The sequence below is a fragment of the Podarcis bocagei genome (genome assembly GCF_964188305.1).
Source record: "Podarcis bocagei genome assembly, chromosome: 1".
Taxonomy (NCBI): Eukaryota; Metazoa; Chordata; class Lepidosauria; order Squamata; family Lacertidae; genus Podarcis; species Podarcis bocagei.
The window spans coordinates 86,102,334-86,669,817 of NC_138125.1; the positions used below are offsets into that span (position 1 = coordinate 86,102,334).

Sequence of the window (567,484 nt, forward strand, 5' to 3'; positions counted from 1 at the left end):
ACCCACTCTTTAGTGATAAATCAGAACAAATGACAATCTGTGCAAAACCCAATTTCCATTTGTTCCAATTCAGCGCTAAAGATTGGGTTTCCCTGAAGGAAAGCAGCAGGGCAAACAGAGGCATGGATGAGCTTGCAGGCTCTTGAAGTTCTTGAAGTAAGTTCTTGAAGTAAGTTCTTGAAGTAAGTTCTTGAAGTTTCCAGAACTTACAGAGTGAACGTGTTGTCACAGGGCTCATCCCCACTTCCACTTGCTCCACCACTTTCCCATAGGGAAACCTACAGTTTATCATTGAAATGGAAGAAACGGCAATCAAGTTTTCCCCGGATAGTCATTTGTTCCAAATTAGTGCTAAAGAGTGGATTTAACTCTTAATACATAGCATGAGGTAGCATATCTTCATTTCCTTAAATAATGCCACTGTTCTTACTGGGAAGACAGCATGTGAGGAAGTGGAGATTATCTCTTCAAGGGATTTTTTAAAAAAGTTTCTGACTGCACAGGGTGGAAGGGTAGAGTAATCTCCATTTCGACTGAGGTGGGGGAATGAAAAGATAACCCTTCCCTCCCCGCACACTGACTTACCTGCCAGAACCTGCTTGTAACTCACACGTCCCTAACATGGTGGAGTTAACATATTCACAAAGAAAATATACCCAAAGAATCTGCACAGCCAAGACTATCAACCTTATTAAATGTGCATGTGAGCTTCTGTAGACCAAAGGGTATTACCTGCATTGTATAGCTAAAGGGGACACACAGAGAGTTCCCTCCGATCCTCTGTTACTCCAAGTAAGCAGGAAAGGAATTGAATGAGCAATTCAAGAAAATGCTCAGAGTTACTGTGTGTTGTGCTCGCAGTCGTTAGTAATCATTAATATAACTGACAAAGACCTTTTTCTCCCTTCTTGAGCCTTCATACAAAGTAGTGGGGATTGGGTGCCAGTGAGGTTGGAAAATATATCATTTCACCTAACTTCAACCCTGCCAGTTTTGACTGATTTAAGGTGCAATCCAATGTATGTCGATTCAAAATTAAGTCCCACTGACTTACAACACCCAGGTAAGGATATAGAGGGATCAACTTAGATGCCGAGAATGAACATGGTGGGGAACAAAAGACTATCATGGTGGAAATTAGGGTTCTCCTTTTGCCCTTTAGCCCAACAACCTTCACCAGGGCCCCCTTTACCTCTTGGTTCCTCAAACTGTAGATCATGGGGTTCAGCATGGGAGTAACAATGCAATAGAACAATGAGGCAGTCTTCCCCTGCTTAGGTGAATAGTGGGACCTAGGTCGCAAGTAGGCAAAGATGGCTGTCCCATAGCACAGGGTCACCACCACTAGGTGGGCTGTACAAGTGGAAAAAGCTTTGCGCCTTCCCTCTGCTGTACGGATCTGGAAGATGGTTGTGACGATGTACACGTAAGATACCAGCACAAGGAAGAAGGGTGTGAGCAGAATGAGGACACCAGCTCCCAGCATCACAGCATCTCCCACAAAGGTGCTAGAGCAGGCCAGCTGCTGGACGGCTAAGACTTCGCAGCCAAAATGGTTGATGGTCTTCCTTCCGCAGAAGGGCAAGTGCAGAGTGAACACCGTCTGCAACAGGGCGTTCACGAAGCCGCAGAGCCAACACCCGACTGCCATCTGCATGCAGAGCCGTTGGTTCATAAGAACATTATAATACAAGGGATGGCAGATTGCCATGTACCGGTCGTACGCCATGACAGCTAGCAGGATGAATTCGATTCCTCCCAGAGACAGGGAGATGTACATCTGTGCCATGCAGCCCACAAAGGAGATGGTTTTGCGCTCTGCCAGGAAGTTGGACAACATCTGAGGAATGATTGTGGTGGTGTAGCACATGTCCAAGAAGGAGAGGTGGCTCAGAAAATAATACATAGGTGTGTGCAAGTGTGGGTCCCCTCTTATCGCCAGCATGATGAGAATATTCCCTGCCAAGGTCACAAGATACATCCCCAGAAAAAGAGCAAAGAGGACTTTCTGAGTTACCGGATTACTGGTCAAGCCCAAAAGGACAAACTCCATATTCCATGATAGATTACCACTTCTCATATTGTATCCAGATTCACCTATGATCGATGTCATAGCAACAACAAAAAGAGATGACAGTGATTTAGTTTTCCTAATAATTAATATAACAATTGCATGCCTGGAGAAGGACAGAAGTCTATCTCTTTTAGCTTTCTGTGACCAACAATGGCCAGCTTCCCAAGCAAAGCATTATAGGAATTGCTGTCCCCTACAAATGATCCCTCAGTATCTCATAATGACACATGCATTGATTCTGAATAGGGACTCAGCATGGTGCATACAGAAGCAGAGCTTTCCATGAGAAAAAGTAGGGAGGGAAATAACAACACTTTACCTAATTACTTTCTTCAAATAAGATTTTTATATAGATATAGATATCCTGAATTTGATATACATAAGATACCTATGGAACAGCAATTTTCTTCCCTTTTAATTCAATGCAAAATCGTAAAGGATCACATTGTCTCTGAAATCAACAGAATTCTTTGGACTTAAGCCAGGATTGATGAAATGCTCACCTCGTCTTCATTCATTAAAAAAAAACTAACAAAAAACCTCTCAGAAAAGAAAAAAAACTACAACATTCCAAGGCAACTTGTGGCATTCTTTGGAATTAAAATTGTAATATAATAAAACACAGCATAAGAAATAAAATAAGCAATTAAAAAATCAATTAAAAGCCACACAGCATCTAGCACAGGGCATTACTGTTGCTCCAACAAGCAGAAAAATCAGTGGTATCTGGGGGTGAAAAGTTTGGGAACCACTGATTTAACCCATGTTATACTATCAAAATACATTTCAAAAAATAATTCCCATAGCCAGATTCGTCTATTATATTTACCTTCCTTTTGCATTCTAATGTTACCCAAAATGTGTCAATAATCATTTAAATAAAGCAATAAATTTATTGATGCCCAGCCCTATCAGCTTTGTCTGATTCACAAGTCAAAATGAGCAGTGATGGCCAGAAGGTAGATTTGGGTCTACTTGTAGAACTCTGGGTTATTTCCAATAGATCAGCAAGGGTTTCTGTCATTATGCCTCCCAATTGTTTAACAACAGCAAACAGCCAAAGAATATTTTGTAGCTAAATTAGGCTGCTGAAATGAAGAAAGCTAATGGGACTAGACTTCTGTCATTAGCGCCAGCACTGTGTGCCATCTTTACAGAGTCAAACAGTGTTCAGGGCAGCTTACAACATGTAAATATTTACATAATTACAAGAATATATCAAAATGTAAGTGGTCATAAGCAATACATGAAAACACCACCACATCATTTGTAATAAGGTCAAACAAACAAAAATTACCCATAACAGCAAAAATTAAGCACCTCTAAAATTAAATATCGACACACACCCCCAAAAAATAATAATCCTAAACAATACTTCCATCCCATTAGTCTTTAGCCATCCTGAACATCAGGTCCTATAGGAGTCAAAGGTAAAGTGATTTTATGAAAGGACTTGCAGCCAGTTCTCTTCTGGTACCGAAGACCAAGGGGCAAAGTGGGCTCAGAGTCAGCCTACTCTCTAATTCTAACAGAATATCTTTTGCACGTGACTCTAGTTGGTAAATCTTGGGGTAAATCTACTAAAAAAGTAAAGTAGATCCAAGAACCCTGAAATTAGCTCATCTCTGATGCAAACAACACAGTATATGAGCTAGCCCATCCATCCATAGATGGATGGATGAACCTGCCAGTGATTTCCACAGTAAGTGTGGATTTATTCAAGTCGCCATCCATGCTTATAGCAAGTGCTGTGAATTAGATGAGCGAGTATGAATCTGGATTTGGGGTCCCTTCACTGGCAATGTGTGCTTAAAATATTTTTTAAAAACCACCATGCAGGGTTCTATCCAACAGAATATACTTGGTTGGAGTAGACCCACCCAAATTAATAGGTGTAAGTTAGTCATATATACATATATATAAGGTAAAGGACCCCTGGACAGTTAAGTCCAGCCAAAGGTGACTATCGGGTTGCAGTGCTCATCTCGCTTTCAGGCCGAGGGAGCTGGTGTTTGTCCACAGACAGCTTTCCGGGTCATGTGACCAGCATGACTAAACTGCTTCTGGTGCAACAGAACACCGTGACAGAAACCAGAGTTCATGGAAACGCTATTTACCTTCCCATCACAGTGGTACCTATTTATCTACTTGCACTACCATGCTTTTGAACTGCTCGGTTGGCAAGAGCTGGAACAGAGCAACAGGAGCTCACCACCATCACGTGGATTCGAAATGCTGACCTTTCAATTGGCAAGCCCAAGAGGCTTAGTGGTTTAGACCACAATGCCACCTGCGTCTCTAAGCTAGCCATATACAGTCATACCTCATGTTACGTTTGCTTCAGGTTGAGCGTTTTCAGGTTGTGTCCCGTGGCGACCCGGAAGTACCTGAATGGGTTACTTCCGGGTTTCGCTGCTCGCGCAAGGGCAGACGCGGCAAATCGCAACATGAGCATGCGCAGACGCAGGTTGCGTTCTTTTCAGGTTGCGAATGGGCCTCCAGAACGGATCCCGTTCACAACCAGAGGTACCTTCATTCATTCATCACAACCACTGTACATTCATTCCAGTGGGCCTACTCTTTGATGTACATTCTGCAAGCTTCTATGTTTCTGGTCAGAAATGCAAAAAGCACCTGGGAGTGAGCTCTTCATACCTGCACTTCTGGCTTTCTGGCCTCTAGAATTTCCAGAAAGTGTTCTCAGTTTTTCACCCCATATGAAATCTGTAGGGCCTTTGAGATTGGTTCCCACAAGTCCAATTACAGTATTTTCCCTCTGCACAGCACAGCATATTTCACTTTGACTTTGGTTCTGCTTCTGTGCCAAACATAATAAATTGATTAATGCCTTTTTCATAGTCCTATGCAATGCACCTAGCTCAGTTGCTAGAGCATGAGACTCTTAATCTCAAGGTCATGGGTTCGAACCCAGCGTTGGACAAAGGATTCCTGCATTGCAGGGGGTTGGACTAGATGACTCTTTTTTTCTAATAAAAATTTATTAGATTTTGCACAATTATAACAAAAACCACAAAGCAGAATGACACACAAAAACAGAAAAAAAGAAAAAAGAAAAATACATCAATGAACGAAAGAAGAAAAAAGGAACAATAAACAGATAAACAATAACATCAAACTTAATTCTTTACAAATCCAACCTTTTAAACATCTTGGTTGACTTCCTCTAGTCCCTCCCTTCTGAGTTTCCCTGTAGTTAAAAGTAACAGCTTTCCAATATCATTACAGTGGTGCCTCGCAAGACAAAAAGAATCCGTTCTGTGATTCTCTTCGTCTAGCGGTTTTTTCGTCTTGTGAAGCAAACCCATTGACGGATTAGCGGATTAGCGCTATTAGCGGCTTTTAGCGGCTTTTAGTGGCTTATCGGCTTATCGGATCAGCTGATAAGCGGCTTAGCGGCTTAGAAAAAGGGGGGGAAAGGGGAAAAACCCGCAGGAACTCACAAGACATTTTCGTCTTGCGAAGCAAGCCCATAGGAGATTCGTTTTGCGAAGCACCTCCAAAACGGAAAACTCTTTTATCTAGCGAGTTTTCCGTCTTGCGAGGCATTCGTCTTGCGGGACACCACTGTATTTAACTAAAACAATTTCCAGTTATAGTCCATCTTACTCACATTTCTTAATATTCTAAATCCCATTTATTTAATTATAACTTAGTTTACCGTATTTTTCGTCCTATAGGGTGCACCGGCCCATAGGACGCACCTCGTTTTTGGGGGGGGGAAATGAATTTTAAAAAATTATTTTCCCCCCTCCCCCCTGGCTGCCGCCCCAAGCCTTGCGCTCACCTGCCCGAAGCACAGGGCACCCTCCGGAGGGCTCCCCGTGCTTTGGGCGACAGGCTGCCGAACCAAGCCTTGCGCGCTTGGCGGGACCTCCTGCCGGGCGCGCAAGGCTTGCAGACACTTGCCCAAAGCACGGGGAGCCCTCCGGAGGGCTCCCCGTGCTTCGGGCGACAGGCTGCCGCCCCAAGCCTCGCGCACCCGGCGGTACCTCCTGCCGGGCGCGCAAGGCTTGCAGACACTCGCGGGGGCTGCAGGCTGCTGCCCGCAAGCCTTGTGAGCCCGTGGAAACTCCCACCGGGCTTGCAAGGCTTGCAGATAGCTTCCTGAAGCCTGGAGAGCGAGAGAGGGTCAGTGCACACCGATGCCTCTCGCTCTCCAGGCTTCAGCGAAAGCCTGCATTCGCCCCATAGGACGCACACACATTTCCCCTTCATTTTTGGAGGGGGAAAAGTGCGTCCTATGGGGCGAAAAATACTATAATCCTAGGCCTATTTGTTTCTTTCAAGTAATTTCTATTTTTTTATATTACAATATTTATTCAAATAGTCCTTAAATTTCCTCCAGTCCTCTTGAAACTCCTCTTCTTTCTGGTCGTGGATTCTTCCAGTCAGGTCAGCTAGCTCCGAAAAGTCCATCATCTTCCACTGTTGGTAATTCTTGTGTTTTTCAATTTTTAGCAAGTAATATTTGGGCGGCCATTGTGGCATAAAATAATTTAATAATTTAACATCTTTTTTGTTATTCCAAGAAGAAAGGTCTCTGGTTTCTTAATAAATCTACCGGTATATTTCAACATTTTTTTCAGTTCATTATAAATCTTCTCCCAGAAGTCTTTCACCTTGGGACCAGTCCACCACATATGGAAAAAAGGACCTTCTTTTTCTTTACATTTCCAACAAAGGTTATCACTATTGTGATAAATCTTTGCTAGTTTTATAGGGGTCAAGTACCATCTATACATCATCTTCATAATATTTTCCTTTAACATCGTACATGCAGTGAACTTAACCCCTTTCTTCCATATCCTTTCCCAATCCTGTCTGTGGACAAACGCCGGCTCCCTCAGCCTGAAGCGAGATGAATGTCACACCTCTTAGTCTTAACCATCCAGGGGTCTTTTACCTTTTACCATTCCCTTTTCTTTCTATGTGCCAAGGACTATACTGAAGCAAAACCACTTCTATGTGGTCAAGTGCTTTTGTCAGGGCATCCTTCACATCCTTGTTCCTCAGACTGTAGATCAGAGGATTGAGCATAGGGATCACTACTGTATAGAACACTGAAGCCCATTTGTCTTGGTCCAAGGAATAGCTGGAGCTGGGCCGAAAATACATAAAGAGCATTGTCCCATGGAATAGCCCAACGGCCGTAAGGTGAGAGGCGCAGGTAGAAAAGGCTTTCTGCCTGCCTGCAGTGGAGTGCATTTTTGTGATTGTGCCTAAGATATAGATGTAGGAAACAAGAATCATGCCAATGCTGCCTCCTATAATGAAACTAAGGAAGGTAAATATCAGAATCTCATTGATGTATGTGTCAGAACAGGAGAGTGCCAGTAGGGGAGGTATATCACAAAAGAAATGATTGATGATATTAGACCTGCAGAATGGTAGCCGGAATGTACAGCAAGTGTGTATCATTGAATCCACGATGCCCATGAAGTAAGCTACAGCCATCAGCTGTCTGCACACTCTCTTGGACATAAGAACCGAATAGTGAAGGGGCTTGCAGATGGCCACGTACCTGTCATAGGCCATCAAAGCCAGCAAAAAGCATTCTACATCAGCAAATAAGCCAAATAAATATAGCTGTATAGCACAAGAATTATAAGCAATACTTTTACTCTCAGCTAAGATGTCAGCCAGCATTTTGGGAGCAATGACTGAGGAATAACAGAGGTCAACAAATGAGAGGTTGCCCAGGAAAAAATACATGGGGTTATGAAGCTGAGGTTCAACACAAATTAAGACAATCATCCCAATGTTCCAGATTACAGTGATGACATAAATCAGTAGGAAAACCATAAAAAGAGGGAGCTGCATTTTTGGATTATCTGTGAATCCCCGAAAAATGAACACTGTTATCACCGAATGATTTCCTTTATCCATTATTTTTTGCAATGGATGCTGAGATAAGGACGTTTGCTTTCTCTGGAATTTTCTTTCTGACTTTTCCTAGCAAGGCAAGAAAAAAAAGCAAACAAATGTGCTTTTTAACAGTTTACTTGAGTACAATCATGGAACGGGGGTTATGGGTTCACATCCTATTGGGTTCGCACCATTTTCATATGTCAATCCCATTGTAAAAATTTTTGCAATGTGTTTGAGCTGTGAATGTGGCAGACGTAAATGCACTTTCCATCTCTTAGGAGGCGTGCAATTAGTGCCAGCACCATCCATTAAGAGTTTGGGTGTAATCTTCGACACCTCCCTTTCCATGGAGGCGCAGATTGCAGCTATAACAAAGGTGGCATTTTTTCATGTCCACCAAGCTAAGCAGTTGGCTCCTTACCTCTCTCGCTCTGACCTAGCCACTGTGATCCACGCGATGGTCACCTCCAGACTTAATTATTGTAACTCTCTCTACGTGGGGCTGCCCTTGAGACTGACCCACATACTCCAGGAGGTGCAGAATGCCGCGGTGAGACTCCTTACGGGGTCCTCGCCGTGGGATCACATTCACCCAGTGCTATACCAGCTGCACTGGCTCCCGGTGGAGTACAGGATCAGGTTTAAGGTGCTGGTTTTAACCTTCAAAGCCCTATACGGCCTAGGACCCTCATACCTATGGGACCGCCTCTCCTGGTATGTCCCACGGAGGACCTTACGGTCTTCAAATAAAAACATCTTGGAGATCCCGGGCCACAGGGAGGTTAGGCTGGCCTCAACCACAGCCAGGGCTTTTTTGGCCATGGCTCCGATCTGGTGGAACGCTCTGTCACAAGAGACTAGGGCCCTGCGGGACTTGACATCTTTCCGCAGGGCCTGCAAGACAGAGCTGTTCCACCAGGCCTTTGGCCAAGGCACAATCTGACCCCCTCTCTCCTTCTGTAATCCTCATAGAACTCTAGCCCAATGGTTGCCATTAAGTTGATTTTGAATTGATTTTAGAATGAATTGATTTTAGAATGCATTTCAATTAATTGATTGTGATTTTATGTAAACTGTGTTACTTTTATTGTTGTTAGTCGCTCTGAGCCCAGCTTCGGCTGGGGAGGGTGGGATATAAATAAAATTTTATTATTATTTATTATTGTGGGGGGAATCTGTATGCACAATAAACATGTATGCATGTGTCGATGCACATATACAATGGCCACAACCAACTTTGGCATATTTCCCACAGAGAGATGGCTTACCATCAGTTTGGCCCTCAGGATGAAAGTTAGTCACCCCTGATTTAAATGGTACAAATATATTATTTATTTCATTGCATGTAATTCTCATTATTTTTACTAAACTGAATTTTTATAAATGCGTAAAGATAAAAATAAGCACTGTAGAATTTCCCGCAGCTGAAGTGAGACAATAAACAGTGTGGAGAGTCAGAGTGACATTTAATCACTAGAAGACTCAGTTCTGCTCTTTTAAGTTGTGTACAAGTAACTCAATCATATTTGGCTGTTAGATTGGGCTCAAGATAGATTCATAGGTGTCAAGGTCTTGGGTGCCCAAACACCCACAAAATTCCCCATATAGGAATCAGACACCTACAAAATGCAGCAGTGGGCACATGGGACATCAACTGCACATGCCCCCACAGCGTGCACGGCCCCAGGCACCCATGGTTCCAGAGCCAAGCCAGTGTGCCTGGATGGATTCATGTTTCAGAATAGTCTTCATGAAATAAGATTCTGAGAAGAAGAAGAGGAGGAAGAGGAGTTTGGATTTGATATCCCGCTTTATCACTACCCGAAGGAGTCTCAAAGCGGCTAACATTCTCCTTTCCCTTCCTCCCCGACAACAAACACTCTGTGAGGTTAGTGAGGCTGAGAGACTTCAGAGAAGTGTGACTAGCCCAAGGTCACCCAGCAGCTGCATGTGGAGGAGCAGAGACGCGAACACGGTTCCCCAGATTACGAGTCTACCACTCTTAACCACTACACCACATTGGCTCTCAGAGAATGGTTTGGGAGGATTTTGAACCAGTCTGGATTTGGTAACTCTCAGTAATCAAGCTGGTCTGTGATGTTAATGTTCTCAACATAAAATCCCACATGGTTCACCATGGTCAAATGATTGCAAACAGTTACCTCAAAGTGGCAAAACATGTAAGTCTAGCTTTAGATTTCTGCTCCTCAATTAGCAAACTTACCTGGAGTATACTGTGTGGTTTCTTCTCTGCTTTCAGAATCTGTAAGTAGACCAAGAGGTCTTAAATGCCATTTGGTGGCTTCTGGGATAGTGTCCCTGAGGCACCTGAATACCCCTGATCCTGGGAATTGCATACACTGTTGTGTGAATATCCTAGCAATTAAACTTCCTATTTTGTTTTCATAGATTTTTTTAAGCTGTGGGTTGCTTGCCTCCCTGATCACTTTATAGTCAGAATCAGCTAACCAGCTCTACTGACAGTTTCGCATATATGCCTCTGTAATTTCCATCAACAGTAGTAACTAGCTCCCCAGTCAAGGGCAACTAATGAATGCTACCAAAATGGCAAGGGAGGTACTTAGCTCATACTATAAGAAACACATCCACAACCAGATCTAGTGAGACAATCCAGGGAAAAGAAGCAGGGTAGAATTTTATTTTAATTTAATTTCAAATAACAGGATATCTATATCTTCAGGTTACAGACTCCACTAACCCAGAAATAGTACCTCAGGTTAAGAACTTTGCTTCAGGATGAGAAAAGAAATCGTGCAGTGGCGGCAGCAGGAGGCCCCATTAGCTAAAGTGGTACCTCGGGTTAAGAACAGTTTCAGGTTAAGAACGGACCTCCGGAACGAATTAAGTTCTTAACCCGACGTACCACTGTATAAAAATCTTATTTGGCGAAAGTAATTGGGTAAAGTGTTATTATTTCCCTTCCACCTTTTTCTCTCATGCAAAGCTCTGCTTCTGTATGCACCATGCTGGGTCCCAATTCAGAATCAATGCACGAAGAAGAAAAAAGCACGAAGTGTCAGGCATCAGAGAATCCACCCCCCACCCCCACGGCAGGTTGCCAGGAATGGATAAGACAAGGAAAAGTTCTTACCAACTGCTTTTTATTCAATATCCACAAAGATAGGGTTGGAAATGCAGCCTCTTGGAATAATGACATTGTCCCGAGTAAAGTTCCACCTCCTCCCTCTCTCTCTTCATGCATCATCACTACAGGTGCTGAGAAGTGTCCTCTGCCTCTGAGGTCTCTGCTCTCCTACTTTCAATGTTCACTGGATACTGGGAGAGGGGGGGTCTGGAATGCTTTCTATTTTTAAAAAAAATTACTGAATTTTCAAATTATAACAACAAATTTTCCACAAATCTTAACTGAACAATTTATATATCCATATTTCTCCCCCCCCCCCTTTGGCTTCCCCCATATTTCTGTATTGATTTATTAAACAAATTCTATACACTGCTGATTTTACCTCTTCTATTGTTGTGAAAGTTTAGTCATAACCTGCCAATGGGTCCAAGTCTTTATATTGTCTTTTTATATAGTTTAAAAATGGTTCCCACTCCTTTTTGAAATCGATGTTGTCTCTCTCATGTATCCTCTCTGTCAGCATAGCCAGTTCCATGTAGTCTATAAGCTTGGCTTGCCATTCTTCCTACGTTGGCGTTTTCTCTGTTTTCCGTACTTGTGCTAATAAGATTCTTGCTGCTTTTGTCACATACATAAATAATCTCCAATTTACCTCTCTTATATCATGATCTAAAATTCCGAGCAGGAAAGATTGTGGTTTTTTGACAATTTTTTTTAGAATGGAATGCTTTCTAAAGACACTGTGTCCGTCAGTTGTCACCCCTCTTCTCCCATTATTTCCCAGCTTTTCCCCTCATCTGCCTCTGAGCTGTCATCTCCCTCAAACCCCTGTTGTAATTCTGAACTGTCTTCTTCATCTCTGGAAGGGTCAGGCTGGGGAGGCAGTCTCCACCATTCCTCCTCTGCCCAGTCCCTGACACGCAGTTTAAAAGTCCAAAGTCCTGGGAGAAAAGGAATGTTTTTGCCTAGCACCTAAAGGTGTATAATGAAGGTGCCAGGCGAGTCTCCCTGGAGAGAGCATTCCACAAACAGGGAGCAACTGCAGAAAAGGCCCATTCTCATGTTGCCACCCTCCCAACATCTTGTGGAGGAGGCACACAAAGAAGGTGATGAGCCAGTAGATGGTCTTGCATTCACTGAAGGACCATTGCTTTAGCAGATACCTCTGTTAACAGGGAGGGAAGGGAGTTTTGCCAATTTGCTCTCCTCCTTGCAGCCCCTTTCCTCTTCTGGGAGACCATCCCACACTCTGGAGCCAATATTTAGGGGCACTGGGGAGTATAGGAAATAGGAGGAGTGTGTGTGTGTGTGTGTGTGTGTGTGTGTGTGTGTGTGTGTGTGTTCAATTAAGTTTTACTTAAAGTAGACTCAGGGTTTGTCCACTTTTCCACTTGCCCCATGCCTTGAAAGCATGGGTTCAAACAGTTTTCTCCTTGCCCTACTCTTTTCCTAGGAGAAAAAACTCACTCTTTAGTGCTAAATCAGAGCAAACATCCATCTGGAGAAAACCCAAATTGCTGTTTGCTCTGATTGATTGCTAAAGAGTGGTTTTCCCCAGGGGAACAAGAGCAGGACAAGAGGAAGTGTGGCTAAGTCCTCTTTGGAATTAATGAGGTGACTTTCAAAGAGGATTAGACAAATTCATGGAAGAGAGGGCTATTGATGGCTACTAGCCTACTAGTCTATAGCTATGCTCTGACTCCACAGTTAGATACAGCATTGCTTCTGAAAACCAGTTGCTGGAAACTACTCTTGTGCTTGACTCCTGCTTGGGAGTTTCCCTCCGGCATCTGGTTGACCACTGTAAATACAGAATGCTGGACTAGATGGGCCATTGTTCTTATGTACACGCACAGAGCCAGTTCTCATCTTCCTCTGAATGTGTGGAGGTTGAAGATGGAACCAGCAGATGTGGTCCCACTCCACCTCTACACAGACAGACTATGTGAGTTGTGTTAACATTTGTAGCTTAGCCTATAATGTAATAGTGGGTCTCCCCTTGGGATCCCGGTGAACCAAACTTGGGATGATTTTGGAAATACCTCCATGGAATTATTATATGTAAGCCTTGCACAACACAGTGGGGAAGAATCAGAGCTAGGAAGAGTGGAGCACAAACTTTGCTTTCAGGTCTCCAGTTCAATCCCTAGTTTGCCAAGTAGGACTAGGAAGGACCCCTGCTTGAGACAGTGCCAGTCTGAGTAAATCAGGAGTGGTGAACCTGCAATCCTCCAGATATTGTTCTATTATAATTCCCATCCGCTCCTGTCAGCATGTCAGATATTTTCTCTGTATCTGGTGTATCTAATACTTCGTTCTTTTTTCTGGCGGTACACACCAGTACACATTACTGGCACTTTTTTTTTACCTCCTTCCCAAAACCCGGGAAGCTTCTGCCCAAAGCATTCTCTGGCAGGGTCTGAGAGCCCTCCCTTGTGTGGTGACTACAAGCACCTTTTCTTCTAGAAAAAAAAAGTACTGAGACAAATGAAGCAAGGGCCTGATTCAGCAAATGACAGCTTCCTATATTCCACATTTTGCAAAGAAAATTACCATCTTGGTAACATTCAGTGACCAACATTTCTCTGAATCTGTGAAGATTTCATAGAGCATCAGTGCAATAGCCCTTGAGAATCAATTTTATCACTTTGTTTGGTGAACATCAGAAGGAATCAGGAGATTTGATCACAAGGGATATTCCACATGAGAGAGGTCTCTAAGAGCCATTCTGTCACTGTGAATGCTGCTTTAATATCAGAAATTTCATGATCACTTCTACTACACTCTTGGTGTGGACACAAAGTGGTTTCCAGAGATCCCTAGCAAATGAAAAGATTATACCACCAATATCCATGTTGTTTAAAATAATTCAGGAATGCCACAGAACAAAAGTGAGTCAATATTATATTTACTTATGAGCGATAATAAATGTTTTTTGCAATGTGTAAACTGGGCACTACACATGAGAGGATCTGCATATCTCCCTTGCTTTAATCTATTGCATAAAATGTGCCCTAGAGTAGCACATCTAATACAGATTTGCAAATTGTGAAAAGCTGGACTGTATTGAGCAGAGGGGGAAATATTGAGCAGAGGGAAAGATTTTCGCAGACTTCTTTATGTCAGACAATTTTGATTAAACCTGGAAACAGTTTGCAGCTTGCAAGAGAAGTGGCACAAACCTCAGTTATCCACAGTGCATAAAGCTTTTCACAGAATCAGAATTGTAGAGTTGGAAGGAACCAAAAGGGTCATCTAGTCCAGCTCTCTGCAATGCAGGAATCTTTAGTGAGATATAGATTCTCCTTGCAGGCTTCTACTTATATAGGAGAATAGCTGCTTTATACCAAATCAGATCGGTGGTGCATCTAATAGAAGAGTGATTCCTGAATCATGAGGCAAAGGGGTGTAAAGCAGGATCTGTACACGGTGGCATAGGTTAAATTGGACACCCCTGATGCATGCTGTGGTGCTTGAGGCATTTAAAAAATGCAGGCAAGTGTCTTCTGAAAGCAATAATGATGTCTCTAAGTATACCACAGTGCCATAACACTAGAGTGGGGCTGTGGAAGAAGGGAGATCATACGCCACTGTGGGAAGAGAGCAGAGAGGAAGCTCCACTATGACTGACATAGCTTGTAATGAGAGGAGATGATTTTACCAGAAAAAATCAATCCCTTTTAGTACTTTCCACCCCAAACTCACATTTAAGGGTACCTAGCACTGTAGCTATCCTTTTGAAATTTGACAGGATTCATGCCCACAGAGCACTTTCCTTCAAACTTAATTTAGTTCTGCCCCCAATTTTTTTTAAAAAAGTTATAGACTTTGCCTGTAATCAGACAGGCTTCATTCACCATGAAGGGAGGCCCAAGTGCCTGCAAATTCTATCCACTTCTGTCTCATCCAGTCAACCTCATGTCTACCTGCATTAGCATTGTGCTTTTCTTTGCCACCTCCGGTAGCAACCAAAGAATTCTGCTCTCAGAGCTCCAGGCTGCAAGCATGCTTCCTTACCAACTTAAACTTTTTCTGAATTACAGATCAGATTTCATCAGCAAAGTGGATACTATAAACAGAAGATAGACATAGCAGAGAAATGGATAGCAAAAACCATACAAAGGTAAATGAGTTTGTCCTCTTGGGATTAGTGAACAGTCGTGAACTGAAGCCACTCTGCTTTATTGTGATATTAATTATGTATTTAGTCACCCTGACCGGGAATGTTGGGATGATCTTCCTAATCAGGATCGACCCTCAACTCCAGAAACCAATGTATTTCTTCCTCAGCCATTTGTCCTTCCTAGATTTTGGATATTCCTCAGCCATTGCCCCTAAAATGCTGGAGAATTTTTTAGCAGGGAAGAAAACCATTTCCTACAAAGGCTGCGCTGTGCAGATGTATTTTTTCGTCTTCTGTGCAAGCACCGAGTGCATCCTCCTGGCAGCAATGGCATATGACCGGTATGTGGCTATCTGCAATCCTCTGCTGTATATGGCTACTATGTCTCCCAATATGTGTTTTCTGATGGTGGCCGGATCCTACCTGGTTGGCTTCATGAATGCAATGACCCAAACGATTTCCACTTTCATGCTATCTTTTTGTGGCTCTGTCATCAACCATTTCTTCTGTGATGTTCCCCCACTATTGGCGCTTTCCTGCACTGACACAAGCATCCATGAAATGGTTCTCTTTGTATTTGCCACAGTCCTGGGCATATTCACTTCAGTGGAAATTGTGGTGTCATACGCCTTCATCCTGTCTGCTATCCTGAGAATCCACTCAACAGAGGGGAAGCGAAAGGCTTTTTCAACATGCGCCTCACACCTGGTGGCTGTCACTGTCTTCTATGGAACAACGGTCTTCATGTATCTGCGGCCAAGTTCTAACTATGCCATGGATCAGGACAAATGGGTTTCTGTCTTCTACACTGTGGTGATTCCCATGCTCAACCCCTTGATCTACAGCCTGAGGAATAAAGAAGTGAAAAATGCCTTGAGAAGATTTCAAGCACTGAAATTATCTTTCAGGTGGAGCATGAGAAGCTTATAAATACTAAACTCTGACAAACTGAGCCATTTTATTGAAGTGTGTGATCTAATGCACTGTTAAGAGTGTTTAAGATATTGGGGGGATAGAAATAAGTAGTGCTAAATGCAGTGGCTTGTATGCAGGATTGTACCCAAAACACTCATGTGAATAAATTAACCTGGACAAAAATTACTATGTAGCACACTGTAGAATAAGTTATGATTCTGCAACTTCTGTAAAGATATGCATGACATGCAGAACTGGTCACCCTTGATTGCTTGAGCATCTGGGATTCATGAAGGAATGCTTGCTGGACACCTAACACACACAAAGAACACTGTCCTGACCAGCTGAAAATCTAGGTCTTACTTAATGGTTTTCATTTTTAGTGTCATAAAATTATAAAATCCAATAAAATGCTTTTTAAAACAAAATCTGGTTCTTTCTGTACTGAAATATGACATGAATAAATCTAGGTTTGCCTTTCATACTTTCTTTTAGGAAAATATATTTTAAAATATTACCAAAACCTGAACATTTGGGGGAAGAATGAGAAAAGCTCCCAACCTTATACATCATTATTTAGGGAAGTTTTTAATGTTTGATGTTTTATCATGTTTTTAATATTCTATTGGGAGTCACCCAGAGTGGCTGGGGAAACCCAGCCAGTTGGGCAGGGTATAAATAAATAAATTAGTAGTAGTACAGTAGTAGTAGTATCTGGTGATAGCACTTTGAAAGTCAGCCTTATCCTTAAAGCAATACTTGGTGGGTGGGCGTTTTTATTTATTTATTTATTTATTTATTTATTTATGCTTATTGGTTTTAATTCAACACATTTGTCAGGGTGGGACAAATCTCTAGTCCAGCACATTCCCCCCCCAAAATGAGAGGTGCTCAAATGGAGCAATTTAACTTGAGTACTGAGGCTGAGGTGAACTCCACTGCATAGAAGGTGAAGGTAAAGGTAAAGGGACCCCTGACCATTAGGTCCAGTCACGGACGACTCTGGGGTTGCAGCGCACGCTTTACTGGACAAGGGAGCTGGCATACAGCTTCCAGGTCATGTGGCCAGCATGACTAAGCCGCTTCTGGAGGACCAGAGAAGCACACAGAAACACCATTTACCTTCCCACCAGAGCCGTACCTATTTATCTACTTGCAGTCTGACGTGCTTTCGAACTGCTAGGTTGGCAGGAACTGGGACCAAGAACGGGAGCTCACCCCATCGCGGGAATTCGAACCACCGATCTTCTGATCGGCAAGCCCTAGGCTCTGTGGTTTAACCCACAGCGCCACCTGCCTCCAAAAACAAGCACAGACCTCACCCAGCCAGAAGAAGGTTGGAACATACTATCATCCTACATATGCAGTGTTGTCACACCCTTGGGGTGCTGTCCAATGAAGAAGTTCCATTTGCTCAAGGATTTCCATTGGCACCATAGAACTTTTTCTCCCTCTTCTCTCCCTGCATACCCTTATACTTCCCCCAAATCTGCTCCAGAGGGCTGGAGAACCCCCAGAGCTTATTTGGGGGATGGACATGGGAAGTGGAGAGAGAAGTTAAGATTCATTGCACAGCCAGAAGCCTTTGCAATAACAGAACTATTTTGTTGGTTGCCATCCTTTGATCTGGAACTGGCAACACTGCATTTATCCAAATCATGGACTCAGGTCAAAATTGGCTTTATTGTACTATTTGCTGCTATGTTGGAATACATGACATGATATGAAATTACTAGTGCGCTCAGCGTTTGGTCAGAGTTTGAGCTCTGAGCTGCTCGAGACAGACTCGGCACCTGGAGAGGCGAAGCAGGAGCAACAGGAGGTGTAAGTTGCCCCTACTCGGGTGGATTTCCCGGGAGCAGATGCTCAGCAGCGCAAAAAGGGGTTTCCCCACACTAGAACTGGACTTTAAGATACTTTAAAAAGAAGAAATTTAGGGGAGAACCTCAGCGCAAGGGAGCGAGATTGCCCTCAGGTGCCTTCACCTCCAGACCCCATGAGCTAGCGCTGGACTCTCCAGTAAGATATTGACACAAATTCAAGGAGCGTTTCCCCCCCCCCCATATATATACAGTGAGAAAGGGGTTATTTAAGCCCCAACAATACATCAGAAACAAAAAAGGGGGAACTAACAAACAGATAAAATTAAGAAGTTGCGAGTGGAATGCTAAAAGGGGGTCATCCCTCACAACAGAAATTAAAACTGCAGAATCGGCAGTGCAGTAGAGATCTTGAGGGGCTTCTGTGTGCTCCCAAAATAACACAGTCAACCCAAGAAGTGTCACTGGAGTTTGGAGCGGGGGAACAGTTTAGACCAGCTATACAGACGACAGAAATAAGGAGAGCTCTTTACCAATGACTTGCAGAGATCTAGAGAGGTGAGGAGAAGGCTGGAGAAGTAAGTCAGCAGATTGGGTGGGGTGGGCGGCGGCCATTACTGAAAGACTACACTGGAAAAGACTTCAATGAGCCGCTTTAACACCAGAGAAAGATAGAGTGAGGAACGGCAGGAAGAGCGACACAGCAGCCACTAGTGGAAGAAAAAGACATAACAGCTAAGAGACATAATAGTCAAGAACAGTAGGAAGAGCTACACAGTGGCCACTAGTGGAAGAAGAAGACATAACAGCCAAGAGACATAATACTCAAGAATACTCAAGTAGGAAGAGCGACACAGCGGCCAATAGTGGAAGGAAAAGATATAACAGCCAAGAGGAAATGTATATAGCCATACCCGCAACACCAATACTTGCTTAGAGGAACTGTAAAGCATAAACATCAGATACAAATAAAGGGAAAAAATAAAATTCCAAATATATCCAGCATAAAGATAAAATTAATTACTCATGAAAATTAGATCTAATTAAACTTCCCACAGGGGAACTCCCAATAGTTTTAATCTTTGGAGACTATATAGAATCCGAGCCAGAAAAGCAGAATCGAAAGACAATTGAACTCAATCTCAAAATAACCAGCCATCCAAAAATATCCAAATACCCAAATGGGTTCAAAGAGAACACAATCAACAATTGGCCAAACTTTAATTGCCAGCCAAGCAAGGAGAACTTTGGTGGCGGAAGGTGAAGCAAGTATGGATGTAAAGGATTTGATTATTGCCATGCAGAAAGACTTAGGAGACAGAATAAACTCAGTAGGCGGAAACATAAAATCACTGGAGGAGAAAGTAGTAACTATGGGCAATAAAACTGACAAAAAACTCAGCTCTTATAATGGACCTTACACATCAAATGAACCAACTGACAACAAAGAATAAAGAAATTGATAAGACAGTGCAAGAAGTGAAGGCAAAGACATTGTAAGCAAGAAGAAATAACCAAAAAGATGGGGGCTGAGCAAAAAGAACTGAAAAAAATCCAAGACAAAAACAAGGGGGAAATAGAGGACCTAAGGAAGATGCAGGAGGAGATTTGGGACAAATTGGAAGTCCTTGAGTTGAGAGAAAAAGAAATGCTTCTCCATCTGAGAGGAATACCAGAGAGCCAGGATGAGGACATTTCGACAAAATTATTAAAAGTCCTGGTGGACTGGTTGGGGGTCCAGGAGGAGGACTTATCACTAGATATTGATAAAATTTTGAGGATAAAACTACATAAATCTAAAATCAAAAAAGAACCAGGAGACTGCCTGGTCTTCTTGAACTCAAGACTTCTCAAAGAAAAAACATTATTGAAAAGTAGAAGTAATGCCTTATGTATACATGACAAAGCCATAGAAATAATGAAAGAGGTCCTGACCCACCTCCTGAAGAAAAGGGAAAACTACAAACCCCTGACAACTGCTCTAAAGAAAAACAAAATTTTATTTAGATGGTAATTCCCCAAAGGGTTAACTTTTACCTATAAAGGGAGACGCAAGACCTTCAGATCGGCCGAAGAAGCAGACTTTTCGTAAGAAAAACTGGAAGGACTTGGGGGGAGAAACCACAAGAAGCTGAAGAAGCAAGATTGTAACAGAACTGGAAAATAGGACTTTATTTTTAAACTTTAATTTTGAAAAAGTGACGTATGAGCATTAAGACTTTATGGCACTAAAGTGCATTTCTTGGAACGTAAATGGGCTAAACAGTAAACTTAAAAGGAATAAAATAAATCACATATTAAAGAGGAAAAAATGGGTTATCATATGCCTACAAGAGATCCATATCTCCAAAAGTCATACTAGGGTCTTACAGAATAGAAACCTGGGTCTAGAGTTTATTGCATCAGGAACAGAGAGAAAGAGGGGTGTTGTGATTTATGTTAAAGCAAGCCTAGACCCCCAATTACTTTTTATGGCTGAAGAAGGTAGAACTGTAGGAGTGCGGATTACTATAGAAGGGGGGGTGAACAATAATAAATCAGTTTTTTAAGGAGCTGGGAAAGAAGTTATGGAACTATATTGAGGAGAATATTGTTCTTATGGGAGATTGGAATGGAGTGGTCTCAGCTGAATGGGATAGAACTTTTAGAGGGAAACTTACCAATGAAGGTAAACTACCGCTCTCCTTTTTCCAGATGGTGAACAATTTTGACCTCTATGACTCATGGAGAATTAAACACCCTAATGGGAAAGATATTACACACTTCTCGGAAGCTAAAAAATCAAGGGGGAGGTTAGATGCTATTTGGATTTCTAAAGGGCTGACCCTCTTCTTAGAAAAAGCAGAAATTCTGGGAAGGACTATATCAGATCATAATCCAGTAACAATACATATGGAAATTTAAAAGCAAACAAACGGAAGGTGGAGGATGAACAATGAGATATGGAGAGACGAACAATGGGTGACGCAAGCAAAAAACAAGTTAGCGAAATTTTTCGAGATAAACAAAATACAGATATAAATGTAGTTTGGGACGCAAGTAAAGCGTACATGAGGGGTCTTGGAATACAACAAATGGCTAGGCTGAAGAAGAAAAATGACAATAACATCCATGAGCTAACTAAACAGATAAGAATTAATGAAAAAGAATTGACCAAAAATCCAAAAAGTCATGAAATATTACAAAAAATAGAGATATTGCAATCCCATATCTCTAGAATATTAAATAAGGAAGTAGAAAATAAAATTAAATGGGCAAAACAAAGGTATTTTGAATCCACCAATAAGCCCGGCAAGTTAGCATGGATGATAAAGGAAAAGCAAACCAAAAAATTATAAATAAAATTCTGGACCAAGGGGAGGAAATAACCGACCCAGTAAAAATAAAACTAATTTTTTTAAACTTATATAAAGATTTGTATAAACAAGAACAATTAGATGTTAATAAAATGGAAGAGTATTCACAACAAAATAAATTACCAAGAATTGAAAAAGAAGTTGAGGCCCTAAACTCCAATATAGAAATAGATGAAATAGCACAAGTAACAAAGAAAATGAAGAGTGGCAAATCACCAGGTCTTGACGGAATTACATTAATGTACTATAAGAACTTGGAAGAAGTAATCCTCCCTATATTACATAGAATAATGAATAATATATTGGGAGGAAAAGATATACCACAATCATGGAAAGAAGCACTGATCACTCTTATCCTGAAACAGGGAGTGGAGTTGACAGACATGAAAAATTATAGACCAATCTCCCTGTTGAATGCAGATTATAAAATCTATACTGGATTGATGACTAATAGACTAAAAAAGATTCTAAACAAAATAATCAGCAGAGATCAGGTGGGTTTCTTACCGGATAGACATTTAAAGACAATACAAGAATAATAATTGACCTTTTGGAGTATGTGGAAATGAAACCAAGTAAAAAGATGGCCATGTTATTGGTCGATGCAGAAAAAGCTTTTGATAGAGTATCATGGAATTTCCTATTGGAAACTTTTAAAGGTCTGGACATAGGAGGGGAAATAATTAATGGAATTAGGAGGATATATGATAACCAAAAAGCAAATTGCTAATAAATAACAAGCTCACCGAAAAGTTCAGCATCGAAAGGGGGACAAGACAGGGGTGCCCTCTTTCCCCACTTCTCTTTATTGCCACCTTGGAACCACTTTTAATTGCAATAAGAAAGAATAAAAACATAAGAGGAATTAACCTAGGAACTCTATGTTATAAAATTAAAGCCTTTGCAGATGATGTAAACGTAACCACTGAAAACCCAGTGGGAAGTATCCAAAAAATGCTTGCACAATTGGAAGAATATGGGAAGGTCTCTGGTGTATAAGATTATGCACCATTTGGAGAAAGTGGATTGAGAGAAGTTTTTCTCCCTCTCTCATAATAGGAGAAGGAGGATATCCTGCTAGAAGATTCAGTACCAACAAAATAATTTCCAACAGCACATAGTTAAACTATGGAATTCACTCCTGTAAGAGGCAGTGATGGATGCTAACTGGGATGAAAGAGGGTTATAGACAAATTCATAAGATGCCTACTAACCCTGATGTCAACTTTCCCTGTCAAAGGCAGTTGTGCCGCTGAGTACCAGTTGCTGGGGAACACAAGTGGGGAGTGCGCTAGTGCACTCAAGTCCAGCTTGGGAGCCTCCCAAGAGGCCTCTGGTTGACCACTGTAAGAACAGGAGGCTGGGCTAGATGGACCATTGACCTGATCTGGCAAGATTCTTCTTATGTTCTTAACTGCTACCAGAAGTCACTGGCGGAGGAAGAGACGTGCGGGGGGAGCGCACTGCCCCCGGCAGCACGATCCCGGCAGGGTGTCATCGTGGCTGTCTCCCCCCACTTGCGCTGGGCGCCACGCCCCTATGGGCGGCACTGTTGGCATACAACCAAGGAAGCGGGGGCAATTGGCAGGCCCCCAGCTGGCTCCATCCCACTGGCCAGTGTCCCAGACGAACTCCAATCCTTGGTGCAGCATGAATCAGCGACCCAAACTTCAAAAGCTAGGGCATGCTCTAATCAACAGATATAATGCTACGCAACAGAGGTGGCAGAAGAGTATGTGTGAGCATATTTACAAGCAGTTTATTCAGCATACATCAGGACAAAAGGAAAACATGTCCGATCTTCTTCATGTCCAAAGCAAGACAGCAAAAGCAAAAGCTATACACAAAATGGAAGTTCCCAGCAAGCTGTGCTGGAGTGTAAACAGACATGTGACATACAACAATTCCACACATCTGTTCTTAAGGTGGAACGGAAAGTTCCAACAGGCACGCCGCACCGCTACGGGTGGAGCGCCACGCCCCCTGGACCGACGCAACGGCCCTATGGGCAGCGCACCACGTCCCCAGGACACACACCAGCCCTGCCCCTGCCTGCTCTCCACGATGCCAGAGCATGAAGCTCCGCCACTGCCAGAAGTTTGGCTGTTGAATCCCGTTGACCTCTCATACCTGCACCCAGGACCTAAGAAAGGGTGAGAGGGAGAAACATGTTTCTCTAGTCCTGCTCAAGCATTCCCCTCATTAGATTAGCATCCCCAAAGTGGAGAAGAGAAGGGTTCCACCTGCTGATCCCACCTCTGCCTTTGCATCCCCATCAGCTGCATCCCTTGTTGTCCCTCTACAGAGGACTATCTGTAGAGGGCAGCGCGATTTCCATGCATAGACTGTGGTGTGGAACCCAGTGCAAACAGAAATCCACATCACAGGATGAGCTTACACCTATAAGGCAGGATCTCTGCTACAGACTTGGTCCATAATGCCTCGAAGCAGAGGAAAATGTTTACTCTACTCTTCATCCAAAATCAAAGGTTCCCACAGCAACTCACAAAATATCAATAATACAATCTAAAAAGGGATAACACAAAGGAAGAGGGTATGAGAAGAATGGGGGGGGGGGACAAACTCAGCACTAGTTTTTAATTGCAGCATTCTTGGAACAACCTGCTGGAAGGGAATGAGCTCAGGAAGCTGAAAGTCACTGATCCCTCTGCTGAGCTTATAGAGAGCTTCTACAATTCCATCTCTCCCCCTGCTGTAGCTTAATGGAAAGGAAGCAGCAGTCTGACTGGGGGAAGGGGGCAGCTGTTTAATAGTCCCACTTCAGAACCTTCTGAATAGCCTCTTGGCAAGCAGGAGAGCTTGACTGTAAGGGGCAGCTGAGCATATGTGCGGAAAGGAATGCTTGCTTTGTATCAGCAAGTCCAGAGACTATTGATTGATTGTCACAATTCAGCATGGGATCTCAACTGTAAAAACTGGAGTTTAAAACAGATTTCATAGCATGATTCATAAGAAGCACTTCATTATCTTTAAAATAACTCTGCAAAATGCACAAAACTGTCAGGGTTTAATTACCATGCTCTGCAGACAATACTCTTGAGATCTTATGGTGCCATATCCTTCAGAGGTTATGCCCCAAGGGCTCGAAAAAGGTGCATATATAGCATTTTTTCCAGCTTAGGAGCAAACTGTGAATTCAGAGAAGGAAAATAACGGAGCCAAAGGTATGTTGAATGGGTCTGCATTTTTGTTCAGAAGACTAATTATCACAATTTTATTTTTCAGCATTAATTAACTAATATTGAGGCCCTATGTGGCAACAGCAACAGACCATATGCACCACCTGATGGCTAACTGAATTTCATGGAGCAATCTGTAAGATTACGTTTTTATACATTTTTGCCCATCTACTAGGTGTTAGGTACCATTTATATAGCATTTTCATATAATTCTCTCTTTAAACCATAACATGCTGTAAATTTTATATCCGTGTTCCACAGTCATTCCCATGCTTCCATTTCTATATTATGACTGGCATATTTGTGTGTGTTTTAGATTCAAGAAACATAGCCTCTGTGCATACACAGAGGCCTGTCCTTAAGGCGGAGTGGATGTGTGCAGATACCTTGAGAGTACTGAGTTCTTTTTGTTGAAACTAGGAGAGATTCCTTTCACATCCATCCATCCGCATCCTGGATGGCTCCTTCATCCATCCAAAAATGTTACTCTTTAACCAGGCCTTTGGCTGATGAACATCCAATGCCATTTTAAAATGTGTTCAGGAGGGAGAGGTTACTGGGTTGTTTTTTGTTTTTGTTATGTATTTTGATATTGTGATTTTATGTTGTAAACACCCTGAGACCTGCACATACAGGGCGGTATACAAATTTGTTTGTTTGTTTAGAATCCTGACAGAAGCCGAGACATTCAGCATCAAATAAGGAGCGGGGTGGAGTTCCTTCCCCAGCTGTGTGTTAGTTAGCAGAAGACAACAACAGATGAAAGGAAAGGAGAGAAACAATGGCCCATATTGTTTCCTGATACAGGTCAGTGACTATAACTGATTTTCATCCTCTGAACATTTGTTCCCATGACCACCTAACAGTGTTTCTTTCTAATTATACGGTGCTGCCCATGTGAAATTGACACCTTCCTTTCTTTATTGTCATAGCTGCTGACCTACTTTTGTGGTGCCTGCTTTATTGAAAAGCCTGTTGCCTTTCTTTCCCTAAGCACACTGAGTTCTGCAATCCAGCTTCTGCCTCCTTCCAGTACCTAACGTATTGCAAAGAGATGTCAGATGGTAATGAAACCACGGTGACCCACTTTGTCCTCTTGGGCTTTGCCAGCAGCCCAGCTATTCAAGTCGTCCTCTTCATGGTATTCCTGATGCTCTACAGCTTGGTTCTGCTGGGGAACATTGGGCTGATGGTTCTGATCAGAACCAGCCCCCAGCTCCAATCCCCTATGTACTTCTTCCTTAGCAATTTGTCATTGGTTGACCTCTGCTATTGGTCTGTGATCGTCCCAAAGATGCTCGTCAATTTCTTGGTAACAAAAAAGGGTATTTCGTACGCCGGCTGCGGACTGCAGTTTTATTTCTTCTGCACTTTTGCTGACACGGAGTCTTTCATCCTCGCTACCATGGCATATGATCGGTACGTAGCCATCTGTAACCCACTTCTTTATACCGTCATCATGTCACCAAGGCTCTGCTTCCTGCTGGTTGCCCTCTCTTACCTTGGTGGTACATTGAGTGCCCTGGTCCACACCTGCTTTGCCTTCAGACTCTCCTTCTGTGGCCCAAATGTCATTAACCACTTCTTCTGTGACCTCCCATTGCTTCTGAAGCTGTCGTGCTCAGACACCTCCCTCAATGAGCTCCTGCTCTACACATATGGAAGCTCAGTGGAAATCATGTCCTCCATCATCATCATAATCTCCTACGTCCTCATTGTCATCTCGGTCCTGAAGATGCACTCCGCTACGGCAAGAAGCAAGACGTTCTCCACCTGTGCCTCTCACTTGACCTCCGTCATCATCTATGAAGGGACACTCCTCTTCATCTATTCCCGCCCCAGCTCCTGGTACTCACCCACCTCTGACAAATACATCTCTGTCTTCTACACCATTGTTATCCCTGTACTGAACCCCTTAATCTACAGTCTGAGGAACAAAGATGTGAAGAATGCCCTCCGGAGAACAATAGTCACTAAAGTCTTTGTTCGGGAGTCTCATGACTGAGAAACTCTCAAAAGAAGAATCATAGAAATGTATTTAATTATTTATTTGTGGGGAGCAATTGTTCCTTGTTCCTGGAATGGCTTATTCCCAGTCAGTTCTAACAAGACAGTCCACAAAGTCTAAAAGATCAACCTATCGGAATTACAGAAACACCAGAGCACCCTCGCTATTTATGGCTTATATCTATTTAAGACGAAACTACAAACAGCTATTAAAGGTAAAAAAACAAAAAGCTGAAAGATTGGCCTGGTGTAACTTAGTGAAGGCCTCGAATGAGAAATACTCAACCTCCTTCTGGAGTACCATTATGGGCCTCCTGGGCCAGGAGCGGATTGGTCCCATATGTACTGTAGAACCCCAGGAGTAGATGAAATATTTTCAAACCTTCTTCTATGACGACAAAGTTCAGCACAATGATCCAAGTGCCTACTCCAAGAACTTACCATATTGGCCCCCTGTTTCCATAGAGGAGGTGGGGAAACTAATTGCCCAACTGAAAAACAACAAAGCCCCAGGCATAGACCACATTCCAGCAGAGCTCATGAAGAACAATATCAGTTGGTGGGCTCCTATAATGCCATCAATATTTACATACATCGACTCAACAGTTGAAACGGTCCAGTCTAAATTCTTAAGACAGATTCTAGCCGTTCCACCATGCGCACCAAATGCAGCCCTACGGCTGGAGACTGGCCTCCTCTCCGTCGAAACCCAAACCTGGTTAAGAACATTCAACTATTGGCTTCGCTTAAATTTAAACCCATCCGGACTACTACCTCTAGTAGCACGAGATGCTCATAGAAGTCGGTGGTCCAAAGTAGTGCATCAAAAACTACTTACATGTGGCCTCTAAGCACAGCATCTCCTGAAAATGGGTCTCCCCAAGGCAAAAACCATTATTGACCAGCGCATGAAGGATATTGAGCAGCAGAATAATCTGGCTTATATTAAGAAATTTAGTGCTTGGTACGCTTATCTGCCCCCCTCCCACTTTGATTCTCGGGCACCTTATTTGTCTACCTTAACCATTCCAAAACTCAGGTGGGCCTTTACACTGGCCAGACTAAATATGTTACCCTCAGCTGTTCTTGAAGGTAGATATCAAAAAATTTCATTCAAGAACCGGCTCTGCCCCTGTGGAGCTGGCTATGTAGAGACTGTGTCACACGTTCTCCTGTCTTGTTCCCTATATAAAGATCTCAGGGACGAGACCATCACGCCGCTCCTATCTGCCATCCCGGGCAGCTCTTGTGAAGCCAAATTGTTCTCACTCCTAGCCGACCAGAACAGCTCGACAACAGAGAAGGTTGCCAAATTTATCGAGAGAGCAATGAGACTGAGAGCTGCCATCTGAATGACATCAGTGTCGTCACCCGGATTCCTCGCCTAGGATCTTATCATTATTATCATTATGTATTATTAATAGTATTTTATTACCTCTGCCAAGTTTTAAGTACTGAGATTAGTAACTTATCTGCATCTGGTTATTATTATCTTTCTCCCTGTCCTGACCATCCCTCCGAGGTTATATTTATATTTATAATCTTTCAATTTGGCTGGTCTATTTACTTAACCGACCTGGAACAACCTACCAGAGAAAAGGCCGCCGCCCATGGGACAGAGGGTCATTGATGAATGATAATCCAGCTTTTACCTAGGGTTTTAATAGGCCATAAGATAATACAGTAACTATATTTGTAATGTATTTTTGTCGGTGTTTGTCCTTTGATGCTATGGCCTGTTGGCTACGCAAATAAAGTCCTTGTTGTTGTTGTTGTTGTCTAAAAGACAAGACACAAAAAGGGAAAGGTGTGGTGCGGTACAGTGTGGGGACAAATTCAGGCACCAGTTGTGGGCCCAGGTACAGGGACCATGTGGACAATGGGAGGGAAATAATAAGACATGAGACAACTGGTAATGGGTTCAAAATGGCCACAACTTTATTGATTGCAAATCAAAACTTGATTAAGTAGGTTTTGGAGAAGGCATCAGATATGTATCCTGAATCAACCACCCAGCCTTCTGGTTTATTATTTCATCTGGGTTAACTCTGGGTTAAGTGTCACCCTATGACAGACATCAGATCAATCCCTCCAGGACTGCCATTTTGGATGGGTGCTATAGCCCATTGTCCCTCATCTGGGCTCCTGGACAAAGCACTCCTTCCTGGATCCCTTTAGTGGGGTACTGTCAGGGGCTGGTTGGATGCAGAGGAATAGTGGGAGGAAACAACTGGGGAACCCCAAGGGAAGAAGGCTCAGAGCCCAGGCAGACCCTCCAAGTGTCCCTATTTTCCAGGGACATCCCTGACTTAGAAAAGCCATCCCAATTTCTGATTTGATCCCAGAATGCCCCACTTTTCCTTAGGATGTCCCTATTTTCATTGGAGAAATGTTGGAGGGTATAGAGTTATCAGACGCCCCAAGCCATTTGAAGGCAATCCTGTATAGTTTTTTAATGTTTAATGTTTTTAATGTTTAAATATATGTTGGAAGCTGCCCAAAGTGGCTGGGGCAACCCAGTAGTATGTGTGGGGTATAAATAGTAAAATTATCATTGTGGAATGGGACACCCCTATTTTCATCTGAGAAATGTTGGAGGGTATACCCAGGATGTGGTGGTGGGACAACAATGAGTGGTCAGAGGAGACTGGAAGGAGGAGGTGTCAGAAGCTGAAGATGTAACAGGAGTTAGTGAGCTGGGAGAATCTGTGACAGGAGTCCAGAAGTAGAAGCAGGAGAGTGGGATGAGGGAGGCCAAGAGGTAGAGATGAGTCAGGCTGGTGAAGAAACATGGGTGTCTCCCCCTCCTGCTGTGGCAGGCTCCCCTTCCCCACCCTCCCCCAGTCTCCCAGGACCAAGAGAGGCAATGCAGACATGCAGGCAGAATCCCAGATTGCTTGGAGGAAACCCTGGTGTAATGATCTCAGGCAGGCAAGCAAGCTCCAATAAGAATTAACGAGTCTCTGGCAGTTTTATGTACATTTATTTACAATTTACACGCAGAAAGCGGCTCCAGGCCTGCTGCCATTAGCTACGAGTTGGTCACCCCCTCCCTGCTATCAAACAAAGATCCCTCTAAACACTGCCCATTTCCTGGATACGTAGCAACCCCCTCAATGTCATCTATCTCCTCCCCTCCCTCTGCCTGTGAGCTTTCCCAGCCCTTGGTGAGACAAGAGGACTTAGGCAGCTGTAGGAAGGCAGGTAGCTTCAGTCTCCCCAACTGCCTCATAGGGGTGTTGTAAACAAAATCTGCCCTTATTCCCTTATGGGGTACACAAGAGCCCTTATAGAGTCCTTTGTAGGTTCTCCAATGGCAGGAGAAAATAACAGAGGCCAACCAGAGAATATTGTGAAGCAAAGCAGCTAGTAAGCCTGATCTTTATTAAAGCTGTTGCAACAGGGTGCTCCCCTCACACGCAGCAGGAGGACCCAGAACAAAGGTATCCCCGCCCTTATATAGGCATTTTGAAATTCCCTGCCCTGGAGCTCCAGACCACCCCTCCATACATCATACCTACATCACAGAAAAGGCGGTCTACAACAAACATTTGAGTGTTGTTGTTTTTCCTGTCTGCCATTTTATCTGATAATGCCTTATCTGATTGCCTTTTCTGGTAGTCTGGCCATTCCTTTGAGATGGTAATTACTTAATTCCTGAGACAATGGGAAGGTTCCCTCACCCCCTCTCTCCTTGCAGAGAAACATTTGGTCAGTTTGGGAGTCAAAACGGTATCAGGATGTCTTCCTGTGCTGCTTCAGAAATGTGGTGTATATATTTATGTACGTGTTTGCTGGTGTTATGTACTGAGTTGAATAGGATCCAAAATACAGCAGTCTGATTGGTCCACAGTAGCCACCCAATCCAGTTCCAGGTGGAAATGAATCCGCAACCTGATTGGCCTACAGAAGAATCCCGGAATTAGACAATCACGTGGGGCCCATTGTGTAAATAATGTATATAAAGCAGACATTCTGGGGGAACTTCCATTCCTCCTCACCACTATGAGCTGAATAAAGAGCATGAAATCCACTCTTGACTCCGAGTATATTTCACTGGCGACGAAGGTGGGATCCCGCTGAGCTGACCGCCACACACAGCACCACAGTACCACCACCTGCTGCACCGCTGCCTCGTACCGTGTATCCAGGCTTCAGCTCCGGGCTCCAAGGAACTTAGAATGGCAACCAACAGCAGCTTCTCGCCGTTCAACCCAGCATCAGGAAACTGGGTAGCGTGCACCTCCCGTTTCACCTTCCTCCTAAAAACCAAAGGGGTCACCAATGAAGAAGACGCCAAGAAGAGGGCGATATTCTTCAGCGTCTGCGGAGAGGAGATGTTTGAAATCGCCTGGGCTCTCCTTGCACCTGAAGACGTCGCTACTGTTCCTTACAAAACAATAGTGGAACGGCTGAAGAGGCACTTCTCACCGCAGCCCTTAGTGGTGGCGCGACAAAATGTCTTCTACGCAAAGCAGCAAACCCCTGGAGAAACCATAACTGGGTTTGTGACTTACCTCCACCAAACCGCCTGGTTCTGCAACTTCTCAGAGTTGGATAACATGCTTCGTGACCGCCTCATTGGTGGCCTGAAGGATGAGAAGCTTCAACGATGCCTCTACGCCAAGAAGGACCTAACGTTCCAGGTCGCTCTGGAGGAGGCCCTAGCAACTGAAGCTGCCGAGAGGTCGACGCAAGAGGCATGGCCGAGCCTGCTGCCCCAACCGAGGGTCCACCACACCTGCAAAAACAGAGGCAATGAGATAACATGTGCATATGAATATAAAATGCAAATCTTGTTGCCAATGCAAGAGGCATTTGAACCACCATCTTAAAACACCAAGGTAGTGTTTGTTTGTTTGTTTGTTTGTTTGTTTGTTTGTTGTTTGTTGTTTGTTGTTTGTTTGTTGTTTGTTTGTTTGTTTGTTTGTTTGCCCAATTATCACTACTTAGGTTCATGATGTGATATCTTCACAAAGGAAATGATCATCAGAGGGCAGTGAAGCACAAAGAGGACAATCAGAACAAATTTGCTGCTGGTGGGTCCTACATGGTCCAACTGGATTTGATGAGGAAGCAAACAAAGTACAATTTGTTACATGCCATCATGGACTGAAAGAGAGTGCATGCCTTAGTATTTTGGCAGAATCCACGAGCCTTGCCATTGATTGGTGGCGAGGTCTCACTATCATTGACAGGAAGAATCCAGACCAGGGTGTAGAAGTTAAAGTAGACCTAGATAGTTGAAACTGACTATACAAAAATCAGAAGGGAAGTTTTAGAGGTTTCTTGCATGCAAGCAGCCAATTAAAATGTACAGTAATTATTAATCAAAACAACCATGGATATCTGGGGTATTCAGTAGCATCAGGGATGATGTCCCAGGTGCCTAGCAGCTAGCATTTAAGGTCTCTCCCCCTACTCAGTTTCTGAAAGCAGAGAAACCTCCCAGTCTGCATCTCAGGTAAGTTCACTAAATCAGAAAGAGATATTTAGCGTATGGTTCTGCTATAGCAACACTAGACCTCTGGTAAAGGGTCTAAAGCCCTGAATCTGTCCTCCATTGACACTGTTCTTCAAAAGAAAAAAACTCTCTTGCGGACACACTTGAAGAGCCCCACACTCCCATGGATGAAGACAATAGCAAAGGTAGGTGGAACAAACTCAAGAAGACAACTGTTGGGATTGAAATTTGGCCACAACTTTGTACATTAAAGATATAGATAAGGTTGTCATATGGGACTCTGGCGTGGGCAGCTTGGGCTCGGCAGTGGCTGAGGGATTCTTCGGCAATTGCCCTTAAAAAAGCTCAAGAACTTTTTGCGTATGGATTTTTACCTCTTCAAATATGGCAAACCTAAGGTAGACTTTGCTCAGGCTTTGTGGGTGTATATACATTATCAGCCTCCCAAAGGAAGGCTGAAACAGGGGTGTGCCAGGGATGTGGACCACAGCTGGTGTTGTGTTGAACTAGTGCAGTTGAGCTTGTGATGGCCATTATCTTGAATCCAGGACTGCTGTTGTTTCTAAACAAAAAGGAAGTTGGATGGAGCGGTCAAAAACACAAATCTCATTTCTTCCCTTCTCAAGGAAAAGAAAGAATCATCCTGAACCCAGCACTGATTGAGGGAAATGATGGATCAAGGAAATAATTCTATCATAACAGAATTCATTCTTCTGGGATTCACAGATGATCCAAAAATGCAGCTTCCTCTTTTTATGCTCTTCCTACTGATTTATGTCATCACTGTAATCTGGAATGTGGGGATGATTGTCTTAATTTGCGCTGAGCCTCAGCTTCACAACCCCATGTACTTTTTCCTGGGCAACCTCTCTTTTGCTGACCTCTGCTACTCCTCAGCCATTGCTCCCAAAATGCTAGCTGACCTCTTAGTTGAGACCAAAAGGATTTCTTTCAATGCCTGTGCTATACAGCTATATATACTTTCCTTTTTTGTAGATGTTGATTGCCTTTTGCTGGCTTTGATGGCCTATGACAGGTACATGGCCATCTGCAATCCCCTTCACTATTCAGTCCTTATGTCCAGAAGAGTCTGCGGACGGTTGATGGCTATGGCTTACTTCATAGGCATGGCGGATGCAATGATACACACTTGCTGTACATTCCAACTACCATTCTGCAAATCGAATATCATCAATCACTTCTTCTGTGATGAGCCTCCTCTTCTATTGCTCTCTTGCTCAGACACATACAACAATGAGCTTATGGTATTTATCTTCTTTGGCTGCATTTTAGCCAGCAGCATTGGCATGGTTCTTGTTTCCTACATCTACATCTTGGGCACAATCGTGAGAATGCGCTCTGCTGAAGGCAGACGCAAAGCCTTTTCTACCTGCGCCTCCCACCTTACAGCCGTTGGGATATTCCATGGGACGATGCTCTTCGTGTATTTTCGGCCCAGCTCCAGCTATTCCTTGGACCAAGACAAATGGGCCTCGGTGTTCTATACAGTAGTGATCCCCATGCTCAATCCTCTGATCTACAGTCTGAGGAACAAGGATGTGAAGGATGCCCTGACAAAAGCACTTGCCAACTTAAGGCTTTTGAAAGGGAATGGTTTTGCCTCAAAGGAACTGTATGCCATGTTTGTAAAACTGTGTTCTGGGAATCCTTAGGATTGCTTACCAGGGCTTTATCAGAGAGGAAATCAGTACTGGCAGAGATACTTCCTCAGGTCTGGCCCCAGATGTTTTGCCACTTCAAGCAAAATACACTGCCACCCAGTGCCGCTGGCCCCTTCCCACATATTTGAACCTGTACCCTGCCCACAGCCACCACCACTACACCAATAGGACACAGCACACATGGCCTCCACCCAGCAGCAGAGGAAGCCACTCAGGTGACTGGGGCAGCGCGCCCAGGGGTGGGGCGAGCCGCACATCGGGGCAGGGCGATGGTGGGGCAAGCCTCACATAGGGGCGGGGTGCACTGCAGGGCCTCCAGAGTCTGCCTGCCTCCTCCCACTCTACCACCCTACAGCTGGGTGTGAAGGCAGCAGGTGGACCGTTTGGGCAGCGCGGAGCCTGTGCACGCCCAAGCCACCCCATCTCTCCCACTAGAGACGCATGGCTTGGGCACGCTGCAGGCCCCGCGATGAGTGCCACCCAGCATTTCGTCATCGTCGTTCCCCCCCCCCCCAGTGATGACACCCGGGGCAACCTGCACCCACCGCACCCTCCTTCCTCCACTGTCCTGAAAAAAATCCCTTAACCACCTTTTAAAAAATTATTCTTTGGTAGATTTGCAAAAAGAAAAACACACACCAGTAAATAAAGAGAGGGGCAAGATTAGACACAAATGCACAAAGCATAAAAATAAAAAAGTCAAGGCTCCTTGTGCTCCTCTCCACTCCCCCTTTCTTCCCGCCCAGGACTCCCCTGCCCTCTGCCTGACTCTCAGAGCCAGTGCCACCATCAACTACCCAAGGAAGGAGTCCAGCGGCGGCGGCTAAGGAGAAACCGTGGAGAGGCAACAGGATGCTCCCTCATTGCTGCTGCCCAGGACAAGTGCCAGCTCATTCTCCTCACCAACCTTGGTGGGCAACAGCACTGGCAAGGGGAAATAGGGACATTCCGGGATCAAATCAAAAGCTGGGGTGGCTTTCGTGATTCGAGGACTGTCCCAGGACACTTGGAGGGTATGATATCTTCTTTCTCATACCCACCTTTTTCTGTGTACCTAAAGCTAATCTACACAAATGGACTGACCCAATAAAGGATGCCGTTTTAAAGTGTTTGTATTTTTGTGTGTTTGTGAAATTTTATCCTGAATGCTAATAGCAAACTCATTCTCCAAGTGTGGGTCCTTATGAAGCCACCACCTACCAATAAGACGGAGGTATCAGCAGGCTTAGGGGAAACCCAAGATTTTAAGATGCCAAAAGGAAATGCAGAGGAGGGAACAGTGCAAAGAAGACTGAGCATAGTCAGTAGTCATGGAATGCATGGGGAAATGAAATCTCAGGGGAAATGGAATGGAGTATCCTAGGAAAAGGAATGGTTGGTTGGCTGGCTGGCTGGCTGGCTGGAACACTGAGCACTCCATACTATTCACTCCAGACTGCAACGTTTTGTTGCAGCTCACACTTCTTCTTCACTATTCTATATCTGGGAGAGGCTAAGTTTTGTATGATGTAGCTTGTCACTGTGTCCATTTGAGATAGTTTACAGTGATGATGAATCCCACTGAACTTCCTTGGGCACTTTTTTTTCTTTTTCTTTCTTTTCCATTTCTTTCTCTCTCTTTTTCTTTTTGGTTAATCCTAGGTCTTGGTTATAATATATTCACAGCTCATCATAGCTCATCAATTTAGTTATGAAACTATGAAGAGCTGTCAATATATAACCTACACCAAGACCTTTGGCATAAGATGGCAAAGAAATCTAATGGGAAACAGTCCCACTTGCATGCTTTTCTTCCCTCTCAATGATTCTTGATCTCTAAAATATTTTCTGTGGAAAACAGTTCCCCTTTGAAACTGGTGTTGTACTATTAACAGCATCGCATTTGCCCTATGGTCCTCTGCCCTGTTGTCTCAAACTCTTAGCAGACCTTGCAGCTTGGTGGACTGGATTAGAATCATCACTTATACTTTCTGGAATTTAAAGGCTTTATTCATGCAGGATCTATTTACAGGATGAGTGGAAATGAGAGGGAGAAAATAACAAACATTTTGGCTCAACAACCTGAGAGAGAACAATAAACAAAATAGCTCAGCTTTTATGGGTGGATTTAACTTTGACAGAGAGCTACAAACAAGTGTTGGCTAGATTGCTTCACAAGCAGTGTCCTCTAGTGGTTTAAAGTAACACATGCATTAAAGACAAACTCAAGAGAAGGAAATGTATTTGCTTTTCTCTAACACAATCCCTGGATTAGAGAAATTTACAAGGGGATACCAAGGGGAAAGAAACTGTTTTGAGCAGGATGTCATGCAAACAACACTACATAAATGGGAATGCAAACACCTTCAAATAAACATTAAAGTCAGGTGTGGATGAAGCAGAGGAACAATTCAAGAGACTAAGGGATTCATGTCTTCCTTGTTCCCTCATCACTATATTTCCTCTCCCAGAGCTCATTCCCACTGGCATGTTCATCTCCAGATGACTACAACATCACATGTGTGAATGGGCCATCAACACAGATAGAACTTTCATACCCATTGGGATTGGTGGGGTGGAAGGCAGAAAGATGAAACCAGAGGCAATAACAAGCAAAGCTAACTCTTCTAGTTTTGCTTCCATTCTGCCCTCTACAAGGACAATACTTAGAATAAGGAGGATGAAGTACCTCCTCCTGGGCTGTTGTAAGAAGGCAAGCAGGTGGAGGGCTGGCTGAAGATGGACTGGGGGTTGGTGGGGCAGGGCCCCATTTGCCCATATAGACCAGCCATTGCTGGTTATGGCTTTACTTCTAGCGCTGCAGCCAACCTACGTACATACACAAAACTTAGTTATAGTTACTCAAGTCCACAGTATTAAAATAATCAGTGAGGATTTATATTTTTCCTGATCAGTTTCCTTAGGGCATCCTTCACCTCTGAATTCCTCAGGCTGTAAATCAGGGGGTTCAACACGGGGATGACGAGAGTGTAAAATACAGAGACTCTTTTGTCTGTGTCCATTGAGAAGTTGGAACTGGGCCGGAAGTACATGAAGAGGATGGTGCCATGGAACAGGGCAAAAGTCGTCAAGTGAGAAGCACACGTAGAGAAGGCTTTGAGCCGGCCTCCTGCAGAGTGTATCCTGGTGATAGTTGTGATTATAAAGCCATAGGAGGTGAGGATAGTCACAATGTTGGACGCTTCAACCAAGATGCCAAAAGTTAAGAGAAGCCACTCATTGAGGGTTGTGTCTGAGCAGGCAAGAGCCATCAGGGCAGCCAGGTCACAGAAGAAATGGTTGACAGAATTCTCCCCACAATAAGACAGTCTTAGAGATGCACACGTGTGTATGAGAGAACTCGTGATCCCCCCAACATATGCCCCAGTGAGCAGCCAGGCACAGAGTGCCTTCGACATGATGACTGTGTAGGACAATGGTTTGCAGATGGCCACATAACGATCTATTGCCATGACAGCCAGGATGAAGGACTCCACATCTGTAAAAGTACAAAATGTGAAAAACTGGAGAATGCACCCACTGTAGGAAATGGCTTTCTTCTCCACCAGGAAGTTCAGCAGCATTTTAGGGGCAATGGTTGAAGTTATGCATGCATCCATAAATGAAAAGTGTGTCAGAAATAAGTACATGGGGGTATGGAGCTGGGGACTGCTCCTAATCAAGACAACCATCCCTAGATTCCCTATCAAGCTAAAAAGATACATGACAAGAAATACTACGAAGAGTAATGTTGGGTTTCCCATAAATCCTTGGAGAATGAACTCTGTCACAGTGGTGCTATTTCTCTCCATCATTCTTCTGAGCAATCAGAGCTCTGCTGAGTAGATGAGCCAAATGAGGTGGCATCTTGATGGGCCATCATTGTGTGAATTAGCATTTGAAGAAATCCTTGACGATTGCCCATGTTGTTCTCACTTGATTGTGAAGGGATTTGTCTGAAAGGCCACAGGAATCAATGGCATATGGTTCTTTTTATAGCCCATTATAAACCACAACACAGGAAGCTGCCTGATACTGAGTCAGCCGATTGGTCCATCAAGCTCAGCATTGCCCACACTGAAAGACAGCAATGTTCCAAAATTTCAGGCAGGGGACAATCTCAATCCTACCTGAAAATAAGCCAAAGACCTTATGCAGGGGTAGGCAACCTAAGGCCCATGGGCCACAAGCGGCCCATGGGGGTCGTTTAACCGGCCCACGAGCCACCCCCGAACCAAGCTGCCCACTCGGCGAGTCCCCACACGCTGCACTAAACCGGCACAGTGCGGTGCGGGGACTCGCTTCCACGGTGCCAGAAATTGCATCTGTGCAGACCCAGGAAATCGCGGGCGGGTACACTCACACTCATGCGCAATCCGGCCCACAGAGGGATCTCCGCTGGAGTGAACCAGCCCAGGCGCGGTAAACCTTGCCGACCCCTGACCTTATGCATGCAAAGCAGATTCTCTATCACTGAGATACAGCCCTCCCCTCATAATGCTTTCTGCTTCTATCACTGCCTGTTGAAAAGGTCCTTTCTGCTGTATGTCTCATTGAAAAGATACAACGTGCATGTATATGTCAAAGGGAATATGCGTGCTCAGAAGCATGGGATATTTACCCTCCCACTCAGTATAAACACCTATGTTTTCATTGTGTTTTTTAAAACTATAAATGACTGTTTTTTATCCTTCTGTATTCTATTTTAATAATGATTATTTATTTCATTTATTTATTTATACCCCGCCCATCTGGCTGGATTTCCCCAGCCGCTCTGAGCGACTTCCAGCAGAATATTAAAATACAATGATTCATCAAATATTAAAAGCTTCCCTAAACTGGGCTGCCTTCAGATGACTTCTAAAAGTCTGATAGATGTTTATGTCTTTGACATCTGATGGGAGGGCGTTCCACAGGCCAGGCACCACTACTGAGAAGGCCCTCTGCCTGGTTCCCTGTAACTTCGCTTCTCGCAGGGAGGGAACAGCCAGAAGGTCCTTGGCGCTGGACCTCAGCGTCCGGGCAGAACGATGGGGGTGGAGACGCTCCTTCAGGTATGCTGGGCCGAGGCCATTTAGGGCTTTAAAGGTCAGCACCAACACTTTGAATTGTGCCCGGAAACATACTGGGAGCCAATGTAGGTCTTTCAGGACCGGTGTTATGTAGTCTCGGTGGCTGCTCCCAGTCACCAGTCTAGCTGCCGCATTCTGGATTAGTTGTAGTTTCCAGATCACCTTCAAAGGTAGCACCACATAGAGCACATTGCAGTTTAGCCCAATACATTGTTTTGTGAGCTACCCATGTTATGGGACACTTATATATTATTGTTATTATTATTAGTTAGTTTTTAGTGTTTTTAAGCATTGAAGCACATAACTGTTCAGAATAGTTCCATTTCATTCAGCCAAAGCTCCCTGTTAATAGAGAATGGGCTGCCTGACTCACCAAGTGAAATGTTTGCAGTTTTATATGCTAATACTCAATCCAAACTGAGTTCAGTGGGCTGCTAGCTAGTCAGCTGAGTGTATGCAAAAAGCTTGCTTTTCTTCATGGGGAAAACAGAGCTGCAGAATTGGGCTGGAAACATCTGACCAGTGTAATAACACAAGGATATTACAAGCTCACTCTGTAAAACTAAGTGCCCCAGGGAATTCTGCTACTAACAAGGTAACAGCCAAATATTTCCCCCTCTTTGGCAAATGAGCAGGGCAATGTGGGACAACCATGGTGTCCTGCTTGCAGTTACAGATAAATGGGAAAGAAAGAAGACAGTCTCTGATGTCCTAAGCCTGGGTGACAGCCAGGAGCTCATCCTCCCTGCCACAACCTCACAACTCTGACGTTCACTCGCTTCCAGTGAAGTGCTGAAATGTGAGCTTTGTCTGCTTGGGAGTGCTTTAGTCGTGTCCACATTTACTTCTCCGCTGCTTAACTGGCTTTCAGCAGCATTGGATGTTATTCCCTGGTCCTAGCCAAGATTCTGGCATAGCCTGGGTAACTGAAAATCAATTGTTTGTTGGTTTGTTACATCCACATCTCACATTTCCTCCCAGAATCTTAACCCAGATGGTAGGTTAGACATAAGGACAGCAAACTGTTACTTACATGAAAATTTGGATTCCAAATAAATGAAGATTGGTGGAGTTCCTTCCTTACAAGCTTGGCTAGGCACGTGTTTATCTAGTACCGCTACAATCTTTAACCATCCATTCTTTCCACTTTCCTACAAAAAGATGGAAGTGTCTGGGTCTGCCACTCCAAACCTCACCAAAAGCACTGGAATGCAGATCAGGTCTCTGTTAGCTCCCAACCAGTGATTAATAAACATTTTTAATAATTATTTTTTTAAAAAAAAATTGTACGGCACTTAATTGTCAAAATCACTAAGCAATTTCAAGATACAGCATGGATAATTATTTCTCAGGCACTTCCAGACTACCTGTTTAATGATCATTCAGCCTGATTTGTTTGTGGAAGAATTCAACAAGATTGTACCAAGCAAGTGTTACCCCACACTTTCCAGTGCATTTTTCCATCACAAAAAGTCTGACCTTTCAGGAAAGTAGCTTTGTTGTGCATGAGCTCCAAATCAGTTTTAACTGCACAGCCTGAATTTGCCATGGTGGGACTGAATCCCACCCCAAAAATAGCAGCAGTCTGGAAGCACTCTTAGTTGATGTAGAATCCCGTTTCAAAATATGAGAATGCATTGCCTTAATTAACACTGAATGCTTTACTGCTGCTACATCAGAAAGAAGAGGCTTTACAAGCAACTTTTAAATCTGGGGAGCTTTTGAAGGTTTTCTTTCCCCCATTTAATGGCCCTAGAGGAAGCCAATTAAATCATGCTCAAAGTGGTTGCATGTTGCACAATTCCTTCAGAGAGTTTGTGAATACCAATATTTTTTTTCTCACTTTTCCCACAGGAACATCCATTCATTCTTCCCTGAATTATCACATTTTGTAGTCACCATGTGATAGTTCAACACAGTCCTCAGTAAGTCTTTAACATGGGGAGTATAAAAGCATATTAAAATCAATCAAAACAGGATTTCAGGGAATTAAAATGAGTCTGATCTTGTGGATGAAAGAAAGCCTGGGGAAAATCTTTACCAGAAGACCTCTGGTGGGGTCTCAGTGTGGGGACCACGATGAGCCAGACCTGGGTTTGAATGTCACCTCAAGCGAATGTCTTGGAGAGGGCGAGGTTTTCTTTCCTCGGTTCTCCTCCTTCCTCCCTGCCCCACATTTTTACAGTATGGTCTGAGATCCTTTCAGCTGCTAATGCTATGCTGAGGATTACATTTGGGCCCTTATGCCAAGAATGCGAGATGCTGCCTTACATCCCATCAGGCTGTTGGGCTACTTTAGTTCAGTATTGACTACATCTGACTTTGCCAGCATGGTTCTTGCAGGTGTCATGGTGCCCACCATATGCTGCTAAGGTGCCCACCACTCATCAAGTCCCATCACCCATCCAGCAAAGGAATAATGGGGCGCTCACTTTAAACTCCCAATTGTTCCTTTGAAGCGCTACCCTTACCCATCCCACACCTGATGTCAGGTGTGGAAAGGGTTGCTGTGGGTTTTCCAAAATGGCCTTGTGAGCCAAATGGGGAGAAAGGGATTTCAGGATTTAATACTGAAATCATCATCATCATCATCATCATCATCCTATAAATTGTGTGTCACTGTTTCCCAACTTAACCCTTTTACATGGTTTTGTATGTATTGCAGTGTTTTATGCATTGTGACTTGCTTTGTTTTTATTGATTATAGTTTAGTAATTATTTATTGCAATTGTTAAGAGTGAATTTCTGTTTAATCATTGTTTGCTGATATATAATTTCACTGTGCACTGCTATATTCTAATGGATTATTGAATATTACTTTGTTTGATATAAGTTGTATATAAGTTATATTTTTATTATGACTTTTTTGAATTGGATTAGATTGTTATAATGTGTGTGATCTTTGTTGTTTCTTCAGCTTGTAAACCGCCATGCATATAGTAATATAGAAAGGCAGTATACAAATTAAAAGTTAAATGAAATGAGGAAGGCCGGCGAGCTAAGTTTGGCCTGCAAACTGGAGGTTCGCCACCTATGTCTGAAGCATTCGGTATATCTGTAGTGGAGATAGACTTCCAGCTCACATCTAGATCCTCATAAAAAATCTGTAATGTGTTCTCTGCTGATGTCCAAAGTATTATCTGAATTTGGAGTGGGGGGCTTCAAAAGGGGGTGTTTCTGAATTATAACTCCTTCTTAAATAATATTTCCACACTAAAGACAGGTTTGATCTTTGTTGAGTATGCCAATCGAAAGGCCAGATGATTACAAATATTCCAAGGACAGGAGAACTAACCCAATTTATTTTGGCTTCCCAAGCCTCTGTGTCTTGCTCCACAGCTTCTTCATGGCATTTTTCATCTCGTCATTCCTCAGCGAGTAAATGATTGGGTTCAACATAGGCGTGAGGATAGTGTAGAACAGAGCAAACACTTTATCCACTGCTAAGGTAGTAGAAGGGCAGACATAGATGAACAGGCAGGGCACAAACAGAATGAGCACCACAGTGATGTGGGAAGCACAGGTGGAGAGGGCCTTTTGCCTCCCCTCAGAGGACTGTGTGCGGAGGGTGAATAAGATGACACCATAGGACACAACCAGCACCAGGAAACATCCCAAATCAATCATCCCAGTGTTGCCAACAACCAAGGCTCCAACAATGTGGGTGTCACTGCAGGCCAGCTTGAGCAAAGGGTAGATGTCACAGAAATAGTGGTCAATCTCATTAGGCCCACAAAAGGGCAGCTTTATGGTGAGGATAGTCTGGACCATTGAATGCACAAGTCCTCCCAGCCAAGTGGCTACAACCAGCTGATGGCAGACTCGCCTGCTCATGATGGCTGTGTAGTGAAGGGGTTTGCAGATGGTGACATAGCGGTCATAAGCCATCACTGTGAGGATAAGGATCTCAGTGCAACCAAAGATGTGCACAGAAAAGAGCTGAGCAACACAGCCCACCAATGAAATGGTTTTCTCCTTGGCAAGCAAGTCTGCAATCACCTAGCTTGGGCACTGCAACAGATGAATAGCAGATGTCCACAAACAACAGGACAGAAAGGAAGAAGTACATGGGCGTATGGAGGCGCTGGCTGGACCGCACAGTGACCATGATCAGAAGGTTCCCCAGAACAATCACTAAGTAGCTGAGCAGAAACAGGAGAAAGCAGGCTTGTTGGACCTGCTCGTTTTGGGATAGTCCCAAGAGGATGAATTCTGTCACATTATTAGTGTTCTCCATCAGCATAGAGGTGGGGTGCAGTTTCACCCCAAACAGTCCAGAAAAATAATTTGTGATTGTTTCAAACCTATCTGAATGAACCTTCAAGGAAGCTGACCTCTCTCTTTCCCAACTGACCACAATTAGATGAAACATGTTGATTGGCAATGTATTGAGCCAAAAGAATACAAGGCACAAAATGAGTGAGCTATTTGCTTTGATTTGACAATTTGAGCTTAATGCTGGTACACAAGCTTCCAGAGTTCTTGCTTCTTTTTCTCAAATAAGAAATATGTGAAGGTCAAAATCTTTCATAGGAAGGATTGGCAAAGAAATAATAATATATATTTCCCAGCTTACCCTAAGGCTACAGCCAATGCATACTTACTTGTCTCAATGGGGCTTGCTTTTGAGTAGACGTGTATGCTACAATCTGTACTATTTGTTTAATGAGCAAATACACAAGTAAAAATTACTAAAATAGAACCAACACAGCAGTAGCTTAAGGGAAACTGCCTTTCCAGATTTCAGTGTAACAATTAGCCACTTCTGTAAATGCAAGCAGAATATCCCTGTCCCCAGTGTTCATATGAGAGTGATAAACTTGCATCTCTTGTTATTTCTCACTCCATAAATACTTTTTTGCTCCATAATTTTCTCATGGCATTTTTCACCTCTTCATTTCTCAGTGTATAAATTAAGGGATTGAGCATAGGGGTGATAATAGTGTAGAATAAAGCCACACTCTTGTCCTGCGAAAATGTGGTGGGAGGCCTCAGGTAGATGAAGATGCAGGGTCCAAAATATAAGATCACAACAGCGATGTGGGAAGCACAGGTGGAGAGGGCTTTTAGGCGTCCTTCGGAAGAATGAGTTCTCAGCATAACTAGAATGCTAATGTATGAAACTGCCAAGACAAGAAAGCTGGTCAGAGATATCATGCCACTATTGGCAATGACCATGAGTCCAACCATGTAAGTATTGGTACAGGCCAATTTCAGTAAAGGGTGAACATCACAGAAATAGTGGTCAATTTCATTGGGCCCACAGAAGGGCAGCTGTATAGTAAGGAGAGTCTGGACTATTGAATGAAGAAACCCACCTAGGAATGAGCCTGCCACCATTAAACCACATACATTCTTGCTCATAATAGTTGTGTAATGGAGGGGTTTGCAGATGGCTATGTACCGGTCATACGCCATTGATGTGAGAAGGAAGATCTCAGTGCCACCAAAGAAATGGATGAAGAATAGCTGTATTATGCAACCAACAAAGGAGATTGTCTTCTTCTCAACAAGGAAATCTGCAATCAATTTGGGAGCAGTAACAGAGGAGTAGGAGATGTCCACAAAGGAGAGGTAACTAAGGAAGAAATACATAGGAGAGTTCAGACGGGAGCTGCTTTTGATGGTGACTATGATAAGTAGATTCCCCAACACTATTGCTGTGTAGAAGACCAGAAAGAGCCCAAAACAGGCTTTCTGTATGTTTGGATCCGGGGTAAGCCCCAAGAGGATGAATTCAGACACATTGTTTCTGTTCTCCATGAAGTCAGCAGAGAAGATGATTACAATCCAGAATTAAAATAACCTGCCATCAGACAAAATGAAGTATAGAGACAAGGAAAAGTGATATTTTTATGTAAACCTGAGAAAACTGTAGTTGTTTTCATGACAGTTCAGAAATCTTGTGGGATGAACCTTCTTTCATTAATTCTGAACAACTCTGAGAATCCATTGTTGTCTGCAGCTTTGCCGCATACTGCAAAGGGCCAAACTATACATGACACTGCACACACCACTTTGAAGGACACCAAGGTTTTTTAAAATGTAAGAGCAGGGGCAGTTTTCATTGGGATCACAAAACATTGGGGGGAGGGTAATCCACAAGCCCAATGAAAATCCCACTCCAGGCAGTGCTATTAGTCTTAGTGAGAAAGTTCCCATTAGCATCTATCAGAGCTTTTTTCCTAATACCAGGATGGCTCACAGCTGGGTAGAGAAGGGTTAAACTTCAGCTCCCTATGCATTGTGGTCCCAGTGAAAAATGTGGATTGGGGGCACACATACTATTAAAATGTTCAAATGTCTGGTTTGCTTCTGAGTGGTGTTTTTCATCTCACATGCAGTTGGTCCCTAAAATCTCCAGTGTACAATGGACTGTGCACTGTTATGGGGAGTGCTGACTAGTTATGGGGAGAATGTGACCAGGGCAACAAACAATCTCTTTGAATGCATTCCGAGGACTTTGCCTAGAATTAACTGGCATTGGAATCATATTTTTATAGATAGAAGCTTTGTGCCTTTAATTAAAAGATCTTTCATGACTAATGTTTGACAAACTTATGCCATCAGAAAGGACATCCCGTTTCTCAAGTTATGAAACCTGCATTACAAGATCAAATTAAAAGTTCTTCTTTGTATCAGGGTCTTATAGTATATAGGAATTTGGGGACATGCACATCAGTGAAATTTATCATAGGGGCATGTTGTGCATGGTGTGACAGCAATACATAATGTGCTGTATCTAACACTTGATACATCACCAGTTGGTACATCACCAGAAAATCCACACCAGTTGCACATTTTTACTGGCATGCAGCTGTTTCAAAGACAGGAACCCTACAAAAGGGTGGAGGGGACATGGATTTAACATTAATCACATTTGAAGTTTTTGCCCACAACCATCCACAGGCAAAACCCTCCCACCTTTTCCCACAATAGCAAGAGGGCAACACAAAAAAAGCAACATGGCAGCATTCTCACCCCGATGGAATGTCACGGTTTTTCCTAATGGAAGTTCTGTTCCTTCAAAGAGCTGAATGTGTCATCCCAAAATCCAACAGGTTCATTGTATTGCAGTGACAAGGAAACTACCCCTACTGTATCTTTGAAGAAAAGTAACTTTTAGGGTGCAAGTGTTGGGGGTACTGAAGGGCATGCAGTACCGGCACACACACCCCACCCAGTGTTAAAAGTGTAGAACTTACTTTAACAACTTCATGGTGAGTAGCAGCACCTTTTATTCTATTTTTTTTATTAAAAAAAAAGCACTAGATACAAACATGCCTAACAAAACCTCCAACAGAGCCTTGCCTGGGGAGATGGAACCAGTGGAATGTCATTCATACACTCCTTTTACTGGGCCCTCTGTTAACTTGGTTCTGTTGGGATGTATAAAAAAATCTGTACTCGCTTTCCACAAGGAAATAAATATTGTCAGCAGTAAAATAGGAATAATAATTTGACCATTTCCCAAATTTATATACTGCTTTTTAGCTTGCTTTCTTCAAAGCAATTAATGAATATTTCTCTTACAGGGATTTTGCGAGAATAAATGAGATGGGGAAATGCTGTTACCTTCCCTTGCCCTTATGGCTAACAAGACAGGCAATATATAAAATTAGAATAACAGGGGGAACAAAACTTTGAGTCCTAAGGGGCATTTTATTTTATTTTATTTTTGCTTTAATCAGCAATCTACACACTTAAATCAATTGTTGCAGCCCTTCATTTATTACCTGGATGGCCTTCCTTAGATGCAATGCAGCAGGAGACCAAGTTTGTACGGGGCCCTCTCTTTCTCTGACTGTCTCTGTCTCTCTGTCTCTTACACATGCACACATGCACACTGTTGTGCTCTAAGAACCTAGAAGCATGTGGCTTTGATCAAGCCCTCTTAGCAAATCACTAAGATGCTTAATAAGCTCCCAGGAGCATTGAGATGCCTTCCAGTGGAAAATGAGTCATTAGAGAAACAACTCAACTTTTTTAATGCATAGGTTTGTATTCAACCAAGCTGTACTCGGAGCAGACCCATTGAAATTAATGGTCCCAAGTTAGGCCCATTAACTTCAATAGGTCTACTCTGAGCCGCACTAGCATGGGATACCATAGGATACAAATTTCAAGGAGGCATTTCAAGTTCTATCAGCCACAATGGCCATGTGTCCTTCATTGCAGAGAATAGCCCTCCATTTGAAGGCATCTTCTCTTTGAAGGGGTGACTTCTTTGAACCATAAAGAACCATAAGATGTGGAAGTGAGGAAGGGAGTGAAGTTACCTATCAACAGTATTGAACATACTGAACAAATGAAGGAGATCTGTAAAAAAAAAAAAAAGTTGGAGGTATGAATGTCTGTATATTTCCAATGTCTTTTAATAAAATGGGGGGAATAGCAATTTTGGGGGGAAATGCATTGATCTTGATTTAGCAAGGCAGTATGTAGGTGTACTGCATTCAAGTTAATTGCTATAGATGCTGTCCTGAAAGATTTTCCCACTATTGGGTGGCACCAGGTAATGCTTCTCTAGTGGATTAAATATGCCAAAAAGTGGACTTCAGGTGTTTCACCATTAACCTTGAGTCATTAGGTTGTCACACACTTTTTTATTGCAAAAATAAATTAATTTAATTTAATGAATGGGGAAAATATTTCTACAGCATTAATTATTTATATTGAGGAACCAGATTGAAAACAAGATAACAAATAAAATAACAGCTTCTAAAAATTAAACATTCTTGGCACAACATTAATCAAATATTATATTTTAGTGCTATGCCTACTGTGGATGCACAGGCAATAAGATTGTTAACAAAAGGAGAAATTATGATTCCTGAATTTAGGAACCAAGTTAAGGGTTTAGTATCAGAAATGTATTGGTTAACACAAAATGCAAAGCAATATAATCTCAGTACACTAAAGATAATATGGGGAGGGGAATTCAGGTCATACTCTAAGTATGAAAACTTTGTACAAAAATGGAAGTAGAAGAAAACAGTAATATCAGTTTCAGCAAGAATTAGGAAAAGTCCACTTAAAGTTTTATATTGGTACCACACACACAAAATAAGCTGCATATATGCTGCTGTGATCTCTTACTTTTGGAAAAAAGAATGTAAAGGCATAGGCTCTTCCCTGCATACATGGTGAAGTTGAGAGGCGATACACAAACATTAGGAAACATTTTTCTAGAATGTAGCAAAATGGCAGGTCACCACATTGAGACAGAACTCTCCCTGGAACTTTTAACCATCTTTGATGGGGAAAACATGGATCTCCCTCACAAAGTCATGATGTCACTTATTCTGGCAGCAGCCAGACTAGTGGCAACACTAATTGGAAATCAGATGAGTGAGGATCAATAGATACGATTTGGCATATTGATTTGTTAGATAAACTAAACAACATAAATTAAAGCGACTAGACAAGAAAACACTACAGATGGCTTTTAAGGTCAATGGCAGGAATTTTTTCTATGGACAAAATCCCAATAAATGCCAAAATCCTGTCACCCATAGAACTCTCTGAAGTCTCTTGTTGGAATAAGGAAAATTATATTGAATATACTGATAATCATAGAAACTGCTGCTGATTTACAACATAAGCAAAAATGTGCTTCATCATCCTTTGTTGTTATTGATGTCATTTTTATGGAATAAAACTTCAATAAACTGCAGTGAAAAGATTTTAACTATCAAAACATATTCAGATCAATACAACCCTGTAGAAGTCATTCTACAAAGAAGGGTGGACAGACTTAAGGCTGGGGAGATTTACTTTGCTTTTACTTTTTAAAAATTGATTACATTTCTATCCCACCTTTCCAAAGAACTCAAAGTGCTGTGTGTGGTTCTTCCCTCCTCCTGATTTTATTCTTACAACCACCCAGGATAGGCTGGTAGACAGTGACCTCGTCTCCCAGGTCCTAGTCCAACACTCTAGTGACTGCACTACAATGGAGCCCAATACAGTGGTGCCTCGCAAGACGAAAAGAATCTGTTCTGTGAGTCTCTTCGTCTAGCGGTTTTTTCGTCTTGCGAAGCAAGCCCATTGATGGATTAGCGGATTAGCGCTATTAGCGGCTTTTAGCGGCTTTTAGCATCTTATCGGTTTAGCAGATAAGCGGATAAGCGGCTTAGCGTCTTAGAAAAAGGGGGGAGGGGGAAAAACCCACAGGAACTCGCAAGACATTTTCGTCTTGCGAAGCAAGCCCATAGGAGATTCGTTTTGCGAAGCACCTCCAAAATGGAAAACTCTTTCGTCTAGCGAGTTTTCCGTCTGAGTTACTTCAATCAGCATCTTTAATATCATAATTTGGAAATAAGAGGGAGCATTTTTGTTGTTGCTATTACTACAAATTTGGGAATCAGAAATTCTTGCTGGTCTACTGCAAAACTATGACTAGATTCCAATCTACCTTCTACTCGGCCCTTCCCTCAAGCACAATATCCACTGCTTATTTTAATCATTGCAACTCACATGGCTTAAATGAAAAAATATATAAATGTCACATTCTTCTTCTCCGTCTTGAAATCGCTTTTTGGCTCCACAATTTTTTCATGGCCTTCTTCATCTCCTCATTTCGTAGTGTGTAGATCAATGGGTTGAGCATTGGTGTGATCACAGTATAAAGCACAGCCACAGTCTTGTCTTCTGAGAAGTTACTGGAAGGACGTATGTACATAAAGGTGCATGGGCCAAAAAATAAAATGACTACCGTGACATGGGAAGCACAGGTAGATAGAGCCTTGAGACGCCCTTCAGAAGAGCGATACCTCAAGGAGACCAAGATGGCAATGTATGATGAAACCAAGGTGATAAAGGAGCTCAGAGCAATGACTCCACTATTAGAAACCACAATGACACCAATAATGTAGGTATCTGTGCAAGCCAATCTTACTAAAGGGTGGACATCACAGAAATAATGATCAATCTCATTGGGTCCACAAAACGGAAGTTGGTTGGTGGCAATTGTCTCCAGCAATGAGTGCATGAGCCCTCCAACCCATGAGGCTGCCACCAGCTGCCCACAAACCCGCCTGGTCATAATGGTGGTATAGTGGAGAGGTTTGCAGATTGCAATGTACCTGTCGTACGCCATCACTGTGAGGATGAAGCTCTCAGTGCAGCCAAAGAAATGGACCCCAAAGAGCTGTGTCATGCAGCCAATGAAGGAAATGGTTTTCTTTTTGACAAGGAAGCCCGCAATCATTTTGGGGGCTGTAACGGAAGAGTAACATATGTCTACGAAAGATAAGTAGCTGAGGAAAAAATACATGGGAGAATTCAAGCGGGAGCTGAAGAAGATAGTGACAATGATGAGGAGATTTCCCAACACAATGACCAAATATAAGAAGAGAAAGAGCACAAAACATATTTTCTCAATCTGTTCATTTTGGGTGAGGCCAAAGAAGATGAACTCTGTCACGTTGTTTATGTTCTGCATCACCTGCAATGAGAAGAGATGAGTTTGCTCTGTAACGTCCGGTGTTAATGAGTAGTTGAAATCCAGAAATATATTGCATGGCAAGCCTGACATCAACTATTGTGTGTGTGTGTGTGTGTGTGTGTGTGTGTGTGTGTGTGTGTGTGTGTGTCCCCACTCACCACCAAAACAGCTATTACTAACCCATTTAGTAATAATCAGTGGCATTTAGAGATAATCAGTGGCATTTTGTAGGTGATTTATAGAAAAGCCGGTCAGTTTGCATTTCTTAGTGCAGAAAGTATTGATCTTTCCTATTCTAATTAATTCAAGAGGGTTCTGGAAGCTTCTCTGTGTGAAAGAAACAAGCAGAAGGTTCATGGTGTTTGGGTCGTTCCTTCAGAGAAGCTGAGTACAGCTGGCTTAAATTGGTTCTGTTATCTATTCTTCAGGGTCATGCTGACTATAATAAGAGGCCAGAAGGAGCCTGGGTTTCACTCTCTCCTTCTATCTCTTTTCCGTCTGGTGTGGTGTTCTGTACATAGTATGCTTAGTGTTAAGGTTCAGACTTATTATAAGTTATTGTAAATTTAAGTTAAGTCTGCTGCAACTGGAATTCTTATGGATGGTGCCAATCCTGAATGTATTGGATTTGTGACCATTATGCTCATTTGCCTTCAATAGCAGTAAAGCTCTGCTGGTTGAAATACAATTGCCTCTGGTCTATTTTTTGGGAATCCTGCAACGTGTTTAAGTTGTTACTCTGCTAACTATACATTGGAATCTACTCTGGATCAATATTGAGTAGAATTCCATGGCAAAGCCTTCTATAAATTCTGGTTCTGTTTGTCTTGGAGTAGAAGAAATGCTTGAAAAAGCTCTCAAATTTATATACAATTCTGCTTAATGGAGTGCCTTCTAACAAAGCTTTTCTATGAATAAGCTAAGAAACCTTTCCTGCAAGTTGATCTGCAAGGGAGTAAGCACCCCACCCAGCAAGCCGGAGCGCTTACTCAAGAGTAAGTTCCGCGGCTTTCATGAAATCTCTTAAGGGTGCCTCCAGACTGTCAGTATTTTACAGGAAGGATTCAAGTGCATACCCAGAAATTCAGGTTTCCACAATTAAAGTGGATTAAAGTGCTCTGTCACCATAGTGCAATAAATCCAATCTAAACATAGATATAGATTTTTGAGCACTCATCCTGATTTGCTTGTACAAAACTGACACAGAAGTTAGGGCTCATCCACAATTCTGCTTGCTCTGCTGTTTCCCCCCAGGAAAACCTGCTGTTTACTGCCAAATCAGAGAAAACGTAAATCGAGTTTTCTCCAGATTGACATTTGCTCTGATTTACTGCTAAAGAGTGATTTTTCCAGAGGAAAGTGACAAGGCAAAGGCAAAAGCACTCGGTCCTGTAACTGGAAAGCATGGGACAAGCAGAAATCCACTCAGTCCCTTGCTTTCTAGGCATGGGCAAGCAGAAGTGTGGGCAAGCCCTTAGATTATGGCAGGGCTTTACTGTGCATCCATCATGATTTGTTTCGACACATCATCCCTTTAGTCATTTGTTCATTCCACACTTTTCAATGGGTTTACCCATCACTTTCCATACCACAGAAAGTCTGTTGCTTTTTTAAAAGCAGGTTCATTGCACTAGAGCAACAGAATGTTTAATTCACTTTAATTGCACAAACCTAAATTTCCTGTTTTGTTGTGGGATGCTTCCTGCATGCTGATGGAGATATGCATGAAGGGTGTAGAATGAATGAATTAATGGAAAGGCATATAAACACTCCAAAAGCAAATCAGGATGAATGCTCCCTACAAATAAATCAGTATATTTAGGGTTGCCATATTCTGAGGAGCAAAAAAGAGGTCACTGTGACAACTCTCGTTTTTAATAACGCTACTATATGTAGGCTATAGAAGCTATAATATATTGCTGAGGGGGGCAGGAGAAGAGAAGAGGAAAGCAAGTCTTCAGCCACCAGTTATGTCTATGTCTCATCAAGAAAGTATAGCCAGAGACATTTTGGCAATTTTTTTTTAAAAAAATCCACCTGGACAGAAATTTTACTCCTGAAAAAGAGGACGTGTCCTGGAAAAAGAGGACACATGGCACCCCTAGTATGCATCATAAACCAGTCATATGGAGGTACCCTAAGACATGTGAAACCTCACAGACTTCCCCACTTTCCTGTATTCAAACCCAGAAGTGGCTTCCTAACCAGAAACTCTCCCCAATATTTTTTCTGTGTTACCTCCCTGAAAAATTTAAAGGCAAAGATGTGCAAATTCAGCACAACAGTACTCATTAGTTCTCAGATTGATAAGCAAGCAAACAAATATGTTCTGTTTTGAGTTAAGGCTGCAGAAACAGCCTTTATTTTCATTTGTACTGTAATGAGTGCACAACTTGGAAATCAGAGGTGAGAAGCAATTAAGTACGCTTACCCTGTTGATTTCAAGATGAATTCATTTTATTGCTGCAAGCCTGCACTAGAGCAATGGTGAAGTTCATGACATTTACATCATCTACAAGGTTAGAGCTTCTTTACCAACCTTCAGTACCACAGGATTCTTGAGTTTAAACATTTGTGTTTTCAACCCAAGGAAGAAAAGCTGTGCCACCTGACCATGTATGAAACTCAGCTTCTTCTTGCACCAAACAGGAAGCTGTAAGAAGGAATTACATGTATATTACTGCATCTTACAATCATCTCAAGCGTACATACTTGGTTCCAAACACCTGGAGACCAACCACTCCTTTCAGCAACAATTAGGTTCCACCAGCAGTCTTGTCCTGGGAGGCCAAATTATTTCCTCCAAAGGATACATAACTATTAGCTTTGTGGACTTCTTGCCAAAGTTGATGTCATATCACAATGTAACTACTACTTTATCTGCAGCTTTTAATTAGGCCCAAGGGGGATGCATCCACAACTTTTTCTGAATTGTTCCAGGATTGTCTGTGATTCATAAATGAGGTTAAGAACAATGGCTGGCCCCACTCCAACTTTGTAGCCACATAGTGGCCAGGGCTGCATCTATTCAGAGCCTTCTTCAAAAAGCAATGATTCTGCCAAACATCTGTTCAGAGAGGACAGAAGAGTGGGGAATAGTTTAACCCACCAGATGACTTTCTAAACATATGATTGGCCTAATCCAGCATGTACATGCACAGCACTTCGGGTTCGGGGGGGGACGTTGAAAAAATGCATTTTCTCATTCTGCTTTGGGTACATACGGGGCATCTGCTTCTCTTTGCATTTGGTCCCTGGCTGGATTGGAGTGACTATGGACTGCATATTTATATAATGCCTCCCTCAACTTCCTGATCTTCTGCTGGGGTAAACTGGAATCACTTTACTAAACACAAGTTTAGGCTGCTATTACTGTATATGTGCTCATTAGCAATAACCACCCAAACACACTCCCACATCCAACTTAGAAGCACATATTAGTAGAGTTGGAAGGCACCACAAGGGTCACTTAAGTCCAACCCTCTGCGATGCAGGAATCTCAACACATGGTCCCCCAACGAAGTTGAAACCAGACCTGACCCTGTTTGGCTTTGCAATTGTGCTAGCAGTTTTATTGCTGCATCACTAACCATAACTGGACCTGTCAACTGCCTCTGGCTAGCATGCAAACTCCCTATCCAAACCTCCTCTCCAATCCCCATTTACTTAGTCACCACCTAATGGCCAAGGCACCTCCACAACCAACCTGAAAGTGGGCAGTACAGAAACAGCCGCTCAGTTAACTTGATTGGCTGCTGCTGCCCAAGAGGATTCCCCTGCTAAGTGCCTGAGGGCTCCAGTCCTGCCACTCACCACTTGGTCTAGGGCGGGGCTTGACGGGCTCCATAAAGCAGTGTTTCCCAAACTTTTTTGGGCAACGGCACACCTGTTTACTGGAAAAAAATCTCGCGGCACACCACCATTAAAGCCCCGCCCCGTGACGTCAGCGCGCAGCGTCACGCCGGGAGGGACGCACGAAAGTGAAAGTTTTTTCCCTCCCCCCTCAGTCCCTCGCTCGGAATTCAGCTCGTTTGGGGCATCGCTCCGGCTGCTCCCTCTCCCGCCGCGCAGGAGCGATGCCTCTCTCTGGCTCTCCCTCCGCGCAGGCTGAGGGAGGGAGGGAGGTGCGCGTGTGACCCGTCTCTGCTGGGAGACCAAACCCAGCGAGGCAGAGTCGCGCGGAGGCGCCCAGGCAGCGCTGCCGGCTGCGAGGAGGAGCGCCAGGCAGCAGCAGGAGGTGCGGCCTCTCCTCGCCGCCGCCGCCCCGCCTCTCGCCGCCCGACTCGCCCGCCTCCCTCCAGGCATCTTGCGGCACACCAGCCGATGTCTCACGGCACACTCGTGTGCCGCGGAACACCGGTTGGGAAACACTGCCATAAAGGACTGCTGCTGCTGGGCAAGGAGGACTCCAATGTTTTTTTGTTGGTTTTTTAAAATTGCTGTTATTTTTTACCTATGTCATTTTAAACTGTGATATTAGTGCTGTATTCCTAGTTTTAGATTTTGATTTATGTGGAAATCGATTTCTTTTTGGTTGTGTCTTTTTTTGATGTGGTTTATTTATTGTTTATGACTTTTGTAATTATGACGCCTAGGAAATAATACATGGGAGAATTCAGGCAGGAGCTGAAGACGATAGTGACAACTATGAGGAGGTTTCCCAGCATGATAACTAAATAGAGGAAGAGGAAGAGCACAAAACATACTTTCTCCAGGTCTTCATTTTGGATGAGGCCAAAGAAGATGAACTCTGTCACATTGTTTATGTTCTGCATCACCTGAACTCCTCATCTGTGACTAGATCACCTGCAATGAGAATAAATAAATTTGCTCTTCTACTGTTATTGAGTAGTTGAGATCCAGAACATACTGTGGAGGCTGATATCCACTACAGTGAACATAGTATTTATGCATTTTTCCCACTCTCCTGCAACACTACAACCTCTCATTTTCCATTCTGTTCAATTCACTGCATCATAGTTGCAATGCCCTGCAGTGCCCCTTAAGCTTGGCACCCAGGGTGAGAACCAGTCATGCTGCCCTACATCTGCCTCTGCTTCTAAACAGAGCTTTTCCATGACTAAGCTGAGAAACTTTCCCTGCAAGTAGATCTAGAAATGAAGTAGCACTCCAACCAACTGCTTTGCCCAGCAAGCTGAAGTGCTTACTGAAGAGTAGGTCCCATGTCCTTCATGAAATCTATGACAATTGTCAATATTTTGCAGGAGGAAGCAATTAATTATGCTTATCTTATTGCTTTGAAGCCTAGTTCATTTTATTGTTGCTGGCTGAGCAACTCTGGAGTTCATGGCATTTAAACCACCTGCAACATTAGAGCATCGTTATCACAGGATGCTTTAAAGTCTAAAAAACACTGATGCTTTCAACCCAAGAATGAAAAGCTGTGCCACCTGACCACATATTATCTTCAGCTTCTTCTTGTACTCAACAGAATGGTGTAAGAAGAAATCATCTTATTGCATCTGCCAGTGTTCTCTTCTATGAATCTTCTTGCACTAAACTGTGATTGAAATATTTAAGGTCAAGTATACATAAGGGTTCCAAACACAACTACTCCTTTCATCAACAATTAAGCTCTTCCAGTCTCTTCCTGGGAGGCAAAGTTAGTTCCTCCAAAGGATATATAACTATTTGCTTTGTGGAACTTTTGCCAAGTCTGATGTCAGATCACAGTTTAGCTACTCCTTATCTGCAGCTTTTAATTATGCCCAAGGGGGATGCATCCACAACTTTTCCTGAATTGTTCCAGGATCCTCAACTGCATTCTACTATTCCTCAATTGTCTGTGGTTTCATAAAATCAAGAGGTACAGAACAATGGCCCCACTCCTATTCCGTAGCGACACAGCAGCCAGGGCTGCATCTATATGGGGCCTTCTGCAAAAGGCAGTGATTCTGCCAAACATCTGTTCAGAGAGAAAGGAAGAGTAGGAAATGTTTTAGCCCACCAGCCCACTTCTTAAACATTTGATTGGCCCAATTGTTACTCTTTGAAGAGTGCACAGCCCCAGCAGTGAATCAGTCTGCATTCACAGCATCTGTTAGCAAATGTCTTTCCTCGTTCAGCTACACATAGGGGCATCTTCTTCTCCTTGCATGTGGCCCCTAGCTGAACTAGAGGGAGTATGGGTTGCATAGGTATCAATTTCCACCCTCAACATCCTGATCTTCTGCTGGGCTAAACTGGATCAGGCTAGCTTTTTCCTCAGATGCCCCTGTCTCCTCATGCAAGCCCAGTCAAGCCAATATAGGAACATAGGAACCTGCCTTTTACCGAATCTGACCATTGTTCCATCTAGTTCCGTTTTCTACACTCTTCTTTTTATGGTTGCAGCTATTCTATTTATTTTATAATTGCATATTTTATTGTTGCAAGCTGCCCTGGGACCTTGTGTTAAAGGACAGGTTAAGCAGCTCATAAAATTAATAAGGAATAAATATCACATACTCTGACTTGCAGCTGCTCTCCAGGGCAGGGGCAGACCTTCGTGGTATGCTGTCATGTGCAAGGCCATTTGCACCCACATGACACAGGCTGAAGCCGAGTTTTGAGAAGGAGGAGACCTCCTACTTCCTTCCTGAAGCCAGGCAAGTGCTTACCAGGCTTTGAGAAGGCACCCTCCTTGGGTCATGCCTTTTTATAGTAATCTACAGGAATGGTGAGTAATGGGGGATATAGCAGAAGTGTATAACCATATTCATGGTGTGGAGAAGGTTGTTAAGGGAGAATTTCTCCTCTCATAATACTAGAAAGCGGGGGAGATCCATTGAAGCTGGATGTTGGAAGATTCAGGGCAGAAAAAAGGAACTACTTCTTCATACGGCTCATAGTTAAATTCTGGAAATCTCTCACAAGAAGTAATTGTTGTTGTTTAGTCGTTTAGTCGTGTCCGACTCTTCATGACCCCATGGAACAGAGCACGCCAGGCACTCCTGTCTTCCACTGCCTCCCACAGTGGAATCCCGCAGTGGAACCCCTTCATGGATCACTGCCTTGCCATGGCGAAGGGGCTTGCATAACTCAGAGAAGCTATGAACTATGCCAAGCAGGGCACCCAAGATGGACAGGTCATAGTGGAGAGTTTTGACCAAACGTGATCCACCTGGAGCAGGAACCGGCAAGCCACTCCAGTATCCCTGCCAAGAAAACTCCATGGACAAAGACAAGAAGTAATGGTGGTCACCAACTTGGATGTCATTAAAAGAGGAGAAGACAGATTCATGGGTCATAAGGCTATTGATGGCTAGTAGCCATGGTGGTTATGTTCTAGCTCCTTTGTTGGAGGTAGAATGCCTCTGAATACCACAGAGAGTACTGGCATCTGGATGGCCACTGAGAGACCATAAGGCCAGACTAGATGGGCCTCTTCAGCAGACTTCTTCTTACGTTGTTTTGTTCCTAGTTGACATCCCAAAGTTCACCCTTCATACTCTTCCCGGGTGCCTGGAGAAAAGGGCAATTTAAAACAAAACAGTGCCCTTATTGCAGTGCCCTGCCCTCCTTTCCACCTTCCCCTCCCCACCACCAACCCAAGCAGCTCCTGAGCAAGCATTTTCAAGAAAAGTTCCTTTTAGTTTTTAGGGGTTTTTTAATTTAAAAAAATTAACTCTCTGCAAAAGACTGTAGTGTCCTAACATAAAAGTCACTTTCCCTCTGCAGATGAGGCAATAAAGCCTCTTGTCATTTCAACGCCACACCTCTTTCCATGAAAGCATTTAGGTTGGGCTGCCCGGACATTACTGGGATTTCAAAGGCAGAAGTGATGTCTGGGGGGAATTCGCAGAAGGCAGTGGTTTGTCCTGGATCTTCAGTTTTCTTGGTGTTTTCCTTTAAAAAAAAAAAAAAGTTCAACAGCTTTCAGGTTTTCCTTTATAAAGTTCAACAATTTTGGTGGTTTCCTTTCATTAAAAAAAACTGAACAACTTTCTGGTTTTTACTTTTTGAAATATGCCAACCCTATTTTTACGTACTAACGAATATAATATTTATTTGTTTATTTTATTCCATAAAAATCATATACTGATTGATTGTTTAAAAAAACTCAAAGCAGTTCATAATATACTTTATCCTGGTGGCCTGCTCTGAGTATAATCATATTTATTTGCATAGAAAAGAACACTAAGCAAGAACACAAATGTATGAGTGCTTCCTTTACTAAAATATAAAAAATGAAACCATATCAGGAGGGAACCATTCCTCTCCAGATTCAGATCTAATGGCTGAGCCCTGTAAAAGTCATAATCTTATTTCACGCTTTTTAATTAACCACCCCAAAGTACTTTTTTCTTGCTCCATAATTTTCTCATTGCATTTTTCACCTCTTCATTTCTCAAGGTGTAAATCAAAGGGTTGAGCATTGGGGTGATAATGGTGTAGAACACGGCCACGCCCTTGTCCTCTGAGAACGTGGTGGAAGGCCTCAGGTAGATGAAGATGCAAGGCACAAAAAATAAAATCACTACCGTGATGTGAGAGCCACAGGTGGAGAGGGCTTTGAGGCGCCCTTCAGAAGAATGAGTTCTCAGAGTGACTAGGATAATGATATATGAAATTGTCAGGAGAACAAAACTGACTAGAGAAACCATGCCACTATTGACAATGACAACATACGCAACAATATGAGTATCAGTACAGGCCAATTTCAATAGAGGGTGGACATCACAAAAATAATGGTCAATTTCATTGGGCCCACAGAAGGGGAGATGTAAGGTGAGGAGAGTCTGTACCATCGAATGTGCAAATGCTCCCAGCCATAATGCCCTCATCGTCCAATTGCATACACTTTTGCTCATAATAGTTGTGTAATGGAGGGGCTTGCAGATAGCTATGTACCGGTCATACGCCATCACTGTAAGGAGGAAGATTTCAGTGACACCAAAGAAGTGGAACACAAAGAGCTGTGTCATGCAGCCAGCAAAGGAGATGATTTTTTTCTCAACAAGGAAGTCTGCAATCAGTTTGGGGGCAGTAGCAGATGAGTAGCCAATATCTACAAAGGAGAGGTAACTCAGGAAGAAATACATGGGAGAGTTCAGACGGGAGCTGCTCTTGACGGTGGCAATGATAAGTACATTCCCCGTTAATATTGCTGCGTAGAGGACCAGAAAGAGTGCAAAACAGGCTTTTTGTAAGTCCTGATCTGCGGTGAGTCCCAAGAAGATGAATTCAGACACATTGTTCCTGTTCGCCATGCAGTCAGAGGAGACGGTTGATTACAACGCAGAATTAGAACAACCTGCCATTGTACAAAAATAAGGAACAGTGTCAACAATGAGGGTTATTTTCGAATACAGCAATGAAAAAACAACACATCCACAAACTAGATGTTAACATCTGAAGTTTCCCAAGGATTCACATTCTAAAAATATAAAATAAGATATTTCACTCTGTAGTTAATCAATTGGTATTCAGCAATTCAAGAAAGGAAATCTAGGAGGTGTGGTAAGTCAGCAGCAGAATGGTTCATTGGGGGAATAGTCCATAACTTGGGATGCAAGCGTGCTATTCACATTTCTAGATTTAATAAAGTTTTACAGTCAGCTATAAAATACATTTGTTTTCAACATTTGTACAGAAATCTGATCCTTTATTCATTCACTTGCTTTCCTTATTCCGAACAGCCCTGTTAACATCGCCATAGAACAGTGTTTTTCAACCACTGTTCCACGGCACACTAGTGTGCCGCGAGATGTTGCCTGGTGTGCCGTGGGAAAAATTGGAAAATTTGAAAGATTTTTTTTAAAAAAGTCACATTTTCGCCCACTAGGCGAGCGCCGGATTGTGTCCACCCTATTTTCCATCCGTCCTGGGTGGGGATCAGATCGGATGGGATCGGATGAGAGCGGACAGGCGGTCCGCTCTCATCCGATTCCCCATAGAGAGCAGCGGGGCTCTGACATCTCCCTCTCCGCACACAGTGCAGAGACGGAGCTGTCATCCGCCGGCTCAGCGGGGATCAGCGGATCAATCCCCGCTGAGCAGAGAACGGTCTGCAACGTTCGATTCCAGCCAGAATATCAGCTTTGTGTTCAGCCAAACAGGCCCAGGTTGCGCACTGAATAAAATATTTTATAATTTTTCATATTTCTGTTTACTTACTATTTCATAATAAAGTAATTATAAAATACTTTCTTTGTGTTTATTTGATTCCTATTCAAGAGAATTACTTTATGTATAGTCAATATAGGCACAGAGTTAAATTTTTTAACATTTTCTAATGGTGGTGTGCCTCGTGATTTTTTTCATGAAACAAGTGTGCCTTTGCCCAAAAAAGGTTGAAAAACACTGCCATAGAATACTGTCACTCTCAAATCAGCCACGGAGACTGCCATGAACAACCTAGTAATGCATGTATTTTCAGGTGCCACTGATGTTTCCTTGTTGCTGTGTCACCTCCCTTAATGCAACTATTGCCAGTGGTATACTAAGGATAGCCCCTACAGTGATGATGGTTATCTATTTTTAAAAAGTTATTTATTCGAACAAAATCATACACTTCAACAGCATACAAAGAAGAAATCAGCAAAGAAAAGCAACAGAGCAGAATGAAAACTAGAATCAAACATAGACATGCAGACAAAGTACAATTTTGGGTCATCTTATTCACATTCCCTGGAAAACAATTATCGTTACTGGTGATGGGGAGTTGTTTAGGGAAGCTTTTAATATTGGTTAATTGTTGTATTTTAATATTTTGTTGGAAGCCACCCAGAGTTATTAAATTTATTGCTACAAACACCATCTCCCAAAAAGCGGAAATACGTGTCTTTGGGTTTTTTACATTTTGGAGACATTTTTACATTTTTGCATTTTGGAGACAGACTGGGATTAATGTATGAAAATATTACCAGCATATAGTTCCACCTAAAGAATATATTGAGTAGAGTCTTGAATCTTTACTATGATTGATTTCACAGATACCTTGTTCCTTATCATTTCCTATTTGATGATGTCAATATCATAACCCAAATACTTTTCCCAACATTTTTGTGATCCGGTTAGATCAATAAAAGAACAAATGATCAATGCTTTCCACACTAACAGCAATGATCACATGAGATGAGGGGCTTAGTGTTGGGCTGTGTAACATAGGAAGCTGCCTTAGACTGAGTCAGATCACTGATCCATATAGCTCTACAGCAGGAGTAGGTAACCTAAGGCCTGGGGGGCCGGATGTGGCCCAATAGCCTTCTCAATCCGGCCCACAGACAGTACGGGAATAAGCGTGTTTTTACATGAGTAGAATGTGTCCTTTTATTTAAAATGCATCTCTGAATTATATGTGGGGCCTGCCTGCTGTTTTTTACAAGAGTAGTATGAGTGCTTTTATTTAAAATGCATCTCTGGGTTATTTGTGGGGTATAGGAATTCATTTTTTTTCTTCAAAATATACTCCAGCCCACCACATGGTCTGAGGTACGGTGGACTGGCCCACAGTTGAAAAAGGTTGCTGACCCCTGCTCTACAGTGACAGATGATGGCTCTCCAAGGTTTCATACAGGGGCCTCTCCCAGCCCTACCTGTAGATGCCAAGGATTGAACCTGGGACCTTCAAAATAGATGTTCAACCATGGAGCTATGTTCCTTACCATGTCCATATGCCCTGTTGCCTTTTAGAGGGGATCATCAGTGTCAAGTCTGAAATACTGGATCAGCTGTTAGGCAACAAATGGGGCTCTGTATGGACAGCTATTGTCCCACAGTCTCTTGTTTAAGTCATTGTTCTTTGCATCAGAGCCAAAGAGTTCCAGTCCAATGCACAATGAATTGGGAATAAGGCCCATTATTGACCCAACAGAACTTAATTCTGAATAAGCATTGGATTGGGCTGGACAACCGGAAGCAACCAAGCCCAGTATCATGACCACCTCAACCATGGATGAGGAACCTGTAGCTCTCCAGATATTGTTGGACTCCAACTCCCATCACCCACAGCCACTATGGACAATGGTTAGGAGTGATGGGAGTTGTAGTCCAACAACATCTGGAGAGCCACAGTTTCCCCGTCCTTGACCTAAGCAAGCCATTCAACATTTTTGTACAACCTTCTCACCATGGTCAGAAAGGAAAGGACACATTTTTAAATGTGGTTTTTATTATCCTCTTTGGGGCACATATCAAGAACCTGCAGTAGCAGAAACATTAGATAACTGTGTGAAGTTATTATCTGTCAATCAGTGACATTGCCAATATGGGCAGAGAGACTCAAAATATCTTTTTTCTTGACCTTAGTTGCCTCTTATTGGTCATGATTTGAACCTCTCTTCTTCTTTTTTTAACTTACCCTTGTTGCCCTCACAATTTGCATTTAGTTTACCACTCATGCCTGAAATAAGAGACCTGGAATCTTACAAAATGTTAACCATGTGATTATTCCAGTTGCCTCAGGATAAAGGAAAAGAACCCATAAACTTTTACCCCTTCCCACGTGTTCTGAGCCCATCGTGACTTTGCCAGAGAGGGGGGTGTAAGGTCACATCAAAATAAAATGGAATTTTTAAAATGGCACTTTGAGGAGTGTTTTAAGAATAAATAAGGAAGTGTTGTATGTACCTCGATGCAGCATTAAAGAAAGAAAGAAATGAACCATTTGGAAATCCCAATCAACATTTTCTTTAGTGCAATAATAATCATTGATCTGTACGCTTCATTACTGTATCTCGCCATTCTTACCTGGGTAGTCTTGATTGAGGAGTGTCCTTTAAGGGCGCTGCTGGGCTGTCGCTTATCTTCAGGTGGGATTCAACCACATACCAGCAAATTCAGGTTGTGCAATTAAAGTACGTACACAACGAACCCAACCCCCACCCCACAAATGCAGACTTCTGTGATAAAATGTGCTAGAAAGTATGTGAAAACATTTGCCTGATGCAATGTTATATAAGCACCTCACAAAGAAATCAGCATGACCGTTCCATAGAAGGCAGATATTGTGTAACCTCCCTGAAAAATTTGTGCAAAAAATAAACTGGTCCTCTGGAAGAGATCCTATTTCACGATCTGCCAGCACTGACAAAGTTTCCTTTATACCATCTGTGACCAAAGTTGCTGCATCTCTCTACCAAGTTTATCTGTTCTTTGCTTCACTGAACTGCTCTGCAATTCCTCCAACTGACATCTGTCCCAGGGCTGGTAACGCAGGCCAAATCCCCCTCTTGAGAGCAAAAGACCAGCTGAAGCTATTGACTCGATATATTTATCTCAAATCACTGCTGCTTCTACAAAATCTTTGGGAAGGTTGTCACTCCTCTCCTTTTTCTGAACTGAAATATTTGCATGTGGTAATGCTCTGCAAGAGCACATCATCGTCATCAATTTAGTTAATAAGCTCTCAAAAGAATATAGACGTTTCCCAATAGAAAAACGTTCATGAGGAAGCAATGCAAAACTTTTTTTTAAGACACAGAACAGAAATATCAATCAAGGTTTTGTTTTTTCTATCATTATCCCTTTTTCATTTTTAGAAGTTAGAATAGAAACTCCACAGTTTGGTTCATTCTCTGGTACGGCTCTGATGTTTAAAATCAAGGCAACTTGTGACATGATGGACGTTTATAAAATGATGCATGGCTTGGAGAAAGTGGGTGGAGAATGACCGCTCCCCGCTTAAAACGGGGGGTCGCCCTTTGTGTGGACGCGTGCAGCCGCTAGATCTGGAGCGGCTCCATCAGCATAGGCTTGGCTTTGCCTTCCCTCAGGTGGGATACCTGGAGGTATCCGCCTACCTCAGTCAGTTGTCCACTCCCACCTGGGGGAAGCGTTGCCAAGGAGACCAGGCCAGGTAGGGGAGGGATTACCTGCCCACACAATAGAGGGAGGATCTTACCTAGGAATCCTCACTTGGCTCCAGAGCTTCTCCCACCCTACGCACCCTCAGTTAATGTCTTATTTTGCAGGTTAACTTTCCTTCACAGGTTTTGCAGGTTAACTTTTCTTCACAGGTATGCGGGCGCTGCTACGTTAAAGTCGCTGTTAAAGGGCTGGAAAGGAATTTCCCTGCATTGGCAGGTTTCGCCTTTCCCATAGTAAAACGTCACAACTTTGGCGGTATCAGGCCTTGGGCGGAATCCTTTAGTCCATCTTCCTCTTTGCTGTGGCGATACCAGGGTTCCCTGTTAAAGGGGTTTCTGAAGGGAGGCTTTGACCGTACGCCGAAAGGTCGTCATTGCTCTCCCCTGCGGCGGCGGCGTAACAGGGGCGGCTATCTTTGCTTGAACATATGTTCTCCAGAGCTGGCCCATCCCCCCCACACACACACTGGATAACCCTCATGCTCCCTAGGTCCCCGGCTGGGGACTGGGGAGGGAGAACGCCCAATGCCTGAGCCAACGTCTACCCACATTTGAAATTTAATAAAGTTGTGGCCAATTTAATCCCATAGCACGTTGTCTTGAGTCGTTATTCCACATGACGGGGGGCACCGCTCGGGATCTGGGGACTCCGCCTGTCCACGCAAAGCTTTTTCTCCCTCTCTTCTAACACTAGAACTCATGCACAACCAATGAAGCTGAATGTTGGAAGATTCAGCACAGATAGGAGAAAGTGCCTGTTTAGACAGGAGCCCACAGGATGCAGTGATGGCCATCAACCTGAATAGCTTCAAAAGAGGATTAGGTAAATTTATGGAGGACATGACTACCAATGGCTACAAGCCATGATGGCTATGTTCCCGCTTCACTGTCAGAGGCAGTATGCCTTTGAATACCCATAACTTGGTTTTACTATGTTTTTATATGTACTGTAAGCCACCCAGAGTGGCTGGGGAAATCCAGCCAGATGGGTGGGGTATAAATAATAAAATTATTATTATTATTATTATTATTATTATTATTATTATTATTATTATTAAGCACAGTTCTGTTGCATTTGTGCCCTGTTTGCAGGCTTCTTATATGCATCTGCTTGACCAATGTGACTACTAATTTGGGCTTATAGAACCCACAGCAATACAGGAAGGACGTCATTTCTCTCCAAAACCTGGTAGAGGAGTTGAGTGAGAACACACATTGAATCCTATCTCAAATGTGTGAAGAAGTTTTCCTTCTGGTGTTTCAGTATCTAATGGAGTTATCCCCTTACAAATGAACACATTTATAGACAGTACGCCAAAGTAGCAAGTGAAAACCAAGGTATTTATTTATTCATTCATTCATTCATTCATAGCATTGTTATCCTGCTCTTCAATCAGAAAAGGCTCCCAGAGCAGCTTACAAATGTCAGTGATAAGACAGTCTTGCCCTCAAGTTTACAATCTAAAACACATAACACAAAAGGGATTGGAAGTAGGGGACAAATCCAGGCACTGTTTCTTAATTACAGAGTTCTTGTAAACACCAGCTGGAATGGAAAGAGTTCAAGGAAAGGAGCAGCTCAATTTTGTTGGTCTTTCCACGAAATGGCTGGAAAGCCTTGCAATCCTATCTCTCTTTTCGTCTTGTAGCCTGATGCAGAGAACAACCAGTTTTACTGCACTGGGCGCCAAGCCTAGGAGGTGCCGCAGGGCATCACAACTATGACGTAGTGAACTGAGCAGAGTGGAGGCAGGGGGTGCCAAATTTTGGGCTCACATAGGACACCACTGACATTTGAAAGACCAAAGTCCGTGCCTGCCTGGTGGAATTTGTTTAGACAAATAATCCTTTCGAACTGGTTCATATTGCTTTTCTATTCCGGTACCCAACCAGACTTAGCTGATGCTCCTGCTCTAATCAACTTAAATCTGCCACTGAGTGTGGCAATAACACTTTGCAGAATGCACCTGGGGGAGGGGGGACACCAGAGTCGGTGGAATGAACTGGCAAACAGTATGGTGACATTTTGAATGGCTCACCAAATCAGATTTGGTTCCTTCCATCACGCCACTAATTTTCTTCTTCATTATTTCATAGTACAGTGGTGAAAAACCATCAGGACCTCCTTCTTTCTCCCGTCCTGCACCTCAGTTAGGTTTGGAGAAAATCTGCTATTGGAGGCAATAAGATGCTTTTCCCCCAAACCTAAACACAGCACAGGGAGACATTTTTATAGGGGCTGCTGAGGGAAGAATTAGCGCTTTTTCAATGGTGGGTGAGAGAGAGAGACAGACAGAGAGAGAGAGAGAGAGAGAGAGAGAGAGAGTGTTACTTGTGCACCATCTACAACCATTCCTGGACAGGGCTAGTCTTGCCAGGGTGGCACATGAATTGGTAACCTCATGATTAGACTACAGTGGTACCTCGGGTTAAGAACTTAATTCATTCTGGAGGTCAGTTCTTAACCTGAAACTGTTCTTAACCTGAGGTACCACTTTAGCTAATGGGGCCTGCCGCTGTCACCACGCCACTGCCGTGCGATTTCTGTTCTCATCCTGAAGCAAAGTTCTTAACCCGAGGTACTATTTCTGAGTTAGTGAAATCTGTAACCTGAAGTGTCTGTAACCCGAGGTACCACTGTACCCATGTGCCTGGTTCAGAAGCTGCAACTAGTTCAAAGTGCAGCTACCAAGGTACTGAGTCACATAGTTGTACACACATTACACCATGTCAGGAACATTCCTTCCCACCCAGAGTGACAGCGAGGGCTCCGAGGACCAAGGAGGGGTGGCAGGCAGAAAGAGACAGAGACTTGCTTTCTTCCCATGCGGAGAATGAGATGAGCCTGTCCTGGAATGCATGTCGTAAATTCCCAAGACAGTGTAAGGCAGGGAGAGGGGCCACAGCTCTCAAACCCGTTCTCAGGGGAGGAGGGGCAAACTGGACAAGCTGCTCCTGAGTCTCCTTGTATTAGGAGGAGGAGTAGAGTCCAGGCTTGGCATCAGGCCAACAGAAGGAGGGGCAGCCAATGGAGGATATCCTGTTGGCGAAGAGCCCACCCTTCAGTGGGCTCAACTGACCCATCTAGTGAGGAAGATTGAGCTGTGTGCTTGGACTGAAACTACTGTGTAAATACCACTAAATCTTGGTGTGAGAGGGAGATCATAAATCCTGACACACCAGAGCTGAAAAATCTGCACCAGCTGCGTTTTTACTACTACAAGCTCATCTACACACCCACTTGTCCCATGCCTAGAAAGCATGGGTCCAGGCAGTTTTTTCGCTTGCCCTGTGCTTTCGGGGCATGGGTCCAAGTGGTTTCGCCCCACTGGATTTCTATGTACCTTATTTAACTAAATTAATGACATAAATGATGCTAAAATTCATATTTTTGCTTTCTCACTTGAAGTCACTTTCCTGCTCCATAGTTTTCTCATGGCATTCTTCATCTCCGCATTTCGTAATGTATAGATCAATGGGTTGAGCATCGGGGTGATCACGGTGTAAAACACAGCCACCGACTTGTCTTCTGCAAAGTCACTGGAAGGGCGTATGTACATAAAGGTGCATGGCCCAAAAAATAAAATGACCACCAAGATGTGGGAAGCGCAGGTAGACAGAGCCTTCTGACGCCCTTCGGAAGAGCGAGACCTCAAGGAGACCAAGATGACAATGTAGGAGATAACCAGGATGATGAAGCAGCCCAATGCAATCATCCCACTATTAGCCACCACAATGATGCCAATAATGTAGGTATCTGTGCAAGCCAGTTTCAATAAAGGGTGGACATCACAGAAATAGTGGTCAATTTCATTGGGTCCACAAAAGGTGACCTGAGTGACGGAAAGGGTCTGCACCAATGAATGCATGAGCCCCCCAACCCATGAGGCTGCTATCATCTGCCCACAAACCCGCTTGGTCATAATGGTGGTATAGTGGAGAGGTTTGCAGATTGCAATGTACCGGTCGTACGCCATCACTGTGAGGATGAAGATTTCTGTGCAGCCAAAGAAATGGACCCCAAAGAGCTGCGCTATGCAGCCAATGAAGGAAATGGTTTTCTTTTCTACAAGGAAGTCTATAATCATTTTGGGAGCCGTGACAGAGGAGTAGCAGATGTCTACAAAAGATAAGTAGCTGAGGAAAAAATACATGGGAGAATTCAAGCGGGAGCTGAAGATGATGGTGACTGTGATCAGAGAGTTTCCCAGCACAATGGCTAAATAGAAGAACAGAAAAACCACAAAACAAATTTTCTCCAGCTCCTCATTTTGGGTTAAGCTGAAAAAGATAAACTCTGTCACATTGTTTATGTTCTCAGCTGGAGATTTGAGTTCCATATCTAGATCACCTGCAGAAACAAGTAAGGAAGATGCTCAGAAACTGGCATGTCATTTTCAGGATTCCCCCTGGTTTTATGACAATCAGATGGTGGAGGTAGCAGAGTGAAGTCATCCATAACAATCTCTGGCTATATATATATCAATGCAAGTAAAAAGTGCTAGCATGCCAGGAAGGAAGCCTTGCCATGTAACTCCATATTAAAGGGATGGGGAATCTGTCACCCTCGGTTGGATTCCAACTCCCAACCAGCATGGACATCCCTCAATGGCAGTTGTACACAAATTAGTTAACTAGGGTTGTTGTTTTTAAAGAGGAAGGTACCGTATATACTCGAGTATAGGCCGACCCGAATATAAGCCGAGGCACCTAATTTTACCACAAAAAACTGGGAAAACTTACTGACTCAAGTATAAGCCGGTTCATCACACCACAAACCTGGTGGTGGTGGCAGTGGCGGAGGAAGAACAAGCAGCCCGAAAGGGCTGCTTTCGGGCTGCTTGTTCCTCCGCTGCCGCCGCAGACAGCAGCAGAGGAGGAGGAGGAAGAAGGAGCAGCCCAAAAGGATCCTCGCTTGAGTATAAGCTAAGGGGGCCTTTTTCAGCATAAAAAATGTGCTGGAAAAGTATGCTTATACTCGAGTATATACAGTATTTCAGCTTATTTTTCACTTTCTGAATAAGCAGCTGATTTAAATCCCCTTTTCTTCTCTCTTTTTAAAGTTACCCATTAACTAATGCATCTGTAATAGTCAGTTCTGCTCTTCGTTTATTTGTAAATCATACAGTTAGAGCCAGGGCTGTGTTAAGCATATGCAACGCCAGGGTGCAAAGATCCGCCCAGCGCCCTCCCTCCAGGTTGCCCAGTCCCAGGCATGCAGAAGGGCAGAGCTGGCCGGCCGCCTCAGCGTCTTGCTGGCTTGGTCGCCCCCGAATTCACAGCACAGAGCTGCCCGCAGCAGAAGAGCCCGCCGTGGCCTTCTGACCGACAGGCGGGCTCTTCCCCAGACTTACCGGTAACTCTCAGGCCCCGGACTCTCAGCCTGGCGCCCCTGAGAGCCCGGTGCCCGGTGCCCCGCACCCCTGGTGCCTATGGGTAAGACAGCCCTGGTTAGAGCAGAAATCCTCAAATGTACCTGGTGCCTTAAGTTTACAGTATTATTTATTAAAGTGAAATAAAGAGGCAATGGGAAAGAAATAAAGGGCTTGTCCACACTGTAGCAAAATGTGGGTTTGCACCTGCTTGTCTTGCCATTAAAACAGTGGTATCCTGGAACTTTTCCCCAACCCTTTAAATGGGGGAGGGGGTAGCAGTCTTAGATGTTTTGGACTTTCCAAGAACAGAAAGACACTGCGTTTAGAGCAGGGCCGGATTTAGGTTTGATGAGGCCCTAAGCTACTGAAGGTAATAGGGCCCTTTATATGTCCAGCTGTCCTTTGTCAACAACAAATTGTCGCTGTTTTTGTGTTGAATATATGCTACATGGTAATTTATGGACCTAATAGGTATCTAAATCCATTTGCTATCTGTAGATTTTATTTTATTTGTTTTTTATCTTATATTTTGGAAATGTACATCCAGGTATTTTTTCTTTAAGTTTTTTGGGGGCGCCCAAGAGAGTGGGGCCCTAAGCTATAGCTTGTCTAGCTTATATGTAAATCCGGCAATGGTTTAGAGAGGGAAAGTTCTGAGACAAACACTGATGTCTTGTGGATGCCCCTACATTAATAGGAAGACAGGCAAGTGTAGATCCATGTTTTGCTCCAGGGTGGGCAAGCCTGAGGAGGAGGTGGGGGAAGAGTTGTCAGAAGAGAACTGGGACAGAACCAGAGCAAGGCATCCACCACCCAATGTCAGAACACATTACCTGGCCATTTGGGGCTTTCCACAGATTAAAAAACCTCTGCATTTAAAAGTAGGGAGGTCCAGGACAACAAATGAGAGGAAGAGGGCATCATGTGCACATACAAAAATTAATGAGGAAACAAACCAGACAAATAGACATTTTTCTCTAGTGTGAACAAGCCCCTAGAACGTGCTGATTTTAACCTGGGATTTTTTGCTGTGCTTTTATGCAACTCGGTGGTGCAGCTAGAAAATTTTAGACACTGAACTTAATAGGCTTCATGGAAGGGAGGGGATCCTTTCGCTAGTGACATTTATTACTTCGCTTTCAAAGCACACAATTAACATTTTTCTTTCCTCTACCTCCACTATTGTTATTCCATGCTTGGCAGCTGCTTCTACATTCCTGATATATTAGAGAGAAAATAAAATGTTTGCCCATCTGAGAACAGCAACAAAAAGACTCTGCACACGTCATTTCACATTTTGAAAACTCAGTTAAATCATAGCACCATCATGAGATTGTGCAATTAGGAATGAAGTGAAGTTTACTTACTGCTGCAAAACAAATAGAACTACTCCAAACTGGAACAAAACGTGGTCCCCATCCCAGAGTTCTTCATGACCTTCCCCACTTTAAAGGCTGGCTTTTTCTGATTCATACTTTCCAAGGATTCTAAAGCCCCACATTTAAAGAGGGAAATGTCCAGGACACCACTGAGATGGGGAGGGCATCATATGGGGCCCCTATATTAATGGGGAGCCAGGCCAGTGCAAGTCCACAATTTGCTCTGATGTGGACAAGCCAGTTTACTTGGGAATTAGCACTATTCTGGATAAAAATTGTAATATGCATGCCTAGCCAGCTACACCCCGATTGTAATTTTAAAAAATAAAAATGGGTGGACCACAGCATGCTATTGCAGGGACTGATGCCACTTGCCACTGCTGCCATCATCTGCCACTATCTGGGTGGTCATTTGGGGACCTCTCTGGACTTCACCCCCAAGGTCAGGCATAGCTGCACTCCTGATGTTATTGTTGTATAGACCTGTAAAGCTAATCTTATAGCATGTTCCCTTATATTATTAAGAGCTGTCTGAATAAATAATAAATCTGTTGTGCATTTGGGAATCTAAGAGATGTTGGAAAGAGAAACTGGGCTGAACAGCCAGATTACCAAACAAAGAGTGCACACACACAGAGTCCCTTTTTCTCCCTTTGAATGTCTTAAAATAACAGCCAAAGTTAAGCACTTTTAAGTATCATTGAGTACAATAGGCTTGTTTAGGAACTTGTCCACATATACATATACACATACACATACACATATATAGAGAGCTTAAAAAGAGAACGCATCCCTTCTGCAACAGTATACCTTACTTGTATTTGCAGCTGTTGATAGCCTTGTGTGGTTCTTTCAAGGTTGCCTTTGGAGTTTCTCACTATCTTGACATAGTGAGTTGAAAGCAAAAAGCATCTAGACTAGGGGATATGAAGCCTGATTCAGAGCCATTCACTTTTATGGCACTGGATGGTAAATGGGCACAATAAACAATAATCCTGAAATGCAGAATTCTCTTCTTCATTCAAAAGAGTAGTTCATAGTAAGGAGGACTCTTCTAAACTGAATTCCTTCCTATTTAATAAATTAGCTATTCTGTACCAAAGGGAGGGTGACTGAGCATCTTCGATGATTACATTTTTATATGCAGTCATGGAAAAGCATAATGGTTTCTCAACTTCCCTCTTTTGGGGGGTGGGAGGGGTTGCGTGGAGATGTTCCTTTGCCTTCATGTGGCACTATATCAAATCTACCCACTTTGAATCTCTGGGGAGGTGGAGTGATAGGGCAGAGTGATGCAACTATCCAATTTGCAGAGTATGACGTGAAACACGTCTGATGCTAACAAGATAGCCTGGATAATAAGATCCCAGGGGCCACGAGAAGCGCAAGAGGGACACCAGCCAAAGAAGGACTAAACTTTGTGCATCACTTTTCAAAAGTATTTGTAGCAGCAGGCTTTGATTCTCTCTTTAACTCCTGGTGCCCAGCCTTGAATGTGCTTGTGGAAAGTTATTCTATCAGTGTACTTCCCAAAGCCAGACCACACAAAAAAGTCATGTGGTGTAGATTCTATGTGCCTAACAGTTGTAAGTCAACTCCATACCATCCAACATTTCTCTGATGAAAATAGGGGTGTCAATAATAATATTAACAATGATCTTATTATTTATACCTTGTAGGTCTGACTGGGTTGCACCAGCCACTCTAAGTGGCTTCCAACATCTATTAAAAAAAGAATAAACATTAAAAAGCTTCCCTATACAGGGCTGCCTTCAGATGCCTTCTAAAAGTTGTATTACTTATGTCCTTGGCTCGGGGGTCACCTAACATACCCGCCAACATTTCTCTGATAAAAATAGGGACATCCTAAGGAAAAGCAAGACATTCCAGGATCAAATCAGAAACCAGGACAGCTTCTGTAAGTCCAGGACTGTCCTTGGAAAAGTTAGTAGGAAGAGAAACTGGGGAGATAATGGAGGTCTAAGTAGCTATGAGAGCAGGATAGACAAGATGGCAGGAGGGCTGAGATTCATTTTTTGATTCTAAATGAACAAATATTTGGCTTTAATACCAGAAAAGGAGGTGAGGTTTCTCTTTTTTTTTTTTAAATTTTTATTGGTTTTTCCACTTTTATAAAGACAAAACACACACCAAAAAAGACAGAAGACAAGAACATGTATAAATTCCGAAAATCCTAGTTTCCTAACCCTATTCCCAGACTTCCCCCCACCCCCCCTCGTGCATCCCAATTCCCAAGATTGTGTCAGCAATTTGGTGTTTCTCCTCTTAACCATCTTATTACCTTTTTTATAAACAAAATATAGATTTTTCCTAAGTTGGACTCAAGTTCTCTTCCGTCGATTTCTCATTTTGTCTTAATTAAAAGTCATATTAACTAAACCTAAAGGTCTTGAGTGTTTTTAAGATTCTCTTCTTCCCTCCCTCCCATCCCCGGTTTTTGTCCCTTCCCAATACATATCCAGAATAGCAGTTCTTAGCCTGGGTTCCTCACGTCCGAGGCTTTCAAGTCTCTTTCAGTCCCTCTCCGCCGGTCTTGTTGGTAGTCCTTTATGTCAGTCATCAAATCTGGAAAGAGTTCTTTCGCCATCAAACCATATTCTCTTCCCACAAGGACATTTGAAAGCCACTGCTGAAAAATTTCCACAAATCCTGCATCTTCAAAGTCAAAGTCAGAATGGAGGCCCCAATCATATTTCTTTGTTTTAAGTTCCTGTGTTCCATAAACTCCCGGGGCCTCCTCCTTCTTCTTCTTCATCTTTCGCAGACTTGTGGTAGATGTAATCCAAAAATCTCCTTGCTTGTATTCCACAGATGTCGGCTTTTGGTTATTACTCCCCAGCTTTACTTTCTCTTTTTCTTGTTTAGTCTCTTCCACCTCTTCAGATATCAGTTCCCATTCAGCTGTGGATTCTTTCTCATTCAGGTCCTCAATACATACAGCAGAGCTGCCTGTTCCAGAAGTCAAGGTCATAAGTTGTTTATTCATAGCTAAGCTCTGCTCTTGTAGAGTTCCCACCAATTGAAACATCCTTTCGATTTCCACCAGTAACTTTCCATCCACAGCCATTGTATCCATTGTAGTTTCACAGAATTCCCCCCAGGGGGAATCTGGTTACTTATTAGTCTTTTCTCCAACAATCCTTTAACTTATTTTTATTACTTTGTTTCCAGCAATCTTGGTTCAATTGTAACTCATCTTAGTCCAGAGGGATCTTAAATAGCAATTTTTCCGCTCTAAACTGCCCGCTTGACAGCTTTGACAGCTGTCAAACTCCGCAGCTCTTACACAGGCACAGAGACAGGACGCTCCCGGGCCCGGGAGGGGGGTTGTTTAAAGCAAAAAGAAGGCTTCCCAGTCTCCACTCTCCAGCTCAAAATTTCTTTTAACTAAATCTTGGAAGTTAGTGACCTTTTTAACTCACCCCTCCAAGGGTAGGCTCTCCAGCTTAGCACTTTGTCGTTGCTTAGATCGTCTGCAAGGGGGGGGTGCGGACTTCCTTTTAGCACACCCCCCGGTCGTCTCCAATTCAGGGTAATATTTTTAAAATCCAATTCCGTCTTACTCACGGGTTCTTTCTTTTCAGTCCAAATTTCAAGGAAGGAAGTCAGCGCTCTCTGGTCATGGCTCGCGGCTTCACTCCGCCGAGGTAGCGATCGACTCTCAGTGCCACGCCGCCCTCCGTATCCTCTCCGCAGCCTTTAAAAAGGCTCTTCGTGGATCGGGGGGCGCTTAAGGCACCCACCGAGTCTTCAGTCCGCAGGCTTCCGCGCCTGCGGTTTTTAAGGGTCCCCGCGTCACCGGCGCAGCAAAGACCCGTCCTCGGTTGAGCCGATTCCCTCCGCAGCTCGGAGGGAATCCGCCATTTCCAAATCGCGCCAACCCGGAAGTCCAGGAGGTGAGGTTTCTCAGGTCCTGCAGCTATCTTCAATACCACCTTGTTTGTGGCATCAGCTTTTGCCAAAGGATCAAAGGTGTATAGTTTCCTCTATTGATTCTAAGCAATCAGCCATTACCATAAGCAAAGCCTAAATTCTTCAGTCAAGGACTAGGAATCTGAAGTTACAACAACCAGGTCAACCTGAAGCTATAAGTGCCCACTCCAGTTTCTTGCCCCAAAACAGAAAAATGGAAATGGAGCGGCGTTAGCCAACATTTGTCAGCTAACATAGACCCTCCAAGTGTCCCTATTTCCCAGGGACGTCCCTGATTTAGAGAAGCCATCCTGCTTTCTGATTTGATCCGGGAATGCCCCACTTTTCCTTAGGATGTACCTGCTTTCATTGGAGAAATGTTGGAGGGTATGAAGTTATCTGACCCATCTGAAGGCAATACTGTATAAGGAATTTTTTTAATGTTTGGTGTTTTATCATGTTTTTATATATGCTGGAAGCTGCCCAGAGTGGCTGGGGCAACCCAGGAAGATGTGTAGGGTATAATAGTAAAATTACCCTTATGGAATAGGACAACCCTATTGGAGAAATGTTGCAGGGTATGCTAACAGCAATCCCCCCCACACACACACACACATTTTCAAAATGTAATGTCTTGCATTGCATTCAGTGTTGGTTTGGTACAGCAGTAAGAATGCTGAGAAATGGGAGGCTCAGGTACAAACTCTTGCCAAGGCTGCAGTGCTAACCCTCTTTTACTTAGGCTGTGTCCAAATTCTTATTTATTCTGTATCCAGCGTTGGTTTGGGAAGCAAACTCTCAACTCTCCACCCAGGCTTTTGTCCTTCTCACTCTCTGTGAGATGCAAATAGTTTTGATTCTTCTCATACAGAACTTGGTCTAAATCTAACACATCAACATGGTTGTTATATTCAGTTACATTATCAAAATATTTTGAAATCCACCTTGTTTTCACATTGTTAATAAGCAAGATGCCAGTTAACGCTAGCATAACAAAAAGAAATTATGAACTCAACTTCCAGTTAAGGTAAGGACACCAAACCAATCCACCACATCTTCCTGTTTCTGCACGATGAAATTCTTCTTTTTCTTTTTAAATTGAGAGGAGGCATGAATGAATCATCAGCTTACTTTCCAAGAACACATTCTAGTTTTAAATTCAAATTCACACCAGGTTTCAAAATAGACAGTTCCATTTCAGATCAAGTCCATTTTCAAGACATTTCACACACGGATTGTGGGGAATTTTTAGAATCCAAAGGAATATATTGATCACCAGTTTTCCAAGCATTTTCTCTGAGTTGAGGGGGGTGGGTTAATACATGAGCAAGTCTTCTTAAATTCCATATTCTGACAGCTCAATAAAATGAAGATCTCTTGTATATTTTATTAAAATGTATGTGCATTGATTGTTGGGTTGTTCTTGTATTTATTTTTATTATGTATTTTGTGATTAGTGCTCACTTCGACAGCACATATACTAAAATGTATTTTGTGGTTTCATGTTGTGATTTTATGGTGTGAACTGCCCTGAGACCTGTGGGTATAGGGCACTATGCAAATTTTGATAATAGTATTAATAATACCCAGGCAGGTGCAAGCTGCGGTCCTGCGAGACTGTTGAAATAATTGACACAGGACATAGATGTTGGGTGAACTCAGGCCAAATCTTTATTGACTACAGTGGAAAGCAGGCTTGGCATGGAAATAGAGCAAGGATCATCTCTTCATTCCAGTCACCGCCTGCTGATGGAATAGCACTCCATCGGGGTTGGGGAAACACCCAGCCCCCCTCCATGGGAATTATCCTGTGCTGAACCCTGGTATGGTACAAGCCAAGCTACCAGGGTCTCACTGGGTGACCAGGAGAGAGATTCCAGTCAGGCAGAGGCTGTAATCAAATTTAAGGCATTCCTTGGCCAATCCTTCCTCATGCCCCTTATGAGATCATAGGGCAAAATGGCCCTGTACTCTCACAAGTGGGCCTTTTAAAGGCCTCACCCATCCCTCTTCTTGCAAGATCTCATGGGAGAATCCAAACCCACAAGATCTCACTCCAAAGGGGAGACGCAGCTACAGTTCCCACACCACTCTCTGGGTTGCGCACTGTCAGGAAGGTTGGCCCAAACGCAGATTGCACCAGGAATGAGGCTTAAAATGCTATCACTGCAAAACTCATTCTCTCCCTCACATTCTCCTGCTGCCATCCATGCCTGCCATAGCTGCCTCTTTGATCCTCTTCTGCTGGCTATGGAAAAGTCTCTGGTGGTGTCCATTAAGTTGGCAAGAAGAATAGGAAGGATACTTTTCATCACTTTTGATGGCACAAGAAAGCAACTGGTGCCCTGCTGCTTGTCCCACTACCTCTAGGGAGGTAGTGGGAGGGGTGGAAGGCAAGACCATCTTCATTGAGCAGCTTTTTTTGTGCAGATGTTGTTACCCAAGAACCATGTTTGAGTGCAGTCATTTTGGAAGAAGAGCTGCAAGGTTTGTCATGTGCCACCAGGGGACTGTTTCCTTCTCATGCTAGGATTGGTTTCAGGAACTCATGGGAACCCTCTTCTCGTTTGTCCCAATGCCCCTGACCAGTAGTGAGTTATTTTTTATCTTGAGGTGAGGAGAATCAATTCCCCTTGGCTTGTTCCTTCTACCATTTCTCTTATTGATTCTGAAACAGCTTGTGTGATGTGTGAGAACATGCCACATCACCTGTCACCCTCAACAATCAGAGATGGATGGTGTTCTGTACCTCAATGTACTTTTTAAGGCTAGGAGTGGCAGCTATGGCCTCAGTCTCAGCCTAGAATAATAATAATAATAATAATAATAATAATTATTATTATTATTATTATTATTATTATTATTATTATTATTAATAATAATAATAATAAATTTTATTTATATCCCGCCCTCCCCAGCCGAAGCCGGGCTCAGGGCGGCTAACAACAATAAAACAGTACAAAAGTACAACATAAACAACATTCTAAAATCGTTCATTATAAAAATTAATTAATTCAAGCCACTGGCAACCATTGGGCCAGAGCTCTGCGAAGATTGCCGAGGGAGGGAGTCAGGCTGTGCCCTGGCCAAAGGCCTGGTGGAACAGCTCTGTCTTGCAGGCCCTGCGGAAAGATGTCAAGTCCCGCAAGGCCCTGGTCTCTTGTGACAGAGCGTTCCACCAGATCGGAGCCACAGCCGAAAAAGCCCTGGCTCTAGTTGAGGCCAGCCTAACCTCTCTGAGGCCTGGGACCTTCAAGATGTTTTTATTTGAAGACCGTAGGTTTCTCTGTGGGGCATACCAGGAGAGGCGGTCCCGTAGGTACGAGGGTCCTAGGCCATATAGGGCTTTAAAGGTTAAAACCAGCACCTTAAACCTGATCCTGTACTCCACCGGGAGCCAGTGCAGCTGGTATAGCACCGGGTGAATGTGATCTCGCAGCGAAGACCTCGTAAGGAGTCTCGCTGCAGCATTCTGCACCCGCTGGAGTTTCTGGGTCAGTCTCAAGGGCAGCCCCACGTAGAGCGAGTTACAATAATCCAGTCTGGAGGTGACCGTCGCGTGGATCACAGTGGCTAGGTCAGGGCGAGAGAGGTAAGGAGCCAACTGCTTAGCTTGGCGGAGATGGAAAAATGCCGCCTTTGTTATAGCTGCAATCTGCGCCTCCATGGAAAGGGAGGTGTCGAAGATTACACCCAAACTCTTAACGGACGGTGCTGGCACTAATTGCGCCCCCGCAAGAGATGGGAGTTGCCCCCCCAATCCCATATCGCCCCGTCCCAGCCACAGGACCTCTGTCTTCGAAGGATTTAGCTTCAACCGGCTCCCACGTAACCATCCAGCCACAGCTTCCAAACATCTGGTCAGTGTGTCTGGGGCCGAGTCAGGATGGCCATCCATCAACAGATAGAGTTGGGTGTCATCGGCATACTGATGACAACCCAGCCCAAAACTCCGAACAAGCTGGGCGAGGGGGCGCATAAAGATGTTGAAAAGCATCGGGGAGAGTATCGCACCCTGAGGTACTCCACACACCAAGGAGTGGCGCGATGACAATTCCCCCCCAAGCGCCACCCTCTGTCCCCGACCAGAGAGAAACGAGCGCAGCCATTGAAGGACTGTGCCCTGGATCCCCACGTCGGCAAGGCGGTGGTCCAGAAGTTCGTGATCGACCATGTCGAAAGCTGCTGATAGATCTAGAAGAATCAGCAGCCCCGACCCGCCTCGATCCAGCTGTCTACGAAGGTCATCTGTTAGGGCGACCAGAGCCGTCTCGGTCCCATGACCAGCGCGGAAGCCGGACTGGAATGGATCCAGAGCCGATGTTTCATCCAGAAACCCACCAAGCTGTTCAGCAACCGCTTATTATTATTATTATTACTGTCTGGGTTTCCCCAGCCACTCTGGGTGGCTCCCAACAGAATATTAAAAGCACAATGAAACATTCAACATTAAAAACTTCCCTAAACAGGGCTGCCTTCAGATGTCTTCTAAAAGTCAAATTGTTGTTTATTTCCTTGACATCTGATGGGAGGACGTTCCACAGGGCAGACACCACTACCAAGAAGGCCCTCTGCCTGGTTCCCTGTAACCTCACTTCTCACAGTGAGGGAATTGCCAGAAGGCTCTCGGAGCTGGGGCTCAGTGTCCAGGCTGAATGATGGGGGCTGAAAAGTTCAGAGTTGAGAGAGGAAGGGTGAAGAGTGACGCCTTTCTCATTTCCTTCCATGTCTCAACAGTGGTACCTCTGGTTATGTACTTAATTCGTTCTGGAGGTCCATTCTTAACCTGAGGTATCACTTTTGCTAATGGGGCCTCCCATTGCCGCTGCACCGCTGCGTGATTTCTGTTCTCATCCTGAGGTAAAGTTCTTAACCCGAGGTACTATTTCTGAGTTAACGGAGTCTGTAACCTGAAATGTCTGTAATCTGAAGCGTCTGTACCACTGTATATACTTTTTAAAGCTGTGAGGAGAGCACAGAGATTTCACAAGCACCTGGGGAGGTCATCACTGGCCCAGTTATGCCCACGGGCTTCACACTGGCTACACTAGCCTTAGGGGTTTCGACTTGGCTGTTTGCTATGTCTCTATCAGAACTGCAGCAGACATTCCTTTCCTCCTCAGCCTCGTTCTCCTCACTTAGGGACCTCTGAATGATGAACTGGAGAGGCTCCCTGAACCATCTCTTTCTACAGAAACCTACCAGGAAATAAATGGCAGGGTTGATGCTGCTATTGATACAGGCAAGCATGTAAAAAACACTAGAGAGTTCATCATAAGGGGCTATGTGGTGCACATTGAGGGGAACATTGAAAACAGCAAACACAAGAACTGTGAGCAAGATAGTTTTACAGAGGTGTCCTGTCGGACGCTGCAGAAAACAAAACCTAACCTTTATGAACAGGGTCAGGCTAGACAGAATCATGATAGGGGTGAAGAAGGCGAGGTTGACAAGAGAGATCTTTTGTTGCATTTCGTCACACTGTTTTGTGACTTAAAGAACAAATGTCCAGCCCAAACAGCAGGATGTCAGCAGACCACAGCACAGCCGCCACTGCACTAGACAACCATGCAGGGTGGAAGGAGTGGTACCAGAATGGGCACAGCACACAGAGACACCGCTCTACACTGATAGCAGTGAGGAAATACATACTGCTGCTGAATGAGGACACTTCCATCTTGTTCAATATGGTCATCAGCTCACACCACTGAAGGATGTGGGTGGCAAAATACTGCGCAAAAAAGAAAGATGTGATAAACAGGCACAAAAAGAGAAAGAAAAGGTCAGCCGCTGCTAAGCTGAGGATGTAAACGAAGAGTGGATTCTTCCTAATGTCTAGTCAGAGAAACCAAAGGACAATCCCATTCCCCAGCAGGCCAAAGACGCAGATGAACAGACTGAGGCAATAGATGATGTCATCTGTTAAATTGTGCACAGAGCATTCGTATCCAACATCACAGGTTTGTGTCTGAATGCTGTGAATAAGCAAATGTGCCTGTGTTGTGTTAGCCATCACAAAGGCTTTGCTGGGGCTGGCAGATGTCTTCTTCTTCTTCTTCTTCTTCTTCTTCTTCTTCTTCTTCTTCTTCTTCCCTCCTGCCCCTTTTCACCTGCAAGAACAGAGAAGACAGAAGCGCATCAGTAAGTAACTCAGGCTGCACTCCCATTGGCGATTTATGCATTGACAGATTTGTGGTATTTATAACCCGTCTTTTACCCAAAGGTTGCCAAGCAGGTCACAGTGCCATATACAATATTAGATGCATAACTTAATAAAATATACAAGCAAGCTTTTTTAAAAAATAAAACACCTTGGTTCACAGCAATACTTCAACCAGAACAAAATTACTTCTCACATCTCAGAATAAAGCAGCAATGATACTCTCCTGTCACTCCTGTCAGAATAAAGCAGCAATGATACTCTCCTGGGCTTTTGGCCCAGCAGAATGAACCCATGGAATATACCGTATTTTTTGCACCATAACACTCACTTTTTTCTCCTAAAAAGTAAGGGGAAATGTCTGTGCGTGTTATGGAGGGAATGCCTACGGGTGGCATGCCTACAGATTTTCCTCCTCTAAAAACTATGTGCGTGTTATGTTCGGGTGCGTGTTATAGAGCGAAAAATACGGTAGATCCATGCAAACTCTGTGTTTGTTGGTGGCAAATTCATTGCAACAAGCACTGCACGAGCCTTAAAAACAAAGCATTAGCACATGGTGGGCTTATCCACACTTACCTTTTTCCCCGTGCTTTCCAGGCACAGGTCCTCACTTAAAAGCTCAATTTCCCCCATCCCCAGGACAGAGAAAGCTTGTCTTTTTTTTTTTTTAGAAGAAGAGCTTGGATTTGATATCCCGCTTTATCACTACCCTAAGGAGTCTCAAAGCGGCTAACAATCTCCTTTTCTCTTCCTCCCCCACAACAAACACTCTGTGAGGTAAGTGGGGCTGAGAGACTTCAAAGAAGTGTGACTAGCCTAAGGTCACCCAGCAGCTGCATGTGGAGGAGCAGGGATGCCAACCCGGTTCACTAGATTACGAGTCCACTGCTCTTAAGCACTACACCACACTGGCTCTCAGAAAGCATGTTGTTTAACCAATGCTTTTTTTCTAGAAAAAGAGGTGCTGAAACTCACCATGAATGTCTCCCTTGTTCTCATATAATGCCAATGGTGCCCATCTGAGTGGTGCCAGAACTAAATTCTGAAGAGCTCTGGCTGAAAAAAAGCCCTGTTCCTCTCTTCTGTTTTTCCTCAATATGGCAGCAAAAAATGTTTTTTAGATCCTCTAGCTGGCTGAGAGCAGATCTATTTGTTGTAGTTGCTATAACCTCCTCCAGCAGAATGTGCTGGAGAAAGATTTTCTTTAATTAAGGCGGCACGGATTGTTGCTCTGACTCTTAAAGGCATCCACTTTTCAAATGCTTTCTATGATGGGCATGGCAATTCAACAAGTCCCTCTTGAGCAAGGCTTGACGTTATACCTTGATGTGTCATCTGGAGACTCTGGGTACTCTCACACTAGTCATTTTCTCAAGAAGCAACTTCATTCACCTGGAAAAATTGAAATGAGATCACAGATAAAATGTTCCGTTCCAATATCTCTATGTTCTCCTCCCATCTTTTAAATTATTGGATAGTGCTCACCTTTATGACTTTCTGTTCCTTGGCGGCGCCCGCCTTTTTTTTTTAAAGATATTTATTGAGAATTTTAAAGTTACAAAGAAAAAAGAAGGAAAAAATAAGAAGGAGAGAAAAAGAAAGAAAAGAATAGATAAAAATAACAATTAAACAATACAAATCAATACAAACCAAAATCAAAAAGAAAAAACAAAACACACAATTCAACACAATCAAAAAACAAAAAATATACAACAAATTTAAAAACAAATCCAATATTCCCAAATCCTTAACTTTCATTAACTTATTTCATTGGCCTCCTCACACCTCCCTTTTTTGTATTCTAGTTGTTAATTATCTCAGCAAATCCTTTCCATCTTTCACAATATTCTGTCATTAAATTACCTTGATCTATTTTAACCTTATCTTACCATAAAAAACCTTAAAACTTAAAACTTAAATCTTATTTATACCGAATTCTTTTAACCATAACATATTCTTACATAATTCTTTTTAACATTTCTGCTAAAGCCAATTAATTTCATTCCAACATTTTTCTGATGCTCATTAATTTTGCGATACTTTTCTAAATAAATTTTTAAAACTTTCTTCCAATCTTCATCCATAGTCTCTTCTCCTGGTCTCAGGTTTTGTCAGTCCTTTCTATCCCATCCATCTAGTCCATCAACCTGGTGACCTTATATCCGAGGCTCTTAAGTCTTTTCCATGTCCCTTCCGCAGGTCTTCTTCATGTTTATACCTGTACTTTACTTTGTCTTCTGCTCCTTTCACTCTGGGAGACTCCAACTTGACAATATTTTTGTCCCTTCTCGACAAGTCAGCCCCTTTTCCATAGTCAACACTGAAATCCATGTGGTATTTAAAAGCATGTTTCAAGGCCCCTCCAAAATTAGGGGCCCCCACAACTCCGAGCTCCCCCCGGCCTAAAGCCAGACTTGAAAAATCAAAACATCTCTGCATAGGGGGGTCCATCCAGCCCCCCGTCTCCAAACCAAGCAGATCTCCGTCTCTCCAAATCTGACTTTTTCCAGGTTCATTCATCAAATCCAACGACTCATGTTCCTGCTGGGCCACAGCTCCTTCCATCTCTGCCACCCGAGGTCCAGCAACAGCCTCCTCCCTCATCTCATCTGTCAAAGCACATTCCTGAGTTAATTCCTGAGTGGGTTCTATATAGGTACCCACTGCCTGTCCAAAATTTCCTATCACAACTGTCATTAAATCCATTTTCTCATGTAACTGTTCCAATAAAGCACTTGTCTTGCAAAAGGCAAGCACCAGAGCCTCTGAGCACATTCTTGTTCAAGGTCGAAGTCTGGTCCCACGATCTTAATCTTTTACAGCTGCAAAAACTCCCCAGCTCGACTTTAATAACAGTTTCACAAGCTCCCTCTAGGGGAAACAATTTCTATTGTATCCATCTTTTTTTCCTTTTTTTTTAAAGGCAGATTTAGCAACAAAGTTTTCCTTTTTCGGATATTTTGTCAATATTTTGTTCCTTTTAAAAGCGAAAGGGAACAATGGAATCAATATTTTTCTGTTCTTTTAACTATCTGTCAATGACGTTTGTCCATAGTCAATGGGCTTCTCCAAAACGTCTGTCTTGACACCCCGCTCCCAGGTTCAAGACAGTGGAAAATTACCTTTCTTTACTCTCTCTTCTGCAGGTTTAAACAGATTCCCCCCTCTTCTCCTGCTTCCAAGGGGGGTTCAGTAGTTTTAAATGATGAAAATTTAGTCCTTTACAAACGACTTTCTGAACTCTAGCTTGCCGTGTCTTTGCTTCAATCTATCTACAAAAAGCGGAAGGCGGACTTCCTGTTTAGACCTTCCCGCTTTCGGTGCCTAATTAAGAAATTTCACAGTCCAATTTTCCGTTCTACTCACGGGCAGTTGTTTGAAATCCAATTGTCCACAGGAAAAAGTCAGCGCTCTCCAGCAACAGCAATGCGGCTTCACTCCGTGAAAGAAGCAGTCGATTCAAAGCACCGCGCCATTCACCCCACGTCGCTCTGGATCCCCAAAACCGGGTTTCCCCGCGAGTGGAGGGGGGGCGGCGCCCGCCTTTTACAGGTCAACTGGCAAAGTGCTGTTGATTCACCTGGCATGGAAGAGTGAAGCACTTTGGGCAAAAGTACTTTGGGCCAAAGCACTTCTAGCAAACTTTAAACCAGACACTTGTATTTTGAGAGGAAAGGGATCTGCAGAACTCCCACTCAGAATGCACTCCTGATCTAAGGGAGCTGGACCAGTTTCCTACTGAAAATCCTTGCCTAAGTTCCTACTATTTGCCCCTGAAAATGCTTGTCACAATAAATGTCTCTTTGGGGAGCGATTAGGGGGTTCAGCATGAGACCAACATGGGGCCCTGATCTGGAGACATTCTAGTTTTGAGCCACATTGTTGCTGGAAGTGGCCAATTACACACACCTTATTAAAAGTGTACTGATTGCACTGTGTAATTTGGCTCTTAAAATAAGAGTTAGTTACAGTGTGAGTCTATACCTGTCTATTCAGAATTAAGACACATTGAGTCTAATGCGGGTTATTTACATGTAAGTGAGTACAGGATGGCAGCCTTTGTTAGTTACTGCTTTTTAATTGTTTTATTTGTAATTTTGGTATTTCATGCAAACTGCTTATACGTTTTGTTACATTCAAGCAGTATATAAATGTTGTTAAATAAAGAGCAGATCAGCAGTGCCGGGGCATGCGTGGCAAGTGGCAAGCATCCCGGGGGTGCACGTCAAGCACCAAATGTCCAGGGGGCAGGGGCGGGGTGGCGGCTGCGATGTCATCCCCCCCAGGATGGCAGCTTGGGTGGACCACTCCCCCTGCCCCGCCTTCATCCGTCAGTGCAGATCAGAATGATTTTAACCAGCATTAGTTTCTTGTGCCTCTGCCATTATATATCTGCAGTGGGATCCCAACCCCCATGCAAATGTGTATATTTAGTTTGCACTAAAATGCAAATGAATATTCATGAGGATTTTTTTTTTTAAAAAATTGCAAACTGATGTCAGAATGTGGAAAACTGAATAGGAAAAATGAGAAATTGAGAGAAACGAAGACTGACAGATTAACCCATAACTTAACAGTGAGCAGTGACTGGTTACTTCTAGACATTTCTGAATTAGGCTTTCTGGACCTATTCCAAACAGATTTCCTGCCTGGTTTCGGGACTGAGACCGTTTGAAAAATCTGTGTCTGGAAAGAAACAGGGGAGGTGTGGGCTTGTTGATTCATCTGGGGTTACTTATGAAGAAAATGAAAATTGGAACTGGGTGTTGTCAGAATAAAAACAACACCACACACCAACCCCCGCATTCCCTCTCCAAGCAGTTTCACGTCAAGCAAGAAAGGGAGGTTACAAGTTGGAACACTCTGACAGAAAGAAAGGAGAAATCTCGTAAGACAGCTCTGTAAAATAGGAGTAGCACCAGTGAAAACCTGCCCACCAGTGGACTAGGAGGACTAGGCTAATCCCCTAAACCAGTGGGGTGCCTTGAACAATGGTCTGGCGTGCTGTGGGCAACACTGGCCTCTGTCCCTCTTTCCTTCCCTCCTTGCATCTCTGCCTCCCAAAGGCTTGCACAGCTGTTTGTTGCAGCAGTCCTGGCTACAAGCTCCTCAGGCAAATGGTGCCTCTGGTGCTTCCCAGGCCCCTGTGGGGCAGTGTGAGGAGGCACCTACAAGTCTGGCTTTGGGAAGGAGGCAGAAGGGCTACAGCATCCTGTCAGAGCCCTGGAAGCTTGTGCCTGGCTTCGGGAGGGAGGCACAATGATCATGCACATGATGTTGGCCTCCTTCCCAAAGGCCATCGCAAGCTGGCGCCTCTGGCCCTAACTGTTCCCCTATGAAAAATTTCACTGCCTGCCACTCTTGCCCACATAGATTGTCCAGAAGCATCTGGTAATAAATGGGACCAAAAGCCACTGAGGTCACTGCAGAGATTCTCTATCTGTCCATCTATGTATCTGTCTGCCAATAAACTACTTCCTGGAATACCTTCATTATTACTTCCTGGGAGTATTTTAAAGTATTTTAATTTGCATAGTTTCTGCAGGTAACAGTGTTCAGCTTTTGTTGTGCAAGGGCATGGGATTATGGCATTTCCCTTCCCACTCTTATTTCAAAGCTATTTTTGTCTTTGTATCAGAAAGGCACCTGACCAATTTGGTTGCCAATAAATATTGCTGCGAACATTTCAGAGATCATGGTCTTTCCAACGAGTGGCTCCTGTCCAGGTTTGTTACTTGTCTTACTTTAAATGTTGTGAGGATCCTATGCCCTTTTAAAATGTGGTTTGGGGTGTGTATTATTGGGTTGTTGTTTTTATTTTAATTATGTATTTTGTGGTTTTATATTTTGATTTTATTCTGTGAACCGCCCTGAGACCTCCGGGTATAGGGTGGCATATAAATTCAGTAAATAATAAATAATAATGGCAGAGTGCTCATAGTCCTGAAAATATTGCAATTTCACTGCTGAGAAAATGGGATACCTCTGCAGCAGAAGTGTTGCCTTCAGGAGAGATGTCTGGATCCCCTACAACTGATGACTGCCAGCTGGGTATTTGAAAGCAACATCTGGAAAGCTCCCTACAGAGGAAAAGGGACTGTGATACCCCATAGTATACCTAGAGCTCTGGTGATATCAGTCATGCTCAAGCCTTTGCTGCCATCATGTGGCTCTGTTTTATACAGTTTCCAGGGGAAAATCTGTGTTCGTCAGGTACAGCAGTTGAAGCACTTTAAATGTGATCGTAGTTATTGCTGCAGAGCTTTTATTTTGTTTATCTAAAATATGTATGAACAACTTTTATGAGCAGAACTCTTCAAAGTGGCTTACTTGATGTAACAGATCTGTAGAAAACGCAGCCTGAAGAACGAGACAATGGGGACTTCCGGCGAGACAAGATGGCCAACGCCACGGCTACACACAGCTCCTGAGAATGACCTGCACCAACAGCATTGGCTGGCTGGTCCCCACACTGCCAACACTGCTACCACCGCAATTGGGGGGAGAACCAGGGGTGCCCAACGCAACAACCAGGGAGGCTGTGGGGAGCCCCTAGCTCCCCCTCCCAGTGGCCTTGAGTGCGCTGGGACCGAGAGCACCCCACTGACAGCCCAGCAGAGCTCCGAGGCCTCTGGAACCAAACAGAAAACAGAAAGCAAAAAGGAGTCGTCCACACACAGCCAAGCACCAGCTTGCTGACACCAAGAGAGAGAGGTAGGAAGGTACCGGGAAACTACTGTCTAAAAGACTTCTACAAAAACAACAAACCCACACCAACACAAGAAATACAAGACAAATTAGGGACACCCAAATATCTTGGCTAACACACCATCAACTACACGCCTTCTTAAACAATCCAGCAGTAAAATCAGCAGCCACTAGGCCCTTGACCACCTTCGAAAAACTTCTCCTGACAGCAGAGGAACACGGCAAAGGGATGGTATCCACAATATACAAAATACTGCTCCAAAATCCCACAACTCCCCATGACGCAATCAAAGAACAATGGGAGCATGACATAAGCTATGAAATCAACCCCACCCAATGAACTAGAATGTGGTCTAAACCTCCCTTTAAGTCCATATTAGCCAAAAGAAGGAAACTCACTCTGAAGTAAACTGGTCCCAAGCTGTTAAGGGCTATTTTATTTTATTATTTTATTTTATTTTATTTTAGAAAGCACATACACTTCAATAACATATAAGAAAAAAGGAAGAAAATACAACTGAATTAAAATTAAACATACATACAAAACAAATTTGAGTTGTTATGTTCACAGTCCCTAAAAAGAATTATTAGGTATTGGGAGAGGGAGGGTAGTAACATTATTTTGCTAAATTTTAAGTATTTTATTACATATAAAATATGAATATTTGAAAGATACAGAAACAAAAAATGACTAGCCCTTTCAACATCAGATGGTTTAAATTATGGGCTTTAGATAACAAAAAAGATAACAAAAAGCACAAGGAATTTTATGACCACATGATGGCAGCAACATCCCAGAGAAAGAATCTCTTAAGGATCTTCAGCTCGGTTGGGATCTATGAGTAAAACTTTTTAGGACTGTGTTGCCTCAATGTCTCCAGAGTGCACAGCCATTCAACTGAAGGTTTCATTTGCCACTCTGAAGAGCAGCTTAGTATTCTCCCCATTCTGAAGCTGATGAGTAGAGAGGAAATATTGGTCTTGCCGTTCAATATGTGGTGAGTGGGCAGGACTCATAGTCTTGGTATAAGTTACACTGAGCTAGTGTAAGTTACACTTGGATAAGTTACACTGAGCTAGTGTGAGTCACTGCACATTCTACCTTGGACTTTGGTTGTCCTGATTGTTTTGGATGACTATAAAGGAACTGTTGGTATGAATCGATTTTATGTTTGGCAAGTTGCAACCAGGAGATATTGTGTTGCTGTTTCAAAGGCTAGAGGCTGCAAGATTGTCCAGGTTCACCATTGTTCCCCTCGATCATATTCCTCTCCTACGAGCTGCATTCCTATTCTGTCCCACTTAAGGCAAGGGAGGAGGGTGGACAAAAAAACTGGTGGAGGATCAAGGCAAGAGAAGCTCCATCTGCAGGATCTCCTGCTATCTCAACCCTTCTTGATTCTGAATAATCTGTCCTCCCAGGGAATACATAACTGCATAAGAAAGATGGTTTCTGGGCAGACCATCCATCCCTGACCATTGGCTATGCTGGAAAAGGTGTGGAGAACCTAATCAAAGGGGAGGGGGTTCAAATGTATATCAAGTGGATGTGCTGTGGTCATGAGCCTATTTTGCCCACCCCTTAGGAGTACCATGCTGTTACTTTAATTCCTTCCCCCCCCCCCTTGCGTGCACACTTAACAGTCTGACACACAGCAACATAGCAAGTGAAGTTATATCTGCCATGGATATGAATGGAGGGAGTTTCCTCAGCTGCATTTCTGTGCACTTAAGCTGGTGTTCAAGGGTCAGTAAAAATGTCTCTCTTGTTGTTCTAGTCTTCAAAGAACACCTATGATTTGAAGAATTTGCAGCAAAGGCAAAATTTCACCAGACACAACTATTTCCATGCGCCTATAAAGCTATAGAACAGGGGTCCCCAAACTAAGGTCCGTGGGCCGGATAAGGCCCGAGGGACTCGTTTATCTGGCCCGCAGTGACCCCCGCCGCCCGCTGCCGCCGCCTGCTATTACCGGCACTGCGCTGCATGGCTGCCCACTTCTGGGTCGGAGGAGCACCAGAAATAGCTTGTGTGCATGCACAAGCATTATTTGTGCATGTGCAAGCATTATTTCCGGTGCGCCTCCAACCCGGAAGTGCACCGGAAATAGCGTGTGTGCACACGTATGGGCACGCGCTCCCCCACCCTCCAGCCCGCAGCATGATCAGTGCTGGAGACACCGGCCTGAGGCGCAGTAAGTTTGCTGACCCCTGCTATAGAAGCCCACATTCAGCAACCCTTATTTCATCGGTGAATAAGTAATTGTGTTCATAGACAGGTGTCAATTTACAAAGCTTTACCTTTGTAAAGCTTCTTATGGACGGAAAGTAGGGTGCAATCTGACTAATGGCCTTTTCTTTTGAAGTCCTCCTTCCCTCTGAAACCCTGGTGATATTCTGTGCTACTCCCAGTCAGAAGAGTGCCACTAAAATCAACAGGCTCAAGGAACTGACGTGCATTGATTTCAGTGGGTCTACTCTGAATATGACTTAGTTGGTGATCACCCTTTGGCTGTGACTTTTAAACAGAGCAGTATTTTATTCCATTTCTTCAAGGGAAGAGGTTGGAGGATCAGAGCCTCTGTGCATAGAGAGAAATAAAACACTGCTTGAGAGCAACAAGGAGCAGGGAAGGTGAGTGGTTAATGGCCCATTAATTTGAACAAAGCAGTTCATTCATATTCAACTCAGCAAGGGCTGAGCAGGTATAAACCAGAAGCCAATCTTATCTGGCCACTGTCTTCATCATACAGAGGAATGAGCTCTTTGGAAATGGGCACACCACCATTCCCATAGACTCCTTCATAGGTCTCGCCTGCTGCCCAGCCTGCCAAAGTAAGTTCCCTCCTAGGGAAATAGAAAGCAACCAGATGCTCCCTCAAATTTATAGCAGATAAAAAGACTTATGTGGCATCAAAGCGCTGGTGAAGATTTAAGTTTGAATATTCAATTAACTCTGTGCAGGTGGCACATGTGTCTGTATATAAATTTGCACATGTACTGTTCGCTGTGTTTGTGTGTCCATAACAGAGTATGCATGAATTTTTACACCGGCATCAGAACAAGGATCAAATGTGATGGTACACAACTACACAAAGTGCATGCTTTTATCTATATCACTTCTGTTCCTCTGTGGATTTTGTTGAGTATACCATTGTGTGCTACACCTGTGCACATGTGCAGTCCTGAATGTATGCAAGATATGGGCATGAACAGGATTTAACAGTGTTTAATCGATACATGGGTGATGCCCCCATCTTCCTTGCTTGGTGAACTGTTTGAAAAGCACTTTGCCGATATGTGAATTTCCCTATCTTCCATTCTATTCGTCATCACCCTGAGGGTGGATGCTTCTGGGAAAGTGTCCCTGTTTACAATCTCCACCCTCTGCCAACCAATCCTTTCACATTCCAGCCACACCTGCTGTTCCACATTCACCCTTGGCCACTCTCTCCCACTGACCTTGTGCTGTGAGCCTTGATTTTTAAATCTACAGCAAAGAAAAGAGTCAAGCTGCAGATCTCGGCGTGGAAGAGCCCTGTTATACAACTTGTTGGAGAAAAGAAGTTATCTCATCTGCCGTTTCCTTGGATCGTTGCAAAAGATACCCCTTTGTAGGGCCCTGGGGGCTGGTAGAGATGCAAAGAGGCTTAGAGACTCCAGACCAGTTAGGTGCCAACCGGGAGACTCCAGGAATCCCTGAGATCAAAGTTGTTGTCGTAGGAGATGGAGGCTGCGGAAAGACATCGCTGCTCATGGTCTTTGCAAAAGGAGACTTCCCCAAGGTAAGCCCTGTCTATCCACAGGATTGCTACCACCAATAATATGCTTGTTATTTGCCATACTATATCCTGTCCAAGGAAAACTGTCCAACTTTCAAAGTGGGTTTGGGTTGTTGCTCTTTTTACTGCCCTGAGGTTATCGTTCTGGGAACCTCTAAGATAGGGGTGGTGGGGAAACCTTTTTCAACTCAAGGGTTACATTCCATTCTAGGTAAGGTAAAGGACCCCTGGACGGTTAAGTCCAGTCAAAGGTGACTATGGAGTTGCAGCGCTCATCTCACTTTCAGGTCAAGGGAGCCAGCATTGGTCCACAGACAGCTTTCCAGGTCATGTGGCCAGCATGACTAAACCGCTTCTGGTGGAACGGGACACGGACAGAAACCAGAGCACATGGAAACACCATTTACCTTCCCTCCATAGTAGTACCTATTTATCTACTTGCACTGGTGTGCTTTCAAACTGCCAGGTTGGCAGGAGCCAGGACAGAGCAACCGGAGCTCACCCCATCACAGGGATTCGAACCGCAAGCCCAAGAGGCTCAGTGGTTTAGGCTACAGCACCACCCGCATCCCTTTACCATTCTAGGTAACCTTCCAGGGGCCACATGTAAGAGTGGGTATCAGGGTCAGGTCAGCAATAACTCACAAGATGTCTGTGAAGCCTTTATTCAAAGAAACAAAAATGGCTCAGCCCTAGTGAGCACAGCTACCCTTCCCACCAGGTCTTGCCCTGATGAGGCAGTTGTGAGGACTAAAGGTCCCTGCCTTCCCATCGCTCTTTAAGGCTCCTCCTCCCCAGGTTCATTCCCAAGCTATCTGAAGCTCGTTTCTCTTGTCTCTCATTGCTCCACCCTCTTCATCCCTCTGTGGGTTCTGGAAGTCCGGGGTGGAGGGGAGATTGTCGCAATAGGAGAGGGAGACCCCGTGGCTTCTTCAGCAGCCTGCCTCCACTCAGCCTCTTGCCTCCCCTCCTCTCCTGCCTCCGCTTCTGCCTTTAGACTGCTCTCTGCCACAGCTTCTTCCTGCTCACTAAAGCCTGTTTCCACTTCAACTTCTGGCACCTCCTCCTTCCAGTCTGCTCCCTCTTCTTCCTCTGACTACTAATCATGATCCCAGCACCAATTCCCTGGCTCTGAACCTTCGTCCTTTGGGAATTCCCTTGGGGGTTCCCCAGCTGGAGCCTCCCACCACTCCTCTGCGTCCAACCGGTCCATGACACCACATGACAGAAATGGGCAGGGCCAGAGGCAATTGTGGGTGGAGCAATTAATGTAAATACTAGCTTTGTGCAGGAGGCTACACTCACCCATCCCTCTCAGTCAACCACCCAGGCAAGGAAAAGGCATCATCAGGGCTTAAGGACATATTCCAGTCTGGCAAAACTACCCAAGCAAAGTGGGACTGGTGACAGGGTGGGGTCTGGGGAAAGGGTGTGTTTAATTAATTAAATTTATTAGTTTTATACATTTATGTATGGCCTGGGGAGTGTCCTAAGGGGCAGATAGAGAGGCTGGGGGTGTCACCTTTGGTCTCAGGCCTGAGTTTCCCCAACCCTGATCTAACATGGTAAATTCTACCAACAAAAACAAGGCAAACAAGCTTCTCTCACCACCTCCTTGGAGTCATGGGTAATGGGACCCTTGGTACTTCTCTGGAACAAGTTCAGCAGGGAAAACTTAAGCTGTGACTAAGAGTACTACTGGTCAGTGTCACCAAACTTCCTTTCACAAAAAAACCCCATTTATTTAGTTGCCAATACTGTTGCTATACAAAAGAAGAATTTGTCTGGTGTGCATTCTCCAGTGGTGCCCACTAGGGGTGGTTGAGCGGGAGGCAGGAGCCAGAATCAAGGACAGGGAGACCCGACTGATTCTAGTTCTGCACCCGTCCTCCTCTTTGCTGTGTTGCACCTGAGCAACCCTGAGGCTAAGGAGGAGGAACCTGATAACCAGGTCCCCACCGATGGCTGTTTGTAAGCACAGGTGGGAAACAGGTGGGAACTGACTGAGAGCAGACTGAGGGTGATGGGTCACTGCCACATTCTTCCTAATGGAGCAGTCACCTCTGGTGTTCTCAAAAGGTAAGCCCACCTGGCAGCAAACACAGTACATGGATCGGTTGCAGATGGTGGGGTGGGCTGGCTGTGCTCACCTGACCACCAGACTTTTCATGCTGCTTACTGGGAAGTAGAAAGGGAGGAGTGAGGCCAGTGTAGTGCAAACACAGAAGCAGAGACAATCTCATGCTCCTGCCAGCGCATTTGCACTGCACCAACCTCACCCCTGCACCTCCCAGTGAGCAGCAACAATGTGGCTGGCCAGAGGTCAGGTGAGTGGCAGTGCCCCACCAGGCCATCTGCTCCTGACATTGAGCGAAGGCTCATTTGAGCGAAATGTTGAGGAAAGGGATGCACGATAGTATCTTGAAGAAAAAATGTTGAATGGAGATAGAATACAAAACGGTCCTTTCTCACAGACAAGGCAAAAACATCTCTTTCTCACCTTCCTCTTCTTCTAGGTTTACATCCCAACAGTATTTGAGAAATATTCAGCCCCCTTCCACATCAACGACAAGCAAGTGAATATCAGTCTCTGGGATACAGCAGGTGTGTGCGTCAGGGTAGTTGAAGGGGAGGGTTATGGACAATCACATTGGAAGGTGACATATTATCAGGTCATATTATGGTGAGAATGGGTGTGCTGTCAAGTCGTAGAGGCAGCATCAACCAGAAGAAAGCTGGGTGTGACACAGATTTCTGCATATTCATTGTGGCCACTGAGATCTGTCGGTTGGAAAGTAGGGTTGCACTTTCAGAAGGACAATTGATTTCACTATGTCAACTATACAATTATATCAAAATGTGCTTTCCCTTTTGCAATAGTACATTTCTTACCATGGGCTAGCCGGGGGGGGGGGGGCAGGGCTTAGGGCAGAAGCCCTGACCCTGACTTAGGAGCATACCAAGATGCCAAGCGAGCACCTTGACTTGTGTGTGTTGTGTTGTGTTGACTTGTGTCAACCGCCCAAGCCATTTGGATGTTCCAGTGATTGGCCAGGGCTTTAATAGGAGCGCCAGTCATAGCAGCCAGAAAATCCCCGCTTTCAGGCTTTCAGTGTATTTGCATTCTTTTAAATGATCATACGCTACATTTTCTGTGTTGCTGATGAGACTCCTTTTGGTTGTGTGAAGCGATACATACATCAAACAAACTAAACCTAAATTAAACTTGAGTGAGGTGTTATAGATGCTACAACCTCCCTGACAGAGATTTTTGTTCAAAGAGGCAGTATCAATAGATTGTTAAAATGCTTGGGTGGAACCCCCTTCCCCAAAATGTCACACAGGTAGTAAGTATTACTCACTTAGGTGGAAACTGCATTGGGAAAATAAGGATGAAAACTCTGGTTAAAGAATACAGTATGTGGAATATTTCTTCAAAAGAAATTCTCTTTTAATGTAGAGTAGAAAACAGAACAGAAGTTGAACTTAAACATGTAAATAAAACATATCTTAATATTTGGAGGGCTTATTTATTTATTTATTTATTTATTTATTTAATTACTTACCTCCAAAAGTCCATATTTTCATGGTACAACTTCCTGGAAACCTTACTGAGCATTTTCTTGATTTGTTGCAGGGAGGTTAGATGACCTTGGCTATTTAAGGAGCCTTCAACCCTCCATTGTCTCCCGAGGTAGATGGATGCCAACCAGTTCTGATTCCTTTGTAGGGAGGTTAAATGATATTGCATCAAAGCAGGTGTCACCACCCCACCCACCCCCACTTTCCAGTGCATTTTCTGATCACTTTCTTCTCGCAAAAATGTCAATCTTTTGGGGAAGTTGGTTTCTTGAGCAAGAGCTCCTAATCAGCTGTAACTGCACAACCTGAATGTGCCGGTACTGTACTGTATATGACTGGATCCTGGTTTGTGACTAAAATGTTTCCTTCCAGTAGGTGGCAGCCCAACCAAATTTGCACACACAATACCTCTCCTGTTAATTGAAAGCACACCCCCCCCCGCAAAGAATTCTAGGTATTGTAGTTGGTTTAGAGCTGCTGGAAATTGTAGTTCTGTGAGGGGTAAACTACAGCGGCTGAAACTTTTTGAAAGAAATAATGTGCTTCGGCTGTGCTTTAAAAGTATAGTGCGTACACAGCCCCAATATGAGGAAGAGAACTTTCCTGTAAATACTGGAAATCTGTTCTGTTAGAAGTCGTATTTTAAAATTTCTGAATTTCCAGAGTTGCCAAGCAGGGTCCTGATAGTGCTTAAGTGGATTATCTGAGACAGGTTTCTGAGGGAAGACAAAAGGGAAAGCCTCCCTCACTCCACTCCCTGCCCTCAGGCACATGTTCTTATTATGAAGGTATCTTTTAAGTGATAAGGATGATAAGATTAACAAGTTAGAATGCAATGCAGCAATATTCCCCTAAGGAAATGCAAGTGGTGGCATTTTTGGCTTGCTGAAGTATAAATTAATCAGATGTTAATGGCTCAAACATTCCATTTAAAATTTCGTTTTCAGTAGGAACCTGTCTCCATGCTAACCATGCAATCTTGCAGTAGAAAGGCTGAATTGAAATCCTCTGATTAAAAAAGGTCTAGCCTGATGGACTTGTAGAAGCCAGTTGGCCCATAAACTGTTAGACTCAGTCCAACCATCTGTTGTTGATACAACACCACACTTTGACTAGTGTGATCTGCAGAGTATGCGCAGCTCCAGCAGATTCTTCCAGCACAACATGCAGAGTCTTCCTGCTTTCCAGTAGACCGCCATGTCCAGAGTTCCCGGTTAAGACAACTCCTTTCTCACTCAGTTCAGTTCAAAGTACAGTGGTACCTCAGGTTAAGTACTTAATTCGTTCCAGAGGTCTGTACTTAAGCTGAAACTGTTCTTAACCTGAAGCACCACTTTAGCTAATGGGGCCTCCTGCTGCCGCCGCGCCGCCAGAGCACGATTTCTGTTCTCAACCTGAAGCAAAGTTCTTAACCTGAAGCACTATTTCTGGGTTAGCGGAGTCTGTAACCTGAAGCGTATGTAACCTGAAGCGTATGTAACCCGAGGTACCACTGTATAAAACGTTTATTGTCTCATGGCACAAGACAAGCATAAACATGCTAGCTACGTTAACTGATGCTGGTACATCATGAACTAATCTACTATAAAATACAATTATTCTGGTCTTAGAAATAAACATTTCAAAGATACAAATTGACAGAGAGATCCACTAGCACTTTGCCATGCTAGCTCACCATGCTATAGCATGTAACCTTCAGTTTCACAACATTGATGCTTTGCACTGAGCAGTGAACACCTCAAACTGCTAGCAAAAGCAGTCTTGGCTTTATACCACCAACACCACCCCACTGCACATTCACACAATCCTTAGAGAAAGGGACGGTGGGTGAGTTGTGCTTTAGGCATTTATCCTTGGACTGTTTCTAACCACCTGGCTCCTTCTCTAAGCAGAACCCAGTCACAGAGAATGTGCAGTTCAGAACACGGCCCAAGCATTTAGTGCCATTTCACCCATATTTTTTTCCCAAATTACACCAACATAGTTGTTAATATTTTGGACAGTGAAATGCAACATGGAAGGGGGATATTTATTAAAAGCATTTGTCCTCGGCAAGGAGCATTTGCATATTGCGCTATAGAGGTGAAAGCAATGCGTACAACTTTGTCTCCACTCCACCTAGGGCAGGACGATTACGACAGGCTCCGCCCCCTCTCCTATAATGGGGCTCATGCAGTTATCATGTGCTATGATGTCACCAGCCCTGCCAGCTTCAACAACATCCTCACAAAGGTAAAAAGGCCATGCAATAACTAAGCCAAGGCTATCTATGAACTCAGTAAGAACAGCTGCCTCTGGAGTCTATGGAATAGGTGATATAAGAATAATGTGATATGTAGATATAATCTGCAGATTTGCACCCAACATTGCTCAGGAATTTTAAGATACCAAAAAAATCAGTGTCGTCTTGAAAGCTCCAGTCCACCATCTTGATTCAAAATGGCGTCCAGTTGTACCCTAGCATCGATTAAGCACACAAATTTCCTGTGTGTGTGTGGTATAATCAAATTGGTATGCCAAGTTGGCATGCACACACACTACAGCATTCCTGAAGCATTGAAAGCGGGGAAGTAGTAAATAGGAAAGGCATCATTTAGCAGATATGGGTGCCTTATTTAAGGAAACAATTCATTTTCATTAATATAGTGAACAAACTAAACATTTTAAGTTGTGGTTCTTCAGAAAAACCTCTATTAATTTCTCTGCTCATTTATATATCAGGATCCAGCCCCTCACCACCATGTTACTTACTGTCTCTCTGTCTCTCTCTCTCTCTCTCTCTCTCTCTCTCTCTCTCTCTCTCTCTCTCTGTGTGTGTGTGTGTCCCCTTTTAGTGGTACCCTGAAGTGAACCATTTCTGCAGAGGGATTCCACTCCTGCTTGTTGGATGCAAGACAGACCTAAGAAAGGACAAGGTTCTGCTAAGGAGGTTGCATCAGGACCATCTGGAGCCCATCACATATCAGAAGGTAATACAATCAGCAGATAGCTCCTCTGCACCAGCCTCACACGGGCAAGAGTCAGCACCAATGGACTTCCACACTAAACAATATGAATCCCACAGACATGTCTCTGGGACACAGCAGACATGTTGTTGTTTTTACTTCTGCCCATATGGTCATTCTTGCCAGAGCCCCATCCTTGCCAGGTGCTGGTAATGGGGAGTGGCAATCAAATATTAGTTGAAAAGTATGTGTTTGTTTGCAGTGCAAAGGAATTTCTTCCTAATAGAAGTTTATTGAGCAAGAGCAGCCCCACCACTGAGATGGTCAAATCCAGGCACCAGCTTTTGTCTTGCCACGAAAGGGCAGAAAATTTCTTACTCTGGGATTCAGTGTGGATTTTCTGTTTCAGGAAGTAAAATGTCATGGACAACCCCTTATTTTCCTTTTGGTAGGGTCTTCGCTCTCCTCCCTTTCGCTAACAAGATCTATGACGTACAGTTCAAAATGTTGGCGCTGACCTTTAAAGCCCTAAATGGCCTCCACCCAGTATACCTGAAGGAGCATCTCCACCCGCATTGTTCAGCCCAGACACTGAGGTCCAGCTCTGAGGGCCTTCTGGCAGTTCCTTCACTGCGAGAAGTGAAGCTACAGGGAACCAGGCAGAGGGCCTTCTGGGTAGTGACACCTGCTCCGTGGAAAGCTCTCCCATCAGATGTCAAGGAAAAAAGCAACTATCTGACTTTTAGAAGACATCTGAAGGCAGCCCTATTTAAGGAAGTTTTTAATGTTTGATGTTTTATCGTAATAATAATAATAATAATAATAATAATAATAATAATAATAATAATAATATTCTGTTGGGAGCCACCCAGAGTGGCTGGAGTATAAATTATTATTATTATTATTATTATTATTATTATTATTATTATCATCATCATCATCATCATCATCATCATCATTTATTATGACATTCTCTTCTTCTCCTCTTTCCCCCTCCACACACGCCTTTATAGGGAGAGTCTTTGGCCCGGAATCTCCATGCAGTTGCCTACCTTGAGTGCTCAGCTCGTTTCCATGAGAACATCATCGACATATTCACAGAGGCTTCCAGAGCAGCCTTGAGTACCATGAAGAAGAAGAAACGCAGGTGCAAACCCAAAAGGACTTGCCTGCTTTCCTGATAGCCAGAGTAGATCAACATGTCAGCAGATGGATGGAACCAACAGTGGAGGATTGGTGGGGTGTTTGGCAACTGCCCAGCACCCCACACTTTAGGGAGCCCCCAAGTCTTGTACAAAATCCTGCTTGCCTCCTTTATGGTCAGTCATTCTCAGCAGGATTTCAGTTGAACATAAACTTGGGAGAGGCTGCAATTACAGTGGATTGATTGAGGACTTTGCTTCCAAGGAGGCTCAAAATAGTTCATTTCATTAAACAGGGTACTAGAGAATTTACTTTTAAGTGATCAATCATTATACCATTATTTATCAGTGATCTGACTACCATATGTTCCTCCTACCATGATATTATATAATAAGCTTTTATATTTTTTTAGATTTTTAGGGTTTCCTCGACATAACAATTTGTTTCTTTTTGTTTATGACTTGTATCTGTGTATTTACAATGTAGTGTTAGATAATGTATTCTTGCACACAGTCTCCCTCCATTTTGATTCAGGCATACCTCACTCAAGGGCCCTCTTCCAGAAAACACGAATCCCGAGTTCTGACACCAGTGTTGCACACCACCCCAATCTCTGAGCTGTGCAAAATTCCAGGGGTTCCAGGTGCTTTGTCCAGGGTCCATGTTTCATTTTGGGAACGAGGCACATAAGAGACTGTGGTGGCTTTATGATATATAGTATATGTATACATATATACAAACTGAGCCTACGATGGAGGGGTTCACAGCATTAACACTCCAAGAGGGTCTTGCTTCTCCCATAGGTGCAGCCTTGGATCCAAACAGACAGCAGACATCATGCCCTGCCTGCTACTTCACTTCTCCTGGTCACATAACTCCCAACACTGCCACTCCAAGTTTTGGCTTTATCTGTTGGGGGGAAAGGTCCTACTCATTTGCCATCTCACACCAAGCACCTTTTGATCCTTTGTCGTATTAATGGCTCATCCACCATGCTACCACCTCCACACAGGAGAATAGCTTGTCTTAATTAGCTTTGGACACTTGCTAATTCTAGGGGAATTAGAAGTATCTCGTACACAATTTCATATGTGTCTGGCATCTAGTTTTAACACCCTAGCTTTAATTAAATTCTAACAGCTACTAGACCCAGCAAATTAGAGATGCCTAGCATCCACAAACTCATAATATTCTCCACTCCAGTTGTATTAAAAATTGACCACAATGAATGTATTACGATACAATTGTATTTCCATTGCAGTTTCATGTAAAGAATCAAGTGAAATTTTATGCCTGACTTGCTTTCATTCCTTTAAGGGGCCCCAAATGACTTTCTTGCCCAGGGCCCCCCAAACCTTAGGGGCACCAGAATGTACCAGCTTAAAATCAAGCCTCCAAGATCTAGTGACTCGATATCTGCTTGCTTTTAGCAGCTGGCTTAAGTGGAGAAGATTAGTAGATGGTCTTAGCTTCTGGATCTAAATGTCATGAGAATCAGGTAAAGACCTCCCTCCACATATTCCATTTGTGTTTATTGTATACCAGGCCTAAAATATGTAAACCCCACCAGCCAAATGCAGCCTACCAGCCACTCAATAAGCCTCCTGTTTTTGCTGTCTGCCTAAGATTGCAAATGGAGGAGTTGTCAAGTGCCTGGCATGCCACAGGTAGCAAGCAGGCTGCAACCAGCTTCTTTAGGACAGGTTTACACCAAACCTTAAAAGAAGAAGAAGAGTTTCGATTTGATATCCCGCTTTATCACTACCCGAAGGAGTCTCAAAGCAGCTAACGTTCTCCTTTCCCTTCCTCCCCGACAACAAACACTCTGTGAGGTAAGCGGGGCTAAGAGACTTCAAAGAAGTGTGACTAGCCCAAGGTCACCCAGCAGCTGCATGTGGAGGAGCGGAGATGTGAACCTGATTCCACAGATTATGAATCTACCGCTCTTAACCACTGCACCACACTGGCTCCCACCTTCTAAATTTGTTGTCCACTATATCCACCCAAGTGCTTATGTCTTCCATGTTGTTGATTGTCAACACTGTCCTTTCCAGAAAATTATGTTTCCTGAGAAGCTGCAGTAGAGGTTGTTAATTTCACACATTTTTTTTCATCCTTTCTGGGACCTGATTTTGCCTTTAGTCAATTTAGGGATCTATAATCCTCAGACAGAGTAGCTGGCAACAACTACAAGCACCTGGCCACAATGAGTGATAGTATTCCAAGTCACCCAAAGAACAGGTTTTCTCTGCTACTTATAAGGTTTCACTAGATATTGACCAAAAAGTGTGTCTATTCTGAGTTACTTTTTTTAAAGTCACTACTTTGTTTTTGTACACTACTTTGTTTTTGCCCTGGGGATTATCTAATACTTATTTCCCCTAAATTGATTTCTGAATTTTGAATTTTATTGTTATTAATGTTTTTATACTGTATTTTATGCTACTTTTACAATTAAGTGTTTTAAATTTGTTGTTAGCCGCCCTGAGCCCAGTTTTGGAACTGGGAAGGGCGGGGTATAAATTATTATTATTATTATTATTATTATTATTATTATTATTATTATTATTATTATTATTCGTCCCTGAGCTTTCTGATCAGTTTTGCCATTTCAGCTTGATTTGCCATTCCTCTCTGGTAGGGGCTTTGTCTTATTCCATCTCTGGGCTAATAGCATCTGTGTCATTTCTGTTCCTTTGGGATGTCGGTACCTACCATTCCTAATAAAAAGTCTTCTGGTTATTTTACAAAAGTTATTTTAAACATATTTTTTTTCAATTCATTATATATCATTTCCCAGAAAGTCTTTATAACTTTGCATGACCACCGCAGATGATAAAAGGTAACTTCTTTTTCTTTACATTTCCAGCAGGTATTTGTACTTGTTCCATACATTTTTGCTAGCTTACTAGGAGTCAAATACCACCGGTACATCATTTTCATGTAATTTTCTTTTAGCGTAGAACATGCCATGAATTTCAAATCCGTTTTCCATAACCATTCCCAGTCTGAATGTTGTGCTCCAAATCCTTTGCCCAGTGTATCATTACAGATTTAACCTGTTCATCTTTTGTATGCCATTCCAAGAGTCACTACTTTGGAGAACATTCTGGGCTCCAGAATGATTGAAGAATGGAAAAGGATGTTTATATGCTTTCAGCCCAACATTTGTTCAATGGTACGCACTGGATTGGGGTGGGATAAGAGTTGAATATAAATTTAACAGAAAAATCCATAGCATCTCGGGCTAGAACTTTGGAAACAGCTACTGTACTGGACAGCACATTCCAACAATATGACCTTGAGGTGGAAATAAGTCAAAGCTCATTGCATAGCAGCTGAAATCATGTGATGAGGCAGCCATGCAAAGCCTCCAGTCATAAGACAAACTCATCACAATAACCACCCATAGCCACACACACACACACAAACCCAGGGGAGAGAGGATGGAATACCACTGAGTTGGAGGCTATAGACATCAATGAAATGGAAAAGATCTCAGTTCAAATCTTCAGTTAGGCACAATGCTCTTTGGATGACATAGGACAAATCAAAATCTGTCAAATGAGGCTATTTCATAGGATTTATCTGAAAATAAAACGGGATAGCCCCCAAGCAGGCCATTCTGAGCTCCTTGGAAGAAGGGCATGTCATATAAGGTGCATTTTAAATTAACTTCTATCCCTGATTTTTAAATTAAATAAAAGTATTTAACTCTTTTCTCTGTTTGTTATGCCTCTGAAGCTAATAGGTTGGGCAGATGCAGAAAAGGACAGAGCTCAGCCATCTTTAATATATATCCTGGATCCAAACCACTTAGGACTTTATGGATACTAATCTACCACTGGAACCCAGTGCAGATTCAACAAAAACAGATGAATATGTTCCCAAAAGCGAACCCCAGGCAACACTCTGGCTGCATCATTTTGCACCAACTGAAGTTTCAAACACTTTTCAGGGGCAGCCCCACCTAAAGCACATTGCATGAATCTAATCTGAATATGATCACGACATGAGGCGCAATGAGGCAGTGTGTCTGGCTGTTGACCAGAAGGTTAGTGGGCAGTTGTGGGCAGAATTCCTGCCTTGCAGGGGGTTGGACTAGATGACTCTCGGGGTCCCTTCCAACTCTGGAATTCTGTGATTCTATGGCTCTATAAGTCACAGTGGTGAAGCCTGCTTTTTTGCAAGAAAGAGCACAGTTGGCACACTCACTTAAACTGGGCAAAAGTAGTGCTGGCCACAGCCCACACCCAGCAGTCCAGGAGTATACAATACAGGGGCACATTCAAACTGCAAATGTCATTCAGTGTGAATACTTTGCAACTCCATCTGCTGCACATGTAACCTTGCACTGATTTCCCTGTTGACCAACAGCACCTCACCATGCTCAGACATTGGTTTCCACAGCATCTCTAGAATGACATAGAAAAGAGAGATAGGCCTGAATGTCTCCTGCATATTATTGATAGCACCCCATGCCAAACAGGTGTCCCCCAAAATCACCTTCTGGGCCCTGCCCACCTAGGTAGGACTGCAGTCATCACAAAACAGTGCATCCAAGCCCCATCCTGTCCAAACAGCACAGGAGTCATCAACTAGTCCCATGGATTAAAAAAGCGTGCCTGCAGGGGCGTCTTACCCATAGAGGCTAGTGGTGCAGGGCGCCAGGGCACCAAGTTCTGGAGGGTGCCAGGGAAGAGGCGGAGGCTGGACGCGGCGCGTCCCGGCATCAGCTCACCGCCCTTGCCTGCCTCCGCCATGCTGCGTCGAAGCAGCACTGCGCTCGGTGCCTCCGTCTGCCGTGGCCACCATGGCATGAAGCAGCCAGTTGAGCTAGGACGCACCACATCCAGCCTCCACCTGTTCCCCGCCAGAGGAGCCACCCTCCAGCTGCTGCCTGCCTCCTCCAGCCTCACCGGCAGGGTCATCTTTCCTAAAAAAACTCTGGGAAACGGGGGGGGGGGCACCGGAGGGAGCTTTGCACCACAGCGCCAGATATGCTTAAGACGGTCCTGCATGCCTGGAACTGCTGTCTTAAGTATATATTTTGTTAGGCTGCAATCATTTCTAATTGACAGAGAGAAAAGAACCATACACAAACCACATGGAAAGTGCTTCCATTCATGCAAAAGGAGATATAACCCTCCATTTCTGGGATTCACTTCCAGGTTCCCGGCACTGCACGTGTGTGTGTTGTTATGCACAAATAGAGCACATGTAAATGGAGAGTTGCCTGAAGATGTGTTTCAAGGTAAAAAAAAGGCATCAGTGAGGGAAACAGCTTTATCTTCATGGGGAACAAATTCCACAAGCAGGAAGCCACCACAGACGAAGCCCTATGCCCACATCACCACATACCAAGCCATGCACATTGATGGGACTGCGAAATGAGGCTCCTCTGCATTCACATGCACAAATACATAGGTACATTTTATACAGACACACATAAAAGAGTAATACTAGTAATAATAATAATAATGATAATAATAATTTATTATTTATACCCTGTGGCAGGGACGCGGGTGGCGCTGTGGGTAAAACCTCAGCGCCTAGGACTTGCCGATCGCATGGTCGGTGGTTCGAATCCCCGCGGCGGGGTGCGCTCCCGGCGTTCGGTCCCAGCGCCTGCCAACCTAGCAGTTCGAAAGCACCTCCGGGTGCAAGTAGATAAGTAGGGACCGCTTACCAGCGGGAAGGTAAGCGGCGTTCCGTGTGCTGCGCTGGCTCGGCAGATGCAGCTTGTCACGCTGGCCACGTGACCCGGAAGTGTCTGCGGACAGCGCTGGCTCCCGGCCTATAGAGTGAGATGAGCGCACAACCCTAGAGTCTGTCAAGACTGGCCCGTAAGGGGTACCTTTACCTTTTACCTATACCCTGTGGCTCCTAACTGAATATTAAAAACACAATAAAACATCAAACATTAAAAACTTCCTTAAACAGGACTGCCTTCAGAAGTCTTCTAAAAGTCAGATGATTGCTTATTTCCTTGATATCTGATGGGAGGGTGTTCCACAGGGTGAGCGCCACCACCGAGAAGGCCCTCTGCCTGGTTCCCTGTAACTTCGCAATGAGGGAACTGCCAGAAGGCTCTCGAAGCTGGACCTCAGTGTCCGGGTTGAACGATGCGGCTGGAGACGCTCCTTCAGGTATACTGGGCTGAGGCCGTTTAGGACTTTAAAGGTCAGCACCAGCACTTTGCATTGTGCTTGGAAACATAATACTAGTCCTGGGAATAGGTAGAAACAGTGATGTTAATTGGATTGGCATTGCTACAGGCCACCCCAATCTTTGCTAAGCAGGAGCAAGTTTCCCAGGGTCTTGGCACTTCAGCAGGGTTTTTGTTGCTTTGGAGCAAGGCAAGGTGGAGTCTGTTGTGTCTTTAAGAAATATGGTTTATTCACAAATATGTACACCTGAGTGCAGAACAATATACTCCAAGGGAGTGCAGAACAATATACTCCAAGGATGTCTCTTGTCGCTCCCTTCATACCTTACGCAAGCTTGGTTCCAGAGCAGAAGCCAGCCATGCTCCCCAGACTCTGGGTGCAGCCTCTCCCAGCAGCGCCAGACCAAGGACATTGCTTTGCATGCAGTTCCCCTGCACAGGGCGCTGAGCTGAGGGAGTGCAAAACTGAGAAGATCCATAACAGAGAAGTTCTCTATCACCATATTACAAATGATCACCAAAGTCCGCTCATGTTTTCAGCCGGTGCTTCATGGAATTTCTGGCCCTCTCTTCCTCTTCCCCAAAAAGTTTCGCTCCAAACACAACTCAAGCCTCCTGTAAAAGGGGCATATTTTCTGCTATTGTCCTTTACAGTACTTGCTAACACATAGCTGGAGGACGAACTCCACTCCCCTTTGTCTGACGCTGAATAGCTCACCCTTTGTCAGAGTAATGACCCCGCCATCACCTGTCTTTGTTCTTTGATAGCACCTCTCTCAGCCAATCTCCTGAGGAAGCCGGCTTGATTTATGTTAATTTTTTAGGCCTTTCTAAATCCATTGATCAAACCCCACATTTACTTAATGCCATAAATTATGGGGAGGACCTGGCACCCAGGAATTTTAGGGGATCCTTGTCCCCTGGAGACCCATAACATTATATTTGAGCATGTGCACAATGTCCACAATGTTTCTGGGTAAACTGACCTAGTCATCCCCACATTCCTGTGGAATAAGGCAGATAAATTTTTAAATGAAACAGCACTACAGCTTGGGAAGGTCCAGAGCTCAGTGGCTGAGATTCTGTGTAGCTTGCAGAAGGTCCCCATTTCACTCACCTGCATCTCCAGGTGGGACTAGAAGAGATCTCTGTTTGAAACCCTGGAGAGTCACTGCTAGTCAGTGTAGACAATACTGAACTGGATGGCCCAGTGTACGAGATAGGCAGTCTTAAAACCGAGCATTATTTACTCTTTTTTAAAAGAGAAAAACCTAAGCACTATAGATGCAATATATTAACTTGAAGCAACATCCATCTAAAACACTGCCAGATTGGCTTTTTAAAAAAGCCATAGGTATTGGAGACAAAATGGGAAACAGAAAGATGGATCAGGTTTTTACATAACCTGTCAGACTGGAGAACCAAGGAGTGCCTCCTTTGATGCATTTAAAGCTCATTTGGCTGTAGCCACACCTAAGAGCTGAATTCGCCTTTCAAAGTCAAGCAGTGGCAAAGAAATGTAGAATCTGAAAACAAAAATTACCAAAAACTGTTTAAGGGAATCTTAAAAATTAGTACATTGATTGCAGTATAAACGTTAAAAAAAAGTTAACCTCTTCTCTATCTCCAGTTTCTTACAAGTTTCACTGAACCCAAGATACTGAAGAGATAAGGCAAAAGCAAAAATGGCTTTATACTACTCTGGCAATTGTTTCGCAGAATACGAACTGTAAGGAGAGTCAAATTAAACATTCTTGTGATGCTAAGAGCCCTTCTCATCAACCTGAAATTCTACACAAAGAATAGGGCACTGTTGAGATCTGTCCCTTTAATTTCTTTATTTGTGAATTGCACAGACAACCAAATGTCGTTAGACATACATTCCAGGTTAATTTTAAACAATTCTGATATATGATCAACCTAAACAATGTTTCAACGAACGAGGACCCTCGTTTTCTAAGTGGGCATGAGATTTGATTGATTATATCACAGTCCTAAACGCATTGGTTGGTTTCGACAGAAAGTTTTTTCTGTTGCGGTTGGGAGGGAGGTGTTAATTCTATATTACCGCAGGCATCGTCTGTCAATTCATGCATTTCAACCACACTGAAACCCCCAGCCGTCATGTTTTTCACAAAAGTCTACGGATTGCGATCAAAATCGGGATACTAAACAATAGAGCGTATCATAGTTTAAGTAGGGTGCAATCTGCACATGTCTAAAAGTTTTTGGGTTTTTTTAAAAAAAAAAATTTACTCCAGAGCAAGTTCCACCGGGACGTGCTTCTACTTAGATACACATAGGATGTGGTTTGCTCCGTATAAAATAGGTCGTCATAATTTGCTGTTTTACCGAACTCTATTTATTGTATAAACTAATGTATACTCAGTCTTCTTCAAAATTTAGATCGACGCCCCTGTGCTTTTCAACATATTTTACGTTTCGTAAACGTAATCTAATCAAACTAACAAAAGCCTGATTTAATCCAAACTGAACAGCCCCTCCCCTGACTTCTGCCGAGGGGAAAAAACCTCCAAAAGATTAGGTTAACTCCAAACTCCACACCTTTGAGGAAATTTATCTCAACATTAACTGACGCTGAAGTAATTATATACTGACAACAGCCAGCTGCCAGGATGCATTTGGTTTCTGATATTTAGTTGACAGTGTGCACGGCCCTTTGATACAGTTTTTTAAGGGGCTTTCCGCGCGGTTTCTGGAAAATAAGAGTACTGTATCCCTTTTCTGCACCACTTTACTGTTTACCACCGCGGCGTGACGCCGAAAAAGAATATTATCACGGCAGGTTATGTTAGATACAACAGAGTGAGCTCGGAGGAAGGCGGGGAAGGTTTTTTTTACTATCCTGTCCTAAACATACCTACACGTGGTCAGCCCAACTGAACTGCTGCGAGATTCATTTAAAAACTTCAGTCTCAGCAAACCGGACAGGTCTCCAAACCAGATACCCAATTTTTTTAAGTCACTCACTCCCTTGTCCGAAACAGAGGCATAAACATAGCCTCTGGCAATTGTGGGCTTGGTGGGTGGGGGATGCCGTTTCCAGAAAAGATAAGAGGACATTCCACCCCCTGCAAAAAAAATAAAAAGATAAAGCAACAATTATTGCAGCCGATCTGCTATTTGTTCTCTCTGCAGCCGACACAAAGGCAATGCCTTGGGATGTTTGATGCCCGCCGTTACCTGCAGAGCCACTCTGAGCAGGGCATGTCCCCCCCAAAAGCCTCGTATCGCTAAATGGGCCTAGAACTGGGAACTCCCTGTGTCCCCTTTAAAACAAAACAGAGTGTGGAGGCCTCTTTATCTACACACTTTCAAGAAATCCGGCCCTTAAACTTCTTACTCTGGATTAGTTCCATTGAGAGCAATAGCCCTAATCCAGTCTGACTCTCAGCACATGAAGAGGGACCGCTGCCTACAGTCGCTAGCGCCGGGCAGACAGCTGCCGTTACTGCGCACGCGCCAGAAACCGTATTAGTATTTCCAATAGGCAAAGCAACAGAAAACTACAGTTTTACGTAAGACTCCGGTCAAGCCAGAAGGGTGACCAAAAAAAACAAAACACTCCACACAAAGGCGCATGCGCCTCCGCTGCCTGACTCTAGGCCAAAAAGAGGTAGTCTGCGCTCTCGCGCTTGCGCAGTTAGGCTGCTCTTGTTTCTGGGTGGGGAAAATTACGCCTGCGCATGGTAGGCCCCTGCCCGTAGGGAGGGGGGTCAGCGAGAGAAGGATATGTCGCGCAGGCGCAGTATGGCGGCCTTGTATGTGTGTATGTGAGAGTCTGACGGGTTCAAAATGGCGGCGGCTGCTTCTATGTGAGGGGAAGAGTCTGGGGGTTGTGGGGAGGGAACGGGTGGCGGTGTCGGACGGGCGCCGGTGGGTTGGGGGCCCCAGCTGCGCGGTGCTGGGTCGCAGCTCCTTGGCCCCAAGAGGCGGCGCGGCGGTGCTTGCTGGCCCAGCGCCTTGAGAGGCTGCGGTCGCGTCCCAGGGGGGTGTTAGGGCTTGGGCTCGGGTTCGAGTTCGGGGAATGCGCGTGGGGCCGGCGTTGCTGAGCCCGGGTGGAGCGGGGGGCTGGGCTGGGTTGGGTGGGGGCATCTGAGGTGAGCCGAGTGGGTTGAGCTGAGGGGTGTGTGGATGCCCTAGAAAGGCAAGTTGTGGGACTGGGAAGGCTGGACGTGTAGGTGAGAATGGTCTGGATTTGGGGCACAGGGGTCCAGGACCTGCAGCCCAAGAACAGCGACTGAGAGCTGATTTGTTTCATGACTGGATGGAGGTGGGGAAGACTTTCTGTAAGGGCAGGAGCTGGAGAGAGAGTTGCTTTCCCTCCTGAGGAGTTATGGCTCTGGGTTCCCAACTTGGAGGGTAGGGTGAAGAGAGAGTGTAGTTCTCAGGGCAACCCCCTCCCGCCCAAGGCTGGCCTCGCTGAGAGGAGCTGAGGAACTGAGCGCCCTCCAGAGCCTACCTGATGACGCCCCCTTTCCCCCAACAGTGGGATCGGGGTCCCTTCTTTCTGAGGGGCTTATAGCCCATTTTGGATGCTAACGTTCTCCAGCCTTCAGGGTCGAAGAGTAATTCACTTGGGAATTAATTGACTTTCCGGCTTTTCTCCTGCCCTAGGAAGGGGCAAAGGAAAACTAGAGACCTGGTAAGATATAGTGATATTTCTGTTACCGTATTTAGTTTTGCAAACAGTCCTATACAGTATCTCATTCTTTCCCTTTTGCCCTGTGGGAGTCAGGGTGCCTCATTGCGTTTATGTCACTACAAACAATGAGTGATATTCTAGTGCTTAAAATGCAGACAAAGTTTCTGCTTGCGCTGATTTGTGTCTCTCTTCTGCTGGAATGGAATTGAACTGGCATGTGGGGTGTTGATCCTCTGCGTTTTACTGACTTTGGGACTTTTGAGGCTGTTTGGAAAGAGAGAGGCACACACAAGGCTGATTTGGAATAGGAGGTGGCAAGTAGGAGCTTCTGAGTTTCACTTACCCCACCCAAAACCCTCCTGCTACTGTATACAGGAAGCCCACAACTTACGCGCATTTAACTTGTGCACATTCAGCTTTATGCGTGTGGCAAAAAAATTAAATAAAAATTAAAAGGGGGCCGGGTTCCAGGAAATTGACTTTGGCAGTCCCACATGCCATTGAACTCAGTGTGTTTTGACTATACTGTACATGATTTTGGCTTTAGGCATAATTCCCAGAATGTAACCCCTCGTAAGTTGCAGGCTTACTGTACTTGAAAATGTAAACAGAGACCATTTAGGCAATTTTGTATTGGCTTTAAATCGAGTTATGTTGTGGTCTGTATCTTATACTACTTGCTTAACCCATGCAAATGTTAAGCGGGTGCTGAAATGACTGTTTTCTGGTGATTGACTGCTGACCCAGTCTTGTAATGTGTCTACCACTAAAACAGTACCACCATAACTTATATAACTATTTTGGGGTATGCTCAGGATCCATATTATTTTTTATTTGCTTGATGCATAAAGTACCTTTACACTGGCTTCTCTAGAATTAAATGTTCCATTCACTAACTTCTCCTTAACTGAGCAATAAAATAGTTGTGACACACATGTCCTGACTGAGATACAGTGGTAGTAAAGGTGTGAATGGACTACAGCACATATGATGGCCTTCTGTAATCTATTGTGCCTACACTAGCCAATTAAAACATTATGCTGTTGAACGTAAAATTCTGCTGTAGTTGGTGTCTGACTGCATTTGGTCAGACTAGATCTAGGTTATGCCATAATCAGTAGCAGAATTCTGCCTCTATAATGGTGGGTAACTCTTACAGTATTCAAATGAACAATGGATTGCATACTTTTGTCTTCTCCGCATAGAGTCAAACTGCAGTTTCAACAAATGCTGAGAGGGGTCCTTGGTTGCGGGGTGCAGTGATATAGTAAACTGAGCCCTCTGTATTGATTCCATTGTGTTTAATCTGTTGTTTTGAAACATTTCCTGGGAAAATTCCTATAGGTATTTGCTGACCAAACTGAGCATGTTTGTTCTTTAACTGACTTTTCAATTCATTTAAAAAGCAGACACCACATAGAATACTCTGTCGCCACCTAGCATGTATATTTACTTGGGTACTTGACAAAACTATGAAAGTATTGCTTGATGTTAAAGTGTGGATACTATGAGACTGATTCCATTGTGGACTAGCCATATCACCACTTGGGATTTTTGTTTTATTTGAATTGACCCTAGTTTTAAAAAATGGCCATGGCTTAATCAGGTCCTAAAAATTAAGTCATCCTGTTACTTCATAGTCATTGTTAATTTTCCATTCTTGATTCATGACATTTCATATTGTTGATAAAACCAAGGCAATAAAGAGTTAAAGTGGAATTTCTAATCTGTTCTACTTCCTTCTTCTGGTATCTTTAGGAGGAAGAAGAGGAAGACAGCAGTTCTGATATCTCATTCTCGCTCTCATCAGAAGAGTCTGAGATGGAACCTGAAGAAGAGCGGGTCCGTTATAGCAAAAGGCTGGTCAGTATATACTCTTATGCATAGTGTTTCTACCCATAACTTTTTAGATCCACTCTAACTAAAAGAAACAAAAAAAATTGTAAATAATTGCCCAGTAGTGTTAATAGGCTCAATTTCAAAGTTTGTGATTTAGTAGCCGCTTCAAGCTCGTCATAAATTTTAAAATTGTGCTTCCAGAGGAAGAGGAGTGTAGTAAGGCTACTAAAAGTTTCCTACAGTTGAATACAGCAAAGGCTGACTGAGGTGATGATGGTTAGCAAAGCTGGAGGTGACTGAGCAAGAATGTGGACACACATGTTTGGCCTCCATTGTTCTTTCAGTTTTGCAGTCTTGGATTATCACAGGTGTGCTATCTTGAATTTAACACTGTGTCCAGAAGCTCAGGTTGTGGTGGTGTCAGAGTGCTTTAATTGACTACATCTGGTGTGAAAGCTTGGGTATTTTGTCCAATTTGGACCTGGTGCGTTGTTCATGTTTGTACCCTTAAGGCTAGTTCACCATAATGTATTTTGTGGAGCTTACCTTGAGGATGAGTCAGAAGCTTCTCAAATGGAGAAGCTCATTTCCTGAGAAGAGTAGGTTTTATAGAGCATAGTATACCTAATGCTCCAGTGCTTGTTACTGCAGAATCTATTAGTGTCCAACATACCATATGAGGGGTTTTGTGGGATCAGTTTCAGTTATGACAGCCTGATGATATGAACAAAGTGTTTGAAGCAGTGCATCCAAACAGGGCTGGTTACTGAAGTGCAGACAGTCACCTGGTCAGCAGGAGTTCAAAGCAGGGCCCTTCACAAGGCCCTTGCAAAGAGCTCTGTGTTGTGCTTTGAAGTACTGAGGATTAGCTGACCAGCAGTGCTCCAGAAGCAATTGTGAAGGATTACTGGCAGGTGGACATCCTCACCCACCTGACAGATTTGGACTGTGGGGGTGAAGGTAAGGATCTGGCCTGTCAGCTGGATCCAGTCCCCCACCCCTGGAGTAATCCGTAGTTATGTGATATGGTCTGCCCGGCTGCTTGAAGGTGGTGGTGGTGGTGTGATCTTTCCTGAAAAATCTTGCCTTGGATCCAATGGTATGTGGCAGCTTGGGGCTAATTGCAAAATACCCTATTTCAGAGGAAGGTGCTTGCTTGAGAGGGTAGTAGTGGTTTAAATACAGGTGTTTCTGTGTGAAATATATTATATTTAGCCTTACCAGTCTGGGTTCCAACCTGGCTTAGGGATTGAGTTGGCCTTAATTGCACTGATGGGTGACCTTTATAAGGTGAGGGAAAGGAGGGTTGCAACCCAGTTAATCTTTCTTGATCTCAGCAGCTTTTGATATTAAGCTTCGTATCTTTCTGGATCAGCTCTATGGTTTGGAGGTGTTGTTCAGCATATCTGCCCAGCTTGATTGCAGAGTAGTACAGGGTGACTGTGTCTGCCCCCTAGCAGTTATTCTCTTGGATACCACTGTGCAGTACTTTGTCCTCAGTGCTATTTAACATCTAAGTAAAGCCATTGGGATTTAGAGCACAATGTCTTCAGTATTATTATATTTATCATCATCATTAATTATTAAATTTATATACTACCCTTTATCAAAAGGTCCCAGGGCAGTGTACAACATTACAAACCTATTTTATGGAGCATAAGATTGAAAACAAAACAAAGCATAGTTATAGGCAGCATAATAATAACAGTCCCTCTGTCCCCACAACTTTAACAGGCCATAGATTATTTAATGGTCTAAGGTCTTGGTAAAGACGAATGTTTTAGGCTGGTACCTAAAGACATGTAGTGATAACAGCAGGTGAGCCATTCTGGGGAGAGCATTCCACAGATGGGGACCACCACAAAAAAGGTCAGTTCTTGTGTTGTCATCCTCCAAACCTCTCGTGGAGAGGGGCATAGAGAAGGGCCTCTGATGACAAATGCAGAATCCAGATCAGTTCATATGGGGAAAGGTGGTCCTTAAGATACACTCAACGACTGATTTAGGCATGTCCAAATGATGCGTGATTGTACACAGAACCTGGAAGTAGCCCCCAAATGTCATAAAGATGACACAAAAAGGGGGCAGGGTAGAACAGATTTACACATGTTCCGGTGTATGCAGGGGTCTGGAATGTAACCCCCATGCAAAATGAGGATTGCCTGTATTGCAGTCTTGAGCTGTGTAAGGCTCATGACAATTGACTCTCCTTCTCTCTTACATCTGAATCTGGTGGCAAGTTCTGAGCTGATATCTAAATGCAGTTGTGTGCTGAATGGATGCCAGTAGACCTTGACTGAATCCTGACAAGGTTATGGATGTTTCCCTGCCTTTGAAGATTTGTAGTCTGGAAGTACTCATCTTTGTCACAAGAATCTTCATTGGCTAAGAGTACATTCTACCAGCTTTGGTAGGCCAGATAAGGACGTCCCTGTTAGGGGTTATAGGTTCACATTGGTCCATGCATGCATTGGTAATCTCAGGACTTGGTTATTGTAATGCACTCTATGCAGGGTTGCACCATACCAAACTCTACATAATCTGTTACTTCAAGAACATGGGATGACTGTCCCCATGCAGTATAAATAGGAAGGAAGAAGTGTAAATGGAGAATAATTGAATTGGAAGTACTTGGTGCTTGGCTGAAACCAACACATCATAGTTATTATTGAAATTACAGAACTGGAATTTGACCTAATTACTTCCAAGAGATATTCAAAGACACTCTTAGTTTACTGATGTGTAACATATTTAAGTCTGTCTTGGTTGTTTAAGCTTACAAATGTAATCAGGCATTTTGTTTCTTGGCATCTTTCATTGTTTGTGTATAGGCAAATTGTATTACCTTCAACACCCATATTTGTGATTATGATATGTGTGTAGTGGTGGGAAGCTATATGTGCTCAGTCTTTATGGGTTTGTAAAGCTGGGTTTGTATAGGCTGGAGGAGTGGAATTAAGAAATGGAAGTGTTAATTGTACAAGTTATGGGAGGTGGGTTCATATTAGGAAAGAAGAAATGAGAATAAGATCTGGTAGCAAACATTTCCTTTTTAAAAAAAGAGGGGATGGGATGGCTGTACAGCAGTTTTGAAACATTCTAACTTCAGAGAATCCTTTTTATATTGGTTTGTCTGCTGAGGTGCCCTGTAGCAATGCCACAAAGCATATGCATGGCAAAGGACTCCTGAATATGTTTAGTGTGCTCAGCTTAGTTCACTTGATATACTGGTTTCTCCTGTTAGCCCTAGTGGTCAAACCACACCAATTGTACTGTAGAATGAATTTGACATTGCTGCATAAACCTGCACCATGGCATTAAAGAAGTACATTGATAGTACTGAGCAAGCTTTTCTTTTGGTGAGTGTTGTCCTTTGGTAATCTAGTTGTCCTTTAGTAAGAATCCTTAGCATGTATCTAGGAACTACAAGATTTCATAGGACTGCATTTGAAAACCATTCAAGAAAGTATTGTGGTAAAATAAGAAAAAGGAAATTAAGTTGCCCTGAACCTTCAAGATAGGCTAGAGAAAGCAAATTAAAATATATTGATCATATCTGTCAAAATACTTGTATCTGCAGACGATTGATGGGATAAGATTTTATACTTGTTGTTGACGAGTTTTCCATATAACTTTCAAGAAGGGTTTATTTCAGCATTCAGTTGTGCCTGAAACTAAAAACTGTCTTCCACAAATACCAAGTGGAGCTATCCTTTTATGTGTGCATTAGGAATATTGTTAAGTGGTTAGCCAGCAGAGATAAAATTGTTTTAATGGACATAGTTGAACTATTGTAAAGTTGAGGTTCGTTTGCTGAGTTCTTTGTAACTGTAGCTAGCTGATGGTTTCAAATATGTCGATAAATTTTGAGTTTCTGCAAAATTGGACTCTCATTTTTAATACTTACCTGCTTTCAAATAGAAAAGTATGTACCTAGTTAGCTACATACAATAATGTTGTGCCTAGCTCTTCAGATAATACAGTGGTACCTCGTATTACGTACCATCCCCCTTACGAATGCTGCGGGTTACATGCCCCTTGTTGAGAATTTGCCCCGGAATGTGAGCGGAAGTCACGCTCCAGCTGCACAGCAGCAGCAGGAGGCGCCATTAGAGAAAGCGCGCCTCATGTTACGAGCAGTTTCCTGTTACGAACGGACGTCCAGAACGGAGTAAGTATGTAACACGAGGTACCACTGTAGAAGAAAGAAACCTATATAATCCAACTTTGGTTTGCTCAACATGTTTGGCCTTGGAACCAATTTTGTTTCGGGTATGTGAAATTGGTTTTTATATGGAATGGATTATAGTATTCTTACTAAATGCCTCTACTTTATTTTCTGATCAGGTGTCCATGCCTCCCCACCAACCTTGTGATTTTTCTTCCCCTGCCCCCCTCCCCCCAAAAGCTCTTGCTTTTTATCCCTCCAAACCAGGTTAAGGATAATCTTTGGCCCATGGACCATATCTGACCCAACACAGTTCCTACCAGTGATGCCGTTATCCACAAACAACACCCATCTGCCATTGAATGTGGCATCAGTTATGGGGCAGGTAGAGATGCAGCTGGACTAGCATAGCTGATGTCTGCAGAAAGCAGCTTTGACAGGTCAATGCTCAATGCATGGGAAGCAGTGCACAAAACACTTTGCAAGCTTTGTGCTCAATGGATCCCAAGTGCTTGCCAACCAGCTGGCTGTTGGGTGCTTGGGAAGCACTATGTGAGGTTGGGGGACAACCCACCTATCAACCACTTGGTTTCACAATGGGTTGTCCTGTTGACATGTCAAAGTTGGCCCATAAGGCTCTAGCTTGCTGGATCAAAAAGGTTCCCCTCCCCTACTCCAGATTCTCTGAACTGCTACCAAACATATTCTCTTGAATCTTTGGGGCTGCAAAAGTATAACATTATATATGTGCTTTTTATTGGACCAACCTGAAAAAGGGTAATTACAACTTTCAAACTGGCCAATTTGACTGGAATTGTGGACTAAGAGATAAAATTGTGCAAGTAAAAGAAAGAAAGATAAAGAAAGTATTTTAATTTTTCCAACAATATATACATAAGAGATATAAATGAAGTTACTAGAATGCAGTAATAATGGACACAACCATATAAAGTGATGTCTGAACTTCAACTTCATGTGACCAGCAATAATACTGAAGGCCAGACACATTTCAATCCACAAGGGGTCTTTCTTAATGGTCAATAAATGTACAAATTTCAGTGTTGTCACCAGAAAGAAATCATATGGCTGATTTATATAAATAGCTGACCTACCTCATCCTTAGAATTTTTATACAATTAAGTCGCAAGCTGTATAGCAGGGATGTCTAACCGGTTGACCTCCGGGTAGGTTTGGGTCGACCATGGGCGATTTTTTCCCTTATCCCCCAAAAGTAAACTCAATATTTTTGACTTGCCCCTCTAAAAAAAGGCTAATAACTTTTACTTTTCTCCCTTAAAAAGCTCAACAATTTTGACTTTCCTCCCCCCAAAAACATCAACAACTTTGACCTGAACCCCCCATAAAGGGGTAGATCACTGCCAGTTTTTTATTTTGTGAGTAGATCGCAGTCTCTTGGGAGTTGGACGTCCCTGCTGCACCTTCTTCTTCTTTGACGATCACTCGTAGCTGGGTAAGATTGTCTTCCATAAACACTGTTTGAACAATGAGTTTGTAAGTGACTGTGGAGGCCTATTCTGGATCCACACATCCTTCCACAGTGGGGACATTGGTTTCTGGGCGGGAGTTGATCACGGTGTGGATTTGCCAAGCATGCCTTCCTCTTAGCACATTTCTCCCTTGTGTCCTGAGTTCGAGTGTCTTCAAACCCCATGACACCTTTGGTAAAGGCTGTTCTCCAACTGGAGCGCTCGCAGGCCAGTGTTTCCCATTTGTCAGTGTTTATGCTACATTTTTTTAGATTTGTCTTGAGACAGTCTTTAAACCTCTTTTGTTGACTACCAGCATTATGCTTTTACATTTTTAAGTTCGGAATAGAGTAGTTGCTTTGGAAGACGATCATCAGGCATCCAAACAACATGACCACTCCAATGAAATTGATGTTGAAGAATCATTGCTTCAACACTGGTGATATTCACTTCCTCCAGTACACTGATATTAGTTCGCCCGTCTTCCCAAGTGATGTGTAAAAAATTTTGGAGACACTGTTGATGGAATCTTTCGAGGAGTTGGAGATGGTGTTTATAAGTGGTCCATGTTTCACAAGCATATAGTAAGGTTGGTAGTACAATAGCTTTGTAAACAAGCATTTTGGTTTCCCTGTGAATGTCCTGGTCCTCAAACACTCTGCACTTCAATCGGGAGAAAGCTGCACTCGCAGAGTTCAGGCAATGCTGGATTTCAGCATGAATGTTGGCACTTGTGGAAAGATAATTGCCTAGGTTGGAGAAGTGATCAGCATTTTCCAACGTTACACCATTGAGTTGGATTTGTGGTGCTGCAGAGGGGTTATTTTGTACTTGTTGGTGCAGCACTTTGGTTTTTTGGATGTTGAGTGATAGGCCAAGCTTTTCGTAAGCTTCTGCAAAGATATTTAGGATGGTTTGGAGGTCATCCTCTGAGCGTGCACACACTACATTGTCATCAGCATACTGAAGCTCTATGACGGACCCCGCTGTATAGTTTAGTATAGAAGGTGGTATATTTCTAGTGCTCAGTCATATATATTTCTGGGGCTTTCAACAGGATCTCTACTTGGCAAATGTCAGCCATCCAGTCCATCTGGCAATTCACTCCCCACCCCCCCTTTTAAAAAAACTTCATACCCAATTTTGTGCCTAAGTTACACTTTTGAGGTTGGGTTTTCTGTTTTCTTTTCTTTGGATCTTCTTTACTGGGAATGTATGCATTAATCAGGTTACAGTACTAATTTTCTGAAACAGTGCTGTTTAGAAATAGAAAAATTTGCACTCAACATCACTGAGACATGCCACACACACACACATTGCAATTGTCAGAGTTCTGAGCTTACTAAGATGAGAAATAGTGAATACATGTATGGGATAATAGGCAGACATCTTGAAGAATTGGTTTTGAGACCCAACTGCCAGTCAAGTTTAAAAGTACTGAGCTAAATAGAGCTATGGCCTTTCCATTATACACAATAGATTTTTGTGTGGAATAGAAGAAGCAGGAGACTGCATTGTCTTGTATTTCTTTCACATTTCTACTTGATAACTGAATTGGAAATTCTCTTTCACTGGTGAAGTGAATGTATTCATTTTTAATTACTGATACAGTCTCTTATTAATCATTGGTGGACCTTGCAGAGCTTCCTAGGTCACAAGTACTGGTCTTACATGTCTTTAACTTTGATCATAGGCATTTCCATCTGAAAGATTCAGCTGCCCTGATTGAGGACCCCCACCCTTTTTCTTCTTCTGTTGGTGTAAATGTAGCTAATTTAGTTTACATTCACATATTGATGTCCTTCAAATTTTTTGGGAAAACCCTAATCACTGCTGTTAAAAGAAAGATGTGTCTTTAGATTTTAGAATAAAAAAACTACTAATGCATTGGGGGACACGGGTGGCACTGTGGGTAAAATCTCAGCGCCTAGGACTTGCCAATCGCATGGTCGGCGGTTCGAATCCCCGCGGTGGGGTGAGCTCCCGTCGTTCGGTCCCAGCTCCTGCCCACCTAGCAGTTCGAAAGCACAATTAAGTGCAAGTAGATAAATAGGTACCACTTTCTAGCGGGAAGGTAAACGGCGTTCCGTGTGCTGCTCTGGTGCCGGTTCGCCGGAGCAGCTTCGTCACGCTGGCCACGTGACCCGGAAGTGTCTGCGGACAGCGCTGGCTCCCGGCCTCTAGAGTGAGATGAGCGCACAACCCTAGAGTCTGTCAAGACTGGCCCATACAGGCAGGGGTACCTTTACCTTTAATGCAGAATATTTTCTGTTCAGTAACACAACCAATGAGCAGAACTCCACGCATAGGACATTCCTGCTGGAGGAAGAGGAAATGTGATTTTTGCTTCATGCTCCCTGAAAAGTTTGGTTGAAGGAACCTCAGAACAGTGTGAGTGAGTGGTGGTAAAACAATCTGAAGAGCAAAGGGGAATTAGTTTAAGTCACCCTCTCTCCCTCAGCAGAAGCCTCTCCTGAATCTCAGTCTCTTTCACAAATGGGACACTCTGGATGCAACCCATTGACTTTCTATCAGCTGAGGAGTGCTAGTTTCATTTGCCTGAAGCTTTTAGTATGGAAACAATAGAACTTTTGTGTTTAAACAAAGATTATGTGCTAGCATCAAATACAAAATATAAGAGAAACCACCTAAAGGTTTCTTTTCCATAACGTTTTTCTCAAACAGCTGGTCAAAGTGGTGGAGACTTTTCAAGAGTTTCAAGTCCTAAATACTTCCTTCGCTGTTCTTTCATTTAATCTGTGGGTAAACGATAATCTGAGATTAGATGACGAGTTGAATATTTGCATTTATTAATCAATTAAAGGCATAATCCAAACTGACAGCTTAATGAACCAACACTACCTACCACTGGTGCATTTGAATCGCTGTTGCACACACCAGCCATGGCAGAAGGTGGGAACAAGGCAAATCAATGGGCCAGCATGGAACTGGTGCAGCAGTTGGGCCTGGTGTCAGCAGTGTGGCTGTCTTGGTAGGCTCATTTTGGAGCTTTCTGCTGGCTGCTGTTGATGGGGATCCCAGCAGCAGCAGTTCTGTCTACCTACAAAGCCGGAAACTTCACATCATCAAAGTGATGCTGGCAGCACTTTGCAGGCAAAGGCTGGCAGGTCTCGGCAGAGGGAAACCACCTAATTCCCTTACCTCCAGTCCAGTTCAAATGGGGTTTAGATTGCCCCCTAAAGTTTATGGCACTAAAAAATATCTAGTCTTCTTGCTGAATGTAATCTTTTATACTCAGGGTTCATAATTAGCAGGGCACCAGGTGCATTTTGCACCTAAAGAATCTCCATTTGCGATCCCCTCCACAAGTCTGGGTGTCATTTGTGCGAGGCTGGCACTCAAAGATTACTGAAATGTATGTGCTTTGAAGCCTCAACGTATATGTTAAGGATAGACAATAAAGGAGGTAAGGAGTTTGTTAAGGAGTTTAATAATGAAGAGTAGAGTGTGTTGAAAACTGAAGTTTGGTACAAAAATTTTTATTGTAAAAACCAAATTAAACATGTATTAACAATTTCTGCTAAAATGTGATATTAACAATGAGTCACTTATGTGAACTGCATATTAGTTTACGCTTATCAAAATAATAACTAAAAAGGGTTGCTGACACACACACCCAGTGGCAACTAGACATTGTTTTGGCACCCACAACCCAGGTCCCAGGAGCCATTTGGCTCCTAGCTTTTCTATGCCAGTTTATACTGCCATAAAAAGCTCAAATTGCTAGGCACAAGAATTGTAGAAATAGGAGTTCAGAAACAGAATCTAGAAGTCTGGAAGCATAGACGATTTGAGTGCTTAATGTGTGTATTCCTGTTTACTTTTAATTTGGGGAAATTTCTCAAAGGACGAAACCTTCTCAAAGGCGTCCCCTGCCTTTTGGACCTCCTTGTAAAACTTTCTCAGGTGTGATGCTGAAAGTAGATCTTAGTTAAAGGTCTCTTGTTTACATCCAGTTATGTTTCTACAGCAACAACATGCACCCACATAGCAAAAAAGGAAATGTTCTCTATCCAGGGATTCTTTGAATCTCTAAGGAATCTGCAAGAACTTGACAAAAACAAGATGACTTTGAAATTCTTGATTAAAAGCTTGGGCTTAAAGGATGCAAAAACCATACTAATGTAATGAAATACGTTTGTGGGCTTTCTGGAAGCAGAACACAATTGGAAAACTTTACTGATCTTATCTTAACCTAAAGATTTGGGGGAGGAAGGTTCAATAGAAAATGGAGTGAACAGAAAAGTGCTGAGGAATACTGTTTGAATCATCCAAGCAGAGTTCTGAACTCTTCATGTATGCTAGGCAGTGTGATGTGGTGTCTACAACAAAGATTTGTACTTCCATAAATAGGTAAAAAAATTGATATTTACCCTGACCAATGCCAGGACACTGTGCTAGTCTCACTTACAGAGGAATTCATACATTGGTCACTTTGCAAAATCAAAGTATGTCTCATGTCTTATTTGAAAGCATTGAACTGTCATGGGGAAATGTCATGGGTTTTGATTTCCTTTTTAAGATGGGCCTGTCAATTCCATGCTATTCTGGTGCACTTGATAGTTTTTGGAATGAACAATTTTGTCAGTAGAAGCATTCATTTTTCGGGTCATGCTGTCTGTCTTGAAGCCCTAGACAGTATTCAAGCTTAGTTAATTACTGGTGGTTATTGTATACTAAACAGGTCTGCTCAATTAGCCACCTGTTATTTTATCTAGGTGTGAAAGCTGGCAGCTAAGATGATAGTCTGACCCAAGAATGTGGCATGAATCCTAATTAAACTGTATCAGACCTAATCAGGAACAGGTCTTGAATGCAGAAATGACATGCAGGTGTTTCTTAAAGTCAAGACAAGCAGTGAAAATGATTGGTAATCCTTCAGTTAACTTCTCTTAGGAAAACTGCTTCCTTACTAGTGTCTTAATATAGGCGTGTAATTTCTAGCTTTAGGTTGCGTGTGCCATATTACTCTCTATGTCAAGAGTAATATAGGTATATAACATGGATATATTTGTGTGTGTGCGCGCGCACACACAGAGAGAGATTATATGTTATTTATCCTGGTAATCCTGACATAGGTTCTGAAGTAACTGAAGGGGTCATGTGTGAGGGGTCATTTGGGTTAGTATGTACAACTCTTACATATACAGTGGACGCTCGGGTTGCGAACGTGATCCGTGTGGGATGCATGTTTGTAACCTGCAGAGTTCGCAACCCGCAGCAGCACATCTACACACACGCGGGTTGCGATTCGGTGCTTCTGCGCATGTGCAAAGCACGATTTAGCGCTTCTGCTCATGTGCAACCGCGAAACCCGGAAGTAACCCTTTCCGGTACTTCCAGGTTTCGGCAGTCCGTAACCCAAAAAAAAAACGCAACTTGAAGCGTCTGTAACCCGAGGTATGACTGTATGTTGTTTCAAATGCTATGTATTGCAGGGGATTGGACTAGAGGAGCCTTGGGGTCTCTTCCAGCCCTATAGTTCTAGATTCTATGTATACAGAGGTCTATTTATGCAACAGGGCTTCCTCTCCTTTCCCTGCAATGCTCTCAAAAATTGCTCTGGAGGGTCCTCCTACCCCCTGGAGCAGATTTTGAGGTTGCACAGGGGGTTGCCTAAGCAAGATTGTGCTAACAGGACAGCAGCGTTGGATGTGAACCTGAGGTCTTTTCACTTCATTCTATTCTTTAAGAGTATTTTGCTTTTTTGGGTCTCAAGAAGGCAGAAAAGTTGTAAAAGCATTTTGATCATAAGGAATGTACCCTTCAGTAGAATGGGGCAAGTCAGTTGATCTTCTGACTGTCCCACTTTGTGTATATACAAAGCACTGTAGAAGGTGAAGCATTTGATGGCATACCAAGAGGTTTGCAGGCAAACAAGTATATCCTTTGCCTCATTTAGTATGGAGAATCCATAAATAGGATAAACTTGAAATTAAGCGTGTAGTGTAGTTTGTCAGCTTTTTGCGATGGGCTATGCTCTTAATAGCAGAAAACTACATCTCAATGCCACAATAAGCTAAGTTGATGCTATCAGTGACAGTGTGCAACACAGGAGACAGGCGATACTGGGACCTGTAGTCTTTTTAAAATTAAACTGTTAATATTTCTACAGTTCACAAGTCAGTTTTTAAATGGCCATGTCATTTCCTGCGTAGCTTCTAAGCAAGGGAGTGACTGCTTATTTGGCTTTGTAACTTGTTTTGTTTTTTTTGTTTCCACATTGTTTGCTTTGTTAAAATTACAGCATGTATGTGAAACCAGTAAATGTCTGACTATGCAAAACAGAATATAACAATTTGCAAAAGATCTTTTGCATCCAATCTTGTATTTAGTGGATTTTTTGGAGCAATTTTTTTCCTGACTGAATAATGGTCATTCACCACAGTGACTTGCAGAGACGTGAAGCTGGATGGGCTGGTCAGCTTTGAGTTGCTAACCTTCCATTTCCAGCTCTTTCAAAATAGCCTAGCAAGTTTATAATTGAACTGATGATGCAACAGAGGAGTTAGTCAGTTTTCCCCTGCAGGAGAAATTTAGCTCAGCAGTATACTAGATAGACACAGTTAATTCTGTCAAAATAGAATGAGCTGACCAATTCTTTTCTGAGCCAGAATTGCTAAATACCTCAGTACCTGGTTCAGTCTTAGCATCTTCAGATATGTCTGTGTGAGTGTTTGAAACTCCCATTGTTCTAGGTGCATTTTGCGACAGGGAATCATTAATGGTGAACAGCTTCTGAGCTCTGGGTGCAGTACTGTGCCCAACATTTCAGATTAAAACTGCAGAGTGGAAGGAAAGGAGGACCCTTTTCTGCCTCCTCACGTCTAGCTACTCTCTGAAGACTGGAGAAGAAACCCTCTTAAGAATATTATGGGGGTGGGTAGGGGAAGGACTAGACCATGTGAAAAATGAACATAATATTTTAGCTGCAGTTCATTCATTTTCAGCTTGTATTCTTGTTATAAAAAGGCACGCCTAGACATTCCATTGTTGCACCCATAACCTAGCTTTAAGGTGCCATTTAGCTCCTAGCTTTCATATATCTGTTTCTAGCACTGGTCTGTGTAGATTTTCAAACTGGAATGACTTCCTCATCCTGTAAGAAAGGGGGGGGTACATGTATCCCACTCATGTGTGACTGTGCTTACGCAGGTCATAAATAAATAAATAGACCTGCCCTTGCTCGGGACTACTGCCCGGAAGTCACTTGGGGCTGCCGCCCAAATGAGGGAAGGCAGCCTTTAAGTGACCAGCAGTGCGGGGTGAGAGATGCCTTCTCTCCACCTCTGCCGCTCCACCACGTGTCTGCACCCCCATCTAGACCATCACAGCTACTTTTGCTTTTTATGCACAGAAGTAGCTTCACCCTCTTTATCTCTTGCCATGTGAAATTACTAATCCTGGTTTTATCTGGAAAACGTCCAAAAACTGTAGTAAAACTTGCATTTCAAGGTGTATATCATGAGAACCAGTGAAGGGTAAGTATTAGTTTTGGACTATGCCCATTGTCCTAGGAGATCAGGGTTTGAATCCCTACTTAACCATGAATCTCATTGAGTGATCTACCGCCAGTCACTGTCCCTCAGCCTAACCTATCTCAAAGAGTTGTGATGATAAAATGGGGAGAACCATGTACACCACCTTGAACTGCTTGGAGGGAAAGGTGGTATATAATAAATATAATAAATAAAATTTGTGTGTGGTAATATTAGAAACATGATTTAACAAGCTGATAAATCCTGCAGGAGACATAAATTCATATTTACCGTATTTTTCGCCCTATAACACGCACCCGACCATAACACGCACGTAGTTTTTAGAGGAGGAAAATCCGTAGGCATGCCACCCGTAGGCATTCCCTCCATAACACGCACAGACATTTCCCCTTACTTTTTAGGAGGAAAAAAGTGAGTGTAATGGTGCAAAAAATACGGTAAATAGATCAATGCTCATTTAAACACAAGTGTGCAAATAACCAGTTGCCCAGGATGGCTACATTTTCCCATTAATTTGGACTTTAGAATCTAAGGAATATTAGCCTTTTGGTTAATATATAATATGTTGAGCTTTTATAGTTTCAGGGGAAACTAGGTAACTGCAATGTGAAATACAGTGGTACCTTGAGTTACAAACGCTTCAGGTTACAAACTCTGCTAACCTGGAAGAGTTACCTTGAGATGAGAACTTTGCCCCAGGATGAGAACGGAAATTGTGTGCCAGCGGCAGCAAGAGGCCCCATTAGCAAAAAGCACGCCTCTAGTTAAGAACGGTTTCATGTTAAGAATGGACCTCCGGAACGAATTAACTTCGTAACTAGAGGTACCACTGTACAGCCACTGTGGATAAATGTGGCCACTAGGGGGTCCAGTAGCAACATAATACCGTACTGAGCAAATCCTTTTACAGCCCAACTTGAAAAAAAGAGAGAAATAAGGAAACATACCTATATGGACAAGGCTGACATAGTAAAGTATCTGTCTAGCACTGCTGGAAGGAAGGTAGTGCCTAAGGCAGTGTTTCAGCGGGAGTATGGCCTAGGCTGGGTATATCAGAAAGAGGAGCTATGACTTAACTTAATTAGTCACTTGTTTTTTAATATTACAGAGTTGAGTCCAGACTGAGTATTTGCAGGAAATAAACGGCTTCAGTTGAAGTGTTTGTACCTTCACACAAATGAGGCCCTCTTCAGGAAACCCTCATCCAAAAATTGCTCAAATTATTTCTGTGTCTCAAATCTTCCTAAGACAATAGACTTGGGTGGAGAAGCTGTGGCCCTCCAGATTTTGTTGGACTCAACTTCCATCAGTCCCTGCCAGCATGACCAAGGATCAGGGATGATGGGAGTTGTAATCCATCATAACCTAAAGATCCATCCCTGCAACAGACTGACTTCATCGCAAACGTAGGCATTTCTGGATTATAGTTAATTTTCGTTTTACTACATTCTCAGGTCCGAGCTTGATTTGGTACACTTAGCTAATGATGTGCTTCCGGAAATGCAATTGGTTAATACAGGGTGAGTCCTTTAAAAGAGGCCCCATGAATACAGAGTACACATGTTCCACAGGGCCTCTTTTAAAAGACTCACCCTGTACATCTTAGGGGGCCACCAGATTCTGGTACAGTGTTTGCAGAATTTAAGGGAAATAAAGAAAGAATCCAATTTCTTTGGAACTATCAAAAATCTGTCGATATGAGCAGGAAGTATAATACCAGGATGTTACCATCTTGTGTTGCCATTAGCCCCCATCATACTTTCCTCGAAGAGGCATTGTGTGAATAAAAGGGCTGTGCCACCTTTCCTCTGGGCCTACCCTGATGACACATAGCTTTTTTTGACCCTACCTTCTCTGTCCACACATTAGCATGGACATCTGAGGCAGGGAACACAATGTATGTAGACTTCCCATTTCAGGCCTCCACATTAATCTGTATAGTGGTACTGCAGAGAGCCATCCTCAGGGTGGAACTTGAGACATAGCCATTGGCTCACTCTAGTAGTGGGAAAGGACTATCATTCAACATCAATATGAAGTCACACGGAAAGAGCATTCAGATAAGTAATTGCACATTTTTTAAAACTGAAATAATTGTAAACAGGATCTCTTTACGGAAGGTTGTATTGGTTTAATCACCTATGCTCAAGAAGAACATGCAAGCACATGTTGTGCATGTACATTGCATATCTCAGGAAACTTACTGCCATCTAGCTGTTGGGTTCAAGACAATGGCTCCTCCAGTTCTCACCTGTCACTATTTCCACAGCGTGGTGCTATGAGACGACGTTATGAGGATGATGGCATCTCAGATGATGAAATTGAGGGGAAACGAACATTTGACCTCGAAGAGAAACTTACCACCAACAAATTTAATGCCGATTTTGTGGTCTTCATGGAAGGCAAAGGTAAGCATCATGCCAAGCTACCTTTCTAAGATTCAGATATCTGTGAGCTCTTTTTCCTATTGCAGTAATAAGCAACAAGTGTGTTTTGACTCTCTAGATGTGCTTAAGCACCGTGTGTATTGGAACTCCAGCTTCCTATTTTAAAAGAACCAAATTGATATGCATCATGATTGCATAGAGTATTTGAAAATAAATTGTTCTACCTCTCACGTTTTACACTAAAGCATGGCAATATGGTGAGGTGGACTTCCCTTAGGCTTGTGTAATCTTGTTTTTAAGCAGAACTCCATGGCCTGCCCAGCGTCAAGAACAATTACAAAAATGTATTTTAAGAACTTTTATTGTAGTTTCATTTCATTATTTGAAATATAAGAGTGCCTTGTGAAATAAATCACAATTTTTAGGGTTCCAGGTAGGAAACAGGAGCCACAGTCATGTCAGCCACAGGCAAAAGTCACACACACACACACACACACACACACACACACACACACACAATTATATTGTAAAAAGATTGTGCCCTTTAAGAAACATTTATTTTATTGTGGTCACTTATTCTCACAGTAACCAGAAATATAGGTACTTCTGAAACGCACTATCCATACTAAATGGTGATCCTGATTATTATGTGATATTAATAAGGCGGCTTGGGGAAAATCTGCTAGCTATTTATCATCTAAATGAAAAGTTATAGATATAGTTCGGATTCTAGGAGCAGGAAGCTGGTGGTCTCCTAGAGGTCTGTCAGTAGTATACCTTGTGATCCTTATTGACATTGTGCCCACCAGTGCAGTGTAGTGTACAGATGTTATTTTCACAAGGAACTGTGGCCAGCCAAAGGCAATGATACCATTTTTTATGCATCTTTCTGTGACGGACCCATTGTGATCCTTTCTAATATTGGGCTTAGTCATGGGACCTCTATCCAGACAGCAAAATGGGGCCACCCACAGACAAGACAGTTCTGCATACAAGGTGGATTCCCCTGGGGTTGAGGAACATTTGATTCATGTGAGTGTTTTAAACTTTTTGCGTTCAGTAGGTTACCTGTGAATGGGCTGCATAGTGAATACTGCTGTTGTGAATGTAGAAGGGAAGGATGGCATATAGAAGGAAAAGCTTTTTAGAACTAGAAATGTCCCTTTCTGAACTCAAGAGGACTTAACTCTGAGAAAATTCATTGCACCTAATTTTGCATTTTTACTACTTGTGCATCTCCTTTGTTGTCCCTTCTTGAGGCACCTGCTGGACAATGTTGTCCTTGAAAAATAGCATCAGCTATCACTTAATGACTTGCATTACTGTGGGAAATTCTGTACGAAAATGTTTTGTTTGTTTTTTTAATTGGTCAGTTCCTCAGCTGTAGATAGGAGCCAAGATTTGGAATAGTTCTGAATCTGCTCCTTGGAAAGTGTACCACTTTGGAACGCAGCTGTTTGAAATGTCTTTAAGTGAATGAGCAAGGGAATAGAGAAGGATTGGAATACTGTTTTGCCTTTCAACCTTGAAGTAGCAATTGGCCGAAATCCTTGCATAAGACCATCTGAAAGCTAGAGTGGATAATTTGGGCGGAGAATCAACATAAAGGTTTTTGTGTCAATGTCAACCCTTTGATTAACCAGTATTATATATGTATGCATGAATCTGAATACTCATAGATGTCTGCCAAATTAAGGGTCATGTGGTTGCAAGTGAATAATCTATTGCTCTGGACAGTGTCACTAGCATCCTTTATACTTTTTCTCCCTTTTTAAAATACAGCTTTTCCCCGGTACCTTCTTGTCAGCTGCTAGCCTCTCTTAACAAATGTTGTCTTCTCTCCTCCCGACAGACTTCAATGTGGAATATATTCAGCGTGGTGGCTTAAGAGATCCATTGATCTTCAAAAATTGTGATGGACTTGGAATAAAGTGAGTATTGATGCAAAGTGTTTGCCATTAGTTAAGTTGTTCACTGATGCTAGTAAAGTAACCCTAATCAGGACTGGTGAAATGATGAGATATAATGGGACAATTGCCTCAGGCAGTGGGCACAAGGGATAGCTAATTGGCATCTCACAGGCCCCTTATTTGATTAATTATTGGCTTGGGCAGCCAGCTGTCAACCCGGCATGGCTCTTTACCACCCCTTCTGCCACATCTTCCCTGCCTTGCTCTGAGAAAGGATGAAGGTGTGAGGCCTTCTGGGTGTTGTGGCCAGAAGAATGCCTGACACCCAGATCAGTTGGTGGCAGTGGCTGTTTTAAAATTTGGAGGGGAATGTAAAGTTGCTTGTAACTTTAGAACAAAAATCAAAACCTAAGTTTAAAACTGTCTTTCTGACAACACAAACTGAGCTCAAGTAGTCTCCTGGCAATCTTGCTCAGAAGGCCTCACTGTGAAAAAGCCCCCCCCCCAAAAAAAAAAAACCCCACAGCTCTTCTTCTGAACAAGATAGGAAGGGGGTGAAGAAACTGCTGGCACTGCAAATGCAGCAGCAAAGAAAAATAAAATTTTAAAATGTATGAGAAGGCAGGGAGGAGGAAAGTGAGAGGGAAGAAGCCAGCACAACCAGCACTGCAAAAAGCAGTGGGGTACCAGCCTACCTCAGAGCAGTCCCTTGTGTGCAGAGCTTGAGCTCAGTATGCAGCAAATTTCCCAGAATGTGTCTCCTATATAGCTGTACAGAAGCTTCTAATTCAAATTCAGGATTCCATCCCAGCCAGTGGGTTAAATATTGAATCTCAGAAGCTGCAGTCATATTGTATCCAGTCCTGTTTGCTGGCATTTTCATCCTTGTTTAATCCCCACTACAGTAATAATCTTCTGACTCACTGAAAGATAGTGCAGCAAGGTCTTTGACTCGCAGCATGTGTAGTGAGTCTTCTGAAGTTGTACCTTCCATAAGGACCTAAGCCGGAGGTTTTCAACCTTTTTCGGTCCATGGCTCCCTTGACCAGCTACATTCTTTCTGCGGCACCCCCGTGGGGCTCAGGAACCTAGTTATGTCACCCCTTGCCTGCGGAGCTGGGAGCCTCTCACCCTTTTTCGAACACCCTCCCTTGTGGAATGTTCCCTCAGCCTTCTCTCCCGTCTCCTTGGGAGTTACAGGGGCAGCTGCTGCTGCTGCCTCTGGTCTCTGAGCTGCCGCCCCCACTTCCCCAAAGAGAGGTGTCTCCTCACACTGCCCCACAGGGGCCTGGGAAGCACCCGCTGGCCAGCCCCAGAGGCCCCATTTGCCAGAGGAGCTTGTAGCCAGGGCTGCTGCAACAAACAGCTATGCAAGCTTTTGAGAGGCAGAGACGCAAGGAGGGAAGGAAAGAGGGACAGAGGCCAGTGTTGCCCACTGACTATCATTCAAGGTACCCCAGGGTGCCACAGCACACTGGTTGAAAACCATTGACTTAAGCTGTGGGCCCAAAATATTCCCTCTTGCTGCTTTAATCATGGGACAGAATACAGCCATGGTTTGTTCTGCTTTCAAAAAACATTCATTCATTCATTCATTAGATTTATATCCTACTTCTCAACTAGAGTCCTCAAAGTGGCTAACAGCATTTCTAAAACACAACAGATACCAAGAACCACAAGCACCTTCCTTGCTTCATTTTCCTCCCAGGATAATCTGGCACAAGTAATTGGTACAAACATGCCAGCCTGCCTTGCACTGATGCTACATGGCTGCAGCAATTTTCCATCTGCAAAGGTGTTTTTTAATTACATATATACACACTGCTGTCCAATATAAAATATTACTGCTACTTACTACAGCGGCTAACTACAAGGAGTTAAAACAATAAAATGCACTCAATAGTGTGGGGAAAGTCCAGATAAAATACTGAGTAAAGATGGCAGAAAAGCCTGGGGAAAATAAAAAGTTCTGGTGTCTGAACAACAGCAAAATACGCACCAGGCAAACCTACTTGGTGATAATTCCACAGCTTGGGTGCCACAACTGAGAAGGTCCTCTCAGATACCACTTGCCTTGCCTCTTTAGGAGAGCCAGACAGCAGTTCTGGGGCAGGTTTTGTGAAGGTATGTGTATCTAGGGAACTAACCCATGTGGGGCTTTAAAGGTATGTTCTAGTACTCTAAATTCTGCTTGGAAATAGACCAATAACCAGCAAAGATGTTTAATCACCTGTGAGAGATGTTCCCAGCCAGAGGTCCAGCCCTTGTGCAGTGCGTTCCAGTAGTCTAATCTGTAGGTTGCTAGCCAGTGGACAGATTGAGGACAGGCTATCAGGGAGGGGCTGCAGCTGGCACATTTTTTTCAGTTTAGAGCAGGACCGAAACAGATGCACCTATAGTTGGAGAAAAGAAGCTCTAGAACTGGCTAAGACCATGTTAGGCAGTAAGTATAGCGCTCTCTCCCATCTGTATTCTTGAGAATTATTGCCCTTTAGAAAGTGAGCCACACTTGCAGTGACAGCAAACGAAGATGGGGGCACAGGATTTGTATGTTTCCACATTTACTCTTTGAAGGCTGAAGCAAACCTATGAAGTTTTTATAGTTCGTGTCTGAAGTGCCCAGGATAAAATTGCATGGTGAAGGGCTATTGGGTGATTATTGCATTAAATTTTTTTTTTTTTTCATTTTACAGGATGCCAGATCCAGACTTCAGTGTGAATGATGTACGACTCTACGTAGGTAATTATGCACTCCTGTTTTTTATAGCTCAGAATATCCGCTGTGTGTAACATATGAACAATCTGAAATCTGACATGGAATTTGGTTTTTGTTACACATAATTTTTTTTTATTTAAAAAACCCTGACTTTGTGGGAGAATAGCTGAAACTTCTTCAAAATCAGGGGGCTTTGAGCGGATAACCTATACCCTGTCCTCCCATACATTCTTTAATCTTTTTTCTATACTCTGGTGTCCCTCCCACCTTTCCTACTACAATTTCTAGCCAAAGTAGCCACATATTTCTGTGTCCTGATAGGGAGTCGAAGGATGGTGGACGTCATGGATGTAAACACACAAAGGGATATTGAGATGACCATGGCACAGTGGGCACGCTATTATGAAACTCGAGAGGAGGAGCGAGAGAAGCTGTATAATGTCATCAGCCTGGAATTCAGCCACACACGGCTCGAGAACCTGGTGCAGAGGCCAAATACAGTAAGCAGAGACCCTTGCCCTGCCAACATCACCCTGCTTTTTCCATTTCATTTGAATAGATATGGGGCTTCATAAGTTTTAATTTGAATTGTTTGAAGAAGGGAATTATTTCACATCCATTTGGGTAAATTCCAGTCAGCTGATTGATGCCAATTAGTTTTTACAGATACCTTCTGTTTCCTAACTAAATGTACCTGTAACACTACACTTCAAATACTCATAATCATATAGGGTGACTTAGATTCTCATATTTACCAATAGCCATCAATGTAAGAGAGGAATCCAAGATGTAACACATACTTTCAATAAAATCATTAGTGCTGATGAGAAATAAAGACGCTGTTTACAGTGGTGAGTGAAGTTAAGTTTGTGTAGTATGAATCATCTATGTGGCAGCGTAAGTTAACTTTTAAGGATGATACTTTATAGTAGTGTGAATTTTGTGAGAAGAATTCAAGTAGTGTTGGCTAATTTCTAGCCAAGCCTTAATTACTTGAATCTTGTCCCTTCATTAGCTCAGTAGCAAAGTTCTGTATACATTGGCTAATGTAGTTCTGCGTAGTCATTTTGAACATTTTAAAGCTGCATGCTGTCAGTGCACAGGTTCTTGCAAGAGCTTACACATTTAAATACAAATTAGTGTTCAGCAGTATCTCAGCTAGCTGCCCTAATTGAGTATAAATGTTGCAGGTTTTGTGATGTGAAGAAGGGCGAGCAAACCAATCTCCTTGAGTAAGTCATAGTTATGCAGTTAGCAAATGTGAGGGAAATGGCTTATTATTTTTAGAATGGTATGGATTCTTACAAACATGTAAACATTAAGGGCAGCTGGAGCAGAACTTTTCATTCCTGAATAGATGCAAGGCCATTCACCATGATTCCATCTTCTAGTCATGGTTGTAGTCTAGACTTTGTAATAAACTTCCATAGGAAAGTTATTGCTGATGGCAGTTGCAACTTGGGTGACATAGAATACACTGCTTGTAATGAAACATTGGATAGACATCGTACACAAGTGGAAATAAATCCGCAGAAGCCGTTTTACAAAATGGCCACAAGCCATTCTCTTGCAGCACCACTCCATCATGCAAAGATGCACTTACCACACCTATGACCCATTCAGTCACCCCAACTCGGCTAGCTTTAATAAGCCAAGATGAACAAGGAGCTAATGAGCATGTGGTCAGCACATCACTGCAAGTATCCTGTCCACATCCTCTGACTGCATTTACTAGACCTGATACCAAAAGACTGGGCTGGACATTACATTGGACATCTCAGTAGGCATCTAAATTGCTACGTAGTCAAGTGACTTTATCCTCAAAGTGTGCAGCCATCCAGTTATAGCTAGACACCATGTACCCCAGACGTGTACTCTCTGTTCGGAAGTAAGTAGCCTCCAGGCCACATGGAACAACTCTGCCGGACAGTTCCTCAACGATGCAATGGGGGCAGTGGAGTAGGATGTCTTTGCTGCCCTCACTGCCTCATGGTAGACCAGTTAGGAGCCCAAACCAGTTAGGAGCCCTCCAAAGCGAGATTTATTTCACTTACACTCCAGTCCATTTCATCATCCACAGCTCCTTAGTATATCAAGGAGCAAAACAGACTCCACAGCACCAGAGTAATTGTGTCAATGGCTGTACGAGTCTCTGTTTCCTAGTGAAACTAGGACATAAACAGGATCACGCGCTTTATCCACTGGAAAACCCGCAAAGCAGTGAGGAATTCAACAGATTCCATTCATATCGGGGAGCAGACTACCCTAACTGGTCCCCCACCCTTGCAGGGGAGAATCATTGCTGCAAGTCCAAATCTCACCAGGAAGTGGTCTGAGAATGACATGCCTCACCCCCTTTTCCAGACTACCCCGTTCAGCATGAAGCAAAGACTAAATCAAGGGTATGTCCTTCTCTGTGCATTGCACCGATGATCATTTGAGACAGGCCCATGGTTGCCATGAAGGCCATGCACTCCCAAGCAAGACTTGAGGCATCCTCAGCATGAATGTTGAAGTCACCCAAAACCACAGTTGTGGGTTCCTCCAACATCACGCCCAAGACACCACTGGCCAGCTCAGCTATGGAGGCTGATGAGCAGCATCCCTAGCCTTTGGCCCAACACCAGATTGCAGGCCCTCCAGTCCCACTCCAAGAAAGAAGGCTTTCCCAGTAGTGGTAAGTGAATTCCTGTGGACTACAGCAACAGCTCCGCACCCACTATGCCTGTCTGGGCTGATGTTGCCCCAAGTACCCAGGTGGCCAAAGCTGAGTCAACTCTGGCCCACCCAGGTGTTGGTGATGCATCCCTGGTCAGCCTGTTCCTCCACAGTAAGATGATGAATTAGCATGATGTATCCTCACCTCCAGGAGCGTGTCCACTATAACATAGGAACATAGAAAGTTGTCTTATACAAAGTCAGACCTTGTCATGCTTGGTATTTGCTATGCTGACTGACAACAGTTCTCCAGGGTTTGAGAGAGGGAACTCTCCCAGCCATACCTGGCAGATATAGAACCTGGCACCTTCTGTATGCCAAGCAGATGCTCTACCACTGAACTACACTCCTCCAATTGTCATCTTGTAGAGAACCCTCATTTGGAGATGTTGGCATATAATTTGTGTTGGCCCAACGCTTATTTTGAGATGCACAATCCTAATTCTTTATTCTTGCTTTCCCCTCTACTATTGGCATTATAATATAATAAAACTAATGTACATATAACTTGTGAAGAACTGAGACATCTCAAAACATGTAGCTTGACAAATTTTATGGATGTAGATGTCATAATTCATGAGAGAAAGATTGCTGGAGGATGGCTGGCAGCCACTTTGGGAAATGGCTTTCCCAGACTTATGTCGACCAGCACATGATGTCTACTCAATTTTCTTCATTCCAAACTGTCATCTTGGTCATCCAACTGGAAATTTCTGTCAGTAACAACTTTGCTATGGAAAGCTATTACAGAATCAGGGCCATGGTTGCATAATTAATTGAGACATTAATAAGCTGAGTACTCATTTCATATCTGATACTTCAGGAATTTAAAATATATGGAGATCATAGTGCAATACTGTATTTGTAGCTAGAGAGTATGAGGTAAGTATTACTGATAATGTACCTCAAAGTAAGTATAGCATTTTATATTCAGTTCATTAAGTTATTTTGACTGCCATTAGCAATTATGTTCTGTAGCAATGATGCCTCCTAGTAATTCTGCTGTCTACAACTTTGCTCTAATACCTGTATGGTTTCAGGTTGATTTGATTGATTGGGTTGATAATATGTGGCCAAGGCATCTGAAGGAAAGTCAGACAGAATCAACAAACGCTATTCTGGATATGCAGTATCCCAAGGTGCAGAAGTAAGTAGTTTCAGATGTTGTGTGTAACCACCTATCTACTAGGGCGAGATTTCAGAATGAGGTCTCTGCTAAAGCTGCCTCTCCTTAATATAATGCCCAAGCTCTGTTTTCAGTCATCCAAGCCAGAAACCTAAAGGTTGTTTTTCCTAACATGACAGTGATACAGAACAGCCTTGCACACTATATTGTCGAAAGGTTATCTTTATTTGATTGAAAATATCAGGAATTGCAAAAATAAAGTGGAGGTGGTTCCTGTTACAGCATTGTTGGGATGTAGTTCCCTGTTGCCCCTGTTCTGATGCAATAGTAGCTGTGCCCCATGGTGGTCATTTAGATCAACAGCAATTGGCATGGGGGTCAGCATCCTGAATGTGTAAATTCTGGGTGATTAGTGCTTTGATTCAAAGTGCCAGTCACCCATAAAATACTGTCAGCAAGCACTCTAATACCAAGCATTTATTCCATCTGCATAGAAATGCAAGATTGATTGGACTTGAGTTGCAGTTTCATATTGCTGATTTCATTTCAGGTACTGTCTGATGAGTGTCAAGGGCTGCTATACAGACTTCCATGTAGACTTCGGTGGCACTTCAGTGTGGTATCACATCCACAGAGGGGGGAAGGTATTGTGACAATCCCAGCAAGTTGCTCTGTTTTGTGTGGGAGATTGTGCAGAAGGATATATTTTTTAAATGCTTAACTAAGTAAAATTGGAATTCCGTTTCTCATTTGCCTGCTGAGGTATCCCAAAACACTGGACCCTGTGAATCATGAAGCTGTGTCTGCTTTGTTCAGAAATCCTTCAGTCTGGCTTCTGACTAAAAAAAAAGGAAGGGCAGGGAGGGTGAAGGAGACATGGGAAAGGTTCTGTTGTGCTTCTAGAACACTTGCCCATTGCAGAGCTGCTGTAAAATTAATTGCTTCACTTTCTTGAACCACCCAGGGAGCCACATGCAGCTCATTAGCTTGTGTTTGGTCACTGTGCTTTAGAATCAGGACAACTAAGCTTATTGTACTGTTGAGTAAGATTCCCAGGTGGATACAGTGTGTAACTAACGGAACATGAGCAAATTGAAAGGGAGATGTATGAGTGATTAGTGAAACAGATGTATATTAAATCATTTGCGCTGCTAAACAAACGTGAAAACATTATACTGGAAAAGCAGGATATACATACTTTGAATCAAATAACATCCAATCTTTTTTAAAAAAAATAACATTGAAAATATAAGAGCTCACTGTATTCGCTGGTATGCTTTAAAATTTGGGAGGTTGTGTCCAACTAAATCACTGCATGCACATAACAATTGCTGTGTAGGCAACTGAACTTCCTCTCCCTTTCATCTCCTTGTGTACCCTCCAATCTGCTCTAGGGGTTTCCAAACCCTTAGAGCAAATTTAGGGATCTTGAAGGGGAAGGAGAGCTTGCAAGATTCCTAGTAGTCCATATAGTCTTTTCTTCCTATTTCTCTTCCATTAGTGGTCACAGGCCTTTCATCCAGCCTTGGTCTGAGGAATTAATTAACATTTGTGTGCATGGACACACACACACACACACACACACACACACACACACACACAGAGTATTACAAGCTTGTCTGTGAAGACATTCAAAAGCTGTGAACATTTAAACACACATTTCTAGACAATCCATGTTATCCAAACTTTTGTTTCCACCCACCCACCCTTTTCTCCCCCTAGTCAGAAATATAATTTTTGGCACCTCTGCTTCTTTGTAGACAACAGGTACTTGTTTCTCTAGCTTCACCAGTTTAGAGAAGTATTCCTTGGTTTTTGTTGCAAATAAGGCATAGAGACAAATTATCAGTAGCTTAATCTGGTCTCTCTCACAAACTGAGGCATTGCTGAGGATTACACATACGGATTACTTTTAGAAACAACAAAGTGGTTTAGGTACCATATATCTCATAATATTCGGTAGGGCATGTTCTGTGTACTTGAGTGGTTAGTGTTTGTATACATACAACTTCCTACTTTTTAAAGAAATTTGAGGAAAACTACAACACTGAGCTCTCCAATAATTCTAATTCTGTTTAGTGTGACTACTAAATATTCCTCATTCACTTTATATAAACAAACCTTTGCTTTGGTGGAAATAAGTACAAAAGGCAGGTAATTTGTTAAAACTCTTGAATGCTGAAGTAGAAATTGTCTCTGTAGGCATGAAAATAAATTACTTGATTTTGAATTGTAATTGCAACTTCCTGTTCTATTCATTTAATACTGAAAGCATAGTGTGGTTACTGCTACAAAATGCAAGCCATAAAGATTCACCAACTCACAGCCTTCATTATGATTTGGGGTTTTTAACCTTCTGATTTGTGCACTGCCTGCTCTTGGCACATCTTATTGCTGCAATGACTCTCATTTTTCTGAGCAGTGTTGGCTGTGCACTGTTTGTGCAATTGAAGTTTCATTTTAGTTTGTGTGTTAATACTAACCACTCAATCCAGGAGTACTATACTACACATGAAAAGCAATTTCCACATAATGCAAAATATTGAGGCTGCCTCTTACGGTAATGAATACTGCTGGCCATTAAACAGTTAGCATTCGCAGCAAGGAAGGCACATATAGAAAATAAACGATGTGTTCTGCTCTATAGAGTGGAGATGTAGGGGGAGGTTAGTCTGTGGTACATACAAGACAGACAGTGCTGAAAGATTTTGCCAGAAACCTAACCTTAAGGATTCACTACTTGGAGGAAGAGTGCTGAAAAATTAGGGAGGGAAGGGTTTTAGGTAGAGTAATCAGCATGCAACAAGGCACCAATGAAAGGTAGGATAAGACAACTCTGGGACAAGTAGTTTTAATATACCTCTTTAGTTATTTTTGTCCATGTTGCTCCAGCAACATTTGCTGCAGTCTCAAGGAGTGACCCATACTTTCCCCCCTTTCCCACCCCTGCCAAGAACTGAACTTAAAATCAGGGATCCATGGTTAGCCTCCACTGCATGTTTGGATATACGCCAGATAGTGCTGAATTTCCCCCATCACAACTGATATAGTTATCAGGGTAAGCACCAGTGCACCTAAGCTACTGAGTAAAGTGTGAAGTGCTTTTATTTGGGAAGGTGGGCTTTGTTGGCCAATTGTTGCATGGTTTATATAGCACTGCTCTTGAGTTTCTTTTAAGTCTGGCTCATATAACAAAGCAACAAATGGATCTCAGCAAACAGTAGGTTTTCAAAAGAGAAGGTTTGTTAAATCTATCTTTTTCCACTTGTAGGTCTTTTGGTTAATTCCACCCACTCCCCAGAACCTGGAGTTGTATGAAAACTGGCTGCTGTCGGGAAAACAAGGGGATATCTTTCTTGGTGACAGGGTGTCAAATTGTCAGCGTATTGAGCTCAAACAAGGCTATACCTTTGTCATACCCTCAGGTAGGGTAATGTGAACAGAGCTTAAACTAATTTTCTGTTGCCAAAAATAAATGTGTCCATTGAAGCATTAGAAGAGTTATTTCTTGCAGTTTGTTTGTTAGCCATGTGGTTTTGAGCTTTAACTATTGTTGCTCCTTAGACCCAATGAGGCTGTCAACTACATGGGCAAATCTTATGTATGGGAGAGGACTTGAGAAGAATAAACAGTAGATCAGAGACCCCAAAAACAGTATTCCCTTTTCCAAGATAATTGGAATCAATTCCTTCTTGATCCTGCCTTTGAAAATAAGATGGCACGCATGGCTGAAAAGGAGGAAGAATCTTGTAGCTTTTAATAGCAGGAGCTGAGATTAAGAGCAGGCCTGTTTTCCAGAAAGCACAACTCTTAGGATACTACAGAAATCAGCTTTAGTGGCACAAGGTTCTCCATTATGCAACATCAGAAAATCTTAACCTATGGGCTTTTTGCTATCAGGTTGGATCCATGCGGTGTACACTCCTATGGACACCCTGGTCTTTGGGGGTAACTTTCTGCACAGCTTCAACATCCCTATGCAGCTGCGGATCTACAGCATTGAAGACCGCACACGGGTAAGCGGTTTCCAAAAGTTTTCAAACCTGGATAACATAGGAATTTCAGTAGCAATACTACTAGCTCCCCATAGATTTTTTTTTGCTCCCTGGTAAATGAAATAGACAATTTTTATCTCTGGGGAGCATATGCAGTATTTTTCCCCCCTCTGCTGTGAAAACTGGCAGTTTATTCTGACACTGCTATCTTGTTCAATCCATAAGAGGACCCATCTTTGTAATTCCATGACTGCTAAATTTTCTTAGGAGCCTTGGTGAGGAAAGATTTTTGACAACATATATAGGCTTAGATCCTGAATCTCCTTTGACTGGCAGAGTGTCCTGCGAGCAGAGTTCCATTTATGGGATGCTCTCACCAACAGAAAGAGCAGGGTCTGAGCTGGTACTGTTACAGGTGGCACATAATATTTGTTCCACAGCTGTAAGAATTCTATCTTTTAGTGTGGTGGCATCGACACTTTGGAATTCCGTGCCTATTGACATCAGGTGGGGGCTTCACTGTACTCTTGTCGGTACCTGCTTTAAGGAAATTGTTTAGGAAAGCCTATCCAGACACGTAGATGTGGACATGTTTAAACCTCTTTTATTTTACTGTTAATTTTAAATGTTTTGGCTGCTTTTATTGATAATTTTAATATTTCTTGCAAACCACTGAGAGGTTTAACTGCAATCAAGCAGCATATACATTTTGGTAAATAAAGAATAAATAAAGGCTCTTCTGTTTGTAGAAGGGAAGGGAAGATCTAAATGAGTGTCTGTAGCAGGGATAATCAACCCATGGACCACATATTGCCCCTGTAAAGTTTTTTGTGGCCTACAGAGACCCCCCACCTTGATTTGTTGGTTGTATCACCAATGTAATAGGCTATAAATTCCACCATATTCCACCTTTTGTGTTTCTGGCATTTGAGTGCCCCACAGTTAGTCTCTGGTGTTTGAGTCCAATCCTCACTCCCCAAATCAGCAGGTTTCTACAGCTGCTTTTGCCACTGTTCTTTGCCATGTAGCTATAGAGTATTAGGCTGTGATGCTTGCAAGATCAGCCCATAAAGCTATAGTAAGCTGTGTAGCCATCAGCAGTTTGGACAATCAGGAGAGAACGTATTTCTCTGTCAGGCATCTGAGGAAGCCGAAGCAATCCGTGGCAGATGATAGAGAGGCAACATAAACAGATAACTTAATTGAAGGTTGGCAACTTTGAGAAATTGATTAGCTTTTCTGGTTGGAATGGGGGTGCTTTGCTCAGCAGTAAATAACAAACTAACTGATGAACTTCATTATTGAGAGGGGAGAAGTGGTATTTTTATTTCCCTAAAAGGGAGTGAATGGTAATGGGATGGTTTACAAGGGTGTGCAACTAGTAGCATTTTCTAGACTCAGCCTTCTCACTTCTTACACACTGACAGGTTCCAAATAAATTTCGCTATCCCTTTTATTATGAAATGTGCTGGTACGTACTAGAACGCTATGTCTTCTGCATCACCAACCGTTCCCACCTAACCAAGGACTTTCAGAAGGAATCACTCAGCATGGGTAAGAGTTATTTTCCTGTTATTTGGCTGTCATTCTTCTGTGAATTTCTAAAAACACTTTGCTTCCAAGCTAAACTCTCATCTGGGTTGACATTAGAATAAAAAGAATCACTTGTTTTGATGCCTTCTGACTTCAGCAAAAGTAACCTCTTAATTAAGCATTTTCTCCAAGATTGGTGGAATATGCCAGAATACAGATTACATATTTCTACAGTTTGTAGTGGTTTGTGTTCCCCATTGATAGCCAAGTGGCAAATGGGTCACAGCTGCTGTGTGCTGTATTTTCCCAACTTTGAAACGCAGCAGGGTATTGGCTGATACACTTGCATGCTCACTCTTGCCAAGAGTATGTGCACAACTGCTAAGGAGCTGTACTCCATTTCCCCCAGGCCGCTGTGGTGGCTGAGTGAATAGTACAAATACTGCAACACCTTAATTCTCTCCAAAGCTGTTCCACAGGCAGATCTGCTCAATTATCACTGTTCTACCCTTTACATACAGATATGGAGTTATGCGGCTTGGAGTCAGGCACTGTGGAGGAAGATGATGCAGCAGCAGAAAAGGAATCTCGCCGCCCTGTCACTAGGCGGTCGGTCCTCACTAGCCCTGTAGCCAATGGTGCTAATCTAGACTATGAAGAACTAAATAAAGGCTGCCGGAGTTTGCCAGATCTCAAGAGAACTCTCTCCATGGACTCAGAGTCCAGTCGAGGCTCTCACAATGGCCAAGCCTGGGACACTCATAGCAACAGCCCTCATAAGGGCAACAAGGTGCATCTGACCCAATTTGAGCTTGAAGGTCTGCGTTGTCTTGTAGACAAGCTGGAGTCTTTACCCCTACACAAGAAGTGTGTACCCACAGGCATAGAGGATGAGGACGCCCTTATTGCAGATGTTAAGGTATGTTGTAAAGTCAAGAGTTATCTCATTTTTGTGTGTAGCACTTTTTCCCCAGCACCTGTGACAACCCACCAATGTTTGTTTACATGGGCCGTGTGCAAGCCTAAGTGATTTGTTGCTGTGGCCAGTTTCTCTATTGGAGTTGATCAGCTGCTTATGCATCTGTTAATATTGTAAAGTTATCTAGCATGGCTCTGTGGGTGTGTTGGGCTCTGCCACCTCTGTAGTGTGTGAGCACAGTCATCAACTGGATTACATTTTTTGCTAGTGCTTCACTTCTGGTCCTGGGCCATACGAAGTTGTTTCATGCCATTGGGAGTTGAAGAAAGACTTGCCCTCCCAAGCTTTATCCATATGAAACCGTGCACGTTGATCAACAGTGTAATTATATAGCCTCTTGTCGCTTTCTCTGTGTGAATCCCTGAATGGTAATGAGGTGCTTTGAAAATGGCTCTGAAAATCTCTCTTGAAACTTGGCCCTCTTGTTATGGCTTCTTTGACTATGATTTGTTCCTGACCTTGTTTGTTTCCATGGTACCAGAAAGGTGTACACACACCTAACACACTTGCATAAACATCTCACTAAATCAAAATTTCCAAAAGTATGCACAAAAGAACTTGACAGATGAAATGGCAGTAATCGCTATCTGTCCAAGGGTTTGTTTATTCTTCAAGAAAGCAGAAGGCAAGCAGTGTATCCACAGCTTCATTTTTTAATAAGTATCTTCTTCCTTTGGTCTGCTTACAGACTCTTCTTTCTCCTTGCGCTTCTCTATCAGGTGTGGTGGCACTGAGGAAAAGATGGGCTTACTTGGCCAAATGGGCTAGCAAAACAGCTTTATCCAACTCAAAAGGCATCAGGATTGAATGCTGTTCCCTTCATTGGAGACTTGCTGGAAGAAATAGATAAGGCTAAAAATGGTAGAACCATGAGCTGCTTACCTCCCTGGAGGGAATAAAAGCTGTCACTTATTCACCTTTCGTTTCACTATAGTACATGCAATGTTGTCTGACCTGTCTGTAGAAAAAAGGTGATTAACCCCAAGGTTTCCAATGAAAAGGGAGCACTCAAACTTGACTGGGGTCATAAAAAGCCTAGTACAGATAGCTTGTGTGCTCACATGGCAGCACTGTTTCACTTCTGTTCACTTTGCTTCAGTTTGCTTTGTTATAGAAACTCATCAACCTGTTTCAAAATGCCACCGGAAGTAAGAAAATTGAGACCTGACTGTAAAAAAAAAAATGCTTTCTTGATCTTGTGCATTTATGACAATTCTGTAGCATGCTAAAGCAATGTCTAGACTAGAGCAAGAACAGTGTTGAACATTTTCATTGGCAATACTATGTACAGGCATTGCACTTCTCCATAGCTTCTATACTGAATTCCCCTTGAATTCAGTCAATTACTAATACTTATGAGACTTGGGGCCACTTCATACATTACCCTTTGTAGGTAAGGTACCCTTTGTACTTGGGTATTTAATTCCAAAGTATAAATACATGCAAATATCATCACATATAAGCAGTGCACACATGTATAAACTTCAGATCTTGCCAGCAAATTACACAGGAGCTGGACTCTGATTCTGAATGTAGATGCACTTGAACACCATTTTGAAGATAAATGCGCTTGGACACCATTTTATAGATTCACAGAATCATAAAATTGTAGAGCGGGAAGGGTCCCTGAGGGCATCTAGTTCAACCCCGTGCAATGCAGGAATCTCAACTAGATCATATATAACAGATGTCCATCCAACTTCTGCTTAAAAACCTCTAAGAAAGGAGAGCCTGTCACCTCTCATGGGAGTCTGTTCCACAGCTATTCCTATCATACATTTCATTTATGTAGGCTCTGAAATCTGCTCCAAACTGGCCTTAAGGATAAAATGGAGGGGAAAGGCATATCAAAGAATATATGTATATTTCATATTGGCATGGTGCAAGGTGATGTACCATTTAGCAGCTGTGATACACAGAAGATTGCAGCTGTGAATGTGAGCACTTTTAATGTCTGAGACTGGCACTTTTAAGACCCAGAGAGCTTGTAGCCTAGTGCATATTTGCTCTAGCATTCTACTATTTGTGGTGGTAGCTTTACAAATACTTCACATCTAGCTTAACTACTTTTATTTCAGCTTTTAATGTGTAGGCGGAGGTTATAACCAGATAGTACTCAACTAGTCAGTTATGCCAGTTCACCTAGTAATACCTGTTTGACTGGTCTAGCACCTGCTTATCGTTGCTAGTTGCCGTCTCAAGTTTGCTAACACGTTGAATTCTGAAACCTACAAAAATGGTGTGTGTGTGTGTGTGTGTGTGTGTGTGTGTGTGTGTGTGTGTGTGTTAGAGAGAGATCTTGCAGCATTGAAGAGGGTAATTCAGACGTCTTGCTTAAATAGAACGTTGCGGTGTCTAAGTTGGAGGAGGCGGTCTTAAGATTTCAAATAGATTGAATAGCTAGGCGGGGTTAATATGTTGCAACAAAGTATCTATTTCCACCTCTCTGATGAGGAACGGCATGGACACCTTGGGCATGTGCCTTCTTCGGAGTTAAAACGTCATTGTGGGTGTTGAGAGGGCGTCGTCGTTAAGCGGCAGTTGCTTCTGGGGGCTTAGCGAGGTAGGGGGACATGGAAAACGGGGACGTAGCTGCAGCGCACCGGGCGGGTGAAAAGCTTTCTGTGCTGTTCTCTATAAAGTCTGCCCCAGCCAGCCCTCGGGTGCTGGCCCCGGATTCTCCAATTGCAGTAGTGGTGGGGGAGGGGGAGAGAGGCTGCCTCGGCTGCCGCCACGACCAATCAGCAAGCAGCCAGCGGCTTGGCCCGGCCCCCTCCCAACTCTGCAGCAGAACGGCTTTGCCGTCCTGTTCCTGGCTTGGTTTTCTCGGTCTCCTTTCTCTTCTGCCATCTTCCGTTGCAAAGCATTGCTGGGAACTGCATGTGGGTGACGCAGCAGCATTGTTTGCGGGCGCAGGAAGCTTCCGCTGAAGGGTTCTGGAAGGAACATGCTGCTGGCGCCGAGCAGCCGCTGGTGCTGGCGGAGTTGGGATCGCGCTTCCTGAGCCGCTCGTGTGAAGGAGGAGGATTGTGCTGGAGTTAAAATTACATAGTGGGGGGAGGATCGAAACCGAAGCCCTGCAACTTGGCAGAATAGAAAACAAAGGGACTCGGAAACTTCCTCCGAGACTCTCGGCACCTTCCGTGGAACGAAGCACGCAAGGTCAGGCAGACACGAACCTGGGGGGGTTCAGCACGGTTCCGCCGGCGGGTGGGGGAGGGAGAGAGCTGCTTCCCACGTCCATGCAGGATAGGATCACCCGGGACTCCCCTCCCACGGTTCCCCTCTGCATTTGTTTGAAGGGTACTTTCCATGGGAGGAGTTCGTAAGCTTGGAATGCAGGGACTCCCTTATATCGGTTGTTACAGGGTCGGAGCCCGCGTCTTCCCTTCCCCAGTTGGTTTGCATTCTTTGGGTGTATGGGAACGGCACGTTTTTTACTTCAGATCAGTGATAGACCTTTGGGGCGGGGTGGGGGCTACTCTTTCCTAACATCCGCGTGAGTCGGTGAAGTTGGGTGTTCCCACCCCCGGAGTTTGCACGTCTGTGCAGCCACCCCTAAAGTGCCCCAGGCTGGTGCATATAGTGCGTTTCCCCTTCTGCCCCGTGAAGCATGTGTCTTCATGCCCTCAAATGCCGACCTTTCCTCATAAGTAGACGCTGTAAGGGAGAGGGTGGGGCTTGGGGACTGCACATTCTGCTGGGCTAGCCGAACAGCCACTTCCTTCCACCCACAACCTTCTCTTGAAGGGTGGAGAAGCAGCTGTAAAGCGGAGTGGATACAAACTGATGGTGCTTCTTTTTAAATTAAACCGGATTTAAGTTTTTTATTTTTTGAAAAATCCAGTTACTTTACAAACATTTAAACTGCAATCCCACACCCATTTACTTGAGAGTAGACCCCATTGCATTTTGTGGACTTGCTTTTCAGTAGGTAGATAAATATTATATTAGCATCTATCCTGAGTCAAACACATTGAGTTGCTTTCTCCCCCCCCCTTACTTAAATTGAGGTGCTGTTCTATTTAAAATAATGATCCAGTTTAAAAATGTGGGGGGAAAGTCAGGCATTAATAAACATTCTGGCTGATTAATTACTAGCCCTTGATTATGGAAAGCTCTGGACATTTAATCTTAAATGCTTTTGCTTGGTGTTCTTACATGCTGGTAGAGAGCCAAACATTCTTTATCATAATGCATTTCTTTAAGCAGATACAGTTTGCAGCAGAAAAAGCATGTATGCTGCATGACCAGGTATTTTGGACTGTGTTCCCTGGGTAATAAGAAGACTTGCTCTATTTAGTTGTAGACAGATGTTTTAATTGTTTGTAGCAACCAATTAACATTGCTTATTTAGGAACCATTAATTGGACAGTTGGAAACTTCATTTTAAATTGTCGTTGTGAATTGGACACCTATCTTGGTGACTTTAAATTAATCTGCCCTACTGGAAAGCAACTTGCCTGTATAGGCAGCTTCAGATGGGAATATGAATCCCCTTTCTCTGGTAAGTGCCAGGGAGAGTGAGCCCAGCCCATGCAGTGTTCTTTGCCTCTTGGCAGCTAGAGACACTGCACTCCCTGCACACGGGGATGCCAGCAACGTAACCATAGTAACCTCAAGTAAATAAAGCACATCTGAAATGGCAGTCAAGAGTGGGTGGGTAAGGTGGACGACAGAATCAGGAACAAGGCTAAAAGAGCCAGGCGGGAGGAGATGCTGTCTCAGGATGGCAACCACATTTGCTAGAACCTGGTCATTGGTTGCTGGCATAGAAATTATCTAGCCCATGTGTGAGATAGAAAACAGTATGGCTGAGAATACTGTGTTTCTGTGCTGTTTTGAGAAGTGTAACTTCTGGGATAAACATGGACATACTGGTTGGGTGGAGGACTTTGCTCCATTGTGGAAGAGACCACACTTAACCCAGACCTTCATTTCTGATCATGTTTCATCATATTATTTTCCCTAACACAATGACTTTAAGTGTGTGAGTCATGAGGCAAGGGGTCACTGGTCAAATCTAATCTTTGTTGGGTATCCTTGGGCAAACCACATCTCTTGACCCTCATCAGTAACATGGGGACAAGAACACTGATCTGCCTTCCAGAATTGTTGTTAGGATTACTAAGAAAATGTACTGAATTATTCTGAAATACCATATAAGTATAAAAACTGATTTTTATTTTCTTAACCCTGCTATAGCTGCTGCTGGAGGAGTACGCAAACAGCGATCCCAAACTGGCACTTACTGGAATTCCTATTGTCCAGTGGCCAAAGAGGGATAAGGTAAATAATGGATCCATGACTTAACTCAAATAGCTTGGAGACTTGGTGGAGGGAATAGGAGTTCTGTCCTGGAAAGTGTTAGTTGACAAGAATAGCCTCATAATTTAAACCAAAGAACCTTACACCAGTATAAGGGCAGTAGCAGAGTAGGTCTGGGCACAAATCACAGGTATTAAAATGAAGTGCAGTATAAATATGAGGATAAAGAAACCAGGAGGATCATGATCATGGCTTCACTTTCTAGGAGATGTGATTGCCCAAATCCAGAATTGGTTAATGATAAAACACAAGTTCATTATTTAGACATTGTGCCTCTGAGATCAAAGTCCTAATTCTTTCCATACACAATCTTTTCTGTTCCAAATTCCTGACTTTAAACTTCATGCATCTGTCATCTGGATCTCTTCTGACAGATTATTGTTTCCTTGGTTGATTATATGAGCCTCCTAATTTTTTGCTGTCTTTCCCCCCTCCCCCCACCAATGACAGCTCAAGCTTCAGGCTCGGCCAAAGTTAAGATTACCTACCATCCCGATCACCAAGCCACACACCATGAAACCCGCGCCACGGCCAGCAACTGTGAGACCTACAGTCTCTCCTATAGTGTCTGGTGCCCGCAGAAGGCGGGTGCGATGTCGTAAATGCAAGGCCTGCTTGCAAGGCGAATGTGGCATGTGCCACTACTGCAGGGATATGAAGAAGTTTGGGGGGCCTGGTCGTATGAAGCAGTCCTGTGTACTACGGCAGTGCTTGGCGGTGAGTCCTGTGGTATATTGGGTGGGGAAATTGCTTATCTCTGTGGAAGGTTCTAACAGTAGGGAATGAAACCTGTCATACATCTCGAAAGGCAAAAGAGCAACTAACGAGGTTGATTGAAAAGCCTTGGGAACAAATGTGGTTGGCACTGGAAAGTAGTTAATGTCCTTCAGTGCATTCTATAGAGGCAAATGGGGTTGGGGAAGTGGGATAACCATCCCCTGAAGCTTAGAAGCAAGCCTGTGGTATAACTTCCTGTTTCACTGTTCGTTTGCTTTGTAGCCCAGACTGCCTCACTCTGTTACATGTTCACTTTGTGGGGAGGTAGATAAGAATGAGGATTCGCAGGACTTTGAGAAGAAGCTAATGGAGTGCTGCATCTGCAATGAGATTGTTCACCCAGGTTGTCTACAGGTAAGAAGGTTTACTTGACTCATCTCGATACAGGAGTGTCAGGAACAGATGCATTGCTGGAAATCACCTTTGTGTATTTTTCCTCTGCAGATGGATGGGGAAGGGCTACTGAACGATGAATTGCCCAACTGCTGGGAGTGTCCGAAGTGCTACAAGGGAGATGAGTCGGAAAAAGGCCAGGTAAGAAATGGATTATCAAACATTGGCACATGCCTTCTGTGTTGCATGCTACTCTTGGGTAATGAAGAGGTACACTGTTTGCACCTAGCCTGTACCTAAGTCATTGGGGAGAGAAGGTTCTTTGGGTATCCTGGGTGTTTATCCTTGTGCACTTTGGGAAGGCTTAGTAGGAGCCACACGAGTGTGAGGTGAGCACTAGGAGAGCCTCTTCTGTTGAGTAAAAGGGTTCCACCTGGAAATGAGCACTGGTGACACCATACAATGTTAACTACATGATGGAGCCACTTTACAGCTTTTCCACCGCCACCTTCTTGGCATCTACAGAGAGCTCATCAGCACATGAACTGTAACATCCTGCTGGAGAAACAGTTCCTGGAAGGGCAGCAAAATCAACTTCCATCAACCAAGCAGTGGACATGTTATCAATGGCAGAAACTGACAAGACTGCCCTGGGAGAAATACAATTGCAAGATCCTGCGTAGAGTTGTGCCTGCTTCCCCAGCAAAGAGCATCCCAGTGAAGGCAAGAAGGGGTGGGGGCAAGGGACTGGTAATCTCTTATTACCATCACAGGAGTTATTACGATCTGGCATTCTGTTAGAATAGTGCCCTGCAGCACTTCATTCCAGCCTTGGGGAACTTGGACCATGGCAGTCAGGGGCCTGTTTCTCCTACATGTTTAGTGATGGAGATCTGCTAAATAAATAAATAAGCCATAGCTTAGCAGAGTGAAGAAATTGGCTGAACCCTTCCCTTAACATCTGTTTGAAAATTGAATCTAACAGCACATTCTTGAATAGGTAAATTAAGATGGTGATACAAATAAACACTGCATGGTTCAAGTCTAGTATAACAATTGACTCGTTCCTCACATCAGCTACTTATCTTCAAAGTTGGGTGCATGTGTGCATCTAGTGTTCTCGCATGTATTCTGCAGCTTGGTGACATTTTATTAGATCTACATAACCCTTCAGCTTTCACTAAGTGACAAAGTCCAATTTCTTCAACCTTAATGTAGCTAACGTGAGGGCAGTTTGGAACAGAGTTCATACTATAGCCAAATGAATGGATTCAAATGGTATGGGCCCAGCATGTCCTTTAAGGAAGTCATCTAGGAAGAGAGACGGTACTTCCAGTAACTTCACTTGCAGGTGCTCTGGAATGCCAATAGGATTTTCTGGGCCCAGTACACTCACTTTATGTAGGTTGGGACCTTTTGCCTACCCATAAGCTGACAAACTGCTACCTATATACGTACTCTAAGTAATTGTAGAATTGCAAGCTTTCATGCAGTATATTGCTACCTAATTATTTTCTAGACTAAATTTTTTGTTTGACTACTAGCCGGGCATAGTTTCTACTGAGAGGTCCCATTAAGTTCAATTGGGACTTACTCCCAGATAAATGGCTATAAGTTTATAGCCTAGTTAGGTAAGGAAGAGGAAGGAGACTCTCCCCACACACCATTCTTTTTAATGGACCCTAATTAAATCATCCAAAAATATACTCATATCACCTCTCTACTTTGCTGGCACCATTATTGAAAATGGCTGTGTGTGTTTTTACTGGTGGGAAGCGAGGAAAATTAAGTAAGATTGATTCAATTTACCGTATTTTTCCATATATAAGTCCATCCTTTTTTGCTAATTGTTTTGAGTCAAAAACTGGGGGTCGTCTTATACACGGATGGTGAATGCGCTCTGGCTCCGGTGGGGTGGCCTGGGATCAGGATCGGGCTCTGGTGCAGGTGGCCTGGGCTCAGGTCCAATTTCTTAATTTTGTGTTAAAGAAAATGGGTTGTTTTATACATGTCGGCGTCTTACACTGTATTGGCCCGAATATAAGCCGCACCCTAATATAAGCTGCACCTTTAAAATTCGGGGGGGGGGGCGAGAAAAAAAAGACAATATCTGAATATAAGCCACTCCCTTAAAATTCCACAGGCACTTACACCCATTCCATTTTACTGTATGTCTGTTTCAATAGCGATATCGTAAAAGCCAATTTTTGTAAGGTCACATACTTATGCCGCACTTTAACTTTTCACAGTCGGAATTTGGAAACAAAAGGGCAGCTTATATTCAGGCCAATATGGTACATGGAAAAATACGGTACTAACAAAGGGCCAAAGACAGCCTTTAACTTCCTAACCCACAACATCACCACTATCTCGTCTCATGTAACCTTGTTGCAATAATCTGTCCCTTCAAAAACACTACACTGTTCACTTTTTTTTACTGATACAGAAAACAAAGTAGTTCGTCTGTCATTTTGGTTTTAGGAGACCAGTGTGGGGAGGAACTCCGTCATGATTAAGACTGGTGTCCTATTTTTAATTGCCTGGGAGTGAACCCCATTGAACTCGGTGGAGTTTACTTTTGAGTCATCATCTGTAGAATTGTACAGTAATATGGCTACCCTGATATATTGCTTTCAGAAAACTTTGCTTTGAGACAGTAGGTGCCATACATAGAGCATACTTCCTCCAAGGACTTGAGACTCCCTGGGGATGATGATCATTTCCATTCATGTCAATGCAGGCTCCCATTGGCTTTCAACAATTATTTTAGGAATTCAGCTTAACTATAAATGCCAGAAAATCTGTGTTCATATGTAGTGACAAGAATGTGTTTGCATTACATATGTAGACCCTGATGTCAATAGATTGTGTGCAGCTGCTGCATTTTATGTAAATTTTGCTTCAAAGGGAAAAGGATAAGCCTGAGGTTTACAAAGGGATACAACTTGGAAAGAGCCGCAATTTTAATAATGCATTAAGCATTTCTTTCAGACATCTTCTGCAGTGGTAGAGTAACATTGTCTTTGATCTGTATCACTGTAAACTTTGTTTCCTGTCCCTCTGCTGTAGCTAATCCATAAACTAAAGTACAACAATGGTATCATCCTAAAGAGTTTTCTTAAGAGAAAAGTGGCATGTAGGTTAGCCCAGTTTGTGTTCTTCCTTGGCTTCTGCAAGTTCATTTGTCTACAGGAGTGGTGAAAATTTACAATTCTTTTATCTGATCTTTTAACATACCAACTAGATCAGGCATATGATCCATATGTTTTTGAACATCCATGAACCCCAGTCAGCGTGGCCAGTGGTCAAGGATGCTGGGAACTGTAGTCAAACACCAGCAGGACACTGTGCTGACTAGACAAAGGGGAATTAATGGGTGGCATTCAACTAAGTTTTACTCAGAATAGACTTGGTGAAATTAATGGACCTGACTTAGTCATGTTCTATAATTTCAAAGTTAGGTTCGTTAATTTCAATAGATCTGTTCAGGGTGAAATTTAGCTGAATTACTCTCCACCCCAATGTTTCTAACCTAAAATCTCTGAAGTAGGAAAATTAGTAAAGCCATTGCCACCACTATTTTAGAAGAACCTATTTACGTTAGGACTGTAATAGTGTTTATTAACTAAGAAAATAAAGACATGCTAAATTTATTTTAAAGTTTTGTCTTGCTTTCCTTTAAATCAACCCCATAAATATTTTTATCAGCCCTAAAGATACTGAAGCACTGTTCATTTTTTGTTTGGTTGGTTTTGTTTTTAAGCTTGCCTTCTAAATGCCAATAAAGCTGGGTGCACTGTTCTCTTTGTATCGTTTTTTGGAGATGAGATTGAGAGCAGGGCTGTCCATGTTCATCTCAGTAGTGGGTCTGGGGAAGCTGGCTTCTCTGTGAAGTATACTTAAGCGACCCAAGCTACTTAGAGCTTTATAGGCCAAAACGAGCACTTCACATTGTGCCCAGAAGCAAATGGAGAGCAAGCACAGTTTTAAATTCTGGTGTCCTGCACTTTAATAGAGTTGGCTATTGGAAAAATGGAATGACAGCAAAGAGTGTAAATTTCACTTCCTTCACTGACACCAGTGTGAAAGTAAAAGAGCTTATAATAATGAGCATCACCCACCCTGATGCATTTTACTTTTAAATGGAATGCATTCTACCATATAAATTTCAAAATTTAACTCCCTCCTGTTTTGGTCTTTACAATGGTAACTTGTTGCCACTCGCTTTGCAGAAGCGGAAAATGGATGATGGCGATGATGACACAGTCCAAGCCAAAGTTCTGCGTCCTTTGCGAAGCTGTGAGGAACCTTTGACTCCACCACCACATTCGCCTACCCCAATGCTGCAGCTAATACATGACCCTGTGTCACCACGAAGCATAGTGACACGGTCCTCTCCGGGGGCCGGTCCTAGTGACCATCACGGGCCCAGCCGGGATGAACGCTTTAAGAGACGCCAGCTACTTCGGCTGCAAGGCACAGAGCGCACAGTGGTGCGGGAAAAAGAGAACAACCCTAGTGGCAAGAAAGAGCTGTCAGAAGTAGAAAAGGCCAAGCTCCATGGTTCCTATCTTACAGTCACATTACAAAGACCTACCAAAGACATCCATGGCACTTCCATTGTGCCCAAGCTGCAGGCAATCACTGCCTCCTCCACTAATCTGCGGCACTCTCCTCGTGTGGTCATGCGCCAAAGTTCAGCCAGAGAACCCCAGCGGGGTGGAGATGAAGAAGCAGCTGAGGATGAAGAGGAGGAGGAAAGTGCAGAGGAGGAAGAGGAAAGTGCAGAGGAGAGTGGGGCAGCCAGACTGAATGGCCAAGGAGGCAGGGCTCCAGATAGTGAGGAAATCTGGATGCAGAAAGAGGTGTGGATGTCTGTCTTCCGTTATCTCACTCGCAAGGAGCTTTGTGAATGTATGCGTGTATGCAAAACCTGGTACAAATGGTAAGTGACTGCAGAACTGGATCCGCTGCCTATTTTAATAGTAGTTCTCTCTTTTTCAGAATGTTTTTATTGAACCCCTAAGCCTCTTGGATCCAATTTTGTGTGCTGTACTGCATCTTGCAAATTTATATGTAATATGCAAATGTAAAAGGGGCAATTTGGGCAGAAGGCGGAAAGCAACTGTATTTAATAATACAGTGCATAAACTTGTGGAATTCATGTCACAGGATGTAGTGTTAGTTGCAAGCTCAGGTGGCTTTTAAAGAGGATTACACAAGGCTGTTGGTGGATTGTAACAGTTACTAAAAATTGAATCTCCACCTTCAGCACCAGTATAATGTCTGAGTACCAGGAAAATGTTGTAGACAAAGAAGCTTTTGATTTCTCATTCTTATCTTGCTTTTGAGTTCCCATGCCTAGTCACTTCTGAAAACAAAATGGGGTAGAGGGATCTTGATCTGATCTAGTGCAGCCATTCTTAGATAATTATCCTACTAGTCTTTCCTTTCATCATTTGGGTATCGTCTGACCAAACTCCATGTGTTGCTCCTTTCTGGTAAAGCTGTGTGTAACCACTAGGAATCAAAATGATGTCCTGGGGCTATTAAATCCTAAGAACTTGCTTAAGCAACTCTATGCACTTGAGTTGCTAGTTCTATACAACCATTGGACCTAGATTAGATGTAAAATCCTCAGATGGAGGACATGCCATATTTTACAATTGGGGAGAATTATACTTTCTCCCTTCGTGTCTTAAGAAGCCCATCTCTGAAAAAGGGAGAGAAGCTGGGAGTTGAACTCCCAGCTTCAGTTTCCCTAAATGCTTCCATCTTTAAGGAGGACCTGTCTTCAAGCATGAGCAGAAAACCTCAGATTCCTTGCCTCCCCACCCCCCAAAAACTTTCTAAGATGAAGAGTGATTCAAAGGCTAAAAGTCAGAAAAATGAAGCATGCCCAATTCAAAAAATTCCACAGTGGCAATGTAGAGCAGATAAGATATAGCTATTCTCAGTCAGCCAGTATACACAAATGTAACTCTTAGCCTTAAGAGTTACCAGTGTAGTATCCCGCCTCAGCCAATTAATTGTATTAGAAAAGACATGTTACCTGCAATGAACACAGAATCAAAGCTGAAAGCTTCAAGGATATCCTCTGATAGACCAGAGGCATCCTAAATCTGATACAGAAAAACTTAGATGGCAACCTCATAATTCAGGAAGCCTTTTACGAGCCAGATTATATTTTTTTTGCCAATATTAATATGCAAATGTCATATCTGGATATAACTTAAGAGGAATATTCCAGCCCTCGAGGGTCAGCAAGAGCCCTACTACTATGAGGAGTAGATATTTAACTCAGTAGTTGAGCCCCTCAGATTTCAAAGTATGAAGTAATGTTGCCACCCTGGGATCATTTGGAAGGAAGGGTGAGGTATAAATGTAATAAATAGGATAGCATCTCAGGTGTTTCAGAATTAGAAGCTTAGGACTCCAAGGAGAATACATGGGCATTGCTTACCCCTACAGCAAGACAGTCTTACCCCATGTGTATTCCGACCAGCAGTGTGAGAGTCAGAGAAACATACATATCAGAAAGACATTACTTTATTCATTCATCAACAACTTCTCAAAAGCACACATTTTTTTAAAGGTGATGATGTAGAATCCCTTAATATAAATTCTCTGTCACAAAGGAATGCAATAATTTTTGTCTTGGATCAATTAGAAAATATTGTAAGTTTTTTATTAACAAAAGTTTTATTTTCCACCCGATTTTCGTTTGTGACTGCGAATAATGAATTAGCTTTAAAGTGTCTTACAAGTTTTTCCATTTCCCAAATAAGATTTTGCGGGTTACCTCTACCTTGAATATGTTTACACAGAGAATATCTAGGAGGAGGATGTTAGGAAGGTGAACATATATCCATCCTACTACATTAATTCCGATTTTCTTTGTTAGATATATAATGTGTAGTTTTCTTGCAGTTAAAGTGTTCTTTGGTTCTATAAAGCTTCATATATGGAAAAGAATAGACTTGAAGGTGTGTCTAGCAGTAGCCTTCATAGTCAGTTACCTTACTATTTTTCAGTGATCTTCAAGAACCATATTTCTATTATCCCTGTGGAAAGAATAAATTTAAGTGTCTCAAAGGAAACACAATATTGTACCAGATACACCTGTTGAAGGGCTGAGGGGAGTTGACTAAGTCCAAGAGAATAGAATTGGGGTTACCTACCCATCATGGACTGGGGGGGGGGCTTTTCTGTTCTCCTTGGTTTCAAAAGACATAAGTACTACTGCTCAGTAAAAGATCCTGTCACAAATAATTGGTCAGAAACCAATAAGTATAAAGAGTTTGTGGAAAGGTGTATTTCTAGTCTAATACAGTGTGTTTCAATTAGGTGTGGTGACAGGAGATTGTGGACGAAGATTGACTTAAGCAGGTACAAGTCCATCACACCTCTGGCACTGGGTGGCATAATCAGGAGGCAGCCAGTCAGCCTTGACCTCAGCTGGACCAATATTTCCAGAAAACAGCTCACCTGGCTCATCAACAGACTACCAGGTTTGTGTTTTAGGCAGCTGGGTGGGTACATCTTCACTATTTGCTTTAGTTTCAACATTATTGAGTTAAACTGAACATTCCACTATACAGGTCAACTTTGTGGTGCCTGTGAGTGCAGTGGTACCCTTGAAGTTTCCCCCTGGCACCCACTACCTGAACCCCAGCTTACTGGTAGTGAAAGTGGTTACATTCCCCCCTCCAAAAAGTGCATAAAGACAGAAGATGGCAGAGTGACTCCCACTTCAACTTCCACCTGTGTGCTTTTCAATGCACAGATTAGTTCTGTTGCAGGCATATCCAACTCCCAAGAAACTGTGATCTACTCCCAGTATAAAAAACTGGCAGTGATCTACCCATTGTCATTGGAGGGGGGAGGAGCATGTGTGGGGTGGGTGGATTGCCCAGAGTTGTTGAGCTTTTTGGGGGGAGGATTGCACAGAGTTTTTTTGCTTCTCCCCTGTAACTTTTTGTACGTGATAAGGATCCCACGATCTACCAGGATCAGCCGGGGATCTACCGGTAGATCACAATCTACTGGTTAGACACCCGTGTTCTATTGAAACAGACTTTTATGCAGGTTCCTTGGAAAAGCAAATAGTACATACTTATACTCTCCTGGGTCCACTTGCCTGTAGTGGGTATAGTTACTCACATACTTGCCACACACAGGAGAAACCACAATGCCCTCTTAAGCTAACCTGTTGCAGGTCAGCTGAGGAAGGGGGTTATCACTCCTCTCAGTTCATCAGTTGATTGATATGATGACTGAGGTGGAAACAATTTGCATCCTTGTAAGAGCAATGGACACCACACCCCACCCCACCCCCCAGTGCTGTGTCTACTCTTTAAATTTTTTTCCCCTGCTGCCAGCAGAATCAGTAAAACAGAGCTTTCCAAACTGTGTTGCAACACGTTAGTGTGTTGGTGTGTTGTGCGAATGCTCCCCGCGCTTCTCCCAGGGCAGGAAAGGGGCTAGTTTAACCTCAGGTTTGCTAGTAAAACTGAATTACTGTGTCACAAAATGAAGCATGTCTAAAAAGTTTGTCACCAACATGAAAAGTTTGGAAGCTCTGCAGTGGAGTCTTGACGAGCCTCAAAAATTGGCTCAGGGGCCAAATACATCTCCTAAACTTAGGGTGGGGAAGTCATTCCTACTTAACCTGAAATGAGGGCTCAAAATAGATCACTGGTTTTGTTTTACTCTCTGGTGGATTGAAAGTAGTGCCATGCTGTTAACTCTGCATGAAACATAACTGTTATGAAGTAGAAGGCACTAATATTTTCCATCGTTTGCTGTGCTACAGGCCTCAAAGACCTCATCTTGGCAGGCTGCTCCTGGTCAGCAGTGTCTGCTCTCAGTACCTCCACCTGCCCCCTTCTCAGGACACTTGATCTTCGGTGGGCAGTAGGAATCAAGGACCCTCAGATTCGGGACTTGCTCACACCTCCATCAGATAAGCCCAGTATGTTTTGCCTTCTGGATATACCAGTATGTTGTGCTTGCTAGTGAGGTGGGGAAGGGTGAAAGCTGACAAGAGTTGGATGCAATGCAGGTCTTAAAAGGGAAAAATTCTGACCAGAGGGTGTAATTTCTACTTGCATGCTCTAGAGAAACAAGAGACTGTGCCTTCCAACTTACTTGCATATCTTCCTACAGGCCAAGACAATCGCAGCAAACTCCGTAACATGATAGACTTCCGGTTGGCTGGGCTGGACATAACTGATGCCACACTCCGGCTCATCATTCGCCACATGCCTCTGCTCTCACGACTTGATCTTAGTCACTGCAATCACCTTACGGACCAGTCAGCCAACCTATTAACAGCTGTGGGGTCTTCCACGCGAAACTCGCTCACTGAAATCAACATGGCAGGTTTGTGCATCTTTGATCGTTTTCCCCGACATACTAAGGGCTATGGACCATGTAAAATGGGTGGGAAACCTCTGATCTGTTGGCCGCATTTGATCCACCAGCGGTTCAGCTGTGAAGCAGGTAAAGATGTGGCTCCCAATTGTGCATTTGCAAGGGAAAGTGGGCTTTGACTTGACCACCCCTCAGCTGGAGCTTTGGAAGCCCTATGCAGTGATCCAGCAGGCAGCTGTCTGTCTGTTCCATCACTGCGAAGGGCTTGCAAAGCTCTTGGTGCAGAGGTCCTCACCCCACCCAACAGCCAGCTGGCTATTGGGCGCAGCTGCACAGTAGGCAATTCCGCCCACCTTACAAGTTTACCCCTAATGTAAAGGCTGTATGCCCTCTTGCCTCACCGAGGTTTCTCTTTTGCTGGAAGAAAGAGAAAATATATCTAAATTTATCCAAGAAGTTTTTGCTCCAGACCAGAGGGATAAATGAAGGATTTAGTCCCAGCAGCCTCATGATGAGGCGAGTGTTATTTCCCTTTTTTACAGGCCTCCCCCGCCCTGCAGCCCTCATTGTTTGTGGGGTTAACAAAATAGTAATCTGAGGCTGCACTTAATCTTCAAGTATTCAGATCTAGATATACTGCAATACTGTCTTCTTTAAAAGTATTTGTAGTGACATATTTGAAGCTTGTATCCCTATGTAGCAGAAACACACCACCTCAATATGCAATACAGGCTTACAGATCATGCCAGATGGAAAAGGAGCCTTAAGGGAAATAATCATGTTCTAGCTTTTCTGTCTCCCTCTAGCATAAGAAACTGCTACTAAGGGTCTAATGGTTCACTGTTGCCTGATTCACAAAGAGTGGCTGCCTATGTGTGTCTTGTCAATACAAAAGTCAGACTTGTTCATATTAAGCTGTCAAAAGTTGTGAGGCTTATCAGGTTGAGGTGTGTTGGTATTCAAACAAGCAAGTGCTCTTAAGAGTTTGAATAGAAGAATCACACTTGCAAACCAGAAGAATCATTTGTGTAATGTAAGAGTCTGGACACTTCGTATTTTCTGAGTATTTATACCAGTGCATTTGTTCTCTGAACACCTTTGTGGCACTAGGCATTATGCAAATAATGGCACTTGTCATCTTCTCCACAGGCTGCAATAAGCTCACAGACCAGTCCCTGCTGTACCTGCGGCGCATCTCTAACGTCACCCTGATAGACCTGCGTGGTTGCAAGCAGATCACCCGCAAGGCCTGTGAGCACTTCATCTCAGACCTGTCAATCAACAGCCTCTATTGCCTGTCTGATGAAAAGCTGATCCAGAAAATCAGCTAGAGATTTGCCACACACAGACTGAAGAGAAGGAAAGATCCCAGACAAACCCCTCTTGGAGAGCAGACCCTTTCCTCCCCTCCCCCGTTTCCCCCACATCCACAGGCAGGGAAGATGCCTGTCTGACTGTGACTGTAATGTCCCTCCTCTCCTTGGGACTTCTGCAGACCAGAAAATCTCACCAGGCATTTGAGGAAGTGGCGAGATTGCTGGACGGGTGCTCTTGTGGGGTGCTTGCTCATCAGCTACATGCTCTAACTTGATGTTTTGTAGCAGCATTTTCAAGGGGGACGTGCCCCTTTCCTTTCTTCTCAACCCTTCCCCCTCTACCATTATATCCCACAAAAAACAACTATACTTACCCATCAGATTGTGGGGGGAGGATCAGACCTGGATGGTGTCGAACAGGTGCACTTTTGCACCCTGTTTCCCTGCTGTCTTGGTATGCAATTTCTTAATATGCCATTGGGCTTGGGAGTCACTTCTCCTGCCCTTCCACACTCTGCTAAGCTTTCTTTCCTTGCCCTTCAGCAGCTGAACGGGCAGCAACTGCTCTGGGCTGATTACGCAGAGCAGTAGTGTAATGTCTACAGCAGCAGTGCCTCTTGTCTGGTAAGGGACTCTCCATGTGCCCCCAGGTCAGCCTGCAGGCACCTTCCAACATGAAACTAGAGCGGGGGTGGCTAAGTGTTCATACGGAGGGAACCATGTTCTTGCCGTCAACTTTCCCAAGAAGGGGAGTTAAGCGAGCATGCTCCTCCTCTGAAAAGATGGCGGCGTTTGTAGAGGGAAAGCTGCAACAGAGCTTGGGGGCTTGGGAGGCACCTAGTGGGATTTCTTACACCAGCGGAAGTGGTCTCTGTCCCATAGTCTGTGGAAACGAGCATTCTTGGGAGATGCTGGCCGACGAAGAAATGCCTCCATCTTGAGGTGCATAGCTGTTGGCTCTTGAGCTGGGAGACGGGTCAATGCCCCATTAGCTGCCTCTCTTTCTTTGCAATGAATGGCCGGTCCAAAGAACTTCTCTCTTGGGCAGCAGAGAGCTTTTTGCACTTTAGAAAGAAAGGTAATATTTTGGAACCCTATTTTATTTCCCCCTGCCCGAGTGACTGGACACTCCTTCCAGCTGTCTGAGCTTGTCAGGGTTTGAATGCACACTTTGCACTCTGCTCTCTTCCCCATAGCGATAGCACAAATTAGACTGCCCTTCACCCCCGCCTCCCCCTCTGAGCCTCGCATGGCAAAAAAGAGCTCTCCAGTGTCTGCGCAGCAAGGGAAAGGAGGAATCTGGAGGAAAGCCCAATCCACCCTCGCTGCTTCTGAAGCAATAAGGGAGGGGGAGGAATCCACCCCATAGCTCTCTCAATTGCCCAGCCCGATTGCATTGAATGCTGCGGCACCTGAGCCTCAGGGAAGAGCAGCTTCCCCTGCACTGATGGGGGTGGGGGATAAATATCTAGATCTACTGAATCCCAGAGGTTCCCCCTCACTTCCACATGAGGAGCAGGCTTCTTTGCCGAGAGGACAATGCTAGTGTGATGAGTTCCAGAGTGCCTCAGTACACAGGAGCTTTGCTGCAAATTGAATTTTTCTACAGAAAACACCCACTGATCTTCTTCTAGAAGTGGAAACTCTGCCTTGTTGTGTTGGCTCCTGTGGAAAAAAAAATTGTAGAATCAATCTCTTGCTTTTGTTTTCTTTCAAAAGAGGAAGGTGAGAATAGCCATAAATAGGAGGTTCAAGTGCATCAGCCCAGATAACTCCCACGGAGATCTCTAGGCTCTGGATATTTTGTGTTTTGTTTTGTTTTTCCAAAGTGGGAGCACCTTCACAACTCTCCATATGCATTGGTCAGCCGGAGAAGTGCTGAAATGCAGCAAGTTGGCATGTCAGGAGCATTAGTCTGGGAAGAATCTCGTCCTGCGGCAAGAGGGATAAAACAAGTAGCAGACTGATCGGGTGGGGTATTGGCTTCGCTGTCCTACAGCCTTCTCAAATGTGGCCCTCAAATGACTGTGGCTTAAACTTCAAAGCAAATTGTGATACTTCAATGCCTAAACTGGCCCCCACTTCAGAGGGCAAGTGATGACATAAAGGAAAGAGAAATTATATATGAAATCACTTAGTGATTTAAAACAAAAACATGCTCCCTAAATAAATCTCCCTAAAGAAAGTCACTATTGTCTAAAAGGGTTTGGTTGTTCTTTTGTGTTCTTTTGTTTTTGTTTTTTTGAAGAAATTGTAAATATATATTTTTTGTTGCTAACTTAGAGTCAATCTCCAATGTTGTGCTTTAAAATTAAATGTAAACATTAAGGGTAAAAGAAACCAAGTCTTGCGCTCTCTCGGTTGACATGTTTAGGGTTGGGGGATATTTGGGGCTAAAGGGAGGGGAGCTAGTTGGGATTTTTTCATTTTCTAATCATTTGCCAATATTGGTTTTAGAGAATCTTTCCTCAAACATATTACCACAGGAATGAGAGACAAGTGAAAGGGGGAAGACAAGATACCAGCCTCTGAAGGGAGACCTTGTTTCATGGGGTGGATTTTGGAATAAAAATTTCAAGAAAAAACATGCGGGTCTGCATATTGATTGCAATGTGAGCTCAAATCCAAGGGCAACTACAGTCTGAATGACAGAACCCAGTGGGTAATTTATCCTCCCTATATATAGGGACTTGTGTATCCCATGCTATTAAAATTTTGTACTCAGGCAATCCAAATTCTGTGTCCAGAAAAACTGAATTCTCTTAACTTGCATCAGTTACACAACCTTGTTCATTCTGCATAGCTTTGTAGGTTTTTTTAAAAAAATATAATTATGCCAACTTAGCTAGACATGGGAGGTGGACATTGAACTAAACTGGGTACTTGAAGCCCTATTCTGAACCCTTGGAAATACTGCTTTAAGATTTTAGCAAGCATTACCCCTACATTTTCAAGCATACCTTAAAAGTCACGAGGACTAGGAGGTTTTCTTTAAAAATGATGCTAAATTCTGCATTGTCTACCATTTTCTGCATGCCAAGAGTATTGCATCATATAAATAGCCCTGCTTATATCAAATAGAGGAGTGTTTCCAGGACCACCACACAATTCTAGGTCAAAGGACCCATTACTATAGTTGAAGCCCTTAAGCTTGTTTGGTCTTAGATGGAACATTGTAATGACATTTTGGGCTGTAAGCTCATTGGTAATTTGTAAAAGATAGTGATATTGTTGCACTTCAAGATGGCAATTGAGTTTCAAGATAAGTTTATGAGATAACCAAGGTGTGAAACTTTATTTCCTTGTAGAGCAGAATAACAAAAACTGAGCAAAATAACATTGAGATAGAATTCCATTGCAATAGCCGCATGATTCAAACTCCCAACGCCATCTTCCAGGAATCATGTGTTTTGCTATTAGTTTTGCACTCTTTACCTAGCACATTGGGTTAGCAAATTTGTAAGGCACAGCCACCTCCCAAATACTGACATTCATCCCAATCTTCTGGCATTCTTTTGCATTCACAATTTGTTACATTTTCCTTTCATGCCCAATTAGTACTTTATTTTCTCCAGTCCCTTTCCCTGTCAGCTTTTTAATTTTACTGGCTTCTTGCATTGCTCCTACCTGAGATACAACGTAATCCTTTCCTAAACGAGAGTATGTTTTTATCATAATTTAATGTAAAAGTAACACATAAATTTCTTATCTGTTTTGTGTGCAAGGTACAGGTGTATCAAGGGCATTTAAGTTGGCTGTTCTTGTTAGTTAATTCTATTTGTAGACCACCCTGTACCTGTAGATCTCAGGGCTATTGTGAGGGACTATCCAATTTTTTTAAAAAATAATAATCAGACATTTATTTTTAACAGGCTATAGCATCTATATCTGGCCTTATACTTTCTTAATATTACTAAATATATTGGTACTCTTCAAACTATATGAATATCAACAATGAGAGGTGGTGGACTCTCCTTCCTTGGAGGTTTTTAAACAGGTTGGATGGCTATCTGTCATGGATGCTATAGCTGAGATTCCTGCATTGCAGGGGGTTAGACTAGATGACCCTTGGATCCCTTCCAACTCCAAGATTCTATGATAATATCTGAACTATTTATCCAGTCCTTTCTGGCTCACATGCTACAACCTGTTGATATAAATGTAACTTCAGGGCACTGTGGCCAAAATTGCTGGACTCAATTTTCAAAACATATTGGAAAAATCGGAAAAGGCTCGGGAAAATGAGTACTGTAGATACCTGGGGGATAGGGGAAAGATCTCTATATAAGCTGCCCTGGGAACACTGTAGTGTTGAGGATACAGGATAAAGCTGTCAAATAAAAACGGAAGTTTTCATTCTATGTATTGGCTTCTGATAGGAGCAAGTGCTAATCTAGCAGAAGTATATGACAGCTGCTAGCTGAAAACAAATCAGGTAAATCTAGTTCATGAAGACAAAAGTTCATAATAGCAAGGCCAACTCGTTGGAGCCCTTTACTGAATAGCCTTTGGGACACTTATTGAAGATGCCCTGACTTAACAAGTGACTGAGAAAATGCAGCATGAAATATGCTGGCCTATAAGGAAAGCAAAGACCATGTGAGCTCATACTCTCAGATCTGTAAAAGAGTGTTAAACATGTCACTTCCTTAGCATATGTATATGAAAGCCATCAAAAGAGTCTTTGTAAGAAATGGAATTAACAAAGTGTCTTCTGCAGGTTGGTTTGCAAGCTTCTCTTAGGAAATGAGGTATACTTTTTGTGCATTCTGTCAAAAGCTAATGCTGATGGTATATCCTTTATAACTGAAACCAAATGAAATGTTAGAAGGTGGAAGCAAACCTCAAAGACTGCAGCTGTCATGCAGTGATGCATTTGGACTGTCTTGAGCAGCCCCAGGTTTAATCCCTGGCATCTCCCAATTAAAAGGATCTCTAGAAGTAAGACATTGTGTGTGGCCTAGCAGATCCACCACCAGCTCTGGCCTAAATTGACCAGTTTTCTGACTCCATATAAGGCAATATTTTATATGCACCAGCATCTTTGCTACTTTGAAAACACTGTCTCTCATTGGTTGCACAATTGTCAGATAATAGAGCACAAATAGTCGAGATTAATAGCAAATTAATTTCCTTTGATTTTAAAAAAATCTTTATATTTCTGTTTGTGAAAATATTAATTTCTCTCTCTTTGGCAGCATTGAAGCTGTGCTTTCTATTGTCCCAGCTCCCCCCACCCCAACCACCACCCTTCAAAAGCAAGCATTGGTGTATGTTGCCACCGTTTAACTTGAAGCCTCAAATTTGGGCAATGTTTGTGGCTACAAATTGCTTCCTCCCTCTTGGAGGAAAAGTACCATCTGCTGAGCTTAATTTATAATCTCCATATTTGGGGCCTTTAAACATCTCCCTAGAGTCCAATTTCCTAAATCCATACCACCCTCTTCCTCATCATGGATTGATTAAAACCAGGCAATTGCTACTTGAGCCAACAGCAGCTTTTGGATGTTCTGATACTCTGCAGACAATTTATTTGTGTATATCCACAAACCATGAGGTGGGCAAAATATTTTTGATTTAGATTAATTGATGTTTGGGGTCTCCGTATCACAAGAGAAGGATATGAACTGTGTACCTCTTAATCTGTGTGCTTGGTCTGGAAGAAGTTGAGTGTTCTCTGAGGAAGTTTTTCAGGAAAGATCAGATCATAAGATTCACACTTAAATGCCCACAAGGTTCTAGATTTTGAATTTTGAAGCATCCTGATGTAAAATACAGAAGGCTCTTGCACCCTCGCTCATGGATATGTTTTGGTGTATCTGCAAAATAGCAATGCATTTTAAAAACCAACAAGAGTACAGTCTTTCATACAAGCAATTCAGCACATGTATAGACAACATGTAAGCACATTCAGTGCAAGAGGTGAACAACCCTGCAGACACTGGCACAACCAGGTCACTGGAGGATGAAAAATAAATCCATATACCAGGGGGCTGTGCTTGGCCATATGTCTCTACATATTTATTTGCAAATGTACATCTCCCCTTCAAATATTCATGCTGTTCACCATGTAGTTATTGGTACCAGTTGGCCAGTATTTTCCTGGCCTAATTAGTAAAGCCATGATATCAAAAGTTGGCCACCCTGTGTGAGCACACCAGGAACATCTTACCGGGGTCAGGTGTAGAATGGTATTGAGGCTCTATATTAAAACAATGTTAATTTGCTCTATTTACTTTATTACCTTATTTATGTATTTACTTACTAGTCATTTGTTAGCTTTGTTTTGTTCTTCCACCAAAGTATCCTAAGATGCCTGAATCAAGCCAGTGAGGGAAAATACCGTATTTTTCGCTCTATAACACGCACCTGACCATAACACGCACATAGTTTTGAGAGGAGGAAAACAAGAAAAAAAATATTCTAAACGAAACAGTGGATGTATGATTTTTGTGGTTCATGCTGCAGCCACAGACATGTGATCTGACGGTGAGTTTGGGGTGGCCCAATGCAAAAATCCTGAGGATCCATGTGGATCCATGCTTTGTAACCATGTTTTTGCACCATTGTGGCCCCAGGCAACAGTGGGTGCGTGATTTTTTTGGTGCAGGCTGTAACCATGGATCCTCTGCTCACGACTGCAGCAGATCCCCCTGTCATCCGTAGGCATTCGCTCCATAACACGCACAGACATTTCCCCTTACTTTCTAGGAGGAAAAAAGTGAGTGTTATGGTGCAAAAAATACGGTAATTAAGTCTACAATCCTTTCTACCTGGGAGCAAATTCAATGGGACTTACCTTGTGTGTGCATGGCAAATAGCTTGGGATCTAAGTTACTAGATAGTATAGACATACACCATCTGTTAGATTTCTATCCACATAGATTTACTACTCAAACTTGAACCTTGTTGTAGGTAGCTAAGAGAATATTTTATTTGCTCAAACTGTATAGAGTGAGTTGGTACAAGGCTTTACAGGCAGGGAGGGGATTGTTGCATAATTTTACATTTACAAATGCCCTGCGATGTAACATACATAACATGAGAAAGCTTGAAATCTGTGGGATGGGGAAAATTAAATTGTGGTGGGGGAAATTAAATAGTGGAAAAAGGGGGCCAGATCTTGAAATGGGCTTTCCAGAGTATGTTTGTAGTATTAGTATTGTCTCTTACTTTTCCATAAGGTTGTCAGCTTTGAGTCCCCATTTCTGCAAAAACCATTTTTCAGATGAGGTTTAACCCAATATTACTTCTCTTCCCAATTGTTACAAAGCAGAGAAAGCCCCTTGTGAGAATTTGGAAACCCTTCAGCAAAGGCTGTTTTCTGTTGGTCTAAGCCAGGGTCGGCAAACTACGGTCCGGGGCCCGGATACGGCCCACCAGGCTCATAAATCCAGCCCGCGGAACCTGCCGCCCGCTCGGTCAGGCCCTGTGCTGAACTAAACCAGCACAGCACGGCATTTCCTTGAAAAGAAGCTGCAGACGCCTCACCGCACTGGGACTGACTTCCGCGACGCTGGCACGGCTTCAGATTGGCTGCAGGAAGCTCCTGCAGCCAATCCGAAGCTTCGCCACCCGCATGCTGAGGTAAACCCGGCTCAGCCATGGATTGCAATCCCATGGCCCTCCTTATAAAATGCAGTCTCTGATTCCTGACCTAGAGCCCACTGTCCTAAAGGACTTCTGTTCAGTGAGCTGTAAAAGTTGTTTCATTTTCCTTACTCTCGTGGTGGCTTTCCTTATCCCTTAACCTCCTACAACTTTGCCTTGACTTCTGCTTGCCCCACCTGTTGATGACTTTAACAGAGGTGCTCTGAAGACAGGGCAGCCCCTCTTCCTGCCATTGGCTTAGCTGCTGTGATGTCACAAGAAGGCCCCTGGCCTACGTATAGTAGAGTCACGGGCCACATTAGAACCTAAACACCAAAGTCTTCCATTATTACTTTGTTCCTGTCGTTGAATTCATCTGTAATTACACTGCAGGTTTTGAATGGCACTTCGTTGGTAAAGATTAATCTGTTATGTGCATGCGCAGAAACGCACACATTGAGAGTCTGATAAAAGGCTTGAAAACCAGTCATATACCTGACTCACCATGGATGGCATGAGTCAAACTTACAGCTCCTGATATTGACTGCTATTTTGTGTTGTAAGAAATTAAATATGAGTTATTACTAGTGGGCTTCATCTAATAATATGCGAAACACTTCTGCTTGTGACTAACTTGTGGAATTTGGCTGACCAATCTGGATTTTGACTTGCACATTTTGACTTGAGTGTCAGAGACGGGATTGAATTTTGCTGTTTTACTCTGTTGTTGGCTTCCAACTTAACATATGGAAATGGTCACAAAATCTTGGGCATTCGTATGATGTTGATGACTCACAAGTTAAACTGAAGCTAAGCAGCAATTTTCCAACCTGAACCCAATAGTCTTTATTGGAACTAAGCCTGAAATCCTGAACCAGCTTGGTTCTAATTTTTAATAAGCTGTTTCAAAAGATCTCTATTCTGTGTTTTCTCCATTCCTAGCCCTCCTATGTGGTGTTACAATGTAATAATAAACCACCTAATTCAAGTGATCTTGAATAGCTATTCTAGGAGGTTCCAGAGGGGTTTTTTTTCATCCACAATGCTGCTTTTCAAAAGTGGAAGCTACAGTCACCAAATGTTTTCCTTGCCAAGTAAGGTCATAGTGATCCCATTAATAAAAGCTGAGTGGAGTGTGTCAAGCCATCTATCCATGCAAACATCCTCAAGCATGCAGGGGACTGAAGGCTTTAAGCTATCTTCTCTCAAAGAGGTACCTGGTGTTCAACAAGCAGCTGTGTGACTGGGGAGATGGGTTTTTGATCCAGAGAAGGGCGGCTAGCCATTTTCTAGAAAAAGTCAGAATGGCAGCTTCAGAAATAACCCAATCAAGTTGTCATGAAGATCCTAGTTCTATCTTCCACTGATTTCTCCGTCAAGCTTATCTTCTGCCCCACAGAGCTGAAGTGAAGTAACAGTGCACACGTTGTCTGCAGGGCCAAAGAACTGATCCCAAGAAAGGTTGCAGCTTAAAAAGTTGTCCAGTCATTTCCTTGCCAAGGAACAGTGTTCAAAACCAAAACATTTGTTGTTGTTGTTGTTGTTGTTAGTCGTGCCCGACTCTTCGTGACCCCATGGACCAGAGCACGCCAGGCACTCCTGTCTTCCACAAAACATTTGTTATTTAATTAAAAAACAAAAAGCACCTTATCTACGTCACCTTTGCTTCAGACTTGTTTCTTCTTTTGTCAATAGGATGTAAAATGCTTCAAAGATTTGTCAGATTTTATCTGTTGCTCGTAATGAATTTTGCCTCTACAACTCTCAAGACCCAAAGTAATTTGTATCTCACAGTAAGATAATAGCTTTAACAGTGTAGACCAGAATTGAGGGGAAGTTGCTACATGATTACAGTATAGGGCCTCTCCCCTACTCAGATCCCTTCTATTTCTGCCTAGCAGGTAATATTCTTTTCCAGTTCAGGATACTTTAAATATACAGTAAGGGGATACATACAGCAAGACAGAAATTCCACTCCCTGCTTTCCACTGTCATTTGGTTAGTTCATAACCTCTGGTTCAGAGATTTTCTAGCAAGACTTCTCAAGAAACTGTTCAGAAGCTTCCTCCATGAGATCAATACCAACAGACAAATTTAACTGAAAGTGAAAAGGCCATAGAGTTCAGTAGGTGATACAGCATATGCCGTGCAGGCAAGAGTCCCAGGTTCAGTTCTTGGACCTTCTCCAAAAGCAGGCATGGGGAACCCTTGGCCCTCCAGATGCTGCTGAACTACAATGCCCAGCAACCCTGGCCATTGGCCAGCTTGCTGGGGCTGATGGGATTTGTAGTGCAGCAACATCTGGAGGACCAAAGGTTCCTTGCTGCTGTCCTGAAAATATCAGGCAATGGGTGATGGGGGAAGAGCCTCTTGCAAAGCGCTAGTGCTTAGTCAGTGTAGTGGATTGTGCTAGGTGGCTGGAGAGTCTGACTTGGTAGAAAGCAGATTCCTATCTTCTGAAATGCAGCTTTCCCATCGCTCCCAACTTCCCTACCCCAAAGCTAAATTTGGGAGGAGTGGCATCGTCTGAACCAAAAGGGTCCCGCTAGTGCTCAGCATATGTATGCACACACCCTATAATATCCTCTACAACACACAGGGTTTCCATGATGGCCTGGCTGAATTCTACAGTAGTCTTTTGATATGGAAAGTCAAGGCAGAAAGTTTGAAAACCACTGTCCTAGTTATGCAGGGCCTAATAAGGAAATGTGTGTTGGCTTCCCCTGGAGCTCTACAGTACTTACATCACTTTAAACATATTATTTCCTGGCCACATATATGGCATTTTGCCGGCTTCTCCTCCGCAGGAAAAATTGGTCTCCTGCCCCAGGGTGGAGAGCGGTTTCTGTTGTATGGCGGCGCTGGTCTCACTTGGGCGAGGATGATAAACAGTAGTTGCTCTTCCTCCTCCTGGCCCTAGGTGAATGAGCTGGTGTGAACAATTCTGAATTATAGTGAATTCAGATCTGGAGTAGGAGTGGGTAGACTTTGTTAACTTTGTGGCCCCTTTCTGTCGCTTAGTCTGTGCATATATGGGTGTAGGATCAGAAGCCTAACTACATTAGGACTGCCATATTTCAAACAGTGAAAATCCGGACAGAAAAGTTGTTGAGCTTTTGTTGCTGTTTGGCCAAAGTTGTTGAGCTTTTTGGGCTGCCACCAAACATCCGGATTTTCCTGGACATTTACCCAATTTCCACCTCGACACTGCTGCCGACTGCAGTATTTCGTATATCTTCAGGAAAATCCAGATATATGGCAACTCTAAACTTCATTAAACTTTTCTTGTTGTATTCAGATAAAATGTTCGTTGAAGCAATGTTATTTTTAGGTTTTCCTGCTGGAGCAACAGACATTTACTATACTGTGTAGTGGCCTGCTGATGAAAAACAGAGCTGCAAGAGCAAAGGTAGGGGAGAGTAATAATTCCAAGGACTGGAATGTAAATGCCTCACAGAATCCTCCTTGGAAACGTACCCTGGAATTATCCATGCTAAGTCTCCCAAATGTGTGTGCTGCTCTGATCTCAAAGTCTGAATGGCTTAGAAATAGGCCTCTATTTTATTTATTTTCAGTATTATTGATATAAACAAAAGCAGGGGAAATACATGCACTTGGAAGATGTGAAGCAGTAGGTCACAGTGGAGTCCTGTGGTACCTTTCAGTTTAATTTATTAGTGCAGGATTTTTTATAAGGCAGCAAACAGGCTTGCATCTGCTGAAAGGGTAAGGTCTGGCTTACCAGAAGTAATGATGCCATTCATGAAGTACTGTGAAATCCTATGCATGTTTACTTGAAAGTAAATCCCACTGTTCTGGTCTGCTCTGGTCCATAGGGTCACGAAGAGTTGGACACGACTAAATGACTAAACAACAACAACAAATCCCACTGTATCTCATGTAAATGGGTGCACAGAATTGCTGTTTTACTCTTTTAAGGCATCTGAGAATACACTTTTGGCTTTGAATCTGAACAGTGTTTTAAAATGAAATCCTCTTGCAATGTGTATCTTGTGGTTGGGGAGTTAGAAAACAGTTCAGAAATCTTTAAGATGACTTTAAGGACACTGCCATAACTGCAGCTTTCAAAGTTAGATTCAGGTAGGTGTTGTTCTGACGCAGTCGAAATATATGTTAAAAAAATAAAGAAATTGTTCAGTAGTACCTTAGAGACCAACTAAGTTTGTTCTTGGTACAGTATAAGCTTTTGTGTGCATGCACGGTATCCGAAGAAGTGTGCATGCACACGAAAGCTTATACCAAGAACAAACTTAGTTGGTCTCTGAGGTACTACTGGACAATTTCTTAATTTTTTAATATATTTTGAGTTTTCAAAGCATTTTATATTATTCTTGAACAAAACAAGGTGCTGACGGTTTGTATCACCTTTCCTGAATACAAAATGACCTCATCTGATTATATTCACAAGTGTTTCTCCCTTACTATAAGGATTTTAAAAACTGCTCTTTAAAGGAAAAATAGTGACTTAAAATCACAAAGAATCACCCAGCCTTGCTCCAGGAAGCTTCTGCAGCTGTTTTAAGTAGAGATCTTTGTATGCAGGTGTACACTGGGTTTGAATCTCATTCCATTCAAAGTACAGGCAATGATGAGACAAACAAATAGGAAAGATGATTTCATAGGACAGAGTTACGGGTTCATTCTGTGGTAGAGGTTCTTTACCTTTTTGGGGATCACAGACCCCTTCAAGAATCTGAAGAAAGCTGTGCACATAAACACACACAAAGTTTTGCATACAATTTATGTATGCATCGGAAAAATCTTGTATGTGTGTGCCGAGTTTATGGATCCTCTGAAGCCCATTCATGGATCCCAGATTAATAAACCCTCATTTTATGGCCAAAAACAGGGACTGCAACACCAGATTCACAAGAACCTTCCTGGAGAGACTTGACTGGTTGAGATGGAGCAATGCATCACTCTTCACATTCTTTTGATGAATATAGTAACACCAAACAAACAGGGCTTCTATAGATTGTAATTTTTATATTGTTATACAGTACAGGAAAAATGAAAAGGGATTTAAAAAATAGCTCTTATGGTATTTACTTCCAATATGCATATTATTTTTTTGTAGATATTAGAATTCAGATGCCAATGTCTCTAGGGATCTTCTTAGCTAGAATTGAGCTTTGCAGCAGCACAGCACCTAAGTTGATTAGTAGCTAAAGGGGCCATGACTCTTGTTAATACAGAGCCATTGTGACATCAGAGTAGATCAGCCAATGACACTGAGAGGGAGGCAACCTTTGAGGGGAGCAGCAGAGAGAAAGGGGGGGAGCACAATTTGGAAGAAGATCCAGCAACTCTAAGGCTCAGTACAAAAGTTATAAGACTGGTGGTTTTTTGAGCCTTGTGATGAGAGGGTCTTTTTATGCTTGAGTGCAGAATGCTAGGAATAAAGACACATTTATAGACCTCTGTGAGAGGAAAGCCTTGTTACTAGGCCCTCTAGTTAAAAAAAATGAGAAGATTGTATGCTTACTGAGACAGAGGTAGAGCATAACAAACAATAAATACTTGCGCAAAGAAAAATTGCTCTCAATCATTAACCTCACAGGTGATGGTATGGGAGTTATTTGCGTGCAGAAGCTATAATGATGATGATGATGATGATGATGATGATGATGATGGCGGCGGCTTTCCAAAAAACAATTTATTCCAAAAGGAGGGAGAAAGAGATGTTTAAAAAAACACACCAGTTGCATGCATGTGAAGTTAAGATTGGAGCCTAGCAGTTCAGCCAGTTCAAAACTTCAGAAGCAGATGTACAAAACTGTACCATTAGCTCCATAAGTGTACAGAATTATGCAATAGAAGACATCCACTATATTCTGTGGCACCATGGAGAATGGGCAATGAGGACCTTGCTGACTTTTCAAAGGCACACGCTCCTGTGTAAACCTACAGGTGAGGATAAATAGTTTGTCTTAGGTTACATCCACACTGTACATTTAAAGCGCTCTTATACCACTATAACAGTCATGGCTTTCTGCAAAGAATCCTGGGAACTGTAGTTAGTTAAGGGTGCAGAGAATTGTATCTCTCGGGGGGGGGGAGCGTCTCTTAACAACTCTCAGCACCCTCAACAAACTACAGATCCTAAGGTTCTTTGCAGGAAGCCATGAGTGAGTGACATTACTGAATGGGCCGCTAATTTCTTTGTTTCTCTCTATGGACTAATAACAGCGCTCCTTAGTAGAAAAAGATAAAAGAGAAGCCAGAGATACTATGTAGATCAGTGATGGCCAAACTTGGCACTCCAGCTGTTTTGGGACTACAACTCCCATCATCCCTAGCTAACAGGACCAGTGGTCAGGGATGATGGGAACTGTATTCCCAAAACAGCTGGAGGGCCAAGTTTGGTCATCACTGATGTAGATCCTAGTGTTTCATATTCTGCTTATTTCTGCACATCATATCTGAAAAGAAAATTGTTGTTCAAGGCAATCCTGAATAACTAGCAACTTTTCTCTAGAGTTGCTCTCTGGAGAGTATTACAACAGTGCCTGGGACCCAAGTCCTGGGTGGAATCTACACACACATAAAAAATGCTGTGAAAATGTTGTTGTTTTTTAAAATGTTTTGGAGAAATATTTTGAATTTGTCATAGCTCATCACCGCCATCTATTGTGACATTTGTATATTGTACTTTACAACCCACTTAAAACATTTTATTTGCAGCTATATAGCGGAGTCTCTGGTCTTGTTCTGCCAACCCCTAAAACTTAGTGATGATTTACTATACAAGAACAAGAATAAGCTAGCCCATTTTCATACTGGCACTTTATTCATTGTGGTTCTTACTATTTTATAAAATATTTCAGGAACATAACAGTTGCACTCAGAAATGTATTATTTCTGCTATTATTTTGTAGTACAAGATAACAAAGGCCTTTCTGCAACTATTTTATCAAATATTTCAGGAACATAACAGTTGCACTCAGAAATGTATTATTTCTGCTATGATTTTGTAGTACAAGATAACAAAGGCCTTTCTGCAACTATTTTATCAAATATTTCAGGAACATAACAGTTGCACTCAGAAATGTATTATTTCTGCTATTATTTTGTAGTGTAAGATAACAAAGGCCTTTCTGCAGAAGGCAATTTCTGTTCGTGACATACATTTTTAGTTCACTTCAGCAGCACTGACAAAAGGTGAACTGCCTTTCTTGCAGTTAATGCAAGAACTTCCCTATTTGCAAGTTCAAATATTACCCAGTTACAGAAGGAGGGCCTTGGCTGCAACTTCTGAATCCCCAGAGAAACACTGGAAACATTTTTAACTGAGATAAGGTTTATTCAAGAAAGAACAGGACCTACTTTTTTCCAGAATAAACATAAAATGCATTTTCATTAATGAACTCACCACTTAAATGTTGAGGGTGCTAGTTGACTAAAGTTATACTCTGAATAGACATTCACTGAAATCAATGGACAAGTATCTACACTACAACTTCATTGGATATCATCCTGAAGGCTAAAACAAAAGGACAAGATTTATGGGTTCTAAAAAATACTGATATTACTAGGTACCATTTAAAACTAGATTGTCAGCTTTCAGAAGGGGACATGGCTTAGCAAGGCAGAAAATGGCTGTTTGACTCCAGAGCTCCAGTGCCTGGAACCATTTCCATCATTCAGGAGCTTCAGGGAATTACCGTAATCTCCCCAGGGCATGTGTCTCTGAAATAAAGGAATGACAGTAAACCAAACCTGTCAAAAACGGGTGGATTTCTCCTATTCTTTCCACCTGCAGAAGAAAGACAGGCTGAACACAGAGTCTTTGTCTAAGGCCAAGTCCAATAAGTTGCCTGCTCAAGCTGCTGTTGCTCAGAGATAGAAGGAAGGAGACTACAACTTGCAGCTTGGTTGTTCTTCATGAGGGAAATAGTAAAAGAAACATGAAAGCAATTAATGACTCCAATGGAAGGGACAGCTGACAGAGATTAATGTGCATCTGAGACTGCAAAAGAAATAGGGCAGATGCATGCAAAGCAAATTCGTTGATTGCAAGGAGATTACAAAAAGAAAAGGGAGAGGAGGCCGAAAAATCAGGAGAGACGTGTGAATCTTATATTTATGTGGCTTTCAGGAAAATGTGGAGCATGAGAATATGTTTACTTTGCCCAAGCCCAAGAAGGGTTCCTTTCCCCCAGAATGTGGTATTGTGTTTTGGCAGACACCATAACAAAATAATATGGAAGAAGCTGAGGGACACTCAAGACATATCCCATTACAGATGGCCTATCATGGTGCTATAAGATCCAGTCCCCCAAAAGCTTAGAAAGTATCACTGTCTAAAACCTTTTTACAAGAAAGCTGCAGGAGGCAGGGATCCACCACAGATTGGGGTTCCCAATCAAACTGGTTCTCATGAGAGTTGTAACGTCATTAATCGCAAGGAATCACTGCAAAACTATAGAGTTGCTGGAAACGCTGTACAGTATCTGGAACTCCCTGCAGAAATAACTATGGATGACCCCCAGGAAACAGGAAATAAGGAATTAGAAGAACCCAGATGCTGTATGGGAAGAAGTGTCTGGAAACTGGCATTCCAGGAGAATGGCTCCATATATACCCCAGCATTTATTCCTGGTCAATCCGTGTTCACACTTATCAAGGTTTCACTGAGCACCTGTGGAAATCTATAGCAGTGACTCCATTTTACCACCTACACACTATTTCTGCTAAATGTCTCTGCTGTTTTATTTAGTAATGGTGCTTTGCCACCGTCGCTTCCCCTTCAGAGTGAGTGCATTAATAAGAAGGGCACATGTTTCAGTTGACTAGACATGTGCCTTGTCTCTCTCCTTGTAGGCACTCAGCTATGCAAAGCTGAAAACAAAAAGGTAGCTAGAGAGGTAGGGTTGTTTAAGGAAATAACATTGCAACCTGTGTGCCTCAAACTAATAATGTGGAAACGATATTAATCACAACAAGGAAAACAGTTCATATAGAAGAACTGGATGAACCACTTTCTGGAGATGTCTGCCTAACAGCAGGATTTAATGGCTATGAGAAAACCCTATAATAGGTGTGCAGGGAGAGGGAGGCAGGACAAGGTAGGCCTGGTTTACTCAGGCATCTCCATCAACTGATTTCTGTACATTTGACTGGCTACTGACCAGGTGAATTAACTCCATGGAAAACAACTGCATTTAAGGGTATGAACATTCTCTTGTGTAAGTGTATGGCAGCCCATTTCCACCCAACAGTCAAGTCTGTTGCTTGCTTTTGCAGTCATGGTGATGAACCTCACGTATTATTCAACCCCTAGTCACGTCAGGCAAACTGAAACCACATATTTTGAATAAAGTCAACCTAACTTCCCAATAGAGAGAGCAATACTAATAGAATAAGAACAGCTTGATTTTTCACCTGGGAGGTTTTTAAATAAACATTTGGCAGGAGAATGTTTTGTGTAATTTGTTCTACGGTATCTACCTTCCAGACAGGTGTCAAAGCAAGGCTCAATGAAAGGATGTAGGCCTTGGTTGAATCTTAAGGAAAGCTTCTTAAGTGTTCAAGTAAAGCAGTAGCCACCTAGAAGGGAACCAGTGGCCTTCTAGATGTTGAACTCCTAACTCCCATCAGTTTCAGCCAGCATGGCCATTGATCAGGGATGGTGGGAGCTGAACTTCAGCACCATCTGAAAGGACACAATTTGGGCACACGTCGGGCATGGAAAATCTTTGCCGCAGGCCAAGGCAAAAATCTATACGGTCACAGAATCTGGTGCTTCTACTCACACCTGAAACTTAACACACAAGAGAAAATGAACTAGTCCAACTCAGCCTACCTAGGACCATACCAGTTTGCCAGCATGAAGAAAACTGAAGAAAACTTCTTGTGGAAATTTTAAGAGAGTAGAACTCTGACCATTCCTTAGCCTTCTGGCTGGGATTAACGTATTGTATTTTTAATGTGTACTCTTCTCTCTAGCCTACAGTGCACACACAAGAACTTACTTATTGCAGGTCTTTATCTCCCAAATTTGTACCCGTCAGAAAAGCAAAGGACAGTCTTTTGGTCTTGAGAATGTCTGCTCCTGAATTTTAATCCTGAATATTTTCAGAAGGGTAGCCACGTCAGTCTCTTGCAGCAAAAGCAACCAGAAGTCTTGTAGCGCCTTAAATACTGTACTAATTTCTTCGTTAGCCTTCAAGGGGTCACACTGCTCCTTTGCCGTGCAGACCTTCAGGGTGTCCTTGAGAGACCAGAGGCCAAACGTGGATGTCAAAATTCTGCGAAACGGATTGCAAGGAATTATAGTGGTGGCCAATATTTTATGCGGGATGCTACCGGACGTGCTAAGGAAACGGCCGGGTGAAATCATGGCCCGTTAGGCCTCCGAGCGCTCCTCGATTTGAGCGCCCGCCGCAGCGTATTGCCTGGGGCCGCGCTTGAATCGAAAGGGTCTGAAAGACACCCGGCCTGCGCCAAGCCAACTGCAAGTCTCCCCTGGGCCTCCAGAGGGCGGCCTCGGGCGACTAACTTTCTTCTCTCTGTGTGTGTCTATGTACAAAGCAGGCTTCCCTCGAGGGGCGGCTGTTGCTTTAAGCTGGCCCTGGAGCGAGCGGAGAGGGGAAGCCAGAAGCTGCGCGGCGGGCCCCGGAGGTCCTTTCCCCCTGCGGAGAAACAAAACCACCTACGGGCGGCAACAGCAGCAGGAGGAGGAAGAAGAAGGAGGAGAGCGTGTGCGAGTTTCGGATCCTCTCGGCTCCCGCCTTAAGCGCCCCGCATTGAATCAGCGCGTGGAGCTCGAGAGCTCCTCGGCTGCGCTTGCCTCCGGCACTTGCGCGACGCTGCTTCTCCGCCTTGGATCGCAAGTAGAGGAAGAAGAAAAGCGCTGACAGATAAAGGCAGCAAGCCGCCGCCGCCACCCCCCACCCCTGCGCCGCCGCCGCCGCCGCCGCCGCTCCGCGTTGACAGGCAGCGGGAGCAACAGCAGCGGCCGCGGCAGCCCTCCCTGCACGCGCGCGCGCAACACACACAAGACACACACACACTCAGGACACACACCGAGAGAGCCCGCCAGCCCTGGAGGAGGAAGGCAAGCCAGGAGCGGAGGGCAGCGGGGCCAAGCCGCAGCCCATGAACTAAGGAAGGGCCGCCGCTTCTCTGCACGGGCATCATGTGGGTCTGTTTGTAAGAGGGGTTGGGGGGCCAGATCCCCTCTCTTCGCCTCCCCCCCCCTCGCTCTCCCTCCCCTCCCCCTAGCACAGGCGGCCACACACACACACACACACACACACACACACACACCCCGACCGGGAGGAGGCGGCGGCGAGGGAGCCGCAGAGGCCGCTGGAATAATAAGAGAATTGATTGTGAAAAAGGAAAGCAGAAGAAATATTTCCTGGCAAGATGGCCGACTTGGAGGCTGTGCTCGCCGATGTGAGCTACTTGATGGCTATGGAGAAAAGTAAATCCACTCCGGCAGCCCGGGCCAGCAAGAAGATCGTGCTACCTGAGCCGAGGTGAGCCCGGCAAGGGGGGCAGGCGGAGGGGGCAGGTGCGGCGCCGGGGCCCCGCGCGAGGCGCGCCGGGCTTAGGATGGGCGCTGGGCGTTTGTGTACGCGAGCGAGCGCATAAATGGGTCTGTATATGACTGAGCTTCGCTCTTCTGAAATGCACCGAGCCGACTTGCCCTTGGCCCAAGCAGCAGGGTCCGTGATCTACCCCGTCCATGTAGCGGGGTGGAGTGGGGTGGAAAGAGGGCTCGCTAAAGCGGCGTCTTTCCGTGTACGTGGTTGTGTTGATATAGTGTGGGCATGATGATGGATTGTCAGGGTGTCCTGTCTCTGCTTCCTAATTCTTCATTCGGCTGCTCAGATCCTTGGAGATCATTCCCCCAGCACCTCTTGCAGTAGCAAACCCCCTCCTTCTGTGTTTTTCCCTACCCACACGTCACAATTCCACCCACCCCAACACAAACACACATAGTGATTCTCACTGTGTATGTGTAATATGCAATTGTGTTAACCACAGCAGAAAAGCAGGCTAGTAAATCAGGCTGTATATATGCCTATAAAGTGCTTTTTTCTGAGCAGTCCAGCAACTGTGTTGCTGGGTGTTATGAGGAGCATACAGCTTGGCTCTGGCAGTGCCTGGAGTCGGCCTCAAGATGCCCTAACCACTGTCTTCTGTTTTGGGTGGGTGGTTTGTTTGTTTTTGTTTTTGAAAATCTGTGTGTACAGACCTGTTCAATCCAGCGCTGTGTCTTGGTAATGTGCTGTTAGATAGCGACCAGGCCTTTGCCCACCTTGCAGCTGCCCTGAGTTCAAGCAGGAACTGGGGCTGCACAAACAACGTTGCAAGCGTGCGCAAATGCAGCGCAAGGTCACCATCGTGCAGATAAGGGGAAATGTGTTGGGCAGGGGCTCTGCTTCATGTAAGGGCATTTTCTTGCTGGGAGACACAAGTGGGAGCATTAAGTCAAAAAATCTGACTGGTCATCCAGGTGGGTCAAAGGTGCTATGGTTTCGGCCAACCAACCCTTAACTCTGCTTCCTGGCAGCAGTTACCAAGGGCAACCGGGTGGGGCCTGACAAGCATCCTGCACCTTCAGCACATGGGCAAATGGAGGCCTTCCTCACTCTCCTTTCTTCCCTTCCACCTCCCATGTGACATCTGGCTTACCCTACCCTTCCCTGTTCTAGCCAATAACCTTGGGTTGTCCCCATTGTAGGAGAAGTCTCTTCAAGCAGAACTGCTCCCCTGCCACTGAAGGCAGGACGGAGGGTCTCTGAGAAAGCGCCAAAGGGCCCCTTTCCACAAGAAATGGCAAGCGGCCCTTTCAGAGGATGATGCAGATGTGTTACCATGGCGATGCCTGAAAGCCTCAGCAGCCTCTGTGCTCTTTCCCCCACACAGGGTTGCTGGTTTCGGTATGGAAGTGCCCACATGGGAACTTTGGGTGAAGTTCCATAGCCTTTGGAGGAAATAATTTTGGGATGCATAGTGACGGTCCAGAGAGCAGCCCCTTCACTTGCATCACATCTCAGCTAATAGTTGCTCACTGGCAACCCCCTGCCTGCCTGAGTCACATCCCTGAGTCCAGTTTAAGATAACTGTCTTGGGGTGGCAGAATTTAAGCCATCGTTTGCCCTTCTGCCCCTCCCTCATCTCTTTCTGCACCACTTGTAATGACAGTGTAACTGCTGCTGCCTTCTCCTCCTTTCCTCTTCTTCAAAGTACACCAGGGAGGCCTTCAATTCTCCCAGCTCAATAGCCATCTATTTTGGGGGCAGGAGAGGGAGTAGAGAAGTGAAAGGCAATATTGACAATATATCTACACATAGGAGGTACTTGTGAAATTTGGCCTTTAGGAAATTGAGCATTTTATCTGTTAAAGAGCTGGGGAGAGCTAAGGGGTCAGATTACCAATTAGGGAAGCAAGACTATGCCCTAGAAGAAGACTAAGGATTAAGAGGCGTACATGGAGGTCTTGCTGTGATCACAGCACAGGGGTCTTATTGATAGCTTACTGATAGGCAGAAATAAGGTAGCTGGAATGGTAAGGAAAGCATGGGGAGGAGTGTCAAGGATATGTACAGAATTGCATTTGTTTTGGATTCAAGACATCTGCTGAAAACAAGCATTAGAGACTGCTTCTTCCCATTAGCTAGGGAGGATCAGATACATCTCTTCTGCACATCTCACTGTGGGAACTTTGCTGGGGGACTTCTAAAGTGTGGCCCCATAAATTTTGCCCGGGAAGCTGATTTGGAGCAGGAGGAGAACAGGGTAATTCCAGAACAGGTTAATTCAGGCAGAAGCTGAAGAAATTCTTAGTTCCTCTAATCTGAATGCGTAATAACATGTAGACCTTTTGGTACAGCCCAATAGAAATCACATGGAGGAGGAAACTGGGTTTGGGTGATGAGCAGAGTGTGTGTTTTACATTAAAATATGCAAGTCAATATATTTGCATATTTATTTTTTGCATAATTTGCTCTGTTCCTAGCAGTCATGCGAGGCGGTGCAGGGAAGCAGTGCAGGGCACAGAATCCCCACCTCTTGACCACTAGAAATTTGACTCATCCTCCCTCTGGCCTTGCACACATATACTGTTGTAGATCAAAAAGACAAGAAACTTGCTTTTTTTTTAATGAAAAGCAAGATTTGGGTGCCCAAGTATAATTTATTTCCTTGCCTTGCATGATACCGTCTTGGCACAGCATGCATAGTCCTGTTCACAAATCACATTACCTTGCTTCTCAGAGACAGAGCATTCACTCTCAGACACTCCATAGGAAGGTGAGGCTTAACAGAAACCACAAGCAGTGTGGCCCTCATCATTGTTGCTTTGCTGGTGGTTGACCTAACAGCTTCCGTGTGTGTGTCTGTCTTGAAACATAAGGGACATATAAATCACACCCTTGGAGCCTAGGTGGTGCCTCCATTTTTTTTCATGGGCTATCTATTGGAATTAGGACAAAAATGCAGATACATCCTCAGGAAGTTGTCCAGGATTGGAACAATAGAAGGATGGAGATTCTAAAGCAGTGGTGAGGAACCTAGCGCCCCCCAGATGTTGATGTACTCCAAATCCCATCAATTCCAGCTGGCACAGCCAATGGTCTGGGAGTTGTAGTCCAGCAACATCTGGAGGAGCACACCACCCCATCCCTGTTGTAAAGAGAGGAACATCAGCAAAATTGCCAAGGATGCTGTTGGGTACTTAAAGAACTTGAGGCACAAACCCATGGCCCAAATTTCCATAGCCATTTGCATTGGCTAGTTTATATGTATTTAAGATGGTGGGTTTCTGATGCTTATCAGCATTGCATTTTGCAGTGTGCACAGCAAGTCAGTAAGAAGGGGGGGGGATGAGTTTTTTAAAAGGAAGAAAAGGGCAGGAGATGCAGGCCAAGTGCAAACCTGGGTTTTGCCACCCCACCACATCTGGAACAGCACCCCTGAAAGTTGCTGAAGGGGCTGCATCCTCGTTCATTACTGCAAAAGCAGGAACATTCTGTTACATCTGTTACATTAATTTATGGAATTTATATGCCACTTCATCAGTAGCATTTCTAGGAGGCGTACATAAAAATAAACCATACAGAGAATAAAACAGTAAAAAAAAAAATCACCATAAAACCAAACATAAATCCAAACCCTACCTTAAAATGCTTGCTGAAATAAGAAAGTCTGAGTCACATGCCTGAAGTCCAGCAATTTGTGTCTTACCTGTCCTGTACGTAGTTCAGAGGCAGCATTTTATCTTCACAACCACCCTTTGAAGGTAGATTAAATTTGAGATACAGCGACTTGCCCAGAGAGCTATCCGACGAGATTTGAGTCTCTGCTTCCCACCAACCAAGCTCACTGTGCAGGGTACAGGAGACGTGATCCTGAAGATCTGGAGGACTCTGTCTGCTCCCTCCTGGAATGTCTTTTATAGATTCTACACAGACATTCCAAGAGGGAGTGGAGGTAATGAAACTCGGAACTGCTGCCCATTCAAGATCTTGGGGGAATAAGATGTCTAAGGTTTTGTTTATTACATTGCGTCATACTTCTCTCCAAAGGAGCTGAGGGCCACACACATTGTATGCGGGATGGTTTAGGTTGTGTTCGTGTTTGACTAACCACCGCCACTCTTCGAACTTCATGCCAAAGTGGAGAGTTGAGCTGAGGTTGCTCAGGGGTCGCTAATCTGTCACTCTCCACACATCGTTGGACTCCCATTGGCCCTAGCCGGCATGGCCAATGGCCTGGGGTGTTGACAGTTGTACTCCATCCACATCTGGAGGACCACAGGTCCCCCCATTCCTCTTCCATATCCTGCAGAGCAGAATTGTGGGACAGTGAAAGGAGGCCTCCCACAACCCCTATTATGGAGCACCCTGACTTTAAATCACTCCCATCGGTTTTCTCCGATAGGCTTCAACACACTAAACTTCCTGCCCGAGCAACCTCCTTGCCGGTGCAGCCTCTCATGTCCCTCGTCCTGCCAAAGTCAAGGCCCAGCTTCAAAGAAGAGCTGTCTCTCTGGTTTGTCTGCCAGGAAATGACGTCACCTTTAGTCGCAATAGGCTATTTGGGTCTGCTGCAAAGTAAGAAACTGCAGCACATAGGAGAATCAGGGTGACCTGCGTCCTGCTGACCCGCCACGGCACCCACTGCAAGCTCTGCCTTTTTGTGCAGGTTTTATAGCGGAACTAGGAATGTGTCGGAGCCAAGGTGGTTGTGACATTTGTGAGAGGGGAGAATTCAACTTTGGTAAAAGGGCAGGGGATTAAAAAAGGGGGGTGGGGAGGAAGTTTCTCCTTTGCTGGTTGCTGCACTACAGTGTTGTTTTTCCTGTTAAGGGAACCAAACTGTTTTTTTCTGTGCATTCATTTCCTTTTTCTGTGCTTGGATATGAAGCCAGTCAGTGTTCCCTGAAGTCAGGCTCTCTCTAGCCTGACAATCTACAAGAGCATAAAGAAAAAAATAATAATAAACCAGCTCAGATGCCCAGGGATACTAGCAGGCAACTTCCCACTTCCTCCCCAATGGCCTTTAAGCGAACAAGAGCATTGTCAACAGCTGGCTGATTATTTATAGTACTAACTGCCTCTCATTAAGTCTCTGTGCAAGAGGAACTCGAGGGAGCTGACATTCTCCATAGGCCTTCCCGGTTGTTAACTAATGCTCTCTTTTTTTCCTAAGGGGGAAAACTGAGGCAGGAAAAAGAGGGCACTAGGACCAGTTCTCTCAGACCTTATCTGACCGAGGTTAACTTCAGTGACTGAATTTTTGGAATTGGTCTTGTAAACAACACAAAATTTACAAGCTCAGGATTGTCCCCCCCCCCCTCTGCAGACTGATATGCACATACAGGCTTGTGGCTTAAACCTTTTTTTTTTTTAACCTTCCTTTCCTGGTTGCCTAGAACAGATGCTTGTTTGCCACAAGTGACCATGCTAGTTGCTTTTTAGAAGCCTGGCCTATATAGCTGTGTTGCTTTTCCATGGAGCAAAGGTAGTCAAAGGTAGCCCTCCAGATTGTGATAAGGCTATAAGTCCCATCATTTGTGGCCATGCTGGCTGGGGCTGGTGGGAGTTGGAGTCAGGCAACTTCCAGAGGGGATGGTGTTGGGCTACTTGGTTTGATGCTATGAGTCCCAAATTCAAGTCTCCGCTTAGCTGCTGCTATAAAAGGAATGACTTGCCTACCTTACCAGGACACTGTGAGAATAACCAGATAATGAGTGTGAATTCCTTTTCTTCACAAGGCATTTTATGTAATGATATTAATGCTATCATTCAACTGGACCTGCCCCCTGGAGATGGTTGTTATGGAGATGCTTGAGACACATTATCCCAGGCCCATAACAGCAGCAGGCACCAGCAAACACAGCCATCCATCATCCTTCCAAGACTCGTCTGTCTCAGGCATGGGGCTCTCTCCCCTGCCCCCCATCCCCCATGGCTCACTAGTTTCAGGAGCAGGAGTTTCTGGGGGGTGGGGGAAAGACACATTCAGTCTCAATGGTTGAAGTAGGTCCTGTTTCTCAGTGCCCTGATATTTACTGCGCAGAATCCAAGAAAAAAAATCTGCCCTCCACAATGGGAAAGTGTCTCTTCAGCCTGATCACACTCTCCCCTTCAGAGGCACTCCTTACATTAAGCTCCCATAGCTCCTATAATACTGCTAATCCCCAGAAGCCCCATTCAGAGGCAGCCCAGCACCCCATTTAATCCATGGACTGCAACAGCAGCAACTATGGTTGTTCCTGCTGCAGACCACATTGGGCACCTTTCCATTGCCATTCAGGGAGGATGCAGTGGCCTCTCTAGGCTAAGCATCCTGATCTCTTTGTCCTCCATTCACATATTTAAAAGGTACCCAGATGAAGGGCTGTTTATTCAGTCAGCACACTCAAGCAATGTCACCCCCCCCCCGTTCTCTCTCCTCTCCCCCCCCCTGCACTGCAGACGGTAACACTTCCAGGCGGGCCAGGAGTGAGTTGCGTGTCTGAATAATGTTCCACATGTAAAACTAGAAAAGCAGTGTGCATATCATGGCGAAAGGATTCAGTCTTATTGGGCTCGGTATTCTTTGAGGAGTTTTTCATTCCCATCTGGGAGCATTCAAAATGTCACCCACCCCCACCCTCTCACCTGCAACCTGCAATGGAATAGTCCAAGATAGCCTTCCGCAGCCTATACAAAGTGGAAGGGCTGCATAATGCTTTCCGTACCATAGTGGGGGGGCGGGTTTCTGTGGAAAAACAGTGGACAGGAAAAGGGTTAAGCAGTGATTCCAGTTCTCTAAACCTTCTCTTCTTCCCAAAGTTACTTTTTCATAAGAAAGGGGTGGGGGACCTGTGACCCTTCAGACCCTGAGGTCCAAACTCCCATCATCTCTGTCCCTTGGCCATGCTGGTTGAGGATGATGGGAGTTTGCAAGTCCAGCATCACCTGGAGGGCAGCAGGTTGAGGAATGCTAGTCTAAGGAAAGCTTTACCAATTGACCGATTCAGTGTTTCTCAGACTTGGGACCTCAGCCATTATTGGACTACAGCTCCCATCATCCCTGACCACTTGTCCTGCTAGCTAGGGATGATGGAAGTTGTAGTCCAACTGCAGCTGAGAACCCAAGTTTGAGAGACACTGCATTAATTGGTCCTGTCTGACTTACCAAGTATCTCATGCAAGTGGTGCAAACTATCACAGAATGTTGGTGCCACAGTCACAGCATTTTCACCATTATTGTGCCACCCGCACTGTTTCTCATTCATTCCAACCTGCAGTGAGGATCTGTACAGTCAGTATGTGGATTGTGGGTGTTGGGAATGCTGACTCAGTACACTTGTCAAGTGATACGGTAATCTGCGTCTTCCATCATCTGACAAGTACTTCTTACACAAGCTTCCATCTCGAAAGGTACCCGTGCTGCAAATTGAAGCATGCTTTCTGGGGAGCAAACCCCCTTGAAGTCAATGGGGCTTCTTCCTTCCAGGTGAACATGGTCGGGAGAAAATGGTTGAAAGTGATTCGGTGGCATTTCCAAATAAATGCATTTAGGATTAGGATTTCTGCCTCCGTTGTCAGAGGCAGTGTGCTTGGAATCCCACGTGGAAAGAATGCTCTTGTGCCCAGGACCTTCTTGAGGTGTTCCTACGGGCATCTGGCTGGCGACTGTGACAACAGAATGCTGGGCTAGAGGGGGACTGCTACCCTTACCCTGCAATGGCCCTCATACTCAGGAGCTTCCTCTTGGCTGCTTACGCTGAGTCAATTAAAATTTTCTCCATAGAAGGGCTATGTGTGCTGCTTAACCAGCTAAATATCCACAGGAGAAGCCAGGTCATAGCCCAGCTCTGAAAGATGGCACACGACTCCGAAAGAGAGTTCCAGTTCTTTGTAATACATTAACCCAGCATGAATCCCTGTCTCATGGCCAGACCGTCTATAGCATTTTCCAGGCTGCCAGCTACCAGGTCTTGCCAACTCATCTTTGAGATTAGTCATTGTACTTTGGGACCTTGGAATTTCAGGTTCATTTTCAACCCAAAAGGTGCTCTTTCCTAATTATTTGCCTGGCATTCTCTCTCTCTCTCTCTCTCTCTCTCTCTCTCTCTCTCTCTCTCTCTCTGTGTGTGTGTGTGTCTTTCTTGGTCACTTTTTAAAATTAACCACCCAGAAGGACAAAACAAACACAGCGACTAAAAAACCAGAATGTATTCAGAACAATGCTTCCAAGATCCAATGTATTATTTCCTCTGCTTCTCTAGCTAGGAGCCTGTCCGTCCACACTCAGACCACCATCCTCCTGTCCCTCCCGCTTTTTGATGAACCTTCATTTTCTGTTTAGACTTTTAAATTGGCTTCTCTTCCAAATTGCCCTGATGCCATTCTAAGAGCACCAGCTCTTCTTTAAGACAAGAAACAGACTCCTGTTCGTTCACCTGCTAGAATGACTGACTGCCTTTGTAATCTTCCTGTACCTGGCTCCACTAGCCCCAGATAAAAACACAGTCTCCTTTAAACAGCTGGTTGGTCTTAATTCATGAATGAAATGTCGGCTATCCAGTGCTGGATCCTTACTGACCCAAAATCTCTTGAGATAAGTGTCTTTTATCTGCAGGCTTCCTGTGATAATAATGGGGGGGGGGGGTTGCAGCAAAAACAACAAAGGGTATTGTAGCACCTTAAATACTACATTTGCTATCCTTTAAGGTACTACAAAACTGCTCATATAATAAGACTTTACCCCCTCTCCACACACACACACCACTTTCTAAACATGTTCTTGGTTCCTCTTCCGATCCTCTAGAGCAGATTTAGGGGGCACAGCAGGAAGAGAGGAGGGGGAAGTCCTGCTGCACGAGTGGACCTCATTCTGCACATGCAACAGCTTAGCTGGATCCTGCCCTTGTTGTTGTTTTCGGAGCAGGGACAGCAAACCTTTGTCCCTCCACATGTGGTTGGACTCCTATCAGGCCCAGACAGCATAGCCAGCGGTCAAGGATGATGGGAACGGGAGTCCAGCAGCATATGGAGGGTCACAATCTCCCCACCCCCTGCTTTGAGGGAATAGGCCGAGCTGAGAAGCTTCACCCCTGTTAACTTCCCTCACGTGCCTTTTCTCTTGGCAGTATCCGCAGTGTTATGCAGAAATACTTGGAAGACCGGGGTGAGGTGACCTTTGACAAGATATTTTCTCAGAAGATTGGTGAGTAGCAGAGCCTCTGCAGGGGTCATGAGTTCAGGCAAGACCAGCTTGCCTGTGCTCCGGTTAGCCAGGAGTCAACGCCAGTGAGAAGAAATAGGGGGGCAGAAGGAGGAACTCTTTTTTAAAAAGGCTGTGGTGGGATTGGATATCTGCGGAGTTGTGATGGAAGCTGCTTGCTGCATACTCAGTCTCGTCCTCCCCCTTAGGAATCCAGCTTCTGGCCTGAAAAGTGCTGCTGTGTTTTGGCTGCAGGGGCCGGTGCTGCAGGTGCAACGTCTTTTGTCACTTGCTCCTTCGCTGGAGTTGGGGAACGCTTGGCCCCTGAATTTGTCCTGACCGTCCAGCCCTTGGAAAGGCCAGTCGCCCACCTTCTTCATTCAGATTAGGAGTTAACAAGTCTTCTCCTTCTCTAGGGCGGCCCAATGGAAAGAAAGCCAGTGACCCTGTATCTATTAATGAGGATTTTTTTTGGAAAGCGCATAGCTCTGCAAGGGCAGCGGAAGCTGTGCCAGCTCAAATGATCTTGTCCAAATTATCCAAAGATAATAAGTCCCTGTCCTGCCTTGGGTCTGGTTAACTCTGCATCCCAGGCTGGTGCTGTAGAGCAGGGGTGGGCAGACTTTGGCCAATCCACTTTCGCCTTTTACCAGAACTTCCAAGATTGACCAACCCAGGCCAGGTGCAAGAGACCAGAGTTAGAATTAATGAACAAAGGGTTCCACTGAGCACATTGGGAGCCCAGGAATTTGTTTTCAGCACCATTTTGGGCAAATGTCCAGTCTCAGTTAGCTTTCTACATTTCAGCAGCCTAATTTTGATTTTGGGGGGTGGGCGGGTCATTTTGTTCTTGCTAGTTGCTCAAGAATTGGGAGTCAGAACCCCTGAGGATCTACTGCAGGTCACCCAGAGATCTCCCAGTAGATTGTAATCTACTGTCTCTTCCCCCCTCCCTCGCCTTGTTCTCAAGTCTGAGCTGAGATCCGTGAGCAGCTGAGCTGAGATCTGTACAAATGAATTGGGGAAGGGGGTATTGCTGAGGTCGATGAGGAAATTCTGCTTCCTCTTGTGCGGCCTGCGACGGTTCCCCGTTCCAGCTTCCATTAGTTGTTAGCAGGACAATTGCTTCACTTGAGGGATATTGGAAGAGAAGAGGGTTCAAAGCTTCTGGACTGGCTCACATGTGAGAAGGTTCTGCCTCCAGGAAGGGGGTGGAGCTGCAGACCTTGTGATTGAATGTGGCCCTGTAGGCCCATCTTTCTGGCCCTCAGTCTTCTTCCTAGGCCACAGTATATCGCTAGGCCACCCCACACAGGCCCTGCTGCCCCCACCCTTGACAATGCCTCTCTTGAGTGTCTGAATGAAGAAGTGTAATTACTCCAGCAGAGAATCTGGACCTGGTGGAATTCCCCTTCCATGCAGCTCTTCAAGAAGGCTTTTAGAAAGTAAGAGTGTCAGCTTTTTCTGGCAAGGCTCCTGCACTGTTAGCAGCTGTGTGAGAAGTACAAAATGCAGTTCATGTAGCTTTTTCTCCCTCATAGATTGAAATGTACAGGCTGGTGGGGAGAGGGGGCAACAAGACACTTTCGCTGCTGAATTTCTGCCTGTCATCTTGCTGAAGGCACAGAAGCCTGCCAGGAAGAAGGAAAATAAAATTCCACACCCTGCCACTTACTCCTTAAAAAACCCCAAAACAAAACAGAATATGGTTCCCAATTAGCTAATTAGCTGTTTTTCAAAAGCCAAGCCACGGACCCCTTACTTTTGACAATTTTGATGACTCCATGGTAGTTACCTCTGCAAAGCAATTTTTTGAACAAAATGTGGTGTAGCCCCTCATAAGCAAAGGACTTTAGGTATAATAAAAAAAAAACAGACTATAAAATTTGTGATACTACCATGCAAAAATGACCAAAAAAAATAGTTGAGGTGGGGAGGCAAGGGATGGGGCTGCGGACCCCCTGGGGATGCCCGGACCTCTAACTGGGAACCACTGCTCTAGAGGCACTGATGAGGTACATCTGGATAAATTAGGAGGAGAACACAGGTTAGGAAGGGCTGTGTGACTGCTGGCTTAGGACAGGCTGGGTGATGCTGGGCTGTTGTTGTCCATACTGAGCCCCGGAGGCATCTGCTTGCAAGGCTGTTTCTCCTTTTCAGTTACTACACCCCGCCCCAACAGGAAACACTCTTGCTTCCTCCCACACCCACAGCCACTTGTGGTTTCCTCATAATATCTCCCGCTTTCATCCCCTCTCTGCTCCCACCCCTCCTGGCTCTCCCTCCGCTCCTGGCTCCCCTGCTGCCTTCCCCACAGCCTCTTGCCTCTGCCTCTCACCTGGCGATGGCGCACAAGTAGGTTGGGGAAGCAGGTTTAGCACCAAGGAGCCGTTTAGCCACAAGCTGACGTGGATCTTGATCCGTGTGCCCCTCCACTCTATGTGTGTGGGGCGGGGAGCAGAGTTGAGGCGGAAACTGGTGCACAGTATGCTTGAGAAATCTTCTCCAGGTGTGGGGATCGCCACCCTCCAACTGCCCCTTTTCAGTTAGCTGAGGGAACCTGTGTCTCTGCAGGTTTTGTTGCTCTCCCAGCTCCCATCAGCCCCCCAGCCAGGGTGGCAAGTGGTAAGGGATCATGGAGTTTGTAGTCAAGAATGTCCAGAGGCAGACAGGTTATCCACCCCCTGCTATAGCTGGTACAGATGAGACTCATGCCTGCTTTTAATATATATTGAAGGTTACTGAAGGGGCCGCTTCACCCTGTATAAAATTTGCAAGGAATTTGCACACAGGCACAGTTCCGTGTAGCTTCTGTTATGCATCCAGAGGGAAGCTCTTCTCGGTTGCTTATTATGAGTGACATGTAGGTCTCCTTCATGTTCCTAGGTGGAAGTGCCTTTGGTTTGGGGACTTTAACATACAACTCAGACATGAGTTATGACTAGTTTTCCCAGGGGGACCACGTGACTTAAGGCAAGCATGCGCAAAACAGTTATTTTTCTTCTTCTTCTTTTAAAAAAGTGACCCTGCTCCTGTGCATTTAACAGCAGCCTGACATGCAGAAATTAAGAATGTGAACCCTTTTGAAGTTTGTGGGGCTTACTTCTGAGTAGGCATGCATGGGATTGCACTGGGAATGGTGGGAGAAGCTTCTCCTGTATAAACCTACTGGGCATATTGCAACTTCCAGGGATATTGAACGTAGCTTATGAAACTGAAATGGTTATGCTTGCTTTTTTTTTTTTTTTTGCAAGATGAAAAGATTGAGATGTGCCTTCTTAGAAATATCAGAATCCCAGCTTGTTTTCTAGAAGTTTTCTGTAAAAAATAAATTGGATGACTATACCTGCTAGTTTTGTGTAAGGAGAGACTCTTTGTCTCTGACAGTGGTGTAATGGGCAGAAATCACCAGGTGAAGATTTGTTTGGTATGAAGATGCATGATGTTAAAAGCTTCAAACTTGTTGATTTCTTTCTCTTATGTTTGCTGTTAAAATCATAAAGCCCTTGTCCATAAAAAACAGGGTTTGGTATTAATGGGCACTGGTATAGATGACTTTAAAAGCCAACTTAGATAAATTTTCATAGATCTTTGAAAGAAGATACAGTGGTGCCTCGCAAGACGAAAAGAATCCGTTCTGTGATTCTCTTCGTCTAGCGGTTTTTTCGTCTTGCGAAGCAAGCCCATTGACGGATTAGCGCTATTAGCGGCTTTTAGAGGCTTTTAGAGGCTTTTAGCGGCTTATCTGCTGATCGGATCAGATGATAAGCGGCTTAGCGCTATTAGCGGCTTTTAGCTGCTTTTTGCGGCTTATCTGCTGATTGGATCAGATGATAAGCGGCTTAGCGGCTTAGAAAAAGGGGGGGAGGGGAAAAAACCCGCAGGAACTTGCAAGACATTTTCGTCTTGCGAAGCAAGCCCATAGGAGATTCGTTTTGCGAAGCACCTCCAAAACGGAAAACTCTTTCGTCTAGCGAGTTTTCCGTCTTGCGAGGCATTCGTCTTGCGGGGCACCACTGTAGAAGAATGATAGAAGAATGACCATGATAGAAGAATGAAACCTCTATATTTGGAGTCAGTGTACTAAGTTTGGGGAATGTTTTTGGACTACAGCTCCCATCATTCCCGATTGTTGGCCATGGTGGCTTAGTCTGATGGAAATTATGTCCCACAATACACAGAGGGCAAGAGGTTCCCTACCCTAGCAATATACCTGTGTACATATACAATGAATTTCTCTTCCCACCATTGCTGATTAGTCAGGGTTGGAATGCAGGGCCCTGGCTTTCTAAGGGTGCTAATTCAGGTGGGACCAACTGGCTGGCTTTGAAAAAGGGAAGCAGGGGCACACCTGGTCGTTGCAGCTGACAGTTGTGTGTTTTTCTTAGGTTTCCTGCTGTTCCGAGACTTCTGCTTAAACCAGGTGGAGGAAGCCAAACCACTGGTGGAATTCTATGAAGAGGTGAGGCCCTGATTGTGTGTTGAGGGTGGTGGGAGAAAATGCTCTATTTCCTTCCATGCCGTCAAACCACAGTTTCCTTCCTTGGCCTGGCACACAGACTCCCCTCTGACATTGGTTCCCAAACTTGTCTTGAGCTGAGGAGTTGACTTTTCAAAGACCTGTTCAGAGGCCCCTTCAGGCCTTTTGACCCTCCTCTCAAAAAGCATATCTGAATTCTTGCTCACGGCAGCATGACTGGAAGCGGTCAGGGGGAAAGGAGCCGGGGGGGGGGGTGACAGAAGGCAAGGCTACTGCATCTCCTGTTTCAGGTTGGAAAACAAATACATGGAACCCCTGCGTTGCCACTTCGGGGCAGAGTGTGGTAGTTTCATTTTGCCAGGGGTGGGATGGGGTGCGGTGGGTATCTGGGGAACTTAGAAGCTTAAAAATGGGCAAAATATTTTATTAGAGAAGGCAAGACCCAGAAAGCTTTGCTGTTCTTTATGCTTTCTTATCGTATTATCCCTTTTATGTGTATGGTTTATGTCGTTTGCCCTCTCATAATTTAAAATAAAACTAGATTTAAAGGAGAACAATAATAATGAGGAGGAAAAGAAAAATGCTTGCTGTGAGATTTCAGCACACTGCTCTCCCTGTATCTCAGAGGTCGCCCACAGGGTGCCCTCCAGATTTAGTTGGGCTCCATCTCCTATCCGCCTCAGCCAGCATGGCCAATGGGCAGAGATAACGGGAGTTGTAGTCCAGCAGCTTCGGGGGGGGGGCTACAGGTTCCCCAGCTCAGGTGTGGGCTCAGCTTTTGTCTCTTTGACCTTGCATATGCATTCTATGGCACATTTTGTCAGCTGCCACCCAGCCCCTGTGGAAAATAATTAAGGTGGCAACAAGAGACTGCAAGCGCTCTCTCCAAGCACAGCCATTATTTGAGTTCTTTGGGTGCAAAACATGGTCCACGTCGACCATGTGTCTGTGTATGCCTTCTGAAGGGCCTTACAGAGTCTGTAGTCGGTGGGTAGGTTGCTGAGCCTTGTTACCTCTCCCCTTGCCCCATTCTTCATAGATCAAAAAGTATGAGAAGATGGACTCCGAAGAGGATCGAGCTATTAAGAGCCGCCAGATCTTTGACACATACATCATGAAGGAACTGCTGTCCTGTTCTCACGTGAGTGGCCCGAATGCTTGCTGTCACATGAGAGAGTCTGAAAAAACCCCTTGGCAAGAAGCATCATGTTTGCTTTGCAATCCCATTGATCAAGATTCTTTAAAAGATAATACTCCTCACAATGGGAGGAGCCAGATTCCCAGCATTGTCCATTGTCTCACAGGCTGTGTACTCTCCCTGGCTCAATAATTGTCACATACAACTCCCTTAGAACTACCCACCCCAGCTCTGAATCTCCTTTTCACGACTTCACTTTCCTCTACCATGCATGGGAAATGGCTCTTTCCTGTTCTGGGATGACCTTCCCATGAATGAATTGCAGGCAGCCGCTTAAGGCACCACCTTGTGAAATGCACCAGCGCCTTTGCTTCTCCCATTACAGTGGCAGCAAACAAACCATGGATTCTTCCACCATCAACCGTGGTTTCCCATTTTATCGGAACCAGGAGACCATAGTTAACAGCTTCAGAACAAGCTAGTATATCAAGCCAACTTCAAAACATGGTTTTATATGGGGGGAAGGAGATCAAACTTCAGGCCAAGGGCCACATTCCCTTGTGGGTAGCCTTCCAAGGGCCATATGCCAGTTGGTGGGCAGGGCCAGAGGTAAAATGTGGGCAGACTAGATGGCCCTTGGGGGTCTCTTCCAACTCAATAATTCTATTATTCTAGGTTGCTGGGGAACAATGGGTTTAGTGGGAGGTAGGGGCAGTGCGTGTGAGCCTTTCAGTATAGCAGGAGGCAGGCCTTCAGGAAGTCCCAGGGGGACATGATGAGAGATGAAACCAAGAAGCCACAGAGTCACACTTATTGGTGTAAAGTGCTGGGCCAACTATTGACAGTTTTTGAGGTAACCTGACACTTTTCAAGTTGTGCGAAGAGCAGGCAAACACTGATGCCCCCAGTGCCACATGTCAAACTGCGAAGAGGAGTGATTCAAAATGAGAACGAAAATGTCCTTCATTAAGTGATGCTCGGAAACCAAGAAAGTTAACAAAACGTGTAAATGGAACAATTTTATTCTGAATGGCCGACAGTCATAATTGTACTGTGTCAGGAGTTCCCACAGACGGCTTCAAAATCGCTGAGAGTCCTGGCACAACGCTTTTTTTTGTCAATTGTAGCAACTGTCATGCTAGATGCTGTATGATTTTTTAATTGCACTTTTATTGCTGCTTTTATTTCTTGCTTTGTATTTTGCTCTAGCATTCCATTAACATGGTCAGATAAAGACATGAAAGAATGGCAACAGGTTATTAATTAATTTATCTGACACAGTAAAAAAATCCACAGCTGAGTGCTGTGGCAGCGTACAGACAGGGGTTCCGGCTGCCCTGTTTCAGTTGCCTCCTCCCCCTCCGACGTCAGGATTTTCCTGCTCACCTTCATTCCCATGTTTTGACTGTCTCTTTCTCTTTTTTTGCTGCTTCCTCTTCCTCTCACTCTTGTCTTTCATGCTGCTAATCCTCTCTACTCCTTTCAAGTGCCTTCTCCTCCCATCACTTAAGCTCCTTCCCACTCAACTTTTGGTTGGACCACCAGTTCCTCAGAAGGATGGAGCAGCTGCTGAGCCCGCCTTTCACAGCTGCCACACCCGCCATTCTTTGGACTATCTGTTCAAAGCTTGCTGACCATGGTGGTCTACAGACCGCAGTTTGGGAACCTTTGTCTGTGTGTTTACTGGTAGTTTGAATTGCTTCTTGTTGTTAAAACAGGGGAATTTTTTTTTAAAAAAAACCTGATAGGTGAAAAGTGTTTGCCAAGCCCAAGAGCAACAGGCTTGTGCATCGGACAAAGGAGATAATTTATTCTGTTTTCCTGACATTTCCATAATTGTTTTATTTCTGCATTGTATTTCTGCCTTCAAGTGACGTAAACGAGCAAGTAACATGGAAATGAGTGCCGGACTTGTGCTATATTCCGCTATATTTCTAGAAGCAGCTAGCTAGGGAAATGCTGGGAAAGTGGAATACAGTGATATCTTGGTTTACGAACTTAATCCGTTCCGGAAGTCGAAAGCATTCTTAAACCAAGGCATGCTTTCCCATAGCAGCAGGGGACTCAATTTACAAACGGAACACACTTAGCAGGAAGCGAAACATGTTCTTATTCCAAGGCAAAGTTCACAAACCAAAACACCTACTTCCAGGTTTGCAGCGGTCTTAACCCAAGTCGTTCATAAACTAAGCTGGTCTTAAATCAAGGTACCACTGTAAACTGCTGTGTGAATGCAGCCAGTGCCTCTCTTTAACATGTCCAAGATTTGCTAGCCCTATTCCTGACCCAGCTTGTAAGCCTTCCCCAAGCTTTGTGCCCCAGTCCTGTTGATTTCCTTGTCACTGGGCTTCTTCAGTGGTCTCAGCATTAGAGCTGGAAGTCAGCCCAAGCTTTGTGCCCCGGGCAGGCACTATATCTTGATGGAATGTCTCTTTGGACAGCGATATATCCAGACTCATTGCCTTTTTCTTGTGTCCTCTCACAGCCCTTCTCCAAGACTGCCACAGAATATGTGCAGAGCCGCCTCAGCAAGAAGCAAGTGCCGCCTGACCTGTTCCAGGTAAATCCCTCCCCCTTGGGCTCATCCAATCTCGAATCTCATTTGCCCCAAGACTGGATGCACTTGCATTGGTAGACAGGGGCTGATGGAGCATGAACTCTGGCCCATTGCAACCAATTTCTTCTTAGCCTGTACAAGTGTCCCCACAGCAGGGGGAGAACCTATTTTCCTGTAACATTGCCAAACCCAAAGAAATGCAGACTCCATTTCCTTACAGCACTTGCTGTTGAGAATCTTATGGGGATTTCCACATCACTGAGTCCCGCAGGGGCCATGCGGATGAGAACGGGGACCAGTGGGTGGAAAGCTTTAATGGGTAGGTTTTGTTAGGCAGTATCCCAACAGGTTTTTGGCATTCATTCCTCTCTGCCCACTCTTCTGCCAGCCATACATTGAGGAGATCTGCGAGTGTCTGCGTGGGACTATCTTCCAGAGGTTCATTGAGAGGTGAGTGCTGAGGACTACAGGCTGTCCACAAGCAGAACCTGCAGCACCATGTTGCAGCATGGTATGCTCCTGTTTAAGGGGCCAGCCACACCTTTTCCAATACACTCCATTCCATTCCCCTTCCCCCTTGTGCATGGCGAAGCTTGAAAGAAGACGGGACAGTGCCTTTGAAGTTTGCAGATTTTCTTGGAATTAAGCCTCTTTGAGCACCATGGAACTTCCTTCTGAGCAAAAATGCCTAGAATCAAGCGAAGCAGGAGCGAGTTCTGTAGATGGAAAGAAGGCTCACTTCTGAGTTAAGCCTGCGTAGGGTTGTCTTGAAGGCAGGATGGAAGTTATATGTATGTGAATGTTCCCTGTATTTTCCCTTTCCCCTCCCTACACCCAGTGCTTCCTTCCCATAATACTGGGGTATAGGAGTCTCTGTTAAGGGGGCGGGGGGTGTTATTAGACTTGGAAAAGTTCTGGCACAGGGATTTGAGGAGGGGTCCTTTGAAAGTGGTGATACCCAGGGTTTGTGTTCCAGGGCCTGTGTGTTCTTTCTCTCATTTCTTCTCCCGTCTGTTCTGTTTTAGTGACAAGTTCACACGCTTCTCCCAGTGGAAGAATGTGGAGCTCAACATCCATGTGAGTGCCTGAGGAGGGAGGGCATTCCTGAGAGCTGCGGCGATAAAAAAAGAGCTGTCAAAAGACACTAAGCATGAACCTGCCTGCAGCCACATTGTTGCAGAATGGCAAAGTGTATAGGATTTGCAAAGTTGCTGGTCGTGTAGTTGGTGGGAGGTTGGTGGTGTGTGGGGGACTAATCCTTGCCTCAGGAAATTCACCGATTTAGTAGCTTCAGGGAAAACCAGGATTACGATCGTCTTCACTGGCTAAATGAGATGGGAGAATTTGAGGGTTTTTTGTCCATCATGAGAGCTTGAGAAGCAAGCCCAGTTTTGGCTCCCCAATAATCCGAGAGCAACTACCCCTAACATGGGATCCTCTGTACAATTCCCATCAGCCTCAGCCGGCACAGCCCCATCTGGAGAACCTCAGGCTGGGGAAAGCTTTCCTAGTGCTACCCACATGTGACACAAAATAACCTTGGATCATAATTTGAAAGCAGGATATGAGGAAAGGTCACTGTGGGTGAGAGGAGTGCCTGTGGAAGGCTATTCCTGTCTATGATGGGTAGACCCAGACTCCTGAAAGGGTAAAGGTGTTGCCAGCAACATGTTAACACTCTTGGTCTTGCTCTCCTCCCCCCCCCATCATGTTTGTTCATGCTCTCTGCCTTGTGGGACCCAGCTGACCATGAATGACTTCAGCGTCCACCGGATCATCGGGCGTGGCGGCTTTGGCGAGGTCTACGGCTGCCGGAAAGCAGACACGGGCAAAATGTAACGTTTCAAGTTTGGTTTGTCAAATTGGTATTCCAACAATTATCTGGGAGCCCAAGGTTGGTTAAGGAGACAGAGGGGGTTGCCATGTGGCCTTTGGCCATTGTCTTTTAGCCTAGCTTTGCTCCACATCATTGCTATGAAGCTATATGAAGTATTTACACATGGAAATGAAAAATGATATTATCCATCATTCTCTTTTGGTTTGTAATGGCCATGTTGGTCCTGGAGAACCAGGATGGTACCCTCTGATATCTCAGCTCCCAGCCAGCCCTGCTGCTCCCTGTAACCAGCATAAGTAGGCTTCTACTCACTGTCTGAGCCTCAAATGCAAACATAGCTTCCCAAGGGCCTTTCCCCAACTTGACTTTATTTTCTGGGGTACCAGATTGGTGCCTGCGCTAAACTCAGATTCTTCCAATGCACGTATGAAATGTTAGGAAACACAGTTTCTGCCTTCGTAGAGTCAGTGTCTCAGATTTTATTCTTTATTTACTGAGGTTTTGAGGTAGCTAACAGCAAAATGGAGCAAAGCCATTGAGTGTCATCTTAAAACAATATAATGAAAACAGCAGCAGCATTCATAAAGCAAAACTAGCACCCATTCAAACAAGAGGGGAAGCAGATATCATTAAAAAGTGGGTCAGATACAATAAAGACGGGTTTAATCCAGCTGTTTATTGCTTAGGGGGTGGCAGGTTCAGAGAATCATAGGGCTAGATCCAGAGTAAGTCAATTACATTGAAGCCCCATTGACATAAATGTGAAAAAATTAGTCATAACTTAGGGCTCATCCAGACTTTGCTTGTCCCGCTGCTTTCACCCAGGAAAACCTGATCTTATTTCTGAATTGGAGCAAACGCCAAAAAAACCTGGATGAATCAGGTTTTCTGCGGATTAATGTTTGCTCCAATTCAGTGCTAAAGAACCAAGTTTTCCTGGGCAAATGGAAAATTGCTCAGACCTGTGCTTTATAGGCAGGGAAGTGTAGACAAGCCCTGGGTGAAGTCCCACTGATTCCAATGGGAACTGGGCTTGTCTGTCTTGTTCTGGATCCAGCCCATCAAATGTTAGTGTTGAAAAGAGGCCATCTCATCAAGGTCCCCAGCTCAACCCAAGAACCTTACAATGCAGAATCTACTAACTGGCATACTTGGCAGTTCAGCCTTTGTTTCACTACCCCAAGTGCAGGAGAGTCCACCCACCCCTGTCCCCCACAAAGGAAGGCTCTTCTCATATAGGGGGAGCACAGTGAACATTAGCAGACACCCCAGGGACATCTGTGGTAAATCTCCTCTGTGGGAAACCAAAGAAGTGTTGGGGGGAGTTTAGTCATAGCAGGTGACTCAGGACTCAGATGGGGGTCGTGATGGGTGTAATTAAGGAAGTGCCAAGTGGAATGAGTTTGGTAGGTTTCCACAAAGGAGGCGCACAGGCTGTTCTGCGTGCAGGGATATCAGCAGGGGCGATTCCCTGGGAAGCAGCAAGACCTGGCGAGAGCAACACCGCAGGGTTGCAGCCTCTTCTTTCTCCTTTTGCAGGTATGCCATGAAATGTCTGGATAAGAAGCGCATTAAGATGAAGCAGGGGGAGACATTGGCCCTGAACGAGCGCATCATGCTCTCGCTTGTCAGCACCGGGGTGAGTCTGGCTACATTGAGCAGTTGGGGGTTGGGAGGCAGAGAGTAGGCAAGACCCGGAGTCTGCCCAGTCCAACAGGGAGGGGAAAGAGATCTGTCAAGTGGGCAGATGCGAATGCTTGGGCTCCTGTATTGTGCTTGCAATCAAAGCTATGATAATGCCGGTATAGACATGGCAGGTATTTTGAAGCACACACTGGTAATTAAAGGCAGGGGGGAGGGATGACGGTGATGAAGTGTGCTGGAGGTGGCATTGAGCATGTGGCTGGGAGTGTGATGCCTGCAGTAAACTAGCAGCAGGGCTGGGATGTGTGTAGGCAGCGCAGCGAATTATTATGCGCAGAGAAGGGGAGGGGAGGCAGTTCAATGTGCGCAACGGCAGGAGGAGGGCAGGAGGGGAAGAGAGAGGGGCAGGGCGGGGGCTCCCTGCGCAAGGGGCATGGGGGAACACAGGAGACCACCATAGGGGTTTGTGACAAGTTTGCGTGGGTGGGGGAGGTGGGGCAAAGGAGCCGACAGGCGACGTGACGGCTGTGTAGGAGTCGGTGCAAAACCCACGGCAGAAAATGGGGGGCGGGAGCGAGGGGTTAATGGAAGAGCTGGCAGAGGGAAGGAGGCAGTGGCGACGTGTGAGGCAAGAGGCCGAGGGCCCTGTTGAGCAATCAGTTCCCCCACGGTTATCAGATGCAAGCGTGCTCCTGTGTGTAGGGGAACTGTGGTAGGAAGCATGCATGTGCGAGGCATGATTCTGAGAGCGCAGAAGGGAAACGTGGAGCTTTCAGGAAGGCCTGTGGATTCCAGGTGTGAGCAGAACGTAGAGCGAGGGAACTCGTTCATGCACATGTGCATGCAGACTTGGTGATTCATTTATGTATTTTCCCCCCTCTCTTTTTTCCCTGCTGTGACTTGGTTCCTCGTGTCTCTGCCAGGATTGCCCCTTCATCGTGTGCATGTCGTATGCCTTCCAAACACCTGACAAGCTCAGCTTCATCCTGGACCTCATGAATGGTGAGAGCCAGAACCCGGCCTGTAGAGAGCCTCTGCCTCCCCCCCCTCCCCTCCCCTCACATGCTTCTCTAAGGGATCCACACACAGACGCGTCCCTGCCTCACCACTACTCCCCTCTGCCGATACTCAGGTTGTGTGCCTCACATGGCTGTCTGCTCCGTTTCCTGCAGGGGGTGACCTACATTACCACCTCTCCCAGCATGGGGTCTTCTCCGAGGCAGAGATGCGCTTCTACGCAGCAGAGATCATCCTGGGGCTGGAACACATGCACAACCGCTTCGTGGTGTATCGCGACCTCAAGGTGAGCACACCCCCCCCCCCGAGTGCTGCATCGTTCAACATCCTTTATCTAGATGTTTGTATGTCGCCTGCCAGGGCTATGCAGCCCTTTTGAGGCAATGGGTGTCGTCAAACAATTAATTAATTAATTGCAGCATTTATTCCTTGCCTTCCCTCCAAGGAGCTCTAGGGGGCTTACATGCTTCCTCCCCCCCCCCCCCCGCTCCCCATTTTACCCTCACAGCAACCCTGTGAGGTAGGAGAGAGAGAGAGACTGACTGGCCCAAGGTCACCCAGCAAGCTTCATGGCTGTGTGGGTTGGGATTTGAACTCCCCCCCCCCCACCTTTTGACAACTATGCCAAGCCAAGCTACACCAGGTTAAAAGAATAAAATTCAAAGAAGTCTAAAAACCTGGTTTTAAAATGGAGAGAGAAAAACCTCACCATAGGCTTCTCTTTCCACAAAGAGAGGCAATTTCTGCCTTCAGCGTGGGGTCCCTCGGTGTTGCACCTGTACCCACTGAAAAGAGAGTTCTCTAGTGCACTCTGACTTCATGGCAACTGCCTCTTACCCAGAGCCGTGCTTCCTCCTCCGCCGCCTTAGAAGCCAGTGCTGTGCTGTGTGCCATGAGTCGTTCAGGGTGGCAGCATTCCTCACTGGGGAATATCGGGATCTCAAGTTCTAACATCTATTTCAGAAAATGTGAGGCTTGAAAGTGTTTTTTATTTTACTGAAGGAGATTGTTGCCTTGATGGAAGTGCACTCCCACTCAAAATGCCTTGGGATTTGGTACTGTGGGTTATCAAAGCTACTTTTGACAACCCACTCGTCACCGTTGCAGGGCGGGATCTTGCAAGGTTGCTTGTCTTTTCCGTATCATGACCTCACTATGCCGCTCTTCAAAATTAAGCATACCCGCTGTAGGAATTGCTCCCTCTGTTTCATCGGTGCTGCTTCAGAGGCCCAGGCCAAAGGATGAAGGAGGAGGGTTTATTCTCTCCCCTACTTTCCCCAGCAAATCCTCTCTTCCCCCTAGCTGCCATTCATTGCTGCTCTTGTTCCCCCTGCAGCCAGCCAACATCTTGCTAGATGAGTTTGGCCATGTGCGCATCTCGGATCTGGGGCTCGCCTGTGATTTCTCCAAGAAGAAGCCTCATGCCAGCGTGTGAGTATCAGACAGGAATCTAATCCTCGGCCAGCAGCTCCGTTCTCTGTATCTCGACCTAAAACTGCTCCTGTCCAAGGGTCTTGATAAATGTCAGGACACCTTTTCCCCTTCTCCCTCAGCTGCAGGGTGAGCTACTGGAAGTTCCTCCACTGTTGCTTCCTCTAGCTTTTTATAGGTGTTAATTCCTGTATTATCTGGGGATCACAATATCACTTGTTCAACATCCACTCATTGGGACATTTGCCCTAAGGCCTCTGTCCAGTAATGGAGACCCAAAATATGGACCACAAAACTGGAACCTACAGATTACAGGCCTCAGATTCCGGTAGTGGATTCATCTGCAAAGGGGCTTTCTGATTCTGGGGTGTGTGAGATAGAACGAGCTAGTTCAGTCCCAATGCCCAGCTTGCACAGGAGCGAATGTCTTTATGTGATCACTTGTTCTTGGGAGATGCCGGTGTTGCAAGGAAAATGGCCCCTCTCTAACTTTTTCTGCTTGGAACCATTCGTATTTTGTGGGGAGACAATTCCTACAGGCCACAACTGTGGTTTAAAGGGGCATTGTAAGGAGGAATTAGTATCTGCCTCCATTTGCAAGCACATGCGTACCCAGATTCATAAGCGAATGCTTCTCCCACGTGAATGTGTGTATTTCGTAAGTGTACATAGATCTATTTGCCACTGGCCTGGGTGTTTATTTTTCCTGTATGTTTATTTTTCGAAAAGGATTCCTTACCCACTGACCTGTCCCTGCTGAGCCGCCCCCCCCCTCCCGACAGGTGCTGTGCTGTCTTTTGTAACTCTCAGTTTCCCTCCACCCCTGCAGTGGCACACATGGGTACATGGCGCCAGAGGTGCTGCAGAAGGGCGTTGCCTATGACAGCAGTGCTGACTGGTTCTCTCTAGGCTGCATGCTCTTCAAACTACTGAGGGGGTAAGTGGGGGAGAGCCAAGGTGGAGAAGAGTTTGCAGGGATGGGGATGGGAAGGAGGCCTAGCTGGCAGAGGGAGCCGTGGTTGAATTCAGAGGGTGCTGGGTTGGATTGATTGCAATGGGAATGGCAAGAATTGGGGGGAAAACGCCCTGAGATCTACAGGTATTGGGCGCTATACAAATTTAATTAATTAATTATAATAATAATAAAGAAGTGTTAGGGGGTGCCTGTGAGGCCTGAGTCTCCTTCTGACGCTCTCCTGGCTCTTCTTCTCAGGCATAGCCCCTTTCGGCAACACAAGACTAAAGACAAGCATGAGATCGACCGCATGACGCTCACTATGGTAAGGAAATGTTGTCAAGCTCAGTCAGGGATCAGCCTGGATCCCAAAGCTTCCAGGTGCTGAATTGTTCGCCTCTTGCCCCTCGGGTCTCCAAAATTTCAGATCTTCCCTTTGCCAGTCATCAGAGTTATACCCACGCTTTGCAGAGCCTGGCTGACCTATACTACATGTCAACTTGCCAGTTTCATGTGGACTTAGTACATATTCCCAAATAGATTCAGCATTTTGACATGAGGTTTTTCCTGAGCTGAACCCCCATTATTCTCCCTCGAAGTCAAATATCCCTACACTTCAGACCGGGTCCATTTCCGTGAGTTCCAGCACCCTCTGTTTGGTTAGCTGGGTGGCTCAGTGTGCGCATTTGTGTGAGGGAAGGAGGGAAATGGGTACGCAGAATTAAATTTCCCACTATTACTGTAAGTTATGCTACTGCCTGAAGAACATGAATAGATCGGGGACCTTCTATTTTTAGCACCGCACAGACAAATCACAAAGAAATTCCCTTCCCTAGGGAACGTGCAGAGACTGTAAGCAGATGCAGTTTGGTTGAACTCAACAATTACTGTTTGGCAAGGCAAGCAGCACAACTCTTGCCAAGGTGTCAGGCTGCTAAGCAGTGTCAGGCAAAGGTGCCATTAGAAATTTCTGGGCTGGGCATAAAAATGCTTTGTGCCAGTCCGGGGTGCGGCTGTCGGGAAAAGGCCCTTCCTCCATGCCTTTGGTGTACAGCTGTGGCGTGGCTGCAACTATTTGCTGTTGAGGTTAATTCAGGGCATGACTTATACAAAGTGTGTGGCAGGGGTGGGGTTCCCTCTTCATTTAGCAAAAGTTTATGGGTGGTTCTGAGGACTGCTGCTGCAGCTGCTGTTTCTAGAAAGTCCTAGATTTCGATTCTTCTTCCAGCAGAGCTCATGTGTATCACCCTAGATTTCCATGAGGGTGTAGGATCCCCCCCACAGCCCTTTTTGCACACACTAGAACCGGGTAATGCCGGCAGCGAGGGGAAGAGGGAGACAATACTGATCATCATGACAGACTCGGGTTTCGATGCATCAGCTGCCTAACTGTTTGACAGGCTTTTTGAGGCCTCATGGTGAGATGGGAGGGAGCTGAATGGGGTTTAAGGTGCATAAGAGGCAGCTTTGGATGTTTGCAATAGCCAAGCCACTTTTATCGTGCAAGGCAAGTTGTGGAGAAATTGTGCTTGTGGGCAAACTTAAAATAGGTGGGCAATTAAGATAGCTATTTTCAGATCCGTGCTTGCAGTGGTGGAGGAAGGGGGCGCAGGGAGTGTGGTTCGCCCTGGGTGTCATCGGGGTGTGTGTGTGACAAAACGGTTTTTTAAAAAAATTGGGCTCATGAAACTTTTTAGGAGTGACGTGGTGGCTTAGGCGCCTGCAGGTTCTGCGCTGCGTGAAACAGCAGCGTGGGACTTGCCTCTGCCTACTGCCTTTCCCTCAGCCGCCCTACAGCTGAGGGGGAGGTGGTGGAGAGGTTCCAAGCGTTGGAGATGCTTGTCCCGCCCCCGGCTGCAGAACACGCCCCCACACCAGGCACCCGAGCAGCTAGCTATGCCGCTGTGTGTGTGTGTGTGTGTGTGTGTGTGTGACAGAGAGAGAGAGAGAGAGAGAGAGAGAGAGAGAGAGAGAGAATGTTTCACAGTTGGGTTGGCATTTGATATTAAAACACCTTTTCTTCTGATGACAACTGAGGAGTCCTTTAGCCCACTGCCTCTCTCTCCTACACCTCTTGCCAGGAGTGTGATTCCGTTGCCACTGGATGAAAGTTGTCTTTCCTGAGGATTCTCTGTGGGCTCCAGGAATAGGATGGGCTTGTCCCTTCTGTCATAATGAATGAAATAAACCGACCCAATCGTTCTGCACAGCTTTGAGCCATGGGGACAGATTAGTGGGAGTAATGCCCCTAGATACCAAAGGACATTCTTCCTGTACAATAGGGATGAGGAAACTGTGGCACCTCCTCCCAATGTTGCTGGACTGCAGTGCCCATTATCCCTGAACATAGGCCATGCTGGCTGAGGCTGATGGGAGTTGGAGTCCAACAATATCCAGAGGGCCACAGGTTCTTAGACCCTAGCAGGATCTTTCTTACTCCAGATCCTTCCCATCCCTATTTCCATGATTAACACCCAGTGCCCTTTTAAAATGTGATGGGGAAGGGGTTGTTTTTGTAAACACTATGTATATTGTGTTTTTATATTGTGATTTTATGTTTTAACTGCCCTGAGACCTGCGGGTGTAGGGCGGTGTGCAAATGTAAGAATTAATAATGAGAATAATTCTGCCCTTCTCGTTCCCACAGGCTGTGGAGCTCCCAGACTCCTTCTCACCTGAGCTGCGTTCTCTGCTGGAGGGGCTGCTGCAGAGAGATGTGAACCGTCGGCTGGGTTGTATGGGCCGCGGGTGAGTCTCCGGGGGGAACAGCTGAAGCGCCTGGATGGGCTGTAGGGCAGGGATGTTGGTGGGGAGTGAGCATAGGCGCCGACTCCATGGGGCTTGAGGGGGCCCGAGCCCCCTCAAAAATTCGTTTGGGGGGGCTCCGCCCCCCAATAATCTCCGGCGCCCCTCCAGCAGAGCGCCATCGCCGCCCCTCCCCCAGCCCAAAATGCACAGGGTCGGGCTGCATGCCTCCTGCCCTCCCTCCCGAGCAAAAGCTCCACCCAATTTCCTTCGGAGCTGATTAATAGGCACAGCACGCTCTCCCCTATTCGCTCACGAGGAGGCGGCGCCACTTTATTTGCTTATTCATGAGCTTATTTATTATTCATAAGCTTTCCCGGCCCCCCCCCCAATATTTTTTATAAGTCCACGTCCCTGGGAGTGAGATTCCTGTGGCCCTCCAGTTGTTGCTGGACTGGTTGGTCAGCAGTCAGGGGAAACTGTAGCCCAAGCGCATCTGGGAGGCCATTGGTTGGCTGAGGGGATTAAGTTGCCCAACCTTCTTATACAAAGAATGCTTTCAGAATTATCAGTGGAGTGGAGTTTTGTTGTTTGGAACTCAGCTAAGAATAGTTCTTAGCTGGGGAAATGGACAAGCATGCTATTTCCAGGTGCTCTGGTTGCCACAACAAGGGCAGGTTTAAAATACATATATATCACACTCTACAGGACCAAGAAGTGCCTTCCATTTTTAAAAAGTATTTATGGCACAGGCTTAACATCCTGCTGTTAGCTTAGCTTTCCCAGGCTCCCTGCTTGCCCTGTTCCTCAGGTTCAGATTGAAGCCACAATCTGATAACTCAAATTTAGATGACCTTGAAGCAGAGGATGTACTGCGGGAGCTAAGGAATGCTCCGGCAACGTTATTCCTTTGTCGGCAAGGCTCTGGGCTTTCCATGTAGTGCCCTGTTCAGCGCAAGACCTAAGATAGGATCTGGAATTCAAAGAATCACAGAGTTTGCTTTCTTAAAAAAATCCAGTTTATGGCTTTTAATGGTTGCAGAGAAGCAATCGTGGACTAAATTGGCTGCTGTGTGCAAAATGTGCGCCTCATGTTACCCTGCACCCCAGCAGTCTGTCTCTTCCCCCTGCTGTCTTTTATTCTCCATTACTTCTGATTTTGTTAGCCTAGTTTTGATTTTTCTCAAAACATAAAATTTTCTATTACAACACTTTTCAGGTCTTTTCAGAGCTATGAATCGTTATTACTCACTTGCATATACAATATCTGTTGTAGGGAGAATGGCAGATGGGAGTCCCTGCCTAGGTACTTGCTGATTCACCCTTTCATAAAATAATAATGGAGCAAATTAAACAATCCTGCCCCAGAATAGGCTATTCTCAACTCTTGCGACGAATATATATAACCCAGAAACTGACGTGTCTCATGTAGGGACAAATCAGCTTTGTTTACATCCTGCATCTGATGAAGTCGGCTCTTTCCTATAAACGTTTGTGCTACGATGAGTCACTTAGCCTCCAGTTAAGGTGTGATGTGCAGACTTCGTGTTAACAGCGTTCTGTGGCTAGGCAATCCAAAATCTGTGTCAACAAGAGCTGTGTTCTTTGACTTGTATATAAGAGGTTTGCACATTTTCTGAAGCTGCCCGCCCCTGAATCTCTGATCATCTTTCTCTAGGTTCTGAGTTTTTAGTAAGCATAGCTCACATACTTTCAAATATATATTCAAAACCATAAGGACTACAGACTTGCCTGCCTTAAAAATGAGACCTGAACTTTTCAGAAAGCTGGATTCTGGGTGTAGAATCTAACTTTCTGAGAAGTTCAGATCTGCCCTTCTTCTGAGCACCTGCAGAATTGCAGTATTTGCCCAGCCCTACCTACCTTTAAGTTGCTCCATGTCTCTCTTGTCCTTTGTTTGCTACAGAACAGCTCAGGGTTGTTGGGTTTTTTGGCAGAGGGCAAAGAAGGCACACCAGGCTGAGTTAATCTAGGTGGTAAAAGTCAAGAGCTGCAGATGTGGTTAGGCCAAGCTAAATCCTGATGTCCTTTTAAACAAAACAAGTTTTCCTTCAAAGGAAATTGCTCAGCTGTTAGATGAACACAAAGGCAGCATTCCAGTTCTGTGTGGCTGTTCATGATGAAGCTGCTGTTCCCAAGCTTTTCTCTAGCCCCTAACTCAGGTAGCTGACAAGAGATAGTAATGAACAGCCCCCAGCCTCCCTCCCCATTGACCAAAGGGTGTAATAGTTCATACCGTCTGGTGGACACTGCATTGGCTACCCCTGCCCTAACTATTCAGTGCTCAAAGGGAGGAGGGAACTCTATGTAATCTGCAACCGTCTTTCCAACAGGGCTCTTGAGGTGAAGGAGAGTCCCTTCTTCCAGGGTCTAGACTGGCAGATGGTTTTCCTCCAAAAGGTGAGCAGGGCAGTTGGGAAGACAGTGGAGTTGCTGGGGATAAAGACTCTGCTCGGTCATCATGAATCATAGAGTTGGAAGGGACCCCAGGGGTCATCTAGTCCAACACCCTGCAATACAGGAATCACCACTAAAGCATCCATGACAGATAGCCACCCAACCTCTGCTTAAAAACTTCCAATGAAGGAGAGTCCACAACCTCCCATGAGAGTCTGTTCCACTGCTGAACAGCTCTTACTGTCATAAAGCTCTTCCTGAAGTTTAGTCGGCGTCTCCTTTCTTGTAACTGAATCCACTGGTTCAGGACCTAGTCTTGAGAACAGAAGAGAACAAGCTTGTTCCCTCTTCAGTGTGACAGCCCTTTAGGTAGTTGAAAATGGCCATCAGGGAAGGAAGGAATTGTAAGGGATAAGCGACTCTCCTCTGCTCCTTGGTTGACTTTCCCCCCATCATGTCTTCACAGTATCCGCCCCCCTTGATCCCACCACGCGGGGAGGTGAATGCAGCTGATGCTTTTGACATTGGCTCCTTTGATGAAGAGGACACCAAAGGCATCAAGGTATGTGGGGGGGGGGGGCAGCCCTTAACCTACTCTCTGCTAGGGCAGCTGCAGCTTCCTCCTCTTCTCTTTGGTTTGAACATGCCTCTACATTAATTAATTAATTAATTAATAATAAATGCATCTCCCATTTTTCTTCCAAATGTGGCACTCAGAGCAGGTTTGATTACAAATACATGGTGTGGGCTTCAGCAGCAAAGTGGAAGCAGCAGCGCTAATGGGTGGAACTGCACTGTAGGCTGCAATACTATGTTCTGCTACTAGGGAATAGGATAACGCAGACAAATGAATGTTACTGACTGATTTGACAAATGAATGTTACTGGACTGATATGTTGGCTTCAGTCCATCTAGTTCAGCACCTTGTCTCCGACACTAAGGTCAGCCACAGACCACTGGGAAACTCACAAGCAGAGCATGATGGAGATAGACACCCCTTCTCTCTCTCTCTCTCTCTCTCTCTCTCTGTCGCCTTCAGTAGTTGGAGCTATACTGCCTCTGAACATAGAGGTTTCATTTATCCTGGCGAACAGCCATGCATGTGTTTAAACCTTTGAAGAGCTACTTGGGTAGTGGCCAGCATGTCATCTTTGGTAATGAAGTCCACAAAGTAAATAGCACATAAGACGGGGATGTTCAGCCTTAGCCAAACTATTCCTTATATGTGGAAGAAGTTTGTCATACGATTGCTGCATCCCCTAGAACCTAAATCTACTGTTCTGAACAGCAAACTTTGGGAGTGTTTTGAGACGTGTCTAACAACCCAGCGGTTCTCCAAATGCCTTAGGTACCAGGGCAAGCAGAATTTTGTGTAGAGGGGTTTACCGGACTGAGAAAAGTTACTTGACTTTAAGCCAAAGCGAGTTGCAAAGTAAAGAACAGAAATCACACACACACGGCAATAAAGAACTTTACAATGTGCATCCATAGATAAATATACGAAGCATGTAGCCCACTAAAAGGAAGACCAAAAAAAGAGGCAACAGACATAACTAAATAACCTCCAAATTAAGGTTCAAGGGGCTGGGTAAATAAAACTGGCACCTAAAGGCAAACAATGATGGTGTCAAGCTTGCTTCCCTTGGGAAGCCACCATTGAAAAGGCCCGTTCTTGTGTCACCACCCTCTCTGCCTCTCTTGGAGAGAGCAAACACAGAGTGCCCTCAGATGATGAGTGCAGGACCTGGGTTTGTTCTGGAGGGGAGAACTCCTTTAGGTGGTGGGATCCTGAGCTGCGTAATGGTTCCCCCCACCTCTGCAGGCAGGATAGGAGAGGTGTTGTGTCTGAGTTGGTTGGGAAAGAACTGGAGAGAGCTGAGATCAGCTGGGAAGTGATTAGGGAAAACCTGGTGGGTTTCGGTTTTAGTGCCTAGAAGAGGTGGTGTAAGTCTGGGAAGGTGGAGAAGTGCAGAAGGCAGAGCCAGAGAGAATATCCATGTCAAATACTTAAGATAGAAAGGAAGAAATGGGACTCACCCCAAACCTCCACAGTAGAAGAATGCTGCTGGATCAGACCAAAGGCTATAGTTCTGCATGCTGCTTCCCAGTCGGATAGACCTCTTAGAAGCCCACAAGGGGGGCACGAGGGCAGTAGCCCTCTCTTGCTGTGGTTTCCCTGGCAGCTGATATTCAGAGCAGGGGGACTGTGCCTGTTACCCTGGAAACAAGGGCTCACTTCTCATTCCAGCTGTTGGACAGTGACCAGGAGCTCTATCGCAACTTTCCACTCACCATCTCGGAGCGTTGGCAGCAGGAGGTGACAGAGACCGTCTTTGACACAGTCAACGCAGAGACTGACAAGCTGGAGGCTCGCAAAAGAGCCAAGAACAAGCAGTTGGGCCATGAGGAAGGTGAGACCCACGGCTGGTAGGACAAGTGGCAGTGGGTTTCCTCATTCAGGCTAGCTCTGCTCCATGACCCAGTCCTCCTCAGCCGCCATTGCCACCCAGCTCTGCCTGCCAGTTTGCAGGGCACCTGCTTTTGGACACTCTTGGCTGCAACACCCACTATGGAGAGAAGACATGGCTGGATGACTTGGGTTGTTTCCCCCTGAACTGTTCCCTTTGGTGTCTCCTTGTTTTGTTTCTTGTGGGGGTTTTTGTTTTGTTTTTGCCTGTCCTTGATGCTCTTCTCTTTGCCATTCCCGTACACAGATTATGCCCTGGGCAAGGACTGCATCATGCACGGCTACATGTCAAAACTGGGGAACCCTTTCCTCACACAGTGGCAGAGGAGGTACTTCTACCTCTTCCCAAATCGGTTGGAGTGGCGTGGAGAAGGAGAATCCCCGGTAAGAGGAGATCTTTCCTCTAAGGAAGGAGGGGAGGGGGAAATGGCAGGTTTGGGGTGAGGGTGGAGAGTCTTGCGATATACAAGTGGGAGAGCCTAGGTTTGTCTCATATGGGTTTGGGGCAGGGCAGGATTAGGCATTGATTGCAGTGCCTGGAGGATGGGATTATGTGGAGGTGGGCAAGGGATGTAGAATGCATGTTTAACCTGGGGTTATATAAGTGGCTCTTTCTTTGACCAAAGATGTTTTGGACCCTACAACAGCAGTCGCTGCTCACCATGGAAGAGATCCAGACTGTTGAGGAGACACAGATAAAGGATCGAAAGTGCATCCTCCTAAAGATCCGGGGTGGCAAGCAGTTTGTCCTGCAGTGTGACGTGAGTTTTTCCTCACATTGCCTCTCCTAGAAGAAAGTCCAGAGGTTGCCAAAAATTGGTGATGGGCAGCCCCCAGTTTCCCTTGGCATGGTTTGATGACTGGACAGGACTTAGGATAATATAGCACATCTTGACTGTTTGAAGTGTTTCACGTACATTATCTCAGTAATTCTTACAAGGCCTTTGTAAGACGGGACCATTGTTGTCCCCATAGTGCAAATGGGGGGCGGGGGCTGAAGCTGAGAGAGAACTTTGCTTGCAAAACCCCACCCAGTGAATACATGGCGGAGGCAAGATTACAACCTGAGGCTTCCTGATTTCACGGCACTGTGGTCTAAACCACTGAGCCTAGGGCTTGCCAATTGGAAGGTCAGCGGTTCGAATCCCCACAACGGGCTGAGCTTCCGTTGCTTGGTCCCAGCTCCTGCCAACCCAGCAGTTCGAAAGCACGTCAAAGTGCAAGTAGATAAATAGGTACCGCTCCGGTGGGAAGGTAAACGGCGTTTCTGTCCACTGTTGTGGTTTCGCCAGAAGCAGCTTAGTCATGCTGGCCACATGACCCGGAAAAACTGTCTGCGGACAAACGTTGGCTCCCTCGGCAGGTAAAGTGAGATGAGCACCACAACCCCAGAGTTGTTCGCGACTGGACTTAACTGTCGGGGTCCTTTACCTTTACCTTTTTATGCTACACTAGTTCATGGTCTTATTTCTGTACCTGAGATTAATAAAAATCCTGCTGAGGTCACATTCTACATGTTTGGCTGGGCTTGCCTAAACAAAACTATGTTAAGCAGGTGCTGAAAAGAATGCAGCCTGATGTCAATAAGCAGGGAGTTCCAAAGGGTTGAGTACTGCCACACTGAAAGAGCAATTTCTTACAAAGGACTTTATGTGACACCTGTAATGGTGCCAGTTCCACAAATTGAAGCAAAGTAGACTACAGTGGTACCTCGGGTTACAGACACCTCAGGTTACAAACACTTCGGGTTACAGACTCTGCTAACCCGGAAGTAGTACCTCAGGTTAAGAACTTTACCTCAGGATGAGAACAGAAATCACGTGGCGGCGGCAGCGGGAGGTCCCATTAGCTAAAGTGGTGCTTCAGGTTAAGAACAGTTTCAGGTTAAGAACGGACCTCCGGAATGAATTAAGTTTTTAACCAGAGGTACCACTGTATTCCCAAGCTGTTAAAGGCTTTATATATAAATAGTGACACCTTGAATGGTAACAAATCAGCAACCAGTGCAGATCTCAGAACAGAGGTGTAATATGATGGCAGGATCTCTCTCCAGTCAGCAGTCATGCTGCAGCATTCTGCACCAACTGCAATTTCTGGATCAAGCACATGGGAAGGTCCACATAGAGCGGCAGTAATTCAGTCTTGAAGTCAACAGTGCCTGTGATTAAGCTCTCCTGGTCCAGGAACGACCATAGTTGTCATACCATATGCAGCTGGTAAAAGATGCTTCTAGCTCCTTAGGGTACCAGAAGCACTCAAACATTGTGTGCCTGCCCCTTCAAGAAGAGAGCAACTCCATCCAAGGTGGACAAATGACAAATTTCTCTGACACAGGAAACACCCACGGTGCCTTCATCCTGCCAGGATAGATTGATAGTGGAGGGGGCTTGCTTACATTCCTGAAGTTTGCAGCTTGTTTTAGTCACTTGGAGGTATTAGGCCAACACCTTTCTGAAGTTGTGTTCTTGATTTGGTAGGTTGTTCTGGTCAGATGAGATCAGGGGAAGGGTTGATGGTCCTTTCTTGCAGCTGAATCAAATTTGAATCCTCAGGTGTAGGATGAATCAGAGGCACAAGTATATTGCAGCTCTTTGTGTTTGTTTCTCATTCAAATCTGAAACAGATCTTTTCAAGTCTACCCTCACAAGGGGGTGAGCAAGTGTGGGGAGCTTAGGAGAGCCAAAAGAGGAGATAAGAGTGAGATGACAGAGCAGAAACAGGAAGTGTAAAACAGTTGTGCTTCCTGTTCTCCCTATTTAACTCGATGGCCTGTGTTCCCTTCCTGTTCTGTGATTTCTTGAATTCTATGGTCACGAGGTCCCCTACAGGCTACTGGAGGAGGGGGAGCCCCTTCTCAATCTATGGGGAGGGGGAATGTCCTGTTCAGTTAAGAAAGCTAGTTCACATTTTAGAAGACTATAAATAGGGCGGTGTGTGCTTTGCATCAAAAGAAGAGATTTCTCTACAACCAGAATAATTATATGTATTCATCAGATGTACAGAATATAGCTGAAGCTGCATAATTCTCTTAGAACTTGTTCAAGCCTAGAGGAGTTGGAGTAGCGTGTGTTATTGTATTGGGAGGCAAGGACTTTGCGTGGGTGCAAGAGGTTTATCCCTTTGCTGGAAAACCCATCTGCAGTGCAATCCTAAACTTGCCTACTCTGAAGTAGGCCCCACTAATTCAGTGGAGTTTTCTTTTCCCCAGGCAAGTTTGTGTAGCAGGGATACCTAACCCACGGGCCAAATCCATCCTCAAGAGTGGATACACGCACATACCTAGCCCCGAAATAAATTGACGATTGAATTTGTGCTATTTTTTAAAGCCTGCATTTTTGCTGAGGTGTCCCTCACTGTCGCTGTGATGGTCCTACTGCAGGCAGCCTAGCCAGCATCCCCAAAATTGGGTGCCTCTGCCTTGACCATCCAAAGGCACCTCTTCTCCCTCTCTCATGCTGCACTGTTGATAGGTCTATAGTACTCAGGAATCTATATGTTTTTAACAAAGGCCATATTTTGAATTAAGAGAAGGTTAATCATTGGCTGCATCCATTGCCTCACTCCCACATGACCCCATATACAGGCAAGCACCTCTTTAAGCCCTCTCTGGTCCAGTATGAGTAGTCATAGGGGCTTTGGCAGTCTGCCCTATATTGTTCCCCTGAGATCTGGCTTTTATGCGCAAGCCAAGCGACAGGCAAATGTGACTGAGCAGTTGTGATGCATAAGAGGAAATCAACACAAGTAATATGTGTGGGGATTAAACAGCCTTTTGCCTGAGTGTTGGTCCATGCAGGAGAAGAGCATCCTAGGTGAACAACAAGATGCTCCTTATGATCAGGAGCTGTGCTGAGAAACTCTTTACCTCTGGCTTCCTATTCCTTCTCTACAGAGAGAAAGTATTGGTGCTAATGGGCTGGCACAGAGAGGTGCCATTAGGAAATAATTCCAGAAAGCATTATCCATTTGTCCACAGCTTCCAGAATTTTAGTCTGGTGGTTGTTTTCTGACAACATTCAGAACATTTAAAAACAATCACATGCTTGCACAGCTAATGATGTCAAGGGGTTGCCAAGAACAGTATCTTCCAGCCGTCATAGGCCTGGTTAAACAGGAATGTTTTTAAGTTGCTCCCAAACCTTAATAATGAGGGAGATGGATGCATCTCGCCAGGGAGGGTATTCCATAAACCCAGAGCCACCGCTCAGAAGGCCCTGCCTGAGTAAGTGCCAACTGGGCACCAACCAGTTATGGCAGCACCACTCCCAAGCCGATTGTAAGGTCCAAGGCGATTGATACCCTCTCCTGCCCTGAGCAAAATAATGGCTGCTGCCTTGTATTCCTTTGTATTCTAGTGGTCCTCATGCTAATCCTTTGTCTTTCCTCCTCCAGAGCGATCCGGAGTTGGTGCAATGGAAGAAGGAGCTGCGCGAAGCCTACCAGGAAGCCCAGCAGCTGCTGCAGAGGGTGCCCAAAATGAAACACAAGCCGCGCTCTCCGGTGGTGGAGCTCAGCAAGGTCGCTCTGCTCCAGCGCAGCAGCAGCAGCACCAACGGCCTCTGACCCTCCTTGACTTCCTCTCCCATCCTTAATTTATTTGGCTGGGTTTGTCCACCATCCCCACCCTCTTTCCTGTCTCCTTTCGCTGATCATTGTGATGTCCACCCCAGCCCCCTGGGGTATTATAGTGAGGGGGTGGGGCATCCAGAAGGTGTGGGACAGACCTCCCTCTCCCCATCCCCCAGCACAGGGGAACCAATACCCATTTGAGGGGAAGGAGCCTGGTTGGCAAGGTGGATGAGCGTCTACCCCACCCCCCTGCCCCCCACGAAGGAAAGCTGGGATTAAAGCCCTGCCTCTAAATAGGACCAATGGAAGGAGATGCCCTGAGGTGTGCCACACATCTTGTGTCCTCCCTGCTTCCTCCCCTGTGGCTGCCAGACATGCGCTAGCGCACTCACGAGAGAGCCTGCTGGCTTAGGCCTTGCTCCCCATGGAGTGGCTGGCAGGGCATGTCCTCTCAGGTGAGTGAGTCCCTTCACACCAGCTTCAGGTGAAGAGACGCATCGGCACAACAACCCGTGTCCCCAGCCCCTTTTCTTTCCAGCGCCAGGCTCTGGCGTACGGTTCCACAGCAGGCCCCCTGCAGAAAGGGCACCCTGGTTCTGGCATAGATGGGATAGCTCAAAAGAGTGTATTTCCCGCCGCCCGTCACTCACAGAATATCGGCTAGGCAGCCACTGTGCCATAAGCAATCCCCTTCAGCATTGGCTGGGTTTGCACTCTAGAGTGTGATAAGGAATTGCCTTGAAACTCTTACACTGTAACGAAAATGTCTAACAAAAAAATGAAGGCTTGCTCCTGTTCTGTTCTCTTCCCTTCGTCCCCGAGTTCACGTCCTGAATCCTTCCCTACCACCCTCTTCTGGTCCCACCAGTTGCCATTCCAAATCCTGAATTCCTGACCTGGGGCAGCAGCTGCTGCTGCTGCTCTTGCTGCCGCCTCAGAGTTGTGGCCTGCCCTCTGCCTTTTGCCACCCTGCTCTCCCAGGCATTCTCTTATCAACTGTGCCAAATTTCAAGATTATTGTTGTGCCCTTCCCAGTTGGCCCCGTGGAGTCTGCAAAAAGTCGTACTCCCTGGGGCCGAATCTGGACAAGCTCCTTGCGTTTGGCTTGCCCAGTCTCTGTACTATTGCCTCTGAATCTTCTCCTTGGAGTGGGATGAGAACTGCCTCTTGCTCTGCTGTCTCTACTGCCAAATGCCCATCTTGCTTTGCTGTGGAAAGAGGGGAGGGGCAGCAGGTTTCATGCCAAAAGAGATTTCTGAGCTGCCTGGCCCCTCTGCTCTCAGGGCCTCTCTGGGCTGAGCCTGGAGTGGGGGGAGTGGGGGGGGTGCGGTCACTGGAAGCTCGGCCTGGATGAGGCCCTGTGCCAAGTCCCAAGTGTCTGAAGGATTCTGTAAATATCTTTGTGCCAAGGGGGGGCCTGGCTGGGTGTGGAAAAACTAGGCCCATTCTGCCCCTCCCTTCCAGTATCCCTCTGTATTAACAGCTCCCCCCACTCACCACCTCCCCTTCCCCTAGCAGTGTTACGGATTCTCCCACAGGATGGGGAGAAATATCAAGTTGAATTGACCCTGTACCCCTCCTCCTCCTCCTCTTCCCTCCATCTGCGGTTTAACAGAGGGGTTAAGGGTAGGTGGCTTTCGGTTGGGGATCAGGTCTCTCATCCCCATGGTGTCATGCCCCAAGCGCATGCGATTGCCTCTGCTGCATGCCCCCCCCACTCCGCCTCATGTGATGAGTTTTTGCCTGTTCTGCTACATGGCTCCCACATTCCTCCCAAGGCGATTGGCCCTGGGAGGGGGAGGGGTAGAGCGGGAGCCCCCCCCCCCCTTTCCCTGCAGTGTTTGTAAATATTGATCTCTGGTTTGTCTCTCTGGGTTATTATTATGGATTTTTTGCCGATTTTTGAATGTGATTTTAATGAGTGGGATAAAAAGACTGTTTTTATAATAAAAAAAATCCAAAACCCACAAAGCTTAGAAAAATGCAGGCTCTTCTGTGGCTCTCGGCACCAGAATGCGTAAAACGTGTCGCTGACGTAGATTGAGTTGGGCTGTCGGCTCAGGGTTGTCAACTCCAGCTCTTCCAAAGCTGGTATCCAATCCAGGTGTTTTAAGAATACAGCCTCCATTAGCCCCAGTCAACAAGACCAATTGTCACAGATAGTGGGAGCTGTAGCCCACCAGGTTGGGGAAGGCTGGTCTATGGCAGAATCCAGCCCCAAGACCATGGAGACTGAAGCTGGGACCATAGGCATGCAGATTGTGTGTTTTCCATGGTGATATGGGTGCTCCGTTTCCTTTCTCTGGAGCAAGGATGAGAAATTTTTTGTCTTCCAGGTGTTGCTAAACTACATCTCCCATCAGCCCCTGTCAGCATGGCCATTAGTCAAGGCTGATGGGAACTATAGTTCAGTAACATCTGGCGGAGCAAAGTTTCCTCACCCCTGCTCTAAATTGAAGCATCCATTTAGGAATCTATGGTAGGAAGCACACAAATATGTCAAGAAATTCTTGCATTATAATAGGTGACCAACCAACTCTCTCCTATGGGTCTCAAGCTCCAACGTAATATAGTGCATCACTAACAAACCAAGTCCTTCTGCTGTCCCCATAGGATAAACAAAGTGGTGGGAGAACATTTCTGATATCCTCAATATTGCCATGCTTCACACAAAAAAAGTTTTCTAAGGAATACTCCAGCATAAAATAGCTAAATTAGAATTTATCATCAAATTCAGTTCTGTTCAATTTGGACCTAATGGGGACTGTGGTTCTCCCCTGCAAACATGGTATGGAAGTGCTGAATTAGCATTGCATAGTAAATGATTCATGCCCCACTCTTCCCATAGAACCCATATGGGGGGTTTCATGAACTACAAAAACTCTCAAATAGGAAAAAAAACACACACCTTAAAACACTAGCATCAATAAACAGCAAAGAAAGATCAATAGGATTATAGTGACTGCAGCTGAGAGTACACCAGTCTGTGCTTATCTTGTATACATTTGAGCTCTGCACAAAAAACGTCACAGACCTGCTGCAACCCTTTGCATTTTATAGCCTCTTGGACCTGCTGTTTACATTTCCCCCTCTACAGCTATGTGCATGTATATATTATCTGTCAACTGAGGATAACACTTCATGCATCTGATGTCGTGCGTGCTAGTTCATGAAAGCTTCTGCCACAACAAATCATTCTTGAAGGTGCCACAAGACTTGCTTGTTTCTGATACAAGAGTCTCAATGAACTTACCAAAACAAACTGAGCACAGCCGGGCTGGAGCTTAACACAACAGCTGGAATACTTTTCTCTCCATAAAAGACCTTCATGGCCCAGTGGAATTCCATTTCCCCATCCCTCTTAACAACATTTGATAATAATTTAATAGCATCTGTTTGAGGCAGAAGTGTAATGGGGAGCTTTTCACAATCTAAAGTAAGCCATGTTGGAGTAAGCTGCCCTGTTGAATTTCTGCCCATCACAGAACTCTTAAAAGCCAATGGAACCCTTCTCTGTCAAAAATGGAGAGAAAGACAGGCTGGGGTGTATGACTGGAGGTGTAGGGTTTATGATTCACAGAGCACGTTTCTTGACTCTTGAGAAAGGAAAGGTTGCCTTGCTGTTTTAAAGGTGCCTCCTCTACACTTCCTGTACTACATTTTTCTAGGCCTAGTCATGGAAGGCCTGTTTACTCCATGACAGGTGAAAACAACTTCAGGTTTAACTGGGTGCCAACTACTTTGTTACTTCAACCACTGAACAAGTCTGCAACAAGGCAACACTTCCCCAAGCAGGTAGAGAGCAGGTCCTGCATGTGAAAACCTGAGGGAGCCATTACTGAAAGACTGTTAGTACAATAATCATATCCATGTCTACTCAGAATAAAGCGTCACTGAGCTGAATAAGATTTATTCCCAGGGGGTATATTGGATGACCAATACCTGTGACCTAATACCCACTAAACACAGAGGGACTCATTTCTGAATGCACATGTCTAGGAATGTGTTTTGAGAAATGATTTCCCAGTCCTATATCCTTCTGGCTTGAAAGATGCATACACAAAACAACTTTAAATAAAAAGCAGTGGATAGTCCATATTTAGGATTGGAAGGATAGAGTTTAATTTCTAGAATGAGTTGTGTGAGGTTCAAGAAGCTTGGCTGGAGTCCTGGTTGTTCCTACTCAGTAGAGAAAGGTGCACTCTGCATATGCTTAGGTGCACTAGTTTATTGAACCACATTTCACAGCTGAGCCCTGGCAAGGCAAACAGCCTAGAAGGCAGCTCCAGGTTTCAGTTCGCCACTAACCAGAAGCCACACGCAACCCCTCCTGGTGCGATTCTTATTTCCCTGAATAATAAAAGATGCAAGGGGAAGAAGGCTCTCTAACTGAACATGATCCTACATGTATCTCTACTCAGAAGTAAACTCGGCAGAGCTTAATAGGCCCCAAACCAATGGATTCAAGTCGCAAGAAAGGAGATTTTGACCAAACTAGGAAGAACTTCCGGAGAGTAAAAGGTGTTCGGACTCCAGGTGAGGTGGTAGACTCGCCTTCCTCGGGAGGTTTTTAAGCAGAGCTTAGATGGCCACCTGTCACGTATGATCTAGCTGAGATTCCTGCACTGCAGGGGGCTGGACTAGATGATCCTTGGGATCCCTTCCAGTTCCTCTCGGGTGAATGGATATCTGACTGCAGCCTCAGCCTTCCCGTCCGCCCCCAGCAAGCAAGCGGAGCCAAGCCGGCCCAATCGCCCACCCTTCTGGGGACCGAGGACCCCGAGGAGGCCGTGGCTCCTGCTGCCGGGGGCTGCAATTTCGCCTCCGCCCGCTTCCCCTGGCGGCTGACGAGGGAGGCAGGCTGCCCAAGGCGGCCGGCTCCGCTCCCTCCCGCTGCCGGTGGTGACGCAAGGGGTGTTGCCTGTCCTCGACGCCCAGAGCGTGGCCCTCTCGCGTGGGCTGGAGCAGGGAGCGAGCGAGGCCGGAAAAGTGCCTGGGCCAGCTTTCCGCGCCCCTGCCGCCGCTGTCTCCTCCCTGCGCCCCGCAGGCCCGCCCCTTCTCCCCCAGCCCCGCCGCTCCCTGGCTCTGGGTCGGCCCCGGGAGCCGCAGCGAGCGAACCCCGGCCAGGCCGCGCGTGCGCCCCGCCGTCCCTCCCTCTCCGCCTGCCTGCCTGCCTCTCCTCCCGGGAGTGCAGCCGCCGCCACCGTCGCAGCGGGGCCCAGCGCAAAACCGAGCAGGAGGGAAAGCGCCGCCGCCGCCACCACCCGGAAAGGCCTCGGGCAGAGAAGGATCGGAGCAGAGACCCGGCCGGGCGCGGGGACATGGTGACGGGATGGCCCGCATCACAGACGCCTTCCCCCTGCACCTGCTCGTCTGGCACAACCGGCACCAGGCGCTGGACAGCGAGCTGCGCAAGGGACAGGTACGGGGGAGCCCTCAACCCCCCCAATCTCCTAGGACTCCTTCCTTCCTTAACCCCGCATTCCAGGTCGCCCCTTCCAGCCGGAGTTGGAGATGTGGCAGCCAGGGAGGGGGATGTGATGTGGGATCCTTCCAAGATGGTCCCAGCCCTTCGCTCCCCCCCCCCACCCGCTGGTAGCCCTACTGCTGCCACTGGGAGGGAGAATGAACAAGGGCCAGATACTGTATATCTGACTGCTGCTAACCTAGGTTTGTTCCATCTGCATCCTGTTAAACCTGCCACATCCAGTTAACTCCCCCCCCTCCCAGCCACGCCACACACACAAGCAGGAAAGCTCCCCAAGGGGCATCTCTTTACCCCCCCCAGTGGTGATAGCATCATCACCTTTCCCCCACCTTTGTAATGCTCTTGGTCCCCTCTCTCCATTCCTTCTCTTTGTACCTCTGGATTGTAACTCTTCCCTCCTCACCCCAGCCGAACTGGTGGTTTCAGAATAGCTGTATAGATGTTTGATGATTCTTTTGGGCTGGGAATCCCCAACCTCATAATTCCTCATCAGACTTGGCAGTTGAAGCTTTGAAGCAAACAGCAATCCTCATTTGAGGCCATCTGTTTGGAATCCCAGAATCCACTGCTCCTTCGTCTTAGGCCCCCTCGTAGTAATTTGGGCACATGAGGGCAAGACACGCGAGGGATCAGCACACTCAGCTGGTTCTGAAGGGTGCCGTGATACTCAGTCCCATAACATCCTCTGGCAATCGAGGCCTAGTGTTTTGTTTTTTGTTTTTTACAAAAACAACCTTCCTGTGGTGGCTTCATGTTTAGTGCACTGATAGCCACCATTTTGGAAAAGAGAAAAAGGGAGAAAGGCAAAATAATCCTTAAAGATTGATGTGCGTGTGCACAGCTGGTATGGGTCTCTTTTAAAAATTCAATTCAATTATTAGAGCCTCCAAGCAAGTGCCAGCTCTAGCACCCTGTTGCATTGGAGAGGGGAAATTCACAGGGTTTCCTTCCTGCTTGCCCCTATGGACCACAGCTGAGCACTGGACTAGGCTGAGCATCTATTCTTTAAAAAACTCTTGGTTCTCCCACCTAGAGTTAGAACCAAGAGAACAGAGTCATTAGAATACCTGTATGGGAGAAGACTGACAGGAAGAGTTCTGCCTGGCAACTGATTTGGAACTGGGAGAAATGCAGATCAGGGAGCATGGCTTAAAAGAAGACTGGGCTGGAGATAACTGATCGTACCTGAGATAATGATGATTCCCATTTCTTGTTTTGGAAGGGGGAAACGGGGAATGAACTGACTTATAGAGCTAGGGGGATGAATTTTGGGAGGATCTCAAAAAGAAAGGAATTTGGGGCAGAGGTTTGGTCAGCCGGATGTTTCTGGAATCTAATTACATAGGGCACTCCGATGATGGCCTTCTCTTGTTGTCAGTCCCTAACAGCTGATACTCAGAGGTATGTTACCTTTGAAGAGGGAGGTTCTATTTAATTTGGTGGTTGAGGCTAGTAGCTGTTGACAGACCTGTCCTCTGTGAATTTATCAAATCCTTTTTGAAACTAACTTAAGCTAGTGGCCATCAACATACCTCACAGCAGTGAATTCCATGAGTTAATTACCCCTTGAGTGACAAAGTATCTGCATTTGCTTTTATCTTGTTTCTAAAAAATCATGGGCAGTCTGGGAAAGGTGGGAGAGAAACGATTCAAAGTATGGCATACAGTGGCATTGCAACAAAAGTTGGGAAATGGTGTGGAGGGTTTGGGGCTCTGCCTTGTGTTCAATTTGGCTAGGTCACTTGTCTCTCAGTCTCACCAGTTCTCCTTCTGTAAAATGGATGTTGCAGTATCAAATGTGAGGTCAAAGAAGTGGTTTGGTGTGTAGAGCTCATGCTCCACCTTTGCATTGTACTCAGGTTGCAGTCTTGGAGAAAGTCAGGTGTCTCCATCTAGTCCAGCATTCTGTTTCCAGCAGTGGTCAGCCAAATGCATCTGAAAATTTTACAAGCAAGGCCTGAGGTCAACAGTGTTCTGCTGTTGCTTGTATCCAGCAGCTGACATTCAGAGGCAAATTCTTTCTGAATATTGTGGTGCTTCCATCAAATTATGACTTTCAGGGTGGGTGTTGGGGTGATGGAGCTTTGAGTGGATGGAGCCTAGGCAAGGGAATGGCTTGGCAGGGTGGGCAGATTTGTAACATCCTGAATTTCTGAAGGTATCGGCTGCTGTTACATCTTTTTTGCAGGTGCTTTAGGATGTTCAGCCTAAAACCCTGCACATGACTTAACTTGGTGGTAGAAGAAATCACATTCTGACTATTTTCAAATATACTCTTGTGGTCAACTAGTCTGCAAGTGCAGTGAAAATAGGCCCAGCTTATGTAGGATATAAGAGACCCTGGGCTGTTCCAGGTAACACAGAAGGATTCTGGAGCTATGATAGAACCCGCCAGACCTCTCTGCAGCAAGCACTCCCATTGTTGGTGAATTGCTGGTAATCAGCTGTTAAAAAATGTGATTCTTAGCCCCAGTGCTTGAAGCGATTACACTACCCTCAGCATAAGGAAGGTGCCCATGACATCTGCACAAAGCTCTACAGCCCTGTCTCCTGATCCATTTTTATTATCCATCCCTCAAAAGCGTATTTACTTGTGGGTTTGTTTGTTTTTTGTTTCTTTTCTTTAATTCATAAGCCGTGTACTCTCCTTCTGTAGCACTTGAGTGCACTCTTCTTACAATTAAAAACAAAACAGGTTGTTTCACAATATAGCTGGGCTAGTCCCTATTCTGTTCTATCATGTGGGGACAAAGGCCTTTGTGGTGAATGGCCCCTTCTAATTGCATCTTGGAACAAGACAGCATTTGCCATTGCAAAGAAGGTCCTTTCATCAGGAAGCCAAGACACAACATTAATTGATTTCCATATATACTTAGATTTCCCCCCACTTTTCAAGCAATCAAGAGTCTCCCAAAGTGGTTCAAAAACAGAGTCAGGCCCTGCCAGCAGGCTTGCAAACTGAAAAGACAAGACACACAAGGAAAGGGAAGTGGAGTGGGAGAGAGATTAGTCCTTCCAGGCCAGAACAAAGTGGGGAGCTATAAGAGAGGGCATTTATGCTCAGTGGAGGCCAGGGTAGGTAACCTTGCCTTGCTGGTGTTCTCACTTGAAGAGGAATTGTTGGCTCAAGCTCCTTTGACCAATGGGTGGGGCAAGCGCTTCAAACTTCTCCCTTTTGCTTCTATAGTCCTGGGGCGAGTTGGAGTTGAGTAGGAAGGGAAGAGGTGAGTTCCATGTAGCCTGATGGTTCTCTGGCTGGTGGTTGGGGCCAGGGTGGTCTCCTTGCCATGATATTCTTCCTTGGAGGGCAACTGGACTGTAGCCCTAATGTGCTGCCCTTCACTTCTGCAGTCCCATCAAGGCTTTTGAATATCTGAATATCAGCATGCGCAAGCTTAGATTAAGCAACAAGGCCGGCTCTTCTATTCTGGCCAGTGGATATGATACGTCATGGTCCCTTGGGTCGGATATTCTATAGGATATGTGAATTCTATCCTAGTCCCCTGGATGTCCTTGTAGGTCAGGGACAGCATTATCTGGGGACAAGCTCTGAGTGAATCTTCCTCTTTTGCAAGAGATACTGGTGCAAGGGCATTAAAACCCTGCTGAGTCCTAACACTGAAAACTGTTTCCAGGAATGAGCCCCAGAGCAGAGAAAGCCTCAGCCCTTGTTCTCCTGCAAAGGAATGTCCACCTAGCTCATTAATCCTCTGGCTCTTTTGCAGCACGATATTGAGATGCTGGACCCACGAGGCCGAACGCCCCTGGAGCTGGCCGTGTGCCTGGGGAACCTGGAATCCGTCCGGGTGCTGTTGCGACATAATGCCAGTGTGGGCCAGGAGAATGCCAACGGCTGGACAGGTATGAAGGTTCAGTGGACAAGGGGATGTGCCCCATGTTGGTCCGTTTCAATTTCTGTCTCCTCCGCTTAAAGCTGGGGTGAGGAACCTGTAGACCTCCAGTTTTTGTTGCACTTACAACTCCCACGCTGGCTATAGGCTGATGGGAGATGGAGTCCAACAAAACCTGGAGAGCCACATGTTCGTCCGGATGGTCAGGTTGCACGACTGTGAAACGCCTTCTGCTTGAGACCTTGCAGTGCTGCTGCCTAATACTGGGCTCAATAACATATTGAAGCATCTCCTTATATCCTAGGCAAGGGGGGAAATAGAAGGAATGTGTTGAAAGGGTTGTTGTGAAAGCTGAGCAAGGGAAGACAGCAGTTGAGAAATGAAAGGCCTGAGACATGAGGGCTGTGGTTTTGAGTGGTAAGCAACACGAATGAAAGCCAGAGTCCAGTGCTTAGGCCAGTACTGGAGTAATATGTGTGTTTTGAAGGCAGAACTCTTCCAGGCACTTTTGTATAAGGCACCTATCCTTGCTTCTCTGGCTTAAGTTTCTGGAGCCTTGCTTTGCCCTGCCTAGGATGGTAGAGGTTTCCCTGGGAACTGAGCACTGATTGGCATGATACCTGTGCCCTTGGCAGCCAGACATGTCCTTTTGGCAGATCAATAGGCTGTCTGCTCCTGGTTGGGAGTGAGGATAGAGGAGAAACTCATTTGGACTTGAGAGATGATGGGCACAGTGAGTGGGGCCAAGAAGCCAAATACTGATTTCCCCCCTCTGCCTCTCTAGTCCTGCAGGAGGCAGTAAGCACAGGGGACCCAGAGATGGTGCAGCTGGTGCTCCAGTATCGCGATTACCAGCGGGCCACACAGCGCCTAGGCGGCATCCCAGAATTGCTCAACAAACTGCGCAGAGTATGTACGGTCAACTTCAGTCCTTGTGTATTTATCAGTGTCTACAGATTTTATTATAGGGGTGCCCAACCTGTACTCTTGTCAGGATCCCTGGCAAAGGGAGAAAGAAATCTTGCCAAATCTGCCCTCTCTTAGGATCTTAATGGAATCTCCTTTTCTTTCTAAAACTCTGGTTGTGTTTGTGTTAACTAAAAGCCACAACCCTCTCTCTGGATACTTCTTCCATAGAGCACCAGCATTAAGTCCCTCACTTTTGTGTGGGCACAGAAACATTGCAATTTAACCATTCCTATGTTCTTCTAATGCACACTTCAAGAAGGGAAACACTCTTGTCCCTCCCACATTCCCTTGCGAAGGGGCTTGGAAGATGAATCATTTGAACAGCATGGTTTCAAGATGACAATGGCAGCAGTTACTCTGCATCCCAGAAGCATCAACCCTCTTCTCCTCTAAACCCCCTGGGATGCTCAAAAGCACTCTTGGGTTTTCTAGCTAGCAGTTGCTAGATCTAATTGAACTCCCATTGGCAAAGTGTGACTCTTAATAGGATTATGGTCACAGCAAAATGTAGTCCCTTTAGAGAACAGGGATTGGCTGTTCTCGCTGCCCCTTCTTTCACTTGCAGTGCTCTGCCCCCTCACTTTGGTTCTCCATCTCCACAGGCTCCTGATTTCTACGTGGAGATGAAGTGGGAGTTTACCAGCTGGGGTAAGTCAGTGCTTCACTTCTGGGAGTGGTCCACAAAAGCCTGAGCAGGTGACAGGAGAGAGCTATCCAATAAGGGAGCAGTTTGGCCTGGGGAAATGATGCAGCAGAAGAGTTAACTACCTAGCCCTCCTGAGCTCAGAAACATAGACGACATTTTGAGGAAGAAGAAAGCCGTGGCTTCACCAAGGAGCAGGATCCATGCTATTGACATGTGGTGTCCTAGTCGTGCTCCAGAGATTAGAGGTGTGACACTCTGAAGGAATGATGTGATGCCAGGCAGAGAGGGCAAGAAGTATCTCTCAGCCATGAGACTCATTGGATACTTTGGAGCATGTTGTTGTCTCTCAGTTTGACCTTCCACACAGAGGCTATGGCGCCTCTCTGAAGGGCTGTCGCTCAGTGGGAGAGCACCTGCTTTTCACACAGAAGATCCCAGGTTCAGTCAGGCATTTCTATGTAGGGCTGGGATAGGCCTCCCATCCTGAAACTATGGAGAGCTGCTGCTAGTCGATGTAGACAACACAGAAATTTGATGAACCAGTGGACCAGATGGATCAGTATAAGGCAGCTCACTGTGTTTCTGTGGATGAAGTACAAATGTGGCAAACAAGTAAATGATGCTAAGCAATGTTCCCTCTCCCTCTGCTCCCTCTCTTCCTCTCCGTCACCAGTGCCCCTGGTCTCCAAGATATGCCCAAGTGACGTGTACCGGGTGTGGAAGCGTGGGGAAAACTTGCGGGTTGACACCACCTTGCTGGGCTTTGAGCACATGACCTGGCAGCGGGGCCGCCGCAGCTACATCTTTAAAGGCGAAGGTCAGAATATCTCTTTTCTGGGGTGCTTGGCAAGGTGTGGGAGGCTATGATACTGACTGCTTTTCTCCTTCCCCTCATTGGCCAGATGAGAATGCTGTGGTGATGGAGGTTGACCACGACAAGCAGGTGGTGTACACTGAAACGTTGTCTCTAGCCTTGCATGAGCCGGAGCTGATGCTGGCTGCCATGCAGCCTTCCGAGGAGCACGTGGCCAGCCGGCTCACTTCGCCCATCGTCTCCACCCACCTGGATACCAAGAACATTGCCTTTGAGCGGTGAGCTGGGGCAGGGGGAAGGGTAGCGTATGGGTCTGTGTGAACCATGTGCTGCTGCTGTCACTGGTTGTTAACCCCAATGACTATATGCTGCCTCCAGGATCAGAGGCAGCCGCGTGCTGCTCAGGATACCGGAATTGTCAGGGGACAGTAGCGGGAGAGGGCTAATGGCATCTCGCTAGCTGGCTTCCCAGAGGCATCTGATTGGTCATTGTGGGAAATGGGATGCTAGACTAGACTATGGATGTGATCCAGCTGCAGAGCTCTTTTTATGGTACAGGATGAGGCCCATGAGACCAAAGCTGGGAAGGATGAAGTCTGCCCAGGCCCTTGAGCATCAACTAGTTTTGTGAGAAAAGAGGGGGACCAAGGCCCCAGCTTCTACTGCCATAGGTGTCTGCAGCACTGTTACCGCAGATGCCCCTTCTCCCCTCAGAGGAGAGACCTCCACTTGCAGCTCCCTAGTCCCAAGTCTTTCAAGGGCAGGGTTGGGAGAGGTGAAGGTAGAGGTGTGTGTGTGAGAGAGAAAGTTACATTTGATGAGATGGTTATCTTTTAGGCTGAAGAGTATGAGGGCATTCCAAGTCTGAAAAGGGTTGGAAGAGATGAAGCTCCATTGTAGCAGTGATGTTTGAGAAAATGGCATTTGGAGAAGTGGATATCTTTCGGCTGCATTGTGGCGGGGGGCGCAGCTGAGGTCTGCAATGGCCAACTCTATCGCTCTTGACCTAAGGGCTTTCCTCTCTGCAGGAACAAGTCTGGCATCTGGGGCTGGCGCTCTGAGAAGATGGAAAACATCAGCGGCTATGAAGCCAAGGTACAACTCTTCCCCCATTCTTGTTCCTTATGTGTGTAAATCTGAAAAATTCAGCAAAGTTTAGCTTAGCTTCACTGCTTTGAGGAATCAGGGCTTGTGTTGGATGGGACCAGGTGATATCAATGGTCTCTTTGTCCTTTTTCCAGGTTTACAGTGCCAGCAACGTGGAGCTTGTCACCAAAACCCGTACTGAGCACCTGTCAGACCAGGACAAGACACGCAACAAAGGTAAAAGCAGATGTTGAACCGCCTCCAGTTGTGTTGACTCATCCAATGACCCTTCATGCTGCTAGGGATTATTTTACCCTACAATTCCCAGAACTCCGATTAATTGTGTGCTGCACTTGCTGTTTGGTAGCTCCTGCCTACCCTTTGACCACAAGTGACTTGTCTTCATTAGTCATGATGTGCTCCTCCCATTTACAGGCTTCACCTGGTGGTTAAGAGAACAAAAATGGCAGCAGCGCATACTGAATATTGGCCTGGTCTATATGTAACGCTCAGCTGAACCATGGCTGAGCAAGAATGAAAATTGCACAAGTGCACCGAGCAAATATTGCTGCCACTTCATTCCTTCCTGATTCCGCTGCCTAAGAAGCAACAGGATAGATATGGATTTTGGCTGTTGTCCTGTGTAGACAGCTTTCCAAACCACTGGTGGGAGAGGCAGAGTAAATGGGAATATGTGCACAGCATAACTGTAGGAGTTTGAGAGGGGAGGGACCACTTGGGCCATGCAGGCCAATGGAAGGCACCCACTTTCATGGAGGAGTCTGAGAAGGAGGATGTCAGGCGGTAGATGGGCTAGCCTTAGCGGCTATGGCAGGTAGAGGAGCCTAGTGATTCCATGGTGCTGGTGGTTCCATACTGCATCTGGCAATCCTTGTGTAGATCTTCCCCCATAATGTAAAAATCATTCAGTTCATGGATATCAGTATCTGTGGTAGTAATAGAGAGGACCTTTTCTGTAGCCACCTATACCCTGCAACTCTGTCGAGAGAGACCCACCTTGACCTCTCCCAGAAGGCCTTTTGCCATAATGCAAAGATCTTCCTTTCTTGGCAGGCATTTGGTCTGTCGAGCTGCTGACCTTAACCTCCCAGGCAGGTCACTTTCTTTTTTAATCTGCTGCCTCTGCCTCTTTTATCTCTTATCAATGACTGTTTTGCTGCATTTTCCTTGGATTTTGTCATTCTAATGTTACTAGCCGCCTTGAACATTGCTGGGTAAAGGCGCTCTAAAACCATTTCAGATAAATAAAAATAAGATAACGAATAAATTGCACTAAAGTGGTGGAGGTGGTGGTAGGTTCTTTGGAGAAGACTCATTCACTTAGACATCCTCCTTTTGTCTTCCAGGTTCTAAGACTCCATTCCAGTCCTTCCTGGGAATTGCCCAGCAGCATGCTGCCCAGAATGGGGTGAGTGACCAGGTCAGATCCTGCCCGTATATGGGGAAAGGAGATGCTGGCCCAGCCACACAAATTTAGCCTAGGGGTACATGAGGTGGGGAAGCAGATCACAAGGGGAATGTGCCAGAGAAGGGATTGTGTGGCTCCAAAGTGTTGGTGTTCTAGTTCCTGCCCAGATCCAGACCCAGATCCTCACTTTTGCAGGCCCCTGTACTGCAGTCAGCCAGCCCAACCAACCCAACGTCTATTACCCCTGAGGAATACTTTGACCCCAACTTCAACCTGGAGTCCCGCAATATTGGCCGCCCTATTGAGATGTCCAACAAGGTGCAGAGGTGAGAAGGATGGGGGGATACTGCATGGATTAGTGGGGTGGGGTCAGAAATGGAAGAAGATGTCAGGATGTGACAGCTGGCATGTAACTCTTACAAAAGGTACTCATTTTTCCAGAGAAAGGTAAGAAACAAAAGGTGGAGGAAATAAAAGCATGTCCCTGCAGATAATTCACCCGTGTAGGGGAGTTGCAGGTCCAGTCTCTCCGTGGGCAGATGTTGGGGGCAGGGAGCTGGAGGAATCTCCAGGAAGATTAACATGCTCCTTGTGTGACAGGTTCAAGGCCACTCTGTGGCTCTGCGAGGACCATCCCCTCTCCCTGGTGGAGCAGGTGACGCCCATAATTGACCTGATGGCTATCAGCAACGCCCACTTTGCCAAGCTGCGTGACTTCATCACCCTCAAGTTACCTCCTGGCTTCCCTGTCAAAATCGGTGAGAGGTGTGAAGCCTGGCTGGTTGGGGGGACATTATCTGCTCAGGGCGGGGGGGGGGGCAAGGAGACAAGCTGACGGGAGGCAGAACAAGAGGGGAAGAGAGAAAAAGGAAGGCAGAGAATGAAGCTGTGGGGCTCCGCCTCTCCAGACATTCTTTCTGTTGTACATCCATAATGATTTGTCCTCATGAAGGCATTGGGGTAGTTCATACACAACCTTGCTTTCAATGTCATTTGTGCCTGCAAAGGTTTCAGAGTGGACATACTGCTTCATTTCAAATTGGTGAAATCCTGTAATGTTTCATACCTCAAATGTTCTTGGGTGGGTGCAAGAGTGCCCCTCCAGAGGGCAATAATGCAATAACTTTGGGGAAACATCTCAGAACAACTAATAAAGCAGAATGATGTCTGCTATAAATGCACCACCAATGCACTGTTATTGCACCTACAGAAAAGAAAAACCTAGATCCATCTGCACTTTAAATTTAAAGCAGTATCATACCACTTTGAGCAGGCATGGGTTGTTCCCCTCCAAGAATCCTGGGAACTGTAGTTTGAGGGTTCTATGAATTGTTAAAGAGTTCCCTCTTCTCTTCACAAAGCCAAAATTCTCAGAGTGGTTTAAATCAGCCCCTTTTCCCAGGGAACTCTGGGAATTGCAGGTCTGTGAAGGGAATAAGGATCTCCTAATAACTCTCAGAACCCTTAACAAATTACAGCTCCCAGAATTCTTGGGGGGCAGCCATGAATGTTTATATTTAAAGCTGTATTATACTATTTTATAGTGCAGTCCCCAATTTGGAGAAACCCTCAGCCTTTGTTGTGGGGAAAGGGATAATGTCCTGGGGAGGGGAGTGGTCATGAGGGAAATCAGTGAAAAGCTTGAAAATAGAGGTTTACCAACCCCCCAACCTCCCTTTGTACATTTTCTTTCTTTTTCCCAGAAATCCCCCTCTTCCACGTGCTAAATGCCCGGATCACTTTTAGTAACTTGTGCGGCTGTGATGAGCCACTGAGCTCAGTGCGAATCTGTACTCCCACCCACACCCCAGAGAGCACCGAGGAGCCGACTGCTGGGGCAGAGGCAGCCAACAACACCAAAGGTAGGAGGAGCAGGATGGGGTGGGAGCCAGGGTCAGGACTTCCAACAGCTAATCTAAACCTTGGAGGGGGGAGAAGAGTGGAAGAGGTGGAGGATGTTCCCGCAGGCTGGGAGAGGAAGGGAGGCAGCATTAGGGTGTCGTGGCCGTGAGCCCACATTGCAGAACTGGGAGACAACGGGGTTAAGAAGGAGATGTGAAAGTGTAAGATGTCTGAGTGACTGGAAAACGGGTGACTCCTCTGTGGAAGGGAAAGCATGCTTTCTAGAACTGACACATCCTTCTCCATGATCCCGCTACTGACCATCACATTTTAAAAATGGACATATTGGCTCAATATGTTTATCGTCATTTTTTAAAAACATCAAGTCTTTCTGCTTCAAGAATGCTAGCGCAGCCATGTTCCTTTTGTTTCCCATTGATGTGCCTGAGAAAGTGGGAGCTATGCCTGCTTGTTGCCACCTTTAGGCTTATGCAGACAACCTGTGTATTCAACTTTTACCCGGATTTGCTTGCGCAAAGCTTACACGGAGGTTAGATTGTATCTGGTTTTTATTGAGCATTCATTCTGATTGGTTTGTGGGCCAGCTATGCCCCAACAAGCATTCATCCCACATTCATCCTGATTTGCTTGCAGGCTGTTGGTATGGCTTCCTGTTAGTCATTTGCTCACCCTGCAATTTTCAGTGCACTTCCCCACCCCTTCCCAAACTGCAAAAACGCTGGATTCTTTTTAAAACAGCATTTTTTTGTGCGAGGGCAACAGAGCCCTTCAATCCACTTCAGTTGCGCAAACCTAAATTTCCGGTGCGTGTTGAGTCTCCTGCAAATTTGTGACAATCAGGAGGGACTTTTTGTTAAAGAGGCCCAGCCCATTTGCTGCTTGCCTTAGGCCCTAGGGAGATGTCCTTTGGCAAAAGTTTTTAAGAGCCCTTTTCATGGGTGGAGAAAGTGAGGCAAAGATGAAGGGACTGGTCTTTGGTGACACAGGAGATTGCAGAAGTTGCGTAGTCCGTTGGCCAGCGTGCTAACCATTGTTCTCCCTTCCTCCCCCAGTGTACCCTTTCCCCTGCGAGGTGGACCCATCAGTTTTTGAGGTGCCCCAGGGCTATACAATGTTGGGCGCAGGTCGTACAGAGCCCATGCGGGACGAGGATGATGACCTGCTCCAGTTTGCCATTCAGCAGAGCCTCCTGGATGCTGGCACAGAGACAGACCAGGTGACTGGGAGGGCGGAAACCTGCCTGCGCTGGGGTGAAAACGGGTCCATTATAGCAGGGAGGCATGACTAACTGGTTCTTGGAGGGAGGGCACACGGTGCCAGGATGCTTGTGCGGGGACCAAGTAGAGGTTGGATTGAGTGGTGTAGCAAACTAACTCCCAGTTGTTGGCACTCAGAGTGGAGATAATTCTTGGCTGCCACTTATAAATGTAGCACTGAGTGCTTTGCAAACCTTGATCTCATTAAGGCCTTTACATCCCAGTAGGAACTGGTGATTATATATTTCCTTTTTGCATGTGTGCGTGTTTGTGTGAGGGGGTGGAACCTGAGGCCATCAGATTATGGCTTGCCTCAGACCTCCCAGAGAGTCCATGGCTTAACCAAAGCATTATGGCTTATTATTTTAGCATTATTCCAAGTCCAAGCCTCAAATTATTACCTGCTACAGCAGGAGCACACACCCATTCTGCCTCTTTGCTATCGGTTTTAGCATATTCATTCTTGTGTGTTACACCAGGTGACCATCTGGGAAGCTCTGACCAACACACGGCCAGGATCCAATCCTCCATCCTATGATGAGGAGCTACAGCTGGAACGGTGAGTGTTTCCGTAGCAAGAAGAAAGAGGTGGTATTACGGATTCAGTTCTGCAACCTGTATGTTAAGGTGTATTATTTTCTAAAACCTACTTTGTGGTCACTTGGTCCACCCACCAGCAGCAATTCCATCTTAGCTGGATTGAGCTTCAGTCTTGCCAGGCCTCATCCACACCCTCACTGCTTCCAGATACTGTTTCAAGGATTTCACTGCCTCAGTGGGGTTTAAGAAAAAGCAGACAGAACTGAGCAGGATCTCCCTATCCTCACAAGACCTCTCCCATCGGCTGAATGCAGTGTTCTTCCCCAACTGTTTTCCTTCATATTCCACTATAAAACGGGGTGCAGGGCATCTCCCTCGGTCACCTCACACTCCCCTTCTCTCATCCTTTCTTACCAAGCAGAATGGGAATGCCCTCTTGGGGAACGTGATGGCAATGAAGGAATTGGGGCATGCTTGAATTAGCTTCCAGTGCGTCACCCATGAATGGAGTTTGCCTGCTTGTAAGTGATATACCCGTCTGTCTGGGAGATCCCCAGGAACTGGCATAGGTGCTACGAGAAACTGAGTTTGGCATAGTTCAGATTGTAAACACTTTGAAGATGGGTAAAAATCCTCCAGCTCAAGCAGATGCAAATGTATTTGGAGAAATATCCCCTCTTCAGCCTTCATAATTGTGGGTGTTATGTGGACCTAGCTGGTTTTCCTACCACCTCCTCTCACCTTACACTCTCATGCATTTGGCCACTCTGCCTAGTATGAAGTGTGATTGTTTATCTGTCACGTGGATCTTCTTCCGTGTGAGGAAAATAAGGCTGATGTACAGCTTTATATCCTTCTGGGGGCATGGATGGGGGCTTTTTTGGGAGGCGCTTGTGATATTTCACATTCAGCTGTAAGATTCCTATGTGGGTTTTTGCAACGGTGCCAGTTCTTATTTCTAATAATAATTTGAAAATCTCTTGAACAATTGCAGTCTGCCAGTGGGTGGAAAGCAAGCACCACCCGCTTTCCGGCACCAATTGGAGAACGATGCCAACAGAACTGAGAAGGCTGAGAGAGCCTGAAGGAAGTTTTTGGGTATGAGTAACCACCCATTGCTCTACAAGCACAGAGCTTCCTTAAAATTCAGCAGTTGAGAGAAGACTGAAGGCACATTTGCACCTATGCTCTCAAGCAGCAGGAATTTACTCCCAGCAGTAACTTCTGAGATAACAGAATCTTAGAATTGTGGGGTTGGAAGGGACCACATGGGTCATCTAGTCCAACCCCCTGCAATGCAGGAATTTAGTTTGTTTCTTCTGTGTTGTCAACACTGCAGTTTAGTTTACTCCTACCATTCAGGCAGTGCAGACAGCCCAGAAGTGACATACTTTACTCCAATTCTGCCCCCTGTGTCTACTCAAACGCTATCTCAGGACCAAATAACATCAGCCATTCCGTTAAGGGTTCATTGGCCTGTGCATCTTCTCATGTGACGTACGCTGTCATCTGCTGACAATGCCGTTGTTTACATGGGTCAGACTGCTCACTTGTGACATGAAGGAATAAACAGACACAAATCAGACATGGAAATAGTCACAGAAGCCAAGGCAAGAGGAGCATTTCAGTCTCCCAGAACTTATTGAAACAGACCTTGAGGTCCCCTCCTTAAAAGTACAAGCAGACCACAAAGTTTCAAATGGCAGTTCTTGTGTGAGACCGGGCTGGGGGGCTGTTCTTTAATTTTTCTTACATTTATATCCCACCTTTCTTCCAGCATACAGATGGTTCACAGGTGGTCTCCCAGGCACTGACCAGGCTCACACCTTCAGCAAAGAGCTGGCCTTAGGTGCTTTCAGATCACTTCAGCCATTAGCTCAAATTCATCACCAAGTCTGCTGCAGTGAAACTTGGACTTGATGAAGACCAGGAGTGGCTAGTTAACTAACATATTTGTCTTTCTTTTGGTCTTTATTTACCTGATTCAGCTTGTTGTTCCTAGTCACCCCAGAAGATCCTTGTTGAGAAAGAGTTACACCTGCTCTGAGTGGGTCCATCAATCAAATGAATGTAGTTTTATTTGTGCTCTGGCTAGTATTGTGGCAAACCTGCTGCTATCTTTTGTATTGCTTGTGGTGGGGAGGTTGGCCTCACCTTGTGGAAAGAAAGGTTCACTCTCTACTTTGTGGGTAGGTTCCCACTTTGGCAGCCACTCCATCTAACAAAATGGGCTTTAGCCCTCAAAAAGTTCATGGTGCAAAATGGCCACAGTCTTTACAGTACCACAAGATGCTTTATTCTCGTCACTGAAACAGACTACGCGTGCAAAATTGCCCTGGCAGTAATCTTAGCAGTAAACGACAGCTGTTTTGAGAGAATTGGTGTGAACATTCCCTGCACTGATCCAGAACTGGGGCAAGCCCTTTGCTGAGATGTAGAGTATAGCAGTGTAGGTAAGAGCACACATAGACTGCATCAGAGGAGATCCTTTAGGCTTCTTGTAGGGCATAGAAAGGCATAAGGAGTGAAAACCAGGGAACAAACAGGGGGGAAACCCCTGGGTCATGGTGTGGCCTGTGCAGGCAGTGAGGTGTTTTCTTCACTACAAGCAGTAGCCTCTTCCCCTTTCTCCCACATGTCCTGAGTTGCTGCCCAGCAGGGAACCCACCCACAGTTGTGATGCATCGCAACAATCTGGGGACAACAGGAAGAAAAAACACAAGCCTTTCAAAGGCTAGATGACTGCTGTTTATCCAATCCAGATAAGATGGAAAAATTGTTGATGGGTAATGCCTATGTCCAGAGAATGCTATCCAATCTGTTCTGCATAGGATTATACTCTGAAGAATCATTCTTACGGTTTAGGGGGCTTCTACACCCCACTTTCTCACTAGAGGCCCAAGTGGGACAGAGCACCTTGAGACAAGTGCACCAGCTTGCGGCTCTGCCCTGGACAAGGGGGTAGCCTATACTTTGGGTTTCCATTCCCTGGTAACTTCAAAGCTTGGTTACTGAAATAAATTCTACATGGGAGTACCTTTGAAAACTGCCCAGAAACTGTAATTAATGCAAAATACAACTACTAGACTGTGAAATGGGATGAGGTGTTTCAAACGTATCACCAACATTTAAACAACTGTACTGGCCCCTGGTTCATTTCTGAGAGCAATCTGAAGTGTTGGGCTTGGGGCCTGAAGAGTCCCCTAATCACAAGATGAGCCTTTCGATGAAGTAAGGTCAACTTTGGAGGGTCTTCACTGTGTATCCCCACCAGCTAAAGCCACAGTGGCCCAAAGGCCTAATTAGGCCCACCAGGGCTTTGAATTTGGCCATGAATTAAGCCTTCCAGGCCATTTTGGGCAAACCAGCTGTCAGGTTATCTTTGATGTAAAATGATGTGGAAATGCCCTGGAAAGTGTGAGATAACACTTGCTTTGAGATAACATCATCTAGCTTCCTTGCAAACCTTTAGATAGCAGGGAGATTAGACAAGGTTGGCTAACAAATGGGCATGGATGTTCAGTAAACAGGTAGCTTTGAAGCACCCTCAGTGTGAAAATAGGTGTATTACAATTACACAAAAAGCACTGTTTTTAACCTGTGAATTGTATTGATGCAGAGAGCACCAGAAAGCTATCAGGCACACTGGGAACCAGACTGAGCCAAAGGCCAGCCCATTTCTTTATTTTTTACTAGCATCCAGCAGGCTCTGGGCAGTTGTGTGGGAACGGAGGAAGCCCAGATTGGGCTTGGGGGTGTTGGGACATATCTGAGAGCAGCTTGAGCAAGCTTGCCTGAACCAGGCCTGAGAAGCATGACCAAGTAGCCATATCTTGCTGCCCTGTTTGCTGATGCCTCCTTCTCATTCTGTGTCCTCCCAGGGCTATCCAGGAGAGCATGTTCCTTCAGGCGGGGCCAGGCCTGAGCCCAGTGGAGTCTGGAGGTGGCAACGGTGGCGCTCCTCCTCCCGAGAGCAGCCCACCTCTCAGCACCAATGGGGGTGGCTCCTCGGCCTTGCCCCCGCCCTACCCCAGCTTTGATGAGCAGCTGCGCTTGGCCATGGAGCTGTCTTCGAGGGAGCAGGAGGAGAGGGAGCGCCTACGCCGTGAGGAGGACGAGGAGCTGCAGCGCATCCTCCAGCTCTCTCTGACGGAGAAGTAGCGTCCTAGCCTCCCTCAAGCCTCACACCGCCCAGCCTAGCTGTCCTTGCCGTCATTGTATTTTTAACCTCTGGGGGTGGGGTGGGTTTCATGCTTTGCCCCTTCCCAGTTGAGGGTCAGGCTGGATGTGAGAAGACAGCGCCTTCTGCATTTCCTGGGACTCACTCGGTTCCATCCTCTGGTATTATTTCCTGTAAGATTTTTTTTAAAATTTTCTTTATATCCTCAACCTTCACTGAGGAAATGTTTTCTACAGCACAGAGAGGCAGGTTGGAGAAGAGGAGCAGCAACAAATAAGAAGGAGACGGGATGTGGGGCGGGGGGGGGGGAGAGACGTTGAGGAAATTTTTATCATGAGATTTTTCTGAGACTGATGGTGAATGTGCTGCTTTCTCTTTCCTTGCAAGGGTTTGGGCCTGTTGAGGACGGGACCAAGTTGGGAAGTGGCAATAGAAGGCGGTGGGGAAGCCTGGAGCTTGATGCGCTGATGTTTTGCGGTGAGACCTGAAACCAGGCTGCCGTGTGGTGAATAATTTTCAGTCCCGCGTTTTATTTTCCTCCTCATTGCGAGCTGCTGCTCTCCCTGCCCCCCTTATTTTTAATTTATTTTATTTATATCTCTAAAGATATATACAAGAAGGGGAGTGGGAGGTATGTGGTTTTTGTTTTTTTTTAAGAAACTGAACCCAGTGGGTCTAAAGGGAACAGCTGTGCCCACTCCTGAGCGGCTTTCTCCTGTCGTCTGGGAACCAGGCACAGGGGGCTCTGGGCAGCAGGAACTATTAAATAAAACTAAGAAACCAGCATTGCTCTTCTGTGACGTTCTTCCATCTTGGTCTCGGGTTGCATGGCTGTGACATAAACATAAAACTTGGCTCCAGAACCTGCTAGGATTTACAGTGGTACCTCGCAAGACGAATGCCTCGCAAGACAGAAAACTCGCAAAACGAAAGGGTTTTTGGTTTTTTGAGTTGCTTCGCAAGACGATTTTCCCTATGGGCTTGCTTCGCAAGACGGAAACGTCTTGCAAGTTTGTTTCCTTTTTCTTAAAACCGTTAATACAGTTGCGACTTGACTTCGAGGAGCAACTCATAGCACGCGGTGTGGTAGCCTTTTTTGAGGTTTTTGAAGACTTTGGTATTTTTGAAGCTTTTCCAAAACTTTTCCGACACTGTGCTTCGCAAGACGAAAAAAACCGCAAGACGAAAAAACTCGCGGAACGAATTAATTTCGTCTTGTGAGGCACCACTGTATGTGGCTCTCCTTATGAAAATTAGGAAACATGCTAATTAGTATAATCACAAAAAACCCCAAAACCCTGATAGTTTGAACCATAAAAACATTATACCAGCATTATTTTGTTCCTAATGATCCCTAGCATGGGATTTGCCTTTTTCACAGCTGCCACACGCCTGTTGACATCATTTTCACCAAGATATCCACTATGACCACAAGGTCTTTCCTAGGCTGCATACAAACTACACCCTTAAAGCACATTCAGAACATACTGTCCCTTCCCAGAATTCTGGGCACTGTAGTTTGTTCAATGTTGCTGGGAACCGTAACCCTCTGAGAGGTGAACTACAGTACCCAGAATACTTTTGAGGGGGGATGTGCTTTGAATGTCCTTTAAAGGTATATAGTGTGTGTGCAGCCCTGGTCAGTCACTGCCAGTTCAGACCCCATTACTATATATGTCAAATGAGGATTTATTTTACTTACATTGAATTGTGTTTGCTATTTTAAGTTCACCCAGTTTGGAGAAATTCTTTTGGAACTCCTTGCAATCCCTTGTTTTGTTTTGACAACCCAGAACAAGTTAGTATCATGAGCAAACTTTGCTCCCTCAATACACTAATGGGACTCCATATGTTGGTGATAGTCTGTATCCATTTTGGTAAACGATAAGGTTTACAAGCTGCTTTAGGGTCTTCAACAGGCTACGTTGCTATTAATTCCCAATTTGGTGGGAGCAATAGCAGAGAGGGCAGGTGGGGGGTGAGAGAGGGAGGGAGGATAATACGATCTTGGAGTTGTAGAGTAGTACCATCCTTTTTCTTACAACTGTATTCAGAAAGTGTTCAGTTTAAATCATTAAGTGAAATCTACACACTTCCTTTGCCCTCATTGCCCTGTTGACAATGACAGTAAAGCAACAACTAGCTTAGTTTCTTGGCAGAGTCTACCCTCCACCTTTGCTTCCTCCCTTCCTGCCAATAGTACACAGCCCTTGCACTATCTAGATTCTAGACCATGTGCATCATTTTGCACCAATACTCTTCCTTTTCCCCATTGCTCTTCGTCAACACATCTCTGCCACTCCTTGTCCCTACATGTCCTTTCTTAACTTTAATCAAACCGACAACTTCCATCTTGCCTCAAAAAAACCAATGGATTTGTTCTCTGAGTCACTGAAATTATATGTCTGCTCAGCCAACATAGCATCATAGTTTTGGACTGCCCAAGTGCAAATATATACATACACTACTCTTTGTATAAATCCCTGTTGGCCTTGCCTGACACAATGCATATCCCCATCTAGTGTGCATACATAGAACTGCAATTTGTCTCTATCTCCCTCCCTTCCTCTCCTGCTCCCCCCTTGCTCAATCTTCTGCATGGTGCAATTTAGGAAGCCAGGCACGATGATTGTACACTGAAGAACCATGGCTGCCACGTGATAGCACAGTGTCTCATAGGACCTTAAACAGAGCAGGTGACAATGGTACTGTTAAAATTGCTTTGGCTGGTTTCAGTTGCCAAGTCTCCCCTGCCAGTTTGGAAGGTGTGCAAGGGGCTCCCGAGAGCTGCTCTGCCTTAACCAGCTGCATTTTGGGGGAAGAGCTGTACCCAGTGGTAGTGCAGCACATGCTCTGCAACCAAAGATCCCGGGTTCAACCCCTGGTGTCTCCAGCTGGGGCTGGGAAATGGCTTCCCAATCTGAAACCCTTAAGGAGGTGCTGCCAGAGAGTGCAAGCAATACAACTGACCTAGACATGCCAATAGCCCGATTTGCTATAAAACAGCTTCATAATGGCCTGCAGTAATTTTGGGTCCAAATTGCAGCACTGTGTCATATAGGCTGTATTGTAACTGTGTGCCTGGGGCTGGCTTGGGGAATTGAGGGGGTGGGTAGGCTGAGTGTGCCGAGATTAGGGCTGCCTGCAGTGAACCTGGAAATCCTGCCGCCTCCTTTCAAAAGCTCCAAAGCAACAAGAGATGCTGCTGCCTTTCACACCGCTGACCCGCCTGCCCACGCTCCTTTCCACCTGCTGCGTCTTGGGCAGGTAGGAAAGTGAAGTGGTTGTCTGCCCTTTCATTGGTTCTGTGTGTTTAAAGATCAAATGCAAAGCAAACAATTCCATTATGTTCACGAAGCAGCTTACATTAAGCATCAACAACAAAAAGCCCCAGGAATTAGCTGCAGTTCCTGCTATGTCTTCTACACTTAACAAATTCTCAGTTGGTAGAGCATGAGACTCTTTATCTCAAGGGTGTGGGCAGAAGATTCCTGCATTGCAGGGGGTTGGACTAGATGACCCTTGTGGCACCTTCCAATTCTATGGTTCTTGGAGGTTTAACTGTGGAAACTAGTGTGCACTATGCAACTTGCACTTTAATGTTTTAAAATATACGATCATTTCCTTGATTATTTTTTTAAAAGCATCCCCCTTACAAAGGGCTAGTTGCTTGAAATGATTTGGATCAAAACTGCTTCCAATGAGAACTGGTTAGCAATTTGAGCTTTTAGGGGGAAGAGCTAGGTGTCTATCTAGGTCGCCTGCTGGCAGCCTTCCGCAATATCCGAAGCATTTAGAATTTCAGCACTGCTGAGTTCTGAACAGATTTTACTTTTACCTTCGATAGCCTGGCCCGGCGGTATCAGCAGCTGGTGATGTTTGCAAGGCGGTGCTTGTGGGTAGCTCAGCTGTGCTATGGATTAGGAAGGCTGCTTTTTGGATCCCGATATGCGGCGGGGGTGGCAGTGGGCTCCATGCGGCCGTCGTGCCTGATGTGTGGGGGGGGGGCGCTGTGCTGCTTCTCCAGCATCTGACGTTCGCTCGACCACCTGCTGAGTCATTGTAGTAATATGCGGGGGGGGGGGGACTGGCAGCAGCGGTAAGGCGTTAGGTTTTCATTTTAAGCTCCGACTCTGGTGTTAGCTGAGATTTTAACTGCATGCATGAAAACAAACAAACACGGTGCTCGCCGCCCTCCCTAATGTTCAGGCCACAGCGGGAAGAGAGCCTCCTCCGTTTCACACGGCTGCACCAACACTCCCGAGGCAGAAGAAGCAGCAATCTCACAGCAGCTGCAGCAACCTCCGCACATCCTCAGAAGCATGAGAGCCAACTCCTAGGGGCCGCTGTGGTCCCTTCGCCCCCCCTTTATAAAATATTTGAGCGCCCCCCTCCCCAAAAAAAGAAGTTGATGGGCTTTGCCATTCAAATAGTGTGCGTGTCATGTGATCGATTATGTGGGTCCGGGCTTACCTGTCTCTCCCCCACCCCCATATTTCATTCAAGTTGGCACCTCTGCTCAGAGGCGCTTGTTACCCCGCTTCCCATCATACGCAGGCCTAGCAGCACTCAGAATAGGTGCCGGGGCTGAGCCTTGGCCCCTGTGATGGTAGGGTGCCACTGCGGCTTGGGGAAGCGAGCCCTGAGCAGCCCGACGCTCCTCCCACCTCCGCTCCCGGCTGGGGAAAACCCTGCCGCGTCTTGGGGCTGGTTCCTTTAAGAGCCTCCCGCCAAGGACGTGCGCGATTCCGCCGCGCAGCATCCTTGAGCTTCCTGGTTAAGGCAGCCGGGTGCAGGGGAAGAAAGTTTACGGCCGGCAGGTTCCACCCTGGCCTGACCCAGGGAGTGCGCGGCAGGCTGGGCACGCCTGCCCCCTGGAGGCTGTCTGCAGCGGCGCCGAGTGGCACGATCTTTCCCCGTCGGCTCCCCGTCGGCTCCCCGCGCGCTGGGAGCGGAGGAAGGGCGCAGCAAGCCGCGCATGGCGCTGGTGACCGTCTGTCGCTCCCCGTCGGGGAGCGGCCACTCGACACCCACCGGCAGCAAGGTGAGCTCGCACGCCGCTTCTAGCCCAGCCTCAAGCCGCCCCAAGAGAACCCCACCCTGACCCCCGACGGGACCCACACAGCAGCGGCTCTTCTTTTAGGCACGGCTGCGATCCATCATCCCCTTTCTGGGGCCGGCGGGGGGTGTTGTTTCGACGGCTGCGCCATCGTGTGCCCCTTTCTCGCCACCTCTCTCTCCCATTGCAAGCTGTATGCTGAGCTGTGCAAGCGACTGCACCTTGCACCATTTTGGCCCCGAAGGATCTGACCGTTTGTTTTCGCACCTCCCTGCAGGGGCGCTGTCGGAAGAAGGACTGGCTTGCGCGGGGTGGGGGGCGGCATTGCGCACAGAAGGGGGCCCAAGCGCCAAAGATCAGGCAAGAGATTTCCCCGTCCTCTTCTTCCCAGTAGAGGGAGCTCCCTGGGATGAAGCAGTAGCACCAGTGGGATAGGGAAAGAAAACGATGGTCTTCCACTCTTATGTGTAGGATTTCTTTACCTGCTGCAGCAGGGACTCGTGTTTCCCACCTTTGCCACTCAAGGTGGGCCAGTCTCGACCTGAAACACGAACTCCACTTAGCTGTTATGTCATACTTGCATTCAGTGTAAGTCACAGAGTGTCAAAAGGATGGGCTTTCTTCTTCTTTTTAAAGCCATCATTTGTAGGGGAAGGCCTGTAGATCCTCATGATGGCTATGTTCTGCCGCCATCCTTCTGAATACCAGTTGCTGGAAAGCTCAGCTGCTGTTGCTGTCGTGCCCCGTTTGCAGGCTTTCTGTAGGCATCTGGTTTGACCACTCTGAGAACAGGATGCTGGATTAAATGGGCCTTGGGCCTGATCCAACAGACTCTTCTTATGTTCTAGACTGCATCTGCTCTGCCTGCAGGTTCGATTCCCAGAGTTTCCAGGCCTGACACCCTGAAGAGACGCTGCCAGACCACGAAGAGATAATATTGAACTAGGTGGGCCAGTGGTCTAATTTGGTCTAAGGCAGCTTCCTATGTTAACACCTCTCATGGAGTAGTATTAAAATGTCCAAGCAGAGGCAACTACCTCTGTGCTGGTAGAACTAAGGTCACCAGATTTTTTTCAATGAATTTGGGGACACGTTTCAACTTCAGCCAAATTCAGTGGATTTTGTCAGGGAACCGATTTGTAAATCTGGGGACTGTCCCCGGGAAACGGGGACATCTGGTAACCTTATTGTAAACAGTTCTGGGTTGCCTAATGGAGCGGGAGAGGCATACAAAGGCATGATCTTGAGTATGTGGCATCCACAGAAAGGTATGGTGGAGGCATTTTACCAGCATCTTCCTTGGGCTGGGTGCTTGCACAACTCATAGCCTTCCTGGATGGGTGGGTGGAATGAGGGGTTCATACAGAGTGGAATAATCTGGCTGCATGAAGCCAGAATGTTTGAGCTTCACAGTCCCTCCTCATTGCGGCTGCTGCAGAGAGCAGGGGCCAGCTGTGAAACGCCCATTCAGCTCCTCTGGCCTGAGCCTCTCTGCCCCACACAGGGTGCCTTGTTGTGGGATTCCTTCCCTCCCTGATCAACTCTCTCTCTCAATTATCCATGTAAGGAAGCCTGTCAAACGCATGCCACAGTGGTCAATTGCCTTTCCTTGCTTGGGTCCCCACAGATATGCTTTCCCCAGTCCTAACTCCTTCCCCCTTTCTTTCTCTAATCAGCTCTTGACAGCTCAGGATCCTGTGTAGGAGAACTGGGCATTAATAAGTGACTTGTCAGGGAGTTTCACAACTTGCCACTTCCTGTCGGTTCCTTGCAGATTGCAACGTCAGGGGCCCGTGGAAGGCAGCAAAAAATATCCCTTGCAAAATAGCCTCAGAAAAGCAAGATTTCCCCACCCCGGAACACCAACCCTGGGATACCTCTGTGTCCCTTTGCACTGGGGTGCCTAGTGCTAGAGTTCTCACACCCCAAGCTTGGCAGTTTGCTGGGCTGATTGCATTTCAAGCATAATTAGACATTGTGCAAGGAGCTGGCAATTAGGAAGTGGCAGGGACAAGGTTTGTGTTTTTTTCCATGCTTAAAAATGTCACAGGAAATTGCCAACAGACTAGGAATCACATAGATAAGGTTATGCAAGAGCCTGAATTCAAGGCCGCTCCAGGAAAATATTTGCAACCATTCCAAGGAGACGGGAGACTAGCAGTGTCCTAAAATGGAACCACACTGTGTATTTCCAAGCTGGATTCCCTCCCACCCACCCACCAGCCCTCAGCTGTGAAACTGTGACATTGTGCAGGTCTGCACAGCTTGTGATCCACCAGGGCAAACACAGACCACCAGTCGCAGATTGTGAAACGCACAAGGCTTGATAAATCTAGTTTATTTCTTATAGGGGATATGGACCTACAAAAAACATGGTGGAAAGCACCTCTCAGCCCATAGATGTGGTCCGCAGGGAACACTCAGCTTAGTGGGACATAAGATGTCCAGGCTTGGTGCAGAATGCTAAGAATTAGTGTAGTAGCTAACAGCTTGAGCTGCAAAGTCCTTGGTTTGACCCTTGCCTTAGCAGGGAACTCGTTTTGTAGCTTTGGAGAAGCCACTCTCTTTTGGCCTCAGCCCCACCATCTATAGTGCAGGGATAATAATACTGACGACTAGATGATCTTCAGAGTCCCTTCCAACTCTACAATTCTATGATTGTTATTAATTGGTCACCTTTGTCTTCAGCAAGTGTTCTAGCTTCTTATATAGGCCAAGAACCAGCAGGTTTATAAAAGCATCCCTTTTATGGCAGAATCCCATATTCACTGTAGAGCCAGCCCTGATTTTCCACCTGAAGCGAAAATCAATATGGTGACCTTCTGTTCAGTTCTGAAGTGTTTTTTTTAATGACATGAAGACAAGAAATTGGAGGTAGGAAAATGGCACCCTTCTGGAATCTGTTGCCCATAGGTCCCAGATCCAGCCCTGACTTGTAGGCCCATAATGAAAGGCTAGCTACTTCAACATCTCTTTCAAATAAGGTTGAGAACCAAGCCAGCTTCTGTGAAGGGGGATGATCTCTGCATCCTGTGTCTAATTGTAGCATGCAACCTTAGTATTTGATTAGCTGCATGATGAGACATTTGGGGTTCTTTCTTTTACTCCCCCCCCCCATAAAAAGAGAACATCTCTAACCCTTTTGGTGCTGAGATAAATTGGGAACCTGCTTGTGAAATTGCAGATTTCTGAAAGCTGAGCAAGGCTTCCAAGACCTTAAGCTTCAGTGCTTAGACTTGGTCCTTCTCTCTTCTGAAATAATAAAAAATGATCCAAAACAAACACCAATGCACAAAGTCAGGCTGTCGCTTGGGGCCTGTAAAATATGGAAGTATGGAAGTCCTGTTGATGTTCGGGATCAGAGGTGGCATAACAGTTCTGTGCTTGTGGCACAGAAGGGACTGCTTGGAACAGGAACATTATGTCATGCTGGGTTATTCCATGGCAGAGCCAACAGCGCAAATGCAATTTTGAGGTGGTTTGGTTCTTCTGGTATAAAGGAATCGTTCTGAAGTTGCTATGGAAGGTGCCAGCCACCTGCCCCAGCCATGGGTGTAGCCCGCCAGAACTTGGGCCTTCTCCACTCTTACCTTTTGCCCCACTCTTTCCAGGCACAAGTCTGCACTTTAAAGCTCTGTGTTCAAGTGTGTTTCTTTTTTGCCACAGAGCTTTCCCTCTGAAATCAGAGCAAATGTCAATTCTGGTTTTCTGCAGATTGACATGTGCTCCGACTGAATACTAAAGAGTGGGTTTTTGCAGGGAAAGCTCTGGAGCAAAAAATAAAAAGTTCCTTGGACACGTACCTTTGAAGCACTGATTGTCCCTGGAAAAGACCAGAGGAAAGGCAAGTGTGGAAAAGCCCTTAAACCTGTGCTCACCAGCAGTGCGTTCTTTGTATGCCTTTTGTGTTGGCAAGCGTGAGCTTAAAACATTTCAGCTGTGCATGAGGTAGATGATTTTAATAATAAATGGTAGAATATTTTATGGTTTTACAGCCTGCATTTACAATGTTTGTGCATTGCTGTATGTTATGGCTTTGTGGTCTAGACAAATAAACTTATTCATCACTTAAAAGAAAGGCAGCCTGCTATCACTCCCAAGTCCCACCAAGGTAAAAGCCTCAGTGATTTAATTGGGTCAAACTGTTTTATCCCCAGGCCCATGCAGAGCTTGTCTGAGGCCTGGGGTGGGAGTCCCCAGTTGGCTAGGAGGCATGACAGTGCAAGTCTGGCAGACTTCCCCAGCCAGCTTAGCCCTCTGAGGAGTCAGTGCCATTTTTCTAGAAAAAGAGGTTCTGGAACTCTCCATGAACACCTCCCTCATTCTCTTAGAATGGCAGTGGTGCCCACCTGAGAGGTGCTGGGACTGAGTTCCGGAGAGTTCCGGCTGAACAAAAGCCCTCTGAGGGCCCCCTGCTCTGTGTGGACCTGCTTACCTCTGGAAGACCTAGGTGGCAGGGCCACCTCTACCATTAGGCAGAATAAGATGGCTGTTTTGGGCAGCATTTGCTGAGGAGTGTAGAGCACTCAGTAGAGTCGAGTGTAGAACTGAGTGTGCCATGTGATCTGCCTTGCAGTTCCCAAACCAGCCTGCTGCCCTCAGGTCCAAGGGAGGATGCTGTCCCATCTCCACTGTTCAGGTGATATTCAGGGGCCTGCCTGGTTGGCTTCTGCATATGGAATAAGGGGAGCGGCATCTTGCCCCTTTGGCTCAGGAAGCAAAATGCCTTGGGACAGCCCTTGGTGGAAATGACCGTGTCTAGGAGATTGGTGCCACATGTGTGGAAACTTAGAGCATCGTTTAATCTGGAGCAGGAGATTTCTTCTTCTTTGCTCTGGATCAGAAGTGACTGATCTACCTGGAATTCCCTTGCAGGATGAAGAGCTTCCTCGGAAGAGACAGCTGCAGCGACGGTAAGGAGCTAGCCTTTGTAATCCTGTCCCTTCACACATACATACAAACAAAAAGGCCAGGGTCCTCCCAAACCATTTTATTAAAAAAATGTTTTGGATTTAGTGTGTTACTCCCAGTAGCAGGAACCCAGCACCAGAGTACACCCCCCCTTAAGGCATTTGGGGGGGGCAGTTGCACTTTGCAACTTATTTTTTAAAAGATGGTTCCAATGCTGGAGCTGCATCGTGAAGAAATGCAGAAGGAAGAGAGTATAAATATTCCAAAACAGTGCAGTGGGTAGTGGCGGTGCAGGAAGGTGGAGCATTGCTGCTGCTTCTTCTAACTTTAAAAAAAAACAACTAGTGCTGCACCAAGAGCCCCTGTACTAGAAAAATATAGTGTAGGAGTTCAAACAGGAAAAAATAGTTGATTTATTTTTACCCTGTTTTTCATGAAGCATCCAAAGTGGCGTACTACAAAAGATATCATAACAAATTAAACCGTTAAAAAAGCTACAGGTTAAAAAGACAGCAGTGACCCAGAGTAAATTTAAATCATGAGACCATACTCTGGAATCAAAAATTAGCACACATTTAGGAGCATATTCTGGTGCCTTTCTAAGCTGAAGGGAGAGAGGGTGCCTGCACAGAGAAGACTCTTCTTGGTTACTGCCAAACACACATAAAAAGTGTGCCATAGCTCATTGTAATGAGCAAGAAGCAGAAAGGGAGCCTTCAGGTAATTGGTCCCAAACTGTTAAGGCAGTATAGGTCAAAAGCAAAACCTTAAACCTGGGTCAGTAGCTAAGTGGCAGCTAATGGAGCTCTTGTAGGAGTGGTGTAATATGCATGTGGTAAGGCACCCCGGTGAGTTGTCTAATTGTTGCATTTTGCACCAGTTGCAGCTTGCAGGGCAAGCTAAGGGCAGCCCCACATAAAGCACATTGCAGTAATCCAAACTCAAGGTTATCAATGCCTGAGTCACAGCAACCAACTGATGTGGGTGTTTGGTGGTGAGGAAGAGGAGAGAGTTGTGTTCCTCATTAATATCCCATGACATTTGCAAAACCAAATTGTACACCGCAGTCCCAATTGCATTGGAGGGAAGAATTACATTTTCACAAGAGAAGTGCAATCTTGAGACAAGATTGTGTGCAGCAAAAGCATAACAACTGCATGTTTGTTGCTCTGAAAAGAGGGGAAAAACCTTGCAAAGAAGAGTGGGGAATAGGATAAATTATCTTGCAATGGAAAATGTGCACCAAACAAATACATGGGAGGATACTGTGCATTAAATATAAATGTACAGTATACTGGAAAGATCTCTAATTCTGGTGAACTGGAAGGATCTAATTCCCTCGTCCTCTGTAACAGAACTTGCCATCTTTTCAAACACCTTTGAACTCTACAGGTGGGGCAGGGGGGTGAGGTGAACAGAGAAATAATGACTGGGGGAACAGCTACTGCCCACTTCCCCTACTTCTCCTCCACTCTAAATCGCTTCCCCTAGATAATCTCTGCTTTTTGAAAAATGATGGGAGCACTGTTAAACACAATAGTGTGTAGCATGTAGGGAGTATTATAGCCTTTTTGTCTAATTAGTCATGGGTTGGCAGTCATTTTTAGAGCACACATCTCTGTTTAAAAAGTGTGAGAAAAGCGGAGATTCGGCAAATAGTTTTTAAAAAATATTTTGAAAGGCACTCTTGGGGGGAATTCCTTATACTTTGTGTTGTTGTTTTTAAGTAGGTAATAAATCAATGTTGACATATTTTTCTTAAAAAAGGTTGCAATTTCTAAAATGCTTGCTTGTATTCCAGCTGAGTATAGCTAATATTGGTTATATGTTCCTTAGAATCAACGTTTTTCAACATTTTATTTTAAAATCTGATGTGATTTTCCAATATTCTGCCACCTCTGTATACATTTAATAGGCCTTAAGGCTTCTAGATAGCACAACCTACCTAGTTTGCCTTGATGGCTAGGCCTGCCTCTCTTGGACTACTTCAGATTTTGTGACTGTTCTGTAATTGCAAATTGCTCCCAAGCGTTCATGGGGAAGGGCCGTAGTTCAGTGGTAGAGCACCTCCTTTTATACAGAAGGTCTCAGGTTCAGTCCCAGGCGTCTCCAGGTAGGACTGGGACAGATTCCCAGCCTGAAACTCTAGAGAGCTGCTGCTGAACAGTGTAGAAAACACTCAGTTCAATGGATCATTGTCAGGGTAAGGCAGCTTCCTGCATTCCCCCTTAGAATGAGGAAGGATTTAATGGGGCAAGCTCTCCTTCTGGCGCAAGAGGGTTTTTCTACCTATCTCCGTTTCTTTCCCTTTTCAGCCACAGCTTCGTCATGGTCAAAGGAGCTGCTTTGCTCCTGCAGGAAGAAGAAAAGCTGGAGTCTGTGCAGGAAGGCCCAGCCACCCCCCTGGACCACAAGCCTAAGAGTGAGAATGCCGCGGCTGAACAACAGGAGCAGCACTTACAGCAAATGGTGGGGTTGATGCGGCCAGAAGACAGCATCCGGCTGGTGAGACTGTGAGGGCAGGGAGATACGGCAGAGTGTGGATGACAAGAGACAGGAAAGCAATTGGCCTGACCACAAAATGTGCCTCTTCGGATAAAGAGTCTGGAGCAGGCGGTTATGGAGTTCAGTGTTTTTGACTGCCTTGTAAAAGAGTTTGCTTGGGGCAGGGCCTTTGCCCTTTCCCCTCCTCCTGTTCTGGAATCAGCACGGTCTCCATTTCCACCCACTCAACCCTGCCAAGGCCCAACACCCAGGGCAAATTCCCTTCCCTGCCTGGCTCAGCATTGCTTACTATTGGAACAAAAAATATTCCAGCTTTCTGCTGCCAAGCCAGGCCAGTTTAAGATTCATTCTGTTCATCAAATGATCTTATCTTGACCTTCTGTAGTAACACCCACAAATTACAATTAAAGCACATGGCTTCACCCACCCCAAAGAGCCCTGTAGGTTGGTGCTGTTTACTATAGGTCTGTGATTAGTAAACTATTTGTTTATTACTTATTAAACTTCTATACCACCCTCCATCCGAGGATCACAGAGTGATTTACAATATAAAAACACAAAAATACATAGCACAGTAACAAACAAATACAATAACATCCTCATCACCACAGAGTGTTTGTTTTATTTATTGCAGCTCCCATGGGAAGTTGTGACTATTAAGATGGTATAGCTGTGCTTTAAATGTATGTTAGTGGGATTCCTTTCCTTAATGGCATAAGTGCTTTCCTGCGCTCCTGTCCAGAGCCACCAGCTGAACCCAGTGTGCCATGCTGCTGTCCTACAGGCCTGGTTGGGCAAGCCGTGCCACAAGAGACAACTGTTCTGAAATGAAAGAGGGCTATTTTCTGCAGACACAATATTTCAGAAAAGGGAGGTGTGTGCCCTCAGGCTCCGGCCTAGTTCTAAGAGGCATTAAACCTGTGTCTAGACAGTATCGCTTCAGGCTGTGGGTGGGATTCACATGACTGAATCCTTCCATCGTGGGATCGCACCTGAAGCCTGAAAGGACACAAGTTTACTGCCTCAGTGAGAACGCCTTAGTGACCCAGATTGCTTCCCAGGCTAGTTCAGCTGGTCTGTGGAGTAGACACCCGACTATTAACTCCTTCCTCTTGACCTTGATCTTCACCTTTCTCCTCCTCTTAGCACGATTCTAGAATCTGTGTTGCCTCTTGCCTGGGAGTCCTGTGATAATATGATTCCGCTTTGCCTTCCTGCTGCAAAACTCTGTGCTGGAGAGGCCTGGCTTCTGAGAGCCTCATTGTCCACGCTTGTGGAGGCTCAGAGCAGGGTGGCGAGGGATTCCTCTCCTTGAGGAATGTGGTTTTCAGCAGACATTCAGCCGGGAGCTGCAGCCACTTCCCCATTTATGGCCTGCGGGGCTTTTGCTCACTTGGGCAGACAGCCAGAGCTGGCGTCTCTGCCGAGTCTGATCCCGGCTTTGGCTTTGGGGACTCTGCTGGGAGATTTCCAAAGTAGCATGTGCTGGGTTTTCTTTCTTTTCTAGAGAGTGAGTCACAACAGCCTCCAGGTACCTGGGGCAGTTCCTGAAGGCAGCGGTTCTCATGCTGCTTTTTGGTAGCTGCTGATGTTCTCAGGAGCTTAGCAGACGTGGCTCATTCGGAAGTTCAGTAGCAGCAGACAAGCTGCCCTAAAAGATAGCTTGCTCCCCACTGCGGATCTTCCCTTGCAGTGTGGAAAATAGAGAATTAAATAAACAAACATGCATCTGTCCAGTATAATCTCAGTTCAGGCAAGTCAGTACTGAGGTCTCATATGCTTGTCTAGTGGTCCACAATAACACTCCCTGCCCCCTCTCTGTGTGTGTCTTCCTAGAACATGCCCCAAACCCCTTGGCAAAACTACTGAAGATCTATGGCATTTGCCAATGTGGAAAGTAAAAATGTGGAAAGAAAAATATGAAAAACACTCCCATAACACTTAGGTCCAGAGGCTCTTCCCTCTGATCCTACCACGCAATGCCAAACTGCATTCACTTAATCCAGGGGTGGGGGGCCTTTTTCTGAAACTTCCCTTCTATTTCCTAATGATTTTGTGCTAAAAGCCTTGTATAATATGATTTTCAATGGATGATTTAATAGCTTTGAGAACCTCAGTGCCAGGGGCTCTTGGGCTCAGAGATGAAAATGTGATGCACTTATTTCTGGATAAATGTAAATGGAGTTTCTCCTCAAAACCCTTTCCCCCCTCGTACTGAAAAGTGCACAAATGGCTACTGACAAAGGAACAAGGGGCACTCTGTCTTAGTCCTACTTGGATTATCCCAAGTTGCTATCTTATGTTATTTCCACACAAGTAACAATATGATACTTAGCTATGACACTGGTCTCAGGAATCATGGAATTTTTTTCAGAAGTTGCTGGTGGTGCTAAACAAAGAACTATCCCTGGATCTGCCAAATGCACCACCAACAGTTATGGTGGAATCTTACTGTCATATGTGTGGAGGTGACACACACAGGGACAGTCTTGCAAGGACTGTATGTTTGTTTCCCTCCTCCAGGCTGTGAGGCTGGAGTCGGCTCGAGCTCACCGGATCCGGTACTTGCTGGTTGTGTCAGCAGCAGAGGTGGAGAGCAAGAGTGAGATGGTGCTGCTGGGAGTTGACTTCCCTGAAGAAGGGTGAGATGACAAGGGAAGGAGCACGAAGAAGCAGAAGGGGTGGGGCCCAGGCACTTCTAAGCTAGAAAGCTTCCAGCTGTCTATACTGTCCTGCCTTGTATCTTCTGCATGATGTCTTTCATCAAGGCTAGGACCAAAATGAGATACCCAATAAGGTTCTATTCTTGACCCACTTGCCTGAGAATAAGCCCCATTTAATTATATAGGACTTTCGTTCTGAGTAGACATGACTAGGATTGTGCTGAAAGTCTCTTAGACTACAGGCTGATGCATACTACTTCCTTGAAAGTACCGTATTTTTTGCTCTATAAGACTCACTTTTTTCCTCCTAAAAAGTAAGGGGAAATGTGTGTGCGTCTTATGGAGCAAATGCAGGCTGCGCAGCTATGCCAGAAGCCAGAACAGCAAGAGGGATTGCTGCTTTCACTGCACAGCGATCCCTCTTGCTGTTCTGGCTTCTGAGATTCAGAATATTTTTTTTCCTCCTCCAAAAACTAGGTGCGTCTTATGGTCTGGTGCGTCTTATAGAGCAAAAAATACGGTAAGTCCCATTGAATGCGGTGGATCTTACTTCTGAACAAACATGCATAGGGAACAGGCAACATTCTCTGCTTCAATAACCAAGGTTGTGTTCCAAATTACCATTAGCCGAAGGCAAGTACCGTTGAAATTAATGGGGCATGCTTCCAAGAAAATGCACTTGGAAGAACACAACCCCTTTTCTCTCTGCATGATGTTTGTTCAAAACCCTTATCGAAAGCATCTTTGCTTCAGAGTGCTTTCTTTCTGTCCTTCGCTGTGTGTGTATCTAAACTCCTTAATGTATTTTACTCCCTGGTCGAACTGGTTTGGCAACCCTTCACCCAGTCTTTCCTCTCCACCCCATTCCCAATGTCTGTGCTCCAGAAGAACCTTTGTTTATGTATTCCGTAAGGGCACAGGCACGCGAGCATGCCGCAGGAAGACGTCCAAATCAAGGAGCTGAATGGAAGATAGCTGTGCAGTTCGCCAAGCAGCTCTGTCACAGCTCTGGAATGCTTGCTTGGCTTTGCTATCAGTGATTTTTACAATGCTGATCAAGCTATTGAAAAAGCAGGTTAAGAGGCGAGTGCAGATGGGGTGAATGGGGAACGTTTGTAGGACAAGCACAGGGACCATAACAGGGGTCAGCAAACTTTTTCAGCGGGGGGGACCAGTCCACTGTCTCTCACACCTTGTGGGGGGCTGGACTATATTGGAGGGGGGGTGAACGAATTCCTATGCCCCACAAATAACCCAGAGATGCATTTTAAATAAAAGCACACATTCTACTCAGGTAAAAACACACTGATTCCTGGACCATCTGCGGGCCGGATTGAGAAGGCGGTTGGGCCAGATCCAGCCCCCGGGCCTTAGTTTGCCTACCCATGGACTATAATAACCCCTTCAGTAGCTACCTGATCTCTTCTCTCTTTACCTCCCAGCTCGGCTGCCTGCACACTGGGGATGGTGCTTCCACTTTGGAGTGACACTCAGGTCTTCCTTGATGGCGATGGGTAAGAGACAGACCTAACCCCACCAGGCACCCACAATGCTCCATGTAATTGTAATCCTCATATAAGCTCTGTGCTTTGCAAACAAACTAGGATACTCAAACAGACTGAGATAGTGAGAGGCCATTTTTTTGGTGTGTGTTTATTTTTCTCCTCGCCCAGTTTCACCAACACTGCCTGCTCTCTCATCTGACTTGAAAATGGTCTCCACAGACTACAAACCACTTACGTCCTGAATAGCTACGGGAGAGTTTGTGTTTTTTGCTGTCTCTCCCTCCAGTATTAAATGGAAACCAACCATTCTTTTTTGCATGGTCTCTCTTTCTTAAAAAGTCTCCTTGAGAGCCTGCCCCATGCTGTGTCTCATCTTATGGTTGTTGTTGTTAATAATAGCCATGTAGCACCACTAATGTGCACAGCTTTATTTCAGTGAGTCATTCTTGTGTTTAGTTCCATGATGGAAGAGGACTAGGGTATGTGTGTTCATGCCAAACTTTTCACAGGAAAGGTATGTTTTGAAGGAAATCCAAGAAGGTCTACTTCACACAGGTTTCCTGGAGAACAGTTCTAGGCATAAGGGGCAAAAGGGGGTAAAAGGCAGAGTCATCTGAGTTAGCAGGAGAGCTTCAGGCAGTTGAAGGTGGTTGAGCTTGAGGTACAAAGGCCTTGAGTGGCCATATTTGGGGATAAAAGAGCAAAGAGATGGACTTCTGGGCCTTAATTAGCCGTGTTTAGGGAAGTTTTTAATGTTTGATGTTTTATTCTGTTTTGAATCTGATGAGAGCTGCCCAGATTGGCTGGGGAAACCCAGCCGGATGGGAGGGGCATAAATAAATGATGATGATGATTATGATGATAACAAAATTTAAAAAATCCTTCCAGTAGCACCAGTAGCACCTTAGAGACCAGTAGCACCTTCAGATACATTGAGTGTATCTGCAGAAGTGTGCATACACATGAAAGCTCATACCAATAACAAACTTAGTTGGTCTCTAAGGTGCTACTGGAAGGATTTTTTTTATTTTGTTTCCACTATGACAGATCAACATGCCTACCTACCTATAACTAGATGATGATGATGATGGAGGTCTAACTAGGGTTCAGGGCCAACCCAATGTATTTTGGGGGTTCAGGCAAAAAAAAAAAAAAACATAAATCCAAATTGTACCTTCCAAAAAAAAAAATAGATAAATAAAAAGCAGACACTTTTCCACCCTTCAGTGCATTTGCCATTTCAAAAAAATCAGAACTCCTCAAACAGGACACTGGTCAGTCACTAAACCACAACTGCAAGCAATCAGACTTTCAGGTTTCCTTGTCCAGAAGGGAAATCAATAGCTCCCTGAAAACTCCAGGCTAGTTTACACTGCATAGTCAGGAAAGTCACAGGAGCATTCCAACAGCTGAGGGGCAAACCCACAATGCAGGCCTCGTCATAATACCGCACATAAAATACAACCGTCTGTTTAACTTCCAGAGTTACACAGATACTGCTTTGCAACTTACTTTTCTGGCTCCCCGCCCCCTCCTGAGGAAAAGTAATCACAGTCTAAACTCAGTGGGGCCTGACAACTGGCCTGGTCTCAGTCGAGTTGTTAGAATTTTCCATATTTAACTTGTCCCCTGCAGAAAACTTTATGGTTAGAATGAGAGAAAAATAATTTATTTGCTGAGGCTGAGAATTTTTAGAAGGATTAAGCAGTGCAGAAGAAGCATACCTAAAATATTGACTTCAGCTGGCGCCATCCTTTCTAGAATGCGTACATTAAGGTTGTTGCCATTGCACAAGGCAAGAAGCAACACTATCCTGACTTTTAGATCTCAAGAGCAGAAAAGGATCAGATTCTCTTTTTTGCTTACAAATGGAACCTGGCACCATAGAAGATCTCAAACTAGTTTCACAACTGTGCCAAGTACTGCATTGTTATTTGCCTCTTTCCGTATACCTGCATCTCAGGTGGAGCGCTCCCAAGTTACTTGTGACACTGCTCTCCCCTTCTCTTTCCCCAGGGGCTTCAGTGTGACGTCTGGTGGGCAGACCCGTATCTTTAAGCCCATTTCAGTCCAGACCATGTGGTAAGCAAGGCTGTCAGGTAGGGTGAAAAGCGCAAGGACATGTGTGGGAAAGGATGAATGTGGGGAACAAGGATATAGTTGCCACTATTGCTTTGGGTAGGCTGGGAGAGGGGCATTATGGAGGAAAAAGGGAAGAGAGATGTGCATTTCTCTGATGGCAGTGGTAGCCTTCAGAGGATTTTTTTAGCGCATCTCTGATGTCTGATTGTCATCTCTGCTCTCAGGTCAGCGCTGCAAGTGCTGCACAAGGCATGCAGCGAAGCTGTCTGCAACAACCATTTCCCAGGAGGCAGTGCGTTGAGCTGGACCGAGTGGTATCAGAAGGCTGTGAACTCGGAGCAGAGCTGCATTAATGAATGGCTAGCCATGTCCGACTTGGAATCTGTGCGGCCCACTTCTCCTGCAGCCTTCTCTGACCAGTCAGTGATGGCCCTTCCCCTCCTAGGGCTGGTTATAGGCTGTGAATGATGTAGTCAGCAGAGCTGCAGTGGTTCCAAGGTGGAACTCGATACCATGCAGTAGTCCAAAGCACAGACATTTCAGGTGGCCCTGCTAGCCAGTTTTAGGGACTACTGTGCAGAAAGTTCTTCTACAGGTCATGAAAGGGAAGGGTCCTTGTTTTTGTTTTTTTGTAATAATGAGGGAGGGAGGGAGATGCTGATCAGAGACACAGATCAGAGCAGAAGCCCACCCCCAGTTCAGGTCACGTAGCATCACTTTTTGTGGTGCACTGGAGTGGAGTGGTTTGGGTACCAAACTAGTACTTGAGAGAGACCCAGGTTAACATTCTTACCCAGCCATTGAGTTCACATGGTGATATTGGGTCAGTCAGAGCCTAACCTACCTCACAGCAACTTGTGAGGATAAAATTGAGGTGTGTGGGGGGGGGAGTAATAAATAAGGCCCTCAGAGGAAGCTCAGGATATACATGCAATAAATGAACGAGCACATTTACAAATGCGTAAAAGCTATCTAGGGAAATGCAAAGCTTTGGCATGGTGTCAAGATTTGTAACCCTACTGCCAATGGGGGAGGGATTCTCTAGGTGTGTCATGGTGTCTGGGGCAGAGTCTGGCGAGCCAAGAGCTTTGCCGACCCTCCGTCTCTGTGCCTCAGGCCGACAGCACAGGAGATGACAGAGCGGATGATCCGGGCCAAGCTGCGTGAGGTGATGGCCACCACTGACCTGGAGAACATCACCTCCAAGGAGGTGGGATGTTGGGCCAAGGGGGTGAGGGAGGAGGGGCCGGGGGAGAGAGAATGTGAGGGAATGGAGACGTGGGGGGGGGTGTGAGAGAGAGAGGGGGTATGGGAGCAAGATATGTAAAACGGACTGGGAAGGGAATGTGGGAAAGCAGGGTTATGTATAGGGGTTGGAGTGATGGGTGAGGGACAGGGAATGGGCATGTCATTAAAAAGCAGCCAGGCTCAAAAGGGACCTCAGGCACTCACAAGCTCCCTCCCTCTCTTCCTGCAGATCCGTACAGAACTGGAGCGGAGAGCCGGTCGGAGCCTGAACGACTATAAGGAGTTTATTGACAATGAAATGCTTCTCATTATGGCTCAGATGGATCGGCCCTCCAGGATTTTTGACTATCTCTACTTGGTGAGGAAGTACAGGAAAGGGATCCATGATGCCAGCAGACTGGAGCTCCAGGCCCCTAAAAATGGCAGTCCCTCCTCTCAAGAGTCCTCAAAATTATTTCCTGGAATGGCAGGAAGATGGAAGTCTTGCCGTTATTTTGAGGCCTCCAGGCTTTGCCTTCCCTTCCACCATAAAAGGAAGCAAAGCCCCCTGTAAAGCCTCTCCCTTTTACTACCTACAGGGCCTTCTTGAGAGATAGCATGGGGCAGCAGATTTATATTCTTTACTTCATACAAAGTTGAAAATCACAGCAAGCAGCTAAGGCTGCAATCCTAAATGGATGGTTTGCACTGAAAAGGCTCCATCTTTGGTGGCCATCAGTCTAGCCTCAACAGGTGGTGGAACATACAGAACAGCCTTGGAAGCTGACCTAAGAAACTGGACAGGCACTATTAAATTAGTATACCGCCCTATACCTGTAGGTCTCAGGGCGGTTCACGGTTACTCCCTCACATAAAAATCACAACCAAGCACTTGATCAGGAAGATGACTCTCTGCTATCTTTCTACATGCTGGCAATTTTTCTGTTGGGTGCATATTCAAAACCTCAGTTCCTTCACCTGCCCAGTCTGCAGTGGTATAAGCTAGGAGGGACTCTACCACATGATTTGGCCAAATGTGTTCGGTTTTGAGTATTTAATGAGCATTTGCAGGATGGCTGAATGTTTGTGAACTATTTGCACTCACCTGGGACTGAGCTCTGTGAATGGTGTTGTTCCTTTTTGTCCCAGGGCTCTGAATGGAATGCAGCCAACTTTGAGGAGCTTCAGAGGAACAGGTATGTCACCAAAAGATGCTGCTCGGAGAGCAAAACTAGTACCTTCGGGAACTTCATCTGATCTGGATTCCTTGGACACTGAGATGACCATTTGACACACCTCTCCGTGTAAATTTGCCTTCTAGTCAGAAGGGATTTCTACTATGCATTCCAACCCGACTCTGAGATACTGAGCAACTGCAGTGGGGGATGTTTAGGAAATGGGACATGGTTTAGTTAGTTGAGGCCATGCTAAAAACATGGTGAAAAAAAGCTGCTCACATTCTCTGTTGATTACTCCTTGCCTTGCCTTACAGGGTCAGCCACATCCTTAATGTCACCCGTGAGATCGACAACTTCTTCCCAGAGCACTTTACGTACATGAATGTCCGGCTCTACGATGAGGAAACCTCACAGCTGCTGCCACACTGGAAGGAAACCTACAACTTCATTTCAGCTGCCTGGTGAGAAGTGGACACCAAAATGGTAGTTGCGATTTCAGCTGCAGCACTCATGTATTGCAAGCTTGGCTTACCAACATGGTCCCCATCTAGTCAACGGGATTGCAGGCACAGAAATGGGCTTTTCAGTGGGAATCCAAGGGCTGAGGTGGAAGAGGAGGGCTCTTGTCACAAAAAGCCCCCACCTCCCTGAATGAAATGTCAGCTGTTGTTTGAGAGGACCTGTGATACCAGGTAGGACTGTCAGCCCATTCTCTCCTTTCACCCCAGAATATTTTGCAGGTGAGAATTTGGCACAGCCCATGATGATGATGATCCCATCAGACTGGGTTGCCCCAATGCACCCTCTGCTTCATTAAGAAGTACAATGCCATCAGTTCCTAGCTTTTGATCTCTGTCAGATTTGACACAGCCAGTTACTCGTTTGGAAGAGCAAGCAGCTGAATCCAGCCATCTCCTCCCATATTGGAGGATTCATAGCTCAGAGCTACAATCACCACTGCTGGAAACAATATCTGGAAATTCCCATTGTTGCCTTAGCTCATCATTCAGGAAACTGTGACCCCCCTCTACATGATGTTGGACTGCAACTCCCATCAGCATGGCTAATGGCCAGGAATGATGGGGGTTAAGACTTCAACACCATACGGAGGGGCAGAAGTTCCCCATCCTTGCCCTAGCTATATCTCTGCTTCATTTATTTTTATTACTACATTTATATATCACCTTTCCTCCAAAGATCTCAGGGTAGCACATACTGTTTTCCTTTCCCCCAGTTTATCTTCACAACGACCCTGTGAGGTAGGTTAGGCTAAGAGATGGTGACTGGCCACAGCGAGCTTGCTTCCTGGCCAAGTGGGGACTTAAACCCTGGTCTCCCAGGTCCTAGTCCACCACTCTAACCACTACACCACACTGGCTGTTGAACAACCATTATGTTTTCCAAGCAGCAAGGATAGTCAGTCACTTGGATTCATCATGATCACAGCACAGTGGCCTTAGCATAATATACCTAATCTGTGCCTTGGCAAGTGTTGAGTTAGGCCAAGAAGCTGGGGTATCCTACTCTTGGCTGAGGGTACAGCAACTGGATGCTGAACTTCCTGACTGTCCTGGGTGATGTTGTAGCCTTGCTTATAGCAAATATTCATTCCCCACAGGGCACAAGGCTCTCGGGTGTTGGTGCACTGCAAGATGGGCGTGAGCCGCTCTGGCTCCACAGTGATTGCATATGCCATGAAGGAGTATGGGTGGTCACTTGAGCAGGCCCTTTCTCATGTACGGGAACGACGCCCAATTGTCCACCCCAATCCAGGATTCATGAGACAGCTGGAGCTTTATCAGGGCATTCTGGACGCAAGGTAAACCCAAGGGGAGGGAGTGCAGGTCTGGTCACTGTGTATGTATGTGGGGAGGGCAAGGGAGACTGATGGGAGCTGCAGCTGACCAGCCTGATCAGACCACAGCAGAAGGCTTTGTTGTTATTGTCCAAGGACCAAACTACATGTTACATGCAACAGCATGATTATCCTCTTAGACTGGAAAATCTACTTTCAGTGTGGCTATTGGGATCAGAGAAGATCTCCCTTTCCTGGGATTCTAAGCACCTGTGTGCAAAGGCAAACAGGAAATATTCCGTGTGGAAAAAAATGATGGGGGTGCCAAAGAGTGGCAAGGAAAAGATCCGGCATCCATGCCAACTGCTCCATTTCCAACTTCCACTCCAGAGCACTTCTTCCAGTTAAAAAGGGCTGTTTCGTACAGTGGTACCTCGGGTTAAGTACTTAATTCGTTCCGGAGGTCCGTACTTAACCTGAAACTGTTCTTAACCTGAAGCACCACTTTAGCTAATGGGGCCTCCCGCTGCTGCTGTGCCACCGTAGCACGATTTCTGTTCTCATCCTGAAGCACAGTTCTTAACTTGAAGCACTATTTCTGGGTTAGTGGAGTCTGTACCCTGAAGCGTATGTAACCTGAAGCGTATGTAACCTGAGGTACCACCGTATTGCTATGCACACAATATTTAATCTTAAACAGGGAGGCACTGATAGCAAAGTTGTCCCACACTAATAGTGCAGCAAAAATTAAATAGACATTGTGATTATCTTTAATATGTGTAATTAATGCTTCTCACTGTAACTGACCGGATTCAAAGTCCATTCTTTATTTGGCTCTTTATTTAGCATTCCTTGCTGAATAATCTCTTACATTGTTCACCTCATGTTACTACGCAGCCGACACAGCAGCCTATGGGAACAAAAGGCAGGAGATGCCCACTCAGAAGGTTCTCCAGATATAAGTGATGCCAGCAGTGATCCTTCAGGAAGCCCATACTATGAGACTTTAAGCTCAGAAGAAGAACCAGAGGAGCCAGTGACAACCCCCCAGTATTGCTTTCGTCCTTTGCGGGAACCTCCTGAAGAACCTCACCATCCGGTGGACCTTCCTGATAGTCCCAGGCTCAGTCTTCAGGCCACAGAAGAACCTGGGGCATCGGATGACTCTGGAGCTGAGGAAGTGCGAAGACACCTGGCTACGATGAGAGTGCCAGAGAAGCCAGCCACGCTCAGACGGGAACGCATCAATCTCTATGCTGTCATGCGCAGCATCAGTGAAATGGACAGCCCAGAACGCCACATCTCTGTACCAGAGTGTGCTGCTGAGGAAGAGGTAAGAGGGTCATGTAAGGGCATGCTTCCAGAGAGAGGCAAGTGGAAAGAGTAAGGGAACTTATAATGGAGCCTCAAGGCATACAGGGGAAACAAAAATGGCAATGGATAAATCAGTGGATCTGAAACCTCAGCTAATGCGAAGATGAATGGTAGAGGCAGGATGAAGGAAAACCCTTTGTAATTGCTGGCCCTCATTCAATCTACCTCTTCTTCCTCCAACAGGTATTTCTTCATGATGAAAAGAAGAAGACTGTGACCTTTGAGCCATTTCCCCGAAATGAAGAGAATTCAGGGTCAGGAACAGACTCTACAGCAAAGGCGCCACTGCCAGAGGAAGAGGAGGCTCAGGGTCGCAGGGCCAGGCGACGCGGGCGGAGGGCTCACCGGGGACGTCGCCATGTTTGCAAGCAGCTTTCATACTACCCGGCACCAGGCAGGGTGCGCAAAGTTGTCCAGCGCATGGAGGGCCCTGTCCCATTTGGCCGCAGGCCCGCCTTACAACACCGGCTCTCTGTGGCTCAGCTGGCTGATGCTGCCCTGGTGGTGAGCCGGGCCAAGGAGTTTGAGGGACACACAGATCCCGAAGGACCAGACAAGCTCCGGTCCCCTTCTCCTCAGGAATCCAAACCTGAGGAAAGCACTGCCCTCTGTTCTTCCTTGCCCTGCTCCCGGTCCCGGCGGATGGTTCGCCAGGCCAGCGTAGACATGGACCCCAACTCAGGGTGAAACCCTTGCTGTGGCATTTCTCCCTTTCTTCTGTTCATAAGTGGAGTGATAAATGGAGCCCTGAAGGCCAAACAGGTTCACTTCCTATTGTTGGGGGTTTCTTTCCTCTGCCTGAAGCACTATTGGCAGCTGGTGTGGGAAGTGGCAATTTAAAGCTGCCTGGGAGAAGGGCAGGAAAGAGGAGGGAGACCATCCCTTTAAGAGACTATAGTGCTTCACAGGCTCTCCATCTCTTTCCATAGCTATGGAACTGCACTGGGGGCAACCAGCGCTCTTGTGGGGCTCTGTCCAACCACTTATTTCAGACCTCTAAATGGCCTTGAAGACTGCACAGCTCCAAGATTTATACTGCAGGGCACTTCTGCTTCTTCCTTCAACTCACTTTTGATAACACTACCCTTTGTTAAAGCCGCGGGGGTCCCTGTGGCCTCCCAAGATGTCGCTGGGCTCTTAACTATCTCCAGCCGTGCCAGCATGGTGAATGGTCAGAGATGATGAGAGTAGTAGTCCAGCACATGAGGAGGGCTCTGGGCTCCCCACATCCCTACTTTATGAGGTGGGGCCAGGGAAGTAGTATCTCACTGTGATCCTAACCGGGGAAGAAACGGCCCCTGTTTACTTTTGCACACACATACACAACCACTGTGCCATTGCCAGCTTCACTTTGCTTGGGAATAAAAAAGTTGGTTAACTTTCCACTTGCTTGAACTCTGGTCTTGTCCTTTTCTTTGAAATGTGTGTCCTAATGCTTGGGACCTAATCTGTGACCACAAACTCGCCTACCTGAGGGAGGGAAACGGGGGACAGTTTTTCCTCTGGCTAGACTACTCAGTATCCACACACCTGTGGGGCTCTGTTAAAGACAGTGTGGCTGCATGGTAATAGCTGGTCATTTTAGCCACTGGCCATTTGCGTTAGGGAACAACGGGTCAATAAAGCATCCCACAACATAGGGCTGTTTGCAGAATCAGTTTTCCGTGGGCCCCTCGATCGTGCGGTGAGCTGAGTTTTACCTATGCAGAATGAGGGCGCAGCTCACCATGTGACCAGTAGGTAGAGTGTGCAGACAGCAAAGCACATGGTCACACGCGCCCCAACTTCTCCAAGCGCTGACGAATCCCAGGGAGAATTGGCGAGCCTGGTTTCATTACATGTAAGCATCAGAACCTCTAGCGGAGGGTGGGGAGAAACTACAGTTACCAGCAACCCTTTCGGTCCGCTTCCTGCTTGCGCCATGGCGTCGTTGCGTAATTTTACGTCGCCGCCATCTCATGCCTGCTAAAAAGAACAGAGCTAGGAACTTAATAGAGTAGCTTGTCTCATTGTCATATGGGGAAGCTGGATGTATATTTTTTTTTTGTCTCCAGCTGAAAGCGAGAGCTGCCCTTGGTAATTGACGGTGAGACTCAAGATTTCAGCGTAGTTATTTACTGAGAAGCAGAACCAGAAAGTATTCAGAGAGACAGCAGCTGATGTCAGGCCTTACTTCGCGTGGAAATGAGTGCCCTGCCACTGCTAGTACAGTCCAATATCACAGAGGAGCACGGCTTTCAGCAGCCTTGCAATGTAGAGTCACTGAATGAAGGGTGGAAGCAGGGCTTAGGCTGCCTTAAATTTCCAGGCCAAAGTCCACCAGATAAAACATGTCTCGGGTTTCAGTATCAGTGGCATGTTATTTGGTATGTGCCCCTATCAGCTGCACTCCAGAAAAGTTGCGCACAGAAGTCCTACGTTTACTTACTTGTAGGCAGAAGAGTTGCACTGTTAAATGTTAAAGCAAGTCTAAAATACCGGAAGTAGCTCCCTGTATGTCACTCTACTAGTGAAGTCTATGCTACCTAGCGAGTAACTGTCTCGTTCTCGCCGCTAGGTGGATGTTGAAACAAAACTACCATAACCATCATGCCCTGCGGCCACGGCAAGGAGGTGGGGACTAGGACACATGCGCAAAACGCTCTTTCCTTGTTGCTATGGGAGCCTACGGCAGGGCAGCTGCTGGGAAGAGGTAGAATCCGCGTTCTCTTTTGTTCCTCCGCTGCGACGGCGGCATTTTGGCACCTGTCGCGACTCTTTCCCGGCTGGGGTTTGCGCCGGCGGCGGCCCCTCGTTGCCATGGCGGCGGCGGCGTTGCCTCTCGCGTGCTAAAGATGCCCCGGGAGACGGCGAGGGAGGCAGCGAGACCTCCGCCTGGGAGGATGTCGCGTCCGCAGATCATCCACAGCGGCCACTTCATGGTGTCGGAGCCCCACGCCGACCCGGACCCGGACCCCGAGGCGGCTCTGAGCCAGCCAGGCCAAGGCGCCCCGCCGAGCGCGGCGGAGCGAGCGAGAAGGGCCGGCTCCGCGCGGAAGGCCGCGGGCGGGAAGGCTGGTGACGGGGCCCAGCTGACCTCCGCCGCCGCCGCTTACGACTTCGACACGGTGGACGAGGCCGCGTGCCTGTGCTACCGCTACGGGCCTCGAAGCAGCGGAGCCCTCAGCATCGACCCTTCGCTCACGAAGCTCTTCGAGTGCATGACGCTCGCCTACAGGTAAGGGCGGGGCGGGCAGGGCAGCCCCCGAGCGAACGGGGCACAGCGGGAAGTGTGTGTCTGGGGGGAAATGTGGAGAGACACAGTAAGAAGGGATAGAGAAGGGCCCGCGCGGTGGCTTCCTTTCTTGCCTCCGGCCCTTGCCTCTCGGGATGCATTCAGGGAACCAGACTATGCCTTGGGGTTACAGAGTGCCTGCTGTGGGAACTGCAGCACGACCAATTAGCCTGCCATTCATACGCAAGATATACTAGTATGCATGCAGATAAACGATACTCATAAGAGAATCCATCGGCAGGTAACTTGGCATCGTTAAGTAAAAGCCTCGGATTCCTTGTAACTACAAACATAAAGGGCATTTTCACCCAAGAAGGCATTTCAAAGGCGCAGCTTGCCTTTGTCGTGTCTGCCATGCCAAGTTAAAATCTAAATGAGTGTATAAATCTAGATTTGCAGCTGCCAGTTAAGAAGTGCTCCCCTGCAACCTTTCCTTCCACTTTAAGAACTTTCACTTATGGTAGGGAGGTTCTCAGGCATCACGTGTGAGAACAGAGTAGTCAAGGAATGAAACTGACATTTTAGAGTCAGAAACGCATACATCTGTTGAAACCAACAAATCCGGTTTTGTAGTTAAAAAAGAAAGCAGGGGGGCTAGATATGACATAGAGTTGGGCCTGGTTCTCCAGCATTCTACTGCCACTTGCTTTCTGGCACAGTATTCTTTCTTTCTTTACTCACTCACTGGTTGCAGTTCTACACACAAGGGATTAAAATCAATGAATAAGTCTCATTGAACACCGTAGGAGTTACTTCTGAGAAAAGGTGCAGAGGATTGCACTGCTACTTATTTTACTGTATTTGCAAGGTACCCAATAGCGTCTCTAGTGGCATATGGGAATATGTTCGTATAAGCACAGCATAGAGCAGTGTTTCCCAACCTTTTTTGGGCAAAGGCACACTTGTTTGATGAAAAAAATCTCGCGGCACACCACCATTACAGCCCCGAGACATCAGCGCGCAGCGTCACGCCGGGAGGGACGCACGAAAGTGAAAGTTTTCAATTTTTTCCCCTCCCCCTTGCCGGGGAACCTCCAAGCTTTGGGGGTGGGGGGGGAGGAGGCAGCAAAGCGAGGGACTGAGGGACCCTAACCCTAACCCTCACCGATCACCCGGGAAAGCATGCGAACGAGGAGCCCCCGTGTCCTGCTCACGGCAGCGGACGGCACAAAGCGAGGAGGCCTGGACAAGGCAGCACGCTCCCCGCTCTCGCTGCATCGGGGCTTTTCTCCTCCAGGCCGCTTTCGAAGTCCCCTTCTCCGCTCCCAAGAGCCGGAGCCGCTGCTTCCAGGCCCTGTCCGAGCCCCGACTTGTGGCCTCACTTCGAGGAGCGCCTGTTGCTGGGGACGGGGCTGCATCCCCCTCAGCCGCCGCCTCGCTTCCTTCCAGGAGACCCGACGGCTCCCCCTCTCCCGCTCGCCCTCCTGCGCCCGCAGCAGACCGAGACCTCCCCGCCCGGCTCGGCCCTACCTGGGCGCCTCCAAGCCCGGCCGGCTCCGCGTCGCGCTCCACGCCGGGCAGCTGCAGCGGGAGCGCGCGGCGGCCTGGCTGAGCGCGCCCCGGAGCCGTCGCGCCGTCGCTCGCGAGTCCCTCCGAGAGCCCTCGGGACTGACTCCGGAGTCGCGAGGCGGCGCGTCGCCCAGGGAAGGGGCGGCTTCCCACAAGTCCTCCGGGAAGCAAATGCCCTCGCCCGCCTCCCTCCAGGCCGCCTCGCTTCCTTCCAGGAGACCCGACGGCTCCCCCTCTCCCGCTCGCCCTCCTGCGCCCGCAGCAGACCGAGACCTCCCCGCCCCCGCCCGGCTCGGCCCTACCTGGGCGCCTCCAAGCCCGGCCGGCTCCCCGTCGCGCTCCACGCCGGGCAGCTGCAGCGGGGGCACACGGCGGCCCGGCTGAGCGCGCCCCGGAGCCGCCGCGCCGTCGCTCGCGAGTCCCTCCGAGAGCCCTCGGGACTGACTCCGGAGTCGCGAGGCGGCGCGTCGCCCAGGGAAGGGGCGGCTTCCCACAAGTCCTCCGGGAAGCAAACGCCCTCGCCCGCCTCCCTCCAGGCAACATCTCGCGGCACACCAGGCAACATCTCACGGCACACTAGTGTGCCGCGGAACACCGGTTGGGAAACACTGGCATAGAGGAGGGGAATTGACACTAACTTTAGTCTTCCCAGAAAATCATGTTAGAAAAGCACATCTTGCTGCTTAGACAGTGCTTCTGACACATACATATTACTTTGGTTTTTATCTACCCCATTTTCAGTGTATCTCATACCCTAGTTGACTTTTTCATTAAGCAGTCAAGTCCTTTAATCTTTAATCAGCTCTCAGGTCAGACTCCTTTAATGTGTGGAAAGGAGAGAAAGTCTTAAATAATAGAAATTTCTATTTGACAGAGTGTAGCAGATAGATAGTTAGCATGAGTATTAAAGTGAGAAATGGACCGTGACCCAAGTTGTCCCTGCCAGATGCTAGAGACATAATGTCAAAAAGCTGTCTGGGTTATGTGGGATTAAATATCATAAAGTATATCCACTGTGGTAAAGGTCTGTTTTGTCCCCTTTCTGATAGTAGTGTTGCTAAAGCATAAAAACTTGGCAAGTTATATAAACAGGAAGTTTTCACAGGACATGTATTTCTTCCTGTGCTCCCTTTAGCTTCCTAATAGAATTTTAATGTGAACTCTTGTGCAGAATTTTAATGATTTATGTTAAGGAACTAATTGGCTTGTTTTGCACCACAGTCTAGTTTTAATTATTGTTACCTGTGCTGTAGTATGCTGAAAATTAATACATGCCCTGAATTTTTTGAATTGGTTGGCTGTCGTCGTTCCCCCCCCCCCCCATTTCTGTAAAGTAGGAGAGAAACTTGAGCAATGAAACAAGCTGCTTAGGGAGGTAATGAAATTTGCTTCCTTGGAAACTTTCAAAGAAAGGCTGGGTGGGCAACTCTCTGGAATGTTTTACATTACTGTGCTTCAGGGCATAACTTGAACTAGATTAGGGATCAAAAACTTGCAGTCTGCTTGCTGCATATGGCACCCAGAACACTTGATTGCTGGCTGTGTGCCTCTTAAAAGTTTAGAAATTCTAGTGTTTCTTTTTTAAAGTAACACTTGACATGATTGCATAGACCATTTTGGACATGTGATGGTAAAACAACAACTCTCTTTTCTGGTTCTTGGTGCCAAACAGCCTATCCTGCACTGATCTTGACCTTTGGGATTTCTCCTAGTTCTAAAAATAATTAAAATAAAAAGTACCACACTGGAACAGACAGCATTTGTTTTAACCAGTATCCCATTCCCAGGAATGTCTGGCCCTGATATTAACATATAGAGTTTTGAATTAAATAGCTGTAGTCCTTTCATATAAAAGTTATATTCTTACCTGAGTTGCACATTCAGCGGATGCTACAGCTGTATGTTGCAGACTAGCTTCCCAACCAATATATTTGCTGCAAAATTACTGCTTCTGCCATTTTTTATGTAACACTGAATGCATTTTTCCTACATTGAGATCATCTCCTTGTAAATATATATCTATGAAGCAGCTTTAAATCAAGAAAAAAAGTGTTCCGGAATTTTCAGCAACCTAGTGAACTGGAATAGATCCTCAGAACTGGGATTTTTGGGTCTGTTATTTGACTTCCCACATTATGACATTTCAAACGTTGACTCCTTTAGGTATTTTTTAGTTAATCTCCCACAACATTATGAGATGTCATCTTGGACTTAGCAAAAGGACAAAGGTAGTATGAGGAGTTTGAATGCCTGAAGAAATCCCCTCAACCAGAGTCCTTTTTGACATTAACATTGTCAAAAGCTCAGTTTACCATATACCTGAGCCCACTGGTTTCAGTGGCAGTGCAAGCCTCTGCCCCCACCCAGTGAAATAGACATTATATTTTGCTCAATAGTAACAGAGAATCATATATTGAATCTTTGCACAGCTATGCATTAGAACTGTAACTGATCTATCTGCCTGGGATTATTCATTATTCATTCTGTCTCAAGCAGGTGCAAAAGAAGCTGTTGTGGCAGAACAGCAAAGGGGCATGGGTTCTGAACAGTATCTTGTTTTCTTTTACACAACTGTTCAGTGAAACAGCTGCCAGTTTTGAAATGTAATGGGGCAGAGTGCAATAGGGTGGCCTGAGAATGTGGTCCAATACGCTTAGTGTGAGGATTTTCATGTGGAGTTTGTGCACCTTCACGTGAACTTCTGAAGGGCAGAATATGAGTGTTTGTTGCTACTGATTAAACAGAGTGTGTGAGTGGAATGCAAGCTGCCAGTGTCTGCCTGTATTCCTAAGGAGATGCTGGCTCATTATAATTTCTTCTCCTTCGTAAGAACATACAGGTGAGGCACAGTTTTACTTTAACAGTGGAAGAAATAAACCACTGAATTAACCTTCCAAGATGTTTTTAATCATTTGGATTACTCAAGTCAATACTGTATTTCTCTGTTGTAGAGAGATACACTCACTAACAAATTGGTTATTAATAGCTGGATGTGTTTTAAATTATGCTGCATTTCTTCAGAATAATTGAATTACCATAGGTTCTCTCCAGGAAATAGTTGTCCAGCACTCACTGACTCTTCGTAGATGGGGTTCTGCAACAATAATGAATGGGGAAGACCCCTTATAGTAAGGCTGGGAGTGGGGGGTACTTCCAGATCTGCCACCTAAAGCCAGGGCTATTTTTTCTTCTGTCATAATTGTCACATGGAATTCCACCCCAAGGCTGGTATCTATAGCATACTTTTTAAAAGCAAGATTTTGTCCTTTGTTGAGGAGCTTCATCAGAAAAACAGGAAGGCAGTATACATAGAGAGCCATGTAGTTCTGTGGGCAGAGCTTCTGTAATCAACACAGCTTCTTATCCCAATATATGGTCTATAATTATGTTCTACACTTATCAGCATATGCTACTTCTAACCTGTTCATTTTTCTCCTTCTCCCACAGTTTGCTCTAAAAAGTTGAGGAGGAATCAACATCCAGTGAGAGGTTTAGAATAAAGCAGGCATATTGGGTCAATCTGTACAAAAGGTGAACTTTTGTAGACATCTGAGTAGTTTACAGTTTATAGTTTTGAGTGCAGAATTTAGTTTTATTGGCACAGATTAGTAATAAACTGTGGCTATAGAATAGTCAAGCTTATTAAAGAGATGTTCCTGTTCAGTGTGTTTTGAGCTGCCGCCTTCTTCTTTGGGTTGTGGCCTGGCCCTGTTTCCCCTTGAAAGCCAGATATACTTGGTATTACAAGAGGTGGTTTTTTTGGCTTTCTCATTTGTAGTGAGAAACTTGTCTCTCCCAAATGGAAAACCTTCAAAGGGCTGAAACTGCTACAGCGTGACAAGATTCGACTCAATAATGCCATCTGGAGGGCCTGGTATCTGCAGTGTAAGTAGCCTGGAAGAAGGTATTTAAAAAACAACAACAACAAAAAACACCCCAACCATATAAAAGGCAGATTAGGTGGGAACCACCAAATTCTGAGTATAAATCCACAAAAAATGGGTTCTTCCTCCATCCCTGCACATGTTTTCCATGACTTCCTCAACCAAGGAGATTGTTTCACACAGAATTATGTATTGCAAGTTTGCAAAGCTTTATGCTAGCAAAAGTCACATATTAATTGCTTATGGATTTAAGCAATTAAATCAGCTCTACTGCCCTATTTAGTGGATGCTGAAATGGGAGTGACTGCCAGCCAGCAAGTATTTTCTGTGTTTGGTCCTACTTGAAGCTATACTGCAGATTACAGCCCCTTTTCTGCTATTTCATTCTGGATGCAGATGTGGAGAAACGGCAGAACCCAGTGTGCAGTTTTGTGACCCCACTAGAGTGCAGTGATGTAGATGTGCACCGCAAGCCTGAGGTGAGCAAAGGTTATTTGGGCCTTTCTTACTTAAGAACTTACAAAGAAGACAAACTATGCATTTCTGTATGTGACCCCTGGCTGCACCTTTCTTTGGCAGGCTGTCATCATGGAAGGAAAGTACTGGAAACGCCAAGTTGGGGTTGTCATCAGGGAATATCACAAATGGAGGTTGTTTTCCTATACCCAGGTAAGTGTCTTCTCCAGCAAGATGTGTTGTACTTCATATAGCTCCCCTTCACCCCTAGATGACATGTTCCACCCAAGCTCATACAGTCCTTTTTAGTGTCAACCAAGGAAATCAGGTAGCCAATCCAGAAGCACCTTGGAACTCCATTGTAAGAAGGTGGATTTTCTAGATGCTTCTTGCCAGGCTACCATAGACTGCATCTGGTGGTTATGAGGTGATTGGTACTAGACTGGCAAGGCTATGGAAAAAGTTTAAAGACTATTTACAGAAATATTGTAAAATTAATGAATGTTAGAATGATGTAGGATAGAAATTAAGTGGTTTTTAGCTGTAATACTATAAGGGAATATGAAAAATGGATTACTAATAGGTAAAAATTTAATGTCAAAATATTTTAAGATTAAAGATTAGGATAAATAAAGATGGGAAGGATTTGCTGAACTAACAAACTGAACTGGAATACAAAAAAAGGGAGGCGCGAGGAGGTCCGGGAAACAAGCTAATGAAAAATAAGTAATGGAAAGATTGAGTTGTTTTTAACTGTTTTTTATTTTGTATTTTTCTTTTTTCTTTTTTCATTTTGTAATATCTTGAAAATTTTAATAAATATCTTTAAAAAAAATAGACTGGCAAGGCTATGTTTCCATCTTACTCTGATGGGTGCCTTGGCCTATAGACTCATTTCCGCAGCTGCCAAAGGCTCTCATTCTCTTGCCCTCTCTCTCATTTCCACAAAGACACACACTGGTCACCCAGCTATCCCTGTGTGATTATTGTGGTCTGCAATGGCTTGGCTGAGGCCTCGTGTGTTCATTGTTGTTGTAGCCGTAGTAGTAATAATAATAATAGTACATTATAACCTAGCCCTTCCTCCCAAATGTGTCCAGGGCAGCAATAAGCCAGATAGGATTTTATTTAGCTACCTATGGTTTTCCTCTAGCTAAGTATTGTAATTGTAGTACTTTCAGTGGCCTAATCCTAAACATTCTGTGCATTTTGTTATAGGCTTCAAAGAAGATGGATAAACCCGTCTATGGTTCTTCTCAGGTGCTATTTTAATGCCTTGTTCCTATACTGCACCCTCCAGATTCCCCTTTCCCCATGGCAGAGGGTGGCATTAAAAAAGGTTGGGGGTTGTCTGCAGCCATTCAGTATTCCAGCCCCTCATTTGAGTTTGCCTAAAGTTGGAGTTCACAGCTCTTTCTCTCCCATTCTGGACAGGAAGTAGCTGATGATGTTCCAAGGGCAGAGCTGAAAACGGATGGAACAGATGCATGCCCCATGGACCTCGACCCCTTGCATGACCTGGATGCACTTCTGGACACCTTCATTTCTAGCCGCAACCCTTATGGTGGCCCCAACCTCCGTGGCCTTGGTGAGAGGCTCATTCCATCTATCTCTGGATCTGTCCCTTTCTACCAAGAAACCCTTTAAGTTTTCTCCACTGTCCCCAGAGGCTGGTACAGATGCCTCTAAAGGGTGGACAGAGCTTTTGAAGTATCTCCATGTGAGAGCCAGTCCCTTGCTTGTGAACCAGAGAACAATTGCTATGGAACAAAGTAGCAAGCGAGTGATATTATTTCTCGTTTTGTGTCTTCAGCTCACCAGGGAAATGCGGATATGATCCAGCCCACCCTGACCCAACTGCACCCCATCTTTGGGGAGGAGTTTATGGACTTCGACCCCATTCAAGGTAACAGCAGAGGTTTTATGGCTGTACTTAGTGGTAAGGTGGTGCATCTCAAAGCTGAAAGACATCCTCTGAAGCACTTTGTATGGCTTCTTAAGACCACTTCAGACTGTGTTTAAATTATGTATCCATACTGTACACACTTAAAAGAAATGTGTTTGCTTATAGATGCCACTGGGTACATGCTGCTAGGATCTCCTGATCAGCAGCAATTCCCTTCAATGCTTATCTGTAAAAGAGCCCTTGGATTCCTCAGAATTGCAGCTTGCATATTTACTAAACTCACTGTTAGAGAGAAAACAGAACAAAATATGAAAAGCGTGTCATCAAGGCCCAAAAATCAAATAGAAACATGTATTATTATTATTTTAAGCCCACAAGTTAATCACCAGTTTTGAAAGATTAACTTGTGACCTCAAGAGTAAATAACATCTGAGTCTGGGTCACCAAACATGGGCTGAAAGCTATCACTGGTGAGAGGAGACTATTTCCAACCTGACATTGATGAAATTCTAGTTCACCCAAGGCCAGAGCAGAATGCTGCTGAGCAAACATGATACGTCCTGGTAAGACTAGACATTATTTAAATCAGTAGAGCATGCACATAAAAATCCTCTTTTGGGCATCCAATGCTCTAATAGAAGACTCATTCTCCATATAATCACATGCATACTGTGCTTTATATATTGTTTGTCCCCTATCCCATTTTCTGAATCAGCCAGGACAAATTCTTCAGAGCCACTGTATATCCCCTTTTCACAGGAAGAATAAAGTAGGCAAATTAATCTTGTATGGATTCTTAATTTGAAAAATCTTAAACTTACGAGTTTGTCATCTCAAAATTTCTACTTGCAAGTATAGCATCTACATATAGAGCCTATTTCAGTCTCATTCCTGCCACTCCGTCACATAACTCTGAAATCAGCAGTCCCCACCTGCAGATTGCTCCTGTTCTTGACTTGAGTTTCTCTACCAGTTGACATATCCTGGATGTTAGGTCTTATCTTTTTTCGAAACCACTAATTGATGTCTGCTTGTATGGTGGATGTGAATGAATTAACGTTTATTATTACGACCAAACAGCCAGCATACTACCTGCATGGTGAAATCCTGATGATTCCTTGCTTAATTGATTCAGACACACCAGCCAGTTATCTTCTACCAGTTGCTCTTTATCTCCTCCCAGCCTTTTAAATCTTTGCTTTCTTTTCACAGAATTCATCACTTCCTGTCGTTCTCAGCCCACGATCCAGGTAAGGATAATAAATTTATCTTATAGCTTACAAACTCCTTGGGCTTCTGCAGCCCCTGAAGCTTATTGCAGATACTGGTCTGTGCTTGATTTTGATTTTGGAAAGGCAATAGCCTTTTCTCAGCATTGCAAAAAAACTGAGCAGTGGGAGTTCTTCCACTTGTATGATTTTCAGTGCAGCCATCTCCAGCCTGGACTCAGGAGTTGTGTTTGATTTGCACTCTCTTCTCCCCCCTCTTAGGCTCCTGCAGTAACAGATGTTAGTGCTTTGAACCAGTGCAACCCAGATACACCTCTCATTGCCCCTGGGACCAAGGATCTCCCACCGCCTGGAGACTCTCTCAATCCCATTCCCATCTCACTGGATGTGGAGCCGCCTGTACCTTTGAATGGACAGCAGACCTTCCTGCCATTCTTCCCCACCTCCCCACTGAGGATCAGCCCGCCGCCTGTCTCTCCCATCTTGCGCATGCAGCCTCAAACCACTTTGGTCTTCTCTGTCATCACGCACACAGGATCAGAAACAAATTCTCCGTCTGTATTTCGGGACACTTTTGCTGTGCCAGTCTCTGCTCCTCCACCCAAGGATGGGAAATGCAGACACCTGCAACGGATTGCTCCAGCACCCTCCTCTAGCCAGCAGCCAGCCCTTCCCGGTGCTCCGCTCCCTTGCCTGCTTGCAACTGGTATGTCCCTGCAAGGACAGGCTCTCTGCAGGGGAAATTGAGACATTGCTGACCTAGACCAGTGTTTCCCAAACGTTTTTGGGCAACGGCACACCTGCTTACCGGGAAAAAATCTCGCGGCACACCACCATTAAAGCCCCGCCCCGTGACGTCAGCGCGCAGCGTCACGCCGGGAGGGACGCACAAAAGGGAACGTTTTTTCCCTCCCCCTTGCCGGGGTGGGAGGAGGCAGCAGAGCGAGGGCAGCTGAGGCGGCGGCGGCAGCTGAGGCGGCGGCGGCTGCGATAGCGGGCGGAGGAGGAGCCGTCGCCGGGAGTTGCTGCTGCTGCTGTTGCTGCTGCTGCCCGGACATGCCGGCCTCCTCCTCCTCCGCTGTCTCGCGCGCCTCCCTTTTGCGCGCGCTGCCCCGCCGCTCGGCACGACCACCGCGGAGCCGCCCCGGCTCGACGCGGATCCTCGCCGCCGCCGCCTCTCGCCGCCGCCTCTCGCCCGCCTCCCTCCCACGGCACACCAGCCGGTGTCTCACGGCACAGTAGTGTGCCGCGGAACACCGGTTGGGAAACACTGACCTAGACCACAATGCTTCTCTAGATCCATTTGGAGTATTAAGTCATACAGCAGAATTCTCCTTTCTTTTTGGTGGTGGTTTTCTCAAGCAAATCTCACCAGGATCAACTTTTGGAATCCCTAATTTAAACAACTGCATGCATTATTAGTGTTTATTTTGATATAATTATCTGAAGCTGGAGTTTAGCTTCATACTTGGGAATCACTGGAAGCAAAAGCATTTTTCCGTACTGGAAAAATAAAATATGTGGTCCAGGGAGATAGTTTTTTGTGTTACTGCAGAATTTAAAAATGATATACAGTGGTGCCTCGATTTTCGAATGTAATCCATTCCAGAAGACCATTCGAGTTCTGAAACGTTCGAAAACCGAAAACTCAGTATGGAACTGAGTATGGAAAACTCAGTACAGGAGCCGAGTGACATGTTCGACTTCTGAGGCGTGTTTGACAACTGAAGCATTTGTTTTCGGGTTTCCGGCGTTCAAAAACTGAAATGTTTGTCAACGGAGACGTTCAAAAACCAAGGTACCACTGTATCTGACTTGAGCTGATAGGCATTACGTAACAGTGCCTGTATCTCCTTCAGTGGATTTAGAGTTTAGCCTTGCAGAAATTGTGTGTCAAAACTATGTACTGACTAGTCTGTAGAATAGCAAAATGGTTAGTCCACAGGTATTGGAGACAGATTTAAGGTGGCAATCTTACTTGTAACTATACATACCGTATTTTTCGCCCTATAGGATGCACTTTCCCCCCTCGCTCTCCAGGCTTCAGGAAGCTCTCCGCAAGCCTTAGGAGCTCTGCGGGATTTCCCGTCGGCTCCCAAGGCTTGCGGATAGGAGCCTGCATCTCGAAGCCTGGGGCGACAAGCTCGGGGGACAGCGGGGAGGTGGAACACCGCTTCTCCCTGCCGCCAGCCCCTGGGGGGACAGCGGCGGAACACCATCATCCCGCTGTCCCCCGACCTGGTTTGGAGGCTGGCGGTGGGGAGAAGCGCGCTTCCTCCCGCCGCCAGCCCCACAAGCTCGGGGGACAGTGGGGAGGCGGAGCGCCGCCATCCCGCTGTTCCCCGACCTGGTTTGGGCTTCAGGCAGATATCCGCAAGCCGTGGGAGCCTGGCGGGAAGTCGCGCCGGTCTTCCAAGGCTTGTGGAGAGCTGCCTGTTCTGGGGTCCGAGCTTCCCCCGCCCCAGCCCCGCGCCTGGGGGGGGGGGATAATTTTTTTCCCTTTATTCTCCCCCCCCCCCAAAAAAAAACTAGGTGCGCCCTATGGGGCGAAAAATACGGTATGTGTAAAGATGTCTGGGAGCTGCTGTTTGGAAAGGGAAAGAAAAAGTCCTCTATGCCCAGATTCCTCCTTTGATCCCCTTCTTGCTTCTCTGGAGTGTAGTTAAGCTTTTTGTTTCGATGAAGCCAGCAGTTTGAGCCAGGTAAATCAAGCAAAATTACAAATGTCAACATTCGTCCAAATGCTTCATAGTTAAACAGAAAGCCTTCAACTCATTAGTAGAAGTGAAATGACAGGTCATTAATATAACTATGCATATTTACTACCTTTTTAAAGTTATATTTTAATTTCTCTTAAATCTGCAAGTGAGCACAGATTTTCTTGACCCAATTCAGAAGAAGGCTCTTGTGCCTTGTAGCTATTTTGAATGGGGAAAGTTGTCAAGAACTGTAGAGTCTTCTAATGTGCAAGCATTATGAAGAGAGAATCTGTAACTATGAAACTTTCCTCTCTACCCCATTTAAAACTCACACATAAAGGTCCAGAATTCCTATCCTCGTGTGTCTGATGGCAGAGTGGGTACCAAACAATTGGTGTCAGATTGGCTGGTGATACATGTAGGAATTTTAGGAGACGCTATTGGTTATGGGGAAACCAGGCCTAGGTATGTTTTGGAAGGGATCCCTGAGGCAAGGATGCTCATTGGCCTCTCTGTTGGGTAGGGTGCCATGCATTTAAGTAGAGATCATTGGCCCAAATTGTATTTTCAGTTGTGGTAGGTGGGATTTCATAAAGCAGCAGACTCCTTTTCATTAAATAAATTCTGCCACATTCAAAAACTTGGTCTACTGGTGAGCAGCTAAACTGAAGCTGTGTAGTTACAGGGAGTGAGGTTAATACATAGAGGCTGGGGAAATAAGAACATCTCTTTCATCTCTAGGTCCTGCCCCACTGCCCCTCACTCCAGTCATGAACTCTGTGCAGGTAAGGATGCTCTCCTCTGCCACCTTCCTTCTTCGAGGCCTCCTATCTGTGTTCTGCTTTTTGCCTCCTTGGAGTTGACAGGCGGCGTATTTTTCTATCTTTCTGTTTGGCTGCTCTCTCTTTCTCTCAACCCTGCTTTTCCTCTCCCACAGGTGTGTGGCGTCCCAAAGCCCCCTGCAAATATGCTGAACTCATTCTCGGCAACAGTGAAGTCTCCTCCACTTGCCTCTGCTGCTGCTTCCCCTGACACTGGTAAGCTCGCTCAGGAGGGTGCAGAGTCACTCAGCCTCTCCATTTGAAGTGTTGAGCACTGAAGCCTTAGTATGTATTTACAGTTTACTTGCTTTAGGAAGCTTTCATTGGATTGGTCTATATGTAGAAATTGAATACACACCTTAAGAGGAACTCACCTACCCCAGTATTTTTGGGATTGTTTCAGGTGCCAAAACCAAGGAGAGAGCTGAGGACAAAACTCTCTGCAAACCCCAGGAAGTGGACAAATGCTGTACTGCCAAGGTAATAAGGATACCCACACCACTGTACCCCATCTTGTTGGCTTGAGGATTGTGGGAGAAGACATCTTTTCTCAAAGACTATAGCCAAAGGGGTAGTCGCCTGGCAGTGTCTCAAATCACGGCTTGATTGGCTCTTGCAGGGAAGTCGCAGATCAACACTTACCTCGGCTGACTATGCCCGCCGTAGGGTCATCAGCTCCGGCTTCAACACTCTTGCCACTCTGGTGTTGACAGGACCTGATCAAAGCAGCACTAAGGTACGCATCCCCCACTGTATCAGAGGGTGGAAGGGCACATATTCTCTGCTGTTTGTCCAGTTCTCCCAATTTGCTTTGTGAACCTGCTGGAGCCATTCTTGTGGTCTTTGCCCTCCCAATCCATTTTACGCCTTTACTCCACCCCCTCACCTCCCCAGTTCAGCAAAGCGATGCTCCTGCAGAAAAGTGTGGCACATGTGGAAAGACTGCAGCAAGAGCGCCGACAAGCTCAGGAGACAGTTGAAAGACTACGTGGGGAAATCAAAGAGCTGAGCACTGCCATTGAGTGAGTTGCGGGGCTGGCTTAAGGGGTTTTCATTGGATCAGGGATACAAGTTAAAAGGTGAGAGGGGAACTCCTGTCAACAAGTTGTGGCTTTTCTCTTCCTTGCAGTGACTTTCAGCGCCAGCTTCCACCTACGGGAGCTCCTGTGCTGCCACCACAGTCGGATCAGGCTTCTCAACTCTATGAAGAGTATGTGCGCAAGCGCACCCTGCAGGACTGGCGCTTCTGGCTTGTATCCACCACCAAGCATGTGGGATGGGATGGGACAGGTTAGGGTGAAAGAGCAAGGGGAGGTATTTGGCATGGCATCAGTGGCCTGCTGGGTGCTTAAGGGGAGCAGGGAGACTTGGCTGCATAGTCTCCTTAACCTCTTCCAACCTGCAGTTCAGCATGGTGATTAAGCCACTCTTTGAGAGCTACACCAGGACCGTGAGCACAGGCAACGTCAAGGAATTCTGCGACTCAGTGTTGAGCTGGTTGGAGCAGCACTGCACCCTGCCCATCTTGCGCCCTGGTATGGATCAACAGGGAAATCTAGAAATGTCTTTCCCTTCACTGACCCATCTCTTCCCCCCCCCCCCATGGCTTTCAATGATCCTTGCCTACCTTCTGCTCTGAAATCTAGCACATGCTTGTGTATCATTCACCCATCCTACTCCTGCTTGAAGTACTCTTACATTCACACATAACTAAGAGAGTGGAACCATGGCTTGCCAATTATACTCCACGTTCCCGATTCCCTTTTCATGCCTTGCTAAGTTACTAGACACAATTGCCCATCACTATGATCCTTTCCTTGCCCTGAAGCAAGATGATTGGGCACTGCCTTAAAGCAAGGCCCAGATGTGACCTTAGGAGTTACCTGGCTTTGTGGTGTTTAGGAAAAAAATCTAGCTGGAGATGCCAGCTGTTCTCACAAGTCTTCTATTCCTGATACTTCCAGAGGACTTGAAAGGATTCTCTTTCTAGGAATTAGGAGAAAGTGTCTGCATTGAGTTCATTGTTACTGTTTTGGTTTTTTGTCCCACAGCTATCTCTGGCTCCCTCCTGCAGCTAAGCAAGATCACATCCATACTGACTCGGCCAACCCAGTTGCGTGAACAAGCCCTGCAAGCGGTAGCTGGCCCTCCACACTACAAGAGCAACAGCTAGGATGAAGACCAGGTCCAGTGCTATATGGACATCCTCACACACTACCAGGAAAGCCAGCAGCAGGGACCTCTATCTCAGGAATTCATTTGCCATGCAACAAAGAAGCTTATGTTAGACAGTATTGGGGTTTAGATTGCCGGAGCAGAGAATCTCTGAGTATTCATTTTGGTGCTGGACACCTCTTAATACTCTCTCTCTTTTTGCAGAACTTCAGGTAGTAGAGTGGGGGATGTGGTGGATAAGGCAAGCCACAGAGCCAGAATGCAGATTTAATTGCCAGATAGATGCCAGCTATGGCTTTAGCCTCTTTCAGAACTGGGGTGAAAGATTAGCCGCATAAGAATTAGTGTGGCCTCCATTTCCTGTGTTTTCCCACCAGAGGGCAGTGAAAGTGATTCTTGCAAGCCTTCTCAATACGTAGAGCGATACTTCCTCTGTATGATTCGTGGCTTTGAGTGTTTGTGGCTAAGTGCCCCCCCCCCAATATGCAGTATATGTTGATGGCAGATTTTACCTATGCAACCATACCCATGAACCCTCTGGGGTGTAGAGGATCAATTTCTCCCATCTTTCATTTTAGCTCAGAGACCTTTTGTAGGACTGTGTATTTTCTGTAGATCTGCTGAATTTTTACAGGGGGTGGAATCTGACTTCAGCTCAGTATTTGATGGTGTGATGATACTCTTTGCTCTGAGAATTGTACCTTCAGTGTACTGCATAGCCTATGCCTGCCATTCTCCATCCCCTATGCTCATGTTTCTTTTCTCAAGTTACATATTAGCTTGGCATGGAATCTGGAGTTTATTTATGCACAACACATCCTGTACTATGTTTGCCAAACTTTGTTCTAGGCTTCCAGCTAATGTACAACAACTCTTGACATCTGACCACAAGGAGGTTGTGTGATGGGGAAGACACCACCTTACCACTGATAGGCAACCTGTTCTGTCTCCACTACTGTAACTGTATGATTGCATAACCTTCGGCAAATGGCAATACCTCATTCCAAACTCCCAAGTTAGTCATAAAGCTAATGTCTACAGGAACAGGAGCCTAGCTGACTAAACTAGGGAAAAGGCCTTTTTACCCTTTCCAGAGTTTTGAGTAATATCTGAAGTAGCTCTGGACATTTTGGCACCTGATAACAGAGAATCCAAATGTCACACCTCTATCCCCCCACCCCACCCTCCCCCAGTTAACAGGTACAGTGGTGCCCTGCAAGACGAATGCCTCGCAAGACGGAAAACTCGCTAGACGAAAGAGTTTTCCGTTTTGGAGGTGCTTCGCAAAACGAATCTCCTATGGGCTTGCTTCGCAAGACGAAAATGTCTTGCGAGTTCCTGCGGGTTTTTTCCCCTCCCCCCCCTTTTTCTAAGCCGTTAAGCCGCTTATCAGCTAATCCGATAAGACGCTAAAAGCCGCTAATAGCGCTAATCCGCTAATCCGTCAATGTACTTGCTTCGCAAGACGAAAAAACCGCTAGACAAAGAGAATCACAGAACAGATTATTTTCGTCTTGCGAGGCACCACTGTACAACCTTTGAAACTAGCAGGAACTGTGGCGGTGCATAGATCCTTTTCATTCCTGATGGGTAAGCTCTATAGCTTTATCTTTCATTACCAGATGAAAGCCTTTGATGACTGGAAATTGTTCTAGCTGCTTGCGTACAAGATATTCTAATACTTATGTGTCCAGAAATACACGAGAGAAAGAGTGGGAAGGGAATCTTTCACCCAACGTGGGGCTCGTTGTTGAGATCTGGCCTAGGTGTGCGTGGTTTCCTTTTCTTTTTACTGATTTATTATTTCTTCATTCTGCTACAGGCCCAAAACTTTCAGCAACAAAACCAAAAAAGCTATTCTATTATCCTATAGGAATATAGTAATAATATGGCAGTTTTCCATCAGCCACTTTAACCAAGGAATGGGCAACTGATTGATTCCCATGGGAGACTCACCTCAATATACAAAATCTACTTCAAGCCCAGGTGTGCTTTCAGTCTGTGGGATGTTCTATGTCCCTTTTCTGTACCTTTTTTACTCATGAATGATGGTGGTGCTTTTTAAGAGTCTGCATTAGCTGAAGGTAACCATTCTGCATTTATGTGAAGTTAATGCACAATACAGCTGACCCTTTCACTGTTCAGCATGGGAGGTTTACTGCAGAAAAGACTTCCAGTGCTTTGCTCACCTAGATGTAGTTACTGATAGCACTTTACTTCCTCCAGTCCTGTAGGATTTCTTCAGTTAACGTGTATTAAAAAAAGAATGAGAGCACACATGAATTATGAATTCTATCTTGAAAAAATATTCAGTGGACCATTTGAGATTTCTTGTGTTTCTATATCATTTTGTAATTTTAGCACTATTTCTGTATGTTTCACATATGTCACTAAAATACATTTGAGTAATCTTTAAGCGTTGTTTTCCTTTTCCACAATTCAGAAACTCCACTCTCTTCATACATGTAAGCAGCTGCCAGCCTTTGGCCAAACTGCAAAAGCACCTGCTGGGCTTTGCAGTTCCATCTTTCAAAAGCATTCCACAACCAACTTCTGCCCAGCCATCCCCACTGCTCAGCTGCTAAGACCTAGGAATAGCCAAATAGCACCTCAGTTGTGGGGGAGGGCACACTATTCAGTTGTTCATAGTGCTACTCAGCTGGGCAGTAGGCAGGGAGGTATGCAATAGATCTCTCTGTGTGGTGATGGGGTTGAAGAGTCTGTACATCTTCCTTGAGCAGGGTGGGGAGAATAATGTGTCACAAACTATTCAGATGTGGCCCCATTGACACATGTAGCTGTTAGATGTGCAAGTGTTTTATTTCTCAGTCAATTAACTTGAAAGCCAATTCAACAAACCAAGCAAGTTTGCAAAGAGCTCACAACAGTAAAATAAACAGGATGCAGTGCCATACTAAGCTTGGCTTCCAAGAACTAGTCACCTAGTTTTTGGGATTCTTTTCCCCAGCACAGCATATTGATCCAAATCAACCCTCACCTTCATTTGACCTCAGCCATCTAAGTACTCCCTAAAAAGCTTTGATTAGGGCTAGAGCCCATAAGTGGAGACCAGCTGGTAGACCTTGGCATCTTTTTAGGGTTCTTACATCCAAACACAGAATCTCCATGATAGGAATGAAGGAGTTATCCAATAATGTCAAAACTCAGGGACTTCTCAGGCTGAGATACCATCACATTTTCCTCTCAGAGGCAATATCCATGCCACAGGCTGCAAGGGAAGCATATGGAACATTTACTGCCTGAAAGAATCCTGACTTGGCATCTTACATGCCTCCTCCACCTACTGTGCCAAACAGCAGGCATGGGCAGCACAACAGCAGCAATGGTGCATGTTTTACAGTCAGTATAAGCAAATGATCTGTGGGGAGGCCGCAGCTCTCAGCTTTCAATTCTAGGAAGTCATTGGCCAGAGAGGTGGCGGCGAGTGGGAAAAGGAATACATAGGAAGGAAGTGGCAGAAAGGATAAGTGGGAATACCTGCTACTGAATGTGTCCACATTTCTTACATGTAAGCCTTTTTAACCCTTTAAAATTTTCATTGCCCCCTTAAAGTTGCGCCCTGAGCTGCTTTCAGAGACTCTAGTGAGCATAAGAATGATGGACCAAAGTCATGTCTGGATGTGAGACAAGGAAGCCCCATGTAAGCTACTCGGTGCTTACTAAAGCAAGTAAACTGTAAATACATACTAGGGCTTCAGTGCTCAGTACTTCAAATGGAGTCGTAGTAAATGCTGTGGGTTGGAAGTACAGCAAAGGTGAAGCAAAAATCTCATTCTTCGGCAAGGTTCTCACACAACATGCAAGCTGACTGCCAAATGTCAACTTCGTAAGCGCCTCTGCTTCATGACAATCTTGGCCACTAGGACTTCCTACCATGAAATGGCCAGGACAGTCTACCAAACACCCTGGCGGAAGCTGCAAATAAAGGAGAACTGCTTGTTCTTGGCTACTTATCGCTTTCTAATCGCTGATAGGTGAGTTATGGATTTTACTTGACCTTTGCTGAGCTCATACTTCCATTTGCCCAGTTCATTTTGTGTATTACCTCTTGTGATACAGTTACTCCTCATTCATACAGTTGTGAATAAAAGATGCCCAGAGCTTAGCCAAATTATCATGTGATCTGCTTAGCACTGCCATGGCCCTGCACCACCAAGCCCAACCTCAATAGTCTTCCTCTTCCAGATAGATCTCATTATCCTAGAATAGATGCTTCCATCCAATGCCTGAGAAGGACAGAGCAGCTTTTCTATACTAACCTGTATGTAACGAGAGGGTCCTTGTTGTGCTTCTCTAGCAATTCCCGCACCATAGCAGGGGGGTTGAGACCCAGTAACTCTGCCCTCTCCCAGCGCTGCAAACGGGTGATTCCTGTCAGGGGAAAAAAGGTCTCTCAAAGTGGCCTCTTCAACACCAGCGATCTTCAACCACCTTCCTTGCAAGTCTATTGCCGCTAGATGAATTTGAGAATTAATTAGGAGGCCCCTTTTCCTGGTATGCTGCCACTAATTATAATGTAACACTTTAACAGAGCATAGGGAGACTGGTCCCTGCCCCTAAAATTTTGCATGGAGGGAGGCAGGGAAAACCTATGCTTTCATTGTAGTGATGTGTACTTTGGCTCAGTTGTAGTAGCAGCATGATTGGAAGTTCTTACCTGTGCAGGGGCCATACTGCCAGCTGAGGTCAAATTGCTTTAGTGTCTCCAGCTGGTCTGGATGTGCAGCATCTTGGACTGCCTGGACTGTCACTGCGTCTGATCAGAGAGAAATGGATGATTATCACCGCATTATGGAGAGCCCTTGTATGAAATGAGTGTGCAGGAAAGACTTAACATAATTCTTTAGCCAACACCATTACATTAGTTATCTCTGGTTTGCTCTACAACCAGTATAACTCTGCCTGTGTTTTTTTAGCATCTCTTCACCCACACTTCGATCTCATGTAAATATGAACACACACAACAAGTGCTGACTGAAGGAAACAACACTAACATAATTAATCCATTGCTCATTGAGAATGCTCCTCTTCTGTGGAGGGTTCCCCACCTTTTGGGAGTATATGTTTCATATAATTTTACTTCCTGCTAAATGATTTTTCAAATACTTCACTTTCACAGCAATCCTGTGCAACAGTTCATCACCACTGTACTATAGCAACTTGCTAGCTAAGCAAATGGCAAGCCTATTACTGATTAACCCTCACTTGCATAACCGTGGTATTGAGTTATGTGCAGATCCAACAAACAACCTAGGAGACGACCAAAGCAAGACCATGCAGGGAAAGAGTTTGCAAGAACTGATGCCTTGCAAATCTCAAGGGCAACTCCAATGGGCATCCATCTACTACCCACCTAAAGCTGCTGGATTTTCACCCTTTCCCCCCGTTCAGATTATCTACCTATTGGTAGCAGAGGTATCACCTTGCCGTGGTGAGTGGGCTTGCACATGCCTATGACCCTTGTGAGCAAAGCCGACGGGAGTCTCGTACTCCCAACAGGGTCACCCAAGGTGGCAAGGTCAAAGGGAAGGAGCTAGACAAAGAAAGATCCAAGAAGTCCTCAACAACAGAGCAGGCGGCAGATAACAAGTGACATGTTACATCGGCTGTGAAGGCAGATGAAGGCTGCAGCAGATAAGATAGAGCCTTACTGCGAAGACTGCTTTGGTCAGCGTGCACTGATCTACACACATGAAACAAATTCACGCACAACATCTTCCAAAAACCCATACCAAACCCATAAAACTCCCATGGCGATTGGCAAATGGTAATGGTGTCTCCAAAAACTTTTACCCATCACTTGGGAAGACAGGTGAACTAATGCTGGTGTACTGGAAGAAGCAAAGATCACCAGTGTTGAAGCAATGATTCTTCAGCATCAACTACATTGGACTGGTCATGTGCAGATGCCTGATTATCGTCTTCCAAAGCAACTACCCTATTCCAAACTTAAAAATGGAAAGCGTAATGCTGGTGGTCAACAAAAGAGGTTTAAAGACTCCCTCAAGGCAAATTTTTAAAAATGTAGTATAAAAGTTGACAATTGGGAAACACTGGCCTGTGAGCGCTCCAACTGGAGAACAGCCTTTACCAAAGGTGTAATGGATTTTGAAGATGCTTGAACTCACATTAAGAGGAAGACACATTTAGCAAACCCTCACCATGATCAACTCCCGCCTAGAAACCTATGTTTCCACTGTGGAAGGATGTGTGGATCCAGAATTGGCCTCACAGTCACTTACAGACTCACTGTTAAGATTGTGTTCATGGAAGACAATCTTACTCGGCTACGAGAGATCACCAAAGAAGAAAAAGGATTTACGGGAGCACGACCAAATCGGTTGCACTGGGCACGGAGCCTTGGGGGTGCCGCAGGGAATGCTGAAAGTATGATTTAGAATGAAGTGAGAGTGGTGAGGGGCGCTGAGTTTTGGTGTCGCACCAGGTGCTGCTGAAATTCACGCATCCCTTCCCAGCAATACTCACCATGGAGCGGGCTCTGAGCCTTCTTTGTTTCCTTACTGTCTCTTTTCCTCTTCTTCACCACTTGGAAGGAGTCTGTGATTAGCCGTTTCCTGCCCATGGTTCCATGTGGCAATGCTCACAGAGCATTAACAGGCTGCTCTAAACAAGGAGCTGAGGAGGAGAAGCAGAGACTGTTAGACAAGCTGCTGACTAGGACCTTCAATCTCCAAACCTACTGTCCTAACACCAGCTACCAGTCAAAACGACTTTATTTCTGGGAGAAAACCCCCCGCAAAAAGGTGTCTGGACTCTCCTAGCTGGAGGCCTTCTCCCATGTGTAAGTTCTTTGCCTCCAAACACATTAAAGAGCCTAAGTTTATGTAAAGGAGAAGGAAGTATATTCTGTGCATGGTTAGAGACCCTACACTCTTTATAAATGCCTTTGCATTTTCCAGGACTGTGTGTTGACACTGAAAAATTCTCAGCCCGACTCCTTTCCCTGAGCGGGAGGCTATTCCTCTGTCAAGAAGTGCGACAGAATCCCTTGCGGTCCCTATCCTGGACTCTGCTTCCTCCTGAAGCCATCAAAGCAATGCACGACTCGACCCTCTCCTCATCCAGACCTCGAGAACAGACTCCCCAGTTCCTGCTCTAACCACTGGTTACTCTCCCCCACACCCAAGAATCCAAGAAGCCTGGGGATCAAAACGATCCCCTCCCTCTCACCCCCCTGAACAGATAGATCCCTCTTGTTCCTTCTATAGCAGCCGCGTTCCAGTTTTTGGACCCTTCCCTTCCAGACGCCCCCCCCCGCAGCCTTTTCGAGTCGCCCCCTCGAGTTCCCTCCCCTAATGCCCAAACGCGGAAGGGTAGGAGAGTCTCTCTCCTCCTGTCACCCCGGAAAAAAAGGCTCCGCGACATCTCTAGAAGCAGCTGAGTCCTTACCAGCAGCTGCGCCGGGGGCTGTCGGTGCTCCCCCCCCCAATGTCTCTTGGGGGCGATGCGAGGACTGCGGGGTGGGAGCTGCTGGCACAAACCGCTCCCGATTCTCTCCCCCCCCCCCCGAGCCGTTCTGGGTCTCCCCGAAGCAGCCGGTTGTTGTTTTTGCACGGATCGGCCAATGGCAGCGCTGCTTTCGCTTTGCGTTCAAGGCGGCTGCAGCGGAGGAAGCGCCCCTGGCGGTCGACCCGGGGAAGGACGGCGGCTTAAGGCGTCGCAGGTGGCGCCTCTTGCTCTTCGGGGCCCCTCTATTCTCCCGGCTGTTTCCTCGCTCCCAGTACTCCATCCCCCAGTCCCGCATCTATGCGCTCTCTTCCTTTTGCTCGAGAGATTTTGCCGCGATCAGAGGAGCAGAAGCCACAGAACCGCCAGAGGTAGCAACGAGACGCCTGCCGATTAATAGTAAGGCACGGGGCATGTCCGGGCCAAAACGCTGATCCGGAGACGGACCAAGAAAGGAGCTGGGCGTCCGAACGAGGAAACGCCGCCATAGCAACTTGCCTGGTGCGCTAGCTTAGCCGCTGTTTGGGCAAGGAGTGGGGAACCGGAGCAGAAAATAAATGCTTTACCTGGAGACTGTTTTTCCCAAAATCACTGAACTAGAGAGCAGCTTCGTCTTTTCCAGCAGCAGTGGTCCTCTCCCTTACAGCTCCCTCGATCCCTGCTCCTCCGCGATCTCCTTCAGCACCACCTGGTGGGAGAGGCTTGCAGCCGGCAGAAGCTTCCCCTGAAGCAAGCACTCATCCCGTTCTATGGAAGCAGACTCGCCTCTTTTTCATTCGGAGAATCGGCCGATTAATCTGGATCATCCGGATCACATCCCACTGGGCCCGCGGCTGCAACCCAAGAAACAATTTTGTGGAGTGAATGAACCATTCAGTATAACATATATATAACACCACCATCCCTTGCTCCCCGAAGCAAAGCCCCCCTTAGACAGACCAAGCTGGACAAGACACACACAGTAGGTGGGTGTTCAGCTTTGGTTTCTCATTCCTAATCTGCTTTTATCAACAGGAAGATACAATCGAGTAGCTGAAAGCATGGTGGAGCATCAGTAGCTCATATAAGACCATGTTTTTGGTTTATCGTGAGCACTGAGCACTCCTATAAGCTCAGGAGCTGTGCCTTCTTGCACCTGTGTTGAAAATAAATCCCTAATTTCAGGCTGTGTACACACACCAACATTTAAAGCATATTCACACATACCAAGAATCCTGGGAACTTTAGTTTACCCATTGCAAATTTTGCTCAATATATTGTTGTGCATAGCATACAACTTTTGAGCAGAATAATAAACTACAAAGTTGATTGGAAGACAGAAGAATGTATAGCTTTGCAAACTGCTATGCATAAACAATAGTTTAAATTGCCAAATATGTTTTGTCCGGTTCTTCATCAGTGGCAAATACTGATAAATTAATGTAGAGTACACAGTGAACTGGTTCATACATAACTTTAAACCATAGTTATGGTTCCTAAGACTGGAAGCAGACCTGAGTAACAGCTTTCAGAGATAAGGAAGCTTCTCTTGGCTTCTTTCAAAATCAATTGCATTAAGAGAAGGATGAGTTCAGGAGTCACAACTGGGAAGCGTTAACCCCCCCCACACACACACACATTAGCTGCAACCTATTGAAAATTTACTCCATGCTGCTGGGCTTCAAAAAAGTGTCCTATTGGTTGCAGTAGAAGATGTAAGGATTTTAAGATCCTGTGCCAGGGTTTGGAACTGTGTTTCAAACCTGAGGGAATTGTGGGTAAAATTCTGGTTCATTTAAAAATCTTGGACTTAGGGGTACAGCCTGGAGCAGGAGTTCGTTTCTACAGATAAATATAGTGACTGTTCCACAGAACCACAATTACAAACAGCATACGGGTGTCTTTTAATAGTATGCTTATTATTATTATGATTATTATTTACTGAATTTGTTAGTCACTTTGTCTTACACAGGGCAACACAAAGCAACTTACAAAAAAAAGAACAAGAGTGAGAACTAGTGCTTTAATGAAAAATTATACTGCATTTTTTTACCATTCTCCATAAATGATAAAAGAAATTGCATTCAAAAATCGCAAAAAAGAAAAAAAATTCAGTGAAATCCTCATGGGTTGGACGCATTGTTTTTCTCTCCAATTGTTTTTTTCCATTTAGTTTACTCTCTGTAGACCTTTCCTAATAAATATAAGAATTCTCTCATTATTCCCCTTTACCTCATTTTAAAATTTATCCCTCCAGAAATTGGAAGATCAATAAAGATATCTAGTTTAATTATGCTTCACATAGAAACTAGAACACAAGAGCCTGCTGGATCGGGTCAATCAAGTCCAGCATCCTGCTCTCATCATGGCCAACCAGATTAGTTATATACATTTACCAAACAAAATATCTGAGATAATTCAGTCTATGTCGACATGTAAGTACAAGTCCCTCCAATTTATCCAAATATATTTCCTCACAAAATATCTAAGATAGAGAAACAATTCATTTGATGTCTGTAGGATCTAAGACCAAAAGGCAGCCCAACATTGCAATTTGCTGGTCATTTTGTAATTGTTGGGTGTATCCCCAGGTATTCTTCAAACCTGGTACAAGTACAGTTTTTTTTTCCTGGCTAGCTCAAAGTTGATTTGTTTAAAATTTGACATATTCTTAGAGTGTCAGTATCAGATTTGCTTTCCAATACTTTATGGAAAAGATTCTAGCTGCCAATTCTAGCTGTATCTTTATCAGAGATGCAAGTTGTTGGACGTTTTGCAGCCATGGAGGGGAAACCAGCTTACTTCAATCCCAGTCCCTACCAATACCCTTCCCAATGGGTCACTAAATGTAATTGACAACAGACTTATTTTAAAAAGCCCTGTAGTTTGGGCTTGTTACAGAATGATTAAACCAATGACTGAACCCTCTTCTGAGTCCAACCTTCATGCCAACGCACAAGCACGCTAATAGTCAAGATCTGTTTTACAGATCATTTGAACAGCACGACAGGGACTGTCAGTAAATCATATACTGATCAGGAGATCATTAACTGTTGTGAGCCTGAGTTTCCCCAATGGCTCCTCAATTCTTTTCTTTCTTTCTTTTTGTATAAGTTTTATTAAATTTTCTGTTTTACATTTTAGAATATTCATTTAAATAACCTTAAAATATCAGTGACTACCCTTCTTGTCTTTCCATGGTTTACTTTGCATAACATAAATCCCTGCATATTTTATATAAACTAAACCATTCAGTATGCCATTATTACATCCATCAAAGCTTATTTACACTGTTGAATTTATCTTAATGCTGCCCATGTTTTCAAATGTACAAAATTTCCCCCCATATATTCAACAAACATTTTCCAATCATCTTTAATTGTACATGTTCTTTTTGTTCTCTTATTCTGTATGGTAGGTCCGCAAGCTGCGCATATTCCATCAGTTTAAGTTGCCATTCTTCTTTAGCTGGGACTTTGCTTGCTTTCCAAATCCTCCATTATTTCCTTCAACTCATCCTGGTGGAAGAAGCTGCAGCTAGCACTTCTCTCCCAATCTTTTGAAGCAAACCCACCTCTTTCTTATTCAGGAACACAGACAATTCCTCTGCATCCGTGGGATCCAATTCCACAAGGCCTGTGGCTACAAAAGGAACGATTATGTTAATGGTTCACTCACTCTAGTATAAGTTTATGTAAATTACCCCTCCTAATCAAAGGAATCCCTAAAGTTACCAAGCTGGAAAGAGGACTCCAACTGCAAAGGTCCGTGTTGCTGTTTTGGACAGCAGGTGAGCAGTATAAGAGAGCTTCTTGCCTGTAGTTCACAAGAGAAGGTTTTTGTTTATCAGAATTGAGCTGGAAGGAAGGCGAGGGCTTTTCTGTTATAGTTAGAAGCCCAGGGGGAGCTGTGCCATCAGACACTGGGGTGTAGGCATAGGGGTTAAATAAGTAATAATAAAAATAATTTTATTATTTGTACCCTGCCCATCTGACTGGGTTGCCCCAGCCACTTCAATGACAAAAGACTTCTCAGTTTGGGGATTCTGGTGAGCAGCAAAGAACTGATCTCTCTCCCAGGTGCTCATCACAGGCATTGTTTCTGCTGGTACCAGCCCATCGTCTTTCACCTCCCAAGCTATGTTGATCCTATCCTGTGCATCCAAGTTGCAGTTGCTGGAGACGCTGCTGAAAAGAAACCTCCCTCAAACAGTGGCGGTAATCTTGAGCTTTGTAATCTGGTTTAAGAACTAGGGATGGGGGCAGGTTCCTGTCAACATCTCTTGATCTTTCCAAAACTCCACATTTTGAATCTGAGAACACCATTATATGTTACATTTTTAGGTGCATGTCTTAAGTTTTTACGTTCAACAAGCAGGTGCTTGAAAATGTGTGTATCATGTTGATATGCTCAGCAGAGAGGTAGGATTCGTGAGAAATATGTGTAATATGTGACACGGCCTTGTGGGCTCCTAGAGTTTGTTAATCAGCTGATTAACAGGAAGTCCTCAGTCAAGGTAATACCATTCAAGGGCTAGTCACTAACAGTGGGATTCATGCAGCAGATTAAAATCTGAATTAGGGGCCACACCACTGATTCTCTCCTCAAATGTTTGTCTCAGGCTGCCTCTTTCAGCTGTAACATCAAGGGAAATCGACAGATTCTCCTGTCCCTTGTGCTTACTCAGATCAGGACACCCCACTCAAGGCATGCAGCAGATACAAGCCTGACACACCAGACCCCACACATTTCTCCCAGGCTGCCTCCTTCAACTGCAGCACCAACTCTGCCATCCAATGACTTTTGACAGGTCTATGGTGCAGTCATGAATATAAACCGTGGAAACCCAGTGGGCCATGAAGTGATTGTGGATTCTTGGCCGGATTGCAAAGCGGTCCTGACTCGTCCACGGACAGAGGTAGTAGCCTTTGGGGATTTTGTGGGAGGTGCTTTGTGGGATGTCAGCAGGAAATGCTGCGTGTTCTGTGCTGGGACTCTGAGCCAGGCTCAAAACGAAAGGGGATGTTGGCTTTTGTTTAGGAGGCAGAACCGCCTTTCACCTTTGTGGTGCATTGCGCAAGGGCGCCGGCCTCTCAGGGCCGCCCCAGCAAGTGGGGGAGCTACGTGGTTTTGCTGGCAGCCTCCCCTTTCCCTGCACGCCTGCCAGCTGTGCCCGCAGAGGCTTGGGATGGAAGCTGTGCCCCGCCAACTATATGGCTGGCGGGTGCGCAGCCTCTGTGGGGATTGCTCTCCTGCTGCAGCTTGTGGGAGAGTTATCCCCCCCCCCCACGGCTGGCAGTGCGCACTCCCCCCGCCACTACCCGTGGTAATTTGGGGGCACGGGGAGGATATTTAAACCCTGGCGCTGCATCTGCTAAAGACAACCCTGTTAGGAGGGCACATTTGGCATTAGAGCAGGTCAAACTTCACCCATCATTTCATCTCAACATCAGGAAAAGCTTTAACTGTTAAAGTGTCAGGAATTTTAACAGAATAAATTTGGCACAGGAATTTTAACAGAATAAATTTGGCCACCTGAGAAGAACTGGTCAGAGAAGGGCATGGCAGGGAGCCTATCCTAATAAGTTCCATCTCTCTCTCTTTTAGGCCGATACAGACAATACAGATTTGTATAAAAACATATATGCAGCCTTTTACTGGGATCTTGATGTGTACCGGAGACTGTTGCTGGACACAGATGCTGTCAACTGGAAGCAAACCTTTCGTCTCTTTGGTAGAAGACATTCTTTCTAAGGGAAAAGTTATGAAATGAGAGAGTCCCCCCCCCCTTTTTAAATGACATTACTGTCATTAATGTAAACTGTGGTGGCTGGTTCTCATTGGAACTGGTAGGGCAGAAGGCAGGGAGACCAATATAGATGGATCTAGAACCCATAATAGGCAGCATTTGCCTTCTACAAGAGGCAAAACTGAGACTAAGGAGGAAGCTGATAGAAGTGCCCCCCTCCCCCCCCCCCAGATTGGATGAAAGTAAAAAGCAGGTGGGAGGAGCTGGCTGTGGGCAGATAGTGCTTGAAGAAGCAGGCCCCATTCACCCTGAAAAACCAGCCACCACTGAATATAAAGTGCCGGACCAGCACAGCCATCAGGCGGAGTGAGGCAGTGGATGCCCAAAGGTGGTACCCTCGCTTGCCCCAATAATAATAGTAATAATAATAATATGAATGCTTTTAAAATGTCGATATCCGGTGTCAAATTGGAAGATGGGTAGGGGGCTTTAACATTTTGCCCCCTACTGTGGTCCTGATGCACTGAACAACTTCTTGCCCTATCCTCAAAAGAATACACATATATCCTTCTCTTTGTTGTTGAATATTTTACTATTTTACAGGGTACCAGAATGGGATCTATGATGTCTCTAAAGATGCTGCTGCCGCCAAGAAAGTTCATCTGACTGCAACTCCCCACTTCACCTACCTGAACCCTAACCCAGATAAAATGCCTCAGCGCCGGTAAGTGTCTACCTTGCTCCCGCCCCCTTTCTTCCTTTCTGCTTGAGGCACTGGTTAACCTGTGGTGCTTCCAGTTGGAGAAAATGGTCAAACCTCGCATTCACTCTTTCCAAGTCTGCCTTCTCCTGGCTGGCACAGCAAAGTTTCCTAAAAATGTTTTGTCTATTAATGGCTATGTTGACACCATAAAGCAGCCCATGTGTGCAAAAGCAAAATGGTTTCCTGCTTGCGACTTACTCAGGTTGCTGGCCAGTGTTACCATGTGTTGGACTAGATGATCTGAGCCAAAAAGGTGGTTCCTGGGTTCTTCCAACATCTCTGTCTATACTGTTCTTGCCTATCATTTCTTCCAGTCTAGATCCCAGCTTCACAATTTCCACCTTGAAAAGCTCCCATGTTGACATCCTAAATGAAACATGGCACCTTGGGGGCAATGAACAAAGCCGACGGTACCTGGACAACATGGTGAAGTGCTTCCCCAATATCTGCATCCTGGACAGCAATGGTCATCCTATCAGCTGGGTCATCACAGATCCTCTTGGTGCACAAATGCATGGCTACACCCTTCCATCCCACCGCCAAAGGGGCTACTTAGCTATAGTATTGAGGGCACTGTCCATGAAAAGCCATGTGGCAGGGTGCCCTGTATATGGCCATGCTGCCTTGAATAATGTCCAAATGCAGAGGTTGCTGGAATATATGGGCTTCCAGAGATTATCTGAATTGTGTCATCTCTGCATACATTCTTCAGTTTAGTAAAGGGAGGAGGAGAGAGTCCCAAAGTATCTCCTCTCTTTAACGTCAGTAGCTCTCTGAATGAAAGAGAAACAAACCCATCGCTCCCCCAATCCCGGAGTTTCCTGTCCCTCTCTTATACATATTGGTTTTTTAAAATATTTCACATAAAGTACCTTAAGCCATATATCAAGAATGGTCAACCAGCCAAGCAATGGTCTAATGATATAATAGTGAAATATTAGTATTTCCAGTACTTTTTTTGGGGGGGGGGGGTTGGTTGGTTTGTGTGTTTGTGTTTTGTTTGTTCTTGCTTTTGTTATGTATTTTGTGTTTTTATGTTGTATTTTTATGTTGTGAGCTGCCCTGAGATCTATGGATGAAGGGTGGGGTATACAAATTTAATAAATAATACATAAATAAATACCATTAGGCCAGCGGTGTCCAAAATTTTCAAAGAGGGCCAGATTTGATTAAGTGAGGAGCCATAAGGACCAACCAAAGTTGTTGATGGTGGGGATGCAAGGTGGTAAGACAATTTTGGAATGAGATAAATGAGGAGATTCTCAGGAGCTCTATTTCAAAAAAAAAACAGTCATACTTATTGAGTCTGTTAACAAACAACATCCCCAAGGACAAAAGGAACATATTTTTGTATATAACTGCAGCCGCAAGAATACTTACGGTAAAATATAGGAAAACAGAAAAAGTACCACAACTGACAGAATGGCAAATTAAGATTTGTGAGTTTGCAGAGATGGCAAAAATGACTGCATCACTCAGGGGCTGCTCCAAACAAAAACGTTATACAGAATGGGATTGCATAGGGGAATACATGAATAAATATGGCGTTAAAGCAGAACTCTTAATAGGCAATAGTTAAGCGTGTAAGGACAAAAGAAGTAATTATAATTTTACAGTTTTCATGTTATTCTATCTTATTAAAGCAACTGGGGGGGGAGGAAATCTTATGACGGGAAGAAGAGGGGAGGAGGGGAGGGTTAGATTGAATTCAGGAAGTAAAATAATATATGGGACAGCAAAGGATATAATAGATTCTTATAGAATAGTAATATATGGTAACCAGAATATAAATTTAAAAGGGGAAGTAAATGAATTTTTAGTATTTTTATTATTGTAATAGTTATTATTATTTCTTATTGGTAGGAGGCAATGTTAATTTAGACTTCTTCGCTTTGCTGTCTGTATAATTTTCTTAAGACAATAAAAATATATATGCAAAGTTGACCTTTTTTTTTTTTTGGATTGAAGTTGCTGAGCTTTTTTAAGGGTGGAAGTTGCTGAGCTTTTTTGAGGATTTTACCCCAGGAAATAAACTGCCACAGGGGCCGGATTAAACCGACCGGTGGGCCGGATTAGACCCCGAAGCAGACTTTGGATATGCCTGCATTAGGCCAACCAAAATATCACAATATATTGCACATGTTTTTGAGTTCTCCCAAAAGTCACAGGTTGGCAGTGGTGGCCAATCTTTTTTGGGACCATGGGCATATTTGCAAACCTGATAAAATGTCATTGACAACCGCTCACATTTGCACTGCAGCCACACACTCATTCTAAACCCTACCCACCCGCAGTCCCACCAGCAATTACACTTGAAAAGGGCATTTTCCATTTTTTTAAAGAACATAATACCAGGGGCGCACTTTGTGGAGAGCGCACCAGCGGAAGAGTTAACCTTTCATCTTCCTGCAATTTCCAGGAAGATCATCCCACACCAATTACATTGGAGCCAGTAGTATGCTTTGTTTCCAAATCTAGTTGTAACAGAAGAGGGGAGTTATAAGAATTTTAAGGACATATATATATATATAAAATTCTCTGCAAGGTCAAAGTGGGAACCCTCCCCATTGTCTCTTTCCTCACAAATCCTGTCCTCACAAAACCTGTCTTAAGGGCACATTTAAGATATGAACAGGGTGTGAGCCTGTGACCTAGATTCAGGAATTAAGTAGTTATAATAACAAAAGAGTGGCCAAAACCCAGATAATGCAATCAGGTAACTTGCCAGACAGGAGATAAACAACACACTCAGATTTCTGTTGTAGACCGCCTTTTCTGTGATGTAGATATGATGTACCTGGGGGGTGGTCTTGGGCTACACCCCTTCTGTGATGTATGCATGATATTTCTGGGATTGGTCCTGGATTCCAGGGCGGGTCATTTAGAATGTCTATATAAGGGCTTGCGCACATGGCTTGGGTTCCTCCTCCTCTCTCCTGCGTGTTGGGGAGCACCCTGTTGCAACAGTTAATAAAGATCAGGCTTACTAGCTGCTTTACTTCTCAATATTCTCTGGTCTCTGTTATTTTCTCCTACCGATAGAGAACCAACAAAAGGACTCTATGTGGGTTCTTGGGTACCCCATAAGGGAAAAGGAGCAGGTTTTTTTGCTTATATCAAGGGGCAATTTTGGAAATCACACCTGGAGAGGGAAGAGTTAACCCTTTCTTCCTCAGCTATGCCCCCCATCACCTCTTCCCATACCAGGTCAGCTTAATCACCGTCTACTATGGAAGGCTTTCTCATCTCTAAAAGGGAAGGACTGGTTGTTACTCAGGTCTGCTTCCATCCTTAGGTGAACATTAAATCATACTTGAGTTTTAACTGTGGTTTAATGTTATGTATGAACCAGCTCACTGTGTACTCTGGATCGACTTATCAAAATTTGGCACCAAGACAGAAGCTATATATATACCCCTGGTGTATAAAGTTGAGTGCATTTTCTTGGATTCTTACTGAAACAGATTGAAAGGGAGCTTTTACCTCACTGGGGATGTTGGGCATCCTGACTTTTGCATGTTGTCAGAGCTCATCCCATTACCACATTGCAGTGAAATGAGAAAGGGACCCTGGTGAATGAGTACCTAGCTGTCCTGCTCTGAACTTGAAACAAAGTAGATCTGTGCAGGGTTGAGAAGACTTGGCCAAGTGTAAGCAGGGGCGTACCTAGGGAATGGTTAGTTTGGCCCCCGCTCCCAGGGGGGCGTCACGCCCCTCGACTCTGGCTTGGAGGGGTGGAGCGCTCAGCAGGGTGGCTTCAGAGTTGATGATACAGCTCCTTGCCAAGGGTGCATGGAAGCCTGGACATAAGTCATAGTATATGCCGAATCTCTCATGTTCTCTGGACTTGTGACCATCTGAGTCAAGCAAAAGCATTTTGCAGCCAAACTTCCTTCTCTGTTGAGACACTGGGAAAAAGGCCAAGGCACCAGCCAGTTAATGGCTTATTGCTTCAGGATTTTTTTAAAAAAATACTTAAGTGGATAAATTGTCTGAGCAAGGATGGCATTCCATATCATGCCAGTGGCCCTGCAATAGGCTGCTACCTTCTTCTCAAAGGCAGACGTGTCCCTTCAGGTAAGCACTGCAGCTGTCATTGTGGACCTCGGAAGGGGACAATCTGAATAAGTGGGACTCAAATCTTCTTGCCTACCAATTCAGCTCTGCCTCAACGCTAGAAAAATAAGGAAATGGTTTGACGAGCTGCAAAGGGGAGTTGGGGACTGTCTGAATGAGTGGCAGCCAGTGTCGATCTGCTCAGCCAGAATAGGAATCAACATATACAGTGGTGCCCCGCAAGACGAATGCCTCGCAAGACGGAAAATTCGCTAGACAAAAGAGTTTTCCATTTTGGAGGTGCTTCGCAAAACGAATTTCCTATGGGCTTGCTTCACAAGACAACAATGTCTTGCGAGTTCCTGCTGGGTTTTTTTCCTCCCCCCCCCTTTTTCTAAGCCGCTAAGCTGCTTATCAGCTGATCTGATCAGCAGATAAGCCGCTAAAAGCCGCTAATAGCGCTAATCCACTAATCCGTCAATGGGCTTGCTTTGCAAGACGAAAAACCGCTAGACGAAGAGAATCACAGAACGGATTCTTTTCGTCTTGTGAGGCACCACTGTATCCCTGATATACAGACATAATTAGTGAAGTAATTTGAGTACTAGAGATTTCATGAGAAATGGCAAGTCATTCTGGTTGTGGGTTGTCCGGTAGCGCTGAGTGTAAGGGTCTGATGGATTTCTTTCTGCGTTTCGTCTCCTTCAAGTGCTTCCTTCCCCCCCACGTTATCTTTCCTGGAACCTGACGTAGCCCCCAGCCCCTCTTTGGCCAGCCATGCAGATCCTGACCTGCCCCTCCAAGTTGAAGCTGCTTGAGACTGTGCTGCAACGGCACCTGCCCCAGGCTCTTCCGGTAATTCTCGCTCCTCTACTGCCGTCCTTTTCCCCATCAATTTAACAAATGGCATTTCCTACTATTTTCTCATGGAGCAACATGGATTTTTGCTCTAGCTAACTGCCCTCCATTCCTTGGCAGGCCAACGGAGCTGTGATGCACATCAACCGTAGAAATCCAGCTCAACACGAAGTGGTGGTGGACTCTTGGCCGGAGTTTAAAGTTGTCCTTACCCGCCCACGTAAGGAGGTGAGAATTCTCCCATAACCCGTCACCTGAACCTGTGAGAAAAGCCCAAGAGACGGTAGCTTCTGAGGCTGGAAAGCCATTGGAGACACACTCCGTGGTGGTGCTGGGCCTGATCCTGCCTCCTTTGCCTTTCTCTTGCTCCTGCTCTCCATCGTTAATAAGACCCAACCAACCCCTGATGCCTGTGTCCTGTCAATAGCCAAATGACTGTGCCACGTTCTGCAGGTGGTGAAAGACAAGCAGGATTGCTACTCCAACTTTCATACTGCTTTCTACTGGGATGTAGACGCCTGGCGAACACTGTTGGAAAATGAAGAAGCCATTGACTGGGGAAAGGCCTTTCAGCTTCAAGGTAAAGCTCCTCATGCTCTACCTATTCCATTCCTGGAATAGCAAAGCTAGTATCCTGGTAAGGTGATGAGACATTGAGAGGTACCAAGGAAGTGGCTCTGTGTGAGATGGAAGATGGGTGGGTAGTTATAAAATGGGTGGGCAAAGGCTGAATTGAGAGCTGTGACCATGGGGGAAGCAAGTCCCTCTTGGGGTGTAAATACTGCTCAGGTTGTGTACCATATTTTTCGTCCCATAGGACACACCTAGTTTTTTGGGGGGGGGAATAAAGGGAATTTTTCCCCATTATTTCCCCCCCAAAACCAGGTCGGGGAAACCGAACCAGGTCGAGGAACAGCGGGATGGCGGCGCTGTGCCTCCTTGCTGTCCCCTGAGCTTGTGGGGCTGGCCGATGTCTGTCCGGCGTGCGGGGCGCTTTGCTTCAGGGCGCTCCTCCCGCCGGGCGGCAGGCTGCTATCCGCAGCCTAGACAGCCCTGCGGGAACTCCCGCAGGGCTGCCTAGGCTGCGGATGCGTTCCTGAAGCCCGGAGAGGGAAAGGGGTCGGTGCGCACCGACCCCTCTCGCTCTCCAAGCTTCAGCGAAAGCCTGCATAGGCCCCATAGGACGCACCCAGATTTCCCCTTCATTTTTGGAGGGGGAAAAGTGCATCCTATAGGGCGAAAATGTGGTATATGTGTAAATAAACCACATGCCACAGAGACACCACAGTCTCATTCCAAAGGAAACACCAACCCTGGGCAATACCAAGAGAGGTGCAGACACAGAGCATTAGAAAATATAATTCCTCACCCCCAGGTTGACATCTAATTTTCATTGTGTGCAGGGCTCCAAGATGGCTTATATGAAGCTGCCAGAGAGATTGCAGGGTCCAGACGTGTCAGTCTTAAGCCATACTTCTACCAGACAGTCCTGCATCCTGACCCATCTGCCTACTGTCAGAGCCGGTTAGTGAGTGCATATTATTTGTGGACCGAAAATAACAACAGCAAATATTCAGTATTCATTGGACTGTTTTCTGTTCTGGAAAAGGGCTGACTAGGTGAACACCAGCAATTTCTGCTTCTATTTTCATCAGAATTCTCAAACATTCCTCCTCATAATCAGTAAGCAGTGAATTGTGACCCAACACAAAGTTCCACATCTGATTGCTATGTCCTGGCTTAGTTCTGCCCACAAAACAGGAGGAGAAAGTCACAGAGTCACTTCCTGAGCTTTCTCTTGCAACTTCCTGTTCCTTTGTTCCTGTTGATGGTGATGAAATACTTTTTAAGCCTACGGGATGCTTTCGTTCTGCTCAACCACCATCACTGTCGCGCAGCGGTAAATTAATCATAGCAGAGTCTTCTTTATAAACAGAATAAAACTTTACTGAAGAAAATAAACTTATTCAGAAACTGCATAGTTAAAGAGCATACACAGAGTGCTCATAGCAGCTATCTGACTCTTCACAGAGGTCCTGGAGCCACTCTGTCTGCCTTAGCTTTACATGGTAACAACAACAGCACTGTTCCACAGACTACTCCATACACAATCCATACAGCTCTCTGACTGAGGCCCATAGAGAGGCTGGCTACTTTTACAGAGAGAATGAGTCTTCACCCAAGATGAGTCACGAGTCACAGTGACTTAGCAGTTTGCTGTTAGCAGGCTTAGGCTTGAATGATTGTGTAGGCCTTGTAGGCCTTACTGCTTCTTCTGCTCTCAAGAACCTTTCTCTCATGAAAATCACTGCCTCTCTTTGTATTTCAGGTACGGAAGTGGCCTCTTCCACTTGGGCAGCCTAAACTCCTCTCATTCAGCTCTGCTCAATGAAAACTGGAGTGTTGGGCGCAATGATTGGAGCCTGCGCTATCTGGACAGCCTGATCCACAACTTCCCTAGTGCTTGCCTCCTGGACAAAGAAGGCCAGCTGGTTTCCTGGTGCCTTAGTGATCCAACGGGTTGTTTGACGCATGGCTACACTCTCCCTCAGTACCGAGGACAAGGCTGTGTGGCAGCTGTGACAAGGGCAACAGCTGTGAAGTTGCATGCATGTGGGTTCCCCCTGTTTGGTGGGGTTTTGGCAGACAACCAGCCTAGCAAACAGTCATTGAAGCGTCAAGGATTCCACATCTTGCCCTTGACAAAGTATGCGCTTTTCTTTACACCAAGCCTCCAGCCCACAAGATAGCACACTGCAACCTTTCGCTCCCAGAACTGTGCACTTCAGGGTTAGTTAACACCATGGCCAGATTTAGTATCCTGCTCTGGACATATTTAAAATTAAATTGAAATACATAGCAAAGCAGCTATTGCGGCTACTTTTCATATCCAGTAAGAATTAAGGTTAAAGTTAGTCCTGATGGATATTCAGTTAGTCTAAAACACATTTTCCCTTCTGTCTCTTTTAAGTCAATCGTTTTAAGTTAATCTTTTAAGATTATGTCTCTTTTTAGTCTCTTTGAGACAATCCGACTCATATTCTGTACCACAGAATGTCAGTCAGAGCCCAACAATTTGGACACAAATATATCTTGTTTAGATGCTATCGCCATCTAAGCATACCTACAGAGGCACCTTTAGGCAGGGCTCGTCATATTTAGCTGTCCCACAGGTGCCCAGTTTCACCAAACACATACAATGCGTTTGAGACAGACATATATCAGTGACACAGAGGCTGGTTGAGTTGCCTGTCGCCCCCTGCCCAATACTGCAGATATTATTATTTACTAAAGCACCACATCCATTTAATCATTCGTTCACTTGCCTCACGTAAAGAGGGTAAATACCTTGTAAAGCATTGTAACATTACTAGGGATCTTTCATTCGGAGAATCAGCCGATTATTCTGTATCATCTGAATTACATCCCACTGGGCCTGCGGCTGCAACCCAAGAAACAATTTTGTGGAGTGAACCATGTCAGCATCGCCCTAGAGCCAGTGCACCAACTGGACTCATGCACCTCAACCTCGACTGGGCTAGGCGAGCTGGGAAGCACCACCAGAGACCTCCTTTCTCACAGGAAAAGGTCACAGTGCTGTGGACTCACAGCTCAGAGCTGAGAGCACCGGATTCACTGTCTCAATAATACAGTCATTGCGCAGCAGAGTTTTGCAGAGTCTTGCAGAGTATAAACCACTCGGAGAGCAGCTCTGTAGAATATCTTCCTTTTATTCTGTAACTACAACTATGATACAAAACTATATACAGAGCTGAATATTCTAAGCATAAGTCAATGCTACACTGAGAGTCTGCAGCTGCACTTAGCAGCAATCTTATCTCTAGAATCTCTAACACTCTCACTTTCTCCGATACACTGACTGACTGTCTCTCACTCACACACACACCTCACACACACACAATGATATGTTGCTGGGCAGAATAAGTAGATAGGCAGGACACGCCTCCTCCTCTCTGGAGAGTCAGCAGAGACCATCAGGAGATCATCAGGAGATTCTTGGGTATGGGAGGGGTGAAATCTCCTCATCCTCCCCCATTTCATCCGACCATTTCAAGAGTCTTTAACATAACTGCAATTTACATAAAATGCACATTGTGACAATACGAATGAATAAGCAGCTTCTGGAAAAATCTTCTGTCAGGGGTTCAGGAGCAGAGGCAAGGGCAAGGGAGGAAACAGAGAGCGAGGGGGAGGAGGCAGAAGAAAAGATTAGTGATGACGACGACCCGAGATCTCCGAGCCTTTCCAGTGAATCAGAAGATTCACAGAAAGGAGCACCAGTGGTCAGGGCAAGGGGGGAGCCTAGGGGGACACCCCAGGAAGATAGAGCCAGAGGGGACTCCGAGGGGAGCAGTTGGAAATCGGGACCAGCGTCACAGCCAGAGAGCAGGGAAGAGGAAGAGCGCCAGAGATCAAGCGCTGGCAGCTCGCAACAGGGGGGAGGGCACGAGTCAGGAGTGGCCACACCTCCATCGGGGAGCGAAGAAACGGTCAGACGGAAAGTGGAAGGTTGGGCGCGCGCGCCAAGTTCAAATGCACAGGAAAGTGACGCAGTAGGCAGCCAGGAGAGGGAGCCAGGTCCTAAAGCCCGGCGCAAGGAGACAGGGAGTTCCGGGGGGTCGGCGTCAGAGGAATCCCGGAGGGAGGAGACCCCGGGGGGCAGAGGGACCCAGAGGAGAGCAGTCAGGCGGAAAAGGTGGAGCAGGGCTAGGATATTAAGTTGGTGCACAAGGGGCGGAGACTCAGACGGAGCTTCGCCGATCTAGCCATTAGACGTAGAGTTGCACGTAGCAGCTTGAGAATGGAAACTGTAACTCAATAAAGACTTTTACTTAATGACCGCTGGCTAGCGTGATCCTCTGTGAGCTAGGATCTTGAAGCAGCTCTGACAGTAAGCTCCGTCTCTCAAATTGTGGGCATCTACAGCCTCGAGGAGAGGAGAGAAGCAGGTGCCTACTAGCTAGCTCACAAACGGCAGACAACATGACGGCTGAGCAGCAGATAGAGGAACTCAGAAAAGCAGTGTCACAACTGAATGCCGAGGCTCTCGCATCCAGGAAGAGAGAGGAGGAGGCAGCTGCCGCCTGCAGGGATCTCCAGGTCAGGTTGGACATGCTTACGAAGCACGGGCAACTGACACCCAAACAGGAGGGAATTGGGTTGGCGAGATGAACAGGCGGGCTGGTCTCTCACTTCGATGGGAACCTGCAGCAGTACCCCAACTTTAGAGCAGATGTAATGTGCGCACTGGAACTGCTGAATAAAGACTTTAGAGATGAGCAAGAGAAAGTGGGGTTCATCATGTCCCATTTGCATGGGGAAGCTAAAGCATGGCTGCGCAATTTGTGGAGGGATAAGGATCCGGCGCTCCAAAATGCGGATGCCTTTATTAAAGCGATGGATGGGTGTTTCTTATCAAGCATTGACGTGGATCTTGCTCGGCAGCAGATACATGGACTGAGACAAGGAAGGGCCAGCGTAAGGCAGTATCATGCCCGCTTTTTCGCTTTGGTCAGTGCTCTGGAATGGGACAGGGATTCGGCTCCTGTAAGAGACCTGTTTTGGGAGGGATTGCACGGCTCTGTGAAAGATGAAATTGCGAGGGGGGAGAGACCCCGGATCACGCAGGAGATCGTTCAGAGGGCGCTAGCCGTGGGGGTGCGGCTGGAAGAACGTCCGTGGAGCAGGGATGAAGGGCGTGGAGGGCGCGAACCAGCCAGGGGCTCCTCCTTCCTTCCCAGAGAAGCAGCGCGTGCGCAATCCACGCCTCCACAAGGAGGAGGTGGGGAACCTATGGAGGTTGGAAGTGCAAGGGCTCAATCAGCAGCCAGAGCCCTAGCACCGACAACAGTGAAAGCGAAGCCTCCTAGAGGGAACAGGAAGTGTTACATCTGCGAGGAGCCAGGGCATATGGCGAAAGAGTGTCCCCGGAGGCTCCACAAGCACACTGCAGCCTCAGCAATGGTAACTGCAGCAACGCAACAAGGAGGACCACAGCAGGGAAACGACAATGTCTGGCTGGAGGAAGAGGCAATGGGGCCCAGCCAGACGTGTCACTAAAGAAGTCCCCGGAGATTTCACAGCCCATGGACCCCCTCCCGCCCAAACCGGTAGTGAGGCTCACCGCATCGCTCCAGCTGCCCAATGGAATCACCATGGACGTGCCGCTCACCATTGACTCGGGAAGCAATGCGGACTTTATAGGGCAGGACTTTGTAGACCGGCACGCTATACAGTTGCTGCCGGCCACGCTGCCCCTGCAGGTGGTCACGGTGGATGGCAGGGAGCTGCTAGGGGGGCAAGTGGTGAAGCAGACGCCACCAATGGTGATGCGCCTTGGGAATCACAAGGAAATCATCAGCTTCAACGTCACTCAACTATCGGACACGCCCATTGTATTGGGCATGAGTTGGCTGGACAAGCACAGCCCAACGCTGGCTTGGTACCAGAGGCAGCTGACCTTCGGCTCTTCCTTTTGTGCTGAACACTGCATCGTCCCCCGGCAGGAAGGGGAGGAAGAGGAGTCACAGCTGCTGCTAGGCACGCTGCAAGCGATTCCCCACAAGTACGCAGAATTTTTGGAGGTTTTCTGCGAGAAGGAGGCAGACAGGCTACCCCCCCACAGACCATATGACTGCAAAATTGACCTGCTGCCGGGGGCGGCGCTGCCTAAAGGGAAGCTGTATTCCATGTCTGAGGACGAACTACAGGCACTCAAAGAGTTCATAGATCATAATTTGGAGCGCGGTTTCATCCGGGAGTCCAAGGCAGCGGGGGGCAGTCCGGTATTCTTTGTTAAGAAGCGGGACACGCCCCAAAAAAGACTGGTGGTGGACTATCGCATCTTAAACAGTGTGACCAAGCCATCGGACTTCCCCATGCCCCGGATCGATGACCTCCTCGCAAAGGTACGGAAGGGCAGCGTGTTCACCAAGTTAGACCTGCGAGGGGCGTACAACCTCATTCGCATGCGGGAAGGGGATGAGTGGAAGACGGCCATGTTCACGCCTCTGGGCACCTACGAATATAGAGTTATGCCTTTTGGATTGCAAATGGCTCCCACGTTTTTCAAGCGTTCATGCATCACGTGTTGGCGGGGCTCCTCTACAAGACGTGCGTCTGTTTCTTAGATGACATCCTGATCTTTTCGGAATCGCAGCAGGAGCATGACAGACACGTCAGAGAAGTGCTAAGCAGGCTACAGCAGCATAGGCTCTACGCCAAGCTGGAGAAGTGCCAATTCGACGTGACGGAGGTGGATTTTCTGGGCTACAAGTTGTCTGACAAGGGGCTCGCCATGGACAGCGCCAAGGTTCGAGCGGTGTTGGACTTGAAGAGCCCACGCAACCGGAAGGAGGTCCAACGGTTTGTCGGCTTCGCGAACTTCTATCGCAAGTTTATCAAAGGCTTCGCTATGCAGACAGCGGCCATCACGGACACGCTTAGCTCCAAGAAAAAGAAGTTCATCTGGACAGAGCAGGCGGAGCAGTCCTTTCAGGCACTCAAGCATCTCTTCGCGTCGGAAGAGCAGCTGCTGCATGTCGACCCCAGCAGGCCGATGAGGGTGGAGACAGACGCCTCGGACAGAGCCGTGGGAGCAGTCCTGCTGCAGAAAGACCCGCAGGGGGTTTGGCGGCCGGGAGCGTTTTACTCCAGGAAGCTCAGCAAGTCCGAACAGAATTACACCATCTGGGACAGGGAGTTGCTGGCCATTCATGCAGCATTCAAAGCATGGAGGCACTTCCTGATCGGCGCCAAGCACACGGTGCAGGTCTGCACGGACCACAAGAATCTGGAGCACTGGCGCACGGCACAGTTCCTGAACCAAAGGCAGATACGTTGGGCTGAGTTCTTTGCGAACTTTAACTTCCGAATAGAGTATGTCCCGGGGGACACCAACATCATGGCGGACGCTCTCTCTCGTAAGCCACAATATCTGGAGGACGCCAAGCCAGCGGCCGCCATGCACATCTTCGCACCAACAGTGTGGGCGTGCGCTGCGGCAACAGTGGACCTGGAGGCGGTGTGGCGAGCGTTGCAGGATGACTCCTTCGCGCAAGCGAAGATGGCAGAGGTGCACAGGGGCACGGCAGCGACCGACGAGTTCCAGCTGAGAGATGGATTGCTCATTCGTAAAGGGGCCATCTACGTGCCGGGAGACGAACTTCGCGCCAAGGTACTGCAGCAGCTGCACGACGCGCCCACTGCCGGGCACTTTGGCAAGGAGAAGACGGTGGAATTAGTCGCCAGGGACTTCTGGTGGCCCGGAATGAGAGGGGAGGTCGCGGACTACGTGGCGCGGTGTGACACCTGCCAGAGGGCCAAACCGGTGCACAAACCGCCGGCCGGACTGTTGGAACCGCTGCAAACTCCGGTCGAACCATGGGAGAGAGTGGCCCTGGACTTTGTCACGGATCTGCCCAGCTCGAGGGGCAAGACGGCCGTGCTGGTGGTGGTGGACTTGTTCTCCAAGATGGCACATTTCATTCCGTGTGCCAAGGTGGCCACGGCGGAGCAAACCGCCAAACTGTTCATAGACCACGTGTTCAAGGTTCACGGTCTGCCACGGTCTATTCTGTCCGACCGGGGGCGACAGTTCATCTCGAATTTCTGGCAGAAGCTGATGGGCTTCCTGAACGTCAAGATCAACCTGGCGTCGGCGAGACACCCGCAGACCAACGGGCAGGCGGAGCGGGTCAATGCCATCATGCAGCAGTACCTGAGATGTTATGCGAATCAACAGCCGGCGACGTGGGTGGATTACCTGCCGCTCGCCGAGTTTGCCTACAACAACACGAAGCACGTGTCCACGGGGGTCATGCCGTTCTTCGCTAACAACGGGAGGCACCCCAGAACCTTCCCGGGACTGGAAAGGATGGGGGAGGGGGAGCCGCAGACAGCAGATGCGTTCGCGTCGGAGTTGCAAGAGGTCCACGATCAGCTGCGGCGACACCTGGAGCTGGCCAAACATGCATACAAGGTGCAAGCGGACAAACACAGAAGGGTTGGCGAAGAGATCCATGTGGGAGACTGGGTCTGGTTAGCAGCCCACGCAGTGCCGGCCAGGTCGTTGGCCAAGAAGAAGCTGGGGCATAAGCAACTGGGGCCCTACCAAGTCGAAGAGCAGGTCAACCCGGTGGCTTTCAGGCTGGCGCTTCCGGAGGGTTCCAGAATGCATCCGGTGTTCCACAGATCGGTGCTCACTCCCTACAAGGCACCGCACAGGTTTCAGGAACCCGGAACGGCACCGAGTCCACTCAGAGAAGGAACCGGGCACGCTGGAGTGGCACAGAAGGAACGCATCAACGAAGTCACGGAGATTTTGGACTCCAGATGGGGGGAAGAAGGGGTAGAATACCTTCTCGCCAAGGAGGGCACCCCGGCCAGTGCGAACAGCTGGGTGCCGGGCTACGCCTTGGACGAACCTCTGCTCAAAGACGAGTTTCATGCCCTCTTCCCACATAGACCAATGCCAGCAGACTTTTTCGACGACTGGCTTTTCACGCCAACGCTTTCTGCCAGCACGTTCCGGGGGTTCGACTCGGACGAGGACCCGATACGAGACGCCCGTTCCCCGGAGGGGTCACCCTCGGGATCTGCCTCAGAACCCTCGTATTGGTGGGACGATAGACCAGAGGAGCAGTGGCGCAGGAAGTGGCAGGAAGGTCCAGGACGAGCAACGCCGCCAGGAGGAAGTGAGGGAGAGACGGACATGGACGTTTTCGGGGACGACCCTGGTTTCGAGCACGGCGGCACAGAGATGGAAGCGGAGGTGACCGTCGTCGACGAGAGCAGGGAGGCAGAACCAGGAGACTTCAGATGGAGGCCCGCCACGGGAAGCGAACTGTATCCGACGTTCGTCCCTCTGACACAGCAGCACCCAGTTCCCGCACCGGAAGGAGGGGAGGGGGGAACGGGGGGCTTCGAGGGGGGGATGGATGTCAGGGGTTCAGGAGCAGAGGCAAGGGCAAGGGAGGAAACAGAGAGCGAGGGGGAGGAGGCAGAAGAAAAGATGAGTGATGACGACGACCCGAGATCTCCGAGCCTTTCCAGTGAATCAGAAGATTCACAGAAAGGAGCACCAGTGGTCAGGGCAAGGGGGGAGCCTAGGGGGACACCCCAGGAAGATAGAGCCAGAGGGGACTCCGAGGGGAGCAGTTGGAAATCGGGACCAGCGTCACAGCCAGAGAGCAGGGAAGAGGAAGAGCGCCAGAGATCAAGCGCTGGCAGCTCGCAACAGGGGGGAGGGCACGAGTCAGGAGTGGCCACACCTCCATCGGGGAGCGAAGAAACGGTCAGACGGAAAGTGGAAGGTTGGGCGCGCGCGCCAAGTTCAAATGCACAGGAAAGTGACGCAGTAGGCAGCCAGGAGAGGGAGCCAGGTCCTAAAGCCCGGCGCAAGGAGACAGGGAGTTCCGGGGGGTCGGCGTCAGAGGAATCCCGGAGGGAGGAGACCCCGGGGGGCAGAGGGACCCAGAGGAGAGCAGTCAGGCGGAAAAGGTGGAGCAGGGCTAGGATATTAAGTTGGTGCACAAGGGGCGGAGACTCAGACGGAGCTTCGCCGATCTAGCCATTAGACGTAGAGTTGCACGTAGCAGCTTGAGAATGGAAACTGTAACTCAATAAAGACTTTTACTTAATGACCGCTGGCTAGCGTGATCCTCTGTGAGCTAGGATCTTGAAGCAGCTCTGACATCTTCACACACATTTCTTCCTCTCAAATGCAAATTGACATCTCTAATTAGGCAGATTTGAACAAACCATTTTTCAGAACTCAAATACACGCTTTCCCCTTCAAATATCAGGTAAGGAAATAAATGCAGCGTTTTGTGCTATTGCTCTCAGCACACTTCATGCCTGGTTTAAAAACCCCACCAGAGTTGCTCGTGACCGCAGTCTTTGCAAACTCTTCAGAAAACCTTTTCGGTGGTACACCCTTGGTTGTTCTCTCGGATCTGCGCAAAACTCTCTTGTCACCCTGCGAGGTGTGCACCAAACCTCCGAACCAAAATTTTTTAAATGCTTTACACATGGCTTTCTTCCGTGAAGCATCTCATATGGAGTGCAATTTACACTAGACTGGTACCTCCTGTTATACACATGACAGAAAAACGAAAGAGCTTCAGCCCAAAAAGGATTGGGCAGCCCCGAATCATGTAACAGCGTTCTGATTCCTTGCTGCAGAGTCTGGTTTACTCTCTCACATAAACTATTCTGCCAGGGTGATCTGGGTGTGGCCGTCCTATGCTCAATGCCCTGTTCAGAAAGAAAACTCTCAAACTCTTCTGAACAAAACTCTCCACCCCTGTCTGTGAAAAGACAATGTACATTCTCATTATGTACATTTCTGAGCCATTTACAAAACTGGCGAAACTTGGTAAAGGCTTCAGACTTTTTCTGCAGCATATAGATCCAAACATATTTTGAATAGGAGTCTATCAGAACCATGAAAAACCTTGAATTGCTTCTAGAAAGTGCTAGAGGCCCCACTAAGTCTGCATGAATGACTTCATATGGTTTCTTGGCCTCTCTCCCAGACTCTGTACCTTTGGGAGCTTGCCTTGCCTTACTCTCAGCACAAGAAACACATTTCATGTGGTAGGGACATTCTTTCAACTTCATACCCTGAACCATATCAGGCATTTTTGCCACAGCCTGGAAATTCAAATGACCATAAATACGGTGGTAATAATGAATACATTGGTCATGCAACTTCTCATTCTTATCTACAGACAAATTGCAACACTCTTTCTCAGTTGCTTCTGCAGTGCCTGTACCTGAAACAAAAGGCAATTGGTACAATCCATTTACACATTTTGCATACAGAATGAGCTTGCTATCTCTAAGAATTTCACAGCGAGATTTAGCAAACACCACCTTAAACCCTTGACGATCAAGCTGGGAAACACTCAACAAATTTTCCTGAATATCAGGCGCATACAGGACATTCTTAATAGTTGCATTCAGGCTCTTTAAGAACACAGTTCCCTGAGCCACACTCGTGAGAACTGTCCCATCCGCTTGATGAATTTCTTTCTCTTGCTTCTCAAGCTGAACAAAGAGATTCTTATCTTTGGCCACGTGGTTTGAACAGCCAGAGTCGACCACGAAGAAACTCCGCCCACGTTGATTGGAACAGCGAGAGATCAAGGCCTTTGAAGTAGCAGGTGCTTGGGGATTTCTTCCTCCTCCCCCTCTGCCTCTGAAGTTTCCCTTCTTCTTTGAAGACTTCTTACACTGGAAACTCAAATGGCCTTGTGCTCCACACGAAAAGCACCGCTTCAATTTCAAAGCTTTAACAGCAGCAGTTTCACTTTCACTTTCCCCTGCTGAAGACTCAGGCACATTTTCAAGCACATTTTTAACAGCACAGTGCCGGCTTTCTCTAACAGCCTGTCTGCGATCCCACTCATTCAAGAGCACGCTAGACACATAATCTTCTGTTAGCCGGTCAGAAGGCATTATGGAAATCTGGGCAGCTACTCCATCATAAGACTCATCTAGGCTATTGATCATCAGCATTGCAAACACAGCCTCTGAAATAGCCAGGTCTCGCTGAACAAGGTCCTGTCTGAGACGCTTTAATTGAGATAGATGGCTAGGCAAATCACCACCTTTCTCCAACTGCAGCCTGCACAGCTTCTTAAAGAAAATCACACTGGAACCAGCATTCTGCCTCAGATGCATATCTCTCAACTTATGCCAAACAGCTTGTGCAGTCTCTTGACCCTCTAAGTTCACCAGCAAGTGGTCTGAAACACTCAAAACAATTGTCCCTCGGGCTTTCATATCTGCAGCATGCCACTCAGGCCAGTCATCTGCATCCTCATTGGGAGGGTCATCTTCTATCGTGTGAAATAGCTTTTGCCTCTGTAAAAATGCTTTCATCTTTACTTGCCAAATTGCATAGGTTTCAGGCGTGAGGAGAGGAAAGGACAGAGCCATCTGGCCAGAATGTGCACAGGCCATGTCTGCTATTACTTAGAGCAAGACACTTCCCTCGTGCAACACAGATAAAGCCTTGACTCCCTCAGCCACTCTCTCTCCCACTCAGAGCGCAATTAACAGGCAAACAGGGATGCTATCTTCTTCCTTTGGCAGTCAGCAACATACCTCCATAAATCAAGCAGCAGCAACAGCAACAGCGGCAGCTTGAACACTGTGCTCCAAAACAGCTCTGCTTCTGGGCACCGCAAATCAGTCCAGCATGCAGCGTCCGTTCCACCGTCCGGCAATCAGCAACAGAAACCTCTGGTGACTGGGACGACTGGGATGACTGGAACAACGTCAGGTCAGACGACTGGAACAAAGACTGGGCCCATAACCGATGAAATCTAAGCATACCTACAGAGGCACCTTTAGGCAGGGCTCGTCATATTTAGCTGTCCCACAGGTGCCCAGTTTCACCAAACACATACAATGCATTTGAGACAGACATATATCAGTGACACAGAGGCTGGTTGAGTTGCCTGTCGCCCCCTGCCCAATACTGCAGATATTATTATTTACTAAAGCACCACATCCATTTAATCTTTCGTTCACTTGCCTCACGTAAAGAGGGTAAATACCTTGTAAAGCATTGTAACATTACTAAGGATCTTTCATTCGGAGAATCAGCCGATTATTCTGTATCATCTGAATTACATCCCACTGGGCCTGCGGCTGCAACCCAAGAAACAATTTTGTGGAGTGAACCATTCAGTATAACATATATATAACACCACCATCCCTTGCTCCCCGAAGCAAAGCCCCCCTTAGACAGACCAAGCTGGACAAGACACACACAGTAGGTGGGTGTTCAGCTTTGGTTTCTCATTCCTAATCTGCTTTTATCAACAGGAAGACCACAACAGAGTAGCTGAAAGCATGGTGGAGCATCAGTAGCTCGTAAAAGACCATGTTTTTGGTCTATCGTGAGCACTGAGCTGTTACACCTTCTTGCACCTGTGTTAAATACGGTAAATCCCTAATTTCAGGCTGTGTACACACACCTACATTTAAAGTATATTCACACATACCAAGAATCCTGGGAACTGTAGTTTACCCATTGCAAATTTTGCTCAATATATTGTTGTGCATAGCATACAACTTTTGAGCAGAATAATAAAATACAAAGTTGATTGGAAAACAGAAGAATGCATAGCTTTGCAAACTGCTATGCCTAAACAAAAATTGCCAAATATGTTTTGTCCGGTTCTTCATCAGTGGCAAATACTGATAAATCAATGTAGAGTACACATAACTTTAAACCATAGTTATGGTTCCTAAGACTGGAAGCAGACCTGAGTAACAGCTTTCAGAGATAAGGAAGCTTCTATTGGCTTCTTTCAAAATGAATTGCATTAAGAGAAGGATGAGTTCAGGAGTCACAACTGGGAAGCGTTAACCACACCCACACACACACTTGCACACCCACACCCACACCCACACGTTAGCTGCAACTTATTGAAAATATCCTCCATGCTGCTAGGCTTCAAAAAAGTGTCTATTGGTTGCAGTATAAGGTGTGAGGATATTAAGATCCTGTGTCAGGGTTTGGAATTTGTGTTTAAAACCTGAGTGCGGGTTGTGGGTCAAATTCTGGTTCATTAAAAATTCTTGAACTTAGCGGTACAGCCTGGAGCAGGAGTTCATTCTACAGAAAAAGGTAGTGACTATTTCACTGAACAACACTTACATACAGCTGTCTTTTATTATTTTTATGTTTCCTTAAATTTGAAATTATTATTATTATTTACTGAATTTGTTAGTCACTTTATCTTACGCAGGGCAACCGAAAGCAACTTACAAAGAAAAGAACAAGAGTGAGAACTGGTGCTTTAATGAAAAATTATACTGCATTTTTTTCCCATTCTCCATTAGTGATAAAACAAATTGCATTCAAAAATTGCAAAAAAAGAAAAAAGGATTCAGATAAATCCTCATGGGTTGGAAGCATTGTTTTTCTCTCCAATTGTTTTTCCCATTTAGTTTACTCTCTGTAGACCTTTCCTAATAAATATAGGAATTCTCTCATTACTCACCTTTACCTCATTTTAAAATTTATCCCTCCAGAAAGTGGAAGATCAATAAAGATATCTAGTTTAATTATGCTTCACATAGAAACTAGAACACAAGAGCCTGCTGGATCAGGTCAATCAAGTCCAGCATCCTGCTCTCATCATGGCCAACCAGATTAGTTATATACATTTACCAAACAAAATATCTGAGATAATTCAGTCTATGTCAATATGTAAGTACAAGTCCATCCAATTCATTCAAAGATACTTCCTCACAAAATATCTTAGATACATCCTACAGACATAAGAATGAATTATTTCTCCAAGACAAAAAGGCAGCCCAACATTGCAATTTGCTGGTCATTTCACAATTGTTGGGTGTAGCCCCAATATTCTTCAAACCTGGTACAAGTACAGTTTTTTTTCCTGGCCTGCCCAAAGTTGATTTATTTAAAATTTGACATATTCTTAGAGTGCCAGTATCAGATTTGCTTTCCAATACTTTATGGAAACAATTCTAGCTACCAATTTTAGCTGATGGAAGAGAAATGTATCTTTATCAGAGAAGCAAGATGTTGGAAGTCTTGTAGCCGTGGAGGGAAAACCAGTTTACTTCAATCCCAGTCCCTACCAATACCCTCCCCAATGGTTCACTAATTGTATTTGACAACAGAACTATTTAAATAATCCCTGTAGTTCTGTTAGACTTGTTACAGAATGATTAAACCAATGACTGAACCCTCTTCTGAGTTCAACCTTCATGCCAACGCACAAGCACGCTAATAGTCAAGATCCGTTTTACGGATCATTTGAACAGCATGACAGGGACTGTCAGTAAATCATATATTGCTCAGGTGATCATTAACTGTTTACACTGGACCCTCTGGTTACGAATTTAATTTGTTTCGGGGGTCCGTGCAGACCCCAAAGAATCCGTAACCAGAGGTGCCGCTTCCGCGGACACAGAAAGCACGATAGAATTTATACACTCAGCGTGCAGAGTGCTTCTGCGCATGCGCAAGCAGCAAAAACTGGAAGAATACACTTCCGAGTTTGCCACTTTGGCAACCTGAAGATTACATATTCAGAGCGGTATGTAACCGAAGGGTCTACTGTAGTTTAAGTTGCCATTCTTCTTTAGCTGGGACTTTGGTTGCTTTCCAAATCCTCCATTATTTCCTTCAACTCATCCTGGTGAAAGAAGCTGCAGCAAACCCACCTCATTCTTATCCAGGAACACAGCCAATTCCTCTGCATCCGTGGGATCCAATTCCACAAGGCCTGTGGCTACAATCGCAAGGAACGATTATGTTAATGGTTCACTCACTCTAGTATAAATTCCCCCTCCTAATCATAGCAGTCCCTAAAGTTACCAAGCTGGAAAGAGGACTCCAATTGAAAAGGTCTGTGTTACTGTTTTGGACAGCAGGTGAGCAGTATAAGAGAGCTTCTTGCCTGTAGTTCACAAGAGAAGGTTTTTGTTTATCAGAATTGAGCTGGAAGGAAGATGAGGGCTTTCCTGTTACACTTAGAAGCCCAGGGGGAGCTGTGCCATCTGACACTGGGGTGTAGACATAGGGGTTAAATAAGTAATAATAAAAATAATTTTATTATTTGTACCCTGCCCATCTGACTGGGTTGCCCCAGCCACTTCAATGACAAAAGACTTCTCAGTTTGGGGATTCTGGTGAGCAGCAAAGAATTGATCTCTCTCCCAGGTGCTCATCACAGGCATTGTTTCTGCTGGTACCAGCCCATCGGCTTTCACCTCCCAAGCTATGTTGATCCTATCCTGTGCGTCCAAGTTGCAGTTGCTGGAGACGCTGCTGAAGAGAAACCTCCCTCAAACAGTTGCGGTAATCTTGAGCTTTGTAATCTGGTTTAAGAGCTAGGAATGGGGCCAGGTTCCTGTCAACATCTCTTGATCTTTCCAAAACTCCACATTTTGAATCTGAGAACACCATTATATGTTACATTTTTAGGTGCATGCTTTAAGTTTCTAAGTTCAACAAGCAGGTGCTTGAAAATGTGTGTATCATGTTGATATGCTCAGCAGAGAGGTAGGATTCGTGAGAAATATGTGTAATATGTGACACGGCCTTGTGGGCTCCTAGAGTTTGTTAATCAGCTGATTAACAGGAAGTCCTCAGTCAAGGTAATACCATTCAAGGGCTAGTCACTAACAGTGGGATTCATGCAGCAGATTAAAATCTGAATTAGGGGCCACACCACCGATTCTCTCCTCAAACGTTTTTCTTAGGCTGCCTCTTTCAGCTGTAACACCAAGGGAAATTGACAGATTCTCCTGTCCCTTGTGCTCACTCAGATCAGGACACCCCACTCAAGACATGCAGCAGATACAAGCCTGACACACCACACCACTTTTTCTCTCCCCAGACCCCACACATTTATCCCAGGCTGCCTCCTTCAACTGCAGCACCAACATCCTATGACTTTTGACAGGTCTATGGTGCAGTCGTGAATATAAACCGTGGGAACCCAGTGGGCCATGAGGTGATTGTGGATTCTTGGCCGGATTGCAAAGCGGTCCTGAGTCGTCCACGGACAGAGGTAGTAGCCTTTGGGGATTTTGTGGGAGGTGCTTTGTGGGATGTCAGCAGGAAATGCTGCATGTTCTGTGCTGGGACTTCCTCTAAGCCAGGCTCAAACCAAAGGGGATGTTGGCTTTTGTTTAGGAGGGCACCTTTGGCAGGGGTCATTCCACATCAAATCCACGCAAATAAACAAGGGTTTCATCACCCACTGTCTTGGATTTTGATGAAACTTGGTGTACACCCTTCCCTTATGATTGAAACAAACCCCCTTAAATTTCCCCCCTCTATCTCAAATAGTTTTAACTTTATAGCACTTCAAAGTTTTGTGAAATCTGCGCTGTCTGTCCCTCTTGAGACCCTTGGCACATGTACATTTTATTTTTTCTCCATAACCAATGATCAGATCAGTTTTTCTAGTGTTGAAGTGGTTTTGATCAATTGTGTTTGATCTGTGCAAATCCATTGTGAAAATTCAATGGTATTACTTCCTGATAGCCAATTTTCACAACTTCATATTCAAATATCCCCAAATTAAAACAAGTATGCACTTTACTTTTGGGGGGAAACTTATAATAAACAATATTATGTTAATTTTTATGAGGAACACCTTTCTTTCATTAATTTTTCCTATTACCACTATGGATTGTAGGAAAGTTGTACCCAGTAGCCATTTCCACCCACCACGATGTCCAAAAAACGTAAAATTTTCATTACAAGGAATAAAAAACCCATTAATTTCATTCTTTGTTGAGAAGGAGCATGTCTTTGCAGTAATTTTCAACATCACAAACTTTGAGTTCCATCATGGACACACGCTGAAAATTGAGGTTTTCTAAACCTGGTTTTTCCAGCAAAAAAAAATAAATACATTTATAAAAATTTTTAGGCATTTATAAAATCTTTTGAGTGCTGGTGTGTTTTTTTGCTGAAATTATCATCCTCTTATTAAGCTCTGTGTAAGATTTCAAAGAGATCTGATCATTGGTTATGGAGAAAAAAAATTAAGTGTACATGTCCCGAGGGTCTCAAGAGGGACAGACAATGCAGATTTCATGAAACTTTGAAGTGCTATAAAATCAAAACCATTTGAGATAGAGGGGGAAAATTTAAGGGGGTTTCTTTCAACCATAAGGGAAGGGTGTACACCAAGTTTCATCAAAGTCCGAGACAGTGGGTGACATGACTGCATTGACATGACGTGGAATGACCCACAGGTGAAAGTTCACTCATCATTTCATCTCAACATCAGGAAAAGCTTTATCTGATAAAGTGTCAGGAGGCAGTAAAAAGCGCAGGAATTTTACCAGAATAAAGTTGGCAACCTGAGAAGAACTGGTTAGAGAAGGGCATGGCAGGGAGCCTATCCTAATGAGTTCCATCTCTCTCTCTTTTAGGCCGATACAGACAATACAGATTTGTATAAAAACATATATGCAGCCTTTTACTGGGATCTTGATGTGTACCGGAGACTGTTGCTGGACACAGATGCTGTCAACTGGAAGCAAACCTTTCGTCTCTATGGTAAAAGGCAGTTATTTCTAAGGGAAAAGTTATGAAATGAGAGAGTCCCCCCCCTTTTAAATGACATTACTGTAATTAATGTAAACTGTGGTGGCTGGTTCTCATTGGAACTGGTAGGGCAGAAGGCAGGGAGACCAATATAGATGGATCTAGAACCCATAATAGGCAGCATTTGCCTTCTACAAGAGGCAAAACTGAGACTGAGGAGGAGGAAGCTGATAGAAGTGCCCCCCCCCCCAGATTGGATGAAAGTAAAAAGCAGGTGGGAGGAGCTGGCTGTGGGCTTGATGAAACAGGCCCCATTCACCCTGAATGACCAGCCTCCACTGAATATAAAGTGCCGGACCAGCACAGCCATCAGGCGGAGTGAGGCAATGAATGTCCGAAGGTGGTACCCTCGCTTGCCCCAGTGCTGATTTCCAGTGCACGAAATCTTGTGGAGTGAGATCTCACCCCCACCAGCATGCTCTCACCCAAATTCAGTACCAATACCTGTGCCTCTCCTCTGCCAGTGGATGGTGGTGGCAGTGGCAAAGTGACACTTCCGGTTTCACCTCAGATGGCAAAACGAGATGTGATGCCCCTGATAAAGTGTCTCACACACTTAAGTGCTGTTGAGAAATGAAGTCAAAAAGCGGAAGCCCATTGAGGAGGAGGGAGGGACTCAAAGGGAACGTGAAGAGGATAGAGAAAGTAGTGGTTAAAGATTTGGGAAGAGGGAGGCATTTTCACCTGTTACTTCAACATTTGCAAGGAAAGAGCAATGTGAATATTGAGAGGCCATGATGGTTTCCGGAGGAAATGTGAAGCAAGAGAGAGAAAAGCTGGAACTGTGAAATCAAGGAGTACGTGGAGTTTTAGCCAGGAGGTGAAGAATATCAGTGAGTGGAAATGAGAGGAAGGCAAAGGAAGAAAAGAGAAAGAGCTAAAGAGTGAAAATACTTTATGTGATCACTTCAAAGAGATCCTTTAACGAAAAGGAACTCACTGGAGTGTAACCAAAAGGAAATGTAGGTAAACCAAAACATGGGAGGAAACCACACAGGCAGCTGAATTAAGAATAGAAGTCTGGGTAACAGGACAACAGGCAAACTAGAAAGAAGAGAACTGTAATAGTCAAGCATAGAAAAAATAAGATAATAAACTTGGGATAGCTCAGTCGGTAGAGCATGAAACTCTTAATCTCAGGGTCATAAATTCAAAGCTCCACGTTGGGCAAAAGATCCCTGCATTGCAGGCAGTTGGACTAGATTACCTATGTGGTCCCTTCTAACTGTCTTTTCGCACCTTGGCTGTGAATTTTTAAATGGCAAATAAAAGGTAGCTAAGCAGTGTGGTAACTTTTGAATATATTTTTATTGATTTCTAGGGCTATACCCTGGATTAGACTGAAGCCAACCCAATCCACAATTAACATGTGCTCATTATGGCTATTCCAATCCCTTTTCATCATATCTATCCCACAGACAGACTGTGGGATGGGGAAATGGTCAGTATTCAGGACTGCAGTTCTGGACTGCAGAGGCAGAGAGGGTGTAACTACACCTTAGGCCCAAACTAGGCATGAGTGACATTCACACAAATCAGCAATGGCATCACATGGCAACACGAGAATGGGCCTTCTTTGTAGTGGCTCCCTGTCTATGGAATTCTCTCCCCAGGGAAGTTCACCTGGCACCATCATTATACACCTTTAGGCACAAGGCAAAAACGTTCCTTTTTAACCAGGGCTTTAGTTGATCTTATTGACATCCAACACCCTTTTAGAATGTGTCTTTTGGGGGGGGTTACTGGGTTATTGCTTTTGGTTTGATTTTATACAGTGGTGCCCCGCAAGACGAATGCCTCGCAAGACGAAAAACTCGCTAGACGAAAGGGTTTTTCGGTTTTGCATTGCTTCGCTAGACGAATTTCCCTATGGGCTTGCTTCGCAAGACGAAAACGTCTTGCGCTTTTTTCTTAAAGCCGCTTGAAGAGGCGCAGTTGCGACGGACCGTGCTTTGCAAGACGAAAAACATCGCAAGACGAAAAGACTTGCGGAACGAATTATTATTATTATTATTATTATTATTATTATTATTATTATTATTATTATTATTCTGTGAAGGGCTTATAAAATGTCAATATCAGGTGTCAAATTGGAAGATGGGTAGTGCCATCAGGGGACTGCCATTGGAAAGGGGGAGGGAGGCAGGTGGATACAGGGAGCCTCCGGCGCTTCTAAGAAGCAGCTCCTCGTCTGGCAGTGGAGAAAGCCACACCTCCAGGGAAGCAGGGGGAGGGGAAGGCTCAAAGATGCTACGGGGAGCCCTAGTGCCTCAGCTAGCCCGGCCGGCCAGGAGGCAAACACGCTGCTTCCGTCACCCTGCTTGCACACAGGGGTGAAACGCAAGGAGGGGAGGCGGAGATTTGGGGTGTCTAAGTTCCTATGCTGGTGGAGAAACTGCAAGTGACTAAGACGGACATGAACTTTGGAGTTATGCACTGTAAATAGTTTGCACCAATAAAACGTGAAAAAGAAAGGTCAGAGTCTTGCCTGGTTACTCACGAGCTTCCACCTGCACATCTGACAGGTAGGGGGCTTTAACATTTTGCCCCCTACTGCGGGCCTGATGCACTGAACAACTTCTTGCCCTATCCTCAAAACACACACACAATTATCATTCATTGTTGAATATCTTACTATTCTACAGGGAACCAGAATGGGATCTATGACGTCTCTAAAGATGCTGCTGCCGCCAAGAAAGTTCATCTGACTGCAACTCCCCACTTCACCTACCTGAACCCTAACCCAGACAAAATGCCTCAGCGCCGGTAAGTGTCCACCTTGCTCCCGCCCCCTTTCTTCCTTTCTGCTTGAGGCACTGGCTAACCTGTGGTGCTTCCAGTTGGAGAATCTCCATAGCCAAAATACTATGGTCAAACCTTGCATTCACTCTTTCCAAGTCTGCCTTCTCCTGGCTGGCACAACAAAGCACCACGGTGGCACTACAAGTTTCATAAAGATGTTTTGTCTATTAATGGCTATGTTGACACCATATAGCAGCCCATATGTGCAAAAGCAAACTGGTTTCCTGCTTGCAACTTACTCAGGTTGCTGGCCAGTGTTACCATGTGTTGGACTAGATGAACCTTTGATCTGAGCCAAAAAGGTGGTTCCTGGGTTCTCCCAACATCTCTGTCTATATTGTTCTTGCCTGTCTTTTCTTCCAGGCTAGATCCCAGCTTCACAATTTCCACCTTGAAAAGCTCCCATGTTGACATCCTAAATGAAACATGGCCCTATGGGGGCAATGAACAAAGCCGACGGTTTCTGGACAACATGGTGAAGTGCTTCCCCAATATCTGCATCCTGGACAGCAATGGTCATCCTATCAGCTGGGGCATCACAGATCCTCTTGGTGCACAAATACATGGCTACACCCTTCCATCCCACCGCCGAAGGGGCTACTCAGCTATAGTGACGAGGGCACTGTCCATGAAAAGCCACATGGCAGGGTACCCTGTATATGGCCATACGGCCATGAATAATGTCCAAACGCAGAATTTGCTGAAATATATGGGCTCCCAGATATTATCTGAATTGTGTCATATCTGCATACATTCTCCAACTTAGTAAAGGGAGGAGGAGAGAGTCCCAAAGTATCTCCTCTCTTTAACTTCAGTAGCTCTCTGAATGAAAGAGAAACAAACCCATCACTCCCCCAATCCTGGAGTTTCCTGTTCCTCTCTTATACATATAGGTTTTCTAAAAAATATCACTTAAAGTACCTTAAGCCATATATCTAGAATGGTCAACCAGCCAAGCAATGGTCTAATGATATAATAGTGAAATATTAGCATTTCCAATATTTTTTGGGGAGGTGGGTATTGGTTTGTGTGTTTTGTTTTGTTTGTTTGCTCTTGTTTTTATTATGTATTTTGTGTTTTTATATTGTATTTTTATGTTGTGAGCTGCCCTGAGATCTATGGATGAAGAGCAGGGTATAGAAATTTAATAAAGAATACATAAATAAATACCATTAGGCCAACCAAAATATTACAATATATTGCACATGTTTTTGAGTTCTCCCAAAAGTCATGGATTGGCAGTGGTGGCCAATCTTTTTTGGGACCATGGGCATATTTGCAAACCTGATAAATATTCATTGACAACCGCTCACATTTGACCTGCAGCCACACACTCACTCTAAACCCTACCCACCTGCAGTCCCACCAGCAATTACACTTGAAAAAGGTGTTTTTAAAAAACATAATACCAGAGGTGCTCTTTGTGGAGAGCACACCAGCGGAAGAGTTAACCTTTCATCTTCCTGCAATTTCCAGGAAGATCATCCCACAACAATTACATTTGAGCCAGTAGTATGCTTTGTTTCCAAATCTAGTTGCAACAAAAGAGGGGCAATTTTGGAGATTGCATCTGGAGAGGGAAGAGTTAACCTTTGCTTCCTCAGCTATGCCCCCAACACCTCTTCCCATACCAGGTCAACTTAATCACGTTCTACTATAGAAGGCTTTCTCATCTATAAAAAGGAAGAACTATTTGTTACTCAGGTCTGCTTCCATCCTTAAAAGGTAAAGGAACCCCTGACCATTAGGTCCAGTCGTGACCAACTCTGGGGTTGTGGTGCTCATCTCGATTTATTGGCCGAGGGAGCCAGCGTACAGCTTCCGGGTCATGTGGCCAGAGCAGCGCACGGAAATGCCGTTTACCTTCCTGCCAGAGCAGTACCTATTTATCTACTTGCACTTTGACATGCTTTTGGACTTCCGGGTTGGTGCGATCTGGAAATGGCGGATTCCCTCCGAGCTGCGGAGGGAATCGGCTCAACCGAGGACGGGTCTTGCCGCGCCGGCGACGCGGGGACCCCTAAAAACCGCAGGCGCTGAAGCCTGCGGACTGAAGACTCGGCGGGTGCCTTAAGCGCCCCCCGATCCACGAAGAGCCTTTTTAAAGGCTGCGGAGAGGATACGGAGGGTGGCGTGGCACTGAGAGTCGATCGCTACCTCGGCGGAGCGAAGCCGCGAGCCATGACTGGAGAGCGCTGACTTCCTTCCTTGAAATTCGGACTGAAAACAATAACCCGTGAGTAAGACGGAATTGGACTTTAAGAATATTATCCCGTGAATTGGAGACGACCGGGGTGTGTGCTAAAAGGAAGTCCGCACCCCCCCCTTGCAGACGATCTAAGCAACGATATAAGAGCTAAGCTGGAGAGCCTACCCTTTGAGGGGTGAGTTAAAAAAGACATTAACTTCCAAGATTTGGCTAAAAGAAATTTTGAGCTGGAGAGTGCAGTTTTGGAAGCCTTTTTTTGTTGTTGTAAACAACCCCCCCTCCCGGGCCCGGGAGCGTCCTGTTTTTGAGCTTGTGTAAGAGGTGCGGAGTTTGACAGCTGTCAAAGCTGTCAAACGGACAGTTTAGAGCGGAAAAATTGTCATTTAAGATCCCTCTGGACTAAGATGAGTTATAATTGAACTAAAATTGTTGGAAACAAAGTAATAACAATAAGTTAAAGGATTGTTGGAGAAAAGACTAATAAGTAACCAGATTCCCTCTAGGGGGAACTCTGTGAAACTACAATGGCTGTGGATGGAAAGTTACTAGTGGAAATCGAAAGAATGTTTCATTTGGTGGGAATCTTACAAGAGCAGAGTCTGGCTATGAATAAACAACTCATGACCTTGACTTCTGGAACAAGCAGCTCTGCTGAATGTATTGAGGACTTGAATGAGAAAGAACCCACAGCTGAATCGGAAATGATATCCAAAGAAGTGGAAGAGACTAAACAAGAAAAAGAGAAAGTAAAGTTGGAAAGTAACAACCAGAAGTTGACATCTGTGGAATACAAGCAAGGAGACTTTTGGATTATATTTACCACAAATCTGCGAAAGAGGCAAAAGACGAAGGAGGAGGTCCCGGGAATTTATGGAATACAGGAACTTAAAATAAAGAAATATGATTGGGGCCTCCAATCTGACTCTGACTCTGAAGATGCAGGTTTTGTGGAAATTTTCCAGCAGCTGTCTTCAAATGTCCTTGTGGGAAGAGAATATGGTTTGATGGTGATAGAACTCTTTTCAGATTTGACGACCGACATAAAGGACTACCAACAAGACCGGCGGAGAGGGACTGAAAGAGACTTGAAAGCCTCGGACGTGAGGAACCCAGGCTAAGAACTGCTATTCTGGACATGTATTGGGAAAGGACGAAAACCGGGGATGGGAGGGAGGGAAGAATGGAATTTTAAAAACTCTTAAGACCTTTGGGTTTAGTTAATATGACCTTAAACTAAGACAAAATGAGAAATCGATGGAAGGGAATTTGAGTCCAACTTAGGAAAAATCTATATTTCTTTATAAAAGAGGTAATATTAAGATGGTTAAGAGGAGAAATACCAATTTGCTGACACAATTTTGGGAATTGGGATGCACGAGGGGGGGTGGGGGGAAGTCAGGGAACAGGGTTAGGAAAGTAGGATTTTCTGAAATTATACATGTTTTTGTCTTTTGTCTTTTTTGTGTGTGTTTTGTCTTTATAAAAGGTGAAAAACCAATAAAAATTTTATTAAAAAAGAAAAAGGAAAAAAAAGACATGCTTTTGAACTTCTAGGTTGGCAGAAGCAGGGACTGAGCAACGGGAGCTCACCCCATCACAGGGATTCAAACCGCTGACCTTCTGATCAGCAAGTCCTAGGCTCTGTGGTTTAACCCACAGTACCACCCACGTCCCTCTCTTCCATCTTTAGGTGAACATTAAATCATAGTTGAGTTTTAACTGTGGTTTAAAGTTATGTATGAACCAGCTTACTGTGTACTCTGGATCGACTTATCAAAATTTGGCACCAAGACAGAAGCTATATATATACCCCTGGTGTATAACTTGGAGTGCATTTTCTTGGATTCTTACGGAAACAGATTGAAAGGGAGCTTTTACCTCACTGGGGATGTCGGGCATCCTGACTTTTGCATGTTGTCAGAGCTCATCCCATTACCACATTGCAGTGAAATGAGAAAGGGACCCTGGTGAATGACTACCTAGCTGTCCTGCTCTGAACTTGAAACAAAGTAGATCTGTGCAGGGTTGAGAAGACTTGGCCAAGTGTAAGCAGGGGCGTACCTAGGGAATGGTTAGTTTGGCCCCCGCTCCCAGGGGGGCGTCACGCCCCTCGACTCTGGCTTGGAGGGGTGGAGCGCTCAGCAGGGTGACTTCAGAGTTGATGATACAGCTCCTTGCCAAGGGCACATGGAAGCCTGGACATAAGTCATAGTATATGCCGAATCTCTCATGTTCTCTGGATTTGTGACCATCTGAGTCAAGCAAAAGCATTTTGCAGCCAAACTTCCTTCTCTGTTGAGACACTGGGAAAAAGGCCAAGGCACCAGCCAGTTAATGGCTTATTGCTTCAGGATTTTTTTTAAAAAAATACTTAAGTGGATAAATTGTCTGAGCAAGGATGGCATTCCATATCATGCCAGTGGCCCTGCAATAGGCTGCTACCTTCTTCTGAAAGGCAGACGTGTCCCTTCAGGTAAGCACTGCAGCTGTCATTGTGGACCTCGGAAGGGGACTGTGAGGGTTTGATTAGCTGCTTGTGCGTGAAAACGTGCTCCCTCAGAGTTTGTGCGCCCCCACAAACCTCCGTGTGTGACGGAGCTCCTCAGACATGTCTGCTCTAGTCACTAGTAGAGTCCGACAGTGGCTGTCTGCGGAAGCGTTTCCAGCAAAGAAGTTCCTTAACGGAAACGCGTCTCCTGGACTCACGGCGTGACAGTTTCCTGCGAGGTATGGGTCTCCCTATGGGAGACTCCGATACCTCACCACTGTTCTCGCTGGAAGCCTCCCTGAGCCCTCCCTCCTGCTCGCATTCCCTCAGAGACCCACTCCTCCCCCTGCTGGTCCCTGCTTCAGCAGTTGAGTCTCTTTCATCCTGCCTGAGTCCCTCCACCACCTGATGCTCTGATGGCAGTTCCCTGACATCCACCTCCCCTCCAGGGCCCCCCTCACCCCCTCCCAATTCCTCCCCCCTGGGAGGTGAAGGGCTAAAACCCCGAAACGAATCTTCCTCATCTTCTGACGTCTCGAACAATTCTCTCCATCGATCGTCGTCCTGGCCAGCTGAATCCTCCTCCTCTTCAGAATCTGGGAACCCCTCCAACTCCTCTTCCTCGTCGGTGGTGGCAAAGTATTCCCTTCGGAACCTCGCTACAGGCTGAGGTTTACGTGGGAACCTCTGATGAAAAGTCTCTATTAAAACCTCGTCATTGACATCCTCTGCCCTAACCCAGGTGTTTTCCGACTCCGGTTCCCCTTCCCACATTACCAAATACTCTACTTGATCTCCCTTCCACCTGGAATCGAGGATCTCCGCTACATGGTAGCTGTGTTCCTTCTCCTCCATTGCTGGTCCCCTAGTGACCCTCCCCTCACTGTCTCCTCTATACGGTGACAGCAACGACCTGTGAAAAACTGGGTGCAGCTTCATGTGGTTCGGTAACCGGAGCCTGAAAGCCACTGGATTGACCTGCTGTATGACTTCAAACGGACCCAGCCTTTTGGGTCTTAATTTCTTACAACCTCCTTTGAATGGCAACCCTTGGGTTGACAGCCACACCTGGTCCCCCACCCTGATGCTTTCACCTTCCCTTCTGTTTTTGTCTGCTTGCCTCTTATATTCCTCCTTAGCCCTGTTTAAGTTGAGTTGGAGCTGGCGATGGATCGCTTCCATTTCTTCCACGAACTGTTCCGCAGCTGGAACGCTCCAGTTCTCCCCTTCCCCCCCTGGGAAGGCTCTGGGATGGCACCCGTGATTAGCCAAAAAGGGGCTCATCCCCGTGGACACGTTCTCTGCATTGTTGTAGGCAAATTCTGCCAACGCCAGCTTCTCCACCCAATCATTCTCTCTGTCATTAACATAACACCTCAAATATTGTTGGAGAACCCCATTTGCTCTTTCCGCCTGCCCGTTGGTTTCAGGATGACGGGCCGTCGAGAAATTAACCTCTACATGCAGTAAGCTCATGAGCTTCCTCCAGAACCTGGAAGTAAATTGTTTCCCTCGGTCTGAAACCACCCTCAAGGGGGCGCCATGCAACCTAAACACATTCTCTACAAACAATTTGGCGGTTTCTTCTGCTGTAACCGCATGTGAGCAGGCTATGAAGTGGGCCATTTTAGTTAACAGGTCTACTACAACCATGATGGCTGTTTTCCCTCTAGACCTTGGCAGATCAGTCATGAAATCTATTGCCACTGCTTCCCACGGTCTCTCAGGTGTGGGCAGTGGTTCTAATAAACCAGCCGGCGCCTGCCTCTCCCCCTTGGCTCTTTGGCATTGTTCACACCCTCTCACATACTCCCGCACATCTTCCCTGACCTTGGGCCACCAAAATTCCCTGGTAACCAGCCACATGGTTTTGTGTTGCCCAAAGTGCCCTGCTGTGGGGCTATCGTGCAGCTGCTTGAGTACTTTCTCCCTCAATTCCCCTTCAGGTATATATAACGCTCCCTTATAATACAATGCCCCATTTCTCTCCTCAAAACCACCGGGTTTGTCTTCCTCCCCTCTGAGATCCCTGAGTTTCCCCTGGGCGTATGCATCCTGCACCGTACCCTCTACCAATTCCCTTTGCCCCACCAAAGTCGCCCCACACACCCAGCGGTCCTCTGGAATGATATGGGTTTCTTCGGGTGCTCCCTCCCCCTCCAAATATTCAGGTTTGCGTGAGAGAGCGTCCGCCCTAACATTCTCTGGGCCTGGCACATAACAAATCTCAAAGTTAAATTTGGAGAACTCTTGGGCCCATCTCAACTGCCTTTGGTTGAGCACTCGCGCCGTTCTCCAGTACTCTAGATTTTTATGGTCCGTGCACACTTGCACTTTATGTTGTGCACCAACTAGCAGATGCCTCCATCTCCGGAACGCCTCATGAATAGCAAGCAGTTCTCGGTCGTACACCGTGTAGTTCCTCTCGGATTTGTTCAGCTTCCGCGAGAAGAAGGCACACGGACGCCACTCCGACTCCTCCTTCCCCGGCTGCAGAAGAAGCACCGCCCCTATGGCTCTGTCAGATGCGTCTGTTTCAACCCTTAGCTTCTTTCGTAAATCCACATGCAGAAGTTGTTCTTCAGAGGCGAAGGCCCTTTTCAGTTCCTCAAACGCTCGCTCCGCCTCCGCCGTCCATACAAACTTCTTCTTACTGCTGAGACAGTCAGTGATGGGCGCCGTCAGATGGGCGAAGTTGCGGATGAACTTACGATAAAAGTTTCCAAACCCTAGGAACCTCTGCACATCCTTCTTGGTTTTGGGTGTTTTCCATTCCAGCACTGCCTGTACCTTGCCGGGATCCATGGCCAATCCCTTGTCTGACAGGCGGTACCCCAGGAATTCCACCTCCTTGGTATGGAACCGACACTTCTCCAGTTTGACCCACAGCCTGTTGGCTTGCAGTCTGCTCAACACTTCTCTGACGTCTCTCACATGTTGCTCCTCATTCTCAGAATACACCAACACATCATCTAGAAAGGCAACGCAATTCTTGTAGAGCAAAGGGCCCAGCACGTGGTTCATAAAAGATTGAAAACACGCGGAGCCTGCTTGTAATCCAAATGGCATAACGAGGTATTCAAACGCCCCCAAAGGGGTAAACATGGTGGTTTTCCATTCATCCCCTTTCCTTATGCGTATCAGGTTGTACGCCCCCCTTAGATCCAGCTTTGTGAAAATCTTTCCCTTCCTCACCATGGTTAAAATATCATCAATTCTGGGCATAGGGAACGCCACCGGTTCAGTCACTGCATTCAGCCGCCTAAAATCACATACAAGTCTCGGCTTGTCCGCATTTTTTTTGTCCACAAAGAACACTGGGCTCCCCCCTGCTGCTTTGGACTCTCTGATGAAGCCTCTCTTCAGGTTCTTGTCAATGAACCCTCGCAACTCCTGCATTTCCCTGTCTGACATGGCATACAACTTGCCCACGGGAAGCTGTGCTCCAGGGAGTAAATTGATCTGACAATCAAAGGGTCTATGAGGTGGTAGTTGGTCAGCTTCCTTCTCGCTGAACACGTCGCTGAGATCTGCATACTGTGGTGGTACCTTCACCTTCCCCATTACTTCAGTCCCTGCTAGGGTGGCTTGGGCCCCTACTGAACCCTTCTCCCCTTTGCAGTGTTCTAGGCAATGTGCTGAACCAAAGGACACCACTCTTTGATGCCAGCCAACCAGCGGATCATGTAGAGCTAGCCAGCTCATTCCCAAAATAATGGGAGCGCCTCCCAGGGTGGCCACATTAAACGCTATCAGTTCTGTGTGCCTTGCCACCCTCATTATCATTGGGACAGTCTGCAAGCGGACTCCTCCTCCCAACAACTCCCTGCCATCAATCGTGGTCACCTGCAGGGGGTTGCTTAAAGGGATGGTCTGTATCTGGTGTTCAGCAGCAAACTCCTTGCTCATAAAATTGCAGGAGCTGCCTGAGTCCAATAGCGCCTTTATTTTTAGGGGATGCCCATTCTGCAGCTCTAGCGACACTTCAATCACTAGAGCAGGTCGAGGAGCTTCTGGCACGGGCACTTTCACTGCTCTTTGGCCTGGCTGCAGTGCCCCAATTGTGGCAACCAGGCGTTGGCTTTTACCTGCTCCGCTCCCCCTTCTTCTCCCCCCTCAACAGCTCCCACCATCCCTTGCCATTCCTTCCTCTGGGGGCAGACTCTGGCAAAGTGGCCTGGCTGTTGGCAGAGATAGCATTTCCGGGGGCCCTTTCCCTCCTTCTTAGCTCCCTCGCTGGTTTTTGAAAATGCGCGCGCGCGCGCTGTTCCGATTTCCATCGGCTCTGCCGGCGGGAAAGCTGGCTCAGGAATGTCTGGAATGCGGAACTCCTTCCAACGTTCCCCTCTCCCTTCCCGCCTCTCCAAGGCTCTTGCCTCCTGCCGCGCTCCTATGGTCAGCGCAGATTTGGTCAGCTGATCCATAGACTCCGCCCTGGGGCTCCGTGCCAGCTCGTCTTTCACCCCCGAAGAAAGACCTTCTTCAAATAGCATTTGAACGGGTGCCGCCGATAAATCCCAACTCAGTCTGTGAATCAGCATGGTAAACTCAGTCCAATATTCACGGACAGATCGACTCCCCTGCTTACAAGCCATTAGCTGTCTGCGCACCACCCCTTCCTCAATATCGCTGGAAAACATGATATCCATTGCACGAAAGAACTTCATTGTGTCCTTTAGTATGTCATTGTGCGTTGCCATTAGGGGTCGAACCCAGTCTCTAGCCCCTTTCTCAAGATGCCCAATTACAAAAGCAACTCGCGATTCCTCATCAGGGAACTCATCGAACTGCACATTAAGGGCATATTGCATCTCTGTCCTAAAAGCATGGTAGTCCTTGGGGTCCCCCCCAAATTTCTGCACCAATCCTGGTACCTTTCTGGGGAATTGAGTGGCTCTCCCCTTCTTGTCTGCATCCTGAGCCCTTCTCTCCTCCAGCCTCGCCGTCTGCAGGGCCAGTTGAACCTCCAACGCTCGGTATCTATCTTCCAAGCTTGGACCAGCTCCAGCCCCTGCTCCTCCGGTTCCGGTTGGTTCGCTCATGATGCCTTCTCTTGCACAGGCAGCGTACAAAGACTGTCGGACTGCTGTGAGGGTTTGATTAGCTGCTTGTGCGTGAAAACGTGCTCCCTCAGAGTTTGTGCGCCCCCACAAACCTCCGTGTGTGACGGAGCTCCTCAGACATGTCTGCTCTAGTCACTAGTAGAGTCCGACAGTGGCTGTCTGCGGAAGCGTTTCCAGCAAAGAAGTTCCTTAACGGAAACGCGTCTCCTGGACTCACGGCGTGACAGTTTCATGCGAGGTATGGGTCTCCCTATGGGAGACTCCGATACCTCACCACTGTTCTCGCTGGAAGCCTCCCTGAGCCCTCCCTCCTGCTCGCATTCCCTCAGAGACCCACTCCTCCCCCTGCTGGTCCCTGCTTCAGCAGTTGAGTCTCTTTCATCCTGCCTGAGTCCCTCCACCACCTGATGCTCTGATGGCAGTTCCCTGACAGGGACAATCTAATCCCCCTGAATAAGTGGGACTCAAATCTTCTTGCCTACCAATTCAGCTCTGCCTCAACACTAGAAAAATAAGGAAATGGTTTGACGAGCTGCAAAGGGGAGTTGGGGACTGTCTGAATGAGGGGCAGCCAGTGTCGATCTGCTCAGCCAGAATAGGAATCAACTCCATATATCCCTGATCTACAGACATAATTAGTGAAGTAATTTGAGTACTAGAGATTTCATGAGAAATGGCAAGTCATTCTGGTTGTGGGTTGTCCAGTAGTGCTGAGTGTAAGGGTCTGATGGATTTCTTTCTGCGTTTCGTCTCCTTCAAGTGCTTCCTTCCCCGCCACGTTATCTTTCCTGGAACCTGACGTAGCCCCCAGCCCCTCTTTGGCCAGCCATGCAGATCCTGACCTGACCCTCCAAGTTGAAGCCGCTTGAGACTGTGCTGCAACGGCACCTGCCCCAGGCTCTTCCGGTAATCCTCGCTCCTCTACTGCCGTCCCCTTTCCCCATCAATTTAACAAATGGCATTTCCTACCATTTTCTCATGGAGCAACATGGATTTTTGCTCTAGCTAACTCCCCTCCTTTCCTTGGCAGGCCAACGGAGCTGTGATGCACATCAACCGTAGAAATCCAGCTCAGCACGAAGTGGTGGTGGACTCTTGGCCGGAGTTTAAAGTTGTCCTTACCCGCCCACGTAAGGAGGTGAGAATTCTCCCATAACCCGTCACCTGAACCTGTGAGAAAAAGCCCAAGACATGGTAGCTTCTGAGGCTGGAAAGCCATTGGAGACGCACTCCATGGTGGTGCTGGGCCTGTTCCTGCCTCCTTTGCCTTTCTCTTGCTCCTGCTCTCCATCGTTAATAAGACCCAACCAACCCCTGATGCCTGTGTTTTGTCAATAGCCAAATGACTGTGCCACATTCTGCAGGTAGTGAAAGACAAGCAGGATTGCTACTCCAACTTTCATACTGCTTTCTACTGGGATGTAGACGCCTGGCGAACACTGTTGGAAAATGAAGAAGCCATTGACTGGGGAAAGGCCTTTCAGCTTCAAGGTAAAGCTCCTCATGCTCTACCTATTCCATTCCTGGAATAGCAAAGCTACTATCCTGGTAAGGTGATGAGACATTGAGAGGTACCAAGGAAGTGGCTCTGTGTGAAATGGAAAATAGGTGGGTAGTTATAAAATGGGTGGGCAAAGGCTGAGTTGAGAGCTGTGACCATGGGGGAAGCAAGTCCCTCTTGGGGTGTTAATACTGCTCAGGTTGTGTATATGCGTAAATAAACCACATGCCACAGAGACACCACAGTCTCTGCTGTCCCTCATTCCAAAGGAAACACCAACCCTGGGTAATCGCCTGGAACCCCTGGAATCTCGCACCGCTCAAAGATTGGACTGGCACACAACACTATAATCATACGATAGCAAGAGAGGGGCAGACACAGAGCATTAGAAAATCTAATTCATCATCCCTAGGTTGATATCTCATTTTCATTGTGTGCAGGGCTCCAATATGGTTTATATGAAGCTGTCAGAGATATTGCAGAATCCAGACGTGTCAATCTTAAGCCATACTTCTACCAGACAATCCTGCATCCTGACCCATCTGCCTACTGTCAGAGCCGGTTAGTGAGTGCACTCTCACCCTGGGGTATCTAAATGATGGGAGATTGTTGACTGGAGAGGGGGAGAAATTAAATTTAGTTCCCATTTAAAGGCAAACTTATTTGACTTGCACTTTCCTTAAATACAACCATCCTTTGAAATTTAGTTGAGAGAGGGGGCCCCTACCCATTTACCCTCTCACACCAAGCCTCTTAATCCTTTGTTCTCTTAATGGCCAGGTGATCACGTCAGCACAGGAAGCTAGCCTGACTTATATTTTAACACTTCCTGGGTCCAGGGGAAAGGAGGGCCTCAGCTCTCCTCTGCAACTCTTAACAATATCATTGCATATTATTTGTGGACTGAAAATAACATCAGCAAATATCCAGTATTCATTGGGCTGTATTCTGTTCGGGAAAAGGGCTGACTAGGCGAACACAAGCAATTTCTGCTTCTGTTTTCATCAGAATTCTCAGACGTTCCTCCTCATAATCAGTAAGCAGTGAATTGTAACCCAACACAAAGTTCCACATCTGATTGCTATGTCCTGGCTTAGTCCCGCCCACAAAACAGGAGGAGAAAGTCACAGAGTCACTTCCTGAGTTTCTCTTGCAATTTCCTGTTCCTTTGTTCTGGTTGATAGTGACAAAATACTAAGGGATGCTTTCAGTCTGCTCAACCACCATCACTGCCTCTCTTTGTATTTCAGGTACAGAAGTGGCCACTTCCACTTGGGCAGCCTAAACTCCTCTCATTCAGCTCTGCTCAATGAAAACTGGAGTGTTGGGCGCAATGATTGGAGCCTGCGCTATCTGGACAGCCTGATCCACAACTTCCCTAGTGCTTGCCTCCTGGACAAAGAAGGCCAGCTGGTTTCCTGGTGCCTTAGTGATCCAATGGGTTGTTTGACGCATGGCTACACCCTCCCTCAGTACCGAGGACAAGGCTGTGTGGCAGCTGTGACAAGGGCAACAGCTGTGAAGTTGCACGCATGTGGGTTCCCCCTGTATACTACGGTTTTGGCAGACAACCAGCCTAGCAAACAGACATTGAAGCGTCAAGGATTCCACATCTTGCCCTTGACGAATTATGTGCTTTTCTTTACACCAAGCCTCCAGCCCACAAGATAGCACACTGCAACCTTTCGCTCCCAGAACTGCACATCACTTCAGGGTTAGTTAGCATCATGGCCAGATTTAGTGGCCTGCTCTCGACATATTTAAAATTAAATTGAAATACATAGCAAAGCAGCTATTGCGGCTACTTTTCATACCCAATAAGAATTAAGGTTAAAGTTAGTCCCAATGGATATTCAGTTAGTCTAAAACACATTTTCCCTTCTGTCTCTTTTAAGTTAATCTTAAGTGGTTTTTTAAGTCTCTTTGAGTTAACCCGACTCATATTCTGTACAACAGAACGTCAGTCAGAGCCCAACACTTTGGACACATCTTGTTTAGATGCCATCGCCATCTAAGCATACCTACAGAGGCACCTTTAGGCAGGGCTCGTCATATTTATCTCTCCCATATGGTGCCCAATTTCACCAAACACATACAATGCGTTTGAGACAGACATATATCAGTGACACAGAAGCTTGTTGAGTTGCCTGTCGCCCCCTGCCCAATACTGCAGATATAATTATTTACTAAAGCACCACATCCATTTAATCATTCATTCACTTGCCTCACGTAAAGAGGTTAAACACCTTGTAAAGCATTGTAACATTACTAGGGGGATGTGATGGAGGTCTCCTTCTGACACAATAGGCAACAGTTTGTTTCTAGAGTCAGAATATTAAAATTGTATCTGGGAAGGGACCGTGGGGGTCATCAAGTCCAACCCCCTGCATTACAGGGATCTCAACTAGATCATACATGACAGATTGCCATCCAACCTCTGCTTAAAAGCCTCCAAGGAAGAAAATCAAGATCAATGCTCAGTACATAGGTCATCAGGGGGATTCCTAAATATATACAGCCAATATGTCACCATTTAATTAAAAGACCAAATCATTACAAAGACAAACAAAACCAAAAAAAAGATGAGACCACAACAATCTGTGTAGCGCTACTAGACTTCTCACATTGTTCCCTTTTATCACTTTTTTGATTTACTTCTCCATAAGCTGTTGATCAAGGTTTCTAGCCTTATACTACTTTACTCATGAACTCTGTCTAACTATCTATATGCCTACCTACCATGGGGGTTGTATCCAATGTTATTCAAAGACCAATTGAAGTAGTTTTGGAGTAGACCAATTGAAATGAGTTGATCTGACTAGCTTGTTGTTGTTTAGTCGTTTAGACGTGTCCGACTCTTCACGACCCCATGGACCAGAGCACGCCAGGCACTCCTGTCTTCCACTGCCTCCCGCAGTTTGGTCAGACTCATGTTTGTGGCTTTGAGAACACTGTCCAACCATCTCGTCCTCTGTTGTCCCCTTCTCCTTGTGCCCTCCATCTTTCCCAACATCAGGGTCTTTTCCAGGGAGTCTTCTCTTCTCATGAGGTGGCCAAAGTATTGGAGCCTCAGCTTCATGATCTGTCCTTCCAGTGAGCACTCAGGGCTGATTTCCTTCAGAATGGATAGGTTTAATCTTCTTGCAGTCCATGGGACTCTCCAGCTCCATAATTCAAAAGCATCCATTCTTCGGCAATCAGCCTTCTTGATGGTCCAGCTCTCACTTCCATACATCACTACTGGGAAAACCATAGCTTGAACTATACGGACCTTTGTTGGCAAGGTGATGTCTCTGCTTTTTAAGATGATGTCTAGGTTTGCCATCGCCTTTCTCCCAAGGAGCAGGCGTCTTTTAATTTCATGACTGCTGTCACCATCTGCAGTGATCTCTGACTAGCTTAGGTCCATTCATTTCTACTGGTCTACTGTGAGTAGAAATAAGTTGTCTACAACACAAAATATCTAAGGTAATTCTTTCTGGGCGTATATTGGTGTTGTTTTACAAGACTATCTGATTTATTTTACAGCATTTCTTTTATGAGAAAAGAGATTTTCAAGCACTTCAGTTTGTTTGTCATTTCCAGATTGTTTGAGCTAGTTCCAAGCTTGTTTAAATCTAGCATGAGTATACATTCCCTGGCTAAGATGGCCATGTTAATCTGAGGCCAATTTGAATAAAGGTTTTCACCTGCTACTGTAGCCTGTGAGTTCCACACACACCTCATGAAACATTAGCTAATCTATATGCCTCTGACAATTTCTGCCTTTTTATCCTCAGTATTTTCAAAGTTGTTTTACATTATGGGTTTTGTTTTTGTTATTCAGCTGTCCATGTGCAAGTACTCATGGCATGCTGTAGCATCATGCTGCCTAAGCAGGGGGGAAACTTAGTTTTCAACTTATTTGCCCCACCTCCACTTTAAACTTTGAGTGGTGCTGGAAGTAGCCTTCTGGGCAGGAAATTATTATCCAGAACTTTCATTCCAGATCCTCTGTTTGGTGGCGTCTGGCAAGCAGTGAAGAAGATAAAGCTCTTGGAATATCTCCTTTAACTTCATTCTTAATTGAGAGAACCCCAGCAGAGATTTAAAATCACAAAACACATAGCAGAGTAAAGCATGGAAATATAGGTACGGTAGTTAGACCTTTAAAACTGAAGTCCCTTCCAAAGTTTCCCTCTTCCCCTAGCATAGAAAAAGACCACGTTTGGTAAGTTAAGAATGGTTTACTTACAAACCCTTCAAAGGTCAGATTTGTGTGCTTCAGAAAGTTGCATGGGCAATAAAACTTGGCTTAGTTGCAAAGTGGTGAAAGTTCCAAAATTTCTGATATAGGAACATAAGAGTGGCTTGTGAGAGCCATGCAGTCTGAACTGGAGCAACCAGTTCAAACCTCTTCACTCACTGAGCTTCTCAAGTAGACTGGGGGAGAACAAAGGCTTGATTACACAATTCCTCCCAAGGTGAGGAGGAAGTGGACATAGCTAAGTTTGGTAGAATAGTTTATGGTATTAACCCCTTCGTGCATTAATTAGACATAAGTGTTGTTGGTTATATGAGCCTGGTTATCCCACAACATTATCTCTTATGATCAAGCACTAACTCTAGTAAATCAAAAAATGTCCTCAGTTTAGTTTATGGTTTTTTCAGCTAAGACACATAATCAAACTATTATTAATAAAACATAGAACACCATGCCTTGAAACTCCATTTGTTACAAGTCAACCAGAAATAAACAATACAAAATATATCTAATTCTGTCTGCACTGAAAAGAGAACAATTACAACCAACATATAAAAGGAAATGGGGAAGGGAGCTGATAAAATATAATCTTACAATGCAGCAAACTGAGTAGGAATAGTTGTTCAAATCTATACCATCAGCACCAATTAGGGCTAATTTGAAGGGAATTTTATTCAATACAACCTATCAATGGTACCTTCTCCTACACAGACTGAGTAAAATACACCACCTAAATATGTTTTGTTGGAGGCACACAGGAAGTAAAGCTGTGTTCTTGATGCCATCTAGGGATCAACTTTAAATAATAACTACTTTCCTTTGCCTTGGGGGATTCAATAAACTGGTCCAACTTCAGGTCAAGAAACACCCATCATTTGGCTTTGGCTCTTTCCCCATCTGGTCTTGGACCTCTCTGTAGTACATCCACAACAATAGTAAACAAAGCAGACATTTAGCTGCTGAAATAGCTAAAGGACACAGATAGCTCACAATTTTCACATGTTGTTTATATAACAGGCTGCATCTCCAGCTCTAGTTGGGGCCAAGGGGGGTGATGCACTCCCTAGGTGCAGGCAGAGAGGACCACTTCAGTTGTATTAACTCAGTCCTGAGCTAGCTCACTTGACGGTGGTACATGTTTCTCCTGTGAGGTGGGTTATTCTAAGAGACAATGTCTGGTTCATGGGCACCAAATGAACCTCATGGCTGAGTAGGGATTTCAAATCCTGTTTGCTCAAAAAAAGAAAAAAAATATTGGTGTAGTTATTAATAAATAACCACAACAAATTAATGCTCTGCTTGCTTTCCCCCCTATTTAAATCTTGCTATCAAGTCATGAGCATCTGAGCAGAATTGCCTATATCTGAAATCGCTTTTGACTCCCTCCATCCACAGTACTAGGTTGAGCTTGCGCTGAATGCAGTTTTGCTATCCTAAAATCAGCAGACGAAGACCTACAGTGAGATAACTAGTTTACAACTCATGAAACTTGATTTATTTGCATGGTTTGGGGCTGGCTGTGGAGGAGAGCAGTTCTCTCATGTCTTTACCAGCTATGTTGCAGAGGGATATTAAACAGAGCAAAGTTGTACTGGTATGGAACTACAGTTATAGGGAAAGCTTCCCCTATTGATATTTTGTCCATCAGACCTCTTATTTCTGTGTGTGATCTCTGATATGTTTCAGACCTACCTGCAAAAAGGGGTACAAATCTGCATATGATATACACTATATGCAAATTATGTCTTCTTTTGCATGTGCAGCAGAGGGCTGAATCCCCACACAGTATACTGGCCCCAGAAAATCCTGTTGTCATCCCTGTTCAGTAGTAAATCATCCCCTTGGACTATGCAGTTAATCAATTTACTTTATCACCAATAGCCATTGCAAAACCAAACAAGTTTTAAAGGCGCATACAGTTCAAAAATAAACAGAATGGAATGCCACATAAAGCCTGGCTTAAAGAACTATTTATCCTGGTTGGTTGGTTTTGCAAAGCAAATTGGCACAAAGCAACTGCCATGTTAACTGGGGCTAGACCACCTTGGTGCTCTAAACAAGCGTTTATTCTTCCATCCAACTTGCAGAAGCTGTTTCTAGGAGAAGCCCTGGGCAGACTGCAGACAAACTGGGGCCGGAACTGCAAGTGGGGACCAGCTGGTAGGCCTTGGCATCTGTCCAGAGTTCTTGCCTCCCACTACAGAACAGCGTCCACTATATGAATGAAGGAATTCTCCAAACGGCAATGATGTCAAAGCAGCAGGGACTCCTCTTCAGTTGCTCTTCTCAGAGGCAATATTCATGCCACAGACTGAAAGGGAGGCATTTGAACCATGCCTACCCTCTAGGGAGTCCTAACTTGGCATCCTGCATGCCCTCTCCACCCACTGTGCCAAACAGCTGGAATGGGCCAGGCTCCCTCCAGCGCCACTATGGCGGCACTGGAGCAGACACAATTTTACGGTCAACTTAAGCAAATGATCCATCTGGAGGCGAGTCTGTCCCACGGCTCTCAGCTTTCAAGGCCAGCACGTTCTCGGCCAGAAGGAAGGAAGAAGAAAATGAACACAGAGAAAGGAAACAGGGGGATAGGATAAATGGGAATAACTGTTACTGAATTTATCTGCATTTCTTCTACACGGGCCTTTTCTCTCTCTCTCTCATTGCTGTAGAAGGACCTAACTGAGCATGGGAATGATGGATCAAAGCAGTGTCTGGAAGTAAGACCACTGGGATTCCCCCAAGAATCCCAGAACTTGCTAAAGGAAGAGCAGTATAAGGAAATATAAGAATTTGTTATATAATAAATGAAATTATATAATATTTAATGAAATATATATTTATTGATAAGACTCCAGTGCTCAGTTATTCTTCAGTCATGGCTGCAGTAAATGCACTGGGTTTTAATTTGTACAAGAGTGGGGGCAGTCATCCAAAGAAAAGAGAACTGACTGTATTCATTTGCTAAGTAGAGTTGGACATGTTACTGTCTCTTAATTTAATGTACCTCACAGGGTTGTTGTGGGAGAAAGAGAGAGAGGCTGGGTGGGCTTCCAAGTCACCTCAGAGGAAGTGTGAATTCATGTGGGGTCGGGGCATTGATAGTGGCACCCAGCAGCTAAAGCCTCTGCTTCTCCTCAGGCTCTTATTTGAAACATCCTATTAATTCTCCCTGAGAATCAAGCTACAGATGCAGTCATGGGCAAGTGGTGAAGAGCTACTCGCTTCTGGATAACCCTATGTGACAAATACTATTTCTATTTATCCAGAACACTGAGTACCCAAGGATTCCAAATCTCTCTCTCTGCAGGCAGTCTGGGGGCAGGAGATTGTATTCTTCCTCAACTCAGTTCAAACTGCCAGCTTTATTCAATTTGCTCCAGCAACTTTGACTTCATCTAGTTCACCACAATAACCTTGACTGAAATAACTTTTGATATAGCTTGTGGGGAGATTAATGGTGTGTCTGGTTCAACCAATTCACAGGCTTTGTCAAATGTTACCTAAGAGAGAATTCACGCATACTAAATTCTGAATGTGAATTGGAGCCCATAGTCAGTTAATAGGGAAACACCTCCAGGTGAAGTTTGCAACAGGCCTATTTACATGTTGCAAAATAAGGTTGATTCAGTCACCACTTCTTCCACCAAAAGGAAAGAAAAAAAGATAGGGGACTGACTGAGTACTGTTGGTCAGAATCAGGGATGGAGGGAAAATTTGATTCAGACTGCATTTTGCACTTCCCAAACCAAAGATGAACTAAAACACAGCTGTCCTTTGAAATTTACCCTTTTCCAAATTTTTGCCATGCAGTTTTCCAACCAATGTTTACAAAAGTGCATATAACTATGAATAAATGAAGATATTAGTGAAAATAATATACAAAAATCCATTATAGGAAGGGAAATTGACTTGAGGGAATTGAACAATACCAACTTCACCCTCTCAGACAATATAGCCATGTTCAAAAATGATCACCCTCCTAAAATTAATATACCTATTTCCAAAACCTCCCAATCTGGATTCCCTCAACCCAACTTCCTCCACAGGAAAAAACTACACTTGTTTATTTTCTCACACAAGTCTTCTCCTTAAGCACTTCTTTCTCTTCCATCACTTTTCCAAGCAAAAAAGACACTGGGACTCTTACACTTGGCTTTAAGAACAGAAAAGACGCTCCAATGGATTAGAGAGAGAAAAAAATCTAGTCCAGTATCCAGTTCTCACAGTGGCCAGCTAGATGTCTATGAGAAGCCCACAAGCAGGACATGAGTTCAGAGTACCAGTACTCTTCCCACTCATGTTGCCCAGCAACTGGTGTTCAGAAGCATACTGCTTCTGCTACTAGAGTAGTACACACCGAGCCACCATGATCAGTAGCCATTAACAGCAAAATGTTAGGCGTGTGTATGTGGATGGGGAGGGAGACCAAGGGTGCACATGCAAGCTTCATCCCCAACAGCCACGCACACATACTCCTCTATTAGTCCATGTCTTCCCCAGTGTTGAGTAGGCAAGATCTGTGTTGGGTTGTTCTTGCATTCACTTAAATATGAGTAGGACACCTCATGTGATTGGGGACCCTAATGCAGCAGTGTTCCTAATCACATGCAGAGTGTCTGCTCAGTTTTATTCCAGTCACTATGACGGTGCTGTGATTTAAGTGGTTTCATGATGTGGAACTACATATGGTCATAATTTATTTTTATTTTTAATCAGGGGTAGAAAACTCTTCGTTATGTCCTGCCCCGACACAGCATTTGGAAAACGTGAAATGGCAATGGAAGGGGGAGATAAATATTAATTGTGCTTTTACGCAACAGACATCACATGGCCATCTAAAGAGAGGGGTCTAGTCCATTAAGTCCAAAGTCTAACTATACGTAGAAGCACCACTGAATATTGGGAAGATGTATGTTAATGGTTCACTCATTCTAGTAAATTTGCACATTCCCCCAACCTTGAAACAAAGCAGTCCAAAGATCTAGCTGGGTGGGCAAGACATTGGGTGAGTAGGTTTGTGTTGCTGCTTTGGTTCATGGAGGACCATAAGTGAGCAGTTGACAATGTGACAACACACCAGAAGTTAATAAGAGAATCTGTAACTTTCAACAGGACCACAGGTGAGCAGGTGACAGTGTAACAGTTCATCAGCGGCTCAAAAGAGAATATATTTTTTCTCTGTCTGTTGAGCGGGAAGGAGGGGAAGGGATTCCTGTTACAATTAGAAGCTCAGTTGTGTTAGCCCAGAGCTTTAAAAAATCTGTAATTTCAGTCACATAGGAAGCTTTACAGAATGGGGATTACAGTGAGGTACAGAGAAGTGGTCTCTCTCTTTCTCTCTCTCTCAGGTGCTGTTTCTTCTGGTACCTGCATCAGTCTCCCACGCTATGTTGATCCTATCCTGCTCTTCCAAGCTGCAGATCCTAGAGGGACTGCTGAAGAAAAGCCTCCCTCAGACACTTCAGGTGATCTTGAGCAATGTATTCTGGATTATTAGCTAGGAATATGGGACCAAATTCCTGTCAAAATCTTGCATCTTCCGAAAGATCCACATTTGGAGTCTGATAAGTTTGTTTAATTCAATAAACAGGTGCTTGAAAATATGGGTATTATACAGACACACTGCACAGAGAGATAAGATTGGCCGCAGCTCCTTGTTGAGGGCACAGCTGATGTGAACTGAGTGTGTGATGTGTGAAATGGCCCTGTCAATTCCTACACTTGGTTTGTCAAGTGGGAGGTGGAATGCCCTCACTAGGGATGAGGGAGAAATTCAATTCAGTTTGCGCGACCTAATTTGCGCTTCCTGAAACAATACATGACAAAACACATTCCACATTTTTCTGAATCTTGCAATATTGTTCTTCACACAGCGGCGTAGCAACCACTGCCGGCACTATTGTCTTGATCCAAGTGACAATCACAAAATGCATATAGTAAAGGATTCATAAAAAGGCATTGTATTGGGGAAATTGCTTTCTAAAAATATGTAAATTAGTTATAATCGTGCATATTAGGTGAAATTAACACCAAAAAGTGCCACTAATTTTTATGAGGACTTTTTATTTAATCCACACTAATGTGGAAATGAGGTGGACTGAAGATGGGGGAAATGGGGGGGACTGAGAGAAATGAAAAATCAACAGATTTTCTTATCCCTAGTGCTCACTCAGGACACCCCAATCAAGGCATGCAGCAGATACAAGCCCGACACAAACCACTCATTCTCTCTCTGACCCCAAACATTTCTCCCAGGCAGTCTCCTTCAACTGCAGCACCAACGCTGACATCATGTGACTCTTGACAGGTCTATGGTGCAGTCATGAACATAAACCGCGGGAACCCAGTGGGCCACGAGGTGATTGTGGATTCTTGGCCAGATTTCAAGGTGGTCCTGACTCGTCCACAGAGAGAGGTACTAGCCCTTGGGGATTTTGCAAGATACATTTTGTGGGATGTCAGCAGGAAACACTGCGTGTTCTGTGCTGGGTCCTCCTCTAAGCTAGGCTCAAACTGAAAGGGGGTGTTGGCTTTGGTCTAGGAGCGCACCTTTGGCATTATCAGCTGCCAAAGGGAGCAGGTGAAACTTCATCCATCATTTCATCTCAACATCAGGAAAATGTTTACCTGTTCAATTGTATGTCTCTCTTTTAGGCTGTTTCAGACAATGCGGATTTCCTGAGCAACATATATGCAGCATTTTACCGGGATCTTGATGTGTACCGGAAACTGTTGCTAGACACAGATGCCATCAACTGGGACCAAACCTTTGCTCTCTACGGTAGCAGGCTGTTATTTCTAAGGGAAGAGCTACGAGATGAGGAGACGCGGTTTAGTTACTTAATATGAATTTGATGAGGAAGTGACTGAAGTGAATGTAATAGAGAAATATGAGCAAAATAAAATACAAAACAATACATTGGGGAAGTAACATATGAGCTACATTCCAGGTTTTACTAGTGGTGTATAAAGCCCTACACAGGTCTGGTGGTAAAGCATGCTGTGGTGTGAGCATGGGCTTTCTAGTATAGTGGTACCAGAATTTTCTGAAGTTTACTCGTCTTAAAAGCAAAGCAAGCCCCAACATTGATATGTTTTTGATGGTTATTGAAACTTTTGTTTTCTCCCAAGCATTCCTGAATGAGTCCATTCTATTTGTGCTCTTTCAAATTCTGGTTGATTTTTATTTCTTAATGCTGTGTTGATAACCTCTATAATGTTTAGTATACTGTTTCTCTACACCTTTATTTGTCCAGTATTTTGCATTTTTATAGCTAAATATTCAAGTGCAGTTGGTTTTTCATTGGAGACTTTGTGGAGGAAGCTCCTCAAAGAGTTGAGAATACATTTTAAAAGAAAACCAGTCAATAAATATCTACAGTAAAGAGAGACAACAATACAGTGGTACCTTGGGTTACATACGCTTCAGGTTACATACGCTTCAGGTTACAGACTCCACTAACCCAGAAATAGTACCTCGGGTTAAGAACTTTGCTTCAGGATGAGAACAGAAATCATACTCCGGTGGCGCGGCGGCAGCAGGAGGCCCCATTAGCTAAAGTGATGCTTCAGGTTAAGAACAGTTTCAGGTTAAGAATGGACATCCGGAACGAATTAAGTACTTAACCCGAGGTACCACTGTAATGGGTTTTAGCAATACTGTACTTACGAGTAAGTGATAGGGTATTTTGTGATGCAGTTCTCCAGCCAAGTAATGCGATGCACATACTAAAGTGTGCATTAAGATGCATATATTAGTGAAAACAATCTGTGTGTATGTGAGAGAAGAAATTTGCCCTTAAAATGTGGATGAATTTTCATCAAATGTGGAGAATTGAACAAGGTTGAAAAAATAAGAAACTGAGGGAAATCAAAACTGATAGATTCACCCTTCCTTACCAGCTGCACATGTATTCCTTCTATAGCCTCCAAGGACAATGGGACTTTTCATTGTCCAAGGGCAGAAAGGGAGCAATGAACCTTGGATGACCTGAGTGATGGCAGTTCAGTATATGTGCAGCTAAAAATTTCTTGTCCTACCTGACAATACCACTCTCTTGGTGACATATACCTCTTTGTATAGGGAACCATGATGGGATATATGAGGTCTCTAAAGAGGCTATTGCTGCCAAGGAAATCCAGTTGACTGCAACCCCCTACTTTACCTACCTGAACCTCAACCCAGATAAACAGCCTGAGCCCCGGTGAGTGTCCATTGTGCTCCCTACTTCTTTCCTGGTTGAGGCACTGGCTAACCTGTGGTTCTTCAGTAGGAGAATCTCCATAGTCAAAATGCGTATGGACAATCCTGGCGTTTACTCCTTAGTTTGCCTTCATGTAGCTGGGACAGCAAGGCACCAAAGGGGGTGGCCCTGCCTACTCAAGGAAGGGAAGAAGAATACCACACAAAAGTAGGTTTACATCAGGGGTCAAGTTTAGAAAAGGAATCCCAAGAGCAGAGCGAGCAGTTCTTCATGTAACAGGAACCATCTTAGAAGAGGCATGCTCTGCTGAAGGGTGTGTGTGAATCACTTCCAAACTGGTGCCTGCCATCTGTTATTTTTCCACATAATAGTGTTTGATTAATAGGGTGCATTTTCAATCACTTTTAATGGGGTTCTTTTTTATCTATTCAACTAAACAATTAATTGGTCATTAGTTTAAACTACTGGGTGTTAGGGCAAACAACAGGGAATCGGTATCATTTTCATGCCAGCTTGCTGGTGGTTTTGTTAAGACTGTTGAACTAAGGAGACTTTGAGGATGAGCCAGGAAGAATAATTTCTGTATTCTTATGTTCAGCTCTCTCCTCATTTCTCATCTCTTTGCTCTCCTAGGCTAGATCCAGGCTTCACTTTTTCCTCCTTAAATAGCTCCCACATTGACCTGCTGGATGAAACGTGGCACTTTGGGGGCAGTGAACACAGCCGGAAATTCTTGGCCAACATGGTGCGATGTTTCCCCAGTACCTGCATCCTGGACTCCAATGGTCATCCTATCAGCTGGATCATCATGGAATCTCTGGGTACACTGAGACATGGCTACACCCTTCCATCCCACCGCCGAAGGGGCTACTCATCTATGGTGCAGAGGGCACAGGCCAGGCGTGTCCATGCAGCTGGCTTCCCTGTATATGGCCTTGTTGCCCTAGATAATACCACCCAGCAGAAACTGCTGGTCTCCCTTGGCTTCCAGAGATTATCTGAACTGTGTCATTACTGCATCCATTCTCCAGCTTCTCAGTGAGAGGAGGAGAGTGCAACAGTCGTTTTTCAGGATCTTGTTCAATCCTTTCACTTACCAGTCCTCTGAATGGGAGAGAGGGAGATTATCACACCCTTCCAAGAACCATTCCCCGTTACTCTATTTTCCATTTAAATGCTACCCCTATTCCTGTTGATTAAAAACTTTGGTGCTGGGTTTGGACTGAATCAGATGACGTTGGGTTTCTGGGTGAATACCCATGACCCCCATTTTGAGTGTCTATTGCTCCATTTGTGAGGTGCTGCAAAATGCAGTGTTTTCTCTGCAAAACACTGATGCCAAACTTTTCTCAAAGTTTGGCCCCTGTTTAGAGCAAATCAGACAATGTTTGGTTTTTGGATGACCCCTGAGTTTGAGTGGCCCATTGCTCTGTTTATGAGGCACTGCAAAACTTTTGCCAAAGTTTGGCTCCAGTTTGGGCCATCACCACCCAGTAGGCCTGAATCGACTATACATTTGATGTAAAAATAATTATTTTAGTATTTTAAAGTTGTAAAGCACCTTCGGTAACTTGGCAAGAAGGCAATATATATATCCAATGAATAAAATGTTTTCTGTCCTGGTAGCAGGGTTGTCTGTTTTTTCCATTTGTTGCTGGTCATGAAACAACGCCAATATGCCAAAACAAGAGGTTTTAAATGCCATCTCTTTGGATGCTGACATATTCATTCATTGGTGTTTTAATTTATTGACTGGAACTCCTTGTCTATTGACATTAAGGAGGCACCATAACTGTTCTCTTTCTGGGACCTGCTTAAAACGTTTTTGCTTAGGCAATCCTACCCATATAGGTAGCAATTACATGGGCCTCTTCCTGCATTCACTTTAATATGAGTAGGATACCCCATGTGATGGGGGACTCTGATAAAGCAGCGTTCCTAAACATGACAGCAATGTCTGCTCAAGTTTATTCCTGTAGCCAGGACGGTACTGTAATTTAAGTGTTTTTATTATGCAGAACTGTGCGTGTTCATAATGTCTGACACAGCAGTTGTAAAGGATGAAATGGCTGTCAGAGGGAGAAGAGCAATGTTAATTATATGCTTCACAACTGAAATCACACGGCCATCTAAAGAGAAAGGCCTAAAGTCCATTAAGTCCAGGGTCTTAATGTATGTAGATGCACCACTGAACGTCAGGAAGATGGCTGTTAATAGTTCATTCATTCTGGTAAACGTATACATTCCCTCCCCCCTCGTTGAAATAAAGCAGCCAACACAAAGAGCTTGTGAGGAGACTCTGACTGAGCAGTTTGACAGCACACCAGAGGCTCTTAAGAGAATCTGTAAGTTACGGAAATTATGGGGGTGGGGCACATCTTTAAAGTTGTTAAATGTTACAAATGTTATGCATAAATGTATCCTTTAGACTTGACAGCTCCGGGAAGTTACCTAGCTTTAAAAATCATACAAATCAACTCCTTTGCCAGTTTCCTTCATTCCACTGTCAATTTGCTTCATTGGCCAAGGACTTGGAAACCATTCGGTCCCCGCCATAATCCCTCAAGCGGGGGTCACGTACTCACAGGAAGGTACTCATAGGTGTCAATGGCTGGGCAAAGGCACTCCTCCGGACTTGCCCAGGTGGCAGACTATGCAAATCAATCTTCTATTGTCCCTTTGTAGTACGTGCTTAGAATGTACTTCCCAATACATATCCTGTATCCACCTGTTGCCCCAACACATTCCTCCTATGTTAATCATGTATAACCCACCCCTTTTCTGATGTAGCAATGATGTAGTGATGATGCTTAATGAACTGTATGCTGGGATAAGATAGAAACTCTTAAAAGTCCTTGTCACCCCATCCTCGGGGGTTCAAAATTCCTCTTTGAACCTGTTGCACAATGTACCACTCAACACTGTACCACTCAACAAGAAGACACGGAGGACTACAGGTGAGCAAATGACAGTGTGGGAGAACACCAGTTGCTCATAAGAGAATGTTTTATTCTCTATTTATCGAGGAAGGGATTCCTGTTACATTTAGAAACTCAGTTGTGGCACCATTGTTGGTTAAGTAAGTCCATCATTTCAGTGAAAAAGAAGGCATCTCAGTTTGGTGGTTACACTGAGGTACAGAGAACTAGTCTCTCTCTTTCTCTCTCAGGTGCTTACAACCCACACTGTTTCTGCTGGTACCTGCTTCAACCTCTGCCTCCCAAGCTATGTTGATCCTATCCTGTCCTTCCAAGTTGCGGTCCCTGGAAGGACTGCTGAAGAAAAGCCTCCCTCAGACACTTCAGGTGATCTTGAGCCATGTATTCTGGGTTATTAGCTAGGAATATGGGACCAAATTCTTGCATCTTCTCAAAGATCCAAATTTGGAATCTGAGAAGATTTTAAAAATCCAATAAATAGGTGCTTGAATAGGGTACCATACAGATATACTCCACAGAGAGCTAATATTGGCTGCAGCTCCATACTGAGGGTACAGTTGGTGTGAAATGTGTACACAGTATGTGAAATGGCCATGTGAATTCCTACAATTAGTTCATTGGGTGATAGGTACTAAGCCCTCACTAGGGAAGAGGGAGGAAATGTGATTCAGTTTGCATTTATAGGTGAACTTACCTAATTTGCACATTCTGAAGCAACGCATGACAAAACTCAGCTGCCCTTTGAAATCTACATTTCTCTTAATTTTGCTATGAAGTTCTCCAGCCAAGTAACATTCACAAGACTGAGAGGGTAAACTGTGTGTTAAAAATGCACATGTAAGTAAAATGACATTGTATTGCGGAAATTGCTTTCTAAAAATGTGTGAATTAATAATAATCATGCATATTAAGCGAAATTAACACAAAAATGCCAATGAACTTTCATTTTTTTAAAAATGCAAGCTGATGTAGAAATGTGGAGGACTGAGCTTAAGACGAGAAAAATGATAAACTGAGAGAAACAGAAAATCAACTGATTCTTCTATCCCTGTTCATCACTCAGGACACCCCACTCAAGGCATGCAGCAGATACAAGCCCGACACACCACACCACAGATGGCCTCCCCAGATCCCACACATTTCTCCCAGGCTGCTTCCTTCAACTACAGCACCAACTCTGACATCCTATGACTTTTGACAGGTCTATGGTGAAGTCATGAACATAAACCGTGGGAACCCAGTGGGCCATGAGGTGATTGTGGATTCTTGGCCAGATTTCAAGGCGGTCCTGACTCGTCCACAGAGAGGGGTAATAGCCTTTGTGCAAAGGGTAGCTCAATGGGTAGAGCGTGAGCCTCTTAATGTCAGGGTCATAGTTTGGAGTCCCAGGTTGGGCAAAGAGATTCCTGCATTGCAGGGGGTTGAACTAGATGACCCCTGTGGTCCCTTCCAGCTCTGTGATCCTCTGATTTTGTGGGAGGTGCTTGGTGGGATGTCAGCAGGAAATGCTGCGTGTTCTGTGCTGGGTCCTCCTCTAAGCCAGGCTCAAACTGAAAGGGGATGTTGGCTTTGGTCTAGTAGCGCACCTTTGGCATTAACAGCTGCCAAAGGGAGCAGGTGAAACTTCATCATTTCATCTCAACATCTGGAAAAGCTTTACCTGTTAAACTGTATGTTTCTCTTTTAGACGGTTTCTGACAGTTCGGATTCCTTTAACAATATATATGCAGCATTTTATCGGGATCTTGATGCATACCGAAGACTGTTGCTTGACACAGATGCCATCAACTGGGACCAAGCCTTTTCTCTCTGTGGTAACAAGCTGTTCTTTCTAAGGAAGGAGTTATGAGATAAGGAGACTCAGTTTAGTTACTTAATCTAAATTTGATGAGGAAATGGAAGTGACAAAAGTGAATGTAATGTAGAAACATGAGCAAAATAAATGCAAAACAATACATGGGGTGGCAGGCGGACACATGAATTAGATTCCAGGTCTTTCTGGATCTGGGTATCTGAGAAGCTGTCTTGTCTCCTACAGCCCACTCCAGTCTCATGAGGATTTTTTTTTAATGAAAGCTGATATGAAATGTAGAGAACTGAACTGAGAAATGGAGAGAAATTAAAAGTGACAGATTTGCTCTTCCCTACAGACTGCACATGTATTTTCTCCACAGCACCACAAGGACAATAGAGCTTTTCACTGTCCAAGGGCAGAAAGAGAGCAACAACCTTGGATGACCATCTGAGTGATAGCAGTTCAATATATGTGTACCTAACAATATATGTGTTGCGTCACCCAGCAACACCATTCTCTTTCTGACTTTTTACTGCTTTGTACAGGGAACCATGATGGGATACATGAGGTCTCTAAAGATGCTGTTGTTCTCAAGAAAGTCCAGTTGACTGCAATTACCTACTTCATCTACCTGAACGCCAAGCCAGATAAACAGCCTCAGCCCCGGTGAGTGTCCATTGTGCTCCCTACTTCCTGGTTGAGGCACTGGCTAACCTGTGTGCTTCCAATAGGAGAATCTCCATAGTCAAAGTTGGATGGCAGTCTGCCATGGATACTTTAGCTGAAATTCCTGCATTTCAGGGTCCCTTCCAACTCTACAATTCTATGATTCTGCCTATGGACAAACCTGGCATTCACTCCTTCTTGTAGTTGGGATAGCAAAGCACCAAAGGCGGCACTCCAAAGGGGTAGCCTTGCCCACTCTAGAAAGGAAGGAGGAATGCCACACAAAAGGCGATTTGCATCAGGGGTCTAGTTTAGAAAAGGCATCCTAAGAGCAGAATGAACAATTCTTTCTGTGACAGGCACCATCTTAGATGAGGCATGCTCTGCTGGGGTGAGATTGAAGGGAGGGGAACACAACTAATCAAACAGTTCCTGATACCTGCCATTTACACACACACACACACACACACAAAAAAAATCAGTTGGGGGGATGCATTATTGTTTGCTTCTAACAGGTATCAATTGGTCATTAGTCCAAACTGCTGGATGTTAGGGCAAACGACATGGAATCAGCATCATTTTTATGCCAGCTTGCTGGTGGTTTTGCCAGGGTATCTGTCTGGAGTGTTGAACTAGGGAGACTTTGAGGATGAGCCAAGAAGATAATTTCTGCATTCATGTTCAGCTCCCTCCTCATTGCTCATCTTTCTGCTCTCCTAGGCTAGATCCAGGCTTCACTTTTTCCTCCTTAAATAGCTCCCACATTGACCTGCTGGATGAAACGTGGCACTATGGGGGCAGTGAACACAGCCGGATATACTTGGCCAACATGGTGCAATGTTTCCCCAGTACCTGCATCCTGGACTCCAATGGTCATCCTATCAGCTGGATCATCACGGATTCTTGGGGCGCAAGTGCACACAGCTATACCCTTCCATCCCACCGCCAAAGGGGCTATTCATCTATGGTGCAGAGGGCACATGGCATGCGTGTCCATGCAGCTGGCTTCCCTGTTTATGGCCATGTTGCCCTAGATAATACCCACCAGCACAAACTGATGGACTCCCTGGGCTTCCAAAGATTATCTGAACTGTGTCATTACTGCATCCATTCTCCAGCTTCTCAGTGAGAAGAGGAGAAAGCAACAGTCGTTTTCCAGGATCCTGCCCAGTCCTTCCACTCACCAGTCCGCTGAATGAGAGAGACCTATCCACTATTCAATTATGTCCGCTCTTCATCTTTGCATTCCACAGTGTGTTTCTCTCTTCCTTTTGCCTTACTGTATTTTCCTGAATTTTCCTGGGCCCTCCTTATACATTTGACTTTTGATGTTTCAGTTCACGTACATTATACAGGAAGATCACACCTTACGCTTATTTAACTTGAAATATTAAAAAATAAAATATATTAAAAAAATTGTCGCACCTTAGAGACCAACTAAGTTTGTTTTTGGTATCCGAAGAAGTGTGCATGCACACGAAAGCTCATACCAAGAACAAATTTAGTTACTGGACAATTTTTTAATTTTTTTATATATTTCTACTGCGTCAGACCAACAACCTTCCTGAATCATTTAACTTGCGTGATATCAACCATACGTGACTGAAGGCTGCTCATTGAAATCCTGCAACTTAAATGGAGGCAAGGTAGGCAGCTTTTATACTCTCTGCCTTACTTGGGAAGCAAGGCTCTCTCTATGAGCCAGCTCTGGAAGCCCTGGGATGCACCCACAGGGGTCTTTCCAAGGTTTCTGTATACACATTTTTGTATATAAGCAGAACGCTTGGAACCAAACCCACACATAAGATGACATTGTACTGTACCTCAGATCCTAAATGGTCAATGACCAAAGCAGGAACCTAAGGATGTAATAAAATCACTTTTTTGTGACATGTTGTGTTGTTCATCCCAAAGTTGAAGCCTTGTTCCCCAGATGATTGGAAAAACCTTTCCAGGAAGAAGTGGAAGAAGATAACAATGACAAAGTACTTAGTGGTACACGTTTTAAAAGGTGTCAAACATAAAAAAGGTGGACCATTCACAGCCATGGAGTAGATGAGACTGTGAAGGTTCATTTCTTCCTGACCCCAAGGATTCACATTTGTCACTGATGCCTGGTACCCATTGGGATCGGCAAGGTGGAAAGCAAGGAGCCCAATGGTAGGTGGGCCTAGAGCCAATTTCAGGCACAGCCAGCTCATTCTAGCTTTGTTCCAATCCTCCTCCTCACTGAATTCTGCAAAGATCACAGCCACACCTTACATTTAAAACACTCTTATATCCCTTTAACAGTCATGGCTTCCCCCAAAGAATCCTGGGAAATGTAGTTTCTTGAGGGTCCTGACCTCACTCACAGAGCTGCGGTTTCCAGCATCCTTAACAAACTGCAATTTCCCCACACTCTCCAAGACTGCTAAAATGTTGGAAGAGGGCTTTAAATATACGGGGAGGAAGTGACCTTCAGATGAGGGAGCTGACAGCCAGCACCCACCCACCCCCCAGGCAGGTTGCAAGTAAGGAGACAGGCACGTGGGCACTGGCTGAGGTTGCTTGGCTTTTGCCCCATTTGCTCTAAGAGACCACCTTCCACGGATGTTTACACACGCAAGACCAGTCATGGCTGCACTGGTGGCTGAAGCGAAAGAGTGAGGGCCTATGTCTATTTCCAGCTTCCTAGCAGCAGTTTAGTCATGCTGGCCATCTGACCTGGAAAGCTGTCTGTGGACAAACGCCGGCTCCCTTGGCCTGAAGCGAGATGAGCGTCACAACCCCATAGTCGCCTTTGACTGGACAACCATCCAGGGGTCCTTTGCCTTAGCACTTAGTAAACTGTGTATCAGGTCAGAATTCAAAAAGTAAAGGCATGATAGTGCTTTGCAATGAAAGGAAGGGAGCACAGATGCGCACCATCGGCCTGCGACAGAATCAGCAGCAGCCCAAGAGAGATGTTGGGACATCCTCTCCCCCATCTTCCCAGGGCCTGCTCAGGAAAGACCTGTGTGAACTGGGGTAAAGCAGAAGGGAGGCCGCTCAGACCCAAACACTTGGGCCATCACCTCCCTGTTGGCCTGAATGTACTCCTTCACTCTACATTTTATGTAATTTATTTCATTTAGGATTGCATTCTGCAGTAAAATTGGTGGAAAGAGTTTAGTAATGAAGGGGACTTCCTATCTTACTCCTATGACATAGGATTTTAAGATTATGCAGCTATCCAAAATAATTTAACCAAGTCCATATTCTCCGGCTCTTGTCACTCACCTGAGTGAAGGTCTCTGTGGAGAGAGCATGTGACCTGCGACTGAGGCCTTGAATGGTTTTCAGAATCCCCACAGTTCTCAGCCCCCTACTTAGGGGGAAACTGGAATTTCTGGCAGGGGAAAAGGATTGCAAGGGTGATTCAGTGAAATTACATATCCACTCTCCATTTTCATTAAAACTAGAGTCAGATTACAGCAAGTAGTTGGCAAGACAAATTTATAATGTGGGGCCTGAAGAGGGAAGGGTCTCTGCTCCAGCAAAAAAAACAAAGGTTAACAGAGTACTTAAGTCGAACAAGCATTTGCTTCCTCTATCCTTACCCCTCATGAAGCTATTATTCTGAGCACCCTTAAAAAAACTACATTTCCCAGGATTCTTTTGGAGGGGGAAGATGCTTAAAATGCGTAATGTGTGCGCACCCTTTCTCCTGGAAGCTTAATTTCCCAGATTTAAGATTATGATAGAAAATCTCTTTTATATAGTTGGTTTCTAACTTTATTGAAGTCAAGGATAGAAGGCTACAAACTGAGTCTGAGGCTCTAACATAACTCTCCCATATGTTGTAGCAGTTGCTACCAGAGTGCAGGACGAGGACCTGGGAGACGACCAGGGTTCAAATCCCCACTCTGTCATGCAAGTTCTATCTGACCCATGGTCAGTCACTTTCTCTCAGCCTGACCTACCTCACTGTGTGGTTGTGAGGCTAAAAAGGGGAGAAGGAGAGCCATGTTTGCCACCTTGTGCTCCTCATTGGAAGATGGGATTTAAATGAAATCTATCAATCAATCAAATACAAGACTCTTTTGTATAATAATGTTCCCTACATGGAAAAACAGTCACCTGGCTGCTTCCTCACTATCTCTGCCTTTGTCTACGCTGCATATTGGTTATACCAGGAAGGAAAATCCAGCTTGATCTGCTCTTGTCTCAGCAGAATGATCAGCAAATGAAGGGGTATTGTTCCATTTTTTAAAACAACCATATAAAGTTAAGCTTTTTCACCTTCCAGGGGTGCCATCCAAAGGGGGGGGCTGAGGGACCTCCTTCCCCCCCAAAAAAACCAAGAAGGGGGCCAGGCTCCCTCAGTATGTATTGGGAAAGCAGAAAAAAATAAAATTCAAACCCTTCCTTGTTTTCAGGAAGGTCTGTCAAATCTTCAACAACAAAAAACCCAACTTGAGGTGTTTTACCATACGCATCGTAGAGATCTATGAGCAGACATTAATTGCATTTTATAAGTTTTATAGGAACGTTATTATGGGGAAAGGTTTTCCTTATGTTCTGCAACAGGTTCAACGGTGCCTTCCGTTTCAAAATATGATTGAGAAAAAATATTTCTGGAAAGAAGAAAAAAATGATGGAAAGCCTGTCCGCCCCCCAAACAAAGCAATAAAAGTGTTTTGTGGAACTAGAGCACATAGTGTTAGTTTGTAATCTCCATTCCACAGTGTAGGATAAAGAGGGGCCTATGATAACCATAAGTGAACTGTTTTCAATGCCATATTTATTAATAAAATAAATGATGGTGCTTAGATACCCACAATTGCAAGTGGTGGTGGTATCCTTGATTTGCCTCCCATTATATGATAAATGGTTGGGTCATCCATTATTTGCCAAGTTAGACTGTGGCAATCATAACCGGACAACATGCACACGGGACTCTTGTGCTAGATCACCCCAGGATTATAAAGGATTTAACATTTAAAAAAATAAACTATGAATTCAGCAACACAAAAAACATAGTTTTATCCAGCTTGCCATGGATTTAAGGGACCAGTTTTTGCACACCCTTGTGAATCAACAAACGCATCAAAATAAGTGGGGAAATAACTGTTGTGGACGTCTAGCGATTGATGTGATGTGGCGAAAACATTTTCATAGACTCAAAGGATTAATGAAGTGCGCTTCTGGCCACCAGGTGTCGCTTCTGCCCCCATAAAATGCCACAGCCAGGCTCTATTTAAGCGGGCCATGAAAAATATTAAAAACTAGAAGCTAGCTGTTTAATTTGTCTTCATCAACCAACACGAGGAGGGAAACTGTAAAGCTCAGATTACAGCTATACCTTAGGGTTTTCATAATAAATCTAGGGCAAATCTCCTACTTAATGGAGAGATGAGCTCTAAAATCCACACTGTTAGAAAGTAAATATCTGATTCTTAGGGCTGCTAACATGGGTAAGGACACTGGTCATTTTGCTTGTCATATCCGCTTTGAAAATAAATATCAATGTCTAGGTCCTATACTCAAGGCAGATGCTGTTGATTTTCAGCTCCTATCAACCCCAGTCAGCATGGCCAATGGTCAAGGGTAATGGGATTTAGGGTCCAGGAATATCTGAAGGGTGACAGGTTAGCCATTCCTGCTCTAATTTTTTTTAAAGGGGCATTAGTAGTCAGCTTTCCCATGATGCAACTAGTACCCATCTTTATATCACCATCACAATAATCACCTTAATATCCAGCTCATTCTAATACATCAATGAGGCGAACGTATAATCTGAACATTAATTTTCCAGCTCCGACATGGGCAGGTACAGTTAGCTATAAAACTAAGATCTTGCCAAAATCTCATGAGAGCTCACAGCGTTTATGAGATCTTGCTAGAATGTGCCGCTATGCAACTCAAGTGAGGAGGTGAGGGGGGTGGCATGCTCACATTTCGCCTCAGGCAGTGAAACGGAATGTGCTGCCCCTGAAAACAAGGAGCTCTGATCCCCCAGAGGCAAAACCAACTGCTTCTAGATTTGTCCCCATCCTTCTCCATGCTGAATTCAACAATGGCAATGCTGAAACTAAGGTGCCACCACCTCTCGACAGGTTGCAAGAAGGCAGGCAGGCAGCTGGGAACTAGCTGGGGGCAGGCTGAGGCTGGTGGTGCAGTGCTCCATTTGCCCCAATAGACCAGGCTTTGCAGGATGAAAGCGGAACTAAATACTGTTTGGAGATTCCCTACTTCTGCCTTGATAGGATGGTACACTTCAGCCCCATTCATGGTGCAGCTCAGCACACAATTTATCTCAGCCTATGTCCATATCTCCCCGCACTCCCTGAGGTCACATCTAGATAGATGACACAATAGGAAATGTACAATTGGACATCCCATGGGTTTTTTGAAAGGCCATTGCTGCTGCATGGCTGCCAGGTTCCGCAGCAGTGGAGGAAAGTGGGTTCCCCTCCACCCTAACATACACAGAGTGGGCTTTGAACCCATGCCTCTGAGATTAAGAGTCTATCCATCCATCCAATGCAATTTTCCCAGTTGAAGTCCTCCTAAAGTTGCTACTTGCCCTGCCACTCTGTCTAGTCGCTCCTTTACTCACAGGGGCAAAACAACGCTGGGTTGACTCCAAAGAGTCTTTGATCAAACATAGGTTCCTGAATAATGCCCTCCCCAGAGCCCAATATGTTTCCCACAAAGCACTGAAAATGGAGGATAAGGGGGCTGCCACTACAGCCATATAAAAATGCCTGTGGTTAGTACAGCTGCCGTGGAAACTGCCATTGACCAGGCCCTTGGTTAGCATTACAGCCTGCCTGGCTAGTGGACAAGTCCAGGGCAGACGACTGTGGGCAAGGGGTGGCTGTGGTTAGCTCAAGGTTGTTTCCTGGCCTCCTTCGTTGAGGCTTTGTCCCCTGCTGGGAATCAAGACTGAGTCAGTTTCTTTCCAGGGCAAGAAACTCCAGGAGACAAAGGCAAAGCAGGAGATGCTGACCCCAGATGCTGCCCCAGACTCACCCCTGGGAGTTAGGAATCCACTAGGGCATGAATCATCAGGCTGCCCCCCCCCCCGACCCCACAAGGAGCAAGCGGGCTCTGGGAGAAAGGAGACCTGAACAAGTAGGACAGGGATCAATGCAGCCTCTCTAGCCCTCTCTCCCCCTTTACCCTCAGCCTTTCTCCAGCCTTCCTTTTATCCTTACGCTATGCAATGACTAATGTATTTTACTAGGCTCAGCTCCAGCTATGGGCTTCATTTTATGGAGCTACGGTGGAGGCCTGACCTGCTTTTATGAACCAAAATCCACATCCTTAGCTCTTGACTCAGAAAAAGAAGAATGCAATCCATTGGTTTCAGGGAAGACTGGCAAAGACCATTCTCAACACCCACTGATGTCCCTCAGGCTCTCTTGGCCCATTTGCTATGGCCCAGGGCTTAAATCCTCTTAGCGGACGCAAATTTTGCCCAGCAGGGATGCATCATTTTCATTTGTACATATTCATTAGGTGTAGCATCTCCTTTAAATGCTCTCTATAAACAGGTTGCCCCGTGCACCCCAAAAACATTTTGACATCTGAGGCAAACCGCAAAATGGCACCCCCATCCCCACTGGAAGAAGGGGTGAATCAAGATCTAAATCAGGAACAGGGGGGAATAAAGATCTACATTGGGGTCTGCTGCTCTTATTGATCCTGCCACTCAAGGGGGTTGCCTCATCTTGCCTTATCCAGCCCAGTTTGCCCTTCATTTTAGAGCACATATTCCAGCTGTAACAGTATGTCTTATAGAGCACCAACTGTCTTGCTTTAATATTGGATTGAACAAACTTGCTCACTGACAGTGGTAGCATTCAGGAACCACATTTGAATATCACAGGTTGGTTCCCATCAAAGTAGGGTTCGGCTGTTTTATTAGTGTATCCCAGTACCTAGACTCAATGCCAAGCACTATTTGTCAAGAAACTACAGGATCAGTATGGGTTGTGGCTAACGTCGTGTGAAAGCGGCTACAAAAATTACCAAGGGGGAGTGTTATGTACTTGAGCTGAATCCTAGATCAATAGGATCCAGAATGCAGCAGTCTGATTGGTCCACAGGAGCCACCCAATCCAGCTCCAGGTGGAAGTGAATCAGCGACCTGATTGGCCTGCAGGAGCAGCCAATCAGGCTCTTGGATGAAGTGAATCGGCAACCTGATTGGCCTACAGGAGCAGCCCGGAATTAGCCAATCATGTGGGGCCCATTGTGTAAATAATGTATATACATCTAGACCTTTTGGGGAAAGTTTCATTCATTGCTACTATGAGCTTAATAAAGAGCATGAAATTCACACTCGACTCCGGGTATATTTCAGGGAGGGCACTGTGTGAGGAGTTAAGCAATAATGTAAACAGATCCTCAATGTTCCCTTAGGTTTCCCCCTCTTCTATCATTGCACCTTTCTGGCTATAACAGTCCTGATCAAAGCAGCTAGAAACAAAGTAGACCATGAGGCCTCCCACCTCAAAAGGGTGCCTGAGTGGCCAGTAGGAAGGGGCATCTGAAGAAACCTCTTGGAAGTGAAGAAGTTGGGGTGGTTAACTTTTAGGGATGGGATTCTTGGTGGGAGCAGAGCCTTGTTGTACAGAATGAGAAACTAGAGTAGGTGTTTGGGGAGGGGGAGAGGAAGAGAGGGATTGTAGATCTGGATAACTTTATATCTGCCCCGACCCAAGGTGTAGAGCTAAACAAGAAAACCATCCAAGGGGAAGTGAATTCTTAACTCAAGAAGGCAGCTGCCACAAAAAAGTTCCTGCACCAAGAAGCAGGTGATAAGGAAGACTTGTGCATAACTACCCCAGGGAGGAAATCTGGAAGGAGGACTGGAGCAGGTTTGTTGTCATGCAGCAGCCTTAAAGAGGGAGATGCAATGAAAATCATCTGGAGAGTTGCACAAGAGGAGCAGAGGCGCTATAGCCCAGCTCCTTTGACTGTCACAAGCAATGCATGTGATGGATGGAGAGAGTGGGGGGTAGACAGGGGACGAGCCAGAAGGTTGGGCTCTGTTCTCTCCTTGTTGAATGCTGTAGTGATCTCACCACAGCTGGAAAGGGGCCAAGCAGCCAACCTGGATGCTGAGACCCTCAAGTTATCTATCTCCGGGGGCTATGGCTGGCTTCTCACAGTCTGTATTGTGCGGCACATTTTAAGAGGTGAGGCGTGGGAGGCCCTGCTAGTGACAGCAGGCGGGGGCTTGGAGCAAGAATCTTTCTGTTGTATTCCTGGCTCAGAGATGGGAGTAAGATCTACGACGGCTGAGTAGGAGACCAAGAAGGATGGAGCTGGAATCTGGAATCTGCAGTCCACCCTGGTTGTTGGTTCTTCTGGGGTTTTTTTGTCAGCTGCTGAGACTGTCTCTTTCTCTGTTTATGGACTCCAGCAGCGTTTTATCGCCTTCATAGTGTGGCTCAGGAATAAGCTACCTTCCAACTGGTTGACATTCTCCCTGTTCTCTTGGTACTTCGGGGAAGAACAGTTTACCCAAAAGCAGCTGCTGGATGTTAGAAGTGCCCTCTGCACAGTTACCTTAGGAACCCCCCCCCCCATGTTTCAGAGAAAGGAAATGGGTATATATATATATATATATATATATATATATATATATGCCATATATATGTGACATAACCTTGAGACCCACTGCTACTCTTTCTCTTGAAATGGGCTGAGAGCATAAGCTGCTTTCACCTTTGGTCCCTGTGTAGAGTTAGGTAGCCAGGCTGCATTCAAAAGAAGTTATGGTGAATCAGGCAAAGGGAGCCATCATCTCCTGCCTGTTCCTCTTTGCCGTCATCCCAGTTCCTTCTGCAATGCATATTCCCCTCCATCACAATCTGACAGCATCTGACCAGGAAGCCATGGCGTGCTGTTGTTGGTTTTTGCTCTTCCTGTCTCTTGTGGAGGCCCCAGGTTCAGAATTAATTGTGTGCTGCGAAGAGCCTTGGATTATCTTTGGTGTCTTTCACTTATCTCTTTTTGAACATTCAATCTGATTTGTTTTCTGGGAGGTCTGGTGATAGCTGCAGACACACCACACATTTAGAGCAAAAAGCTTTCCCCTAAGAATCCTGGGAACTGTCATATACCCAGCACAGAGCTATAATTCCCAGCACCTTTAGCAATCTACAATTCCCAGGATTCTTGGGCGGGGGTGTCATGTCTCATCTTCATGTGCCTCTCCATGAGAGGTCCAGAGTGGCAACACCTTTTCTGCACTGGTTCGCTGTTTGTGGAATGCTCTCCCCAGGGAGTTTCAGCTGGCTCCTTAATTATATTATTTATTTATTTATTTATTCATTTATTTATTTAATCAGTTTACCACCCTTCATCACAAGATCTCAGGGCAGTTCAAAGCATAAAATACAAGATAAAAAAATAAGTAAATAATTTAAACAAAAATAAAATTATTTTGTTCCCACAGATACTACTTTTAAAAGGCTGTGGAATATTAAACAATCAAAGGCCTGGTTGAAGAGGAATGTTTTCACCTGGCGCCTAAAATATATATAATGAAGGTGCCAGGCGAAGCTCTCTGAGGAAAGCATTCCATAAATGGGGAGCCACTACAGAAAAGGCCCCTTCTCGTGTTGCTACCCTCACGTTGGAGGAGGCACACAAAGAAGGGCCTCAGATGATGAATGCAAAGTCTGAGACAGTTTATACACCTTTAGGAGCCAGGTGAAAATGTTCCTCTTCAACCAGGCCTTTGGCTAATTGACATCTGATGCCCTTATACAGTGGTGCCTCGCAAGACAAAAAGAATCCGTTCTGTGAGTCTCTTCGTCTAGCAGTTTTTTCGTCTTGCGAAGCAAGCCCATTGACGGATTAGCGGATTAGCGCTATTAGCGGCTTAGCGGCTTAGAAAAAGGGGGGGAAAGGAAAAAAACCCCGCAGGAACTCACAAGACATTTTCGTCTTGCGAAGCAAGCCCATAGGAAATTCGTTTTGCGAAGCACCTCCAAAACGGAACTCTTTCGTCTAGCGAGTTTTCCGTCTTGCGAGGCATTCGCTTGCGGGGCACCACTGTAAATGTGTTGTGGAAGGGGGAGATTATTTGTTTTTTGTTCCTATTTTCATGATGTATGTTGTGTGTTTTTTTATATTGTAATTTTATGTTGTGAACCATCCTAAGATCTACAGACTAAGGGCAGTATACAAATTTAATGAATTAACAATGTGCTTTAAATGCATAGCATGTACACAGGCAAAGTTATGTCAAAGCAACTGTTCTCCAATACTTTCCAGTGCATTTTCCTGTAGTTTTCCTTATCACAAAAAGTCTGACCGTTTGAGGAAGCCAGCTTGCTGCCATGACTTCTCAATAAACCGTAATTGCACCGCCTGAATTTGCTGGCACGTGATTGAATCCCACCCAAAAACAGAGGTGGACATTAGGGCTCGCTCTTGCCTCGTTTGCTCAGCTGGAAATGGCCAAGATTGATTCTACAAGGATAGATGGCCAACAACTCTTATGCACAGAGACAGGATATCCTGGTTGTACTGCAATGGATGGAAAGCTACTACTGTGGTTCAAATTAGGAGGTGAACTTTCCCCCATCGCTGTGGTTCTGGAGTCAGCAACGTGATGCCCATGGGACCCGAGAGGGCTGTTGTGGCACTTGCTAGGCCACCTGCTCTGCTCCCCACCCCCCGAGATTAACACATATCCAAAACAGAATTAAAAATGTGTCCCTGTGTTGCTGCTCTAGCTGCTTGTGGCTCCTTGCTAGGTTTTTGTCGCACCTGCCCACTTCTGTTCTGCTTAGAGGGCAGGTGGCCTTTGGATTGGTTGGAGGAAGAAAGATAAGGGCCTGTGATGGTGGTGGTGAAGTGTGTCTGTGTGTCCATGTCCTGAGGAAGGAAAGGTAGCAAGGGGAGGGCAGACAGAAAAGAGGTGGGGATGTTGGGGGTGAAAAAAGAAGCCATGGGAAGGCAATAAAGGGGTAAGCCGAAGCGATGGATGAAGGGTGGGTGGAGCCTCAGGGGAGTAAAAAAAGGGAGCAGATGGGGCCTGGGATGTAGGCAAAAGGAGGAATGTGTGTGTTGGGATGAATTTGGTGAATGCTTATAAATGGGTGGATGGTGTGCAGACTATGTGTACAGGGGGAAGGGATCTACAAAAAGAGAGTTTTGTCATTAGTCACTATCCCATGGCAGCCATTTTGGGGTGTGGAGCCCACAGGTGTTTTTTTTAAAAAAACACCACAATGTACCCACAAATCCAGGCCACAGCTTCCACTGTCTTTGTGTTGGAGCTCGTATTCTCCTTTGCATTTATTTTAGGACATAAAATGGGAGGGGAAGGAGATGGATAGGTTCTGGGGCCAATGCAATAATCCTGTAAGTTGAGCTTCTCCCATCTGCATCATCGCTTTTGGGGGCAAAGTGAGTAACCCCGGATTTATTTGGCTTAAAGGAGATGGCACACTGTGTGTTTCATGACCCCGGCCTTCTTGTGGCAGGGGTGGGAAACCTGTGGCTCTCTGGAGGTTGTTGGACTCCAGCTCCCATTAGTCCCCAGCTCACAAGTCCAATGAATGATGGGAATTGTAGTCCTACAACTGGGGGCACTGGGTACAAAACCCACACCTTATTGGCAGGTCAGCTGAATGCAGGTACTTGAATGCACACACAAAGTTTGTTTACTGTGTATAAAAGAAGATCTGCCCAGAGCATGTTCTGCAGAGAAACAAATAAGGCCAGCATAGCTCCTGGAGAAAGCCTTTTATTTGTTAATACAAGAATAGAAATTCTGCAATAAATACAATCTAATAAATAACATCTGAAAATAAATAAATATTAATACAGACAAACTGAGAATAACACAACCTGACAGTGGGGAGGGGGGGCAGAAGGAGAGGAGAGGAGAGGGGAGGGGAGGGGAGAGAGAGAGACCTATGGACTGGGCCACCTATGGGAAACTCCTCCCCTTGTCCTTTGCTGGTGACAGTAAACCGCACAGCCTCACTAGGCCCACCTGCCACAGTGGGGAGGGAGAGGTACAGGCAGGCGGAGACCACTGCTGGGGCTGGCTAGGAAGATGTCCCTGTCGTGGGCAACTCTGCTGCAGCTTTTGGCTTTGATGAATGATAAGGGAGCCTCTTGAGTTGACCACTGCAAAAGAGAGAGGAAAAGGCTGAAAGCTCGCCAGTGACTGCATTAAACCGTATCCCTTATGCTTCATGCCTCATTGCAACGCCTATTCAGAGTCCCATTTTGCCCTTGCGGGGGTGAGGTTGCCTCTAGAGCAGGGGTAGGGAACTGCCAGCCTGCAATCTTCCCACCCCACCTGCTGCCTAGCTGATCAGGAATCAAGGGAGCAGGCCTGGGACACTGCTCTCTTCCTTGCTGCTCACCTGTTCCTCAGTCAGGAGGAGACTGCAGGGAGGGGAGGTTGTGCGTGTTTGCAACGCAATGTGCATGCATGTGTCTGAGAAAGGGGGCATGTGTAGGGCAGCCCCCTTTGCAGCCCGCCACTCATCTGCCACCCAATCTCCTGAGCAGCTGGTGGATAGAGATGAGACTGCAGAGAGGGAAGTTCTCTGCATGTCTGTGCACATGTGTGTGTTGGGGGGTGAAAGAGAGCATAAGGTATCTCCACCTGCTGCAAGCTCTGGCTCTGTCTGATTTGCATTTGGAGCCTGGAAGAATTAACCAGGTGGGGAGGTGACCCCCAGCTTCAGGAAGGTTCCCCACCCCTGCTGCAGAGTTCATGGCCCGAAAGGAAGGCCAGAGCTGGGCATCATCTTGAGCCAGTGGGTTTGATCAGAGGCAGGTTTGTGGGAAGTAAACCCCCTTTGTAAGCACCTAATTGGCACAATCCTCTATGAGAAAGAGAGAGAGAGAGAGAGAGAGCACAAGCAGGAACCCAGGCTCTGGGGGAGCTCCATTTAAGGAGAGCAGAGTGCCAGAGGTGGAGGCTGCCAGATGTTCGCTGCCCTGCAGCCAGGGCTTTATTGCTCATCACTGGGGTGGGAGGGAGCAGGGCTTTCCTCTGATCCTGGAAAATTAATGGCCCCCTCTGGGAAGAACAAGAGAAAGGCAGGCCACTAAGAAGGCGGAGGAAGGAAGGGAAGGAAGAAACAGATAGGTGTGGGTTTGCTCACCTAGAGGCACGGCTTCATAATAGAGAGCAGTGCAGCACCATGAAGGTGTGGCAGCAGGAGTCAGGTTGGAGGTGGGTTGGAGGTGGAGAGGGGCAGGCAGGCTGTGGATGGCGGGGGGGCTCTGGAAAGCCCTTGGCCTTGAGGGGCAGGTATGACGTCAGTGGACAAGGCGAAGGCAGAGAGGCTGGTGAAGGGCGGGGCTCAGAAGCCCCTGCTCTCGAGGTGCAGCATAACAGCAGAAGGGGGCACCCTCTTGCGCAGCCTGTTGAAGTCCTTGGCCGAGCGCCACAGCCAGGTCTGCAGCTCCTTGAGCAGCCAAAAGTCGTCCATCTTGCGCAGGAACTGGCTGCGGAGCGGAGGCGTACCATCCGTCGGCGTGGGCGGAAGCTGGTAGCCCAGGGAAGCCATGATGCCGGCGATGGAGCCCAGCAGCCCTTGCAGGCTGGCGCGGAAGTGTGCGAGGCTGTGGCGCAGGGTGGGCATGGCGACTGGGGATTTCCCATCCATGGTGCTCAGGTAGCACAGCAGGTGGCTGTAGGCCTGATAGTTGGCTGCCAGCCGGGCATTGTCATTCAGGCTGTGCCATTCCTGAAAGTCCACGGTGGCGCTGGGCACAGCCTCTGCCCCGATTAGCCGGGGAGGATCAAAGTCCGGCTCATTGAAAGGTGGCCCCAGGTAGCTGAGCTGAGGGTGGAAAGACAATCGGGTGGTTAGACATGCTTATTATATGGGAGTAGCGCAGTTGCACATACCATTCCACTCATCCTTTCCACAAGCTCTTCCTCCTGCTCCCACTCAGTGAGGCGGTGAGGTATGGCAGTATGAGAGCAAGCAATTTTAATTCCTTAGCGATATGCACAACAACATCAGGCATGAGCGCACACTGACTTCCTTTATTAGCCTGAACAGCTGCATTGTGTATGTGTGCCTGGTGCATGCAAATATTATGGGATCCACTGACATGCTGATTATCTCCTTTCTACCAGTGACATATTGCGACTGCAGCACGGTCAGATAGGCACTTAGTGAGAGATCCCTGCTTTGCCCTGAATATTATGGTACATACACGCACACACACACACACATTTATTCACACCCGCTTGCCCTGCTAAGCTGCGTTCCTGGGATTCCCCGCCCCACCCCCCTCTGCCAGCATTGGTGCCCTGAGGGGCAGCAGGATTGCCCAGGCAGCGGGGTGAGCGGGTGGGGTGAAGCACAGAGCGGAAGGGAGGTGTGTCAAAGCCGGCGGCTGTGTGAACAATCTGACAAGCTCAGGAGACAAATTAATTTCCTCTGTGTCGCCCGGGGGCAAGTAGGGACGGGTTCTCCCCAAACAACACGCCAGCAGAAACCAACTCACAGGGCAGGCTGGGACGTGGCCAACGCCATGAGACCAGCGGAGGGGGGGGCAGGGGGAGGAAAGCTGAAGCGTGACTACTCTAATACTTAAAGGGCCTGGACTTTAAGATCAAAGAAAGGAAGTGGGTTTTTTCTTTTCTTTTAGACAGCCGGTGTGGTGTAGTGATGAGAGCATTGGGCTGGGACCTGGGAGACCAAGGTTCAAATCCTGACTCAGCCAGGAAGCTCCTTGGGTGACCTTGGGGCCAGTCACTCACTCTCAGCTGAACCTACCACACAGGGTTGTTGGGAGGATGAAACAGGGAAGTGGTGAACTATGCATGCCGCCTTGTGCTCCTGGGAGGAAAGGCAGAATTTAAATGCAATAAGTAAATAATAGTAAGCAAAGAAGATGGCGTGAGGCAGCCAGATGGGAAGCTAACTGGGAGACGCGCTACTGAAGAATCTAAAGAGGGTTTGTGTGGGCCTTCAGCACACAGGCTTGCCTTCCCCATTTTGCCTTTTCTTGTGGGGCTTAATACAGAGAGTGGCCCTCAGGCAAGGCAAGGACCTTGGGCCAGCATGTGCACCGCCGGTAGCCATGCTGTTGTCCTTAAGTGCTCAAAAGGAATGAATTCTATCCTCACACCCACCCCACCCCACCAGTGAATCTCAAAAAGATTTCAAAATGATATTTTGGGTTCTTTTAATTTGGGTGCTTTTTTGTTTGTTTTGCTTCTGAGCCTCCATTCATTTGTTTATTACGTTCATATCCTGCTTTTCAGACAATGATGGTCTCTGAAAGCAGCTCACATCAATAATAGAGAGAGAGAGAGAGAGGAGAGAGAGAAGTCCCGCCAATAGTAAAAACACAAATTGTAAAAGACAAGACTTCAAAATGCAGGCTGCAGTCAAGCTTTTCTTACAAACAAGTTGTTTCCATGGGCAAAGGAAGGAAGGGTCTCTTCCCTGTGCATCAGTACAGAACTGCTAAAAGTGAGCCACAAGGTAAGCTTTGCTGAAGGTGCTGGGTGGGAGCAAGGAGCAGGGAATACAATGCAACTGAAATCTGGGCAGCAACAGCAGCAGTGCTCAAAAGGATTCTGCCCGAATGCTCTCTTCTGGACCCTAGAGTTTTGCTCTGTATTAAATTTTAAGATGGGTACATACCAAAATTATGTTTCAAGGTTATTAAAAAATTATGCCAGGAAACACTAAGGCCAGGGTCCTGTAGAAATTATGGGGTGGCGGATTGTTTGCTTTTTACCATTCCTTCTGTTTCATCTACTCTTGAGAAGGATCAAAAAGTGACTATGGGAATCTCTTAGTTTTCTAAGATTTTATCAGGCGTTGCTGATACACACACACACACACACACACACACACACACACACACACATATATATATATATATATATATATATATATATATATATATATATATTCGAACTTATCTTTGAAGCCGTATGGGCTAGAAACTTGGGGGGTTTTTTTTGTTGTTTTAAAAGAATAGAAAGCAGAGAATTCCCAGGAATTGCACTCAGCCACAAATCATATATTTGCACAGAGCTGCTGAAATTCACACCACCCTTGCTGTAGGTCTGGCCTAGACAGTGGTTGTCTATGGTCCCAGCTAGAGATGCCACTGGACTTAGTGCTGGGAGCATAGAAAGGAAAGGCAGGCACTTCCCCCCCTTGCATGTGCTCATGCCCACCACAGTAGATGATGGCCAAATCCTGCAATCCTCCCTATTGACCCAGCAAACAAACAGGCAAGGACCACTGCAGGTTGAAAACCCCTTGGGCCTTCCTACTTTGGAGATTTGATGCACTTGAACGGCACATCCAATCCCCCAAATAAGACCCATGCAGCTGTGACCCCAGAGTTCCTCAGCTGTCAAGATGTTTTATTTCACCCCCCCCCCAGCTGTTTGAATAGCCTCCTCTGTCCACAGCTTACATCGCCACATATGGGAGCAGCTTTGCTTCAGTAGAAATCCTTTGGCAGAAATTTCACAACATCCCTCAAGAAGCAGCCAACAAGACAGCACAATTGACTGGTTTCCTTTTTCTATACTGATACAGAAGCCCTGGGGCTATGCGGCAGTGCGCGTGCGGGCACATGGGTGTGCATTTCCTGTCCTGCTGAGTCAGATTGCCAATCATTTTGCACCAGTGAATGCCAACCTACTTACGGGAACACTGAAGGTAAGGAGGCAACCATCAGGACGTACAGAGAATATGGGAATCATAATGAAATGCAATGGTTGCATATGCTATTATATTAGGTCTACACAGTGCTAAATTTTAAGCTAGAGCTCTGATAGTGGAGAAGGCCTGATTTCTGCTGGAAACAGCATAACCTCCAATGGTAGCCAATGCAGTCCTCCCTAGCCTTAATCTCCTTAAGCCACGAGAAGATTCCTTTTATTACTGCCCCAGTTCCTCTCCTGGCATCTCTACGGAATAGCCTCTCCCTGTTAACTTCTGGCTCCCTCCAAAGATAGGCAACTTCTTAACAGTAACTTCTTATTTCAACAAAAGGGCTCAACAATTCCAACCCCTGTCTTGCTCCAAAAAATGTTTGCAAGGAGATTTGTGTTCTTTACACATACTGGATCTTTGAGCACATGAGCCCGGAGAAAAGAAAAGTATGGGCCTTTCAAGCCTGCATGAAGGGACACATTTTTGTCAGCCAAATGGAAATGGGATGGGCTCCTAAAAACCATAACCTCAAGAGGTGGGACTGCTCTATCCAAAGGAACCACAAATGTTCCAAAGCATCACAAATGTGCAGTGATATCTCATGAAGAGTTAGATTATTGGAATTCACCCTTACTGTCCTCATAGGAAGGTGAAGACAGATGAAACATTGACCTGGTCCAAACCATGACTTAGCACATACGTGTGAGCATGCAGGCTTCTGGAGAGGAGACTGTGGCTCCTTTGCTCTTCCTCTGGTCCTGCTGCCGCCAGCTAAGCCATAGTTTGGCTTAGCAAGTTGTCCAAAGCCAGGCTTATGGTTTATCTTCCTCCAGATGAACCATGAGCTATTGTGCATTTAGGCCCCCACCTAGTGGCCTGGGCGTAGCAAGGATTTTTTTGGGAGGGGGGGGAGTTGTTGAGCTTTTTCGGGGAGATCACAGGTAAAAAAACAAAAACACCCCAAAAAGAGGGCATTATGGTGGGCAGGCTCTGCTTGATGGGCGGAACTTTAGTTAATTACCAATAAGTATTTTTAATGTTTTTCAATACAGTGGTTCATTATGGGAATTATGTGTTATCACTGGGGGCCCTTGTTAGAGAATGTTGTTCCAGTTGATGGTGTGGCACACAGGAAGGCAACAAATAAGATGGACATAGGTTGGTGCATAAAGGGTCCATTTCTTATGTTTCCTATGGGGATCCAAGCTTCTCAATTTTGTGTTTAAAAAAGGAAGCTTCTTGAACCCAGATATGCTGGAAAATATGAACCTCTACACTTTCCCATACCCGAACCAAATCAATACCTTGGTTTCACTCTTGTGACTGCTCTTGATGAATGCTCAGTGCCAGAGAACACAGCCAAGGGGTAGGGCTTGGAATGCCAGGTAGGCCAGGGAGCAGGGATGCCATGCAGATAGATGAGGGTCTGCCCCCAGTCTCTGCTCTCCACTCAGCCGGGCGTTTCCCTGGCGAGTTCTGACAGACAAGGCCTCACCTCACCCCAGCAAGAGATGCACAACAGATTGTAAACAGGGAGACTCCACCGGTGCCTGAAGGCAGGGAGGGGGAAGCATGTCAGATATTCTGCCAAGTGAGGGCCATGGCTGGGGAAAGAGCCGTATTTTAGCTATTCACCATGCAGAAGGAAATTTCGGGGTGGGGGTGGCGTGTTTTGCAGATGGTGTTGTTAAGAGGGTGTTGCAGGCAGTTTAAAGTCTTAGAATGTCTGCCTGTATGAATCCCTTCCCCACATACTGAGCGGAGGCAGATGCTGTCGCCTGTTGATACACTCCTCTTTGCACTGAGCTTTTGGGATTAAAGTTATGCATGTGCCTGCAATCCACTGGATTCTCAACTCGGTAGAGAGAGAAACGCAGCCTGACTTCACCTAGCGACAGAGACATCAGAGATGAAAGAGACAGTGAAGCACAGTTTACAGAGAGGGAATAGAGTCTGGGCAGGAAGAGGAAGAAGAAAGGGCACGCAAGGGAAGGGAGAGCTGTTTCCTACTAGGTTGCTCAACTCAGTAGTCCCCAACCCTCTCCAAGCTTCTACACTCACATAAGTAGCCGCAAGCGAGTGCAGCTGGTGTTCCAGGTAGCGAGTAAGGTCGTACGTCTGCTGGATGGACTGTCTGGTGGTAGTCACTTGGTCCGTGCTGTTCAGTGCAGGCACCACAGGCAGGTTCCAGAGCGTGGCACACAGGAAGGCAAGGATCCCCCACGAATCTCCTGCAGGGAGCACACTTGTAAGGAGCTGTGGGCGAAGGGAGCACTGTGACAGGGGGAGCAAAGCCTGCATCGCCCATTCCCACCTCACACCACCATTCCCAGGAGAAGACACAGGGACAAAGTGCTCAACGCAGCCTGCTTCTATAGCCCAGTTCATATAAAAATATATACCCCAACATTTATTGCATAGTCCAAAGACGGCAGTTCAGACCTCCAAAGAACTTGGCTGAGAGTTGTCCAGGGTTTTGATGCTGGCCCCACCTTGGATAACAACAGGGACAAAAAGAAGGAGCTAACTACAAAAAGGACTTTGCCATTATCCCCACCACCACACCCTCTGCCCAGGGCAAGAGCAGCCTTGTTCTCTTCATGTAAACAAGATGGTTCCAACTGCCCTCTAACCACTACCAACTCATCAGAAAGTTTTGTTGTTTTCCAATGCACAGTCTGACCACATTCATCATGCCAGTAGAAATAAGACAAACTTTCATCATGACCATGGCAGGGCAGAAAGGGTTAACTTCTCTCCCTCCCCACCACCCAAATGGCTTCTATTAGCATTTACATTACAGAAAGTGTGCATGTTAACTCCATTCACACAACTGATGCTATATCTAGGTTGGGCCCCAAGGAACGATGGGAACTGGAGACAAGAGTCATCAACCTGGTGCAAGGCATAAAGGCCACACATAATACAGTCGTACCTTGGTTTTCAAACAGCTTCGTTCTCGAATGTTTTGGTTCCCAAACACTGCAAACCTGGAAGTGACTGTTCCGGTTTGCGAACTGCTTTTGGAAGCTGAATGTCTGACGGGGCTTCCACTGCTTCCGATTGGCTGCAGGAGCTTCTTGCAGCCAATCAGAAGTTGCACTTTGGTTTCCGAACGTTTTGGAAGTTGAATGGACTTCCAGAACGGATTCTGTTCAACTTCCAAGGTACGACTGTACCTGTTTTTCCACAGGCGCCTCCCCACCAGCATTCACTGCTGTAGATGCATAATGCAGGACCCTGGATGGCAATGGGTCGTTCTAAGGATCTTTACTAACCACACCGTGAAAATTTAGATTTGGGGCAAGAGACTGTTTTTGTGGCAGGACATGGCTAATGCTTTAGGTCAGGGATGGATAGCCTGTTGCCTTCCAGGTGTCATTAGCCTACAACTCCCATTAGCCCCATCCAGCATGGCCAACAGCGATGATGGGAATTGTGGTCCAACAACATCTGGAGGGCATCAGGAGCAATATCCATGCTATAAGCAAGTGGAGCAGGTTGGTGGGAGAATTTAGGTTGGCGATCAAGTTCATTGTTACACATGTAATATCTAACTGCACCTGCTTAGTAAAAACAGTATCTGTTTTCACATTATGTGTACAGGTTAGGACTGCAGTGAGTACATAAACAGAGTATCAACCCAAGCTGGAGTTTTTCTCCCTAACTTTTAAATATTTTTAGGCCAAAACAATGTTGTTTGAATTTTGTAATTCTGAATATCATAGCATTTTGAGAGTGAGATGCTGGGTTGCAATAGATGAGGAGAAATATATGGCGGTGTGGACATGTATGTGGCTTAATATGCTCAGAAACTGAAGACGTGGAGAAAAAAACATGGATTTCCACATTTCTTTTGTGGGAACTAAGTATGGCTTCTTTGTTTGACTTCCCCAGTCTGTCAGATGCTGAAGCTTCTGTGTGTGTCTTCTGATTCCAGCAGGCCAAGGCTGGGAACGTGGTTGTGCCTGCATAGCCACCACGGAAGCCTACCCCATAACTCATGCCAAGGCCTCCCACTTGTGATGATTCACCCATGAAACACGCAGCCCGGCCCTGGCCACTTGCGCTTCATTAAAGACTATCCCGCGGCATTTTCCTGCTTGCACCACGCCCAGCCCCAGCCCAGACGATTCCATCCTGCTTCAGTGCTTCCGCTGTTCTTCCCACTGGGGATGAGGCCCGCCCATTCCTTCTCCTACGCACTTTGCACAATTCAACCCTTTTCTTCCCTACAGATTCCTTTACGGTCAACAACAAGAGCCTAAAGGGCAGGTGATCCCAACCAGCAGGGGGCTCTAGTGAATGCGTCTTCATGGGGAAGCTATTAAACAACCTATGGCCTTTTAAACATGCTTTAAAATAATAATAATAATGTGATGTATTTGTGTTTTTATGTTGTAAACATATGTGAACTTTGGATGAAGATCAGTAGATAAATTTATTATATAATACAGTTGTAGCTCGGAAGTCGAATTGAATCCATTCCCGGAAGTCTGTTTGACTTCCAAAACATTCAGAAACCAAGGCACAGCTTCCGATTGGCTGCAGGAAGCTTCTGTAGCCAATCGGAAGCCGCGCTGGACATTCCGATTCCAAAGAATGTTCGCAAACTGGAACACTCACCTCCGGGTTTGCGGCATTCGGGAGCCAAAACGTCCAAGTTTCAGGGCGTTTGGCTTCCAAGGTACGACTGTACAATATATAATACAGTATTTTCAAAATGGTTGTCCTTCCCACTTGCTCCACTAGGCAGGAACATGCAAATAGAGCTGTTGTTAATTTCTAAATCACAATAGTAGTTATAACTTTTAAAATCATAATAGTGGTTGTACTTCCTTAAAATGCATGATTCTATAGTTTGTGCTAGGGTGCTCTATACTGCATACAGTCTATAATTCATATTGTTCCTGTCAAGATAATATGAGATAAGGAAACAGTGTAGAGGACTCCACTGTTGTTTTCATCCAGGATCCAAAGAGTTCATAGAACCATAGAGTTTTAGAGTTGAAAGGGACCCCGAGAGTCATCTAATCCAACCCTTAGCAATGCCTAAATCTCAACTAAAGCATCATAGTTGTCCATCTAGCCCTGTTTAAACCGTGATCACAATCCTGTCTGGTCCTCTGCATACAAGGCAGAGCAATCCAAGCACTAGTTGGACTGCTGCAGATTAATGAGAGAGAGCCGTGAGACCTTCTCCCACTGACTCACACACAATCTACTGCAATCTCACGTAGGCAGTCCCTGAGGCTAGTACCCTCATGGTTAAGGATTTGTGTTTATTTCCAAGTTTAGTCTAAATATGTCTAGTTCTAGCCTTTAATTATCCTGATATATGTCTGCTGTCTGCAAAATTACACAACCATCAAATATCTTCTTCCTTCAGATATCATATCTAGCATACTTCCCCCAATATATATACGCAGATGGGAAAATAATGGGATGTGCTAAAAAAACAAACGACGGGACTATTGTCAGAGAACCACTTAGCTTTCTTAATAATTCTTTCTGAAAGCTTTGCATTGATAAGGAACAGACCAGACACTTACAAGCAGCTGCCTGAACTTCGATTGCAAAGAACAGGAAAAAAGGAGCGGCACCCCCATACAATTACTAAGTGTTCCTAAAAATCTGAAAAACACTAGTAATGGAAAAGGTGACCCATCGAGCCTAATGCCCAAACGAATGAAAGAAAACAACATCTCTTTAGAGCTGGGGTGGAAATAGATGGAATCTGCTAAGTATCTTGTCCTCTTGAAAGCTGCTTTGAATATTTTAATTCTGAAAAACATCCAATCTGCACTTGTAACAGTTTATATGTTACAAGTGCAAGTCAGATCCACCCCCCCCCAATGTTTTGATATATCAGAATGAAACTGTTAATAAATAAGTTTTTTTTTTTTAAAAAAAGAAAGTTATCCTTAGGTTGTTCTCTATGCAGATGACTAAATTACTTTTTAATATCCCATTGTATAACCTAAACAGAGAAGTGCATCTTAAATTCCCACGGTGAGACATCATAACATTTTGGATAGTTGCTCTGCAGTTTTCAGCAAAGCTCCTTCCAGAAATCCTCTCAATTTTTAACCAAACGAGAAATGCGTAATAGAAATGTTTTGAAATGGATAATAGCAGCATGGTATAGCATTCTAATACCGGTTATCTCCTAGCAAAGGGAAAACCATACTTCTTGCTTTATATCTCATTATGTACACAGCCAAGAATCGCATGTGCTCTATAAACCACAGCATCTCTGTTAAGGTTCATTGCTTGTATTACTACTAGCAGTACTGTATTTTTTTATATCCCACCTTTTCCCCAGATAGGGTCTCAAGGCGGCTTACAAAAATCAAAGCAAGTTGGAATAAAATGTAAAAGGCTAAAAACATAGAAAAGATGAAACTTAAAAAGTAATTAAACTTTAACTGAATTAACACAATATTTAAAAAACCTATTAAAATACAGATAATGAAAATGGTACAGCACTGTTAAAAGCCCTTTCCTTAAAAATCATAGTTTCTATGAAAAACAGTTAGTTTCCCCCAGGTTATTTCTCCCTGACATCTATGGGCACCTTCATATGGGGAGTGCTGGCCATGCTGGGCCAGAGCACTTAGTGCTTGCAAACCACAGGAGGACTATGCTAAGTAGTCCATAACAGACCAAAGATTAGCAGAATCAGAATGGGTGGCACGGACCAAGCGCAGCATAAAATCCCCAGAACAGGTGCTACTTCTTCCTTGAGATAGCTTCCCCCACTTCTGGTTTAGTGTTCTGCAGCATTAAATCAGCTGTGGTGAAAGCTGCCATCTGGACACAGCCTAAGAGTGTGACCTATAGTCTTCACTCCTCAACAAATGATTTTACAACAGGTCCTCCAGTTCTAATGACCCCATTCTAAGAATTGATCACTGCCACCACATATAACTGACTCCGACCTTGTTATTTATCACTACATGGATTTTCTATGTTTCTGACTATAGCATTTTCCAGGCCATTTGGCGGTCATATGGTCACAATTGCCCATTATGGGCTTTAAATCGGAGAATATTTAAGGATTATATGGGATCCCCATGGCACAGTTTATTGACAAGAATTACTAGCGTCGGTACAAAACTGCAGTGAACGTGAGATGCTCTGCGTGATCTAATGAGCGAAATGAATGTAGAACATTGTGAAATGGTATTTCTGCAATGGGAGGTCACATACTAAAGCATTTCACATACACATCAGATTCCGACTCTTGAATTCCTAAAAATGTAATGGAGAAGCTATTTTTCAGAAGAGAATTCATTAGCAAATTGACACTGCATCCCATTGTTTAAATAAAAATGCCAAAGGTACTTGTGCTTCATTTGCTGTTATAGCAGGAATCTAGTACAGGAATCAACAACTGGAGGCCTCAGGGTCAAATCCACCCCACCCCTCCGAATAACATCAGTGTACACACACACACACACACACACACACACACACACACACACTTTCCAAGCCAGAAACAAGAGAGGAGTGATGGGAGTGGCAGCTGTGTCAATGCTACATTTTGGTACATAGTCCACTTTTGGGGAATGGTGGTTGGGTTGCTCTGGTTGAATCACACTCCACTCCTTTCCCTTCTCATAACACTCACCTAGGTCAACTGGTAAAGCCCATGCTTTGCTTACAAAACATTCCAAGCTCAGTCCCTGGAATCCCTACTTAAGACAATCAGAGGGAGCAAGGCTGAGAAGGCTGCTGCCTGTCAGAATAGACAAGGCTGGGCCAGATGGAGCAATGGTCTAACTCAGGAAACGTATGTTCTTACCAGGGGATTTGTTATTTTTGCTTTGTTGTTCCAGCAGATACACCTTTATGTTTAAATTGTGAAATATAGTTCCCATCCCAGGTAACAGAATACATACGCTTTACATTTCTGCTGCTCTAATTCCTCCACTTGGCTTTTAACTTCACTGTACCTTCACCCAAGTTTTCATTCCACTTCATGTATCTGATGAAATATATTATCGCCTAAACTTAAAGCATGGATTTTAGATTGAGTTCATATTGGATTGGAGAGAAGGCAAATGCTCTACCTGACACAAGAAAAATACTGTATTCTATATTATAGAAGGCTTTTTCAAGCCTAAACGTGGCACCGGAGAGGGGTTATTTTTTGGTGTGAAGGTTGCAGCACGTGGGGAAGGGTTAAACCTCCCTCCCCAGCTGCAACCCTCCTCCCTCTGAAATTGTCCCCCACAATGCAATTAGACCAGTGTGTGTGTGTAGCCTTTTATTGGCTGCAACAAGAGGCTTTTCCCAAGCCTAATTGCAGCTGAGGATGGGCGAGGCAAGGCCTCTGAGGACCAGACAGGGAAGCCCCAGGGGCCACATCTGGCCTGCGGGTGAGCCTCTACCATCACCTCTTTGAGCTCAATGCACTCTAAATGGACAGCCAAGGCCTTATTAGCTGGGCAAGTGCTGTAGATGCCAAATGAGTTTGAGCTAGAATCTGATAGGAAAAGAACAGCTCAGAACTTTGGATGTATTTAAGTCATGTTCGACTAAAGTGCGGGGGAGGGAATACATTTACTCCATAAAAGCAGATCCAATATTTTACAGAGTACCTTAAGATCCACAAGGGAGGGACACAGGGAAGCAAACGGCCTGTGAAAAACAGGAGGTTGCTCCTCTGGTCATCAGCACCAAACATTCAACACTACAGCATGAAGCCAACACAATAGGGGTGTACTTTTTAAAAAAACAAATAGCAGTCAGCTCTGGAAGTGTCATCACAGCATTCAGCCCAAATGTACCTTTCCTCTCAAGGGACAGCAGAGTGCAGGAGTGGGCCATTCTGTAGGTTTGAATCAGCAGCTGGCTGTGCCAGGAGCTGATTGGCTGGCACCCACAAGGCAAAATTTGCTCCCTAAGCTGGGAGTAGCTTTGCACTTTTAAAAGCTTCTTTTTAAAAAACGAATGCCAACGATAAATGCATGAACATTCACGTTGTGCTTTAAAAATCTATTGAAAGGCAGACATGGTGCCTGAAGCATAGGGGGGTGGAGGACAGTAGTTAACAGCTGAGCCAGCATTTGATCCACCTGTGTGTGCAAGTCTTCCTTTTTAAACGTGAAGCTAGGAGGGAACCTGACATCCTGCGGCTGAGGGATGCACCATGAGCCCTCTTTTTGCATTACATCTCTCTTCATCCTAAGCACACGGCTTTCGTCTCCTAGCCTGATAAAAGCACATTGAGAGGGATCAAGGAATGGTGCCTTCTGCTCAAAGCGGCTGGGCAGCTTGCCCCAAACTTTGAGAGTCATCTGACAATTCATACAACACAACCAATCACCCTAGAATGTTCAGCTGGGAGCAGCTTAAAGAGCAGAGGTTTCTATGTCCTATAAGTGTTTGTAGTAAATGTAGAAATACAGTGCCATTTCTACATACACACAGCAAAAATGGTTTTTAAATGACTTGGGAGTGGGGAACAAAATTATAAATATATAGATACACAACCTAGAGCTGTAATTTTAAGTACTTGTCACTAATTCCTGCAGCTCTCTATAGTATTTCTACCATACTACACAAGCACATTGTTCTATTCTCCCATGTTTAGGCAAGCCTATAAAAAATGTAAAAGTTGCATGTGTTTTATTTCTTTTTATCTACCGTTTATTTTAATTATCTTTTGAATATTCTTAAATCCCTGTTTTTAACGTTTTATTATTATTTTCTATAAACCGCTTAAAGGTTTTCAAGCAGTATATAAATGTTGCTAAATAACATCACACCACACCACAATTCTTGGAATCTGCCTTTTTCTGCATTGTGATTGAAAATTTCCACATTATTAGCTGGTAGGGGATCTATAACATTGTTACAGCTATGTTCCTTTATATTGCAGTCATTCATAAAAAAGCAAAGGTAGTCATGTTAGTCTATAAGAAAAAAATGTACAGTAGTAGTAGTAGTTATAATAATAATATTAATTTTATATGCCACCTATCTGACTGGGTTACCCCAGGCACTGTGGGCAGCTTCCAATGAATTAAAACACAGTAAGAAATCAAACATTAAAAATATTGCACATAGCTGCCTCTTTTCACCAATATTACTTAACTTGCCCCATTATTTTTATCATGTCTTTTTATCAATATGCAATTGAAGGAATATTGATATTCCATTAAGATTTTAATGGAATTATAAGCAACTAAGCAGACACAACCCCTACCCTCTTCACATTTTAAAATCAGTTTCTTTCTTTCTTTCTTTTTAATTTTATTTATGATTTTCATTTATATACATTTCAGTCGTAATTTAACAATAATTCAGACATTTCAAATCTTGTCTTCTTTCCTCTTCTTTCTGCAGTTCGTTAAATTTTTTATCATCATTCCCTACATATTCTAAGTTATATTAAATTCTTTAAATCATCATTCTTTTATTCATCTATTTTCATATATCTGTATTTTAAAAACTGCAGGTTATTACAATAGTCCTGCCAGTGCTTTTATCTGTTTGCAATTTGTTTGTAAATATTCAATATACCATTTCCATTCCTTTATAAAAATTTTGTTATCCTGATTTCTTATTCTTCCAATAAGTTTTGCCATTTCTGCATAGTCCATAAGCTTTTGTAGCTTATGCTTTTGTATTCTTTCATCTGGATTCCTTCATCTCCCCATTTTTGGGCAAATAACATTCTTGCAGCTGTGGCTGCATACATAAATGAATTTCTATACTGTCTAGGTAAATCTGCACCTATAATTCCCAAAAGAAAAGCTTCTGGTTTGCTTGGTTTTTTTTTACAAATGTTAACTTAAACATCTTTTTCAATTCATTATATATCATTTCCCAGTATGCTTTTACCTTATTACAAGGCCACCACATATGATAAAAGGTGCCTTCTTTCTCTTTACATTTCCAGCTTACTCAATTTTGATTTATACATTTTTGCCAATCTAGTAGGTTTCTTTCTTCTCTTTCTTTAAATCTTTCTTTCTGCTATTACAAAATGATCCTCTTGAATTAGGCATACTACTGATAAAACTATCTTCTTTTTGCAAAACAAATGCAATTAGCTTGCGAACATTTACCCCAGTCAGCCACCAGTATTTAGTTTCATGATCAGTCTTATCTTTAGCTGTGCAAGATCTAATATAGATTTTAGAGCACAGCAACTTTTAATATGAGTCTTAAGCATACTAAACTTTTTTTCTTTTTCTTTCCCAAGCTATAACAAGCCAGGAAGTAGAGAGGTCAGGCTCCATCCTGATGCTGTCATACATTTGGCAAACGTATGTGGTATGCTACACTGCTACCTGTATTCATTAGCTAGCCCAACTTTGCTCTAGATAAGCAGATTCCAAAACCATTTTTTTAAAAAAGAGGAAAAGCAAAGCAAAACGAGTCAGCCTATATGGAGCGTTGTAGTAAAAAGACAGGTTAATACAAAGCACTTGGAATGAGATGGAATTAATGCATGAATAGTTTTGTATACCCAACCCCTAGAATGAGTTAAATCAACTCCTTGTCTTTCTCCTTCCCTTTCCCTTTGCGTCTTCTTGGGTTTCGGAATGTATCTTGATGGTGGAGGTGGGAATGATTAGTGATAAAGAGTAGTAGGGTCTTAGTTCAGAATACCATAGAACTGTGTGCCAGATGTAAGACAACATCAGCGTGAACCTCAACCGCAGATTTCCTGTCTTGTTCTACATCAGCAAAGGACAGATGCAGGAGACAGGAATCGTAACTCATGTTCGGTGTGTTTTGCAACGATGGATGTGCGCTGGATTTTTTCTGGCATCTTTATGCTGCTGACAAAGGAACGGGGAGAGTGGCTTTTCACAAAGCATCACATCCTTTTGTGAGCTTGTGTTGCAGAGGGAAAAGTGTTTCCTGAAACACGCAGGCGCTCTGTGAAAAGCCACTGCTGCAGCATGCCGTTGTATGAGCCTGTAGCAAGGCGCCAAAGGTGTGCTTTGCTTAGCAACCTGGAATCACAAGCCGGCAAGCGGTTGATGCTTGCTGGAGCTTGCAGAGCTGCTGCTGTGCAATCTGTGGGACTATCAGTGGGACTTTCTGGGGAAGCCCCCACAAAACCCCAGTAAATTTGGTATCTCAAATCAGCACTTAATTGTACCGGCTACTACTTTAATTAAAAGCTACATCCACATAGGTCCTTTGCCTCTGCTTCAGTTAACATTTCTGTTACATAATGGCTCCTTGCAGCTTTCTCAGAAACATAGCTCGGTTTGGGTGAGCACTAAATTCTCGATTTCAGGGTTGTGGATTCGAGCCCCATGTTGGGCAAAAGTTTCCTGCATTGCAGGGGGTTGGACTAGATGACCCTTGAGGTCCCTTCCGACCCTACAATTAGATGATTCTATGTGAAAGTTGTGCTGTATTTGGGCCATGTTTTTGTACTGAGATGTTATGAATTGAAAGCACATAGAGCCTAGGAGGAGGAGGTGGAGAAGAAGAAGAAGAAGAAATATTTTAGTAGGAATATTAGTAGTAATCAGTGCTTTTTTTCTAGAAAACTCACTATGAAGTTGTTACAATAAATGTCAGTTTTTAACAAAAAAAAAGAGGTTCTGGTACTGTGTACCCTTGAATACCCGGGGGGGGGGGGCACTGGCAGTACAGTGGTACCTCAGGTTATATACACTTCAGGTTACATACGCTTCAGGTTACAGACTCCGCTAACCCAGAACTAGTGCTTCAGGTTAAGAACTTTGCTTCAGGATAAGAACAGAAATCGGGCTCCAGCGACGCAGCAGCAGCAGAGGCCCCATTAGCTAAAGTGGTGCTTCAGGTTAAGAACAGTTTCAGGTTAAGTATGGACCTCGGAACGAATTAAGTACTTAACCTGAGGTACCACTGTAGTTGGTTTTCCTACAAAGAAGTAAGCATGCAGCTTCCCCCTTTGAAGTGTGTTTCATTGCCATGTACAGGCAAATATTCTAGCTGTATCTATTGTCAGTTAGTTAATTACTTTGATTGATCACATTTGCAGTAGCCCCTGTTTTTCCCCAGGGAGATTAGGGACAGCCTACATGGGAATATACTATAGCCTTCCTTTGTTACGATTTTAATTCAGCACATTAATTATGGTGACAGTTATTAGAAACATTTTTATCCCACCTTTCCATAGAAATAGCCAAGGTTGCTAACAACATCAAAACAATCAAATAGTGATCAATCATTATCATTTACAACCCTTTCTCTGTTGGCCTTTTTTTTGGGGGGGGGGTCCTCTCTGTGCCTCCAGAGCATATTCTAGGCTCAGAGAGAAGAAAGTCAGTTTTACGGATCAGAGAGAAGGAAAACATGTAGTCTTAACAGGGAGAAGTGTTCAGAAAGGCCTGTGGAGTGAGATGGGACGCTGAGAGTCACAGAGAAATGAACAGAGAACGGGTTAAAAAGAAGGCACTGAATTAAAATTCAAGCAAAAAGTTTTCCCACAGTTAATGTGGAATCTGTGCACCACCACTACTGTTCTCGTTGTCTTCCTAGCCCTATTTTTTCTACTCCCTTTTCTCTGTTTCCTCACTCCACAGATCTCTCTGTATCCCCATCTTGCAGTTCTCCTGGTCTCTCACTCTTTACCCACTATAGGAATCAGGTGCTGTGTATACCTCCTTCTGGAAACTCCTGCAAGCAAACATATTGCTCTGCTATCCTTTGGACCACATCAATGAGATGGGGGGGGGGGCGGTCTCGTTGTCTGGGCAGCCCAGGATCTCCATACATTACTCTCCAGGCTTGTGCACTTAAGAAGTCACTTCAGTGCACCTCCTTTTCTCTCGAGACACTGCCAACATTGAAGAACCTCCATAGCTCAGCTACCTTCTCCCCCCATTCCCCAGCCCACTATGCAGGAAACTCTCTCCTTTCCCATTTCCCAATATCCTCTTTTTCTTCCTTCCATTTTTTCCTTTCCCCTCTCCTCCTCCTCATCAGGAAGTTCAGCAGCAACAAGTAAAAAAGCTTTCATTCACAGAAATCTGTCTTGTTTATTAGTGCGTATTGTTCATTAGTGTGCATACATTAGTACTGTATTGTTAATTGTTTTGATTATTTCTATTGTGTTTCTATTGTTTTTAATTTGTGTATTTTGTGCTTTGTATACTGTAACTTTGTGTTGTGGACCACCCTGAGACCTATGGATACAGGGTGGTATATAAATTCAATAAATAAATAATAAATAAATATTTCTGGAAGAGTCGCCTGAGCTATGTAGAATGACTGGCTGCAACAGGCAGTGGCGGAGCTTCATGCTCCGGCACTGGGGGGCGGAGAGCAGGCGGGGGCGGGGCTGGCACATGCCCCGGGGGCATGGTGTGCATCCTGGGGGTGTGGTGTGGTGCCTGAGGGGGCGTGGTGCCCAGCATGGGCAGGGGGGCAGCTGCTATGGCACCCCACCAGGATCGTGCTGCTGGGGCGGTGAATTCCCCCGCACTCCTCTTCCTCTGCCAGTGACAGCAGGCAGGAACTGGGGAGTGGGGAAGAGAAGCAATAGAGAGGGCAGGGTGTTGGCTTTCCCTCTCACACCTCCACCCTCCCTTTATGGTGCTGGCAGCAGATTCGGTTATGTAAATATAAATCTGCTCCAGTGACACAGAAAAAGAGGGATGTTGAAATCCATATACCAGTCAGCATGGTATAGTGCTTACAAGTATTGGACTAGGACTTAGGAGTCCAGAATTCAAACTCTCATTTATCAATGACGCTCACCGGGTGACCTTGGCCAGTCACTGTCTCTCAGCCTAAACTATCTCATAGGTTTGTTCTGAGGATAAAAGAGGAAGAGAGAGAAGCTTACACACCGTCTTGCGCTCCTTGGAGAAAAAGTGACGTATAAATGTAATAATAAATGAAGAAAACAAAATATTTAGCAGCAAAAGGTGAACTTGGGTAAGGATAGCCAAATCGTTGTGTTGCCCATTGGTTAATTTTTTTGTTTTTCCCCAAGTTGAACGTAATTCCAGTATTGGAGCTTGGCTGAGGAGATATGCACCTGGAAGGCACAGAGAGCAGGGAGGTAAGCAGCAAGCAAGAAAAGGGCTCTGTACTTAACAAGCTATGTGCCCCCTTAGTTTTTAAAAACAGACAGTCACATTATCTTTCCATGCGAATGGCACATATCTGTGTGGCTCTTAGATGACTCCATACTGAAAATGGAAATGGCCACAAGCCATAGGAATTACTTCAGGAGGGCACAAATGGAGAAGGGCGAATAGTGGGCCAACAGGATTTGTGCTGTGCAAACCTTAAGTTCACTAAGAAATCAGCTGAATGCATAAATCGACAGCTGACTTCACTATAGCACAAAGCCAGTGCTGTAACTAACCGTAACCATGACTGGTCGAAACCATATACAGTATTGTGAGTTGCTATCACTCTCTATTTAAATTAGAGCCTGAAATTTAGAATTAGAATTAAATGAGAAAAGTTCTAATCAGTGGCACCTATTATCCACCATTTATAATGATTTTATTAATTACATGTAGGTAATTTTGATTTGCGGATAACTATCTAAATGTGAAGATGAACTTTGAATGTGTGAAACTATTATAAGCTACATGCCATTGGCAGCACCCAATCTTCTGCCTTCCTAGATCACGTGTCTGGTGTTGGGATACCTCTCCCAACATCCTAGTAACACTCCTGACCAGAGCACAGATGCAAAGACTTATCCTAACACTAAACCCACTCTTGAATATGCCTGTCACTGTGCATAAATACTATGATGTCCTGAAACCTTAAGGCATTTCCCAGATCCTCCAAGTGTCCCTATTTTCCAGGGACATCCCTGATTTAAAGAAGCTGTCCTGGTTTCTGATTTCATCCCAGAATGTCCCACTTTTCCTTAGGATGTCTTTTTTTCATGGGAGAAATGTTGGAGGGTATGGAGTTTTCTCGCCTCCGAGCCATCTGAAGGCAATCCTATATAGGAAAGTTTTTAAATGTTTAATATTTTATGTTTTTATATATGTTGGAGGCTGCAAAGAGTGCCTGCGGCAACCCAGTAAGATGTGTGGAGTATAAATAGTTTAATGATCATTATGGAAAGGGACGGCCCTATTTTCAACTGAGAAATGTTGGAGGGTATGCATTTCCTATACTAAAATAATATTCTCCCCACTCTCAATAGATTCAGTCAGTCAATGAACTGAGAGGCTGACTCAGTCAGGGTAAAACAAGATAAACTACAGTAACAATTCAGTAATGTCACACAGAATCTTAGAAAGTTGAGGCAATAATTGCAGCTATTAAGTTGGGTGTAAAGATTATTCCAGTTTGTAAACTGATAGGGGCCTGGAAGCATCAACAAATACATATAGGTGCTTGTGTATGTGGCTACACCCACCCACCCACACGTAAACAGGTAAGAACTTTAGTATCTCATCCACAATTCAGAGCACTTCCAGACTCTTGCTCTTTTCAGATGAGATGCAAGCAATCGCATGCTGGCAAATTCAGCTTGCACTATTATATTATTATACAACAAACCTGCTTCCCACAAAGACCTGACTTTTTGTGATCAGGAAAATGACAAGAAAATGAAACACTTGCTTTGATGTAGGTTCGCCAGAGCTCCCAACAAACAAATCTGAATGCTCATTTAAAAAGTCCAATGCTAATCTCCCTGCAAGCAAATCTGAATGAATGCTCCACGAACAAATCACCAGGAAGTACCTTCGGGAGCAACTGGGGAAAAGGTATCCCTGTTTAACAACTAGCTGTGGTGCTCTTAAGATGTGCCTGAACTGTATTGGTATGGGAAGTGACTTCTATGTATATGTTAGTGAAATCATGAACATCTGGAATCCATCAGGGTAGCAGCCGTGATCAAACTCAATCTCTCTTGCTTCTCCAAAATTCAGGCCCCGTTGCCACTGAGCTATAGAAGGAACCATAGTAGTAGCTGGAAGTGAGAGGCATGTGATATATAGGGCAGCAATCACAGGCATATAAACATACACACAGTTCTGCTCAGTGCTATACGAACAAGGTTTTTGCCAATGGCAGATTAAATAGTCATTGGGTCTGAAACATGGTCCAAGGCTCCTTTCTCCAATTGCTCAGAGGGCTCCAAGTTTACAAACAACCGTAATTCCCATTTGGCTTGTTTTTCACCATCTAGCTTTGCTCCCCACCCTCCTAGTCTCACGGAATAAGTAGGCAGGAACACACAGGTACAGAGCTATCACCAGAAAGCAATTCTGCATGCATCATTAGAGTGTTATGGGCGTAGGATCAATTCTCATAGCATCACCAGTCAACTTAAGAACATATGAAGAGCCTGCAGCAGCAGACCAATGGCGCATCCAGTCCAGCATCCTGTAAAATTGCGTAATTGCAAATTAATTGACATATGAGCAACGGGATGGCCTTCTCCCCCTCCAGAAGAGGTGGCAACTCTAAAACAACTGAGTCAGAGGAAACTTGGATCTGGGCCCCCTAGTTCCCCAGGGGCTGGGCTTGATACCACTGCGTGGGCTTGATGGATGATCCTCATTGCTAACTCAATGTTTTTTATGGGGCTCCCAGATGCCTGGGGAAGAGCTCACTGGAACGTGTTCAGTGATTATTGGAAAATGGGTCTTACTAGCCCATCCTGCAAAGATTGGAACGTGGCATATGCGTCAAGACTGAGTAAGCAGCTGCTGGGAAATAGGGGCGTTTTCTTTTCCGCAGCACCTCTTAGCTGTGTGACTTTTCTTCGGCTTTTATATTTTCATACGAAAATATTGTATATTTTCTTTGTCCCTGGAGCCCTTGGTGCATCCTGAAATCTCCTTTGCACTTTACCCTAATTAGACCTGGACGTTATTAACCCTTCCACCATCTTATGACTATCTTAAGAGTACTGTATTAGAAACCGCAGAAGGGAGGGGTCTCTATGCCAGTGTTTCCCAACCACTGTTCCGCGGCACACTAGTGTGCCGCGAGATGTTGCCTGGTGTGCCGCGAGATGTTGCCTGGAGGGAGGCGGGCGAGTCGGGCGGCGAGAGGCGGGGCGGCGGCGGCGAGGAGAGGCCGCCCAGCGCGGGGCTCTCGCCGTCTGCCTGCCTGGCTGCCTGCGAGCTCGGCAGGCAGCGCCTCCGTCCGCAGCGCCCGCCTCGCGGCTCTCATTCCCTGCCAAAGCTCACCCAGCCAAGCCGTGCTCTCCTTCCTGCCTCGCTTTGCTGCCTCCTCCCCCCCACCCCCAAAGCTTGGAGGTTCCCCGGCAAGGGGGAGGGAAAAAAATTGAAACTTACACTTTCGTGCGTCCCTCCCGGCGTGACGCTGCGCGCTGACGTCACGGGGCTGTAATGGTGGTGTGCCTCGAGATTTTTTTCATCAAACAAGTGTGCCTTTGCCCAAAAAAGGTTGGGAAACACTGCTCTATGCAACTGTTGTTAGCGGGATAATTGGTGGTGTGAGTGACAGCAGGAATCAGGGCAAGCAAGCTGAAGGGAGAAGAACAAGGGGCGTTTCTAGGCACTTAAAGGACTTACAGGCACAGGCCCATGGCATAAATTTCCCAGGGTCCTCAATGGCACTGTGCTTTGTTGCATGCTCAGCAGACCACTGTCAGTCTAAGCAGAGTAAAAATATATGATGGTTTTAAAAGGAGGGGTACAGAAAGCCCCATGGGTAGCCCCTCCCAGTGCTCTTGGATAACACACCTCTTTACCTGAATGCTGAATTTGTATCATTATGTTCTATTTGAAATGGTTTTTATAAGTTTTATCACTGTAAAGGTTTCATCTGTTTTTGTAAGGCTGCATACATTTAAAGAACATCCCCCCCAAACCCCAATGATCCTGGAAACTGTAGTTTGTTGAAAATACTGGGAATTGTAGCTTCATGAGGGGTAAACTACAATTATTTGCGTTGGTGTGCCTTTAATGTATGGTGCGTACACAGTCTAATTTTATATTTTATTTTTGTAACCTGATGGTGAGCAGTGGATAAGAAATCTTATAAATAAATAGAAATGAATAATTATGTAAACACCTTGCAGAGAATCTTGAACTTTAGAAAGAAGCAGAAGGCAGGTCATTTCCTAAAGAGCCTCACAACTTCATCTTAACATATGATCAAACAGACAATGAAATGTACCCAACTTTTTGTACTCAAAGAAATTTCTGGTATATGTTATATGTGCTTCCACAGAAATAGCTCTTTAGCCCCAGGCAGGGTTGCCACCTTTTATTTTTATTTTTTTGCTGGCTCTGCTTTTAAGTCTTTTATCATCATCTTAGCTCACAGAAAACCATCACTCCATGTCACCTGTTAAATTTATGTTTCAGGTTGCTGCTAAAGATACGGGGCTGGTGGGGTTGGGTTTTTTTTTTTTTTAGTGGTAACAGTATCCCAAGCCAATCTGAATGGCACAGATAAGGACAGGGGTACAGTTTCTTTACACAATAATCCCTAACTATGTTAACACAGTAGTTTTTTTATAGAAAGCAGCTGACTCGGATCAGTTCCATGTCAGCAAGCATAATGCAGTGCCATCTTTCTGGGGTTATTGGTCCTGGTTGAACTATTAAGAGGGATCCCAAAACAATGCAGCGCGCAGCTTAGTAGATTGACTTGCTGAGGCTGCAATTTACATGCACGTTTACCTGGGAGTAAATCTCAAAAGGATGTACTCCACCTTCCAAGAAAACACATACAGGGCTGCACGAGAAGAACAGTCTTGTTAGGCAACTCCGACCGCTAAAAAGGATGCTGAAAGTTAGTTGGTATGTGTGGCTATTAGGGAAGGACCGGGCAGCATGCAAAAAAAAAAAAAGGCTGCTGGTTACCCTATTGGAGTTTACGCTCCTTGCTTCTTTACCCAAAGGGGTGAGACTTTGCCCACCGATCTTGCCCGCTTCTGCTACCCGGCCAGTAGGAGGGCAACATGCAAATTACACTACGGCACTTTGAGGGTCGATTGGCCAAGAAAGCACTGATGTCACAAACCCCTTACAATAATTAACAGTAGAATGGGTGGGTGGGATGGGGATGCGGAGGGGGGAGGTTGAATGTACTAGATCAACAGCGACGGGAGTGGAAGGAGACGAAGAAGAGAAGAGGGGAGGAGGGTTTCTCCCTGCGTAGCCTTGCCAGCTCTTAATGGAAAGAGCGTGTCCAGCTGGCAGGAGTGCACTGGGAGAGCGAGGGGGAAACGGATCGGGGCGGCGGGGGGCTTCCTCCTTCCTCCTCCTCGCCCCATTCCCACTCCCTCCCCATCGCCTCTTCTTCTCCATCCTTCCACCACCGCTGTGGCTCTCCCGTGTCTCTCTCCTCGGCCTCCCCCTGCGGTGAGCCTTCTGGTGACCCCTCCCTGCCGGCTTGGCCGGGGGCCGGAGTGGAGCTGGCCCTGGTTCAGCGGAGGAAGCCGGCAGCCCATTAAAGCAGGTGTCACATGTTCCTTCACCTGGGTCACTTGGCATGTGCAGGCGCCACGATTTCCCTTTAAGAGCCCAGCCTGGAGAGGCGAGGGGGACCCTGGGGGCAGGATCCAAGGAGCAGTGAGCCATGGTTCCCACTGCAGTCCTGGACCGCTCCTTCTCCCCCACACCCGTGTTTCTTTCTCTCTCTCTCTCTCTCTCTCTCTCTCTCTCTCTCTCACACACACACACACACACACACACACGTAGGGGCCCATGCAGCCCTAGTATGTGAGATCTATTACAATCCCACCCACCTCTTTTCCTCCTCCACAAAAACTGCAATATATACCGTGACACACACACAGAGAGAGAGATAACTACTGTTCCCCATGCTATACACCTCCTGACCAGCAGATCAAACCAACAGAACTGAAAGGGGTTGAAGATGCCAAGCCATCAGTAAAAACAGGCATCATTGAAATAAGCAAATGAAATCCCTGACCAAGATGGGCCTGCTTTGTATGTCTCCCTTCACACAAGCATTGTTTTAAGTCATGGTAGGTTGCAAAGGGGGTGTGCGAACCTTTTAGGAGGCCCCCGGCTGCCAGAACTTACAATATAGCACAAGAAGTTGCAACCAATATTGGAGCAGTGAGCAATGACCATATTTTGTTGGTGTCTCCCCCTTAACATTTGGGAAGCAGCAGAGTGCCTGACCTCACCTCAACGACACTGGCAAAATGAAGGCTGCAATCCTAAGTAGGCTAGCTAGGGAGCAAATCTGCATTGCAGCTGACAAGTAGAAACAGCAACAGTAATAATAATAATAATATTTATACCCCACTCTGGGCAGCTTACAGCATATATAAAACATAGTAAAATATCAAACATTAAAAACTTCCTGATACAGGGCTGCCTTCAGATGTCTTCTAAAAGTTATGTAGTTCTTTATGTCCTTGACATCTGAAGGGAGGGCGTTCCACAGGGACGGTTCTACTACCATATAGAAGCCGCGGCCATAAACTAGAAGTGGGAAATGTGAATCATAAAACAGTCCAGACCTTCGCGGAACAACGGTGCTCCGACATTGCAAAGAGGTTGTATCAAAGCTGACTAGAACATACGTTCAATTAAAAACACCCTCTCTTCTATTAGCAGTATTCAAAAGTGACGCATCCCAGACAGGAAGGCTTTTACGGCATTACATGCAAAAGTACACTAAAACAGGGGAGATGATTTCAATCTCTAGTGCCCCAAGGTGGTGCGTGCAAACATACAGAGCAATACTTTCTCCAGATCCACATCTTGAGTTGTGGCTGCAAAGGACAGCAGTGAAAGGAGGACTTTAGGGGAGAAGTTGAGGGCCTCATTCAGCATAAGGGCTCCCAAACATGGCAGGGATGACTTACCAGGTTTGGAATACAGGTAAGGAATACAGGTTTTGAAGTAAGTGGAAAAAATACACATTATCATCAAAGGAATCCCAAACCCTTTAAAGCCAGCAACAACTGCACTGATGGAGACCAGCCTAGTGCCAGAAAAGTCCTCGGCTGCTTTCTCAACACAAGCATATCTTCTTCGCCTGTGCTAGACTTAAAAGAAACTAACAATGTTCTGTGATACCACACAGTTAGGACAAAAAAATGCCCTCGGAAATGTTTCCCCTCCAAACATTTCAGGGCCTCTCCTAAATTTTCATACCCAAATAATTTTTTGGCGGGGGCCATTTCATAGCGCTACAGGCCCTCCAGACAGCAATAATGTGTTAGCATTGGGGAAGCATCCCAGAAAGAATAAAGCAAAATAAATCCACCATAAAATGAACTGTTGCTGTGTCAAGAACATGTTGCAGAATACACCCATAAGTGAACACCAGCTTGGAGGAACCCTTTGAGATATTATGCCTGGAGGACAAATCTACCTGCTCATATCTTTTGCCCCATGACAAACTGCTGTAGAAGAAGAATTTGGAACATCTAATATCTGCAGCAGTAAGAGGTATAAAGCAGTAAGGGGGAAAAAGGGATATATGCAGACCAATACCTGCAATCAGCACTTGTAGCATTTTAGGAATTCTCTTTCCTGAAGTAACTGAGTTTCTTGAATGGATAAAGTCATAGAGAGATGTCATGTTATTTTAAGATAGGCTGTAATATATATGACACACAAAGGAACAAAATTCACTAGAAATGTAGACTTAACAACTGTGCTTTTCCAATCAGTTTCTGGTCAGTTTCCGGGCTCAATTCAAAGTGGGGTTTTTTAACCTTTAAAGCTCTTCATAGTATCTATATGCTAAGATCTTCAACAGAGGTCCTTCTCTGGGTTCCCCCACTGTTAAGAAAAAAATCCTGGGGTACAGGACTTACTCCACAACCCAGCTCGTTGGGGTGCCACTCCCCACGGGTCCCTCTGGTCAGCAAAGAAGGAGTCTCCATCCAAGTTACAGAAGCAAATCAGTGGTCAGTGGACCTGATCTTTATTTGTTGCAACCAAGGTTCAAATGCAAAAAGAGAAAGAACCCAGAGCATGGAGCTGCACAGACTTCTGAAACTTTCCCAGCTTTCCCATAATACGTCACTCACATGATCATCAAAATGTCACGAAAGAGGAGTGGTTGGCATGCAGAAACATGAAACTGTCACCCACCCCTGTCAATCATTCCAGTTCCCAACAACTTTTAACTACCCTTTTCCGCAAAGAACAATAAAAGTATTAAACATCCCCCTAGCTGCAAAGCTTTCCTGCATTTCTCCTTTGAAAGTATCAGGAATCAATCCACCATCCTAATGAGATTCTGCCCTTGATTGCCTCTTGCCTCCTATTGTAAGGCTAAGTTCACACCTTACAGAGAGGCAAGGGATAAGTGACCATATGTTTAAGGAATTATGGAGGCAGGGTGAGCCCTGGATTCCCCTCTTCCAGAGGACTCATTAGCCATTGGAACCAAGGAAATTGGTCAAACCGTTGAATTTTGGTGATTATTTGAAGTTCCTACAATTTTCTATATTGGATAGTCGGAGGAAACAGTACGATAAATCATACAATTTACTGCTACAATTTTATAGACTGCTTTTCTGAGCCGCTTTGCTGTTGTGCATAGATGGTGCTTGTGTAAACGGTGAAGGAGATTAGTCTGGCTCATTGTCCTGGCCTTAGTTCGAGGCTGTGGTGGGGACCTGGGATTTTGGGGGAGTCGTTTAACTGTCCCCCATCCCTGGTTTTAATACCCACTATCTGAGGGAGGGTGCTATGAAGGGAAGGGCCTTCTTAGTGGTGGCACCATGACTGGAATGCTCTCCCCAAGTATCCTTGCATGAAGTCATTTTGGCAACTTTTAAATTTTTTTCTCAGGTTTTAATATAGTTTGATGTGCTTTATATTGGCTGGGTTTTCTATTTTTATACTGCTCCTAGCGATTTTCGTTTGTTTAATGTTTTGATTTGTATGTTTTTAATTTATTTAACTAGGCTTTGAAATTTGTAAAGTTGCTATGGAAATGTTAATGAAGAGTGGGGTAATAATCCCCAAAAGAGATGTAATTAAATAAACACAGTGCAATACTGGCAAGTAAGCTGGCCACTGGGTAGGTGAAAAATTATGGTCCCTTAACATGAGTTCATGTAAGAACAAAGTTGTTCAGCATGAGGGCAAACTCACTGGTTGAGGGCTGTGGAAGAGGTAGCAGAAAAGACCCTCACATGATTAACTATCAAACCAAGATGTGGTATGAAAGGCAGCAAAAAGGGCGGTTGTGGGGGAAGTGTGAATATAAAGGAAATAAGTTTATAAGAAAGAAAAAAAGGGGGGGGTAATAAATGTGTACAAGCCTTTGTGACTTTCCAGGCAAGACTGAAGGGTATGCAGATCTTAGGCATAGAGTGTGAGGCTGAAGCAGTCTTATCCTATGCATGTCTATTAATCTGCAAGTGCCATTGATGGGGCTTACTTCCAGATATGTGTGTGCATAGGATTATAGCCCAATCACAAATATACACCTTTTTGTTTTTCTTATTACCTGGGTGCAGCATGGTCCCCTGTGTTAAAGCAGAACAAGTAGAAAAATCAGATGAGGATGAAGAAGTATGAAACAGGGTGTTACTACGTTTGTTTGTGTAAGCATGTGAGAAAGAGAGAATGCGCCAAGGGGCCATGCCCACTGACAAGCGGTCCTTGAGTGTCTAGTCAGCACCACATGTGACTCTCAGCTTGCCCACTCCTGCTGTAAAGAAAGACCATGGGGCCATGGGGCCAGGTAGGAAGATCCAGAAGGTAGCTAGGCCTGAAGGGTTTCTGTTTCTTATGAAACATAGCAGCACAGGGGAACTCAGATGTAAGAAGTGATGGCAAGAGAGAGAAAGAGATGGAGGAGCAGAAGAGGAGTGAATTCAGTGCTCATGTCAGTAGGTGGAGATATGTGAGCCATGATGTGTTCTAGGAGATCAAATTTCAAGGTCATACATGTGCACTATAATACATCACTGCCTTCAAAGCTTTAGGAGACCGACATTCTGCCTTGTTTAGTGTTCTAGAAGGACATGTGTCAGTAACTTTTGTACAACTTCTGTTATATGCTCTTGCTTTCCATGTAAACCCCACTCCTCCTTAGCAACAGGTCTTCTCCAATGCATTCAAACTGAGTGAAAAATAATGGTGGTAAAGCACAATAAAAATGATGTATAATAATGACAGCAAAAGCTGGGGAGGTCTTATCATACAGCCATTAACTCTGGATCCCCAAAAGAATAAGCAACCCAGTCACCACAAGAGAGACTAGATCACTGTTCCTGATGTGTTTTGATAAGACAGGGGGGAATCTGCAGGTCTCCCCTGCATGACAGAATCCCTGAAGTGTATCGGGGATGGCTTTGTTTGGAACTCAGCAAAGTAAAAGGACCGGCCATTTAGCTCTGCTCTGTGTTCAGAACCTCTGGGAGACAAATTCACTGTCTTATCGGTTCCTGGCATCCCGCTATTTGGGCGGCTGCGCCTCCCTCAGTTGTGTCTGCCAGGCCTGTACTGTACTGGGCTTCGTTCCCCAGCACAGCAGGCACTGTGACCTGACCCCACTGGGCGACTCCAAGCTCAGTCCACAACAGCTTTCCCTTACTCTGTAGCAAGTTGGGAAACAATCCTTTATATGGTCTGCAAGCTGCTGGCTCACTGGACACCACAAGGATATTTGGCCGGTTGAAGTCATTGACTATTAATGTTCTAGCGAGGAAAAATGGGCCGTCTCCCTCCTCCGGCACTGTGCACAGCCCTTGCCCACACACACCCTCTCTCCCCTTGCAGATGAGCATTGACCCCAACTTGCTGACCAACTTCTCTATTCCAGTTCAGGGCTTCCCATAAAAATAGTTCTGACTCCATTCTGTGATTCCACCCTCATCCTGCTAGTCTAATCCTCAGCTCCCTGTAAATAGCTCCCTTTGTGCCCCATGATTCCTGCAAACCTGTCCCTGGGATTACAGATAGAAATAACTCTACTTAACCCCCCCCCCCGCCCCACTACTCAAGCTGCAGACCAGCCCTCAACAATGTCCCCAGAATGGGCTCAGCCCACATTCCAGTGTTTTAGCTATAGCAAAATGGCTATCTCTAGAGATGTGCCAATATCTTTCCGACATGGCCTGAAGCCTCCCAATTCTTTCTGATTTTAGTTACTGTAAGCAGGCAGGACACATATGCTTAAAATAATAATATGACCATTTGCAGTCTGGTCTTGGAAATGCTTTATTTCTAAAATGTAAGATGTGGGAGCCCAGGCCTTTTTGAAAGTCCTGTTTTCTTCTTGAAACCCTTCCTCATAAAACCAGGATATGTGGTGTGTTAACTTACATGTTGCATTTTAGTTACTGTTGAGTGAAGGAAATGCACTCTGCATATGCTCAAATCCCTTTTCTCTACTATGCTGTACCACCATGAACAGGCTGCAGGGCTAACTCTTATGTTATAAAAAGGATCACATGAACCTCCAATAGCCCCTGTCTGACTGCTGATACTGCCTGCTGGTTTTGATAGCATCTAAAATGAGTTTACTAATGTGTATCCATTCTTTAAAATTAGTATTTGGGAGAGAAAGCTGGCGAGAGAGATTGTGAAGAATGTGCCAGTGATTTGTGGTATCTAAATGTAAACATCTGCTTTGTAAGTTGCAGGAAATTGCATATTTTGTAGTTACAAAGTAGGTAAGGTGATACCTTCTCCTGCCAGTATAGGAGTTTGCAAGCTTTTGAGTTACACAGAACTTGCCATTAGGCAGAACGGAAAGGTACCGTCTATGCCAAAATAGTCTACAGCCAGCATTTCAAAAAACCTTAAAAGAGGGGGGCAGGCCTCATTCACTCAATAGCTTTGATTGCTCACTACCACACCATGACTCACTGGCTCACATAACAAGGGTGTACTTATGTTCATTCTTCCATTGTTAGGAGGGTACACTGATGTCTTATCCCATAACCTGAAAAGGAACAGAAAGAAGTGTGTACCCCACTTTCCTCTCACCAGCTCCTGAGCAAGTGGGTCCTGGGATTTATTGTCTGTGCGCGGTGCAGGATGAGGGGGAAGGGAGGGAAGAGGAGAGGGGGAGGGGGCAAAGGAAGCTATGCCTGGCAAGGCCCTGGGATAGATTGACCCTGACAGATGTTTACAGTGGTGCTGAGGAAGGGGGGTTATTATAGAGCCGCAGACTAAACAGACCTTGATGCAGGGAGGGGCAGATAGCACTGCCCCCAGCCCCACCAAATCTCCAATCTAAAGTGAGGGGGGCAGGTTCTAGGATGGGGTCCCACGGAGGAAGCAGCATAGGAGATGGCGAGCTTGTGGCAAAATTATCCTATCCTCTGCCACTGAATTTTGCCCAGACGGTTTCCAAAGTCAGGCAGCTACTGAAGAACTAAACAGTGAGGTTTAAATGTGGTGAGATTAGAGGGAGAGATGTCCAAAGGAATATACATACGCAGGAGGCTGCAGTGAGCGACTCAGGGGAAGAGGCTGATCGTTGGAGGGAATTCCTTGTGAGGGAAGAGAGGGAGCCAGGCCAGAACAATACAGTGACCTTTCTGGCCTCGCAAGAAACCACGGAGGTTCCTGACGTCAGAGGCCCATTACGAAAGTGCCTGTTCCCAACTCAGGGAAAGGTCATGTCTGGTTCCAACACATTTTCATCCAACTGGCATCTTTCTCGGCATGTAGTGGTGTGCATGCGTGTGTATGTAATGGGAGAAAATGGGGGCGGTGGAGGAAATCCCGTCACTTCCCAGAACTGGGAGATCCTGCCATGGTTCTGCCAACAATTGTCCATCAATCTGAATTGATAATCCAGAGCTGGTGAGAGAATTCCAGCGTTCAGTTCCAAAGACAGGCTTTAAGCTCAGCCTGCAGGCCTCAGGCTTCCTTTGCATGTGCACACACATACACGCTCAAATTTCACGTATAATTGCACAGGAAACCTATTCACATCAATTTTTGCAGTCAAACATGCATTTAGAGATTTGTGAGGAAACCCTACACCCATTTTATTTCTATATATCTTTAAATGTACACACGCACGCGCGCACACAGCCATTTTGGCTCTCTGAGGGCCCTCAATAGTATACTACACAGCATTCTCTCATCTGAAGCGGTTCCCAAAGTCAGAGCTGGCCCAATATATTTTTCTGCCTGAAGCAGAAGACAAGCTGGACACCCACACAGACACTCACAAATTCCACATACTGGACTGGCAGGTGAAACTTACTGTAATACAGAGCTGGCCCAAGACATTTTGCTGCCTGAGGCAGAATGGCAAACAGCATCCACTCCTCTCGCCAAGTCCTGGTCACATTAATGATAGGCTGGCCAAGTTATTTTGGCACCTGAGGTGGAGAATCCCACAAGTACCTTTTCCTGAGAGTAAAAATTAACAGCAGCATTCTACTAGATCCGTGTGTGGAAGGAACAACTTCCACTTGTGAAATAGGACTCCCCCCCACCACCACCATTCACATTCCCAAATCTGCTCCTGAGGGTTGGAAGAAGCCCCAGAATGAATTTAGAGGGCTTGTTGGTCAAGCGGATTTCCACATGCACAAAAAATTACATAGTGCCACGGCTGAATAAAACCCAACGTTTTCAGCCCTTTTGTGACATTCAAACCCAGCTGCCTGAGGCAGCCACCTCACTCAGCCTGATAACTAGAAAGCATCCTCCACCATGCCCGAGGGCAGCAGGCAGTTTTGTGGGGGCACAGGGCAGGCCATGTGGCACACATTGCCTTTTCCTCTGACTAAGGGGAACACTCAAGGGGCTTAGGGGAAACAGCCAAGCAGGGCTAACACTGCTGACCAGCACCTGCCACCTAAGGTGGTTGCCTCACTCTGCCTTTTGCAATTTCTGAAGGCCAAATCATGGCTGAGGGCAGCTACTCAAGCCCTGCTAGTGGGCCTCACAAAGCATCTGTCCAGCTGCTGCTAGGAATTGAATGCTGGGCTACATCAATCTTTCACACGTTCCAGAGCTCTTCTTATGTTCTTAAACCTTTTTGGGCTCTTGTCTAGTAATCTGGAATACTGCCCCCACTTTCATTTTAATGGAAATGTAGGCAAATTGGACAAAGCACATTTTATTGAGAAAGGTGGAAGGATCTGGTTATGTTCAGCCTGGAGAAAAGAAGGCTGAGGGGGTAAATGAAGCACTCTTCAAATACCTGAAAGGATGTCACCAGAAGGGCTTCCTTCTGTCTGCTCCAGAAGGAAGGACTAGATCTAATAGGCTTGAGTTAGGAGACACCTCTTGATGGTGACAACAGTTTAACAATGGCAGTGATTATATAGGAGTGGGAAAAGACTCTTCCTCATTGGAGGTTGTCAAGCAAGAGGCTGGAAGGCATCTCAGCCTCTGGCTTCCCTGAGAATTTTGCTGCCTGAGGTGAAGGACAAGATAGCATTTGATTTCCTGTATAGAAGCTGACTGGACTGGTAGTTTAACCTAACTTCAGTACTGGTGAGTGATGATGGGATAGTGTCCTCTACTACATGTGAGGCAGCAGGCTAGTTTAGTGGGGGAGGGCCAAATTGGGTAGAATACACAGCTCTGTCTTCCAACAGAGGGAAATAGCCTGGGGGCTTCAGAGGATGAACTGCTGCTTGAGGTCCTAATGGTAGGACTGGCCCTGGCTGAACATGACTGGCTACAAGGCCCTCTCCAATTCTATGACTGGTAGAGTTAATGCATGGTGATTCCTGCCTCAAGTGACCAGAGAGAAGAAGAAATATGAGAAAACAACTTCCACTTATCAGAGACTGTACATACATTAATTCCCATCAAAAAGTAGTGAGGAAAATCTGCTCTTAAAACCCCCCACCACAGACTGGACAGTAATATGTCACTAAGTAATATGGGCACTAAGGAACACTGAACAAAAGGGCCTTTGACATAAGGAATGTGTGGCAGGAAGATCCCTGGTTCTTATTTTCTGGCCCTGTCTTTTCCATATACTTTGGCAATACATGCCATGTCTATAAAAGCAACCCTGCCTTTTGAGTCCCTGTTCCAGAATGTCAGTTTTTTTAAGCACAAAACTCAATGAGAAAATAAGCAAACAGTCCAACAATCCAAACAGGGTGAAAATGCCTGAACAGAAAAAATCAACAAGTTGTTCAAGATAACATATCAACCTTTGTGAACCTTATACACCAGCACTGTGGAAGTTGACTGAGAGGTAAGCCCCACAGAGTTCAATGCAAATACCCATAGGATTGCAGCCTTAAATGTGATGCCCACTTAAGGGTTTATGGGCCTCCTATGATTCCCTATCACAGCAAAAAACTAAGGCAACGGTACTTGACAGCAAGCATGACTGGATTTTGAGTGTTCTTTGCTTTTTGGTGCATGACTTATCCATGATTTTTTGCAACTGAATAAACACTCATTACAAGGCACTAAGGATGCAACCTAGGTATAAGCTCATTGGGTGGACTAACTTCTCCTATCCAAGTACTAACCAGGCCTAACCTGGCTTTGCTTCAGGGCAGACTTAATTCTGAGCAAGCATGCACTGGACTGTTCTGCACCTCTGAGTCTCCCTCACCCTATTTATGTGCACGTTTGAATGTTGTAAATGCAGTCTAGAAGGCAGATGAGAACAATCTTTAAATAAAGATGCATTTTCTAGTAGCCAGTGTTGGTTCTGCATTCACATTACTGATGCAGCAAACGCAAAAGTCTTTTATGCCACAGTCCTCTGCATGTTTACTCAGAAGTAAGCCCCTTTGTGTTCAATGAGGCATACTCCCTTGTGTGTTTAGGACCTCAGCCTCTTAAGGCAATCCTATACACAGAAACAAGTTCTATCAAGTTCCAGTGGGTCTTTCTCCCAGGACTGGAGAATACAGGACTGTACCTTTGCATAGCAATCCTATACACGTTTACCCAGAAGAAGCAAGTCCTGCTATGGGCCTTACTCCTGGCTATGAGTGCAAAGGCTTGCAGTGCTCTGCATGACAGGATCCTTTAAACGGCAAATGAGTTCAAAACTCCTGTGTTGCCTGGATGAATAAATCAGAGAAAGAACAGCAACTCTTCACCTAGGAATCCAAGAGGTTTGCTTATATATTTCAAAAAAAATTCTTCCTTCTATTCTCCAAAAGCCTGATTTCCAGAAGATAACAACGTAGAGTATCTCCTCACCTGTCAAGTGAGGAAGGGGGGGATACAGTAGATCAACCTTAGGGAATCGGGATCGACTTTATGGGGTGTGGATTGAAAACAGCGCTAAGAGCATTTACCTGATTCGTACACCTCTCGGCCAGACAGTGAGGCATCATTGAGCTGAACTGAAAACGGACGGTGGGGTGGGGTGGGGGGCCGATTGGGGTGGGGGGTGTTGCTCGCTTGTGACTCACTCCCCTTTCTGTTTGGGTTGGCTGAGCCCCGCGGTGCCGTGAGCCCCCACGAAGGTTTTTTTTTTTTTAACAGCTCAGCCCCACATGTTATGGTGTGAGAGCCTGGGCGGGGCGGGGGCGAGAGGAGGAGGAGGAGGGTCGAGTTTCCAGAGTTGCAGGCGATGTTGGTTCCAAAACAAACAACAAAGCTGGCCGTAGAATTTACGTGGCGTGGTGGGGGGAGGCTGAAGGGGTCGAGGGGTGTGGACGACGGCAAGCTGGGCACAGATTAAGGTGGCCCTGAGGCGAGAATGGGAAGAAGCAATCAAAACATGGCGGAAAGGGGCCGCAGCGCATTTTTGCAACTTTTTAGAATGCGATCTGAAGAAAAGAGCTTCTTCACCGGGGGAGGGGGTGCATTTACTTTTTCTCCCTCACGTACAAAAGAGAAGTTGGATCAGGCTAGATAAGGACGTGATTGCGGCCTGCAGAAAAGGTGGTAGATACGGGAGAGGGAGGAAGGGAACTGATTTGTGGGGCCCTGAACTTCCGCGGCCATTGCAATCAACGAGCTGTATTCATTTATTTTAAGATTTGTATCCCGCTTTGTCACCGGAACTCCGAAAGCGGCCGCCAGTATAAAAAGCCCTCTAAAAACCAGACCAGAAGAGTTAGTCGGGTTGTTTAATGGCGGCTGGAGTTACGGGGAATGCGTATGGTGAGCCCAGAAAGCTCACCGTGGAAGATTCTCGCAGCATTTCTCCAGACGTTTTATTTTATGGATTCTAAGCGAATAGGTACATGGAAAAGATAATAGACTAGTCCCAGCAGATTTATCTTGGGAGGAAGGTCGCGTCTATGATTTACGTGATAAGGAAGTTTTATTTTTGCATTCGCAAATATTTTTTGATTCTCGAGGCTGAAAGTCAGAGCAACAAGCCAAGAAAATAGGCGCCCTGTCTTTAGGAGTCAGTACAAGAGATCACTCTGCCCACCTCACCCTCGAAAAAATTAAAGGAGCAACTGGTTGCCCTTATGTTTAGCGGGGAGGGCTTAATCTAAATCTAAATCTCCAGAGTGAAAGAGACTACTGGGAGAGGAAAGGGTGTAAAGGGAGCAATTGCTTTTCACTTTGCAGGTATGCATAATACTTTGAAAGGAAGCCTTTGATGCAGTGAACTGGGGTAGACACCCTTCCTCTCCTGGTTCACACATAAAGGGAAGGACTAAGACAGGCATGTCCAAAGTCCATATCGGGGCCTGCCGGTCAATTTTATCCGGCCCCCGCTCAATTTTATCCGGCCCCCGCGGCAGTATATGTCCTGGGGTAAAACCCTAAAGCTCAACAACTTTGGGGCAAACTTCAATCCTAAAAAAACTCAACAACAAAGTTCAACAACTTTGGTCAGCCCTCGCACATGTTTACTTCATGAAATCTGGTCCTCTTTGAAAAAAGTTTGGGCACCCCTAGACTAAGAGGATTTAGCAAATGGAAGTTGGGGTAGGGAAGAGGCAGAAACCAAGTAAATGTAATATGGAGGGGGAAATGAGTTCATTAATGGGCCAGAGGCACATTGGAGTTGACCCAGGATTGCAAGTGGAGCAGAAGCGTGTTGGAGAGTGCATTTTGTACTACTTAGGGTAAAGGTAAAGGGACCCCTGACCATTAGGTCCAGTCGCGGACGACTCTGGGGTTGCAGCGCTCATCTCGCTTTATTGGCCGAGGGAGCTGGCGTACAGCTAATGGGTCATGTGGCCAGCATGACTAAGCCGCTTCTGGCAAACCAGAGCAGTGCACAGAAACGCCGTTTACCTTCCCTATTTATCTACTTGCACTTTGATGTGCTTTTGAACTGCTAGGTTGGCAGGAGCAGGGACCCAGCAACGGGAGCTCACCCCGTCATGGGGTTTCGAACAGCCAACCTTCTGATCGGCAAGCCCTAGGCTCTGTGGTTTAACCCACAGTGCTACCCACGTCCCATCACTACTTATGGTACGTAAGATTATATATGTACCCTTAACACCTTTAATCTTGCTTCTGTGCAAAATCAGAGTGGTTATGAAATGTTGAAAGCATTCTGTATATTCAGAAAGGTTGAAGGAAGAGTCTTACATATGTGTTCAGAACTAGCTGTAGTAGATACTCTGGATAACTTAATACTGTATGACATTTAAAGTGCTACCCTGAAACTGAGAGGGCACCCCCTTTGCCATAAACTATCTCAATGACTTACTATGGTACCCGAGGGAGCGGGTGGCACTGTGGTCTAAACCACTGTCAGCAGTTTGAATCTATGCAACAGGATAAGCTCTAAATAAAAAAATTCCTTCCAGTAGCACCTTAAAGACCAACTAAGTTAGTTCTTGGTATGAGCTTTCGTGTGCATGCACACTTCTTCAGATACGAAGGATAAGCTCTAGTTACTGTTTCCCAGCTTCTGCCAGCCTAGCAGTTTGAAAGCACACCAGTGCAAATAGATAAATAGGTACTGCTGTGGCAGGAAGGTAAACAGCGTTTCCAGGTGTTCTGTTGCACCAGGAGTGGTTTAGTCACACTGGCCACATGACCTGGAAAGCTGTCTGTGGGCAAACGCCAGCTCCCTCGGTCTGAAACAAGATGAGTGCCGCACTGCATAGTCACCTTTGACAGGACTTAACTGTCCAGGGGTCCTTTACCTTTCTCTCTTTTTTACTAACATATACAAGTTTCACATAAGAAAACCTGATGTCTGACACTTGTCATTTTCTCTGCTTGATTTAAAGTTTGTTTTTAATACGCTGCAGTTGCAGGAAGCCTCAAAAGTGTGTGTGCATGCGCAGGGATGTCTGTAGGAAGCTTAAGTCTGCAGTGGTCCTGGACATGTGAACTTCCCATTCTGCTCAGACAAACACTGAACTGCTCCATTGCACACATCTAAAATTTAGATGCCCACATTATCAACTTTCTTCTTCATTGTCTTATGAAAAGGTCCAAGAAAGTAGAACATATATTAGTATATCTTTGAGCATTGTTACAGTGTGGTACAATGTTGAAAATTTCACCTAGTAATCCAAGGTCTTAAAACTCTGCTGGTTCTACTGAGTAGAATATCAACCTTTGTGAATTATATAGTGTCCCCTATAGTGGGCTATGAATGACTTGACACCTGACGTTGGTGTGTGGAGCATGGCAAAGAACCAGCACCACTTTTAGAGAGCCAGATGCCTCTATCACCATTGCTGCTTTTAGTCTGGAAACAACCTATGAGTTGGGCTGTTCATTATTGCCATTTCACAGAACAGAGGCTGAGCAAAATAAAATATATTGTTTAGGCTTTCTGGTGACTCTTCAGCTGCCGGGATTGGAACAAAGTTCCCCCATGTCTTCAGTAAGTAGGGGCTGGGTGGGCTGGAGTGATGTTGGTTGTGTACCCTGCTTGTCCTTACATCTGTGTATTCTCTTAGGCATACTCCGGGCTGAGCAAATGGAGGAGTCTGCTGATGACACTGGGGAGCCCCAAACAGCCGGCAGACTTGTTTGCATCAATAATGACAGAGTCAAGGCCGTGCAAGAAAGCGGACAATGAAATTAACCAGACAGTGGCTGTGCTTTGTAAGGATTTTTCCATTCTGAGGTAAGCTGCATCACTCCGGGAGAGAGAAGTGTAGGGTGAAGTAGGAAGTGACAGGGAACAGAAAAAGTGTGAAAATGAATGAGGCACAGAAGGAGATTCCTAGATGGATGGGAGACTCTGCAGGTTATATAGCCCACGAAGGAACTTGCAGCTGTTTACAAATGGGCACACAGCAGAGCATGTGCTAGAATACTGTACATAAGAAACTTTACTGGGTCCTCCAACACATTTTTAACCATTTATTGTCAAACTTAGAGCCTGATCTTAATCACATTTACTTGGAACCAAACCCTACTGATTTCACTGAGACTTGTTTCCTGGCAAGTATAATTAGAAGTTCAACAACAGTTTGTGAACAGCTCCTAAAGTTAAATACCTGTAGCAAAAGAACAGGCAGAGGATAGTCAGTGACCACCCACACTTATAGGCAGCAGCAAACAAGGGCAGAATGGGGAATTGAGGCAAAGGATGTGAGAACAGATGAGGTCAAGTGAGAAGGGAAGACAGCTGAATGGACAGCTGAGTTGGAAGCTTAGGGGTTGAAGTATAAAACACAAGGGGTGCAATACAGGGGTTAGGTGCACATTCCATGCAAATCACTTAGCTGTGTGCTTAGTTCCTACAGATTTGCCTACAAAGCACCATGCACAAGTCATTAGCAGAAAATTTGACAAGCTGTTTAGTGAACCTGGATGCACTAAGGCTATAAAAGTTAGAAGGCCAGATTGGGGGAGTCACTGAGGTCTGTAAGACATCTATGCAGCTTGCCAAAATACCCCATAGTCTTGGAATAGGTCTTGGAAACCTGTACCTGTAGTTGAGTCAGTGGAAGAGATTAGGGATGCTGTTGGTTAAGTGCCCACCCTGTTGCCCAATGGCTGTCTAAGGTAGTCTCAGGTCCAGTGTTGGGGGACCCCAGGACAGTGATTCTGCATGACCTCGACATTCATGCCGAGGTTGCTTTGTCTGGTCCAGTTTGGGACTTCATGGCCTTCATGGGCCTGTCCCAAATTGTCAATGGACCAATACACAGGGTAGGACACACATTAGCTTTAGGCGTCACTTCAGGGTGAGTGGCTTGTGGTTTGCATATTGATCCCTTTGTTGTGGGGAGGGGCCAATTTGGACGGCATGCGCTTTGAGACCTATGAAATCTGATTGATTCTTGAGTGCTCTGGAGGATTTTCCAGTAGCCAATTTTGGTAATTTTGTTGAGGCTGTTTCCTAATTGTAGAACATTAGGGTGAGGAGGCCTGTTGACACAGTCGCTTCAGTGTGTCTGGTCTGACACTGCAGAGCTCATTCTGCTCCTCAGTTCTCTTCATAGCTACGAGCAACAAAAGAGGCCAGGTAACAGCTGTAGCAGGCTGAACAGTGGTTAGAATGCATATCTGCAACTATCACATAGCGATGATGGCAGTGAAAAAGGTCCACCATTCCATTTCCATCAAGCAGAGCTCTTTCTAGTTAAAATGTTGTTACAACCTGCCTCGGTCAGTAGGACACTGTAACCACCACAAGCCTGCTGTTTAGGCACACCTGTTTAGGCAAGCATTCCCCGGAAGTGAACTTATGATTTTATTGTTTCAATAGGGGCTTTTGTTTTGCTCTTTCAAATGCTACAATGGAATAATTATTGTGTATTTTAATTATGTATTGATTATGTATTGATTTTATAGTTGACATATAAGTGGTACATAAATTAGATGACAATGAGGATGATAATAATATTGCTACATCAAGCCTCCTGTGTGTGAGAGAATCAGAAGTGGCATCAGACCAAATGGTAAAATGAGATGCTTTTTGGGATAGGAGCCTGGCCTCTATCATAAAAACCAAACAAGCTGAGTGTTTGCCTAGGCCCAAAAGTTGTGAGCAGGGCCACCAAGTGTGCATAGTGCCCCTGGAGGACAGTTGAGGAGAGCATGTCTAGACTGCACAATGCAAAAATAATTTCAGATTTGGGTGCAAGCCAAGGAGTTTGGCAGTTCCAACTCAACACAGAAAGTGCCAAACTCTGCACCTTTAACTTTCCTCTTTTTAGATTTGTGCTTAAAGGATTTCGGTGTGGGATAGTTAATGCCTGAGATTACAAGAACATCACTGCTTGGACCACTCAGAACTCATGAGGTGGCAACGTGTGCTTACTCAAGTCTATTGCATGCTTACTTCTCCTTAGCAAGTCCTCCTTAGTTCAGTGGAACTTGCACCACAAACTTTATACATGTTTACTTGGGGTGAATGTGCATAGGATTGCAGCCCTACTCTTAATAGATGAATTTAGGATTGCAATCTTAGCATAACAAAGAGGCTTCCTGCAGGATGATGTGTAATAAGATTTCCACTGAGGGAAAAGCAACTGTATCAGTGGAAAGACCTCGGGCGTGCAGAGAACAAGGGGAGTGTGGAAATGCTTTATTTCAGTTGCTGCATATGGTGAGGTGTTAGTTGGCATCAGGTTTTATAGCGAGACATTCTTAGGAGGGAAGTATTGATTGGGAAAACTGGCTGATAGCAAAAGAATAGTCCATTTCAGGGATAGGATTGGTAAGAGGAAAGCTTTTGAGAATAGACAGATGTTTCTCTGAAACAATCCTGAAATTGCAGCCTTGGGTGTATATTGAAGTCACTCCTATGCATGCATTAACTAGGAAGTAAGCACCATTGGGGGATGCGGGTAGTGCTGTGGGTTAAACCACAGAGCCTAGGACTTGCCGATCAAAAGGTTGGCGGTTCGAATCCCTGCGACGGGGTGAGCTCCCGTTGCTGGGTCCCTGCTCCTGCCAACCTAGTAGTTCAAAAGCAAGTCAAAGTGTAAGTAGATAAATACCGTAGGTATCACTCCGGCAGGAAGGTAAACGGCGTTTCCGTGCGCTGCTTTGGTTCGCCAGAAGCGGCTTAGTCATTCTGGCCACATAACCCGTACGCCAGCTCCCTCAGCCAGTAAAGCGAGATGAGCGCCGCAACCCCAGAGTCGGCCACAACTGGACCTAATGGTCAGGGGTCCCTTTACCTTTTTTAAGCACCATTGAGCTCAGCTGGATTTATTTCTGGGTACACATGAAATATTATTGGCTGCGTGACCTCAAAACTGTCCTGAGCCTGTAAGATATACATGGATATAGTTGTTGACAAGAGTTTTTCTGACACAGGCTTTTTAGGTGTTTGACTCTACTGTTGAATATGGGAACATGTGGAGCCAAAGTATATATTGAGCTAAACTGCATTGAAACCAGTCTGGCCTGGTTCAAAATTGTGATGTTAGCTTACAAGAGTATCAAGGCTGAAAGGAAGGCAGTAGGAAAAGCCCAAAGTCAGAGCAGAAAGTCATATTGAGGGCACCGTACTGCATGCATTGGGGTTCCGTACAAAAGCCATCATGTGCTAATACTATGCAGAATGGAGATTAGTAACACTAAGTATAATTCCTAGTGCCCATCTGGTTATTGAGACAGGTAAGAACATAGTCTGTGGTGTCCTATCCTGACCAGGCATGAATAGTATTTAGCCATACTCTGGTACCCAGCTATGAAATTTAGAGCCAATGCAAGAAACAGAAGACAAACCCCCTGAAATGATTCACATTTAGGGGTGCAGCATATTCTTTGATCACAGAAAACTACAGAGGTGCCTTGTGGATTTTCATGACCATGGAAATGCTCCAAGATTGCTGGTCACCCTAATTCTACAAGTTTAAAGCAGGCTGATCACTTTTCAAGTTTGTGAGCTTTTCTTTTTCTAGCTGGCTTCTCCTGGAAGAATTAAGCTGTTGGCAAGAGCTTATGACAGGTTGTTCCCCCTTGGGATTTCAAAGCATTCGTGGCAGGGAATGGCTTAGTGGTCTGTGAGCGCTTCATTTAAAGAAATCTTAATATGGGAAGCCTTAATTTGAGTCCTTCCTATATTAGACACAGAGATTGGCAGAGAATCTGGTGTTCCTGGGGCTATTAATGGGGAGACATGGTTAAATTTCCAAGAGGGCTCTCAAGAGTCTTGTGGGCAGAATAATGAAGAACTGGCATGTCAGCACTGTGCAATTTAGCCAGCGTCAAATATACCAAAGAGCTTTTATGCCAGAACACAAAAAAATGCACTTGGGACACTTGCAGTAAATAGCACTCCACTGAGATTCCTAGAATCTAAATGAGAAATCACTGCACAGGAACTGTCCATGCTAAGAAAATAGCAATCACTGTGCAGTAGCCATGAGGAGACTGCTATCCACACAGACTAGACCTCGGCACCTTTTTCAAACTGTCCTTGTAAGCAGGGTTCAGATGCTGTAGTAGATCATGGATTGAGAAACACTTGGTCCTCCGGATGGTTTTGGACTCCCAGTGCCCATCAGTCCCATCCAGCATAAGCAGTGGCCAAGGATGATGGGAGTTGTAGTCCCATAACATGTGGAGGGCCACGTTTCCTATCCCTGTTGCAGATAAAGATTCCACAAGAAAGCCTTGATTCACTTTCTTATCTTCCTCCACTCATTATTCATTCATACAGACTGCAGCCAGAGTTTTCCCCGAAACAGCTGATGTAACATCTAAAATCACCTCCTCCTGGTCTAAACTCAGAAACACCACTTTGCCCTCATCTCCCTTGAACATCCTTTCAGATCAGTTTCCCTTGAAGGTCTGCCATCTCCTGAATGACTCCATTGCCAGCACACCCATCTGTCAGGTCACACCTTTAGAACTACACTTGGTAGCTTCCTCCCCTTTCATGTGAGGAATGTTAGAGCTCCATCTCAGGCTCCTCTGTGCCCCAGTACTGGACAAACTTGCCACTCATACCAGGTTTTTCTTTTCTGCTGTTGACTGTATAGCTTTGCAATCATGAGCAACCTGAAATCCAGTGTGGTCAGAATGGAGTTTGATTTTCCCATATATAGTCAGGGTACCATGATGCATTTTGCTCAGCCTCCTTTCAAGACCTCAAGCATCCCTCTGCGATTATGTTCTAGTGACTAAGTCATCCGCAGCATCTGGGCTAGCATCCAAAGTTCTTGCTTGTGGCCCAGATTATTACAATATTGCCTTCTCTACCTGTGTGATACTTTCCTCGCTCCATCCATGGCCCCATCCTTGCCTCTGTACTACTGTTTAGCATGCTGATTCAGGACCCAGTTTTCTGTCTCCTTTGCCATGCTTCTCTCTTGCCTTTACACCAGGGCTGACTCCACTCAACTCCCATCACCCTCAACCATCATAGCCTTTAGTTAGGGTTGATGGGAGTTGCAGTCCAATAGTATTTGGGGGACCACAGGTTAACCATCCCTGGCTTACATGATCAGTCTAGTTTTATTCTCATTCTGAGGCTGATTCTATTCCTAATATTTTCCAGTTTCTTCCTAGGCTACAACACAATAGGCCACCTGTCCTGTTGTTTGTTGAAAGTCCTCCTTTTTGTGACTGTGCTTAAATGCTTTGTTTCCTGCATCTATCCCAACAACAAACACCTGAAGTTTGGGAGGTAAAGGTCTAAAGAAGGAATAGATTGCTACCTCTTTTGCAAGCCAGGGGAAATTGTCACCACAACTCCTGGTTATTTCATTACTTCTGTGATCTTGGGTGTGTGTATGTGTAGGGTGTCTTAACAGCAGGAAAACTTAAACCTGGACTTGGCCTTAATAGTTCTGAGAATAGAGTTACTAACTGGCAGTGGGTGTCTGTGTTTGGACTGAAATCACCATGACTGACTTGGGGATTGCAGGGGGGTGGGAAGGTTGCAGTTTGTATAAGGTTCTTTTTGAATTTGTACTACCTTCCAGTTTTTTAGTGTGTCTTCAGTTCACATGGTATAATGGAACATATGGCTGGATCTAATTTAGTGGCTGGACAGGCTTTCCCCCTGTATGTTGGGATGGGGAACCTGTAGCCCAGCAGACACTGCTGAATTGCAGCGCCAGTCACCCCTGACTATTGAACATGCTGGCTGGGGCTGATGGGAGCTGGAGTCCCAACATCATCTGGAGGGCCACAGCTTTCCCCATCCGTACTGTATCTAAATCCCACCATAGCATTTCTGCCCCTGTTGGTCTACACAACTGACTGCAACCTGCATGGGATCAGGACCTTCTCACAGAAAGCATGTGGGTGGCCTGGCGTGGATCCATGGGGGAGAAAGCATTTGCTCCATTGGATGTCAGACCTGGCCCATGAAACAGTTTTATCAGGCTCTTGGCAGCCCTGCCAAATGCTAACCATGTGGTATGCATTTTGCCCATGGTTTCATATGCAAGGAGAGGAAATTTGTTTGCAAATGTTGCGAGATATGTGAGTTATTCCATACTTTAAATGTGATTATTGGGAGGGGGGTGTTATAAACAGTGCCCCGTCTGATAGCTACGCAGAGGCTGAATTGTAAAGCCTGGCCACCTGTGAGGAGGTCGGGCTGTGCATCAAACTATACTTCCGGTTTCCGGACTACTGCCTGGAGAATAGAGTGGTCCCTGAGAACACAGAACTTGGCCATCCCTGTGCTACAGCACTGAGCCAGGAGTGTGGGAAATGGCTGTCTATATGTGCCCCTAAAACTGAAGCCTGTCTCTCAAAATGTCCTACTCGAGCCTCATTTGTGCTGCTTTCCGTATATAAGCCTGTTACTGTCTTGTCGTAATAGCACACAGAACCTTCAAACCATTCCCTATAACTTTTCCCTTTCCCCTCTTTAATTTCCTGGCTGCAGGCTTAAGATCAGCAAACCTAAACCAGCAGCAAACTTAATGAGGAGCATCTGTACAGAAAGGGCATGCACGTGGAAGTGTGTGTGTGTGTGCACGCACGCGGGTGCGCTTACACACACAGATGTGTGCGAACCCACGGGGCTGGACAGCAGGAGGTCTACCTGTCAGAACTCTGAGGCTGCCTTGAACTCATCTTATTGTGGGAAAGAAGCCAGTGCTGATATAAGGCATAGTGCAGGCCCAGACTGAGACAGTGGCAAGACTTCCTCTGTTGCCCATTTACTGGGCAAGTTGTGCTGTACAATGTAGTGCTCACAGCCAAGGTTTATGTTATATCCCACTTTTCTTCCATCATGGAACCCAAGGCAGTGGACATGGGATTCCCAGGTGGTCTCTCATCCAGGCACTGACCAGACCCAAACCTGCTTAGCTTCAGCAAGGAGTGGTCCAATGTGCCTTCTGACCACAGCCAGACCTAGTCTCGTTTCTATCTAGTGTGCCATTTTCCCTAGATGAAAGCTGTGTGGGGCAACCCCAGTAGCTTGTGGCAGCACTCAAATGGGTGAAGGTGTGCTTGTGCACCAACTCAAGACTGGCTTTCCAGTCCTCAGGTGTGAAACCTATGAAATAGCCGTCAGGAAGACAGTGGCTTAGATTGCATGCTAGGGTGTATTGTCCTCAAAGGGCTCCAGGCATCCTTCGTTTTAGGTATTAAGCAACGTGGCTGTTAAAAGTATTATGTTTCTGAATAGGACTGTTACATGCATGGATTTAGTGCCCATCCTGTCTCATACCTTACTATCCTTATACTGACTGTTTACATTCTGTCTGTTTACTAGTTATATATAGCCACACGGTTATACTAAGCAAGCCCTATCTCACACAGATTTCTACCCTTCTCACGCACTGAAATTAATTCCATCCCCCACTTTTGTTCTGAGCAGGGCCAGAGCTTACTCAGATGCCGCCATTCGCAAGAGGGGACATCCTTATGCACACAACCATGTGTGTGCTTTTTCAAAAGCGCATCCCAAGGTGTCCCACTAAGCCACCGGACAGTACAATAAAACACTTTGGCTCCTAAGAAAAGAACAACAAGAGTAGTTGGCCTTTCCACATGCAGTTCACAGCAATGATTTTGCTATGCATCAACACCAGGATCAAAACTCATTCAAAGCTGACCCTTTTGGGGGCTCTTAATGTCTTTGCCAACTTGGGATGGACAGTTGGAAATGGAAAATAAGCCAGTAGTAAAGGCTCCCAGCCCCATTACCTCTGAGCAGCAAATTTAATGAGGAGCATCTGTAGGGAAAGGAGATGCATTGGTGTGGCCATGGACATGCATATGGATGTACATGGCTGTTTTGAGCATGAGGAGTATGTATGGTCCTTAACTAGGGAGTGTATTCCAATCTACATGTGGCTCCATAACATGCCTGGATACTTTCCCTGGGATAGTCCCAGCCTCTCTTTTGAGATGCTCCCTCCATAGCAGTGATCTTGTATTCCAGCCACCTTTTTATCCCTGCACATATAAGCTAAGGTTGACCTTCCTATGAGTACAGTGGATCTGCAGCCATAGTATTCCACAGCATAGAGCCTTTTCAGGTGTGACGGTTGGCTGTCTGTTTGGAGGATAGGCTCCCACATCCCCTCTTGCACACAACAGGGGGCCGTGTTGCCTGCTGCTTGCCAGCCTGCACTGGTGCCCAACTATGCAGCAGGCAAACAGGGTTCAACTTGTTTCCAGAGACACCATCCCTCTAGATAATCTCACATGCATGCATCTGTGCCATTTCCCAGCACACCATTGCCCTTTCTAGTCACACCTACCCCACTCAGTTCCCTCCTGTGCAGCATCCTTCCCCCCCCCCCCGCCGCTACCCAACTCTAAGTAGCTTTCTGCTTTAAAGCAAAAAGAGCCAACAAATGGCACTTTGACAGCCTATCAGCCCAATGTATTGCTGGGTAGGATCCCTCTCTAATTTGGGCTGTTCTGGAGAGAAATCCCATAAAAAGATGCCTAGTCCCAAGCTGCTAGCTGCAGCTGCTGGATGGGAGTGATAGAACCATTTGCGCCTATCAGTTTTAGCTCTATTCTCTCCCTCCCTGCCTGCGCTGCCCCCCTTCCATGCCTTTTCCTGGCTATCTCAGCCAAGGAGCAGAACTGACCGGCAGTAAATAGACCCAAGCCGATAGACAGCATCTTTCCCCAACAGACCTAGCAGTGAGAATTTGGGCTGTTGTTCATTTGAGACATGAAAGAGCAAGTTCTGCGTATGCCTGTCTACTGGTCTCCTCGGCCTCACATTTTCCGGCATATCCCCCTCCACATTCCCTGCTTTGCCTTTTCCAGCATCCAGGCAAGGGAGAAAAAATCCCAAAGATTTTTCTGTTTTTGTTTTGCTTTGTTTGTTTGCTCTTTCTTTTTAAAATAGCTGACTCTGTGGGAGCAAGAGACTCCCCTCTCCCCCAAACAGCGTGATTGTCAAAAGAGCCAGTCCAGGAAACAAACCACTTTTGACCTTTTAAGGCTTGTTTTTACATTTTTATTTTATTTTAAACACAAGCCCTCTCCCAGAAAGCCTGGGGTGTTGTCTGCAAAACACAAAACCCCCATTGCTTATAAAAATTACACCCTGCAGGAAAAAGTTCTCTCATTCCAAGTAATCGCGCCCCCTCCGCAACTCCTTTCCAACCTTTTCAAAGTAACAGCAAGAAAAGTTTTGTTAACCGGCTGCAAATGTTAAAACTCTAAGGATTAACAACAACAGCAACAAAAACCCCTAACATTATTTAGGAAGATTGGACACTTCCTAGGGTTTTGTGCCCCCCCTCCATCCGCCGGAGCAAAGGACGTTTCCTCGTTCTTTGCAGAAAAAACTTGTTTCAGGGTGGTTCCCCCCTCCCCTTTCACTTCTCCTGTTCTTTGTTTAAAAACAAACAAACAAACCTTTATTTTGGTAACCAAACATACTTTCTTTCTGTGCTGGGGCAGCACTTAAAGCACGACAAGGGGGGTGGTAACCCTTTATAGCCCTTGTCTAAAATGCTGGTGACTTTGATTTTCCTCTGTCAGTTTTGGATGTTATTCCCTTACTAAGCAGCGTCTCTCTCTCCCCTTCTCTCCCCCCCCCCCCAGTAATCACAAACATGCATGAAAAAGAGAGAAGGGGGGGCAAAGGGAAAGTCTTAAATCAGTCCCAAAGCCAGACAGACGTTTTAATCAAATCAAATTAGAATCAGCAGCGGTTTTGGGGTGGGGGGAAGATGAGGCGCATGGCAAGAACCCCCCGCCGCCCCATCCCCCCTCTCAAAACTGAATGAGATGCGAGCCCTTACCTGGACCCCCCCCAGCAACACATAGCATAGTAGACTCAGAGTTTGGGCTGGGGGCGACGCTGCGGGTTAGCAGGCAAACGGTTTTGTTCCGAAGCTCCTGGCGCAGAGTGAAAAAATTGCCTTTCTCCCCGGCTGGCTCTGCCCCCGGTTCCGTTCCTTTTTTTCCCTCCCCCCTTTTCCCTATTTGTTTTGGTTTGTGTTTGCTGGGTGTTAGGTGGGAAAAGTTGTCTGTACGCTTTTTTTTTGGTATGTGTGCAAAGTTTTCACCACTCTCTGTCTCTGTCTCTCTCTCTCACTCTCTCTCTCTCTCCTCTTCCACCTCCCGTGATTTGCTCTTTTGATTGGTGTCCAGGAATGTAAGAATATAAAAAAGAAAAAGGAGAAAAAAGTGCATACACCCTCTCTCGAAGCTGCTGCCTTTCCTTTTTCCCTCCCTCCTTTTTTTTTAAATCAAGTGTTAAGCAGAACCAGGTTGCTTTCAAGAATGTATTTGATGCAATTGTATACAAGCGGAGGGTCATTCATTTCTTTCTCCTTCTCTCTCTCTCCCCCCCCCCACCTCTCCACCCCACATTTGCCACCCACCTCAGCATACCCCACTGCAGCTCTTCAAACTTTGGGGTGGGGAGGGGCAAGAGAAAGGTAAAGGAGCCAGCAGTATGCATTTCCCTCAAAGTAAAGAAGGAAGCGGGAGAAAACTTTTGTTTTGTTTTGTTAAAGAACTATCCAGAGGAAATGCCAGCCCACCATACCCCACCCTAACCCCCTCCCAACCCCGCTCTCTAGATCTCTGGATGCTGCCAAGATTTGCTAGTGGCATTTTTTAACACAAAAAAAGGAAGGAAGAAGAAAAAGAAGAAGGGGGGGTCTTCCAGTAAATGCTGGAGAAATTGAACATGTTTGTGAGGGCTCAGTTGAGGTTCTCAGTGGGGAGAGGTGGGCTGGCTTCCCTGCGCAGGAGGGGAGGCCTGCAGAAAGGTACCCGGGACTCCTACCTGCTCTGAACTCCATCTGGTTAAAGCCCCAGTCCGGCGCAGCCCTTGAAGGTAGGTGTGTGGCTGGATGCTTCCTTTCGCCGAGGGGTCTGCATGGAGTCTGCTGCCTCCTTTATTCTGGGCCAGGATTAATAATCCCATTTGCCAATCCCACTCACTAGGGTTTGGTTGTGGGTTTGGTTTTTGTGTGTGTGTGTGGTTTGTTGTTGTTTTTTAATTTGGTGAAGATATTCACGAAACCTTCCCTTCTACCCCCCCTTTCCTCCTTTCTGACGCGTAAAGCTTTAACCACAAAGCAAAGCCCAGTCCCAGAGGGTGGGAGTATGTGGGGGGGCATGGGGGGAGGAGGAGAGGCACCGCAGATTGGCTCCTCTCCCCTACAAAGAGACAAGGCGAGGTGAGTGTGTGAAGCCACCCTGTCTCGGGCTGAAATGCCAGATTTGGAAAAGGGAGGTGGAGGGAGATGGGGGGGAGGAAGATGGGGGGGAAGGGGTGGGGATAGACGGGAGAAACTGACCCATTCTCTTTCTCCACTTCTTTCGCCTTTCCTCATGCTTCCCGTTCTGACTCCCTGCAGTACTTGCCTGTCTAAGAATCCCCTTGGCCCAGACTTTTGGCCCGGTCTGCAGCAGGCTTTTTGACATCCGCGCCCCAGCCAAGTGCCAAGCAACTGGGGCCAGCGGCTGCCTTCCCACTGCCCTTTTGCAGGAAACAAAACACAATGGCTTGCCAGTGGGTTGTTGTCGGATGCTTGTCCCATTCTCACAATCAGAGTGGTGGCGTTTAGTCACCAGCAGGTGACTAAACCTCCAGGCGACAGATGTCATGAAAGGCTGATGTAGGAGTGAGTACCGAGAGATAGTTTGCTCAGCAGGCAGGCAGTCAAGGGCATTGGTAAGGGGGCCTTTTGTCTCTTTCTCTTCGCCCAGAAAAAAAAAATCATACACATTTGTCTCTCATTCATCCCAGTGTTCTTCCTTCCGTTCCTTTGTGTGTTTGTGTGTAATATATACATATATAGGTTCTGATCGTAATTCATTAATCAGCAAAAGACTTGTCAGTCCTATTTCAACACAAGGCTTGTGACTCAGCACTCTGCTTTCCAACTTTAGGGGCAACCTCCCTTACGCTGAATGGACTCATTGGAAAGGGGCTCTAATGAGGAAACAGGGGAGGCTGCAAAAGCGTTCAGGGGGTTGTTTGAAGGGGGGCATTAGGTTTGCTGCAGAGGAAGTATTCCTTTAAAAATAGCCATGCAAGTGATATGTATGGGAATGGAAACATTAATACTGAAGTGATAGCAGCACCCTACTTAATGAAAGATAATGTTGTATCTCTCATAGAACCCTTACAACTTAGCATAGCTTTCCCCACCCCACCAGTTCTGAGCACTGGTTTGGTTGTTCATATTTGTCCACTTAGTATACACTGATATGTCCCATTCATCAGGGTTTGCACACATGTAACCATGCAAGCAAGCAATTTTTTCGACAGGCCCCAGTTCTGCAGACCTTGCAGATGCAACATCTCCGTTAGCAAATTGTCAGCATAAGTGGTTCTGATCCAGCAAACCTCCACTGCATTAGTTTGGGTGTTTGCATTCCGTCCCTTCTGCTACCCAGTTGCTGAGCTCTGGGATCGGTGTAGAGGTTGTTTTTTGTTGGGGCTTTTGAGCTGCGTTGAAATGTATTTTCCCCCACCCCATGTTGCTTAAAAAAGTTATCTGACAAAAGAAATTCTCTCTTTGAATTTAAATGGCTAAGAAATTGTTTATTTTCAATTACCCTTCCTTTGATTAGGACTGACTTTGCTGATGGGAGTCTTTCTAACTAGATGAGGACTTTGGAAATAAACTTCACATTTAAAATAAACTATCAAATGTTATTAAAGCTGGCATGTCAGGTATATAGCAAAAATGAAGGAAAAAAGGAACCAAAGCTTGTTTATTCACATTACTAAATATTTACATATTTTGCAAACAAGAAAAGCAAGGGAGAGAAGGGCTTTGTGCTGTACAAGGAAATCCAATCACTTCATCCAAAATTAATTGCGTTCGTGAATATATATGTTTTTTCATTGTTAAAACCTGACTCGTTATTTACATGGAAAAACTATTATGGGGCTTTGAACTTTAGGAAAGAGGGGTTGGGGGACGTATTCCTTTTTTCCCCTTGCAGGCTTTCGCGCAGTGCTTTGTGTAAAAACAAAGGCACTCACAGACACAACTAATTTTAGCATTTCCAGCCCTCCAAGAGCCTTGTGCCTCCAAAAGGTGAAATTTAGCATTTTTCTCAAATGTAGTTTGAACCACTCAGCATTTTAAGTCTTATAAAATGTTTTAAGCTGTGAATTCATGAACTTTCCATTCTTTATTTAAAGTAACTATTCACTTAACTGTTTCACACACCCATTTATTTCTTAGTCATTGGAGATTTATGTACCTCCAATAGGGCCAAGGTGAACTGATATTTCTTTTGTGTACAGAATAAATAAATCTAAGGTAAGCAGCAGCAGTCCAATTTATATATTTACAAGAAACTGAGTCCTGCACAAAGCGCTGCCTTTTCTTTTTGTCTAGACACAAGTTTACATGTTTGTAAAATGCGTAGAAGTTTTCAGGCACATCGCTGCCTAGTCCTTGTTCCATGCTGTGTTTTCTTGAGCCTGCTGCAAAAGAGTGCAGAATTAGTTGAAATGGGCTTTGAGGGTTGTATGAGGGAAGGTGCAGTATGGGACCCAGAAAGGCATATCCCAAACTGTGAGTTTTTGGTTCTTGAGCTAAAGAAGAGAGATGCTTCTATTTGAAGATAAATTTCTTTTCTAGCAGATAAACTCTGAACCTTGAACTTCCAGATTTTATTTTATTTTTATTTTATTTACAAAGGGGCATTTGGGAAGCTTGGAGCGTAAAAGACACCCATCATGTGCCAAGGACGTGTGAAAAATATGTGACCTGTGTTTTGTCCTCCTGTATTAAAAATGCTCTAGAGCAACAGCCAGCCCTTGAAATCAGAAGGATCCTGTAAAACAAATTGTGACTGCCAGTCTTAGCTGGAACTGACCACATGCCGTGAAAATGCTAATATGCAGTAGCAGCCAAGGAAATTTCAAAAAAGGTTTGAAAATTAATAGTGAAGGGGTTCACAACATGCTTGTTTCCCAGTACATATAAGCATATTCCTTTACAACAGGGCTGGGAGACTCTGTGGTCCTTCAGATGTTGCTGGACTACAACTCTCATCATCCTTAGCCATTGGCCATGCTGGCTGGGGCTGGTGGGAGTTGGAGTCCAGCAGCATCTGGAGGGCCATAGTTCCCCCAGCCCTACTTTGACAATAGAGTTTTTTCACATTCCATGAAACATGGTGGAATAGAGACCCGGATCTAGATCACAGTTCATCAACTTCCCGTCCTGGATAAGCAGTAGTTGGGTCCAGAAATGTAGACGAGAGGCATGCCCGAAGCACACAGTGGGAATTTACAGACTGAAAGAGCAGCAGCTGTGTCATACCACCAGTTTATAAAACTTGTGAAGACTATTTGCATCCTTTGGGTCGTTATGGGTTATGTGAGCTGTAATTTGGTACATCAGAACCTGGGGCAGAGCCACTCTGAATAGGAGAAAGGGCACACGTACCTTAAGAGATTTGCATTCCAGATTAACAGCCAGGCCTGTTTGGTAACTGCCGCTGACCCAAAGTGCACATTATTTTGCCTTACAAGACTAAGGGCTCATCCACATTTTGCTTATCCCGGGTCTGAGTGGTTTTCTGCTTGTCTCGTGCTTTCTAGGCACGGCACGGGGTCTGAGCAGTTTACCGTTTGCCCCTTTGCTTTCCCCAGGAACACCAGCTCTTTACAGCTGAATTGGAGCAAATGTCAGTCCTTGGGAAACCTAATTGGCATTTACTCTGATTCGGTGATAAAGAGAGGGTTTTCCCGGGGGGGGGGGGGAGCAGTGGAACAAGGGCAAGTGTGGATGAGCCCTAACACATTTGACCGTAAGTACTAATTCTAACCATTGTGGAAGCCAAAAGACAAGGGGAGCCCCATTTGCTCTCCAAAATAATTCTTGCTTCTCACAGGCAGCTTCCTTCTTAAGGCTTAAAATAATACAAATTTCTTCTCTGCCAAAAGATGTATATTCAAGTGTTCCAGGAATTGTACTTTAAAAAAGCAACCTAACCCTAATTGTGTGGTTGGGAAATACATATTAGTGTATATTTTGTGAGCTTTGTTCTCGTAAGTTTTCTTTTTCAGAACTATTGGTGAGGAATGACATATACAGGACACTGAGAATGTGGGGGAGCACTGGCTGGAGTTTGAGGAGTTATACAGAATGAAGCTCCACTTCCTGGCCACTTTAACCCACCCACAGATTACCCTGGTTTTACAACAAATTCTGCCTTCACCTTTTAAGTGTCGTTCTACAACCGTGAGGTCTCAAAACATACTTTTTTAAAAGTGAGATTTTTAGGGTTCTGGCTGGAACACAGATGTTTCCCTGAAGCCAGAGCCGCTTCAGATGTTATAAAACTGGGGGAATAGACAGACAGGAAGCACAAGAGTGATGCTTTTTTCGCTCCTGCAGTTCTCTGTTGTCATCTCAAATAGAACCTTTAAATTTCACCCTCTTGGGGAGTTGCAGAAATGCCCACGGTTCCATTTCAGCTTATTCATTTCATTGCAGCAAGTGTGCATGTGTGAAAAGTCTACTTTGGATAATATGGGGGGGGGGGGACATTAGGAAGCAGGCACGTAAACCCTAACCGTAGAAGCCTCTCTATGTTATGTAGGTGGTTATATGCCTTGACAAAAGGACTACTGCAGCATTGTCAGTGTGCTCTTTAGTTGATATATGCTCTCTGGCTAATTAATGTGGAATAAATACCATCCTTGCTTGTTGTTTTTTATTATCCCAGCCATTAAAAAGACTGATCAAGATTGCTTCATGTGGCAACTCTTAAAAGATTTGAAAAACAAGCTTGAGTAAAGATAAAGTGCTTTAACGCTTTGCCTTTCTGCATTAAGTGATCTTGTGAATGTCTTGTTAGGTCTGCTAAATTGATCCAGCTTGGATCTGACAGCCAGATACATATAAATTCTGTTCGCTCTTTGCCTTTGCCTCAGGCAGTCTTCCATCTCCTTAGCATTCCTGGACCACATTCACACAGTTACTTTAACCAGCCATTTGCTGTGCTTAATGCTCCCTAACTCCTGTATTATTCACACTGTGAACGCAGCAGTAGGAAGAGTACGGATCCCACTTTTAATACCATACTTATTGTTCCTTACATCTGCAGGAATATTGTGGAAATAAAACCTTCTTTTCCCCCCTTTCCAGGGTGCCTCTTGACAACTGCAGAAATTATAGCTTAATTGCCCTCTAGGAAGTAGAGTTAAGAGGAATTCTGGGATACCTGCACATGACATCACTGAATGGGATCTCCTGGGGCATTAGGTAGTCTATTTCTTAAAATGCATATTAATTGTACAGAAATCAAAGTACGGTTTTTAGAACTCAGAAGTACCTAACGTTGCTTTTGTGGTACTCTTGTAAATGCCACCAAAAGCAGTTCCGACTCTCTTTCCTCCCACAGCAATGAATTGTGGCCGACTCCAGTTTGCATGTCCAAGCACCCCTTTAATGAGGAGGTGATCAGTTAAAGGCTTTCTTCTCTTTTCAGTCTCCATTAAATAACCACCAAGCATCCTGCCATCTTGCATCCTGTCATCTTCAGCGCTTTCGTGAACTGCTTTCTATTCCTTCCCGCTGCCCATTTTTAAAATCTCTTCAGCCATTTTCCTGAAGTATTGGTACTTCGTGCCATGGAATGCACTTTGCCTCCTTACCAGAAAAGTGAGATATCCTCATTTCAGATTGAGATGTAGGTCAGAAAGGGACTTGCCCAAATCTGCCAGGGACGTGTCAGAGTGAAGATTTGAGCCCACATTCCCCATATGTCAGGCAGGTGCTCTGGCTTTTTGAGATGTCCTTCCAGAGAGCAGCAGGAAGTCCCTCAGTCCCACAGCCACCCTTCTGATCACTCCTAGCAGATCAGAGATTCTTCCATGGACTGTTAGAGTTTTGGAAGTTTTGAAGGCTTCTTCTTCTCTGGCCTTCTCATGAAGAAGTCAGCCTCTGCGGGTCATGTCCTTGCTCGACACGTAGCCCAATCCCTGGCATGAGGCCGAGCCATTCCTTACATGGAAGCATAGGGTACCACCTGGTTCAGAAAGTCCTGGCAGGCTTCCTAGCTCTACCATTGGCAGCCCTGCCTCTCTCACCTCCCTCCCCCCACCCTGCTGCATCGCAGGAAGCACTGTGGGTGGTTTTGAGCTCACCAGAGAGGGGTGAGTCCTTCCCCCAATCTCTAGAGGCGCCAGCACTAGCCAAACCTCCCACTGCCAATGTTTGATTGAGCTCCTTCCCAGCCTCTCCCCCCCCCCACTTCCCCAATAGCTATTCTTATTGAGTGTTTTGTTGTTGTTTTGGCAAAGGTTTAAATAAGGGCAGTGGGACAGGAGAATCATATAACATTTCTGGCTCTTCCGTCAGCCTGCAGTGATATCACTAGGAAGATCCCACAGGCATCAGGCTGAAATCCTAGCTGTTAGTACTGTAAACCAGCCTTCCCCAACCTGGTGCCCTCCAGATGTTTTGGACTACAACTCCCATCAGCCTGTGCCTGATGCTCTCCAGCACACACAGGCTGTGGCTGATGGGAGTTTTAGTCTGAAATGTCTGGGGAGCTCCGGGTTGGCGAAGGTTGCTGCAAACCCTAGCAATGGCTGCTGGTTCTATTCTCCATGCTATATATATATGCTGATGTCACAGAAAGATGCTGCTCTCTTCTCTTCCAGCCCTTCCCCTCTTGCCTCTCATTCATTCCTTGCTCCCGCTCCACCACATGCCTGTGCTGTCTTCCCACAGCTGCTCTTTTCAAGTTCATAACCCTCTCGCTCGAGGTTCCCCTCTTACCTGTTTCCTATCCATCCACTAAAGGGATTGGCAAAGGAGTTGACTCTGTGACAGGGAAATGACGTCATGGGATTTTATAAGCTGACATTCCAAAGTGATTAATGGGGTTGGGTGCTCCACAGACTTATCATTTCATGTTCTTTTGGCAGTCCTGGACAGGAACCACCATTGGTCACATTTGTGATGTGCTGGGAGCTTTGCTCTACCTACAGCCACAAGTAAAATCAATACGGTGAATGCTAAAAAGAAACAACAAGATAATATACCTTTGTCATGGCATTAAGACTTTTACTTATAACACACAGTGAGCACTAGGATCATAGGAAGCTGCCTTATACAAAGTCAGACCATTGGCTCATTAAGTTCAGTTCTGTCAACACAGACCAGCAGTAGGTCTCCGGGATTTCATGCAGGAGTCTCTCCCAGCCGTACCTGGAGATAACCAGGGATTGAACATGGGACCTTTGGTATGCAAACCATGTGCTATACCACTGAGCTATGGCACTCAATGTTAAATGAACCAGAGGGGAAACGGCATGCTCCATTGCGGAGTGGGACCTGAGGCACAGTAGTAGCATCTCATCAGTGTCTGCAAGCCATAGAATAATGATGTGTTTGGCCCTACATACTCCTCATTCCCCGCCCCATGGCAGGCCCAAAAATGTGTTGTTGTTTTTCTGGCTTAAGGGTGTTTAGGTCCTAAATTGGGAGTCTGGAAAGACAATGTGCTATACAGATGGAAAGCAGCATTAGGTACTTATGTGAGAGTTACATGTAAATGTTATTGGCCTTTCTGTAGCAACATTATTACTCCATGTAAATATTATCAAAGCGATGGAAGTTTGGGGAGTTTCTTTATGGCTAAGAGTGAAAACCTTTGTTTTCAGTGGGATTTCTCCTGTCACCCAAATACAACAATAACATGTTTCAGGTTAAGATAAGACATTTCAGAGAGATATATCTACATTGGTCTCTTGCAGCAAAAACAAGTAAGAGTCTTATGGCACTTTTGGGACTAACAAATGGTCTAAGCTTTGTGGACTAAAAATAAGTTTGTGTACAGTTTTTCATTTTGTGTGTTGTTGTTTTTTTTAAGTTGAGTAGTAGTTTAAGATGGATTAGAAAATGTTTTTCTAACTCATAATACTATAACTCAGGGACATCTGTTAAAGCTGAATTTTCGAAGATTCAGGAGGGACAAAATAAAATCTGTCTTAGTTAAATCTATAAAATTTGCCCCCACGAGATGTAGTGATGGACACCAATTTAGATGGACAAACTCATGAAGGCTAAAGCTATCAATGGCTTCTAGCTTTGATGGCTGTGTACTGCTTTCAGTATTAGAAGCAGTATTGCTTTGAAATACCTGTTTCTGGAGAGCACCAGTGAGGAAAGTACTGTTCTACTGAAGTCCTGCTTGTGGACTTCCCGTGGGCATATGGTTGGCCACTGTGAGAATAGGATGCTGGACTTTTGGCTCCTTCCCGTTCTTATAAGAGGCAGGGGATCAGTTACAGGATCATCTTAAAGCACAACTAGCCCTGCATCCCCATCTTGTCCGTTAAAATCTCTTCATCGGTACCTCTGCAATCTCCGAACAAGTTCTGAAAACCCCTTTAGCTCTGACCTGCTTGCCAGAAAATTTCCCTTTTCAGCTACTGCTGCTTACTCTCCTCTGTGAGAACAGGATGCTGGCTTAAATGGGCATTTGGCCTGATCCAGCAGGGCTCTTCTTGTGTTCTTAAGCTACAAGGAATCTGGGGGAAACACAGGTAATGTGACAATGATTTTCATAACATATGCACAAAAGTGCCATCATTTTCATGTATCCCATCTGAAGCAGATTTAGGTAAGCCTTTTAAAAAACAAAAACCTTAGGCTGCTGCATTTTGTTTTGTTTTTTAAACCAAAGACTATTTGAGGAGAAAGGGGTTTTGTCAGTAGTCGTTCACTCCATGTTGGTAACTTCCCTATTTCAGTGTTACTCTCATCACTCATTTTATAGCCCTTGGCTCTGTTTACAGCAACCGTTAAATGCTGCCCTAACTAGAGAATTACTCATTCCCCCACAGGGTGTCCTACATCACTCCTTCCTTTATCAACAAGTGTCATTTATCTTCACAACATCTCATCTTGATTAGCTAATACGCTATAATGATGAAAATGCTCCTTTAATTTGGGGTCCCCTCCTTAAGATTCATTCCCTGATTACTAGTAGTTCTTACACAGCATTGTCTTGTGTTCAGCACTTGGAATTCCCTTACTACACCCTAGGATCTCAAACAGTGGAGCAAATGTCTTCAGGATTTATGCAGGAAGCCTGTGGAGAGGAGGGCAAGAGTTCCCTCACTACTTACATACACAGATGCACAACCTTTAACATTCTTGTGTCCCATTTTGCAGACCCTCCTTTGTAGCTTTCTATACAATAGTACCTCAGTTTTTAAGAACAGTTCTGTTTAAGAAAGAGTCGGTTTACGAACTCCGCAAAACAGGAAATAGTGTCTCGGTTTGCAAACTTTACCTCGGTCTAAGAACGGAATCCGAACGGTGGAAGGGCACTGGTGGTGGGAGGCCTCATTAGGGAAACGGTTTTGGTTTAAGAACGGACTTCCAGAACGGATTAAGTTCATAAACCGAGGTACCACTGTATGTACATTTGTGTGCCCAAGGATTCCTGTGAACAAGTTGTGAGCAAACTGTTGCTAAACTTGCTCGGAACCTTGCACGTCTTAACATATAAAGCATCTGAGAGCCCTGAGTTACGCATTCTGAACATCAGTGGGGAACAAACAGTTAGTCATCACAAAACTTCGCAGTCGTGTGGGTTATGCACCTAGCAAGATAATTTGACTAGTCTTTCATGTCAACTATGGCCAAGGCAAGTTCCGTTTTGCATACAAGCAAGGCAGGTGTTCTTAAAAGGTAACAGCCTCCTGCAACAAAAAGTATTTGCTCTGAGTACAATATTGATGCGGAATGAACAAACTACATCATGGAAAAGCTAGCATGAAATTACATAACAAGAACTAGGTGTGTGCAGACACACCTCAAAACAGGAGTGGGCGGGTGCATTTTTATCTCCTGCCAGGCTTACTTCCACATTCATCTTGCAATTTAGGATGTGTTTGCTTCCTTTTCCAGTGCTGATTTAGGCTTCATGTCCTCCTCTTTCTCCCCCCACCCCCAATGTTAGCAGGGCTGTCCTTTTTATGTTTTAAAGAACAACTTGTACAGTTATGCAATTAAAAGCTCACTTCGTGCTTAAAATAAATAAATTAAAATCTGCTCTCATGAAAGGTGGTTGTTTCTTCGTGATAACATAGATACTAGCCTATCAGCCCCAGCCACAAAACACTTCTAAAGGAAACTCCTTGGATCTTGATCTTGAAGAAAGGCTTGTGTGCCTGATCAAAATGGTGTGAGTGCCCTTCTTTGGACTCCACTTGTTCTTAGGCACACCTGTTTACACCTGGCGTCATCTTAGTGTATATTGACAAAGAGACAGAGGTAAATTGCACCAAATCTCTGCCATCACCATTGAAGGTCTGAGCTGGCAAACTTATTTCAGAAGAAGGGTGCTTTTTATTAGATTTTTAAATGACATTTTGTGAGATCATGGGGATTCACAACTGTTATTGATTTGGCCCCAAAACAGTATTTCAGTTCTTTGAAAGGTGAATTTTAAATCCCACTCTAGGAAGGCAGGTTCATTCCTCCAAAGAAGCCATAGCTCATTGGTAGAACACAGGGCATGTATCCCAGCTCACTGTCTGGCACAGCAGGTTCCGAGTTGCAGGCCTTGGAAAGCCCCAAGCCCTTGGACAGGCATTGCAGCAAGGTGAGCTGCTTGAGCCAATGGCATGATGAGACTGTGGTGAAGCAGCCATGAGATTTCTTCAGAATACTGTACATGTTGCTTGCAGCCGCTCATTTTATTATGCCATTGCAAAAACTCCCCAAAGTGGACTGAGCAACAGCACAGTAAGTGTGAAGAAAGTTGGATAGGGAACACATGTGTGACTGTTGAATCCACTAAATGGATTCATCTGACCTACACAAATGCCAAATTAATCATGGAAATTAACATATAGGCAATTTTTCAATGGGTTTCTCAGTGTGATGGGAATCTAGAATTCCCTTTTGTATCCCAGGGTTGCTTCCATACTAGAGTGCTGCCAAGGCATTCCTTTTCCATAGTTAATTGGAAGGCAGCAGAATTAAATTAGCAGTTCTACACAAGGATTATATTATCCAGCAGTGCCCTTCTCCATGGCCAAGATCTTGCTATAATGTTTACTTAGAATTAAAGGTTCCCAGCAACATTAATTATAAGTACAACCCTATGCTCAGAAGCCCCATTGAGTCTGATGGAACTTCTCACATAAGTATTAGAGTTTTGCAATTCCTGTTTGAAGGTTTTGCTTGTTGCATGACTTTCTGAGGACTGGTAATAAATGACCCTTCAGTAGCCAAGTTCTGTTTCTGTATGGAGTGAGAAGCATTAATTACTTAAGCCATCATTTTTTTGCTTCCATATATGCAAAATACTATTTCAATTAAAGATTGGGAGGGGAAGTATTTTAGTAACTCTTGTTACCTTCTAAACTCCTGAAATGGAAGAAGTAAAAGGAAATTTGGTGCTAATTGCCCATCTTCAATCAACAGGAAGCCATAAAACAGGTAGAACTTGCAAACAAAATTTTTTAATGAAAAGTACAGAAGCTCATTTTTTAAAAAACTGCCACATGTCATCCTCCCCCCGGCCATCCATGAACTGACAACAGAAAATACTGCAATGCAGTGAGCTAATAAAAGATGTATGGATGTTCCATAAAAAATCTAATGAAAAGGTTAAGTGGGGAAGTAGTCTCTGATCTGTGGTAGTTTTAGAACCTTATTCTATAAAGTGACCATTGCTTTTTCCTTAATCTTGCATTCTTCTCATTGATCCTATCAACTTAGCATATCAAAATATCATGTATTCCTACTGTGGCCAAAGAAATAAGACAGTGCCTTTATTAATCTATTTATTGTTACCCATGTGTTTTAACCTTTCTTGGAAATAATTATACATACCAGACAAGATGTTGAATTCCTAGAGACCACTCACTCCACTGGATACCATCTTCTTTTATAATGTACAATAGAGATGGAGAACTTGTGACCCACCCTCCATGGTGTTGTGGGACTCACCCCCAGGCAGCGTGGCCAAAAAGATGGGAGTTGTAATCTATAGGAGGGCCACAGGCTCCCCATCCCTGATATACAACGAGAATGGTAACCAACCTCCATAGAGACATTTTGGCAAAGGAGTTGCTGCAGTCTGTCCTAAGTTAATTGGGAATCGGTCAGTTGTGATGAAACCAACATAAGGATAGGACAATGGCAGTACGGCATTTGCAACCAACCACTTATTTCAACTGGAAACAGCCATTAAAAAAAGGAACAGTTTTTCATCATGATGTGATCTGCCTACACAAACCTCTTCTTCACATTGCTGCCAGTCAGATTTTAGCTGACACTGTCTAGGATACAATTTGGATAAGACAGTTTCAGCCATCTTAGCCTAGTAACAACAGTACCTAGAATTTATAGGGTGTGTCTCAAGCACTTTACATCTCAACAGTTTTTACAGCCATCTGATAAAGCAGTTCAGTAGTATGATATTGCTGAGGAAAGAGACACAATGGCTTACAACTTTGGGTGCGTGCTCCCCCTAAAAAAAAAAGGTCAAGTTCCTCTTTTTCTAGGGGAAAAAAGCCCTGGATTCTACCCTTCACAGCCAGCAGGAGGAATCCTGCAAACAGCAAGATACTCCCTGCTTGTTGGCACTGCAGCACCCCCTGGCGGTCAGGAAACACACCTCTGTGAGGATTTCCCTTAGACTTCCCATCCGATTGCTGGCTCGCTCAGAGTGCAGACAACTTGGCAATCTCTTCTGCCAAGTTCTTAAAAGTCTCTGCTAAGCATGCATAAGCTGCAATGTTTTGGAGGCTTCCAATCTGGCCAAATGTGGGCAGATTTTCCTGAGGCCGACAAAAGCAAGGCTCTTGCGTAACACCAAAGTGAGACCTGTCTGTTGCCAAATTTCAAGTCCTTGCTCCAAAGCACAGAGGTGCTGGAATTTCTCAATGAAAACGTCGGGAGAACTAGGCTTGGGGTTTTTTAAAAAACAAAAAAACACACATGCATTTTGTGCCTCGGGCCCATCATTCCCATTATGACTGCAACTTTTTCTTTTTAAAAAATCAGCCCAAGGGAAACACTGGTGACTGCACAGCTTTTGCATTGATGGTTATAATTGGGCAAAGATATGAGGAACTGGAAATGGTCTTATAGCGGAAAGTTAAGCAACCTCAATAGACGTCATTGGCAGCTTCAGTTTGAATGAAAGCCGAGTTGGAACATCTAGTGTTACAGTTTTCCAAACTTTTTTTTTAATGGTTTGCCCCCTCATTTCTATGGTTACTATATACAAGATCACCAAATCTTGGCAACATAACATCTGTATGGTGCAGTTCAAGTTTGCATACTCTGTGTATCAAGTTTACCACCTAGTTAACTTATCTGAATAACTTCCAGCAGGTTATCTCTTGCTCTCTTTCATATTGCCAGAAGCAGCAAAGGAAAGGGCAGTGTGGTGTGATAGCTAGTGAACTAGCTTTGGAATGTTCTTATCTCTACTTGGCTTTAAAGCTTTGAGCAACATGTTCTCATCACTGACAGGATGGTTGTTAGAGAAAGCAAAGGAATAAGAAAGCATGTAATAAATCCATTAATTATAAGAAAAAGCGGAATGAAATAGCTTACCTAATTTTCACTGACAAAGAAAAGGAGCTTCTCACATCAGTCCTAATTCTTTTCTTCAAAATTCTCATTACCCCCCACCCTTTCTCCCTGTGCATTTAAAAGTACGAAGGACTCATCCACACAGGAGCTAAATTTAGATATGACGCTGTTTGTGCATCTTTTTTGTGGCATCCACACAGCATCTTCCTCACCCTGCTAAATTCAGATTTTCTGATCTGCAGATAATCTAATAAGAGAAGAAAATCCAATAAGAAATTGCAAGTTTTCCAACTGTGGACACACAAAAACATGTTATGTGAGCAGGTTTTTTTACAGGTGTGCTGGCATTTTGCTGTGTGTCGACCCTGTTGTTGTTGTTTTGCCTACTATGCAATTTTTTCAATGTGTTCAGTTCTAGAATTATTAATATTTATGACTGTACAGAATAGCATTGACATTGGCTTTCCGTCTCATCAATAACTGCTATTTTGCCCACTAACCACTACTCCTGGAAAAAATTGGATACTTATTACTTACATACTTTTACTCAGAAAAAAGTTGCACTTTATTCAGTGGGATTTGGTTCTGCATTAGAGTACAATCCTTAGTATTTAAATAAGTGATCCTGCTTCTTATCCTTGCATGTATATATGCTCATCTATAAGCAGACATCATTCTACAGCACAAAAAGTTTGTGAGTTGCACAGTCAAAGATTTTGACTATCTCTCTTGGCCTCTCTTTTCCCAAGTTGATCCCAAGTACTCAGAGGAAGTACGAAGTTTTAAAGTAATGGGTGCAGATTGCCCCCTACTGTCCAAGGAAAGAAGGGAAAACAACAGAAACTTCATACCAAAAAGCCTTCCAATTAAGAAGTAGCCAATAAAGGATGCTTCCAGACTGTCACTATTTTGGGGTGGAATTCAGTCACATACCAGCAAATTCAGATTGGACTTTGCAATAAGGAAAGTGATGGTGAAATGCAATGGAAAATGTGGAATAATGCTTGATACAACATTATATAACCTCCCTGCAAACAAATCAATATGAATGCTCATTAAATAGCCCCATTAAATCATTAAATAGATGTCGTCAAATCTCCCCACAAACAAATCAGGATAAATAATAAACAGGTCATCAGAAGCACCCCAATATGTTTTTAAATAAGAATAGAATGGACAATCATTTTGATCTGAAAGCGGTATAGTAGCATATACCTAGTAGCCAATCAAATTGACAAAAGTAATTACAGTCGTACCTTGGAAGTCAAACAGCCTAGTTCTCGAACATTTTGGCTCCCGAACTATCAAAACCCAGAAGTGACTGTTCCGGTTTTTGAAGCTGCTTTTGGAAGCTGAACATCCGATGGTGCTTCCACAACTTCCAATTGGCTGAAGGAGCTTCCTGAAGCCAATCAAAAGCCGTGCTTTGGTTTTGGAAGTCGAACGGACTTCCAAAACAGATTCCATTTGACTTCCAAGATACGACTGTATTTATAGCCTGTTCTACAATTGCACTCGGAGCAGCCCTCATTAAAAAATATCATGCAAGTGCATTTTGAAACAATTAAAAATTAAAAGAAGAAAATACAAACCAACTTTAAAAACAAAACGAAACCCTAAGTTAGTTTTAATCAGTTAGGAATATTTTTATTGTGTGCAACCAATGACCATTACAATGAAACTCACAAAAAGCAAACAATCCTATCTAAGAGTAAGTTCTTAAAACATACAGTTCTCATAATCATTTAGATTAAAACAATCACCTTGGCAGTTAAGATTGTGTTGGGTCAAAAATGTAGCCCATAAGTTTCTCATTGCTAGTAAATGAAAAGCTGTAGTAGAAAACAAAATGAACTACTCAGCCAGCAACCATCTAATTTTGTAGAGAAGTTTTTAATTGGTCGATTACAAGCTACCTTTTCAGCTCCTGTCTAAAGTAGCTTAGAGAAGAGACCAAGCAGATCTCAACTGCAAGGGCGTTCTGGAGCCAATCCCTTTATTTATGCCATGACTATAGAATAAGTTCAGATGGACACACACATCTATTCACAGTATATATACTCATCTGAAAATGTATGTTGAGTGTTTGATGGGGTTATAACATTTCAATCGGACATTTTCCAAATTTACAATAAATTGTTGATGTCTTTACAAGTCTTCAGGTCATCTCTTAAAGTGGATCAAATCACAAATAAGGAACGCAGAACCCTCCAGTTGTTGCTGGACTACAATTCCCATCATCCTTGGCCACTGACCTTGGTGGCTGAAGCTGGAGTGCTACAGGTTCACAATCCTTGTTCTAAAGGATATGCTTGTTTTGTGCTGTAGTTAATAAAGATGTATTCATTTTCTTTTAGAGGAGGGATTGGGAACCTGAAGCCCTCCAGAAATTGTCAGACTCCCAACTCCCAACAGCGCCATTGCACAAACTGGTCTCACAGGATGTTGGATATCTCCTATTATTCAGAACTTTAAACTATGACACTCAGGCTGTGTACACACTAACCCATTTCTAGCAAAATAATAATAATATAGATTTTCTCTCTAGAATTGTTCATGATCATCCTCAACATGTTGCTTTCAATCTAGATTGATTCTAGATCCTTCCATCCAGAAGAGTCGGTGTGGTTACCTGAAAAATCCTCCCCTTGATTATTCCCTGCACATACCCCACATGAATGAAGAAAGAAATGGTATTGTGATCTTTGTATACACTCCCCCCCCAAAGCATCATTGGACAAGTGTAGATACACCTCTGCATTTCTGGGACCACCTACATCTGTTTTCAAGTGGACACATATCTGCAGTGAGCTTTTATTTTCAAAATGAAAACAGTTTCCCACGAAGGACTTTTCTGAGGCAGAAAAATATATAGATCTGGACTGTGTGTGAACTATGTAAAAAAACAACAAGGTACTCAGTTTCCACAGAATCTAGAAGTAAAGTGTCATGTGTATGCAAACCTCAGACAACCAAGTTAAGTAGAGATCTGTGTGGTAGATCTTGACTATTCCAAACAATTTATGCAGAAAGCATAGTTGACAGCTACAAAAGAACAGAAGACACAGTTACTTGAGCATGGACAGAGAAGGATAAGAAAAATAAAGCCTAACATTCAACATACATATCTTTTTAACATGTAGTATACATAAATATTGGCACCACCTATATGATGTACCAGCTAGCCAGGACAAACAGACCGTAGCCTATAAGAGAATGAAAAACAGAGACTTTTTCGACTGTAATACTTCCTTAAGTAAACAAAATGAAGGACCAAATGTTTTTTTCAGGACTGATCCCCCCTCCAAAGTGTTTTCCTTTGTAAATACTGTGGATTTTGCCCACCTATGTACCATCAATGTAACTTGTCCCCCACTTCCCAAGTAAGGCTGAAAGAACAGCTTCGGGGGAAGCCATTTCTGTTGCGGCACAAAGTGGCAGGGGGAGGTTAACCCCCCCTTCATCTAGTACCATTGCCTAAATCTAGTCCTCGCCCCAAAGAGCTGCATGTAAAGAAAGATTAAGGAGAGGGGAAAGAGCCAATCATGGATTTCCCATGTCAAGTCTGTTTTGGCACTCACAAGAATTACTTTGGGCGCTCCCAGCAGACTTCTGATTTGTTTCGAGAAACCAAAAATCATCAACCACAAATTTCTTTTAAAGCTCCCCTGAGTTTCGGAAAGTGTTTGCTATGCAGTATTGGGAGCAGCTGCTGGAGAAACACAAGACCAAAGCCCCCACTGGGCAACCAGAGTTATTCACAGGGTTCCCTGGACTGTGGCCAACTCAGTTTAACAGCCTGATTCATAATGCATTTATTTAAGACAAAATACTTGGATTTCTTAATCCCATTGTGTAACTGAGACTCAGTCAGGTTAAATCCAAAGAATTCAGCTTGCCTTGATTGTGGACTACTGTTAGTATTAGAGGGCAATTAAGTTTCAGATGCTTTAGAGATATTCCTGGCCTTGATTATTGTAGACCACTAATTGTCCAGGCTGAGCTTTCGGGAGAGTTTGATTTTTGCAACTGGTTTTTATTGAAGAGGTTTATTTTTACTAATGTATATACCCTGTAGTTGATTAAATTGGGCCTGGATGCAATGAGGTCACCTTTCAGTTCTGTTTTGCAGTATCCGGGTGCCAAGTTTATCCCCAGGTGCTCACTTAAAGCAGGCAAATATTGCCCTCTTCTGTTTTTTAAAATATATATATGTCAGTTTCTGCTGCCAAGAGATTTTGTTTCAGAAAGGAAATCTATTTGAATTTTATGGATTTTTAGGTATGGGTTCAGGGATGCTATTTTTTGTTTCTAGGGAGTGAAAAGGGGGGAGGAAAGGGTCAATTTTCAGCAAAGACTGAAGGTGCTGCTTTTGAGGTTGTTTAAAGCTAAAATGTAAAATGTGTTTGTTTTTAGGGGGGGGGGTTCTTCCCATCTTTTATAGCACATGTTAATTACTGTAAAAGTAACAAGAAACAGGCAACCACTGAAGCAAAGCAGACTGTATTTTATAGGAAGGCTGCAAGTGCATACCACAATATCAAGCTTACGTGTTTAAATTGGATTTAAGCACTTGCTTGCCCTAACACAACCAATCCACCTTTAAGAAAATCAAGTTCTTGATGTTTAGAAAACGATAGGGAAATGCACAGTGTGAGATGAACAAATTACAGGAAGACGTCTAAACACCCTACAAGCAAATGAATATATGAATGCGAATTGTCATGTAGTAGCCCCACAAACAAATCAGAATGAATGTTCAATTAAGACTGGATATAATAGAACCCCCACATTAGCTTTGTGTAAAGCAAATCAGGATGAATGCTCAGTCATCTCCAGGGGTTGTTTTGTTATTTATTCCAGATTTCTTCAGCAGCTGTGTTAGAGATGGAATAGTTCTACCTATGCTACCCTTTCTACGTGACATTTCATCGAAGTGTACTAGCATACAAATAGCTGGGACCCAAATACCTAAAGAAAGATGTGCACCCTTTCTGATGCTGGAGGCCCAGACCATGCAAAACATTATAGGTCAGAATCAGCCCCTGGATTTATGCATGAGAGTTCTAATAGCACAAGGATGGAAGACTGAAGAAACCCCAACTAAAGAATCATGGCAAGAAAAATTGATGGACTATGCAGAATTGGCAAAATTGACATATAAGCTACGCGACAAGGATAACTGTGACTTTAAAGATGAATGGGAACCCTTTCCCATTTGAAGACGCAACAAAGCGAACTGGACTCCTTGGCTGGCTTTGTTCACAAACTTTTCTATTGATGACAACCAGCTAAATAGTTTGAGAATCTATACAACTGTCTAACATGCAGAAAACAGCATTCTTAGAGAAATCAAAGACTGGAAGTAAGGGAAGCTAGTGGGTGGGTTTTGTGGGGGAGGGTGGGGGAAGGGAGGAAAAATGGGGACAAAATAAGGATGATATGTTTCTGGATAATATGTTTTGTTTTAATTTTGAATAAAAATGTTTTTTTTTAAAAAAAAAGAATCAGCCCCTAGAACTGCACTTGGACGCCCAAGAGCAAACGGCAGGCGAGAGTCGAGGGCGCAATAGTTCCCGAAGAGTCCGCACTGTCAAGCGCAGCCTATGAATGCTCGGCTGTCTTAAAGGTCCTCCCGGTCCAACGTGGCAGGAAAACACAACCACGAAGGGCAAGAACAGCTGCTAGCTCTGGGAGCTTAGCGGTGTGGCCTCTTCCCTCCGGGCAAACCAGGTCCCTGATGTCCGTCTGCCGCGTTAAGAACGTAAGCTCGACGGGTGACAAAAGAGCGAGAAGAACAACTCGGTGCAGCGCGGCAGAAAGGCTACAGAAACGCATTTGGACCGTAAGGAAAGATCCGCATGTAAGGAGCCTCCTCACACCAAGCGCCCCCACCCGGCTGCGTTAACTGATGCAGGAGCGCATCGTTGCTCCGGCATCGTCTTAACATAGCGCGTGCGCAGTTGCGCTCTCGTCTCTCCATTCCTCCCGCCTTCCTAGAAGAAGGCGGTGCGAGAGGCTGAAGCGGGGGCGGGGCTTCCAGAGGATCCTACGCCAGAGCCCAGCCCCACCTTCGCCGAGTGGGAGGAGCGTGAGCTTGCTTCCTCCGCGCTTGATGGGTCACGTGAACGGAAGTAGGGTTCGATCATTTGCCCCGACCTGCCCGTGCTTGCGTTCTGCTCTCCTAGAAGATGACAGCTACGCTGTCCAATGAGGAGGCAGCGTGGGGCGCGCGGAGGTGGGCGGCCTGAGAGCGCGAGTTCGGAACTTTGGTTTGACTTTGGTGGGGAGGTAAGAGGAGCCTCCTGTGGGGGGGGGGGCGGCTGTAGCCTGGCCGCTAGTTCCTTAAAGCAACCGGCCGCGTGTCTAAGGGCGCTTGAGGCCGCCATAGGGGGTTGGGAATCAACCGTTAAAGACGTGCTTCTGTCGGTATCCCAAGGCGTTCTTGGGAGCTCCGATGAGGCATTTCCTTCCTCCAGCTTTGGGTTGCCAACGTCGGCCCTTCTGGAATGCGCCTGTGCCTCTGGAACGCGCCGGGTGGCAAGGTCACCAGGTGCAGCTTCTGTCCTGAGGCGCTCTTATTTTGTCCAGGGACAAGAACCCTTCCCCTCTTGCACGCGCTCTTGAAACTGTTACCCTCTTTCTGGACGCCCGCACCCCCAGGGCCAAATCAGTCTGCCTAAGAAACACTGATTGTTCTCATGCACAGTTGCCAACGCAGAGAGCTTTCTCGAAAGTGTTAATTGAAAGTGAGAATTGTAGAGGTGGAAGGGACCCTGAGGGTCATCTAGTCCAACCTCCTGTCATTGGGGGCCACAGTGGCTAGGAGTGCCTTTTTTAAACTTTGGACAGATGCTAATCTTGGTATATAAAGCCCATAAGGCCTTCAGATCAGTTTGTTGTTGTTGTTTAGTCGTTTAGTCGTGCCCGACTCTTCGTGACCCCATGGACCAGAGCACGCCAGGCACTTCTGTCTTCCACTGTCTCCCGCAGTTTGGTCAAACTCATGCTGGTAGCTTCAAGAACACTATCCAACCATCTCATCCTCTGTCGTCCCCTTCTCCTTGTGCCCTCCATCTTTCCCAACATCAGGGTCTTTTCCAGGGAGTCTTCTCTTCTCATTAGGTGGCCAAAATATTGGAGCCTCAGCTTCAGGATCTATCCTTCCAGTGAGCACTCAGGGCTGATTTCCTTAAGAATGGATAGGTTTGTTCTTCTGGCTGCTGATCTGGGAAGGAGAGAAAATAGCAGCCAAGATCTCTCTGTCATCATTATCATCACCACTGGTGGTGCTGGGGGGGGGGAGGGCAGAAAGTCTGATGTGCAAGCTGTGAGGAGATGGGGAGTGGGTGAGCTGTAAAGGAAGAAGGAGGGACAGGGTGAGTTGTAATGGGGAGAGGTTAACTGGGATGGTGAGCAACACAAGCAGGGGCATAGGTAAGAAAAGATTAAACCAGGGGTCAGCAGCCTAAGGCCCATGGGCCAGAAGTGGCCTATAGAGGTTGTTTGACCAGCCCCCGAGCCACCCCCGAACTGAGTTGCCCACTCGTACGCTGCGCTAAACTGGCGCAGCACGGGGACTTGCTTCCATGGTGCCAGAAATTGCGTCTGCGCAGACGCAGACTCCAAAAATTCCAGGGACTCTCTCATGTGCAATCCAACCCACGGAGGGATCTCCTCTGGACCGATCCGGCCCAGGCAAGATAAACCTTTCTGACTCATGGATTAAATACTACAAACTGCTAACAGGACACTCAGCAGCATTAATAAATGTGTTCATAATAAAGATTCCATGTGCCCTAGATTTTTTTAAAAAAATAAAAGCAATGTTCACGCCTTTTAATGTCTATGCAGATACAGAGGCTGCAGTCCTGGGCAAACTTAGTTGGATATGTCCCACTGAATCCAGTTAGACATACTTCTGAGTAAAGAAGGATATGATAAGACAATACTTTAGAAAGATGGAAAAGTATAAACAACTTTTACTCTAATGGTTTAAGGGTGTATATTATCCCTCATAGGGCGAATAGCACCTTCCGGGGGAGATGGTTTTAATTTTCAGAATGGCATAGTGCAATCCAAATCCTACAGCCGTGCAATTTAAATTCTACCTATAGTTCCTATAAACCCTTTAAAGGTATGCCTCATTTAGCTTTTATGTTAATGGGGTAGAGGGGGAATGAATTTTTAACCCATTGGGGATCTTACAAAACTTCTGTGACAGAAAATGATTTATTTATTTATTTACAAAATATTAGATTAGAACTTTGCTTTGGAAGGCAACTGTAAAAAATAGGAAATAAAAACTCCAGTCGCAATGGGTTATACTTGATTTCAAAGTGTTCTGATGATCGCAATACTAGTGGAGCTTATCCTTGGTCTGTAGAAGCAGTCTAAGAAATGGTTAGTTGTAACAATGTATATGTGATGTATGTGTACATATACATTCTCTTTCTCCTCACCCCTCAGCATCTACTTGGAGTTCTGGGGAGTTCTCTCCATTAGAAAACAGAGCTGGCCACAGTGTACTTGGTGAATACACCGGATGTTTAGTTCCCCCCACCTTGTGTCTGGTGTGGGGGAACTTTGAGGCTTCTCTGCCTTGGCATGAAGTGCACAATTACTGGGGGCAATGTGAAAGGTGAGGCAAGATTAACTCTTTGGATTTGGGGCGGGCAAAGTTGACTATTGCTTGATGTTTGACCAGGAAAGGGGCTTCCTGTATGGTTACAGGAAGAAGGGACGCCTCCTGAAATGAGCATCTAAACCTGTGAAGGCAGGAGTAGGGAACCTGTCATTCTCTAGCTGGACTTCAGTTCCCATCAGAACCAGCAAGGTCATCTGTCAGGGATGATGGGAGTTGTAGTCCATCAATGCATGGACTACAGCTTCTCTACCCCTGTTATAAGGGGACTTTCCTGATGAGACGATAGCCAGTGAGAAGGTGTGTGTGTTTGTGTGTGTGTGGAGGGTGGGGTTATGATACCTGTATGGGAGTGTGACATGAGAAGAATGACACATGTTTTGGCATGTCTGGGGCTTCTGAGTAAATAATAGACCCAGGTGGTTATTTAATAGAAGAGGGATTCTGCAGGGGATGGTCTCAGCCTGCACAAAAAGGCAGGCTGAGGTGGAATGCAAGATCAGACATCGGAAGAGGCTTACGTTGATCCATACCTGCTCAGTGTTCTTTTGTCTCTTGTGCAGCCCTGGGGAAAGCGGTGCACTCTCTTTCCCGTGTCGGAGATGAAATTTACATTGAGCCTCTTCAAGAAGGGGTAAGGTGACAGGCTGGGAGGTGTAGGGAAGGTCTGTCTAGTGTGTTTATTGCTTATAACTCTCAGAATGGAACGTTTATCAGTGAGACATCATCTGCAAGCTAAGTGAGGGGAGTCTCTGTTGCAGAGCAGCAACACTATCCTGGTATTGCAATCACTCTGCATGGCTGGGGATGGGGTATGCGGCCTTGGACTGCCAGCTCCCACTTGTCCTGGCCAGCACATCCAGGGGTCAGGGAAAATGGGGGTTGTAGTCCCTCAGCATCCAGAGAGCCACAGGTTCCTCTGGCCTAAGCCATTGCAGCTGTCTCATTGATCAGCATGTTGTATGTGCCGGGAGCTGTTTGATGATGCAGGTTTGTCCTGTTTTGGAGGCAGCAATGCTGTGTCTTTAGAAAGCAGGATTTGAACTACTTAGGACAAGGACAAAGAAGCTAAGAGGGGTGTGGGGAATCTTCTCTGTGACAATGATGGAGTTAATGACACTTCCTATCCTTGTTCCCCCAGCTCTCCTTGCGTACGGTCAATGCGTCCCGCTCGGCCTATGCCTGCTTCCTGTTTGCCCCGCTCTTCTTCCAGTTCTACCAGCCAGGGGAATCAGAATCTGACTTGGATGCAGGTGGTTTCCGGTGCAAAGTGCTCATGAAGGTGAGGGGCCCACATGGGGCTGTTGAAAGGTCAGGATGGGGCAATGCAGGCTTTTATCAGAAGACCAATGAACTCCAACCTGGTACTTGTTGCCTATAGTTCTCTTTGCAAGCACCAATGATGGCCTGGTCTGCGCAAACACCCCATATGTACCACTTTGTACTGCAGGTGATAGTGGTGAAAAATCACTGCATAGTTGCAAAAATGGCATGTTAGAGAAGAGGCTTGGCTAAGTAATTCTCTGACATTTAGTTGTTTTTTTCACATGCACTATTGTTTTTTTAAGCAAAGCAGCAGGCACTCAGTGGGTTGAGTGGTTGAAATGTGCTCAGTATTGTGCTGCACAGATCCTTCCAAGGATTTTCCATCTCCCTAAGTTCTGTTCTGATAAGATGGTGAAGTAATAGGTGTCTCAGTAAGTATTAGAAATGATGCTGAATGGAACTTCTAGGTTGAGGAGCAATATACCTCTGAGTAACAATGCTAAGGGGGAAAAACTAAAGGAAGGACATTGCCTTAATGCCCTGCTTGCTAGCTTCTCAGAAGCATCTAGATAACCATGGTCATTGGAAAGCTGCTTTAGATGGATGCTTGGCCTGATTCAGCAGTGCAAGGATAGGTAGAAGAATGGTTTTGGTGTTTGTGTGTTTCAGAGTGGAGGAGAGCTTTCAATATACAGGTTATTTTTATAAGCCACTGTGATTTTTCACCCTCTGTTGATTGCCACAAATACCTTCCAAGGCTTAAAGAAACGAATGCCTTCCAAGCTTCATCTGCAGCTCACTTAAGGTCATTGCACTTCCCTATTGTTGCTCAACTAAGTGGCAAGAAAGCAGTATTTGTGCAGACTTTCAAAACTGAATTGTTTTTACTCCTCCTGGAAGTAACTCTGCCAGAATCAGAGCACCCCAGCTCAGTTCTCTGAGACAAAGTTAGTGGCTTCAGCAGTTGAGTGTTTCCCCCCCCATTACATTCATTATATCCCATCTTTCCTCTCTGTGGCATAGGTGGTCTCTGTTTTCCTTCAGTTTTATCCTCATGACAAACCTGTGAGGTAGAACAAGCCTAGAGATAGTGTCTGGCCCAAGATGACACATTGAAGCTAAGTGGAGATATGAACCTGAGTCTCCCCAGGCCTAGTCAGACACTAACCACTGCCCCACACTGGTCCTGGCTTTCCCTTTTGAGGAAACCACATACACAGAACTCTGGCTTTCCTTCTCGTTCCCTCCAGTCTTTCCTGGCTATCTTCCGCTCACTCCCCTCACTGGAGAAGACGGTGGAGAAATGCCTCATCTCGCTCAGTTCCCATGCTAGCCGGTTCCGCGTGAAGCTGTACTGCAAATATGGTGAGCGTTGGGGGTGGGGAAGAGGAGGAACCCTACTTGGGTGTGCAGAGTGATACCCTGGAAGATGTAGAATCCTTGAAATGTAGTCTGGGAAGGGACCCAAAGGAATCACAGGAATCACAGCTAATATGGTAGGGATAAATATGGCTGAAAGTGTGGCCTTGAGTGCCATCTCCAGTGCAGTCCATCAGGCTGCCGGTACTGAGTTAGGAGACAGGGCCATGAGGTGTTCCAAATGCATGGGGAGAAAATAATACAACCAGAAAAGGGAGTGAAGATCAGTTTTGTGAGTCATGAGCCCTCTGCCTTGCTTAATCTTGAGGAGCAAAGAGATGCAAAGAATCCACAACCCTGAGTAAGGATCCTACCTGGTTTCTGCAAAAAAGCATAATTGAAGATCATGGTCCTGTTCTAATGGGGGCAGAGTGTAGGGACACAGCGGTGACTGATGTCTCCTAAAGGTGAGGGTTCTCACCAGTGGTGGCTAGTGCCCATTGAGACTGGCAGGCCAGAAGGCAGAGAGGCCAGCAGGAGGAGAAGCCAGAGCCAATGGTAGGCAAAGCCCACTAATTCTAGCTTTATTTGTGCTTCTGTTATTGTATCTGCTTTTATCTTTCTCTATCCCAGTGAACAGCATTTCCATTGAAAACACTAGCATAAGCTTATTTCATTTAATCAGAATCCTCATTTGAAATCCCTCTGCACTTTTGCTTTAAACTTCATGGGAAAAAGAAAGGTTCGTATGAATAGAAACAAGCTTCTCAGTTCTTTCACACGGCAATTTGGTGGTTCAACCACTGATCAGCCCGTTTCACTTAATGCAGAAGATGGAGGAATCTTGAGATGCATGAGAAGCAAGAGGAGATGGAGGCTGTGCTGTGTGAAAGCTTTGCTTCCACCCTACAGGAGCAGTGTGCCTGGCAGACTTCCAGATTGGGACATTTAACCTGAAGGTGTCTTGGCATTCTGCAACAATCAAAAGCACTTTTCCAGCGACAGGTGTTGCTCGTGCAGTAATCCAGTCACTATCTATGCATCTTGAATCTAAAGATTTGTAGCAACATGAACTGGCTGTAACAATTCCATTTTAAAACAAGGCTTTAAAAAGTATTAAGAAAGAAAGAAAGAAAATACATTAGAGTTTTTCCTCCATCCCCAATGTCTGGTGGCTGCTGCTCTTTTCCATTTTAGGCCTGGGGTGGGGTAGACCATTGCTGCCTTCTCCTTATGTCTGCTCCTTGCGTTGCTCAGAGTCTTCCGGGAGACAGAATGCCCTGGAGCCATTTTCCACTGTGACACTCTTTATCTATGTCTCTGCAGGTGTCATCAAGACCCATGACTTGTCATTCCAGGACTGTGAATCCCTGCAGGCAGTCTTTGACACAGGGCAGTGTGCTCATGCTCTTCATGCCCCTCCCAGGTGGGACCATGGTATGGTTGAGAGAGATTGCAGTATAGGGAGAAGGGAATGGGATGGATGAAGGTTCTTGCAATTGATGTGCATAGACCAGTCTACTTATACTAAAGATGCATCAACTGCAGCGTGGAAGGAATGAGGAACATGGGTTGCTATTGGGTCTGGGAATCAACGGATGCTTTGTGTGGGCTGATGCTGTGCCATGGTTCTTTAATTAGGGCAAAGAGTATTATATGCAGAAGGAAAGTGGGGATGTTCAGCCACGAAAGCCACTTCCCCCTCTTATCACCTTTCTCTGCCCCTCCTTCATCTATTTCAGGCTATTGGTGGATGCTGTGGTGCATTTTCCATTGACACAGGCTGAGGTGACCCTGGGTGCCAGCCCTTCTGGGAAGGTGACCTTGCGCAGCTACCTGGAAGAAGAAACAGGTGAGCTGCCCGCCGTGACCCGGCTTCCATCTTATCCCCAGAGCCCATCAAAGGATGGGATACATAATTTGCCCATCTCAAGAACCTTTAGATCACATATGAGGGCATCCTATATGTGCAACTGGGGATGATAGGAGGTGGAGAGTTCCTGCAGGGTCCGTGGCCTGCCTTTATGTGGCTAGCAGTTTCTCCTTAGCAGTTTTCTTGTGGGAAGCGTTGACAGTGGTAGCTGTCAAATGAGGGCCTTCTTTGATCCCCACCTCTCCCTCAGAGCCCAGCCGGATGATGGTGACTGAGCTCTGTTTGAGCGAGGACGAGTTCCAGGCCTTCCATGTCAAGGAAGAGACGCAAGTCACTTTCTGCCTCAAGGAATTCCGGGTGAGTTTGCTTCCCCTCTCCTTGCCCTCATTTAAAATGGGTGGCCTTGTGCTCTTTCCAACCTGTTTCACCTCTCTCTAACAGGGCCTTCTGAGCTTTGCTGAGTCCTCAAATCTCCCCCTCAACATCCACTTTGACATCCCTGGCAGGTAGGCCTTCACGAGGGATGTTCTGGAGGGGAAGCAGCTTCGTGGCTAAATGAAACTCCCTTCTGCAGGAGGCAGTTGGCCACTGAATGCCAGCTGCTGGGAAACATCTGCATGGGAAGGGTTAGTTGCCATCACGCTTGCGAGCTTCCTAGGGGGACCTGGTTGGCCACTGCAAAAGCGAGAGTGCTGGACCAGATGGTCCTTTGGTCTGATCTTGTGAGGTTGTCCAGAAGAGCAGCCCTGGCTTGTTGCCAGTCCTGTAACAGCCAGCAGCCAGACTTTGTTTGCTTCATTGCAAGAGTAGGGTCCTTGGCTCCATTAGCTGCAGCTTTCTCTGCCATCCCCCCCTTGATTCCCCTTTAGCCCCCAAGCCTGTGCCTTGAGAATCCTGCTCTCATCAGTTCTCTCCTCGCAGGCCAGCTATCTTCACCCTGGAGGACCCTGTGCTGAATGTGCACCTGGTCTTGGCCACTCTGGCTGAGAGAGAGAGTTCACAGAAGAACAACAACAGGTAAGCAGGGTTGAAGCTCCTGCACCACAAAATCTGGCACGCCCTGAAGTGGAGCAGGGTGCAGGGAGGATCCCAGAGGACAATGACATATTTGGTAGGAGCGCCGTCTCTGCTTGGCACATTTGTTGTTGTTGTTGTTTAGTCGTGTCTGACTCTTCGTGACCCCATGGACCAGAGCACGCCAGGCACCTCTGTGCTCTTGGCATCATTTTGTCATAGGTGTTTTTATAGCATAGTGAACAGATCTGCCTGTCATTTTCCAGTCCTGACCTGAGCTACCATCTTAGCAGCTATATACAGTTGCCTTGGTTACTCTTGGAACAGCTCAGTGTCTCAGTTTTCTGTTAAACATTTTGTGTCATTTTTAGCCTTTTAAACTTAGGTAGTTTGTGTCAGTGTGTTTGGAACTGGGGCTTGCTTAAATGGATAAGGATGTGAGAGATGAAGGCCTTATGAAGTCCCTTCCAACCCTATGATTTCCTTCTAGCTTATTGAACTTCTCTCTTGGAACCCTCTTGTCAATAAAACAAACACCTTAGTCATGAGTCCCCAAAAAGAAACCATTTCTATTTGTTGGGGTGTCTCTTCACAGAAAGTGCTTCCTCACAGCTCTGCTCCTATATCTCTCTTACGCCAGCACATCCAAGCCTGCTTACGATTTCGCCGGTGATGACATCGATGCCTACATGATAGCCATGGAAACCACCTGCGAAGGCACAGAGGGGGCAGAAGCCCCTCCCAGCCCCACCTTCCCCTCGAGACGCACCTTTTCTGATACAAGGGAGTTGGAAAGCGATCCTGAGGGAACTGTGCCTGGCACACCGCCACAAAAAAGGGTACGTGCAGAGAGGGATCAGAGCATGAATGTGTAGTGGAAAGTGTGAGGCACTGTGGCCCTGCAGACCTCTTGACCACTTTACAATTCTAGTGGGTGTGCATTCAGTGGTTCAGAATGTACCCAGAATGCAGGAGGAAAAAAAGGTGGAATCTGTTTCAGTACAGGAAGGTGTGATAGGCATAGTCTGTTTTGGCAGTGTTCATCCACACAGTACAGGTCACAAGAGGGTGCATGTTGAGCCTTGGAATATGTACCTGCTAGAGCTGTAATACGTTGCACATCCCTTACTTACTCTTGATTCAGTTAAAGTTCATTGAAACTAGACTTCCATGGAAAGCAAAGAGGCTGTAGTCACTTAACAGCTTGCTTGTTCATTGGCCCTTAATCATGACTATCTGGAGCTGGAGCAGAGCCATAGAATTCCAGTGGCAGCAGTCAAGCTTTGGTAATGGCACGATTGCAAAATCTGGGTTTTTTAAGACAGTGGAAGGGAATCGGTAGGGTGTGGTAGAAACTAGACACTTAAGAGATGCTGTTAGTTTGGGAGTGGTTTGGAGGAACATGGAAACTAGCTGAACACTCAGGTCCTGACCACAACATGCCCCCCACTGAATGCTATATGCTTATTTTCAAGTATATTTCTATGGCCTTCTTAACCTAATACATTTTTAATATTATCAACCGTGCAAGATTCTGGTATATCAACAACGTACTATTTCTAGATCTCTTGCAAACCTGCACCCCCAAGACACGTCTTTGCCCTGCTTTTGTTTCATTTGCAGTTCCGCTCCTTGTTCTTTGGGTCGGTCCTCAGCCCATCACAGCCCTTGGTCCACTCATGTACAAGCCAAGAGGTGTTGGCAGAAGACAGTGAGGGAGAAACGTGAGAGGTCCCCCAGCTACTGGTGCATGATAAGACACCTCTACTTCTAGAAATGAGATGTTTCAAGCTAAGCAGCTTGAGCCCTCTTTTGGGTTGGATCCCAGGCTGCCCCTCTTCAGCTCTCCTGCTGCTCCCCAGAGAATCAGCGCTGAATTGTGTGGTTCTTCCATCATGGAGGGGAAAAAACCTTCTGTAGACAGAACCAAATTGAGACATGACACATAGATCTACCTTCTTTGCTAAAGTATTACTGCACGTCTTTGAAAGGGAGGCGGATGCGAGAGATTAGACTTTCCTCCAGTGGGTTTGTGGCTAACATCCATAGATGTAGAATACTTATTTTCTAATAAATTTTTTTAAGATGTTTTGACTGTGGTGTAAATTGTTGCTGTGGTTATCCATCAGTTGCTGTAGCCTTCTTTTTACTGCTTTCCACTCCACGCCTCTTGAGCCAGCCTTCTCTTCCTCCCTTGTAATTAACCTGTTTCATTGCTAAACTTATAATTTAGCTGTCGGGCAAATGGGAATGGAAGGTTGATTACAGGAAAGGGATCTGTAGCAGCCAGGGTGGTATTAGTAAACTACAGTACTATGTAAAGCACAGGAGGTAGCAGAGGAGAGCATTGCTATTTCCTCTTTCCTTCTGCAGGCAGGTGAATAGATTTCAGCCCTAACTACAAGCATCAGAATCATTGGCAAACATACTTTGTTATCCTCTGTTGCCACAATATAAAGTCACTTTAAGAAGTCCGTCCCTCTGGTAAAACAATGGTGCTCATCCACAGTGCAGGCCTGATGTCTTTTCCAGATGGACTCCAGGGGAGGAAGCCAGCATTGGGCTCTTATCACATTTTGGCTTGCCAGGTAGAACAATCCTCATCCTGTACTGCTCAAAGGGTTCTCCTAACACCTCCCAGAGCTTATTTTGCCATGGGGGAACCGTGTTGTGCAAGTGGAAATCCTTGCGCAATTTCCACTGGTGGGATTCATCAGTTGAATCCCACTCCTAATGCAGAATCAATCCCCACCCTGTCAGTGTAGCTCAAAATGCTGTTAGTTATCTAATAAGAACTCATGCCTTTCCTGGCCCAAAATATCTGTCCTTAGTAGGCCTCTAGTTCTATTCTACTGGATAGGCACAGCTTCCTGCGTCCTGCCTTGCTTTTTGCTTAAGCCCCGCAGGATTGCCTTGGCTGAGGACCACAGCAAATTCCTACAAACTGCTGATAACTGTGCTGTGGCTTGGGATTTAACTAGAGATTAAGCAAGCAACAACGGACCAATTCACATTAAGAAGGCAGGGGGAAAGGCTCCCTTAAACAGCTTACGGTGAGGAGGTGCTGTTACATAACCCTGTTAGGAGTATCATGTGTTAAAAGTATCATGGAAGCTTTCAGGACAGCCCTACTGGAATCTAAATTGGGTGCATTAGTACACAGTATTTTATCGATTCCCAATCCACTGGTCTGTGTGAGCTAATGGATATAGAAGAATCTAAAATAAGGACCGTTTCTGCATCTTTAGGGTCCCTTGCGCAGCTTATGCTATTCATGCCACATACACTTATGCTCTTCAGAGCTAGGAAGCCTTCATGCCTCTACGAAAGGGGCTGTCTTACCACATAGTGCCACTGCATAGCTCAGCTTCTCTATTCCATTTAAAGCTTGCAGGCAATGCAGGTAGGTGAGGAGAGTAAGATATAGGTGGTGGTTAGTGAAGAAAACAAACTACAGAGATACCGAAGCAAGCCAGTTGTTCAACATGAAAGTCTTAAAACTGGTAACCAGAGGATCCTGCAAAGGTAGTCACAAATGGCTCCATGTCAGCCAAAGTGCAAAGGGGATTTTAGCAGGCGAAATATGGAAAGGTAATTGGGGACAGAGGGCAAGATGTCTTTTAAGATGCTTCGTCTTGATCGTGTAACTTGCTCCCATTTCTAAGAATGTGTGTGCAGCCTTGCTGCATCAAAGCCCCATCTGGCCCAGCATCCCATATGTCTCTGGGAAGCCCATAACTGCACTCTCCCTACTTTTAAGATTGCAAACAGCTGGTATTGCAGAGGCATGTCACCTCTACTACAGCTATCAGGAGGCCCTACCCTCCATGAATTTGCCTAATCCCCTTTTCAAGCCATCAAAGCTGTTGGCCACCACTACATCTAATGGAAGCAAGCTCCACCGTTTTGCTAGGCACTGTGGAAGGAGGACTTCATTTTATCTGTCCTGAACCTTCCAACATCCTCTCCTCCACACCTCCTAAGGAGAGCTTGTTTCATCCTCCAAGCCGCATCATGCAGCCCCATTCATTTTATTCTCCCCAAACAGTCGACAAAGGAGCAGCTACATAAGAATCTTACATGTTTATTCAAAAAGATGTAGTAACCCCCCATGGGGGAAAGGGGGGAGCACACATCAGGACAAAGTTGGCAAAAAAGTCAATCAAAAATACCCCCAAAAATAAAGACATCCCCAATCCCAGGGGAGCAGAATTTTTGGTATTGAATTCTTATTCAGCCTTTTTCTTTAAAAAAATTACATGGCTGGGCCCTGGGGAGGTAAGCAGCCGCTGTACAGTGTAACCGCTACGCAAGACAGCCTGGGCCCCACACCTACAGCTAGGGGGGCAGGCAGGGCTAGTTACTTCTTGGCTTTGGCAGAGTTGCGTGGCGGAGTGACTGGGCGCCCACTAGGGTTCAATCCACTGAACTGGCCATATTTGCCCTTACTCTTGTCAGCCGGTTTCAAGATCTGTAGAATTCAAGAAATGAGGAGTGGGGAAGGGGATAGGAGAGAAAAGATTAGTTTCAGGGTAAAAATTTTGTGTCTCATTGCAACCCACAACCCCGTTTTACTTCTCATTCACATGCTAAATAATCAAAGCAACAAAACAAGGACTGAAGCCCTCTAAGTCAGATTTTCAGCACTTAAGGCCTGTTTAAAGACCTAATCTATTTAAGACCTAATCTATTTCAATACGTTTTCTTTCTTGGTAGCTTTTTGATACTGCTAATTTTGGCATAATTTTTAAATCTTTTAAGCTAAAATACAGTGTTAATTCATCTATTTATTGTTCTTTTAATTGTTTCATGATCACTTTTATACTATCGTTTTAAGGTAATTGTATTTCATGTACATAAATAAATAAAATGTACTGTAAAAGCTGCCTCAGTGGGGTTTTTATATCCCATTCTCCCTTCTCCCCTCAATACAGCACCCAGGGGTATTTGTGCTGATGGAACAATTAGAAGAGCACAACACTGAATTTCTTCCATACATATTATCACCCTGTGGCTTTGGGATTTTTTTCCTAGTTAAAAATAGCACAGAGCTCTAGATGAGCACTGGGCAAAAGCTAACTGGAAGGGCTCCCAATGGAAGAATGTAAACAAGTTTCATATAAAAAAAAAAATACTGTAGCCCCAGAAGACAGGTTATTTGGGCATCCCAGTTCACGTTTCTACAGAAACATATCCTGATAAGCGATTCAGCATACAGAAAACCATTTTGAAATAGGACAGATAATTTATATGATACATTTAAAATCAAAAGAGGGGTGTTCATATCCTGAGGTCCCACACATCTTATGTGGCATCCAGCATCAGGATAGTGGATCACCAAAAAATCTGCCTCTTTTTTTTTTTAAGGCTTCTATCCTCCTTTACAACCTACACACTATCAGAAGAGGGTAGAGTACTGGTAATAGGAAAAGAGGGAAGCGCTATGCTCAATAGTCTTTACCTGGAAGGAGCACATAAGAGTCTCGTCAACACTCATCATTGCGCCTGCATTATCAAACTCCCCACAGTAGTTCGGGGCAGAAAAGAGGGTCACCAGCTGCCGTTTGGCAAAAAACTCATAGCCGTCTTCTACCACCTATTGGAGGGGGAAGGCAAAGAGAAACAGAGGGAGGGGGCAGAGAATTAACCGTGAAGCAGGCATAGTATGTACATATTCCCCACGTCCTGCTTGTGGGCTTCCCCTTGGCCAGGCTAGATGGGCCCTTGATTGATGCAGCAGGGCTCTTCTCCTGTTCCCACTCCCACAGCCCAGGCACCCTCCCCTCTTCCAGGGCGGCCTCAGTGCCCCAACCTGGTGTGCTCGGCAGATCAAGTCCAGATCATGCTTGTGAAGGAATTTGGCGACAACTTCTGAGCCAAAGGTGAAGGAGACCCCACGGTCATTCTCGCCCCAGCCCTGCACATCTTTGTCAGGATCGGACCAGAGCAAGTCACAGAGCAGGCCCTGGTCAGGGACATCCGTGGGCCTCATGATCCGCCGAATCTGTTCCATGGACTGGAGGTCGGGCGAGAGCCCTGGAAAACAAGGTATACATACTGTCAATGCTGCCAAGGGACAGCAGGTGGGGAGGGGAGTTGTGCCAAGTTTACACCCTCTGCCAGGGCCAGCTCAAGCCATTTTGCTGCCTGAGGCAGAGCAGCGAATGGCACCCACCCCCTCCTTGAGTCAAGGCATATAGTACCCAAGGCCAGCCAAGTTATTCTGGCGCCCAAGGCAGAAAAATTACACAAACCTCTCCTACAGTTAAAAATATTAATAAAGCAAAACAGCCATTTGCTGCCCTTTTACATCACCCAGTATCATCTCCCCATGGCAGCCTCCTGACTCTGCCTAATGGTAGGGCTGAGCCTGCCCCCCTACTCATACTCTTCCCTTAACTAACCCCAAACTGCTACCTTATGTCTTGTCACATTGCAAGAAGGAAAAAAGAAGCAGTATCAGGAAATTACAGAGAAAGAAAAGCTAAATGGAATTAAGTATCCTACAGTATGAGTGCGCAGAAGGTAGCCTGGTAAAATTTTGGATGATTTGTAAGGATCAATGGTGGTTTCCGATTCCTCATTATTTACAAACAGCACCAAAAAAAAGGAGAGAGGTTGCAGCCGTTTGCAAACCTACATGCCTGATCCATGGACAAGTTGTAAATATTTCAGCGGCAGCAATCCTTAGCTCAGTGGTAGGTAGAGCACCAGGTTCAATCCTTGGCATCCTATTTCCCTAAATATGCTTAGGATTGCACACAGTTCCTTAAAGCTGCATGTTCTTCTTTTTAAAAGTCTCCTCCGTGCCTGGCCTTTTACTAATTGCTAGTCTCTCAGCCTCTGTGCTCCTCACCTATAAAATATAAGTAATAACTGGTTGCCATCAACCAGGTCTGTGCAGCTCTGTTGGATGGTTTTAAAGCTGTGTGTTGGACTCCCTTATCTGGAGCAACCCAGCAGGAAATGTGTACTTGTCTACGCAGGTCACAGAATGTGGAGCTCGCTGGGTGGAGGAGGCAGCTGCCTCTGCCAGCAGCCACTATTTTCCACCTGCCTCCAGTTATTGAATTTTGTGGTGTTGATAAACAAACAAAACAAATCCTGCAAGCCCGAATCCAGTCCACCCCTGCCAAACACGCGCTGAGCTGATGCTCTCCCAGTGGGCCAAAAGAGACCTGGGGAAAGCCTTCACTCCAAACTCCATACTAAAAACAAATAAATAAATGAGGAAACCCTTGTAAAAGGTCTTGACCTTCTTCCCACTCATGTCAACATTTTCCCGGGCTTTTATTCTGCCCGCCCCCCAAGGAAGAGCGCCAGCTCAGCATGCGCCAAGGCACCTAATTCCAAGGTAGGTTGCCCCCACGGCCTGTGGCTGCAGCAGCTTTTGTTCTTTTCCAGAGACAATGCTGGTTGCAAACCACCTGGGACAGGCCACACAAACACAGTCACCAGTACCTGCCACCAGGCAGCAGGAGCAGCATTTTCTCCCCTCCAACCCAATCCCCATCTTTTCTGGGGCTGGCCCACCTCCATGGCAGCAGAAGATCTTCTCATCGACGATGGCAGCGATAGGCAGGCAGTTGAAGCAGTCCGTGAAGGTTTTCCACAGTTTGATGTTATAGCGCCTTTTACCTGCAAAAAGGGGGGGAATTGGGAAACGTTAGCAAGGAGAGAGAGAGGGAGAGAGAGAGAAAGAAAGAAAGAAAGAAGGGGCTATTTTGAGGAGCCATGCTCCTGCAATGTAGGGGGCCAGGGTCAGGGGGAAGGGAGAGAAAGAAGAGCATCCCAGTAAGGACAGACGGATGCTGGGGGGCCAGATTGAAAGGTTAGGAGGGCCACATTTAGACCCCGGTCCTCTGGTTCCCCATCCCTATCCTCTCTCCACCCTCCACACTTGCACACCCACAGTTCTAAATAGGAGCCTTACACTCACATTCATCATAAAAGCCATAGATGCGGTTGATGCTGGCACACTCGTGGTTCCCCCGCAGCAGGAAGAAGTTCTCAGGGTATTTAATCTTGTAGGCCAAGAGCAGGCAGATTGTCTCCAGCGACTGCTTCCCTCGGTCCACGTAGTCGCCCAAGAAGAGGTAGTTGCTCTCTGGGGGGAAGCCCCCGTATTCAAAGAGTCGGAGCAGGTCATAGTACTGCCCATGGATGTCACCTGGAAAAGGGGAGGGGGCAGTTGTTAACAGAAGAGGAGCACTGATGGAACTGTTGGAAATGTATGACGGATCATAACACAGCTCTCTCTTGTTCTGAGCAGGGGAGAGAGCAAGAGACCAAGGGTACAAATGCAGATGATCCTCTTTCCTCCTCTCAGCTGCAAGGGTCTAATGTGCTTCTAAGGAAGAGGCGGTGGCACAGGTCCAGGTTACTGAGGTCTTATGCACAGGGTACCAGTGAATCCCTTTGTCCTCTCCATGTCCTCATGCCCCAGCCCTTCTCCACTCTTGGCCCCACCCCTTACCTCTTCCTCTCTGCTTCTTTACGTTCTCAAATATTACTGTCCTCCTTTCTTCATCTTCTCCCCTCCTTCTACTTCCTTTCACCTGCTGATATTGCCTGTCTCCCTCTCACTTTCCTTTTCATTTTGCTCACTTTCTTTTGACTTCTGCCACCTTCTCTGCCACTTTTAATTTGCACCTCCCTGTGACTTTTGTCCCTTCCTAATGTCAACTTGCCTGAAACCAAAATGAACAGGAAATCAGATGAAGGTTAATCACTGGCAGACAGTGACGAGGTTAAGTGACCTACAGAGTGAGCAGGCAGATTGCAGTCTTAGAGGGGAGGTCTGTGGGCCTCTCAAACCAAATGGGCCATGGGCCAGTGCCCCACTAGCATAGGACCTTGACTGAAGCAGAAACAATAGCATTAACTTACCACCCATCTCCAAAAACAGTACAGATGTGGCAGAACTTAACAAATACATACATACATACATACATACACACATACATGATTGAATAAAAGTATGATGAACAAAAGCCGCTCGTGGGGAGGGGGAAATAGGCATTCCCAGTTTACCAAAATATTGAGATGCATTTCAGATTTATCCCCCTTAAGCAACTATAGGCTAACAGCTGTACTAAACAGTAGGTGGAAACTTACCGCAAATCTTGAGCGGGGCTTCCAGCTCCAACAGGATGGGCTGGCTCAAGAAGATTTCTCGCGACTTCAGGCACAGGCCCCGAATCTCCATTTCGGCCAGCTGCACATTCTTGCCCGGGCGCGAGCCTTGCACTGGAAAACCAAAACATGCCAGTTGACATCTGCAACATATGCCGCCCCATCCTTCGTAAACACCAGTCTTCCCCACTCGCACCTCCTTCACAGAGACATTCCCAGTGCTCTCCTCTCTGGAAACAGTCCTGGTGCCCCGTTGAAATTTATTTACTTACTCTCCATACCATGGAGATTGTCACATCACCAGAGGCAGAGCTGCATTCTTGACTTTGGGATGGCAGGGAGAGTTGGGCAGGACATGCGAAGCCAGCTCCCTTGAACTCCACCAATGTATAAGTGCCTCAAGAGGCTAGTACTGGAAATCTTCGCTTATCACATTAGAAGGCCTAAAGCTGCACCACACCTGCATTATTTACTTTAGCTTGACTTCTGTTCCAGCACCTACGTTACTCATTGCCAGACATGAGGCTGGTAGTTTTCCTGCTCCCCCCCCCCCCGCAAGTCTGTTGCCAGTCTGACCTATACCCTCTGGTACAGAAGCATTACAAGACACTAGGAGGAGTCCAAAAATCTTAAAAATGCAGGTGGCGACTTCTGTTTAAAGGAATTCACCACCTTTAGCCATGCTCCTGGGGACAAGAGCAGCAGAGCAAAACAAGCAGGATCAGTACACGGCGCTGGCATGTAAAAACCTAGAGCTTTGGAATTGCAGCTATGCTACCAGAAAGCCCCACCACCATCTGGAATAGGCTGGTGCAGACAACTCAATTTTATAATAGTTACAAAGGAACTTTCATAAGACCACCAGTAACAAGGATTGGATCCCAAATATTAGGCAAACTTGGGAGGTTTTTGTTTTTAAATACTTCTGTTTACTAAATGCATCTAAATAAACATGCTGTTTAAAGGCATCTAGAAATGTCCTGATGTGTTTTTTCCTAATATGCACAGTGTGTGTGCAATATTTATAATTTTATTTTTCTCATTAAACCCACATCGCAAGCAGAGCATCAATCAGCTTTGATTGCAAAAGATCCCATGTTCAACTCCTGGCATCTCCAGGGAACCCAAAAGAGCTGCTACCAGTCGGTGGAGACAATCTGCGAGCTTGATGAACTGATGGTCCGACTCCCGTACAAGGCAGTTTCTTATGTACCTATGAGTAACCAATGCTGACTAATACTAGTATGCCAGGTGAAGGCCTGCTGGGCAAACCCAAGCAAGCTTAACTCTGACTGCCTGTTCTTGTGTACACTGCTGCTTTCTTTCAGTTTATATCCTCTAGTTGGGCAATAGGAACAGAAGCGTCCTACCTTACAAGGAAAGTGGTTCAGGATAGTCCCGGCCAAATTGAAATCTCATCGCACCAGCACAGGTGTACATCTAGCTGGCCAGAAAAAACACAGCACCTTCCCTGGAGTGGTTACAACCCCAGTCTTCCCTAACTGCTGAACACAGTGGGCCCTACTCTCAAGTAAACATGCTGAGACTTGGGGCCGTTAGTTTCTTCCTGGGGCGTTTTGCCAGAGCAATGGCCCGTCTAGATTCTTGGCCAGACCCACCTGCGAAGAAGTGGAGAGGTTTGCTAGGGACAAGCCCCTTTCGGGGGCCTCTGGTCGCGGATCCAAGGCTACAGTAGCCGCCTGCGAGAGCGGACAGGAATCCGTCCCGCCCCGCCGGGCTCCGCTCCCAGGTCCTGACCGTCGCCCAGGCGGAGTGGGCCGTCACCTGCGCTCCACCCCGCCCACAAAGCCGAGCCAAAAAGCAACGCTATTTCCCCGTAAAGAGGAACAGCGCCTCCCTCTCCCCTCGCCGGCGCCTGCGGAGCATCGGGGCGGCTCGGTTCCCACGCTCGCAATGCTTGCCCAATCGCTCAATAGGGTTCCATCGCCGTCATTGTTCGCATTACGTCGCGAGGAGCGCTCCCCCGCCCGACACGCGGGCGAAAGTAAATCCCACGGGCGTCCTTCTGGAGGCGCCGCCGCCCCCAATTCCCCTCGCCAAGCCTCCATCCTGCTAGTTGCCCGCTTCGGATTCAGAAATCCGCCGTCCTTATCCAGGCCTCGCCTAGCGGGAAGCCGCGAGGAGGGAGCCGCACCCGGCAAAAAGAGGGCAGCAGCGATTCCGCGGAGCGGGGAAGCTCCGAGTTGAGTCCGAAGGCGCCCACGCGAGATCACGGCTGTCTTGCTGCATTTAGTTCTAGTAGCCCAACCCTCCCTGCGGCGCGTTAACAGCGCCGCTTCCTCCACGGAAGTTCACGCCAGAGCCTCACTTTGTGGGGGGGAGGAAGCAGCTTGAGTTGCGAGTTTCACAGGACTGGGGGGGGGGAGGAAGCGTGGGAAGCACTAAATCCACGCAAAACTTACCCTGGTGATATACCTAATGGGAACCTCCCCCCCCCCAAAAAAAAGACAAAGGAGAATGGTTCAGCTCACACACTCACACCAGACATCTTCCCCCCCATCCCCCGCAAAAGTGGCTGTTGCGTGCGTGGGTGCAAAGCTAGTGCAGGGGTCTGCGCGGACTTCTCGCCGCCACGCGCGTCCCCATCCCCTGCCCAGCTGCGCGCCCGGCCCCCGCGGCTCACCTTCCAGGAGACGCCCGATGATGGAATCCAAATTGAGCTTCTCGCCGTCCGACATGGCGGCCCGCTTGGAGAGAGGAAGCTGCGCTGCCTGGGCTCCGCTCTCTCTCCCTCCGCCGCTCTCTCTTTCCGCGCCCCCTCCCGCCGGCCCGACTCAGTGGTCCTAGCGCAGGCGAAGAGCGAGGGGCAGCGCCGGCTTGGCTCTTCCTCTACCTCTTCGCCGAGGAGCCTCCGCCGAAAGAAGCAGCGAGCAGGAAGGGCAGATGCGAGCGCACAGGCCCCAACGGCCGCTCTCGCCGCCACCACCACCACCACCTACAGGCTGGAGGGATCAGCGCGCGCCCTGGAGCCGGCGAGCTGCGACTGCGCGAGCCGTGGCCTCTCCCCACAAAGAGGGAAGCGGCGGCCTTTCTCTCTTCCAGCCCCAGAGCCTTCCCTAAGGCGGCTGAGGAAACGGCGTCCCAAGTGCCCGGAACGCTGAGCTTCCCATAGTTCTTATTTCCAAGAGGATACGTATACTGTATCTATGTACTGTAAAAGAAAACATGAGCAACGCTTTAACGTGTTCACTTCCACGACTAACCTGTGAGGTCAGTCCCCATCTCCCACCCACCCCCACCCCATTTACAGATAGGAAGATTAACCCTCCAACATTCCTCAGAAAATAGGGACATTCTACAGATGTAGAATAGTGTCCCTGTTTTCTGAGGATTGGAGTCAGGAAACCCAACATTGATGTGGTGCACCACTATAGTAGGATATAAACCCACTAAAGTCCAAATCGGGGCTTTGCATTTGGCCTCTCTCCAGCTGCTTTTTATGAGAATCTGCTAAGAGTGGAAATTTTCGTTCCACTTCCAGGTTGTAGTTTCCCCAATTCTGAGGAACGGAAAGTAGTTGGAGCCATAGGACTCTATGCCAAGAGAGGAGGGCAAACCTGAATCTATACTTCTTAATAGATTTTCTTGAGTATAGGCCAGGCTGCAGCTTCACAGATTACAAAATAAGCACATGGAAGGCATTTATTTGTTTAGCCGTTTATGTGCACGTGACATTTATACAATTTTCATTTTCTGTATTCACTAGATTGAGGAGCTATGATTGAGTGCTGCATGAAAAAATACACCCAAATTTGTGATCTTTTGATCTACATGTGCCTATAAATAACTGCCTTCCATTTGGGATTTGTGTGAAGCTGGCATAGGAGGGCTTTTCCAAGTCCAGTTGAAATATATAAACCCCAAATTCAGTAAGTATTACAGGGAAATCATGGCTCCTAGGGAGCAGTGCCTATGCTGCTGCAGCACTAAACAGGGCAGTAACTCTGTGGTTTCCAGATGCTGGACTCCCAACTCCCTTCATTCTTAACCACTGGCTATGTTGACAGGCTGATGGGAGTTGTAGTCCAACAACATCTGGAGGGCACCACATTGACTAGCCCTGGTATGGAAGAAGAACTCTTTTGCTACCCTAGTTCCTGCCTCTCATTACCAAAATGGGTGGGGTGAGGGAGGCTTGGTCAGAGAACTTGAAGCTATTGTTTTCAGCATCTTCTAGCCAATAATGTTGTGCTGGGTGGTTGTTTATGCAGTCAGTGACTCAGGCCAGTGACTTTCCAAATCATGACGCCACACGCACACCACTGGGAACTATGTCTGTAAACACAGCCTTCCCCAGAGATTGCAGCCTCATTCGTTTGGCTGAGTGGTTGCAGCTAAGGCAGGAGTAGCACACACTTGTTTCTGACTGATCTCTAAATGATCCAGACCAGCTGGATTCTTTCACGTGCCACACTGGGTCCATTTTGTATACCAACCAGTGGTTTTGTCATAAATTCAGTGGAAGCTAGTCCTTTTGGGTGCAACCTCAGTCTGTCCTCAGCCTACCTGCCTACTTACACCCAGCCCAGGGATGGTAGGAATAGCTGTCAGCTTCCTCTTCTTTAGCATCAGTGTTGCCCAGCAGGAATGAATGTGGGAGCAAAACTAGATTCAATTAGCTCCACCTAACATTGACTCTACCTCCACCTACTGTTGGGCTCCCAGCCTTCTGCCCTACCAGTCTCAATGAGCATTAGCCACCACTGCGTATAGAGGTGTTCACTTTAACCACACATTTTTCAACATAGTGGTATAGTGACTGCAGTGCCAGACCTAGGATTGGGAAAACCCAGGCTGAGGACACATTGAATTCAGTTGCCAGTCAGTTTAGAGTGTGCTAAGTAACATGGCCAACAGCTTGACTTGGAGTACGGCTATGTTTGTACATGGGGAGCAGGTGAAAGAAGGTAAGGCCATTCGCTGGGGGTGTTGGCTACCTTCCAAGTCTTTCTGTAGGAAGCTGTCTAGTGTTTAGCTTCCCACATATTTTCAGCTCCCCACAATTCTCTCTCTCCCTGCCCCCTTTGCCCTGTTCACTTTGCAGAGCTCTGGGTGCTGTCAGTTGCATCAGGAAATGGTTGTGGGAGGAAATAGCTTACAGAGCTTTGTGGGGAACTAGAGTCACAGGAGTACTGAGAAGGGGCCCAGTCATAGACGCAGCTCCATGTTTCTCATTATTCAGATGTGAAGTCAAGGGTGCAGTAGCAACTAACCTGAGATAAGGGTGCTGTTCTCAGACAGAAGGATGTCGGACCTCACTCTTTCCAAAGAGCTCCCTGATGTGAGCCAAGCTGCGGCTGACTTGCCAGATGCCTTTGATTTATCCCTGAACGATGATGCCAGCTCTCTGGGCTCCGACTCCGAGCTGAATGGGATGCCTCCATATCGCCAAGCTGATCGCTATGGCTTCATCGGGGGCAGTAGCCTCCAGAATGGGTAAGGCAGGCTTTCTGTTGCAAAGACCATGGGGAAAAGGGGGAGGAAGCTTTGGGAGAGGGTGAAGCAGCACTTTTTGGAAGATGACATTGAATACCTCTGCATGGTAGCAGTTTTCAAGATGGTGGGACACATTATTCCCCAGCATTATCATTTGTAGATCCTTGCTTGTTTGTAAAGGCAGGCACAGGTTTCTGGAATGTGATGAGCATCATCCTTCTGAAGCATATTCTCGTTCTCATCTGGGTCCACAGATCCCAGAATAATAATCCTTAATTTAATTAGCAAGAAATGTGATTTAAAACCAAGGAGAAGAAACATATAATTATTGCTTCCAGTTTTGTTTAGGTAGCTCTGTGAAATGAAAAAGAAGAAGAATGGATCAGGGAATGTGATCCACTCTCATATTTTATTTAAGTGAATTGTGGCTATTTGGGAGACTAGGAATGGGTTTTATTTATGGAGAGGATGAAAAGGGGTCAAGATCCCTGGTACTTAGTTCTAAACCTTCCTTCATCTTTCCATTCCTAGTCTTCCTTCCCTTTTCTACAGAAAGAAATTCACAACACATAATAGATGATGATGATGATGACAATAATAATAATTACAGCAACAATAATAAGCCACCCATCTGACTGGGTTGCTCCAGCCACTCTGGGCGGCTCCCAACAAAATATTAAAGACACAATAAACCTATAGTGTGGTCCCAGGTTTATTATGTAGGAACATGTGACTCTCCAGATGCTGTCGACTCCAATCCTATTAGCCCCAACCAGCAGTGCCAATGGTTAGGGTTGGATTCCAGCGACATCTGGAGGGCCATAAGCTTCCTGTCCCTGATGTAGGAGGACAGAAATCTTGGCTCAGCTCAAACAATCCATAGAACTAGCAAAAATGCATCCAGTCAGATCAGTGGGGCTTCTCTAACCATTGTGACAGATGTGCTCTTCTCATCTGCATCTTTGTTAACTGGGAACATGGAGGCCTGTTTCCATATGTATATCTCATTTGCTGGAGCAGGACAGTGACTATTGCCTAGGGAAACAGATAATAATCACAGATTCAAAATTTGATACCTGTTAACACTTCTACGGTTCAGCATATTTACATGAAAAACGTATTGGCCAATTGTACAATTGGTGTCATCAATTCGTCTCATTATCTAGTTATTTCTTTATGAATTTTTCTTGTTATATAATTACATATGATCTTCCTGGCTCTCTCTGCTGCAGACATTGGTCATAGCCCAACATATTCAAAGTATTATATGACCCTGTATCACCCCAAATAATTTTTCTCCAAACTTTATTCAGCATTCTCTGTGTTATTTTGACCTTCCTTGGTGAAACTATACAAACTGCGACAAACTGGAGATGTACCTGCTTCATGTGTACTCTAATGGCAATCTTGAGGCAATCTGAAATCTCATTTCTTGCAAAACTCCCCTCTTGTCTTGAAATTGATAAGGTCTTATTCAGTAGTTAACTTATTCAAGGTTGAATTCTTCATAGGCCTAATGCTTAACAGGAAAACCCCAGGGGATAGTTGGAAAACTAAAGAATTCTGGGCACTGTAGATAGCTAAGGGGTCCTAGGAATTGTAACTCTGTGAAGGGTAAACTATAGTGCCCAGAATTCTTTGAGGGAAAGAATGTGCTTCAAATGTGCTTTAAATATATAATTTGTTTGCAGTCATATAGAAACAGGCCCATGTGTTGTTGTTTTCTGCCTGGTCAGTTCCCTTCCTTAAATCCCCATCAAATCCCCATCTTTATTTTATTACAGTTATTTGCAATGGGGAAATGGCTGGAGTAGGTGAGGTTGATAGATGTTGTTGATTGGAATGGTATAATTTGAAACAAGGACTTCTAAGATGTAGAGGGGATGCAGTCCATAGGCTTCATTTGTCAAGCTTCAATACTCCAGGAATATTTTCAGTGCAGGGTTAAAACTGCTTAGCAAAGTGGTTGCATGTATTGGAAAAGACAGGAAGTGGTGCGGAGCAAATTAAAAAGCAATCCAGATTGACTTTTTGCATAATGGAACTCAAGAGAAATTAACCCAATCATTGTTGCTTGCAGTCTAGAATTTAGGTAACTAGTAGAGAGTGGGGAGATCAAGTCTTGGTGGAAACAGATTGCCCACCTCCCTCCCTTACTTCTACATAGCTCACCCTTTAATGTTTGTCCCATTTTCTGTGGTTTACTTTTAGGTACACCACTTAGATACGTAAATGATTACGTGGTATACAAGTAGGATAAATAAATAAATGAAACAATGCAATGCAAAGTCGTCTCGGGAGCTCTCTGCAATATTACTTATGTATGCATATTAATACTAGATAGATTCTCTAGCTGGCTTGAAGTCCAACTTGTAACAGGGCTATAAAGACTGGGCTGGAATGAGCAATGGACCAAATGTTAAGATTTACTGTAAGGTAGAAGGAGAAGCCTCCATAGGAAAATGTCTCTGCCTACCTATGAACTAACACTTCCTGTTATAGCAATCATGAGTGGCCACATCCTCTCACTGTGTCCATGACAACTTGTGCGCCATGACAACAGGGGTGGTTACAGTGGTTAGTGACAAGGTTTCTTCAGCTTGCCTGCGTGCAGGGCGTACTGCACAGGAGATTCAGAAGCCCTGCAAATCTACATCAGTTTGACACCTACACTGCAAATCTGCATCAGTTTCGATGCAACTTAATACAACTTTAGCTTTCATAACTTCCCCCAAGGATCATAGAAAACTGGAGTTTAGTGAGATGCTGAGACTTTCCTGTTAAAGATAAAAAGTTTATCCCTTCTTCCTGGTCAATGTACAGTTTTCTTCCTGGGAAAGAGAGCATGAAAGTCAAATTTATTAAAAGGCTGCTTCTGACCATCTATTTATTGAACATTCATCCTGATTTGCCTGCACAAAGCTTACGCGGAAGTTAGATAATATCCAGCCTTTATTTAACATTCTTTCTGATTTGTTTAGTTACAATGACAGTGATGCTTCATCCTGATTTGCTTGCAGGATGCTAACATGTCTTCCCGTTTTTCATTCCACAATTTTCAGTGCATTTCTCTGTCACTCAAGGAACATGACACATAAAAACAGGACTGTAAGGAGCCATGCTGTGTCTCTGGATCTACAAAACTGAATATTTCTCTAGAGGGGTAGGGGAGAAACCAAGTAGCCAACTCCCCAAACATATTTTAAGATTTAATCAGTGTTTACTTGCTCATTACATTATTTGTTTAGGACTGCTCTGTATTTGCTTACTAATTACAGTTAGAACTTAAACCGATAGGGCAGAAAGTAGATCGGGATCAACTGGTAGATCTCTGGCTAATCTGCAGTAGATCAGCAAGAGCTGGCAACAATAGAAGAGCTTTCTCCTTTCTGATTAGGCTTCTGAAAAAGAAAAGCAGAGGAAGGAAACAGGAACAGATTTTTGTGAAAAGGGACATGTGAAGTTGGTTCTACTACTGCTCACAAGTTCCTAGGCTGAGCATGTGCTCAGAAACATCCTGCTTCTTAATTCTTAGCATATGCCTGCCTGCCTGAGTCACTATTTGGCACTGAGTTCCAGCTGATGGGCCTCGGGGTTCTAAGAGAAAAACCCAAAGTGGATCCCACAGACCTGAAGTGCATGGGGCTGCCTTTGACTGTTTGGAAATCACAAACAGAGCAGAGCATGGTGGGTAGATCCATAACTGGGACAAAAAGATGTGAATATATAGCATTGGCAGAGCCATCTTTCCCATTGGTCTTAGTGGTTCGTTGTACCAGGGCGCAGCCTCTCGGGGTGCCCAAATGAGTGGGGGAGCTGTGCGGCTTTGCCAGCAGCCTCCCCTTTCCCTGCACGCCTGCCAGCTGTGCCCTGCCAACTATATGGCGGGCGGGCGGCTTTGCTCCCAAGCTTCTGCATCTGCTAAAGACGGCCCTGCTTCTGGTCATTGTCCTCCTCCTGCTTCCTGGCGAAAGGCGGTGTGCAGCCTTCCTGGGCTGCCTTCTCTGGCGCCCCAATGCCAGACAGCATGTCCGCCAGCATTGTTTTCCTGCTTGATCGCTGCCACCAGGCCAGGATCAGGGCAGTGGGGGAGGCAGAGGACATTTCCCACCGCCCCCTCCCTTGTTTTGGAGTTGCGGGGGGGGGGGCGCCGGAGGGATCTTTGCACCACAGCGCCAGATATGCTTAAGACGGCCCTGAGCACTGGTTCTGACATTACAATGTTAGCTTCTGATTTGTTTCCAGGCCCAATTAAAAGTGCTGTTTTTTTACTTTTAAGGTCTTACATCGCTCAGGACCACTAAATCCATAGGAAGCTGCCCAGAACTCAAGATCATCAACATCCTGAGGCCTGTCTCTGTGGGTGGCAATGAGTGTGCTTTTTCTAAAGTAGCTCCCTGTAGTAGTGGCCATTTTTGCATTTGCACCTCAAAGGAAAGTGGTTCTGAGGTGGATCTGAAGGAATGACAACTTGCCTCATTTTTACATTAGTATTATTTAATTCGTTTGTTGCCTAATACCTAGCAGCCTCTAGATGAATTGCAAATAATTTTAAAATGCACTAAAATAAATTATAAGCAGCCCTCAATAAATTAAACATTGTAAGATTGGCTAGGTGCATCTAATGAGACATGATGGATGCGTTAAAAAAGAAAGTGGCCAATAAGTGAGGGAAGAGGAAGATGTCTTCAGCCTTGTTCTTGTTTCTCCCACATATAGCCTAGGGCAGCCCACAGTTGAGCTCATCCGGCACCGTGAGACCAAGTGGCTGGAGATGACAAGTCATTGGGAGAAAACCATGGCCCGGCGTTACAGAAAGGTAAGAGGAAATTGGAGATAATTTGCTTTATTGTTGATACTGCTATCCTCTTTAAATGGAGCATTTGATGAGTCCCATTAGGATCAGAAAATAACGTTCACAAGGAGTTTCTCTCACTGACTCATAGACAAAGAACAACAGCCCATATTCTGCCTACACAATGAGAATTTGCTCCACGTTTTTGGAGTTATGCTCCTCCCCTAGTAAGGGTATTCACCAGCATTTTTAAATCCACCCTCCCTGATCTTCCTCCAAATACTAGCACAGTGAGAAGAGATCATGGCAGAACTATGGTTCAAGCTTGGTGGAAGTTGTAGTCTAGCAACATCTGGAGGACCATAGGTTAACCATTCCTGTTTAGGGAAAGAGTGCAACCCCATTCAGACCAGGTTGAATACCACCTCCTCTGATTGATAAACCACATATCCACAGTACCTCCATCTTGTCAAGGAGATTGAGGTTTAGTTTATTGATCTCCTAACATATACCTTTTTTTTTTTACTTATTTCATTGTGGTTTATATTTTATTGTATATATTGTTGTACAGTACCATGTTATATGTTGTATGAAATGACAATATATACTCTCAAAATAAATGAATCCAATATATACTCTCAAAATAAATGATTCCAGTCCATTCCTGGTCCCAGACGCCAATCTAGCATTTCTGCAGCCTCAACAAAATGAAATGTAAAGGAGAAACAGAGCTGGGAATCATCATCAACCACATACCAATGACACCTTGCCCTAAATCTGCACTTGACCCTCATTCAGGGGTTTCATGTGGATGTTAAAAGGCATGGGAAACAAGATGGACACCTGCCAGCTATCTCTGGCCCCAGCCTTGACTGGCTCTATGATGGGCCTACATTTGGGTCCACCTTATGATGGAGCATTGTACAGGATCACTGTTTTGCTGATGAGGTCTGTTGGCTCAGGTAAAGCTGCTATGCCGGAAGGGGATCCCTTCATCCTTACGTGTCCGCTGTTGGCCTCTGCTGTGTGGAGGACAAGCCAAAATGATGAGGAACCCCGGAAAGTACCAGGTGAGGTCACATCTCGTGCAGCTGTGCTTGCACTCTGACATTCCTGTAGGTCTCTGCTTGCTGCAGTTTCTGCCATTACTCACCTCCTCATCCTCTTCTTCCATGTCCTCTCCCTGTAAACCCTCATTTCATTCCATGGTTCGTTGGGCAACCCATCACCTTGCTCTTACTGGCTGAGATTGGATATTTTACATTATCATCTGGTGGCTGCCCAGACATAGTTATGGCAAGAGCAGTTCTCATAGCAAGTAAGGAATGCTGTGCAGTGCAGTATAATGCTACAAACAATTACCTTGAAGTAAGTCTCCTTTAAGATAATGGGATTTAAGTCAACATGCATAGGATTGGGCTGTTAAACTTGCTGTTCTTCATTCTGGCTGGAAGGAAACCTTGAGCTTGTCATTGTTTATTCCCTTGCATGTTTCCACTTATTTAATCAACTCATATACTTACTGCCTTTCAGGGCAAAGCTTTCTCAAGGCAGCTCACAAACAATCTATGGAAAAGCAATCTGAAACAATGTTTAAATACATCCCAAACAGCCCAATTACAAAACTAAAGCAGCAGCAGATGAAAAGCCCAGCAATTTTGGTAAAATGTAGATTGAAACAACAACAAAAGTTATCTAGGTCTGTTTGCGGCTAAAAAAGTTGGAACCATATGTACTTCCTTCAGGAATAGTCTGTGTCTTGAGCATCTGTGTATCTATCTCTCTTTCTTTCTCTCTCTCTCTCTCTCTCTCTCCCACCCCCCTCTCGTGTGTGTGTGTGTGTGTGTGTGTGTTTGTGTGTTTGTGTGTTTGTCTGTGTGTGTGTGATCTCTCCTGAATCTTGTAACCCTTCTATCCAGGTCATTCTGAAAGTAGTTTGTTGTTGTAGGAGCTGCAGGAGATACCTGGTGATCCTCAATGGGTGGAGACCATCAGAAAGGACATTCATCGCCAGTTCCCTTTCCATGAGATGTTTCTGTCCCCTGAAGGGCCTGGGTAAGTGAAGGGCTAATAATGTGAACAGGAGAGGCAGATTAATTTCTGAATAGACTACCATAGGGTTTAAAAGGTGTGAAGTTGAATGGAGGGTCTTTCAGCAAGTCAAGTTTCCTGAATGCAGCATAAGAAACACTTTTAAAATAAAATGTAAACATGCTTCTTCTGTAAGCCATATGAAAGTGAAAGAAGGCTAGGCTGGCTGTGCTGCTTCATTTAATGTGGAGGTTTCATGGAATCTTGCTGTAGAACTTGAACAGGGGAGCACACATCCAAACTTTAAATGAAAACAAAACTGGACAAATACTAGTAAATGGGCTTCTGACACTCATTACCACAACAAAACAGTTTTGGTGTTCCTTTTCCTTTTATATTTAAGCAGAATTCTTGAGTGGGTGTACTCTACCATTCTCCAGTTGCCTAGGTGCAGACATGGGGTTGTTCACACTCAAGTGAATTTCTCCTTGTGCAATGGGACATTCTTACCCCTTTGGTCCCTCTGTGCACTCCCTAAATCTGTTCCAGGGCTGCTTCGAACCCTTCAGAGCAGATCTGGAGATGGCCGGGGGAGGCGGAATTCCTTTGTACTTTGTCATCCTTGTGCGCACATGCAACTATTTTGTTGAACCCTGCCCACAATCTCCCTGTTTGAGAAAGGAACCATAGTTCAGCGGCAGAGTATCTCTTGGCATCTCCAGTTAAAAAGCATTAGGTAGCAGGTGATAGAAAAGATATTTGCTTGAGAACCAGGAGAACTGCCTGTCAAAGTGGACAATAGTGGGCTAGATGGGCAAGCAGCCTGATGTGATGCATGGCAGCTTACTATGTTCCTATTACAGTTTCATTTCCCTGGCTTTGATAGCAGGGAAGTGAAATGCGCAAATTTCCAAGCCTGAAGTTCTAGCACATGTTGTGAGTTACAGGAGAGCCTCACAAAGGAAAGCAAACCTGTGGCTGGAGGCAGGGGCAGAGGAAGGGGCGTGCAGTGGGTGTGGCTGGCCCCGGGTGTCACCACTGGGGGTGACAAAATGCCGAGCAGCACTCACCGTGGGACCTGCAGCGTGCCCAAACCATGCATCTCGCCTGGGAGAGACGCGGTGGCTTGGGCAGGCGCAGGCTCCTCGCTGCCCAAACAGTCCACCTGCTGTCTCCCCCCAGCTGTAGGGCAACAGAGTGGGAGGAGACAGGCAGACTCTGGAGGCCCCATGGTGTGCCCCACCCCTTTGGGCAGCTCGCCCCGCCCCAGGCGCCCAAGCAGCTTCCTCCACCACTGGGTGGTGCACACTTTACACACACAGTCTTGTGAATGAGAACTCTGTCCATGAGATCACAACCTGGAAGGCCTTGCCAGCAGCAGCCAAGTTGCCTAAGTTCCCTCCAGAGACAAAACAGCAAATTGTACCTGTATTGCCTTTCTAAACGTGGCTGCAAAAGACACACTCTTATGCCATTAATATTAATGGAGACACACAAGAGGGAATTGTCACCATGCTGATGCCCTGTTTGTGAGTTTTCAGGGGCGTCTGGCGGACCTGCGGCAGAGACAGTAGGCTGGAGGAGACAAACATAAATTAGCAGCCAGGCAGTCCTGATGTTCGTAATGGACATTTATTTACCTGTAGGCAGCCGGGGAAGGTGGGTTGCACTCGAGAGCACATCCAGCGCAGTTTGAATCTCCCAGAAACCTTGAAGACAGAACACAAACAAAACAAATATCAAAATCATTAGATCATTAGAGTATAATTATTTCAGCCACAGTTAAATACTTGCACACAATCTATCACCCTGTAGCTGCGGGGCAGGGAAGCTGATGCCCTCCAGATGTTGTTGGGCGACAACTCCCACTATATGACCCTTGACCCTAGCCATGCTGGCTGGGGCTGGTGAGTTTTGAAAGTCAAACAACATATGCATGGCCACAGATTCCCTGTCAGGCTAACAGTGCAATCCTATACATGTCTATGCAGAAGCAAGCCTCACTGAGTCCAAATAGGATTTCAGCCTCAGAGTACCTAATCTGTACTGCACTGCTATCTGTGCTAGCATAGCGCGCACTCTCTCTCTCTCTCTTTCCCCTCCTCCTCACAGGTAACATGAACTTGTTTCCTTTTGGATATATTGGCATGTGATCAGAGGCAGGGGGAAGGCTGCATATGGGAAGCCCTGTTTCATTGTCTTCTGAAACAGACTGAAGCTTTCTATGAAGTACAGGTTGCGATTTCCGCTTGGAACAAGGGGACCGTGTGATGCTATATAGTAACCAACCCAAGGGAGCCCTGTTTCTCTTTTTATTTCATTTCCTCTAGGGGGAGCCAAAGAGCCTTTATTCCTACATGCAGCTGACATAGTTCAACCCATACGTAGTTCGAACTTCTTTTTATTTTTATTTTTTTGTTTCCTCTTTGTTTTTTGCTTCCTCTTACGTCATTTTGTTTCCTCTTGTCATTTTAGCTACCTTGTTTCATCATTATCATTTTAGTACTATCTAATGTACTAAGACTGGGTTCTTATTTTTCTCTGATGCTGCTGGCATAGAAAACTGCTTTAGCCCAAGTCAGATTCTTTGCCCCATCGAGCCCAGTGATTGTCTAGTGAAATATACTCAGAGTCGCAAAGTGATTTCATGCTCTTTATTCAGCTCATAGTGGTGAGGAGAGATGAATGAAAGTCCCCTCACAGTATCTGCTTTATATACATTATTTACACAATGGGCTGCACATGATTGGCTAATTCCGGAATTCTACTGTAAGCCAATCAGGTTGTGGATTCACTTCTATCTGGAGCAGGATTGGGTGGTTCCTGCCAACCAATCATACTGCTGCATTGTTCTAGGACCAATCAGACTGCTGCATTCTGAATCCTATTGTTCTAGGACTAATCAGACTGCTGCAATTTGGATCCTATTGTTCTAGGACCAATCAGACTGCTTCAGTTTGGATCCTATTCAACTCAGTACATAACACCCCTCCCCTCTAAGTTCCAGTCCTGCCCGGGAGGTCGCATTCATAGTCCTCGAGGTACGCCGGCGGCCTACGTGTGCGTTGCGGCCTGGGGTGTTCCCTGGTCCGGGCTCCAGGTTCTGGCTCGTGTTCCAAGGATGCTGGCTGTGATGGGGTTGTTTGGTCTGGTGCAACCGGCTCACTCAGTCGTGGTTCTGGTTCTGGTGTCCTTTCGGCCTCACGGGTCCTCTCTGTATTTACTGATTCTGCCTCTCCTGCTGGCCCCTCCTGCTCTATGGACCTCACTGCCCCGCTGTTCCCTTGGGACTCCTCTGACCTGTCCTCCTCCTGGGTTTCTCCCGGGAATCGTCGTCGTATCTGGTCGCAGTGGCGGCGCCAGCATTGCCCCCCATCCGTTAGCACCTCGTATGACACTGGGCCAGTGACCCTGGTGACTGTGGCGGGTACCCATGCTGGGCCTGCCCCAAAATTCTTTGCGTACACTGGGTCCTGGGCCTCGAAGTTCCGGGGGTTCCTGCCTTCCCCCACCACTACCTCATCCTGAGCTCTATCGGGGTGAAGGCGGTCCAATCTGATTGCAAGGCGCCGACCCATTAGTAGTTCAGCGGGGCTCCGGCCAGTCGTTGAGCTGGGGGTGCTGTGCTGTGCTAGAAGGAATGTGGCAAGGCGGTACTCCCAGTCCCCTTGCGTCATGCGGCGAAGGGTGTCCTTGGTGGTCCGCACCATGCGTTCTGCTTGGCCATTGGTGGCAGGGTGGAACGGCGCCGAACGGATGTGGCGGATGGCGTTCTGTGCTGTGAAGGTTTGGAATTCTCCTGACGTAAATGCAGTCCCGTTGTCTGAGACGAGAGTGTCAGGGAGCCCGTGGGTTGCAAACAGCCTGCGTAATACCCGGATGGCTGCGGACGTGGAAGTGGACGGTACCAGTGCGACTTCCAGCCATTTGGTGTAGGAGTCCACCACTATGAAGAATGTTTTCCCCTGAAAGGGGCCAGCGAAATCCACATGCAGGCGTGACCATGGTGCTCGGGCGGACTCCCAGGACTGGACTGGGGCCCTTGGGGGATCTGGGCGGGATTCTTGGCAGGCCTGGCAGTGTTTGACCCAGGCCTCTATCTCTCCATCGATCCCCGGCCACCACACATAACTCCTGGCAAGGGCCTTCATTCTTACTACCCCTGGATGTGTCTCGTGTAGGGCTGTGAGGACCCTTTTGCGGAGGGGCTGGGGAACAACGACTCTGCTTCCCCATAACAGGCACCCCTTGTGGGCCGACAGTTCATGTTTGCGGGTTGTGTAGCCGGCGAATTCTGGCCCGGGGCTGCTGCTGGGCCATCCCATCCACACCCAGTCCAGGACCCGGGAGATGACCCTATCTTTCTTGGAATGGTGTGCAACTTCTTGTGCCTGAATGGGGCGGTCGGAAAGCAGCTCCAGGCTCATAACCTCTTGTGCAGGTGCTGGGTCAGGGCCTGTTTCCGGTAGTGGTAGCCTGCTGAGGGCGTCCGCATGGCCCATCGCCTTCCCAGGTCGGTGAATCAGTGCATACTGGTAGCTGGCAAGGAAAATTGACCACCTGAGACGCGAGGAGACAGCACTTGGGGGGTCTGCTTTTCGGGGGCAAACAAGCCAAGCAACGGCTTGTGGTCAGTCACCACGGTGAAGGGCCGCCCGTACAAGAAATCATGGAATTTTTTTACTCCCTTCACGATTGCCAGACCCTCCTTGTCAATTTGCGAGTAGTTCCGCTCGGTTGCGTTGAGTGTCTGGGAAAAGTACGCCACCGGTACCTCTCTTCCATCCGGGAGTTGGTGCCCCAGGACAGCGCCAATGCCATAGGGTGAGGCGTCGCATGCTAGCACCACCGGCAGCCTCTCGTCGAAGTGTGCCAAGACAGAGTTTGAGACAAGCAAGTCCTTGACTGCCTGGAATGCGGCCTCCTGGCGCTGGCCCCACACCCAAGGGGCCCGCTTGTCCAGGAGTCTGTGTAGGGGCTCCGCTACCGCCGCCTTGTGGGGAAGGAAGGAATGGTAAAAGTTCAATAGTCCCAAGAAGGCCTGAAGTTCAGTCTTGCTCTTGGGCGCTGGGGCATCACAAATGGCCCGTACCTTGTCCCCAGTCGGGTGGACCCCTTCTGCGTCCACCATAAATCCCAGAAAGTCCACCTGAGGCACTCCTAGTAGACATTTTTCCCGCTTCACCTTGAGACCCGCCGTCTGGAAACGGTGCAGAACGGTGCGGAGGCGGTCCTCAAACTCCTCTGGTGTGGGCCCGGCAATCAACACATCATCGAAGAAGGGGGTGACACCAGGAATCCCTTTGAGGAAAGAGTCCATTAGATTCTGGAATATGCCTGGTGCCACGCTGACCCCGAATTGCAGCCGCTTTACCCTGAACGCTCCTCTGTGCGTCACAATCGTCTGTGCCTCTGCTGTGGCCTCATCTACTGGCAGCTGTTGATATGCTTGGGCCAAGTCCAGCTTGCCAAAAATTTTCGACCCAGCCAGGGTGGCAAGGACATGGCTGACCACTGGCACTGGGTATGCGTGGGCCGTGAGGGCCTTGTTTATGGTACATTTGTAGTCCGCGCAGATGCGGACCGAACCATTAGGCTTGACGGGTGTGACGATTGGAGTTTCCCAGGGGGCATTAGGCACCGGCTCCAGCATTCCTTGCTACACAAGTCGGTCCAATTCCTCGTCTATACGGGGTTTCAAGGCGAACGGGACCCGGCGGGCCTTGAGCCTGACCGGTCGTACTGCGGGGTCAAGCTGTAGCGCAATGGGGGGGGGCCCGTATACTGTCCCAATTTCCCATCGAAAACCCCTGGAAATTCCTTGCATATGGCGTCCACGTCCACTTGTAAGGTAGTGTGGTTCACCCCGGTGACAGCTAGCCCCAGTGGTCCAAACCATGCCAATCCCAGTAAGCTAATGTAGGGGCCCTTGACCACGAGCAAGTCCAGTTGCCGCATCCGCCCTCGGTATTGCACCCTGAAGGTCCCCACCCCCATTGTGGGGACCTTACGTTTCTGGAAGTCCCGGAGGGTGAATGGGGCCGGCCTGAGTTTGGGACCCCCAGTAGGACACAGTTTCCTTAAGGTCTTTGCCGAGATTATGGATAGAGTTGAACCCGTGTCAAGCTCCATGCGGCATGGGGCCCCCTCTATCTGTACCTCTACATAAATTTTCTCTACGTTGGGGTGGGGCAACTGGTATACCTGGCAGTCCGTGAGCTCCGTCGAGTTGCCTTGGTGCGTTGGGCCCCGGGACCTGGGGCTCTTGGGTTGGTCATCTGATGCCTGGTGTCGGGTGGGCCGAGCCCAACACACCCGGGCGATGTGTCCCAATTTTCTGCACTGCCTGCACTCTGCGTTGCGGAAACGGCAGGTCCTCCTCTCGTGACTCTCCCCGCAGCTTGCGCAGTTTCCTCCTTCTCGTCGAGGCAGCTGTGGTCTGTGCGCTGCTTGAGTGCGCTGCTGTACTCGGTGCACCTCCTCCCTGTCGGATCCTGAGTCGTCGGTGAGGTCTTCGTGGTGGACCCTCGGTTGGGATGGCAGGCTCGGCCGTGCCTCTTGTGTTGACCTCTCGGCAGCTTCCGTTGCCAGGGCCTCCTCTAGAGCGACCTGGAACGTTAGGTCCTTCTTGGCGTAGAGGCGTCGTTGCAGCTTCTCATCCTTCAGGCCACCGATGAGGCGGTCACGAAGCATGTTCTCCAGCTCTGAGAAGTTGCAGAACCGGGCGGCTTGGCGGAGAGAGATCACAAACCCAGTTATGGTTTCCCCAGGGGCTTGTCGCTTTGCGTAGAAGGCATTTCGACGAGCCACCACTGAGGGCTGCGGCAAAAAGTGCCCCTTCAGCTGTTCCATTATTGTTTTGTATGGAACAGTAGCGACGTCTTCAGGCGCAAGGAGAGCCCGGGCGATTTCAAACGTCTCCTCTCCGCAGACGCTGAAGAATATCGCCCTCTTCTTGGCGTCTTCTTCGTCGGTGACCCCTTTGGCTTCTAGGAGGAAGGTGAAACGGGAGGCGTACGCTTCCCAGTCTCCAGATGCTGGGTTGAATGGCGAGAAGCTGCTGTCGGTTGCCATTCTGAGTTCCTTGTGTCCCGGATCTGAAGCCTGGATACACGGTGCGAGGCAGCGGTGCGGCAGGTGGCGGTGCTGCGGTGCTGTGTGTGGCAGACAGCTCAGCGGGATCCCACCTTCGTCGCCAGTGAAATATACTCAGAGTCGCAAAGTGATTTCATGCTCTTTATTCAGCTCATAGTGGTGAGGAGGGATGAATGAAAGTCCCCTCACAGTATCTGCTTTATATACATTATTTACACAATGGGCTGCACATGATTGGCTAATTCCGGAATTCTACTGTAAGCCAATCAGGTTGTGGATTCACTTCTATCTGGAGCAGGATTGGGTGGTTCCTGCCAACCAATCATACTGCTGCATTGTTCTAGGACCAATCAGACTGCTGCATTCTGAATCCTATTGTTCTAGGACTAATCAGACTGCTGCAATTTGGATCCTATTGTTCTAGGACCAATCAGACTGCTTCAGTTTGGATCCTATTCAACTCAGTACATAACATCTAGTCTGACTGTTGTGACAACAGAGGGACCCAGCTCTTGTGGAGGAATCTAAGGAGTCATCCAAAACAGTTTTTTTCGGACCTGGGACCCACCTTTAACCCAGACATGCATTTGGGAACCCATTTCTTCTTCTTCTTTTTGCTATATATTTCCCTGGTGGCAGTGCTGCTGTTCTGACCCACCTCAGTTCAGGCTGGAACTCAGTAGTGGGTCCTGACCCAGCTCCCTTTGAAGACCAGGGATCCAAAGCACTCTTCCTGCATTGCCAGACCATGGCCAGAACTTGGCCAGACAGACAGTGTGCATGCCCTGGGACTATAATAAATAAATCAGTAATCCATATTCTGCACACAGAACATCAGCTGTATATGCATACACTTATTTCCTTTTCATAATTATTTTAGGCTTTAGTTTTTCAAACAAATTGGAATGATCTAGCAAGGATTGGGATGGAAGTGATTAGAAAACAAAGGTGTGGAGGGGGAAAAGGGCATCAAGTGTGGTAATAGGTGGGCAGAGGGACAAAATAATAGTAGCTGCAGCAGAAGGAGAGGAGTGCGGGGAACCACTTTTAAAAGCCGTGAAAAGCAAGGAGGAAATAGAGCAGGAAGGAAGGAACATTGATGGGGTGGATGAACGGGGTAGCTTCAAAAGCTGTTGGTGTATACATGAAATGAGGTCAAGCCATGGATTGTACTATTTCACTGACCACTTGGAAGAGACGTTTAACGCTGCATTTGTTTTCTCATTTTCCTCCTTCCCCCCTCTCCTCCACAAGCATGAGAGCTGGCAATTGAGGGTTGCTTGTGCCTAAATGACATTCTTTAGGATGCCCAATTCCAAGGCAGCTAACTCTGTTTATTCATTTATTTATTGGCAGTATTTATAAGCTATTTAATATTCAAATGTCTAAAGCAGTTTGTACACATAGGGCTGTATCCAAAGGAGGGCTGAGTAATGTGTCTCATCAGTGCAAGTGATTCCCCCCTCTCCTACCCCATGTATCTCCTAAATCTGTTCTAGGGGTTCCCCCAACCCTCCAGAGCAGATTTGGGGAGAGTGGAGGTGAGAAAGCCCTGCTGTGCTACTGGAAGTCCTTGCATGGGCTTCCACTAACAGGACCAGTTCATTGAATCTGGCCTGTGGTCTAATGTAGGACAACAGGAGAGTAGAGCAGGTTTGCTTTTTCTGGCTGGATTGGATGGGTGTAACTAAATGTAAGGCTGTGTCTATGAATTCCAGGCTTCTTTCTAAGCCTCTGTTCCCTTACAGGCAGCAAGGACTCCTGCAACTACTAAAAGCCTACACTGTATATCGGCCCCAGGAGGGTTACTGTCAGGCCCAGGGACCGCTGGGTGCTCTGCTGCTCATGCACATGCCTGCAGAGGTGAGTCTCATGCCAAGCTACACATACTGTCTGACTTTTTCTGACCCAAAACAAAGTTTGTGCGTCTTCTAGGGCATGCTCTCACCCCAAAACAGCACTGGGGGGGGGGGCGAGTGCAGCGTGAGAGCATGCAAGATCACAACGCCCAAGATATTGCACAAAAAGAATGGGATGTCTGGGATTTTCCATGGCACTTGGAGGGGATGCCCTTTGTTCCTATTGGTATCATAATTCCTTCCTCTTCTTTATTAGCATCATTTCTCTCATTCTTCCCGTCACACTCCTTTCCCTTCCCTCCTGCCTCCACCCCCACCCCCAGCAGTTCCCATTTGCCTGAAAGTTTCACTAATTCAGCCTACTTGTCCTTTCCAGCAAGCCTTCTGGTGCCTGGTGCAGATCTGCGACTGCTACCTGCCTGGCTACTACAGCCCCAAGATGGTAATAGACTGGGGAAAGGAGGAGAGACCTCCCTGGGGCAACAGGAAGTGGGCAGTTGGGACGCTGAGTCAGGGACATTTCCCACTGAGGGCAGAGCTGTGTAGAAACCCCTAAACTTATATTCTGAGAGCGGTTGTCAGATAACATGGCCACTTGTGAGGCGTCCAGCAACATCTGAAGCACACCAGGTGGGGGAAGATTGATCTAGGATGTGGTCTGACTTGGTGAGGGGAGAGAAAGGTCTGATTTGTAGGGCCTCCATCTCAAGTACTAGTAGGGCCACCACCATTTTGAAGATATGGCGTTTGCATGTTTGAATAGCTGAATAAAAGACAGGGATTCAAGAGCTGCAGCTTTCAAAAGCGATGACTGTGAGGGAACCTTCAGCAGTTGCTTTTTGGCCTGTCCCACAGCTGCTGAGGTGCAAGAGTTCTGCCAGATAAAATGGGCAGCATAGACTCCGGAAACAGTTTCTGGCAAATTAGAAAGAGCCATTCATTTTGAAAGATGTGAAAGGTGGAGTTTGTGGGTTATGGCGGGATGAAGTCCTTCGGGACAGTATCTGAGAACATGTGACCCACCATATATTTAACCATGACATTTTCTCTCCCTTCTCCTGCAGGAAGCGCTGTTGCTGGACAGCGAAGTGTTTGTTGCCCTTCTGCGCCGGGTGTGCCCCAAGGCACTTAAGCACTTGCAGAAGCATGGCGTGGGCCCTCTGCTCTACATGCCAGAGTGGTTTCTGTGCCTCTTTACCCGCAGCCTGCCCTTTCCCACGGTGCTGAGGGTGTGGGATGCCTTTCTCAGTGAGGGTGAGTGGCTGTCATGGACTTGTGGGCCTATTCAAAGGGTGGAGGAGGAGAGAATCTGTGGGCGAAACATCACAAGGCCTCAATGGAGTGGTTAGAGTTGGCAGAGGCCTAGGTGAGGAATGTTTGTTTTGGAGCATAGAAACATAGGAACCTGCCTTTTACTGAGTTAGGTCATTCATCCATCTAGCTCAGTTTTGCCTACAATGGCTGGCAATGGCCCTTCAGGGTTTCACACAGATGTCTCTCCCCAGCCCTACCTGGAGATGCCAGGGATTGAACTTGGGACCCTCTGTGTACAAGGCGGATTGTCTACCTCTAAGCTATGTGTTACACCAAAGGTCCCACCTCTAGCTGAAAAGGTCAGGTAGCTGAGGATGTGGAAGGTGTTCTCTGGCCAAGACTGCCAAGAAGAAGAGACATTTCTGAGGCTAATAAACAAGTAGCCTGGCCTAGTATAAGGGAATTTCTGACCATATCTGAGTGCCCTAAACTCTGCCCCGATTTTTCTTCTGCAGGGATCAAGGTGCTGTTTCGTGTGGGGATGCTGTTGATCCGCTTAGCCCTGGGCTCCTCAGAGAAACTACGTGACTGTGCAGGGGTGGTGGAGACCCTGGAGAAGCTGCGCAGTATCCCAGCTCACCTCCTGCAAGAAGACACATTCATGGCTGAGGTAGAAACCACTGGAACTCCTCTTCCTGGGACTTTTACCCAGTCTACTGAATTGCCATCAGCAGCAACAGGAGATCACCCTACACCTGGGGTCGGGGACCTGTGGCCTTTCAGATGTTGTTAGACTCCAACTCCCATTAACGCCCCCACCCTGCCAGCATGGCCAATGGCCAGGGGTGATGAGAGCTGTGGTCCAGCAACAACAGGCAAGCCCCTGCCCTACATTTAAATTACCTGCAGCTCCCTTTCTTGTTTCTGTCTGCATCAGATACAGCAGGCTCCCTCTCTGTGTGTTAGGATTGCCAAAAAACCTGCTCTTATGCCTTTCACAGAATCCTGATGTGCAAAAATAAGCAGGCAAAGCTTTTCATGACATAAAATCACTGAATTGTAGAGCTGGAAGACATGAAGAAGTATGTTCACATGTTAATGACTGCAGGTCCTGCCTAGGAGCGAGAGGTGATTAAGGAAATTGGCAGCCCCAGTGAGGGTGACCATGGGGAGGAGATAATTGTCAAGCTTCAGTTAAACTTTCATCTAGGCACCCCTCAACTGCATAGTTCATGGGGCGATTGCCCTGTAGCTTATATGCTCACACCTTTTGAGTCCCCTTCCAACTCTGTGATCCTATGACAGGGAGCCATGGCCAAGCCTGGCTGCAAGATGAACATGCTACATGTGCTTGTGAATGTGTTTGCCATGCTCCCAAATTTTATTTTTATGTGTATGGTTACCTATAAAAACAACAGAATAATGGGGAAAGGGCTGTCTGAAAACAACCTTTCAGGAAAAAGAAAGCCAAGCTTTCTTGGGGCCAACACCAGCTGAACACATTGCCTCAAGGAGATCTGCTCACAACCACTAGTCTGTGTACACACACACACACACACACACACACACACACACACACACACATTCACGTGTCAGCTGCCAGATCTGCTTGGCTCTGCTGTCTCAGACTGGGCAGCCTCTATCCAACAAGCCTTCAGTTTATTGGCTACTATTCTTCTGCTTCTCCCTTCCTCACTTTCTATCTGTTTATAGATTCCTAACATTATGACAGCCATTCCAGATTGCCTTCTTGGGAATCCCCTTTCCTTAGGCAGCAGGCTCCAAATCCCAAGTTACAGGTTTGAGGCCTCAGATATCCTAAAAGCTTTCCTTGTATCTGGCAGGTACATGACGTGCCCATCTCAGACCGTGATCTGGAACGTGAATGCAGAGCCCAACTGAAGAAGCTGCGCGCATCTCGGCCTGACTTCCAGTACAGCCCAGAACTTCGGCTGTCTGGCTCAAAGGCCATCTTTGATGCACAGCAGCTGGAGTACACACGGAACGACGAGGGGGATCCTGGAAGCCGCACCCATACATTTACCATCCCCCAGATCACGGTTGATCCTCCTCCTCCATCCCCCAATGAGAAGAAGAAGCTGGAGAAGGCCTCTGAAGCACCAGGCCAGAAGAAAATGAAGACAAGAAAGAAGCCGGACACACGAGGGAAGACCTTTCACTTCATGCCACGTCCCACCAGCAGAACAGAAGGAAGGCTGGAGCCAGACGTAGGAAGGAAGTCTTCCTTCTATGTAGATACATGATTCTGAACGTGGTTCTGAAGAGGTTCTGAACAGAGCTAGGCCTCTGCAGAGGAAACAAAATTCAAGCCTCTATCACGGCCCTGGTTTCATTGTGCATGTGATCATCTGTAGCACATGATGCCTTGAAGCCTCTGCTCAGTTTTTAAAAAGAAAGACTCAACACTTCCTCATTCAGGAGCCCTGCTCCTTAAGCCCTGCTGTGTGGCAGTGCATGGAGGGAGATTCCATTCTTCCTACCCTTGGCGGCAGACGTTTTACCTACAGATTTAGGAGGTGGGTATTATTTGGCTAAAAGGGGTAGGGGTTAGGGTTAGGGTAATGTGGATTTCATTGAGGGGAGACCCTCTACCTTTCTCCTGGACATATGGAAACTGGCACTCACCATATAGCTAATGATAAATCTATGCCAGGTGAGAGAACGGCACCTCATCAGTTCAGACCTCAAAATGATGGCAAAGCCACTGTGTGACAAGAGGGTGTTAAAAGTCAATGGAAAACAGCAGCTGGGAAAACCAGGACTGCTGGAAACAAGAGCCAGGAATGCCGGCTATGGAAATGGTTTGGGACAATCATCATCTGCATTCTCAGGAACTGAGTGAGCAAATGGTGTTACTATCAGAGAAAAGGCCTGGTGTGCAAATGCATTTACACACATGTGTGTCATTCAGACTCATGCAGCCAGGTGGCCCCTGTTGCCAGTCAAGAGAAGAAGAGGAAGGTGGCAGTGTTATAACTAAAATAACACACACTATGTTTCCCCCAATCCTTAGTTTTTCATACTAATAAGATACACATCACTGCACACAAGGATTTCCCCACTCAAGCAGCAGGCATAAGAGCTAGCGGGGAGGGGAGGTTCTGGAAAACAGTGTCAAGTTTTATCAAGGCTAGCTCGCATCCAGAATGTAGCTTTAATAGAGTATCTCATTTTGTTTTTAAAAAGATGTAGCCCCCAACAGCATGGGGAAAATTCTTTTAGTTCCTCCTGTGAGCAGTAGTACACACACACCTGAATAATGACACCACAGGGGAGAAACTTGCCATGGCCTGGGCGATTCCATCACCCCACCTGCACCCCAGATAAATGTTATCATCCTTGCTAGTGGTAACTAGTTTAGTCCCTTGTCAGATTATGTGGAGAGAGACAGCAGAGCACCTGCAGGGATGTCTTCTCAGCTAATCCCCTCCTCAACCTGGCCTGACACCTGCACCTGTTCGGCTCCCCCCAGCATTAGTGCTCAAACAGGATTAAGTCCACCCTGCAAATTGCACAAGATTTGGAAGTCTCTCCCTATGACAAGGCATAGGCCTGAGAGTAGATGAATATACTGAGTGAGCCACTGATGTGATCCGGTCCCAGGCCGTTATGAGGAAAGGTCACAACACTGATGTCTTTTTGACATTTCAAGTCAAAACAGAAGCTGGCCAGCTTGTGCGAGTCTACACTTTTAAAAAAGATATATGAGTCATCCTAACTCCTAGCTATGGGGTGGGGCCAATTTGTATTTCTTGGTCTTCAGTCTGTCTCCCGTGTAGCGGTGGCAGGCTGTAAGCCTTCCAGACAGGTCTCTACCGTTGCGCTCACATGTGTTTTTGCGAGGGTCATTCCAATTTGCCCTAGTCATACCCCTGAATCTTAAGAAAATGAGGGAAGCGGGGGCACATTTATTTGGCCTGCACCAGAACCAGGGACAACCCCCAAACCAGCTAGGGGACAGCTTGTCATAGTTTTTAGCACCTCTGTGGGCCCTGAATGCAGCTGTTGTCAAGCCAACATCTGTTCAGGGCTGCTCAGAGTTACCTGGCAACTTACTGTAACAACTTCATGGTGGGTTCCAGCATCTATTTTTATTGAAAAAAGCACTGAGCAAGACCTTTTGGGGTTTTAATGCTGTGAGCCCCTCCATCTTAGGCTGAGGTTGTATGTGTAAATATATGTGTAAATAAACCATACTATATATCATTGAGACACCACAGTCTCCACTGTCCCCCATTCCAAGGAAACGGAACCCCTGAAATCTCACACCACTCGCAGGGTGGGGAGGGTGCAACAATACAACTGCTGGGACCTAGGAGCATAAGGCCAAAAGCAAAGCACAGGTGCAGGTTCCAGCAGGGATAACTGGAAATGGGTGTGGCAGTTATAGGGGGAGAGGCCAGTCAGGAACTAGCTCAGAATCAGCTGACTTGCTTAGTGGAATGAGCAGGAATGGTTGGCAGAGCACGGTGCATGGAATGAATGTAGACAGTGAAACTTGGCTCATTATTTTATACTGAGTGACAAATTCCAGAGGGGTAAAAGCCGTGTTGGTCTGTTGCAGCAAAAACAACAGTGACAAAACTTACTAATTGCCAGCCAGGGACATATGCAAGTTATTAAAATGGGACTATATAAATCGACCACAAGGTGTCTCTGTGTTGTGTAGAAATACAGCAAGTTGTGGTTTAATTGGGCTGGGATCTGTTTGATTTCAGTCTGTAGCTCTTTGCCTTACAAGGACTTTCTGCACCTTGCTGTGATCTCTATCCGCTCCGCTCCATTCTCAGTGGCGATGGCATGGCACTGTGCTGCCAAAGGAGAAATAGATAATTAGGATCCCAACTTGTCGCTCCCACTGTTGCCTATTGAGGAACCCATTTCAGCTGTGAGACAAACAGGTTTCAGGTTACATACAAGGAATGAGGCTCTCCTTTGAACAGTGAAGCGGATCATGGATTGACATGTGCAGAACTTTCTGCATGTTTACAAATGCCTTGTAATAATACAGCTCACAACATCTTAAACCATTTTTTTAATTTTACTATTATTTTTTGGCGGAAGGGAGAGAATAATCACCTGGTTGTCTGGAGTTCTACTCCACTAGCTGTATAAGCTGATAAGAAGCAAAATCCTTTACCTAGAATACTGCCTCTAGTTCAGCTTCTTCTAAGTTGTCCATCCTGACTTCTCAGGAATCCCAGAACTCTTATGGAATACCGAATGAAAACTGCCACTGTGGTCTTAGTTGAAGAGATTGAAAAAGAGAGCCTTTTCACCCCGCTGCAGTTCTGGGAGGTCGTGTGCTTTTATTCCTCCCCAGGGGAAGGGTCGCAACACACAGGCCCAACTACAGATTTATAGAATCCTTCAGCAAAGTGCACCATGGTGGGGCCCCTTTTTAGTCAGAGCTCCCCACGCCAGCCATGGGATCACCTGGCAGTGATGGCAGTGGACAGCCATTTAAATTCCCCACCCACCCCAAAATACAGCATTGCCCCAGGGCATTGTGGGAAATTAAAATGGTCACCTGCAACTGCCAAGTAAGCCAATAGTCAGGTGCCCAGGGTGGGGGAAAGGACTGGTGAAATGTGCCAGTTTGGCAGCTGCATGAAGGTGCTGGGTGCTGTCAGTAGGCCTGCATATGCACACACACACACACACCCAGTAGAGATGTTACTTTGAAAACTCTGGAAATATAGGTGTGTTTTATTTATTTTGTTACATTTATACTAGATGCGGAAAAGTTCAGGAAAGGAGAGTGCTGCACTCAAGTCCTGCTAGTGGGCTTCCCATAAGTGTCTGGCCGGCCACTGTGACAACAGGACGTTGGACTAGATGGGCCATTATCCTGACCCAGAAGGGCTCTTCTTATGTTCTTATGGCCTGTGCTTTCTCCAAGGATCTCAGGGCAACGTACAGGATTTCACACACTCCTTCACACATACAACATATACTTATAACAGCCCTATGATGTAGGCTAGACTGAGAAAGAACTGCTGGCCCAAGGTCAACCGGTGAGATTTGTGGTAGAGTGGGGATCTGAACTTGGGAATCTCTAGCCCCACCGTCTAACTACTGTCACCACGCTTGGTGATGAAAGCAGAACTTTCATTGTCCCTAGTCACATGCATAATTTCAAGGGATGGTGTGGCTATGTAAACTCCGAACTGGTGTAAGTAGGGAGTCAGGTGTCCTCACAGTGGGCTGACTCAGCTGCTCTTCCCAACTGTCACAAATTCCTTGTGCAACCTTGGGGAGGTCACGTTCATGTCAATGAGCATCAGGTTAGAGCTTCGTCTGTTGAGTAGGGATAATCCCTTGCCTGAACACCAGCTTGAAATGCTCTGCCACTCTGTTGAGAGATGCTACACTTCAGCAATGATGGGGGTGGGGGCGTTTTGGACATTTTAAAAGATATGAAAGCATTCCATACCATATTGCAATGACATAAATAAAGCGGGATCTGATTTAGCATGCTTACTTGACTTAGTAACCGAAACATTGGAAAGTGCAGCCATGTTAATTTTACATGCCTATTTATTTATTTATTTGAAAATGTATAATCTGCTCTTTCATAAAATATAACAAGGCTCTTACACTTGAAACATGATAAGATCAGTCTACAGTATATGTATCTATAAAGCTTAGCTTAAAACAGCAACAGAACATCCGTAGATTCCAGTTTCAAGGAAAAATCATATTGTGAAGGCTATCTAAACGGCGTCGTTTTCAGAAGACATCTGAAAGAAGGCAGGGAACCTCCACTGGTAGGAAATTCCACAGGGCAGGGCCTAGTACACTAAAGACTCAGTCCCTAGTGAAGCCCAACCGAAACTTGGGTGAGGAGGGAGCCACCAGAAGTTTCCCATCAGAAGGACACTGACCAGCTGCTGACCAGCAGCAGTGACCAAGATGCTCTCAAGATGACATGTTTTCACCCTCTCGCCTGGGCTAAATGCATATAGAATTCTAGCAAACAGTGATATTCCCCAGATCGAGCATGGATTGTGAAATACTATTTCAACTGAGAACATTCAAGTGCCTGTAAGTTGTTTTGGGCTAGCTACGTTAGATGTGCACTCCCCCATATGAAGTAATCTGGCTGTGCCTGACCAAAGGTCCCTCCTACTGAGTAAGCCCTAGATCTGTACGCAGCTCCCCCGTGTGAGGAGCCTTTTAATTGCAGGAGGCATCTTCTCAGTGAAGTACCTTCAGGCCCTGGGCTGACTTTAGGCTGCCCACTCGGTAGTTCTACACAGGAAGGTGTATAATAAGGCACAGTCCAACTACGCATCCTGATTTGTGGAGCGGGGCTTGCTTTGCGCACTCAATCCTAGGACAGCATGCAGATTCCACCTCAAGGGTCTGGAATTTCTCTCTGTGGTGGATGGAAGTTGCCATCAAGGATTCTTGGGTGAACTTTCTGGTGACCTGGTGGCCATTGTCCATTAAGGTGGGGCTTCTACTCATTTTACATCCCACTTTGGTTATCACTCTTAGACTACACTCCTAAAGCTGGGATGGGGAGTCCACCTTACTCTAAGCCATGCTTCCCCAGGCTAGTGCCATCCACTGTCTCAACCAGGGGTCAGCAAACTTTTTCAGCAGGGGGCCGGTCCGCTGTCCCTCAGACCTTGTGGGGGGCCAGACTATATTTCATAATAATGAACGAATTTCTATGTCCCACAAATAACCCAAATATGCATTTTAAATAAAAGGTCACATTCTACTCATGTAAAAACATGCTGATTCCCGGACAGTCCGCAGGCTGGATTTAGAAGGCGATTGGGCCAGATCCGGCCCCTGGTCTTAGTTTGCCTACCCATGGTCTCAGCCATGCACTGAGGCTCCTCAGTTCTGCCTGTTTAGCTGGTCCTGTACATGGAACAGGTAGTATTTCAAACAGAAGTTACTTTGAATAAACAGGTAGACCCTAGGTGAATGCAAATAGTTTAAACACTCCCAACGGACTGTGAAAGCACACTGTTTCCACACAAAATCTCCGGGGAGATAACCAACACCCAATGTTGTTTGGAGTGCCCACACCCACCCAGCTCTCCCTGTCTCTCTGTATTTCTCTCTCTCATTCTCAAATTTCAGTCTATTCTTTGCACACGCAGAAACACCTTGCATCCCCCCCCCAGCTAGTGGGAGGAGGGGAGTCTGGATAAGTACTCTCTTCTGATCGTCATCTGGTCATATTAGCTCCCATGGAGCAGTGGCGGAGGAACCCTCTCTGGCACCTGGGGTAGGACGCCGAAGAGCGGGGCGAACCACCCGATGGTGCACATGCAATGTCCGTACAGAGTGTGCACATGCGGCATCCCATACGGAATGTGCACGCATGGGCTGCCATGCGTGCACACTCTGTACGGGATGCTGCACATGCGTAGTCCGTATGGGCTGCCACTCTCGCACGCTGTCTCTATGGGCTGCCATGCGAGTGCCATCCCGTACGGACTGTGCATGTGCAGCATCCCGTATGGAGTGTGCATGTGCAGCAGCCTGTACAGTCGCCATGCAAGAGGCAGCCCATATCGGCGCCGCGAGAATGGCGCCCATACTGACTGCACGCACCCTCGGCCACTCTACAGCTGGGGGGAGGCAGGGGTCGTCTTGTCACACACACCCCGAGATTGGCACCCGGGGCAGTCTGCCTCGTACGCCCCTGCCAAGGAGATACGTATTATGTATTGCCTTACACTTGCCTACATTGAATAGCATTTGCCATTTGCCCATTCACCATTCCATTCCTTCTGGAGCTCCTCACAATCCTTTTTGTTGTTGTTTCAACCATCAACAGCAAACTTTGCCACCTCACTGCTCGCCAGTAGCTCTAATTTATGGTCAGGGTTTTGCTTTTTATCTTTTTCTCTCTGCAAGGGCTCGAGTCTTTCTTCGTTTTCTTTTAAGGAAGCCCACAGTCTGGAACTTCTGGCTAGCAGGCCTAGCAGGTTTGCTTATATGTAGTCCCCTCTTGATCAGCTGATTACCTCAGAGCAACACATGCTGGTAGCCACTTTCACAGAAAGGACTCCAGAGTTGCCAGAAATCAGGGCTCCTGAGTCCTTTTCCCCATCTCAAGGAGTGGTCTGCTGTCAGAACATGGCAATGTTTGGTGGTCTTGGGGCAGTGGTTTTGGCATCAGTGGACCTGGCTCCCTCAGCCATGCCCTCCTTTAATCTAGAAGGGGTGTGTGTGTGCAAACTGAGACTTACCTCATCCTACCTCTGACCTTGGGTGCTCTTTGCAAAGTGAGAAAGGCATTGCCGTTTCGGCAGTGGTTGTTTTTTTATTTTTACAGTGGTTTTATTGCACCATTTGCAACGAGTTTTTGCAGGGACACAAACACTTTCTCCCAATGTTTTTTATTATTATTTATTTCAGGAGTGTCACATTTTCCTATCACATGTGCTTTCTCTGTGTAATCTACCTTATGAAATGTGACAGTACTAGCGCACAGAGCCCTAAATGGCTTGGGACACAAGTACCTAAAAGAGTGCCTTTCTTAATATCAACCATCTTGGACCCTACAATTGGCAGGTGAGGCCTGGCTGGTGATGCTGTAACTGTGAAATGCCTGCCTGACGTTGACACGTCACAGGGCCTGCCTCCCTTATTGTATCTGCCTCCTTTATTACTGACTTTTAGGAGGAAGTTTAAAGCATTCCTGGTTACCCAGACATGTGATGACTGAAATATACTGTTCCTGGCAACCTTGAAATCATTGGTTGAATGTTTTTAGAATATTTTATAATTGTTTTTATTACTTATAGGTTTGCCACCCTGAACTCCTTTGGAAAGAAGGGCAGGATAAATATTGTTTTCAGCGGTTCTCAACCTGTGGGTCCCCAGATGTTGTTGGACTACAACTCCCATCATCCCTGAGCTCTGGCCTTGCTAGCTAGGGGTGATGGGAGTTGTAGTTCAACAACATCTGGGGACCCACAGGTTGAGAAAGGCTGGACCGTTAAGTGCTCAGTGCTGAATCACTGGAGCACAGCAGAATTCATGTGGCCTGTAAAATTAAAAGACAGTCATCACTAGAAAGTCTTCCTCAGCCTCTACCCGCTTCCCTGTATCAATGTCCTGCTATTTTGTGAAGCTTTCTATCTTTGGCTGCCTGCAGCCCCTCTCCAGCACTATGTATCTTGCTTGTGAAAGGGAGGAGAAAATAACAAGCAGGCCGTTTCCTCCACAGCATAGCTCTCTCTTCCGCATCAAGCTTTCTCCACCCACACATCATGGTATGAGGTTGATGATGCAGGATTGGAGTGCAAACACCTGGGAAACTGCAGCCTGCAGTGAGTGAGTGTTTACCCCTTTCCACCCTTCAGATACTTATCTGGAGTTGTTTCCACAGAGGTGTGAACTAAAGGCCTCTCAGCTGGTGAATCATTGTTTACTTGAGGGATCTCTGCTGGCCTTGTGTTTGGTGCACTTCAATGAGAAGAACCACCTGCTTAGGATTCTTTACAGATATTTCTTCTGTTACAAGCATTTATGAGCACGGACAGTCCTACCGTTAGGCAGAATGAGACGGCTGCCTCAGGCAACAGATTATGGGGTGTGAGGTGGAGCAGTGCCATTCCTCCTGAGCATCCTAGCCTGTTCCCTATGTTGGAGGACAGCCTATGTGCACCACACAGCCTGCTCTGTGCCCCACAAGTTAGCCTGCTCCCCTCAGGTGTGGTGGAAGGCAATGTTCTGCTGACACTGCTGAAGTAAGGAGTCAATTTCCAGACCAGTTAGAGATTGGCAAGGCACTGAGGAGTGGGTGGCGGCAGTTGTGGGGCCAGAGACTGACCCAGGGGAAGGGGGCAGTGGGTTTGGGGGTTTTGCGCGTCCTGTAAGAGCGGAGCCAGAGCTGGAGGGAGGGGAAGAGTCTGAGCAGGAGGAGACAGGGGAAGGGGTGCAAGACATGGCACAGGAGTCATGCTGGAGAAAAGGCAGGACGTGCCAGGAGTGGAGGATGAGATGGTGCCTGAGGGGTGGTGGTGACAGAATCCCCTTTATCCCCTCTTCTGCTGTCCCCCAGGACCAGGAGGAGCTTGAAGAGACAGTCACCATGGCAATTTCTGTACAGGAGAAGTCTCAGGCTGCTTGCGGGTGTGCCATCAGACAAGGGTACTTAAGTTTGAGTGAAGGCATGGTTACACTGTCGTTCTGACTGTCCAGCTTGGAGCACAAGCCTGGGGAGGGGATGCCAGCTATTTAGTTGTCTGAAGTGTGCTACCGCGTGTGCTTTGTCAACTACCAGCCATTTGTCCTCCTTGGGCAGGGCATGCTCAGGACATTCTGCATGTGGAATGGAGGGGGAGGCCATCTTGCCCTTTGCCTCAGGCAGCAGGATGTCTTGGACTGGCCCTGGTTAAATATGAGGAAGTACTGCAAATGCTTCTAGAGATCCAGACCTTCAGAGTAGAGAAATAATTTCTTGAATGCATGAGACGCCTCCCCCATTTTTTCACTTTTACTTGGCCCTCGTTCACTCCTTGAGGCCATGGTTCTTACCAGATAGGTGTACAGAATATTTGGGATTGCACACCTGTTACTGAGTATATTCTTCTAACAGTTTGGAAAGGGCAGCTGAAAATTACTCGGTATTTCACGCTTATGGTATGACAACTAATGTAGTGGTACATTTAGCAGGGCTAAATGTCAGATTTTATTGGAGTAGTGACCCAAGGCTCTTCTCAGATGACATCATAATGCATTATAAAAGAAAGAGGCACTTACATGGGAGTGCTGGTTTTTATTTTTATTTTTTTGGCATCCTAAGTGTGAGGAGTCCTCACACCCACAACTGGCAGCCTCTCTGGAAAATCTTCTCCATTTCCAAAACGAAAGTGGATATTCAGAACTGACATTTACCAGCCCCAAACCTGGGAGTGCTTGTAGAGTCAGCTGAGATAGGTAAAGACAACCAAGACATGGTGATGGATGTTAGCAGGGGGCGGGGAGGGCTGTTCCAGTTCCCGGGAGGCCAGCTGAGCCAGGTTTTGAAAGGGGAAGAAGCCAGAGTCTGGGAAGATTGAGAATGGTTAAAGTGTCAGCCCATCCATCCAGCTGGTGGGGAAACAACTGGGTGAGGAAAGATGATGAGGGCACTCTGTAAAGGAGAGTTCCCTCCTGCCTGGTACATTCTTTTTTTATATACTGGTGGTGGCATGCATTGTGTCACACAGGAATGGAATACATTCTCCTATCTGTGCTGCTCCCTTTTTTCTTCCCCAGGATAAATCACCCCTGAGAAAGAAAGTAGGTCGAAGAGGAGAGGATGTGTGTTGAGAGAGAGCAAAGCAACTGCAGAGGAGTGCCGATAGTCTCTCTCCCACTCCCAGGGGTACTTTCAGATAACTTGGCTGAAATGGAGCAGGGTTAGGATGTAGGACCCTTACCACATGTCAGTCATACTGAACTTGACCTGTTTATTCAGCATTCATCCCGAACTGTTTGCACAAAGCTTACGTGGTTTTTAGACTATATGCTCCTCCAGACGTCCTTTTTATTGAACAGTCAGGATGATTTGCGCTCATGGTGGTATTTGGGTGATTATACACATTCAGGCTTTCAATCCTGTCTGCACCTACAAAAATTTCAGTGAAAACATTCTGGTTTGTTTCCATACAGTGAGTGTCAAGTAGTTTTCTGATGAAATCCTGTAACTTTTCAAACCACAAATGTTCTTGGTTTGTTTACTTTTGTTTCTTCTCCAAATGCAGCAATGTGGGGAATGTGCAGCATATACCTACAAAACAAAACAAAACAAAACAAAACAAAACAAAACAAAACGCAACAGACACCAATCTGCAGAGGCCCTAAATCTAGATTTGTTTGTGAGGCGGTTTTTAATTAGATATTTTCTGTTGCAGAAGGGGTGTTCGCTCACTACTGTTGATCCTAGCTATGACACATGCAAGTGACTTAACAGTATTGGCTTCTACACTTGAAAACTAGCCACGGCCACATCTGCACATTAAAAATACTTGCACCCCAGGGCTAAATAGTTGCTCGCTTCATTGACTTCAGAAAAGCGTTTGACTCTGCCTGGCACTCAGCAGCTGCCCTTAAATAGATACAAAGTGGAACAGAGGGGAAACGTACGACCTTAAAATGCAAGTACCAACCCCTATTCAAGGCAGGATTTCAAAACAAATGCCATGAAAAATGAGGCCCATGAAAAAACAAAGAGGAGTAAAATTAGAAACTAATCTCTGTCTAACCATTTCCAACATACATTTCAATGACCTACCAGGTTGGCTGCAACAGTATTTCCCCTCCTCCAAAAGGCATACTTGGGGTTAAGCTTCATTGAGCTCACTGGGATTTTCTTGCTAGGGAACATGTGTAAGGATGGACTACACAAAATCAGAATGAGAAAGGCCTCTTAAGCATAGCTGTCAACTTACAGATTTGAAAATAAGGGACCAGCAGCCTTGAAAATAAGGGACCAGCAGCCAAAATAAGGGACCTGCAACCTCACCTGTTCCAGGCACTCCAGTCTTCCTGTCCTCCTGCAGTCTGGTCAAACTCATGCTGGTAGCTTCGAGAACACTGTCCAACCAACTTTGTAACCAGAGGTTCAACTGAATAGAATCTGAATCACATGCACCACAAGGCCTATGCAGCCTCAACTTAAGATAGCTCCCCGGCCTAGCTTTGCACTGCAAAGTTTGCAGCAGCACATGCAACAAAATGGCGTCCAGCATTCAAAAAACCCCTCAGCTTGCATTAACTAGCCACACACAAGGCATGCAAGCTCCACCCACCCCCAGTCGTTCTTAGACTTCTTATTGGGTGAGCAACACAGCCAAGCAACACAGTTGGAGTCTCCCTCCTCCCTGGCCGGCAGGGAGGGAGGGAGAGGAGCTGCTTCCTTTGAAATGTAAGGGACATCATTTAAGGGACATCCATCAATAAGGGACAGCAGCAGGACATGGTGCTGGAATAAGGGACTGTCCCTTCAAATAAGGGACACTTGACAGCTATGCTGTTAAGAAGGGGTGGAGAATGTAAGGATAGCAGGAACCAAAGTATTCCAGGTGTGGGTGCATGGAGGGAAGCAATTCTATGGAACACCAGTGGAGAGCTGAAACCTATGGTAGAAGCTGTTTTGACTTTGGTTGTAGTAAAAGTACCGTATTTTTCGCCCCATAGGACGCACCGGCCCATAGGACGCATCAAGTTTTTTTTTGGGGGGGGGAAATAAAGGGGAAAAAATTTATCCCCCCCCCAGGCGCTTGTGGGGCCGGCAGCGGGGAGAAGCGCTCTTCTCCCCGCAGCCCGCCTTCAGATCAGGTCCGGGGACAGCGGGGAGACGCGCTGCGCCTCCCCGCTGTCCCTGGAGCTTGCGGGGCAGGCAGCGGAGAGAAGGGCTCTTCTCCCCGCCGCCCGCCTTGAGATCAGGTCCGGGGAGAGCGGGGAGACGCGCTGTGCCTCCCAGCTGTCCCCGGAGCTTGCGAGGCCGGCAGCGGGGTCTCCCCGCCGTCAGCCTCCAAACCACTTCGGGAGACAGCGGGATGGTGGCGTTCTGCCTCCCTCTGTCCCCCAACCTTGTGGGGCTGGCGCTGGGGCTCTCCTGAAGCCTGGAGAGTGAGAGGGGTCGGTGTGCACCGACCCCTCTCGCTCTCCAGGCTTCAGAGAAAGCCTGCAATCGCCCCATAGGACGCACACACATTTCCCCTTCATTTTTGGAGGGGAAAAAGTGTGTCCTATAGGGCGAGAAATACGGTAAGTCAATGTTTCTTCTTTCTACATCTCAGTTTGTACAAAGTTTGTACTAGCATATTACACTGAGTTTCCCTTTGCCTAAAGCCCTGTGCCCTGCAAATGAATCTGAAAATTCAGATTGTAGGAAACGACATTTCTACTTAGGCAATCAATAATGCTTGAGTTACTGCTGGGAGAGTTCAGGTGATTGTTTTCAGGTGACCATGAAAACTGGCATGGCAAATTTTGTATACTGGTATAGTAACCAGAGTCCTATGCTTTTCTTTTGGCTGATAGGACTTCCACTCTTTGAGATCAAATTCATAGATGAAGTGAAAAACAGTCAGGGCCAGAACTTGGTGTCTTGGGGCACCTGCGGGGACCCACTGCTGTTTGCCACAATTTTAATTTCCTTCAGCATCTCTGAGAAATTGTGGGAAATGTAAGGACAGGGTAGACCTATCCCTCTAATTCTGTTCAAAGTCCTATCACCACAGCGATATAAGCCCTGACAAAGAAGAGGCCTCACAACCCAGTATTTTCCTAGGGCCACCTCAAACCTGAACCTTGCTTTTTTGGAGGGTCTATTAATTTTGAACATGTCTTTGTTTCTTCAAGTTGTTTGGAAGGAGAAGAAACTACCCAGCCTGATTATAAATAATAAGTTCCAAAGGAGAGGGAGAGAGGGGGAGAGAGAGAGAGAGAGAGAGAGAGAGAGAGAGAGAGAGAGAGAGAGAGAGAGAGAAGTTTCAAATATGAAATGAATAACAATCAAATACCACCCCAATTATTTTGAGGTTGACAAACTGTGAACATCTCTACTATGGCATAATGCAAATCCAACACTTGTTTGCAAAGCTTGAGATTTATTGGGACCCATGTGCATCTATGGGCTTGTCCAGTCCTAATGACTCATTTATTTGAGCCTCTGCCTTCGAAAGGTTGTGTTACATCATTCATGAAATTTTCAAACTTCTTGTTTAGCTTCTAGACTGTCGCTATTTTAGGGTGGGATTCAATCACATACTGGAAAATCCAGGCTGCACTATTATAGATTGGGAGGTCATTTCCAATCATTCCACTTCTGCAAAATATCAGACTTTCTGTGATAAGCAACGTGATGGGGAAGTATACTGGAAAGGGTGGGAAAGCACTCACTTCCCATTAAATAGCCAAAACAATCTAATCTCCCTGGAAATAAATCAGGATGATGCCCATAAAACATGTAGTCTAACTTTCTAGTGAAACTGGCAGACAAAGCAATACCTAACCTACTCTTTTAACAAGCTTATTTCTGACTATTAATTCATTTTTTTGTGATCCAGAGTGTGCCTAGAGAAAGGACCCACCCAGCTGAGATTTCAGCAGCAAAATATCCTTCACTGATTCCAAATTCAAATGTAAAATTATGATGATGATTGCATCCAAGAGTTAATGGGATCGAACTGAGCCCAAATGAGGTAGAATCTTACTAAGGGGAAAAAATCCCAGGCATTTGGGAAAGTCAGTAATATGCCTTAATAATCTTTTCTTTAAAAAGTGATGTTATGACAAAATTATGCCTATCACTTAAAACATATATTTCTATCTGGACACTAGATTTGAGTGTGAATCGGTGACTGTGCATGGCTGTGTGTATGTATGCTTTCTGATGCTGCCTTTGTGAGCGTAAGGCCATTGTTTGTCCATTGTTTGTTGGTTGTAGAATGGCCTTGGACAATCCACACCATCCTGAACTGTTGCTGTTTGAGTGTACTCTTTCCCTGTTCACAGCAGTGAGCAGATCATGCTGGGATGTGTTTGTAATAAAAAGAGCTCTTCCACTGCTCTCCTCATCACTTTCACCACTCACAACTATTTGTGGTTGCTGAGATGTAGGCAGGCATAGACCTGTGTGCACTTATTTTATTTCTATTTTAAATTCCACTAGAAACCTCAAAATTCTGATTTGCTGTGGTCAGTCCTCCCCTCCCTTTACCAATGGTTCTTTCTTTGTAATCATATTGGCTTGTGTTCCATGTTAGTCCTACTTAGAGTAGACCCATTAAAAAATTAGGCATGACTCATTTAGATTCATTTATTTCAGTGGTCCTACTTTGAGTATGCATGCAACCTACTGGCCCTAGCAAGTTGCATAAGTCTTCATCTAACTTTGTGCATGTAGAAAATGCCAACTAGAAGAGAAAGGCATAGGAAGATATCTAATGGAGAACTGAGGACATAGGCAGGCTTTGTAATACAGGACCACCATTTGCTAGACTTTGCTGTGTTATGAAGGGAAGTGCCGTCCTTCCCATCTGGCATTGTCTTTTTGTATTTTGAAATTAAGGCACTTAAGCATTCTGTAAACCTTTCCTTGTTATTATAAAACTGGGTTCCAGTTTGCCAATAAAGAAGTTAAGTTTTCTGCTGGCACATGCTAATTAGCATTATATGAATGAAAAACATGACCTAAGTGTTCCATATAAAGACACAGGTAAAATGTAATTGCCAGATACCATCTCACTTAAAAGGTCAGAATCATTTATAGTGGTGGTTTGTTATAAATAGATACCAGAATTATTGAATGCCTTCAATTCAATGTTTTAAAAAATTTAAGCAACAAGCTGTAGCAACACGTCCACATTCACTATTTGGAGGTTCTGAGCTCTTCGGAACTATTACTTGTACAAATACAGTAAAAGAAATGGCAGGCTGAAGCAAAATGGTTTGGGTGCAATCAAGTGAGGAGCAACCAGAAGAGGAAAGTTACCCAGAATGTCACTGCTCCCTAGGGATGGAGGAGAAATGTGATTCAGTTCACATTTAAAGGTGAACCTGCCTAATCCCCACTTTCCAGAACAATACATGAACCGAAACAGAGCCATCCTTCAAAATATGTGTATCTCTGAATTTTGCAATGCAGTTCTCCGAACAAGTAATGTGCAAAAATGCATATACTGGGACAAAGTGTGTGTAAAAATTCATGTATCTGTGAAAATAAGTTACAACAATGCATTAAATTGGGGGAAATTGCTTTGCAAGAATGTGTACGTTAGGAGAAGTTTACGGTAAAATGCTGGTCAATTTTCATGAAGATTTTTTTTTTTAAATATTGTAAACTGATGTGAGAATCTGGAGAAGTGATGTCTGGAGAAATGAGATACTGAGAGAAACCAAAATTGACATATTTCACCCATCCCTACTGCCCATGTCAAAACCACACCCTCCTAAAGCTAAGGGATGAAAGCGCAAAGAAACCTTTTTGTGATGCTGTCCCAGACCTTTTACAAAATTTGGATTTTCCATGTTTGCTGAAGAAATGGGTGAAAGGAAGCAGGGACATGGGTTGATTGCAAAAGGCTGATGGTGTCATGTGCATGGCTGGGGGCGGCGGGGTGGGCGGACTAAGAAACTTTGTGGAGGCAACGTTATAAAACAGCCATCTGAAAACACCCTAGATCTCTGCACTGAAGAAAAGTTGAAATGCTTGTAGGGGGGTGACTATGGCTATGTACACATTATACCTTTAGCGCACATTGGAAGCACATTCTTTCCCTCAAATAATTACAGTGGTACCTCGCAAGACGAATGCCTCGCAAGACAAAAAACTCGCTAGACAAAAGGTTTTTCCGTTTTCGATTTGCCTCGCAAGACGAATTTCCCTATGGGCTTGCTTCGCAAGACGAAAACGTCTCGCGACTTTGTTTCCTTTGTCTAAAAACAAAGACATGTTTTGTTTATAAAGTTAATTTATTTTCCCTTCAATTTTTGAACTGCTCTTTACAGTATGTGTGACTTTAAAGAGCAGTTAATAAACTGTTGTTGTACCAAATTTGGCTTTGTTTGGACTTTTTTTGACCATAGGAACGCATTAATTGATTTTCAATGCATTCCTATGGGATTTCGTGATTCGCAAGACGAAAAATTCGCTAGACGACAAAACTTGCGGAACGAATTAATTTCGTCTTGTGGGGCACCACTGTATGGGGAATCCATCTGCCTCAGACCTCTGCTTATCCCTTTTCCCAAGTTTGTCCAGAAGTTGGACTGCTGCTAAAGCCGTTTCCCAGCACAGGTTTGGCAGGCTAAGGCCTTTGTATATCAGACCTGCTGGAAACGTGGTTCATAGACTCGTGGCCTGATCTGTGTTTTGTTGGCTCCTTCTTTTCTCCCCACTCCTGCTGTGGGCACAACTGCTTTGTCATTTAAGGCTTCTGTATTCCCTTAATCAAGCTCTGTGTTGTTAAACCTTTTATACTGTATTTGCTGAGGCAGAAGCAAGGGGTGGGGGCGGAATTGCAAGTTACACAACCAGTTTGGTTTTGTTTAACTCTATTGAAAAGCCTGAAATCGGATCAGAAGAATCAGATTGTGGCTTATAGACAAAGCTACTTTCTTTGGGCTTTTTCATTTGCTTCCTGGCGTGATTGTTCGCAATCTTTATAGAAAGAAAACAAAAGAAAAGAAACGAGAAAAATGGATGAGAAATAATCTCCAGGATAGGCCTGGGACTGTTCTATGTGTAGAATTTATGATAATTTCAGATGGCTGGCATATAAATGAGAGGAGAAATGTTAATGTACACCTGTTGTGCCAGTTGTCTCCAGGTAAGGACTGGCTAATGACCTTGCCTAGCACCATGTGACCAGGCTGAGTCTTGCCTCACAATGTAATAGCATAGTCTGCCTTCAGATGCCATTCTCTGCAGCCCAACCCACTGCATTCTCCATGCAGGGGGCATGGATAAGCTCATGGTCTCTTTCAGCTCTTTGGTTCCATGGTTCTTACTTGCATTCTGCTTAAAGATGTTACCGTCGTCATAATAGTTTTGGAAACATTTGCTCTGGCTGCTGGTCCATTTCCAAAGACACGTCCCTTTGAAGCCCACAACAGCTTGTGATGTGCGTACCTGCGGGAAGGCCTTTTCCCACATATCCCTGCCCATGCATTAAGAGGAGGCAAGGTAGCCATGTGTGTTCTGCTGTACAGAGGTAAGCCATCTTTTTGAAGAGCTGTCTGATCCAAGCCTGGTTTAAAAATGTGTAAGAAGTTAGACCACAGTTAGACCGCTGTCTGAGCAGGCACACAGCTCACCTGGCCAGAACCTTCCCCACTATGGTGAGATGTACTTTATTTCTATTTAAAAGGTAAAGGTAAAGGACCCCTGACAGTTAAGTCCAGTTGCGAACGACTCTGGGGTTGCAGTACTCATCTCGCTTTACTTGCTAAGGGAGCCAACTTTTGTACGCAGACAATTTTTCCGGGTCATGTGGCCAGCATGACTAAGCCGCTTCTGGCGAACCAGAGCAGCGCGCAGAAACGCCGTTTACCTTCCCGCTGGAGCGGTACCTGTTTATCTACTTGCACTTTGACGTGTTTTCGAACTGCTAGGTTGACAGGACCCAGCAACGGGAGCTCATTCCGTCGCGGGGATTCGAACTGCCGACCATTTGATCGGCAAGCCCTAGGCTCAGTGGTTTAGACCATAGCGCCACCCATGTACCGTATTTCTATTAAAATGATAGCAATTATGCACCTATGATTTCATGCACACTTCATATGTGGATTTAATGCACATGTGTGCTCTCTTTTTGACCCCCATTTTGGCGACGTGATTCCTCCTTTCCTGCATGATGCATAAGCACACCCCCTCCCCCCAGATTGGAGGCCTTTCTGCAAATGCACCCACTCTCTGAAATTAGGCAGGAAGCGTATTTGCACGCGTTTGGGAAGGCCCTCCCCAGAGAGTTCTTGTAAGGATTACTGAGGCAATGTTTTCAGGCTTGTTGAACATGCTTAAACCTCTATGTAAATGCTAAGTATTCGCTTGTTGTTGTTGTTGTCTGAAGATTTGGCCTGTTGTCTCCCAATGGGATTGTGCCAGTGGTCATGTGGACAGGGGCAACCCAGTTCTGTTTCATTGGGTATGCTGTGCAGGGAAGACGGTGGGGCCATCCCCTGCAAGGGTTTCCTAATCCATTTACTTGTTTACAAAGTGAGAGTGGGGAGAGAGCACACAAAAGAAAGAAAAGAACACAGGCCGCCAGAGCAGGGCCTGGTGCGTGAAGAAACAAATGACAAGTGTTCCTCTAAACAAAGGATAAAGGCAATTCCCAGCCAATGGGGCCCACAGAGCTGCCTTTGTCTGCAGGGCCTCAGGTGCCCCTGCACCACCGCAGCAGCCGGGTGCCTGCATGCCAAGAAGGAGAGGCAATGAGAGGGGGAGGTGGTGGTCCAGGAGGAGCCTGGCCTGCGAAAGCCCCTGGGGATATTTAGGGAAAGAGCTCCACTCAGGAAGGCAGAAGCAGGGAGGACGGGTGTCTGATCAGGAAGAATGGTTGGTTTGGAATGTATGGGGCTTTAACGCTATTACCTATTAAAGGGAATGGATTAGCTGCGTGTTTCACATATCGTGAGAGACAACTATTTCCACAACATGCTTCTACTTATATTGTTGTTGTTGCTCACCTACATAAAGTGATTCCCCCCCCCCCCCCCCGAGTTGTATAGATATTGAAAAAAAGGTAAGACTGTGTGCAGGCTCGCAATCTAATAGAAATGAAAAAGCAATGGGGTGGGAACAGGAAATCAAGCCCTGGAACAGAATTATTTCAGGCAGGAAGCAGGAAAGCTGCTCATTTTCTGGCCAATGGATGGGGCCAGACTGATCTTCCCCTGCTATGATGTTTTTTGTGGGTGGCAGCAGGAGTAGCCTCCCGGTGATCCATTGTCCATTGACTGGTGGCATCGGCCAGAGTGTGTGCCTTATCTTTCTGCTTTGTATGCCCAGGGCAACTGTCAACAAGCAAACTGTGATTGGTTAAATATATAGTATTGTTGTGAGTTTGTGGGGTGTTAAATTCCTGGGATCAGTAAATGTTAGAATTTAATTAAAGATTGTGTGTTAAAACTGTATCAGACCCTCAAGTGTTAGAATGTACTCAATTCCCATGTATATGTGTGTTGGACACTTTTCATCCTCTGGAATTAATATTTTAATATCAATTTAAAAACTAATTAAGCCAGGCAACTTCCTAAACTGTGTATTTGACACTTCTAAATCTGAAGGACTCAACATGTGTTAAGAGGCTAATAAAGTCAGGCTAATTTCCTTGGAGGTGATAGCAGGCGGGGTAGGGATGAACCATTCAGACAACACTCAGGCTCAAAGTGCGAAAAAGCAATTGAATGGGGACCCCCTTGCTCTGCAGATAAAAGGCAGGAGTTTAAAATAGAGAGTTAGATGTAATGTATGCAGAAGCGTAGAGACATGAGATATGTGACAAGGAGAAAGCAGAAGGCAGACAAATGTCTGGGGGCTGTTTGCATCCAGGACTGTGGCTATGGAAGAAGCTAGACGAGTTTTGAGGCTGAGACTCCATTCTGTCAGTTGTGAGGGAATTTCTGACAGGCACATTGGATTGACTTTATCCTCACTCTTCTAGATCAGTCACGTAGGTTTGTCACTGTGCACTGAGTTAACCCCATCCCTCGATGGGGGATTATTATTATTTATCAGAAACACATAGCTCAGCCCAAGGGAATCTTGTTACCAAATCTTTTTGTATCTCTACCCCTCCAGTGCATCTGCCCAATTTGTTCCCTTGCAATCAACAATGGCAGACTAGTGGCTGTGGTGAATATGAATTAAACCAGGAGGAAAACATTGGGACCTTTTTTGTGCTGACCGATCCAACAGCCCTGCATCCTGTTCTCAGAGAGCCAGTGTGGTTTGAGAGCCAGTGTGGTGTAGTGGTTAAGAGCGGTAGACTCGTAATCTGGTGAACCGGGTTTGTGTCTCCGCTCCTCCACATGCAGCTGCTGGGCTAGTCACACTTCTCTGAAGCCTCTCAGCCCCACTTACCTCACAGAGTGTTTGTTGTGGGGCAGGAAGGGAAAAGGAGATTGTTAACTGCTTTGAGACTCCTTAGGGTAGTGATAAAGCGGTATATCAAATCCAAACTCTTCTTCTTCTCCTCCCACTGGCAATTCCAGATCCCTATAGGAAGCCCAAAATCAGGACCTGAATGAAAAAGCACTCTCCCCACTTGCTAATCCCAGCAAGTGGTATTCAGAGGCATCCTTTCTCTGCCAGTAGAGGTAGAACATAGCCATCCTGGCTAGTAGTCAGCCGATATTATCCTCCATTAAAGACATCCAAATTGGTGGCTCCCCCTACCTCTTGTGGAAGTGAGTTCCATAGTTCAAGTATGTACTGTATGAAGAAGTACTTCCTTTCATCTGTCCTGAGCCTTCCAACCTTAAGTTTCACTGGATGTCCATGAGTTCAGGCATCATAAGAGGAGAACAACTTTCCTGGCTCCACTTTCTCTGCACCATGTATAAATTTACACACTTCAGTCATGCCTCCTCTTGCTCACATTTTCTCTAAACTAAAAAGCCCCAAATGTAACCCTTCTTTCAAAGGGGAGTTGCTCTACCCTCTTTGTTCATTTTGGTTCCCTGTTTCCGAACTTTTCCCAGCTTCAAGTCCCCCTCCTTTTTCCCCTCCCCATCTGCTTTTATTTTATTCAGCATCTTGCTTGATGAAGAGTTCTGGAGAACTCACAATTCTGTGATATTTAGTTGGTTCTATTGAGGAATTACAGTACTTGTGACAGTTGAGGGAGTTTTTCTTTTTTGTTGCTGTTAATAGTTTTTTTTTTTAATTTTCAAAATAGAAACAAGCATGACAAAACAATACAAACTAAATCATAATAAATCAAGGCTGTGAGTCCTATGTGTACAAGGGAGCAGGACTGGGGAATGGCTAGGGGTCCAAACCAGCTGACTGTTAAGACATTCAAGCAAATAGAACTGTATAAGGAGTCCAAATATTAGAGAATGTTCTATCTTTCTTATGTTTATGGAAAGTCACCTTATTTGTTGCCGCCTGAGTCATGTCCTCTGTCCACTGCACAATTGCAGTATGGGGGGAAGACTTCTCCTTCCAGTATTGAAGCATTAAGAAATTTAGCCATCATAAGTGTTCTTAGAAGCCAGTCAAATTGTCTGAACATTAGCACCTGTAAATCTCAAGGAGGTATCCAAAACCACATTTATGTAGCTGATGACCTCTGACCAAGAGGCTGTGACTCTAGCGCAGGACCAAATCATGTGACAGGGCACTGTGGGGGGGACACAACAAAGTCAGCACTACCATGGCTGTCTTGAATTTTTGATTGTATGGACTGTGATGGGTCAGAACATGTCTAATGGGATTGGATTGACCATGTAGTTTTTGCCATGGGTGTCTGATGGGGCAGTACCTAGGTCTTACTGGATTGGTCAAGCTCTTAACTAGCAAGGAAGCAAGGAATCCCAGTGGGTACATGGGGAATACAGTTTTTGGCGCAACCTCTACTTCCCAGTGACAAAGTTTCCTCCCCTGGTCCAGTACAGAAATGCCTATGGGAGCTCATTACATTTGCAGGCAAGCAGTGGGGATGAGGCTGCCGGTGGTTGCTGCAGCTTGCTTTGACACTGTTTCTATGGCTGCAGCATCTCTAGGGTTGCCATGTTTTTCTGGCAGAGCTCTTGGTGCCTTTACTAGCAGATTATTGTATTTATGATTTTAGTATGTTGTTGTTTTAAAGTTTCAAACTGCCCTGGAATTTGATAATGAAGGGTGGTACATCAAGGCTTTAAGTAACAGCTGTGGGACAGACAGAAGTGTAACAGTCTTTCCTGGCACGGTGCATATGCTATGGCTGTTGAATTTTTGTCTCACCTGCAGCTCTTAAAGGCACAGGAGCCCTGCCACAGAAAAGCATGGCAACTTGAAACATGAAGCTCTTGCAGCCCAATCCTAAGCATGCAAAATGTGCTCACTGTGTGACTTCTTTCCAAGAGAAGAAATTACTTTGCTTGCAGAAGCCTATTTGGTTGTTGCTCCCCTTGAGTAAATTACTCGATACTATTTCACCCTGCTTGCAGTCCCTTTCAGGAAACATGAACAAAAGTGTCATTACCCCATGGACCGCTGTGATGACTCATTAGCATGATGTTTGTGCACAGCTTAGACGACAGTGCTGTGTTAATCATTCTTAATAATCATTGCTTTCCCCCAAATAGGGTGAAGAGATGGTATGATGGCGCTGCAATCTTGATGCAGTTGTGTTGTTGCTGTTGTTTAGAAATGCTTTCTCTCCATTCTGGCAGTGAATTAGAAAGAAAAAGAAAAAGAACAAAATGAGGTGCTTTAGAATCCTGGCTCCTGAATGGCTCCATTCAGTTTTACATGAAAACTGTTTTACATGAAAACTGTGAACTGACTTTTCCTTTACAAACCCTTTACAGTGGTACCTCGGGTTAAGTACTCAATTCGTTCCAGAGGTCCGTATTTAACCTGAATCTGTTCTTAACCTGAAGCACCACTTTAGGTAATGGGGCCTCCTGCTGCTGCTGCGCCGCCGGAGCACTATTTCTGTTCTCATCCTGAAGCAAAGTTCTTAACCTGAAGCACTATTTCTGGGTTAGCGGAGTCTGTAACCTGAAGCGTATGTAACCCGAGGTACCACTGTATGCATTTAGTTTCCCTGTGAATGCCGCAGTCCTCAAACACTCTGCACTTCAATCGGGAGAAAGCTGCACTTGCAGAGCTCAGGCGATGCTGGATTTCGGCATCAATGTCAGCCCTTGTGGAAAGGTAACTGCTGAGGTAGGAGAAGTGATCAGCACTTTCCAACGTTACATCATTGAGTTGGATTTGTGGCGTTGCAGAGGTGCAGCACTTTGTTTTTTGGGTGTTGCCAAGCTTTTTGTAAGCTTCTGCAAAGATATTTAGGATAGTTTGGAGGTCATCCTCTGAGTGCACACGCTACATTGACATCAGCATACTGAAGCTTTATGACAGAAGTTATGGTAACCTTACTCTTTGCTTTCAGACTACTTAGATTAAAGAGCTTTCCATCTGTTTTACTCTGGTGGGGAGTTTCCCTTCAACAGTGTATAAGATCATGGCAATGAAAATAATAAATAGATTTGGAGCGATAACACAACACCTGATCCCACTGTGAATGGTTCACTTTGAGAACCATCATTATCTGTGATTGTTGCTGTTGTATTATCATGGAGGAACCAAAGGATGTTCACAAATTTATCTGAGCGGCTGATTATCAGAAGGACAGTCCACAGGGCATTACGATTTAGTGTCGAAGGCCTTAGTCAGGTCAATAAATGCCAAATACAGGGGTTGGTTTTGCTCTCTGCATTTTTCTTGAAGCTGTGGAGCTGTGAAAATAATGTCTGCTGTCCCCCTAGAAGGTCAAAAACCATTTAGAAATTCAGGAAGTGTAGCCTCGGATCTAGTTAGGAGATGGTTTGCTGAGATCCTTTCAAGACTTTTGCTGGCCGCAGCTACTAAATAGATGCCTCAATAGTTTCTGCAATGCGTTCTATCACCTTTTTTTAAAAGAGATTGATTTGGCATCCCTAAAGTCTGCTGGGATCTCTCTCTCCCATCTTTTTTTGATGAGCTTGTGAAGTTGTTGTGTAAGTTCAATTCTGCCCACTTTGAAGACTTCTTCAGGTATCTCATCAGGTCTGCTGGCTTTGTTGTTTTTCATTTGGTTAATAGCTGTACACAGCTCTCCCAGATCTGGAGATACTGCAAGCTCATCTCTAATTTGTTTTTGCGGAATTTGTGAGAGGAACTCAGCAGCTACAGGGGAGTTGAGGTTTAGGAGATGCTGGTAATATTCTTTCCAGCACAGTGGAATAGCTTCTTTATCTTTTAGAAGTGTGGCACTGTCTATTGAACGTAGGGAACATGTGCCATGATTTATTGACCCATAGATGGTCTTTGCGGCTTTAAAGAAACTCTGTGAATCATGAGTGTTGGCTAAGTGCTGGATCTCTTGAGCTTTTTTTAAAAAAAAAATAAATCCACCAGATGTTCTTTAGTTCTCTGATTCTTCTTTGAACCTCAGCCTTAGCGTTGGCATAGGGTTTTTTTCTTAGTGGCGCAGTTTCTATCTCTTTGCCAGATCTTAAAGGCCTTCCTTTTCTTGCCAAGAATATATTTAATCTCACTATCATTCTTATCAAACCCGTCCTGGTGTTTCATGGTTTGGTATCTAATAGTTTGTACACAGGCTGTAATAATGGATGTTTTTAGCTTGGTCCAGTGTTCCTCCATGTTATCAGGGAACTCTGAAAGCAGATGGTCCTTAAGAGTCGTTTGGAAGCAATCCCGCTTAATAGGATCTTGAAGGGCTTGAGTGTTCATTTTGTGCCTTGATTTCCTTCCTTGAAGCCTGTGTTGAGGTATAATCTTGATAACCATTGTGAACTGTATTAATCAGTGATCTGTCCAGCAGTTGTTGGCACTGGTAAGGAGCACATCACGGCAATCTTCAGCTTGGACAATTACATAGTCTAAGACAGGCTTCCTCAACCTCGGCCCTCCAGATGTTTTTGGCCTAGAACTCCCTATCTAGCAGGACCAGGGATCAGGGATGATGGGAATTGTAGTCTCAAAACATCTGGAGGGCCGAGGTTGAGAAAGCCTGGTCTAAGAGGTGCCAGTGGTTCAACTGAGGGTGCCTCCATGATGTTTTAAATTTATCTTTTTGTCAAAAGAGTGTATTGGTAATAACAAGGTTGTGCACTGCACATATCGAGTCAAAAGTTAGATTCCGTTCTGGTTGCTGTTGCCAATTCCTTCTTTCCTAATAGTCCCAGGCCACAGATTGAAATCTTGTCCAACCCTTGCATTGAAATCACCCAGGAGAATAATTTTGTCCTCCTTAGGTATCTCTGATAGGATGGCATCCAGCTGAGAATAAAATTATTCTTCAATGTCTTCCTTGGCATCCAGTGTTAGTGCATAAGTGCTTAGAATAGTAGCCTGTTGGTTTTTGGTGAGTTTTATTAGAAGGGTTAAAAGCCTCTCATTAATGCGGGTAGGGACTTCTGACAAGAGCGTCACAAGATGGTTTTTGATAGCAAAACCTACTCCATGTATTTGACATTCTTGTTCAGGTAGACCTTTCCAGAAGAATGTGTAGCCTCCTTTTTCTTCCTTCAGTTGTCCCTCTCCTCTTCGAGTTTCTTGAAGCGTTGCAATATTGATGTTAAAACATTGCAACTCTCTTGCAATGATGGCAGTTCTGCATTAGGGATGCTCATTATCTGTGTTATCCAATAAAGTCTGTATATTCCATGTTCCAAAGTTCAATTGTCTTTTACAACCACTGGGTGGTGACCCCACTGGGTGCGGTAATCCAGTCAGGGAAAAAGGGAGGCAGACTATGTTTAGGGCACCTTTTCTAGCCCCTCCCCCTTTTGGGGTAAGTAGAGTGAATTCTAAATAGGACTGCTCAGTTATGGATACAGCTGCCGAACTACTCAACTGCCTCATTCCTTGAGTCAGAACGACTGAATCTGTATCCACCGCCCATGACTACGGGCTTCCAGATTTCACAGTCATGCCCGCTTTCAGTGCTTTTTTTCTTTAAAAAATGTTTAGGGATACTCTCATTTTGACTCAAGAAAATCACCATTTTATAGTTCAAATCGGGAACAATAAATACAGAAAATGGACAAAAGAACAAAGATTCACAAAATGTTTAGGGGGGTGTGTACCCCTGTACCCCCCCCCCCCGAAAAAAGCACTGCCCCCGTTACCATTTGCCAATCTCCGTGGGACTTTTTTGGGTTTGGGTTGGGTTTTTGGAAGACGCCTGTGCGTGAATTTGTTTTATGTGTGTAGATCAGGACAAAGCGCTACCTTTCAGAACTCCCCCTCCTGTCAATTCTGCTTTGAAATCCCAGTAATGTCCAGGAAAATCAGGACACATGGCAGCCCTAGCTCATTCCTTAACACTTATATAGTGTTAATATAGTGCCTAGTTGTTGAGTTGCTTCTTACTCCTGTTTCATTAGGAAACCATTGAATAGAACTTGCTTCTACTCTTCAGTTAATCTAACCAGGGCATAAGCGTGGTGTTCCAGTGTGGTGCAGTGGTTGAAGTGTTATGACTAGCGCTGGGGAGATCCAGGTTCAAATCTTAACTCAGACATTAAGCTCACTGAGGCAACCTTGGGCCAGTCACCATCTTTCAGCCTAACCTCTCTCAAAAGGGGATGCAAGAACCGTGAAAGCTGGCCTAAGCTCATTGGAGGAATGGCAGAGTCTCAGTTCGCACAGAAAGCTTAATGGTTGCATGAACATTCCTCACCACTGTATCTTCATGCTGAAGAAAATCTGAATCTGTTGAATTTCTGCATGCCAGGCAGCTGTTGAAGGCACAGAGCCCTGCAGAATGGGCAGAGGTGGCAACCCTCTGACATCCCAGTCACATCCTTCCTAAACCTGCTCTCTACATCTGTAGGCAATGGTAAAAGGAAGCTGTTTCTGTGCACAGTTCAGGGCCTGCTGAATTTGGGTCAGTTTCCTTAAAGCTACAATAACCAACATGTTGCCCTTGAGATGATGCAGACTACAGTTCCAATAATTAATGGCCATTAGCTATACTAGCTGGGGCTGATAAGAGTTGTAGTCTATTATATCTGAAATACACCACATTGGTTAACCTTCCCTTAAGGATGGATTCTTGGTCTTTGATTTCTCTGTTTTGGCAAATGATTTATTTGATTAGATTTGATCAGGAGCACCAAGATATGCCTGAGCCTTTTTGACATGAAGGATCTTAACTCATAAAGTGTTTCCTGGTCCTTGCCTTACATTCACAAGAACTGAACAGAGGACATGTTCAAGGTTGTTACACATGGAGACAGAAAAAGAGTCTAATCTCCTGAGCCGGATCCTGAAACGGAATTCCATCGCTTACAGAGCCAGACTCCACCACACCCCCTTATGCCAGGAATAGAGCAAAGGGAGCCTGATGCACAGCACCTCTGATATCATCCATCTGAAAGTGGAACCCTGTGCCCTTCATCTCTTAACCCCACTGACACCCCCCTCAACCACTGGGTCTTGTTTGGTCCTCAGAAGTATCACTTGCAGCACTCATGATTCTGGAACACCCAGATTTGTAACGGGAAGGCGTTGTGCTTTCCCTCTTTTCTGCATCCAAGGCCGCCACCCGATATCCAGCCTAGTTAAATTCTTGGTTTCCCAGCGCACCAGGGAGTCCTGGAGGACGTATCTTGCCAACATTCTGATCTGTGTGGATGCTGGCAATTTCCTATACGGCACCTGTCAATCTGCACCCCTCTGGCAATCATTCAGTACAGGAAGAAAATGTGCCCAAAATTGTCCTAATAACTTGCTACTTAGGCGCAAGAGTCATCTTATGCATGTAGTTGCAGCTGAGGCAGGCAGCCAGTTTTATGGGGGATCTGGGCATGCTTCCTCTCTGCATAGTGCTGGCCTCCATTCTCCCAGAGCAGGGGTCAGCAAACTTTTTCAGCAGGGGGCCGGTCCACTGTCCCTCAGACCTTGTGGGGGGGCGGGCTATATTTTTTTTTGGGGGGGAGAACGAATTCCTATGCCCCACAAATAACCCAGAGATGCATTTTAAATAAAAGGACACATTCTACTCATGTAAAAAACATGCTGATTTAGAAGGTGATTGGGCCGGATCTGGCCCCCGGGCCTTAGTTTGCCTACCCATGTCCCAGAGTGTTTCCTCTCTACTCTTCCATGACCTGATGCAAATGATTAGAGCTGCTTGGGAAAGGGGTTGTGCAAACAGAGACGGCGTACACCACTGTACATTCAAAGCACACCCACCCCACCCAAAAGAATCCTGGGAACTAGTTTACCTTTCACAGAGCTACAATTCTCAGCACCCTTAACAAACTACAGTTTCCAGGATTCAGGGGGGGGGTATGCTTTAAATGCATGGCAATTGTGGACATTGGGCTTTCCAATAGCAGTGGCACCCTTTGTGACTCCAAAACACAGCACCCCTTGCCTCTTGCCTTCCATTCTAAGTCATTGCTGCAGTGCCTTCTCAGCTCGGCGCCCAGTGTGGATGAACCAGCCATGCTCCCCTAAATCTGCCTCTGTTGATCCTAAAATACAAGAAGCTTTGGTTACGATCCTATACAGCTAAATGCCGGGGCTAGGGAGAGGCAGCTGCACATGAAGTCTGAGGTATGAAGGCATTCACCACAGCTGATTGGGTAATCTACTATTTCTTATCATTTATCTGCCTCTAATGAGTGTTAGAGTGGCCTTCCTGTTTGTGATTCCATTTTGCTCTCATAAACAAGTCTCTGTGGTAGGCTGGCATGCCAACTCCTGGGGGTGGAGGGGTATTCGGCCCCCTGAATGTTGAGGGGGCCAAGTGCGACAGGTTTCAATGGCTGGCTCCTCCCAAGCATGAGAGAGGAAGCTGCACTGTCCAGGACTCCCTGCTCGGCCTCCTCCCGACCATGACCCCCCCAAAAAATCTTGGGTGCAAGTTGTTGCCTCTTGTGGTAGGTGAGAGTGAGATGGATGATTAGCCAAAGATGACCCAATGAGCTTCATGGCTGAACAAGGATTGGAACTCAAGTCTCTCCCCATAATGGCTTCTTTAAAGTTGACTTGCTTTTTCAACTGAGTGAGCGCTGGTACTACAGTGAAATCATGTCCAGCTGTGCATTCTTCTCTGCTTCCTGAGCAATGGTATTTTCTCTCCAACAGTATAAAGTCTCAGGACTTGACCATTTCTCTTTTTTTTATATATAAATATTTTTATTGCTTTTTTTCCAGGTACAGATGTAAAGTCAGATATATAAAAGAAATAACAGAAAAAGAAAAAGAAAAGAAAAAGAGATCCATCTTTTCAAGACATTTTTTCATAACCAACCGGACTTCCCCACATCTCCCGCACCCTGCATTCTTTACAATAAAAGTATCAGCAAATTATTACCTTGTTTCGTACGTTCTTTTGTACTTTCAAATAATTATATTTTGGGTTTAAAATACTTATTATCAATTTACTTTTACCCTAAAATAGATATAATATTGCTTTAAACTTTAGTCCTTTCATAATTGTAACTTAATTTCCCATATCACCAAATCTTATTGCTGAAGCTAGATTTTCCAAATCATGCAAGTTCTTAACATTCATATAACTTATAATATTTTTGTAAATAGTCCTTAAATTTTTTCCATTCCTCCTCAGGACTTGACCATTTCTCAACACAAAGATGGAATTTGTGTTGTCTTTCCTTCCTGGGGCCAAAAGTATGAAGTGAAATCATCCATTCATTTTCTGTTTTCAAAGGGATTCAGAGTCTTTTCCTACCCAATCTGAAAAAAGCAGTATAGCTCCTCTTCATTCTGGCCAGACTTCCTTAATTATGGGTGCAAATCTTGCATTGGACAGACAAACTCCTTTCCCAGGCCATGTGGCAGAAAGTCCCTGGTACAGCTTAGCAATTCCCACTGGCTTCCCAAATCTACCTGTGTCTGACCCCCTCTGTGTGGCTTACATAAGTAGGCCGTTGCTGAAGTCTTTAGTACCATGGTTTTGCATGCATATGTTTGCCTTCATTTGGATTATCTCCTGCCTTGAGAAAACACTGGCCCCTAAAATTTCCATTTCCTCACAAGGCGTCTCTTGTGATCTCTGTATTATTGGATGTTCAGACTCTTTTTTGTTGTGCAGGAGCCCCAAAGCAAGTGCAGGTGAATGTGGACTGGAGACGATCCAACTTTGTGCAAAGGCAGAATGCAGCTTGTAAATCCCTAAGCCTTATTCCCATGGCCAAAATCTCTAGGGTGTTATATTAAGGGTCATTTTTGGACAGTAATCCTTTGAACTCTGAGAACTGACCATACTGGCCCATCTACTCAGTATCCCATCTCTAGTCCTCCTGGCCAATAATGGACATTACGGTAGAAGTGCTCAACAGCACCAGGTAACTGCGATACCATCCTGATTATGGTGTGACGAATACTGTAAATTAATCTGGCTGGCAACTTTGGGGAACAAAAGAGGGCTGATTTGCTGAACCTGGGCTTGTCTTGTGTCCCTTTGCCATGTATACACTCCTGACAACATTAGTGGTTTGCTCTTGCCGTTATAATTCCCATTCAGCAAGGATTTTGTAGAAATGTGGAGATGGAAGGAAGCCTCAGGTGCCAACTGGACAACCCCCTGCAAGCACCCAACATAGGGCTTGAGCCCAGGGCTCTGAGATTAAGAGTCTCTTGCTCTACCGAATGAGCTATTCACTATTGTCCTGGAATAATTGTTGGGTATATAAAAGTGGGCTACTGGTGTACAGGCCTTGGGAGAGGCTGCTGAGCCTGCAAGCCCCATCTGAGTCCTAGAATGGCACATTCCTGTTTCTGCAGGATATTTTTTTCAAATGAAGCATGCCGCTGGTTGCCAGGTTTGGGGGACGAAACCTAGAGGAAGGCTTCCTCCCTCATGCCCTGCCTGAGAGTGTCTAAAACGCACCCGGCTGGTTGATATTGGTGACAGAGGCCACAATCCAAAGTGTTACGCTGATGAGCTCACCATGCCTATGACAGGGCTGCTGACAACTGGGGAGGGAGCAGTAGGACCTTGTGCAGTACTTCAGGGTTCCCCCCACCCATCTGGCTCAGCCAATCACAGAGTTTTTTTGGATTTTGGCTAGCCTTCTGAAATAGACTTAGACCTTGATCCAGTGAAGCAGTTAAGTTATTATGAGGTCTACTTGTGTAAGAAGACAAGTTTGACCTTCAGCTATGCATTTCTTGGATGTTTTTTTTCTTCTGGCAAAGGTGGAGTACAGCAATTTTAGATGCTCTACATAATATTTTTTTTTGGGGGGTGTGGCATAATCCAGTGAAGGGATTTAGTTATGATTAAGCCCTGTATTCCACAGTATTTTACAAAATCCAAGTAAGGGAATAATGCTGGAAAGCTAGTAAGATACTTAGGAGGTAGAAACTATCCATCCGTTTGGATCTAACCGTTGCAACTGTAGACTAAAAAGCATTTTCAAATATTGGAACACAGGAAGGTCCCTTATCCTGAGTCAGATCATTGGTCCATCTGGTTCAGCACGGTCTACCATGACTGGCAGTGGCTTTCCAGGGTTCCAGGTGGAAGTCTCCCCCAGCTGTACCTGGAGGCATGGGATTTGGGGCCTTCTTCATGCAAGACAGCTGCTCTACCACTGAGTTGTGGCTCTCCCCCAATGGTTTTCATGGGCTTTTGTTGTTTCAGAAGATAAAAATACTTCAGAACAATTTGCAAAAGTATATTTGGTGGGTATCCAATGATAAACTAAAGTGTGGATCTGACGTCATATAATCATTTAGATCAGTGGTGCCCAATTAGACCAGCTGTTTTTCAAAAGCCAAGCCATGAACCCCCTACTTTTGAAAATTTTTATGCCTCTAGGGTAGCTTTTGTGAAGTGAATGGTGCCACAGACCCCCTGGGTGGGTTATGCGGACCCCCAGTTGGGAACCACTGACCTTAGATAAACAGGAGCAGAGCAATGCCCTCGTTAACCTGTACTTATTATGGGCATCTACTTATACTAAACAAAAGCAGCCCCAAATTCTCATATATGGCCATGGTTAAAGCTATTGCTTATACTCTCTACCACTTGTTTTGTGCAGTTATATTTGATGCCAAACATTTTAAAAAGAGGATTCAGGCTGTTCCTGAAGAATTATGGGAATTGCAGACTTATCTGGATGCTGAGAGCTGTTCGAATATCCCAAGCACGTTTAGAGAATTGCATTTCATTGAGTTATTTATGAACGTAGCGGATGTTGTAACAGTTAAAACTGTTTAGGTTATAGCACAGAAATGTTGCCATTCTTTCTGCAGAAATCTAACCCATTTTATGCCTGCATTTGAGAGATTGCAATACTGACCATTGCCACATGCAGCCTAAGCCTATGGCTGTCTACTCAGAAATAAGGCTTACTGAATCCAGTGGGTTTTACTCCCAAGTAGGGATTGAGGGGGGATTCAATTTGCATTTGAAGGTGAACCTACCTAATTCACACTTTCTTAAATAGTATGGAGACTGAAAGGGAGCCATCCTTTCAAATTTGCATTTCTCTGAATTTTGCAATGCAGTTCCACAACCAAGTAATGTCTACAAAATAAAGTGCCCATATACAGGCATATATTAGTGAAAATAGACCGACAAAACACATTGCATTAGGGGAAATGTGTATTGTCCAACAGTACTGTGCAACAGTGCATGCACAAATGTGTATATTAGGACACATTTGCAACAAAAAGCTGATGCTTTTTCATGAGGACCTTTTATAAAAATCACAGACTGAAGCTGAGATGTTGAGAACTGAAATTCATTTAAAAATGAGAAACTGAAACAGACAGATTTGCTCACACGCATGGGTATGATATAATTGCAGATTTGGCATTATATTGCATATGGAACTGTGTGACAAGAAACAATGGAAAACAGAAAGGAAGGAAGGAAGGAAGGAAGAAGGAAAGAAAGAAAAGGAAGTAGTCTGTCATAATGTCATTACCAGTACACAGTGCTGATAATGTGAGGGATGTTCCTAGACTCTGGACAGGCAGAAATTGGGAGTAAGCAATGGAGTGAAATACTCCTTTACGATCCTCTTCTCTAACATCTAATCCTTGGCTACAATTCACATGAAGATGGGCAGATAATTTGAACACATCATCAACACCATCATTTTATTATATATACCCTGCCCATCTGGCTGGATTGCCCCTAGATTGCCACATCTGATAGATAGTTCGATTCCATAGTTGGTAGCCTTTGGAGGTGGTTGTAAGATGAGTGACAAAGAATGTGAGCACAATGCCACGATTTATGCTTCCCCTCTAGGAGGCGAGAAGTAGGACTGAGATGGTGAGGCTTTCCTTGCTGAACAGCTATGGGGAGTTTGGTATGTGACCTGCAGGCCATTGTGATATGGAGCCTCTTGTCCCAGCCAACTCCAAGGAGGCTTCCTCCAAATGCTGAAGATACACCTCTTTAGCCTAGCGTTTGGCACATGAGAAATATGCTATCAGGGCTCACTCTTTTCCTGTGACTATAATTTGTTTTAACTGTTACCATTACTATTTATTAAATTTGTATACCACCCTTCATTTGAAGATCCCAGGGCAGTTCACACCAGAAAAATACAAAAATACATAATAAAACAAAAATGAAAACAAACTAATAACCCCACTCAATAAACAAATGCCACCTTATCCCCAAACCCTTAAAATATGTATACTTCCATTGCTGCTCACAGTGCTAAACATACTCCTGCAGAAGATGAGCAGAAATAAAATTTTGCCAGCATTCTGAATACTCCACAGGCATGGGCATGTGAAGCACCATGCGGGTACTAGAAAGATGGAGCAGCCTAGACTGGTCTTAGCAAAAATAATACCTGCTTTTTTTCTCTCTAACCCTTGTTTCCCCAAACTAGTTTTGAATTTTAAATTATTGTAATATGCACTGGGACCTGCTGCTGAAGGATGGGTAATAAATTCAGTCGTCACCATCGTATGGGCATATGTTTTGAAATGTCCACCTTTTCATTTTCAGGGATTCTTAACAAAAGCAGCAGACTACCGGTATTTATCTAATAGAGTGCAGTGTAGTGCAATAGCCTGGCTGTAGTGCAGCGTCTCAAGTCTCACTGTCCCAGTGTGACCCCACCTCAGCTTGTCTGTGCCCTTCCTGTGCTCCATACACATTTGCTGCAGCACACTCAGGCCCTATCGCAGCCCATGCTCCAGGGACACGCTGTGTAGCCGTGGGATCCATGATGCTATTTATGAAGCATGTTTCCAACTTCCAGGCAGTATTTCCTAGATGTTCAAACTGCACTCACGACAAAGTTGCAAACAACAACCCCATATTCAGTTGGATGTACTTGGGGAAGTATATAAGCTACACTGTATGTAGCTTATATACATAACATAGAAATTGTCGCTCCGCTTTATTAATGTATGCTAAGATGGCAGTAGCGCAACCAAGTTCAGTTTTTCCTTGCTGCATTTAGGTGATAGCTGGATCTGCTCACATGCTCAAATGTTTAAAACCCTTAAGTTGTTATCAGTTCACTAATATATGGGTAATCCACATTTATCTAAGACAAAGTGATTTATTGTGGCAGACACTCCTGTGAACTAGAACCCGCCACATCGGGTTCAAGATGTGCTAGCTGTATACACCTGGGACCAGGCGGTGAAAGATAAAACTGTGAAGCCAAAAAGGTCATGAAATGCAAGAGGAACCTCCTGTAACATTTCTGTGCAGAACTGGAACTCCCAGCCTCGAATTTGTTTTTTAGCCACCCACCCGGGGTTGGGGGAACAGGCGACCTTGGGTGTTTTTGTTCCTCCTTTTCTTATGCATGTCACTGTGGTGGTTTCTAATCTCCTGGGTCAACCATGAGTAAATTGCTAAGCCGCTCCCTCCATCCATTGTTGTGCGGCTAACACCCTTCTTGGAGGAAGGGAGCACAAAGGTTATAAAGGAATAAATAATAAAAACGTGTGCTTTACATAGTTCTGGGAGAAGCGCCCCCCACACCCCAACCTTTAGGAAAGCCACTTCGGTTGCCCATCTGTAAAATGGGCATAATAAGGTTGGTTTAACCCAGCGAGAGTGAACGGGCTCCTCACCAAGAAAGCACTTGGTGTTCGTTAGAGGAGGGCTACAAAATGGTTAGCAACAGCCCCGCGCGTCATGGGAGCGGATGGGCTCTTTCAGCAAGAAATTCCTCGGCTCCGGACCCCCCCCCGCCCACCTCTCCCCTCCCCCGGGTGGAACCCCTCCCACCTCCGCTTTGCAGAGCACTCCTCCGCCACCTATGCGAGGCGCTGCCACCCCCCTCGCGCCCATTACGCTCCCGCGCACACCCACCCCAGCGCTCACTCGCTCCCAGCCCCCGGGAGCGCCTATCTGCTTCGGTCAATGGCTGTGGGTGTCTCCGGCGCTGGCGAGTGCCTGCCCGCCTTGCCCCGATGCTCGATAAGCTGCCTCGCCTTACTGGGCATGCCCGCTCCGTTTCTATATAAAACCCGCCGGAGTTAATCCCTGGACATTCCCCGGCTCCTTCCACCCCGCCCCTCGCCATCGGATTGCGCTGGATCGCGCCGCTCGCCCGGCCTCAGCATCGCCCGCAGATCCGCACGAGAGCTGCGCTTGCCGCTGCGCTGCAACAAGGTAACGGAGGTGGGGTGGCGGGGGTGGACGTTGGGTTTCTCCCCCAGCCCCGGGTGGGTCTCGGGCGCCTTTCCCGCCCGGAGTGAGGCCCGGATCGGGGGGTTGGGGGAGGGGGCGGCGCTGGCGCCCGGGGGTCGCGCGAGCGCAGCCTGTTGCTGGAGAGGACGGGGAAGAAAGGGGGTCGGCCGGGACCACGTGTGTATATGTGTGTGTGTGTGTGTGTGTGTGTGTGTGCGCGCGCGCGCGCGGCTCGCTTGAAGAATTGCGGTGCGCCTGGTGAGCAGGGCGGACGGAGCAGGAGTCATGCCATTCCCTTCTCATGTAAGTCTCCCCTCGGTTACAATGGGCCACCTGGAATTGGTGCAACCTGTTTTTATTATGCCTGCTGCTGCTGCCGCCGCGCGAGAAGCGCGCGGATCGCCCTGCAGGTCGCGGAGGGAGACGGGAGGCGGGTTGCGGGAAGCACAAAGCTGAGGGACGTGCAGTAAGGCTGCTGCTCTTCTGCCTGGCGGTGGGGGGCAGGGAAAGGGGCTTCTCGAGCGCCTGGCGGGGTCCCTGCTTGACCCGAAGTCCCGCCCACACGGGCCGTCTCCGCCAATCGCCCTGCTCCTGGGCGTCCCCCCCTCCTTTCCTTTTCTTTTTTAGAATTGACTGGGGAATAAAAGCATCAAGTTCCTATGGACAAAAAAGGTTGGGCAAGGCTAGGATCCCCAGCTGATGCAACTGGGCACTGGCTTCAAGGGAGCCTGCGGGCATGTTGATGCTTACACTGGTGTAGGAATATCGGCACGCGAAATCGTTGCCCGAATTTTTTTCTCTTTTTGCTCGATTAAAACGGTCTGGAGTAACTCCCCGCCCCACGCCTGTTCTCACCTCCCCTTGCAGATTGGACGCACTATTTCTCCTGCACATAAGCAGGAGCCGAAATGGGGGGGGGGAGGTATACATTCAAAGCCCTCCCTCTTCCTCCTTGGTGTGTGCTAACAAAAGGAAGGTGGTGCTGGGAAGTGCCAAGGGCTTATGCTTAGAACATAGATGGCAGGCAACTTTCTGCATTCCCCATGGGAGTCTTGGAAAGCTTCTTTTGGCATTAAGTTAGATACACACACAGAGAGATAATTTAACACAAATACACACATATTATACACACACAGAGAAATTTGAAACAACCCTGGAATTCTTCCCCCTTACCAGTAATAGGAAGCCAGCTGTTCAGACTTTGTGCCATGTACAAGGGCCCCACAGTTGTCCTCCACCATGTGGCTAAGTGGACTTAGGGTAGGGGACCAGAAGCCCTGCATATGAGCCATTTGATCCATGCCACAGCCCAAGCTCCATGAAAGATGTGCCCTTGCCGTAATTCTTCCTCAGTGAATTTGACAATGTACAGGTATTTCTGTTTACCGTTTTCCCCATGCCTGTGGCTTAATTTTCCCCAACCAGATGAAACAGTTATGAGACATCTTTCCCCTTCTGGCTGGTGAGTTGAAGACCTGCCAAGCGAGCTCTTATCTGTGAGTCTCCAGGCTTGTGGTAGTGGGTGCTGGGGGCAGCGTGGCACAAGAAATTAAGGCAGCAGTGAGCTGGGAGAGAAGGCTGGGAAAGCGCAGCGGGTGGGGAGAGCTGCTGCTTTGCATGCCAAAGTCCCAGGTTGACTCCCTGGCATCTCTAGGTAGATCAGGGAGGAACCCTGAAAGATGCAGAGTTGATGTTGGTCAGTGCAGACAGTTCTGAGCTAGACAAACCAAAAGTCTCACCTGGTAAAAGGCAGCACCTTATGTCCCTAGATGCAGCCCCTGCATAAAAGTCCTAAAGAACAGGAGCGCTCCATGGGTGTCTCTCCTCAGTGAAGCTGTTGGGTCTGCAGGTAATGATTGATTAATTATATTACCTTGCAGTTGCCAACTGTGGGGAAGCCGTTCCACTGTTTATATGTAAACCATTGGCTGTAAAGTATCCCGTGTGGAATAAACTTAACACAATAGGGATCTCTGTCTTTCTTCTTTGGCAATCACTCCTAGCCGAGTATGATTGTCTTCCATGAACTTGGTCTCCGATGGACCTGTTAACAGCATTCAGAAAGTGATAGAAGTTTGTTTATTTAGGGACTTTATATCCTTCTCTTCACCACATGGTCTCAGGGCAAGTTGCTGTTCGCTACACAGAGCCTGGCGTGCTCTGGTCCATGGGGTCACAAAGAGTTGGACAAGACTAAATGACTAAACAAAAACAACACAGAGTAATTTTTTAAAAAAAAAAATCACAATATACAAGCTCCTTTATTAGATGAACACAATGCCACTACTGTGCTTTGAGGGCTTCATCATCTGTGAACCCTGAAATTGGCGTCCCCTCCAGACCTTTTGTATGGTTTTGTAGGGCCCCCCAAACTGAGAAACTGATACATCAATCCGGAGTTTGTAGTTAACACCCAGGGATCCAACATTGTCCACTTCACACTCAAATTTCAGGGTTCATAGTTAATGAAGCTTGCTTTGAGGGTCCCCAGCATTGGTGCCCATTGCATCTCAAGTTCTCTCACCATGGAGACCCTTCTGATGTTATCTTGGGGGGCAAATGAAATGGTGCCTTGTGGTTACCACACCCAAAGGAATATGTAATCTCAGGTGAGAAAATATATTAAACTTTGGGTGGTGGCACTTTTGCATCCTGGAAAGGTAATATTGGGATGACACTCCGAAAAAAAGGTTTTAGTTAGTTGACCCCCATCAAATATTTTCAAGGAATGGTAAAGTATATTTAAAGCACTAACTTCATTAGAACAACTAATGAACAGCTAATTTCATTACCTGTTATTGTGAAACAATGAAAATAACATAAACCAGTTATAACATATTGCTATAAATTTTAAGAATGGTAGCAAAGGGTCCTATAATAGTGAATAATTCACATTCCCTTTGGTGGTAATCCTGGTACAACAGTCAGCCTGCAGCTATACCTTAAACAAAATTAAAACAGAAATAAAGTAGAAGTAACTATAAAAGAAAAATGCTGTCAAAAGTTAGTTTCTAAAGGAAGCTGTGCTAAGTAGGCAGCAGACCAGTTCTTCAAGCATCAACTCTGATTCTTAAGGCAAGCAAGATGGAGTCATGGACCGTCCTACGTAGCAACTGTTGCTAGTATAGTGGTGCCCCGCAAGACGAATGCCTCGCAAGACGAAAAACTCGCTAGACGAAAGGGTTTTGCGTTTTTTGAGTTGCTTCGCAAGACGAATTTCCCTATGGGCTTGCTTCACAAGACGAAACGTCTTGCGAGTTCTTGCGAGTTCTTGCGAGTTTGTTTCCTTTTTCTTAAAGCCGCTAAGCTGTTAATAGCCGCTAATAGCCGCTAAGACGCTAATAGCCATGCTTCGCAAGATGAAAAAACCGCAAGACGGAAGAGACTCGCGGAAAGGATTAATTTCGTCTTGCGAGGCACCACTGTATTTGGAGATGCCTGCAGTTCTAGCTGGTGGCCAATGGGAGGAGCTTGGCTTTGCTGCAAGGCTTGTCCAACACAGTACTGTACTGCTTCCAGGGGTTTTATTTAGGGGAGGGGGGTTAGTCATGGTCCTTTCAGTGGGTCTCCCTCAATGTACCTGCCCCCTCCTCTCTATTATTGCTGGCACCCATTAGTTTGCCTCTCCCTCTGGGTCCTAGTGCACACCATCACATGGAGGGGGAAGACAAAGCATGTTCCTGCCCTTTTTTCTCACTGCTTGCCTGGAGAGGGCAAGTGAACAGGCAGCAGCAAAGCAGAGGAGCTGGGCTGTATAGCTCCAGGGATTGGCAAGGGGCTCCCACACCTGACCGTGGCCCTGGGTTTGGCCCCAGGAACTTCTGTGTGATCAAAGGCAACCTACCCTTCACTCTTGCTCTTGCTAAGAAACGACACCCTAATGAAATTTTAAAAAAGAATAAGGTGCCCTCTACATAGTGGCATTCTTGACTTCATGAAATAGTTGATGGCAGTCAGATAATAGACATTCAATCCAGTGCCATTCCAAGTCCTAGATGTAGGCTTGAAGAGCGAATGATTTTGCAAGTGGAGCTGAAATAAAGAATGGTCTTTCAAATAATTAAAATCCAACGTTGTTTTTCCTCGGACAAGTACTCGGACTTTTACTGAATCTACATTACTCATCACATGATAGCTGCAGCCAACACTACACAATTGGTTCACAATTTAGCGGAACCACCTGCAACATCGGGGCCCAGTACGGGCCACATGTTCTCCTGCAATGATTTTGCAAAGTTTTTTGCAGATAAAATCGCTCAGATTCGGGAAGAAGTAGACTCCACCGTGGGAGCAGGGCCGGGGCGGGAGAGTGCTAGAGTTCTGTCTAGTCAAGTTGAGTGGGATCAATTCCAATCTGTTACCTCCGAGGATGTGGACAGGCTGCTTGGACGAGTGAAACCAACCACCTGTCTCCTGGATCCTTGCCCATCCTGGCTTATAAAAGCTAGCCGGGAAGGACTGGGCGATGGGCTTCGTGGGGTGGTGAATGCTTCCCTCCGTGAGGGAGCCTTCCCAGACCCGCTGAAAGAGGCGGTTATTAAACCGCTTCTTAAAAAACCATCTTTAGATGCGGCCACGATGGCCAACTATCGCCCAGTCTCAAATCTTCCATTCCTGGGCAAGGTGATTGAGCGAGCGGTTGCCGAACAACTCCAGGCACGCCTGGAAGAAGCGGACCATTTGGATCCCTTCCAGTCGGGATTCAGGCCTCATCATGGGACTGAAACTGCCTTGGTCGCACTGGTTGATGATCTCCGGCGGGCTAGGGACAAAGGTGAGAGCTGTTTCCTAGTTCTGCTGGATCTCTCAGCGGCGTTCGATACCATCGACCATAGCATCCTTCTGGACCGTCTTGAGGGGCTGGGAGCTGGGGGCACTGTCATACAGTGGTTCCGCTCCTTCCTCCTGGGCCGTGTTCAGAAAGTGGTGGTGGGGGATGAGTGTTCAGACCCCTGGGCTCTCACTTGTGGGGTGCCTCAGGGTTCTGTCCTCTCCCCCATGCTTTTTAACATCTACATGCGGCCGCTGGGAGAGATCATCAGGAGGTTTGGGCTGGGTGTTCATCAGTATGCGGATGATACCCAGCTCTACCTCTCTTTTAAATCAGAACCAGTGAAGGCGGTGAAGGTCCTGTGTGAGTGTCTGGAGGCGGTTGGAGGATGGATGGCGGCTAACAGATTGAGGTTGAATCCTGACAAGACAGAAGTACTGTTTTTGGGGGACAGGAGGCGGGCAGGTGTGGAGGATTCCCTGGTCCTGAATGGGGTAACTGTGCCCCTGAAGGACCAGGTGCGCAGCCTGGGAGTCATTTTGGACTCACAGCTGTCCATGGAGGCGCAGGTCAAATCTGTGTCCAGGGCAGCTGTTTACCAGCTCCATCTGGTACGTAGGCTGAGACCCTATCTGCCTGCGGACTGTCTCGCCAGAGTGGTGCATGCTCTGGTTATCTCCCGCTTGGACTACTGCAATGCACTCTACGTGGGGCTACCTTTGAAGGTGACTCGGAAACTACAACTAATCCAGAATGCGGCAGCTAGACTGGTGACTGGGAGCGGCCGCCGAGACCATATAACACCGGTCTTGAAAGACCTGCATTGGCTCCCAGTACGTTTCCGAGCACAATTCAAAGTGTTGGTGCTGACCTTTAAAGCCCTAAACGGCCTCGGTCCAGTATACCTGAAGGAGCGTCTCCACCCCCATCATTCTGCCCGGACACTGAGGTCCAGCGCCGAGGGCCTTCTGGCGGTTCCCTCATTGCGAGAAGCAAAGCTACAGGGAACCAGGCAGAGGGCCTTCTCGGTAGTGGCGCCCGCCCTGTGGAACGCCCTTCCAGCAGATGTCAAAGTGATAAACAACTATCTGACATTCAGGAGACATCTTAAGGCAGCCCTGTTCAGGGAAGTTTTTAACGTGTGATATTTTATTGTATTTTTGGTTTTTATGGAAGCCGCCCAGAGTGGCTGGGGAGGCCCAGCCAGATGGGCGGGGTATAAATAATAAATTATTATTATTATTATTATTACACAAAGTTATTGAATGATGGCAGATCATTCCCTGCTTTCACTTTAGATAGGAGCCAAACAATTGAGAAAGCTGCTGATAAGCCAGTGGTTGGGAGCAGCGACTTAACCCTTGTCTCTGGCAAGTAAGAGGCACCTCCAGGTAGTGTAGCTTTTTGGAAATCATAAAAAAATGCTCTCCTTTTTCATTCAGACAATTTCCAGAGGGGAAGTTGGGTTAGTCTGTTGGAGCAAAATCAACAAAGAACACTGTGGTGCCTTAAAGACTAATCAATCTATTGTGGCATATGCTTTCATGAACTAGAGATGAGCAGATGCATAGTAGTTAAGAGTGTCAGCTTAAGATTGGGGAGAGACCCAGGTTCAAATCCCCCTCAGTGGGCAGCTTTGGGGCAGTCACAGTTTCTTAGCCTAAAATATGTGTGTGGACCAAGTACTCCGTTTTGAGCTTGAAGAAGGAAAGATGGAATAGAAATGTCATAAATAAACCTCCTAAACATGGCACGGGGTGGGGGGAGATGCAAATATATACGCACTATACCTTTAAAGCACTTTACAAGCACTTTCTTTTCAGCAAAGGATTCTGGGAACTGTAGTTTGTTAAGGGATGTTGGGAATTGTACTTCTGTGAGGAGTAAACCCCATTACCCAGAATTCTTTGAGGGAAATAAGGTATTCTGAATGTGCTTACAGATACAGTGTGTACACAACCCTAGTTCCATGCAAGTGGTAAGGAGTTGGAAAGCAGGTGAAAGACAGAGAGAGAAAAAGGAGTGGCCCTACCCACTTTGACTCTCACTCTCCCTACTGCCATTATGTGACCCTTGTCAGATGACACTGAGGGAATGCAGCCCTGGAAAGGAGACAAAAAGGGTTGCCCACCCCTGATGGAACAGGCTCAAGCCGCATAAGCATAGGAAGCTGCTTTGTGGAGTCAGGTGTTAACTTCAGTTTGTTTATCCAGTTTTTACTTGGGATTCATTTGATTTGAAGTAAACCTTTGTTTCTAGCCGCACTGCAGATGTGACATACATGCCACCAACCACCAAGTTACATCAGCACATTACTCAACGCCAGTTTCCCAAACAACAATTTATGAATTAGGTTTTCATAACAATGAAACGGCAAGCTAAAACTTCTGATATGAATGTTTTCCATTTTAAGGAGAGATGCAACCACATCCCCAGATGGTTTGGGGAAACCATTCAGTCTCCTGGTGGTCATTTAAACTTTACTTAGCTTGATAAAGTAGGCTTAGGGCAGTTCGGGACTAAAAGCACACATTGCCTTTGGTAAAGTGAGTCAATATGTGCGGTTTGTCACCCAAACTCAGAGATGCCAACGGACAAGGAGAGCTGGCCTCATCTGCTCTTCGCAGCAGGTTGAGCAACAGGGGGAAAAGGGGGAAATAAATTTTTAAGACCTGGAGATCTCATCATGATCACCTGCTAATGTCAAAAGCTTTGTGGGGCCAGTAAAAAAACCATTAGCCTTGCTGCCAAGATCATTTGCAACCCATCCAGTTTAATATGCCTGGCAGGAAAATAGTAGATGACAGTCGATGATTTATCACACTCTGTCTCATACAGGAAGAGTACATAAATCCTAAATACTATTTCTGCATAAATCCCCTAAATACCATTTCCTGCCGTGAGCAGGTGCTTGCTCACCTAGGCTGCTGTACAGTGGTACCTCAAGTTAAGTACTTAATTCGTTCTGGAGGTCCATACCTAACCTGAAACTGTTCTTAACCTGAAGCACCACTTTAGTTAATGGAGCCTCCTGCTGCCGCCGCGCCGCCAGAGCACGATTTCTGTTCTCATCCTGAAGCAAAGTTCTTAACCTGAAGCACTATTTCTGGGTTAGCGGAGTCTGTAACCTGAAGCGTATGTAACCTGAGGTACCACTGTATTGGGAATGGCTACTCACTGTGGTGGAGGGCAGCACACTACTTGCTACATCAACCCAGTAAGGTAGTCCCCTAGTAACAGGTGACATTCCTTCCTTCCTCCCTCCCCTCCCCTCCCTCTCTGCTTGTCACCTAGGGCAAGGAAATTCTCATTGCCTCAAGGTGGTCTATTCAGGAGTAAAGGAACAACCAGCTGAATTCCGGCTCTCCTGCTTGGCCACCTCAGCCCATCTCCTCTTCAGATATTCCAGGTACTTTAAGAACTAATAGCCTAACCGAGAAGGTTTAACCAATGCAGGGGGCGGGAGGCAGAGGACAGCCAGCTCTTGAGTGTGTCCAGAAATTCACAAATCCGAAACAGCAAGTGTCCAGAATCAAAATGAAAATTAAACAGCACACCAGGATGTTGGTCTAACCCTACACCAGGCAAAGCTAACAGAACAATGGTCTGGCATTGGTGGCAAGAGGGGCAACAGACCACATTTATGGTCTTTTATGCCAAGGTGGCTCTGAGTGACAGGTTGCTAAGCCCAGCCAATCATAGGATGGCCATGCACTTCAGGAAGGAGTGCTTCACACTTCTGGGAAAGTTGAGAGGTGGGCTGTTAACTGCTGCCGGATCTGCCCACTTCTGCTGTGAGGTGACACTGATGTGTCTTGGAAGAGGAGACGTGACTTTTCCTCCTGGATGCAATAAAGAACTGGGCAATCCCAAAGTGACAGGATGGGGTGGGCAGAACCACACTCCGCCGTTCAACCATTTCTGTTTGAAGGGAAGCATGTGATGGCACAGCCCTAAAATAACCTGCACCACCCACTTTAACACAGGGATGTTTGTGCTACTGCAAGAACTTCCAGTGGGAAATAAATTGGAGTTAACACCAAACGTCTGCCAGGTAATGTGTAAACTGCAAATCACCTCTCTTAGTAAGTTCTGCAGGAGCAAAGCAGCTGCGCAGTCCTGGCAGAAATGCAGGTGACATTTTCCCCAAAGAAAGGGATCTATCCCTTAAAACAAATGAAGCCTGACTGCATGCTCCCTTGCCTCACCTAAAAAAGGTAAAGGGACCCCTGACCATTAGGTCCAGTCGTGGCCGACTCTGGGGTTGTTGCGCTCATCTCGCTTTATTGGCCGAGGGAGCCGGCGTACAACTTCCAGGTCATGTGGCCAGCATGACTAAGCCGCTTCTGGCAAACCAGAGCAGCTCATGGAAACGCTGTTTACCTTCCCGCTGGAGCGGTACCTATTTATCTACTTGCACTTTGACGTGCTTTCGAACTGCTAGGTTGGCAGGAGCAGGGACCGAGCAACGGGAGTTCACCCCATTGCGGGGATTTGAACCGCCGACCTTCTGATCGGCAAGTCCTAGCCTCTGTGGTTTAACCCACAGCGCCACCCGCGTCCCTTGCCTCACCTAGTGAACTGATAATTAACCTTTGGGCTTTCAGTGATTATTTAGCAGCCAATTCAAACTGATATACTTTGTAGTAGATAACAGGTTCTCTTGACAAAAATCATACAGGCAGAATTACTTCTTCCTTTGTAGATTAAGTTCAATATGTGTGTGTGTACACGGATTACAACTGTGCTTTTGCCACCAAGTACCCATTTCACATAGTTCAATTTAGATTAAAATCTTACTAATGGGCCCCACTTTTTTTAAAAAAACCTTATTAATGGATTTACTAATGAATTAATTACTTGAGTTATTGAAGACTCAAGTAATCCTTTCTACCCTAGCTAGACTTGGAAGCAAGATTTTGCCAAATTTAGAGCACTAAGTAGGCAGAGCTTCAAGCCTTAATTGATTAATTGGTGAGATTAATCAACTAAAGCTTTAATCGCAGATTAAAAATTGATCCCTGATTCATCAGTGGGACTCACAGCAAGTGAAGACTCAGGGATTTAGGATTTAAAAGACTTCCTGCTGTAGAGACTGTATTGGGGCGCTACTGCTTTTCTCATTGCTGGTGATTGTTGCCATTACTAAGCTTCGCAGACCAAACGTCATAGCAGTACAGTGGTACCTCGGGTTAAGTACTTAATTCGTTCTGGAAGTCCATTCTTAACCTGAAACTGTTCTTAACCTGAAGCACCACTTTAGCTAATGGGGCCTCCTGCTGCCACTGCGCCGCTGCTGCACGATTTCTGTTCTCATCCTAAGGCAAAGTTCTTAACCCGAGGTACTATTTCTGGGTTAGCGGAGTCTGTAACCTGAAGCGTATGTAACCCGAGGTACCACTGTATAAGGCATCTTGCTGTGTTCCTGTCTAGATTGTCTATAGGTTTCGAACATGTCCATTTTAAAGCTATAATTATACTGTCACTTGGGAGAATTCCATATCCACAGATTTGATGGTGAGCACATGAAAGGAATAGTCTACCGTCAGATCAGTGGTAATTTTGTTCATTAAATTCCAGGGTACCAGCCCTGCTGTAAAACAGTGCATCGTGTCATGTTGCCAATCTGTGGATGGGTGTGGCAGCAGTACAGCACACCAGGCATCCCTAACCTGGGATGCTCCAGATGTTCTGGACTACAATTCCCATCATCCCCAACCAGCACAATTTCACTGATGCTGTTGGAATTCAAGTATCCTGTGAGCAGGACTGCAGCCAATACCTTTATGGTTGTGTGGGATTCATCATTGCAGAGATACGATTGCCTCTGGCTTATAAGAAACCTTGGAGCTAGAGTTGATGTTTTTATTGGTGGAAATAACCCTACATGTTTGTTAATATTCTTCCAGATTCTGACTGTTTCCCAGGTACTTCTTTAACATATCTGGATGTATGGGAGTAGCATCCAAGAATAGATGGGGTGAAGAGGGAAAGTGATGCCTTACAGACTAGGGGAAAGTGCAGTGGGCTGAGAGCCAGGAGGTACTTTCCCCCCTGCATGCTGTTTCAGCTCACACCTCATGTTACCTGCAAAGGGAATGGAGATAAGTAGTCTCCATGTGCCTAATAAGAATTCATATACAGAATGTGGCAAAGAATGGGAAAGTCTAGCTGTTAAAATCCCTTGATCACAGCAAGCCCATCTGTTAGGGAATGGTTAGGGAATGGCATTAATGGATGTTAATGGCATTAATGGATGTTTCAGTAGTTAGTTAAATCAAGGGTTCTCAGTCTCTTGGGACCTGAAGACATATTAGTAGCTGCTGTGGGTGCCACAGGTGATGCTCAGACCCCACCTCCCTCCAAACAGGTAAAACTGTCTCCCCAAAATACAAATAAAATGGGAGGGTTAAGGGCACCACATTGGAGACCCTAGGGATAAACTAATGAGAAGTAGATAAGCTGTACAAACTTTGTTGTTGTTGTTGTTAAATGGCATGCTTTTATTTTATATTTGAATCATTGCTTTGAAATAGGGAATTCAAATGGCTTCTGGAGACTTTAGCGTTTAGAAAAAAATTGGAACTAATATCCAAGAAAGTGGCTTCATCAGATCATTTCAAGATGAAGCTCAAATTGTATATAGTAGCTGGGTTTTGTTTGAATGGTGATGTTGCCTCAAATGGGTGTGTCAGAGGAGCTTATCTAGAACCTCTGAGAGCCAGGAAACAAATGCAGGAATCCTGCCTTAAATATATTTGTCTTGTTGCTTGGTCCATAGCAGTATTGGTTGCTATCAACACATCCTTCCTACGAATCAGGGGAGAAAGTTACTCTGCGCCAGAATGACTTAGCCAGTGGTACGTTTCCCCTCATGGACCATTTGAAGATTGCTATGACGCTTATATATTGCTTAGTCATATACATTTCTAAGGGTGCCATAGAATTCAAATTGTAATACAATAAAATGCAATATAAGAAATAAAATAGGCAATAAAAATACAATTAAAAAACAAAATGACTACATAACGTGGACATGCCTTGGACCACCTGAATGAAGCTCATGGGCCAGACAGTTACTCCAGAGGATGCAAGAAAGACTGTGGCTTAACTAAAAGCTTATATACACACACACACACACACACACACACACACACACACATCTACCTATATGTATTTTTGTGCTTATTGTTTTCTTATTGTTAGCCACATTGATTTCTTTTTGAAGCTAAAGGGGGATATATGTTCCTTAAACAAACAATGTGTAGCTACACAATGCCTTTGTGAGACAGGTTAGGCTTCTGTGCAAAGGCAGTCCTGGAGAGGGAGAAGCTGCAGCTGCTCAAACACCCTTGTCTTCAAAATTATTAAAGGCACAGGAACCTTGTAATATATTGAAGTTCTGGGTTGGTGCTACTGCCAGTTACCAGCAAGCATATAAAGGTGACGACTGTGTTTGTTGCACAAAAAGGACTAGATGACCTTGGCACCATGATGCAGTCTTGCAGGAAAGCATCGTGGAGGGTTAGAGGCCAAGACGAAGCTTGCCTTTCTGTAATAATGTATTGCTGCTGCTGCTGATACACATTAGGGAAATGGAGAAACTCACATCAAGTTAACTTTCATTTGCATACTTCATTTGCAGAGCATTTGTGCGCAAGTACCGTACTTTTGCGTCTATAAGACGCCCTTATGTATAAGACACACACACCCGGTTTTGGGGGACTCAATTTTAAGAAAATGTGGGGAGATGGCCCAAAGTTGTTGAGCTTCTCCCCCCATGCAGCTGTGGGCAGGAAACACGCCCTAGATCGTTTCCCGCACGCAGCGGCATCGGGGGAAGTTGTGCTCCCGCCAACTGGCTGGCTTGTGGGCACACCGCTTCTCCCCCCCCCCATGCCACTATCTGTGTATTGGATGACCCCAGTTTTTTGACATGATATTTGAGTCAAAAAACATCATGTAATACACGGAAAAATACGGTATGTAGAGATGGGTAGGCAATAAGGCACATTGAATTTTTCAAATTCCAAAAAATGAGGGGTGCTAAAAAGTTGTACCATGACATGGGAAATATATTTTGGTTAAATTAATATAATTTATTTTTGTTTGCTAAGTAAAATGTGTGTTAAATTGCATATAAGTAATTAAAAATGATTGCCAAGTACTTGCAGTAAACCTGCCATGTTTACACCCCCCCCCCCGTTGTCCTTTCTGGCAGCTGGGCAGCCTTCTCTTGGGGACTGGGGCAATTGTTATCTAGTGGGACAGGAAAGCCACTGACAGACCAGATAAAATGGAGGCCTTGCATGAACCTTCTGAGCCAGCAGTAGTAGACCGAGGAGGAAGGGTGGGTGAGCATGTTAGTTTAATCCTAACCTCATCCCATGCCCCCTTAATCTTCTTGAATAACTGGGAATTTCACAGCTCACTGATCCCCAGGGCACTGCTCAGAAAACAGCCTGGCCTGTATACACAGAGCAGGGCACTTGCCTGGCACCAAAACACACCCAAAAGCCCAGCACAGAGCCCCAGGCACATACCAGCTGCAAGTGTTTTCTAACTGTCCTCTCTGTGCCAAGCTTCATTGTGGAATAGGGATGAGCACAGCACTGTTTGATTGCTGTCAGTGCTGGTCAGCTGCAATCCTCAACACACTTACTAGGGAGTAAACCCTGTTGAATGCAGTGGGAAGCATACATGGGGTTGCCTTGCTTAAAACTTACAGCCTTTGTTCTTTGATATGTGCACACGCAAGACAAAAATGGGCATTGAAAAATCATGTAACAGATTGTCAGTTCTTAAGTAATCTAATGTTCTCTTTTCAGTATGGACTAAAGAAGCATGATTGATTTCAAGATGGCAAGTTAAAAGCCAGATATCCTCTTGGTCGTGGGTGTAGTGAGGGCAGCAAATCAGGCAGTGTAGTTCCATTGTAGCGTCTCCCTGGCCCTTGCACCTTCACAGCCGAGCACAATAAAGTGTGTCATTTCACCATTCATAACCCCGCTTGGAGATGGGATAGCCCTGGGTCACAAGCAGTACAAAAATATATTCACATATCTCTTTTTTCTTCTTTCCTTGCAGCATCTTCACCTGGAATGATGGTGAGTCTAGCCTTTCTTTGGCTTTTGTCTCCTCACACCTTATATAGCTCCCATTTGGACCTTATGGTCCCTCTTTGGGGAAACTCAAAACAGCAGTAATTCGAAAATGCAGCATATCTGAATTACTGTTCTGTAACTCCCTGAGGATGAACCAGTAGAGAACAAAACACTTTGGTTCAATAGGCCTTTTTCTTGTCTACTCTGCTGGGCGTGTTTTTGGTTTTGTTTCCAGGTACTTGTTTGTAAGACCTGTTTTTGTTGAACTCCCTCTGTTCTGGCCAAAATATCCTCCTTTTTTTGTCTCTCATTGAGACATGTTTATTTTTGTAGTGGTTAAACAACATGAAGGGAAAAAAACCTGTTAGGTGTAGTCTGGACGACGCCAGAACTTGGCTAGTACCATCTTCCCTTTCTATGTGAAAATTCTTCAGTTCTCCCATGGCTTCCCAGCCTCTTTAGTTCTCCATGACACTGAGGATCAGCTACTCGACCAGCCAGTGCCACACTGCAGCAACAGACCCTTGGGCTTTGTTGTTGTTGTTAAAATGTCTATACCACCCTTCATCTGTGGATCATAGGACAGTTTTCCCTCCCTCTCTCTCTCTCTCTCTCTCTCTCTCAATATAATGTAACATAATAGCAAATAGAAACAATAACCCTCACAGTTTAAAAGATCATAGATCAGTGATGGCCAAACTTGGCCCTCCAGCTGTTTAGGGACCACAACTCCCATCATCTCTAGCTAACAGGACCAGTGGTCAGGGATGATGGGAATTATAGTCGCAAAACAGCTGGAGGGCCGAGTTTGGCCATCACTGCCATATGTAATTTAACTAGCCAAAGGCCTGGGAAAAGAGCAATGTTCTCCACTGGCTACTGGCAGGAATGATCTTCCCCCCATTCCTTTGGTGGGATCTATGCTGGGGCTAAGTTCCTTCTCCTTTTCCAGGCCTATTTCCCAACTCTTTGTCTTTCTCTTTCTGCAGCTGTCTCTGGACCAGATCCACACAGAGCCACCTCCAACTCCCAAGGAACTGGATTGGGCAGAACAGGGGTTTCTACCACCCCTGAGCCCCTTGCGCTGTGCCTGGCGCCGGGATGTGCCTCTGGATTGCAAGATCAGCCCTGAGGATGCACAGGCCCGGGCCTGGACAGCTTACTACTATGACCTGCTGCAGTGCACCTTGCAGCAGGAGGGGCTCCCAGAGACAATTGACCACACAAAGGAGCCTCGAACAGGTGAGTCCTTCTTTGGCTGGATGGCTGCTGCTTCTCTCCTTTAACCTGGAATGTGTCAGAGCATCCGCATTAATGGTGAATGTGATAGATGGATCACATCACCATTTCCACCTCAGTGCTTCATCTGAATCCATCTGTAGAATGACTCTGGGTATGGGCTGTGGCTAAGAGAGCAGAGTTAATTACCGTGATTCTATCTTCAAATCCCAGCATGTGGAGTTCATGGAGCTGGGACATTAGGATTCCGAGATCTAGTATGAGAATCAGGTCACCAACTCATTTCTTTTCTTTCCCAGGGTTTGGACCATCAGACATAACCATCTGTGTCTTGGGCTCTCCCACTTCATACTTGTCTGTGCTTCTGGAAGGTGGCAACCAGTGTCCTGGTGAGTTCCATCCTAATGCCATAGCCAAAAGCCTTAGGTCGTCTCTTTGCCTTGGCTCTGCTGGGTGACACATTCATCCTTACTCATGGCTGGTGAAGTACTGAGGAGTCCAGTGGTGTCCCACCTCACCTCACCCAGCAGGACCACTAGGTTAAAGCTCCCACAGGCAGTCAAGGAATTTCCAAAGCTTTGCCTCCCACTAAAGCATCTTGCCAGTAAGAGGCAACTAGCTTTATTCCCTTTCTCCTCAATAGAGGAACTGAGCAGTGCTTTCCTCTAGAGGCAAACCAGGAAATCTGGAGAGGGAAGGAGAGACGGGGCTGCCTTTTTGCTTCCTTGCCACACAGGCCCTTAAAATCCAGTGGAGATGGTCTCCCAAGGTGACACCATTTAGCATTTTTGAAGGTCACTCTGGTGAGTCACACCCCATTTTTGTACATTCTCCTTAAGGGAAGGGGGCTAAATGTCATTATCTTTGGTAACCAGGAACCATTAAACTCTGAATTGGGGGGAAACTGTCTGAGAGGGGCTGCCTGAAGAGGTTGCTTGAATCCTCAAGTCTTGACTGGCTGCTGGCTGGGATACTTACTACTATTTTGTTTCTGAAACAGAAGCTGTGCAGCTTGAATTGTATTGAACCAGAGCTGCTTACCGTTTTGAGTTACCATACAGAGTTCCACCCCAGCTGGTGTCTGCAACTGAATTTATCCACTTCCTTTGGGGTTTATTCTTTTCTTTTAGCTTAAATTTCATCTTCAGGAACTTTTATCTCACTGGATTGCTTCACTTACCTGTATGCCAGCTGAAGGCACCTGGAATTAACTTTCGTCACACCAAGCAGTTGTTATATACCTGCTAGGGCTGGGCAACAACTGGTTTTCAATATTGCGATATGTCACCAGCTAAACATTGTGATATATCGATATATCATGATATCTGAAATAAGGAAATACACAGAGGCGAACAGAACAATGTCCTGGCAACTGCTACTACTTGAGGGTCTAAAACTGATAAATAATGATACTATCAATCACCTCATGGTCACTTTCAGCAGCAGGCAAGCCAAAATGCATCCAAATGACACTTGGTTTTGGGCTTGGCTACCAAATGGTGGTATTCAGGACAATCCAAAGTACGGCGATGAGTCATATTGAATACAAATAATCTGCTAGGTGGCGGCAGCAGCAGTCTGGCAGTGGCAGAATCAACAACGGGGGTGGGGGTGGGGAGCAGCGGCAGCCTCGTAGCAGGGGCACAATAATCAGCAGCCTGTGAAGCCTCGTTATGGCTGTGGGCAGGGGGTGGCAGAAGTGGCAGCAGCCTGCAAGGCCTTGTTATGGCGCTGGCAGTAGCGGCGGCCTGCAAGGCCATGTGGTGGCAGCAGGAGACAGAGGCAGAAGCAGAGGTGGCCTGCAAGGCCTTGCTGAGGTGGGCTGCCACACCTTCTGCCAACGCCTCCCACTACCTCCAGGAGGACTTGCAGGCCACGGTCACTTCTTGCCACCACGGTGAGACCTTGCAAGCCCCACCTCTTGTGTCGCTACGAGGCCTTGCAGGCTGCCATTGCTGTTGCCGCCACCTCCCATTGCTGTTGTAAGGCCTCACAGGATGCCGCTACTGCTGTCACCTCCTGTCACTGCTGTGAGTCCCTGCAGGCCACCTCTGCTTCTGCTGCCAAATCCTGTCACCACTGCGAGGCCTCGCAGGCCAGTGACATTACTGCCACTACTTTCCGTCACTACCATGAGACCTCACAGGCCGCCGCCACCTGCCGTCACCTCAAGGCCTTACAGGCTGCCGTCACTAATGCCACCACCTCCCAATAACTGCTGTGAGTCCTTGTAGGTGGCCACCACTACTGCCACTGCCATTGCTTCCTTGAGTCCTCACAGTCCGCTGCCACTAGTGCCGTCACTATCACCACCGCAAGGCCTTGCAGTCCACTGCTGTTTCTGCTGGTGCTGCAAGGCCTTGCAGGCTGCCACAGCTACTGCTGCCGTGTGTGTGTGTGTGTGTGTGTGTGTGTGTGTGTGTGTGTTGCTGTTGTGAGGCTGTCCTGTTCGCTTCTGTATAGTTCAATCCTTATTTTAGACATTGTGGTAGATTGCAATATTTAGCTGGTGATGACACTGCAACATTAAGCAGGTGATATTATGAGGTTTAGTTGGTGATATTGTGAGCTTTAGGCTGCTGAAAACATTTAGCTGGTGAGTTATCACAACGAAAACCAGGTATCGCCTAGCCCTTAAGCACATTGTGATTTGCGATATATTGCCAGCTCAAATATTATGAAACAATTATCACAATGTGCACTTCAAACCAGTTTTGGACAATATACCTGCCTAATTCTTCATGTTTTGTCAATTTATTATGGAAAAGTTGCATGTGTTTAACACAGTTATTCCCTCAAAACTGTACACTGGTTCAAACTGAGCGGCTACATTATGAAGGTACTTTAGGTCCCAATGATTGTGACAGACGAGCCATAATCATATGCAAATAGTGAACTGGGGTGTTGACTATGTAGCTGAAATAGAACTACTGAGAGATAAGAAGGGAGTGTCAGCATGCTCAGAGCAAGCCCAAGGTTTGCTGAAATAGAAAGAGAAACTTCAGGGGAGGAAACCCTAAGGGGACAAAAAATGCAGTCAGCCCAGTGAGGACTCTGTATGCTCAGTAGCCCTTCTGAGTGTCTGGGTGTGGATAGGGTGGAAAACCAGAATGAGGAACCATGGAATGGAGTAGCTTGAAAGAAGGCCTGGCTGGTTGGCTGGCTGGAACACTGAACAGCAGCACTTCACACTGCAGCATTTTGTTGCAGGTCACAGTTGTATGTATTTTATTCATTTGATTGCAGTACTCTGGTTAAAAGGGACAGAAGTGGGGGTTTTTAAATAATAATAAAAACATAACAGGAACTAAACTTTGCTCCCTCCCGTCAATAAGCTCTGTCCCCTCAAGCACATTTCTCTCCCCTTTGGCTCACTTGCAGCATATGAGCTGGGTTAGAAGGAAATAGTCTCAAACAATGGAGTGAAGCAAGTTAAGACAGGGAAGGGAAATGTTTTTGCTTTAAAAATAGACTTTCTTAATAGTTCAGGGAGACATCCGAATAAAATACCAGTGGATCTCTTGTCACATCTAGTTTGGCTCAGACTGTGGACTCAAGCCTTAGAAATCAACAGTATATTATTTATACCCAACCTTATGCTGCCAACTGTCATCTATAATAAAGGGTTACAGTTTTAATATGTCATAACCTTTTGTTCAATACTGCCTATTTCACCAGAAGCATACTGAGGTCTGGAAAGTGTGTGTTTGCTTACACACACGTACACACAACCCACACTCTGATGAAAAGGAGTCTTAAAAAGCAAGGCAAAGAAAATGGAAGAGACACAATACATTATCAGAAAGACAGTAGCAGTTTTTTTCAGAGGGATGAAGGTTGTTGCTTGAGATCTCCACTTAAGAGTATGTACACTTATCACAATTCTGCCACTGGTAAGCAAGTTTTATAGCAGTTTTGAAAACTTTTATAGCAGTTTCAAAACAGTGGAACAAAAGAAATATATAGAAAGCGATTCTTCGCTCATATTCCTTTCGAACTTTTAAAATTGGTCTGATTCAGTCTCTGTTCTTGCTGCAACAAAGTGACATGGTTACTCTGCAGAGCCTGTAGTCTCTTGCTGCAGAAACAGCTGTGAGAACCATTGCAAAGTCTTATCACTCTCTCCCCCCCCCCCCAGCCACCCATCGAGTTTTATGTTCATCCCGGTAGCTCTCACACTCCACATAAGATTGGGGACTAACAGTCAAGCTCTAATGTCTTTACACTTTACATGTAATCACATCATTAGCATTCATGGAATTAATTAATTTAATACACATTTTTATAAATAAAAATACTGTTTATACCTACCGTATTTTTTGCTCTATAAGACTCACTTTTTCCCTCCTAAAAAGTAAGGGGAAATGTGTGTGCGTCTTACGGAGCAAATGCAGGCTGCGCAGCTATCACAGAAGCCAGAACAGCAAGAGGGATTGCTGCTTTCACTGCGCAGCGATCCCTCCTGCTGTTCTGGCTTCTGAGATTCAGAATATTTTTTTTCTTGTTTTACTCCTCCAAAAACTAGGTGCGTCTTGTGGTCTGGTGCGTCTTATACAGCGAAAAATACGGCAATTGTAGAAATAAAGAACATGACTATACAAAGACGTATCTACACATTAGGCCCTTACCATTGCCAAAATTTTCTTGTTTCAACCACAGAGTTTATACAGGTTTAAATAACATTCTGTAGCCAAGGGATCAGTGCCCCTTTCCCAAGCTTCAATTTTATTTGGAACTATGGCATGTGGGGAAATGGTTAAATATTCTTTCCTCCTCCCCTGGCTGCATCTCCAGTCATGATTGCCTTCCCCCTCCTCAATTGCAATTTAGGGTGGAAAATAAAATAAATGGGTATAAAGGCAGCGCCATTTGGAAAAGGGAGGGTTGATTAAACTGATAAGAGTGGGTTCCTAGAGAGGGGAGATGGACCATAGAGAAGGAAATGGTTAGAGCACAATCTATGGAGGCCATTACCAAACTGTAGGCTGGAAGAGTTGGATTATGGGTTACCTACGCCTGAGGAAACGGTGCAGCTGTTCCATTGTGAGGAAAAGTAATGGAAGCTGACTTTTTGATCAGTGGCATGCAAAAGCCTTATTAAAAACAAGTCAACTCTATGCTCAGCATAGAGGCAGTTCCAGAAGATGGGGAATTTGCAATCACAATTCCTATACAGACAAAACAGGCAACTTGATAGATAAAAACAAACTATTGCTCTCTCAGCCTTATTGAAGTGACATGTCCACTGGATTGGATATTTTTCCCCAACCCAGTGAAATCGGATTCAGTCATGACAAATTTTGATTTATATATCTGAGCCTGCAATATAGTTATTGTATTTACAAGTACATTGTAACAGACCACTTCATTACAAACCCAGTGCCTGAAATTCATCAGAATGCTGTCTCTAGCTGCAATCCTGTCTCAACCAAGCTATCTGGCTGTGCATGCTTCTTAGAGACTCCCTTGGGCAGCTGCTGCACTGTATTCCTGGCATTCTTCCCGTCTCTTCTCAGAGGCCGAGACGGGCTGGTGGTAACCAGAGCTCTTGTGGCAGCTGAGCTGCTCAGATTTCCTGCTGGCTAAAGTGCATATAGAAGAACAGGGCTGGAATAAACCAGAAGGTCAACTCTCCAACCTCCCACACCAAGGCACAATCCCTCCACCCTTCAGCCTCCCATAGGGCTTGGCAACTCTTTGTTCGGATCAGTGACTGCTCTGGCACCATTTCTGCTGGGATTCCGAGGGCTAATTCACACTTTAAAAGGGCCGGATTCTCAATGGCAGAATACACATGCAACATTGGGTTCTGGGAAAGGATCAGGTACCATTTCTGTGTTCAGGGCATGGAAATCCAGCCTCTAAAATGCACACAATCTGCTTGCAATTAAGACTTCATCATATTTTTATGTTGCTGTTTAAACTAGAATTGTGTGTGTGTGTGTGTGTGTGAGAGAGAGAGAGAGAGAGAGAGAGAGAGATCATTCAAAAGGTGACCTCTGTATTTTGAAGCCAGACTGGACAGCTCCCAGCTGCAGGGAAAATTAAAGGTGTGGTTTGAGAGCAGGGCGTATCCAAATAATGCCCCCCTCCTTTTTATGTTCTGAAAGTGCTGTGGTTTCCTAGAGCTAATAACTAGCCCAACCTATGAGCACTTGTAGAACTGAAATTATTCAGTCTCTTTCCCAGCTGACAGAGTGGCTTCTGTGGCCTCGTAGCTTTCAATCATCTATCTGCTAAGGTGGCAAGGAAATGAGTCTTAATAATAGAAAGGTCTGCACCCGAAAGTCTTCTGGTCCTGCAGTCCAGCTTGATGTCCAGAGCCCTCCATGGTAACTGTGTGATGAGAGGGCTCCTTCCTACTTTACCTCCACTTCTCCCTGTGTGTCTTAATTCCATGTGGTTTGATTCTCCCAAGTATTGTCATGGTATGGGAACCTGGTGACCTCTGTACAAAGACAAGATCTTTTGTGCTGTCCGACACATATACGTTTAGAAATAGATTTGCCCAGCGTAGCCGCTAATTTTGGTACCAGCTAAAATAGCCGTTCCCAACATGGCTGGTGAATCTTAAGCGTAAGCGTGTGACACGGGTGGGAATAGCTTTTTCCTTCTCTAGTGCAGTTGTTGCCCCGACTGTTAGGGGAGGGTTCTGCATGTGCTGCTTCCCTACAGCAGCAGATTATGAGGAAAGGGTCCCCCCCTCTGTTTAGGTCTTCAGACAGACTACAGTGCATGTACAAAGAAAGCAGGGTTGCATATGCTGTCCCCATTCAGCCTCTGTGTGTTACGCTGACGGTACAGCTTCTACAAATGCTGATCATACACACAGCTCCCTCCCTGCAACTATCAGGAATCCTGAGGTTCCACATGATCAGTTGACTGAGGTTCCACATGATCAGAGACTGAGAGTAGGGACTGCTCTTTGGAAGGCTGTAGCTCAGTGGCTAGACCATCTGCTTTGCATGATCCCTGAACCCACGTTGAATCCCCAGCATCTTCAGGTAGGGCTGGGAATGTCCCCTGTCTGAATCCTAAAGAGCTATTGGCAGTCAGTGTTGTGACAATTTTGAGTTAGATGCAACAGTGGCCTGGCTTGGTATAAAGCTACTTCCTGTGTTCCATCTGAAAATGACCAACGTCTAGAGGTAAAGTGAGGGCTGCATGCCTCTCACAGTGCTGCTGGCGAAGTGGAAAAGGGCAAAGTTTCCCTAAGGCCACATTCACACCATACATTTAAAGCACTATGACACCACTTTAAATAGTCATGGCTTGCTTTCCCCAAAGAATTTTGGGAGGTGTCATTTGCTAAGGCCCTCAGGCATGGCCAAACTTGGCCCTCCAACTGTTTTGGGACTACAGTTCCCATCATCCCTGACCACTGGTCCTGTTAGCTAGGGATGATGGGAGTTGTAGTCCCAAAACAGTTGGAGGGCCATGTTTGGGCATGCCTAGCTAAGGGTGCTGAGGGTTGTTAGGATGCCCCACTCCCCTCCCCGAGCTACAATTCCCAGAGTGGTTAAACTATAGATCCCTCTTCACAGGGAACTCTGGCACTGTAGCTCTGGGAGGGGAATGGGTTCTCTTCTCAAAACCCATAACAAACTACAGCTCCCAGAATCCTTTTGGGGAAGCCACTTCTGATTAACATGGCATCAAAATGCTTCAAATGTATGGTGTGAATGCGGCCTAAGAGAATTAAGAACTCTGCATCCCTTTAAATTAGATTAGGTAGGAGGGACAGTGGATATGCCTCAGGTTACTGCTGCCCGAGGTGAGACATTTCTGAAGGATGGAGCAGCTGCGTTACTGCAAGGCACTTCATTGGAGGTGAAGTGGCTTATAGTGCTGCTGTGTGAGGGAAGGTTTTATCCTCTTTGCCTCCCCGCTGCCAGAGTATGAGAGTTTGGTTACAAAACTGGAGGATTTTGAAACTCTGTCTTAATGGACCAAAACTGATAATCTGACAGCTCAGTTCCAGGTATGGCTGGCTTAGAAGATAAGGTGTGCTTCTCCCCGCCCCCAGTGCTGTGGGTTAACACACACATAGTATCTCAGTAAGGGAGAGTGTGATGGTGAAGAGTTTCTCTTAGTTTACTTTTACTTTGCATGATGAATATCTTTTCTGTGGGTCAAAGGAAATGCCTCACCCTTCCATCTGTTGCCGTGGAACTGGAGGTAAACAAAAGGGTGTGGGTTTAGTTTCAGATAGCCAATGCATAAAATGAGAAACCAAAACAAAAGAAGCGCATACACACACACACACAAACACACACACACACACAGGCAATAACCTTCAACTTTGTAAAGTAATGCATTTATAGTTGAAGGTTTTGTCTTATCTAAGTATATCTTCTATATTTTGGGCATGCTCCCCTCCTCAACTTTGGATTGAATACCACATTACTGACTAGTTTCGGACGGGGGGGGGAACCCCTGAAAGATTAAAATGCATTAAAGATTTAAAAGATTAAAATTGGGTTGTGTTCTAGAGAGGGTGACCAGAATGGTGAAGGCTGGTGGAGAAGGCTGGGTGTATTTTGCCTGGAGAAGATTAAGGGGAGACATGATAGCAGTTTTCAAATACCTGGAGGGCTGTCACACAGAAGACTGAGTAGACATGTTCTCTGTTGCTCCAGAGGGTGGAAATTGCAAGGAAGCAGATTTCAGCTAAGCATTTGGAGACATGTCCTGATGCAGTAAAAGCTGTTGGGACAGTGGAGCAGACTTGTCTTAGGAGATGGTGGACTCTTTCTTCACTGGAAGTATTTAAGCAGAGGCCGGACAGCCATCGGCCAGACTCTGCAGTGGGGTGCACTAGAAGTCCTCCAAGTTCCCTGCCAAGTCTGTGGTTCTAGAGCAGGACTGGGCAACCTCTGTGGCCCTCCAGAGGGTTGCTGGGACTCCCATCACTCCCAGTCTGCATTGCTAACAGAGGTGATGGGCGTTGTACTTCAGCAACATCTGGAGAGCCACTGGTTCCCCCAAGCCTATTCTAGAGGGTAAAATTTGACTTGTCACCTCGGTAAGCCCTAAAAGCACTGGCATTAGGAACAGACCAGTTTTGCTAATGTGATATAAATGGAGCATTAGTGCCACTGGCTACTGGTGGAGAGGAAATGTAGGAGAGGTGCTAATGATGTCACAACAGATGATTCCATTTCCTTTCCCCTGTTCAATCTCTCTCCATTCATAGGTGACTTATGGGAAAGCGTGACAGAGTAACACTTTCCAGAAAGCCAGAATAAGATATACTCCCGCTTAGTTGGCTCCAAGGCAGTTGTTGGGGCAGATAATCAGGGTGTTGACTGCACTGAGAGCATGTAAGGCGCCAAGTCTCCCAGCTGCTGCTGATTACTCTGACGCGACTGTCGCGCAGGCTGCCACATTTTGGCAACTCCTCCCAGAACCTTGAGCAGAGGAGAGATTTTTGCCACCCTGGTCCAGCTCAGGGCACGTTTCTCTGCTGTGTGAGTCTTATCTTGCACATGCTCATGGGCTGGGTTTGCTCTCTGCCTTCTCCCCAGGTAACATGCTGCTCTGCCTGTCGCCAGCCTGGCTCTCAAAGGCACCATCAGAATCCCACCCGGGAGAGTCGTCCTTGCTGGTCTTCAAGGCCGTGACCTTTGAACTCGGCGGTCGCACAACCCTGGAAGAGTTTGCACCCCCGCGCCGTGTCACCTACTTCACTGGCTGCTTTGGGCCCTGCAAGGTGCAGGGCCAGTCGGCAGCAGAACTGGCCCGAGACCTCGACTGCCCCACGGGGGGCTCAGGAGAGCTAGCTCGCCTGCTGGAGGACAAGCTCCTGACCCGCCAGCTGATGGACCAGCAAGCATGTGTGGCTGTGCCCCCCACCCTGGCCTTCACCTTCAAGCGCCCGCTGCCTCTGCGAAGTGTGACAGAGGAGCAGCGTGTCCGCATGGTGGAGCTGAGCGGCCGCGAGGGGCAGGACAACTTGCTGCAGGAGGAAATAGCAGCCTTCCTGCAGAGTGGCGCCATGGAGTCCTATAGCCAGGTGAGGAGCCCTGAACCTCAGATGGAAAGCTGCAAACAGGAGGTTTGGAAAGGTGCGTTATTATATGGCAAGAGCAGTGCACTTCCTGTATCCGGGACAGGGGTTGCCAACTGATGGCCCTCCCATCAGCCCCAACTAGCATGGCCATTGGTCAGGGTGGGTGCAACTTGCAGTAAAGCAACATGTGGAGGGCCTCAGGTTCCTCTCTCCTGGAATTTGAGCCAAGATAATCCTCTGAGCCTAAGTGTTGTCTCTATTGTTCTTCCTTATAGGTGGTGGTAAAACCATCAGGCTGGCGCTGGAACGGAGCCCAAGCTGTGTCATTCCATGCTAAGTCAGAACAGGGATGCGTCCTTCAAGCTGTCCTCACGCTGCTGGAGACCCTGGAAGAGGAAGAGAGCATTTTGCTGGAGGCCTTCATTCCCACTGCTCATGTGGTCCGGCCTGGCCCTCCTGACACGAACGGCTCCCCATGTAAGGGATATATTTTCATCCCTTCTCACTGAGGTCGGTCCACATAATGAACTGTCCTCCAAATTAGCGCCCACAATTATGATAATTTACTCCACAAGTGAGTCACTCCCATTGACTGCTTCATGTCATCTCTTGCCCACTCCAGAGCATCTGAAAGAATTGCCTTGAACCAGCTATTTCCTGAAGGGATCTAAGTGGGCAAAAGATGGCATGGGCAGGTTGCGGAAGCTACCATATTGGAATCTGATACAGTGGTGCCTCGCAAGACGGAAAACCCGCTAGACGAAAGGGTTTTCCGTTTTTGACTGCTTCGCAAGACGATTTTCCCTATGGGCTTGCTTTGCAAGACGAAAACGTCTTGCGAGTGTTCCGATTTTTTTTCGCTCCCCCCCTTTTTCTAAGCCGCTAATAGCCTTTTAGCCGCTAATCCGCTAAGCCTTTAATAGCCGCTAAACCGCTAATAGCGCTAATCTGCTAATAGGGTTGCTTTGCAAGACGAAAAAACCGCTAGACGAAGAGACTCGCGGAACGGATTAATTTCGTCTTGCGAGGCACCACTGTAATCCTTCAGGGGCATGTTGCATTGTTGATTGTACTCCAGACTTTGGGCCTCTTCTGATGACCTGTTTACTGAACATTCATCCCAAATTGCTTGCAGAAAGCTTATGCAGAGGTTTGATTACATCTGGTCTTTATTGACAAGTATTCTGAGTTGTGTATGGGGTAGTTATACATCAAGGGCAATTTGTCCTGCATTCATCCCCGATTGGCATTTGGGGTATTTACATGTCTTTCCACTGGTCATTTGTTTATCCCGCACTGTCACTTTCCAAACCACAGAAAGTATTTCTTTTAAAAGTGCATTTGTTGTGCTAAGCCAATAGAGCCCTTTGGTACCTTGTAAACGTGCAAGGCTAAAGTTCCATCATGCACTTGAATCCCTCCTGCAAAATGATGACAGTCTGGAGGCACCCCTTCTTCTTTTCACTCCCCTCCACATGCCCCACTCCTATCAATTTGCCTCTCTGATATATTCTATCTCCCTCTCCCTCCCTCTCCTACATCTCCGATTCCAGGCAATTCATCTCCACAGCCCAATCTAGCAGTCCGAATATGCGCTGTTGTCTGCAGATCCCGAAAAGACCAGCCTCTACTGAGCAAGGTAACCAAAGCCCAGAGCTCCACTACAGATTGGGGGAAGAAATCCCAAGGAATCCTCGCTGGCAGAAAAATTGTAGCCCTGTACTGTAGTCCGTTCCTCTTACCTGTTTTCAGGGGAATAAATTGTTGGTTGAAGGCAAGGAAATAAGTGGCTCTGCCCAGTTTTAAACTGTTTTGTGGGGAAGACACACAAACACTGATTGGTATTGGTAGATTTGGGTGATCTTTCGACTCCAAAATAATGTCTTGTTTGGAACCAGGGTAGCTTATTTTATCAACTGTCCCACTCACAGTCTCTAACCTTCACCTGGAAAGACTCCAGAAATCATAGATCACGGCACAAAATCCCACAGACACCTTGCATGCACACAACCATAACCCACTGTATGAACAGAAGAAAGTAGAGCAATTCCAGTTTGGACTGTTGGTATGGAGATGTTAAGACAAACTGGAGGAACAGATGCTTGAATGACAGCAGCCCAGAGAGACTGCATGCATTTTTTTGGTTCTCTTTCAGGTGGTGTGTGGTGTGGGCCGGGCAGACAAGCCCCTGAAGCACCAGGCCACAGTGCCCCAGACTTTAGAGAGCAGCCTGCGTCAGTGGGGACTAAAGGATGAGGCCCAGATTGCAGCCATTCATGCCCAGATAAAGCAGAAGGCTGAAGCAGCCATGAAGGCCTTCATGGACATGGAAGCTGGCCTGTCAGTTGAGCAGCGAGGTGGTCGCCGAGCACAAACCGACATCATTGGTGAGTTACCCTGTCAAGTCATTACGGAGGCTGCTTCTAAGACACTGTGGGGCCCTGCACTTTCGATGCCCAGAATAGCATGAGGCTCTCAGCGTTCCTCAAGCCCAGTCTCCATCAGCTGTGGGGCAGCAGTGCAAAGCAGCTGCACTTAGCCATGCACCAGCAAGCAAAACTCAATTTTAATCAGCTATGGGGAAGTCCTTGCCAAGCCCTTGTGTTCAGAAATCCTTGCACTGGCAGAATGATTGGCAAAGTGTGGTGCTGAATTCCTCCTTTTGAACCAGTGGCAGGTTGGGACCCTGAAATCCCACAACCCCAGAGATGCATACACCTTTTTGTTCCGGCCTCTGATGTGGACATGAAACTGTCTTAAGTAATGATTCCCCAATATCTTCAGTGTATGTTTCTGGTAGTGCAAGAACCAATCCCTTAAGTTTCTGCAGCCCAGTGATGGAGCCTGAGTTGCTATTGTGGAAACTTCTGCTGTAATGCCTTCTGTGAACTCTTTGCTTCAATAAAATTCTTGAGCAACAGGTTCCTATGGGAATCATTCTTCCTAAAACCAAACAAAAAATGACAAACCCAGTTGCCGCCCGTTGGTTACATTTTGATCTCATTGACCAGCTTACCAGAAACCATTAATTCTCATTTAGATTTATTTCCCACTGTATGACTTGTACCGTACAAAACTTTTTCATCCTCTCTCACTCACTGCCTGATGGCAGTGGCCTGCAGATGTACAAAAGCTGCATGCACACTCTTCTCCCCTTGCTTATTTTATTTATTGATTTCTCACCCCTTGACCATTCTGGCTGGGGCTAATGGGAGTTGGAGTCTAACAACATCTGGAGGACCACAGGTTCCCCATACTTGGATTAATCCATTGTTCTTAGTGCACCTTTGTGGTTTCTTCTCTTTCATTCCTTTTCTGTCTTTATGACACATTTGGCCCAATAGTTCATTTCGATGAGAGATGTTCCCTATTGGCCCAATGTCTAATCCTCCAGCCTTTACGGAATGAGGGGCTGGTCCAGCTGCTCCTAGGAAGAGGGTTGCTGCCAGCTGCCAACCTGTAAGGCAAGAGAGCCAGAAGCAGCTGCAAATTTGGCCTGACAGCAGGCGAGGAAACGGATGGGGCAGGCGGGGCGAGAGGTACAGCAGCAGCGGCACAGCTTCTCAGTGTGTGCAACAGTAGTGAAAAGTGCAAATTCCACATTAGGAATTATTAGGGAAGGAATTAAAAATAAAATAATTTTTTGGAGGATAATTCTGTCCTGTTGGCCCTGTAAAAAGCACCGTGTTCAGAAAGCAGGGTGGGATGCTCAGTTATCAGATCCTAGTGGGTGACAGAAGAGTACTGCTGCCTTGATGGTTTCCTGTGGGGATGCTGGATGAGATGGACCTTTTGAGCAGATCCTACCAGGGCTGCTCATACGTATAATGCAGGAGCTCCATCAACCCACCCTTGGGATTCGGCTAATGGCTGAGCTGACCAGAAGTTCAGTGATCTTCAGCCACATGTTCTTGATTGACAGGGACTCCTTTGCTTCTCCTTTCTCCAGGTGTGGATTTTCTCCTAAGCTCAGAGGAACAGGTGCTGCAGCTGGTGGCCCTGGAGATGAACTCGCAGCTGTGCCTAGAGACCTGCTCCGTCTTCGAGTCCATGGGCCGGGTGGTGGGGGCTCCAGCGGGCGAGGCAGCACGCCCCCTGGTGGAGACGATGATGCGTCGCGCGCAGTGCCACCTGATGGAGGGCAAACACGTGTTGGTCATTGGGGCCGGCGGAGTCAGCAAAAAGTTCGTCTGGGAGGCAGCCAGGGACTACGGGCTAAAAGTAAGATGCGGAAACCGGAGCCATGCAGCCCCCCACAGGCTGCAGGATGGACTAACTAGAGCAGCACCCCCCTAAAGCCCCCGTCCATATAATATAAACTTTATGGGTGCCATCTAAGTACAGAGAGGGGAGAAAGGCACAGCCCCCCTGCCAATCAAAAGGGCTCACCATTGTGCTATGCACTTATGCCAGTGGAGCTGGCCTGCTTGCTGCATTGCTGCTCCCCGGTCATGCTATTCTTGAGGCTGGCCATCTTATCAGGATTACTTCGAGCAGGGCATCGGACAGCCCAGTCTGGAACCAAGTTTTAAGTTGGACGAGTCACTGGGGATGGAAGTGAGTTCTTGAGGATTTCAGGCGTAGCCAGGTCTGCTTCTTTCTTAACCACATCTTGCCTCCATTTAAAAATGGTAGGAAGCAAAGATGAGGCACGACTGCTGTGCGGATTCTGGATCCCCAAGATCCCAGTCTGGCTCCAGAATCGGCCACTGTGGGGTGTGACCTGCCCACTGCCAAGCAGCACTTGCTTCCTTGTTCCTGGCCTTCTATAGCAGCCAGGAGGCTTCAGAGGCTAAAGCGTCTTCTGTCACTGCTTCTCCACCACAGTGTGCAGCTGTTTAAAGTCACAGGCTAAAGGAAATGGGATGGGAGCCTTACAGCTGAGGCAGCAGGGATGCATAAAAAGAACTTTTTCAATGAAATACCCCTGCTTTGCCTCCCCCATCCCTTGTATCATTATTTATTAGACTTGTTAGTCACTTGTTAACTAAAGGTCTCCAAGTGACTTTCATTCTTACCTTCCTAAACATTGTAGTTTTGTGGCTTCTCCAAACTCAGAAGAGAAACCCTGTTCCGTTCTTGGTGCTGGGACAGAACCATGCTGGTTATTGTCTCCTTTGGAGGACATGGGTGTACAGTGCAGTTTCAAGAATGAACTGTCCTGGGTTATCCTGTTTCTGGGACCTCTAGATTACCTTTGGAGCCACAAAGGGGCCCCCCCCTCTGAATAGGCGGGAGACTGACAAGCAGAATAGATATGGGGATAGTATGTGTGTGTGGGGGGGGGGTGATGTTGTAATGAAATGAAAACTAAATTGGCAGGAGGAGACAGCTGGTGGTTTAGCCAGCAGCAACTAGTCCCATTTTTCTTTCAAAAGCCCAAGTGCCTTGATGCCAGTTTATTCCTCTGAGGGCTGAATTTGCCCCTGTTGGAGTCTTGCTGCCATTTTGCAGTTCAGACCCTGAACAAAACATGTTGACCAGAGCCTATGTCAACAGCTACGGTCTTCACAATGGGACAGTCTGTGTGCTTTATTCTCCTGGAAAATGGCTGTGCTCTGGAGTTACTTTAAAGTGGTGGTGGGGGGGAGCCTGCTTGGATGTCCCCATGTCTCTGGAGTTGCTATATGTCCCTGCTAAAATCATCAGCAGTGAAATCGTTAAGGCTGCCTTACCCATCCACTCAGCTTGTTTGTTTGTTTGTTTGTTTGTTTAGTTATTTACTTAAGCTATTTATATTAAGCGGTATAACGCAAGCCTTAAAGGCACACAATGGATATGCTTATGGCTCACAAAGCCCAGTGAGCTGAATAGAGGCACCTCCCTGATGCAAACTGAATCCAGTTTAAGGAGGCACAGTGGACACACAGAGCAGAAGAGTGACTCCCTTTTGCACACACACCCATGCAACCACCTGGCTCAGCTTTTTGTTTCCGCCCTCTTGCCAGCCGGGGTCCTTCCCCAGCACCTCCTCCTCCTACACCTAGAGGACAATGTCTCCTCATTCTAAATTCTCTTGTTGCTGAAGCAGGCATGTAGAGAAGGATCAGATCCTGTCTCCCTCCCCTGCCGCCAAACCTGTGGGTTCCAATGGAAGCTGTCCCACCTGAGCACAAATGGGATGCCTGCAAGATGGGGAGTTGCTGCCCATAGATTGGAGCCTACTTCCCAGGGGGCTGTTGTGCCGTGCCTGGTCCCAAGGAGCTGTCCTTCTCTGGTACTGTCAGTAGTGATGCATCTCTGATTTTTCTCCCATCTTCTCTGCATCTCTGCCCTTCTGTGTCTGCCCTTCCTTCTTCCCCGTCCCTGCTCCCACTCCTACCTCTCTCCTACCCCACTCTCTCTCTCTCTCTCTCTCTCCCCCCATCTCCACCCCACCCCCCTCTTTCTTTCTCGCTCTCTTTCTGATCTTTCCCATCCCCAGATCCACCTGGTGGAGTCCGACCCCAACCACTTTGCCTCCCAGCTGGTGCAGACCTTCATCCACTATGACACCACAGACCACAAGAGGGATGAAGAGCATGCCCAGAGGCTGCTGGGGCTTGTGCAGGAGCGGGGCTTGCATCTGGACGGCTGCCTCTCCTACTGGGACGACTGCATGGTCCTGACGGCACTGGTGTGCGAAGGGCTGGGCCTGCGCTGCAGCTCCCCGACAGCCATGCGCGTGGCCAAGCAGAAGAGCCGCACTCACCTGCACTTGCTGCGCCGTCGCAAAGAGGGGGCTCGCTGGCCCTCGGCAGCGCTCTATGCCGTGCCCTGCTGCCACCTAGAGAGCCACACGGATGTGGAGCGGGCTGCGAGCCACGTCAGCTTCCCTGGGGTCATGAAGCTAGAGTACGGGGCCGGGGCTGTGGGGGTCAAGCTGGTGGAAGATGCACAGCAGTGCCACCTGCACTTTGACAAGATCTCCAGGGACCTGCAGGATGACTCAGACCACCCGGGCATCGGGCTGGGCTGGGGCAACGCCATGCTGTTGATGGAGTATGTCTCCGGCACCGAGCACGACGTGGATCTGGTGATGTACGAAGGGCGGATGCTGGGGGCCTTTGTCTCTGACAACGGGCCCACCCGGGTGCCCAACTTCACCGAAACGGCAGCCTGCATGCCCACCTGCCTGCCCCCTGACCGTGAGGCGCAGCTCATCCGCGCTGCCTACCAGTGCTGCTTAGGCTGCGGCCTCACCGACGGCGTGTTCAACGTGGAGCTGAAGCTGACCGCATCCGGCCCCAAGCTCATCGAGATCAACCCCCGCATGGGCGGCTTCTACCTCCGCGACTGGATTCAGGAGATCTACGGCGTGGACATCATGCTGGCCTCCGTCATGGTTGCCTGCGGGGTGGTCCCCCTCCTGCCTGCTCGCTCTCGCCCCCGCATGCACCTGGTGGGAGTGATGTGCTTGGTCTCGCAGCACCTGCAGGCCCTCAAGTCCACGGCCAGCCTGGAGACGCTCCAGGCCCTGCACGAGCGCGGCGTCATCCGCCTCAACCTGCTCGATGACGAGCTCGTGTCCAGCGAGTACGAGGAGCCCTACTGCAACGTGGCTTGTGCCAGCTCTAGCCGCCGCGAGGCCTGCCTCAAGCTGCTCGGCATCTGCCAGGTGCTGGGGATCGACTCCCCACACTACCCTGTGGCCCACTTCCTCTCACATTTCAAATAGCCTTGGAGATATGGCTCCCTCCGTCTGGAGCTGAGCCTGGGCCTGCTCCGGAGAGGGAGCCTTGCCTGCCCCTGCTCCTCAATTAGCCTTCCCTTGCTCCCAACTCACCACTGGGGTTTGCATTATTACACAAACACCCTATTTCCTACAGTCTTTCTCAAGTGGCTGCTGTCTCCCTCAGGAAGGAGCGTGGCACCATCTGGTGCCATCTCTGGTAAGTGCCACACACACACACCCCATTCACACCCTTGAATGGGCTCACATCCTCCTTTTTGGGGGGGGTCCTATTCAATGCAGAGTCCCACCCTTCTTGAAGTCATCTCCTCTTCCTTTATTTGCAGCTCTGCTTAATTCCCCAACTACAACCTTGGGTCCTACATTGTTCCTCCCCACCACCATACACAGAGGCAAGATCTCGCCTCTTCACTTTCCCTTTCTTCCGCTGGGGGAAAAGTTGTTGGCTCATGGCCAGGCATCCCCTGGAGAGATCCTACTTCATGCTTCCAAAATCAGTGGAAAGAGGGCTGGGGTCAAAAAATTCTTACAATCCCCACCAGCCACAATACTTCAGTGATCCTGCAAGAGCAAAATAGTGCAAATCTGACTCTGAGCATTCTCCCCCCCCCCACCCCACGGCCCCAAATATTGAACCCCCGTATGCAAACGTCATCTACTTACGGGAAAGTCCCGCAAACTCCTCTGCCAACCTACTGTAACAAAAGGACCATATGCAAGCCTGCAATAACAGATGTTTACAGAGCAGTAGAATGTAAGACATTAACAAGCTAGTTCCACTGACTCAGCACTTGCAAACCCCCGCAGTAACATCCTAGCGCCGCGTGATCCTTTTAGGAGCTAATGAGCATGCACAATACTGTGCTCATAAAATGACCATAGAAATAACAGGAGGGCAAACAGTGATGCAGTGGCAATCTCTGACAGGCATGCTTAGGTGCTAGGAGAAGCCGCCAACCAAGTTTTCGGTGCTTGCAAGAGAAACTGCTGTAACAATTTCCCTGCAGTGTCCCAAGAGAGACCCTACAGTAGGATATCGCTGTGACAGCGCTTCTAAGCACCCACCAACAACACATTAGCATATGAGAATCTCCAGTGAAAAACAGCACCAGCGCTCCTGACTTACCTTAAAATAATCAGCCTTCCGACGGAAGCCCCTTCCAATGCCCCTGAAGACCCTACACTACTAAGAAACCATAGTGCCAGCATTCCTGAGTGTTTCTGCAATAACAAGCCACAACCTTGCCACCACTCTGAATTATGGTGAAGTAGTAATGCTTTGTGCATAGTCCTAGCCATCCCCAAATAAGTGACATTACCAATATAGTACCAGCATCCTTAAAAATGCCTATAACCAGCATAAAGGAAAAAAGAAGCAAAAGCAGTTTTGACTGGCATGATGGAAGAGCATCTCTTGTCTGTTTAGCACGCTAGTGGAAAACTGGCCCTCCAGAAGCGGTTGGACTACGACTTCTGTCAGCCCCAACCAGACATGGCCAATGATCAGAGATGATGGGAGCTGCAGTCCAACAGCATCTAGAGGGTCCATCAGCCTACCACACTTGTTTAATAGCTCATGGGTTTCCTGCAGCTTCTGAAAGAGCAGTTGCAAGATGGAGCACCTGAAGGGCCTGGGATGACATTCCAGAGCCTGTGAGGCTTAAAATGACAGGCATATTGATCCCATTGGGGGAGAGGGGAGGCAGGAACAGAGAGATTCAGGGTGCCCATGATTGGGTGACTAACAGCAGGACCATTAGTTAAGTGTGCCCTCCTAACATGGGTTGGTGACCCTGCCTTCCTGCCTGCCTATCCTTCCCAACACTTCTGTAACCAGGCAGGCATAATAGTTCCTCCCCCACAATAAAATGCCGTGTAAAAACATCCAGACTGCAGAGGTGTTATTTGCACCTGCCCCAGAGCTCAGTACCCAATTGCTTACTGGCTGGTGAAAGAAAACCTGGCAGAGAATGAAGATCCGCTGAGAAGCAAGTGGATTTTGGAGGACTTCGCTGGATGGAGAAATCTCTTCACAGCCACACCCCCACCTCATGGACCTGTTCACTTCAGGGAGGCTTCTAGATGCTTCTATAAGAAGCTGCTGGCAAAGAAGGGGGGGATGGAAATAGTGTTCCAGAGTTTGGCTGTTCATCATCTTATGTGAAGAACAAAGACTGGCTTCATTCAGCACCCAGACCAGATGTTCTTTTCTGCACTGTTCTGCCCAAGGGTATTCTCTCCTCTGACCTAGGGTGTTTAGAGCAGTTGAACCGGAATTTATCCCCTTCCCCGATTCCTGAAAGGAAAGAGCAGCTCTCCCTTTGTCTTAAGCACTTTGCAGGTTTAGGCAGAGCTACTCAGTTGAACTGTTCTCTAACCAAAATGACTGAGAGGAGGGGTTTGAGAGGTAGGTGTAGCTGTCATTCTCTTAGCTTGGTTCTGCTTTAACCAACCCCTCACCTACATAGTTTTGAATGACCTGTGAAACATCGTCTTCTCTGCTGCTTTGGAATGAATCCTGATACTTTTCAGGCCTTGCCATTGGAACCAAAGCTTCATTTGCTGGATCTACCCCACACATTTCCTGCCTTCTCTTCACAAAACAATCTTTGTACTTAACTAAGACCAGCGAGCTCGTGAATTCTAGATACAAAACGTACCATGAAGAAACCTAATTACGTGACCGGAATGCAGTAGTCATATTGAAGAGAGGGGGGGGGGAGGTCTGGCAAACTTTCTCAATTTGCATTAACTTCTGCTCATGAAGTAATTCCATAATGTCATGGAATTTGTAATGCTTTGGCAGTGATGCAGCGTGAGAAAAGTGCTTCAGCAGGAAAGTGCTGGAGGGTAAAAAGTCCAAAGCTGTAAAATGAAATGGGGTAAGGGGTGTTGTTGGCAGAGGGACTGAGCAGTGGAGAAAGGGAGAGGAAGTAACTGCCAAGCCACTTCTGTTCAGCCATGGAGAATGCACAAGTCCCAGGCATTTGACATTCTGTAGCCTTAACCATTCTACCAGGGATACTGGGAGAGCTCAGAACTCAGGGAGCCCTGTCTTTTGACATCTAATCCATGCTAGTTCTTCCCTCAAAATAAGTGCCAAGGGAAGGAAAACTTGGGGGGGGGGGAGAGAGAATGTCAAGAGCACATAAAAATATTTTATTGGGCCAGTGCTTTTGTGTTCTCTTGGTTACCAAACACATCAGTGTGCTTTGTAAACGGCTCTGAATAAGCAGCATGCTGTCAGGCCAGTTAAATCTTGCAGGTTTTTGTGCTGCCTTGAAATGCACTCCCCACTTTTTATCCTCTCTTCCGTTTGAGCCTTCTCTAGTTTTTCAACAGGAGTGCCAGCATGAAGGTCATTTGCTGACCATGTGGGTAGAAACAATGTTCACAATCTTGTGTGTCCTTCAGCATGTGTAACCCTATACCATACAGGGCTTTAGCGGCAGAATACGGACGGCTGATCAAGCTGCATGTTAACCTACATAGGTGAAGAATAAGAGAAAACTTACATCAGTCTTTATTCGTTAGGTAACATTTTAATGTATCCCCATGAGAGGATTACCTGTATTAGAAAAATCCATGCTTCCATTGGCCTTTGAGCTGGGAGCCTACCAAACGTCTCAGATCACAATGTAGCTTCTATAAATCTCTGGTGAATACCTAGTTTTCCTGCAGAACACTAAGAAGATCACAATGGGTGGCTGGCCAGTGCTCCACCTCTAAAGCTGGTAACTGAAGGGGCCAGGAGCCACCTCTCTAAAGGCAGGATTTGGCACAGGAGTCGGTAGTTGCTGACTTCTATAAAGTCATATGGCAATAGATGGACTGAGATACCACCAGAATGTTTAGAACTGGACAACATATCTGGAGTGCCAAACCAGAAAATGATTATTATTAAGAAAAGAAGACAACAGCCACAGTGTCTATATTAATAAGTCTCAATGCCATAGTGAAGGACACAACAGAGGGCTTCTAGCATAGTGGAAGAGGTTCTCTACCAGTGGTGCAGAGAACCTATCTTTGTAGAAAGATAGCCCACCCAACCTTACTTCTAGAACTTACGGGGGGTCTCGAGTTTCTGCATGTTGCCCTCGTGCTGCTAACCAATTAACTGCAGAATTAAAAACAACACATGCAAGTTAAAGAGACCACAGCTTGCTAAAGAGTAAGCAGTTAAACCAGTAAGTCTTACAGCTTTTTAAAAAGCAGAAAGGCCCTTCTCTTAACAGCTGATGTTTGGACTTCATAAAGTGAAGATACAAGGGGTATTATTTATACCCCACCCATCTGGCTGGGTTTCCCCAGCCACTCTGGGCAGCTTACAGTGCATATAAAAGCATAGTAAAACAGCAAACATTAACAACTTCCCGATATAGGGCTGCCTTCAGATTTATTCTAAAACTATGTAGTTCTTTAGCTCCTTGACATCTGATGGGAGGGCGCCACTGCCAAGATGGCCCTCTGCCTGGTTCCCTGTAACTTCACTTCTCAAAGTGTGGGAATCACCAGAAGACCCTCAGAGGAGGACTTCGGTGTCCAGACTGAGCAATGGGGGTGGAGATGCTCCTTCAGATATACTGAACCAAGGCTCTTTATTGGATTGATGCAGGGAGAGATGGCTCCAAAGGCATGTCAAGTCTCAGGCCCTGAGGAGCTTTAAAGGTAAGTCCCATGAATTGGCCCTGGAAGCTAACAGAATGACAGTGCAGAGGCCACAAGACTAACTGAATATGCTAATGCCTCCCAGAGCCCATCAGGAGATGAGCAAGAACATATTACTGCAGCTTCTTGGTGATTTTAAATGGAAACACCACAGGCCACATTGTAGTGGTCAAGCTATAAAAGCATGCGTAAATGTAGGGGAGTACCTCCAAAAAGCAGAGTCTGTAATAGTCACCATTGGTAAAAGTTTCCTCTGGTTACCACCAATACTTCCTTATCCAGGAGTTGGATCCAGAACTATAGATACAGATGTATTCAAATCTGGATATCTCCACCGCATCCATCATGGACACACTAATCACTTCCACAGCCTAGGTTTCTCCCATCATCAGTATCTTGTCTGGATCCGTTTGGCTTTTCCCCTCTAGTCCACTCCTTCACAACCTCCAGACACTGGTTGTGTCAGCCTGTCAGTCCTGTCTAGCTAGTGATACAGAATTCCAAGGCTGTCCCAGTGCCTTCATAGATGATGTAGACATTAAGCAGCATTAATGAGCAAAAGTCTTCTGGAACACCCCATGCCAAAGAGCATCACAAACAACAACTCTTTGAGGGTGGGAAAACAAAAAAGGAAAAATACTGAAAAGCCAGCTCCAAAAAGCTAGCTGTTCTTCCCATCTGATCCAAAGTATCAAAAGCCACTGAGAAGGCTAACAAGATCAACAGGGTAATAAAGAGGACTCTTGAGGGTTGCTAAAACTACCACGGAAAAACCCAACAGTAAAGAGTCTAGAAAATAAATTTCATCTAGAAATGTTTAGCTCAGAAGACAGGAGATGAGGGAATGGACTCGATTGCTTTCATAAGGAGCAAAGAAGATTGAATAAAGTAGTACAAGAAACACACAAAATAGATTAATTCTTCATAGCACACATGAAAACTACTGAATTTGCTGCTAGGAAATGTAATAACCACTGACTTGCATGGCTTTAAAAGGAGTGTGCACAAATTAATGGAGGATAAGTCTCTCCATGGCTTCTAGCTACAAAGGCTGTGTTACTTATAGTAGAGGTAGTATGTCTACTAGATGCTGTGGAATACAAGCGGGGAGAGTGCTTTTCTGCTCACATGTACTACTTGTGGGCATCCGTCAGCCATCCACGGCCACTGTGAGAACAGGATGCTAGGCTAGATGAGTTTTTGACCTGATCCAGCTGGACTCTTACGTTTGTGGGGACCCATCAATACCTACAAGTCTTGACATATTTGAAAAATCCCAACATCACAGTGCAGCTGTAATCAATGTACTGGTGATAACTGCTGAAGTACATGGGAGATTGTTTTTGGAATTTATAGACTGTTGGAAGTAATAGAATGTTATTCCCGCCCCCCACTTGCTGATCATGTAAAGTTTACATATTTTCCCTCCTTTCTGATTAGGTAAAGATTGTTGCCATTTTCCAAAAGCGACAACGGGCATCAGAATTGATATGGCTGGTGGAATTCCTGCTGCTTGTGCTTTACACATGCCCCCATGTGGAAGTCAGCTTTCTGCAATACAATTCCACATGGTGTGTGAATTTTGCAACCATGTGGTCAGGGCAGATTATGTGGGGCCTTCCCCTGCAATCAGCAAACTACCCAAGCTATCTGACTTACCCTCATATTTGCATAGGTTAATAAAATTGTAGAGTTGGAATGTTTCCCAAGGGTCATCCAGTCCAATTCCCCTGCGATGCAGGAATCTCAGCTTGCAAGTCCAAGCCATGTGACACTGCATCAGAGAACAGTGGCTTCCATGTGGAATTCAACCAATGTTATGGATGCCTCTTAACATCTATTAGCATCTGTGAAAGCAGGTGACAACCAATCTCATCATGTTACACTTCATTTGATGTCATGTTACAGTAAAAAAATATGTCTGATTCTAGTTCATCAACAATGGAGGCTTTGAGCTGCATATATGGGCTACTAGAAAGCAGCTACAGTAGTTCCTAATTCCACTTCTCTAGCACAATAATTAACTCTTCTCCACAGCAATATGTCAAAATCAAACCTTCTAAGCTTACTTGATCTCTAGAGGTAGACAGACCCATTAAAGTCCAGTCTGTCCCAGTACAGTGGTACCTCAGGTTACAGACGCTTCAGGTTAAAGACTCCACTAACCCAGAAATAGTACCTCGGGTTAAGAACTTTGCTTCAGGATGAGAACAGAAATTGTGTGGCGGCGGCACAGCAGCAGTGGGAGGCCCCATTAGCTAAAGTGCTTCAGGTTAAGAACAGTTTCAGGTTAAAAACGGACCTCTGGAACGAATTAAGTTCTTAACCTGAGGTACCACTGTACTACATGGGGATGGGGATGGATCTAAGTCCATCGTGTCCTGTTCTTTAAAGTGTTTGCACATTGTTAGCCATGTTTCTGCTGCATAATTCACTCTGAGAGTGAGAGTGGCAAGAAGCCCTGCTAACCACTCCAGGCTGTGGATGGCTGGAAGACTTCCCTGGGCCCTAAAAAAAATGGGAACAGAGGAAGTGCTGTAGCACTCAGACCATCTCATAAAGGAATCCACTGTAAAGTGGACTCATGATTCTATCCAAATCTTGATTTTCCCAGATGAGATCCAGTAACTCCAATTTGGAATCTGAATTCTGTGGATTCCTCCCTGCTAAGAGCTTTCAACTGCACATCTCTAGTTACACACCCACACACCCAACTAATAAACTCCACATAGCACTTAGTTGCAATCTCCTAATCCACAGGCACCATTTTAATGCAAACACCAAATTTATCCACTGTTTTTGCAATAGTAGCTTCCAGCTTAAAGTTTTATATACTCGGGAGCTGTTTAGAGCTAAGAGCTACTGCAGTAATAATCCTGTCTGTGTACACTGTACACGCTTTATTTTTTGGAATCATAACCATTGTGGATTAAACCAAAAGTAGTGGTTTGAAACCCTACAAAGCCAATGCAAATTGCAGAAAGGCAAGTATTACGTGAAGGATCTTTTAAAGACGAATAACAAGGTTGTGTAACAGAAGGTAGATGTGCTTCCAAGGTATGGTCTGAAGGGAATATGATACAAAACCTTGTCAAACCTAAGTTGGTTTGAGTCTAGTCAGTACTTTGATGCAGTGTTTGAAACTCCCATTGTTCTAGGCACATTTTGCAATGGAATTTCATTAGTGCAAAGTTTCTGAGCTCTGGGTGCAGTACTACGCCTAAGATTTCAGATTAAAACTGCAGATTGGAAGGAAAGGAGGACCTTTTTCTGCCTCCCCACTTCCAGCTACTCTCTGAAGACTGGAGAAGAGACCCTCTTAAGAATATTTGGGGGGGTGGGCAGAGGAAGGACTAGACCATGTGAAAAATGAATGTAATATTTTAGCTGCAGTTCGTTCATTTTCAGCTTTATATTCTTGTTATAAAAAAGCTCGCCTAGACATTCTGTTTTTGCACCCATAACCTAGGTTTAAGGTGCCATTTAGCTCCTAGCTTTCATATTTCAGTTTCTAACACTGCTTTGATGGGAGATTGGACAAGAACTCCATGTACATTACACCTTGAACTCTGGGATGGAAGAAAGGCGGGGGTACAAACATAATATACGTTATAAAAAAAAGTTAGAATTAGTCATGGTACTAACTCAAATATCAGCACATCCCAAATAGGCCATTACTCCTACTCCACAGTGGTCTAATTAGGAAGCCCATACCAGCACAAGTGTTTTTGAAAACTGAAGAATAGATCGCTCTAGATTTCTGTCCTAGGAGATTTAATTTACTGCCTTTTTCTAAAAACAAACCAACTCAAGAATGTGTTAAGCGCACTCTTACTAGGCTGCAATCTGAAGCATATTTACGATGCAATAGTTTCCACTGAACTCAGATGTATTTGGGTATGTCTAAGGCTGGTAGCTCCTAGCACTACACAACCATTGCTCTACTATTGTAAGCTGCATGTGCAATTTTGTACGCTTGCAATTTTCAGATTTCAGGAGTGCAACACTCTTTTTGTCAGTATACATTTTCACTATCTTCCCATTCTGGTGAGCTTGACATGGTCTTGTGTGTGGAGACAGCAGATTAGAAGTGTTTAATAGCAAATTAGAAGATGAGGTGCTGCTTAATGGGAGGGGGACCCCTGGTTTTTGTTTTTAAAAATTGTGTTAAAGTGCTTTTTCATTTTGGTGCTGTGAAATTAAATTATTGTGTAAAAAAATAAGCATGCTGATTAAATGCTGCCACTGGGAAAGGCAATGGCAAATATATGTCCAACCAGATGTGTGGTGATAGATTCAGAACCACACTTTTTTTAAAAAGGTGGAAGATTAGGTCCAAGGCAATCTATGAGTTGCATTCAACATAGCACCGGGGTTTACTCTAAGATTCTTGTCCCACTGAACAAGCAGCCGGTACACTGTTCTCCCCTGAACTTTTTGTAGCTGAAAGAACATGAAAGATAGAAGAAGAAAGTAAGAATTAACAGAGAGAGAGTAAGGAATAAAAAACAACAGAGAAGAAAGGAAACCTAGGAAATCTTGGGAAATGAAAAAAAAGTGATGGAGCAAGAAAAATAGAGGTGAATATGAATGAATGGAAGAATAAGGGGACCCCTCCCATTATTTGGGGGGAGAGATTACAGTGGTACCTTGGTTTATAACCATAATCCGTTCCGGAGGTCCGGTTGTAAACCAATACAGGTTGTAACCCAAGATGTGCTTTCGCCAATTGGGCCTCCCCCCCCAAAAAAAGGGGTTGTAATGCAAAAAAAGGGGTTGTAATCCAAAAAAGGGGTTGTAATCCAAAAAAAGGGGTTGTAATCCTAAAAAAGGGACACACACTTCCAGGTTTGATGTGGCTGTAATCCAAAATGGTTGCAAACCAAGGTACTACTGTATCTCACTTTCTTAACATATAGTTGGGTTCTGAGACTCCCTTGTCACAGAAAGCAAAACTATGGATCTGAGCCCCCACCCTAAGTTATAATTTTTGTGACTAAAAGTTTTCTTGTTATAAATTGTTATACCTTAAAATATGTTGAAGATTATGTTTCTGTCTTTACCATTATGATATAATAAGGGTTAATGGAGATTTTCACAAAATGGTTGCTCAAAACTGAATGTTTGTTGCCTCTAACACACAGATTATTTACAACACTGTCTGGAATAAGGTCCAGGATGCAAATGAATATCAAAAGTATCTCTTGGCCTACCTTGTTCAGTCTGCAAAGCCTAGCAATCTGTTGGGCCTTGCAGAGGGTGGCCTCCTCTCAGCCTTGGAGTCTCTCTGAGATGTTGCCTTCTACAGAACAGAACTTTCCAGAAGTCTGGTCCTGTGATATGAGTCTTCAACATTTAGTTCTCTAGGTCAGGAGCAAAGCTCCAGGAATCTGTTATAGTTGAGAAAAGCAAACCAAAGTGTTGGAGAAGGAAGGTCAAGGAGCCAGCACAAAGAGCTGAAAGGAAAGTTGGGGGCCTGTCCTGTGATTTGTTGAAAAGGCGAGAACTAAATGTGTTTCGGAGGCCTAAGTTCTACTGAAGAGCTGAAGCAGGAAGGAGTCATTTCAAAGCCTGAGCAGAACTCAGCTATGGCTGCTGGAGACTGCTTTAGGGCCACAGGTACCTGAACACTAAACTGCACCACTTTGCCTTTGTAAAGAGTTTATTGCTGGCTAGGACAAACACAAAGTCTCGGGGTGAAATTCTAACATGCACCCCTACCTGTCCAAATAAAAGTTTGATCATTTGATTTTCTTGTTTGTATTGGCCTTAATCCGGAACATTATTTTGCACACCACATATCTCTCTAGCTTGATAAAGCCCCATGGGAACATTGGATGAACTGTTGTTCCAAGGACTAGGGCCTTGATCCAGTTCTCTGTACAGGCAGCTCGTCGTATGTTACAACTGATGGGCCTGGATGCAGATATACATCCTTCTGCACATTTAAAAAACACACACACATCTCCCCAGTTCAATGATGCTCATATGGTCAAAAACTTCATGGACATCACAAACAAACCCACACTCCTAAAATGTTGAACATGTAAAACAAACAAACAAACAAACCCTGAGGGCATGCTCACATAATTCTGAAATTGTTTCCAGTACATGCAGGAAAAGTATTCTGACAATCAAATATATATTTTGCAAAAGTGACACACTTGTGAGTGGAAACTAGGCTGATGGAATGGAAAGATTGAATATCTTCTGTGTTCTTGGTGCTACAGCTCTTCACACCTAAGATTTACCAAGTGTTTATGCAAATAAACAACAGTCAGCAGATATGTTAAACATCTTTCATTTCCTCAACATACCTTGTGATTCGTGCTGCAAGATTTGCTACAATTGCCAAAGCAGGCTATAGCTATGGTCTATTAGCACATTAATCTACTGGCAGCATGGTGTCACAACTTGATCTAAGGTGTGTAACAACAGCTATACTACCCCCAAAAAATAAATGGTAGAAAAATTAAGAAGTGGATTCTCAAATGCATTCTTGGTTGACCTAAAGATGGATTCTGGGTCTGAAAATACTGAAGAGTTCTGGTTCAGCAAGACTCATTTCTGATCCATGTACAGTAAACGTAGAGGATAACATAGCAGTACTTGGAACTATCACAAGAGGCCACTGTTGAACAACCTCACTCCATGGAAGAGAAGGTGGAATTTTTGCAGAGAAATTAAGAGTTGTGCAGATAGAAAAATATCAAATGACACACATAGCATAAACTTCTAGTAAAAGCAGAAAGCTGTCACCAGCTGTGATTCCCTTATGGGCACCATGGCTTTGCGGTGTGATTCAGCTAACAACAAACCCTGCAGGTTTAGCAACAAAATTAAGGCTATCTTGAACAGGCTCAAACTCCACAAATCATGAGAACCAGAAGCTAAGGCTGATGTCTTCACATACATTCCTTTTGATCACTAGTCAGGTTGTGCAATGACACATGTGCTAACTTAAACTTACCCTCCATGCACCCACACTTCTTGGGCTTTCAGGCCCAAATCTAGATGAGGATGGAGAGCAAAGATGCCCCAAGTTGTCCTGACCTTAAGGAGCATATAGTAAAGGCAAAGGTACCCCCTGACCGTTAGGTCCAGTCATGGACAACTCTGGGGTTGAGGCGCTTATCTCGCTTTACTGGCTGAGGGAGCTGACGTTTGTCCGCAGACAGCTTCCAGGTCATGTGGCCAGCATGACTAAGTCGCTTCTGGCGAACCAGAGTAGCGCACGGAAATGCCATTTACCTTCCCACCGGAGCGGTACCTATTTATCTACTTGCACTTTGATGTGCTTTTGAACTGCTAGGTTGGCAGGAGCAGGGACCGAGTAATGGGAGCTCACCCCGTCGCGGGGATTCAAACCGCTGATCTGATCAGCAAGCCCTAGGCTCTGTGGTTTAGGCCACAGTGCCACCCGTGTCCCTTAAGGAGCATATATGCCTTACTAAATACAAGCCTGAGAAGCAAGAAGGGCAGGGTAAGCTGGTTGTGGTCAAATTTATTATTCTAGATTGGAAGCTGTAACATTCTGAATGAGAGAAAAATGTTAATTCACTATCATGTTGAGGTTTCCCCCAACAGACAAGACGTCTGGGGTGGCTTTAAAACCAAGCCAGATGGGTGGGGTATAAATAATAATTTATTTGTAGTATCAGTGGCAGGGCATCTGTTTTGCCTCCAGGTCTCAAGTTCAATCTCCAACATCTCCAGTAGGGCTGGGATACACCCCAGGGGTGGTCTGCTGTTTTTATTTTTATTATGTATTTTGTGGTTTTATATTTTGATTTTATTCTGTGAACTGCCCTGAGACCCCCAGGTATAGCGTGGTATATAAATTATTTTTAAAACCCTAAAACCATGGAGAGGCGCTGCCAGTCGGTGTGCAGAATACTGAGCTAGTTGGACCCAATGGTCTTCTCAGTATAACGCTGCTTCCCGCGTTGCCTATGCAACCCGAGATGCTTGGTGGGGTTAAAACAGACTACTGTATAGTGCTACAATTGGAGCGACAAACGGAAGGGTTAAGCCCCTTCTGCCAACAAACCACAAACGGCTCTGTGTGTGTAGAAAGGGATGCGCGTGCAGGAAGGTGTTGCACTTCTCCCTCTTTAGTCACAGTGTAAAATGGAGACGACCACTTCCCCCGCACCCTTAAAACAGGAAACCGGGAGTGAGATGCCAGTGCGGCCACTCTTCTCCCGCCTCTCTATGATACGCTCCCGCAGAAAGGGCGGAAGCCTCGGTCCCATGACGACAATAACACCCGCGTCGCTGGGGAGATGACGACACTCAGGGAGGCGGGGCCTGGAAGGCCGCGGGGGTAATCGGGGATCCCCTGCTATGGCCGGCGTCTTCGACATCGACCTGGAAACGGAGGAGGGGAGCGACGGGGAGGAGCCTGAACTGGGGGCCTTGGTGAGGCGAGTTAGAGACTGATAGAAGGGAAAAGGGGGTGGGCCTAGCAAGGAAGGCAGGAAGGCAGGCTGGGGAGTGGAAAGGAGGGAGGGAAGAAGCAAGTTAAGACAGTAAGTAAGAGCGCAATAATATAGATCCTTACTCGGAAGTAAACCCCACGGAGCTCAAGGGGGGTTCCTTCAAGGCATGTTGGTACAGGATCGCAGCCCATCAGTGCGGTCCTGTGCATGTCTACTGAGAAGGCAGCCCCTCTGAGCTTCAGTGGAGCATATTTGCAGCCTTAGTGCCTAATACGTCTCCCACACTGGCTGGGACACTCCATTTTCTCTGGTACTGATTGATCTCTGCTTTGTCTCTCCATCTCTCCCCCCCCCCCCTCTTTTCAGGAGGTGGACCCAGATCTTCGCCACACAGGCTCTGAGTGAGTATAATACAAAGTCCTGCATTGCATCCCTGGGAGGATTTTGCTGTGCTTCTTTGACCACAACCAGATTACCCTGTCCCTCTTGCCTCTCAGGCTTGTCTGGACTAGGTTTCTTGTCTGAGATATAGGCAGACTGGCAAGAATTGCCGTGGTGAGTCACTGGGGGCCCATCTGTAGTCCCAGCTAGTCATATGGTCTTGGCATCTAGTACTTAGAGGCTCCCCTAAGCCCAAAGGCATGTTGTCATTTTGTTATATGGTGCTGTCATTGTTACATGACGGCACTTCAAAGGAATGTGTAAGTCAAATTACAGGCCCTGCCCTAAGGAGCTTACAGTCAGCCTTTTGATGGAAGGGTGACGACAAAGGGATAGGATGGGAGAAGCAAAGCTAACCAGGATGCTACATGCAAAATTTATTAAAACTACCACCACTCGATTTCCACTGCCAATGCAATCCACTGTTTACCACTCTCATAGGGAATATGTTGGAGGTAATATAATTGCCTTGCTGAATTGGAGACTAAGGCCTGTGTAGCTGAGCATATATATTTTCCAAAAAACAGCCAGCTAGATCAGATGCTTCAGGGCATTCACAAAGCTGGGCATGGAGGTGATGGTAGCAGTGTCTGACATTTAACAGGATACAGAGCTTCCATTTAGCCATCAGAGATAGCTTATATTTCTCTGGCAGTGGGTTCAGTGCTGACAATCTAGGAATTTTATGAGATCTTGAGTATGTGAACTTAGTCTTGTGCCTGTAGCTACAGTGACAAGACTTCAGGAAAGTGTGGACCAGTGTATCCATACCCTTCAGTACCTTTTGCTATCAGAGAACCCTTATCTACTCTGTTTGCCTTAGTTTTCAACTTTTGTTCTGTTCCAGTGAGCAAGCAGCAGTTGCTGTATAGATTAGTCAGAATGTGACTAATGTGTTCTCACACAGTGTGAAAAAGCTGTTCCTCTCCCACCTGTCATGAAAGTCAATTCTCTAGTTAGACTTCAGCAAGGGTCCTGATTTTGCTTTTGAGGCCATTTACCCCAAACCATGACTACCTGCTTCATACCTGATGTCATTTGTGACATCAGGTGTGGGGCTGGTAAATATACAGCTGCAAAGGAGCAAATCAGGAGCCAAAAGTGCCCTTCGGGTTGTCCTTTGGCAAATGGCGCTCTCTGCAAGTAAGTCTCACTGGGATCACCTGGGCTAGAGAGTTCCTCACCAGCTGTTTGGTGCCGAGAGCTAGCCTCATTAAAGTTTCCTGTTTGCAAGCATGATTTGGATTCAAACCACATCTGCGAAAAGACATTTTTCTTCTGCCATTTAGCAGAGGAAAACTGTCTTCAAAGAGGCTTGTTGTAACCCCTGATCAGCATTTATAGCTCCTTGAATGCACAGTCTCTTCACCTGTCAGAGTTGGCCTGCAGTGGGTGGAGGAGGTAAGGATCCAGTTGGCCTGCCCCTGATCTAGACTATCAGATTGCCAGAGGAGTAATGGTTTTCTTTCATTTCTAAACACTCTTTCCTTGTGTTCTAAGGTAACGTAATTTAAGGAACTTCACAGAAGGTAAATTTCCTGGTCCTGCCTCTCTACAATAATGCTCCATTCCGCATGGTTCAGGGAGGCCCTGCGTTAATCCAGTGAGGCTTTGCAGGGGGAAGGAGGAAATGGGAAATTAGCTTTCTGTGAACTTTCTTAAGTTAACTTATCTTGGAGTCCCTGCCTATACCTTTATAGAACACATATGACAATTTGTGGTTTCAGTGGTTCTCTTCACTCTTTTTATATATTTAACTGTAAGACTTCACTTTGAAGGAGCTTCTCTGCTGTTCCTTTATTTCCCTTGTCCTTCTTTCCCTTCCACAGATTGGTGCCAGGTCATTATGAGGAAATTGAAATCTCTGAGAGTATTGTCAACAATGGCCCAGAGCGCATTGGGCCCCACTGCTTCGAATTGCTACGTGTTTTGGGCAAGGGTGGCTATGGCAAGGTGAGCAGTGCTTTGGGGTGGTGTGCATTGGGAGGGTGGGGAAAGTAGGGTAGTTACACTTCAGAATGTACATATCCCTGTCCCCTGTTGTTGAAAAAGAACAACAACTAATGAATAGCAACAAAAACAAAAAAGCCAATCTGTTTTGTTGCTATTAATTAGTTGTTCTTTTTCAAAAAAAAGTCAACTCAAAACAAATATTAAAAATAAGTGTGAAAGTGAGAGTAAAAACAACCTAAGATTCACAAATATTATATAAGAGCTGCCAGGCTGCTTAGTAGGATATAAAGCTTTCTACCACTGTTTAAATATCTGCACTGGCTCCCAATTGGCTACCAACCAAATTAAAAGTTTCCATGCTGACTTTTAAACCCTAAACAACTGGAGACCAGGATACCTGGCAGGTGGCCTCTCATTGGAAGTAGAAGCCAATCTTTACAATTTTCCATAAAGCCCCTACTTGTCCTTCCATCACCAGCAAATAACCATTTGCTGAGCTATCCTCTAGGTTGCCCTCCCTTGGGTAATTTGTGAGGTGGAGGCAGTAGTGATCTTTAAACACCTCTTTAAAATTTATGTTTACCCAAGGTAAGTACTTTCCTGCAATTTGACTCCTAATTTTTTGTTGTGTACTCTGCTCAGTTTTATTTGTGATCATCATTTTTTCGTGTTTATCTGGTTCCTAGGTAATTTCAGGCTTATGGAGGAAGTGAGATGGATGAAACAGGAAGAGAGACATGTAGGAGGCAGGGAGTGTTTGACTTATGCCAAAGTTGACCAGTTAAAATACAGGTTATTTTTAAGACCACGCCATGTTGATTAAGACTTTCTTTTGTTTTCCTTGAATCTGCTAAAGCAAATAGACTGGGAAACCATAACATGCCCACTTCTCCTTATCCTATAGTTTCATCGACTGTGTGGTATCTGACTATGACTGGGGACTGACCCTGGGCAGTCAGATGGGAGCTGAATCAGACATGCAGGCTGTGTATCTATCTATCCATCTCCCATTATTATTCATTATCACCATCATTACAGTCATACCTTGGATCCCAAATGCCTTGCTAGTTAAATGTTTTGGCTCCCAAACGCCGCAAACCTGGAAGTGAGTGTTCCAGTTTGCGAACGTTCTTTGGAACCTGAATATCCAGTGCAGCTTCAGTGGCTTCCAGTTGAGTGCAGGAAGCTCCTGCAACCAATCGGAAGCTGCGCCTTGGTTGTCAAACGTTTTTGGAAGTTGAATGGACTTCCGGAATGGATTCCATTTGACAAACAAGGTACGACTGTACTTTATTAAGGGCCTTTGACGCAGTCATCTCAAGGAGATGTACGACAAAAAACAGGTGCTTCTGTCATCCCTTCCCCAAAGGACTTCCTGCATGGTTGCACAGTTCATAGAAATGTACACATGCATCGTTGCATCATGGAGTTGCATCATGTTGAAGCAACCCTCATGCTGCAAGGTGGGCTTCCAGTTGTGTAGTTGACAGGATTGGGGCCTCTCTTGTTTAGTTTCCAGATATGTGGTTTCTTGAGTCCTTGACAGGATCGCCCTCCCTCTAGCCCAGCCTTCTCCAGCCTGGTGCTCTCAAGATGCTTGGCCTACAACGCCCAGCATCCTCAATCAATATGGCCAGTAGTCTGCAATGATGCAAAATTATCGTGCGAAGCATATCTGGAGGGCACCAGGTTGGGAAAAGCTGCTCTGCCCTTTGCCCCTTGAGTTCTGTAGCAGCCCCTGGGGAAGAAGGCGCAATGCTGTGAGTCATTGGCAGTGGCATCGTTAGATGCTTATTCTGAAGCAGGAGTGTGCAGAGTACCCAGGGCTATGTACTGAGGGCTGTGATATACCTGATCCATTCTGGATTTTTGCCAGCATGCTGTGCAATGAGTCTTGCTTGTTCCCTGTGCCATTCTCTTATAAAATGTTGAGCACACAGGAGATGAAGGTTGCAGAGACTGGACGGGGGAGTCTGAGAGCCAATGATACCTAGCAAAGCTAGAAAATGGGTGGGACCTCATGAGGCTCCTCTCTTCAGTCTGCCATGGGCCGCTCATCTTGCTTATTGCTTCTGTGCCCACTGTAGGTATTCCAGGTACGGAAGGTGCAGGGCACAAATGCTGGGAAAATATTTGCCATGAAAGTCCTAAAGAAGGTAAGCTGCCTGTCTCTTTGCAGTAGAGGGTATGTGTGCTGTTTCATCCCGTAGCGGGGACCTTCATTCTCTCTCGGTGTCTCCTGCAGGCCAAGATTGCCTGTAATGCCAAGGACACAGCCCACACAAGGGCAGAGAGAAATATCTTGGAGGCCATCAAGCACCCCTTCATTGTGGACCTCATCTATGCCTTCCAAACTGGTGGTAAACTCTACCTCATCCTGGAATGTCTCAGTGGTATGGAAACAAAGATCAGCCTCCGTCAGTGGAAAGGGGACTGTCCCAGTGGCTTGGTGCAACTCCCTGGGAGCCAACCCCTTCAACTCCAGGTGGATTTTGGGGTGTGAGCTGATGATTTCTCTTCCTCCTGTGTTTTCTAGGTGGGGAGCTTTTCATGCAGCTGGAGCGAGAAGGCATCTTCCTGGAGGACACGGCCTGGTCAGTGCAAGCACCACTCTAGACTGAATGGGGGTAGTCTGGAGGACTGGAGATAGCTGCAGGAGATCTCTCCTGCTTCGTACACTGGCCATATAATCTCTTATGTTAGGGGTAGGAAATCTGTGGCCACTCACATGGTCAGGGATTGTGGGAGTTGTAGCCCAACAACACCTGGAGGGGCCTAGGTGGCCCATCTCTGCTCTGTATCACTTGCGGCAGTTCTGTAGGCAGGGTTTGAATGAATGGGTTTTATGGATATGCCTTTCAAAACAAAACAAAGCCAAGACTGTTTGAAAATCCTAACCTAATCTATTGTTTGAACATGGGATGGAAAATTGGCCCAGATCCTTAACGGTGACAATTCAGTAGCTTTGTGCTCACTGAACAATGCAGGATAAATATAGGAAAATGACCCTGGTGTGGTTTCTTTAAAGGAAAACAAAAACCTTGTCTTCTAATGTGGCTCTCTTTTTTGAACTATCTGGATGACATTACTAAACTAATCTGCCATACGAGTAGTAGGTTGGACCATCTGGTTTTACTTGATCCATGAAAAAAAGAGAGATTTTGTTGTTTATCTTCTCAGGACAAACATCATAGGGTGCAGCCTGCCTTGCCTTTGTTCCATTGCTGACTCAATCCCCTGTCTGTTTACTTGGAAATAAATCCCAGTCTGCTGAGCATAGTTTACTGTTGTGTGTTTAGCAGTGCTGCTTTAATCAGTGTCCTTTCCCTCATATGAGTTTTTGTTGCCTTCACCTGTAACAGTTTATTCTAAAATAGATTGTATTGGTCTTTTTAAGCACCACTGTCAGTTGAACATCCACAATGACTTGTGTTACTATGTGGATTTTTTAGAGCACACCTAATCTGACTTGAGTACCTATTAAAAATTACAGCTTCAGTCTCAGAGCTGTTTCTTTGGGGATTTATCCCATGAGCAGCTACCGTATTCAAGGACTGGCAGCCCTCTGGGAAGAGTCCAGCGCATCAGGCAACACAAAATTGTCAGCTAGCCAGGGCAGTGATTTTGAGCTAACACCCCTTGTGACTGGTCTTGCCCACATCATTGCGGGCCATTGAACATACAACTGCATCATAAGATGAACCCATGGAAAAATTTTCATAGTACAACTGCAAAAATTCACTTGAAATGACTCCTCCTTTAGCCATGGCATTGGTTTATCTCCTGCGTGCACTGTAACATCAAACAAGCTTGCTGTTTTAAAAATCCATAGTGCACACGGTGAGATAATGCACAGTGGGATAAATGCAGATGCGGCAGAAATTCAAAAGCACTTGCCAACCAGGGAAGAGGAGCAGATCGAGCATTCTCAAATAAGGCAGCTCTCCCATTGTTGTCCAATGAAAGAGGGCCATTGTATTTGTGTGCAGCGGCATGTTGCTGCTCCTCCCTCCGGCCTGACAGGAAGGAGAGCCCTATAAATGCATGTAGCTGTTCCCAACTCTAATGATTCTTCTGTGGGGCTTCCAGAGCTTTAACTGTTGCTGGAAGTGGGTGGGCATGAGGTAATGCAATAAACACCAGCATAAAATACTGGATTGCTCAACCATGCTCTTGAGGCACGTTGGAGCAAACAACTCAGTGACGTTCAGAAAGGATTCTTGGGAACTTGTAGGTCTTTAATGAAGAGTAAATATTGGCTGCCTTGCCCCTGCTCATTAAAATTCCATAAATCATCACATTCTTTCCACTTCCCCAAGCCAAAAGGAACCTTGACTTACCTGCACGAAACAGATATTCCTGGTTGTACCGGAAGATGCAACTTCCCATCCAGCTGCTTTCTTGGCAATTGGGTCCTTTAGTCCCACAGAGGGACTGAATTTTGTGGATTGCCCTCCCCTTTTGATTGACACCAGGCTTTCTGTTAGCGGCTTGCACTGCCAGTTGTTGGGACCCGTGAATGGTTGTTCCTCAAATATTGACATGGCTAGCCCATTCTGAACTGTTTGGGTGGCTTGTGTTGCTGCTACTGAGTCCTTTCCCCTCTTCTTCCAGTTTCTATCTGAGTGAGATCACTCTGGCCCTTGGTCACCTGCACTCTAATGGCATCATCTACCGGGATCTCAAGCCTGAGAACATCATGCTAAACAGCCAGGGTAGGCAGCAGTATTCCCAGTGTGCAAAAGGAGTGTGTGTGCATGGGGGGGTGTACCTTGGTTTCAGTATGCTCCTTTCCCTCAGTTTATTTATTACTAATTTATTATCCACTCCTCACCCTTTGAATACAGAGCCCCATCCCTGTTCTCTATCAAGAGTCCCAACCACCACAAGTTAAAAGAACTCTTCCCTTCTGTGGTTTCCAGCAACTGCATTTTGGACCAGTTGAAGTTTCCAAGTTATCCTCAAGGGCATCCCCACACGGAGCGCTTTAAAATAACCTAATCTCGAAGTTACTGCCAAGGCAGTAACAGGAACTCACTTTCCTGGTTTCCTCTTCCGCAGGGCACATTAAGCTGACGGACTTTGGCCTCTGTAAGGAGTCCATCCACGACGGCGCTGTCACCCACACCTTTTGTGGCACCATAGAATACATGTAGGTGACTTGGACTCCTGGGTGTTTTTGAGAAACCAGCACAGGCTTTCTTCCGGTTCAGTTTGGGTGGGAAATATATGTGGGTGACTACCATCACAATATTATTTCTCCCTCTGCCCCCGCCCCCCACTTGCCTTCCAGGGCCCCAGAGATATTGCTGCGCAGCGGCCACAACCGAGCAGTGGATTGGTGGAGTCTGGGTGCTCTGATGTATGACATGCTCACTGGATCGGCAAGTCTTGCTCATGCTGTGTTTGAAGGCGGGGTTGGAAGCAACAGGGCACAGGGTGTCGACAGAAGGGATGCCACACATGACTGAGGGAGGGAGGAATTGTAGGTCAGTGGTTAATGATGGGTCAGGTTGCAGATAGCCTTGTATCTGGCTCAGCTGGCAGTGGTCTTAGATACTGAGCAACCATCTGAACAGGTTTGGGGGTGGGGAATGGCAACATCTCACTACTAGTACTGTCTAGTAAGGCATTTGAAGGGGTGGGGGGGGACTGCTGCTGCTTCCTTGTCTGTGTGTCTTCGTGTCTCTGTCCCAGGGCCTAGCACAACTTCATTGTCTCCAACTTCTATTCTCAAAGGGTTTGCACCGATGTTTTGCTGTTGGTTTCCATGCTGCACCCTTAGCCTTTCCCTCTCTGTTTCCCTTCTCCCCACCCTGGCCACCTGCACTTGCTTGAGCTGCCAAGCAGATTCTTCCTCCTCCTCTGCTGAACCCTCTGTGTCCCTGCCTTGCAGCCGCCATTTACAGCCGAAAACCGCAAAAAGACCATGGACAAGATCCTGAAAGGGAAGTTGGCGCTTCCACCCTACTTGACCCCCGATGCCCGTGACCTGATCAAGAAGGTACCAGCCCACCTGTCATTGAATTGGGTCCTGCAGATTGCATTTTGACTGTCTTGTTGCTTAGGTTGCTATCACACCTTCCTTCCCCGGGCATTTTGCAAATGCTGCTTATATGCTTTAATAAATGCATTACTTATGGGTATGGGTATGTAAGGGTAGGCAGGGCCAGCATACTTTGGCAGCCAAACCACTTGTGGTTGTTGAGAGAGATGGGGAGGGGAGAGTGTCTCTGTTCAATGTGACACTCAGCTTTGGAGGTAGGAACCCCTGAGGTTCAGCACCAGCCCAGTGATTGTCCCCTTCTTGGTTCCAAGCTCAGAAGGGCTCTCCAGAGCAGAATTGTAGATCTGTATAGTTGGAAGGGATCCTGAGGGTCACCCAGTCCAACGCCTGCAATGCTGACGTCAACCAGAACTGCCCAGTACCTTTCAGTACATGACCCACCATTTCCTTCTTCCCAGAGCTGCTAGAACTGGGAAGTTTGTGTGTGTGAGTGTGTGTGCATAGTTTGCATACCACCATGCAGACGGTCATCTTCCTCCTAAGCTTGGAAATGGTGAAGCGGGAGGAGGGGGCTTGCCATTCCTTTCTCTTGCCTCTGGCTGCTGTGTGACCACCTCTTCCCTTCCTGTATCACCGGTCATGGTGGAGAGGCCAGCTGTCTCTCCAGTATGGCCTGTCCTCTATCTCTCAGCTTCAGGAAGTACTTGGTGCAGAAGCTGATGCTGCAGAGCATACAAGCTGAAATGGATGGGGATGTAGTGGGTGGAGGGCAGCAGCACCTCTCACACCGAGTGCTCCATTGCCCCGAGAGGCAGTAAGGAGGGGCAGGCCATTTGCCTGGTACTGGCTAGTGTTGGGGAGGGAAGCAGGTGGAAGCTTGTGCCTCCATGGATGGTGGTGATGACATGGCAGCATGGCCAATTGTTTGCTATTATGGAAACCCTAGTCCATAAGATCTGGAGGTGCCAGATGGGGGAAGGCTGCCATAGTGTGTGTGGCGGGGGAGGTGATGTGTAGACTCCTGTTCATGTGAAAAGCGTTCTGATAATAGTGGACTCAAATCTCATCCTGCATTCTAGAGTCCTGAGTAGAATAAAATGGAGGTTACGGTGGAAGTGCTATGCTTGTGAGTCCCATCTGCTTCAAGAGTCTGCTTCTGCCCTTTGAGCTTACCTGAGCAATATTTCTTCCATGCATTCTCTCTCTTTTCCCAGTTCCTCAAAAGGCATGCCAGCCAGAGGATCGGGGGCGGGCCAGGCGATGCTGCAGACGTACAGGTAAATTGGACGAGGGGACAGTGGCAGGCTGTGCTCTGGATGGAGATGGTGTTAGTGAACTCAAACAAAAGTGTAGCCCATTTCCAGGCCTACTGTGGCAGGAATTGAGCAAAGAATTCAGAATCCTGAGAATCTATACTTATAAGAATATATTAAAGGCAAGTTTCTATCCTTTTAAAATATGTAAGCTCTGCCTGGTGAAATTTCTGGAGTGGAGCAGGGAGGATTCTGTGCTCTGGGCAGCATTTCCAAATCTTCAGCAACTTGCATAGTTCTTTGCCTCTTCCAATAATGAATTAAAGCAGAGTATATTTCTGCAAATGTGCTTAAACGAAACCATCTAGGTTGCAGAAGTCAGCTTTTCATGGTATAGGATTTCAGTGAGGTACTTTCATTTCTTAAGTGCATCTGTCCTGAGTTCTTTGGATAGAATAGGCCAGACAGAAGCAACCTGAAGTCCTTTCCAGGCTCCTGTCCTCTTCTCCCTTTATCCCCTCCCAAGGGTTTTTCTTCTTCTCAGCTCATAAAATTCTGCACTAATGATACCTGGTGATTCACCTGTAAGCCAATTTTAGTAGCTGAGAAGATTGTTGGAAAAAACTTGTTGGGAAAACCCATGTTACATTCTATACCATTTGTGTAAGCAGTACCATGTTAAGGGGAGGGAAATCTGGCACACATAATGTGATTTTTGTGGTCTGTGCTTAGCCTTTACACCACCATTTCTCAATAATTTTGTGACCACTGATTTTCATCCATAGCCGTATATGGTGTTCTGCTGTTCAAGTCACCCATTTAATTTGAAGTCAGTCAGGACTGAGCTCTACATTCAGGAAAAAAGCATGCAGTACAGCCCCCCCCCCCCCCCATGGACTGTGGCACCAAGAATCTTCTCCTTGACATGCTAACTTCTATAGATAGGAAAATTTTGTTCTTGCAGGAAACACTCCAATCCCTGAGCCAGTATTCACATTCTGAAGTGGCACCATCTTTAGAAGGCTGTACCTCTAATTCATTTTTTTGAAACATGCAGATTGGGCCCCAATTCTGTACTTGAAAAGGCCTGCATTTGTTGCCAAGTTGAAATGACCACAAATGGGAATTTTACAAGAGGAAGTCAGCTTTTTGTTTGGTGTCCGAGTGATGGGTAGCCACTGTTGTGTCTATGAGCACTGTAGCCATCCTGCTTCTCTGGCTTTTGTGCTTGATAGACAAGGAAGCAGGGGTGGGGGTAGAGGGAGTTTTCCTGATGCCATAACTATAAATCTATGGGGTGCAATTTTTCCACCTGGTTGTAGATGGGTCTGCCGTCTTGTAGGCATTATGAGAGCAGCCTCAAATTTTAGGATTTTGAGGGCTTTTTTGTTTCAGGAACTTCCAATAGTTCTAGGTAGCAATAACTTCCCTGCCTTGCCTTTCAGAGACACCCGTTTTTCCGACACATTAACTGGGATGACTTGCTGGCTAGGAAAGTTGACCCACCCTTCCGGCCATCACTGGTAGGACCCCACTCCTTTCTTCTCACCTAGCCCATATTTCAGCCCATGGCCGCCTCGGTTCTCAACACTTTAATCCTGCATTGTAGCTTAAAGAGTTCTGGCTTATGAAACTGAAACAGTAATTGCATTCTGCACCACACACCCTTTCCTTTGGCTGGCTAAAAGCCACGATTCCTGTTACACCCATGTGCTCTATATCTCCCTCCCTCTGCACGGTAACTCTGATAAGGTGCTGTGTTGTTTTGGACTGTAAGCCCTAGCCAGCATGGCCCAAGGCAACAATGGGAATTGTAGCCAAAATATCTGGAGGATGCCAGAAC

At 45.6% G+C, this 567,484-nt stretch overlaps 28 protein-coding genes, 5 long non-coding RNA genes and 3 pseudogenes across 68 annotated transcripts in view; 20 read left to right on the forward strand and 16 right to left on the reverse strand.

Annotated features, from left to right (window-relative positions):
* Positions 1-916: 916 nt before the first annotated feature.
* On the reverse strand, positions 917-2,053 carry LOC308596734 (olfactory receptor-like protein OLF3; the record flags this gene model as incomplete). The annotated part of the gene is made up of 1 exon (XM_081211929.1): positions 917-2,053. The coding sequence occupies one exon, from the start codon at positions 2,051-2,053 to the stop codon at positions 917-919; it is 1,137 nt and encodes a 378-aa protein (XP_081068055.1).
* Positions 2,054-6,994: 4,941 nt separating this feature from the next.
* LOC308576310 (olfactory receptor 5AR1-like) lies at positions 6,995-37,307 on the reverse strand (the record flags this gene model as incomplete). The annotated part of the gene is made up of 2 exons (XM_081175535.1): positions 6,995-7,819; positions 37,278-37,307. 2 exons carry the CDS (start codon positions 37,305-37,307, stop codon positions 6,995-6,997), a joined length of 855 nt encoding a protein of 284 aa, XP_081031661.1.
* LOC308572917 (olfactory receptor 5AR1-like) lies at positions 15,169-16,135 on the forward strand (the record flags this gene model as incomplete). Its single annotated transcript, XM_081169461.1, has 1 exon — positions 15,169-16,135. One exon carries the CDS (start codon positions 15,169-15,171, stop codon positions 16,120-16,122), a length of 954 nt encoding a protein of 317 aa, XP_081025587.1. The 3' UTR covers positions 16,123-16,135.
* Positions 25,112-26,609, forward strand: LOC308572833 (olfactory receptor 5I1-like). Of its 2 annotated transcripts, none has more exons than XM_081169274.1 (2): positions 25,112-25,290; positions 25,478-26,609. In XM_081169274.1, the coding sequence occupies exons 1-2, from the start codon at positions 25,243-25,245 to the stop codon at positions 26,486-26,488; spliced, it is 1,059 nt and encodes a 352-aa protein (XP_081025400.1). In that variant the 5' UTR covers positions 25,112-25,242; the 3' UTR covers positions 26,489-26,609. The 2 variants fall into 2 exon arrangements, with proteins under 2 accessions (XP_081025400.1, XP_081025401.1); XM_081169275.1 differs by having other exon boundaries at positions 25,163-25,290; positions 25,416-26,609.
* On the forward strand, positions 32,623-33,627 carry LOC308596741 (olfactory receptor 5AR1-like; the record flags this gene model as incomplete). Its single annotated transcript, XM_081211938.1, has 1 exon — positions 32,623-33,627. One exon carries the CDS (start codon positions 32,623-32,625, stop codon positions 33,625-33,627), a length of 1,005 nt encoding a protein of 334 aa, XP_081068064.1.
* Positions 36,501-37,199, reverse strand: LOC308596748 (olfactory receptor 5I1-like; the record flags this gene model as incomplete). The annotated part of the gene is made up of 1 exon (XM_081211955.1): positions 36,501-37,199. The coding sequence occupies one exon, from the start codon at positions 37,197-37,199 to the stop codon at positions 36,501-36,503; it is 699 nt and encodes a 232-aa protein (XP_081068081.1).
* Positions 37,308-41,987: 4,680 nt separating the features above from the next.
* LOC308576315 (olfactory receptor 4S2-like) lies at positions 41,988-42,924 on the reverse strand (annotated as a pseudogene). Its single transcript has one exon. The product of its transcript is annotated as an olfactory receptor 4S2-like (transcript).
* Positions 42,925-43,526: 602 nt separating this feature from the next.
* Positions 43,527-44,450, reverse strand: LOC308573221 (olfactory receptor 4S2-like; the record flags this gene model as incomplete). Its single annotated transcript, XM_081169945.1, has 1 exon — positions 43,527-44,450. One exon carries the CDS (start codon positions 44,448-44,450, stop codon positions 43,527-43,529), a length of 924 nt encoding a protein of 307 aa, XP_081026071.1.
* A 4,744-nt stretch (positions 44,451-49,194) lies between these two features.
* Positions 49,195-50,133, reverse strand: LOC308576321 (olfactory receptor 4S2-like; the record flags this gene model as incomplete). The annotated part of the gene is made up of 1 exon (XM_081175562.1): positions 49,195-50,133. The coding sequence occupies one exon, from the start codon at positions 50,131-50,133 to the stop codon at positions 49,195-49,197; it is 939 nt and encodes a 312-aa protein (XP_081031688.1).
* Positions 50,134-58,418: 8,285 nt separating this feature from the next.
* LOC308573194 (olfactory receptor 4S2-like) lies at positions 58,419-62,877 on the reverse strand (the record flags this gene model as incomplete). Its single annotated transcript, XM_081169897.1, has 2 exons — positions 62,830-62,877; positions 58,419-59,392 (listed from the first exon to the last, which is right to left on the reverse strand). Exon 2 carries the CDS (start codon positions 59,346-59,348, stop codon positions 58,419-58,421), a length of 930 nt encoding a protein of 309 aa, XP_081026023.1. The 5' UTR covers positions 59,349-59,392; positions 62,830-62,877.
* Positions 62,878-67,330: 4,453 nt separating this feature from the next.
* Positions 67,331-71,578, reverse strand: LOC308576325 (olfactory receptor 4S2-like; the record flags this gene model as incomplete). The annotated part of the gene is made up of 2 exons (XM_081175577.1): positions 71,517-71,578; positions 67,331-68,298 (listed from the first exon to the last, which is right to left on the reverse strand). Exon 2 carries the CDS (start codon positions 68,285-68,287, stop codon positions 67,331-67,333), a length of 957 nt encoding a protein of 318 aa, XP_081031703.1. The 5' UTR covers positions 68,288-68,298; positions 71,517-71,578.
* An 8,012-nt stretch (positions 71,579-79,590) lies between these two features.
* On the reverse strand, positions 79,591-80,706 carry LOC308576332 (proto-oncogene Mas-like; annotated as a pseudogene). The gene has a single exon. The product of its transcript is annotated as a proto-oncogene Mas-like (transcript).
* A 10,223-nt stretch (positions 80,707-90,929) lies between these two features.
* LOC308582532 (rho-related GTP-binding protein RhoF-like) lies at positions 90,930-101,709 on the forward strand. The gene is made up of 5 exons (XM_081185725.1): positions 90,930-91,290; positions 93,804-93,891; positions 96,992-97,101; positions 97,704-97,838; positions 98,828-101,709. Exons 1-5 carry the CDS (start codon positions 91,144-91,146, stop codon positions 98,993-98,995), a joined length of 648 nt encoding a protein of 215 aa, XP_081041851.1. The 5' UTR covers positions 90,930-91,143; the 3' UTR covers positions 98,996-101,709.
* Positions 101,710-108,847: 7,138 nt separating this feature from the next.
* Positions 108,848-161,488, forward strand: KDM2A (lysine demethylase 2A). 3 transcript variants are annotated; one of them, XM_081168941.1, is made up of 22 exons: positions 108,848-108,962; positions 109,765-109,792; positions 111,551-111,655; positions 127,076-127,214; positions 129,046-129,124; positions 131,797-131,843; positions 132,141-132,319; positions 135,578-135,684; positions 136,214-136,307; positions 138,935-139,088; positions 139,564-139,679; positions 141,086-141,212; positions 141,713-142,110; positions 147,376-147,459; positions 147,949-148,215; positions 148,498-148,629; positions 148,720-148,809; positions 152,841-153,553; positions 155,956-156,119; positions 157,424-157,582; positions 157,777-157,992; positions 159,133-161,488. In XM_081168941.1, exons 1-22 carry the CDS (start codon positions 108,943-108,945, stop codon positions 159,312-159,314), a joined length of 3,600 nt encoding a protein of 1,199 aa, XP_081025067.1. In that variant the 5' UTR covers positions 108,848-108,942; the 3' UTR covers positions 159,315-161,488. The 3 variants fall into 3 exon arrangements, with proteins under 3 accessions (XP_081025067.1, XP_081025068.1, XP_081025066.1); XM_081168942.1 differs by having other exon boundaries at positions 108,866-108,916; XM_081168940.1 differs by having other exon boundaries at positions 108,889-108,908.
* On the reverse strand, positions 142,808-145,327 carry LOC308573344. The gene is made up of 2 exons (XR_014002047.1): positions 144,323-145,327; positions 142,808-143,003 (listed from the first exon to the last, which is right to left on the reverse strand). It is a non-coding gene; the product is annotated as an uncharacterized lncRNA (long non-coding RNA).
* Positions 161,489-161,525: 37 nt separating the features above from the next.
* LOC308573343 lies at positions 161,526-166,832 on the reverse strand. Its single transcript, XR_014002046.1, has 3 exons — positions 166,099-166,832; positions 164,935-165,118; positions 161,526-163,629 (listed from the first exon to the last, which is right to left on the reverse strand). It is a non-coding gene; the product is annotated as an uncharacterized lncRNA (long non-coding RNA).
* An 11,070-nt stretch (positions 166,833-177,902) lies between these two features.
* GRK2 (G protein-coupled receptor kinase 2) lies at positions 177,903-216,815 on the forward strand. 2 transcript variants are annotated; one of them, XM_081168989.1, is made up of 21 exons: positions 177,903-178,396; positions 187,513-187,589; positions 191,975-192,048; positions 193,106-193,207; positions 195,690-195,764; positions 196,150-196,211; positions 196,787-196,838; positions 197,505-197,596; positions 199,138-199,237; positions 200,166-200,244; positions 200,415-200,545; positions 201,596-201,690; positions 202,520-202,627; positions 202,904-202,970; positions 205,293-205,393; positions 207,745-207,811; positions 208,275-208,370; positions 210,057-210,219; positions 210,523-210,659; positions 210,902-211,036; positions 214,668-216,815. In XM_081168989.1, exons 1-21 carry the CDS (start codon positions 178,284-178,286, stop codon positions 214,836-214,838), a joined length of 2,097 nt encoding a protein of 698 aa, XP_081025115.1. In that variant the 5' UTR covers positions 177,903-178,283; the 3' UTR covers positions 214,839-216,815. The 2 variants fall into 2 exon arrangements, with proteins under 2 accessions (XP_081025115.1, XP_081025116.1); XM_081168990.1 differs by having other exon boundaries at positions 177,908-178,396; positions 210,923-211,036.
* A 3,136-nt stretch (positions 216,816-219,951) lies between these two features.
* Positions 219,952-237,752, forward strand: ANKRD13D (ankyrin repeat domain 13D). Of its 3 annotated transcripts, none has more exons than XM_081169115.1 (15): positions 219,952-220,266; positions 224,058-224,193; positions 224,968-225,092; positions 225,755-225,800; positions 226,472-226,615; positions 226,701-226,890; positions 227,641-227,707; positions 227,854-227,935; positions 229,066-229,127; positions 229,323-229,453; positions 229,728-229,885; positions 230,831-230,989; positions 232,043-232,206; positions 232,726-232,805; positions 236,668-237,752. In XM_081169115.1, the coding sequence occupies exons 1-15, from the start codon at positions 220,177-220,179 to the stop codon at positions 236,945-236,947; spliced, it is 1,914 nt and encodes a 637-aa protein (XP_081025241.1). In that variant the 5' UTR covers positions 219,952-220,176; the 3' UTR covers positions 236,948-237,752. The 3 variants fall into 3 exon arrangements, with proteins under 3 accessions (XP_081025241.1, XP_081025242.1, XP_081025243.1); XM_081169116.1 differs by lacking the exon at positions 219,952-220,266 and adding an exon at positions 221,377-221,513; XM_081169117.1 differs by lacking the exon at positions 219,952-220,266 and adding an exon at positions 221,586-221,733.
* A 3,937-nt stretch (positions 237,753-241,689) lies between these two features.
* SSH3 (slingshot protein phosphatase 3) lies at positions 241,690-262,650 on the forward strand. The gene is made up of 14 exons (XM_081170443.1): positions 241,690-242,010; positions 246,901-246,938; positions 249,252-249,441; positions 251,965-252,083; positions 253,547-253,618; positions 255,626-255,691; positions 255,916-256,110; positions 256,808-256,901; positions 257,169-257,297; positions 258,068-258,114; positions 258,411-258,557; positions 259,715-259,915; positions 260,789-261,224; positions 261,449-262,650. The coding sequence occupies exons 1-14, from the start codon at positions 241,945-241,947 to the stop codon at positions 261,950-261,952; spliced, it is 2,304 nt and encodes a 767-aa protein (XP_081026569.1). The 5' UTR covers positions 241,690-241,944; the 3' UTR covers positions 261,953-262,650.
* Positions 262,651-263,897: 1,247 nt separating this feature from the next.
* LOC308572686 (MLX-interacting protein-like) lies at positions 263,898-280,403 on the forward strand. The gene is made up of 17 exons (XM_081168980.1): positions 263,898-264,482; positions 269,827-269,933; positions 270,329-270,411; positions 270,512-270,601; positions 271,607-271,648; positions 271,823-271,976; positions 272,202-272,294; positions 273,507-273,544; positions 273,785-274,229; positions 276,964-277,007; positions 277,160-277,259; positions 277,447-277,523; positions 277,663-277,779; positions 277,938-278,065; positions 278,173-278,296; positions 278,449-278,578; positions 279,095-280,403. The coding sequence occupies exons 1-17, from the start codon at positions 264,100-264,102 to the stop codon at positions 279,214-279,216; spliced, it is 2,277 nt and encodes a 758-aa protein (XP_081025106.1). The 5' UTR covers positions 263,898-264,099; the 3' UTR covers positions 279,217-280,403.
* Positions 280,404-282,019: 1,616 nt separating this feature from the next.
* POLD4 (DNA polymerase delta 4, accessory subunit) lies at positions 282,020-287,288 on the reverse strand. 2 transcript variants are annotated; one of them, XM_081170089.1, is made up of 5 exons: positions 287,273-287,288; positions 285,726-285,875; positions 283,897-283,995; positions 283,499-283,610; positions 282,020-282,447 (listed from the first exon to the last, which is right to left on the reverse strand). In XM_081170089.1, the coding sequence occupies exons 2-5, from the start codon at positions 285,820-285,822 to the stop codon at positions 282,423-282,425; spliced, it is 333 nt and encodes a 110-aa protein (XP_081026215.1). In that variant the 5' UTR covers positions 285,823-285,875; positions 287,273-287,288; the 3' UTR covers positions 282,020-282,422. The 2 variants fall into 2 exon arrangements, with proteins under 2 accessions (XP_081026215.1, XP_081026214.1); XM_081170088.1 differs by lacking the exon at positions 287,273-287,288 and adding an exon at positions 286,650-286,812.
* Positions 287,289-287,534: 246 nt separating this feature from the next.
* LOC308573236 (glycine N-acyltransferase-like protein 3) lies at positions 287,535-300,861 on the forward strand (the record flags this gene model as incomplete). Its single annotated transcript, XM_081169966.1, has 6 exons — positions 287,535-287,671; positions 297,963-298,108; positions 298,232-298,339; positions 298,565-298,691; positions 299,515-299,635; positions 300,441-300,861. The coding sequence occupies exons 2-6, from the start codon at positions 298,031-298,033 to the stop codon at positions 300,859-300,861; spliced, it is 855 nt and encodes a 284-aa protein (XP_081026092.1). The 5' UTR covers positions 287,535-287,671; positions 297,963-298,030.
* LOC308573332 lies at positions 290,138-352,739 on the reverse strand. Of its 5 annotated transcripts, none has more exons than XR_014002039.1 (5): positions 352,430-352,739; positions 348,368-348,538; positions 342,192-342,362; positions 314,351-314,418; positions 290,138-290,259 (listed from the first exon to the last, which is right to left on the reverse strand). It is a non-coding gene; the product is annotated as an uncharacterized lncRNA (long non-coding RNA). The 5 variants fall into 5 exon arrangements; XR_014002040.1 differs by lacking the exon at positions 290,138-290,259 and adding an exon at positions 311,496-311,794 and having other exon boundaries at positions 352,430-352,738; XR_014002041.1 differs by lacking the exons at positions 290,138-290,259; positions 314,351-314,418 and adding an exon at positions 330,897-330,987 and having other exon boundaries at positions 352,430-352,664.
* Positions 290,439-296,203, forward strand: LOC308573260 (glycine N-acyltransferase-like protein 3). Its single transcript, XM_081170042.1, has 6 exons — positions 290,439-290,449; positions 290,765-290,902; positions 291,496-291,603; positions 292,293-292,419; positions 293,038-293,158; positions 293,512-296,203. Exons 2-6 carry the CDS (start codon positions 290,825-290,827, stop codon positions 293,912-293,914), a joined length of 837 nt encoding a protein of 278 aa, XP_081026168.1. The 5' UTR covers positions 290,439-290,449; positions 290,765-290,824; the 3' UTR covers positions 293,915-296,203.
* Positions 300,821-320,954, forward strand: LOC308572876 (glycine N-acyltransferase-like protein 3; the record flags this gene model as incomplete). 3 transcript variants are annotated; one of them, XM_081169317.1, is made up of 6 exons in its annotated part: positions 300,821-300,901; positions 314,850-314,987; positions 315,595-315,702; positions 317,081-317,207; positions 319,901-320,021; positions 320,421-320,954. In XM_081169317.1, the coding sequence occupies 6 exons, from the start codon at positions 300,821-300,823 to the stop codon at positions 320,821-320,823; spliced, it is 978 nt and encodes a 325-aa protein (XP_081025443.1). In that variant the 3' UTR covers positions 320,824-320,954. The 3 variants fall into 3 exon arrangements, with proteins under 3 accessions (XP_081025443.1, XP_081025444.1, XP_081025445.1); XM_081169319.1 differs by lacking the exon at positions 300,821-300,901 and adding an exon at positions 314,435-314,560; XM_081169318.1 differs by lacking the exon at positions 315,595-315,702.
* LOC308573295 (glycine N-acyltransferase-like protein 3) lies at positions 330,646-333,827 on the forward strand (annotated as a pseudogene). Its single transcript, XR_014013322.1, has 5 exons — positions 330,646-330,723; positions 330,848-330,955; positions 331,182-331,308; positions 331,759-331,879; positions 332,569-333,827. The product of XR_014013322.1 is annotated as a glycine N-acyltransferase-like protein 3 (transcript).
* On the forward strand, positions 340,931-345,045 carry LOC308573309 (glycine N-acyltransferase-like protein 3). The gene is made up of 5 exons (XM_081170110.1): positions 340,931-341,029; positions 341,872-341,979; positions 342,219-342,345; positions 343,648-343,768; positions 344,402-345,045. Exons 1-5 carry the CDS (start codon positions 340,952-340,954, stop codon positions 344,808-344,810), a joined length of 843 nt encoding a protein of 280 aa, XP_081026236.1. The 5' UTR covers positions 340,931-340,951; the 3' UTR covers positions 344,811-345,045.
* On the forward strand, positions 346,035-350,983 carry LOC308573241 (glycine N-acyltransferase-like protein 3). 6 transcript variants are annotated; one of them, XM_081169982.1, is made up of 6 exons: positions 346,035-346,113; positions 346,938-347,073; positions 347,909-348,016; positions 348,395-348,521; positions 349,048-349,168; positions 349,889-350,983. In XM_081169982.1, exons 2-6 carry the CDS (start codon positions 346,996-346,998, stop codon positions 350,295-350,297), a joined length of 843 nt encoding a protein of 280 aa, XP_081026108.1. In that variant the 5' UTR covers positions 346,035-346,113; positions 346,938-346,995; the 3' UTR covers positions 350,298-350,983. The 6 variants fall into 6 exon arrangements, with proteins under 6 accessions (XP_081026108.1, XP_081026109.1, XP_081026112.1 ...); XM_081169983.1 differs by having other exon boundaries at positions 347,909-347,959; XM_081169986.1 differs by lacking the exon at positions 347,909-348,016.
* Positions 346,159-431,827, forward strand: LOC308573324. 2 transcript variants are annotated; one of them, XR_014002035.1, is made up of 4 exons: positions 346,159-346,531; positions 399,706-400,058; positions 401,510-401,679; positions 431,339-431,827. It is a non-coding gene; the product is annotated as an uncharacterized lncRNA (long non-coding RNA). The 2 variants fall into 2 exon arrangements; XR_014002036.1 differs by lacking the exon at positions 431,339-431,827 and adding an exon at positions 421,339-422,469.
* On the reverse strand, positions 361,903-413,046 carry CLCF1 (cardiotrophin like cytokine factor 1). Of its 4 annotated transcripts, XR_014002005.1 has the most exons (4): positions 397,970-398,131; positions 368,896-369,090; positions 363,292-363,975; positions 361,903-362,299 (listed from the first exon to the last, which is right to left on the reverse strand). XR_014002005.1 is itself a non-coding variant. In XM_081170054.1 (3 exons), exons 1-3 carry the CDS (start codon positions 412,715-412,717, stop codon positions 363,493-363,495), a joined length of 669 nt encoding a protein of 222 aa, XP_081026180.1. In that variant the 5' UTR covers positions 412,718-413,046; the 3' UTR covers positions 361,903-363,492. The 4 variants fall into 4 exon arrangements, 3 of the variants coding, with proteins under 3 accessions (XP_081026180.1, XP_081026179.1, XP_081026178.1); XM_081170054.1 differs by lacking the exon at positions 397,970-398,131 and adding an exon at positions 412,702-413,046 and having other exon boundaries at positions 361,903-363,975; positions 368,896-369,065; XM_081170053.1 differs by lacking the exon at positions 397,970-398,131 and adding an exon at positions 411,707-412,154 and having other exon boundaries at positions 361,903-363,975; positions 368,896-369,065.
* Positions 431,828-432,599: 772 nt separating the features above from the next.
* Positions 432,600-442,720, forward strand: RAD9A (RAD9 checkpoint clamp component A). 3 transcript variants are annotated; one of them, XM_081169232.1, is made up of 12 exons: positions 432,600-432,766; positions 434,945-435,116; positions 435,683-435,753; positions 436,261-436,401; positions 437,636-437,750; positions 439,071-439,170; positions 439,487-439,596; positions 439,868-439,974; positions 440,059-440,123; positions 440,539-440,628; positions 441,269-441,470; positions 442,255-442,720. In XM_081169232.1, the coding sequence occupies exons 2-12, from the start codon at positions 435,083-435,085 to the stop codon at positions 442,357-442,359; spliced, it is 1,140 nt and encodes a 379-aa protein (XP_081025358.1). In that variant the 5' UTR covers positions 432,600-432,766; positions 434,945-435,082; the 3' UTR covers positions 442,360-442,720. The 3 variants fall into 3 exon arrangements, with proteins under 3 accessions (XP_081025358.1, XP_081025356.1, XP_081025357.1); XM_081169230.1 differs by having other exon boundaries at positions 432,602-432,766; positions 440,539-440,634; positions 441,272-441,470; XM_081169231.1 differs by lacking the exon at positions 432,600-432,766 and adding an exon at positions 432,855-433,028 and having other exon boundaries at positions 440,539-440,634; positions 441,272-441,470.
* A 1,979-nt stretch (positions 442,721-444,699) lies between these two features.
* PPP1CA (protein phosphatase 1 catalytic subunit alpha) lies at positions 444,700-452,629 on the reverse strand. Its single transcript, XM_081169282.1, has 7 exons — positions 452,411-452,629; positions 449,749-449,880; positions 448,571-448,801; positions 448,165-448,269; positions 446,444-446,667; positions 446,093-446,227; positions 444,700-445,102 (listed from the first exon to the last, which is right to left on the reverse strand). Exons 1-7 carry the CDS (start codon positions 452,463-452,465, stop codon positions 444,992-444,994), a joined length of 993 nt encoding a protein of 330 aa, XP_081025408.1. The 5' UTR covers positions 452,466-452,629; the 3' UTR covers positions 444,700-444,991.
* Positions 452,630-452,806: 177 nt separating this feature from the next.
* Positions 452,807-476,921, forward strand: TBC1D10C (TBC1 domain family member 10C). 4 transcript variants are annotated; one of them, XM_081169141.1, is made up of 10 exons: positions 452,807-452,898; positions 454,970-455,223; positions 459,943-460,042; positions 460,981-461,088; positions 461,967-462,073; positions 470,893-471,007; positions 471,380-471,445; positions 472,068-472,257; positions 472,773-472,927; positions 474,102-476,921. In XM_081169141.1, exons 2-10 carry the CDS (start codon positions 455,033-455,035, stop codon positions 474,519-474,521), a joined length of 1,452 nt encoding a protein of 483 aa, XP_081025267.1. In that variant the 5' UTR covers positions 452,807-452,898; positions 454,970-455,032; the 3' UTR covers positions 474,522-476,921. The 4 variants fall into 4 exon arrangements, with proteins under 4 accessions (XP_081025267.1, XP_081025266.1, XP_081025268.1 ...); XM_081169140.1 differs by lacking the exon at positions 452,807-452,898 and adding an exon at positions 453,035-453,656; XM_081169142.1 differs by lacking the exon at positions 452,807-452,898 and adding an exon at positions 453,663-454,694.
* A 32,802-nt stretch (positions 476,922-509,723) lies between these two features.
* On the forward strand, positions 509,724-544,762 carry CARNS1 (carnosine synthase 1). Of its 3 annotated transcripts, XM_081206736.1 has the most exons (11): positions 509,724-510,062; positions 518,146-518,260; positions 523,939-523,958; positions 524,945-525,197; positions 525,494-525,583; positions 534,722-535,209; positions 535,482-535,683; positions 536,760-536,845; positions 537,362-537,593; positions 539,156-539,427; positions 541,631-544,762. In XM_081206736.1, exons 3-11 carry the CDS (start codon positions 523,953-523,955, stop codon positions 542,861-542,863), a joined length of 2,862 nt encoding a protein of 953 aa, XP_081062862.1. In that variant the 5' UTR covers positions 509,724-510,062; positions 518,146-518,260; positions 523,939-523,952; the 3' UTR covers positions 542,864-544,762. The 3 variants fall into 3 exon arrangements, with proteins under 3 accessions (XP_081062862.1, XP_081062861.1, XP_081062863.1); XM_081206735.1 differs by lacking the exon at positions 518,146-518,260; XM_081206737.1 differs by lacking the exons at positions 509,724-510,062; positions 518,146-518,260 and adding an exon at positions 510,296-510,383.
* On the reverse strand, positions 542,733-553,478 carry LOC308594127. Its single transcript, XR_014011351.1, has 3 exons — positions 552,760-553,478; positions 542,924-551,115; positions 542,733-542,864 (listed from the first exon to the last, which is right to left on the reverse strand). It is a non-coding gene; the product is annotated as an uncharacterized lncRNA (long non-coding RNA).
* A 2,337-nt stretch (positions 553,479-555,815) lies between these two features.
* Positions 555,816-567,484, forward strand: part of RPS6KB2 (ribosomal protein S6 kinase B2) — a 14,194-nt gene continuing 2,525 nt past the window's right edge. The window contains exons 1-12 of one of the 4 annotated variants that reach the window (XM_081206746.1): positions 555,816-555,967; positions 556,354-556,388; positions 558,258-558,381; positions 560,469-560,537; positions 560,627-560,774; positions 560,918-560,975; positions 562,996-563,096; positions 563,443-563,533; positions 563,675-563,765; positions 564,278-564,385; positions 565,603-565,665; positions 567,087-567,164. In XM_081206746.1, the coding sequence (XP_081062872.1) occupies positions 555,893-555,967; positions 556,354-556,388; positions 558,258-558,381; positions 560,469-560,537; positions 560,627-560,774; positions 560,918-560,975; positions 562,996-563,096; positions 563,443-563,533; positions 563,675-563,765; positions 564,278-564,385; positions 565,603-565,665; positions 567,087-567,164 (1,041 nt within the window). In that variant the 5' untranslated portion in view covers positions 555,816-555,892. Of the gene's footprint in view, positions 555,968-556,003; positions 556,078-556,353; positions 556,389-558,257; positions 558,382-559,067; positions 559,174-560,468; positions 560,538-560,626; positions 560,775-560,917; positions 560,976-562,995; positions 563,097-563,442; positions 563,534-563,674; positions 563,766-564,277; positions 564,386-565,602; positions 565,666-567,086; positions 567,165-567,484 lie in introns of those variants that run through there. The other 3 variants (XM_081206745.1, XM_081206747.1, XM_081206748.1) reach the window with 3 other exon arrangements.

Bases quoted from the DNA above. Each gene is read 5' to 3' on its own strand.
- LOC308572686 (XM_081168980.1), top strand. From the start codon at position 264,100: ATGCCCCGGGAGACGGCGAGGGAGGCAGCGAGACCTCCGCCTGGGAGG. The intron at 277,008-277,159 runs GTAAGGATGCTC...CCTCTCCCACAG, and splicing joins CAGTCATGAACTCTGTGCAG to GTGTGTGGCGTCCCAAAGCC. The intron at 278,297-278,448 runs GTATCCACCACC...TCCAACCTGCAG, and splicing joins AGGACTGGCGCTTCTGGCTT to TTCAGCATGGTGATTAAGCC.
- TBC1D10C (XM_081169141.1), top strand. From the start codon at position 455,033: ATGTCGGACCTCACTCTTTCCAAAGAGCTCCCTGATGTGAGCCAAGCT. The intron at 461,089-461,966 runs GTGAGGTCACAT...TTGTTGTTGTAG, and splicing joins GGAACCCCGGAAAGTACCAG to GAGCTGCAGGAGATACCTGG. The intron at 471,446-472,067 runs GTAATAGACTGG...CTTCTCCTGCAG, and splicing joins GCTACTACAGCCCCAAGATG to GAAGCGCTGTTGCTGGACAG.
- SSH3 (XM_081170443.1), top strand. From the start codon at position 241,945: ATGGCGCTGGTGACCGTCTGTCGCTCCCCGTCGGGGAGCGGCCACTCG. The intron at 246,939-249,251 runs GTAAGGAGCTAG...TTCCCTTTTCAG, and splicing joins AAGAGACAGCTGCAGCGACG to CCACAGCTTCGTCATGGTCA. The intron at 261,225-261,448 runs GTAAGAGGGTCA...TTCCTCCAACAG, and splicing joins AGTGTGCTGCTGAGGAAGAG to GTATTTCTTCATGATGAAAA.
- ANKRD13D (XM_081169115.1), top strand. From the start codon at position 220,177: ATGGCCCGCATCACAGACGCCTTCCCCCTGCACCTGCTCGTCTGGCAC. The intron at 226,891-227,640 runs GTGAGCTGGGGC...TCCTCTCTGCAG, and splicing joins AAGAACATTGCCTTTGAGCG to GAACAAGTCTGGCATCTGGG. The intron at 229,886-230,830 runs GTGAGAGGTGTG...TCTTTTTCCCAG, and splicing joins TGGCTTCCCTGTCAAAATCG to AAATCCCCCTCTTCCACGTG.
- LOC308582532 (XM_081185725.1), top strand. From the start codon at position 91,144: ATGCAAAGAGGCTTAGAGACTCCAGACCAGTTAGGTGCCAACCGGGAG. The intron at 91,291-93,803 runs GTAAGCCCTGTC...CTCTTCTTCTAG, and splicing joins CAAAAGGAGACTTCCCCAAG to GTTTACATCCCAACAGTATT. The intron at 97,839-98,827 runs GTAATACAATCA...ACGCCTTTATAG, and splicing joins AGCCCATCACATATCAGAAG to GGAGAGTCTTTGGCCCGGAA.
- RAD9A (XM_081169230.1), top strand. From the start codon at position 435,083: ATGAAGTGCACAATTACTGGGGGCAATGTGAAAG. The intron at 435,117-435,682 runs GTGAGGCAAGAT...TCTCTTGTGCAG, and splicing joins TACTGGGGGCAATGTGAAAG to CCCTGGGGAAAGCGGTGCAC. The intron at 439,597-439,867 runs GTGAGCTGCCCG...CCTCTCCCTCAG, and splicing joins CTACCTGGAAGAAGAAACAG to AGCCCAGCCGGATGATGGTG.
- POLD4 (XM_081170089.1), bottom strand. From the start codon at position 285,822: ATGGGCAGGAAACGGCTAATCACAGACTCCTTCCAAGTGGTGAAGAAG. The intron at 283,611-283,896 runs GTAAGAACTTCC...TTCCCCTGACAG, and splicing joins GCAGTATGGCCCCTGCACAG to GAATCACCCGTTTGCAGCGC. The intron at 282,448-283,498 runs GTTAGTATAGAA...CTTCCCTTGCAG, and splicing joins GACCCTCTCGTTACATACAG to CCTGTGGCATGGATATTGCC.
- LOC308573241 (XM_081169982.1), top strand. From the start codon at position 346,996: ATGTTGATCCTATCCTGTCCTTCCAAGTTGCGGTCCCTGGAAGGACTG. The intron at 347,074-347,908 runs GTGATCTTGAGC...GACTTTTGACAG, and splicing joins GCCTCCCTCAGACACTTCAG to GTCTATGGTGAAGTCATGAA. The intron at 349,169-349,888 runs GTGAGTGTCCAT...CTGCTCTCCTAG, and splicing joins GATAAACAGCCTCAGCCCCG to GCTAGATCCAGGCTTCACTT.
- KDM2A (XM_081168941.1), top strand. From the start codon at position 108,943: ATGGCGGCGGCTGCTTCTAT. The intron at 156,120-157,423 runs GTTTGTGTTTTA...GCTGTGCTACAG, and splicing joins GCTCATCAACAGACTACCAG to GCCTCAAAGACCTCATCTTG. The intron at 157,583-157,776 runs GTATGTTTTGCC...ATCTTCCTACAG, and splicing joins ACCTCCATCAGATAAGCCCA to GCCAAGACAATCGCAGCAAA.
- CARNS1 (XM_081206736.1), top strand. The intron at 535,684-536,759 runs GTAAGGGATATA...CTCCGATTCCAG, and splicing joins TGACACGAACGGCTCCCCAT to GCAATTCATCTCCACAGCCC. The intron at 537,594-539,155 runs GTGAGTTACCCT...TCCTTTCTCCAG, and splicing joins AGCACAAACCGACATCATTG to GTGTGGATTTTCTCCTAAGC.
- GRK2 (XM_081168989.1), top strand. From the start codon at position 178,284: ATGGCCGACTTGGAGGCTGTGCTCGCCGATGTGAGCTACTTGATGGCT. The intron at 196,839-197,504 runs GTGAGTGCCTGA...TGTGGGACCCAG, and splicing joins ATGTGGAGCTCAACATCCAT to CTGACCATGAATGACTTCAG. The intron at 200,546-201,595 runs GTGAGCACACCC...TTCCCCCTGCAG, and splicing joins TGGTGTATCGCGACCTCAAG to CCAGCCAACATCTTGCTAGA.
- LOC308573309 (XM_081170110.1), top strand. From the start codon at position 340,952: ATGTTGATCCTATCCTGCTCTTCCAAGCTGCAGATCCTAGAGGGACTG. The intron at 342,346-343,647 runs GTAGCAGGCTGT...CTCTTTGTATAG, and splicing joins CCAAACCTTTGCTCTCTACG to GGAACCATGATGGGATATAT. The intron at 343,769-344,401 runs GTGAGTGTCCAT...TTGCTCTCCTAG, and splicing joins GATAAACAGCCTGAGCCCCG to GCTAGATCCAGGCTTCACTT.
- LOC308572833 (XM_081169274.1), top strand. From the start codon at position 25,243: ATGAAAGGAAAGGAGAGAAACAATGGCCCATATTGTTTCCTGATACAG. The intron at 25,291-25,477 runs GTCAGTGACTAT...TCTTTCCCTAAG, and splicing joins CATATTGTTTCCTGATACAG to CACACTGAGTTCTGCAATCC.
- LOC308573260 (XM_081170042.1), top strand. From the start codon at position 290,825: ATGTTGATCCTATCCTGTGCATCCAAGTTGCAGTTGCTGGAGACGCTG. The intron at 290,903-291,495 runs GTAATCTTGAGC...GACTTTTGACAG, and splicing joins ACCTCCCTCAAACAGTGGCG to GTCTATGGTGCAGTCATGAA. The intron at 292,420-293,037 runs GTAGAAGACATT...ACTATTTTACAG, and splicing joins GCAAACCTTTCGTCTCTTTG to GGTACCAGAATGGGATCTAT.
- CLCF1 (XM_081170052.1), bottom strand. From the start codon at position 398,008: ATGATGCCTCACTGTCTGGCCGAGAGGTGTACGAATCAG. The intron at 369,091-397,969 runs GTAAATGCTCTT...CTTCGCCCACAG, and splicing joins CCGAGAGGTGTACGAATCAG to CTCCTTACAAGTGTGCTCCC. The intron at 363,976-368,895 runs GTGAGTGTAGAA...TTCCACCCTCAG, and splicing joins ACTCGCTTGCGGCTACTTAT to CTCAGCTACCTGGGGCCACC.
- PPP1CA (XM_081169282.1), bottom strand. From the start codon at position 452,465: ATGTCGGACGGCGAGAAGCTCAATTTGGATTCCATCATCGGGCGTCTC. The intron at 449,881-452,410 runs GTGAGCCGCGGG...TTGGTTTTCCAG, and splicing joins CATCGGGCGTCTCCTGGAAG to TGCAAGGCTCGCGCCCGGGC. The intron at 448,270-448,570 runs GTGAGTGTAAGG...CCCTTTTTGCAG, and splicing joins CTATGGCTTTTATGATGAAT to GTAAAAGGCGCTATAACATC.